General features: G+C 41.6%; 3 protein-coding genes and 1 long non-coding RNA gene across 7 annotated transcripts; 3 read left to right on the top strand and 1 right to left on the bottom strand.

Annotated features, from left to right (window-relative positions):
* The first annotated feature begins 69,454 nt into the window (after nt 1–69,454).
* Nucleotides 69,455–84,954, top strand: VDAC1 (voltage dependent anion channel 1). 3 transcript variants are annotated; one of them, XM_053990807.1, is made up of 9 exons: nt 69,455–69,564; nt 75,963–76,032; nt 76,571–76,620; nt 76,833–76,985; nt 77,076–77,128; nt 79,304–79,531; nt 82,507–82,657; nt 83,134–83,191; nt 84,024–84,954. In XM_053990807.1, exons 2-9 carry the CDS (start codon nt 75,966–75,968, stop codon nt 84,113–84,115), a joined length of 852 nt encoding a protein of 283 aa, XP_053846782.1. In that variant the 5' UTR covers nt 69,455–69,564; nt 75,963–75,965; the 3' UTR covers nt 84,116–84,954. The 3 variants fall into 3 exon arrangements, with proteins under 3 accessions (XP_053846782.1, XP_053846781.1, XP_053846780.1); XM_053990806.1 differs by lacking the exon at nt 69,455–69,564 and adding an exon at nt 69,906–70,080; XM_053990805.1 differs by lacking the exon at nt 69,455–69,564 and adding an exon at nt 70,087–70,182.
* A 1,037-nt stretch (nt 84,955–85,991) lies between these two features.
* Nucleotides 85,992–92,172, top strand: C15H5orf15 (chromosome 15 C5orf15 homolog). Its single transcript, XM_053990809.1, has 3 exons — nt 85,992–86,128; nt 88,952–89,523; nt 90,603–92,172. The coding sequence occupies exons 1-3, from the start codon at nt 86,026–86,028 to the stop codon at nt 90,732–90,734; spliced, it is 807 nt and encodes a 268-aa protein (XP_053846784.1). The 5' UTR covers nt 85,992–86,025; the 3' UTR covers nt 90,735–92,172.
* A 119,103-nt stretch (nt 92,173–211,275) lies between these two features.
* LOC128815016 (uncharacterized) lies at nt 211,276–212,989 on the bottom strand. Its single transcript, XR_008439537.1, has 3 exons — nt 212,881–212,989; nt 212,065–212,169; nt 211,276–211,606 (listed from the first exon to the last, which is right to left on the bottom strand). It is a non-coding gene; the product is annotated as an uncharacterized LOC128815016 (long non-coding RNA).
* A 592-nt stretch (nt 212,990–213,581) lies between these two features.
* FSTL4 (follistatin like 4) lies at nt 213,582–527,973 on the top strand. Of its 2 annotated transcripts, XM_053991315.1 has the most exons (17): nt 213,582–213,728; nt 283,748–283,867; nt 321,995–322,130; nt 332,458–332,491; nt 383,916–384,164; nt 429,894–430,084; nt 433,489–433,609; nt 490,506–490,672; nt 501,590–501,710; nt 507,733–507,894; nt 508,917–509,051; nt 510,564–510,590; nt 515,740–515,858; nt 517,621–517,770; nt 518,365–518,472; nt 521,440–521,549; nt 524,647–527,973. In XM_053991315.1, the coding sequence occupies exons 2-17, from the start codon at nt 283,827–283,829 to the stop codon at nt 525,347–525,349; spliced, it is 2,574 nt and encodes an 857-aa protein (XP_053847290.1). In that variant the 5' UTR covers nt 213,582–213,728; nt 283,748–283,826; the 3' UTR covers nt 525,350–527,973. The 2 variants fall into 2 exon arrangements, with proteins under 2 accessions (XP_053847290.1, XP_053847291.1); XM_053991316.1 differs by lacking the exon at nt 510,564–510,590.
* The last annotated feature ends 47,042 nt before the right edge of the window (nt 527,974–575,015 follow it).

Raw genomic sequence — 575,015 nt, 5'->3', positions numbered from 1 at the left:
AGCACGCACCTGCACACGTCGGTGCTTCCTCACACACAGAGCTGCAGGCGCACATCTCACACACATCCACACCGACGTGTGTGTGCACACATCGGCACGTGTCGGGGTCTGCACAGCCCCACACACGCCTCTGCAGGGGTGTGTGTACAGCTACGCACACACCCATGTACACGCACAGCTGCACATCTGGCACACACGAGCACTCACACAGCAGCACACGGCAGTGGGATCCACACACACAGCCCCACGCCCCAGATACATCAGCACAAAAGAACACATAACTGCACACATCAGCACACACAGCTACACATCTGGCATGCACAGGCATCTGTACACACATCTGCACACACAAACACATCTGCATGCTCACATGCACCTATGAATCTACAAGCACAGGCCAGCAGCACAAGACTAAACGTAGAGGACAGAAGGCCAGACGTGGTACAGCTGGCAGACATCAGTGCACATGTGTGCACACAGACACGTAGCTCACATGGGAACACACCAACACGTGTGTGCACACAGCAGGACATCAGGACATGTGGGTGTGCACAGAGAGACATGCACGAGCAGACACACGTGTGTACACAGCAGGACATCAGGATGTGTGTGTGCACACAGACACACCTCAGCACATATGTGTGCACTGAAACTCATCGGGATGTGTGTACAAACACACACTGCAACGCCAGGACTCGTGTGTGTGCGCAGACAGACAGATGTGCACACGCATCCACACACTGAGACACATCACAGGCACACACAGCACACGTGTGTACCCCCCCACACACGCACACGCGCCCACAACAGCTGCCCGTTCCCAGCTGTGGGTGCAGACACACCCGTGCCACACGTGGGTGCCCCTGGCCACCCGCCGTGCGCACCCGGGCACGGGCGGTGCTCCCGCCACCGCGCCCTCGGCCCCTTCGGAGCACAGACGTGACGTGGGGTGGCAGAAAATTATTAGTATTCCTGCCTGGCCCCGAGGGTCAGGAAACAAGAAATTACCATCTTCGCAGCCCATTTCGAAGGCACTAGACACTTGTGTGTCGGCGTCGGAGGGTTTTTTAAGCAGTTCCCATGGAAAAGGAAACTCCCCATCTCTTCTGATCACACACGACAGGTCCTGTGCATGTCTCCAGTAGCTTAAAACAACACACCGATATTTATTTTCCTTAATTAAGATTGCACAAGATAGCCCTGGGTCCTGGAGACTTTGCTACAGACTGTAATGACGCCATGTAAATTGTTTTTTATGACCCAATATACAACATATTGTCACATTCAGCCCTTGAATAGGAAGCTAAAAATCTTGGTCCCTATTTTTCTTGTTAATTAGGGTATTATTACTAGGGATATAATCTCATTACTTTTTGGGGAGGAGAAGAACTAGTTGGAGCCACTTTGAAAAGTACTTGAATATATTTAAATGGAGCAAAATCTCTTTCTGCTAATTGCTGATTTTGCATGACATAGAATTATTGTTCTGATTTTGGGGCACAGTTGATGCCGGGCTGAAGAAGATGGGAAGGATGCTGTTTGCTTTTTTCCTGCTTAGTTTTCTCTTCCAAATGAATGAGCTGCCCCATAGGAAACTCCGTTGGCAAATTTCCATTCTTTTAAACATCCCAAAAATAAAACAAGATGCAGCCACTTTGAGGAATAATCATTTGAATGAAATATTTGCTACTTTAAGATTTTTTTTCCTTCTTCTTTCAGATGATCCTCTTGTTTTGCATGTGAAAAAAATCGTCTGAGATTTACAGCCCTCCCAAATGGAGATAAAGCCTTGGCAATGAGTTGGAAACCTGTTGTAATCTGTGATCCAGGAAACAAAGAGCCTCATTAATGCAGAGACTTTGGTGAGCCTTTGATGTTAGCTAGCATAGCATTCACTCTCAGTTCCATTTGCATTTAAACATTCATAAAAACATCATCTCTGCTTCCTTTGCCTTAAGCAATTTAGGAGTAAAGTATAGCTTCTATTTAAAGAAACCCACTGTGGTGAGGCTTAGAATACAAATATCACATAATCTTCAAGCAGAGCAAATATTTTATCCTACATTTCTGGTGGGCACATTTAATAATATTATATGTAAGACCCAAAATAAAACATCCATCTTATTTTCATTAACCTTACACCACATACTCGAGTCAAAAGAGAAAACGGGCCCTGTTAATTCTAAATATACTACATACCAATTTGTGGAAGGAAGAGAATCCACAGGATTTTACATTATTGACAAGAGCTGAATTTTTGAAAACTGCACGCCTACAGCAAGGTGCCTAAATCTGTATTTAGGCATACAACACTAAAAACTGTGAACAAGGTCAGGTATATATATATATATATATATATATATATATATATAGTTCAGAACTGCAGAATCGACATCCTCATTTAAAAATGGAATAGAAAAAGGTTTTTTTATTTTTTATTTTTAACAGAATCAGAGAAGTAAAAAAAATATGTATATAAAAGATCCCCACAATGCCCCCCCCCGCCCAAAAAAAAAAAAAAAATCCAAATAAAAAACCCCTAACGTGAAGATTTGCTTCCAAGAGAAGGCACTGTTGCTCCCAGATGGCATCTTGAGGGAATGGCAGTATGTGGGGAATTTGGAGAATCACTTAAAAAGCAAAGGCCTGTCCATCTTATTACCTTCATAAGTATTATTTCCCAACACACCTAGGGGAAGTGGAACAGTACAAAAAATACTGGAGGTGGATTGTCTTGATATTTGGAAATATTCAGCTGGGGTTGTCTGTATTTCCTGTACCCTTAAAAATAACCAAGCAATAGAAACTGATCCCGTGGTACGTTGGGAGTTCTTGATATTGCCCCTCTTACGAGCAAATACAAGAAAATCTTTAGGTTTGGTGCCATGAGTCGGTGCAGCCTGACTGGTGTTTGAAGCATTATAAGCAAGTTTCCTATATGATGCATATCCAAAATTAAAAACTGAAATGGAAAACACTTAAAACCAACTTTACCTTGGATAAAATATTTCTGGAGCTGGATCAAAGGAAAACAAAAAGCCTGGCTTACTTGTCAGATCATATCTGCACTGAACTTCAAGGTTTGATTTGTATTATTTACATGGAAAAGGTCCCAAGAAACCAATTTGGCACTAAATATCTTCATTACGTTTTTTCGCTTGTATGGCTGATTAAATCAATCTAGGGTTCCTGTTTTAATTTTTTTTGAAAGGTGCAGCCATCTGTGAATTGAGGAACTTTTCTGATGACATCTTTGTGCTTCAGACATACTTTCTCTCCCCCCCCTTTAATTTTTTTTTTAAATAAGGAACCTTTTAAAGAGCATGTTTGCTTTACTATTAGAACTTCTAGCTCTTCCAGTAACTGTTTAGAATTAAGGCTATATAGTAACTTTTTAGAACATTTTAACTGCAACACCTGCAAGTAACAGTAAACCAGATTAAAATATAACCAAGTCTGTCTGTTAGTCTGCCTGTTCCTCACTCTGCATTTATCAACATGTTCCCTGAATGCTGTGTGTGAAACTCAGCACATGTATTTTGTACCATGCTATGCACAGCAGCACTGTGTGGTTTTACACATTAGAGTAAGCAAAGCCTCTCCTTTAAAGTCAATGTAAATGTTGCCACTGACTTCTCCTAGACTAGGGTTCCACCTTCTGTGCTTTAAAAGGGCCTTCCTCGGATTTATTTAATTTAGAGGATTTTTTAATCTATTTTTTTTTTTTTTTGTTCATTTGAATTGATCAGTTTGGAGTAGCTCCCATTTTACTCTTTGGACACATTTTGTCCTCACACACAAGTTCATTTAATGTGGGTAAGGGACACATCTACCCCTGGCAGGTTAAACATGCTACATCAGCTTTCCTATTTCATTGTATTTGCAGGGAAACATGTTTCCCTGATATGCATATACAAATCCAAATATTCTTTAATTTAAACCCAGATTTATTTCAGCTTTTTTTTTTTCTTTTTCTTTTTTCGTAGCCTATTAATCAGTTCTCCACTAGCAGAAGAGCCTTCTAATTATTTACCATCCTTTTGGAGAAAAACATTTGCACAACCATCCCATAAGGATGGCTTGACTGATAGATTGGCAGTGCCAACGTTTCAGATGAGACGGATGAAAACTTCTGTGCGGGATTCCAGCTGGGAGCAGGAGCTCCTGGAGGACAGGCTGGTACCAGCTGAACTAATCCTGGCAAGTGACCAGCCTAAATCAGGCCACTGAAAGCTCTGTTTTGCCCAAAGGGGTTTACACTGGTGTAATTACCTCAGCATAGTCATGGCAGGAACATTTCCTTAGTCTAGACAAGCTCTAATACGTAAAATAGATCTATCGTTTGCAACTGGAACATCCCGAGCCAGCTGAGGCCAGGGACAAGGCTCGTGTTCTCCTTTCCTTGGCTGCTGTGTGCCCAGGTGTAGCAGGATTTGGAGGCGGGCTGGAGCATCCTCCGGGTTGGTTGGTCTGTGACAGAAAAAAGGGTCAAGCAGTGGCTCAGCCATTTCCTGACTGGATTAATTCTTAATCTTGAGGGAATTGAAGAGTTTGTTTGACTTCATGCATTGATCTAAATGTACTTAAGGGATTCCCTGGCAGCTGCCAGAAGTTTGCTTTTAAACTACCAACAGAAAATTGGCTTGCTGACACTGCAATATTTAGGTTGCTCCCGAATATCTACATGCTTTTCTGGAAATGCTTCCAGCTGCTAGGACTGAAGACTCCATTTTTTCCCTTTGGGAGTCAAGTAGCAAAGGTAGTGCAGACTGCTGACTGGGGCCAGCATCCTGCTTTCTCCAGGAAAAGAGGATAATCTCTCTCAAAAGACTTCATCAAATGTCAAAAGCCATAGTGTGAAATCCATTTTGGAGCCTGTGATCTTTGGATCACTCCCTGTCTGTATGGCACAGCATGGCACAAGCCATCATCAACTCTACCAGTTTTTGGTTTTTTACTCTCTGTTCTGATTTTGTCAGGTTGTAAGACCATCTCTTCAGGCAAATTTCACTTAACAAGTATTTTCTTTGTTCCTGATACCCATAACACTTCAAATTATTAAAGGACTTTGAAAGACTAATCTATTTTTCACTCTATGTGTTTTGTTCACCTCTTGCTGTTGGAACTGGACCAAGCAACTGGCATTGCATTTAATATTTCTTGTTACTCTCACTGTCAGGTTCTCAGGCGCTTGCCCAATGCTGAAAGATCTGAGTTTCAAACAGGAAGGAACATGTTTATTTGTTTACAAAAACACTTTTCCAGAGCTGCATCCTGTGGTCACACAATCATCCAAGGAGTCCCTGCTCCGATGACTCATGCCTCTAAATTAAAAGGATCCATGAAGGCGGATTTGCAGAATCACACTCATTTCTTCCACAACAATTTTTACGTAAACTATAGGGAAAAGTATGTTGATTTTTTGGGTCTATAAAACTTGATTTTTACCAAACCAAGGTACAGGGCTGCTTTTTTTCTCTTAAAGTGTGCTTTACATTTTAAGCAAATCCTTATAACCCATTGGAAGTAGCCCCTTCCTGTGCATTTGCTACAATTCACATAAAGTACACTTTGTCCTGGGATTCCTGTTTGAACACTGGATGGGACAAAGTACAGGAGAAATCCAAATATTGTCCTTTTAGCTCAGGCTCTGCTCAGACATGCTGTCCAGGCTGCAGCTGAACTTAGTTAAGAGGTGCTGATCCAGACCCATCTTCCAACTGCTTCTTCCCTTGTGTATCTCCCACCAAAGGTGTTCCATCAGACAGGGCAGTGTAATTTCCCACACAGGCACTCCCCAGCTTGCTTTTGTCTGAGCAAGCTCATTTCTGAAGGACAGCTCTGGTATTAAAAAAGTTAGTGAAGTGGTGGAGTTGCCATTCCTGGCACCTGCTGTTCAAAAGCCAGCTTAATGTGACACTTTGGAATATGATTTAGTGTGCATGGCAGTATTTAGTTGAAAGTTGTTCGCAATGATCTTGGAAGTATTTTCCAACCTTAATGATTCTGTGATTCTATGATTAATTTTGAAATTTTAGGAATTATTTGGAAAAATCTAGGTTGGGTAGATCAGAATGACAATCATTGCTGACAGTGGGGCTGGATGGCAGCAGTGAACTGCTGAAGTGAGTGGCAGACAGTGAAACTGGTTTTAGTTGTGGTGACCTGGGACATCTGAATGGGAAATTGCTCTCTCTGGATGCTTGAGAGGGCAGTAAAAGGAACAAGACCCAAACCAGAGGCTGCTTCCCCAGGAGGTACCTGCAGGGACTGGTGCTTCTGAGGAAAAGGGGACAGGGTTGGCTGCAGCTTTCTCTGTGATCCCCACATTAGCACATCAAACTTCTGCAGAACAGAGCTGGAGGCTTTGGCGGCTCCTGCCTTGCACCCATTTGAGTCCCACGGCAGGAAGCCCTCCCTAAGCCTTTGCAGCCTGACCAACTCCTCCCCAGAGCCAGAGCCATGCAGAAAGAAACGGGGAGTGAAATGGAAGCAGCTGCTAGGAAGTGAGAATAAAGGGAAATTGTCAGGATAACAGTGGTGGAATAGAGTGGCCAGACCAGAAACTAAAGAAAAATTATTCAGATGTCTAAAATTGACCCATGTGATGTGGGGTGTATTGGCCTCTTCTGATACACTCAGAATCACTCCAGACCCACACCAAAAGATGAGGTTTTTTCTGCACTGTTGGGTTTTTTTTAATGATTGTTAGTGATTTTTTTGTGACAAAAAATAAAATAATTGAAGAGATGAAGGGGCAAATGATGGGAATAATTGAAGGGGCAAATGAAGCAGGAAAAATAATATGGGATTAGGGGGATGATGAATCTATAAATGTTCACACCAAAGTTATTGAAAGAAAAAGGAGGAAAGAACTGAGCTTATTTTAAAATCTGAAGTCATCAAGGTAGACCTTTCTGTTAATAAATGCAGAACACTTCATTTCAAACTTGGAATATGTTTTTATTTATTTTGAAGACATTATTTCTTTCAGATCTTTACTGGTGACTTTCTCAAGACACACTGATTATAAACCAGGGTGAGCTTGTCATCATTGTGCTCTTCTGTACTTCAGACTGAAAAATGAAAGTGAGGACATGTGAAAGCGGAAGAGAGGATTATATTCCTGTATCACTTATGACACCCCCTCTATCCTTGATATTTCCCTCTTGCCAACAGGTTCGTCACTTCCCCCAGCTCGAATGGATGTGGAGCAGCTTGAGCAAAGCACAACAGGGCTGCTCCTACCAACTTCTGAGCGCTTCCAAAGTGGCTATAAAAAAGCCAGATTAAAGCAGCATTAAAAGCTGTGCTACAAATCCTACCATATTAAGCAATACAATTCTAATAGCTGTTTTGAGCTAACTGAACAGAAGGGGTACCTTGGAGTTGAACTACATGTTTCAACAGTATGTTGTTCTGAAAAGTGTTGTATATGTGCCGACATCCGCTGCTGGCATGTGTACAGACTGAAGCTTGCCAGCTCCTCCTAATCTGGAAAGAGGAGACATGCAGTGTTAAATACATGTGTCATCACTAGTCATTCCCTCCCTCCCCCCTCCAAATTTTATCATTTGGTTGTGCAACACATTTGAACCAAGTCAGCCCATTTAGTTTAGATGAACTTAGGCCAAGTAACTGTACTGGGGCTGACTTCAGAGGCTTGAGAGGAACTGCTGGTGTAGCTCTTCCCTAAGTAAATGCAAACACTGTGTTATGCTCCTTATTCTACTCCATAGACAAAAGCCTTTTGGAAGGGTTGCTGTTGGAAGGAGGGAGAGCCCCTGAGAAAACAAACTGCAGCTCATTGCATCATATGACTTTTGACTCCCATTGTGTTAAACCTTATAGGCAAAACAGGGTCAGGCCTAAGCAGGGTTGACAAAGAGGACTCCAAGGAAACCCATGCTGCAAGGGGTGGTTTTGGTGACTCAGTAGGTGACACGGGTTTTTCTGAGTCAGGATTGAATGAGTGCTCTTGCATGACGTTAGTACACCCGAGCTTGTGTTTTAGATTGACAGCCTGCTTCTTATGCCAGTAAGGGTCCTGGGAGACTTTTGTACTCATATAGAGGGTGATTTTAATCTCCTGGTTGAAGTCCAGCTGTATGAATTATGTTTTCCCCCAGTATCTACTTTGTACGGTGTTAGTCATTGCCCCCTTTAAGGCTGTGACCATGGTGCCTACCACAGCCCATAAGTACATGTAGAGCTGCACTTTTAGCTCATCAGGCGGAAGTGAACACCTGGCACCTACAGCATCAGCTGCACAGGATTTAGGAAGGGGTCTCAGGGCTCCCTCCCTTCCCTCTGATGATGGCTATAGCACCAGTGGTGAGTGAGCTCAGTGGTTTAAACAAGCTTGAGTGCTGTCCCCAAGGGCTGGACACACTCCCTGGGGCTCTTGGGGTGACTGGAGCTGTCTTGCATGGCTCTGGACTGCACCACCAGCACTTCACTGTCAATGGAGTGTGCTCAGGAGATACCCACAGCTCTCCTCTGTTTTTTTAAAATGGCTTTGCTGTTCTTTATATCATCCAGTAAGTGGGCTGAAAACAGAAGCCCTGAATACAGTCAGGAATACAGAGTACATCTTGGTGGACCCGGCCCTGACTTTAGCTCTTGAGACCTTCAGTTTTAGACTGTATGTGAGCTTATTTTGTTAATTCAGTGGTGAATCTGTTCTGATCCAGAATGATGCAGTAGCATCAGATGGCGCCTTTCTGAAGGCTATGGAGATGTGGAAGGTGTGCAGTTGCCATAGGCGGTTTGCTAACAAAGAGAAGCTGTGAAAAGTTTTGATGATTAGAGAAGAAAGCACAGAAGCAGAGACTTTAGAAGGACAAGAAGAAAAAGTATGTAAAAATGTGATCCCCCATTTTAATGGCTAAACATGAATTATGTTATGAGATGCTTTCATCTTCGTATAGGTTAGCATTCCCCAGCTTTTTATATTTGTATATAAATATTTTTCTTGAAGTAAAGTCAGCCTAATTGGAAGTAAGAGCCATTCTATGTCGTTTATTTTAATACTCTAATATATTTCCCCTAGTTAATCATTGCTATTTCTAAATATAAATTTCCTTTCCTTTTCTTTCAAGTCACTTAAAATGAAAGGGCCTGCTTTACTCTTTGACCTTCTCTAACAAGCAGACCCTTGAAATGCAGAATTTCCAGAAAGCAAGCTGTAGGAACAACAGATGGATTTAGTAAATTACAGCCTGCAGATGAATTGTATGAGGAGTCAGTTTGGGATGGAGGCTTAAAATACACAGAAATTTTCTGTGCTGTAGCTTTTTTCTTGCTGTCAAACACTGCCTGGTAAATGCATAACTTGTGTGATGTCGGCTTTCTGCACTGATTGATTTGTAAAAGCTATTCCATCCCAAATTACCAGCTCTTTGGGTCTCAGCCTACAACCCTACTCAGCCAGAAGACTCTGTCCTCTAGGTATGTTTCAGTATTTTGCATTTCTTTTATTTACTAAAGCTATTCTGACAGACTACTTACCCTGATCAGCAGATTCTAAAACCTGTTTGTGGGTTCCCAGGGATTTCATAGACAAATTATTAGTGCATGTGTATTTGCAGGACAGGTGACTCCTAAATGATAAAAAAGTAGTTTATAATCAAAGTGCCTAGCTAGTAACAATAATCTTGAGCTAAGCATTTGCTTATCTCCTAATGTGTTAATCCTTCTCAGGATTAACAACTCATTTTTCAAAAGTGGTCTTGGTTCTGCAGACCTTGTTGACATAACTAAATCTTTGTGAGTTCATGAGGTGTAATTGTGTGCAAGGACTGCAGGAATGGATGGTCACCTCAATAGGTTTCCTCGATGTGATTTAGCTCTTGCTCTGGGGTGTGAAGCTCCATAATGTATGTGAGGCAGAGCAGAAGCAGTAAGTTGTCATTGTGATCAAACACAAAGCTTCTGTGGGGAAGAATAAATTATTTGCATGGGTGTGATGAATGCTTGAAGGGAATTTGATAAGTGGCATGTTGAGCACTGGGAAAATTTCTGAATATGATCCACGTTGTTCTTTGCAGTGTCAGAAACTTAACATGGGCTGTCATCCCTAGCTCTGGTTATTGCACAGTTTTATTAAAGGTCTTACAAAATGAATCTAAGATAGAATGGCCATCAATATGAGATCAGATAGGCTTAGGGGTTTTTGCATAAATAAGGATTTACTTCTATCTACTCCTGTATTTGTAGGATGGTCAATAATTTTCCTTTTGCACCAATTTCCTGTGATACGTTTGGGAGTACACTCCTTGAAGTCATTCGCATTTAAATCAGCGTGTGACAGACATCAGTGAGTCTCTGCATTGGGGTTTTTGCACGTAGCCTATGTTTTTCAGTATGGGACTCCCAGGAATCCTGTCTGCTTGAGCTAAAATAGAATTCCCTTTTGTAAGGAAAAGATGCATATGGTAATAACAATCTCATCAACACTTGGGAAACTCATGCAAAATACCCTCAGTGCTGCTTTCTGCTTGCCTTCTGAAAGCAGATAATGGTATCAGGGGCTGCAGTTCAGTACTGCCCTGGTTCTGCAACAAACCCACTGGGCACCCCTTGGGTTGCAGCCCAGCTCCCATCCCCAGGCATGCCCTGACACCCTTGCAAAGGAAATTAGTGGTGTGGGGGGTGGCTGTCCATGCCCATCCCTCCTGGAACAGCGGCAGCGCGGGGCTGGGTGTGTACCCAGGGACACGGGTGGAAGGGAGGGAGCATCTGCCCAGCCGTGCAGATCTGCCTCTAGGGAATCCTCCCATATACGTGTGACTGGAATTGTAAAAGCTCTGCTTGCAGAGCAGGTCTCAGTGCCACAGCTCTTAATGTGCTGGTAGCATCCAGCAGCCAGGCTGCAAGCGCTGTGTTCACAGTTGGTCACAGTTGGTTGTGGTGTTACGAGACTGCAAAATTTTCCCACAACTCACAGATCCAAGCAGGACTGCTTCCATGAGAAATAGTGACACGATGCAAACTTGAACAATTCCAGTAGAACACCAACCCTCGCCTGTCTCTATGAGCTTTTTCCAAAGCAAGGCACTATGAGTGAAGGTACAATATTTTTTCCTTTTCAGGAGGTCTGTGCATTGTAGGTTCCATGACATTCCTCGGGCTGCTTGGGTGTAAAAGGGCTGCAGTGATGCACAGTAACCCAAACAACTTTTCTGTGGCATGATTTGTTACCACTCTAAGGTTTGCATCTCCATAATAAAAGGTCTTGACACAGAATATTGTTGAGTTGCACAGTCCTTTTCTTGAGCCACTCACAGCAAGGCTGGGTAACGGTTCAAGGGCTGAAATGTCCAGCTGGAGCTCTGCAGAGAACTGCTCAGGGAGGCAGAATGTAATTATCTATGTTGGAGTCTGGCCAGGTTTCCAAGGTTAACACCTTTCATCTTGACATCAAATCTTTAATGACCACATGTGGTAAGGACATTTGTTCAACATCTCATTTGGGAATGTGGCATTGTCACTGTGCCTCTGTTGTCTTGTATTGGTTTAAAGGAAAATTACTCTCAAAGTCGTTCATGGACAACCAAACATTTCCTCTGGAAATTCCTGTTTGAGTATAACCAGGACCTACTGGTCTGATTTCTCCTTCTTCCAAATCATCTAGTCCTCTGTCCTCCTTACAAGCTAATAGAGAACACTGTAATTACCCTTATTTTCAGGCTGCCAAATAAAGTAATTAGAGAAATAGGCATTATGATTTTGGAAAGATACATTAGAGAATGAAGGGGAGTGATGAGAGCATGTTCTCACAGAGCCAATTAAAACATTGCTGAGGAGATTCAGTGCTTCTTCCTGGCAATCCAAGCAGACAAAAGAGATTCACAGGGATTTACTCAGACAGAAGGATGGCAGAAACACTCCTTTCTGTTTCTAAGCATATGATATACAGCTGGGGAAATAACTTATGGAGTGAGCAGTACCCTCCACTTAGAAATGGTGGAATGATATGAAGCATCTTTTTTAAAGGTATTTGTTGTGATATCTGAGATGGCCTAGCTGAAGCGAAGAACCTTAAGTTGCATTTACTTATTAATTAGTCTTGTTTAGACTTTGTAATAGACTTCTCTTTATGATCATTAAAAATATGAAACTTTTCATGCTGTTAATCTCTGTTTAACTGGAACTTTTGCTTAGAAAGAATTAAAAATATCTAGGCTATGAGGGTTTGAGGCACATTGAACAGAAGCACAAACAGAATGTGTGCATGGAGGTCAAGGAGATCTGGAACACCTCATATTATGCTGAATGCAAACTCTAAGCTTGTTGTAATTTTTAATGGCTTTGGAGAAATGCCTCTTCTTCAGCAGCAATTTTAATTGCTGAATGAACAACTGGATCCCAGTTTTTGCTACTCTTACAAATAAACTACAAGATCTTCTCCACGTGCCAAAGTGGTGCATAAGGCTTTAGTCTAAGTCTTGGATTTTTCCCCTTGATTGCACATCCATGAAGCTCTTCATACCCACTGCTCTTTAGGTACTTTGCAGTGAAGTGTTTTCATTTCACATATTACAAAAATGAAGCTTAGATATTGCTTGTACGAAGTTAGAGAGAAACTAAAATTTCTTAGCCTCTCTTTCAATACTGATATTGGATCACACCACTGTAAAGCAAGGAAAAGTTGAACTTGTCCATTTCTAATGCCACAGGATTTCCTGAGCTCAGTGTGAACCTTCCTGGGTTCTGTACCAGGTATTTTTGTTCATATGAAGTACAATAAATTCTAACCTGTGAACTGAAGCAATAATTTAACTTGAGCTAAATTCTCCCCTTCCAGAAGCCATTTTTTTCCAGATTATTGACATATATATGTTTATCAGTAAAATTTGTGATCTTCAAAACAAATCAGTCCACTTTGTACCTGCCATCTGTCACACTGGAAGGTGTATCTGCTATAGTGAGCTCGTATGCTCAGAGGTGTTAATGCTGTGCCATTTTGCCATGCCCCTGTTTGACTGTTCCCCTGGACTCAGTCTGGGGTGGTGACTCTACTTAGGGGCTGTAAACCAGCAGGAGTTTGGTGCTTTCTTGTCTAGAGAGTGACTGTACACTGTGGCAGTTTTCATAGAAAGAAGTGTTGTAAGCCAAGGCAGAGAAGAGGTTTGTAAAAGCTTTGGCTGTTTTCCCTTGAGGCGTGTACATCCCAGTTAGCAAAAAAGAAGCTGCAGCAGCACCTGTAAGCACTGCGTGCCTCACCTCTTGGTGTTCTGCTCCCCTGCTTAAAAGGAGCAAAAAGATTTCTGTGGTCTGAGAAGGTCTTGCCATGGATGTCAGTACTGTTTGTCTTGGTGCATTTTTTAGCAATATGCCATATTCTTTAAGAAAATATGAGCATGATGACTTTCCAGTGTTAAATACAGAGGTGAAAAGAACAGAGACTGTAGCATCCAGACAATATTGATGATAGGTCACATACAAAGACTGCCTGGACCCTCTAGAGACTACATCAAGATCAACTTGTTTATTACAATAGAAATATCTGCTATAAAAGTTTTCTTTTCTTGTGGTTAAACAATGCATATCTGAATCCAGAAAAGGTTTGGGATGGGGCCCCTTCCAGCTTCCACCAGAACCTGGTTATGTGCTTTGTTTCTCATCTTTCTGTCAGTGGCATTTCAGCATTCCAAAATATTGGTACCTTTATGGATTTCTCTAAAAGTAATAGTAAATTGAAGAATGTGCTCTTCAACTGCTCTTCCTGCTGTAGCTCTGTCTGATCTCTTGAATGTGCTTTTGATGCCATGAATAGTTGTGAGGTAAACCTGGGACCACTGCCCAGGAAAGGGGAAAAATCTTACAAATCCTTTTTGTTTTAAGGTACTGGAAAGCATAGAGTTTCCACCCAGCTGTCACTCCTGATGCCACAAGCCTCTCGCAGTGGGGGGGCAGTGGGAATGCCAAGTCCTATCCCATTCCCCTGCATGTCTTGCCCTGCTGACCCACCCCTGCCCCTCTTCCCAGGCGCCGAGTGTTTGGGACATAAAATATCTGTTTGCTCTTTGCAGGCAACCTTTGTCTTAGTGGCTGAGGAGCCTCCTGCCAGGGCCTGAGGAGGTTAAATGCACAGAATCAAATGTTTCTCACTGGTTTTGGTGCTGTGGGGCTGGCAGGACTGTGGGCGCTCACCGAGCAGCCGGCCCTGGCCGAGGAGCCACCTGTCCCTGCAGTGCTGGCAGAGGAGGAGGCTCAGGGGCAGCTGTGTCCCTCCATCCTGCTGCAGGATGAGCTGAGCCAGCCTTTCCCCCTCCTCCTGCCCCTGCTGTGCTCAGGTTGGCCTCCTTCTACAGCCAGCCATTGGATCTCCGTGGGGCCATGCCCCTGCAGGCGCTGAGCCTCGCTCCCAGCAGCCTCTGCCCAGGCCTGCACTGCTCCACCATCCCAAATTTTATCCCCATCCATGTAAGAAGCTATAAAGTCCTTGCTCCTCCAGTCCCAAGACTTGGCTTGCTCTCTATCTCATTAAAAAATCATAGTAAAAATTCTGGCTCTCATTACTCCAAAGAAAAGCTGGGAAAAAAGGTCTCTTTTGTCTGAACCAGAGAGGAAGAGAATGGCTGAACATCTTCATCCATTTTGGGGGTCTTTTATAATCTCATGATTTTTTAAAAATCAAACTTCTCTATTATTTCATTTTATGAGGAGTCTGACTAATGACTTTCATAAACTTGTGTTGGCAGAACTAACAACTGCTTAAATAAAATGAGTAATTGTTTTCATTCATCAGTTGCAAGAGCAATTATAGTTTCAGTGTTCTGCCCCCAAATGGGGGCTGAATCCTCCAGTCATGGATTGTTTATATTACCTGTCTCCCTGTTTACATTCTCCAGGCCACTGATGGCTCTATTCAGTGTCCAGGCTACTTGTAAAATCTGCTTGCTTCAGATTTGAGTAATCCAGGTAACTGCTTCTCCTTTTGATTTCAAGCATGAAATAACTTATAATGAATTCATGTAGCTTGATTTGTTCATTTGGTGCTAAGTGGCTACTAAAATGTTAAGATGTTAAATGTTAAGAGGCCTTCGCATAATTTTCTAATATGTAAGCTTCAAGGGAAAAAACCCCATCGAATCACAGAATGGTCTGGGTGGGAAGGGACCATTAAAGATTGTTTTGTTCCAAACCCCAGCTATGGGCAGGGACAGCACAGCAAACCTCAGGTTTCCCTGATCAAGCACACCCAGAGAAAGAACAAGAAATAGTTCAGTTTGAAAGGGTTAAAGAATAGACTAATCTGTCACGTGCCTGTTGGACATGAGCTGTGGGACAGCTGCTCTGGGAATGGAGCTGGTGATCCCTGTACCCCAGGCAGGGCTGAAGGATGAGTCTCATTGTCTGGGATTTTGTCGTAGTGGTGTGGTTGGAAATCATACCAGGATGGAACAGCTCAGCAGGGATTCAAGTCCTCTCTCCTCCGAAGGTCCACTTGTGGTCACGTACACGGCCTGGAGCACAGGGAGTGTTCAACCCACGGGAGCAGTGGGAGAGATGTGTAGGAATGGAGTCATATTGCTGTAGGCACCTCCCTCCCTGAATCTTTATTGCTTTTTGTACCACTTCACTGCAACATGGAAAAGGCACAGAAATTATCTACTTTGGCTCTATCTTAGAGCTGAAATTGAGCCCAAGAAAAGACAGCTTTACTGGATTCTGCAGTATTCTGGGCATGGATTGAAAGTTTGTAATGTTCCCTTGTCTTTCTAGTGAGAAGAAGTAAAACTGATGCCTTGAAAATCATTGAAGTCTAAATAGCAATTTTCTCATCTAATCCAAATTTCATAGCTTTATCCTGTTTCTGCTATTGCAAACTCCATTTCTGTGGATGACACCCTGAAAGCCACAGTGCTCATTCCTAACCCCCTGCTTCTTCTCCACAAAGCAGCTGGAGTTGATAGCAAGTAATTCATGGAGGGAGGGGAAAAACAAATCAAAGTGAGAGTGGTAATCTTAACAGTCTGCTTTGTACTTGGCAGATCTCAAAACACTTCCCAAAGTGAAGGTGCCTAATTTTAAATCCTTCAGCCACCCAATGTGCTTGTTAAGAGGAGGGAGTGGAAGCATTTGTTTGTGACAGAGCTATTAAATGTAGGATTTGTGTTTTATAAAGTGGCAGTGTTGCTTTTGCAGGCTGATTAGAAATGGTGAATAGATTTGGGACCCATGGCCCTTGGAATCAATGCAAAACTCACTCCATTCCAGTAGGATATGGATAGGGAAAATTGTTCCTATTCCAGTGTCTTCCCCTGTGAGTGTCATAGTAATATTGTCTTGAATTGCACGCACATTGTAGGCAGGTTTTGAATGTTCTGGAAGCAATCTTTAATGCTAATGGGTAGTAAAGCGATACTAGAGGTATGAATCTCCAAGAATTTAATTTTAAACAGTGTATCTGAAAGCAATGCAATTCTATTACAACATCGCTCCTGCTTTGCATATATATATTTCTCTTTTCCAAGGCTCTCAGTGTGATTTATGAGCAGCAATTAACTCAACCTTTTTACAGCGTGTGACAGGTGTTGCTGGGCCCATTTATGAACCAGGCAAGCTGAGGCACAGAGGTGTCAAGCGTAGTTTGGCAGCAACAGTATTGCAAAATGAAGACCAGAACCCAAGAATCCTGAATCACAGCCCCTATTCTATGAGCTCTCCATTTATTGCTAGGAGAGAAGAACATTAAAATCCATTGGGCTTGTCTGGCAGACTTTATAAACTTATGCATGCTTTTAAATGCAGTGGGGGTTATCGTTATTAAATGATGAATGTAGGAGGGTTTTTACATAATGCTGAAGAAACACATTAAACCATGATGGAATGAGAATCAATATAGGTCATTAAAAATAAGCATTCTGCTGAAATGGATTTTGCCTGTCATTCAGCAATGTTTATGTACTGTGCTTGCTTTCTGCTGCTCTACCTATGTAACAGAAAATATTTTTTTCAAATGTAAATGACAGGTGGCTTTTAGAATATTGTACTTTAGTGCTCACAGACCTTGGGCCTCCTTCCCCTGCTTAGCAGGACTGGGACTCTGTATCACAGCCTGCAGCACTGGGGGAGGCGTGGGCTCTCTGTATTTTATGCTTACAGATATTGTGGGGTTTCAAATCCCTCTTGGAGTAGTGACCTCGGTGCTCTCCCTGGCAACCTCCTAGGATAGTATAATGCTCCTGACTGGGGAAAGGTGCTGGGGAAAAGGTGCTCCAGTCAAGATAAAATTTTCCTCTCCTTAGCTGAGACCATAGCAGTACACAGACCTTGCAGTGTCCCTTGGGGACAGTGCTCATCCTCAAATGCATCACCACTGAGGCAGAGCTGGAATTAGAGATGAATATCTGCTTCCAGTCGTGGTCCTCAGAGATCTGCAAAGTTCTAGATCAATAGAAGAGGGGCACTTCAGCTGAAACCTGGTTATAGCACATGTTTTGGAATAGAAAAAGGGGGTCTGAGCCTCTATTTTTCAGTTCTATGTGCAAAAGAAGAAATTTATAATGTATCTTGCACTTTCTCCTGCAAGAACATTCATATTAGTAATACACTAAGAATTCCAGAAGTTCTACCTTGCTAACTTGGGTGGGATAAAAACATGCAAAAACTTGATAAATGCAGCATGGGGATTTGCCATGTGCTTAACTCTTGGAAAGGGAAATGCTTTATTCACATCTGAAATTAAAAGCTAAATAGTAGTGGAAACGGGACCTTTTTTGTGTCTTGTATGGAATTTTCTGCTGTATGGTAGATGATTTAATCAGGGGATTTTTTTTAAATGAAAAAGAAAAGTAGAATACAGATGTGGGTAATTGAATATAGAAGATCCTGTTTCTGGTTTTAGTGTAAATGCATTTATTATTTGTAAACCTGACTCATTTGTAAAGTCACACACCAAAAAGTGGACACACATTCAGAATTATCCAAGCCCCTTATGAGTGTGAGCAGTACTTCATGAGCTGGTGTCAAAATGTTCCCCAATAATGGTCTGGACTATCAATACGTTTATTGCTGTCACTGAATAAATCTTCTACATGTTTATTTTCACATACAACTGTATTAAACTCTGGGCAGTATTTCACCCTTTGCAGATAAGTACTAACAGAGAGTCGGATAAGCAGTCAATATTGCTGAAAATAACCTCAAAAATATAAAACCCATTCCCAAAATCTAAGCCAAAGGCAAAACCAGTGGCCTTCTAGGACCCTGTAACCCAACCAAAACTTCTCAGCCCATGAGGCTGGATGGTCTGATGATCCTTATGTTGCTCTGCACTCTTGATTCAACCCCAAATCCTGTGAAATGGTAAGGCAATCCCTGCCTATTGTTTGTTTGGTATGTTGCTTGTTTTTTTTTTCTCTAGCTGAAGGTGCAAAGCAAAATAGGTCTGTGGTCCCACTCCCATTACAGACTGTGAGAGTTTGCTTACACTGAAGTCACTGACAAAAACCCTCAATAGCTTTAATGGGGGCAAGAACAGGCTCACCGTGATTTAATCTAAAGTGTTCAGCTCAAGGCAGAAAGACGGGGGCTCTTTGAAAATGACAACTTGTGGGTTTTGGAGAGGTCATTAACATATTTGTCATGGGGGAAAGAGGGTAAATAAGGAACTTGAAAAGAAAGACAGATATTAATTACGCTTCAGACAACATTGTTGTGTGCTGATGACATGCTGCAGCTCTCCAGACGACTATAATTTGCAAGGGAACCCAACAAGTAGGAGACTTTACAACAAGCCAGGCAATTAGTTCTTCCTGAGTTGCAAGAGTGACATCATGTGTGCAAAACATGCCTTCGCCTTCAGCTAACAACACATACTCATTTATTCTTCCTGCAGGGTCACTGTTGGCTGTGAAGGCCATTAAATCATTCCTCTGATGGATGCGTTAACTTTCAGAGCCGAGTGAATAAGGGTCCCTGAAGTGCAGATAAAGGAACACGTGTCCAAAGCTCCAACTATCAGCAAAAGCAACCCCAATATCTAATTTTATGTTCTATAGCTGGCTTACAAAGTTCTTGTATTCTTTAAATACTGTAAGTAATTCTCCATGGTCTTGAAAATTTGTCCCTGGTGCAGGGTCTGACCTGATAAGTGAGTGAGTTTTCTTTGCTTGGTTTTGTTTGTTAGTTTTGTTTTTGGTTTTTTGGTGTGGGGTTTTTTTTTGTGTGTGTCTGAGATTTGTCAAGACACTGTTGGACAAGCTGAGGCTTGCTTTTATGAGCTCTTTGTATACAGTTCTGAGAGAAAAAAAAGCAAGGATTTTATTTGACTAGGAAATTTAATAGAAATTAAATACTTAAACAGCAATGTTAATATATATCTGGGTATAGATTTCCAGTAGTGTGTGCTTGGTTTTGTAAGTTGCATCACTTAGTGTTTTACACTGCATGAGTTTATTGAAGAGACAATAAAGATCTATCTGATACTCAATGAGGAGTAAATTATGGCATTGATCTGGAGAGACAATTATATTTATTCTTTAATCAGATACATAGTCCCACTGGAGCCACATTCTACTTACCCGCAGTAAATTAAGCTCCTGCTTAAGTGCTTTGTAAAATCAAAATCAAAAAAAACCTAACTCGTGAAGATATTTCAGATCTTCTGTCTGTTAGAAGTGTGATGCAAATTGTCATGTAGATTTTTTTTCCCACTGGATTAATGAAAAAGAAGAATGAAATGTGAACAAGCTTGACTTTAGAGATCCACTTTAGTGTGTGAAAAGCTGTTTTATCTTTTGAAGAAAGCTGTTACTACAAATGCAAAATGAACATTTTACCACTACATTTTTTTTCTAAACATAGCAGGGGGCACAAAGATTTGGCGGAGCAGGGTCACAACCAGCTTGGCACAGAAAGCTGAGGAGCTTTGCAGCAAACGAGAGCGGGTTTCTCTTACTGGGATGAGGTTCTAGACAGGGCTCTGCACATCCTCATTGCCTCTCCCCAGTCTGAGAGTGTTTGCCCAGTGTTGGTGGCTTTCAGTACATCTTTATCTGTCCCAGATTTGCCTTTTCCCGATGAAGCAGAAGGGAAAGCTGCTCTTTTCAGCAGTAGCCCAGCCAGACCCACGATCCCCTGTGCTGCACTCTTCTGTGGAAGCCCAGGGCAGTGACTTCAGTACAGCAGGGTATTTGGATCTGGCCACCCACCCCAAGCTTTCAGCAAATAATCTATATGGTTCTTTTGTTTGTTTCCAGCTCACATGTTTACATAGTCCCTAGAAGCTTCTAAAATTAGAACCTGAGGAAAACAGAAACCTGTTCTCCAAAGCCAGCAGGATGTTTTAATAGGAACTGTTATTGCTATTATTAAGAGCAGTAATAATCTTATTTAACCAAAGGCAGGGATGAATCTTGCTGGACTGTGCCTGGATGTGTGCCATGTCTTTATATCCTTGCAAAGCTGTGGCCAAAAACTATCCCAGAGAAATGGTAAAGCTGATGATGGCTGTTCTGTAGCAAGTAATACAAAAGGGAACTATGCAGCCTTTTAGTGCCTGAGACACTGAAGTTTCCTGGTATTTCTTCTATTTGTGACAGTTCATCCAAGCAGAGGGAGGCAGAGCGTGTACAGCACTCAACTGAGTTTTCTGCAGTAAAGTTCCTGTTTTGGTCACAGCACTATAGGCAGGCAGACATCTGAGAAGGTGACAGTAAAAGTGCCAAGCAGAGCTGAAAGGGAGGAAGAGAATTCTGACTTCTGTGAAAAAAGTCTGAACCCTACTCCTCAGCTACAACTGCAGGGACTTTCCTCCTAACTGAACCCTGAGGATCCCTTCATATGAGCCTGTTCAGTTAACTCCTTTATCTGTAGCTGCCAGCATGGCCACAGATGTGATAGGGGAAGCCACTGGTTTTAGTGGTGTGGTCAAAAGAAGAGTAAGGCATGTGTGCATGAACTTTTTCGGCTACAAGCTCTGCACAGTCTGAAGAATTGAACCTCCCACAGAGCCAGGGCCTGCCTGCTTTGTGGGCCATTCTGATTGAATTATTCCTCTGGCAATGCACCCCCTGAGCTAAACTTAAATAATATGAAGCTGCTGACAGGCTGGTTTAGGTTTTAAGTGCATGGTTTTGATTAATTTGCTGTATTTCGAGAGGAAAAAAAATGTGTAAACTTGGTCTTTATTAAATACTACACTGCTTTTCACGTGTTGTGGGTCTACAAAAATCATATGCCTTTTTTGCCTACCTAATGTACATTTTCACACATGGGAGAGGCAGAATTGGGACACTCCACATTTAAATAAATACTTAGCAAAAGGGTGTAGGGGAAAATGAGGTTCTCTAAGGATTAGGGCAAAGCTTTCAATGTAATAAGAAAAAGAAGCACAAAATGCAACTATTAAAACCCATACATTCTTGTGCTCTGTTCACTTGGCCATACTGACACATGGTGTATAGAAGAGGTGAAATTCTCTCTTCTCTACCCACACATTCATGTGTGCCTGTGTGCCCATGTTCATACCCACCAAGCTTCCACATAGCATGTAAGAGAGAACCTATTTAGTGGTTTTAATAAAACTACAGTTTCATAGCTCTAATAATCCACAGCTAGGAAAATACATGCTTTATTCCTTCACCTTTAGATCTATTTGAGAGATTTTTGTTTTGTGGTTTTACTGGGTGACTTTTCCAATGAAGTGATTTAAAATAATTTCATTTCTTCGAAGACTATAGTGGTTACCATAGAAATACGTTAGCTGCAAAACAAGGAATAATTAGTTTATGTGTTCCTTTGTGTCCCCTAATTTCTTCCATTCAGGATTTTTAAGCATATAATTATAGGAATTATTCAGCTTCGTGATCTTTTCCCCCCATCTATAAATTCATTTAAAGACAAAACTCTGATGTCTGTAGAGCATAAATAATAATGATTATATGTGGTAATTAGTCCAACCCGTTTGTCCACATAGCAGAAACAATGTGTTTTCTGTCAGAGGCTGCAATGCTGACTAGTGGCGACTCTGTGCTTCCAGTGTGGCATCTCCAGTTATCTCTTTTATCCCTTGTGGCTACTCAATCAGTGACCCTCAAGAGTTAGAAATGGGACTCTTGAGAGCCCTGCAGGACACTTCCTTGTGCTGTTCAAGTTCTGGGTCAGTTCTTGTCAAGTTTGACAGGAAAGGCATCAGCAAGCTCCAGAAGTCTCTAAGGCTGGCTGACAGTTGAGCAAGGACAGAGTATTGCGACACTGGGGCTGTTATTTAACACCTCTGCCCTGGCTGGATTTGCCGCGTAGGCAAAGTTCTGCCTCTGTGGAAGGGCTGAAACTTGTAGGACTTCTCCAACAGCACTTGTGATGGATCAGGCTTTTTGCAAAATGGCAGTTTTCCCTGAACACAGGGAAGGGTGTTGGAGCCCTTCAGAGTAGTTCAGAGGTTAAATCACTTTTCAATTATTGTCCCTTGGGAGAGATGTTCTTTCTTAAAGCTCCACGATGAACAAACAGGAATAAGAAAGAATCTTATCCTACACTTGTTCCCTTTCTCCAGTCCAATCTGTCTGGAACTGTTCCATACGAGGGAAAAGCATCAGGAGCAGGATTTATGCACAGCCTTTTGTTGCCCACAGCCTGCTGCTTGGGAGCTCACAGGATGATGCTTATGGAGGGGGTGGCTGTGGCCCTATGCTCCTGAAATCCTGAACCTGGGGAGAGGGGTAAGGCCCTATGCTCCTGGAATCCCAAACCATGTCCTAACTCTGAATTCTTCTTTGGAGAAGAGAGGAATACTGCCACTATGTGTTCTAGTAAATCTATTCCAATGATTCTCCTGGATCAAGCCTTTAAGGAAAAACAATAATCAGTGTCATGTGGCTTTCAAGGGCACGGCTCCAAGCTAGGTTAAAATCGTGGAATGATTTGTATTGGAAGGGACCTTAAAGCCCATCTCATCCCAGCCCCCTGCCCTGGGCAGGGACACCTTCCCCCAGACCAGGCTGGTCTAAGCCCCGTCCGGGCTGTGCTGGAGCGCCTCCAGGGATGGAGCAGCCACAGTTTCTCTGGACAGGGCGCTGCTCCCAGTGATTCCGCTGCTCCTGGTGTTTCCATTGCTCCCAGTGATTCATCATTCCCGGTGTTTCATCATTCCCGGTGTTTCCATCATTCCCCGTGTTCCCATCTCTCCCAGTGTTCCATCATTCCCTGTGTTCCCATCTCTCCCAGTGTTCCATCTCTCCCAGTGTTCTATCATTCCCGGTGTTTCCATCTCTCCCGGTGTTCCATCTCTCCCGGTGTTCCCATCATTCCCGATGTTCCCATCTCTCCTGGTGTTCCATCCCTCCCGGTGTTCTATCATTCCCGGTGTTCCCATCATTCCCGATGTTCCTATCGTTCCCGGTGCTCCCATCCCTCCTGGTGCTCCCATCCCTCCTGGTGTTCCCATCATTCCCGGTGTTCCCATCCCTCCCGGTGTTCCATCGTTCCCGGTGCTCCCATCCCTCCCGGTGTTCCCATCATTCCCGGTGTTCCATCGTTCCCGGTGTTCCCATCGTTCCCGGTGTTCCATCCCTCCCGGTGCTCCCATCCCTCCCGGTGTTCCATCGTTCCCGGTGTTCCATCCCTCCCGGTGTTCCATCCCTCCCGGTGTTCCCATCCCTCCCGGTGTTCCATCGTTCCCGGTGTTCCATCCCTCCCGGTGTTCCCATCCCTCCCGGTGTTCCATCGTTCCCGGTGTTCCATCGTTCCCGGTGTTCCATCCCTCCCGGTGCTCCCATCCCTCCCGGTGTTCCATCGTTCCCGGTGTTCCATCGTTCCCGGTGTTCCATCCCTCCCGGTGCTCCCATCCCTCCCGGTGTTCCATCATTCCCGGTGTTCCATCGTTCCCGGTGCTCCCATCCCTCCCGGTGTTCCATCGTTCCCGGTGTTCCATCCCTCCCGGTGTTCCCATCCCTCCCGGTGTTCCCATCATTCCCGGTGTTCCATCGTTCCCGGTGTTCCATCGTTCCCGGTGTTCCATCCCTCCCGGTGCTCCCGTCCCTCCCGGCCGGGCCGGACTCGCGCGTTCTCTCCCGCGGGGTTGGGCCGCTCCCGGCAGCGCCCCCTGGCGGCCGCGCGTGCCGCTCCTCGGGGCCGGGCCCCGCGCGCTGCGCCCGCCCAGCACGGGCGGCTCGCTCTGCAGCGGCTGCTCTGGCTGACCGCTAGTCTGGGATAAAGCTCTTATTCCTGTTTATTCATCTTGGACCTTTAAAGAAAGAATATGTCTCCCAAGAGACAATAGTTACAAAGTGATTTAACCTCTGAGCTAGGGAGCCATCCCTGCTCAAGGGCCAAAGCTCAAATCCCTGGTTCGGATGCTGCTTTCAACGAGTTCTGATCTTGTACAAACCTAATTCACATTCTGATATTCAGAACACAATTTCCAGTTTTTTTTTTTTTTTTAAATGATTTTCATAGATGAACTGTCAGCTTTAGTTTATTGAAATATAAAATTAATTTCCTAATACAAGGATGACTTTTGGTAATAGAACATAATATCCGGGAATGGACACTCAGGGTAGAGCATTCCACTTAACGCAATACTTGCACAATTAGGAGTTGCTTACCTTAAGAATTATTCTGAGGAGTAATAAAAAATGAGCAAGAAAATTCTAGTTAATAACCTGGGCAAAACAATTATCCTTCTAAGAGTCTTTATTGAATCATGTATGCAAAGCAGAGGAGTTTTTCATAACAGATGTATTTAATCTTGATGCAATAATGGTTTTAACCCCACTATGCCTCGCAATTCAGTCAGAGTTTAGACTAGTTCTGATGTGCTTGAATAGAGCCTCTGGGATCAAAAACAAGACTCTACTGTTGTGGAAGACCCTCAAAGTCTTGTTATTTTCCAGCACTAGCCATAATAATGAATGCCTGGAAGATCATTTATATAATGGCTCAATGGTTAGTTTTCATAACTGCCTACAACAGGCCTTTGGAAGCTCTCCCAGTGTTTGTTGAAATAAATGCTGGGGTAAGACCATGGTGTTTGTGTCGTAGATGTAAACTCCGGAACAAGGAGAACAACCTCACGGCATGCCCTGCTCTAGAGTTTCACCCTTCCAGGGTGAGGGCAGCACCTGGCAGCTCTCCCTGATCTCTGGTTGCCATTCAGACTGACGCCGTTTGTACTTGGCTCCTGCTGGCCCTGGTGGTCATGTTGTGGAGCACAACAAAGGCTCAGGTCTGTGGAGCTGCATCAAACAGAGATACCAAGAAAAGATCTCCTAAAAACCAGGGCACTGATCTTTACCTCATTGCATCCCATGATGTGGTCAGGTATAAGCAGAGCGCTGGATCTTACAGCTGGCAAAGCATTAGTGGGTCACCAAGACAATTTCCCTCCTGCACAAAGGATGATTCTCCTTGATGAATATTTGCTAGTGCTTTATTGTGCTGGCTTTTGAATTCTCCAGTGAAGAAGTTTCTACAAATTACCCTTTTACCCTCAAAGTACTTAATATTCTAATTTTCTTCTTTGATTTTCTTTTCTCATGTTGAGTCTAAATTTCTCTTTATTAAGTTTCCTGTAATTGCTCCAAGATATCCATCCTATCCCACCCCACCTGCTTCCCTCTCCTCCTGCCAGTATGCTGTACCTGTCAGATGCTTCTGGACCATTTCCTTTGGTCAAAGATATACATATGTAATTCCTCTAATCTTCCCTCTACCACCTGTTCCCTCAGGCTCTTCATTATTTTCCTAGCCCTGCTCTGAACAGCTTCCCATTTATAAATATTATTTTATGAGGGGTTCTGAGTGGTTCATTCTGCCATCACTCTCTCCCCTTCCCAGATCCACACAATGCATGGAGCTTGTTTTGGGTACAGACCTGGCTGATCCCACTCTCTTAGCTGAGGGAAGTTTCACAAGCAGAGAGTTCCTTGTCCCACCATGTAACCAGATGCTCTGCAAGCAGGAGTATGGCACATCAAATGCTTCTTGCAGTTAAATATCTACCCAGAATAAAGTATTGATGGCAAGCATGACTGATGAGGGAAGAAGATAGTTTTTTCTGATGGCTTAAAAATCCTTTTCTGAGGACTTTTTAGTGTCTGGGATCTTTCCTTGCCTGTTTTTTTTTTACAAGCAGGAACAGACATTGAGACACAGTTGTAAGTTATATAACTTGCTTTTTAAATCACAATTTAGTCTCTGTCAATATTATCTGCTGATTGCAGAAGACCAAAATCTGTGCTTGCAGTGTCTGTCTCCTGTGCTCTGGGATTCCTGCTACCATGGTATTTCTTGTGACAGTGATGGAATGTGATGCTGGCGAGGGACTTTTTATAGTGACACGTGGTAACAGGACAAGGGGAAATGGCTTCAAATGAGATACAATAAGTGTAGATTGGATCTTAGGAAGAAATTCTTCTGTGTGAGGGTAGTGAGGCTCTGGCAGTGAGGCTTCCCAGAGAAGCTGTGGCTGCTCCACCCCAGGAAGTGTTCAAGGCCAGGCTGGATGGGGTTTGGAGCAACCTGGGGTAGTGGAAGGTGTCCCTGCCCATGGCAAGGGGCTGGCAAGAGATGGGCTTTAAGGTCTCTTCCAGTGTAAGCCATTCTGTGACTCTGTGATTTCTGACTGGTTGTGGTATACGAGCCTGTGTTGCTCTTCTAAGGACTTTTATATTTATCTAGAAAATAAGCAGTTAAAGTCTGCAAGTGGAGTTAGTTTTGGGTAAGAATATTTTAAGACTTGACTTAACCTCTTTGATGCAACATTCAGATTTCATTCTGTAATGGACAAGTTTGAAGAAATATATGTTTAGGTGTCTTTTTATGATAAATTTTGTGTACACGTAGAACAAACTCCAACTTCTGAAACACTAAGTGCTAGGAGTGAAATATAATGACCACCAAGTATTTAATTTCTTGAAATAGACCCCAAGAGAAATATATTTCAGTTTTTTGTTAATTGAACATCTTTTAAAGAAGTCAATCTTTAAAGAACAAGAGAACAAGAACAAAAGAAAAAGCTTGAACAGTAAGTCTACATGAAATGAATCTGTAAGTAAATATCCTCCCAGTTAAGGGAGGATAACCCAAGTGAGCCTCATGCACACAGCTTGCCTGAACAATAATTCAGACTGTGGCTGAAATGGGTGGCCACACCTTCCTTTGGGATAAATCATCAGCATAACGTGTGGATTTGGCCCGGGGTTTATGATTACAATGTCCTGCTTCTGCTTGAAGTGCAGGATGTTCTGTTGGATGTTTACCTTTGCCTTGGCCAATTCTGAGAAGAATAAGGGAAGGAAGGATAGGGGTGTGCGGCAGGAGCTCCTGGGATAGCAGAATGTCCAATTCTGCTGCTTGGTTGGCAGTTATTGTTACTGATTTTTCTGCTACTCAATTTCTTCCTGTCTCCTAGTGCTTGGAAAGGCTGATCTCAGACATGACCTCTACAAGGGACAAATCCTTAATGTCCCTGTCAATGCTCAGATATTATATTGATTGAGGAGCTCAGAAGGTGGTGGGAGGGGGTAAGGGACAGCCAGAAGGTGGGTGGGAGTGGGAACAGGATGATGTAAAATCTGAGCGCTGTGCCAGTGCCTTTGTAGTTATTGTTGTTAGACAAAGACTGCAAAAGAAAATATGAGCCCAAGTGTGCCATGCAGATCATGCTGTGGAAAAGTGCTCCATCCTCCTCACACAAGCCAAGCCTGTTCCTAGACAACTCTTGAACTGGAAGTGAAAAGCAATCAAGGTGAATTCTTCCCTGTTCCCACCACAGATCTCTCTCAGCAGAGTGAAATTGCATCATCTCTGTGGACTTTCTGGGCAAAGTTGGCCACTAACTGTTGTTGAGGGTTTAAAAAATTTAGAAAATTGTATCATTGCAACATCCATGGATCTGAAGTTGCTTTGTGCTTGGTTTAGTGTTCACTTTGATCTGCCTGGAGAATCTAACCATAGTTAGCTGTTTAATAAGCAGGGAAAGGATGTCTCACGTCTTTTGGCCGATCCCCTGAACCACTACAGGAAAAACTGCCTTCATCATTCAGGTGAAAAACTCTTTAATCTGCTCTAAATAACTTCCCATGTGGGAGCTCCACAGCCTCTCCAGTCAGCTGATTCCAGTGCTTTCCTCTCATTCAAAGGGTTTCTTGATGTCTAACCCGAATCTTTCTTGCCAGAGTCTAAGTCCATCCTCCTCACTGAATTTTTTGAGGACATGCCCAATAAAATGTTTTCTTGCTTGGAAGTCTTTTAGAGACTGTGGTCATGTCATTCCCTTGCTGGAGGCCCATTCATTGAGCTCAGCAACCTCAGTTTTCTTAGTCCTCTCTCATGGGCCATATATTTGAGTTGTCTGATAATTCTTCTCTTTGGCTTTTGTATTCTTGGACTCTCTCCAACTCTTCCAAATCTTTCTTGAAGTTGAATCCCCAGCTTGGTGGTGACACAGCTGAGACCACAATGACACAGAACACAGCTGTTGCATTTTGTTGTGTATACTACAGGAAATACTGCATATTCCTTTTTTTTTTTTTTTTTGGGAAACAAATCACAATTACTGACTCCTGTTTGCTGTTACCCTTTGACAGGATATATCGGCAGGGCTGTATTTGTGCTTATTAATTTCATTTATACTTGTCCATATTGGACTTCATCCATTTTTGCTTCTGTTATAAACATCATGTTGCTCTTCCTCTTGTTCTCTGATGTGTTTGCAAAGGCTTCCACATCCACGTTATGTGGAAATTGAGTTTCCTGAAGATCTTTGATGGACCAAAGTGATAATGAGGTGTTGATTGACTTTCTAGCTATGTCTGAATACCCAGGTCCTGGGGAGCGGGGGTAGCCACTTTGACACCCACACTGAAGAATAACTCAAATTTTATAGGGCAAATAGTGGCCAAGTACTCCCAACAGATTTGTCTAAATATGAGCAAATCTGAGGCTTTTTTAATGGCTGATTTTTTTTTTTTTTTTATAGACAGTCCAGGTCAGGAGTTACACTTCTGAGGGCTAAAAGGTTACCTTCTTTGGGAACTGGGAGCAGCCTGAGAGCCACAGCCTCATAAGATTTCCAGCTTGTACCAAGCAGTTTCTGTGTGGGTAGGAAGAGCTGCGGTAAAGGGATCTGAAGATAAGAAGGGGCAGAAAACTTTCAAACAGAAAGTGTGAACCAAACCTTGGTGAAGTTGATGGAAACTCTCTGACTGGTAGCTTGTGGCCATGTGGAGGGCTGTTAAAGAGGGGCACAGAAAGAAAAGCTATACTGTTGAAAGGTTGTTATGATAGGAGAGGAAAATACATTCTGTAGTAACTTCTAGGACTCTGGAAGTACAGCCTTCCCCAGGTTGCTTGGAAATGTTTAGAGAAAGCCTTTTTTGAGTTGAATAATTATGGTAACACAGGACTTGAAAGAGAGAAAGAGGAGGTGGAACAGAATAAAACTAAAACAGAAATACAACAAATTTAGAAAAACTAAACCAAACTTCTGACTTTCTGAAACTTCAGGTGGTGTGTGCTATCCCGCACCCTTTTAGGGTTTCTGTTTTGAAAGTTTACTTTCTCCTGTCTGTGTACAGAGTACATAATGGTTTCCACAGTGAAAACTGATCATTGTTTTCAGTGCAACAGTTCCGTGGGCAGCAGGGATGACGGAACCGTAGGCTCTGGGTGTCTTTGGGACCCAGTGCCATGCAGATTCCTTCCCATTGTCCTCTTTACTTGTACATTTTGCTGCCATTCAATTAAAGGTGCTGTGTGATGTGGATGGTTGAATGCAGCATTTTCCCTAGACAGATAATTACTCTGCCTTTTGCCTTGTCCTTCTAATCACTACTAAAAGTGGTGCTGTTGGTGCCTTTTGTGAGCCTGCAAGTGTTTGTGTGTTTACATAAAGTCTGAGGGCAGAATTTGTCTGTGCAGTAACGTTTTATCAGCGGCAGGTAGCAATTGCAGGAGAATAAGTCTCTGTCTGGTGCTTGGTTTCCAGAGCCTGTAGACTGCTCGTTACAATAATGAGAAATGCAAGTAAGCAGAGTCGCACCAGCACTTGCAGTCCCACTTTCTATTGCTGTCATCAAAGGGTTCAGGAAAGTTTGCATTCAGAGTAGTTTTTTTGCTAATGCACATATACATGTGCACATTACTGTCTGGGAAATCTTGTGCTGTACATGGCAGCTTATGGGTAAGGCATGATCTGGGTTTGGGTGCTTGGTTCAGTGGTTGTGGCCAGGCGAGAATTGGGATTGAGAGCAGAAAGTCAATGTAAGTCCAGATATCCCAAGAAAGAAATGTGTCTGGGAGAGGGATCATGACCAGAAAGCTAACAAAGTGACGTCGTATGACCCTGGAGCATGAAGGTAGTGTGGATTGTAACCAAAAAGCTGGAATCATCCTGACACTCACAAAGCACTTAGGAGAGAATTGTAGTATCCCACTTTGTAGATTACTCTTATTAATTTATGCCTTTTCTTTTGTTTTGTTTGAGGAAGTGGAAACTTTGTCCTGGCACTACAGGCTTGTATTGAAAGGACAAAATTACTGCTCTTAGCCTGGATTTCCAGCTACTGAAAGTTAGTGTGGAAGTCTGGTAATAAATCCCATGGTGATTTCCCAGTGTTGCATTTCGTGCAGTACTCTCAAGTTTACCAGCGACACGTAGGCTGGATAAAATTGATGCTGGTAAAATTCACAAAATGTATTACTATAGAGAATCCTGAAAAGGCATCAAAAGGAGCCCCAGGAACACACCAAGGTGTTACATACAACCTCTGTTGTGGCCAAAAATAAAACATTTACACAACATAGACCCTGAAAGTGAAAAAAAAAAAAAATCACAGAAACATTTACTAGGAATGAGAAATTAATCAACTGAAAAATGGCATTTGTAACCTGAGAATAACCTTTTTCTTTTAAGAGCAAAGTTTTTTTAATTAATCATGGCTTTATTTTTCTCTTTCTTCCTTTCTATTGTTCCTCTATCTTGGAATAAAATACAGTGAGGGATTGCCACAAAATCTGTGCAGCTTTTAAAGCTCCTGTGAAGTTTGAAGAAAGACATAAAATGGAAGGTACCAAGCTGACCTCATCCGAGTGCCAACTTTCATTCTTAACAAACACTCAGAATTTGGAGTTTGCACAAGATGAAACACAACTATGTGTTATATTGATCTGACCTTTTTACATGTGTACCTGCCTGTGTGTTAGATTTTCTCCTACACTCAGAGGTTATTTTAGATGTCCAAGAAATACTGATGTTCCAGTGTACTGCTTTAAACCCCCAGGAAGGCTGCAGGAAGGGAACTTTTTTTTTTTAACTTATGCTACATTTATGATTGTACAGTATTTCAATTCACATGCCCTTTTTTGGTGTTCTTCAAGAATACCCTTTTTTGTTCTTTCTCAAACCTACTGCTACACAGTTCTTCCTGTTTTTGGGCACTGGGAGGAGGTTTACTGGAGAATGAAATGATAAATTCAGGAAAGTCTTCAGCCTATTACTTAATTTCTGTTTCACATTCTGGTTTTACACACAGATGTTACTATTGAAGTTGTAATTTTAAATTCTTTTTTACCAAGACTGAGAAAGAAACCATCAATTTACAACTGAACTCTATTAACCATGAGGAGAGAAGATGCTTGAAGCCACTGGATTTCTGTAAGAAGGCAAAGTTAGTCAGTCATCATCTGGATTTTACTGGATTTGGTCATTTCACTTAATTAATTTTTAAAGTTTGATTGCAAAGAAATGTATATCTTCTTTGGAATTGCTTAAGTATTGAGATGAATATTTAACACAGATTGCCAGGGATGGAGCTTTGAAACACAATGTCATAGCTATTACAAAATAATGCATGGTCTCTTAAATATTTTTTTTAATATCTTTTGCTTCCTTGCCAGTAAAAGGGAAAAGAAAGCTTAATAAAAAAAAGAGCAAATTGCTTTTCTGTTTGCTAGCAGCAGTTGATTTCTGTGGATGCTTGAATGGCTCTTCCAGCAGTGCTGGGAAACGAGCACATGGATCTCATCAACTTCTGGATCAGTTCCTGTGGCTGAACTGAATCTTGTGTGAGTTTGTGAGTTATCATAGTCCTGCTGAGCCCCCAGGGCTTTGTTCGTTCCCACCAGCTGATGATGGAGTCTCTTTTTCCCCCCAAACATGTGCTCAGTGTTTTCTAAACTAGAAGTAAAGCATTAGCTGGGTCAGAGGAACCTCCCTGCAGATTCAGCCAGGCTCTGGGCGTTGGCACAAACCCCACCTGTCCTTTGGGCAGACCAAGCCATGGGGACAAGCAGTGAGATGTGAAGTGTACCCGTGAATTCTGCTCAGGATCTTCCACGTTGCAACGGCTTCACTCAGGGGTTCAGAAATTGTTTTTCTGCTAGAACACCAAAGAAATATTTGAATTAAAGACAATTATTTCACTTTTATATGTTTGGTTGTACTTTGGTGCAGGTCAAAGCCAGGCTCAGAACCCACAGCTGCTCTCCCAGCAGTGCTGGATGCTTTGGGATTGGCTATAATTCATGGAAAGCACATTAAAAAATTATTACTGAAGAGGTAAGAGAGAAATACAGAGCTGAGCACACTCAAATTATGAATTTTAAAAGTTTCCATTGTTTACTTATCTCATTAAGAATCTCTCTCCATGCAGGCACACAAGCGGCAGGTACAAATATATCTTGATGTCTATCTTTGTTCCACTGTATGTTTGCCTGCAGCTCTCTATAGATAGAAACATAAACTGTGTGTATATCCTGCTGCCTTTTGAAACGTGCAGAACATTACCAACAGTTTCTTTTCTCTAGTTTGCTCAAATGCTTGTGGTTAGATATTCTGAAAGTATAGAATTAAAAAAAAAAAAAAAGAAAAAGACAAAAAGATTTTGGCACTTTGAAAATGAGCTGCTTTGTTAAAAAATATGTTTCAAAATTTTTCTTTTATTTTTAATAAGCCAATAAACTATTTCATTTCTCAGCCTCTGCATGCTGTATTTGATAACGTAAAATCAGATAATATTGGTGATGAATGAATATTAATTCAGAGCTGGAGACACATACAGTGTGGGGCAGTATTGAGAGCTGGAATTCGAGTGATACAGTGGGATTTTCAGAGCAGGGCTGTATTGTGTGTTTGCTACCAGGAAAGTCTGGATTTAAGAAATATAGCTTCTGCTCAGAGTATACAGAGTTCTTTTTGCACCTTACTGGCTGTCTCAAAATCCAAAATAAAGGGAGATGTTGAAAAGAAGAAATTTAAGTAAGATGAAGAGGACTTTAATAATTATTTTATTCAAATAAGAAAACATTTGGTAGCAGCATTTAAACATGAAAAGTTAAAAAGTGAAAATTCTTTGTCAAAATGGTACTAAAAGAACGTAATGAACAGAAATTATGTTTGACAATTGAATTAAGATTACCTCTTGGGTAACTTTGATTATCTTCCTGATTTACAATTAATATTCAAAAAATGCAAAGATTATGAGCACACCTGGCCCTATTATTTGCTAAAACAAGACTGAGTAGATGGGAACAGCGCTTTGAATGTAATAATTCACATCAGTACTTGGAGACTTAAAGGAACAAAGACCTGTAATGTGTTATTTCAAAGCGTTTTACCTCAAAAGTTATTAAAAAATTGGCATGGAATAGTATTTAAGACAAACTCTTCACTCTTGTAAATTTATAATGCTGAAGTGCTGTACCAGGGTTCCCATTTTTAAATATTTTTCACTGCCATCATGTAATACTGAATTAATTCAATGTTACTTCTAGTTAGGATTCTACAGGTTTTTCCTATTCTTGATAGAGTTAGGTTTCATCTTATGTACTTTTAATGATATAAGTCCATTTGGAATGACACTGGTTTGAATTACTACAAAATAATTAATGGCTTAATCCTGATATCATCAAACAATTAGTAAATGGTCAATGATTTGTTGCCAGGAGGATTTACAGCTGTGGTTCATGAAAGCTTTTAACACAGGTATTAAGTTAACTGGGGGAATTTCAGTATGAGACCTTTGGGAGCATACTGCTAAAATTGCATTTGTGTCCTCCGTGCCAGAACCAGCACTTAAAACCAAGCTGGCAAAATCCATCCAGGACCATGGGGAAAAACTACTCCACTAAGTTTACAAAAATTAGTGTAGAAAAGCATCAGTTTATCTGACAGGGTTCTAGCTTGGAAATGAAGACAAACACAGTACTCAGTATTTTAAGTGGATAATTATTTACTTAGTTTCTGATCCTCCAGTAATGTACTCTGAGGGTTTGAGCTGTGCATCAGGTTTGTAAGGAACTTGTAGCTTTTTTTCTGCTTCAAGCTTATTAGAAGTTACTACAACTAGCTCAAGAAAGGCTTTTGCAAGCTAAGTGGATTTGTGGCTAGCCCAGATAAATCCCGTTATTGAGCCACAACTGGCTGGAGTTGTTCTACAGAATTGTTCTGTTCCTCGATTCAGTGCTTTTAATTTTCAATTTACTGCCATGCGTATTACAGCCTGCAAAGTGAAAGCCTGCTTTCTCTGGGCATTGACTGTAGTAGAAGCATCTTACACACGTGAGCTGGAAAAATGAAATAAAAATAAATCATAGAATCGCTGAATGGTTTGGGTTGGAAGGGACGTGGTGGTTTCCTGGTGAGGGATCAAGGTGTTCATATTGTCCAAGGAGGGTGTTCCTCCTGGAGAACCGTGTTCCCTTCCTCAGGGGTGTATGCAGAATTGCCTCTGGTTTTTTTGGAAGTTCCTGTGTGGGCTCAGTTTGGGCTACAAGAGCTCTGATGCCATCAATTTGTGATTCACAGTTTTAAGGAGAGCTTTGCCTCAACGAATGAGCTGAAGCAGCTCTAAAATACTCATTAAGCTGACACGGAGCTGTGAATGAGCTGTGTTCTCTGATAAACCTGGGCTTAGGAGGGCTCTGGGAGGCCTTTTAATAGAGTTTTTGAAAGACGTGTTTTACATTAGAGTGTGGGGGGAAACTGAGGCTTATTTTTTTGTATACAAAGGGACTGTACTGTGGTGTTGGGATGGTCAAAAGGAGAAGGCATTGCAAGTGTTTGAGCACAGATATGAATGCTGACTTGGAGAGCTGCTTGTCACAAGGATGGGACCAAGCAGGGCCCTTTGAGCTCTTCTCACCTGGAGTCCTGGGCTGGAGGGCCAGCTTCAGGTCCAGGGATGGCTGAGCTCCTGGCAAAATGTCTGGTCAGCTGGTTAGACTTTGCCCAAAGGCATGAGGAAAGAGGAATGTTTAGGGGTTGATCTTTGACATGGGAGGAAGCAGTATCCCTTTGGCTGTGCTGTGAGTGAGATGGAGCAGTTTTTTGGCAGAGCACTTTGGGAAGTCTCTTAAAAATGGTACAATTCTCACCAGTCCCTCTCAGAGCTGCGCTGGGTGCCATGGTCCAGTCCTGTCCTGTTGGCTGACCAAGAGCTCTGCCTGCTGCATCTCCATCCAGGTCTATTCACCTTCCTTTCTGCTGGAGAATATTCTGTACCATTCATACAGAATCTCCCTTGTCTGTCCTTGCTGCAGGTTTCCCTCTCAGAAACCATTTGAGTAGTTCTGTTAGTGAAAATCATAACCAAGGAAAGTTTTTAATTAGAACAGTCAGACAGACACACACACACAAAAAACCAAAGAATGATCTGGGAAAAAATCCCCCAAACTCCATTCGCCTGCCACACAGTGACAAATGGAAAGAAGGGTGGCCACTGCCTGTACTCGACAACGCTGCAAAGTGGTATTTTTGGAGGTATCTCGGGAGCATCTACCACATTTACAGCATGTGAGGCATCTCATCTGGAGCCGTTTTGATCTCCTGTAACCTACTCACAAACGCACACATTTCATAACAGGCCCTGTACCCTGATAAGGATCTCTGAGTTTCTTCTGCGCGGTATCTGCAAACAATTCAAAGCTGTTCCACACAAACAAATGTGAGAACCCCCTGACCACAGACTGCCTTTAGAGCAGACCAAGATTTGATGTTACTCATATCTTCCAGTACCTGTCAGAGTTCAAACAGGAAACCTGGTTTTTCCTCTCATGTCAACAACTTTTTTTCTTCTTTTTCTTTTCTTTTTTTTTTTTTTTCTATTTGAACAGGCGTTCGGCAGCAGGCTCACGCTCGAGCGGTGGAAGTCCTCTATTTCTACAGGACAAACAAGTATGTGCTCTGGTACGTCATTGCTGACATTAACAAGAACTGAATATGTGGTTTTCAGTGATCCTGTGGGTGCTTCTGTAGAAACGGACACATTGGCTTTGAGCAACCACACAAAAAAGGGATTCATTCATACAGGATATAGGTGATGCACAGCCGAGGGCTCACTGCGAGCAGTGCTCTGCTTGGGAAACGTCAGAAAAAACTGGCTGCTCTTTCTCCTGGTGCCGCTGCATTTTGTGCTTACACAGTAACACTTTTTATCACTTCAGCCTGTTTGTCATTTATACGATATCCTGCTTGCCAGGGCTGTAACGAAAAGTTTAAATTGAATAATTATTCGTATTTGCTGATTAGGAAGTTTCATCTGAACACCTAAACTAATGATTAATTATCATGTCTCCAGAAAATATGAAAAAAACCTCATGCCCGGGTCAACTATTTAGCCACAGCCGCTCATTAATGTTTTGGGACTGCTGGGAATAGAAATTAGGAATTACTGATGCCATGCATTCCCCCTTAGACAGTACTCATTACTTAATGTTTCATAATGCAGATCAATAAATGTAGCAACTTTCACCAACTTTCAGAACTTTCCAGTCCAGGCTTGGAAATGCTTTAATAACATTTAACTTAACCTCTCCATGAATGTGGGAAGTGGAAGCTCATAGTGGAGAACAACTCTTGACAAAGACTAATATTTGTGGCAGAGAACACTGATTCTGTGAAGGAATGGATGACTTCTGAGGATTGTTTCCCCCATTTGATTTATGCTTGACAGATGCAAAAAACCCCAATTCAAATACAACTGTGTTAAGAAAAGAACACACAGGCATTTCCATGACTTTCATCTTGCTTTGTATTTATGTCATGATAAAACATGTGTTGTGGCTTGCATCATCAAGGGGTGGAACATCTGGAAAAGTCTTGTTACAGAAAAGTGTCCATAAAGCTAAATATGATGTTCTCTCTTTTTTTTTCCTTTTAATAAAACTCTCAAAGCAAACAGCTGGATAACAGTATGACTAGTAGTGATACTCACTGTGAGTGACACATGCTGGACTGATGGTTATAGGATCCCAAAGGAAGGGGCAAAGAGGTGTCAGAATTTCTTGGTGGTGAGCCATGGCAGAGGCATGTGTACAGTGGGTACCCCTGAGCTGCCCTGAGGAATACCAGGTTAAAAGGCAAAACAGCCTTTGGGAACCACCTGGCACCCTTGAAATCATTCAGACCATTTCAGTAATTTGCTGAAAAGTTCTATCTTTATATCTTTATTTCTATATTTCCAATAGGATTTCTGCCCAGATGACTGAGTTTGATTCCATGTATTTTTTCAGTAGTTGTTTCAGGAGCCAAAGCACTTTATATAAAATCTGCAATCAAAACCAGCACTGTCTTGATATTTGTACAGCTCTGCATTGGTTCTCTGTGTGTTCCCACTGAGCAGCTGCAGGCCTGGAAAGGCTGTCACCTCCTGCTCTGTCTTTCCACCTCTGCCTTAAATGCTTGTAAACCAGAGCCAAGAAGAAAGGAATCATTTGTGCTCAGTAAAGGAAAAAATTGCTTTCTATTTTTTCTTTCTAACTCTTAATATTTCATGAAGCTTCAGTGAAAAAAAATATTCCAGGTATGGGCTGCTTGGAAACCTGATTCAGAGAAGAAACATGGACATAGGTTACATGGCTAAGGCCATGCTGTTGCAAACATCCTGCTGAATAAATGAGTACCCACAGTTCAAATTAGCAGCTCTGATCAGAAATGAGTATTAGAGCATTTACAGGCTTTTAATTATTTGCTTTCTGCTTTGAAATATATCTTGGGTCCACTTGGTTGACGCCCCGCATGATCCATGGGATCCGCACTTACTGCCCACGATTCCCTGGGGCTGATCCTGACTCAGAGGATGCTGGTGATGAATGTGGTTCTGCAGATATGCCTGGCTGGACTTCCCTTGCCTGGGGTGGCTAGAGAGGGGCTGATCCTGAGAGTGTCCATCCATCATCCATGGCTGATCCATCCAGTGTCACCAGAGTTACTGATGGAATGGATCAGTTCTTGGTGCTTACATTCCCCAAAGGCAATTCAATGCTCCATATGGATCACCATGTCCAGAGGGTTCTTCATGAAAATGCTGCTGATCCCTGCATAGACAGGGGTATGATGAGCTGAAATTGGGTAAATATATGTAATTACAATCAACTAATCTTCTGGGGCAAATGGGCTTTCCCCAGTAATTGTAGTTATTGCTTTTACCAGTGTGTGTACAGTGGTGCGTATTTTTATTTTGCTAGCAATTGAATGATATATCATTGCTACCAGCCTGTATATTCAGGAGAAAACAGATAAATTTGGTTCTTTTTGAAGGGTTCTGTTACAAATAGGAGATCTGACCACTGTAACCTTTAGAAAACAAATGGTTCACATTGGTACAGCTTAGAACATGCATTAAGAACTTGGCATCCACTGCAGTTCTGGTGAACACGTTCATTGGTATTTGTGCAGGGTTTTAAACTGATTGAATGGGCCTGTGGAGAATATAACATCATGCCCCAAAGAGCAGTGCAGCTCCTGACTCCCTGCAATGTGCCAGTAAATTGGGCTCCTACCAGCACAGCCAACTTCTGGGAATTCAGTCATTGTAAAATCTGTTTGTTACTATATTTCATGTTTTTACCAGGATCATTGCATGCTGGAGTTGCCTGGGCCCAGCCCACCTGCCTGCCTGGGTGGTGCTCTCCCAGGTGAGCCCTGTGGGGTCTGATGTGAGTGTTATCTCTGCTCCCTTCCCCTTTAGTCCATCCAGAATTGCAGCAGGGCCAGCCCTGCCTGACGCTGCCTTTGTCAGAGAAGGAGCTAACCTGGTGCCCCAGACTTGCTTATATCAGCTGTTAGATGGAAATTCTCTTGGACTCTGGGTTGGATTTTATCTGTTTGAAATGGGAAGCTCTGTATCAATATCCTTTCATGTCTCTTCCTATTGTATTGTACAGTACAGAAGACAGAGGGAACAACAGGTTGAATTAAAGTGTTTTACAGATTCTGCTCCAGAACCTTTGCTTGATTTCTTAGATATATAAGGTAACAATATGGATTTACTAGGGACACCTTAGCCTCCAAGAGAGCTCAGAGAGAGGGATCAGGACTTGTCTCTGATGCTCTGGTACCTGCCTGCTTTACACTGGGCAGCAGGGCAGGGAGACATACATGTGAGAAACTGCAGCCTGCCCTGTGGTGGGTCAGCTGCCTTAGGATGCCCTTTTTAAGGGATGACTTGGGACTTTTGGGAAGGTGCTTCATGTCTTTGAGGCCAAAAATAACCTCCAAGATGTCAGGCTGGCATGTAGTAGGGAACAAGAGGGTCCTGCCTTCTTCTTCTTCTACCCCTACACTTTCCTCTGTGCAGCTCCAGCCACCTGGCCAGGCTGTCTGCAACGTGTGAGGATTTCACCAGGGAAAAACAAGCATCCCTGGCTGCTGTGCAGAATCCTATTCTGGTTAATACTCACCACAGGAGTCACAAGCTCGTCACTCAGGCCAGTGGCAATCTGCTGAAAACAAAGGGTTCCTTAACAGCTGAGATAAGCAGATAAGGCACTGCTGTGCTATTTAAAGCACAGTATTTATACCTGAATAAAGTTACTCCAATTTCGGAGCAGAGTGTTTGCCGGGAAAGCTGTATTTACATTCCACCCCAGGGACTGAAGCGCCCTTGCACACTTTCATGTATCTCCTTTCTTCAAAGTCAGATGTTTCACCTACAGCTTAATTCCTGACTACAATTACACTAGGCAGCTCCCTTCAGTCCTTTTGTAGCTTTTTTTTGATAAACAGTGGTGGCAGGCACAGAGGTGGCTATGAGCTATGTCTGCACCTCATTACCTCACTCAAAAGAAATGCTGTGTGCTTTGGGACAGCCCTGTGAGTTAGGAAAATGGTGTTTTACAGATGGGGAAAAGAGACAAAGAGCGGGTGAGTGCCTTGCCCGGAATCCCACGGGATGTTGGCAGCAGGGAGTTGTATTTCTGTCTAGTGCCCTAACCACTGATCCATCCTGTCTCCTGCTTTCGGGTGAGAGAGTCTGAAAATGCCATTGATTTGCACTTTCTAGTTCTGGGGAAGAAAGGTAGGGCTGACTAGACTATACAGGGAGACATGCAAAAATAAACAGAAGACAATAAACAGCATGATGTAAATTAGCTTTGTAAAACTTTAATAATCTAAGATGCTATTTAGAACGCACAGGAAAGGAGATGTCTGTTAAAAAAAAAAAAAGATATGATTTTAACCAGATAAAATCCCTTTAATTAGTCTGAAATTCTTGCCTATGTTTTATAGCAACACACTTCCATATGCATGCCAGAAAGTCGGGGAAACATGGAAATCATTGTCAATTTGCAGCATTCAGAGCTGGGATACAGCAGATTATTTCAATGAAGGCTAGATAAACTGTGTCTGTAGAAAACATTTGTTTGGTGGTCTCTTTGCTTTGTCATCTTCCACTGCACTTGTGGTTTGGGAAGGAATAAAAGAGCCTATACTCAAGAATCAGGTTGCTTATATGATGCAATATTTAAATGATTTTTGTTTTTCATAAGTCTGGAAAAGTAATTGCCATCTTGGTGGTACTGGCTCTAAAACTGAACCCCTCTTCTTGTTGTGGGTGACCTTGGAGCACAATGGAAAGCAGTATTCAAACTAGAGATGTTTGCCCTCACTGATATGGGGACAAGGCTTCTCCTACATCTGCTCAGTGTCAAGGTGGTCCTGGAGGGAGTTTTGAAGTGTACCATGATGTCGGCGATGTGGATTAATGGTTGGAATAAGAGTCACGAAGTCGCCTTGTTCATGGAGATACACACAAATGGACACTGGGACCCAAGGCATGGGGCACAGGAGGAGCTCTGCACCAGCTGTGGAGCTGCACCAGCTGCACCAGGCTCAGGGCAAGTGTGTACTGGGGCAAAGAACGTTCTTGCATATTTTCCATTGCACTAACCACAGGCAGTTTGTTTTCAAGCAGTTCTGTTACTGCACTGTGGCAGGAATGGGCTGTGTGTCGCTCCCATTGCTGTGTCCCCACCTGACACGTGGGGCTCTGGGGCTGAGAGCACAGCGCTGGCTGGGGAACCAGGACAGGAGCTGCACATGCTGAGAGCACCTGCTTGCTCTTGCTGACACCCTGCCTTTAATCTTCAAACACTGAATGTATTTTCCCCGATCTCTGGTTGCCTCCATGAGGTGTTTGTTTGGCCCTGAGCTTGGCTGCCAAAGGGGGGACACCAGCTCTTTCCCACCCCAGCTTCTCCAAGAGGGATGGTGCAGCCTTGACCTCAAGCACCAATTAACCATCAGTGAATTAGTACTAATGATATTTTCCCATCAGGTTTTAAAGGCCCCGAGGTTTGATGTGGCAGTGGACAAGGCTGGGTGTCACCTCCAGCAATCAGGAGATTGGTCAAGGTCATCTTTCTGTTGTCCAGAAGCAGCACAATGAGAAAAGGGGGTGGATTCAGAGAATCCCATGGTCTGGGATGCATGTTGGCTCACAGCCCTCGGCCCACAGCTGGCACAAAGGGGGGGAACACAAAAGCTGTATCAGAGCAGGGAAAAGGAACCCCCTGCATTCCCTGCCAACGTCCCATGATGGGAACATGGGGAAAGCAATTTCCTTTTCTGTCTCAAGTTCTCTGCTGCCTTTGTTTCCAGGTGGCTCCATACATGAGTGGTCTTTTGGTCTCCCCAGTTTTTATGAAAGTGCCTGTACAGCTGAGAAAAAAAATCAGAGCACAGCTTTGAAAATAAATATTTTTTATTTACACCTTCTAGCATAGTATTTTTTCATAGCCATACTCTCCACAGCCGAGTCTGTGGTTCCATCAGAGGAACTGTTGGCAGCTGAGGACACCTCCATCCTGGGGGACTCCCCCGGAGCACCCATATCCCTGTGCAAGGACGCACCCATGGCAGGTGTCCCCTTGGTGGCTGTTCCTCAGGAGAGTTGAGGGCATCCCACCTCATTCCAGAGAAGGAACCCAGTGCTAAGCTGGGGTATTGGCAATGTCTGCTCTCAGGGGTTACATGGCCTTGGAAGAGGCAAACCTTGATTTTCCAGTCACTTACCAGCCTGAGTAAGAAAAGGGCTGTGCAAATAAATGCAGTGTTTAATAAAAGTGAAAACGTACAGAATTGGGTACTTCACACTTACTGTAAAATTGAAACCTGATTTTTTTTTTTTTGGTTAAAAAATTCACTGGCTTTTTTTTTCTTTTTTTCCATTTAGAAATGAGTGATTTTTGAATAAAGAGAGCAGACTTTGTTTAGAAATGAGTAAAATCTGTGCTATCATTAAGCAAAGGGGATTTGCAGTGGGAATATCTCGGTTTGTGCTGACATACATGTGTGTCTGTGTTCCCATGTGAGAACTGGGCTTTACAAAATACACATTTGGGGCTAAGCACTAACTAATGTGTTTGAGCATCACTCATGAAAAGAAGGTGAAAATGCTCTGCAGATGCACTTGACAGGTGTTTGCCAAGTCAGAGAAGATCTCTTTTCTTTTCTACGATCTTGAATAGTGGTTTTGTAAATGCTTTTTTGTTGGGTGGTAGGGCCCCTCACTACAAGAAAGACATTCGTAAAATAAGAATTGTTAAGGTTGGAAAATATCACATTTAAGATCACCAAATTCAACAATGAGGGGCTGGAGCATGTCCAGAGAAGGACAGTAGAGCTGGGGAAGGGTCTGGAGCACAAGCCTGATGAGGAGCAGCTGAGGGAGCTGGAGGAGCTCAGGCTGCAGAAAAGGGAGGCTCCAAGGGGCACCTTCTCACTCTTTACAACACCCTGAAGGGAGGTAGGAGCCAGGCAGGGAATAAGCAGGGAATTCCCAGGGAATAAGCAATAGGACAAGAGAAAATGGCCCCAAATTGTTCAAGGGGAAGTTTTAGACTGGATATTAAAGAAAATTTCTTCATTGAAAGGGTGGCCAAGCCATGACAAAGGCCGTCCAGGGCAGTGGTGGAGTCACCATCTGTGGAGGGATTATAAAAGGTGTTTGTGTAGCACTTGGGGACATGGTTCAGGATGGGCTTGGTAGTGTTGGGTTAATGATTGGATTTGATGATCTTAGAAAGCCTTTCCAACCTAAACAATTCTGTGATTCTGAGAATGCTCCATCACTGCAGGAACACTTGCCATGCTTCCTTTGCATCCCATTCTGCCATGAGTACTGGAGTGTGATTTATGGCAGCGGTCTGAATGATGGGATTTATTCTGATTTGCACTGATCTGAGGCTCAGCACAGCTCACCTGCATTCCCTCTTGTCTCCCTGAGTGCAGAGCCCTGACCTGCAGTGCTACATGGTCTGACTGATGGGGCTGCACTTTGGGACAGAGGAGAACATTTTTGCTGGATTAAGAGGCAAACAAAGTCAGATATTAATTACATATTGGTAACCCTCCTGGTTTTTAGAACTACCCACAGTTTTTTTTGTCTTTCCATCTCTGAAATAACATTACTTTTCCTGTAGTTTTGCAAATATTATCACTGTTTCTCTAAGTTCTCTGTCCTTTCCAGACATCCCCCTCTTCTCATCATGCCATGGATATATTTAACAGAAGGAAGCTCAGTGGATTTGTTGTCTGCTCTGTGGTAATGATGGGATCACCTTAGCTTTGCTAAATGCTGCTCTGAAGCAAGTCAAGAGGGAGCACAGGTCTAATAAAGAACAGGTCACAACATGCACATGGATATTTTAAGAATCTGGGTATTACAGGGTTTTTTCAAGTTGGGTTCCTTCTCATGTTTGAGACGAGAGCGCTACAGTAACAAGACAACCAGATGTAAATGAGTTCTTGATTTCATTTTGAGATGACAAAGATAATTAAATGCCAGGAAAAAGTTTCTCCTCTGCTGCCATTTATTGAAAAATTTACATTTTCTTGAATGCATCCTTTAGGTGATTAATAAAAAAATGAAAGACAAATCCAGTATCTGATGATGTGTCACACTTTTAGATGAAATAGGTAAGTGAATTCTCATACAACTCGGATTTCAGGAAAGTGGCAGAGAAGCCTTTTGCAGGATGAAACATCACTTACACAAGTATTTGCACAGGAAACAAACCAAGGTAACCAGGTACAATCCAGTCCCTGCTTATCAGCACTTTTAGATTTGATGGATCATCTGTAACCACCCATCTTTACTGAATTCAAGATTATTTAGTGGACTGCCATATAGCTGCTGAGGTGTTGCTTTGAATGTGCTGTAAGCCAAGAGCTTGGCTGTGCTGGCACAACGGGCAGAGCAACTGAAGTCACTCCATGGAAGAGTGACTCCATGGAAGTATGATCAGCTCCATTTGGGAATATCTGGGGGATCCCACAGCCCAGATTATACTTGATCCCAGTCTGAGGGCACTGGAAGTGCAAGGAAGAGGCCATGGGGAAATGAAGATAAACAAACTTTATCTACTTCTATTGCTGTTGCAGAAACATGTCATTTCACACTCACACCAAGCACGTGAATTCATTCACTTTTGTATTTATCAGTAGTGGTCGTCTTGCCCACAACACCAAGTAAATTAGTTCCCATTCCTTACAAACAAGAAGCACTAACCATTTATTTCCAACCCACGATCCCAGTGCCCTGGTACTGGAGATAGGGATCTCTCCTGGGTAGTTTGATTTCTGTGGGCACTGTCACCACCTAGCGGCATCTCCCTCTGGCTGTGCGGGGCAGCTGCGGCATCATCCTCCTGCAGGCTTTGCCCCGTGGTCATTCATTTCACCCCTTATCGCCATGGCTTTGCCAATTGGCAAGTTAAAAGCTGGTTGAACCAGACCGAGCTGCTCCCAAGCAGGAGCAGAGGGAAAACCTGCCAGATAAAGCTGCCACCCCACCTGAAAGCTTTTAACTGGAGGGTTGTGTTTAAAGGTGTTTGCATGCAGGAGGAAAAGAGATCCTTTTGTGGGAGACTTTTGTGCTCTTGAGCACTCAGGCTATTGCAAAGTGGAGATGTTGTGAGTTGTGACTAGATAAAATATAATCACTGGCAATAACACATCAGGGGTGTGTGTGTGTGTGTGTGTGTGTGTGTGTGTGTGTGTGTGTGTTAATCATACAGCCATGGTTATGTTAGTTAGTGTTTTGATTCAGTTTACAAAGCAAACGTAGAGTGGAGACATGCCCTGCTCACTGCTCAGGTCTCTGTGCCACCCCCCACGTGTGGAACATTTACATGTCAGGATCAAAGCTGAGCTTTTGCCTTTCTGTCTAATGCTAAGAAATGAAGATGAGCAATATTGTGTGTTTGTCCTGGATTTCCCTCCCTTATTCTGTCCTGGAAGCCCTTAGTGGGTTCCGTGATGTCCCAGCAGGGGCTGATGCATTCAGAGTTGCTCCCGTGCAAGAGCTGGAGGGTGACACCACTTGTTGTGTGATAATGCTTGATTTTAGAGGGGTTGTTTCCATGCAGAAAAACAAGCCATGGGCCCATTAATCAAAGCAGAAATTTCCCATTACTGATGCTGAGAAGGCACAATAAGCAGGAAGAGGGTTGTGGCACTCTGCCTGGCATTGTGGGTTTCTCGGAAATGATTTTCAGCACTATAGGACCCACTCACTATACATAATAATGTAACTTTAAGGCTTTTTTTTCTTCTCATGTGCAGCTTTGGTTTGAGTTTTCCTTGGTTGTGAGTCACTGGTGGGCCACACTGTGTGCATCATCAAGGAATCCATCCATAGGCTCCACTGTGAAAGCAAAGCCTGAGCTGGTGGATCCATCTGCCTCCATGCAAAGCCCTGGGGAGCCGAGCTGCTTGCAAGGCACTCTCTTGCTTAGGAGAGGAAGGAGTCATAAAAATAGTGAGGAAAAAGGCAAAATTGGACTCTTTGGTGTAGTCTGGGTTATCTGGCAGCCAGAACCCCAGCAGCCCCCCTGCTCTGCAGCAGCCCTGGATGTGCATCCTTGGGTGTGCAGCTCAGTGTAGGAGACAGCTTCAGAAAATGGAAAGGCACTTGGGCTTTACTCTGTAACTTTTCCTACCACCAACACCAGTGCAACTGCAGGACTGAAAAGTCTTGGCTTTATGCAACAAAGCTGATGTGAGTGGATCACCCTGGGGAGAGTCTTATCCTCCCATGAAATGCCATCAAGAGCTGCCCTGGTTTAGTTTAGAACAGCCCTGCAACCTCAAATAATGCCACTGCTTGTGTCTCATCCACAGCACTGAGCAACACTTCATGTGATTTTTCAGTTTCCTATCTTTTCATTTAAAAGAGGCTTTTCCCTATCCCTATGGCTCTCCAGTTCACAAGCGCTCTGTGAGCAGGGGAGAGAGCAAATGAGGAGCTGTTCTAAGAAAAATGAAGGCAACCACATCAGAAAACACAGGAGCATAAACCTCACAAAGAACAGAAAATGAAAATGACTACTTTTCAACCAATTAAGCTAACTGTTGGGTTTTTTTGTTCTTTTGCTCTTGGCTGCAGCTTGGAGCTAATGAAGCACAGTGAAACAGCAGATAGCTTCTTTGGAGATACCTACTGCTCCTTCTACAATCATTTGATACAAACTGCTGTAAGAATTATGTGAGTTCTGGTCAAAATTTGAATTAAGGTATAAAAGCTGAACTATTATGAATTTATGGCTATACTACACATATGACTTACAGGGCCAGACCTTTCATGGTGTTACTGATGCCATCCTGGAGCCAGGGCTGGATATGTTGTTGGAAGTTTACTCTAAGAATGGCCCAAACCAGTAAATGCCAGTTCTTCTTTCCAGAATATACATGAATCTCTCATCAGCCACAGTGGAATGTGTGCAAATATAGGAAGAGTTTTGGTGGTAACTATATTGTGCTGTTCATGCTGAGGTTTTGCAGTATGTCAGGTGGAACTACAACCTAGTGGAAGTCCGTGGTAAAGCTGTTGACTGCCCTGGGGCACCTCCTGTCTCCTGTCCTGCCCTGGGAAAGGCACTGTGCATCTGTGTGGGGAAGGGATAAGACCTGTGCTTGGGGAAGGTGTGGGGACCTTGAAAATGGCTTTTTTTTATTATGTTGCCATGGTATTTGGGAGGAATGTGTCTTAACAGCATTGATAGCACATTCATATTTATTCACCTCGAAATCTCAGCTTCAAAGGAACAACTTGCTGTTCATTTTCCCTTTATTGACACACTTTAAAAAAAGAAAGTGATTGTATTCAGGAAACCTACTTCTGGGGCATTGCCAATCAAAATATTTGGTGAGCCCAGTCCTGATGAAAAGGCAGCGAATGGAGGCCAGTTTATCTACAGGAGTGATCCCAAGTGCTGCTGGTGTTGTGCAGAAGGGGAGCTCATGCTCACCCAGCATTTGAGGCATGTTCCCCCTGCATTGCAGCTTTGTTCTGGGAGGGTCAAATCTACCTACAGGTTGCCTTAAATACTTAATTGCTCATAATCATCTAATAAATTCTGATCCCTGCCCCTTGCACCATTCCTCACAGAAAGCCAAGTGCAGTGGGGTTTGGTAGGGCTCTCTGGACCCAACACCAGAGATTCCCTTGGCTGGTTCACACAGTGCTTAAAGCCAAAATGTAATTAGCTATTGGTATTTGACCAGGATCCTGTGGTCAGCTCTTGTGAGAGGTCATGAGGTCTCCGCTGACCACAGGAACATGCTTTTGCATCCCATGACAGGTATGATAAACCTTCAGCTAATGTCTCTGTATAATGTTTGGGCTTTGATCTCTCTCTGCAGCCATCCTTTAAGCTCACTGTAAGAAACCATGTCTGGTGCACAGGGAAAGATCCACTAACTCTGCTGGCTTTGTCCAAAAGAGCAATTGGATGCCTACTCTGGTACTTGCTTCTGAGTTTGTGAGCCTTCCAACTGGTGTGTTTTGAATTCATCTATAGAGAAACAAAGATTTTAATTTTGCCTTCATGCCCCATGAGAAAAGCAAAGCAAAAAGGGTATAATGTTTTACACAGGTGTTCCGTAGAATCTGTTTTTGCATCTTTTGTGAAAGGAAGTTTGGGGCTTTGGCTCAGTTTCAGCTGAGCTGTTATTACCACAGAGCCAGGGTACCTCTCTGGGAGAGCTGGAGCACAAAGGGCTTGGTCAGGACTTGCACAAATGGGTAATGGACCTCAACCATTAAATGCAAGTTCTGACAGCATGGGTCAAACTCATATGTGTCAGTCTTTGGGTTCCTTCTTTCTCATTCTCCTAATTGGACTCATTTTCTGTTTAAAAATAATTGGCAGAACTTTATGATGTGAAAACAAAAATAAGGTGACTCCTGCTGAGATCTGTGAAGGCAAAATGTTTTCATGTGCTTTGGAGTTCCCATAACAAAACTTTCTGTCAAAAGATGTGTTAAGAGATGCATTTTGCTGTGACATGCTTTCAGGGGTGTTATAAGGGGCTGCTTTCTGGGACTGGCAGAAATAGGACTTTCAAATTTGGATCACGGAAAATGGTGTGTGTAGTGGTGCTCTGTAGATAAGTCAGGACTGAGGGAAAAAACCCAAAACAACAAAAAAACCCCAAAACCCAAGGAGGAAAACCACAATTTATTCTCCCCATTGATCTCTGAATACTCAAAAATAAGGAAAAACAGACAAAACTTTTTTCTTGTCATATTATGGAGGTTGAAATCCTGGACATGACCAGGGAATGTGCCTTTTCAGCCTGGAAAGCCAACAGTACCCTGGGTTTCATCAAAAGTTTGACCAGCAGGTTGAGGGAGGTGATTCTACCCCTCCACTCTGCTCCCCTGAGGCCCCACCTGCAGTGCTGTTTCCAGCTTTGGGACCCCCAGCATCAGAAGGATGTGTGGATCTGCTGGAGCGAGGCCAGGTAGGACACAAAGGTACTCCAAGGGCTTGGGCAGCTCTGCTCTGGAGACAGGCTGGAAAAGCTGGGATTGTTCAGTCTGGAGAAGAGAAGGCTCCAGGGAGACCTTAGAGCCCCATTCTGTGCCTAAAGGGGCTCCAGGAGAGTGGGAGAGGGACTTTGGACAAGGGCATGGAGTGACAGAACAAACTGGAATGGCTTCAGACTGGCAGATGGCAGAGTTAGATCGGGAAGAAATTCTTCCTCATGAGGCCCTGGCACAGATTGTCCAGGGAAGATGTACAAGGTGAGGCTGGATGGGCCTTGGAGCAACCTGGAAGGTGTCCCTGCCCATGGCAGGGAGCTGAGCGAAATAATCTTTAAAGGTACCTTCCAAAACAAACCATTCTATGATTTTAGAAAGCTTTCTTGCCACAGTATTTGTGAAATAAAGGAGAAAAAAATCATCTCCCAACACTCGGAGATAGGATTTTGTACTGGCTTACCAATTAAACTGCAGTCCAGCTTTTTTTGCCAATTGTTTGCTTAAAAATAACTTGCATGGAGTTGATGTATTTTAAAGACTTTTTCCCAGCAATTCACTGGGAATTTAAAAAGGAGGAGGAAGGAAAGATAGTGGGCTGATTGGACAGCAGCAGTCCTGGACAGGATCACAACCCAGGTTGCTGCAAGTGGGCACAGCCCTGCGGCGCTCGACCCTGTGCTGAGGCAGGGCTTGGGCATGTCTGTGCTCCCACTGAAACCTGCCTGAAAATGGGCAGCTGCCTCCTCTCCTTGCTCTTGCTCCAAGGAAGGAGCAGGCTGTGCCACAGCTGTGTGTGGTCCAGCATGGTCCAGCATGCCCTGTGGTGAGGTGCCATGGCCAGGAAATGCGTGCCCTGGCTGGCAGATCCACGCTGTGCTCTCCGTCTCTAGGAGAAGGCTCCTGCCTGTGCCTAACTAAGGTCCTTGCAGTTATTTGCAGGATATTCCTTATTCCATACTGTCCCCTGAATCAATTCTGTGAATGATTTATTTCTGAGCCATTTGTGGGTGTCTCTGGACTGTAAATTCCTGTTGTTTCCCACTGGGTGTATGTGTTGCACAATATGCTTCTTCTCCCTCTTCAGGAGCAGGTATTTCTTGGTTTCAGTGTCTGGTATGAAGTTCAACTTTATCAGCTGGGAAATGTGCATTTTGCTTTGATCCTGAAATATGAAATTACAATTTGCTCTCTTGGTGACTATTCCCAGTGGTGGCTGTATACATTTAGGCTTGGCATTTCATAGGGTCTTAATAGAGGAAACTCCCCATCATGAAAATATTCCTCTTACACATCCCTTCTAGAATGAGTCCAAGGGATAAGGCTGAGTAGTTCCTTGAGGGTCCTCTACAAACTCCAACAAAAATATATGGACAAAACCAACATAAGTGGTTGTGTAACTGATGGAAAGCCATTAGATTAGCAATGGAAATACCAATTCACAGTTTGGGAGAAGAATAGGAAATATTTCCCAGTTATTCCAGGGGCTGGTCTAGCTGATACATTGTACATACCTTAGCTGATGGTTTTACTTTTGTCAGAGTGAAATTCGCTGCTTTGCCAAAGTCACAAGAAATACCCTTTTCACAGTTTAAGGGGCATTTAATTGAAATGCAGCCCTTGTGTTGACTGTCCGATTGTGAGTTTCACTCCAAGTTAGCCCTTAGAGCTAAAGAGTTATATCATGTGAAAAGAGGCATCCAGAGATTTTAGCTACCCCTAACATACATTGCAACCCCTGAGAGTCCCTCTGACATCCAAGTACTGGAGGGAATTGTAGAAAATTAATATGACTATAAAGAATCTGCTGGCTTTATAACCATCACATGATTAAGGCTCATACAGAATTCTACAGGATGTATCAGGAGAGAATATAAACAAAACTCCCTGGTTTTGCAGCACTTTCTATATAACCTTGTAATGTTTTTATAGGTCTGCATTGCTTTCACCCCCATAGCATGAGAGTTTCCTACAACCAGTGCTTTGGCATGGGGGAGCTGAATAGCTGATGCATGAGTTTATGGAGGTATTACCCCTCTGCCTCCATCCTGTTGGAGCTGCCCATGAATTTGAACTCTCTTCTCAGATTTTGCTTGCTGCAGGCACTGCTGTAGCTAATGCAATGGAATTTTAGCTGAGAAAGAGGAGAAAAGGTTGTGGAATATTTTGTGAGGTCTAGATCCAGCCTCAAACTGCAAAAGCCTTGATGATGTCTTGGCACTGCTATTGCTCTGCACAGATATTTCAGCTGCCAGATTTGTTTTTATCATATGAGGAAACAAACTCTTTAATGAATGAAAACAGATGCACAAGATTGTGTTGAAAGTCACTTTGTAAAGAATACAAGCCAGAAACCTTGGAAAAGGCACCGAAAATATTCATGGAATTTATTCTTGGCAATGAAAAGTAAATATGCATTATGCAGATATTCCCTTTTAACTGCACTATACTCCTTCCTTGCATTTCCATGTAATCCGTTTGGGGTAGGACTTCATTCAGGACTCCAGCGTGGTTCCTCATCACCCTGTGTAGCTCATCATGGTACACTGGCCATGGGAATGTTGTTCACAGAACGGAAAGGTCCAGAATCATAAGTAGTTGAGAAGATCTGGTCCTCTGACAGGAAGCAGAGCAAATGCAAGTTAAATCTTGAAAAGAGCCAGGTCCGTATAAAAGCTTGCACTAACAGCTGGTTTCAGTTTGGACAATTCCCACTGACCCGAGTGGTTTCTCCAACAGGGCCTACACAAATTAGTCAGTACAGACTACCTGTCATCCACAAGGTACCCAGCACATGTTGCAACCTGTTATTCCATGAAACAAGTTAGTTAAAACTCTCTGAGAGCTACTGAAATGCTCCTAAACAAAAAAATAAAATGCTTGGTTAAAATTGGATTGAACCAGAAGATACCTTGCAACTTTGCTGCCCAAATCACTTTAAACTTCCTTGATGCTCATTTTACTAATACAGAATCAGATGAGAACCCACTGTAACTTGGGCGAGAGACTGGTTTGGGGTTTTAAATCTCTGAAATTAATGATTAACTTTTCCCCAAGAGATTTATTTTCACCTTAATACAGTCAGGAACTGCTATTAGAATATATTGCATTGACAGTCTTGACTGTTGGTCAAGGCGTGGTGCCACCAGCCCACGTTTGCAAATGGACAGAAATGACATCTGGGATGGAACAAGGATGGGTGAACACAGCTGAAGCCATTCCCAGGGGGGACCAGCACAATAATATGGGAGAGCCAGAGTTTTCCAGGTGAATCTGAAATGAAATTAAATCATTTGTGTTTGTTTAATATAGGGATGTCTGATATTATCTGTCTACAGCATTAGTCTGTGCTGCTGTCTTTGAAGCTAATAATTGGCATTAGGGTGGTGTGTTAGTTTCCATGTTAGGCATGAATTTGGAATGAATCTCAGTTATCCAGACAAATGGGCATTTTCATGGTATTACCCACTACCACATGATGTTACTTATTCCTCATCAGTGGCTGTGCTCAGGTTTGGGCATCATTGGGGTTTGGAGCTTTTCCTTAGCTAATTAAGTCTTGTGAAAAGGGCAGAAATATTTGGGGTGTTGGAGAAGAAAGGTTAAACCAGCAAAATATGTCAAACTTAGCCAAGAGATGCTTAAGGTGGTCCTGGCTTGTGGTGCTGGTGGGACTCAGCACTGGAGATGTCGCCATTTATTAGTGCAGTGTGTGGAGCGGCAGTTGAGGGTGGGGAGAAGCAAAATGCAGATGAAACATCAGGATATGCCCTTCAAACAAGATCTTTAAAGCCCAGGTTAGTTTGTTGAAAACGACACTGCTATAAATCCCAGGGAGTTTTGGTAGAGAGCAATCCCAGTGGGAGAAAGGCAGGCTGGAGGAGCCCAGGAGCTATTCACAGGCTTTAGTTCTTTGGTTTTGGGTGTAGCTGTTGACTCCATTGCAATGGGCTTACATTAAGGATGAGTTGGATCTGTTTTGTGCAATGGCCTGAGTTTTTTTGGATTGCAAGTTCTTAGATGATGCCCACAATGGAATTTTAATTAGGAAACTGAGAAAGGTTCTACTGGGAGACAGGTAAACCACAATAATTATTGGCAGTGAGAAAGTCAGCAAAAAGCAAGTAATCAGGAGATTTACAGAGGTCTTATTGAGAACTACCTAAATTCCAGTTTTAAGGATACCCGTGAAATAGTCTTTCATAAGCAAAATTGCTTAAACCTATAGCAATTCCACTCCTCTGCTTTATTCAGTGTTCAACTGTACCTACAAGCTTTAATGAGTACATTGATGAGGATTAAACTGGCTGTGTGGCCACTGAGTCTGTAATCACCACAATGTCAGAATCTCCAGAAGAACTTCCCAAGGGATGCTGATTCTATGCTAATGACCATGGGAACTCCAATGCTCTGGCAAGGTGATCAAGATGCACAAGGAAGTTTATCTGTTTTGCTGGGTAACAGAACCCCAATTCTCTCACAAAACAACATATTGCAAAGTATAGAAAGAATTCTGAAGGGTTTGTATTTCCAAGTGCATCACCTCTCTTAAAAAAAGACTATTGAAATATCAAAATAAAATGACACTTTGCATTTTCTTTAAGAAACAGCTTGCAGATTTGATCTCCTGTCCAGGATTCTGAATACTAAGTAACCTGACAAGGAGTTCATTGCCAAACCAACATTCCTTGCACTGTACTTTGAGTTCAAACTAACATGACCAATTTCACATGAAAATGTTCTTGGCATAGCAAAGTGCTTGCTTGGCTAAATCCAACCTCCTGCTTCTGTCTGCAGAAAGAGCTGCACGAATTCTCCTCTGCCACTTCTGTGTATGAGAGGAGGGTCCAAAGCCCAAAATCATCACTCTATGCTGGGGATAGATCTTCACCTTTTCCTCATGGGTGGTCAGTTGATGGGATAGGCGGAGTTGCCATGCACACAGCTGAAGGCTGGTATGAATATGGGATACCTTTAGTGGACAATGACACCCACTGCTTGACCTAGAAGACATGTCTGGGCTGGGCAATCTCCACACCTACGATCTTCTCATGGGAATCATTCTCCCGTCGTACGTAAAGGCTCTTCATGGCTTTTGTGGTATCGGGTGTTTCAATCTTGTGGAAGTAGCTTGGGAGAAATACCTAAAATGATCATGCCCTTCTTGTTCTAAATCCCTCCTCTGACCCTGGCTGAGCTTTGAGTCACACTGTTTGAGCAGTGGAAATGGGTTGGACTTCTCAGTTGTGCTCAGAAGATCAAAACTCATTTTCTTAGACTCTGTGGCCCTGCTCTGCCACCTGCTAAGGTCACCTCTGTACACCAGCAAATGGGGCTGCTACTGAGGTCACAGGAGGTTTGTGTCTATAAGAACAAACCCCAGATTTGCAGCAAATGTCTTTCGGAAAGGATCCTGGCTCTGACCCTAAACTGCACAGCCCCACACAAACTGCTTGGGGCCAGACTGCCATGGTGTTTAGGTGTTGGTCACCTTTTAAAGGCTGGACTTTAACTTCTTGATCTAGTATTCATAATGAAACAGGAAGGATAGCAGGAACTTGCACCTTCTGATGTGGATTTTACTAATTAGCCCAAATTCTCCTATAACACTTAATGGCTCTTTAAGGCCATGCATGCCATTAGTGCAAAGTGCTTACTTGTAACGGAGTAAACAGCACTGGGAGGCCATGGTGTGAGCACCAGCAGGCTCCTGGCTGGGAGTCTGCCACAAGCTGCTTCTTGTGCAGCGTGTGGGAAGCAGCTTTTGCCATGGTGCAGCTGTGTGTTTTGCTGATGGGCAGTAGCTGACAAAAGCAGCAGTGCTGGGTGATCCTCACAGGCAGCAACCCACGCTGCTGCTGCTGCTGCTGCTGCTGCTGCTGCTGCTGCTGCTGCTGCTGCTGCTGCTACTGCTGCTGCTGCTGGAGGGGTATCCAATGCCCCATCCATTACTAGAAGCTGCAAAGCCTTGCTCCTCCCTGGCTTGTTGGGTGTTTTTGGGATAGAGGGGAGAAGGGACAGCCCAGGAGCTGGTGGTAAGTGGGTATCTGGTACCACCCTTGTCCAGGGGAGACACATGATGAAATGTGTCCAGCTCTGCTTAAATATTTCTTGATCAAGTCAAATGGAGACTGCTCATTAGCTCCTACAGAGACCATGTAAGTGTCAATTAAGATCTCCAGTCTGACTAGTGCAGTATAGAAGGGTCCCAGCAACCCATGAGCTACTCTAAAGGGAAAGGAGGATTTGCTTTATAAATAAGGTGTGTGGCAGATGTCACAGGCTGAACACATGACTGATCTATGAGGCTCTTCTCAGTATCATTAGAGTTTGTATTACTGCTAAGCACAGAAAAACAAATAACTCCCTTAGATTGTTAATTTGAATATACAGAAGCAAAAGGAAGAATAGGAGGAAGATTTAGGTCAAGTGCTTCAGGAAGATGCCAAGCAAATGTTCAAAGAACCACAAGGCTGGTTTTAACCAGTGTCAGAGGTAGCTGCATGTAGTTTGGCTGTTGGTATGGAATTAATTTTGCTCCTATTAGAAGGAAAAAAAAAGTAACAGTATGTGGTGCTGCTCGGCACTGTTGGGGCACTTTGGTGCAGCTTGTTGGTGTCCCTGCTTTGGAAAGCCCTCATGGTGCTCTACTCATAGCCTGGAATGTGCTGCTGTCAGTGCTGTCCTCCAGAGCCCTCTCCTTCCCTGCTCAGCTCAGCCAGTCACTGTTCCTGCTCGTAGGAGCATTAATAGCTGAGGCCAGCAAAGGGCTGGAGGCAGAAATTGCTGTCCCTTCCTTTTTAATACTGTGAAGGAGCATGATTTTATGAGATTTCCCTGATTTTAAAGGTATTAGAGGATGTTTGGGAGTCTGTAGGAGACTGGGCAAAATCTGCCACTAAGTCATTTTTTGATGAGAGGCTGAACTAAAGGGCCTTTAAATCTTGTAGGACCATCAGACTAACCCAGAAAAAAATCCCAAGGGTACTGGCCAGCAGTGTTCCAGCTCTACTGTTTGACCTCCTCTGGCCCTGCTGGCACCAATCTGCCTGCTTTGTCCCAGTCCAGGGGTTTGGATCCAGGTTAGTCACACCATGCCTCTGCCAGCCAGCTCATGTGGTTAAGGCTGGCAGGATTAGCCTGAGGAAAACTTCCCCAATGCAACAACATTATCTGGGGGCTGGAGAGACCTGACATTCATAAGTGATCTCTGCACAGACAGTGCTGCCTTTGATCAGGAAACCCACTAAACAGCCATCATTAAAACAAATTATTTTTTTCTTAGTCTGACTGAAAACAACCAAAAACCAATTCCCCAAACACCCCAACTCCTTTCCAAAAATCTAAAACGTTTTAACCCCTTTGTTTTCACACAACTCCGTTTCTGAAAAAGGTTGTGAGTGTGACTTTGCACAGTAGGCTGCAAGAGCTGCCTCCACTGCGTGTTCCTTGCCACATAAAGAGCACATGATTCTTCTTGAATGAAGGGGAAAACCTTGTGTTATGTCTCCTGTGACCTGCTTGGGGGTGAGAGCCTCTGTGCAGAGCAGTGCTCTGCACCTTGGCTTTTATGCTCTGCTGGTTGCATGGCTTGTAGAGGTTTGGGGGAATTTTTGTGTGGCTCTTGCCAGACCTTCAGCTGCTCATTCTCAGCCTGGGCTGTGATCATGGCATGGTCTCTGCTTAAACACTGCTGTGTGCTGGCTGAGTGTGGGCAGAGGAGTGAAGAGTGGAGATGTGGCAGAGCTCAAAAACTACCCCTGTACCTTGAGTCTTTGAGCTGGACAGAAAGGGTGGTTGGGTGAGAGGAAACCTCTGAGTTGCTGTGCTGCTCCAGATGAGCTTGTTTATGTCAAAGGAACTAAAAGAAAGAGCAAAACAGACCTAAGTAAGGTTGAACTTGGACTCAAAGGAGTGTTAATGATCACACACCACATGTGATCTGTGCTGGGTTCACAACCTGTTTCCATTTTGGGGTTCAAAGAATAATGTGGGTGCACTGCATGTGTTCATGGCCATGCTGCTGAGAGCCTGTGAACAGGGCACCTTCCAGGAAGGCTGGGGCTTGAGGGCTGATGTTGTTATCCACCTCCCAAACCAGCCTCAGAAAGTGAGATAGTAATAACAGAGTAAATTAACTTTAAGTGTTTTCTTTTCTTCTGCCTTCTTCCCCTGCACACTCCAGACTCAAAGAAGGAAGCATTTGCAACCTGGAAAACACCATCCATGGCTTTGGAAGTGATGAATGGGAATTTTACTCTTTGAGGAATTTCTAAGTTGTAATCTCTGAATTACAAGATTAAATTTAGAGCAGCTACAGTGATATCCATCAAATGTGTACTGCTGGTGGTGCAAATCTTACTGGTCCTAAAATGGGATTGATTTAATCTCTTTAACTCATGTCTCTCTCTACTAAGAACTACTAAAAAGGAGAGTTATGCAATCAATCTTCCCAAGGAAGGCAGGAAAGCTAAAGCTGAGTGATGTTTTCTCCCTAGAGCATAAGAAGCTGATAATTGGGAAGATACATAGTGCTGGCCATAACTTTTGAGGGCTTTGCTCATTTTTATGGCTGCTCTTAATCCCATTCCTGACCTTCAAAGTTCAAGTCTTGTTGCTGAAGTCCTGAAATTTATTTAAAAGGGGACAAGACCTAATGAAATCAGCTGGTAATCAAAGTTTTTTTGAAGCCATCTCCAGCAGAGATCTGATTTTGCCTGCTTTAAAGCATTTCCTATAACACAGTAATAAAGGCAGACTGAGATCTTGTCTCTTGTGACATATCCTAGGCTGGGACATGTGAGGTGGTGGAAACCTGGGAGAGGACAGATCTTAAGTCAATGGGGGGAAAAAAGGACCAGGCTCTGCTGAAGCTAAATCTGTACAGAGACGTGCTCTGCAGCTGAAGACGTTCAAGCAATGCCCCTCTTGGTGGGTGTTTGTGGTACAGAGCCAGGCTGTAATGCATTTGGTGCATTTAAAACCTTGCAGTTAACTCAGAGTGGTGCTGAACCTCCTTGCAGCACAGCTGTTGGAGGAACACAAGCCACGGCTGGAGACCAGCAGCACCTTTTCATGGCAGTATGCAAAATGAAAGAGGAACAATCTTTGAGTTTTCAGGTTGCCAAAACCTCCATGATCTTCTCCAGGAGATGAGATTTTTGAAAGTGATGAAGAGAGGCTGAAGTCCAAGTGAAGGAATATCCTTTGCTGCTGCACTGAATGGACAACTGTCACAGGTGGAAAGAGGCAAGGTGTGATCCCAGCTTGGGTGAAGGAACACAGCCTGGGCCAAGAGGATGCAGACAGGGAGAGACACCATCGCAGCAGAGACGGAGGGACTATCAAAATATGAATGCAAATGGGGTATTATTTATGGCTTTTATGTTGGCATTTGATGAGCACCTTAATGTCTTGCCAGAAACAATGCTTTTAATGTTAAAAGAAAAGCTGCAGGCCAAGAAAAGTGAGCACAAAAAACTCAGGGCTTTCAGGGATAAACTTAAAGAAATATGGGAGTAGGTGTATAGGGAAATGAGAGATAAAATCAGCAGTTATTTCAGGGAAAAGGGCAACCACTTGGGGGTTGAAAGTGAGCTGAACCATTCATCTTACTAACGAAGAAGCAGGGGAACAAACAGTTTGGGAAGGATCTTGGGGTGTCTTTAATATTGCAGATCTGCACAATGAAGGACTAGAAGCAGCAGAGGGAAAAGTCAGATCACATCCCTGAGATTCAATATCCCTGAAAGCCAACCCCTTGGAGAGGCTGGTATGAGAGAGCAGATTTCCAGTGGTGGACTGCCTGCAGTGAAGGCAAACACTGATCCCTTCCTCTCCCTGCATCTCATGCTTTGAAAAGGTATTTCTTGGAGTAGGAGGTGGCTACAGCCATCCTGTGTGAGATGTAATTGCCTTGAAAAAGGCTGAAAATATACTGCAGTCAAGGAGGGTAAATGGAAGCATGAAAGATGGAGATGTTATTGGTAAATATGGAAACTTCTCTGGACAAGCTGGACACCAAACACTCATGTCACAGCTTTAATGAGTGTTTGGGATCAGCAGAGCCTGGGCTCTCAGCCCCTGTGCCCTCAGTGTGTTACTGCTCTGACAGCACCAGTCCAGCCATGGAGTCCCTAGAGGCAGCTGGATTTGCAGCCTTTGGTCACTCTCCATCCTGCCCTTCTTGCCTCATTTTCTCTGCTGGAGCTGCTCTGGAGCTGCTCACCCTCCTGAGCTCTCGAGGAAGAGCTTCTTCACCAGCACTGAGCAGTGGGTGCCGAGGTTCTCCAGCCCTCAGCAATGTGACATGAAATGGCCTCAAGCCCACTGGCATGGGAGAGGCTCTAGGCTCTGGGGCATCTCCCAGCCCATCTCCTCCCCACCTCAGATGGGAAACTCCACACAACTTGTTCTTCATCCCAATGACAAATGCAGCAGTAAGCGTATTGGCAAAAGGCATTTCCATTTTTAATGGAATGGTTATTCCCACATCCTCCTTCTGTCAGTGCCCTTCAAACCCACTTCCTTTAATTGCAATGGTAAATGTCTGCCCTTCATTTGCTGCCTCTGGTGCTTTGTCCCTATAAATCCTACGCAATGCCAAGGCTTTGATCTGCCCTTCTGCTCTGATCATGGTCCCAGGACATCTTCAATTAACATGTTTTTAAAAACCTTGGTTTTTCTTCAGATTTAAGCTTTAGTGCCTTCTACTGGTGCTTTCTACTGGTGCTATTTAATTCCAAGTTATTAGTTAATCTAGTTTCAGAGTAGTTATTATTTAGTTCTTGGCTATTTAGTTATACTGCTTTTGCCAAGTGTATTTTTTGTACATGTGCACAAAAGAATATGTGGATTTGAACACAAGCCTTGCTACTGTATTTGGGAAATTTGATTTGGGTTATTTTTGGCTCTGGGTTCATATCAATCCTAAGCCTGTGCATGGAGAGGGGCTGTCAGACAGGGCTGCCCGTACAGCTCTGCTGGTGGCCACCCTCGTGGCTATGGGCCCTCTAGTCTTGCTGAATATTTTTGGTCCTGCCTGGAGAACTCCCAATGTGTGACATAGCAGCATCACTAGATGGCACATGTGAGCTGTTCTTGTCTGACTAGCAGAGGATAAGCCTAGCAGTGAAGTTTCTTCCCTCAATATTACATTTTTTTATATTTCCGTGGCTGCTTCAGGCAGCAGGATGCATCTAATGCACCCAAAACTGCCCTATAGCCCCATTAAATACCACTCTGTTATCCAGTGCAGTTCTGCCACCTCCCTGTTCCTGCCCTTTCCATCCCAGGGATGCACTAGGATAGAGCTTTTAGTTTGGCATCCTTCATAAGAATTAAATATAATATAATAAATTAAAAAAAAACCATTATGAAGAGGTCTTAGCATATTTAATGAACTCTGCCTTTCTATAAAGGATTGCTTTAAATAATATTTTATGATTTCTGTCTTTGTATATATAACTGCTTGCAAAAATATTGGCAATCAAAGCCTAAAATTGCAGAATAATTGTGGTCTAATGGTCTTTGCTGGCAGGGAACAGAGTGGTGGCTGTCCCACTGTGTGGCCCTTCCCCTGAGATGTCTGTCCCCCTGCTGTCACTACAGAGGTGACATGCATCTAAGTTATGGCCTGAAGTTGCTAAAACCAAGTGTCAAACATGCTCCTGAAGTGCCCTGGGCTTCTTGTTAACATCTGCTGCCAAATGGGACCTTTGTCATGAGGAATTATTCTGTTTGTTGGGTGCCTTGTTCAGGGCTTGGCATGCCAATTATTGAGCTCATGGAGGAATTTCCTTCACTAAAGCTTTCAATCAAAGTATAGGACAAAAAAAAAAAAATCAAAAAGAGACTTTTGGACAGACAGAAATAAAACACTTTGATCAAAAGAGAATAGAAAATGTTACCACTAATTACAGTCAATGGAATAGAGGGTGATGTGTGTATGTGCACGTGTGTGTAGGGAGCTGGGGTTTATTGTCAGCTTCTAATTGAGGGTATTTCCACATGGTGACTGATGTATCTCAGGACTAAAATCACCTTTTCCTTCTATAAGGTGGAATAGATCAAAGGACAGAGCTTCTTCCAAAAGAGGAAATCCACATCCTTACAGGATGCTCTGCAAGGTGCTGTTACTGTCCTGCTCTCTGGACTTTATCCAGGCTGGATGCAGCAAGGAAAGTAAATCTCTGCTGAGCTCTCAAGGTTTGCATTCCCAGGAGATGGGCTGCTCCCAGCCTCAGCAGAAGTGCCAGACACTGGGTAATGCTTTGGCTTGTGCTTGGGAAACAATCTTGTCTGCTCCTAACTCTGTTGGGATCCATGGAAAGGCTGTGCTGAGCTCAGCTGAGTGCAGTGAAGCACCTAAACTTGCTCACCTGTGTTTGAGCAAGTAGGTGGAGATTTTGCCCTGATCTTCCTTCTGAGTTGGAAGGGAAGCCCTCCTCACCTCTCCCACATGGACTCTACTTTGCAAAATCTTTTGCACCAATTTTACCCCGCACCTGCCTTTATTTTTATATAAACACCAAACCAGATATTTTAAGGATCCTTGGCTCAAGTCACTCACGTCTTCTTCCTGCAAGGCACAGTGGAATGGCCTCAAGGCAACCAGCAATGCTCATCACCAGTTCTAGAAAATATTTCTTTAGGAATAAATCTCTTTTTAGGCATTTCTATAAGCATAAAGTGGGGTGAAGGAGAGCTCCCAGGCAGCACTGTCCATGAGATCATTGGCTGGAAAGTGTGAATTGTAAGGATCATAAAGAGCCCCTTTCCAAGGAGTCTGGTGACAGATGTTCTCAGCAGCACGGCCCAGCCTGCTCCCCGCAGCAGGACCTGTGCCCTTTGAGGAATACTCCTTCACAGATAAGCCATCTTCTTTTGTCTTCCAGGAAAAACAACCCCTCTTTCCCAGAGCATCCCCCAGCTTCTATCGCAACCAGCAATTTGTCTTGTGCTAATGCAGCCCTCCCATTCCCAGGGGTGGGATTACAAGTGCACTCGATACCCAGCTTTAATCTGATGCCAGGACTTGCTTATGGAGCTGTGAAAGACCTTTTCTATTGCAGGCTCCTGACCGTGTTGCCCTTCCTCTCAAATTTCTGCTATCATATCCCTACTGTTCTTGTCAGTCAGTTGTTGGCCAGTTCTGATATTCTGACTTTTTTTTTTTTTTTTAAGAAGAAAACCTATGCATTTTTGAATGGAGATGAGAACTCTGGCTATTCATGTATAATGCCAAGGATGGGTCTAAATCCTCAGTGAGGTGGGAAGGACCCACTGGCCCCCTCTCCATGGGGGCTTCTCTGCAGTACTGAGGGGAATGCAGCTCATTGGCAAGGGCTGTTCTTCCCTGAACCAGAGATTCCCCTTGCTCCCATGGGAAAAACAAGGTCAAAGGGAAAAGCTGTAGGGCTGTGTCTATCCTATTGAGGATATCCAATGATTTAATGGACCCTATTTATTACACTACATAAATAGAGAAAATGATTCTATTTTCCAAGTCCAGTGCTGATTTCTGCTCCTTCAGTGCTAATCCCAGTTGTATCCACTCAATAACAGCAGAAACAAATTGTCACAATGCTTAGAGAGTTCTCTGTACACTCAGTTTTACCTGGAGGAATTTAAAGAACTGTAGTCTAAACCCGCATGTCCTGTTTCATTGGGTACTGCAGCTACAGCTGCATTTCAGGCTGAGATGCTCACACATAACTCAACCACATTTAGATTTGATCTCATGCCTTCGGTTTAACTGCACAGAATAAATACTGCAGCTGAAAAACAGATGTTCTTAGTTTTGTTTTGATTTTAAAAACCCCCAGTGTTACACATCTGTATTTGCAAGATTATTTGATCAGGCAACCTAAATATGACCCGATTAAATAATCATTTAAATAGAGCTGAACCATTCTCCCCATCCCTTGCGAATATTAATCCAATGCAAATATTTTGCTGCCAAGTTTCTGTTTGTTTCTAGAAGTGTTCCAGTATTAAAACTCCAATTGTGAAGATGGGAGAAACAAGCAAACCCTCAGCTCCAGCAGCTCTTGTTTGCCAAGGTGAATTTTCCTTGACCATTTTACATGGCCATGAATCTTCTGCCATGCTTATGCTGGCAGTCAGCAATGAGCCTTGGTAGCTTCTTCCTTCACTGAGTCCTCTTGCCTATCACTGCAGCTTCCACTGCTTGACCCTTACTCAATTAAGTTTTTTTTCCAGTGACTCTATGACTTTTTTTCCAATTCTATTCAGCAGTCTGGTCCTCAACAAGTAAAAGATGTGTTAGACTATATAGCAGCTAATAATTGTGTCTGCAGCTCTGTAACCACAATGTAGAAACTTATCTGCCAGATTAATACCAATGCTTCCTGAATTTAAATAGACTACAAATGATGTTTTGCTTGGCATGCATTTATCACCTATTTATCTGACATCCCGTATCTTCACTGCTTCACTAGTGTTACTTGCAAGACAAGATAATAATGATATTTAGAAATACTGTGGCCTGTGATGATTTTGGGTTTGATTTTTTTCTGAGAAGTGAAGAGGGCTGATACATTCTTCAATATATGCAGAAAAATGTATGCTAGGGGTTCATGACTTCAGCTTCTTTCTTCTCTTTCTTCTTTTTTTCTCTGAAGAAGAATTCATGGAAGTGCTGGGTTAAGTGCAGTTGGGCTTGATGATCTTAAGGGTCTTTTCCAACCTAAATGGTTCTCTCATTCTAAGATCTCTTCGGTACCTGCAGGCACAGCTCCTTGCAGTGATGGCACAGTTGATGCCTCTGTGTCACTCACCATTTCCCTGTGGTTACAGATGTCATAAAATAGTAGAATGGTTTGGATTGGAATGGCTCTCAAAGGCTTCACACTCCCTGCCATGGGCAGGGACAGTTTCCACTATCCCAGGGTGCTCCAAGCCCTGTCCAGCCTGACCTTGGACAATCCCAGGGATGGGGGTGCCCAGCTTCTCTGGGCAACCTATACCAGGGTCTCCCCACCCTCTCAGGGAAGAATTACTTCCTAACATCTGATCTAATGCTCTCCTCTTTCAGTTTAAAACCATTCTCCCTTGCCCAGTCACTATCTGCCTGTGTAGATATTGTCCATGCCCTGGCCTCAAAGAGGCTTCTACTCCAGCCTTACCTGACATATCGAATTTCCACCTCTTCCCAAACAATTCAAGTTGTAAAAGCCGTGACATCTGTTTTGACAAGCTGCACCCCACGAGGAGGGTGTGTATAATTTTCCGTCTCCTCTGCCTGGGTGGGGCTTTTTTGCCCCTTCAGTGTCAAGGTGAGGTTACTGAGACCATGGGAGCTGCTGCTCCTGCAACAGTTCTGTTTGAAGCAGACCACTGGACCAGGACAGGCGTGAGAAAAAGTGTTGCAGCCTTTGCAACTTTTGTTTGGAGTGAAAAGGAAAATACACAGCGATGGAGGGGCTCTTGGCTTTGATCATTACTGGTTCAGGGAAATAAAAACATAACCCAGAGGGAGAGAGCGAGGGGTGTAATAATGTCAGGTCAATCTCTTTGTTATTTTCCAACATCAAAAGGAGCTGTGGGAGTTTAGCTTTTATTGCCTTCCCCTTTTGTTTTCTACTTTTTGGCTTTCTTCCTCTAAAATCAATACAGCCCTCTCTGGACTTCTCACACCCATGTGCCCCCACTCCTGCCAGTCCCCAGCCCACTGCAGGCTCTGTGGCACAGTACTGGTGTGGCACACTGGCCAGGGGTGCCCATCACTGCTCAGCCTGCTGGGTGCTACTTTAGAAGATACCTGGCAATAATTCTTTCTTCAGTGTCTTGAGCCAGGGTTAACTCTCTTGGCAGAGCTCACCCCACCGTGTTGATGAAGATGTTTGGGTGCAGCCAGGACAGAAGCCTGCACATGGCTCCCTCACCCCAGAAATGTGCTGATCAGCATCCATCCACAGAATTCCATTAATAATCTCTTTTCCCTTCAGCACCATCTCTAGTGTTTTTTTCAGCATCCTGAAGGACTGAGCCTGCTATGGTGGGGAAAACCAGGCTCTGGGCTGCTTTATCTGGCTAGGGCAGAACACAACCTTCTGTGGGGCCACATCTTGATTAAGTAGCTGAACAATACCTGGAAAGTACAGGCAGTTGGTAGAGTGGACAAATGGGAATAGGAACAAACAACGACCTTTCTGAGCTGAGCTCACATGTTGAACCAGCTCGTCCTTCCCCTGAGTGAAGCTGCAGCAGCTTCAGCCTGTCCTGGCTGCAGCTGGGCTGGCTGGCATGGCCACTCTTGGCTGCTGGGCCCAGAGGTTATGGATCCTCAAGGATAACTTGCATGATTAGTTGGCCCATACTGTGTTTTGTGAAAATAATCAGTTAAAACTACACAACTATTTTAAAGAGTTTTTAGATATTTGTGTCACCTTGAGAGAACAGGGAAGGAAGGAGCAGTGACATTGGGTAGGTGTGAGAAGGCTGTGCTGGTGGTGGTAAATAGCTGCTAGTGCTCATTTGTAGAGACCAGCAGCAGCCCACTTACACTGGCCCAGGTAAAGATTGTTTATTCTGACACAGAGATGCTCTGTGGAGCATCAGAGCTGTGTAGGCATTCCCAGTGCAGGGTTTTCTGCAGTGGAAACAACCTGTCTCTGACATGGGCACAGCAGGCAGCAAGGGCTTGGCTGTGAGCAACACAGCCTGGCTTGAGTTTATCAGTGTAAGAGGCATGAAGATATGTTTACATAGTGTGATACCCAGCAGCGAGGCATCCTTGCTTATTTTATGATTCCATCAGCATGTTCTTGACTCATTATGAATGGATTCCTTGCAGGTTAACAAGCTGAAAACATTTTTGTTATGAAAGAGAGCCAAATCAAACTTTATTGAAGAAATACATCTTGGATCTCTGGCTAATGAGTTTTTCTGCTGTTCAAACATGTTATGTGATGTGAATGAAATTGCAGTTGAATTAGACTTAGCTGTTCATGTAGAATTCACAAGGTGCATTTTTTTTGTCTCGCAGCTTTATTTTAGGCAATTAAGTTATTTTTGGAGGAAATGACAGTTTTGCACAATTTGGCTATGTAAAAGTGATTCTTGAAAATAGTATTTACTAGTCCCATTTTATGAAGAAATTGAATCAGAAGCATATTTTGAAATGCAAAAGGGCTGATCCTGCCATGCTTCCCATCACTAACTCCTGAATAAAACACTTGTTTTGTGGTTTGCTTTGTAAAGCTGTGCCCTGTCAGGGGAGCACAGGGCACAGCTGCTGCAAGCCCAGCCCCAGGACTGTCACCAGAGCTGAGTGCAGCCCACATTTTTGTACCTGTAGTGACTCTACTGACTTTGATTTATTCCCACTAATTTGGTATGAATAGTATCAGAACCAGGGTTATGTCTATATCCATTAGTGATGCAGAACAGAGCTTAAAATAATCCTCCACTGACATGTAGATTTATATAATGAAAGATGGGGCAATTCCAGATTTCTCCAGCAAACTGGTATTAAACAAACTGCTCTGAATGCTTGAGACCTAAAGCCTGTGATGGAAAAGGAACATTTAGACAGATCCTGTATGTGAACGATTTGTGGAATTATTGTTAGTCAAATCTATTATGATGCATTATGTTCTATTTTCACCTGTTAAAATAAATTAAGCTGTAGCATTACTAAAAACTAAGAACTGCCAAAATAAAAGAGGGAACTGACATTTAGAGCATTTTGGAGATTTCTTATACTGTAGAAGGAATTTGTAAAATTTACACTGAAGTCGCAAGCACAGATTTTCTCCATTGAGAACATTTAGTGTGATTCTCCTGTTCTTGCACTCCCCAGGATAATCTACAGTTTTTAACCTGTAGAAAAAATAGAGCCCAAGAGTGCAGAGGACACTCATGCCCAGTTCCATAGGAGGAGATTTGCTGCCATCTTTTGGTAGATGCGTGTTCCAGAAATTAATGAAAAATTCTCTCTCACAGATACTAAACACTTTGTCCCTCTGCTCATTCTTAACCCACCTGCAGCATCAGCCCCTGGAGGGATTTAAAATTGTGTAGACATAACATTTAGGGACATGGTTTAGTGGTGGACTTGGCAGTGCTGGGTTAACAGTTGGATTTGATGATCTTCAAGGTGTTTTCCAATCTAAACAATCCCATGATTCTGTGATCCTGTGCACTCAGCCTCTACTGCAGGGGCAGCCTGTGAAAATTAATCTCAGCCAATGATTCTCCAAGGAGCTCCCAAAAACCCTGTGGGTGCCTGTGGGGCTGGAAGGGCTCAATGCAGGGCAGGGGCTGGGATGGTTTCTTCATGATCTGGCTGCTCAGAGAAAAGCTGTAGGGAACAGGCTGCAATCTCTGCATGTTTACAAATAATAAAATGCTTCTTTATGCCCAGAGGTAATAAAATAATATACTTGATAATCTGGGGCAGCAGGAGGATGATGGATGGGGAGGGAGCAAGGCTGGGAGACAGTGCTCCACAAATCACACTCATTGCTATCAGATTTACCTTTGCAGAGGGCAAAGAGCTGAGGCTGCACTTTGGCAGGGGCGGGTTGAGGAGCTGCTGCTCACGGTGAAAGTGCACTCTTGTGACCTGGCCAAAGGGATGCTGGGGAATCTCCTGTGCCCCTGCTCCCCTCTGGGGTCCTGCCTTTGCACCAGCAGCCACCTTGCTTCCCTTGCTCCTCTGACTTCTGGAGAAGGAGATTCAATGCAGCCCAGCAGACAGCTGCCCACTGTTTTTTTGCTGGGCTACGTTTTTTTCATGGGACAGTGAGTGAAATCCAGGGCAGGCTTTGACAAGCCCCAGGATGCAGGAAAAGAGGGAATGTACCAGCTGCTGCCAGAGGGAGAACTGAGAGGGTGTTGAGAGCTGGCACTTCACCCTGACTGCAACTCAGTGCTCTGGTTACAACACCCACACTCGTAGTGGTGCCTGGATCAACAAAATGACTGTGGTTAGAAGAACTTTCCAAATTTGAAAGAGACCTCTTGTTTCCGCAGGTTCATTCCTTGGTGGCAGGCTGCACACTTTATTTTAATGTGGATTTGGTATCCAGCACAATTCCTTCAGCCTTGGCTGCCTCAGCTGCCTTTCTAAGGTCAATATGTGGCTACACACAATCCTTTCCCCTCTACCACCCTGTCATGACAAGAAATTCCTGAGATCCCACTGTGTTCCACAAGCCACTTCATTTATACACTTCAGTTCAACATTAAGTTCCTTGCAGGGTTTATTTAGCTTGAACCCTGACCAAAGTTCCCAAGTGCTGTGTGTGTGCTCAGCTGCATGACTCCAACCATGCTCCCGGGCTGTGCCAGGGCAGGCACCACTCACATGATGGGGTACAGCCCTTGCACGGCTGTGGGAGCAGTGCCCTTCAGAGAAATGCTGTTGGGAAAGCAAAGGTATGAGCCAGGTAAGAGCACAGGCAGGGAAACTTCCTCCTCTCACCATCCATTGCCACTGTGCAAGGGAGAAAGAGCGGGAAAGAGCTAATTAAAAAACAAACCAAAACAACGTTCCCATGAGTGGGATGTAAACTCTCAGCAATTATTCTTTTTTTGACACAGACATCCCTTGCGTGGTGGGGGCAGAAGGGTGACCAGCCAGACCATCAGCAGTTTCCTGGCTGAGATGATTCCCCTGTTTATCTTGTGGGTAATGCTCTGTGTGTCCCAGAGACCTCCAACAGTGCAGGACTGGGTTGATATCTCATCTTGAAAGTAGCTCAGTTCCACCTCTGCTCCCCTCTGATAGCAGAACACTCCCTGCCTGAGTCTTTTGTCACCAGGAGAGTGTTGCTCTGGACCCAGTCCAGCTTCCCTGTAAGCTGTGAGGGCTGATTCGTGTATCTGAGGGTCAGCTCCCTAATTCATGAGAGCCTCTCCACGCCCCGCAGTCAGTCCCCACGGGGGGAGTCTTGCTGCCTCGCTGACCTCAGGCCCCCTGATAGCTCCGTTGGACACTCACCAGATATCACACACAGCCTCACCTGCTCGCAGATCCTCTTTCAAATCCTCCCTTCCTCCTTTCCCACCACTCTTGCCTCAACCAGGATATGGGGAATTGGAATTTCAACAAGACGGGGAGTTAGAATTAAATTCTAAATTGAATTCTAGGCAATTCTAATTTAGCTAATTCAGACTAAATGGGAACTTTCATCGAATCAGTATAGTTTGGCTTAGAAGGGTCCTTTAAAAATCACCTCGTCTCGTTTCCCGCAGAGCCGGGGATTCTGGTACCCAGGCGGCTGCAGATGCCCCGGGTCGTACCGGGGCTGGCCCTGGCGCATCCCGCGGATGCCGCAGCCGGGGGCCGGTGCGGTCCCTGGCGCGGGTGCGGCCGGGGCGCGGGGGCTGCCCGGCGCAGCCCCGTGCCCGGGGAGCGGCTCCGCGGCCCGGGCCGCCCCGCCCGCCGCGGCCGCCCCGCCCCGCCGGTCCCCGCCCGCCGTCACGCACCGCCGCCGTCGCAGAGCCCGGGGAGGCACCGGGCAGGGGCAGCCGCCGCCGGAGGAGGCCGAGGCGGAGCGGAGCGCAGCTGCCGCCGCGGCGGGGGCCGGTAGGGCTGTCCCGGGCGGGGGTCCCGGGCCGCGGCGCGGGGCGATGCGGGCGGCGGGACCCGGGCACGGGGCATGCGTGGGAGCGGGGGCAGCCCGCAGCGCCCCGGGCGGGTTTGCCCACCCGCGGCCCGGCGGAACGGGGATAAAACTGTGTCCTTACGTAATGCCGGGCATTGCGACGCGGGGGCCTGCCGGCGAGGCGCGGGTGGCCGGGACATCGCGGCTGGCGGGACCGCGGGCGCGGCGGGTCCCGGCGCCGCATCCCGGGATGCCGCCGGCCGCAGCGCGGAGGCCGCGCTCAACGAACCGGCCGCTGGCCCCGTGACGGGAGGAGAAAGGTCACTGGGCCACGGCGGGCGTGCGGCTCCTGGCGAGCGCCTCAGCATGCGGCATCGTTCTGCTCCTTCCCGGGAAGCAAAGGTCGAAGGTGGCCGTACCTGCCCGCGTTTAGCACCGTCTTGGCTCTGACATCCCTTTCACCTCGCTCCTCCGGACCCCCGGCATCCTTCTTGCGGGTTGGCAAATTCATTCTGATATGTACCAAACCCCCAAGCCTCAAGCTAATCAGGCAAACTGATTTCTTCTTCCACTTCATTCTGCTTATTCTCAGAATATAGGTTTGTACTTGTGGGGAATAATGTCAGTTTAAAAATCCCCATGTCTCTGCTTTCTGCTCCTGTACTGAGCACTGTGGGGCCACAGCAGCAGCTGCCTCGATTCTGCCTTGTCACAGCCCTTGCTGGGAACAACTCTTGCTGGAGGGGGGAAAAATCTTTGACTCATTCAGTCTTCAGGTATTTGCAAAATAAAGGGTAACAAAATTTTCAGAATATGGAGTGGAGCTGACTCATCATCAGTGACCAATGCAGGGTTGCGTCTCTGGGGAATATTTATAGTGATTCTAGCAGAAACAGATCCCAGCTTGTTTCTCAGACGACTTAGTGAGAATAGAGGTGTGTTGCAGTTTGTTTTGTTGGGTACGGTGGATGGTTGAATAATCACCTTTCTCATGGCATTTCACCTAAGAATTTTTGTCAGAAATGGGCTTTTGCACTATTGTAATGAGGTTCCAGAATAATGCCTACCCCTAGCACTCTCCATCAAAGGTTTGCACTGATCACCTTTTCTTTCTGCCCACATTTTGGGGTGTGTATATGGGGGTGTAAAGGTGTGGGGGACATCACTGTTGGCTGGTGTAGCAGCAGGAGAATGTCCCCAGCCCTGGCACTGTTAGGATGGAGGCAGGATGCACAGCTCAGACCCTCCTGGGCTTGGCATCTTGCTGCAGGTAGGGAAAAACACATCCACCGGTGTAGCAGATGCTCCTTTTCTGTGTGAGCTGTCACATTGTGCTGGAGGACAAAATTCCATTTTAATTACTCATCCCTATTGATATGGTGCTGGCTGTTCCTGCAGTGGGGCTGGGAGCAAGGGACATGTCCCTTCCTGAGTGCGCTGCCGGGCGTGCACTGGCCTGGGCCCTGCCATGCTGGGGGCACGGGGTGGGACAGCAGCACTGCTCTTCTCCTCCTCCACAGGTATTTAACAGAAACAGGTTAATTTAACATGTGGAGATGTGGTTCTGTGTTCTTCCCTTGCAGTTTAGTAACTACAGTAGCTGCAGCAAGCTGTGACATCCCCTAAGTTAATTTAATCAATACTTACATGTGATAGTTTAATAAGGGGTTGCCATACAACACTGCAGATCCTAATGTGTACCCATGCAATTAAGAGTGGGCTGTCTCTTTCTTTAATTCCATAATTAGTATAGCCTAAATAATAATATTTACATTTGCTTTTAAGGGCTTTATTTCCTTTCTTTATTGGGCTACAGAAGCACTGCATAAACCCTTCTTTAAATGTGCTCCATCATGCATGCAGCTCCAGAGCAAAGCTCCAGCAGGAGGGCTGGCATCCTGCGAGTGTCACAGGGACGCTGCATGGCTTTATAATGCCTGCAACAAAAGAAATTGTGGACTCCCAATCTTAAATTTTGAGTCATAATGGTGCATGGATTATATGATGTTGGCATAGTAGCAAGTTGGGACAAAAAGTGTTGTTAAGTATTGTGTTTAATAATGCCAAGTATTTACAAACCACGTGCTTTTACTGGCTTCTCAAAAGCTTCGTGAATGTGCCCAACTTGATGTTTGACCTCTGTGTGACTGTGCATGTATTTAGGGGTAAGTGCTCTTAAATCTCTGCATAGTGAGGCTGCTGAACCTGATCTGAAGCAGACTGTGGGCATGACTTGAAGGGATTTGGGATCTGGACCATAAAACCCAATGTGTGGAGCCAGCACTGAGCTCCCCTGGGAGCCTGGGATGTTGTAGAGGGATGCTGGTGCCAAGTGGAGCTGGTGCCTCCAGGCAGCCATGGGACATAGAGGGAGCTGGTCCCTGCTCTGTCTGAGAGCAAAGCCCCATCCTTTGAGGTGTATTGACACCACAACAGACATTGGCTGGGAAATGACGCTGCCCAGGCTGGGGGTCCAGAAAGGCACCTAAAAGCTGCTTCATTCCAAGGAATAATTTTTCCTTTATTGAAGGACATAAATGAAAAATAAATTAGTATTCTTTTTAACCTTGAGGCAAAAGACCCTCATGTGGGTTTTTCCCCATGCATGTATCCCCATGTATCTGGTAGCATAACCCAATGCTGTCTGTCCCTCCCAGCTGTTCCTAGCAGCTGTAATGTGTCCACCTTTTGCTATTTGCAAAAGTAGCAAGTACTATGCTACTTTCAGGCTTTTGGAGACAGGGAGCTGGAATGTTCAGAACTACTGGTACCATCAAGAAACGGTACATGAGTTCAGATTTATTTGGAATAAAATGTGGCTACATAAGGATAAATCCAACCTTTTTACTTTCTTAGCTTTCAATCTGATAGACTTCCATTGTCTTAATGGGAATTTTATTCTTTTAATGGACTTGATTCTTATCTTAAATTTTTAGATTGTTCCTTTCCCCATGTAAATATCATAAACCTGATAAATATGTGCAGGGAACCTTTAACCTAGGCATGTATGACAGTTATCAAGCAGAGATGAGTTTTCCTTTGGTTGCAGCCAATCCTTGTATTTGCCAGGGCACCCTGTGGGTTTGTTACTTTTGGACTGAAATTGATTTAATTGCCCAGAACTGCATCACAGAGTGAAAACTTTGTCATCTGTGACATTGGAAAATACTCAAATTTGGCCTGCTGTAATGAAATCTTCACTGGGGCTACCTCTTGGTTCATGCAGCTCCAAAGGGAACTCCTGTTTTCTCCCTGTGGCACTTATAAATCAGACATTCCTGGAGGTATGCTCACAGCAGCACTTGGAGCTTACTCCTCAGTTCAGGTTTTCTTCAGTCATCACTTGTGCTATGGTGTTTCTTACTCAAGAAAACCAAAATATTTTCCCACTTAGAACATGTTACAGATATTCTACTTGGCCTGCTCCATGCGGGCACTGAGGTCTGTAGTCACGCTGAGCTATTTGCACAGTTGGACAAGGATAAAAGCAGTGAATTCATTTCAGTCCAAACCTAATCTGAGTTAATGTGCAGGGATCCCACTGGTGAAAAGCAAGGGCACTTGGCCACGGCCATTCCTTGATCCTTTAAGAGTTTGAATCCCTGCTAAGCATGCTTGTCTTACAACCTGTACTCGCACAGGATGTAATCAGTTTTGTTTCCCATCTGTTAAACAAGAGGCTTCTTATTAGCCAGTGCAAACAGAAATAATTATTTTTGTTTTGTTCTTGCTGACAATGGCAAGGTTAACCACCAAGTACACAGCTCCTAGCATTTTCCACACTCAGCAATTTTAAACACCTTACTCTGTGTGTGTTATATGATTTGCCTTACAACCAGCAGGGATTTGGCTTTCAGTATTGTCCCCTAATTATAGTAATTGTCTAAGTGGAGCTCTCATGTCTCCCACTGTTCTGGGCCCAGACTGCAGCAGTGGAGCAACCTGGCACAGCTTATGCACCTGATGAGCCTGGCCAGAGCCAGAGGGGATACACAGGCATCAGGGAACAAAATGTGGCTTCATGGGTCTGGAGAAGGGAGAAACATGACTGAGAAAACACAACCCAAAAGCATATAGCATTCACTTATGAAGAAAATATTTTGATTTTATGAAGTGACTCAAAGGGACTGTTGATAAAATAGATCTGATAGATTCTGAGATGCATCTGGCAGAGCAGTGCATTATCTTTCAAAGCAATGCTTATTTGATTTTTCAAGTGTAGAGATTTGTAATATTTTTAATTTTTGATGATGCTAAATGGCAATATCCATCAGAGGGTTCTCATGGGGCTGGGCTGCTCTGGCAAGGCAGAAGCATTTGCTGTACACAGACAGCTCTTAGTGACTCCTGCCATCCCTCTCTTGAGTGCTGCCTGACTTTGGGGAGTGATTTCCAAGCAGCATATTGTATCTGCTTCTAGTGACTTCAATGAGGAGCAGAGGAATTACTTACACAAATGTGGTAATACTGTCTTAGAGGTTTTTTCTGCTTATGTTTTTGTTTTTTTTTTTCCCTTTTTCTTCCCCCTTTTAAAGGCTGATTTTGAGTATAAAAACTAAATCCCTGCTTTTATGTTTTCACAAAACAAACCCAACCAGAGATATTCAGGCGCAATATATGCAGCTAAAACTGCTTTGGAATATGAATTTAAAAAAATTAACTCTCTAGCTGATGGTGTATTTGGGGATGCATTTTAATATTGGATATAACAGGGAAGAAATGACATGCACCCAAGTAGTCTGCAACTGAAGCTACATCATAATATATACCCTTGTATCCTACTTTATGTTCTGAAAAGACTGTTTGCTTTTATTTAGCCACCAGATCTGTTTTGTTTACTCTAGGATAGGGATTCTGCCTTTATGCAATGGCAATATCCTGCTTTAACAGGCACCAGCTTGTTGTCTAGAGTGCTTGAGGCGCTGAGTGACTGCTGAAAGTCCCTATCTGATCTCCATGGGGTGGTGAGCTTTCCTGAGAGCTGTCTCCCAGTCTGCAGCCAGAGAGATAATAAGGCACCCTCGTGTTCAGAGCTAGTGGGTTTGTGTGGGATTTAAAGGAGTCATTTTCTGCTAACATTGAATACTCTGGAGTAAGCATGTCAGGCAGTTCTTTTAAGCATTTGCATGCATGTGTAGTAAACTGCTTATTACTTCTGAATAGCCAAAAAGTTTGTGAATATGGAATTTTAGTGCAACATCTGGTATCAAGAGGATTAGCTTTAATAATGATTTATCCCCTTTGCTGTGTAGAATTTGGAAATCTTGTCTACAGAGACAGAAGATGTGCACCGTTTCAGATTGCTTGACTTTGTCTCCCCCAGAGAAATTACTTTATTTGAATAAGGGAGTAGAAATTATTGTACTTGGATAAAAAAGGAGATTCACCTGGTTTGTTCCTCTCAGGATCCTATTTTCTCCTCTGTTTATGGTGAGACAATTTTCCCAGTGGCAGAGAAAATGGGATGCATTTATGTCTTTTGCAGGAGGCCACTGAACTAAGAAGGTCAGGGCCTGCTGAGGATGGGAAAGTGATGCCCTCCATGGCAGTGTGGGCATCCCTAAGAAACAAAACACAGTGGAGGAAGCTGCCCCTGCAGTGTCCCCAGCACTGGGCTGTGCCTTTGCAGGGAGCTCCAGTCTGCATTTTGCTGCTGAAGCGGGGTTGTGGTTGCCCTCCTGATGGCCTGGCTTCACAGGGTAGCCCTGCAGGCTGAATTTTTATCAGCAAGGTCATTTTCTCTCAGGTGCACAGAAAAACACTTAAAGGTCAATGTCTAAGGAGACATCTTAACCCATTAATAGCGATAGCGAAGTCAAAGAAAACTGAAGTATAAGAATGACCATTTATTGATTTTGCTGACATAAATGTTATCCATTTGCTGTTCTGAATTAGGGGAAGAGAGATATTCCTGATGGTAGATGCTTGTTCTTGGTTACATTTCCTTAGTGAATGAGTTGGGCTCCTAATGCTTTACATCAGAATGCAGAGATCCATTGCGAGAAACAGGAGAAACATTTCCAAGAAATGGTTTGAAAAAACCATAAGCTCATTCATGCAGTTACACTGATAAGAAAACAACAGTTAACTCTTTGGAAAGGCATAGACAGTTCCTTTTCTTTTAATATATGTTAGCTCTGCAGCCTGTTTCACATGCTCAGTGGCATAGTACATGGTCATTGCTGCTGCTGGCTCCCGAGCAAAATGAAATCACCCTGTTTGCAATAGCTGCTTTCTTCAGGCTGTATTTAAGTGGTGGGTGGGGGATACAAAATGAAAGGGGTTGAAATGGGCTTAAGTTTCTTGTTGCTTAAATGAATTAAGTAAATTTCTGAACACTGTAGTTTCCTTTCTTTATTTCTTAAATTTTCCTTTCCAGAAAATGGCTGTTCCACCTGCTTATGCCGACCTGGGCAAATCTGCCAGAGATATTTTCACCAAGGGATATGGTAAATAAAGCCAAAATAAGTTTGGTCCTTTGCTGTCTACCTGATTTGTGAAACTGTTAGGATTTTATTGCTTTCCTCTGAGAAATACTCCAATTATTTCCATTAGAATCCACAGAATCACATTGCCCTTGCTGTTTGGAAAGGGAGGGTCACTTACTTTTCTTTGATAAAATTCTTCCTGTTCCCCATAGAACTGTTGTTGGTTTTGTGAGAAAATTGTGTGCTGTGCCCTTGTATTGATGAACAGGATCACTGATGGCAGTAGTTTGCTTATGAACAGAATGCTGCTCACTGTGAATAAAAGTATTATTACCTAATTTGGTCCCAGTTGTATTGCTGAGGTCAATAGGATTCATCAGTTAAATGCTATCTGAAGTGAGTACAAACTGCTTCTTAGAAACACATGGTTTGATAACTGTGCCCTTGGTTTAACTGTTTAATAGTTCACAGGTGATTTAGAAGAGAGTTTTAAGAAATAAATCAGAAATACTTTTCAAATCAACATATATATGATTCATATTTTTTACTCACTCTCTAGGTTTTGGGTTGATAAAGCTTGATTTGAAAACAAGATCTGAAAATGGACTGGTGAGTTTGGAAGCACATTGAAATCAAAAACATCACAGTGGTTTTGCGATTACTGTCTATTTCTCTATAAAATAAATATATTTGTATTTATATGAATTAATATATAACAAATTATAATGCCTGATACGTTCTACAAGTATAAACATTTGCCTGATTGCATGTATGTATATATTGACAAATACATATATGTATAAATTATTTTTTTCTTTTAGGAATTTACAAGCTCAGGTTCAGCAAACACAGAAACAAGCAAAGTCAGTGGTAGTTTGGAAACAAAATACAGATGGACGGAATATGGATTGATGTTCACAGAAAAGTGGAACACTGACAACACACTAGGCACTGAGATTACTCTTGAAGATCAGGTAATTTTTGGCTCCAATAAAGCAATTTGCAAATTCATTTGCAATGATGTCTAATTAGAAATCCAATCACTGAATTTCTTTTCTGTTCAGCTTGCACGGGGCCTGAAGCTGACGTTTGACTCCACCTTCTCTCCTAACACTGGGTAAGAAATGAGTAAGCTAAAGTGACAAAAAAGGCATTTTTAGTTTTCTGTCCTGAGATATCAAGACAGGTAATAATCAGCCTGTGTATGATGAAATCATGTCTGTGTCACTTAGACCTTAGTGTTAATAATCCCTTTATAATCCTTAAGCAAACTTAAACACAATAGCTTGAAAATTATAGTTAGAATTAGAGAGGGAAGAAAAAGTTGTGGTTTTGTTCCATTCTGTATTTCTGGCCATGTCAGAGGATGAGCTGCTGCATTAATAAAAGCCCTAAACAAGTCAGCTGAAATGCAAAGCTTAACGAGCTCCAGGGGCCAGTTGGCCACAGCTCTGATAGGCTGACACAGAACTGGGCTCTTGTCCCGAGCTGAATTTATCATCCGAATTCTTGCAGGCCACAGTGTGCCTGGGTGGTGGATGGGTATTTCTGACATGCTGATTGGATGCCATGTTTTATGTGGGCCAGAGGGATTAAGCAGCAGCTGTAGGTCTAGATGTTGGTTTATTTTTTTCCCCCTGATTATCTTTGTGCAAGCAGTGCTGTCAGTGAGTCAAAATACTCTGCACATCAGCTTCCCAGAGCAGCAGACTGCACTGCAGGCTCTCAGGGTAATAGTCCCATGGGAGCTTTCACCCTGTCTTTTAGATTTAGTGTTCTGCATTGTCAACTGCTTTCAGTCCACTCCTAATTCTAGATTAACAAGATATTTTTGTTAATCAGAAAAATCTCAAGTAGATTTTTATAGTTATTTTTTAACTGGTAGGATTCTTAGAGAAATTAAAAAGAAAAACCTTGTTCAAGAATGATGTTACAGGTCTAGAACTATTTCTTGGGTACTTCACAGACACTGTAGTTATGATTGCCTCGAGAGAACTGTTAAATGTGGGTAAATGGAGTAAGATTCAATCCTGGTGTGATCTGGCTTAATTTGACAGTGATGCACCATGTCTGAATATGAGACTTCTTCTCCCCCTCCTTATTACTTACTGACTGTGAGGAGTCTCTCAGCAGGTAAAGTCATTTTTTGGAGCACTCTGTGTTCTTACCTCTGTCCCTGTGACATTGGTGGGAGAGGTATTGCTGACTTTTACAGAAGTTGCAGATCAGTGCTTTTGGCACTCCTACACTTTATTTCTGATTCTGCAAAACAGAAGAAATTCCTGGGTCTGAGCTAATAATAATAAAAAAGAGATCAGTCTCTGTGTGGCTCTGATACTGAACCCTTGGATAGCATCAGTACTATTCTTGAAGGTTGTTTTGTTAGCTGACGTGAAAGGTTGATTTGAAATTTCAAATTAGCCTGACTTTTCCAGAAAGATTTCAGTAAAGATTTGGTCAAAGACAGAAGACATTTGTAAAAAGAGAAGAAAAAAATCTTAAATAAGAGTAGCTGAACATGTTAGATATAACTCTCTTGCCTTGTGAGAGTCTGCACCCTTGATGAAAATCAACCTAAGGACACATGAGAAAATACTGTTCTGGCCAATAGTATAAAAATAAACAGGTGACTCAGGAAAGTTTATTTCTGCCTTAACCTGGCAGCTTTCTGGTGGTTGTAAATGGCTGTAACCATTAAAGTTCATAAAGTACCATAAGGAGAAATGGGGATGTCAGAGCCACTGAAGCAGCCTGCTTGCTTCACAGCAGACATTGTCACAAAGTAGTGATTTTCTAATGTCTGTCACAGTAAATAAAATTACCCAATTCACTAGGATTGTCAAAAATTGTTTGCCTGGGAAAGGCAAAAGTTTTTTGCTTGGGACAGGCAAGCAAGTCCACTACTGTGGACTTCCGGTGGCAAACCTGTAAACTTCTACAGTTTCCATTCCTTCCTTGTATGTACCAAACTTTCAAAACCATTGTATCAGTTGGAGATGAGGGTATGGTTTTGTTACTTCCCATCTATGTGCGGCTGCTTTTCAGAAGACAGTCCAGAAGTGCTTCGTGGGGCACCACACCACCTTTTATAGCTCATTTGCAAAGAATTCACTGCAGCTGACTTAGGATTTTGCAAAGGTGAACACTGAGAAGGTGACATATCATGTGGCTCTCTAGGGATGAACATGTTGTCTTCAGGAACTATTGTACTGAGTTAAAGTAAGTGATATGATGGAATTGCTACCTACAGGTGTGCCTTTGCAAAGATATGATATCTGTCTTTTCTCTTTAGGAAAAAGAGTGCTAAAATTAAGTCGGGGTACAAAAGGGAGCACATCAACATCGGCTGTGACATGGATTTTGATATTGCGGGTCCTTCAATACGTGGAGCTCTCGTGCTTGGCTACGAGGGGTGGCTGGCAGGCTACCAAATGTCTTTTGAGACAGCAAAGTCTAGAGTAACCCAGAGCAACTTCGCTGTTGGCTATAAGACTGATGAATTCCAGCTTCATACTAATGTGTAAGTACTGGCAGACAGGCACTAAAAAGGAATTTGGAAGGATTTTGCTGCTTACTAAACAATGAAAGGGTCAGAGGTTCAGCAATGGTGAACAAGGGAATGGGGAATTGGAAATTAATTCTTCATTAAAGATGTCAAGCTGTATTTTTTCAGCTGCATTACCTTTTCTTTGAGTTGTGTGGGTGAGGGAGTGCATGATGGAAGGAACTGGATCTCACTGAGCACCCAAGGGTCCAGTGTCTGTCTAACAGATAAGGACTGTTAGAATCCATTAATGGTATAATAAAAAAGTAAGTTATAAAAATACACTTTGTGAAAGCTGAAATGAAAGCGATGGTTTCCTTTTACACCTGTCAACATCAAACAAAATGGTGGTCTGATGTGTAGATGAAAGAGTTAATCAGAGGATGAACAAGAACAGGCAAAAGGGAGTGACTGGAAGACACAGGGACTGGGTTTGTTTTAGTACTGGAAGGGATATGGTGTAAAAGTTTATTTGGTATTGCAACTTCTAATTATCTATTTAAACAAGTAGCTGTCCTTTCTGAATGTATCAACAGTGGGAAACCAGGATCAAATTCATGAAAACCTTAACTTCTCTGTCTCCTGTAACTCCTAAAAAGGCAATTTATGCCTTTGGGGAAGACAATTTTTTCAGATCAGGCAATCCCTAATCCATTCTCCTGGCCCCCCCTTTCCGTGCCCTTGGGTAATTGGATATTTTGCATGTAGCAGAGCTATTCCAGGCTGTTTCCATCTGGGGGCTGAACAACCCTTCTGCCTTCCTAGAGCTACTTCTTCAAAAGCCTTCTGTTCCATTTCGTGCTGTTTTGCAGCAATCTGGTTTAGGAAGCTCCCGCTGCCTAACAGAACAATCGAAGCCCCACAGCCCAGACAGTATGTTTGAAGGATTGCCAAAGCACAAAAATGTGGGCAGAAAACTTCCATCAAAACGATATGTGGGGTCCCCTTCCACTCAGGAGTTAGAAGTTACTCCTTCAAGCACAATGACTTTCAACTTAGTTGTGCTGTAGCAGTTCAAAACATTGTATTATTGGCTTTTGCTATAAAATGCTGTGGTTATTATTGCTCTTAATTAAAGCAACAGCAGAAACAGCAGCTCTTAATTAAAAGTAACAGCAGCGAGGGCTCAGATCTGTTTCTTGTATTCCTGAGGGTCTGCTTGTCAGGTTGCTGTTATTGTACAAAACTATAGATGTATTGTACAAATAGAAATCTTATTTATTGTTCATAATAGATTAGTTAGGTGGTTGATGTATTTCAGCTTTGAAAATGTGTCAGAGCTTTTATGTAATCCCAGAAAGAGTTGTGTATGGAACTCCCCTCACTAGGCTGCTTGGTTTTTACATCTACACAGGTCAGTGTTTCACTGGGATGCTGTGGCAGAGCAGATAATGTAACTAGGTGGGGCATGACGCATGTTTTTTTTGTTCCTGGCATTACACAAACCAGCTGGGGACTCTAGCAAGTTACTTGCCTTCAGAGTGCCTTAATATATTAATTTTCATAGGGGGTTAGTGTTATTTTTTTAATATAACTACATTAAAAGTGCTATTATTGGCACAAAAAAGTGCTATTATTAGAGTTAAAAAGAAGTTGACTTTATTATTATTATTATTCTTTAATAATAAAAACAAGGGAGGTAGGACTGGATAATTTCTAGTTTTAAATATGACTTTCCTCATTTTTTAAGCATAGCTCAGACTGCCCCCCCACCTAATGTTGCAGGTCAAGACAGAGCTGTGTGGGAACCTTGCACAAAATCTGCCTGTATAACCAGCTCTCCTCAGTCCTTTTTAATCCCTCCTTTTCTTGAGAGCCAAGCACATGCAGTTAATGTGAGCTTCAGTCTTATCTGAAGTAAGTATTGTAGTGTTTTTCTGGAAGAATTGCTCTAACCATTTAAAAGGCTGTTGCTGTTGCTTGAATTTCTAAATAGGCTGCTTTTTGTGCACTGTTATGAACTAAAGAATATCAGACCAAAGGGGTAAAAGGGAAAAGATCCTAAATGTACCCCTTTTTGTAAGCACTAAAGGTCTGGTGTACTCTAATAATTGGAACCGGATTATTTCACAGTTTAGAAATAACCCCAGATCTTCCTGGGGTTTAAAGCCTGTTTTCTACAATATGTTTGTATCTTCTCTTTAAGAAAATAAGCAAAAATGGAAATTCAGATGCTCACTGGTTTATGAGGAGTGCAAGGCCTTTAGCAGTCTTTTGGTCTTGTTTTTATGATCTGCATGCTCTAACTTTTGCTTTTATTTGCCACACTTTATTCCTGTGTGACATTGGGGCAGTAGTAATTGGAATAATTGGAGTAATTGGTGCTACTCACCATTCGGCTGTGGGCCAGTGCTCTCTGCAAAGCAAAATTAGTTCCATTTCTGTTTCTAGTCCATAGACCATAGCACAGATGTACCATAAAGACTGTTGCAAATGGAACTCAGTTGCAAAAGCCTATAGACTTGCACATTAAATTGGCATCTTCACCTGTGATACAGTACCTCTGTGTCTGGTAAAAGCATGCTGACATGGCAGTTTTGGGATGACTCAGGCTCTGTGACTGGGGTACAGCCCTCTCAGGGCACAAGGAGACATTTGCCAGGGAAAATAATTATTTCAGAGTCATGCAGGGAAAAATAAATCTCTCTACTACACAGATTCCCATCTACAGGAAAGGGAAAATTAGAAGCTGTCATTGTTGGTCTAATTTTTGATAGTTTGTCATGTTTTTTTTTCAGTTTCAGAAGTTGTTGAAATATAATAATCTGCAATGAATTGAAGTGTCTAAAAATAGCTTCAAAACCAATCTGGCCTAATGTCTCTATCTTAGTTGTTACAGGGATATTTAATGAGGTGTAAGTGGATGTTGTGCAAATACAGCTCTTACTGGAAAAATAAAAGATGATTGTTTTGGGGTGCTGTTTAAAACAACACTAATGCATTCCTTCCAGGAATGATGGAACGGAATTTGGCGGCTCCATTTACCAGAAGGTGAATGATAAACTGGAAACTGCTGTGAATCTGGCTTGGACAGCTGGAAATAGCAACACTCGCTTTGGAATAGCAGCCAAGTATCAGATTGACCCAGATGCCTCTTTTTCTGTGAGTCCTGTGCATGTACATTTATATGCATTTGAAAAGAAGTGCTTGTAATGGAAATGGAAAGCAGCCTTTCCATCAGCAGAGTTCTGTGTTGATGCAGTTCTGTGCTGTGTAGTTGGATCTGTGTGTTTTGGTTTTGGCAGCCTGAGAGCACAGCTATTGGATTTTCCTTAAAAGAGACACAGAATGTTTTACTGTATTACTGGGCACTATTTTGGGACTATTTTTGTGTCAGTCTGGAAAAACTTAAAAAATATGTTAATAAACCCATTATTTTCTACAGTGACTGTAGATTCTTTGAGATTTGGGATTTAAGTTGTAGAAAACGTAACTCTAGATTTATCTGGGATTTAGAACTTGAAATCCCTACATGCTTAAAAGCTGTTGCATAATTCTCAGGCACAGAGAACTTTGAAGAAAGATACTAAATTATTTACTATTTATTACTAAATAATGCTTTATTGTTTCCCTTTAAGGCTAAAGTGAACAACTCCAGTCTGATTGGGTTAGGATACACTCAGACTTTAAAGCCAGGTAAGTCTATGCAGAAAAAAGTCAGAATCAATAAAGTGATACTTTAATCTTGAAATACCAGAAGTTTTTTGGTGATAAAGTATGATGGGTTTTGTAAGTTTGCTCTTTTTGCTTGGCAAGCCAGTGATGAACTTTTCTAGGGACTGTACTGTTAATTTTAGATATCTGCTGGCAGCAGAATTATTAGAGACCATTGTCCACTGACCAGTCAAATAGTCTCTCATGTTGACATAAAATATGTGTATAATTTTTTGTGTCACAGATCAGTAACTAAATTTTTAATATTTCAGAGGCTTCTTATTACAGAGTTTATTCTTCTTAAAAATGTGACTTTCTCAAGGTCCCCTGGCCCAGGAGGAGGGCAATCTTTCTGCTGCAAAATTGGTTTTAATGTAGTGTAATAAATCTGCTGCCAGAATACTGAGCAGATTGACATGAGATATTACAGCAGATGGGGATTGGGCTTTTTCATACCCAGATTTTAAAGTGGTTTAGAAAGGTGAGTATGTATCAAGGTCCCAGGTTTTTGTAATTCTGGACTCTAAAATTAGATTAATCAGTAGACCAGCAGCAGTGAATTGGCTCAGAGCTTTAATTACTCAAAGTGATAAAAAGCTGAATCTATCATCATGGTTTATTATAAATTTAATAATTCAGAAAGATTTCTTATCTGCAAATTGTTTTAAAATGCCCAGTCCTTCCAAGGCCAGCTGCCAAATCCCATTAACTTGGCTACCCAATAAATTAAAGCAGTAACAGACATGGCACTTCCTGAACATAAAGCTCATTCCAAGTTTTAAATTGACTTTTCTCTCCCTTTTCTCTTTTGCAGGTATCAAATTGACGTTGTCAGCTTTGTTGGATGGCAAGAATGTCAATGCAGGGGGTCACAAACTTGGTCTAGGATTGGAATTTGAAGCATAAGGAGTGATTTCTAATTGCTAATCTGAAAATACAGCATAGCTACCTTCAGAAAATAGTGTACCTTTCAATGTTTTGTCTGGGGTGCAAGTGTTGCTACGTATCTGTCCTGCTAGTCCTGGTTAAAGACAGCTAAGCTTTAAAAATGATGTTAAAGAAGTGGAGACAAAATCATAAATAAAAAATCCTAGCTTTTTTTCTTTATGTAATTGCTCATCTGTCAGCTGCCATGTGATAAGAAGAAGGAAGGTGTTGATTACCTCTACTAATAATATTGATGGCACAAGGAATGTGAAATGTGTTATAAAACCTGGGAATTGCAGACCACTATATTGTACTGTTTATTATGTAAGCAAAATGTTCTGACCTAAGGTTTCAGTCAATGAGGGAATGTGCAAAACTGTCTGAAAAAGGGATTTTAAAATTTATTTTTTTAGATATGTGTTTCATTAATGGTTTGTCTTACTTGGTTATGCCACACCTACTGCTGTCTCCAGAATGCTTTAGATTGTCTACCTTGTCCAAGTCCTTGTGGAGGAGGTTTGATGTGACTCAGCCAATACTGCCTGTCCTGTGTTGTGGTTCCTTCCCCTTGCACTGATGAAAAAGCTTGTAAAATGGACATAATCAGGGAAGAGTCTTTGCAACTGCAATCGCATAGTTGCATCACTAATTCTAAAACGGAGTTTTCTTTTATTACCACTTTTTTTTAGCAACTAAATGGGTACATTTTTAGAGAGTCTTCCATTTTGTGTGGAACTAGACCCCAAAATGCTGTACTTGACACTACTAAAAATGGATAAAAAACCCAAACCTGACTTGAATAAAATATTGAAATGTCATCTTTTACTCTGTCTTTATATTAATTGTGAAAACAATTTCATCTACATTTGTGGCTCCAGCAGAAGACTGGCAACATCTTGGTAAATGTTTTGTACCACACAAACCAAAAATACTTAGTAGAATTAAATTCCAGATGTGGCACTGTTCTTGCCGCTAAGCTCTGACAACTGCACATTACACGTGTTTATCTCATGGGTAAAACAACATAACGTGACTTTTTTGTCCTTTATTACAGAATTCAGTAACTGAATTACCTCTCTATAAACAAGTGTGGGCAATGAACAGTTATGAGCTTGGGTCTACTTCAGTGGCTGTTCATTAGTATTTGTATTTTTCACGTGTAAGCCACTGCCGTGGGCGGCTGCAGATGGCGAGAGCTGCGGTGCAGGATGTGCCCGATGAGGCAATGCCATTGCGACAGTGAGAGACTGCAGAGCCACCCCAGCGACAGCCCACGGGTTGGGCAATGCTGACTTCCCCTCACCGGGAGCCATTCCCCAGCATTTGCTATCTCTATTTAACCCAGCACTGCTGGGAGAAGTGGAGCCCCTCCAGACATCAGCGGTCCGAAAGAACCGTGTGCGGTCGGCTCCCAGGAGCATGGCAGATGCAGGCAGTGAGAGGACCAGAACCGGTTTAAAGCTGAGATGGGAGGATTCAGATCAGATATTCAGATATATCAGATAAAGGAAAAACCCTTTTCACTGTCGGGGTGGCCAGGCATTCGACCGGCTGCCCAGGGAGGCGGCAGAGTCACCACCCCTGGAGGGGTTTAAGAGGCGCGGGGATCTGGCGCTGGGTGATGTGCTTTAGGGGTTACAGTGGCGGTGCCGGTGGAGGGTTGCTCTGGACGGTGTGAAAGGTCTCCCAGGCCGGCTGGTTCCATGACCGTGTGATTCCAGCGGGCAGTGACCGCACGGCTCCATCACCGCCGTTCCTCGGCTCCCCCTCCTGTGACGGCGCCGCGCTGCCCTCAGCTGCTGCGCGCGCCCCGCGCCCTGCCGCCCGTGCGCTTGCGCGGCCGCCTCACGAGGGGCGGCGCCATCGCCACGTCCGCGGAGGGGGCCAAGATGGCGGCGGCCGGCGGCGAGCGGCGGGGGCCGGCGGGGCGCGCCCTGTGCTTGCTGCTGCTCTGCGGCTGGGCCCTGGCGGCCCGCGGGGAGGATTCCCTCGGTGAGCGCCGCGGGGCCGGGCGGGAGGACTGGCTGCCGGCTGTGGGCGTTGTGCGGTCGCCCCGCCGGTCTCTTTCACCGTTCTCTTCGGTTGGGCCTGGAGCGCTGTGCGGCCGCGGCCGGCGCGAGTCGTGCCTTGAGGTGACCGGGGCTGGTCCCGGGCCTGGACTCGGCCTCTGCTCTGCTCCGCTTGGGGCTGCGCTGAGGGCAGCGAGCGCTGGGCTGTGCGCAGGGGAAGGGCAGCGCCCGGGCGGGGGCGGGAGGCCGCCTGCCAGGTGTGCAGCGCTTTTGTTGCTGGTTACTTCATTCATCAGACTTGGGATTCTTTTTCTAAATACTCTGGCTGCGTGCCTGGTTTTAGTCTCCCCTCCCCTAGAAATTAAGCTTATGTTAGTCTGCAAGTTGACTTCTAGTTAAGTTTTTCTTTCTCCCCTTTAAAACTACAGACGGCTGTAACCAAAGGCTAATAAGAAATGCATGTTTCAGGGGCAGTGAGTTTCTCTTTGTTTTTGATGAAGTACTGGCTGGGCAGTGAAGAGAAAGGAATTAGTGAAGGAAAAAAGGGAACTGTTTGATCCATCAGTTCCTTCCGTGCTTGTCAGTCAGTATCTCCACACCAGCTGTATTTGTGTTGCCTCTCACCTGCTGTAATCGGTAGGCAGTAAGAATTTGGGACAGTAATTTGTAGGAAACGGAGAGTTTTTAATTTCAGGAGTCATTAAACAACTTGCTTTCTAAAAGAAGTTTTCCTGGAAATGAGTTATGTGCGGCGTTTGTGTTGCTAATTCTGTCTCCATGATTGAACATTAGTATCTGCTCCTGAAGCTGAGGCAGCTCTGGATCTAAAATCATCTGACAGTGTTGTGTAATTGTAAACAGTGCAACCACCGTTTATAATGCCAAATAGTTTTGGGTAAATATCATAAATCAGTTGTGGTTTAGCTGCTAAACTTCCAGCTGCTATTAAAACATAAACCCAGGCATATTTTAGGAATAATAAGAAATAGCTCTTTCTCAGTCTGAAGGTGCAGCAACAGCCACTGGGAATCCCTTGCATTTAAGGATATATCCTTCTAAAACTTCAGTGTTAAAATGAATTCACGAATAACTTGAAGTGTAAGGCCAGATGCAATATAGATTTATAGGCAAAATATGCTTGTTTGTATTTCAAAAAGTTTAACTATTACTCTCTAATAGTTTTTATCTGTTTGGGAGGGTAACAGTAAGGTTGACCTCGCAATATGCCAGCTAGCTATAAATATGAAATTATCTTGCAACTGCCTTTCCTCATATTTATCTCTGCATATGCAAGTAGCTGGCTTAAATCTGAGGAGAGATCAGAATTCCCTAAACTTGTCCTGGATAAGAACTGAACAAGTTCTTATGGGTGGGTATGATAATTCAGATGAATAGTTTTTTCAGCAGTAAAAAGTGTATTAGATGTGAAATGGTTGACTTTGAATTTCAGCAGAGAGGCACCGTGCTGTCTGCTTCACGTGAGATGAGTTGAGTCTTCTGTGTTTTACAGTTGGTTAAAGAGCAATTCATACTGCAGAAGTGTGCCATGTAAACAAGAGCTCTGTTGTAACTGAACCTCAGCAAATACACAAGTTCCATGAATAACATGATTCAGTGTCCCCTCTATAATATTTTATTTACAAGTAACCTGACACAAGCAGTTGGTTGAATGCTTCATTTCTAGAGTCTGTGACTTTCCTGTGAGCCTTGAAAATGTTTTATGAAAGTATTGTTGCTTTTGTAAAATGGAAAGTTAGTTTGGCATGCCAAAATACAAGGCAAGTATAGTTTCCTGGTTTAAATGAAAATGCAGGCTGAAAGTCTAAACTTTGTTCTACATTTTTTAAGGTGCCTCTGGATTTGAATCTGGTAGTGATATGCTGCAAACATGAATAATTTGCTAATTTTTAGGCTTAAAAAAATTGGCTATTAAACTCTCTCTGCATCTTTTTTTTTACTGCCCTTTGGATAAAGAAAAGGGACAGTGGGATCTGTATCTTGATTTAATGCTCACCTTGTTTTTCATGTAGTTTTGCAAAGCCCTCCCAGCACTGGAGAGATGCTGAATTTGCCTGAGGGTGCATTCTTACCGTGCTCTTTCTGACTTACTTCATTACAATAACTGCTGCCAACAAAAGCCTTTCCTCCCTGAGCATGGCAGCGTTTCTTTTTAACCCGTGGTTCAGTAGTTCATTTGAGCTAATGTAAGGTTGGAAATCTGTTTCAGTGTCTATAAATTCAATAAAAATTAGTGCCTGGGAAGAAGTGCTGCTGTCTTGTGTCCTGACTGAAGAGGACTTCACAGCATCTTCTCATTTTTTGTTGGTAAAACATGCAGTGGTGAAAGATGAAAAACTTAACTGCAGAAAAAGCTTTCCTGAGAATATCCTCCTTTGTAGACCTCAGCTCATTCTGTGGGAAGAAGAATTTGGTGATGGAGAAAATGCTAATCATGTATGATTCTACAAGATGTCATGAATCCACAGAGGGAAGGATGACATCTCTTTGAAGTCCTTATGTCTGGAAAACAGACGTGCTAAGTTTTTCAGGGACGCTTTGCCACACTAATCTAGAAGGCGTGTGCTTACAAACTTTAGTTCCTGTCCCACTCAGGACTTTTCTTTGGAAGTTGCCAAAATGCAGGAGTATGTATTTCTGAATATGAATGCTAAAAAGTTTGCAGTGTGACATATGCTGTGTTCTTTACATGATTTCTTGTCTATGAAGGAAATTTATGGCAATAGTTTTCTGTCAGAGAAGTCAGTGCCTTGTGCATGGTTCTGATTGTTTCTCATCTTTTTCTCAGGTTCTGTGAAAGCGGATGTGGTTACAAAAAATATTTCTTCTACAAGTGAGAATGAAACACTGAGTAGATCCCAAAATTTGACAGACAGCTTGCAGAGTTTAACCTCAGCAAGAAAGGAGGCCAAAATCAATTCGGTGACTGCAGGAAAGCCACCTACAGCAAACAGTGACTCTTTGTCACCTGTTGTCCCTGCTAGTCCAGTATCACAGATGGATGTTGATGCTTCTGAAGATACTAAAATTGAGGAAGAAGATCTTCTAACAGATTTGAAAGACACACTAAATAGTTCCCCACCCATCATAAAAGAAACTATGGAGTCAGATGGAGATGACTATGCTTATGAAATGACACCGAATTCCAGATACAATCCAGACCTTCTAGAGATGTCAGAAGACGACAACTCTGACACCATCAGTAATTACAATGAGGAGATCAAGACCCTTGATGAGAAGATAAAAGCTGTTTCTGTCTCAGGGTTGGATGAAGAGGAAGACAGCCATTTCTTTTTTCATCTGGTTGTAGTTGCCTTCTTAGTAGCTGTTGTTTATGTCACCTATCACAATAAGAGGAAGGTAGGTGTGCTCCGAAAGGTTGAGAGAAACAGCTGGAGTGTTTAAAATAAAGTTGTGTTCCCTTGTACATATTTTTAAGAAGAGGAACTTAGCTTTCTGAAGAATTAAATCTTTGACCACTTAGTCTTGTGGTGATACTAATATGCAGATCATTAGTGTAATTTTTATCTGCACAATGAAAATGAACTTGAATCAAATATTTACAGTAAAAAAATGAGTTAATTGGTAACATCAGTAATCAATCAGTACAGTAATGAACACTGGCAGCGTACAACATGAATTCTATAAAGGAGACCTGAGCCAAGTCAAGTGGGGGTGAACTATTAGCTAATTTTTTTGTGCACAGGAAAACAAACTAAGGGAAGTTCACTGCAAGTGGTGTGAGAATGTTCTTGTTATGATTGTGCTAATCCTTCTAATAGTCACTTTAATATGGTCTTTATATCACAGACATTCTGAGGGTGTAACTATATACTTTTAGAAAATGTTTAATGCTGCTTCCAGTTTTACACAGAGAAGCTACTAAGTTACTGTTATCAGGTAAACGTTTCTTCAGTACAAACTAATTCTCTGTGTCTCAAAAATAGCCTGATTGTTGTTATTCCAAAATATATTGCTAGCATTAAAGATTAACTTCAGCCCAACCAGACACAACAGAGGTGGATGCACAAATTTGCATTAAACCATAGATTACTTTTTAGATATGAGGAATGTTTTGGGTTTATCTTTGGGGGAGAGCACTGATCTGGGTGAGGATTTGCAGGACTCTGAAAAGAAAGCAGCTAAAACCTCCAACCTCGAAACCTCAAACCTCAAACCAAAACCTCCTTTACTGCGCAGTGGCCTACTTGTAATGTGCGTTGCCAACTCTTTATAGGGGAAGATGTTGAAGACCCTTACATTTTGAAAATTTATCTGAGCAGTTCAAATAAGTGATTAAAAAATGCGTTGTCTTTGCCCCAGTAATGCTCCTGCCAGCATGGGGGGTAAAACCATGGTGTCAGTACCACTGTGAAGCTGTCTGTCAAACCCAGAATGTTTCTGCTCAGCATCTATAACTTGTCCTGTTTTTCTTTCAGATCTTCTTACTGGTGCAGAGCCGAAGATGGAGGGATGGCCTGTGCTCCAGGACGGTGGAATATCATCGTTTAGATCAAAACGTTAACGAAGCGATGCCTTCCCTGAAAATAACCAATGACTACGTGTTCTGAAAGCACTGTGACTTGAGTTTGCTGAACTTATCACTCTTTGCCTGCCCAGTCATGTAATGATATTCAGGTATTCTAAATAAGCTGCTTGTACAGAAATGAGATGTACTCTCTTTGACCTGGATGTTTTGGAGATTAAATCTTGTGGAAGATCAAGGGCATGATCCATCTGTTTGCTACTTTGGTCGGGTTTTTTATCAACTGTAAAGACAGAGAATTTAATAAATTAGTGCTCTTTCCATTCATTAAGCATCATTCCCTTCTGTCTGGAGCAGTCTTAATAGTCATACTACAAAAAAATAAGCATAAAATATTTTAGGTCTAATAAATTAATGACTTTGGCATCACTAAATCAAATTAATGATCTCTTTGCTAATCACTTACATGGCTCATAAATTCCACTATATTGCAAACTTAAAATATAATTACTTTTTTCTGTGCTTAAATTCTGACGCTGCAAGTCTTTAATTTTTTTCTGATTCTGTTTTCTTGTTGCCTAATTTGATCCTATTTTGGCAAAATAGCTAGAATGGCAATTTAATAATTTATGTATGTATTCATGCCGTAAATAATCTTAAAATAATTATGTATAACCCATTTTATTTCAGAAGTTCTGTACCATATATTTCCTAAAATGTTTAAGGTATTTGTGAAGGTACGCAGCTTCTTGACTGTTCTTTTTTCCTCTGATGCTATTTATGACTTTATTGTCGTTGTAATTAATGAGTGGAAAACAAGCCTTGTTGAATGATTTTACTAAAATGTAGATAGCTGACAGGCTTTCAATGCATCAAAGCTTTCTGTTGAATTTTAAGACGGTTGGGAAATGGCTATGTGATTTGTTATATTATAAATGGGAGAAACTGTAAGAATAATTTATTTGGTTCTTTTTCTGACCCAGGTAACAGACAGGTGAAAGTAAGGGTGTGGGGCCTGCCAGTCTGTGGACAGTGCACTCTCATTTTGACAAACATTTATGCATTAGTGTAAATCAAGTTACTGCTACAGTAGTTTTTTTGGTTTTTTTTTTTATTTTGTCTTTTGTACTTCCATTATTTATGTTTTCATGAGTTGTAAAATATAAAATTTTAGTTTTCTGTACATTCTGTTTGTGATTTAGTTTTCAGACTGATACATTTGTAAATAATGGTGAATCAGAACCCTATAATTAATGACTTGGTATTCAAGCAGTTACTTAACATTTGGAAACAAATCAATTTCACGCCTGTTGGCATGAGGAGTTTGAAGGCATGATACTGTTTTAGGAATGAAATACTAAAAGTCCTATATCCTACTGTTAAATGCATTCTTTTCGTAACCACAGGAAGTAAAGCACAAACAAAATATCCCAAAACACTTTTCTTGCAGTAATTTTTATTGTATTTGGACTTGTATCACTTAATATTTTGGATAAGGTTTTTAAAATAAATTACAATAATAAGCCTGTGTTTCTTACCTTAACTATTTCACTGCTTTTATACAGTAACTTATGATAAAGAACATGCTTATGCTTGGAATTGGAAACCATTTCAAAACCATCTTCTCTGTTGCACATACTGGATGTATGAAGGTTTGTTATATGCATCTGTTAAATAGTGTGTAGGGTGGATACCAAGGCTTAAATTAAATATTTTAAGCTATGGGAATTAATACATTCTTATGCAAGATTAGTTTAGCTTGAGTTATTTAGTCTGTAATTCTTCTGGAAAATATTTGAAATTCTTACCTGAACATACCTACTTTGAAGTAATACTGCTGTGGTCAAGATCTAAAGGGAAAGGTTACTTCTCAAAGCTTCTTTAGGATGTTTAAATATTGGAATTTGAGGAGGTGGCTAATGTTTTTGCACCCAAGAAATTCAGTAACTTTGTCCTTAAAAAAAGTTACTGATTATAAAGTGTAGTGGTTTTGACAGTAGAAAATAGTACATTCACCCTTGGCAGAGGCTTGTGTTCCTTTCAGCTTGGTCCCACAGGCCTTACACAGGACCCACAGTGAGCAGCCTGCCTGTGTAGAAGTACAGTGATACTCACATGAGAAAGTTTCATTTTCTCTTCAACCCCCCCAGTGAATTAGGCCAAAGAGACAAATGTTACATTTTCAGCCTCTCTCCTCATTATAATAGCTACAATAATATTAAAATAAATACAAAAAAAATAACATCAGTCTAAATTAGTAGAAATAAGGCATATTCTGTTACTTTCTGGAGTTCATAGATATGAACTTCACCCATGTTGGCTGTCTTCCAAAGCTCTTGAAGCACAGTTCAACTGGTGGAATAAAACCAACGTAAATGTGTTCTTTCAGCTTTCTGAACAACTAACAGTGTCTTCTTTAGGACTATATGTTTGAGGAATAATCTTGCATTTCCTTGCTCTGCTTCCTTCAACTTGTCCTTTGGGATAGGCTGTCTCTAAGAAGAGATATTTTTTAATCTTTACAGCTTTTAAGCTGTTCCTTACAACAAACCCACTAACTACTGGAGGAGGAATACACACAGATAATGGCTTGATTGACAGCTTTCCCTGAAAAGCTCACAGAAGGCAAAGGCCTGGTTTAGCTCAGTTAGCAAACCAGGTTGTTTTGCAGTCAGCACATTTTGAAATGCTTGTAGGTTTAGCTGTGCAGTGACAATACCTGTCCCACAGATGTGGGATGTTCATTAGGCCTAATGACCCCTGGGCTGGACTGCAAGTGTTAAATCAGTCCTTGGCTGAATTGCCCATGTAGCTGTTCTCTGAATATGCTCTTCATGAGGTTACCTTAGAGGAGAAAATCACATTATGAGCCTTGTGTTCATGAAGTCATACCAGGACTGAAACCTGGTGAGTTGGGTAAGTGATGTTTGAGGTCATGAAATGATGGTTTGCATGTGTCTTCTCTAGCAGAGTACAGATTTTCCTCACTCAAGTACTACAAGCACTTAAGATGAGCAATTGTTCTTTGCTTGCTCTACTGTGGTGCACATCCTCTGTCACAGAAGTCAGAAAATCTTTAAAAATATAAATATTTTTTAAAATCATATTCTTCACTAACGGTAATAAGGGCAGCTTATAAGAATGATTTTAAATTCAAAGGGAATTTATATGAATTTGAAATCCTTGGAAGTTCTTCAAACAGTGGTTTTAGTTTGGGGAGTTACCTAAACAGATGCTCTTTTTGGATACTAATTTTAAGGACTGGTGGTGAGGCTGTCAGGTTGGCAGTTACTGCAGAAAGTTGCCCCAGGAGATGGTTTGATCACAGCAAAGTTTGTGGATGCATCACAGCAGATGATACTGTCATGATAATACCGGTGTTCTTGAAATCTCTGCACTGCTGATGCCCAGCGTTCAGCAACAGGGGCTGCAGTGCCAGCGAGCAGCGGTGATTTGTGTCCTGAAAGGGACACGGTGCCATCCAGGCACTGCCGTGTGGCAATGTGAGAGTGCAGCTGCCTTTGGAGCAGGGTGATCCCGGAAGCAGAGTTGGCAGTGGCGGTGTCTCAGCTCCACCCTGGCCCGCGGCAGTGCTGAGTTGTTTCTCGGGCTCACTTGTGTCGTTCTCCCGTGGAGAAGGGACCTCGCCCTTGCGCACGTGGAAGGTTTGACACGCACACAGTGACTGACTTTGTTTTTCCAAGGATATTTTTTCATTCTCAATAGCCCTTGGACTGTTGCCTGAGCAGGGGAAGTGCTTGCTGAATTGGCTTGGGCGGTCAATAGCTGTTGCCTAATAGCACCAATAAAGAGGGAAAGGTTTTTCCTGATCCGGTTTTACAAGGGCTCCAGCAGCACCAGGAGAGCGTGGCATATGTCATCCACTGTGCAATAAAAGAGCCATTTGCTGATGGGTCAATCAGGGTTGAACTACTGTGTTTTAATTTCTTTAATTGAATTTGCTTGTGGAAAATTAAGAGCGGGCAATCAAAAATTCATAAAGTGCTGAGATCAAACAGAGGAAAAAGCAAGTGGATTTATGTCACATCTCACCAACAAGAAATGTCTTGATGAATTTCTTATAGTGAAGAAAGGAAACTTTCTCACATTAAGGTGAATTATGACTTCCATCAATATTCTGATAAAAGGAATAAAATATTCCTGAAGAGCTTTCTGATTAAACTTCCCAAGATGAAAGTTCAACCTCTATTTATGTAGGTTCTTGTTAGTGGCTGGGTGTTATGAAATGAGGAAAGAAATAATGAATAGGATAGTTTAAACAAATGATACATTTCACTTTTACTATCCAGGAAATCAGGTATTTTAAAATATTAATGGTTTAATTTTCATTTAGCACCAGCGCACATTATTCAGCTTGAAGTCAACTGTCCTTAGCTGCTGCTCAGTTGTGTACAAGGTGAAGAGAGAAGGGTTTATCTGAGCAGGGTGCTTTGAGTTACGGGAAATTAATTTGCAAGGTGGAGATGAAAAATGTCATATCTCTTAAATGAATTTCAAGGCTATAAAAACAATAGAAAGGGAAAAGAGAGAGTTCTGTGTCTCTAACACGGACTCCTATTAGTAAAAACATTGGTCAGGGGTTTTCCAAGTTATGGTCACTTTAGGAAACCTGTCATGAGCCACAGTGGGAGAGATTTATTTACTTTTATCGTTGGTGGAAACCTGGCATGCTGAGCAAAGAGAAACCTGGCTGGCAGTAGGTACTTGCTCAGGCTTCAATTTTCTGCCTAAAATTGGAGGCAGTGAAGCTTCCTGGGGCTGGGGAGTTAGGAGGGACTTGTTATCTGGCAGCTGTTCTTGCTCTGGAAGGGAAGGAGCAGGGTCTCCCAGCAGAGCTCCTCACCTGAGCTGTTATCAGGGAGTGAAGGCTGCAGATGTGTGCTGGGAGCTCCTGTGGGCAGCACTGGCCAGGACCTGGGTGCTGAGAGCCTGACAGCCCCAGGGGAGGCTCTTGCTGTCTCTCCATGCTGCCTGCTCTGGAAGGTAAGTGGGTTCCTAACCCAGTGAAAAAGTTCCACTTTCTCTTTGAATCTTATTCCTGGGCTGATTTTCAGTCATTTTTAGTGTGCTGAGCTGGTTCACTGTGCAGCCAGACCAGCACCAGAAGTGGCTCAAGGCAAGTGATGAGGGTGTTGAGAGCAGAGGTGGGGCTGATCCCTGCTCAGCAGCAGCAAACTATTTTCATATCTTGTTACAGTTATATCATCATTGCCATCATCAAGGTTTCTCATAACCTTGTGTTGCCCCATGGCAGGAGAGTTTGGAACTAGATGGTCTTTAAGGCCCCTGTCATCCCAAACCATACTGGGATTCTGTGATTCTAGAGCTGTTTCTAAGTCATCTCAGAAAGCCAAGCCCAAAAAGAAATTTATACTGTAGAGGCCAGGTGAGCCATGGTTGCTACAGTCTCAGCATCATTTTTGTTGCTGAGAGGCCAAGCTAGACCGAGGATTTGGGGTCTCTTCTGGTTTGCATTGTTTCTTGTGGGGACATCCCTGGGCAGATTCTCTGGGGAAGCTGAGGGCTGGTGCTGCCCTGTGGCAGGGCTGGTGTGTGCATGGTCTGCAACACCACAGCACCCCCTGTGCTGTGCAGCTTCTCTGGCCTGTCGCAAATCCAAACTGAAGCTGCATTTTGTGTTCCTACAAGGCTGAGTAGCTTTATGGGAGTGCTAAATCCTCATGTAAGGCTGATAGAGCAGTAATCTTCAAGGCCATATATCCCAGCCTCCACAAAGCAGCAGAACTAACAACATCATTTTTGCACCTTTTTTTCTTTTTTTTTACCATCAAGTGTCCCTTAAAGAGAAGTCCCTGTACTGGTTTTTGTTAAACTTTTCTGATACAGATCATATGAATGTCCTTGCTGTAATAAAAAAATGGTTAATACAAGAGCTTCTCAGCTTTACTGTTTCCAATATATCTAGCTAGAAAGAGAAGAATGGCATCTCTTCTGTAATTGATCTTTAAATCATTATCAAAATCATTTAGCAACCTTCTAAAATTTATTTTTAATTACAAGGTCTGTTGCCCTGTTATTAACACTGAAAATCACTAATCTATGCAATTTCCTATCTTGATTAAAAATAATATATGTAGTTTGTGTTATCCTTATTGAGGTGCGCTCATTGAGGTTTTATGAAAGATTAAGTGAAACCAGATTTAATCCTTTTGTACTATTCTGTAAACAATGTTGCATTGTTGGTATTTAAGGAAGTTGATGGGGTTAAGAACTGGAGTTGAGTTTCACAGGTGTACCCAGGCTACTGAAATATTTAAAATTGAGATTACATGAATTGGGGGATCCTTGTGTTTGTTGATCACAAAGCTGACCCTTGTTATCATCTGGCTCTGCAAGGCAGTAGGATTATGTTGTATATTTTTGTCAGCACCTCCAACACCATATTTCTGTGTCACATGGTGGCTTGTGAGGACTGGTGGAAGTGCTTTTTGTCCTTGGGGAAAATATTTATGCTCTCCACATAACTGTTCCCCCTCTGCAGGTTTGGGACAGTGAATTAAAACTTCAGAACTTCCCACACAGCATAGTTTTTCCATTGCAACAAGCCCTAATGACTCACTTTAAAGATATATCTTTTCAGGTTAACCCATGCTTATTGTTAATAGTTAAATTTCCAAATTGTAACAGGGTGAACATTGTCGAGTTGCAGTCATGGGGGCAAGGAACAGCTGATCATCCTTTATAAAGATGCAAAGGTTTTCCAGCATCTAAAATGGTGTTTTTAGTATTAGCTGACAAATTCTAGCAGTTAATCTGGAATTGGTTTTAATTTCTAATGCATGCTGACTGTAAATCCTAACAGCTGGAGTGCCAGATGTTCAGAAAAGGTGAATTATATTCCACATTGTTTGGGGAGGAAAAGGATGGAGCAAAGGGCATAATGGCATCATGCAGAAATTAAGCCAAAATTTTCCAAGCTGCAATGTCACATTTTCAGTATCATTCCTGGGAAAAATTCTCTGCATTGGAATAGGTGATCCCTAGTGAAGGAAAGCTGTCTTTGATCCTGAGTACAGAGGGTTTGGGCTGGGTTGTACCACAAACTGACAAAAAGGCTCTGTGACATATGATATCTTAGCAGTATCAGGGCAGTTTGAAAGGCAACCTTCTTTTGTGCAATTTGTTATAATTTTAGCTTAATGTAATGTGTGCAGTTTATCCAGGGGCACTGCCAGGGAGCAGTTCAGGGACTGGGGAGGAGGTGTCATTTGAAGTCCTCTGCTGTGGCTGAGTGGTTTGTGAGAAGGATGTCCTGCATCATCCTTGGTCTGCACGGGACTGTTGTGCAGGAAACTTGTTAAAGAGAACCAGGACAGCAAACTGGGCCGTTTCTTTATCCTCCAAGCCCAGAAAAAACCTATGCTCACCCTTTCTCATTTCAGTGTGAATATTTTGGGTGTCACAGCACAAACAAGATGTATTTTGCTGCTGGTGGGCAGTGGCTGTGAGAACAAAAGGATCCTTCTGTCATCTCTGGCACTTGCCTGGAGTGCTGCCTGCTCCTGCCTGGGCCTGGGCAAGCAGGCATTAAAACTATTCAATAAAAATTGTATTGCAAAAAGAACTCAGTGGTGAGGCAGAGGAAGGTATTTTATCTGGCAAGCAAGCCTACCTTGCTGGGGCTGTGAAACCATCATTGGTGAGGACAACTTTTCTCGAAGTAATACCCAGAAGAAAAATCGGAATCACCTTAGATATTAAAATACTTTATTTTTCACAGTTTTCCCTGTTGCTGGCCAGCCCTTGGAGTAGCCAGCAGGGGGGAGTGTGGCTGCGCCATGGAAGGCACCTGGCAGACAGCAAAGGGCTGGAAAAGTGCAGAAATAAGTTCAAAAATGAGTGTTAGGGTAAATTCCTTTATCAAAGGACAAAAATGACACTGTGAGACAGACAGCAGGAGCCCATAGAGCAACTGAGATGTGAAGAGGTGTTAAGGGATCTTTACTTACTTTTAAAAACCTGTTTATTTTCTTTAAAATATATTTATTTTTTTAAAAAAAGTTTTATTTTCTTTAAAAAATATTCAAGAAAGAGGGTTTTTTACCCTGGAGTAATGATGACCTTACACTGTCTTTTCCAATCTAAATTATTCTATCTTCTTCTTGCATTGCATTCCCAGGCCTTTATTTTTTAGTTTTGTCCTGAAAAAATGTGTGTCTCTAACATCAGAAGCTCTTATGTATTAATCCATCTCAGCTGTAATAAGTTTATAAGAATAAAAAGTGTCTTTACTCCTGGGGTCCTCAGAAAAATATCCTCCAGCTTTGAAATCACACAGTTCTCTAACTCAGGGAAAAATAAATGTGTTTCCTCAATCTAACATATATTTCTATTATTGTACAAGAGGAAAACATTGGAAAACAAAGACACCAATCTCCCTAAATGTTACTGCATGGGAGCAGAAATTATTAGAAAGAAAAAAAATGTTGCTATTTATAGGATTGTAATATGATGAATTTTACCTGACAGCACCTAACCTTTTCCAGGGCAATATACAAATGATTGTTACGTGCTTGAGTAAATACGGATTTAGAAATACATCACCAAAACACCAGTTAATCTATTAATTACATGCACACTGCTAATACCTAGTTCCTGTTGAACTCGATGTCTGAAAAGTGGTTATTTCATGTCTGTAAATAGTTTGCCTGCCTAATTACTTGCTTAGCCATTTCTCCTTCCAATTAGGAAGGACATGTGCACACATGTGCAGCCATCATATGGGAATTGCTAATGTTTGTGGAGCTGCAGTGTTGGGCAAAGATGTCTTAGAAACTCAGGAAAGAAACTTCTTCATTTGGGAGAAACATAGAAATTCCCGACTCTACAGCAGCTGCTGTAGCTGGGGGGATCCCCAGTAAAGGCCTCCTTCCTCCCCCAGTGCTAAAGGAAAAGCTCCCAGTGCTGAAAAAGGCTCCAAACCAACAAGCAATGCTGGGAATTGTGCATCACCAGCAGTATCCATTTGTCATCCTCCTTCTTGAAATTTTGACCATTGGAGGGGTCCTCCAATGGCTCTTGAGCCACCAAGGGTCAAGAGAACCCTTCTGAGGCCTGTGAAAGATGCACAGATGAGTTATTCCATACCTAACAGCTGAGAGCAGGACAGGGTCTCCCATCCCTGTCCTCAGAAACCCCAGCCCCAGAGTGACTCAAGTCAATTCTGTGTTGCTGATTCATTTTCATGTTTACAGCAGCAATTAACTTCTGTTAAAATTGATTGTAGATCCTACCAGGGAGCACTCAGAGCAGAGCTCTTCTGATGTTCAGAGGACTCCAATGTGCCTCTGAAGCCTGGCAGTCCTTCATACTATTCCTCTTAAAAGTCAAAACAGTCACTAAAATTGGTACTTCCATTAGCATGCCTCTTTACCCAAGATTAAGGTGGTACATTTCCTAATCAGAATTGCTAAAGGAAAAAGAATACTATCATGGTGGCACCCACCAAACCTTCAGGTTAACTTTCTGCTTTATTTCTTTATAACTTGCCAGTCCTAGAACACAAAACACGATCCAGAGGTGGAAACAGCATCGGCAGAAATAATGATAAAAATTTTCTGTCTTTCTCCAGAAAGACAGTTTCTGTCCAGTTTCTTGTTGCTTTGAGTGCTGTTTAATTCCCTCCCGACAAACAATTGCAAGCAGATGCTTGGGTAAATGAGGGCTGAGGCTTTAGAGATGATGGTCCAGGCTCTGAAGCTGTTACTCAGGCTGGATTACACTTCCTTCAAAAGCAATCCCACCAGCTTTGGTACAATAAACAAAACAATACTGAAGGGAAAAAAAAGCCTAAACTAAACTGAGCACTGTGTGCAGTGCTGTAAAGGAAAACTCTTCCTATTGAAACACCTCTGACAGCTTGTGCTGAAGTTGCAGGAAGGACAAAGTAGTCTCTTAACAGGTTTGCTTCTTTTTGCCAGATGGTCTCAATCTTGTTTGGGTTTACAGAGCTCTTCCCCCCTCTGTCTGAATTGCTTCTGAGATTAATGTCAGCAGTTTCTGCAGGAGGCTTCTCAGAGGGTGAGGAGCAGAGGGGCAACATTCTGAGTGAGGAAGGTAGAGAAAAGCAAATGCAGAAAATCACAGGGAGTTTTGACTGCTTGGCCTTGGGTCGAGAGCAGGGGGAATGTGATTTCTTCCCCTCTCTCTGCTGACACCTTGGCTGGAGGAAGGATGCCCTGCTGGGGGTATGGGTGGGAGCTGCCAACTGTGAAGGGAGGAAAATATGCCACTTTTCTAAAAGTAAAAATTTTTTTTCCTCCATTCATGGCACATGCTGCAAAGCATGTCTCAAAATGCCCTGCTGATAGAGGGAAGGAATTGCCTACATTCCCTGTCAAATTAGGGAAGTCTTATTGGGAAGAAGACTTCTTGCCACATCAGTGCTCAGGGCTGGGGATGGGCAGGTAGATCTTGCATAAACACTCAACAAATCTTCGGTTCTGAGGGTTTCTCTGCTATACCAGCAAACCTCCCCACACTGCTATCAACCCCCTCAGCCTGGTTATGTTCTCCCCAGTCCCAGGAATGCACAGCTCCACAGCCTGGTCTTACTGAGCCCTAGTTTGCTGTGAGGAACCCAGCATTCAAACCAAGCATCCAGTTTTCTATCTCAGAACAGATTATCTTGAAATATTAACTATAGAGGGGCTGATGGAACCAGCATGTTCATGTCAAAATATCTGACTGACATACTGGTTTTCAAATAGCCTTTTGCTCTTGAGATACTTAAAAGCTTTTCCAAACATATTCCTCTATCTCTGGGGACATAATCTGCTTGTTGCATTTCTGGTCTGCTAAAGATTGTCTTTTTGCTTCAGGTGAGAATATTTGAATGTCACAATTCCTTCTACTCCCTAAATGGGGCGTTTATGGATTTTTATACCAGCAATTTGTTGTGGAAATTGCTGGTTGGATAAAGGTCTTTACTACAGAAATTATTTACATAATGCATCTCCTACTACCATCAATCCTCTTAAAAAAAAGGAAAGAAAAAGCCAAACCCTCAAACATTTTCTGCTTCTGAAAACACCAAAAGCCTGTTGCTTCTAGCAGAGCCTACTCATCCTCTTCTACATCACTGAAGCTCAGGCCATAGTTTAGACTTCATATGTAGAGTGTAACTGCCCCAAACTCAGAATTTCAGGAACGCTTGGCATCTGATAGTTGCAGAATTATGTAGCTGAATCCCTTCCTCTCCACTTTTCAGTATTTCAGTATTTCACCACATTTTAGGGCTTACATTTAAAATTTTGCCTTTCTTTTTTTTTAAAGACAGATTACCACTTTATAAATAAAGATATGAGAATTATGAAAACTCTGGAGAAAGATGGGTTTTGTGGTGATAAATTATGCAGCAGCCCTGTCAGTGATGTGTGTTCATTAACAGCGTGATGCTACATGTATTTTATTTGATGCCAAGCTGCAAGATGAGCCTTTCCTTGCCTGTGCAGCTGATCCACACATCCTTATTGAGCAGCAGGATCCCAACCCTGCACGTTCTGCAGCCTGGAGTGAACCCCAGGAGGGTCGGGGGTCTGGACCACAGCTCCATCCTGGCAGTGCTGCTGCTGCTGCTGCCTTCAGGGGCTGTTTCTGATTCCTGTGCCCCAGCTGGGCTCAGGTATGCTGTCACGTACCTACATCTCTTTGCAATAACACAGCAATAAAACTGCAAGATGCCTACAATCTGTTTGTAATCTCCAGAATATCACCACCTGCATCCTGTGACTAAAGGATGTAAATACTTCCTTCTGTGCAGAGCGGCCAAAACTTTCCTGAGGCTTCATTGCCAAGTGAGCAGCTTTAGTTTTGCAGAGGTTGTAAAGCCTTTTTTTCCCCAACAATGTAGCTTTTGTCCCTTTTTTTTTTGTTTTGTTTTATTTGTTTTTGTTTTTCCCTTTTGCTCACTTCTCTTTCCAGGGAGCCTGTTGTTCAAAGCTCAGCCCAAGGATTTGCAGAGCCTTAGGCTACTCCAGGTTACAGCTATCCTGGCGGCTCTAGAGGAGATGCTTTGCAGCAAAATTGTGAACAGCACCTGACTTGTTCTGTATTACAGAGAGAGAGAGGCTGTTAGATCAGGTATGTGTTTTCCAGTCCACCCAGGTGTCTTTTCCAGCTGCAACCCTCTCTTAATCTGAGGTAGGAAGCTAGTATGAACTGTGAATACATTTATTACTGAACAGCAGCAATGGGATATGTAGAATGTGCAGGCAATAAAAACATGGACGCTTTCCAACTGCTCTTGGCAAAATGCTTGATTTGGTTGAGATTTATTATAACAAATCATCTCTGCTGGAGGTGAGCTTTCAAATACTCAGGTATGTGAGGTGTACAAAGCTGTTCATGGTGGAAGAGCAGCAGTTGCAGTAGTGGGGCTGAAGCTATGACAAAATCCAGCAGAGTTCATCCTTTCTGACACCTGCAAAGTGGCCATGTGCCTTGCCTTTGCTGTTCTAGGATTTACTTCAAATAATTTTATTGCAGTGCTGTCCAAAGGCCCAAACTCCACACAGAGCTGTGATGAACTGAACATGCTGCTACGCTGTAAAAAAACCCCGAAGTTAAACTGCTCTTAGCCCATCCATGTGATGCATCTCACAAGTGTTCCAAGCCTACCCATGTTGTGCAAAATATTCAGCACTTTGCTCTCCTGCTCTTGACTGTGATCTTTGCACAGCAATTGGTATCTTGGGGCGGTTGCAGCATCTGATTTATACCCAGGCAGCTTAATCATCAAAGGGAATTAACACTTCAGTGGCAGCATCATTTACAAGGAATAGCACATTGCTTGCCTAGAAGATCATCCTTGCTGTAACTAATTAACCCAGCATGCTTAAGTGCTTTGTGCAATTGAGGGTGGAGTTCCATTTACCTCCAGTTAGGTGGAGGGAGCCTGGCGAGCCCCCCTGTTGGGAGGGAGAGCAGCTCCACTGCTCAGCAGCATCGCCCCAGGGCTGTGCCAGGGTTTTTGGTAATGGCAGAGCTGCCATAGGGAGTGTGACAACTAAAATTATTTCCATTAAAAAAAATCTCCCATGACTGAATATTCAGAATACCTAATTAGCTGAAAGCCATGATATCTGTCAATCATGTGTTGCCTCAGATTTTGCATTTAAAGGGCAGAGTTATTACTGAAGACTTATTGTTAAAGGAAATTACTGGTATGCTTGGCTCAGATCTCACTAAGAAACAAGATTATAGATGAGTAATGTTACCATGGAAAGCCAAATATTTTAATCATACCCCAGCATGTAGTAATAGAGTTTCAAAAGCCACACTACCAGAAAACTTAACAAAGCCCAGGTGCTTGACAGATACTTGAATATTAGTGAGCACTCAAGGGAACTTTTAAAGCATTGAATTCGTCTTGGGGCTTTGCTGCTGCAGTAGTGAGTCCTCCCTTCTGTCTTGCATGTGTTTGACATGCACAGCATTACAGAGCAATGGAGAATTAAATCCTAGGGGAAATAAATCCCCAGACTACCAGATTTCCAAACGTTAGGAATGTCAGGAATATGTGTCCCACAGAGGCTGCTGTGTTGGCTGCTAGTTCAGTTCACAGGTGCAGTATATTTTACTGGTTTGGTCCTCTTCCTGGAAGAATAGGACTCAAGTGTGCACTCATGACGAGATTGGGAAACTGAAGGGAAAGTCTTGGGATGCAAGAGAGCTGATTGGTTGTGGGTACATTGAATAAATAATAATAATAGAAGTAGTAGTAGTAACAACAATAAGAACAACAAAAGATTTTGTCTGTTTCCATATACTTCCTGTGATCTCATAATGTTAATCAGATCATAATGAAATTCTGGGTAATGAAACCAGAAGGGGATGCTCTGGTCTTCTCCAGAATGTCACAGGACAGTGGCTCTCTATGCTGCTGATTAATCATAGTTTCTGCTCATGCAAAGAGAAGTTATGAATATTTGGAGGTATATTCGCTTAGGCAGGATTTAGTGCCTGAACTGTGATCAGTATCAGTAATGAGATAATACCATTCTTTACCTCTCCTGTCTGTGCATAAAGAAGAGGTATTATCAAATACATCAAAGAGGTGAGTTTGCTGCCAGCCAGGAAAACTTTTTGATTGTATTCCTGTGAAGGAAGCCCGATGTTTAGACCTTATGAATGTGCACTAGGGAGTTCCATAATCTTCTATTTGGGAAGACATTTTAGGTCCATTTGATTTGGATTAGTTTGTTTCCTGAGCTCTAATTTCTGAGCCTCGTGAATCTGGGAGACAAAATGACAGCTGTTGCAAATGGATCAGTGCAGAGGCTGATGTAAAGAAAATATGGACAAGTTCCTTTCAAAGAGTCAGTGTGGTCTGTGAAATTGGATTCACAGCTCAACAATGTGAGAGGATGCATGAAGAGGCTATGCCTAATCCCAAATACTCTCAGAGTACAGGAGCAGTCGCTCATGGATTTCAGGCTTTGCGATCTGAGAGTTTCAGACTTGCTGGTGCTTGTTAATGGTCCTACCCAGTCATATTCACTGTGGAGTAATCCCCTTTAGGTTAGGGCATAACTCCTTAGCTTTTCCTTGCTCCTTTTGCTCCCACATTTGGAGGGATGCCTTCATGCCTCACTGAGCTGTCCTGCTCTCTCCCAGGACAGGATTGCTGTCTCCTTCATGGCAGGTGCCTGTCTGGACCACACTCTCACCCTTCCTCCTTCTCCTTCCCACTTCCCACCTCTGAGGTACTGAACTGTGGAATTATTGTTAGACAAACTATGGGTCCCTCCCAGGTAAAAGCTTTCAAGCCCTTTGCTTGAGTTTGTTGGTTAAACCAACAGGTACAGAAATGGCCTCATGTCCCATTTGGTGAGCAGTGAACTGCTGTTGTTAATAGGTAATGAAGTAGGTACATTTTCTTTTTGATCCCTGAAGATGAGACTAAATAATATCTCATTACTGAATTGGACACGTGTCCATTTTTACTGATTTATTATGCCTGAGGTGTGGCAGAGGAAAAGAAAATGTGTGACTGGGGAATACCCAAGAAAAAAAAAAAAGCAAAGAAGAAGGTTGTCCTTCTTGGACATAGCTTTTAAGTTTTAATTAGCTAATGTATATCTATAATGTTATCTCAAGAAACTAGATATTTCTTTTGCTAATTAGTTAATCCTTGTCTGGTGCTAATATAAAACCGTGTTTCAGGGTGGTTTGTTGTTGCACAGCTGAGGAGTAAAGCAATTAGTAGTAACATTCACTAAAGCTGAGTCTCCAAACTTACACAAAATATTTAACGAGACAACTGGGATGCATATGATTGGGAGCCAAATGTGCTGCAAGTTGCTTGCTGTTATTAAACTGAAAACACGTGGTTTGGAGCATCCCCATATAACTGCCCTGTTCCTCCCACTTGGCAGGATCAAGCCTCCCAGGACAGCAGCTGTTGGAATTGGGGTGCTGTGGGCTGAGTTCCCCATCCAGATGTTTTACAGAGCTGTTGAGTGTTTTCTCCTGCTGCCAGATCTCCAGCAAAGTGAACAGCTTTGTGGTAGGCACTGGATTGCAATGTCAATAATTGATTATTTCAAGTCCTACTGAGATCTTGGCAATCAAAATGCTGTCAGCCTGGAAAATCTCAGCAGTGAGGTAGAAGATCTTTTGCCTTGGAACCTTGTATTTTCTGAAGTTGTATGTTTAATTGATGTGGCTATTATTTCACCTGGAAGAAGGTGCATTATCAAATAAACACACTTTAGTCAGGAGCTTTATGAATTCCTGTAACTCGAGTCTTAAAAAATCAAAAACCCATGGACTGTGTGGAACTTGACTTACAGCCATCATTCATTAAGCTGAGCCCCAAACCCACATTTGAGGGCTATTTCTCTGCAGACCTGCCTGTGTGCAGGCTTTGAGTGGAGAAGAGCCAAGTTAGGCAGTGCTGTTGGGCACTGCTGGCTTGGGCTGGGCTTTAGGTGCAGCTTCTTCAAACCTGAGTTTATTCTGATGCTGGAAGGAAGTTATTCCCAAAGTGCTTGTGGGAGAGCTGGGTCTCCATCTCCATGGTGGTGATGCTTAATTCAGGTCCATCAGCCTCACAGGGGATGGGGACCATTTTTCCTGGACCATTATGGGCTATGAGATTTATAGTTCATCCAGTGGTGTCTTGGATGTGAGTCCAGCTCTTTGTCTCCTCAGTGATAGGATGAGGCTCAGGTGACTGGTAGGGTGGAGACCTATAGGTTTTCATTTTATTTTGTGCAAGCTGGACAGGACTCAGAGGCCCAATTTGCTCCATGTCCACCACAGCTCATGAGCAGGTGCTTAGCAAAATGAAAACATCCTTATTTTGGTTGTCTCACTGACTCATATCTATGAGATCAGGATTAAGCCCTAGTTTCTGGCTGCTGGTCTCAAAACTTAAAATTGTTCCATTCTGACTTCATAGGGTCACAGAATGGTTTGGGTTGGAAGGGACCTTAAAGCTCACCTCTGTTCCAAACCCTCTGCCATGGGCAGGGACACCTTCCACTAGACCTGGTTGCTCCAAGCCCTGTCAAACCTGGCCTTGAGCACCTCTAGGGATGAGGCATCCTCAGCTTCTCTGGGCAATAATTTCTGAAATGCAACTTTCATAGTGGAGTAACCTCTTTTTATTTTTGTTATAGAGCTGCTGTTAAGAAACAAAGCTGTCCTTAACAGCCAGTGTGATGTTGCTGCCTGACTTGCATCATTCCCCCCAGCTGCCCTCCAGCAGCATTAGTCTAAAACTCAAACAACTAATTTTCTTCAAATGAATAACAGTCCAGAATGAACTCCTAGGGTGTCTGTCTGGAAAAATGGTCAGCTCCCTAGCAGTAAATGGCAGTGTAGTAAATTAGACAGGCATTTCATAACTTCAAAATTGATAATTTTTTAAATAAATGTTAATATATTCAAAGGAAATTCTGTGATCCAGCTGTGCCAGCCAATGCAAGCATTAAAGCTAAGAGTCAATCAAGATGTAATTTTGAGATCATATAATTCAGAATGGCTATGTATTCTAACTCATTTTTTATTGCTGCAACTCTATTATGGATAGCTGTAAAATTCTGTTTATGCCTATTCGTTCCATTTCTTGACCCTTATTTAAAATGTAGTTTTTTACAATTCTAAGCTGACAACATGTCAAACTCTGCAGGTAATAAGTGTGTTAATAGGAATACACTCTTTAACCACAGGCTTTCTCAATGCATTACACATCAGTTGCTAATTGGATTTGGAGAAATTGCTAAAATATCTTATGAAAGTTGGGTCTGATCCACAGAAGCATTCCTCTGGATCTGTGTCAGTGCAATCAATTTCCTGACATCTGGTCCCTTTCCAGTTCTTTATGCCCAGAATAGCATCCACGTAGTTTGGATCTGCAGAGTGCAGAATTAAAAACTGGCTAAAAGTGACAGAAGTGATCCAGGTCACAGAAAGCACCAATTTAGTTTCTTAGCTTGGTTTTCTAAAGAAATGACACTTGTGGTATCAGGCTTGCAGTGTTCATGCTTGTGTGGAGGTGTATCATTTCTTGCCACTTTTGAACCTACTAATTTATTTTAACCCTATTTTCTGATAGTGGAGGCTTTGAAGTGATGATATTCCTGCAAAATTAGTGAAAACAAACAGGCAGCAGAGAAAATCCTTTTCAGAGATTTAGACTAAGTAAAGGCTAAAGTATTACCTCAAGTCCTTGCTGAGCAGTGGGGAATCAGTAGAGGAGAGGGATCCTCTCACAGGTTGCTGCAGGTGAGCAGAAGTCTTCCCCAAAGCTCAGGCTTTTAAATGCAAGCAGGACCTGCACTGGCTCTTGCAGAACTGCTTTTTTAGATCAATAGGAGAAGAGCTAGATTTTCCAAGTGAGTCACAAGCCCTGTTATTTTTCTTAACTGCTATAAGACATCTTTCATACCCGCTATTTTATCTTTGGATTCTTTGCCTTGGAGTCAATCCAGAAATAAAGCAATCAGAAAGCTTCACTGTGTGTACATCTTAATATTACTGGTCTGATGTGCAAGGCTGTAGCTCTGGCTGCTGTAGTGTGTTGGTACATCTAATTTTTTTCAGCAATCCATTTAAGCAGCTGCTTGAAGGGGCTGTGCCAGGCAATACTTGCCTTTCTGTTCCTCTGTTAGGTTTATTGTTACTTATAATACAAGGCTGCTGCTTGCTTTCATCTTGCTTTTTTACTGCCTTGCTTATTTTTGTCTTGATCCCACTGTTCTCTGTATGAAACAGTGTCTGTCTTATGAAACAGTGTCTGTCTTCTATGCACGTCTCTTTTATTAATAATTCATTAATCAATTTAGACCAGAGGGAAAAGAAAAGGCACCAAAACCAACAGCTAAAAGTGATCACAGCTCAGGAACAATGCTGTGCATATTTTGCACCTCAGGCTGCATCATTTGTGAGTGCTACCTGCAATACTCCTGCCAGAGAGCACTGGAGCTCTGTCTTTGTAGATCAGCTTAAAAAAAAACCCAAAAAATTCTTTCTTGCTACAAGGAAATATGTTCCCTGGGAAATCAAGTGATATTGAGCAAAAATGACATCGTGTTTCTGGAGGTGGTGTTTGATTTTTGTAGGGATGCAGACATTAGTGTGTGCTTACCCATGTCTGCTGGGCAAAGCAATTAGAGGTTCATCAAGAACTAAAATTCACCAGTGCTGAACACTCTGGAAGCTTCTGGTAATGAAGTCAAAATTGTTTCTATGACATGCAGGAATTAATGCCTCATTCTGAGCAGGCAGTTTGCTTTTGAGCCTGTATGATTTACCAGTTACTTTCAATACATGTTGGAGAGAGAGCAGTCTTCCTTGGTCCAACTCACCCTGAAGAATCACAGAATGGAGTGGGTTGGAAGGAACCTTAAGGATCATCCAGTTATGATCCTCTCCCATGGGCAGGGACACCTTTCATAGACCAGGCTGGTCCAACAGCCATCCAACCCAGCCTTGAACACCTCCAGGGACGGGACATTCACAGCTCCTCAAGAAGCTCTACCTGATGGCAAGGCAGGACCAGGGCACTGGTCTGTGGAGCACCCAAAGGAAAGCAACTGGATGGCAGCTGGACAAGGGTGTGAGACCACTGCTGTTGTGCTCATATCTAATTGCTCCCAAATAAGTGCTGTCTAAGCACCAATGCTGTCTGCAGTGCTCCTCTGGCAGCTCATGCAGGGCAGTTTGATCATGCTTCTTCTCCCCAGCTTCAGTTATGCACAACTCCTCCAGCCTGTGCTCACCACTGAATTGTTTTGGCTATTTTACCATAACCAACTTTGCTCAACATGCCTCAAAGCTTCATGTGAAGATTCTTTACTTCTGTCCTCCAGACATAAAACATTTGCTTGTTTTTCCTATAACCTTCAGCATGTTTCTTGATAATCCTGCAGTGTTGAGGCAGTTTCGTGCTCCATTAATTATTTTGGAGGCGTTCTGGGAGCTGCACGTGGTAACGACTGCCCTCCTCATTCAATGGGAAGGAACTTCTTAGCACAATATGCCTGGTCATCAAGGAGAGACTTCCCCCTCTAAGGACACTTAAAGCCTTTTCTTGCTCTGCTTCTGACCTGGAGCTTGCCCCCTCTAATCCTCCTTTCAGTAGGCACAAAGCACCACATTATGAATTAACGAAGCTCGAGCAGCTCTCTGGAGGCAAATGAGTCCCCAAATACATAAGATGTTAAAAAAGTTCTGATACTTCATCCAAGCTTCTGCCACTAAGTCACAGGAAGGGATAACATTGTGAGTTTGTAATTTATTTCCATATTCCTTAATCATATTTCAGTAGCTGTTTGGTTTATGACCTTTAAAACTGCCTTAGATTTAGATTGATAAATGGGTAGCAAATAAATTTAGCAAAATAAGCAATTTCAGCCTATGGAAGGTCAGCAGAGGGCTGTGCAATCACAGCTTCCATTAATATGTTATATTTCAGTCAAAAGCTTTTAAATGCTGAAGGTTTTCAGAGGGAAAACCTATAGCTGTGATGAATGGGTTTCTTCTAATAGCTGAATGGGAAATGAAAACCAAAGTTGGGGAAAACCGCTTTGTTTTTGCAGCACAGATGAAGTTGGAAGTGGTTTTCCTCTGGCACAGGGGTGAGAGAGTTGAGAGAGCTCGGTAACAAGCAAGTTGCATTTCAGCTCAAAGACCATTTGAATAGTCTTGTAAATGAGTTAATTGACAGAGATTATTCATAATAGCTAGATTATTCATAATATCTATTATTATTATTATTATTATTATTATTATTATTATTATTATTATTATTGATATGAGGCTTGAGCTGAGGTGAATGACACAGGACAGGTAAATCAAATAGCAGAGAGAGAGAGAGGGGAGAGAGCTCAATGATGTCAGCTCTCCATTTCCCACTGGCAGCTCTTCCAGCAGCTTCCATCAAAGGAGGCTGACTGGGCAGGGCACTGCACCTCTTTGAAGAGGAAAAGTTTCTGAAATTAATTGCTAACTGCACGTTAACTTAGTTGTGTTCATAACCATGTGTAGGGCTCTCCTTTTTGCCAGGCTACAAGAAGAGATTAAATGAGAAAGCAATGCAAAATCTTCTTTGTGGGTGTGAGATGATCTTTCCTTCATGTTTAAAGCTATGGAACTTTGGGTGGGAGCCTGAGAAATTTGATCTAGTGCATGGCATCCCTGTCCATGGCAGGTGGATTGGAACTGGGTGATCTCTAAGGTCCCTTCCAATCCAAACCATTCTATGATTTTATATGGTCTATATTCTGTATGATTTCTATTCTGTGTGTTCTACCTGATGAAATAGGATCTGTCAAAAGCAGAATTGAGGGAGAATCATTAAAGGAGAGATCCATGAGGTGCAAAAAAGCCGCACATTAAAAGGTTAATTAGAACTTGTTTCTGCTTCTCACAAAAGAGTACTTTCACAACAAATGAAGTTAAAAATCCATTACAAAATCTTTTTGGTTGTTTTTAAAAAATGAAATAAAGTCAGTTTCTAAGAGCTGTGGGTCAGAACAGCCTGGATAAAAATCTCTTGGATGGCTCCCACAAGGCAAAGTTGCCTTACAGTGATGTGACCTGGTCTAATGGAAAGTGTCCCTGCCCATGGCAGGGTGGCTGGAACTACATAAGATTTAAAGTGCCAATCCAAACCATTCTGTGATTCAATGACTTGTGGGACAGGGATTTGCACAGGACAGGGAGTTGGGATGGCTCTGTCCCCCACGTGAGAGGTTGCTGGGGCAGGCTGTGGTTGGGGTGGCCTCAGCCTGCTCTGCCCTGGGACTGACAGGAGAATGTCTTGCAGCCCCCAGCTCCAGGGAAGAGTAGTCAGGGATATGTCATTGCCCCATTTCCCTTTTCCCACAGGAGGCACAGCTCAGCTGCAGCCTTCTCCTGACACCTAAAATTAAAATGTATGACCTCTGAGGGAAAGACTCATCTGTGGGATCAATGTGCACAGCAGCAGTGTGGGGACAGGCTGGCAGGAGCAGAGTAGGGGCTGGCTCTGTGGGAAGCTGTGGGGGTTATGTTGTCAAAGGACCTGTTGTCTTTGGAGCAGGGAACTGGTTATTAATGCTTGAATTGCCAGGGATGTTTGCGTCTGATTTAGTATCACTTAAGTAAGTGATGTATGATTTCAATTAGGAAGCAAAGATGCTTACTGCATCTCCATGATATGTTTGGATGGAGAAAAGTGCTTTGCACAGTCTTTCTGTTTCGGGGGAGGTAAATGGAGCACAGGGTGTCTGTGGGTTGCTTGCTGCAAAGTTATTTCAATGTCAGCCGGGAAAGCAAACTGTGCCAACTTCCAAAGTCACTGCAAAGCCACTGGGGTGGGCTCAGGCTCTGGCTGGTATCAGAGCCAGGCTGGTGAGTGCCATCAGGGGATGCTTTCTTTTGGGTTTAGTGCTCTCTGCCAGTTGGAAGAAGAGTAGCTTTGCTGTGTGCTGTTGGCCCTGCATTGCTGACACCCAGCAGATTTTTAGGGTTGTAAGATCCCCATGTCTTGTAGAAAAATGAAAGGTTTATCCTTGTCACTAATATGAAGTTCATCAATGTCTGTGTTTCATGGACTGCAGCAGTCTGAGGAGCCTCTGTATTTATTAAAGTGCAAAAGCTTTGTCCTGAAATAAGGGGCCAAAACAAAACCCAATGCTGAGCAGGAGCAGGCAGTGAAATGAGGGAAGGCAATATCAAAAGACTTTTAACTAAGACCAGCGCTGTAATGCTTGAGTCATTAACATCTGAAAGGGCTTTGTGTAGCAGGATACACACATATTTCTGCCTGGAATTAGCACATTGCACACAAAGAGAACTATATTGATGGCAATACCTCTTGCTCCTCCAGCTTGTGCCCAGATCCTGCTCTAAGCCTCAAACTGAGATGTCAGTGCCATCCAGTGCCTCAAAAATACCCTCAGACCCTGAGTCTGTGTTGCTGGTGTTTGCCTTCATCTCCTGCTGTGTGTTTTAGCAGAAGCAGCTGGAGATGGGCTGTGGGCTGTGCAGCCCAGCAGCTGCAAGGGAAGGGAATGGCTTCAAACTAACAGATAGACTGTATGTTAGGAAGATCTTCACTGTGTCTGAAGGTGTTCACACAGGCTGCACAGAGAAGCTGAGGATGTCCCATCCCTGGAAGTGTCCAAGGCCAAGCTGGATGGGGCTTGGAGCAACCTGGGATAGTGGAAAGTGTTTCTGCCTATGGCAGGGGGTTGGATGAGATGCTCTTTAAGGTCCCTTTCAACCAAAACCATTCTATGATTCTATGTTCCCATGACTCTGAGATCATTGATGGAGAACAGAGAGGGGTAAGAATCAGATTATATTTAGAAATGAAATAAGTTTTAAAACTACAGGTGAGAAAATATACAGTGCCAAGGACAGCCAAATCCAGGATCTGTAACTCAGTGTTTTTCACACTGCCCAGCACTCCTGCTTGGGTCGGCTGGAACCCAGCATGCTCCAGGTAGTTGGGCTTCAGCTGTAAAACACAGAGTAAAGAATGTGTGTAGGTGTGGGTTTGGGGACCAGAGCTATGCTGGATTTGGTGGGAAAGTGAGAGTTTTTGGCTCTCTCCTCACACTCTCCATGTGAATGTTGCAGTAGCACTGTGGTTTTAAGCAGACTAACTGGTACCAGTACTATTATATGTAGAAAATAAATGCCAGTGGTGATTTAAAATGCTGTTTTCAGAACTTGGTTGCTGCTATCTCTCCTGGTGAGAGATGTTCCCATGTTTCAGCCAAATGAACTTTCAGACTGCTGAGCTAAAGAGAGAGAGATAATTTTCCTTTAAAATAACATGGTGAAGTGGTTATAAATGAATGAGAGTTACCTTGTGCTGATTAGAGGAGTAGTTGGGAAGCCTCTGTAATGGAGTAAGAGATGACTTATTTGCTCAGTGTGATGCACGGCCAATGTGGCAGTGCTGTTTTCCTACCAGATCCCATCTGATCTGGAGGCAGAGCAGATTTCCTAGAAGAGGAAAATCCCAACCATAAATTTTCCCTGTGGTAGCTGGGATATTGTCTTTCTCAATGAGAAGATAAAGAAATCTTTTATGGGAGCTGGGGTGGTTGGAGGTACTGGGTGAGGCTGCTCTGCTGACTGGAATGTCCTCTTATGGTCTTTTCCAACCTTAATGATTCTATGATTCTGTGATCTTCTAAAAACCACCATCCTTCCTCTCCTGCCACCTCCTCTCTTGCCCATGACCATTCCTGCTTCACTGCACAGTCCAGCGCTTTCCTGCATCACTCCAGCATGCTCACTCCAACTTCAGGAAGGGTTTCCCCCTTAATAAAATGTGTTTTATTTACATTGTGCTGAACTTCAAAAGACTTGAGAGCCCAGCCCTCTCCCAACAGCCAGGATCAGCTCCTGAGCATGTTTTCTATCCTCAGCCAAAACATCCTTCAGGTCTGGGTTCCCACAAGCCACATTTTCAAGCTGAAGGTGAGGATGACAGCAAAACTCTTCAGATTCATGCGCTATTCATGCAGTCCTCTGGGCTCCAGTGAAGCCCTTATAAGATAATAAGAAATTAATGAAACGTGGCAGCCTACAACTCCACTCCAGTTTTCATCCAGGGATCTCTGCATTTCACTAATATTTATTAACTGAGTCTTGTGATAGTATGGTGAGGTCTGAGATTAATTTTAGATCTGGGGGGCCCTTGCTGTGTAGTGACTCTGTGCCAGGGTGGAGGTAAAACCTCAGCTCCTGTTTCCACCTGCTAATTGCTGAGCGAGGATAGAGGCACCCTGTTTTGGACTTCTCACCCCCATTTCTCTCCTTAGGGTGCTATGTGTTTTGCTGACAGAGTTCCTAGCACCTCTGGGTGCCTCCAGCACTGTGGGAATGACAGGAAAGCTTTGGATCCAGTACCTAAGAAGGGGGAAGCAATATTAAACACAGCTGTCAGTAGAGATTGGTACAGGTGGAAGGATAAAAGGGGGGCTGAAATGGAGAACAAGGTCAAAAATTGTGCCCTATTTCTCAGCTCTCCTGGGGCAGATGGAACTGAAGTATCTTGGGACAGAAAATTACAGATGGGAAAGGACAGAAGATTAATTTAGGGAAGGACAGACCTGAGTGAGAAGGGAATGGCAAAAGCAGGACCTGGAAGGTGACAAGAAGGAGGCGCAGGAAAAAGACCTTTGAATACTGACAAAAATAATGGTCTGGGAAAATGAGAGTTACCAGAAGGGATTAGAAAGCATCTGTAAGCACCAGTGTGCTGCTCTGTCTGCAGGGTGATTGTGGCTGAGTCAGTGCCTGAACATTTCCTATTTTTAGGGAGGTGTAGATGTTTTTCCAACCCAGATTAAGTGTGGTGGTGGCTCTGACTGAGATCACCCAACAGCAGGACTGTTCTTTCCCACTTTGGCATTTGGAGCTCCAGCCAAGACACCAGGGTGACCCTAACAATGCCTGTGCTGGTCCCTCACTGTCCTCCTGGAAAGATGTGCTAAAGAACATCACTGCTGTGATTGATGTGGCTGCATATCTGCAGCCTATTTTGTGTAATGATGAACAGGAAGGAAGAGGTCCATAATATTTCAGGTTATTGAATCTGTCTGCGTAGCCCACAGATACAAGGAAGCCAATATTCTGTTGGCTTCAGAAATGGGAATAATCCAAACCCACAGGCTAATTCTCTTTCACAGAGATTTCATATGTTTTTATGTTTTGTTGCTTTTTTTTTTTTTTAATAATTTGGACAATTAGGTTGAAAAAGGCTTTTTTTATTCTCTATACTTCCTAAGCAATATTTGGAAGTAAGTTCCTTCTGTACTTGTATGAATTTAATTTAAAACTGTTTGTTTAGATCTGTGATATTAAGAAATGAAACACCTTTCCCACATAGGTGGTAGCATCCTTGCAGAGACAAGGATGTTAAAAATTGCTTGAGTGACTCCACTCCAGGCCGTGTTGACTCTTTTTCATGGTGGTGGATATCAAATGCTGAAAGAGTCTCATTGTAGGCAGATGTTAGATAATCTACCTCTACCTCTCAGTACCCGATCCTAACCCCTAAGAGACAGTGGGTATCTTAGTCCCAGAAACCCCAAGGTCTGATATTCTTTATAATGTTTCCTCCTGTTTTTAATTATAAACCTCAGTCAGTTCTGTTGATTTTCTTTATCTAAAATCCCTGGGAAAAAACCTCATCCCAGCAATTTAAACTGAGATTGGTGTAATTTCATTTCTCCGCCTACTAAAATTAGATTCCCTTTATATTATGTACAGTTGTTTACCATCATCCTGCTGCAATAAATACAACACCTTTGTGGCTTTTCTGCAAAATTCAGTTGCTAACGTGTCATGACAACCCCTCAGAGGACCATGTGGCAGCACAGGGTGCTCCTCACACGGCGTGTTCAAAGTCAGGAATGATTTACATCTGTGAAATGTCACTTGCTGAGGTTATTTTTATGAAAATCAGTGCTTATAACAGCTAGCTACTCACACTGGGTTTTTTGAAGTGTCTCACCCTCTTCTGTTGGTTTCTGGGGGAGGCTAAGCCTCAGAGCAATTTGGGGTCACATGGAGCTGTTCCTCTTCCCTAGAGCAAAGAGAGTCCCCATGATCAAAGCAAGAGGTGACAGTGACAGATATTGCCTGGCTGTACCTCTTCCTTTTGTAGTCCCAGGGCTCTGGCATTGATACACCTTGTTTCTTAAAGATAGGGGAGAAAGAAAGACTTCCAAAGCACTGAATGGGATCCAGCAATGCAAAGCCTGAGGGATGATGTACACCTGAAATCTTGAATTGTTGTAAAATCACTCTTTCAAAGGAGTGGAGCAAGTGAGAGAAGAGGGTGTTTGGCTTCAGTAAATGAAATAAGGTGTCTGAGTGAAAACCAAGAGCTCCTGAGGGGTAGGAGTAAGCAAAGACTCTCCATTTTGAGGTGTGTTCATCAGTCAACTCTGGAAATTTGTGACACTGAGATCTCATGGCTGAGACCTCCCATCTGAAGTGCTCATGGTGACCCAGGGCTAGTGGCCAGGGCTGGCTCCCCTGTTCCCTGCTGCAGAGCAGAAAGCAGCTCTTTGGGGCACACTTCCACACAGATTTCCTTCCAGTACTGTACATGTCACCAAAAATGCAGAGGGGTGTATCTCAGCTGCCAAGGTGCTCTGCCTCTTGCACCTCCATGTGTGAAAAAGGAAAATTTATTTAAATTTATGATGGCTAACAGGCTTATCTAACTACAGTTAAAACAACTTGATAAATTACTTGTGTGATATTTGGAATCATGGCTGTGAGAACAAATTAGCTGACTGAAAACTGGAGACGGATATTGCTCATTAATAATTCATGGAGGGAGGCTGGTGCTGGGTGAGCAGGTGGGCTGGCTCCAAGCATACAAATGGGATGTTTCCATGCTAGAAATTTTCTCCCTGTGCAGAGAGAAAGTTACAGGTCTGAGTGGTCAGCTGTGATTGCAGAATCAGGAGCCTGTGTTTCATTGGTCAGGTGTTCTGTTCCTGGTGCTCAGAGTACTGGAGAGCTCAGCTGGAGGAGCTGAGCACAATGTCCCAGGAAAATGCATCTCCATCCCAAGGACAATTTGAAAAGCTGAGGACCATAAAGAGCAGGGGGACTGAAGAGCTGGAGGATCATGTCCCAGGCAAGTGTATGGCCATCCCACAGAGAATTTTTGCTTTTAAAATGTCTCCAAAAACACGACTATTGCCAGCTTCACTTGTGCAAGTAATCCCAGCCAAGGGCATTTGATTCTAGAGTTTACTTTTAAAGATTAAGTGGTACCCTGGGTCACTTGTATTTAGCAGAATGATGCTTTCCTTCTGTTAGGTCTTGTTTAACAGGTGAAATAAAATGGTGGATGTGTAAAGAAAGCCCTCTCATCACCTGGATGTTATCTAATAGTCATTGCTCTACATAGAAATCAGTTCTTGCAGCATAAAAGAATGGGAAAATCTTTAGGGACTCAGGATCCTCAGCCCTGAGGATTTGCAGATGGCTTGGTGTGCCATCAGATAAGGATGATATAATACAAACAGGGCACGACTTGGATAATTGGGGGCTATAAGTGAAGTGACATGATTGCTTGATTAGGATAATAGTTGAAGCATGTGGAGAAGGAAATTATAATTTATATATTGATGATTGTCAGGTTTATTTTAAGGACATAATTTGAAGATTGTCAAAATCAGAGAGATCACAAGTATAAGAAAGTCACTGAAAGAAAAAAGAAAATTCTACCAAAAATTAAATATCTGAAGCAAACAAGAGGTGGGAAGCAAAGGTTGAAGAAGCCAAAGGCAGGAGCTCCTGTTCTTAGAAATGGACAGAACCAGGAGCCAAACACCTGTTGTGGTGAGGAAGGGCACTGGATGTGTCTCACTCATCCTTCAGGGGTGGATGCTGCTTGAGCCCAAATGGATGCAAAAATCTTCTGTCCTGGCTTTTCCAGCTACCCACACCCCTGTGCTGGGGACACCAGTGCATGGTCTGAGCCAGCCAGCCCCTCTGCATGCCTGAAGCCACCTGCACAGTGCCACCATCTTCAGCTGTGGGCAGGCACTGGAAAAATGGATTGCTGAAGCTGGGGGAAATGATGGTGTTCTCAGGTTGGGCCAATACACCCCCAGTGAGTGTACCTGTGACCAGCCTTTGGCGTGGGGTGAGGGTTTGGTGATGGGGAATATGGGATGGTGGAACACTGCTGGACAATGGGAGACAGGGAATGGGACCAGCGTGGTCACCATGGTGCTGGCACAGCCCACAGACATCTGCAGTGACATTCAGGCCTCCCTGTGTCCCCGGTGTCAGGGGCATTTGAGGACTTTCTTCAAGGCAGCCAGTTTTCTGCCTGCATTGCTGATTTGTTCATCTGCAGTGTCTTTAATATGATTAATGTAGAGGGGTGTGCAAACTGATCAAGACAGACCTGGTCTGCCTGTAATTTCAGTTAAATTACAGAGATGTTCAATTTCAAGCATACCTTTGATATGGTAATAGAAAAAGCTAATTTAGCATATTGTACAGCCTCTGGGTAAAGTGGAAGTGATACTGAATATTGATCAGATCCATACACAGGTAGCAATATTGGGGAATAGTGATAAATATTTCTGTAGAGTGTGAGGAGATTTATCTTGTTATCCTACTGCAAGCTTGTACCTTAACTCCTAATACCTTTGACTGAAGCTGTTGGAGGCAGGCTTTCAGCTTGCTTCCATTGTGCTCCCATTATGAATCAAAAGTTTATTTGCCTCTCCAGCTGATGTGTGGGAAATAATGATATGGCATATGAGCTCCCACCTAGCACAGCCACCATCAAAATGCCACGGTGAGTGAAACTACCCATGTGTTATGACCTTGATGCACAATTTAAATAGATTATTTTTCAAGACAAATAAAACCTATCACATTAGGCAGTAGATGAGCCACCAGTATATGCTACAAATACTGCTCCCCCCTCTCCTAATTAATAATACAAAATAGTGTTGGAATAGATTTATGCTTGTCAGCAGAGCAGTTAACTGTCATGCCGCTGATGAGTCAATGGCTTGTTGTATCATAAGTGCCATAACACCCAGATCTGGGCTGGGCACTAAGCTGTGATATGGCAATTTAGTTTTCACACATCATTTACTTATGCTTTTATTTCAGATTATCTCTGTTTTTTTCCCTTTTTATTTCAGTTCTAATGCAATAGGCTCAAAAGTGACCCAGGTCACAGTGTGAGAACTTGCTGTCACAGGCTGAACTTCAGCTGGAGGTTTTGGAGAGGAGGATACCTGGCAGAGCCAGGGAAACAACCGGCTCATAGGAGCACCAGCACCTGGGCTAACTAAGAACCAAACTTGGAGGTCACAAGAATCCTAAAAGCAGTAGGGGAGTGCTACCATAGCTAACTGAGGTTGCATTTACTTTTCCACAGCAGCATCCAGTTCAAGAATTCAAATGGATTGCAAAAGGAAAAGGTGTCCTGTTCCCAGCCATGTATTCTTTAGAGAAAGGGTAATGTGAGGGCTTTAGGTTGCACCACTGGGGAGCTGTTGCTGCTCCATGTGGGATTTAAAGTGGAATTTAAGATGCATTCAGGGAGTGCAGGAAGGGCCTGGGTCAGAACTTGGAGCACCTGAGCCTGAAAAGCAGAGTAAGATCTCCCATGCACTTGGGAGAGTGGAGGGATCTCTGTCCAGCAGCTCTTCTCTGTATTTTATCTCTCCTGGTGATATAGTAGAGAATTCACAATGAGTGTTTATTTTTGCTGCCCTAAATCTCAAAATTTTTTTAAAAGTCCATCTGAATCTTCTTTGTACTTGTGATCTATACAAAGGAAAAATTACAGTCCATTTGGAGTAGGGGCTGGAAATTTATAGAAAAATGCAACAAAACTTTTAGAACTAATTGCAGAGTGTTCAGATGGAAGGGGATGCTGGAAAAACTAGTATTGAAAGAGGAAATATTGTGTGTGTACAGGTAGCTGCTAACACTGTGATAGATATTCTGCTCCTCTGAAATATGAATGATTTATTCTGTATAGCATGGCAGCAGATGATACCAGAGATGGTTCTGACCATTTCTTTGTCTTGGTGCTGGAGCAAACAACCTGTTTGGGGCAGATATCCTGCATGCCATGCTCAGCTCTCACAGAGGGACCTGCAGTCTCAGCAGCAATAAGGAAATGTTAATTTTTTTTCCACTTCATACTCCTGTCTGGCAGTGTCAGCTCTGGAGTGTGGAGCCTTCAGGAGAGGAGAGAGCTGCACAGCTGAAAGAGGGTAGATTTAAATTGGATCTGAGGAAGAAATGCTTCTCTGTGAGGATGGTAAGGCCCTGGCAAAGGTTGCCCAGAGAAGCTGTGGCTGCCCCATCCCTGAAAGTGTTCAAGGGCAGGTTAGATGGGGCTTGGATTGTCTGCTGGAAGGTGTCGTGCCCTTGGTGGAGGAGGGGTGGGACAAGCTGGTCTCTAAGGTCCCTTCCAACTCAAACCATTCTGTGGTTCTTTGAATGTCCTTGTTCACTGAGGGCAGAACTGAGGTGCAGCAAACAGCATGTAGGTGTCTGAAAGTACCCACAAATTGGTAAAACAAGGCAGATCTGCTTTGTTTTAAGTGTCAGGTTGTCCTTCCCTTGGGCACTGTGCTAACATTGTCATGTACCCAATACACATTATGCTGAGTCTGCTCTACCTGAGTCAGGGAAACTGAGCTTGACTTGCCTGTGGCCAGTTAGGTCTGGTTTATATCCCACTACCCATCACATAGTCTTTGTTCATATACATAAGATAATAAGGCTGAAAGATGAAAATGGGTATGCTGATAGAGAATATATAAAAAGAGCAGATGATGCTAAGTAACGACCATTAAACTATGTAATAAATCCTTGGTGATAGTGCAAAACCTGCATCTGCTCACAAGGTAGAATTATTTCATTGCTTGCAGGCCTCGTACACGGAGATATGTCAGTGCATCAACATCTTCAGGGACACATCCATAATAAAGATAATGCTAATTTTCATAGCAATGTTTTTTCCTGACAGGCAAAGGTAATTAAGTGGTTAAAGAAGAACTCGGTTTGCTACCTAATGTAAAAAATAACTCATGCATTTTATGTCTCCTACTCTTCCAACTTTCACCAGTGTCAGGCCACATTGGTTTTGCATTTACGGTAACAACTTTTCAGAAGATATGAGACAGGGCATGCTAAGTGTGGGGTTTCTAATCACTTTTCTTTTGTGTCTGATGTCTTGGCTACCCACAGACCTTAAATGTGAGGTAGGCTCTGAACTAAACAGATTTAATGGTCAAATAAAAGAATACATCCAAAATGAGGTGGAACTAACAAATGAAAATAATAAGAAAATTAAATGTCAGTAATTGAAAAGGTTTCTAATGTCTTAGATGCAGTACAATAACTCTCCTTTATGATTTAGCCAACCTTGACACCAGTTACTTGCTTCTGGAATTTTTTGTAAAGGTATATAGATTGATATAAGTGCTGTATTTTCTACACTTACTCTACCTAGACTAATTGAAAAGCTGTTGCAGAGAGGAAATTGGGTTGGTGTAGGGAGTTTGTGATTGTGCTCTGATCTTCAGGAAGCTGTGGAAAATCTCTAGAAAATTAATTGTTTAGACTTGAAAGCACTCCATTAAGCTGAGGTAATGGGCAGATTCAGCATTCCTCAACAGTGATCTCGGGTTTCTTCAAAATCTCACTACACTAATCATTATTTCTGCACTATTCAGTCCCGTATTTTCTAAGTTTGCATAGCATAAATTGCCAAATTACTTCTGCAGTTGACAAGGCATCATGGCAGAGGCAGGTGCATTTTAAATGATAGTAAGTTTTGCATTTCCTGGTTTAAAAGAAGTTGCTATCTTAGGGCAGTGGAGTTCCCACTCCCAACACTAGAGGAGGTGTTAAAAATCTTCATAAGAATAAACAAGTGTTGAAAGTTCATTTTTAATGTTGTTCATGTTTGTGTGTATAAAAAGTTAGCTTGTTTTTGGGCTAGACCCCTGTGAAATCCATCCCTTAGAGGACCACACCCCTCCTGTGCTGCAGACTCAGCTCTGAATGACTGGTGACATGTCATTATAGAAGCATCACAGAATGGTTTGGGTTGGAAGGGACCATAAAGATCATCTCATCGAGTTCCACTCTCTGCCAAGGACAGGGACACCTTCCACTAGACCAGGTTGCTCAGAGCTCCATCCAACCTGGCCTTCCAGGGGTGGGACACCCACAGCTTCTCTGGGTAACCTGTGCTAGGGCCTCACAGTGAAGAATTTCTTTCTAATACCCAATCTAACCCTGGCCTCTGTCAGTGTGAAGCCATTGTCCCTTGCCCTGTCACTCCAGACCCTTCTGCAAAATCCTTCTCCATCTTTCTTGGAACTGTTCAGGCACTGGAAGGGGCTCTCAGGTCTCCCTGGAGCCTTCTCTTCTCCAGGCTGAACAACCCCAGCTCTCTCAGCCTGTTCTGTGGTTTCATATCCCTTCTGAGCTGCAGTGCCTTCCAAGTGCAGGAAATTATTTTCTTTCCTTTTTATGCTTTTCTTTTTAACACTGTATTAGTGTCAGAAAAGCCCCAGAAATAAAAGCTTTCCACAGAAAGGCTGCACCAAAATACTTGGTACCTGGGAGGGATAAATGAGACCTTGGAATTACAGCCTGCAATACATGGCTCAGTCCTGCTCATTGGTACCAAAGGTGTTAGTTTCTGAATACTGTCTGCTTTGGTAATTTTTGTGAAATGCCTGGAGAAGCTGTTGCATTTCCCCATATATTATAATGAAGTCTGGCAGGTTTTAGAGAGATGAAGGACTTTGCAAAGGTACAGCAGCCTGACATAAGGATTCATTCTGAGCATGAGCTGGTTCCTATTTTATCTAAGCCTGATTCCGTCATCCTTGGAAAGGAGGTTGCTTGCTTTTTGATGGTGAATCTTGCTATAAGTACTTATTTGGCATGCCAGTGAATAATAAAAGCTATCATGATTTGACATGTGAAATGTGAAGTCTCAATTACTTTTATGTTGTTTTTCCTTATGTAGATAGAGAGTGAAAAATATATTTTAATTAAAAAGTGAAATATGATATCCAGATCTCAGCATGCCTCGTGAAGAACAATTTGAATTTTGAAGTGCTTCCTAAGTCTTGGAGCAGAGCTTATGCTGCACTTCACAGGCACGGGCAGCAGCTGTGGCTGATAATACTGACTGATTTATTTGGCCATTATCTGACAGTTTCTTTACTCACTTTAAGGGAAAAAGAGGCTGTAGAGACATCCTGCATATTCAGATAGCTGTTATTGTAACCTTCCTTTGTGTATTTTACATTTTGATTCCTTTTCCCTTGCAGACCTATTTTTCCTAATGCATATGAGGGTTATGAGAGTCTATTTTGTACCTTCCTGCATCACCTCCTGCCCAAGCCCTTTTGAATCCCGTGACCAGGCTCACCTGAATTTGATCAGCTGAGGGCTCAGAGATATTAAATCTCTGAAAATGCTGCACCAATAAGCAGTGAAGGGAAATTTGGCACAGGTAAAGCCAGGGTGAATTTGGTTAATATGCATTTTTGCTGATGTGTAGGTTATTGGCAGGCATCTAAGAGGGGCTGGCTGCAGCACATGCAGGAAACCAAAACAAAACCAAAAGGCACTGAAAATGCAAGGGCATTTCTGAACCTGTTGTGCTGGGAGAGTGGTTGCCCCCGTATTAAGGAGTTGAGCCTCTATCCCCCATGCCACTAGAACCTGGCATTAGATTATTTTGCTGACCAGAGATACAAGCAACTCTGTTGCTCAAATGAATGCCTAAGTTAAAATAAAAAAGATAAATCTTGGCATCTAGGGCATAAACATCTCCAAATGCATTTTGAAGAACTGTGTCTGAAAATGGTGTGTGTTTTCCTTGCTTGTGTTTCTTTGTGGTCATTAAAGGCATCTCACTCTTAATAAACAGTAATACATTTCTTGAAGCACTCTATTTCAGATAAAGACCTTGGCTCCTACTCCATTAGGATAAATGGACTCGAGCTAAAGCTTTTTATGGAGCTCCCTCTAATTTCCAGATGTAGTGCACAGCTTCAGCAATAGAACAGGGCCTTTTTTAAAAATAGATAATTCTATTTACCCAACACTTTGCTAAGCTAAGGTTGTTGAAAGTAAAACGTCTTTAATATCCAGCCCATAATGATGCTTGTGCTTTCCTTTGAAAGCTCCAGCTGCTTGGGGCTGAGATCACCACATATTGACAGATACTTCAGCTGGTGCTTCCTCAGAGCAGCCTCACTAAGTGAGCCTAAATTTAGTCTATGTCTTGTTGAATAACATTAGAATTGTAAGATCCTATGCCATGAGATTGGTAATCACGATGCTTGGCTGTGTGTGGCTCAAGCAGTGCTCTGTGTATTTAAAATCAACAACTTGAAAAGGAACCAAAATCAGGTATGGCAAAAATACAGATGGTTAATTTGCAGTATTTTAATAGAATAAATAAAAAAAACCTATTATCTGCACATCATGCTCTCTTGAAAAAAGTAAACCAGAAAATTAAATATTACAAAAATGCGACTTCTGTTAAATTAGAAAGTGCTGCAGAATTTTCTGTGCTTTGCTGAACAAAAGGCCCAGAGGAAGTTCATGGCATAACGACACAAAACCTCAGTGACTTTAGCACTGCAGTAGGTGAAGCTCAGGAGCAAGAAGAGGGAATGGGACCCCATTCCCAGCTCTCTGCATCCCTCAGCAGAAGGTTGTGCTGGGATATCAGCACCCTTCCCACAGCAGTGGCAGGGTTTGTCCTCTCCCTGCCACTGCCAGACTGGGGGAAGGTGTGGTGCATGTGGGTGAAGACTTCTGCTCCCATCCCCTGCTGAGGGATCTTATCCCCATCTCCAGGCATGTGTGAATGGTCAAGACTCACAGGGTGTTGGTTTAAGCTTTTCAATAGGGGCTGTTACTCAGATTTGGAGTGTGTTGAACATGCTTTTAATTGGGTTAAGGGGTCCATGAGTGAATGAACAGGGTCTTCCTGTCTACATTAGCCCTTTTGACACTCAAAGTCAGGATAGAGTTCATAATAATTGTTTATTTAATATTTAATTTATGTTACCAATCATATTTACTTGCAAGGAACTGATTATATTTAAGCCCTGGGAAGCCAATGAGTATTTTACTACTAATTCCATTAAGGCCAGCATTTTATTTCTTGCCATCTAAATCTCCATGTTTGAGTAGGACAGTTCATGACTTTAAATATGAGAGCAATGGGTGAACCTTTCCAATCACACCATCTATTATTATATTTAATACTAGGGTAGCTGCAATGCTGGAAGGACTCTTCAAATAAACAGTCACTAGGTATGACAGTAACAATGGAATGTGCACTGTGAAATTATCTAATTACTGACACTTAAGAGTCTCTATCAACAATTTGTTTTGAAATAGAATATAATTAAATTATTTTGCTCCAAGTACATCCCAAAGAGCAATAAGCTTTCAGACTTTTACAACAAAGAGGGAACAAAATCTGCCATATAAGGATGATTTTGAACATTTGGAGGATAATATTCTTGCAGAAAATGTTTGTCATGGCTACCAATCTTGGACCTGTTTGCTGGGCTCTATTAAAACTCTGGGCTCTGTTGATGGTTATGGAAATGAAAAGGAGGTTCCCAAAGGAAAGGGAGAAGATGAGAACAGAAACAGATGCTGCAGCACCCCAGAATGCTTTACTATTGGTTATGGAAAGTATCCAGAGTCTGATTTGAACAGTAATTGCTTTGTTTGGTCACAGCTTTGAAAAGTAATGTAGCAACATGAACAGATGCATCTAATCTGTTATTTGGAATAAGAATGATTATAGATGCTTTTCAGGGTGGAAGGTCATCACTGCAATTTGTTGATACAGATTGTGAAATAGAAATACAAGTTTGACTGTGAAGTAATATTCAGAGCTAACTGGTGTCCTGGTCTTGGCTGGGATTGAAGTAATTTTCCTCCAGCTGAAACCAGGACAACTGGACACTTGGAAAGAGGTTTGATCCCACTCTGTTAGTTTTGCACAAAGCTGAGTGTGTGAGTGCTGCAGGGCCAGGCTGTATTTGGCAAAGGTGGAAGCCCTGGTAGGAGTGTGCCTGTGCTGCTGGTGATGGAAAGCAGAGGGAAAGCAGGACCCAAAGGAGGGATGGGCTGGGAACCCCTCACCTGTGCCATGGGTGCTGTGGGTCTGCTCATGGGACACCCAGATACAAGGTGCTGTGATGCTTTCTGTCTCCTGTGAGCATGGAATGAGCTTTGCTATGAGTCCCCAGTGGGGAGATAGACTCCAGAGGTATTTCAAGGGAGGCCTTTCCAGTCCCTAGTACATGTACGCCTGTCAAGAGTAAGGGTAAAATTCAGAAGTGAAAAGATGTCAAAGGAAAGAAAAAATCTATTCCACATTACACTGCTTGTATCTTGCTACAGCTCCTCCCCTGCTTGTCTTTAACAAGAAATCTAGGTTGCATGGATTAAAAAAAAAAATGTTGCTTTTCATCTACTAGCAAAAAAAACCTTGGGAGTAGCATTCTCCTCTCATCATTTTTTAGAATTAATTAAAAGACAGATAACCCAGCAGCATAAAACAGCCAAGAATGTCATCTCTCAGGTATCACAGCCTTTAATAAAAGTCAGTGGCACCGTTTGTGACCATCTGATGTTTACGGCTGCTGCCTCTGAAGTTCATTGTGTTTCAGCAGCCACCTTGGCTTGTCTCCATTCTTGCTTTAACCTCAATGACTTTGGCATAGTTATTCCAGTGCTGAGCTTCGCCCATTTTGTCTTCCACAGAATATGAGGTCTGCTGCTTGCTTATCAAATATGAAACTGTGTACAACTGGGCAACCTCATGCTAATGGAATCAATACAGCGAAAGAGATCTCACAACCTCGCTGCACTTTTTACAATTTACTTTGTTCGTCACCCATTAATTCTTATATTGATTTTGCTATAAAACACAAACTGCATTCCTATCACAGCCCGAGAAAAAAGCACATTGATTATATTGGAACAAGGTACGTTGTAAAAATGAAATGCCTAAAACATTTAAATGTAGTAAGCTCTGCTAAAGTTCATAAATCACATTGTTTAATGTTGTGAATGAGTGGTGCTGCCTTAAACAAGGGAAAAATATGGCACCATAAACCAATTTTGACACAAAATAACAGTCTGTGTTTCTCTGTACCTGCCATTCTAGAAATGCTATCAATAATGGTTATGGTTGTTTGCAGGTGTGGGGGGGAAACATTCTCAATATCCCCTTTAGAAAGTTCCTTCAAAGTCACTTTGTAAAATTGACAACAGCAGTGTTTTACCTGGCTATAAATAAAGTCTGATTATTACCATGTCCTGTTTACTTTTATCATTCACTCATCAAAAAACTTTTTGATGGATCATTAGTAATGATTGTTTCGGGAACCAAAGTCAAGCCATGTGCTTGACTGTTATTGATGGGGAGGGGCTGCAGCTGCTTCCTACCAACCTCAGTGACCACACCATCTGCTGAGGATCGTGGTCATCATTCCACCAGCTTAGAGAGAAGATGGTTCAAAGGGAATGTAACTTTCTGCACCACTTAGAGTTTAATCCCGAGTAGAGAAAACCACTGCTGAGGTGTAATTCTGTATTATTGAGAGTATCATGGCAGCGAGGACTGAAAAAGGAGAATTTTGTGGTGATTACAAAATAGGTGCTTTTTATGATGGAAGTTATGACTGCAGAAACCTATTCCAGTTGAGAGTCCCTTAGTGTTTCAAGCCTTAGTCATGATCCAGGACTTCACTAAGCCCAGTACAAGGTCAGGAATGTTGTCTTGGAGAGCCTGCAGTCAGCAACAAGGCAAATGACAACAGCCAGTCAGGGATGGGTTTGAGTCCAGCAGGAAACAAAGAAAGGATGGGGGTAAGAAGGATTTGGACTGCTGTCAGCAGCTTAAAAACTCACACTGCTTCCAAGCTTTTCAGGATCTATAGAGATAGATTGACTAGAGAGGAAAAAAGAGAGCAAGGCAGGAGGAAAGAAAAAAGGAGTGTGATCAAGATGGATATTGTGCATTCTTTTAACGTTAAAGCTGGTCAGAGAGGGGGCCTTGGTTTCCTGCTCAGTGTTGTGTCTGTGCATGGCACTAGTGCATCATCCCTTGTGCCAGGTTTTCTTGAATGAGCTTGGGAAGGGGGAGAAGAAGAATTAACACAGATCAGAGATCATAAACCAGGGATGGGACAATTTGCTGCCTAAACCTTGGATGGGTGCTTCTGTTTAGTTCTTGTTTCATCTTGTTTGATACCTTTACCTGTTTGATTCATTTTTCTTGTGTGTTTTTCTCACATGTGAATCAGAGCAGCTGCTGCAGAATCTGAGACAGCTTTGCCAAACTTTCTCTGTCAGCTAAAGCCTCCCTGCTTCCAGCTACATCACTCTAAATCCCAGCAAAACTCAAGAGACTGTAGAGAGGCTGCTCCGCACTTTGTCTAGCAAGAGCAGAGTTTGTTCAGTTCCTCCAGAAAGAAGAAGATAATCTGTTTTAAGGGATGTGAAAATTCATTAAAGCTGCTGAGACTCTTCCCACACATGGGCTGTCCCATGAGAAGGCTGGTAGAAGTGAAGCTGGGTGACAACTCCTGGGACAGGCTGTAGCACTGGAAAAGCATTGAGGGAAGCCAGACCATCTGGAAGATGTGCTGGGTACAGATCCTGTTTTGCAGGGAGGGAGTATTATCTGTAGTAAGCTGGCAGATGTGAGACTGACTTTGCTCGGCAGGAAATTTGCAGATGCAAAATTCCAGTTAATTCCTAGGTACTTACTTATTTTGAACTCATTAGCAGCAGTTCTCACTATGTGGCTGTCAATCTTCATTCCTTTAAAGATATAATGGGCTTTTCTGATGGGACATCGCTCTTCTCCCTGTTGGGCCAACCCTGTTTTTTTCCAGTTCTTTGGGAAATTGCACCACTGGCAGAGCACACTAAAACACTTGTAGAAACAAAGAAAAGCTTTGTAGAAACTGGAGAGGAAAATAATGAAAAAAGAGCCTCATTTATTTTTTTGTGAGTATTAAGTCCATCTAGCTGTCATGCTTTGCCTGCAGGCAGCATGTCTGGGAGGGCAGGTTGCTGTGACAGATGGACAGGAGCTGCTTGGAGAAATGGCTTTAGATGAGCAATTTGCTGCAAGTTGGTGGAGCTTTTACAAAGTCACAAGTGTAAGGAATTAGAGACAATCCTCTTGCAAACACTGGGAAGCTGAAAGCCTGGCCCAAGCTTTTATAAGGCTATCTCAAAATCCCGCTGTCACCACTGCATGTGGCTGTTTCTTTACTGATACCATCCATGTGCTGGGGACGTGGAACAGTAGCCAAGGCAGGAAATACAGTTTATGGGGTTCTCTATGGGTCAACCCCTTCTCAACCAGGGGCTTTGTCTGAGGCCAACAAGCAGGGTTACAAGAGGCAAGTTCAAACGGCAGTCCCTGAGCTTTCATTTTCTCTTTTGTGGAGCTTTTTTAATGAGCTCCTGCTGCCCTCTTCCCTTCTAACTCCTCTGCAGCACCTGTAGGAGGTTATTGATGGAGCCAGGTGGAGCTGGGGCTCAGTTCACACATTAGGAGTCACTAAGTACTTTCTTCTGTTAAAACTCAGGTGTATTTACAATTCTGCCTTTTATTTATCTAACGAAGATAATTATCCACTGTCAGAACAATATGACCCACTGGTGCTAAGGCATCACTTCTGGAGATGGGGAAGATGTTTTCCTGCTGGTGGTTAGCTGTCCCTGCAGAGCAGTATGGTGGGGAACTGGCCTGAGGAAGCAAAAGCAGAGCTCAAAGCCTGCAGAGTGATGGTCCAGATCTGAGTGAGTTGAAAAGATTTCCCCTCTTTTGAGCTGAGTGTGTCTCTCCCAAAGTGAAAATTGAAGTTGCTGTGGTGCAATGCCAGGAGCCAGGTGAAAGAGAAGGTATGTGGAGGGGAAAGCTGGACTTACCTGGTTTATTGGCTTTTGTGGTTCAGGGTTTTTTGCTTGGTTTTTTTGTTTTCCAAATTTTTGTAGGTCAGTGTCGCAGTATTAGTTAAGTAGTTGCTTGCACTTAACAGATGATGGAGAGTATGTAGCCCAGCTTCTGATGTGCTTTAGACACCTGATTACCCAATATGTCTTGTTTTTGCTCTCTTTTCAGCAACTCTCTTTTCAGCAAGTTGTTGTTAATTGTAAGTGCTGTTCTGCGATGGCCCAGTCTCCACTTCTAAGAAGGTGCTGTGCCCTCAACTTGAAGTGCTGTGTATCTGTAGCTGCTTGAATTGCTGCTTTCTTCCTCAAACACAGGTAATTGCTATTGCTGTAAAATGCTTTCTTGGATGACTATCAGTTGACTTGTATTAATATTTACAATCACTTTTTTGTTAGTAATTTTTTTTGCTACAACAGGAAATGAAATGCAAATTAACAACTGTAAAGATTAAAACATAATGAAATAGGACATGAACTCCAGAGAACTAATGAGTAAAGTGGCTTGAAGGCACAAAAAGATGTTCTTCAAAAATAAACATAGAGGTGAATAATAAGATAAATAATTTTGAGGCATTAAACCAAGAAACAGAAAGAAATACCAAGTATGGGATAAATTGCTTCATGTCAAAGTTATAATTGCATTCTTTTTTCTTAATAAAAAGATGAGGTTTCTTCCTAAAATTAACCAGCTGTATAATCACTACATGGTAGATTTTTTCCTACCGTACAAATCAGCACATCATGTGCTGATGATGTCTCTCTGTGTAACTTATCTGGCTATTTAATAAATGCATTGATTTAGTGAACTGAAACTGTTGTGGTTTTTTGTTTTCTTTAAATATTATTTGCCTCCAGTACGTTCTGTTTTCTAAAGCAGAAATCTGTATCTGAAGCTGCTGGATGCTTTGTGAGGTGTTAAAGCTTGTCCAAGCTGACAGGTATTAGTCCCTGCTTCAGCAGATCTTCCAGTCCCCAGTGTTTATTTTCCTTCATGAGACTCAGTTTGGTGGATGGCTTTAAGAGAGTACAGAATTCCTTTTTTTTTTTTTTTTTTAACCAAGGGCCAGAGGCAAAAATCTGTGCAGAGCTCTCGCTGGCTGCTTTTTGGGGAAAACCCTTCCTTGATTAGAGAGCTGTGTTGGTGCATCTGAACCCAGAGCTGACACGGAGTTAATTTCTGTTGCTCCAATGTTGGCTGTGTTTGTTTCTGGTTTAAGTAGTCATGGATCTTGTGAAATCACAAGGTATGTCTGATTCAGTGTATCTTTAACGTTCTTTCACATCCTGCTTAGCATGTTATGGCTTTAGCACAGTGCAAACATCTACATGTACACCTCAAGTCTTTAGGTATGAGCCTATATTATTCCCTATAAAATTAAGGAAGAGGTTCCCAAGGTGTTGATCATAGAAGGGCTAATCCTTTAGTTTTTTGTTGTTGTCTGGGCTTGGATTCTCCCCCCTGCTCATGGTTAAGCCATGTACAGGGGAGATGGAGAGGAGCCTTCAGGGAGTTGCTCTCCCTGATTTGATAAGGTTAGGACAGCCCTTGTTACCAGGAGGATGCAAACCTGTTTGTAATCCCAGGCCAGTGGGTTACACAGCTGTAATCTGAGATGTTTCTTGTCTTGGCCACCTTCCATTGCTACTGGGGTTTTTTGTTTGTTGTGGTGTGTGTTTTTTGTGGTGGATTTTTTTTTTTTGGTGTGGATATTTTTGGGGTTTTTTTGGTGATTCTCTCCCCTGTCCCACTGGGGAGGGGAAGAGTGAGTGAGTGAGTGGCTGTTCAGCTGACTGCTATCTAGCAGGTTTTGGTGGCCTCAAGGAAGGAACTTGACTGGTGAGTTAGTGCTTTCCAACGTGGTAGCGTCTCAGGATGTCTGAGCAATTAGACTAAGCATAAAATTAATATCTTGTATGCTATTTCCTGTAGAACATGCTCTATCCTAGTAGATATATCCGGAGGAAAAAACTCCTATCAACATTGATAAACGCTCTCTTCCACCTTTCCGTAACCTTGGTGGCAAGTTACACGCATATTTTATCTGCTGAACACAGACTTGGCTTCAGGAAATGTGTATTTTAGCTCTCCAAAAATAAAAGTAATGGGTATAATTCTAATTGTTGCTAGGGACCACTTGTATCTAGTTGTGGATAGATCCTCAGCTGGTGCTCATTCTCACAGCATCACTGCAGCCAGTGGAGCTTGGATGCCTAAAACCTACCCATGGTTTATTCTCTGGTGTGTCATGGCCCTATTGAATAAATGCAAATTTACACCCAATCATTGCACAGGGCCTGAGCTGGAATGAGAAACAGGCCTAATTAAGTTTTGTAACTGAAATAATTATTAAGGTCTTGCTAATTTTCTCAATAAAAATATTCTAGCTGAAAGGATTATATTTACAGGTGCTATTTATAATTAAGCATTTCACATGATTCACCCACAAACAGAATGTAAATTGTGTTTTGCTCTGCTAAAAGGTGAGGAAAAGAGAAAGTGTCTCTGAGTAATTTATACCACATTTTGTGGTTAGCAAAAACACAGGTTTATGCAAATAGGGATTTGTTGCGGTCTGGGTATTTTACTTGTGAAGGTACTTCATTTCAGCTGGGCTCCATTGGGCAGAGGAGTAGGAAAAAGGATCAACCTGCTCATCCTCTGCAGAGCAGCTCCTGGGCTCTGTGAGCAGGGCTGGGTGGTGAATGTGTCCCCCCTTCAGTGGCTCCTGGAGCCAGCCGGGGCTCACAGCAGGTGTTGGTAGTGGGAAAGGTCTTTATTGCAGTCTGTCTGGAGATCTGACTTTGAGATGAAGTTCTTTTCCAACCTCAGTGATTCCCTGCAGGCTGCAGTGTTTTGGGTGCCTTGAGCTGCTGGAAGATGCTGCAGCTGACAGATGGGATTTTTCTGACCCACCCTTGGCCGCACTGTTTTCTCTTGGAGAAATCCCATCCAAAAATGTTCCTAAAGAATTGTGCAAATTGAAACAAAAGGAAATGTTTTCAGTTCAATCCATGAGCTTGAGCCTTTCCATGGGCATGTGGTCAGTAAAGCTGACGCAACAAAGGAGCGTGGTTTCATTCAATGACTTAATTTTATACATAAACTGTAAAAGCATAATGTGTTCAGCTTAAATTACCTGCCTTTTAAACTCAATTTTTGCTATACTTCAGGTATTTATCCTTTGGTAATTCCAGGTACTGGAGAACTGAGTCTTCAATTTACATTTGAAAAGGAAATATTTTCATTACTGTGGTGATTAGGAGCTCCAGCTAAGGGTTAGCCTCTGCTTTTGCTAGATACTGTACAATCATAGCTCAGAAAGATGACACCTGCCTTAAATGCCTCATAATCCAATAGGAAGACAAAGAAAATATATGTATCTAATTACAAGGGAAGGGTCTGATGAGCAGAGGCCCAGGAAGGCAATAACCAAGTGGCAGCTTGCATGGGGCTGTCATTAAACCCTTCCCTGTGGAGAGGAGAATGTGAGTTGTGCTGCCAGCTCTGCCTGAACAGATTTCCAAAATTAAGAAAATTTAGAATTAAAGGCCATCTGCTGGTAGATTAGGTAAATAAAAATACACCGTAATTGGATTTGGTGCTCATTTCAGCCGTCTGGGTTATAAATGATAGGGAAAAGGTCACATTCCTCCAGGCTATCTGAAGTGGAGTGAATATATTGTCTCATCTTTTCATGACCCCTAGGTTAAAACGTAGTATCAATTTCACTGTTGTCTTTTTTCAGCCATGGAAAAATCTCACTTGTGATGCTGTGAGCAGCTCAGCATTCTTGGTGCTGCCTGGACCCCTGCCAGAGGGTTGTGTGTTTGTATCTCTGCCCACCCTGTTTGGAAACAAGTAGATTTTTAAATGACAGGACAAATCATCTGGGCTGGAAGCTTCCAGCTAAATAATCACAGTTCTGTAATCTCCAGTTTCAAATTTGGTGTTGCAGACACCAGCCTCCAGGTGTTAGGGGAACAGTGGGAGCAAAGCTAGCACAGCTGGACCCTGACTGGAGAGCTCATGTGGCTGCTCTGCAGTGGGGTGAGCAGGAGGGCAGGGGAAGGACAGGAAAATGGGAGGAAAACAGTGGGAGGACTTCCCAGGCAGGAGGTGCATCAGGCTGAGCAACCAGAGGATGTGATACAAGAAAACCATAGCTGTGACTGGTGTGATTTTGACTGTCCTTCAATTAGTTGTTGCCCAGAGAAGCTGTGTCCCATCCCTGGAAGTGTTTGTTCAAGGCCAGGTTGGACAGGGCTTGGAGCAACCTGGATAGCAGAAGGTGTCCCTGCCTGTGGCAGGGGGTGAAATGAGATGAGCTTTAAGCTCCCCTCCAACCCAAACTATTCCGTGATTCTGTGACAACTGGGAGGCCCTGAGGCATCATATGGTGTGAGGCAGAGATGAGGAATGCAATGAACTATTTTCAAATGTGAAATTCCCCCCAATCTGGAATATTTGTATCTACTTGTCAGTGATACCAGAAGGATGCCTAACTTGAGAAAACACAAGTTGGTGGAACATGAATGATGCTTAAATCATATGCACTCAGTTTAAAGCAAGAATTAAATTTAGAAACTGAAATAACTGTATTTTTAGACTGAGATCAGGAGCTAAGACAGTCCAAAGGAGGTGAAAGATGTTGCATAACTGTATCTACAAAATTCCCTCAAATGAAAATGTGACTATGTGGAGGGCACTGAGGATGGACTTTTAGTTCTTTCAGGAGTAATTTCTTTTGAGATTTTCTCTAGAAGTATTAATTTACAGTTTGGAATAATAACACACTAAAATATTCTGTAAAAATGTAATTACAAAAATCAATGTTTCAGTGTGAAACTACACAGGTGTTAGAACTTTCAAGCTGATGGAGTTTTTGGGTGCCCAAGATACTTAGTTTCAGCCAGCACAACACAGCCTCTGGGCTGGGTAAAGAAAAGCCAAGGATTTCCTGGAACCCTGAAACAAATCCATGTGAATTCAGTCTGTGTTCAAGGAAACAAAGCTCATGAAGATAAATAGGGCTAATCCCACCACAGCCTGCAAACAAACACTGCTGTTCAAACCTGAGACAGATAACACAAACAACCCTGGGAAAGCAGTTTGGAGAGTATCAAATCACATGACAAAGCCAATATATTGCTCTGTGACTTCCAATTAGAGACTTGCTGCTGCATAATTAAGTTTCTGACGACACTGTATTTAAAGTCATGTCAGTCCTTTCATTTATAAATACTTCTCTGCAGGTGCCTGAGCTCCCAGTTGGAATCTGTTTTTCTAGGATCTAATCCTAGAAGTGGGGTTTCTTTTTGTTCATTTCAATTTTGAGTGGGAAAAAAAAAATCCCTCTGAACAGCTAAGATACACAGGAGGGAAAAGATTTGAGTATTCTCAGTATGTTTTAGTTCTGCTGTAGGTCCCAGCTGCTGACATGTATATTTTATTATCAGCAGCATAACATGTGTGTCCCCATGGTTGCACATTTCTGTAAATCAGGAGTAATCAGACCTGGAACCTGTTCTCTCTGATGTATTTTATACTTTACAAAAGTTGCAAGGCATATTAGCTCACCTATTTTTTTTTTTTTTCTTTTCCTCTATTTATACTCCTTTCCTAGAGGATTCATGTATGCAGATAAAGATATTTTGTTTTTCCTGCACTCTTTGAGGGTTCCCAGCATGATCCCCTTGGCGGGGGTGTTTGGTGCCAGGCAGCCCCGTGCCATGGTGCAGGCAGGCTGTGCTGCTGGGGTGGATTTGTTTGCATGGTCACAGTCAGGATGTACTGGGCTGAAGCAGGGCTGGTGTGTGCTTGGTAATCCCACAGTGGGACAAAGACACTGAGGGGTCTAAATCTCCCCACGAGGCAGAGAGTGGAGGGGACTGGGGAGCAGCCCCCTGTGAACACCAGTTTGTACCCTCATCTTCTGGTGTGCACAGAGCTGAGAAGGTCCCAACCTGAGCTGGCTGCCAGTGCCAGCCACAGTGACTATCTGTGGGCTTTCATGTCAGCTTTTGTGCTTAATAAATAAATAAAAGATTTAAAAAAATGCAATAGAAAGAAGAGCATCACTTTTGGACCCTGTTTTGCTCTGAATCCCAAAGCAGACACAGCAAACTGGAATTTTCACCTTCAGCTCATCCCCATCATACAGGAGTGAGGGATGCTGCCTGGAGCAGGGAAGAGTGTGGCCAGGGTTATTCCCCTCCACCAGCCTGGGCTGAAGACAAGCTCTCATCTGGGTTGTCTCCTCCTGGGCAAACAGCTTACAGAGTGGTGAGAGGTGTTAATGCCAGACTGCTCTTCTGCAGGGGTCACATCCCCCAAACCAGCACAACCTCTGCTCCCATCAGGCTCCTTGGCTCAGCTGTGACTTTGCCAGGCTCGAGAGTTCATGGCATGGCATGTGGAAGGGTGAGGGACATCCCTGTTCATCCTCGACCTTGTCCTGACCAGTCACTGCCCATGGCAGGGGAAACAGTTAAATGAGTTTATTTTCTTCATAATAGCTTAAAAAAAGCACTCAAGCTGTTGGTCATTGCAGTATGTTCAGAGCCAGGTGAGAGTGCCTGCAGGTGCTTTAGGTTACTGTTTCTTGTGTTGATTGAGATGGTGTGGAGCCCTGAAGGACAGGGCATCTGCACAGTCCAGGGGTGAGAAGGGCTCTCAGTACCTTTCTGCCAGGGGGGTGGTGGATACAGGTCCTCCTTCATCCCAAATGACATTTTCTCCATCAAATCCAACAGACATAAATAATGACACCCACAGAGCTGCAGAACCGTGTGTGTACTCGTCCTGAGGACTGAACCATTTGATTTGCTGTGGAATTTCTGAATGGATAGCTGGACTCCTAAGTCCATTAAGCAAGGCAATTTGCAGGCTTTGCCCATGGAAACACATTAACACAGTTTCCAGTTTGGCTTGTTGAAAAGCCATTTTTCTATATACAAAAGGGAGGAGAAATGTAATATTGTTTTTGAAAGTTTTTGTTGTGTTGAGTGGTGAAACCTTTGACAATATTGAAGGGAAGTGGAGAGGAATGTCATATTCCTATGTTAGGAGTGCTCTCACCAGCCCACATCTATCCAGGTAGAATTTGCTACTGCCATTGAAATCTTCATTTTAGTGTTTTAGACATGATCTAGCAAATGAAGAATGAAGGTAATCCTTGAAGTGGAGAAGGGGTATGAATCTTGGCATACCTGAGTGCTCCCAAAATCACCAAAATATACATGAGGAGAAATGGCAAATTGTCACTGGTACCATCTCTGATAATTTGCCACCTCCAAAGAGATCTTTAAGATGATTGATCACTTGCAATAAGATCAGTTGTGTTTTGTGGTGTTGGTTTTAATTTTTTTTTCCTTCGTCTTGATATGCTGGCTTCCACCAACCTCCTGCCCCTGAACAAGCATATATCTCCTTTAGGTGTGAGAGGAGGGATGTATTTCAGGGTTACAGATATTATGAAAAGAGGGTTTTGTCTGGGGTTGGGAGTACTTTGTCTCCCTGATTTCCCCTCTGTAAGTTGAGCATTGCTCGTGACATGCCGTTTCTTGCTCGTGGCTTTGGCTCTCAATGGGTTCTGTGGACAGAGCACAGGTGCTGGATAGCTCTAAGGATGTAATTTGTTTCCTGAAAGTATTGGCTAGTGACTTTTTCATTCTAATTTTGAGGAGAAGTGGAATTTATCAGTAGTTAATACACTTTGTCTTGGAGAGGCAGCCCGTGAAATCTTGCTGTTGGATTTAATGCATTAACAGCATTTTACTTTCTGTCAGGATGATGCTGCCAAAGGCAGGGACGGCTGTGGAAGGGGATACCAAAGTAAACAGGACACATTATTTAAGTAGATGAGTAATTTTAGCCTTAACTTGCTCCTTTATGTTTCCAGCAGAAAATACTTTCAGCACATCAATACTGGGAATTAGCAGCAAATCTGCCAAGCTAGCTAAGGAAACACTGGGTATTTTCTCAGGCCCCTGTGAGAAATTCACTTGAAAGTGACAAAATGAACAGGACCTTTTTTCTTTTAGTGGCGACAGTGTCTCCAGGGAGATCTATCTAAGGTCAGTGTTGTATACAAATCTCTAAGTTGGGCAGTAAAATGTTTCTATACTGAGTTAATTGCTGCTAATCTCTCAATTCCTTGTGCTGGCTTCTATTGTGTGTTTTTTTATTATTAGTTACTAATATGCCTTTATACCAGTAAGGGGGATATGTAGGTTTGAGTAACTGTGCTCTGACTTAGGAAGATGCTTCCCCAGCTCCCTTTGACAGGAATTCATATTTTGTAGGTAGAGAGTTCTTATTTCTGTTGACTTCAATGATAATTTTTTTATCAGTTTGCTGCTCTTTCAGTCAGATTGCAATAATCTAACTGGTTTTGCTTTACTTAATAGTATCTAGAAAATTGCTCTACCTGGCAGGTGCAGCTGAAGCCTTATGGGTAGTCAATAAGAGGGTGGTTTTGTAACCTTCTTATAGAAAGGTGTTTTAAATACCAATTTCAGCTAAAGTAGCTTTTTATTGCGTTTTTTTTGCCTATGGCACAGCATCTAGCCATAATGGTTCATTTTGATTGTATGTACTAATTGCTATCTGCTGGCTGAAATTTTGGCAGATTGTTTGAACAAGATAATGTGCAAAAGTGTAGGAAAGAAAGGAAAGCACAGATAGGCCATCCCTGCAAAAAGTGGTGCATTTGCAGGAGAAAATCACTTCAAGCCTATTTAGAGGTCTGACAGTATAAAGATGACATATTTGTACACATACAGGGAGAAATGGCCTTTAAAAGTAATGGACACTTTTTATCATTATTGCTTCTGTCAATAAAAAAAAAAAAAAAAACAAAAACCAAAAAACCAACAAAACTTTAAAGATTGTTCCACAGCACACAGTTAACTGCAGTTCAATTCCAGGAGGCAGACTTGTACCAAAATGCTTGAAAACTCTTAAGGAAAAATTAGGCAGGAAAGGAAATTGGAAAACAGCACTCAAGTTAACTCCAGAAGATTCAGAGATGTTAATGTGAAAGAAGAATCATGGGATGATTTGGGAAGGGACTTTTAAGACCACGCACTTCCAACCTCCCTGCCATGGACAAGGACACAAAAAAGCATGGAAAAAGGCTCATTAATTCAAAGCAGAACAGTGATGAGGAAAATGGCCAGACCAGGTATTTCACTGTGACTGTGAACAGTCAGTGTGTGCCAGCATGTGTGTGCTCACACCTATCCCTACGAGTGCTCCTTGGGCTCTTAGAGATGATTTGAGAAGAGTTACTTGGGTGCATGGTTTTCCTTGTACTTTCCTTCTCTTTTCTATGTTTTCTCAACTGTCAAAAAAAAACGAATGACCTTTAGAAAGGAGGAAATGGAAGGTTCTTCATGTTTTTTACCTTGCCCTATGGTGCTCTCAGAATAGTCAATGTGGTTCTTCAGACTTAATCTGGATCTTAGCAGACCCTCAGACCTGGAGGGATTGTCCATTTTTACCCATCAGTGAAGGGGTAGAAGTGATGCAGGATAGAAAGCTGTTGCACCTAAGTTATCTCACTACACAAAAACTTCATTGGTGTTCCTCTTCAGAGCTGTCTGAATTTCCCCCAGCTTTCTGGTGAGATTTAGGGTTCACGTGCCTTTCCCAAGGCTCACAATTCATCATGAGCTCAATGGTGCTTTCAGGCTTGCAATGCAAGGTGAGGCTTGCAGGATCACTGTCTCTGGAGGTCACAGTCTGAAGGTCGGGCAAGCACCTCTCTGTGACGTGCTTTACAGAGAGCAGGATGTTATTTCCTAGATTATCTTGTATGACTTAACACCAGGCTGCAGAGTTTGTCCATCACTGAACTGCTGCAGCATGTGATAACCAACATGATGTGAAGGCTCTGCAATTCGTGCTGATGATTCACAGCAGATCATTTGATATTTAGGGCTCTGTTCATTAATAAGTTATGCTCCATTTACCTTGTTTTCTGTGGAATTTATGAGTCAAAAGTGCAGAGTGCACCAAAAATGACCCATTAATCAAATTCCTCTTCTCTCTGTATGATTGGCTAACCCATCACTGCAGCCCCCAGGGGCACATTGCACAAAAGGTGTGTCCTGCATGAGAGAGCAAAGTGGCCTTAGGAGGGAAAACAAGAACTCAGCTTTTGTTTGAGTCTGCAAGTTGCCCCAGTTGGTGTCTTTGAGCTGTGTGGGCAGGAAATTTCCCAAGCCAATTTGTTTTCTTGTTTGCTGCATGCACAGCCCGGGTGTTATGACAGCAAAGGAGGTGTCCTGCTTGTCCACAGGTCCCACTGAGTGCCACTATTGCTAGAGCTGAGAGGGAATGGAGGGAGGAAAAGGCTGCTCTGATCATGTAGGTCCATCTGCAGTTTGTCTGTCTGCACACTAGCATAAACCAGGTCCATGACACAGAATAAAGATGAATTTGTAGAGGAGATAGAAACAGAGCATGAGACAGCTATGGGACTGCGTGGGTTTGGTTGGTGAGGTGAGGAGGGTATCTAAAATCAGAAGAAATGCCCTTTGCTTGTAAGAAACAGGAAAATATCTACAGACCACAGCACCTCTAGCTGGCATCAAAACAACAGCATTCTTTCTTTTTTTTAATGTTCTTTTTAGTTAAGCACATACATTCTTACATGTTGGCACAATTACTTACGCATTGACATAAGCTAGAGGAGCAGTTTAAGAGCCATGAAGATGAAAGAATAACCATTGCATATATCCTTTTGATTTCCCACCACCTAATGGGCAAAGCCCTAGGGAGAAGACAAAGAAATAATAATTAGAGCGTACTGCTTTACAGGATGAATTGTGAAAATGTCTCCAGTGCTGCTGGCAGAGTAGTGTGAAGATACAACAGCTTTAAATGACCTGTCTGGCTGGTAAAGCAGGGAGACTAATGTAGATTAATTCACGGTTTTTAGCACTTTGTACCTTGTTTAAAGCTGCTATTGGTATCTACAGCCTCCCACAATATCCTGCAACCCTGCCAGACTTCCTTCTTTCTCTGGGTTGCTTGGTGAATAATCTTTCACCATTGTGGGTGTCTGGCACATGGTCTTGGCTGACTTTGGGAGAATAGAGGGTGAGGAAAGTGGGACTTAGAAATTAAAAATAAGACTTGATTTCATGATATGAAAACTTAATTTCATATGCAAATTGCTAAATTCTGCATGTTGGGGAGCTGGTTTTTACTCTTTTCCAGAGAGTGAAAATGTGTTGGATTTCCAAATGTCTTGAATATAAACTCAGAATATTTTTATAACAGACCAGAGGTTTTGGTTTACGGTAAAAGGAGCAATTGAAGTAAGCAGTTAGGATTCACCTACAAGCAACAACTCGTGAAAAAATCTCTGTTAAAAAAAATATCTCACCCAACACTGCTTGCTGCCTGCTGTGAGTTGGATGGGCTGGAGCTTCACCAGGCAGCACCAGAGAGATGGGACACAGGCCTGGAAGACCTTGGTCTGCCTTTCTCTGTTGGGTAGACCTACCATTCCACACAATTTAAAACATTTAACCATGTCTTTAAGCTTTGAAGCTGAGCCAGGAGAGGCTAGACATGCTCTTGGGGCTCCCAAAACCCGTGTCGGGTTTCCACAGAGCCCAAGAGGTTTCTTATGTTGCAGTTGGGGTCCATTGGTCAGTGGCTTGGACAGAAGCTGGTGAGGATGGCCATTACCTCAGACAAGTCCTGGCTATTGTGTTGAATTTGGCTGAACTTGTGTGCTTTGTATGACAGAAAAACAAACTGATATTGGCTGGAGCTGTGGCTTCCCCACACTCCTGTGAGTGGAGAGCAGGCAAGGCAAGCAGGCAGATTGGGAAGGGGAAATCCAGCCCTCCTGGCATGTAGGCAAAACTGAGGTATGATTTATTATGCACTTCAGCTTTGTGCACAAAGAATGCTTTTTTTGGTATTGAGCCAGCTGAGGAAGTGCTCAGCCTCCTCCAAGAAGGGAGGTTCCAGGCTGAACCTCTCCAGAGCCACGGCAGGACTGCTGAGCTCATGTCTCAGTGCACATTTCTGCAACAGGGCTTGTGTTTGTGGGTGCCAAGCTCAGAAATAACAAAGCCTAGCTTTTAAAATGAAAGAATGGGACTCCTGATGGAAGTCTAAAAGAGGAAAAATAATCTCCATAATTTGTTTAATTGCTGTAGTTCTTAAGGAGAAAAAAAAAATCTGTGTGTGCATGGATGCAAGAAGAAAGTATTTGGATTTGTTTTGGAGGTCATGAGTGTTAGAGTTTTATGAATGTAATTTCTGCTGGGAATCAAGTCTAATGGCAATGCAATTTATATGAAATATATAGCCTGAGACTGTGTCTCAGTTCCACTGAAGTTAATGGTAAAACTCCAGTGTCCTCAGCAGGGACAGGGTTTGATGCCTGGAGAAATGTTTTATTATTAAAAGTTTATTAACACTTCATGTGGAAGGGCTATCTTCCTGTGCCCCATTATGTCTGTGCAGTTGTAAGAGGTGAAGAGCTAAACAGTGGAAATAATGCACCAAGCATTCCTTCTAGCCTGAAATTCTCCACACAGTGTTGTATTAAAGAATTGTATTGAAAACATTTGGCAAACAGATTAAAATATGATTCTTTTAGACAAAGAGTCCTTGGAGCAGAGTATAGAGAAGAGCTTTAATGGATTTTTATCCCCTTGAATTTTGCAGTATACTAACTCCTACTGGATTACAAAAGGCAACCGGCACAAACTATGAGGAATTTTACTTGTTAATTTTCCATCTTTTGTCATTGTTCCTGTGGGATTGGCTCTTCAAACACCTGATGACTCTTCTCCTTCTCTTGTTTCTGTCTGCATGAGATTAATGTCACTCTTATTTTTTGTACACATTTTGAAATATCTCATACTTTTTCATACTTAAAAGAAATTTTTGGGCTCTAAAAACATCTCATACCAAAAGTTCCCTATGTAATTTTCTTTTCATCCATGTGAACTTCAATAGCATTTTTAAATTATCTTACTGTCCTTTATAAGATCCACTGCAGTTATGGGTATTGTCCTGTGACATCACTTCTGGAGATTGTTAATCTTATAATTAATTCCCACCATAATCTCAATCAAATGTGCAGACACCTTAGCTTGGTGCTCCTGTGGATGGTCTGTATTGTGACTGAAAGTGCATCACCTGCATGTGGAGCTGTTGGCTGCTCTTCTAACCTTGAATAAAGGTGCCCTGCATGGAGAGGGAAACTCTTGGCTCAAGCAGAAATATTCTGGTTTTCTGGGTTTCAGACCCATTTTGCTTCCAGACTGTGAGATTCATGGGCGTGCACGCAGATGAGAGTAAATTGGAGTTACTCACTGAAAGGATTTCAGCAGCTCTCCCTGGGAGCTTTTCTGCATCTTTAGGCAGTTAAATACATTTATCATCCTGGCTGTTTGCTTTGAGAAGTGGCTGGCTGCTTAAACACAGAGCTAGGATATCCCTGGATATTGGGATTGAGAATGTCCCTGACTTGTGATGGCTGAGGGCTGTCCTGGTGGTTCTGTTACTTGGGTTGGTGAGATTAGGCTGCTTGTTTGTGGATGATGCTACTAACCAACACCCCAAAGACCCCCAGAAGCTAAAGAGAACTTGCAAATTCCCTGTACAGCTCTTCATCTATGTTAGAGGCTGGAGAGAGACAAATTTATTAGTACTTCAGAACATTTTTCTTGTTAATATTTCATACAAGTAAGTTCCTGAAAGGCTTGAAAGGAGTTCTGAAAAATTACTGACTATTAGTTGTTAACACTATTGATAGTGGTGGAAAATTCAGAGTACTGAGCACTTGGAAGGACCTGCCAAGATAAAAAGGCAGTGATTATGGGGGTGGATATTTTTGATGTATCTCTGGAGCAAGCCAAAGGGCTGTAAGGCCATATGATTTGTGAGAAAGCATTTCTTCTTATAAGCATTTGTAGAAGAAAAGCCTGCTCCTAATCAGTGTTGAAGTCTGCCTAATTCAAAAGCAGATACTATGAAATAAAATCTGAAATGACAGCTGTGTCCACAGCTGCTGTGCAGCAGGTTGTAACCTTTGTTGATGTCTTGAAAAAACAGAACATTAGTTGATTCATAGCTGTCAGTTCTGCTTTCTTCTTTTTGGCTGCATGGTGAGATTTCCATTAACTGCACTATTTTCCTTTAAAATTGTACAGAGTGGAAGATTTATCCTGCTGCTTCCTAAGATTTTTTTATTCTGCTTCTTCTATCCTATTCCACTGGTTCTTCTATTTTGTCATGTAGCTCTGCTGAAATAATTTTAATTGAAAGCCATATTTGTAAACTTGACATCGTGCAGGATTGGGGCTGAGGAAAATTTACTTCCCTGGGCCTTGTGGACCACCCGAAGTGTGAAGGTGAAGAGCAAGCAGGGCTGGTTCTCAGGTGTTGTGCTGCAGCTCCCAGGCCGAGCATCACTTATAACTTCTCTCCAAGAAAAGCAGATTGAAGCTGCTAAATCAGCTGCCACCTAAAAGGCACAAGCATTTAGGAAATGAGATGTGGGGAGAGGAACATTTGAAGTAATAGAAAACACTTAAGATCTGCTTCATGCGCAGCTAAGTGTCTTGCATATTTGCATATGAAAAACCAGGCACCCCAGGTAAGGCCTTTTACCAGAGACTGTTTTAACAGCTTTCAAGTCCAATTCATATTTTCTTTTGCAATTTTTTTCCCTTAAGGATCCATAGTGAAGGCCTGGAAGCTATCAAGTATTATCCAGAATGTTTCATTTTAATTCAAATTAGTCTCAGAGTCTTCATGCTTCTATAGCTACCAACTCAGTGAGTTAATGACATGTTCAATAAATAAAAAAGTAGAGGGAAAATAGTGTCTGAGACTTAAAAAAACCCCCCACAGATCAACAAGAAGAAACAAAAACCAGACACCCAAAACCCTCTAAATCCTCCCAAAAAGTCCCAAACCAAGCAAATCCAAAATCCAACAACAAAACCACCCCCACCCGAAATACCTGCCTTTTACTTGGAGGTTGATTCTAGGTGCTGAATGTAGGCTGGGTTCCTCCAGGATCCCCCAAAAGCATTATGAATTCTCTGTTGTCCTGAGGAAGCCTCTGAAAGGGATGTGTCCAGCTGAGACCTGAACTGTGTCAGTCTGGTCACATAAACTTAGTAAGATTTTTTTGTCCCACAGTTTCACTTTTAAATAAGACCTATAAACATTATACCTTTATCCAGCATTTAATGAGCTTGGCTGGAACAATAGACTGATGCTTAAGAGACACCATGAATTAAACCTATTTTCCTTTTTTGACCCTTTTCTCCCTATGTTGCTGCTTGAGAAGGACCAGTATTCTAATGGCAAATAATTTGCCATATCTAAATTGTGAGGTTTCAAGTAGCAGCAGTAGCTAGCCATTTATTAATCAAGCATTAGTCATGGTAGTTAAACATTTAGGGGTGATAAAATGCAAATGTGCTTTCAGCACAAGTTGTGGTTCTTAAAAAATAAGAAATTACTTTAAAAAATTGTTGCTGTAAGGTTATGGCCAATATTAATTGTTGAATTTATTTCCTGTAGCAGACACTCCTTATGCTAAATGGTAACTTAAGAAATTGCTTTTACTAGCATATACAACATGGCTTAAATTGTCTGATTTGCAAGGTAAAACATGAAGTCTTTTCTGGAAGATTCTCATTTTAGCCTTCTTGCTAGTGCAGCTGTTTTAAAAGGTGGTAGGCAAGTTGACCCTGTTCCTCATCTAGAGAATATATGAGCACAGAATAAAGTTTCCTGGGCTCTAAAGATTGCTCTGCTGTGAAATGGGAAGTGAGACCACAAACGTGGCCTTTCAGGTCAGGATTTGGTGTCTGTCTTCAAGCAGGAAAGATATGCCATCTGTTAATATTAGCAGGTCTTGTGGATGTAGGAGAGGATTTGCTGATGGAGGTGAGTTATTCTTCACCTGTTTGCCCATCTCTCTTTCTTGCATGCATAATACCATGTTGGCAGGGTAAACACATCCATATATTTTGGTAAGTAAACTTAAATAATATCTAATTGGGAAATATTATAAATAGAAACATCAGGTGAGATACATAATCATGAAGCACGTCTTCAAGAAGCAGAAAATGAACATATGTGATCTTGGGTTGCTCAGGTAGGAATAGATATTTAGGAACTTGGTGTCCCTTGGCAGTCTGTTATGGAGAACATGAGAAGCAGCTGCTTTCCCCCTAGATGATAAAGATTTTCGCTAAAGGGGTGCATTATCATGAAAACTTTTCTTCTCTATCCAACTGGCTTGGAAACTGGAGAGAGCTGTGTGTCAGGGGAGGTTCAGATTAAATATTAGATTTTTTTTTTTTTTCTACTGGGAGTGTGATTAGGCATTCAAATAAGTTGCCCAAGTGGTGGAGTCACAGTCTCTGAAAATGTTCAACAGGAGTCTGGCTGTGGCACTTGGGGTATGGTTTAGGTGTGATTATGGTAGGGTTGAGTTGGTTGTTGGACTAGATCTTCTTGGAGGTCTCTTCCAATCCTGATTGTGCCCATACCCGCTGCACCACAGGAGAGATCCCCATGGTGTTGTTACCAGGCTGGGCTGATGGATCCACAAAACAGGGCTGGGGTGCTGAGACTGGGGCTGGCAGAGCAGCTGTGCTGGGTCTGACATTTTTTGGAGATTACAGCAGAAATATGGCCACAATCATCAGCTACACCTCTCCTTATAGAGGATTTAGGATGTAATCAATTGCAGTGATAACACAAGAGTGGAAGGAAATCTCCAAGGTGAGGATGATGAAAGCCCAATGCTGCTGCTGAGCACCTGCATCCACTGCTGACTGGAGCTTCACAGTGTATCAGAATATAGGAGACATTAAACAGATTTTATGGGCTAATCTATACTTTTGATTGGCTTTAATGATCTTTGCAGTCTGTTATTTATACATGGCATTATTACACAGCGAGCATTGTAATGCATGAGGTCATTACTGCATTGGCTTTACAGCTTGTTGGTTTTGCTGCTGAGCTAACCTGTCACGTGTGCTCCTGGAGATGTGCCTTGCTTCAGGATGAGCCTCCTCTGGCGATGGAGGCAAGAAAAAAGTAGTAGTGATAAATCTAAAATTCCTCAGGAAATGAAGGGGTGGCAGCTGTCTGATGAGATCTTATGTATCCCTGTCCTGGTGGAGTTGGACCTTTATTGGCTTGCTCCTGGAGAGGATTGACTCATTTGCAGTAGGCAACAGGGCCAGACAAAATAATTCCTAATAATAACTTCTTAATTCCTAGATAACAAAATGTAAAATCCCTCAGGTGATTTGTATAAAGCTTTATAGCCTCTTAACATTTTTTCTGGGCTTTCACCATAAATCTGGGAGAAAGGCAAGTAACTGTGCAATGCTGCTTTCCATGGCCAGGCTTTGCAAGGTGGACTATTGCCCATCAAATCCTGATGGAAGTGGTGCCTGGGGCAGGGAACCCTATAGCTGTGAGATAACAGGTATGCTTTAGAAGAAGGATGAAGAGTGCAGAAGAAATATTGAACTCTCCTTTATATCCTCTCTGTGTTGGAACAGCTTTTTACATCAGCTCCATTCTCTGCCACAGTTCCCCTGAGTTTCCCTTTGCTACCTTGTACTGCTGGACTGGGATCTGTCCTGTAAATGAAAGTAGCAAAAATTGTCTGAATTATGTTTTATCACTAAGTCTAATTTTTTTTTTTTCTAAGAAAGGTGCATTTCAGAGACTCCTGCTTTGTTTTGTGCTGCAGAAATTGCTCCCCTGCTGAAGAATGTGGGTTTTTAACACCAGCTAAACAAAACCACCTGATGGAAGAAGGTTACTAAAATGACTCATGCAAAAGCTTGAGCAAAAGGCATTTCAGCTACATAATGTTTTAGCAAGGCAGACAAGGCTGAATGACTGAAAGGTGGAGGATTTTATGCCAAAGAAAAATATGTAATTGCAAATGTAGTATTTCTTCAAACTGACTCAAAGAACACATGCATTAATACACTGAGGCAAATTAATGTTTGTAGCATATCCTGAGTTGAAAGGATCCCCAAAGGATCATCAAGTCCAACTTCTGGTCTGCAAAGGACAAAATCGTCCAATTTATCTTGTCCAATTTTGGAGAAGAATGACAATTGATGTCCAGGTGTTGTACAGCAGGTCTTGGGGTGCTGGGCAGCTGTTGAGCATTCAAGAAAGTCCAGCCCTGATCTCTGTCATTGTGAAGCCATTCCTTCTTGTCTCTGTGGGGCTTGGGCAGGGAGCCTGGTCCTGTCTGTTTGTGGGGCTGGGTTTAAAGCAAGGGGGGCATCTCCTTTTCTAACCTGGGATGTTGATGCTGAATCCACTGCCAGTGGGTGCAGGACTGTGCTGGGGCTCACCTTGGTGATGATTTGGGTTCAGAGGGATCTTAAAGCTCATCCAGTTCCAACGCCCTGCCATGGTGGTGGTGGGGGGGGGTCGGTTGGGTCACGTTTTACTGGACCCCATTGCTCCAAGCCCCAGCCAAACTGGCCTTGAGCACTTCCAGGGACGGGGCAGCCACAGCTGCTCTGGGCAGTCTGTGCCAGGGCCTCCCCACCCTTACAGGGAGGAATGTCTTCCTTCTACCTAGTCCAAGCCTGACCTCTGTCATTGTGAAGCCATTCCTTCTTCTGTCACTCTCTGCCCTCGTCAGAAGTCCCTCCTCAGCTCTCCTGTAGCCCCTTTAGGCACTGGGAAGATGTTTGTGCCACAGTCCAATTAATTTCTGAATGGTTCTGTTTTGTTCCTTAGTTCTGATTTCTACACCCTCACAGGTTTTCTGCACCTATTAAGGGCATAACTCGCTGTGGAAGCAGTGGATAATTTACGGCAGATATTTCAGGGACAAGCATTTGGCAAAAGGGGATATTTCTTGTGTCCCTACCTGCTGTGGGGGTCTGACAACATCTTCCTGCTATAGTTGCTGAACAAATTAATGTTTTGAAACTGCACTGAGCACTCAAGAAGCCTCATAGATGTAGATAATTGCTCACCTGGATCAAATTTCTATTATTTTTTCTGTCTTATAAATTAGCCCAAGATGAATTTTCTGTCAAGGACTGGAACCAGTCAGAACCTGAAATTTTCTTTTGGTGGGAAATTTTTTCATTTCAAGACAACTAGAACTGAAATGAAAAGATGCAATTATGTGATGAAAGACAAATACTAAAGAAAAGTATGTGAATTATTCACAACTTCTTTATTATTTCAATAAGATCATGTTATTACCCTTCTATATTTCTGAAATTTTAATATGATGAAATATCTTATTTCAATTACCTGAAAACACATTATAGTGCCTTAAATATATGTAACTGGAACTGAGTTAATATTTCAGCATGATACAAAATTTGAAATTTAATTAATTGAAATAATGGGTAAAAAATTGGGGTTTGTGTTTCAGAACACAATGAGTGTTGTTCACATTTATCTTTGACTTTTTCTGTTTGTCCAGGATGGAGATATTGCATATATTTTCTGTTTTACAGGCATAGATGTTCTCCAGGAGAAGAACTCAAAGTTTGAACTTCTCAATCTGGTTTTCAGACTATGATAAAAAAACCAAAAACTTTGAAGAGAACATCCAATGTTCTCCATGTCAACATGGACCAGTTTGAATTTGAGGCAGGGGCTGCTTGTTGCATAGGTTGGGCAACTACATTTTAAGATCTTCCCTGAATTGTAGGATTTTATAGTCCATAGAAGCACTTGGTGTGTGTGAGGGTGAAATTAGAGAGCTGGAGCTGTTTTTACTGTTTCAAAAATTTATCCTTTCTGATAACATTACCATTGGAATAAATAAGCTTCAAAGAAACCAAAGAAGCTTTTTCCCTCCTCTCTGTCTCCTTGCAGATAACAATGGTAGCAGTGCTCAGCTGGGATATTTCTGACAACTCTCTCCTTTCCTGTGAATATCTGGTAACCCAGACAAAGCATTTTAATGGGCAGCTTTTGGTGGTGGCATCAGCTGCCTCAGAGCACCAGGTTTCATTGGGGTCCTTGGTGAATGGCATATCCATTCCTTCAGGATGCTCCAAGGATGGTGAAAGTAGAAAATAGACAGAATATTCTGTTGAGCAAGAGTCTTCTGTACTGGTTGTATTTTTCCCTCTCCTCCACACTGTGCCAGCTGTGGTGTGTGTCATGTGGCATCTGCAGTGATGGTTTGTGTGTTATCACAAATCTGTCTGTACCTGGTGCACCGTAACTGGTGTGATGGGCCTGGGTCAGCTGAATGTAGGAAAGTCGTATGTTTTGTCCTGGTTTTCTAAACCAAATGCATAACAGCATCCAGGGATTTTAATGACATCTCCCCAGAGATGCTTTGTGCCAAGCTGGCAGCCGGTCTAACAGCTACCTGGCTCAGCAGGCTGGTACTTGCACAGGAGGAGAATTCTGAGTGACTGTCCTACTGGAGTGTGCTGGGGCTCTTCCCAAGTGAACCCCTTCCCAGAGTCTCCTTCTGCCTGGAGATATTGTCTATTTGTAAAGAAATCCAGTGTACTAAGGAAATGCTTTTTGTAGCTGAAAAACTGCCATCTCAGTGTCAGCCATGCACTGTTCTGGTGGCATATCCTTCTCCCTGGAGGGGAGACCCTCCCCACCAGCACCAAAAGGCTGAATACCAGTGATCACTGGAACAGCAGAGGCTGGCAGGGGAGCAGACACAGCTTCTCTGCTTGTGGATGGAATAAAGAAGGGAGAGGGCTGCCATTTGACCCAGATGATTTAAAGATTCTTGTGGTAGACATTTCACTCAGCCAGCTCTGGGTTTGTTGTTCTGCCCATAAGCCTCTTGCCTGGACTCCCTAATTCTTGATAACATGGACAAATACAATATTGTGAGTTTAATGCTAATGAGAATCTCTGCAGCACAAATAATGGGGCAATGGGATCCTTGCCCCTCTGCCTTTATGGCACGGTGAGGGGACAAGGACAGATGTTCCTGGTTGGCAGCAGGAAGGCAGTCTGGGCTGCTGGACACTTTAGACAGTTATTTAGAGGTCAGCTGTGTACTGATAATGAAATATTGATAAACTGCACATCGAGGTCTTTGGTAACAGAGGCTGTGTGTCCTGGCACTTGCTGTGCTGGGGTGAGGCGAGAGGGTCCCAGGCTGGGTCACTGCTGGGGTCTTACACTGCTCTGCAGAGAGATGCTCTGACTCTGTGCTGGCTGTGGCAGGGACCTTGCTGGTCCTGCAGGGATGTGAGGTACGTGGTGTTAGTGCAGCTGGGGCAGGAGCTGTGCACTGATCTGCACCCACACACCCTGGCTGGAGCAGGGTGATGCCACATCCACATGTGCAGTGTTTGGCACCTTACTTCTCCTCTGTGAGGAATGGTAACCATAAACCATCTGTATAAGGAGAGATTTGTAAGGTTTACATTTATTAAAGTTTGTAAAGCACTCTTTTCTGCTGCAAACAGATACTGGTGCTGGTACACAGGATTATTTTACTTCTGCATCACTTGGGAGAGGTGCTGTGATTTGCTGTTTTCCTGGCTCCTGGGGAATCTGCAGACTCTTGGCTGCTTTTCAGTCCCAAATGAGATTTTTCTGCATCCTTAATGCATTGAATTTACTGTAATATAAAAACATCATGACACCCAGGTGGTTTCATATCAGATTTCATATGAATAGCATTATGGCCAAGCTCAACTTCTAATAAGAAACAGTAACCCACTGCTCTTGCCTTTGTCATTGTTTGGGATTTTATTGTTTTTGTAATGAAGAGAAATAGTTTGATACAAATGTATATTGAGCATGATCACCAGCAGGAAAAAAATTGCCCTGTATTTCAAGTTTGGTTCAAGACAGAGTTTTTTGGAAAGAATTTGGAAGAATTCAGGTTTTTGTTCCTGAACAGGATCCAAACAGGAAGGGAGAGAAGCCTGAGGTCTGAATGACTGTAGACCCAGGACAAAACGTTTGCAACTGCAGCAAGTAAAGGATGGGCATCACTGCTGCTCATGGTGGCTGCCAGTGCTTTGTGTACAGAGAACAGACTCAGGTCAGGGTATTAATCATCCCTAAGGATAAGGATTTCCACTAGCAGGTTGTTTCTGGAAAACTTCCCTCATCTTTGTTGTCAATAATGATTACACAGAGTTTGTAAAACACTTGTTTATTCCATTTTAGAGATAGGAAAATAACATTAAATGTTGAAAAGAATTGTGTCACATGTGGAGGGAATGATGTTAAAATACAGTGGTTTAGAAAAAGGAAAAGAAGTAGAGCAGGGAGCCAGTATCTACCAAGACAATCTGAGAGAAGGCAGTGGAGAAGCCCTGCTTAGCATAGAACTAATGGCTTGGCCAAATTACTCTGAATTGCCAGGCCTGTGACAGACAGCAGAATAAAGCCCAGATAAAATCTGCTCAGTTTGGGCCAGAAAGGTTGCACAATATTTTCTCCCAAATGAAGCTTTCATCTCTGGTTGGTTTTTCCTTTTTGTTTTTTTATTTAGCACAGCAGCTTTGATGTTAGATTGTGAGTCGAGCAGGGGTGAGTAGAGGTGCCCATGCAGGGTACTTTGAAGACCCCTCCCCACCAGGCTGGCAGAGAGAAACTTGCTTTTTATATTTATTTATCTCCTGCAGAATCTGCATTTGCTATGGAAATGAGCTGAAATCTGCTGAGGTAATTTTGTGCTTGGCTGTTGATTAAGCCCCCCCCTGCTCAGCAGTTGTTTGTTGTCCAAACACTCCTTTTTGTTTCTCCTTGTTGATGATAATGTCTGTGCACTTATCAGAAAACAGAGGACTCTTCTTTATCTGGCCATTGATTTCAGACACAGCTCTCTTGTCCAGCTGTGGCCTTCCTCTAACAGCTGCTGGTGGGTGCCCAGGATGGGCACTGCAGGAGGACATGGAGCTTATGTAGCAGCTGAGCAATATTTTGGATTTTTTTGTAGCTAATGAGAACATTTTTGAGCTGATTGAAATGGGTGTTAATATTGAAAGAGATGCTGTGATGCTGATCTAAGTGTGCAGACAGGTTGTATAGATCCCTGCTCTGCTATTCCAGAGAGAAGTTAGTCTTGGATGAAATTATGATTTAAAGCCCAAGTGAGGAGTATGGAAATTTTTAATGTATAATTTAGAATAAAAGTTTGATCATAATAATATATATCCCATTTTGACATTTCCAAAACAAAGGGTTTTTCTAGCTCTAAAAATATGATTTGAGAGTAACCTTAATTGGTATATAGATTTTTGTTTTAAATGAGAGGAACTGAAAGAGACATTTTGACTGGAAGCTGCATTTTTTTGTTCTTTGACAGAAGAGAAATCTGGCACATTACCGTGACGAAAATATTTTCTTTTTTTTTTGTACACTTCTGGGCTTTTCTGCCTGAAAACCTGTTTGCCACAGGTGTGCTTGGTCCCTGTTTCTTGAGTGTCCTGGGGAAAGAACTGCTGCAAGAGTGAGGATGGGAAAGGACAGAAAAGGAAAGGCTCATCCTTTTCTGGGACACAACAGCAGAGCTGAGAGGTCCCTGGGACTTAATCGTGTGCTGCTTTGAAACTATGTCAAATTAATTTTCTGCCTGTTGGTACAATGACAACCTCTGGCAATGGCATTGACTTGAAAGGCAATAAACAAGGAAATTGCATATTCTATTGCCAGTGTATTAATTTCATTGTTTGAAACATGAAGTCATTTTCTGCCATTGCCCTGGGTAGTCTGTGTGTGCATGTGCAGGTACAAGGCACTTGGGAAGGTCTGCTCCTTGTCCCTGCACAGGAGGGGAGAGAACAGAGTGATTTTCCTGTTGGTGTTTTGGTTGGTGACCCTTCCTGGCCTCTGGGCAGCACAGGAGATGTGCAGTGCACCTCAGCAGGGTCCCACATCCATGAGAGAAGGAGGTGCTTGCAGTCATGCTGCTCCTGCTTATCCTATAAAACCTTTATCCAAGGTTTCTGTCCTTAAACTCCTGACTGCTCTGTGATTTTTATTGAAAGTTGTTGGTTGAATAAGTCCTTTTCAGAGAGATAATCATGCCCAGGTGCAGGGCTGTTTTTTCAGTGTTATTCCACTGAATTATCATTCATGAAAGGGACTGGAGATAGTTTTCAGGCTGAAATTTAAAACTGCCAGAATTAGAATAGAAGTTAAAAAGTATTTCTTGTAGTAAATGGAGAGAAGCAGAAATTGTTACACGGTTCTTCCCACGGATGTGCAGCATGTGCTGAATACCTGGGCTGATATGTCATAAAGGTTAACTGACTTATTGCAGTAGGATAAATCAATAACTTTCTGAAAGACCCTGGAAAACTGTGGCTCAGGATTGTAGCTGAGTTTTGGACAAGGTGACTATACTTTGGTGCAAATGAATTTATCTTTCTGTTTTTCATAGCTAGTTCACTGATGCACAGGTTCTTCTGTACTTGGGGAGGAATGCTACTTATATCCAGATCAAATGTATGCTTTAAAAATATCTGTAAACCAGATTCTAACAGTGAATCTCTGTTGAAGTTAACAGAGAATGGAGAGCTGCTGCTCTTTAAAGAGCAATGAAGAAATTGTAATTCCACCAGCAACTGGATCAGTCCTACCTATTTAACTCCTAAACTGATTATTTTGTCTGTTCTTAGGGAAAGACTTTTTAAATGACAAAGCAATTGGGATAGAGTGACACTGAAATGGATGTGGAATAAAATGCTCCTTCTTTCATGGTCAAGAAGCCAGGTAACAATTTCAAGTGCTCCTGAACCCAGTACTCTTCCAAGTTACATTTAGAACTGATGATTAAGCTGCCTTTAACTTTTTAATCTTGAACTGATATTGAGAAGTCTTTAAAAAGATGTTAGAGTAAAACAACGGACTTTCTAATCAATCACACAAAATTATAATATATTGGAAACTTATTATTAATAATGGACTATTATTCTTTATGTATCACGTCTTACTATCTAATCTATCTATATTAGTTACTTTTAAAAGGAATCGGGTGATAAATTACTCCATTAAAACAGAACGAAGAGACTTAAGCTCTTCAACAGGGAAAATTACAAAGGGGATTTTTACAGTGGCTTCACAGCTTCACCAAGTGGATCACAAGCAATTGGATTCCTGGGAGCTGAGCAGGACGTGATGCTTCCACCAAGGGATTGGCACTGATGTGGACCCTGAGTTGTGGTGCAGAGCTGGGCCTTATGAAGGCCACCTCTGCAGGTGCAGTATGAGCATTTTGCTTTTCAACCTGGTGTAGATGAATTACATCCAAAAGCCTTTTGGTTTGGGCTCCTGTCAGCTTCCTCTGTGTCTCTGGTGCCTTCAGCAAGACTGCAAGTTGTGGAGACTTCTGTACTTGACCCAGTGTAGCTGCTGATAAAAGGAAAAGAAAGCAACAGCCCTTTCCACAAGCTCTCCTGAGGCTGTGGAGAAAATCTGTAGGAGAACTGGAGTGAAGAACAGTGTCAGGACATTTGCATTCCAGTTTTCACTTTGTAATTTGCCCATCTCCATCTCATTTTCTATCACTTTGGGGCAAGTATTGTAAAACTGACGGAAACAGTCTGCTCCTGCGTGGTTTGTTGCTGTGGGCACCCTTTCCCTGACAGGTGTGGATTTATTACACTGTTTCCTTGATGCACTTATTTCCTCCCCTCCAGCATGCTGTGCGAGTCTCTCCTCATGGTCCCTTGGGTACGTGCCAGGCTCGGGGAGACAAAAGTAGAGAGATGAGCACATATGTGCTTGCATCCATAATGGGTGGAGGAAAAGTCTGAAAAAATAGCACTTTGCTATTTTCCTGCAGGCAAGTCAAGAGCAGATTTTGTGGGGCTCAGGGAGAATTCTATCTCTCAGATTTCTGACCTCTCAGCTTTTTGACCTTTCAGCTTTTGAGGCAGGTTCAGACTCAGGTGGGTGATCTGGACTGGACAATTTGCTGAGGACATGAGCTTCCTGGGGCTGTTTGAGTTCTCTGGGCATCCAGTTTGAGTTCTATGGGCTGGGAGAATCATGGTGTTGGCACTGTTGTGTGCAGGTGCAAGTTCATCCACGTTCTTCATTGCTGCAACTTATTGCAATTAGAATGGCACCTAAAAGATTGGATTGGTGTCACGTGGCACAGGGCATTGGGAGAGGTGCCAGGTGCAGAAAGAGAATTTGGAAACTCAGATGAGTGGAGAGAGAAAATCAAACAAATGAGTAGAATGGGATTCATCTATTTGTGCAGTGCACATAAAAGGGAAAAATCAATTTACTGAAATCCTAAATAAATAACTGATAAAAGAACACATTCTTCTTGAATTGAAAACAAAAAAGGAAACGGTAAATAAATGATTGTCTGAATGAGTAAAAGTGTAAAAAGCAGCAGTAGCAGTAGTCCTCCTTTAGAGGAGGGCTAAAGGCACTACATTTTCATATGAAACAAAATACAAAATTGGCATAAATTTTGGATAAAGGCCTACTAGTAAGAGGCCTTTGTTTACTGATGCTTTAAACAGCTTATTTTTCTCATTTTGATTTAAAATAATCTAAAATGATGGGGAGGGATTTTCTGGGAAAGAGGCACAGTGTGCAGCCTAATCTTCCATCCCACAGACTTTACCAGCATTATCATAAAAATAATGGTGGTTTTCTTGGTTTTGAACTCATTTTTCTGAAATTCTTGACAAATGAGCCCAAGTGCATTAATAATGGAACTGGAGTGATTTTCATGTCTGTGGGGAAACAGGCAGTCTATTTGCATTTTGTGTTTTCATTGTCTTTGACAGCCTTGGTAACACCCCACTGGCAATAACAAAACCTTCACCTGGGGTTTGCTTTGGCTGGGCTGGGATTTCCCAGTGCACTGCATCAGTGCTCTTCCAGCTGGTTCTGTTTTAAACTTCAGCTGTTGACTTGTGGGGAGCAAGCTGGAAATAAAGGGCAGTGCAGGTGCTCTTTGTGTGGCCCTCTGCTTGGAGAGTCCCCATCCACTTCCCAAATACAGTATCCCAGATTAATTCAGCTGTGTTAGTCACAACTGTCAGTAGTAAATCCACTGATTTTGGATGTGTTGGTTGGTTTATCTACTGCCACTGATGAGTAACAGTGTGATTGCTCAGCTGAGCATGCGATTGCCTTGAGTTGAGCTGGGTGCCTCCAAGGATGCTGCAGCTGTGGGAGCCAGGGGCTGATACTGTCAGTCCTCCTGGCACTCCTCAGTGCCCTTGTACTCATTTCATAGAAGAGAATTGTGGAATCATAGAATGGTTTGGGTTGGAAGGGACCTTAGAGATCGCCCAGTTCCCATCCCCCTGCAATCTGTGCCAAGGTTTGTGCAGCCTCAACATCATTGGATTTGATACCTGGGCTTACAGATTAAAGCAAGATTTGTTACACACTGGAACAGCAGTGTGGTGTGTAGAAGGGCTTGGGTTGTAGCTGGAAGTTGTACCAATAAAGCTGCAGTAGGATAGGTAAAACCCTTAATATGGATAAAGTTGACCTGCCACAGAGGTGGTTTATTCCATTTACTGTTATTGCTCACTGCAGTGTCTGAGAGAGAGCCTATTTGGAGATGTGGCAGAAAATAAACTCATTTCTCTTCTTTTGTCACCAATTAAATGTTCTGTTGTATATCTTGTGGCTAAGTTAGCTGTGGTTTCCACTGCAATGCTTTTTTTTTTGGTGGGGAAAAGAAAGAAAATAGGAAAAGAAAGTGAGTTTTCTAGGCCAAAATGCTTGTTGAGTGGTGATTCTGAATGTTACCCTAACCTGTAATATCATAGTAATGCCAATATGAGCTATCCTTGGAGAGTAAATGCTGCAGCTGTTCTGGGTTGAGCCTGAACAGACAACACCTAGCAGCCACCTTTTCTTGCCTCGGAAGTAGAGGTCTCCAAATCTTCCTGGTGTCACTTTGGACAGCAGCTCCAGTTTCAGTACTGCCAGCAGTAACTTGGTGTTTGTAGGTACTCATGGCCTAGTTCACTTTTTATTACTGATAGAAGCATTTAATCTACTTTATTTACTTCATTATTGTCTGATGCTGCTGTATCATGAGATCATATGTGCCCATGCATGGCTCTAAAGCTTCCTGAGCATGTAGGATGTTGGAGTAAGGCTGTTCACAGAGCTTCCTCAGCATGAAGCTGAGGGAAAAAAAAAGCTTTTTGCTGTTGTTTTTTTTTTTCAGCCCCCTTTGTCAGAATCTTTGCTCCATCCAGTGCCTCTCTGTGTATTCTGAGGGTTTGTGGTGCTTTTGTGGTACTTCAGAGCAGGAGAATGAAGATGGCATTCACAGCTCTCCATGCATGCCAGGGCTGCCAGTGCTGGGCTCTGTTCCCTGAGTTGTGCAGTTGGATCCTTTTGAGGTTGGGTGACAGGAAAGCAGGCACCCTGTCACCCATGGGGTGTCACTGAAATCTGTGACAAAACCCCAACACTTTCAGACTCCTCCCTTCTGCTGCCAGGAGCACATACAATTGCTTCAAGGAAAGAAATGGTTCATTGAAGTAAAAGACCAGACACTTGGTTTGGTTTAACTGCTATTCTGGACTTAAAACACAAATACATTTTAATTCTTTTGTGACTAGGTGTTGGCAGCTGTTAAAAGAGCACACAGAAACATGTGAGTACCCCAGGGAAATGGTATAAATTTAGGGGCAACTGTTGCCTTAGTCAATGTATCTCAAGCAAAAGCTTGATATTTTAGGGTTTTATGCAAACTACCTAAAAAAAGTAAAGTAGTGTTAGTGTGGATGGAAGGTAACAGATTCAATGGTTTACAGTAACAAAGACATTTTCTCTGAGACAGGAACTAAAACTTGTAAAATATATTAATAGGTCCAAATAACATAATTAAGAGTTAGTGCACTGTGACCTAGCTTTCCTTTGGATCGCATTTTATGGTCCAATTAATACTTAATTACTTATCCAGTACACAAGTTAGAAGCATAAAACATTTATTTGTATTTTGTTCTGCAAATGAAGGGAGAGGATATGGCCACGGGTCTGAAGATTCTAAGTGGCCAGAAGTACTACTTGTTATTAGGGCAAAAACTGTTTCATGAAGTCCTCCTGATGACATGGTTTCCAGTTAAACAGGATATTGTGCAAGAGTCATAGACCACTCAATCCTCCATCTCTATAACTGGATATTTCAGCATCACTAGGATGTGACAGGCAGAGTCTGTCCCTGGATAATGACACTGGGAATGAAGCTGTTCTGAACAGCTGTCTATAGGGAGTGATGGAGAATATAGTCTTAAAAAAAGTGACTTTGAGGTCAGGTAAGTTCATTTCAACAGAAATCAGAGGTGTAATACTTCCTCTAAACCCACATAAAATGCTATAGAGAAGCCTGCAAATCTGCTTACTTTGCTAGGTAAAGCAGAATCTCTTTTTCCTGTCTTGGCTTTTAAAAATAACTGCTTGATGCAGTAGATTTCGCCCTCTAGAACAACAAATATCTTTCAGGACAGGTGGAATTTTAAGACCTTATTTTGCTGGTGCTGCATGTTTGAAACTTCTATTGAAATTAATGGCGATTGCAGTCCTGTAACCGTGTTAGGAGAGAACCCTGCGACCTTATAAATGCAGGCAATATTGTGAAGCAGCTACTGCCTTCAGGTGGTGAAGAGCAAACAAAACTGCACTTTATATTAGACATCATTCATTTGTCCTTTCTCTTCTTCTATTGCACTCCAGGTCCTGATCCTATTAGCCACTGTGTCCTTTTGTAATTTACCAAAGTAATGCTTGGCGCAGGGATCCGGAGGTGATTTCCTGCAGTGCCTCCATCAGCATCACTCTTGTAACAGAGCCAGAGTCTGTGAGCAGTTGAGCTGGGGCAAGTTCTTGCAGTTCCAGTGCATGCTTGAGTCTGGTTTATTTGCTGGCTCAGATATAAATCTGTTTTCATTGGCTTCTCTCGCTTCCTCCAGCCCTGCTGAGCAAATGGATGATATTTGAGGTAGCAGTATATGCTGGGAGTGGGCAGAGGGCAGGAAACTGGATAAATGGCTGTGTAATTAATCTCTGGTTCTTCCCAATTATTCTCCTCTTATCTGTTACCATGGTTAATTGAGTTTTTGCCCAAATATGACCTCTCCTTCTAATTCCCACATGAATAATTTTCAGAATGACTGTATAACTTCATTCCCTACAGTCTCCAATGTGTGTTTAAACTCCAAGATGTTAGATCAAAATGGTGAAGATCAGTGTTTCCTGAAGGCATCCCATTTGTGGCTGCTCCTTGGGATTGTATGGTTTTCAGAAACTCAGGTGTTTCTCGATTTTGCTATGTAATGAGTTTTTTTTAAAATTCAAGTGAGTACATGCTTATCAAAAGAGACTTACTCAAGAGTCTCAAGTCACTTATCTGTTCTTAAAACATCTCTGTGGTTGTTTTTTTTTTTTTTCCAAATGCAGTTTTGTAGTTTGCTGAAATTTCCATAAGACTTACACTTTTGGTGTTCTTTGTTACTGTTGGCCGTGGAAAGCTTTGTATCATAGTAAATTTAGAGATTGTAGATTTGGAGACTTTCTCTTTTCCTGGGCCTACTTTTCCTTCCATGAACTTCTTTAAAATGCAATTGAATATTAGGTATTTTTCCTCCTAAATGCATTTTAATCCAAATATTAAAGCACAGAATATATTCCCTGAAAAAATTAGAACTTTATGGTTTCTTTAAAAAGATATCAGCAACAAAAGTGCTTGAGTTCTACTTTTTTTTTTTTTTCAGTAGAAAAAGCTGGTTTCTCTCCTTCCTTCCCACCCTACCCATAGAGAAATCAAAGGCAGTATGGGGCAAGTCAGTCTTCCCCAACCAGCACTGAAATTTGGATTAGATTCCCCTTCCCAGAGTCTTCCCAGCTCTGCCTTCATCACAGACAATATTTCTGGAAAACAAGAGTCAACATGTTTATAGTTTGAGTTTAAGACACCTGAAAAAAGACAACTCGGTCAGAAATTCTGATTTGTTTCCCTCCACGTGCCTCTTCAAACACCACATGCCAAAGATGGTATTACTGGAGCAGATCTCCTCTTCCCAGACTCCAAGAAGGGATGTTGAATCTTACTAATTACTGAAAATGTCTTGGTGTCCTTTATCTGAATCTTCAAAGGGTGAAAGTATTATTATAGCAAAATAACATATCCCATGAAATACTGCAATTGAGTGTGCAAGGCCATGGATCAGGAAGATTGCCTGAATTAACTCGACTTGGTGATGAATGAGCAGGGTAATAACTTCTCAGAAGAGCCATAGGAGGTAGGCAGCAGCTTGATTAGCAGTGATATATCATGGGTAAGGTTCTAGGGAAACACAGATCCAGAAAATATTGTCAAATTTTTACTCCTTCATGAGGCTGTGCTCTGGGGAAGGAACTGGCAAGGGAGGTAGGGGAAATGGAGCTCCATGGAAAGCAAGTAAAATGTTTGCTGGATGCCAAGGTCAGAGGCACGTGGCTGTAGGAGCAACCTGCCTCTGGAAAAGGAAGAATTGGACAGTGGGAAAAGTTTCATGTTCTCTGTAGATCATGGTAAAATCTGCATCCTGGGAATAACTTATTATGCAATATAAGAGAGTGACAATCCCTCTAGAAAAGAATTCTTGGCTTTCCTCTATCTTATTAAAATGTAGATCTATGACTCCACAGAAATTTGTGAAGTTTATTTTGATTTACTGAGTTTAAATGGAAGAATTATGCCAAAGGGTCCAGAGTCTTTAAGCTGCTGCACTTTATTGAAACCAATGAGGAAGCATCACATTATACCAGCTAAGGACATGGCCTTGATATACTTTGTTTCTGGGATGCAAATACAAAATCTCTTAATGGGGACAGATATTTCAAGATCTCCTGCTTCAAGTTGTATTTCTCTCCTAATTACTTAGTTCTAAGTAGTCCAGGAAGGAAATTCAACTTTTGATTGCTGGGTTTTGACTTATTTATGCTAATTTCTATTCATTGCATGGTTTCAAACATCTGAGGTTCTGAAGACACCGTAACATGGACTAACTTTCATAATCTGATACCAGTATTTAAAATTATTAATTCATTCTTTCCTTTTTCTGTTATTCTTTAAAATACAGCTTTATCTTGTTTTATTTTATTTTTAAATCTAGTAAAATCTCAAGATTGTTTGAGCTAGTTTTTTGTATTATCTTATACTGCCAGGTTTGCTTGACTAAAATCCACTGAAGTTGGCAGGAAGCTCTTGATAGATGTTGGATGTCTCAGTGGCACATTGGCTGCCCCCTGTGATGCCCAGGGGGTGCTGAGCATTGTTGTCCAGCCAGGTGGGCCACATCAACCCATGCTTGGTGAGGGGCTGGGGATGTCTAACTTGACAGCTGCAGTCAAAACCACAACATTCTCCTGTCCTTCTCCAGTGTGCATTAATGGTCTTTTCATTCTATATTTGGCTGTTTCTTCTGGAAGGTGGGAATAGCCCTGGGGTGGCAAGGGAGAGGGTATGAAACCTGCAGGGCCTCTGATCCCGAGGGGTTTGAGGGGTGGGCACCCCAAGACCCCCCTGAGTTAGGAGGATCCTCCCAGGCTCTCTGGTCTGTGCCTGATTTTCCTGGTCTTTCTGCCTCATCTCAAGCTGAACATGCTCTGAAGCACTCCTGAGTGTTGTGTGCTACAGGTTCACCACCACGGTTTGGGGCTGATTTTTCCCAATTGCATCTGTGGACTAGGAAAAACCATGTGGCACTTTAATCACCAAAACGTAAAAAGCAGGGAAGGGAATAAAGCAAGTTTCTTGATAAAGTGCTTGTAAGTACAGGCAACCTGCAGAGTAAAGTCAACAGGTCTCTTCAGTGCTGAAGCACAAGAATTTCCTGTGGTGGGGTGAGATCTCTGCTGCTTAAATATTGCACTGGTTCAGTGCTTTCCCCTCTTGAGCATCTCCAGCAGATGCATGTTAACATCTTCTGAGCAGGGAGGAGGTTACAAATTGCAATTTGCTGCTTTCTTTGTCTCAATGCATTAACCAGTTCACCAACACTTATTATCAAGATTATCCCTGGAACACAGACAATTTAGCTTTACTCTGTGACAACAAAACTGCCAGATTAATGCAAATCCTGCTTCTTCCTTATGTAAAATCTTGTAATATGGAAAGCCACTGTACTATCACAATTTTTATGAAAGCAGCCTTTCAGATTGCATGTAATGTTGGTTAGGTTTTGTTTGTGAAGCATTCTGAGGACCACCTGGTCAATGCAAACACTTTTCAAGATGACTTCTGGTCCTTGGGAATGAAGCTGCTAGAGAACAGTCTGGTCTAAAGGGATCAGCTTTGAAAAGCTCTGTTGCTGTAAGAGGGGCGGCTGTGTGAAGTCTTCCCGAGGGGTGGATACAGGGACAAGCTGGGTATGATGCACACACCCCCCAGCAAGTTCTGTTATCTCAGTGCAGAAGTGGAAGAGTGACCTGTGTCATCCTCTGAAAAGGGCAGCTGAAGGTCTGTGCTAAAGGGTTTAGTTTTCTGTAACATACATTAGTGGCTTATTCCATGTAAAGGTCCTTTCTAGATGTGGACCTTGAGGAAATACCCAAGGTGAACTGCCCCTATCATTCTGTTGCCTCACTCACCCTCCCCAGTTAGATTCAGCTCTCACAGCCCTTACCTGACCTGTTTTAAATCCTTGAAGATATGTGGGCTGGATGTGCTCAGTATGAGATTTTTCTGTCCTGCCCCTGCCTGCAACACTAGAAGTCTCTGCTGTGGGGACAGCAAGCACTCAGTGCTCCTGGCTGTCCAGGTCCTCGTGCAATGGAGTCACTGAAAAGAGCAGAAATTTCTGTGGTCGTGGTGGGCTGCTGGTGTAGCTGTGGTAGCAGGTATTCCAGAAGGTGCTACTCTGCTTTATCTCACTTGAGATCTGTAAGTAGCCTGTGCAATTAAAAGACAGAAGATGAAACAGCTGTCAGCAGTGCAGAGCACCACCAAGGCACCTGGAGCTCAGAAAGAAAAGAAGCATCTGTCCAAAGTTTAACTTTCAAAACGAGACAGGCATTAGGAAGGTTGTGCAAGAGGGAGCAGATACATAGCTGAATATGTGAGGATACTGGGCAATAGTAAGCAATGTGCTGCATTTAATAGGAGAGCATTTGATTTTCTACCATGTAAAAAGCTTTTTAGATCCAAAAGATTCCCTATGGTAGAAATGTAGCTTTGCCCTCATTAAGTTCTTATTTCTCAAGTTCTCACAAAATGCTGTGAAGTTAAAAATTCTATGTTTTTAGAGATTATAATAATGAGGTTTAAATCCTTTCCCAGTTTATCGATAAAATGCCATATTAAATGTAAGCACTATTATGTTTCGTTATGCAATTCTGGATATCTCTTGCTTAAAGATAAATCAAAGTAGACCAAAGAGGGGTATTTTTGTAATGTAGATTTATGGTAGTGCAGAATAAAGTGCTGCTTCTCAGTTGCAGGTATTTTTGGCATTCTAGTTAAAAGTGTCAAAATAAATGATTAAATTTAAATTACTCAGTAGCAGCTCTGCTACCCCCATCCCAATATAATAAAGTAAATGCTAAAAGTGTAAGAGACAAATGCAGCAGCATCCTCCTGCTGTGTCATTAACTTTCTCCTGGTTGCTGAGATATTTGCAAGTGCTGCTCCGTGTCTACAATACAGAGGATGGAAAACAAGGATGCTTTTAGTCTGAGGGCTTCAGCAGGAAAGGCTGGGAGCTGTCCTTCCAGGGGGAAAGCAGGGACGTCATCAGGTAAGGATTTCACTCCATTGTCCCCAAACCAGCCCTCTGCAGGGTCAAGGCAGAGCTCCCCATCCTGCATGCAGCTTGCTGGCTCCATAACACAGTCCTCAGAGATTCCAAAGGAAAGGGGGTCTGGAATGACTCTGGGTTATGCCTGCTTTGAAGTAGGATCTCTGTTGTGAATTATGCACTCGATTTTTGCTCCTGTATGCGAGTGGAAGCTCTGGGCAGCGGGAGGGGGTGCGGGGTGGCAGTGCCTGTCTCGGGGGGTAGTGAGCAGGGAGCCCATCACAGGGACACGCTCAAAGTGAGCATTGTGCTCAAAGTGCTCCTTTGTGGGCAAAGATGGCCCAGCTGGAAACGGGGTCTTGGTTTGATGTGTAGAGCACAGGTTTTGAGGAGACCAGTCTTTGCTTTTTTTGTATTTTTAGTCTTTTGAGGAGAGCAGAAAGAGCACCAGGCAAACTGTAGAGGAAGCAAAAGAAAAATAATTTGAATTATAAGCCAGTCACATCATTTTAAGGGGAAAACTTGTAAATTTTTTGTCTTTAATTTTGACTTCTCCACCACAATAACCCAAAACCATATTGTTTCGTTAAACCAACAATATGTTAGTTTAAAGCAATATTGTTTACTTAAACCAACACTGTGCTAAAGAGAAACTAATTCTCTGGTGAAAGGTTGTGACACAGCTAAATCTGTGATGAGACTTGCCAGGTCCTTGCACTGGAAAATAAGCAGGGAGAGCAGAGGTGAGGCTCTCCTGCCTGCCATTCTGCTGGGAGCCCCACGGCTGGGGAGGTCACGGGCCTCCTGTGTGCTCCAGGTGTGGCAGGGGTGATCTCTCTGCATCTGGAACTTGACACCTGAGAAAAACACATTGGTCTGGTTTCAATTACACGTGTGGAATGTAGAAGTGGATGATATTCTATGAAAATTCAATAAACCTTGAGAACCGCAGCAAGGCTGGTATCTGTAATTTAAAGTAATGGTTATCAAGAAATTGTTTCTCATTTATCTTTACTGCTGAGTTTCAGAAGCACCAAAGAGACTTCATTAGGCTTTTTTTTTTTAAATAGCTTCATTTATCTCAATCAATGATGGGTTCTAGAGGTGGCTGACTATTATGTTTAATAATATACTGGATAAAAAATATCCCCTTCCTTTCACATTTTTTGACATATGTGGAAAGAATATATGAAATCTCTTCTCAGTGGGAGATAGAATTAGTTTGTTTTTTTTTAAAAAACCCACTTCATTATGCAAGATAAATGTGTTTTTTCATTGTAAAATGTGATCTGTAGGCAGAACGTTTAAATCTTTGTTTTACACAGACTGAAGTTTCATTAAAAGAAATATCTTAAACCTGAGATTCCAAAGTAAATACTGTGACCAAAACATGACTTGATTCAATCCTGTGACTGCCACTCACAGAAAAATTGTGACCAGGAAATGAAGAAACCCAGCATCATGTAGGGGAACAAGGAGAGGTACAGAGTTCATCTAAAGCAAGGAGTAAAGAAGCCTTATGACCAGGAAATGAAGAAACCCAACAGATACTACTGCTGTGGGCTCACAGCCAATGCAACCCCCCAAGTGCTGTTCCATGGGGTTAGAGGAATTAAAGGGGGTGGGATTTAAATAATAAAAAAAGTGGATTCTAAAAATAAGTAATGAACCTGATGTCAAACACATATGGGAAGATTGCAGCTCACACCTGTAACTCTGTGAGGATTCGAAGTGGACAAGTATTGTGAGTGAATCAGGTGCTCTTTTGTTACATACAATGTTAGCCTGCTCGTGCATTGTCTGCTCCAAAGGCCATGTGTTGATTTGGCACAGCCTGGTTTTGGTAGCAGGGAAGGGCCACAGAAGTGGCTTCTGTGAGAAGCTGCTAGAAGTTTCCACCATGTCTGACAGAGCCAAGCTCTGATGGCTCTGAAGATGGACATATCAAATCACAACAGGCCACCACACAAACAGGCTAAAACCCAGGAGTTTATGTGAAAGGGGTTTCAAAAATGTGTTGTCCTTCAGAGTTTTTAAAAAGGAGATTTTACCTGCAGGATTTGAATACTAGAGTCTGTCAGTTGATGAATATAAGGAACCTGGTGAGATGCATTTGTGCTCTAAACTTATTTTGTTAGGATTTGGCAGGGAAGAAAGGCTGGGTTTGATATGCAGAGCCAACAGGGAACGACTTAGTGGTATAAGCTCTGCTTTGAAATAACTCAGATGGTGTGATAGTGACAGGGAAATAGTTCTGTACATAGGCACCAGATGCAAAACACGTCTTTATTTAACTTTGATAAATTGTAGGCGAAATGCAGAGGAGCTGTGTAATTACAAAGAGGGAAAAAATGAATATCTTATGAGAAGTTTTGGAATAACTTCCATAACTGAAGGGCTGGGCTGGCAACTTCCATGCTCCAGAACCAGGTTTTTTTTTTTTCCTTTTGCTGCAATATCTGACATTGGGACCCTATGTTTTAGCCCCAGGAACATTGGTTTGTTAATTCAAACCTTGTGGATAATTTCTATGCAATTTTCTGGTTGAATGGCCATGTTTCCAAAGGATAAAGGACGGGGGAAAAGAATAATTAAAAAGCATAAATGGAAAGAAGACCTTTGACTTATATTGGCATACTGGGAAATAGGGAAATATGGTCTGTTCCTGTATGGATGCTTTGTATCATCAGTGGAGGATGAGGCTGGGAGACATTAATCCATATCCATAGATCAGGGTGATCTGGGTATGCCAAGGAGGTTGTAGAAGTAGGTAAGTAGATGGAGTAGGTGATTGACAGTGAGTTTGTGGCAGGTAATGCTCCTGATTCTGGTTAGGATAAATACAAATGTGGTGATGATTAAACATGCCAGATCAAAAAGAGGTTTTAAAGAGTTGGCCATGTGCTTCTGAGGCTTCTTGCATCACATCCTTAAATATCAACAAACCTAATTCAATGAGGGCAGAGAGGTTTAAGCTAGTGCACAAATAAGATTAAATCAGACAGGAAATGTGTAAAAATGGGGATTTTGGAGCTTTTGCTGTATTATGTGGTGCAATTATTAAGGCTGGCAGTTTATCTTTACATTAAGAGGCTCCTGACTAATTGAGGGGTTCTGGCAAGGATTATTCTGCAACACCAGAATCAGGGAGAGAACAGTTGATGGGTTGGTGGTTAATGAGTTAACTGAAGTGCAGAATGTGCTGCTTTGAGAGGTCCCATCAAACATCAGCTCAGTTAACATGCAACAATTAAGTTCTCTGATAGGGCAATAGATTAGACCCCTCTCACAATTCACACCAGCAGTTTACCTGAAATGGAATAATCAGACACAATCTTGGTGTGGAAGTTACAGCTCATTGATTCGAACACAGTATTTCTCCTAAGTTGTTCTATTCTTAACTTAAATAATAAGTCCCTGGGAATCTGTTTTAAAGAAATCTAAGGTGCAGTGTTTTCTATCAGAGTTTATTTTCTTTCAACTCGCTCCTAAGAAAAATCACATTGCTTTTGGTTCTGTGGGTTTTTTCTTCTTATTGCAGCTCGAACATGGATACACCCTGACAGTGTTTTTAGTAGGCTCTGTGGCATGTCATGCACAACTACAGGTTTTCCCAACATATATTGTGGAATTGTGTTATTTAACTTCCTGGGTTTAAAATCCATCTACCATTCTTACAGTTTCTTAAAAATAAACAACTGGTCTTCAGGTAGGTGGTTCAAGGGACTCTTGAAACACCAGAAGTCAGAGTCAAGCTCTGCTTCCAGAAACAAAGCTTCCATTGATTCATTGAGAAGGCCAGGAAAAAATGATGTCGTTAGTTTTAAAGGTAATGCATTTCTAGAGACACTTAAAAATAGACTCTACTTCCACACTGGATTTCTCAGGCTTCTGGTCCTTTGAGATCCTATTCACTCTCTTTGCTGAGTGCTGTTGAGAAATATAGTTTCCAAAGGTTACAGCTGCTCCTGGGATCAATAATTCTGGCACAAGGAATAAGTAAATCTCAACTTTCTGACACATTGGATATAGGTTTCTGTGCACGAGCAGGATGTGACTGATCTCTGGGTTTGCTGAAGGTTGTGTGCTCATACAAGGTTACTCTGGAGCTGCAGACATCAGGGTTTGCTTCATCACGAGCCCCTAGAAACAAGGTGGGGACTCATTGTGGTGCTTCAGCTCCGGGTTCCCAGCTGTGAGTGGCGTGCCCATAGAGGCTGTCTGTCAGAAGGGCTGCCCTTGGGCTCTGGGTAGGCAGTTCTGTTGGGAAAAAAGATGGAAGCAGGCTGGTAGATCAAATATTTTCTGTGGGCTGTTGGTCCCCAGTGGATCCTGTAAACTTGGAGAGATGCCCTGCAAGTGGAGTGCTCTCAAGGGCAAAGTGATGAAACCAGGCAATGTGCAGTTATTTTTTCTCATGTTTACAGTGGAATTGTTTTGAGCAGTGCATGAGCAAGAGACACTACATTAGCTACTGTCACCTCTAATAAGCTGATCATTAATCATCAATCATTTGTCTATTTTCAGAGCATGTTCACTGTGTACTTCAGAGCATGTTCACTGGACATATATCTAGCTAATGCTTCTTGATACAGTTGTATGGGAGATCTAAGCTTGTCACTTGAACTTGTAAAGTGCTTCTATTAAATTCATCTTTTCATCTTAGTGTTTTCAAGGACTGGTCTGGAATTTTCTATGAAAATATCAAGCAAAACACTTTTTCTAAACTAAACCTGCTGAAATGAATCAAGCATCTGACAAAATACCAGCCTGTCTCACCTGGTTCCTGTGTGGATGTTGTATTTTGAATGCTCTTCTACCCTTCTTGATGAGGGAACCCATCCCACAATGCCTTGTGGCTCTATCAAAACTTGTACAATCACGTCATACCAAGTTTGGCCCACTATCCACAGAATGTTTTCTGTTGTTTTTCTCGTACTATCTACACATACATTCTGAAGACATAATCCAGGCACCATATTATGACATTTTTTGCATTAGCTTTTTTTTTTCTTTTTTTTTAATCCCATTAAAAGATTGGGAAAGGTCCAAAACTCAGCATTTCTTCTATTTGAAGTAGGTGGCCCATTTCTCCCTGTTACAGATCACCTTCTTCCTCCCTACACTTTCTCCTACACTACCATGGGTGGTTTTTAAGCAAGACGTTACACTGAGTTCCCCCTCTGCTTGATCTTGACTAAGTCTTCTTATATTTTTATGGCTCACTCCAGCTAATTTATATTAAAATGTTATTCCTTATGAGTGATATTTATGGTTTTGAGAATGAAATTTGGAGGAGAGCAGTCACGACTCTCCAGCTGCTCACCTCAGTGCTGTGTCTCAGAGAGGTTTGATGTGCAGGAACGGACAGTCTATTCCAAGGAAAGAGGGTGTATTCTAAGACTTGTTGTAACTCATCTGTGGCTCTGGCAGAACATTCATCTTTGCTGAGCTTTTTTTTGCTGTCTGCATTAGCAATGGGAGTTCATCTAAAATTATAGGCTTGAAAGCTCCCTAATATGAATCCTGCTGGTATAAAATTTCTCCTTTTTCCCCATAGGACTTTTGCTTGTTGGTTTTCTTTGAGATTATTGTAATATATTTGAATTATTTTCTTCTCTTAGTTTTATGAAATTCCTCATAAGTGAATAAATTTTAACACTAAGGCTGCAGCCATTCATACCAACTGTAAATCCCAAGGAAGCCCAAGAGAAAAGGGGAGCTGTTCTCTGAAGAAAGATTCCACTTCACTTAATTTTCTTCTTGTTATGTTGTGTCACATCCTGTGGGGCTGATTTCAGCTGTCTATGCATCATTGTGTAGTTAGAATAGATGGGCTTTCTAATTCCTCTGTTACTAAGAGATTTTTGTGGCACTCATAGAAGAAAGCTCACCTGGGGCACAGCTACTGGAGTCTGGACCTTCTTTCCACTCAAGTTGGTGTGAAATTGGTCTTGGCTTCAGTAGGCTTTAGAGGCAAAATTTAAAACTATCTTCTTGCTGCAGAGGATTTCCTTTGGGGGATCTATTCTTGAGCAGTTCTCACACCTGCAGGTCTAAAGGGCTGGTGTGCATGTCCCTATTCTGCTAATTAAACAAGAATCAAAGCATGGTTTTGAGGTATTGTTAAAATAACACCTGCAGGATGCTCTAAGGTTGGAAGGGTTGATGCTGCTCTTGGCAAGAAGGTCTATGCAGAAAGCAGTGTGGACTTATTTTTACCATGAGAGGCCCAGGAATTTCAGGGGAGAAAGTTACAAGAATCTCAGTTGCTGTTTTTCTGCCACTTTCCTGCTTTGAACACTTTCCAGTTGTTCTGAACAAACAATATAATGCATTGATGATGCAAAATTGGCTTAAGCAGGTAAAGCTTCTCAGAGATGGTTAAAAATGGCCTTTCAATCAGAGACACTTTGGACAATGCTGCCACTTTCACTTGCAACTTATTCTGTTTATCAAGTATTCCTATTTTTTGGCATTGAGCTACATAATTTTCAGTGGATTAAAGATATGAGGTTTAGCTACATTATAGATTATTTAGTTTCATACCTACAGATAAAGACAACCACAATTCATCAAAGGGCTCCATGATTGTTCCTAAAATTTTTGTTGTGTTTGAAAGGAGGCATGTACCTGTTTGAGATATTTAGACAGTTCTGAAAAGTTTCTGTTGTCCAGCAATTCAAATAACTCTGATTTGCTAACTCATGATGTTTGCCTCAAGAAACACCTGGGTGATTCTGGCTCCCAAGGATCATGGTCTGCAGCGAGATGGAGCCACATTCAGTGAGGTCCACTGAACTCTTCTAGAACTAAAAGGAATGAAGAAAAGCATGGGAAAGGGTATTAAAACCTAAATATGTTAACTTTATCAGTACAGAACTTGTTAAAAGTACTGCTTCAAAATGGGGTGGGACAAAGAGAAAATAAAGAAACAGAAGAGATTGCAGGCTTGTTGCTATTTTTTGGAATCAAGTGGGATTAGTCACCGTCCTCCTTGTGTTCTCCAGATGTTTGCTTAAGTTTTACTGGACCATAATACAGTTACATTTTCATAGTTCACCTCAGGCTTCCTGGGAATCCACGTTTTCTCTATCCCCTAAAGGTCACAATCTCCACAGCTCAGTAGGGCTGATTTTATTACACAGATTTGTACTCCATTAACACAGTCCATAGGTTATTTCTAATCCACAGAACTGATTTATTTAATCCTTGTAGATGCCATTTGTTACACATTATTCTCAGCATTTATTCACGGCACAAACAGATGGTCAACAAAACCAATTAACCTTTCCCAAGCTTCCTTTCAGGCTTTCCATGGTTTTTTTGAGTCTATGGACAAATGAACAAAAAACTATCAGGAGACTTCATGCCAGAGTGTGATGAATAGGAAGGCAGACTAGCACATGTGCTGTGCTTAAATAAACCTCGTCCTCCCCTAGGCTGGAGTGCTGGAGGGAGGACTGTAGCTGGCAGAGCAGGTAGAAGAAATGAGCTTTCAAAAGGTGAAGTGACCCAAGTCTGTCTGTCTTCTTGCTAGATGTTGTGGAGGATAGGGGGAATTGACAGCTTAACCTCATTGCTCTCTCCTCCATTTGTTTTTGGTTTGTTTGTTTTTTTTTTTTTTTTTTTTTTTGTTTGTTTGTTTGGGTTTTTTTTTTTTGTTTCAATAAGCTTTTTTAGATATGAGGAACATGTATTTTGAAGTCAAATGACAAGTTCTGTTAAAAACTCTGCTCTTAATCATCAAAGCCTTCACTAAGTGCTTTGAGAAAATAATAAAAAAGAATAAATCTGTTTTATTAGCAATAAATGTAATATATGAGTAATTAGAAATTGCATCCTGCCCTTCACTGATAACCTGGAAGACAGACCATGTAAATTTAGAACAGTATTCATTGCTAACTTTTATGACAAAACTATAAATAAGTATTTAGGTGGATCCTATCTCAATCTGTTTATCTGTGTAATAAAACCACAACCTCGTTTGTGTTGTACAAAATATCCCTTGATTGTTTCATGGCTGATTAGTTTATTACTAGAGTACATGGTCTGTTGGATGGATACATCTCTGTTGTCCTTTTCTCAAATCCTGAAGAAAACAGTCTGAAAGGTCTTGGCAGGGTAAGATAGGGCTGTGTCAGGGCTCAGAGGGGGATTTCAGGTGGTTTATTTTGTCTCCACAGGGTTTTCTAATTCTCTCTGGCAGATATGACCTTATCTAGAGAGGGACATTTTTTTATCTTCATAAAAGCTCTGTCTGTTTATGTAATGACCACAGTGTTGTTTCTTACATGCCTAATCATAGAACCATAGAATGATCTGGGTTGGAAAGGATCTTAAAAATCATCTCATTCAAACCTCCCTGCCATGGGTCCACTAGACCAGGTTTCTCCAGGCTGCATCCAACCTGTCCTTGAACACTTCTGGGATGGGGCAGCCACAGCTTCTCTAGGCACCACCCTCACAAGGAAGAATTTCTTCCTAACATCTAGTATAACCCTCCCTTCTGTCAGTGTGAAACCATTCCCTCTTGTCCTGTCACTCCAGGCCCTTGTTCCCTTTGAATAGCTGGAACCTCTTGGAAAAGTTTACTTGGGGTCTGAGGTGATGACTCTGTCAGCAATAGCCCTGTGCTTGTCTATAGATACACACTTGGCACTTTGACATTTTCTTAGGTTGTCAGGACTATTTGAGCTCAGAAATGGAAATCCAAAGGTGTTTCTCTTTATTTACATCAAGTGTGCAAAAATGTGCCAAAGTGTGACTTACCTGACACTGGGTATCTTCTCAAAAAGGTGCAGGCTTTGCTACTCATCCAGTCCTCTGGTCACTCAGATTGTGCCCTGGTAGCAGTCAAGAGACTGTGGACTCTAATTACTCCTTTGGGTTAATCCTCATCTCAGGTAGGTCCTGAGCCCAGATCAGGGGCTCTACATCACAGCAGACACTGAAGTTCAACTTCTGTGGGAAGTTGAGGTGGGAAGTTGCATTTAATAATCCTAAGGGTTCTTTCCCCTTTGTTTCTTCCTGTGTTGAAAATTCTGTATCTGCACATGGACAGCTGAGACAGATATTCCCTTTTCCCTCCAGCCCCTTGCTTTGATGCCTGTGTGTGGTGGTGCTCCATGGCTTGGGTTCTGCCTGCAGCAGGCTGGTGCCAGGAGGCTGGCACCCCCCTGCTGAAATGCAAGGAAGAATAATTCAAATGAAAGCTCTGCATCTCGGATCCCTCTCTAGTTATGGCAGGAAAGAAGTAAAGGTTACAGCAGAAGTGACTGTATTCCACAAATCTGAGTCTGATCTCTTCTGCTTTACAGTTTTCACTCTTAAGGAAAAAAAAAAAAAAAAATTCCTAGATTTTCAAGTGGAATCAGGGCTGTAATGATCAGGTTGGATCAGCTGTCATGATCAGGTTGGATCTTAGGATCACTATGTGGAAAGAATCTCTATAACAGAAGCAAATGTTTGAGGACTTTGTGTCCTGCACTTTTGAACTCTAATGCTGAGCACATCTCCTGGGCAGAGCTGAAGCCAGCCACAGAAGCTTTACTGCAGACCCCCAAGCCCCTGAGAAACCCCTTTCCTTTCCTGGGTGCAAAAATTGGCAGTTTCTGAAGTGAGGGTTATTACAATTTTAATATCCTGCTCTGCTTATATGTTCAGATAGTCCCATAGTTTTTCACAAATATGAAAATTATTGTCTGAGAATGAATTCTTAAAATCCCATTACCATACATAGTAAAAGCAGATGAGGAAATCCTACCTAGGGCAGCAGTGTCTGATAATACCTATAAAAGAAGCTGTAAACTCCTGGAGCTCTTGTGACCACAGGGGCACAGCAGGTTTGGAGTCTCCATCCTCATCTTCCCAAAGGGTGGGAATGCTGTGTGAGTACATCAGGAGAGGTGTTGGTCTCACCTCCATCTGCCCATCACTTTCACTGCAGCCCCAGGGCACAAGGGGTTGTGCCCTGTGCCCTTATGCCAGGTGTGCCTGGGGAGCTGTTGTTCTGTCACAGTAACTGGAGGGTAATTGCCTCATAAGAACAGGAGAGATGGTGGTGGTCTCATGGGGGTCTGAGTAGGGTGTTTCTCTGGTCTTGTTATATTATATCCTATGAGACATTATTTTATGAGATACTATTTGAGAGCTCCTAAGCACTTACAGGAAAGACTTGTCGCAGCAGAAATGCCGGTTTGAGTTATGCTTGATATTGTTAAGGTTTTGCATATAAAAGCCTCAGGTATGGCTGGTTTTACCTATTAATTTTTTTTATTATTTTATTTTGGCAGTCATTGAGTTGGCCTGACACTGTGATGCCCTACTTCAAGTATTTCCCATGAAATTCCCATGTTTTGTGAGGGTGAGGGGAAAAGACTTGTCTATGTACCTGCTTTGTTAAACAGGACTCACACTCCCTCTCCTTCAAATAAAGGGCATTTATGACTGATAATATATTTCATTTCCCCAAATCTTAAAATCAGAGGCTTAAGTGTAATTTTGAACTTGACATTCTCTGATTAAAATTTAAAATTTAATAGAGCTCTGTATGTGTCCAGTTATAGGGAAAGTAGTATCCAGCTTCCAGCTGGTTGCTCCATCTGTTAAAGTCTCTCTGTGTGACTACAGGGCTGCTCAGGAGATATCAGGGAAATTGGTGGGATGGGATCTTTTGGAGAAGGAGGTACCAATCCCCTTCCTGTTGGGAGATTTTTTCACCCCTCTTTTGGGGAGATGCTGCTCTTTGCCTGGAACATCCCACATGCATCATCCTCATTGGGGCCAGCAACACCATGGCAGGCTGTGCTTGCAAATGAGAGCAAGAAAAGCTCTCAGAGTGCTGGGACTTTGGCAGAAACTCTTCAAGACAAAGTTATTTTGAATTTTCTTCTCTTTAATGCCTAGTCCAGAGAAAGCTGAATGGCAGTAATGTTTATTTGCTGTCCCTTTGCTGGTTCTCTCCCTTGCTTTTATTGTTCTTTGCATGGTAAAAGTCAAAGTTCAAGCACCTGCAAAACAACAGTCTTGTTCAAAGTGTGTGTCAGGGGTATTTTTAAGGCTTCTTTAATAAAATCAAATAACTGGTGAATATTTATCTTTTAACTCCCATTTAAATTGTATGTCAGAGCATAATAGAGGCTGACTAGGATGATATCTGGTGGAGAAGAACTTCTTGTGATGACTTAAGTCTTTATTTATGACTTTTCTGAAAAAAGTTTTAACCGAGTCCCTAAGTTGGGTTTTAGAATCTTTGTATTTTGAATTTGACAAAGAGTTAAGTCTGTGGTCCTTCCACAGGTGAAAATATGATATTTGTTGCAACTAGATATTATCTGGCTTGGTGCTTCATCTCCATGGGTGGGAAACAACTCCCAGCTTTCCAAATGGAAGTTGTCCTGCATCATCTACGTGACATAGGCAAAGGCTTTGTCAGTCAGGATTTTTGGGGAGTTTGTGTAAGATAAAATCTGCCTCTTCATGGGCAGCTTCATTACTGAGTTAAATTTATGCTCTTTTCCTTTTAAAGGATCTTTGCAGAATATATACTGTAAAAGTACTTGGAAGCTCCAGAGCACAAAGACAATCTGCCTTCACCTCACTTTGTCTCCCACAGGAAAATCTCACCCAACCCTCCAAAGGACCAAAAAACTCCCCAAAATGTCCTTCTGTCCTCTCTTTCCTGCTGAGGTCTGGTTGTCCCTGTCCTCAGCTGCAGATAACCTGAGCAGCACTTGCAGAGTTAGTTTACTACAGAAAAGCTCTGTAGTAGGGGGAAAAAAAGAATCCATAAGTAACCCCAAGTTTAGCCTCAGACAGTAAATTTCTTAATTCCCTTCATGAATAGTTTCTTATTGGAGTTAATTACATTTCTAAAGCAATGATTGATTATCCTGATGTGGTTGAAACCACTGGAATTAAATGTAAGAGCCTAGAGAACAGTGAGAGCAGTATTAATATGCAAAATACGCAAAGACTATTTTTTCCAGCTCCTTCCTGAAATGTTTCCACACCTACTTGTGCTTAGCTCCTTTTCTTTTACAGTTAGGAAAGCTGGTAATTACAAGTTTACTTGACCACAGCCACTGTTTATATGGTGTTGTGAAATATTTCAGCATTGATATATTTCTGTTTATATTTCATGTTTTACATTAAATCTGAACAGTAAAAATCAAGTATTTAAGTGTCTCTAAAGCAAAATACCCTTTCCTCTATGGTTTTGCCCACTTGGATTTGTGGATTTTTAGCCATTGATTGTTGGGGAAAAAAAAAAATTTCAGGAAGCATTTCAGGAAGTAACTCCTTTTAGCCATTGATTGTTGAGAAAAAAAGCATTTCAGGAAGTAACTCCTTAAACAGAGAGTTAGGTGTCTTGGTTCTCCCTGTCTTAAAACAGGCTTCAGTAGCTTTAAGGAAAACTCTCCTGTACATTCCTCTTGATTCACAGCTGAAGGTGATGTAAAATCTTTTCTAAAGTTTGAAACCAGCTCATCTTTTGGCACAAGGGATCTATTCATAAGCAAACATTGTTTTTAGCATTAAAGTTGAGCTAGTATAAACTGTCCCAGTTCCGCTGAGCTCCATCAGTCTATTCCAGTTGGGAATAGAGCTGACACGTCTGGCAAAATCCTGCATACGGCTCCATTAGCGCACCTGAGTGGGAGGTAAAATGCAGCAGTGTGACCACAAGCTCTTCTATTTTTATCTGTTGAAAGCTTTGCTAATTGTTCTGCCTAACTGGACCTTGTAGTGTCTGGAAAAGTAGTCTAATTTCCTGCTTCATGTGGCTTTTTTCCCTTTGCTGTCAAAAACGCCCCAAACATCCATTAGTTTCATTTGCTATTTAGACAATAAATTAATTTCTTATTGTTTTCCTGTCATTGTGCTTGCTGCAGATTTAATTAACAGCACGTAATCTCTCTATGTTATTGCTGCCTGTTCCTTTTGTCTTTATTTATTTATTTGCTATTTTACGTATCCATTATTATTAATAGCAGTATTTTTTATCATGTAGGATCCAAACCCCAAATCCTTTGCTGGATCCCCAGGTGACCTTTGGTAGTGATAAACTTTCACCTCTGCCTCTGTGTCCCTTGGGAAAGGGCTGTAAATCCAGGATGGAGATGCTGCAGTGGAGTGAAGAGCCACTGCACCCACTGAGCTGGGACTCCAAGGAGTGCTTCTCTTAGGAACAGCTACTCCCACAAGCACTACCTCACAAGGAAACTACACACCTGCCAGCATGATTTATGGATTTCTATTGCTAAGCTCCCAGTCAGATAATCTTTCAGTGTCCACTTTTCTGCAGTACTGCGTAAAATATAATTAAAATTTAGAATTCACTTAGACCTGTCAGTTTGGGAAATGATTTGTTTTGGGAAATGACTTCTTTTTGGGAAGTGGACAGTTAAGGGCATGGAGGAGTGGCAGCCCTTGGTGAGCAGCACGTGGTGCCTTGGTGGGTGTGGACATTGAGGATGTTGATTTATTAATGAATAAATCATGAATGCAAGAGCTGGTTTTGGCACAACTCAGTTTCTCCAGGCTGGCAGCTGGAGGATATTCCAGGTTCCCTCCTGATTTGGTTCAGTGACTCTGAAGGTGTTTGTAGCTGCTTCTCACCCTCTTGGCTGTTACCAGGTGGAATTAAGCCAGGTTTACAAAACAAAAGCATCATTTTCTGCTGTTCTGCAGTGGGTGGTTAAAACAGCTCATTCCCTCAGTGCACTGGTACCTCCAAGTGAACTGCAACACCTCCTGTGCAGCATTCTAGAGTGCCTGATGCCAGCAGGTAAGGAAGCAAGGGAGGATGTATTTACTAGAGAGAGGCAGGTATTCACTGCTGTTCACCTTTATTTGTGATAGAGGCACACAGCATCCACCAGCACCAGGAGCCAGCTGATGGCTGCTCTGAAATGAGCTGCTGAGATTTTCCTGGTGGGAACTTTTTCAGCATGTCACGTGGTGAAACTTCATCTTATCTGTTTTTCCTCACAGTCTGGTTTCTGAGCTTTTATTATAACAGAGCACTGACTCTTCTGAATATTTGATTAATGAAAACTGGCCTTTTGCATGGGTGCACAGTGCAATATTTCATATTTGCTATTAGGCGCTGTGGTGAGCCCAGCAATTCTGCAGAGATAGAGATTATGCAGCACAATGATAAAGTATAAAAGGTGATGTGAAGTTCGCAAGGGAGGAAGGAAGAATAAAAAGAAGGAAGCCATAGACAAAGGTGTCTGGGTTTTACAGCTTCTTGATACAACAGCTGCATTAGAATTCTGATATACAAGGGCAGCAGAAGCACTGAAACACCAGATTGAATGAGGCAAATTTGCCCTTAGGACAAACCTCCAATTTATTGACATTTGTATAAGCATGTGGTGATCTACAGATAAACCCCCCCTGGAGAGCTCTCTGGCATTATTGTAACAGGCAAGCAGAAATTTCCAGATCCAGGCAGCAGTAGCTGGGATGGATGGGTATCCTTTGGTTATCCTTCTCCCTCCTTAGAAAGCAAGAAATGCCTGGCTCAGATAAAATAAGTGTATAAATCATTTCAAATGTGTATAATATTTATGGTGCTAATTTATAATGTTGGATTTATCTCCTGCCTGGTGAGAGAGAGTTTTTTTGGTGCCCTCAGTGGCTGCTGCTTCCCAGTTTTTATCACTTGTTGTCATTTTTTATATGACTTGAAAGGCTATGTAGGAAAGTGGAATTTGTACTGACATGTTACAGTATAGTTAAAAATAATTTTGGTGGTTGTCCAGGTTTCCTCCTGAAGGAACAGAGGGCTTTCTCTCGGAGGACTGGTTAATTGGGACTTTGCTGAAAGGTAGAAGTCTTTTTCAAAATCTAAAATGAGTGAAGGACTCAGCAAGGCAGAAGATGAAACAGTATAAAACGCAATCCTAAATTTTGAAACTGCGCCCAGTTTCAAAAGTGGGTTCCCCTGGGAAGATAAATAATCTTCCCTTAAGAAATGTGTTTTTCCTTTTGAAATTGAGAATTGTGATCAAAACTCCTCCAATTTGTTCACCTTTGTGAGAAGTTGTAGCTCTCGCTGGAGCATAATGAGGAAGAGTTGTGCTGGTGCAAGCCCTGGTGGGCACGAAGCAAGGTCGGAGGTTGGGGTAGGAGGAAAGTCATCCAACCTACAGTGCTTGCACTGCAATTTTTAGACAGTTGTGAGTGAGCTGTGATACTTTTTCTTCTTTTTTAAAATACATCTGGACAAATTAACATCTAAACCCTGAGTTATGTTCAGACCTTGTTCTTTGAGATGGTATTCCTGAGGCCTGCAAGGCAGTGCAACTACCAAGGTATCAAGTTAAACCACTTTACCTTGAACCCCAGGTGTGAATTATTCAAAGCTGCCTTATTAGTATTCATCTATATAACCTCACTTGTCACTCATCAGAGGTTATATTTTCCATCTATGCCCAATTCTTCCTTTCCATGTCTAGACCTCCCAAACCCTTGCATTTTTTAATGAGCATTGAATTACAGGGGCACAACTGATGGGGTCTCTTCCCCTCTATAACTTCTGCTGGCACTGGAGCTTTTAGTTTTTATCCAGGCCTCCTAAATGCCAAGTAAACTGCAGCACAAGCTTTTATGGATAAGAAAATCCATGAAGAACACGGAGAAGCCATTTGCTGGGAAGTGCTTTTTTTTTTTTTTTTCCAAGGTTACACTGCAGCAGACTGAAATCAGACTGTGCAGACTGGAGTGCTTTGGTCCCATTTGGTCTGGAGAGATGAGTAGTTTGGAGGAAGCAGTGAGGGACAGGTTGGTGGTGAGTGATTGAAGCAGGAGGTGATCTGTGAAGGTAGGGACAGATGGAGTGTGCAGGTGTTCAGCTGCCGAGGGCTTGGCAGGGAGCTGGGAAACTTGAGACTCTTTTACTTAGAAGTTGCAAGGATTCAAACACAGCAGATTTTTTAGGTTGGGTTTTTTCCTTCGTTATTCTGAAGCTGTGTTTCTATGTGTGCCTTATCAGATGCATGAGAGCCCCTTCTTGCAAAATCATCAGGTGATAAAAGGGATGCTGCTGGGGTCAGTGGGTGCTTCCCACAGCTCCAGCGTGACTTTTCCTGGTATGGCCAGTAATGGAGGTTGCCTGTCTCCCTTCTTTGTTCTTGTTTTCGGTGTTGCAGTTCCTTAAAAACCAAACACCATTCAGGAACAGGGGCTTCTGCTCAACAGTGCCCCAGGGTCTTACCAGGGTCTAGTGTGGTGGGGAAGGTGGCAGGGAAGGGAGAGAAATTCAGAGAGGAGAAGGGAGGCCCAGAATGATGCCAGGATCTGACTGAGGGGAGCAGGAAGGAATGTCTACAGGGAGGAGCTGTGGGTTTTTGTGCCAGCTCATATCCTTGATCTTAACTTGAATACTCTCCCTGGGAATGGGCACAGGAATGGTGCCTGAGCACCTGAAATGGGCTCTTTTGGAAACCCCCATGGTCTTTGGACTTAAAAAAATTCCCCAGGAAACGGAGAACTAAGAAAACCACATTCAGATTCCTATCTGCCCATCTGCTTCTGCTTCCCCTGTGACTTTTGAACCTGTTTCAAATGCATCCTGACACTGAAATGGATGCGCTTAAAATTCCCAGGAAAATTTGTCAGAAGAAATTGTGGGCTGGAAGAGGGACACCTAACCATCACCAGAAAATCTATCCATACCAGGAACTGTAAATTTTTGTTTTTCTGGTACATATTTTGCCTGCTGGCAGCAGGACAGTCGTACAGATGTTTTGCCCAGTGGTCATGCCTTCAGCACAGCTGGGATTATGTTCTGATGGGGGAGCAGCATTGTTAAGCCAGGTTGGGCCATGCTCTGTCATTGCAGGGGCACTCACAGGTGGTGGGAAGGTTTTGGCAGCTGCAGGCACCAGGGGAAAACCCTTTGTTTTCATACAGCCAAAATGATAGAGTGAGAAAACTGGTGTTTGTCATCCCCAAATTTCCTTCAGTACTGCTCAGTTTCATTCTGAATCTAGATTGAATGCAAGTAGTGCATCCAAGTTAATTACAAAATTAAAACATTTTAGGAAATAATGAATTTACACATGATAAGTACAAATTGTTTAAAGGTCACTGTGGAAGGACTGTTTAAAAATCTATTAAAGATCTTGCATCCACAAGATTATGTGATCAAATTGTTTGCTCATTCGGCAGCAAGCTTCTCTGAGTTACTCAGATTTATTCTTGGGTAAAAGGAAGTGGAAAGAGCCCTTTCAATTACTTATTTTAACATTTCATTTCACTTTTAAGGTAATGTGGAAGCTGGCGATCTAACCTTGATTGCTATTGCAGTGCTGACAGTGATGATTATGAATTTGTAACATCCAGTGGAAAAATTCAATCTGCTCTGTCTCTGGCTCTGCTTTCTGTAATGTGGTTTTTGATTCAACCTGTTTGCATGTCGGTGTCCTTGTCTGAAGCAGGGCAGATCTACGAGGGGCTTCTCATGCTTTTTGCTGCCAGATCTGCCTCTTCTCTAACCTGTGTCATTCCCACAGCCAGGGCAATTCCAGTCTCTGTTGTGTGAGTCCCATATCTGGTTGTATTCTCCATACAGAGTCAGAGCTCATCCTTGTGTTCACTAAAATTGACAGCAAAGCTTTCACTGGTGGAATGAGGAGCTGGTGCTGGACTGGAGCAGAGAGTTTGTCCTGTTTAACTTTAGGACTGGCCCCTCTGTAGCAGGGAGAGAAAAGAATGAATGGTTGAATTTAGGGTGCCTGAACTGCTGATTGCTGGGATTGACAGGTTGCCTATTGAAGTTGTGAAATCATCATCCCCAGAAGTGTTCAAAGAACACATAGATGTGGTCCTCAGGGACATGGCTTAGTGGTGGACCTGGAAATGCTAGGCTAATGGTTGGACTCTGTGATTTTAGAAGTCTTTTCCATCCTTAAGGATTCTATGATTCTCGGTGGAAGCCCTTAATGCCATTAGCACAGGGCAATTTCTGATAGCAGGAACCTGTGCTCAGTTCAATATACCCACTGCAACTGCTCTTTAGCTACAATGCCTTCTCTTGGGCCATTCCACTCTGGTTTTCCCCTCCCTCCACAACAGTACACCAGCACAGCAGATGGGGAGGAGGAAGCAGGGACCAGCTGAAATCTGGGAATTGCTGTTCCCATTACCAGAACTTTGAGCTCACAACATCCAAGTGCCTTCCAATTTTTTCCAGAATCAGCTGCTATTATCTTTTCTTCTCTGGCTGAATGAACCAACACAATTTTATTAAATTAGCCACTTGTTATGTCTCTTGTACACCATGGAAAGCAATTTTGGAGACTAATGATTGCAAGGCCCCTCACAATAGCAGTGTGAACTCTCCCTGCTGTAGGCAGTCTTGCTGAGGACAGCGTCACCAGCACTGGCATCAAGAGGGAAGAGATGACAGAGCAGTGGTGACACACAGCCCTCCTAGATAGAAATCACCTGAACCCAGGTCATGCATCAGCAGGAACACGTCCCTTTATGTAAAATCAGACCCTGAATGAAGTCATGTTATTTTTCCTCTATCTCACAGCCCACTTTGACTGGGCTAGGAAAGGTACTGTGGCTTTCAGCCGACAAACACCTGACCCCTCCAGCCTGCCCAAACCACAGCCATTAGAAAGGTAAACCAGCCAGAATCTGAGAATATTCCTCATCTCCTTCTATTATGATAGAAATACAAAGCCCTTGAAAAAGAAAAGAGAGACTGAAAATAGAAAAATAAGATTTTTTTAAAAGCAATAGGTGGAGGGAAGGATGGCAAGCCATGTGGTGAACTCAGGACATGTCTTTCCTTGAGGAGGAGGGAAGGAAGTGCAGCTCTAGCAGAGTTGGCAGCTGTTAGGCAGCATTTGTGCTACTGGACCCCCTTTGCTCTGCCTTGGAGCACCCCTCTACCATGCTGCAGCAATCCCTGCTTTGTTTTTCCTGCTTTATTATCTTGGGTTGGATGGTGCAAGAGGCAGGTGTCTGCCAGCTCCTGCACTGTTATCCTCCTCCTGGCACACCATGAACTCCCATCCTTTTTCTGCAACACCTGTGAATCAGCCTTTTTATTCCCAGAGTCTCCAGAGATGGTAGCTCTAAAAATGATGCCTTATCTTGGGTCCTGTCTCTGCAAGTAGGTGGAGTTACGAATGGCACCCCTTCCAGAAGGTCACTGGGTTCACCTTCTGCAGAGGCACCAGGATATTTATGGGGCACCTCGCAGCATTTCTGTCAGGATCCCTTCTCCTAATAAAATGTCTTAGAGATTTTGAGCTTGGTGCACAAGAAAGATTGTAAAGCCTGCACAATAAATCTGCTTGTATTAATTCAATGGCTCTCTTGTGCAAAGCCTTTTTACGCTACCAGTGCCCAATAAACACAAAGCAAAGTCAAAGCACAATGATATTTTGGAACAACTTGTGGGTGATGCATTATGCTGAGGAAGCCCTCACAGACAACATCAGCAGAATCACAGCAGATACTCAGCCCTAACAAATGATGAGCTTTTTCCTATGAGCAGAGGCAGAGGATGCCTAGCAGTGCTCCAGGTGGTCTGGTGAGCTGTTTCCAATAGAGGACAGTGTTGCACAGTCACACTGGCTGCTTATGAGTTAGGATTCAGAATTCAAAGCTGCAACATAATCCAGTTTAAAAATCCTGTCCCAATTCCTTAATGGGCTGAGTTGTCCTGTTTTTTTTTTTTAAATTCTTGCTGTGTAGTGTTTGATCCCAAATTTCCTCATGGTGTTCTCTGGCAGGTCTGTCTGCTGCTGTTTCTTTGCCTTTTCTTATGTGTCCCAGCAAATCTCACTGGCTCACAAAGAGTAAGACCAAACTGAAAGGGAAGAGCATCAGTGGATGTAATACTGCCCCAGTGGAGTGAGTGACTGAGCAATCCTACCTACCTGTCTATACTTGACCATTTGAGTACCTTGTCTAATACATTCTTTGCTGTTGAAAAGACTTTGAGCATCCTTCTTGTTTCTCTTTTTCTGGAGTGTTTTGACCGGTCTCTTTAGAAAAATCTTTGGTATGTCATAGGAAAGTGTGTTGCCTTTGTCCAGGGAGGTGTACAGGAGAATTTCAGGGGACTTTTCTAATTAAACACCCATTACAAGGCTATCTGTAATTGCCAATGGCTCTATTTGTAAGGAAAGTGTAATCTCCAGTTCTTTCTTCCATAGAGTGGACTGAGAAGTTCATAAATTAGCATGAGATTGTGATTTTAGAAGCTAAATTGCATGTTTGTGACTCTGTGCCATGACCAGCAGGTTCTGTTCCTGGTGCTGGGACCTTCCACCTATTAAGAGCACGGGTGGTTCCTACTGCTGGAAGGTGCTCTTCTCTCTCAGGAAATGAAGTATTCTGAATTTTAACCACAAAACAGTTGTTTTTCCTTCTGGGAGGAGGTTGTTGCAGCACCCACTCACCCTTAACCTGGAGGGATGGACTGTGGCATCAGTCACTGCCAAATACCCAGGGAGAAGCCAGCAACACCTGGCATGAGATCAGATATTCTTTCTCACCATATTCTATACCAGAGGTTCGTTTGGCAATAGCATCAGAAATATAGGGAAAAATCTCTTGACAAATTGGACAAATAGATGCTGCCAATAAACCCCATAAGCAACAAAACCTTCTTTATTGCACTGTGAAGCTGCATTTTATTGGTGAATTAATAGGAATAACCAAACTATTTTAGTGGCTGACTGGGAACAGTATATTAGTAGCAGTATTAATAAGTGTGGAGTGACAGGAGACTTGTAAGAGTGGGAAAATGAGATACAGTATTTATCCCTAGTGCAAAATCTCTTTTATTATTAAAGACATTGGGTTAACTAGGGATAGATTTAATACTTCAACTCTATTTTTATTGGATAATTAGTAGTGAGCAATCCCAACCCTGGGACAAGGACAGAAATCTGAAAATCAAGGAAGTTGTGAAAGGAAGGGAAAGAAAAGGAAAATAGATATTTGGTTTGGGGTTTTGCTTTCTATTTTTTTTACTGAGTCAGCCACAATATAAAATTTTGCTGGTGCAGGTGGAGGGAGACATGAGTGAATGAAAATCAGCCTAACTTCCTACCTGTCCATGAGATAAACTTTTGCAGAAGGGTTTTCTGGGTTTCCATGGAACATATCACTCGCCAGCAGCTTGTGCACTGCCAGGTCTGATGCAAGGAAGAATAAAAAAAATGCATCAGCTGAGTAATGGTAAAGGTCTGTCTTAAGTTTTGCTTCCCAGATAGAAGCAGTTAGCAAGAACAAAGAATGTATGATGCGATTCAAAAGAATGAGAGAGACATCTAAATGCTGGGAGTGGAAGTTTGGAAAGGCTCTGGAGGCAGTAAGAGTTGAGGGAGGGCAGACAGGATGCCAGCATTTTGGGCAGCTGGAAATGTAAACCACCCTTCCTTAGGCTAATTGTGCAGAAAAAGAGCCTGGTGCTGCAGTTTTCTCTGCAAAATGGGGTAATTGTGCAGCCTCACCAGCATTTACTGACTATGGAGTCTGCTTATTTCCCCCTATTTTTTATTATCAGCAAAACCTTAATTACAGCTTACCTGCCACCTTCTGCCTACATTTACAATGCAATGAATTTTTGCTCTCCCTATGTAATCTGCATCTCAAACAATGCTGGGCTCTGGCAATGGGCATTATTGATTCTTTGAAGGAATTAGAACAGCATTTGTTCCAAGGAAAATGGGGATGGAAAGGTGTACATGTGCGCATGCCAAGTATTAAAATGTTCCCTCTCTCCACCAGCAATCACTTGTCTGTGCTTTATTGAGCAATACATTTCCAGGTTAGAAACCCAGTACAATTATTTTAAAGTGATTGATGGGAGTCACAAGGAGCAGGAAGAGGAATTTGGACTGAATTTGATTCCTTACTATCCAAAACCAGCAGTTTTTGTTTGTTGTTTTTTTTTTTTTTTTTTCTCCTTCACTAGGATTATTTAAAATGGAATGCAGGAAAAGATAGTAGTTTAATGATTTAAAAAGTGAGAAATCACTTTGCAACATTTAACTGATTTTTTCTGTTTGAGTATAGGAGCAGATGTGGCTGTGAACAGTAATTAAAGTTGGAATCAATGGGTTCTTGGCTGTTGGGAAGTTAAAAATAGCTAGAAATAGAGTGAATTAATTATTTGAAAAATATTGCCTGTCAGATTACTTCTACCTCGAAAATATGTACAACACAATTCATTAAAGGAGTCCGGAAATGAAAATTAGCTTCTTGTTTAAAGTTTGTGTTAATTTGTCATTAATATTCCTTGACTTAATGAAGGCCATAACTGCTGCAGCTTCTGGCTGACCTCAGATGAGGCTCTGTGTGCTCTAGTGCACTCTACAGAGGTTTCCCAAATACTTTAATAAATATTACAGCCACGTTCTCATCTGATGTGAACTACAGTGAGATCGGTGCACTCATTGTGATTAGCACCCAGTCAGGATTGTCAGGGATTAGAGAATGCTCACCCCGAGGTGTAACCCAGCAGGGGCAGGGATGCATGTGGGAGCTCTCTATTACTGCCCAGGGATGAAAGAGCTAAAATGCTACAAGCAGGGGGAAGACTGAGCTGCTGGAGTGATGGGTGATGTTATGTGCAAAGCCTGTGACTTCACTGCTCTCACCCAGTGATGCAGAGATCACTCAGGAGGGTGATGAGAGCAGTTCCATCACTGAGTGCTGCAGGCAGAGCCTGTCACAGCTCCTCCAAGGAATAAGCAGGACCCTGCTCACAGGTGGGGGGAGAGGTGTAAACCTGCACTGATGTGCAGCTGTGTGCCAGGGATTGCATTACAGCTCCCAGGGGCTTGTCCTGAGCAAGAATAATGTTCCTGATCTTTTGTAGTGCCAACTATTGATTGTTGATAATGATGATTTATCTCTAGAGTTAAGCAGACAGAATATTAAAAGATTGTATATAGTGGAGAACAAACCTGATTTTAAACATGCTGCATCTTATCCCCCTCCCTAATGAGGAGAGGGAGAGAATATCCTTAATTCTGTATCTGCTGTGTTTGTGTCCTTCTGTAAACTCTCCCAAAGCAACAGCCTACAACATTATCACAGAATGGTTTGAGTTGGAAGGGATTTCACAGAGCATCAGTTCCACCCCCTGCCATGGGCAGGGACACCTTCCACTAGCCCAGGTTGCTCCAACCCCAATCCAGCCTGGCCTTGAACACTTCCAGGGATGGAGCAGCCACAGCTTCTCTAGGCAGCCTGTGCCAGGGCCTCCCCACCCTCACAGTAAGGAGCAAAAGTAAAATGAATAAATAAATGAAAGTGTATATAACTGTATCGTATAAGATACCTTTATATTTATTTTTGTCCCATTCATGCACTATTTTCTGTTTCAGTTTTGAACCTGTGTGATATTGTAAGGGTTAAATTCAAGGATTTTTTGAGGATTAAGTTTAAGAATTTTTCAGAATTCTCAGGTATTGCAGAAATAAGGCTGGGTATTTTGTTTTGTGTTTGATTTTTTTGTTTTGTTTCTCTTGCTGCTAATATGAGGTGTGATTCTTGGGTGTGGTACTAGATGGTGTTTAGCCAAGCAGGAGTGGGGAGTTAAACTGGAATTCCAAACAGAAAGTCAATGGAGTTGAATAAAAAAGAATTGTAGTTTAAGTGTTACCCAGGTGAATGAGCTATGCATTCTTGGCTCAAAAATTTTTTTGAAAAATTCAGGTTTGAAAAATTTCAGTACCCCTTTTGTTTTGAAAATCAATAGCGCTGACATGAAACCTGTGCTTAAAAACAAAAAGAAAAAGAGTGTTTAGATTCTAGCTCAGTCACATCCTCAGCCCTTATACAATCAATGATAATAAAGGAATAAATCTAGCAACAAACCTTATGGATTCTGAGAAAATGAAAAATATCATGCCTGGTTCCCTTGAGGAATTTCAGTTTATACTAACTGTTAAGCAGGAGGAAGATGTTTCTCAAAATGAATTATACTGTCCTTGTCCAAAAGGTTCCCCTCAGTGTGCATGGTATATATGTGAGCATAAACCCTGCCATAAACCAGAGCTGGGTGGAGTGCAATTCCCCCAGCATGGCTCTCTGGGACAGGCTCTCACTTTCCAGGTGAGATAGAAGTGGGATTCTCTGCTATTATAGCAATAATAAGATATGTGAGGCAGCCAGGTGAGTAGATTTGGGGGAAAAAAATAATATCAAAGCCCCCCAAACTAACAGAAAAACCTCACCATCAGCACCACTTAATCCCCCCTCCTTCCTCTCATGTTCTCAAAGTCCTTTCGAACATTTAGGAAAATTGGGTAGAGTTACCATAATACAGCATACTTTATGTACTCACTTGGAGTATAATCTACAAATAACTTCTACAGGGTCTTATCTAGGAAAAACCATTCACAAAATTACCACACAAAGTGTTTAATCTGGCAAGCCAAGGTTTCTTTTCCCCACGTGTTGATGCTGTTTAACACCTTATATGCCAACATAAGTAATAGGAAACTCTGAATCTGGTCAATCTCAAATCCTGAAGCTGTGATAAAAAACAAAAAAACCCCACCCACAATAATATTAAAAGGTTAGAAAGAAAAGAGGGGATCCTCCTGCAGCTGGACCTTAGTTCTAAAATACATTCAGAGTGATAGAATTGGCAGCTCTTATATTTTTATTTGGGTTTAGCATTGCTAAATGTTTTCAAACCCTGGAAAACAAGGGTTTAAGTGCAGCTGAGATTAGTCATCTCAGTACCTAGAAGTAGCACAATTTACCTCAAATGACTGTGATGGAGAAGTGCTTGCAACATGAGATGCATCCCATTTTCATTGTCAAGCTGTGAATCAACAGAAAATAGCTGAAGACAGCAACATTAAAAAAAAAAAAAAGTGTTGAACATCAGCAGCAGCAAAGCTGTGGTGGTAGGGAGGGGCAGGTTGTTGTGCTGGAGCTGTGGTACCACCAACCCTTTTCCTTTTTGAGACTTCTGCTTGGGGTGTGTCACTGGGCCTGTGAGCAACAGCTGCTGCAACCTGATGGATGCTGGAGCTGGAGCTTTGGTGATCTCATCCTGAGCCCAGTCCACACAAACAGCAAATGCTGGTGGTCATGCGTGGGACACCAGCCAGCCAAGGCAACTTGATGCACTCTGAGTGCAGGTCAGGCATCACTTCCATCTCTGGCGTCCATTCTTCCACCTGCCTGCTTGGTTAGCCTCCGTTTTTTTCCTTAATAATGTTCTTAGAACACTTTGCCCCAGCCCTGAACTCAGCCCATTAGCTGGCAGCCCTTGATGTGGGCAATGGTTTGGAAAGCTGCTGCTAAATTCTGGGACCAAAATAAACAGTCAACAGAAGAGCAAGGATCACCGTGTAGGGTCAAGAACCTTTATGTTTTCTGGATTTTTCCTACAGCCCAGCTCTTTCTGTGCTGATGCAAACCAAACCCCAGCTTCAAAAGACCCTTTGTTTAATCAACTGATTTCTTTTTCTTTTTATTTTATTACTGGTTTTTATTTTGTGGATGTTGTTTTGCGTTACTTTTGTCGAGCCAGTGTTTCTTCCCCTACAGCTAGAACAGTCGAGTGATGTTTGAAATTTATAATGCTCTTTGATTAATATTAAATGTGGAGAACAAATACATTTGGAAGGTCTTTATTTTCTGATAGACTTGGTTGTTTGAGTTGCTGAGGCTGAGGCTTGTGACAGCTCCCTGGGGATGTATGGGGTGTCTTCCTTGTTTTCCAAGCCTCATTATGATTGAGCAAATGTTCTCAAGTTTCCTCAGTATTCCTTTTTTGTTACATCTCTAATATTTTAGGTGTTTCTTGGTTCTTTAATATCTTACACTTATGTTTCTTTTTGTAGTTTCTGCTCTTACTTTTAAAATGAAAAGGGTTTATAATTTTTAAGATTCCATCCACTTGATACAACAGGAGAAAGGCTCCCTCATATATTGAAAGTCAAAGTTTGCTTTATGTGCAGTATTGTATTAGGCAAAATTTCTCCTCAAATAGAAAACAGATATCTATAACAGCTCAGCTTTATTGCATTTGGAATTAATTTCATATTCCATTTTAAATTAATTTCATATTTTGGGGAAATGACAAATGTTAGGAGAAAAAGGTATTTTTGTGAGAGAAAGATATATTATGTATATATGAAAAGAAATGTAACACTTGTGCAAGATTCTGAAATCTGTTATTTTCTGACCAGAAATCATTTCCTTCTGCTTACAAATTGAAGGCAATCATTGGTATTACACGTTTCTGCTATCTTTCCTTCTTTCACAGATTTCCTCAGCGTTCTTGTCCAACTGTTTGCTCAGGGAGATAAGAAAAGTGCTATAGCTGTGAGTAAATATTCTAGGCTTTCAGGAAATCCTCAAGAGTTGTTGCAGAATGACACAATGGGGGATTTGGGAACAGAGCACTCTTCTGCCAGCATTGACCAGGGTCAGAGGTTATCAGAGAAGAAGGAGAGGATGCTCAGCAGTGATAAATATGAGTGCTTTTGGCATATTTCAACTTCAGAGTCAGAGACGTTGGCTGTGGTGAATTAGTGGTGATTCTGAGGTGGGACTGACCTTGGACATGTTTGTGTGATATTTGGTTTATACCCTTGTCCAAGGCAGGTGGGCAGGTCCATGTGTTACTGGCTTATCATTTCATTAAACTGTATTAACAATTAAAGCAAATCAAAACTAAAGATTGACATAAAACCTAGGTGTGTTGGAGGGGCTGGGGAAAAGAAAACCTCCCTGTGCCATAGGGAAGAGCAAAGACTGAAAGGTGTTGATGCTCCCACCCATTGTTTCATGTAATACCCAGTGTTGGACACAAATTGGTGGGCTTTCAGTAGGGCTCAGAAAGTGAGCGGTATTATCTGTTACAGCAAATCTTCTCTTGTCATTGCACACCTCTGCAAGTTACTTGTAAAGATAAGAGCCTTCTTTTAGCCTCTCGTATAGTTATATAGACAAATCAGTGTTTAGGTCCTTCCCTTTGCTCTAGCCTCCTGCAATTGTCTCTGTGAAGTCTTCACATTGGATGGCCTCTCCAGAGGCTTAAAATGAATTGCAGAACAAAATGAAACCTGAGCTTATGCTGTATGTATTTTTTATGACTAGAGCTTATCTTACCAGATGCCAGAAAGAAACTCTGTCTGATGCTTCCTAACAAAAATGAAGAGATGTCGTTTCTTCAGGGCTTGAGGGATGCCATCAACCTTGCACGTGCATTTCACCCAAACATGACCTTGCTTAAGAGCAAAGGCATCTCTGAGCTTGGTTTCAAGCATGGCCTAGCAGCAGCCTGATTGCTGGTTGGCAGCTGAGCGTGGAGGGAAGGGCTGTTGTGACGGAGCTGACGGCGCCTCCGCTGCCGCTTGGCTTTGATGGTAATTGGGTCAGGCAGATGTCTCCGACAGCTGGGGCTAATGGCCTGCTATGCTGGGCAGGGACCAGACCTCCAAACTCTTTCTGCTCCACAGAAAATGCTTGGGCTTGCGTGCATGGAAAAATAAAACTTGTTCCTCGTTTAGCTTTATTATTGAATTCTGCCCTCACTACTAAATCAACAAATTGTTGGTGCTTTACATGTGGAAGTTGGCCTTTTCTGTGTAAGGTTGCTTCTTTTCCTTTGTTGTGGGTTTTTTATGTGTGTTTTTTCCTTCTATTTCATTTGTTTCAAATGGCTATTTAAATTATTGATAAGATCTTAAAACTGAGCTAATTCGCTTCAATTTATCCAATAGACAAAACTATTTATAATTAACAGAGAAGCAGAGGTCACTTCAGTGTGTAATAACTGCTAAGCCAAATGAATAACAATTATGCAGTTTTTTATCCTAAGCTAAAAATTATGCAGGGACTACCTTCTGAATAGCCTTGAAATGATTAGCAAGAGGTTCAGGTGGTAGGCTGTTGGGAAAGAGGAAAAAAATTCCTTGGCAGGGGGTCTCAAAAACTGTGCACTTATTTATCTGATTAGAGTGGCTATGTTGGCACTAGAAACAAACGATCTTTTAAAATAAACCTTATCTTTAAATCATAGTGACAGCAGAAGCTATTGTGAGAACATGACCATACATAATTGAAAAGGACAAAGGGTGAGGGTTTTACATAAAAAGAACAGGATTTGAGTGTGGCTTGCTTCATCTGTCAGTGTTTGCTGGGCAGTTCCTAGGGCTGTTGATGTTCTTGGTTCAGGAGGAGACTACTGTGATCAGTCACATAACCTTTAGTTTTTCTGAATATTAAGACAGGGAGAAAATGTCCCTAAAATGTCCCCACCACCTTGCTATGGGTTCCTCTGGGGCTTGCTTGCTATTTGAGGAATCAAGAAATGAAGGAATGGCTTTGCTCATACCCTGGCTGTGTAACATGCTTTTGTTTGCACTGCATATTTTATTAGTGTGAAGGAAGGAGCGGTTAAAAGAAAAAAAATTAATGTAGGCTGCAATACTGAATTATTGCACCAAAGCTGGAATGGGTGTAAAAAGTAGCAAGAATTGCATAATGGAACAATAAAAAAGCTTCTTTCTTTTTCTTGCAGGACATAATGCCAGTTCACAACACAGTATAATTAGATTGCCACATCGCCCCTTGTAAAACCAGGAAAAAAAGAAACGTAGGGCTGCATTAAAACTCCTTTCATTTTCTAATGCCTTTAGAGAGCTATTGGACATAGAGGACTCGCTCTGGCAAAAAGCTCTAGTGAGCTATTAGGTTTTTAACTATTTTATAGGGGTTTTTTATTGTTGCCAGGCCTAGTTTTTCAGTACAATGACTTTGTCCTCTCTCCCCTTTCCAGCCTGTCGCACATTTATCAATCTTACAGATAACATTCACTATAAAGATAAGTCCAGGCTCTTATGAAGCATTGTGTCCTGCTGACAAATCTTTCCCTCCCCCCAGCTTTTTTTTTAGTGAGTCTCACATGGCTTCTTTTATCTGATGATCTTCTGATACAAATTTCTTGTGTCAGCTCCAGATCTCACAGACAACAGGAACAAAACCCTGTCATGCAAGAAGTGGACACCATCACCTCTGGGCCAGGTTTTAGTGGAACACAACAGAGGAGAGCAGAGACTTCTAGGTCAGAAGATGACCTTTCCTAAACACTTAACCATGAGCAAAGCCCACACTTTTTTTTTCCCCCTATTCATTAATACAAATGTTTTGTCTTCATAAAGGCTGCTAAAATGCAAGTGGTCAGAAAGGAAGCACTGAATGTTGAAAAACAGCTTTGTTTTCTCAGTGAAGCTGATGAAATTTACCTATAAAAACCCCAGCTTTTGCTAAGGACAAATTGATGCAAAATCACTATGTTGACACAGGCTGATTAGAATTGTGTCTTTTCAAAGAGAAATAGTATTGCTTATTAGTGGACCTGCCAAATTTTGTCCTGACTCAAATTTCTTAAAATCTACGGAAATGTCAGAGTTCAGAGTTGCTATAAGCATGCACAGCTGACAGTGATAAGTTGTGTGCCTCTCTAACCAGGAATTTTAAAATTATGCATAGGGAGAGCAGTTGAATGAAATCTTGCAAACTGATACTAACAAGAAAAATGTTCCTGCTTAATGCAGTGGAAAAAAAAGAAAGTTGTATCTTCGTTGTGTTTATTGTTTTTATGGCAGTGGAAGATGTAGTCTTAGCTGGGACTTAAGGATTTGGTCATGAATGCCACCATGCACGAGCTCTTCAAGGCTTCCCAGGCAGCTTGGGAGTGCAGTACCACCAGCACACTGAGCAACAGACAGGATGCTGACCCAGTAAGAGAATGTCTCCTAACATGTCCTGGTTCACCTCTTTCGTGTTTAATTGGCTGTGACTGGTCTCCAGAGCAGTGCTCTTGGATCCACGATAAACTAATTCATGTTGCACTGGAGAGAACAGGACAAGCCTGTCTGGTTTCTTCCCTATCCATCCATCCTGAGCACTGGCCCTTGGGAGCAGAGATGAGATTTTCTTCCAAGCCATTGCAGCGACTTCTGGGGCCAAGGCTGGGTTTTCACCTCTGCCAACTTCCAAGAAATGTTTCTGTGACTTTTACTTGGTCTTAAAAGCAAAGTCCACAACATTGCTTTGGCACTAATGAACATCTCAGCTGAGCATTTCAGTTTATATTTGCGTTTTGAATTGAAGAGGAGATTGAGAAGGATTTGCTCTTTGCTTGCTAGGTTGAATTTCCTACATGAGCTACAGGGCTTTTAGCAGGTTAAGTATGTTGAACTGACACAGTAAGTCTGGACCACACAGTTCCAGAGACAAGACATTTCCAGCTGGCCTAGGCTGACATGATCTGTATATTTAATTAACTTTAATACCACAAATATCTGACAAGACAGCATGAGGCACCTCTATTAGACTTAAGCTTGCACAGGTACTACATATGAATGAGTGTACATGCATGTGTGACATTTTTTATATATTAATAAGTGTAATATATCTATGTCTTTCAATCACTTCTATTATTTTAAATATTATTTAACCCTGTGTGTTGACTCTTGCTGCCAGCAGCAGAGCAGTTGAACAGAGTGTTTGTAAGCATCTAGAAGATAACAATTAAAAAAAGTTATTAACAAGTCATGTCAAACCTATTCAATTTTCATTTATAACAGCAACAAACCTTGTGGGTAGCAAGCCAGTTTCACATATCATTACCATAAGCAAATATTTAGAGGATAAGTTCAAATACAAGTGGAAAATTTTATTCTAACATTAGAATTTATCCTGCATGTGTAGCCTACTCTGCACAGAGGGGACTTGATGAGCAAAGAGGCAAGAGGGGACAGGATTTATGCACAAAAAAAATCTTATTGTGAAAAAAACCTGGACAAACACAGTCATAGAGTAGAGTAGAATATTTCACATGGAGGGGACCTTCCAAATGAAAAGTTTTCATGTGGCTAGGACTAGAAAGATTAAGTCTCAATTGAAATAAGGACAAATCAGTCTGGATGAGCAAGGAAAAAGGAAAAACTCAATCAGCAAACCAGAAGAGCCAAAGCTATTGGACATCAGAGGACTTTGCCCAGGCAGTGGGGACTGTTGCTGCAGACAGGAAGAGAAGACTCTTGATCTTCTCCATAGTTAAAAATAATGCCATTTCCTAATGAAGGGCTGGGGTCTTGCTCCTTTTTTCCTCCTTTTACATCTCCCTTTCATTAGACAAGGCCATCAAGGTCCCGGGGTGACCAAACAGTGACCGATGAGTGGCCGTCAGGGCTCGGCAGTGTGGTGGTTGGGAGGTGTGGGAATGGCCCCGGCACGTTCCAGCAGGAGAGGGGATGGAAGGACTGCATAAATGCCTGGGAATGGAGCCAGTGTTTCTATAATGGCACTTGACACAAGAGCAAACACCAGAGAAAATCCAATGAAACTTTAAAGTGAAATGTCTCTTAATTGTTTGGCGGTCACAACCTCTCTCCATCAAACCCCTGCATAACGAGTTTCCCTTCAGCCCTATTTGGCCTTGTCTTTCCAAGCTCAAAATCTGAGCTTTCAAGCATGAGTGACAAAATTGTCAGTATTGTCTAGATTTGTGCAAAAGGACATGCTTTTGCTGCATACAGCCAATAAAGAGGAACTTACCCAAGTTTGGGTCAGTTTTTCTCTATGAAGCCATTTCAGCAGAATAGGAAATGGTTTCAGGAAAGCAGCTTAGAGAACAGGCATCAACATGTTAATTATTATAGTCTTTCTGCATTAAATCACATAAGTTTACCCAGACCATAAAGCCTAGTGCTGCTGGGTGATCAGCTTCCAGAAACAACCAAAGATGACTTTTTTATTTATGTTTGATGTTTCTTGCTAATTTAAATGTCACAGCTCATATCTATGTCTCTGTTACCTCAAGGGTAGGCTACTCAAGTGTGAACTATAATAGTGCTGTATCTTAAACACACTTGAAAAGGTACTTCAATGTGGAATGCCTCTGTTTACATTAAAATGATGTATTATTATTTATTATTTATATTGCAGTAATATCCAGCTGCTTCAGCCATCTATTAGGAAGCCTTTATGGTCAGGGCAAAGCAGACCATAAAGTAATGTCCCTACCCCTTCTAACTTTCATTTATAAGTAAATCCAGCCATGCATATATCAGCATGTTTTCACAGAAACCAGATATATGTGCTGCAGTTAAGGTATCAGTTAGTCATACAGCTGCCAATGGACGGAGATTTTACTACACAACAGGCTCCATCTTCCTTCTTCCATGCCAAAATAACCTCAGGCATTCAGGCTTGGGTCTACTCAGCTCAATGAAACAGAAAGAGAAATTGAAAGAATATTTGGGTTTTAAATTTGCCTTATGTGGTGCAAATAACAACAATTTGATAATAGGTAAGCCACCCTGCCAATATCCTAGGAGACACTGGGGACATCACTGATGGAGAAGGATCATTTGAGTCTTATCTCTCTCTCCCTCTTTGTTGCCTGGAACTGAAAGAAGCCCACACCACATGGAAACCTTTTAGATCTATTTACTGAGAGATTTTTTTTTTCTGCTACAGATGTACAGGCTGATTGGCTTTGACAGTGTCTTGTCTGATGAGAAAGGCCCTCTGCTAATAAGCTAATATTCTCAGTTACACTCATAAATGATGCAGTGATCCTAACAGGCATTTCAGCTGTTACCAAAATGTCCCTGATCCATATGTTTAATTGCACTCAGAAATGCTGCAGGGACAGGGAAGGTTTGCTATTCCTGTCAGGGAAAAGGTATGGCTGTTAACATATTGTTGCTCTTTTCCATTTTTTTACACATCTTTTGCTAGATGAGCTGTGCTCATCTTCTGTCTGTGTCATGGAAGAAAAAAAGCCATAGAACTGCATGTGAAAAGATGTTTTATCTGCTTTGCCTTGAACTAATGTCATATTTCTGGGTACCTGGTGGATGGAAGATAGGTTCTTTAATGTCAATGCTCCCATGTGAGAGGATGTGATACCCCACTTCAGGTGGCAGTGTGTGAGATGTGAGGGGTAAAGTCTTGGGGCTGTTAGGCTGGGCCTCAAAACTGACTCATGTTTCTGAGTTTGTAGCTCTAAAACAAGTTATAGAAGATATGACAGGCCCCTGAAAAGAATTCCACCAGCTTCACCCCCCCACCTCCTCTCCCAGACCTAACTTAAAGGTACAGGACTCATGTCTGGGCATAAGGCAGACTATAGGGGATACAGTATCACAAAGTCACCCCAAGACATTTGGATAGGCTTCTTTATATGGAGGAGTCAAAATTGCCATCCTTCCTTGTTAAACTTGCTAAGTGCCTGGTTATGCTGGTTGCAAGAACAGCCAGGAGTCCTTGTGTTTTGTAAAACAAGACTTCACAGAAATCTTATAGTTTATGAACTTGTCAGCATCTCAAACAAGTTGTGTTGTGTGCTGCCTGAGTTGGGCTCTTGTTCCTCCTTTGTATCATGTATTATTGTTGTTTGGTTTTCTGCTAAGAAAAAAACATGTTATTTAAAACCAGTATCTGAACTGGCTTTATTTGACATCCATCTGTTCAATTTGCAGAGGCATGTCTTTTCCTGAAATTCCATGTATTTTCTTTTCTTGACACAAAACGTTTCTGTGAACACTCTTGGCAAAAGCAAGATTCTGCTCGAGCTGTAATGACCAGCCCAGATGTTCATCCTGCCCCAAGTCAAGGCTTGTGTTTCCAGCTTCCCACAAATCTGTGCAGAAGATGGAGAGCAAGAAACTCTTTGCATCCACAACCTGAATTGGAAATATGGGATGAATGATGTCCCTATGTGTATGTTCAACTTGCATACTCAATAATTCACACCCATGCCCATGCTAATCATAACAGGCATACAAACATAAGCACAAAATCTGCCTTCACTCACTTTTTTTTTTTTCCTGCCAAAATTATTATCTCCCCCTTGAGTATTCCCTTCCTACCTTGAAAAAAATATCTCCACTTGCTACCCTGGAGCCTCTGGTTTTGTGTGTTTTTCTATTGATAAAAGCTGTATTTCTCAGGTCAAATTGTTGGCTTCCTGCACTACTCCAGGAGCAGATCAAGGCGTGGGTTATTCCTGCGTTCCCTTTCCATCGCTTGAGCAAAAGCCTTGTGTTTGAAGGAATTTGCCTGAATAGAACCCAGTAATTTCACTCACAATAATTAAGAAAAGCTGTCAGGAATGTCATGTTCCTTGTATTTAATTCAGTAAGTATCATGTTGGTTCTGGAGTGCCAACTCCAGAACTCAAGGCAGGATGTCATTTTGTGCCCATGGGTGTGCATCTGGAAATTTATATTCTGTTTTTCTGACTACTGTTCAAAGGCTTGGACAATACTATGATCCCGTCAGTGACCAAAATTCTTTTGTCACCCTGTACTCACCGGAGTTGGGTTAAGTACCTTAGTGTTACTGGAAGAAATTTGACCTATAAGATGGTAAATATTCATTTTTTTACTCTGTAGTGATAACTGATTGCTATTGGCATGGTGAAAAAAAATATCTCCACAGGCCTTTCTTAAAAACATCTTTGAAATGGGAATAAGGCTGTTAATAATGATTGTTATAATGATGTCATGATGGGGAGGAACCTTTGAGGATAATGTCAGAGGAACATCTAGATGTCACCAGTGCAGAGTGTAGCCTAATTATTATGTGATGTAATAGCTTGCAGATTTCTTACCCAATAGTCCTTGAACCCACAGGAACAAGCACTTTTCCCTAACTGCATTTGTGGATTTCTTGGTGGAAATAATCTGTGACAGAGAGACATGAATAGCCCAATTGAAAATAAAAGGAATAATAAGAAAGGTGAAATCCCCAGCTGACATTTTCTTCAGAAAGGCAAACCTGAGTGAGTAAGCAATTGGAATAAGTAGCTCATTAGAGGGGCTGTGCCAGAGATGGAAACCTGCCAGTGGCAACCCTGCCCTGTATGAAAAACCATTGTACACGAAATATATATAGATATATATGTGCCTACCTTCTCTGTGGAGATGTAGGAAATTCAAAAGGGAAGGAAAAGTGAGGTTAATTATGAGCTTAGAAGCTTGCAGCTGGGTTGGTGCTATAAGGCAAAAAGTCATCAGCCAGGAATGTCTAATGAAGAGAAAGATTCTGGCGTGGTGTTTGATCACAGGGTGATTATGAACCACTAAAACAGTATGGCTGTATAAAAACCCAATGTAGTGTAAGATTAAACAGCTGAATTATTTTCTCCATTTATACAGAAGCTTTAATGTCTGAATACAGCACCAATCCCTTATAGTCAAAAGAGATGGATTCAAGCTGCAAAATATATAAAGCAAGGTGTAGAGAGTTTGATAATTATGTGTGAGAAAGTATCATAAAGGATGAAACTCAATGAGCCAAATCCATAGCTTATTTGTCCCAGCAAAATCAAAACTTTGAAGGTTTCTCTAAACAGACAGAGAGCAAGAACAAGGGAAGAATTTCATAACCCAAAAGGTGATACTGTGGTGATAGCAAATGAGTATAGATGAGCTGTAAATTAATGGGAGCAGCATGGTTCTGGGAAGCCCTTGCAGGACAAAAGAGAAAAGCCATTTAAGATGATGTTTGTCCCAAGTGATACAGTTATTGGTTTCTCAGGGGACAAAGTGACTGTTTGGAAGGACAGTCCTTCCAGTCTCCTGTTTCTAACTTCTTTCCCTCTTACTCTTGATTAAGTAATAAGTACCTTCACTTACTATTTGGATGACTTTGTCACTGTTTGCAAAGTAATTTAATTCAGATATCTATTAAACAGCCACAAAAATATTCATGAATCCTGATTGTTTTGTAGATTTTAGTGCCACAATCAGTCAAAGAAGTTGTGCTATACCTTGGTGACTAGGCAGTAAAACACTAGCTCTGCGCTCCATATAAAGTGACAGAGATTTTAATTGCATGCTTGAAAGGTCTGAGGTTGTTTCTGAATGAATGAATGAATCTATTAGTGCCATTGTCTTTGACTATAAATGCTCCAGCATAATGACAAGGCAAAGCTATTACTTTGCCTTGCATGGAGCACTCCCACTCCCATGTTGCTCAAATTGTTTTGTCAGTGGTCAACACTGCATTGAAATAGTGATCTCAACAAGCAAAGTGGACAACTAATGTAAAGTCCCACTGAACCCTCCAAAATTTAAATGATTTTCAGTTTATTAGATGAAGAAACCTTCCCCTAATTCACATCTCATACCCTGGCTGCAGAGCATGCAACTTGCCTGGCTTTAATACAAAGCTTTATTTATGCTGGTAAATTTATTATACTAGTGTGGTTGGTCAGCTTAAGGGATTAAAGCCATTTTCTTTCCTCAAAAATAAGGAATATGTTTTGTTTGGCTATATCTAGTACGATATCTTTGCAAAAGGCAGTCTCTAATGCCCAAAATACTAATGGAGAAAACCACTGGGAAGAGTTTTGTATCAAAACCAGAATTGTGTGCTTTATTACTGACAAAATATTATGTTGCCTGCTGGCTGCATGATTCTGAATCTTGCTTTAGCATCCACAGTCTTTTAAGACGTTTTTCTGCTGGTACAAAACCCTGTGATACATGGAAATCCTGGCTGTAGTTGTCTCTTTGTGTGTTGGAGAGCTTTGCCAAAATAGCTGGAATAAGTAAGAGTTTATCTTTACTACTAAAAAAGGTCCATTTATCATCTTACTAATGAATGTTGAATATAAAATATGTATGAATGATGCCACACAAAAATCGCTGTGACGACTGGATGTATTAATTGCAGTGCTTTGACTAACTAAAGTTTATTTGTGGTAAAACTGAAGTGGTTTGCTCTTGTTGGAGTCTATGTTCTGAATATTTTTAGCCTAAAAAGACACATTCTTTTTGTTCAGACATGACAAGCTCCTGCTGTTGTCTTCCTTAATGTCAACCAAAGAGTGCTTTGGGCACAGTTATTATTTATATCAATTCTGCAGATTGTATCTTGCTGGAGTACTGGAGTTCAGTGGAATTATATTGATGCAAAATGCTGTGCTTATATGTTACGCTTCATGGGAATGGTTATAGAGCCAGGAGTTAAGTGCCCCAGTATGAGTGAGGGGTCTGCAGGCTGGGTGAAATTACCCCAGGTCATGGGTTTACAGAGAAGGTGAACCTCGGGCATTGAAGAAATGGGCAGAATTATTTTATCAAAGCTTGCTCCCCACTGTCCTGCACCAGGTCTGGATTCCTGCTGCTGAATCCAAGGTTTTCCTCCTCTTTGTGCCAGGCTCCATAAGACACAATACAATATCTCTATATGTTAACACAAAACTCAGCAAGTGACTATCATAGACCATAGGTAGAGTGGAAAATAATGGTAAAAAGAAGCTGCATAAGGACATATAATTATTTGCATGAAAAATCTCACAGCTGAGAATAATAGATGGGGGAATGAGGGAGGGAGAGATTTCCATTTAATAATGATCTGTCTGGGTCAAAGGGACAGACAAAAATTTGGAATTAATCCTGGGCCTCTCTGGGTAGTTATCTGCATATTTAGGAGCCTTAAATCCATAGATCCCGCTCCCATTACTCAGTTTTGTGGGTTTTCTGCTCTCATTGCTGCCTTGGAACATATATATGCTGAGCAATAGAAAGCCTGAAGTTACATCTTTCATTCCTAACTGCACAAAAGCAGTAAGACTAAATGACTGAAATACAGCATTAGGGAACAAAATCTTCCTCCTCCCTCATTTTCTTCCTCCATGACACCAGCTAATGGCATGTCCACAGAATTATTATATAGAAGGATATCATCTATGAAAGAAAACCTGAGCATCACTTCTCTACTCTGTGACACTGGGAAGGGATATATCTGTGGCATAAAATTGTTGTATCTAGGCTTGGAGTCAGATTCAAAATGTGTGATGATGTCTTATCTAATAGGATAAGTTAACTCTTGCAAAAGAAAGCACCATGCTTGTCGAGGGTGTCAATAAATTTACACCTGTGATTCCTCCTGTGAGCAGAAAGCAGACAACAAGAGAGCTAACAAATGATCCCTCTCCTCCCTTGCCTTAAACATCACTATAATGATGGGAGAACAATGGCAACTTCTATCACCATCATGAAACGAGGAATTTACTGTCACATTTCTCCTGGGACCTAATTTAAAGCAGTGTTCTTAGAGAAACTCAGGTCAAGAGTAAAGAAGAAAAAGTTGATGGAGATCTGGTTTGACAGCTGGAATATCACAGAGCATACCAGGTTAAACATGGAGGGATTTATGGAAAAGGACTTCTTACAGGGAATATGCCTGACTAAGAATAGCAAAGCTTTTCTGTTTCTTGGTATATAACTTCCCTTACAAATGCATGCTGGAAGTGCAGACAGTTTTGCCAGAAGTGTTTTCATTGATCTGCTCCTTTTGCAGCAGTCCTGGGCCATGAGTCTTACCATTTTTTTCGGAAGAAGTCCAGGATTTTGCACTCAGGTCACTGATGTGGCTGCACCTCTTTGAAGAAAATGTAGTCTGAAGGCAGAGCATCCCTCCATCTGCTGGGTATTAATCTCACAAGGGTTTCTTGCCTCTTACTCATTGATGGATGCTGTAACTTACATTAATTAAGTAATAATCTTTCTGGCTAGGGGTGTGTGACTTTGGACACCCAGCAATGGGTATTAAATCCATCTTCTTGACTTGGACTTCAATGTTTAAGAAAATGCCTAAATTAAGCAGAAATTGACATCTTCCCTTTAGGTTTCTGTGCACTGTGTAACATGCCTTCCACATGTGTTCTAGGACTAAATTTAGTGCAAGGATTTGTCAGAAGCACAACAACTAAATTTCTTTTCCTAACTTTTCAGAAAGGAAGGAAAAAGAACATACTCTTTAGCTTTAGTCAATATTCTTAACTTCAGAGAGGCAAACAGGTATCCTTTAGCTGTCAGTTCCTTGTAATTTGTTTTAAACTTTTGCAAAGGTCATGTAAGAGAAGGAGTGGGGGGTACCTGCAGGGAAATGTCTCTTTTTTACAGTAAAAGCAGGAACTCACAGCTAAGGCTATTTTTGTGGATTTTTCTAACAGAATAGGGTTTTTAAACTGCTTTTATATTCTTGATTTTTTTTTATATTGCTAAAGGTAGCAGGCTACTTTAGCAATATTAAAAAAATGCCCCATAGGGTCTTTGAATTAAATGCTCCTTTTGGTTTAAATGGTTTGATACTTTGAAATAAAGAATGTTGAGGCCTCCTATATTTGAAGGCTTTGCTGTTTGAAGCATCACTTTTGTTTTATCACCCAAAATGTCCTCCGGGATCCTGAGAACACTTTTACAAAGGAGGAGTCCAAAAGTCACCTGTTTATGGCAAAGCTGCTCTCCAGAGGAGGGGAATAAGTGAAACTAAAGCCATTCACCTCAAATAAAGTATAAATAGAGACAAATATTATTAAGCTGTAATAAATGATGAAATGTTGCCAGGCTGGAGAGGAGGAGACCAGAGGGTAAGGAAGAGAATGGGGATCACAAGTAATAGAACAAGAGGAATGGTCTCAGGTTGTGCCAGGGAAGGTTTAGGTTGGATGTTAGGAAGAATTTCTTCAGGGAAAGGGTTTTCAAGCAACAGAACAGACTACCTAAGGCAATGGCTGAATCACCATTCCTAGAGGTATTTAAAAGATGTGTAAATGTGGTATGTGGGGACATGGGTTATGTGGCCTTGGCAGTGCTGGGTTAATGTTTGGACTTGGTGATCTCACCGGGCTTTTCCAACCAAAATGATTCTGTGATTCTATGATGATTAAATAGCAGGATCTCATCCTGTGGGATGATCCTCCAGTTATTGATAGTGCCCATTTTACAGGCAAACAGTGTCAGCTGGGCAGGATGAGCCACCTCCTGCTCCCATCCTCAGAGGTGCTGCCCCAAGGTGAAAATAAAGGTCAGGAACATCAGAGGCATTGCCACTCTGTAATCAGGGAATGACTGACTAATTGACCCAAACACAGAACAATACCTCAGATAAAGCTGACAGGGATCACTTGGTCATTACAACACAAACCACTGCCAAGCCTTTTAGCAGCAGTAATGTAAAAAGCAAACAATATTGTGTTAAAAAGAAAGGTCAGACAGCACTATAAAATTATTGGAAATTGAGCATGCTCCTTGTGAAGATTTGCAGTCTTTATTTTTCTAAGAGAAACTGTATAAATGTGGTGCCAAACTTCAGGTTTTCTATGTATTACATGTCACTGAGAAATATTTTTGTATGGCATATTTACTTAAAAATATCAATTTTCATGGGTTCTAATCAACAAACTTGGGAGCTAATGCATGCTGCTGAGTTTTCCCAGACCCTGGCCATATTGTGTTTTCTCTAAACAAAGCCATGCTTAAGAGCAATCACAAGCTGGTAAAGCTAAAAGCAGTGTTTCTACAGCGCAACACAGCTACACTGTCTTTATTTTTGCAATTTAAGTGGAGTAGCAAGAGCTGCTCTGCATGGCCCAAATTTTCTCTTGCTGAAGTGGGACAACAGGAGATGGTTCTGCTCTATGGAGCAATAGCTCAAGGCAGGGTAGAGGGAGATGTTCTCAGCCATTAGTAAAGCCAAGCTTCATCACCACTCTCCAGGTCTTTGCTTGCAGTTCAGGCAGAGGACATTTGCTTTGGCATGCACAGTCTAAAAATAGTTCATTTGATGCACATTGGGAGAGGGGCATCCAAACCCAGGGACATGGAATAACCCTGCACATGTCTTCTCCTAGAGCATCCTTTCTCAGGTCACCAGGAGTCCTTCCCTTTGACCTCCTCTGAGGGCTCTGCTCTTACATCTCATTGTATATAAAGTGCATTTTTCACATAAAGAAACCCATGTTGTAACATGAAAGTATATTTTTCCAAAAAGACATTTTTGGCACCCTGACAAAGGTCATCTACACATGCCAGCTCTTCTTTTAAAATCTCAAATTCTCCAGTGCAGTAATGATGTTGAAATATGTTTTCATGCTCTAGAAACTTGTTTATTGGGTAATTCAGTTTGGCTGCTGCAGAATGAAAAATATTATCTTCAAATTGGTTTAAGGTCTTAGAAAAAGTCTCCTTCAATATACAGGTTTATTAATTTGGTAGGTTTGGGAATTTTCAAGCTTTTAGTCTGTGAATATGAATTTTAAAAATCTGGATTACTGGAGTAATATATAAATGGGTTAAATAAAAAAGTATAAAATGAGATTTTTCTGAAGAAGGATGTAATCCACAGCAATTATTCAAAATTTATCGTTAGAAGACAAAAATAATCCTATTTTGTGTTATAACTGCAATGTAAAAGAAAAGGTTACACCCAAAATGGGTGCTTGGCTTTGCAGCTTGATTCAAGGTTTCTGTTGGGGAAACTCAGTCCCAGCAGCTGACCTCGTGCCTTACTACCATGCAGAACAACAGCTGGATTGAGTGCATGCCAGAGAGTGCACTAATTCCAAAGTGCCAATCACCCTATGAAAAGCCAAATTAAAATGTACCAACTAATAAGATCTAATTTCATCATCCTTTAGCACTAGAGATGAATGAGCAGTGTAATTAGACGAACAGTGTCAATGGGCTTCAGAGAATTGTTTTTAAGAAAAGCTAACAGTACCTAAGAAAACAATTGGATTGATGGGATTTGGGATGTAGATTAGATAGCATTTTTGGTGAAATGACTACTGATAAACAATGGGGTCCCATGAGGGATCAGATGCAGAAGGGCTTGAAAGGAAGGTTAGATTAGGTATCAAGAAGAAATTCTTTACTGTAAGGGTGGTGAGGCCCTGGAACAGAGAAGTTGTGTTTTCTTCATCCCTGGACATGTCCAAGGCCAGGTTGGATGGGGTTTGGAGCAATCTGGGATAGTGGAAGGTGTCCCTGCCCATGGCAGGGGACTGGATGATCTTCAAGGTCCTTCCAATCCAAACCATTCTGTGGTTGCACGAAGCTGTTCAGCACTGTACATCTGCTTCATGGAAGACACAGAGATCTGACCTTACTGCTGTCTCTTCATGAGAAGCACCTGCATCATTAGACTAGAATTTACAGTGATTTTCATACCTTGATCACTTAAGAATAAATTTAACCTTAAAATTAGAAATATGTAGTTCTGTTCAAGGATCTGTTAGCTCAGGTGGATCACGCTGACCTGGTCCTTCAGTACTTTTGCCACTTGCCCAGTACATGTGTGCAACAGCTCTTCCCCTCCAAAAATCTTTGCAAATTAACTTAATTAGCAAATGACCTACAATGAAAGTACAATGCTATTCTGCATCCAAGGAGTTTCACTGACAAGTCTCAAGGTAGTGGAACATTTTTATCTACAAATCAATAGCCAGGCTCCCCAACACTTGTTCTATCAGACGATCCAAGCTGTGATAGCACAGCAATCAGTCATAGCCACAAGAGAACAATACTGGCTTCTAATGACATGAGTGTTATCGGAGATTTGCAGGACCTGATCAATTGAACAAGACAATAGATGGCAATCAATAGTTTTCTATCATTATAGCAACCCCATTCATACTGCTGGAGTAAGAGGTTTGTCAGAACTTAATTTCATGCAATTTCTTCTGTGATTTTATCCACTCAGGTGTTTGAACTCAAACTCAATTTACCAGATTTATGCTTTGAAGCTGGCTTTTCTTACATTGAGAAAGCTGAGTGATTTGTTTTGGTAACAACTTTTTACTGAATATTGTTTTTCTGCATATCGAAAAAAGGGAAGGCTAATGAGGAATTGCATTCATAGAATGGTTTAGATTGGAAGAGACCTTAAAGATCATCCATTTTCAACTCCTCTGCCATGGACACCTTCCACTAGACCAGGTTGTTCCAAGCCCCATCCAACCTGGCCTTGGACAAGACACAGGGAGAGTTGCAGAGGGGGTAACACTGCCTGAGGGCCACAACTGCTGTCGTCACTATCAGAAAACAGGGCAAGGTGGCCCATGCTCCATAAAATTGCAACCACCTCTCTTGCTGCTCCATCTGTCTTGTATCTATTGGTGTCCTTGGCTCAGTGTTGGAGTACAAAGCTTAAAACCTTGAATTCTGGCATTTATTTTTTGAATACTCCTGTGCAAGTAGAGCATGACATGAAAGTCTTCTCAGTCAATATTTTTCAAAAATAGAAGCCAAAATCTGTCTCCTGTAGCCAGGCTTTTAAATGGAATATCTGATTTTCTCAATGCTAAGACCCAGCTTGCTCCTATTAATTTGATACTCCACAGTCTTGAAACCAGCTATTTATGAAAAGAATAATGCATTTAAGAGCTTAACTTCTGGTTTCTTTTTCCATCAGCCCAGCTGTTGTTATGCTTGTGTTTTTAAATCTGGTGTTCTGGTCACGGTGAGTGTCAGGTTGACAGACCCAGCCCATCTGCAGCAAGCACATGAAGTTTCACCCTGGGTTGTCAGCTCTGAGGTCACTCCACCTCTTCTTGCAGATGCTGGGTTGAGCAAGGGGCTGTTGTTTTTCCTCCCTGCTTAAAATAGTGAACACTGCCTTGGAGTGAGTCTTTGAAGCAGCTCTGCCAGGACCAGCTTCTCCATTAAATTTAGGGCAAGGTGATTTAATTTAATTAAGACGAGGTAAAACACTTGTGCCTTGGAATTGCTCTGTGCCTTTGCTTGGTGTAGGCTTGTTAGCTGAGCTCTTTTAACATGACCACTGGCCCAAAGTAACCCAAAACTTTTATCTGGGAAAGCACCGGTGCTTGGGACTTGCTGTCTGAGAGAAATAACATGCCCTAGCAGAGGAGGCCCCAGGGCCAGCAGGCACCTGCTGGGCAGGACAGGACCCATAAGTTACTTCAGCTCCAAAGAGGCTTTTTTGCTCAGCCCACAAACCATCACCTGCGTTTGATGGGAGCTAAAGTTCATGGTTTGCTTATCAGACCAATGGGAAAAGGAGTTCTTATTACAGTGTCATATACCTGTCCTGCTTGTTAAAAAAATAACGGGGGCTTAGGATCAGGCTCCCACCTTTGTCTCGAAGCCAAACTGCTGGCCATGAGGAAAGCTCAGTGCACTGCTTTCAGTCATTATCTTTCTGGGTAAATAATTCAGTTTAATACTTCCTTGTGATCTCTTGACATTTCTGCAGCTTGCTTGTGCACACAGCCATCAATTTAATCACATATTACAGCTGAATTTGGGTATTTGGGTTGCTGACTGGTTATTATTTTTGGACTCACAGACAGGAGCATATCTCTTTATAAATTCTTTATCATATTTCTAGAGAAATATCTCATTTGAATGTAATTAACTTAGCCACTATACAATTAGTTTATAGGATTTATTAATGCAACTATTAAAGCCAGCTAACAAGCTCTGGCAATCCCTATGTGGATTTTAAACCACAATACAGACAAGCATAATAATAAAAGGGAAACATTTTAATATTCTCCTGTGGGTGAAATCCTGGATTCCCTACTTGTTTTACACCATCTTCAAACTAAAGTGCCTGCCAGCAGTTCCAACACTGAGGCCTTCACTCAGTTTTTACTTTGGCTGCTTTAGGCAAAATCTTTGCTCTTTTTTACTTTTTGTAATTTTGTAATTACTTTTTGTAATTTTTGGTTGGTTGATAGGGTTGTTTTTTTTGTTTTTTTTTTTTTTTTTTTTGTGTTTGGGCATTTTTGTGGATATTTTCTGTATGTATAAGGGGGGTATTTGAGAAAAAAACATTTCTGATTGGACTTCTAATGTGTTTAAGTTGTCATGATTAATGAAAGAAAATTATTTGTAGAATTGCTTTTGATCCTGGATGTTGCCTTAGCAGAGGCCTGTACACCTTGAAAGGAAAATTAACACTGTGACAATTTAATGAGTATGGACTCAGAGCATGGAAATTTTTATAATTCCACTGTTCTATTTGAAAGATTTGTTCTTCTTATAGGTTTATGTATTCATAACGGTTTATATATATGTAGGATTGATTAAAAATATTAATAAATAATATAAATTAAAAAAACCTAAATCAAACCCTGAAGCCAAAAGTTCTACATACCATATTTTCTATTCATTAATAAATTAGAAAATGGTGCCTTTTTATCTTCAAGATCCCCACTTGAGATAAAATGACAAAGATGAGGTTTTCATTGCAAGGTTGTTGGATTTGGCTTTATGCAGATTCAGCTTATAAGAATTAAAGGATATTTTAACTGTGCACCTTGACTTGCCACTGTGGCTTTCATGGCAGAGAGAGATGTGAGTTTTTTGCCCAGAATGAACCACCAAGCCCTTGAACAAAATATAAAATTGTGTAGTCACAGGTGGGTCCATAAAGGCTGTGTGGTCCGACCCAGCGAACGGGCACCTGCATGCCCCAGCAAATGGGGACCTGCAATGGGCAAGGGGGAAAGGGGGACAGGGCCCACAGTGTCCACAGCTGCAGTGACCCCAGGCCTGTGGTCATCATCCCCCTGGAAGGCACAGAGCTGCAGCCATCATTGGAGCAGATGAAATTGTTGTAATGAAATCGTGGGGTGTGTGATGCCTCTGGAAAGAGCAGCGCCTTGGGAAGCCATGGCATGTGCTGCTGGCCTTGGCTTGTGTGTGCATGGAAAAGAACGAGTCTGAACACTGAAAGGTCTGAGTGCTGTTCATCTCCTGCTGTGCAATTTTTACATGAGGAATGGCGCAAACACAAATTGTAGAGTGAAGTTGTTTGCTACCAATGTGGAGTGTATTGATGGCCAGCTTGGATGGGGCTTCTGCTCTAATGGAAGCTGTTCCTGCCCATAGCTGTGGGTTTTGTAACAATGAGCTTGGAGATCCTTCCTACCCAAATCATTCTATGATTCTATATATCTGATTGTCCACTCAAAAATGCAGGTTTCCTGTTTGCCATGCTAAGACCATGCGCTTTTAAAGAGCCTGGCCACTCCAAACTCTCTGTTTAATACAAAGTTTCTTCTCTTGCTTGGAGCTTGCTCTACCCTTGGACTTGAGTGAGAAATTAACCTTGGAGCCCATAGGTGTTTCCAGGAGGCCCAGAGAGCAGAGGATACTGGTAGGGATTATTGAGTTTATGGAGGTGTGCACCTTTTTGAGGTCAGGAGCTGTGATTTCCCTGATTTAGATATGTTTGCTCTCCTTCAAAGCCTCTTATGCAGATTTTTCACGTAAGAACGGGTGCTCCCAGCAGTGTTGGAGGTGCTTTGTCACATATCATGATTTGAGATTTCTGACTTTACTCCAGGTGACACATCAGATTGATTTAAATATTCTGTTGAAAAATAGAAATTATTTTCAGAATAAATTTTTTTCTCTTTTCGCTTTACTGGATAGTTATTTTCACAAAAATGATAGAGGAGAGAGCATTATTGGAAAAATGAGTTCTATCTTTGAATAGGAAAATGATATATGTTTACATAAATAAACATAGAGGGTAAATAGGCCATTGTTTAGAAATTTCAGGTTTTGAATGAGCATACATTGAAGAAATTACTAATGTTATAAGCATCAAACCTAAATAACAATAATTCAGTTTTCATAAGCCCAGGTCATTCTGTGTTTTAAAGCTTCAGGTTTAGCTATAAAGGCTGGAAATTTCGTTGTGCTGAACTTAAAAGCAGCCTTGTCATTACTTCCACGTGGCCAGAATTTCATCCTGAGAAAAGCTGCTGCGAAACCACAAGACGATTTTCTCTGCTGAATTCATATTTTCCTCGTTAGAATACTCACTTCAGAGTAGACAAATAAATGAGGATTTCAGCTATTTGAACACCTAGAAAGTGGTGAGAATGGTTTCCTTTCTCCCAGACCTGTGACCTGGAAGCAAAGTCTCAGCTGTACAAGGGGCAGAGAGAAAAATCAGGAGTAAATTCTGACATGGAGCTGTTTATGTAGAGCAACGATCATACAGAAGTGACAAAACATCTGAGATATGCACAGTATAAGAGAGGCTGATTCCCAATGGATAATACAATTTAAATATTTATTATTATAGCATTATGTTTTTCCAAGGTTTGTCAAGCTCAAGTTTGATTCAATGTCAGTGCCATTAAAATTGCTACTATTGCTTCTTTCTTTTCTCCTTATACTGAACAATTATATTACCTCTTTGATGGAAACTTATATTTTATATCACTCATTTCTCCCTTCAAAAATATTTTCCTTGAAAATGAGTTAAGCTTAATAAAATAGACTGACTTAATTCTGAAAGAAACTGTCCCTTTAGGGTTGTAATGCTGTTAATTTATCTATTATGTTATCTTTTAGTTAACTCAGAGGATCTTCCTTGAGGAGCTCATTATGGTTTGAATGGTTTTGAAGAGAGAAGTTACACTAAACCAGGCTCATGGAAGATGCTTTTTTTTTTTTTTTTTTTCATTTATAAAGGGATAAAAATATGGAGAGTGTAACAAGCTTTGCCCTGATGTGGGCTGCCAGGACGGGGCAGGCATGTTCCCTGCTGCCTCTTGAGCTCTGGCCTCCCGCCTTCAGTCCCATTTGATGGCTGTGGCACACATCTGCAATGGCTCAGTGAAGGACACAAACCTGGAGATGAGTCTCACCAGGGCTGGAAACAAGATGTTTTTTGCCAAGTTGCTTAGGTGTAAAATTAATTGCTGGAGTAATGTGGGTGGAGACAAATTCTATTATGACATGCCCATCTGTGAGGTGAGGAGACTCTACCATAAATGAAAAGGCATAAAAGGAAAACAACAACAAAAAAAAAAAAGCTAATACCAAGAGAGTTTCCCGATCTCCAGAGTGAAGGGCAGTGTTATCAAAGGACTCTGCAGGTTTGGCATCACAGACCTGGATTATGGGGATGTGCCTGTGGACTGGGCTGTTCTTACTTTTAACTGAATGGTCATTGAGCAGTAAGCAAAGTGACTTGCCCAAAATGTAAGTAAAGACAAAAATTCACCAGCATTTCTGTTGTGTGTTGTACACAGGGGCAGATATGAAGAGTGGGGTGATACTTCAGCTCACAGGGAACCCAGTGCTTTGCTGCGGCTTATTAATCAGTGATGTATCCTAAAAGTGCTCATGATTATTACATTCTTCTCATTTTCTGTGTGATTTAATAGGATCTGTAATTTTGAAAAGAAGCCATTGCTTGAAAGGCAGAAGCACCTTTATGTGGTAAGCAAGGTTTCCCTGAGAGCACCTGGAAGACTCTCCAGTGCATCACCAGCCAGGACACTTCTGTGACCTCACAGCACCACACAACGGTTTGGGCTTCTGGAACTTTAAAGCTCATTTCATTCCCACCCCTGCCATGGCAGGGACACGTTCCACTATCCCAGGTTGCTTCAAGCCCCATCCAGCCTGGCCTTGAACACTTCCAGGGATGGGGCAATCACAACTTCTCTGGGCAACCTGTGCCTCACAAACCTGTAAGTCAAGAAATTCTTCCTGATATCTAAACTAAATTAGAGATTGTCCTGAACTCCCCACTTGCAGCTGCATCATTCCCCTTTCTGTGGCTGTTTGGATTTACCTGTTCTGTGCATTTCTAAAACTGCCTGTAACAAAGCCAAATCTCTAAAGAAAACAATTGCTTCTCTGGACAGAGAGCTGTTATATCATCCCTTAAACTACATCTGCACCTGGGTTGTGTTCACAAGGCCAATTTATCATTATTCTGTTTACTGGGCAAACATTGAACTGTCTTTCATGTGTATTGCCTTTGGTCTTAAATGATCCTATCAAATTTTAAATGATCTGCCTCTATTATGGTTTTGGCAGCATCTTTTTGCATTATCTATGGTGAGCCTATTAACCCTCTCTAAGTGCACCTATCTTCTCTCTTAATTTCCTGAGTTAAACATCATTATGAAATCACAGACCTCTATGAAGTTAAAAGCCAGAAAAATCAGTATTTTTTTTTTCACATCAAATGATATTAGGAGAGATTTGTACTGTACTTGCACTGACATTTACCTATACACTTCTGCATCAATGAGTTGTGATAGTTTTCTTTTTTTATATTGAAACAGAAATTGCTGCAGGCTAATGCAATGAAAAAATATATTCCTTGACTTCTTTTCTGCTTATCTGATTTATTTTCTAAACTGAAATCTTCTAATGTAAACTCTAAATCCTGTCCTGAAAATAGCCTAATAACAGTCCCAAATCCAGTTTAATGTGCACAAGTGAGCAGTTTTGTAAATGTACACGAAGGAGATGAGTTGAAGCCCCTTTGGAAAACATGGTGCCCTAAGATAGAGAAGATTCAAGGTTAGATCTCTATGTTGTTTTCCTCACCTACATCTTCAGGGACTTGGAATCCATTTACTCAAACATGTAAACCATAACCTGGTCTAGTGGGAGGTGTCCCTGCCCATGGCAGGGGGTAGGAACTAAGTGGTCTTTAAGGTACATCCCAACCCAAATCCTTCTATGATTCTATGGATTTTCAGGCCATGTGTTCCAGTGGAGATTTTCCAGGCACAAATAGACAGGAGTTCCAGCTGGCCTCAGTGGGGACATTGCTGACAGCCAGGTGCTGTCTGTGTAATTCCAATCATAACATTTGACATTGTGTCTCTTTAGCTAATACCTTCTTTCACATGTCTATTGTTCAGAAAATAGACTTCCTAATGTACAGGTGGGTGGTGTGGCACAAGCTTGCACTGACATCCAGGTGAGACAGGCAGTGCTGGCAGAAGAAAATTGAGTCCATTTTAGAGCAGAGGAGCTGAGGCAAAGAGTGAACTGATGCCTTATCTGAGAAGAGAGTAGAAGACTTAAGTAGGGCTGAAAGGGGACCTTGATCATTTTAGAGCTGTACATAAGTACATCTTAAGTCCTTAAGAAGTCCTAAGACAGTCCATCTGTCTTTTCTGCTGCTGCTCTTGGGATGTTGGAGGTGCTTTCTGTAGTTTCACCATCAATATTTGCGAAGTCATCCTGAAGTGCCCAGTTTGGTGCAGTGTAGATTAATTTTTCTCTTTGTTTTTACACTGAGAATCTCACACAGAGGTCCCTTAACATCTGGGCTTACAGCTGTAAGACTTTCACCTTGCTCCCCCTCTCCCACACTGGCTGCTGAACCTGGGGTGCTGTATGACAAGATGATGACAGCCATGCCTGTTAACAGCTAATTCGTTCTGACTACCAAGACTAAAGGTGTAGGGTTCCCACTGTTGTGGTTTGGTGCTGGCCCAGTGCCAGGAACCCATGAAAGTCGATCACTCATCCTCCCCTGCTACAGCTGGGCAGAGGAAACAAAAAAATTTAACAAAGGGCTCATGAGTTGAGATAAGGACCAGGAGAAAACACTCCAAGGGCAAAACAGGCACAACTCAAAGGTACAAAGTGATTTTATTACTATCAGAATCAGAGGAGAATAATGAGAAGTGAAGTAAAATACCTTAAAACATGTTTTTTCCTCCCAGCCCCTCCCTCTTTCCCACCAAAAGTGCAGGGAGGTGGTGTGGGGGTTTTGGTCAGTCAAAAAAAACCCAAGATTTTCTTCTGCTGTTCAGGGAGAGGAATCCTTCCCCTGTTTGGCTGTGGGGTCCATCTCTCACGAGGCAGCTCTCCGTGAACTTCTCCAGAGTGTTTCCAATCTCTCTCTCAGTCCTCCCAAAACAGCTGTGCCGTGGATCACGCTTCCATGGGGTGCAGTCCTCCAAGGCCAGGCTGCTCCAGCCTGGAAGCAAGACCCTCTCTCCACTGAATCTTCCACTGGGTCACAGCCTCTGCCAGGCATCCACCTGCTCCAGCATGGACACCTACCCCATGGATTGTGGGTGGATCTCTGCATCCCCCATGGATCCCCAGGGGCTGTGGGTGGATCTCTGCATCCCCGGTGGATCCCCAGGGGCTGGGAGTGGATCTCTGCATCCTCCGTGGATCCCCAGGGGTTGTGTGTGGATCTCTGCATCCCCCGTGGATCCCCAGGGGCTGCAGGGGCTCAGCTGCCTCACCATGGTCTCACCTTGGCTGCAGAGGAATCTCAGCTCTGGCCCTTGGAGCTCCTCCTGCCCTTCCCTCTCCACTGCCCATGGCGTCTCCATGTTGTTTCCCTCACATGTTCTCACATCCCCCTCTTCTCTGGCTAGGAAAAAGCTGTGCCCCACTTTGCTTTGATTTTCTTCTCAAATATGTTATCACAGAGGCGTTACCAACCTCTCTCATTGGCCCAGCCCTGGCCAGCAGCATGTCCATCTTCAGAGCCATCAGGGACTGGCTCAGCCAGACATGGTGGAAGCTTCCAGCAGCTTCTCACAGAAGCCACCTCTGTGGACCCCTGCTACCAAAAAGCAGGCCATGCAAAACCCACACACCCACACTGGAAACATCCCTTGGTATCTTTTAAAATGTGCACTAGTGCTCAGTTTCCTTCTAGTTCACTTCCTACTTAGAGCACAAGTGTAGGATTTCTTTTCAACATCATATTTAGCAGGTAACTCCCCTGTGTGTGTCCTTGTATTAAAAATCTCCTTGGCTAGTTACTAGATTAAGGAATATGAATTTATTTTCCTCCTAATCTTCCTCCTGTAGTTGAACTTTTGCTTCACCCACATTCTTAATGTTTTCCCAGTCTTTTAAATGTAGAGTTAAGAACAGATTCCTGGATATTCCTTATTTGCCTTTGATTAAAACACGACTAAAGAATAATATTTTATATTCTGAACATAAGGGAAATCTAATACAGCTTGAAAATTAAAACATCAATTTAAAATCAAATTTCAGTATTTAATTAATCTGATAAACAGGAAACAACTGAGTTGATGAATTGGGGCCAGATTGCTGCATGACATCAAGATGCACAACTGCTGAGCTCTTGCAGTTCTGGGCTTCAGTTTGGTTGAAGGACCCCTGTCCCCAGCACGGCTGTCTTTGTGAGGTTAAAACATCCCCCTGCTAATGCAAACGTGAGTGGCTGCTTGTTAGAATTTGCAGTTTAAAATCTGCTAAATTCCCTTTGTCTTTTCTCCTGAACAAGAAGAGCCACGGGTGCTGTGTCACTTGCCAGGTGGTGAGTGCTACACAGGCTCTTCCCCACTGAGGGCAGCTAAAAAAAAAAATGAAGGAGCCTTTCAGGATCAAATGTGGAGATTTATGTAGTTGTCAATACCAGCTAGTGCTGCAGAGCACATCCAAATTCTCAAAGTAGAAGTTTCATTTGGAATTTCACTGGCAGATGAAATCCACGGAATTTTTGGGTAACTTGTTTCCACTGTTGCAGATTGGTTGGTGAGGTGTTGAGCACCTCTGTGTTATTCAGTGCACTTTGTATGGCCTCTGTAAATGTTGTGTGGCTCTTGCATTTCTCCCAGGTCAATCATGGTGGGATTATTTTTGCTCCAAAGAACATGATTTCCATGTGGGATCCCAGCAGGAGCTTGTGTCAGGCTTTCTGCTGCACCCAGTGGCTATTCCAAAGTGGGGAGCTGGGCAATAACACAATTTTAACTCCAACCCCCTGAGAATGTGGCATTGATTTCTGACCTTTAGGGCAGCTTTTGGACAAAAAGGATTTCCAGTGGGAAAGTCAAAACCACTGCTGATGTACAAGTGCATAACCCTCTCCATTTTGACATTTGCACACACAGAAACTGCAGTCAAACAGGAAGCTGCCATCCAAACTGAGATTTGGTAATCTTAGATCTCAGGGAACCACAGAGGTTTCTCCATAAAGAAAAGGTTCTCTACCTAGATGTTTACAGCTGCTTTCAAAGTGATGTTCTTCCTGATGCTGAACGTGCAGGTGCCATTTGTGTGCTGGGTCATTGAGCTGGTCCCTGGTGTCTGGTTTTCCTCTCTGTGCACAGGTACAAATGTCTGCTCCTGCCTTACACACAGTCACTGCTGTCCCATTTCCCATTGCTAACCCTTGGCTGCCCCACACAGGGATAGCTGTTTTGGCCAACTACTCCCACTGAATTCATGTGTTCACTACCTTCCCACCCAGATTCATCCTTAAGGATTCAAATAACTTTATCCATCAGCTCCAGGAAGAAATAAGGCAGGATGAGATGGCTTTTTTTTTATTATTATTATTCATTATCTTGAGTGATTTGTATGCTTTTCAGTAGCATTAGGTGAAAGAAAGTGGAAAGGAATTGGATGGCTACATTTCTGTGGGAAAACACATGGTCCATTTTCTTTACATGATCTGCTCTGAGGTCATGAAAGGATGATGAAATAAGCCCCATGGGATGTGTTTGAAATAATTATGTTCCCAGGTTATTTAGTGAGTGGGGTTTCCTTTTACTTACAGCAGTGCTATTTGTAATTAAATTAATAATTTGCCTTAATATTAGTCTCCAATCATTGTATGAATTATTTTGTTGTGCATAGTGAGAAAATTGCACTGTGCAATTTTGATGTGTATGTTTGTGTATTCATCATTGGGCTGGTTTATGTTTAAAGAAGTAATAGATTATCTAAAAACCTGTTTAAATTATATCTGAATTTTTTTTTTCTGATGGCTTAGCACCTAAAACAAGTCTTCTCTCTCTGATAAGTAGAGAAGACCTGTGGTGGTTTGAGGGTGATGAGGACACACTTGCTTGGCTACTGTTTATGTGCTCAGTTTAACCCCTGTGTTTCAGCTTGTTTCAGCTCATGATTATAAACTGGAAGGATAGGGAACAGCTTATAAAACCATGTTTTAGTAGTAATGCCCCATGTGGAGAGAGCTTAAGGCAGCAGCTGGGCATGTGAGCAGGGAAACAGGAGAGACTGAACTGATTTCACAGGTGCAGTTCTGGACCTGGCATGGTGAGAGATGGTGAGAGAAGGAAGGAAAGTTGAGAATAATGATAACTAAAAAAAAAAATAAAAAGGGGAAGAAATCCATGAATCAGTGGAGGATACTGGGCACAGCTGGTAAAGGATTGAGCTGAGAATACCATCCTAGAATTGGGAATTCATGTCACTTCAAAACAGCTGCATTCATGTCCTCAGGCTGGTCATAATTCACAGAATGGAACATGCTGATGGTGATAGGACAAGTTTCCTTGGGAGCTCTGGCTGTGATGCTGCAGCTCTGTGTTACAGCTGAGGATAGAGCATTTCCCAGCCTCATGGGGCTGCTGGGCTGGCCCATGCTCCACACCTCTGTTCCCCCATCAGCCCAGCTTCCGTGCATGGGATTGGCTCCCAGTAAGTTCCTTTCCATCAATCCCTAGCCAGCACATTGAGGAAAACCTTAAAGAAGGAATATCGTAATTATAATTTATATCTTCCTCAATTCAGAAGGAAAGTGAATCCATTCTTTCCCCTCCAACCCCAGCATTCCTGACATAAGGGAGGCTTAGGTAGGTGAAACTGGTAAAAGCTAAAAGTATTACAGAATTAAGCTTTTCCACTATATGAAATTTTCCCCCAACACTGAACACATGCTGCCAGGCAAGGAGAGATCCATCCCACTAACTCCTGCACTTGTATAGACAGTGGAGCATCTCCTTGGATCATTTCACATAAAAAGGTCTAAAAAATATATCAATTTTTCTCTTTAGTGAACTGATTCTTAGCCTGGACCTCTCTAATGTGGGATAACATGTGCTGCTTTTGCAGGCTTGAGGGTGAGGGGTTTACATCTCCTGTCCTTCTCCTCTTCCTATCACAACTGTATAGACAGGAGTGCTGCACTCTGACTCCCATCCTGGGAAAGTTTTATTTCCAAAAGGGAAGAAAGCTTTAAGGTTTAGTCTCCAGGGGAAAAAAATCAGAAGATGCAAATCTAATAGAGAGCAATCATTTAGCTTTAAAAATCTCCCATCTCTTGAGCATGTGGATAAATGTAGAAATTGCTTTATCAGTCTAATGGAAATGCCTTAGGATGTCTAAAAAGGTTTGAATCAGTGGGCCTGTGGCAATCCAATAGGGCATCACAGGAATTTCTTTTAAGCCCTCACTGAACTCTGTGGAGAAGCTGATCTACTCACTGAGGTGGGGGGTCTGCCTACCCCATCCGATTTTGACACATGAGAATATCATTTTCTGTTCAGCTCTGCATTACAAGCTAAAAGCTGCCATTTTCTATCCACAAACTGCTCTTTAAAAGCTGTCCCAAAGGTTAATAATTGTGCCTCTGGGGATCTAAGGTTAAGGATGTGATTTTTCTGTCAGTATAATAGAGTCTGCTTAAATTCACAGCTACAGCTCTGCATTGGGATCAGCAGAGAATATTCCCAAGCACATAATGAACAAAACCAGTCAACAGAAATCAATATAATTTTCAGCTTTTGAAAGACAACTCTTTTGCCTTCATATGCTTTGTGGGTCTGTCACTCCTTTCTACGCATAGTGAATTTTGATTTTTTACTTTACTTTTTATAAGATAGCAATAGGAGGTAAAGCCTTGGTTACTTAACCATGGACAGTGCAGTGAGAGCCTGTCCCACTCTGAAAGAGTGAACACTGCTAAAACAGTGTGCGTAAGCTTCTGTGATGCTTGCCATGCTTCTATATCTGTAGCAAAATGAATGAAGATAAAGAGGTTGTCATTTTCCAGGATACACTTGCATTCAGTGTTTTCCTCCTATGAAATGAGTGGATGGCTAAATGACCCTGCTAGGGATTTTTCCCCATCTAAGCTGACTTAAGCTCACCTGCTGCAAGCTGAAACCCGGCACCCCACAGTGCTCATCACACCTGACTCTTCCCAGGGTCTACAGAGTGGATGTGTCAAGCAGGGACAGAGGTTTTCCCATCACCCAGGATTCCTGTGTTTGTCAAAGCCTCTGTTTACCTGCCTCTGATTGTGTCTACCTGGAGCATGTTTGGCTGTACAAGAAGACAAAACCAGTATTAATTTAGTTGTCTTCCCCTTAAGATGTTACTGATTTTTTTGTGTTTGTGATATCTCTTAGCATTGGTTACCTGTGGCTGTGCTGACTGTGCAAAGTGAGATGCTGTGGGGTATCTGGTGGGTGCCTGGGGATTCAGAAGGGCTGGGAAAAGAGGTATAAGAGGGACAGAGAGGTCAAAGGCATTCCTGGCAAGCATTGAGTAAACTATTAAAACCATACTTAATTTCTAGGATTAGCAGAGGGCTATTAAAGGATGCTAAGTCACACTCTGCCCGTGAGTGTATATTGTGATTTGCTATGAGAAATGTGCTTCCTGGTATCCATGGACTTAGGGAAACTGAAAGGCAATGGAACAGAACTTCCTTGGGTGCGTTATGAACATGGAAATGTGCCACTGTCCTACCTCACAGGTCTCTGAACTGTTGTAGCCTGGAGCAGGAGGAAAATGTTTCCTGTGTGTGTCACAATAGTGAGGAGCCAAAGCAAAGCTCCTGGCTCATTGAACATTTCTGTTCATATCTCCTGCAAGGGACTGAGGCCACAAATTAAATATGTCCTGTTGGTACAAGGGTTTTCAGCCTATGACTGGAAAAATGACCTTTTTGGGTCCAGGGCTTTGTTGTGAAGGATTGTTGGTCCAGCGTTACTGGTGTTTTCAGTGCTGTGGGATGCAGGATGCTATGAATATAATTCTGCACTGAAAAGAAATAAGAAAAAAAGAGAAGGATGACAGCAAACCTTGCAGTAAAAAACAGCCGTCAGTCTTAACAATAGAATGTGTATGTACAATGTGTTATATCTGAAGTTTAGCATTTCTCTTCTATAGAAGATTGATGTGTCAAAGTTCATTGAAAAATTAGAAATTGCAAATATATTTGAATAAAAACTAGAACTTTTTTGTCAGTGAAGTGAAAATATTTCATTTTAATTTTGATATATTAGTATTGCATATTTTTGTTTTACCTGGAATTCCAAGCTGTTGCTCTGAGAAACACACTTTAAGTGGTCAACTTGGAGTTGGTAACCTCATAACAACTTGTTTCATAATTTTAAATTGAGATTCTAATTAATTGCTTTTCTCATTAGTATTTTCATTGGATCAGCAATTGGTTCTTGGGCTCCATGTGTGGTTGGTATTCAGAGTGTCCTTTACAACTGTTACTGAATCCTCTGATGGAAGACAGAGACACTCCGGTTTGGGGGGTTGTTCCTGTTTAGATACTGAGTTTAACAAGTGAAGAGAGTAGAAATGAAGTTTCTGGATCTCTTCTTAAAATTTATTTTAACTTTCTTTCTTCTCTTGTAGTCTGAATTTGTTCTCACAGAATGCTATTAGAAGTGGGACTATGCTTAAATGACACCTAGAAAGCAGTCACCTCTCTCAAAAACTTGCACAGGTTGCAGTTTATTAACTTTTTTCCTATCCAAATTAAGTCATTACAGCAAAATATGTTTAATCTCTCCCCTTCAATAATACTTAAATAACCCTTGAATTAATTGCTCTTACTTTTTTTTTTTTAATGCACAAAATTATAAAATACCAGGAGGACTTTGTTCTTTGAGTAAGAAGGGCCCTTACTGAAATACTTTATGCTGTGCTTGGTTTCAAGCCTTTGTAATAAAATGGAACAAGGCTATGAACCTGAATTCAAGCAGACATTTCCCTCTCAAGGGGCACAGGCTGTCCTGGTGTGTGTTGTTTTAACCTTTAATATGAGTTTTTGCTTCAGTGGTAGACATTCAGCTTTGAGTGGAACATGAGGGAGATTTGCTCCTCACAGATGATGTCTGGCAGAGGCTGGATGTAATGCACAGTCCAGGCTGGTCTCATTTGGGGAAAAATACTTGTGAGGAGGAGACTTCTGAGATGGTCCATGAGAATGGCAGATGCTGGTGTAGCTGGAGAAGGTGCTGTAACAGTGTGGGGTCAAAAATCTTTACCAAAGGCAACTTGTAGTCATTTTTTTGTTCATTTTGATTAACATACTGAACTTGTAAAATGCCAGTTTAGAAAGCACACATCACATAAATAGCATTTTCTTCCCTCTTTCTGCAACAGCTATTGATGGATTCCAACTGAGTGGATAGAGATGACAGCCAAATTCTTATGTTGAGGTTGCAGGAGGAGATTTTGATCAGGATAATACCTGTGTAACACCATTAGTGCTCTGTGTATGCCAGAGAGGATGGGAGTTCAGCTGCATCTTTCTCATTGGGAATGAGCAGAATGCCAAGAATAATTGAGCTGGATTTTTGAATTCCAGGTTGAGATTGAAGGTTTTTCATAAGGACTTGCCATGGAATTCCAGTGTTATCCTTAGACCAAAGCCTCAGGCTTGCACTACCATTTCAGGGACAAAGTTTAATGTCTTCCTTTTTCTCGCATTAGAGTCAAAGATTTGTAAACTTTCCCAACTGTTAGAAGCCAAATGCATAAAAGTGTGTTCTTTCATGAATTTTTATGGATCTGTGAAAAACCAGGCCCAGATGAAAATGGTATTTACTCTTCTGCAGAGCAGCCCTACGTGATGGAGCCGGGCAGTTCTGTGACCATCAGCAGTCCATGGAGTGAATGTTCAGAGTTGCTAAGCAACACCCAGGAATGCACCCCAATCTTGGCACATGGACATCCATCCCACTGCATTTTTCATGTGTACCCAAGCAGTTCAATCAGATTCCACCACTCTATCCAGGCAGTGCCAGATGCCAGCCCAGGTGCAGGAGCAGGGCCCTGACTTCTGAAAGAACCAGTGCTTTAGGAGAGGGTGGGGGGTTGCAGCCCACAGCCCCTGTGGTGTTGTCCAGGTGTCCCCATGGTGCTCCTAAGATGTAATTTTCCTCATCCTCCCTAAAATCCTTTCAGCAATGAATGTTGTTAAGTGGCTCATTGGTTTTTGGTGTCCTCAGCTTGAGGGTAGAACAAGAGGTGCACAAGTGGAGGGAACCCAATTCCATTTCACTAATAGGTTCAGAGGTTCCCAGCATAATAATTTTGTAGTCTATGACCTTTGGCTGAAAATTACTGACTAAATGCCAGTCTGAATCAGCTTCTGCAGATCTTTGCAAATGCATAAATGTTACTGTTTAATATGTTGGTTATTCTGAAATCTATTGTAAGTTTCTATTTTTAAGGCTATTGAAATCAAACTTGATTAGCAGTAATTTAGACTACTGAGACAACTAAAAGAACATTTTATTATCAGTTATAGCACTGTAGCACTGAGCTTTTAAGATTCAATTATTGTTTTACTTCACTGCTGACAGCTCCTACCTCCTTCACCCATTCTGATTCAGCTTCTCACTGGTCCCTTTCAGTTTTCCTTGCCTGCCATGTACAATTTCATAAACACTGAAGGGTAGAGCTTTCTTTCAGCAGGTAGACAATAAGTGGAAGGAAACCCTTGGGAACTGATCAAGTTAAAACCACAGAAATGTACGGAAATTATTAGCATTTGGATTATGTACTAGGAAGCATACACATTGGCACATCAAAAATTTGTTAATTAATTCAGGCAAAAAATGTAGGTTGGAAAGGACTTATCTGAAAATCCTGAACTTGTTTTGCTACGTGTTCTACCAGCTACAAAGCTGATAGCATGTCTATATGTCTGCAGGACATACCCCTTGCACACCTGCCTGTTATTATCGACTTGTTTGGGCCTTCCTGACCTTCCCTGAAGCTCTGTGCTGTGAAGGATAAACAACTGAGTATATTTAAAAAAACTGAAAGAAAGGAAACTCATAATACAGTTTGTTCCATATTTGTCCTGGTTTGTCTGGGAATAATCAGGGTTAAAAAAACTACAATCACAGCTATTCTAATAACCACACTTTTTATGCAAATAAAGAACAAAAAGATCAAGGTCCAGAGAGTATTGAAATCTGCTTGACGTCATCCCTTAACCGTGTCAGGATTCATGCTGGAATGCAGCAAGTACAAGGAAAGGAACCATGGCTGATGATAACCATCATAGAAAATTCTCCAGGAGGCAATTCATCATAAGGGGTGAGTTTCGCCCCAGTGCTGAGTGTCACTGCAAGCCCAATTCATCATTTATGTCTCAAAACATTGTATTTGGAGAAGGCAAGTGGTGCATAGGCATTTTCCTGGCTTGTTTCTCAGCATGAATTTTGACCTGCATGCTCAGAGTTACTCTAAGGAAGCAGAGCAGGAGGGGAATGTATCCAGCCCTAAGAAAGGAGCTTCCGAGGTGACAGTTCACAGTGATGAGCAATGCAAACCACAAACAACTGAATATTAATTTAAAAGAGAGAGTTAACATTGTGCCCTATTTCATAATGATGACATTCTCCTTGAAATATATACAACATCTGCATGCTGCAGTTCAGCCAGGCAACAAGACGTCAATAAATATCTCCTTTGAAAAATATAGGTTCTTGATAAATATTGCATTAAAGAAGACGATGCTGGGGTCTGCTCAGTATCTGTTGGGTAGGCTGGCAAGACAATATTGAAATTATGTGCTGTGTTCTCTGCATGTGTTGCGTCAATTAGGGCTCAGTCCATCTCCTGCTGAAGTCACTGCTTTTTTATTACTGTGGCTGAAGCACCCTTTGCTTTTACCATCTCCCTCTGTGTGATTTTCATCATGAACAGCCTTCTAGAAAAGAACACCTTCTTGCCAATTCTGCGAGTGTTATTTCTATCAATATCAAATGAATTTAAACCTGAGTGATCAATATTCCAGCCCACGTATTAGTTTCTCTTATCTATTTAAACATGTGTTCTTGCTCTGTCTCTTCCTTTTGCCCAAGAGGTCTTAATTAAAGATTAACAAATCAGCTGGAATCAAAAACAAGAACAACTGAGCTAAAGTGAAAATATGAACTTGTAAAAACCTTAATGCAAACTTGGAAAAATTATTTGGGGTTGGTATTTTTTAGACAATTTTAAAACAGCTCTTCGTCTCATCCCTGTGGTGCCCTGTAGCACAGGGAGTAGAAGCTCATCATTGCTGAGAGGCTGCTCCTGTGTGTTCCTTCTAATGCAAATAATGGCATCGAGAGTGCTGCAGCTACCAGGATTTGTACAGGAAAATACTTCCCTGTTTATTTCAGTGAAGCGGATCTCTGAATGTAAGAAGTGATTCGTTTTGATTTAACAAGGTTGTCACAAATTCAAGCATATCTGTAGCACCTGTCAGTACCACACAGAGATGGGAAAAAGAACCACAAACACCAAGACAAGCGTGGGAAGGGAAGCAGAGATGGGGAGATTGTGAGAAGAGCTGTGCGTATAGAGAGAAGTGTGTCATATCAAGGGACTGCTAAATTATTATTAGCATTAATTAATGAATGGGAAACATGAATATTTGGTTCTGCTGAAGAGTCTTAGCATGACTCAGCAATGAATTTCTGGTATACTATCTCTAACTACTCCCAAAGGATTTTGAAAACTGAAAAAACCCTCTTTGTATCTGTTGGAAAAGTCAAAGGTAAAGGCCAGTGCTTCAAAACTGCCTGCCAAGCTGTCGTGGTTTGACATGGAAGTGAATTTTTTTCCAGGAAGTTGGGTCAAACCAATCAGTGGTCAGGTTTGGATATTGGCACCTGGAGTGACCACTGAAAGTATGGACACGCCTCTGAGAACACAGGGGGTTAAAAGCAAGAACTCCCAGGGGAACTGTCTCTTTTGGTTCCGGTCGTCAGAGAGTGCAGACTCTCCCCTGCCCAGCTACAGGCTGGGAGGGGGAGGGGAAGCCACGCGGCCTTGTCCAGGTAGGCCGAGGGGCTGAGGGTCTGGAACCGAGCCAGCTCCTGGACGGAAGGGTGGAGAGAAGCGGAGATGCCTTTGTCCCCTCCCCCACAGAGGGAAGGTGACAGAGAGCCTGGCGGCACCTGGAAATTGGCTGGCAGAGGAGAAGGAGAAAGGGGGGGGGGGTGATGCCCAGCGTGGGAGACGGAATGCTGGGCCGAGATATCAGCCATCCAGGGAGTCTGAACTTTTAACCCTTTCCAAGAAATGAGGGCTTTGTAAAATATTACTCCTCCTTGATTTGTAGTGGAAGAGAGACAGTCCGGGACCTGACATGTTAGAAGAAGGAATATTTAGGTGGGAGGAGATGATGAAGTAGCTTTTGTCTGGACTTTTCTTGTTAGCCATGGACTGAACCAAAATCTCCTGCAATGGAGACTGCATTTTAGGGGGATGCAGTGGTGACCCAGGGAGACCTGCTTCAGCTTCTAACAGCACAGGAATGGCAAGAACAGAAGAAAGCTGAGGAGGGAATGGTGATGCCCTCTGTCTTCGGGAAAGAAGATGATCTCTGTTCTTGGACCCTTGGCCCCAGGGGAAAATGGGGGGGACTGTAGTCCCAGGATGAGAAGCTGAACTGTTGTACCTTTGAGTCCGTGGCAAAGCATCCTTAAAGGAGCCCTATGAGCAGTCTGTCCATGCACGGTGGTGAGAGCACTGTGACATGGAAAGGAGAGGGTCACACTGGCAGATTTTCTCCGGACGGTTGCCATGTGTGACAGGGAAACACAGGAGGTGGAAACTGTGTTTCCTGGGGGGTCTGTGGTGCAAGAGAGACTTCTCTCTCCCTTGATAGTTTGAGTATTGATTATCTGAAGGGTGGTAATTTGATCAGGAATCCCGGGTGATGTTTCATGGTGGGTGTTTTAGGAATTGGGAGGAGGAGGGGTGTTTTAAAAGGTCTTCATCCTGGATTTAGCTTATGTGTTTTCTGTAGTAGTAGTAGTTTAATAAAGTTTTTTTTTTTCCTTTGTTATTAAGCTTGGGCCTGCTCTGCTCTGTTCCTGATAACATCTCACAGCATTTATTTGAGGAAGGTGCATTTTCATGGGGGCGCTGGCATTGTGCCAGTGTCAAACCATGCCATTTGGGATGTGAGCCCAATTCCCAATTTTTCCCATAGCCTTGGTGGTGTCTCAGGTTGCACAGATACAAGAGGTTTTACCTGTAATGAGCATAAGAGCAGTTTTGATGAGGCTGGGAGCTGTTCTCTCTGAGCCATGCAAGACTTTGGTGGTTTCCCAAACCACAGTGCAGACCTAGAACCTATGGAGATCTCTGTCCTGCAGAACAGCCACTACCTTTATAACTGGGTGTGCAGATGTTTCTAGCTGAAGCCAGCACAGGTGGGAGATGGGCCAAATCTGCATCTGGGTTTTACCCCAGCATGACGAGCTGATCCATGCAAATGCTCCTGTTTCATTTATCCCTTTATTTAAAGAATCAGATCACTTGGCACTTGACAATGTTTCCCTCTCCAGCTACACAGATATAGTGCCTACAGTGAAGCTTCTCCTCCTCCTGCTCTTTTTTTATCTTGTTTTTTTTTTTTACTTATTTGACTGAAAGCAGCAAACAGATAAATATGTTGACAAGCAGTAGCTCAGCAGAGAACAAAAGTGGGAAAGAACACCTTGAAAGAGGTAATCTTCTGTGTGAGAAGCAAATGGGAGTGAGAGATGAGCAGGTAATAAAGGGACTTTTGCCTTTAAAGCATCTAGCTCCTGGTAAGCAAGCAGACATGAAATGAGAGAGAAGCTGTTTCTTACTCAGACAGAACAAACGCCTGACAGCATGGGCTGCATCCATGCAGCACTGCTGGGTCTGCCATGGGCTTTCTCACTATCAAACCCATTCTCGGTTATCAGCAACAGGAGACAGATGGAAGCACTGGGTTTTGGGTTTTTTGTTGTGGGTTTTTTTTTTTTTTTTTTTTTTTTTTTTTTTTTTAGCAGGTATATACAACTATGAAAGGTTTGCAATAAAACTTGCAGCTATAAAGCAGAGAAAAGATACAGATGTTTGATGTAGTGTCTTGATAAGGAAATAATGGGAGTGATCATACCACCAAGTATGATTTTGCACACACAATCTTTTTTATTTTCCTCATAATTGGTGTTTTTGTTCCCTGAGATGAACCTTTGGGATTTAGAGATTGTATTCATCTATAATTTCCCTGCTATCTGCTCCTTCTCTTTCACCCTCCTTCCCTCTCCACTTTCCTTTCACCCTTAGGGAAAGGGAGATAGAAATTGTATCTTACAGGGATTTCCACTTCAGTTTGTGCTGAGTTTGTGTCCTACTTAAATCAGAAGGTGGTTCCAGTATGCTCATGAGAGGAAGCAGTGCGTCAGCACTGATCTCTTCACTCTTGTGACCAGTGACAGGAGTCCAGGAAATGGCTGGAGCTGAGTCAGAGGAGGTTCAGGTTGGGTTTTTCATCCAGAGGGTGGCTGGCCACTGGAACAGGCTCTTGGGGAAGTGGTCACAGCATCAAGCCTGACAGAGTTCAAAAAGTGTTTGGACAATGCCCTCGGGCAGAGGATGGGATTCTTGCAAAGTCCTGCGCAGGGTCAGGAGCTGGACTTGATGATCCTGCTGGGTCTCATCTAACTCAGCATGTTCAGTGATTCTATAATTCTGTGCTTGCAGGCACAAGTAGAAATGAATATAAGTAGTCAAGCAAACCCAAAACCTCTGGGAGAGATACCATCTGGAATATCAACATTTAAAGAGAAACTGATATTAGATGTCTTTGTCCACTGTGGCTGCCACCAATATACAAGCCAAGGGTGTTTGGAAGTGACAGCGTCCAGGTCTAGCCCTGTGTTCCTCTGAGTTGTCTCTAAACCCAAGTGCTTTTCTAACCCACCCCTGCCTTTTTTTTTATCAGATCTGCTTCTCTTGCACTTTGTCACCCACTTTTCCTCCATACCTGTTCAATGTCCTGCAGTTTTCTGAGCTGGTAGGTAAGAAAATCATTCTCAGGCATTACTTTTTTCCTCCTCTATTTCATTTGGTTTCTAAAGAGAGTAAATTTCCTGCTCTGTTATTTCCAGTTTCTATTGGAAATAATTCCTTCAAACTACCCATAAACATAAATAACAATGAACAGAGACTGGAAATATATACGGAAACTCTAAGATGTACATGCAAAAAAATGTAACAAAAGGGATTTTTAAAAAAATCCATAAAGCTTTATGTGATCTCGCTGTTGATTTAGAATTATGCCACCCCCTCTCCAAAGCCCATCAGGCAAAGTTAACATGTACAAAACTAATAGATGTTCATGAAAATAAGTAATTGATTGTAGACTTATCTGTTCTGTGCCTGCTGCTTCCATTCCACAGCACAAATGTGGCAGGTAGGTGTGGTGAGTGCTCTCCTGTTGGTGTTGAGCTGTTGTGAAAAAGATGCACACCAGGACTTTGCAGTTACTATGATTCAGTATATAGTGGCTTAGGACTGTCACTCAGGTATGGATGAGCAGTTTGTTATGGGTAAATATAACATTTCCAAGCAGTTTCAGCTATCTTTCTGAAAAGCTGAGGAGCAGTTTGAAGAGTGGCCAGGAATGAAGAAAGTTTCATCTCAGCTGGTGGCAAGGGGCAGCAGCTCTAGAGAGGTCAGCAGTATCTGCACAAGATCAAGACTGGGATTTTTCTGCTTTCAAAGACACTGAAAACATGATGCAGTTCTGTCAGGGCAGGTCCTGAAACTCTCCTAATCCCAGCAGAAGTGGACACCTGGGTTGTTTTCATCTGCACTTTCTTTTGGTCTTCATTATATCGGAGTCTTCCAGTGCCTCAAGGGCCTACGGAGAGCAGGTGAGGGACTTCAGACAAGGGCCTGGAGCAGCAGGGCAAGGGGGAATAGCTTCAAATAAACAAAGGGCAGAATTGGATTGGCTATGAGGAAGAAATCCTTCCCTGTGAGGGTGGTGAGGCCCTGGCACAGGCTGCCCAGAGAAGCTGTGGCTGCCCCTGGATCCCTGGAAGTGTTCAAGACCAGCTTGGACAGAGCTTGGAGTAACCTGTGATTATGGAAGGTGTCCCTGCCCATGGCAGGAGATTGGAACAAGATAGTCTGTGAGGTCATCTATAGAATTATGGATTTGTAGAATCATCATAGAATCAGTGATTCCATGACCATCCCTTGAAGATTTCTGCTCTACAGGAGAGCCCAGTCTACAACCAGTACATACGTGAGAGTTGTAAAACTCATTATCTCCCTGTGATTTTGAGGGTAGTTCAGACACATGAAAGCTTTCTGAAGGTTTAGGTATCTCTTATCCATGCACCAAATGGAAGTGTGGCCTAGGAGGCCAGAAGGATGAAGCCAGCCATTCAGCTTCCCACACTATGATTTTTTCACTCATCCTATTTTGGAAAAAGCCTGTGTAGTGCCTTGTTCAGAAGACCCTTGCACAGCTTATGTGCCCTTTAGGCCTTTAAAATAGGGCATGAGTAGAACTCATAGAGTTCACGGGCACTGGCCCAAGGGGGAATGTCACACCAGTGGCATTCAAATATCTCTCTTTCTTCTTGGCTGGGTCTTTAGATTTTTATTCTGCTTAAATAGCATTGGTGAAAAGCCAAGGAAATAATAAAAAAACCTACCTGGGTACAGAATCAGCAAAACCAGTAATGAATACAAGGCTTTTTTTCCCCACTCTAGACCTTACGTGTAAAAGGAACATCAGCAGTTTGCTCAGGCTGAGGACCTGAGTCAAGCCATGTGACCCAAGATCAGTTATCCCTTTACACTGCATGTGTTGTCTACTGAGAATTATTTATTTAAACAGATTGAAAGTTTTTTTAAAAGTATATAATAAACAGATTTAATCTTTTTAAATGTTTGATAGGATGATGGACTTAAGCCTTTAGTAATTTTTAGTAATCCTTTTGCTGCTGCCCAGGAAATCAAAGCTCTTGGCTCTGCACAAAATTTGACAGGTGCTTCCGAGCCTGAGCACACAGACAGCAGGTTTGTGTGTTACAGGCAACTTCCTGGTTAAGAACCAATACAAATCTTAAACTGATAGGGAGAGGTAAAACCAGCAAGTTTTGTCAAAAGGATTTAACAAAAATCTTGAAAGAAAACTGGAAATAATAATAAAAAAAGGTATTTGTAAGCTTAAACAGGATCCTGTGAAATGGTGATAAGTATTGTGTGGTTTCTGCTAGATTGAGGGGTGGGTTTGTGCTGGCTTAGAAAGAGATACAATTCATCTTTATTTGTGCTACAGCTTTGATAAAATGGGCTTAAAAGGTAAGATATATATATGAGCTGTGTTCAGTCTCTAGTAGCAATGACAGTTTGATTTTATCACTGTCAAATGCAATATGCAGTCTTGTGCTCAGTAACCCACCAGAAATCGAGATGCATTTTAAGTATAGGTGGAAAGTATTTGTTTTCTTTTTCTTTTTTTTTTTTTTTTTTTTTTTTTCTATAACAAGCAGAAAAGCACCTGGTAAATGCTGTGTCTTTTACAGGTCTTGGTCATTACTTGGTGGAGCAGCTGCAGGTGGGATTTGTGTTTCTCTGTGTTAGATGACTTTGGGAAATGCAGAATTGTTGCCTCTAGTCCGCAGGCTATGGGAGCAAAATCTAACTTAGTGGAGCATGTATCCTTGGATTACTGTTGTATAGCCTTTTGGTTGTATCAATGCAGCTGTTGTGCAGATAATAGTCACTGTTTTAGGTCTGAATGGGTTATTGAATCGGTGCAAGCTACTGCAAATTGGATTGAGCCTGGCTTTTCAGAGAGCCTAAGAGGGAAGGGAATACCAGAGCTGATTCTTCCTGCTGTCAGAGCACATGCACATACCTGTGGGGAGGAAATAAATGTGTTCCCATCCAGCTCCCTTAAAACTAAAACCTTCCTCTTTCTGGCTTTGAAATAGGTAAAGGTGGCAGGTACTCCTGTGAGACATTAGGAATTGCCAGGAGAACTGCTCTGAGATAAAGCATGGGCCTCTTTCAGAACCCAACATTGCAAATGAAGCAATTTGGATTCTATTCTTGACTCTGGCCCAAACATTCAATTATAGAAAAGTTATTGGAAACCCAGTAAAATTTCCTTTATTTCACTTTTGTGATACACAAAATGGGAATAAGTGCATAGGTTCTTTGATACTATGTTAAATATTAAGTGACAACATTATTATAGTCAGTCACTGATATGTGAGGCATGTGAAAATCTTTGAATATATAGCTGTGTTTTTGCCAGGCGCTAGGTAATGTTGATGTAGTAAAGCATAAGTAAATGAAGAAATAAAGAAAGGGAAATAACAACTTTGTAAGTTGCTGTTGCTGATACTTGGTTTCCATTATTATTTTAGGTAATATAGCTCAGAGTTTGAATTTCTGGGAGTAAATATAGCCTAACTCTGCAGTGCCTGATTTGTGCAGGTATTTTCAGGAAACAAACTTTGGACTATACTCTGATAAAAATGAAATCTACAGTATGACAAATATCTCCAGCAAGGCAGCTACCATATGTACATGCAAATATACAGATCCTTGCAGATGGAAATACTGTTCAACCCTCTGTTGATTTAATGACTTGTGGCTGACAAGTGGTGTAATATTTTCCATATTGCAGTAACATCAGAAAATTACATTTCACAACTTTTCCTACAAGGAAAATATATTATATGCTGAAGTGAATGAGAGGTTTTCTTTAGAGAAGACCAGGTATGGGGTAGAAAATAAGAGCTGGAGTGTCTCTTGAACTATTATTATGCCTTTAGAGCAAACTATGATTTGGGCAGAGAAACTTATTTAGTGTCAAGGCCAACAAAATCCTGTTTAAATTGGGTATGGTTAAATATAATTGAAATGGGTAGAAAGAACTCAAGTTGCAGGAGCCCAGAGAGTTCACTTGCTGACAGCTTTAGAGAGAAACACTCAGACATTTTATTTAAACAGAGTCCAAAACATCGAGTTTGTTAGAATGATTACCTTTGATGCATCTTCCTTCATCCTGGAAGGTTAGACTTGATGGTCTTGGAGTTCTTTTCCAAACGCAATGACACTATGGCTCAAAAATTGCAGCTTTTTCCCACAGCCTTTTGGCTGTTTCATTCCCTTATGTCTTGGAGCAATACTGATGGTAAAGCCAGTGAGATTCCCTTTTTCTCTCTCCCTTCTGGCTACTTATGTATGACGAGCATAGGGTCATAATTCCTGTAGCTGATTCCATGCCTCCTTCCTTTGCCCTCTATCACCTCACATCTAGATTTCACTCTTTTTTAGGAAATCTCATTTACAAAAATATGCTTTTCTTATGAAACATTATTTGCAGGCCTGTTATTAAAATCTCACTGCATTTATATTTTTGACAGTCTGAACCAAATTGCTTATAATTCCATTGTGCTCTGTATATCACTGAGTTGGGAGAGTAATTCTGGCATATGCTAATGCCCCTTGGTTTACACACATAAAATGCTGTTCTGGTAACAAAGTAGTGAGTATATTTTATAATGGGATATATATCATTATAAATGGAACACTGGTTTTACAAAATATTTTAAGAGGAAGGTAAATTAGATCATGAAAAGTGCATAAGGGCTATAAATTATGCAGTAGCCTAAAGAATTATTATAAAGAGATTTGGTTGTGGCCTGATCCCATGAAACCTTTAACTGTGGCCATTAAAATAAACCATATCAACTGCTCACAGACACAGAAGATTTATTACATCCCATGGAATGGTCACCTGAAACTTCAAAATTGCATACAGCATGAAAATAATGGTCCCCCTTAATTCTTGATGCAGATGTTTTTAATGAGTGATATTAAAAGGGAAATGGTAGCAGTTTCAACTGGAGTTTTTATAATACTCTCTCTTGACATTCAAAACATTTTTCCCTGGAGAGGTGCCTAGCATTTTTAGAGGGGAAAAGCTGATGTGGCTTGTGAAAGAGGCTTGCGCATGACAGACTGAAACACTCGACATGGAGAAATGTGTTCAGAACCATCCTTGGGTGTCGGTGTTGTGAAAAAGCCTTCACTTTCCCTCCTGTCTAAATCAGGCATCTATTCATCTTTCCCTCTACTTATTCTTTTTCTTCCTAATTTGCTTTCTGTTTCTTTACATCACCATGTTTGTCTTTATGCCTTCTTCAAGCTTATGCAGCCAAATCATTCTCTCAGAAGGATTTGTTTTGGAGTCCAGTCGTGCATCTCCCTGAAAACTTCTTGGTTAGGTGTCACATCACAGCAGTGAGACAGGTATAGTCTTTAAATGGAATTCTTGGAGAATTAGCAGCATTTTTGTGCCCTTTTCACTGCTAAAGTGAGACAGAAGGTCAATGTCCAACCCCAGTTAGACATATGGGTCCCCAGTAACTGAGCTGGGACCATGCAGCAGATACTGGTGGACTCATCACACAGGGGGTCTGTACTATAACAAACTTCCTTAATACGCTGATGAGAGATTGTAGTTCATTATTAGCTCCCATTAGTTATTAATTTGCTGCTTCAAAGGAACATAATGCTCAAGTCCATGTTAGTGCTTTGGCACCTGGGCTGAAATTTGGAGTCACTTCTCTAGATCGCACAGCGCAGAAGCACTGCTTAGGAAAAAAATGGGGGAAGGATAAAATTAAGTATCTCTGAAAGAAATGAAATTAGATAATGATTAGGCATTAACCAAGTCATTAATTTCTGGGCTATTTTAGGGAAGGAGAAGCCCTGCAGAAATATGTGGACAAGTTGCACTTAGCACTCCAGATCTCTCAGAGATTCCTAAATTCTCCTGTCCCTGTTCCCAACCCGGGATCAGCAGTCACTGTCTTTCTGGGTGGTCCAAACTTCCCTTGTGTTTTTGTGTGTCTGACAAGTTGAATCATTAGGACCCTGTAAGTTTCCATTAGTCACTAAAAATTGCCACTTCTGTAACTCTGCTATGTGGCTTTTTGTCAATGTACAGAGATTTTAATGTTGCTTCTTGATCATCATCCCAGCAGTAGATAACATTATTATTTTTAAAGATGTGTGTAATTTTAGTATAGCTGAATTAGTGAAGAAATGGATCACAAATGAGCAGGCTTTGGAAGGCAGAGATCCAGCAGCCTGCTGGGCTCATCAGGAGCATGTTCTCACAGGCATCCAGAGAGGGTCAACAATTTGGACATCCTTTTGAGAAACCAAGTATGTCCAAGGACTCTGAGTGTCCCAAATAACAGCGACTCCAGCATGTGTCTGTAGACCCCGTTCCCAGGCAGGCTAATTCTCACATAGATGAGATGTGTTGGGTACCACTGTGTGAGCTGGAGAGGACTATAAATATTACTTTTGGCAGTAGCTACTCACCACAGTACTGTGCCATTTTAAACTGAATAGCATGAATGCTCTATCATTTCAAGGAGGGAAACACTTCTGTTAATTTCTATTACTATATTTCACTTTTTGTAAAACATTTTTCTCCTAAGTACATGTAGTAAAACCTCATCATTTCAACTATTTTGTTTATAGTGCTACAAAAAGGGATGAGGGAAAATCTGACTTTATGGGGCTGCTGTACTTATTCTCCTTCCTTGGACCCTCAGAAATCTGTGGGGAGAATCATGAAAAATTAACGCTACTGCTCATCTGCTGCTTTCTTGGTGCATTAATATCAACAAGAAATCAGTCCTGTGTTCTTCTAAAAAACATGTTTTCTTCATGTTACATACCCAGTGACAGTCTGCACAAACTTTCATTAGAATGTATTTGGTTGTTTGTGCTATGTGCCAGCATTGTCAGCTCCAGGGATTTTATCATTAGTCTCCTGACAGGGTTTGAGATTTGTTTCTGTTTTGATTTTCTTTAAAACTCTGACAACAGTGCTATGAGGCTTTTGTCAGGTTAGTCTAGTTTGATGCTGGTTGACAATAATTACACTAGTAATTAGGCATACTTTTATAGGATGGCTGTAATTTCTCTGCAATTACAGCTGGAATGGCGGAAATACTTCTCTATTTTTAAAGGAAAGTAAAATTTTAACCTTCATAGTGCCAGCGAAAAGAGCTTGGAAATGTTATTTTCAAAAGATTAAAAGCTGGAGGGCTAAAATTAAGCCTTCGATTATATTAAAGACTAATCTGGTGATACTAAATCCTTTTTTATGTTTCGGGGATCTGACCTGCAAATTTTGTGTGTCTGGGGCTGACAGTATCAATTACATTACAGCAACCCATTAAACCAGTGACCTTTGGGCACTGACGTTTTAATCTCTTAAGGGTAAAGGGATTTATTCAGACTGAGTTTGAGATGAGTGTGATTGTTTACTTTCTCATTTTTCTCTGGTTGGCACTAACATAAATAGTTTCTAGTAACTTCTGTTTTTGTAACTTCTATTTTGCCTCATGCTGATGGCACACTGTGGGTCTTGCAAGCTCTTCTCTAACATCCCTTTGCTGTTTGGTAATGACACCATGCAGCAACTTGAGTCTGTATTTCAAACTTAGTAGGAGTAAGACTTTATAAAATCAGGGTGCTTTGTCCTCATAATTTGCCAGCTCTGGCATACAGTGTCAGGTGGGTGGGGAGAAGGGAGTGGCTTTTGCATGGCTCTGGTCATGATTTAACCTTTCGGGTTTAAGTCTGTAAAGTGCCTAAAGTCTGTAGAGTCTAAAGCCTGTGGAAGCTGCTGGATAACCATAGATGTTGTTGGTGTGAGCAACAAAAGAGGTAAAGGCTTTCAGTGACTTTATTTTTGTGAATTGCATGAAAATGTTGTGGTGTGTGTTTTTGATTGCAATTCAGTCTTAGTAGTCAGTTTTATACCGCCCCCCCCATTTTGTATTGTTGTAGCATATTTTATTACCAGTGGATTGTTCTTTCCTCCTGTTGCTTTTGCCCTAGATGTCCATCTCCCCAACAGCAGGTGGCAGTTGTCCACCTGCCCTTTTGTTCCCTGTTCTTCCTCCCACTGAATGTCAATCCCTTCCCATGCCTGCTCCTTTCTCTAGAAACTTCCCTATCAATTTTGTATCCTTCAACACCCCATTGGTTTGTTTAAGTTGTTCTCCTCCCCCTGTACTCCCCTATTGGTTTAAATGTTGTGTTCCCTGCCTTGTGTTCCACCCCCAGTTTCTCCCAACTGGTTAAAGATGGTATCCTCGCCTGGGACCTCCCCCGTTTATAAGTTGGTGTATGCCTTTGTTTAGTGTCTTTCTGTTTCTGATCCTCTGGGTAGTAAACACCTTTGGAAAACATACAGGAGACCTCTCCGTGTTCCTTATCCCTGCCCTCGGCACAGTCCTGTCCTCAACGCACTCCTTCCATGCTGTAGAGCAGCTGTGCCCTACGGCCACACTCCGATTCCACAGCTCTCTGGGGGTGGCCCACTCTCGCCAACAGTGTCTGGGGCTAGGTGGGCCAAAGAAATCTGGCATCGCAGCAAAATGTCTGAACAAAATAAGGAAAAAATCCTATTTCATTTATAGAAATTAAATTTTTTTTTTAATATGTTTTGTGTGTCTAGCATACATATTATTATATTTTTTGTGCCTTATAATCCAGAGATTCTTTTTTTTTAGTTTTACCTCTAGGTAGACTTCACTTCAGCCTTAACGTCTAAAGCTGTTTGCTTTAGCCAGTGAGTTCTCATGTGCTTTCTGAGTGGTTATTTGGTATTTATCCATTCTAAGTTGGAAAACGTGTTTCTTTTGTGGGTAATTTGTTATAGCCAATCCACATGACTAGAAAATGAGTTCAAATGCCTCAGAGGAACCAATTTTTCCTAATGTATATATTGGATGTCATGTATTTCTCCTTTACTCTTTGGAAATTTACCATCCAGTCTTATACAGGGCAGTGCCGTAAGTAGAAAAATGCTTATAAATGTGCCATTAAGCAGAAGAAAAGCCTCCAGCTAGTCTTAGTGGGAATTTAATTAATTATGAGCTGCACAAATTCTATGTGCATTTAGTCATTCTTCCTCCATAGCAATTATGTGTGTTATGAGCCTTTATTCCTTCTTTCTGCATATGGATAGACAAATATCTGCTTAATTTAACATTAATTATGTATGTATGGACCCGTAGTATATTCTTACGTATAAACCAGCCAATTAGAGCTGTAGACAGAGTACGGACATTCCTTGCTCCCCCTCCCTCAGAACTGCCCTTCGCTCATGTCTCCCTCCCAACAGTGATAGGAAGGTTGAAGGTGGTCCAGCCTCCAGCTTCCCATTCCCATCACCATCAGGTGATGCACCATCATGGAGCACCGTCACCATCAGCTTTTCAGGAGCCTGCCTTTCCCTCATCCCTGTCTCTGCCTTGCTGTGGCCTCTGAACACCTTGATACTCGTGTCTTTGAAGCCCTGGCAGTCTGGGCATGTGTGATCTGGCTGTGTATGACCAGACTCTGCATTCGTGGGGGTTTTTATTATTTTTTTCCTCCTCCATATGGTGAATATACCTTTATTTAGGAGCTCAGGGGACAGACATGTGACTGTAGGGTTAACTGGTAGCCAAGCAAACTCTAGCTCAGTCCATCCAACCAGCAAAGACACATAGCTCCTGAGACCCTACACTAGCCCCAAATCTAAATCCTTACCTAGAAATTCCTGTGGAACAAACCATGAAATCCCGGGTTTCCCTAAAGCAACCAGTGCAGAGACACTGGCTGGCCCCTGACCTAGCTTTAGGAGTTGGAGAAGTAGTCTGGGACCAAGCAGTCTGCAACACATCTTATATACTTGCCTGTCTGTCTGGCAGCAGCTCAGCCATGAGATCAAGATTGCTTTCCAGCCACCTTAAAAAGTCATGTAGGAAAAGGTCCAAAGTAAAATATCAGAGCAGAGAAGTAATCTGGCACATCTGGAGGGGAAGACCTAGTTGTATCCTGGAAGATGTAACTTCACCTGCCTTGATCTCCTCCACAAGGGAAAGGGAGCAGCTTGGATTGCAAAGGCTGGACAGGTGAAGATCACCTACATCTACGAGAGTTTGGCACCTCTTGACTTGCCATTGCCAGGGCCAGAATTTTACAGCCCAGGGAGTAAAAACAAGGGACTGTGATAGAAGCATGAGGGAGCCCTTTGCAGCTATGGTGAGGGGACAGTGTCTGTGCAGGTGTTCTCAGGGTGTCTGCTGATCTCTTACTGATGTGACTGTGGCACCGAGTGAACATGTTGCACACTTTATATGGCAAGCACCCATGAGTGTTTTAGAGACACAGCCAGCCTAGGTCTTTCTGAACCACGTTCTCCAAACAAGAGCCAGCTCCAGACTGTCAGACATCTTTGGGGAGTTTCATAAATGAATTGAAGCTTTTGGTATTTCATTTTCATACACATGAACTGAACATGAGGGAAACTTTCTGTGAATTTGAAATCTTTAACAAACTTTCAGCTTTGGCCCTCATGTTGGTGTCTGCCTCAATCTGAGCAATCAAAATGTTTCTGAAAAAGAAAATCAGGCTTCCATGTGAGATGGGGCTGCTCTTGGGCACCTTCCAGTCCTGAGATTGTAATGTCATGTAGGAGCTCTCAAAACCAACTTGTTAGAAAGGATCTGGGACAGGACTTTGCCCCTGTCCCATATTTTCCAGAAGACTGTCATTTATGCTTTCCCCTATTTGTAACTATTTCTAAAGTCTTAAAGACTACTCTGAAAAGAAAATCATTGAGGAAAGGGGTAATTGAAATTTCCCAAAGGGAATGCTTTAAAGTGGCAAGAACTCAATGGTTGGCCAACACTGCTACGAGGCTTCCATCCCGCTGTCAAAGCTGGTTAACTAAAAGGCTTTCTCCCATTGTGGACTGTCAGGCTGAATTTGTCATGTAGCTTGAGAGTGAATCAATGAACTGATTAGCAGTGGTTGAGAGGCGTAGTTTGGGAATTAGCACTGGTGTGATTTCTGTGACTTGCTTTGTTTTTGAATGTAAAGGATCATGATCAGGCCAACTATAAATAGGAATAATTCCTGTAATTTGAATTCCTCCTGGATTTGTCCCAGGGAAGGTTATGGCAGTAGAGCAGACATCAGAGGAGAAGGCGTTGACCCTTCCTTTCACTTCTTTGTTATAATATTATTGATGAAGTGACCAAAATGGTATCTGGGCATATCTGAGAAATCAATGAAAAAGTAAATATTAAAAAAAACCCCATCAATTTTCCTGCAGTGTAAATCAAAATGTGATCTGGTTTTACTGTACTGTGTATATACTGCACAAGTACCTGGCTATGAGGAGATATATTTTGCTTTATTTCTTTCAGCTGGATTTTTGTAGAAGTTAATTTCTTAAGAGAAGAAGAGGCTGTTAATTTTAGTTTTTCCAGCAAAGGTTCTAAATCCAAGTACCTTTATTAGAACTCTTCTGAACTTTTGAGTCCTCCAAGGACTTCAAAGAGCTTCCTAATTGCTTTCAGTTAGGTAACAGTTTAAGCAGCTTTATTTAGATTTCCTTTCTGTCTGTTCTTCCTAAGCTTTGTTCTCCTTTTCGTTTGCATCTTTTAGACCACTGTATGTTATCTTTTACTTTATGAGATGAACTTTTTTCCACTGAATATATCAGTATGAATGGACATACATATGTATTACTATCTATATGTCTTACTGGCTGTCAATGGGCAGATTGACCCCTGCCACATGCAATCTCCTTTTGATTGCTTCCCAGGCTTTTTTCTTCTCACGTCTGTCTCCTCTGTCCATGCTTGGCTGATAGCATACCCCATCTTTTCCCACCCTGCTCTTCAGCTGCTAATTCCATCCTTTCTGGTTCTTAGCTCTGAGCTCAGGTCATGAGGATTTATGCAAACCACAAAGGGTAAGTTTCATATAAAATACAACGAAATTTGGAAGATCTGCTGTGACTCCCAATGCTGTTGGAATTGCATTGGTAGGTCTCAAAGCCCACATGGAAATGTGTCTTTTCCATATTTATTATTGATGTTCAGATGTGTGCAGCAGCACAATTGTAAATCCCTGCTTAGGCAGCACTGCTCAAAGAGTGTGTTCCTCACATGAGGGACTTTGATGAATATGTACTGCTTTGATCAAACCTTCGTGTTTTAGGAGGCACCAAGGGGTACAAAGCAAGTCCTGGCTGATGGAAGGGAACTGGCCAACAATGGCTCAAAGGCTGGGGTTTTAAGTGTACAGGGACTGTAGTCTCTGCTTGTTCAAAAGAGGCTGTGCATGTGGGCAGGAGCTGTCTCAGTCTGGTGACTGCACTGAAAGGGGATATACTGCATTTTACAAAATAACAAGTACACATCACAAGAGATTCTGATTCTGGCCCCGTGCAAGAGTGGGACACAAACCTGTCATCATTTCTCCTTTGCCTATTCATCCTGACAGACAAAACAAAGCACACAATAAACTTGTCCAAAGTTACCCAGTGACAGGAGCCAAAGTCAGGTCTTCTGAGTGCAAGGGCAGTATTCTGCTCACCAGTCCCACTCTCTATAGGGCTATGACAGCAGAGTTTAGCAGCACTGTAATTTATTATGTCCTGCTACGTGTTCTACATTACAGCAAGGCTGACCAAGTTTGTAATTTTAGTGTATATGATCAACATGCTGCTCATTTTTCCATTATCAGGGAAGTCAATAATTCATCTCCCTCATTTATGTCTCATACTGGAGCATTTCATTTCTATGACTGTGAATTATCAGCATCCAATCCTTGAAGGTATGATTGGAGATAATAGCCTAAAATTTCACAGGTGAATGATTACTTCACTTGTCCATTTTGTGATACCTTTGAGGGCCTTGCTTTCCCCTGCAGAGGAAAGTGTTCAGCATTTTCTGAAGACCATGACCTTCTACAAATCTGCTTTGTTTGAACTCTAATTTGTTTAAAGACTGCTATTATGCATCCTCAGTTTAGTTCTCCCACTCAGCCTCCAAAATATTAACAAATATATGGCAGAAAGATGAATATGCTTTGCACTACCAGCCCTTTTTTCTTTTAACAGGTTGCTGCCTGTAAAATGTATTTTGAAATAAGGTTTTGCAAAACTACTCAAATTACTCTGGAGCATAAGATTGGGATCCAAACTTCTTCACTGAGATTTGTTTAAAAGTCCTGGTTTGTTGCCTGGCAATCACTATTTACAAGAGTCAGGACAAAACTATCAGTCTGGAACTTTGAAAGCATTAAGGCAATTAACTTCTTATTTTGCGCTCAAAAGGAATTAGACGCTGTTAATGAAATCACATATCCATGTTCAAAACTCTCCTCTTGCATGGAGACATGGTATTTGGTGCAAATATCTCTCTCAGTTCTTCTGTATATACAGTGCAATGCCGACCTGAGGCAATCTGTGCATGAATCCAGCCTCTCCAGGACTTTTGGCACAGCACCATCCCCTAAATAAGTGGTTACTCTGGATATCCTTGTTCCAAATGTGAGTTACCCTGAGTGCAGCCCAGATGATTCCTGCAGGACTTGGTGACATGCTGAAATACAGTGAACCTTTTTCTTGCATCTGCCAGTTGTTACCCCAGCTCCTCTTGGTCTGCCTTACACAAAATTGGAATTTGGTCCAGAGAAGTGGAAGCCCAGGCTAACTTCTACCAAGCAGATGTTGTAAAGGGCTTGTTTTATCTTCTCAGCCTGAGTGAGTTTGAAAAGAACAAGTTGTGAGTTTTAGGGTTCTCTAAAAGAACTCTGTGAGGTGCTGATGAAGAGCACGTTGATATGTCGAACACATGGAGAGTGTCTCTTATTCTGATATATGTTGCATGTGGTTACTGTGTTTTCAGAGACTTCATCCCTTACACATGCAAGCCAAGAGCTGCTCAACTGGCCACTCTCATGGACAATTTCTAGGTGGCTGTTGTTTTGTATGTACAACTCCATGCTTACAGTTAAAAATTGGGCAGTTTTAGTACATCAGCAAACATGATGACCCATACTGAGCCATCCACAAGCCCTTCCTCCTGTTAGTACAGATAGCAGTAAGCACAGTATTTCTCTGGGTGGACAATTTGCATGGTCTGTCATCTGTGAAAGTGAGAAGATTTAAAATGCTCCATAGTAAATTATTGGAAAACTCAGGCATTGATGCTGTGGGACTGCTGGGACTTGTGCAGGGTGTAGTTGATCTCCCCACTGCTTCACTTATCTTCCCAGGTACATCTGCTCAAAATTCATCTCTTCTGACTGTACATTTTTGTTCTGTGACTTGTCAGATTCACTAATGTTGATCACTTGCTTCCATTAATGTCAAGACAACATCTATTGACACAACTGGACAGACACGTCACTGAATTGGTCAAACTATCTCAGAAATGTAGGCATTTTTCTAGAAGTGTTCTAATAAAATATTATTCAGGTTTGCTTTAAGAAGGTAGAAACAAGAAAACCATTTACCTTGATCTTGCAGAGATTTTGACTAAGGGATACTCTTAGAGTTGAGGAAAGTGGTTAACTACAAAGATTTATTCACTGTGGCATTTCAGTACTTAAAAAGGGGTTATAAAAAGAGAGTGACTTTTTACACAGGAGGATAGTCATAGAACAGTGGGGAATAGTTTAAAAACTAAAAGAGAAGAGATTTATACTAGATGTTAAGAGGAAATTCTTGACTGTGAGGGTGCTGAGGCCCTGGCACAGGTTGCCCAGAGAAGCTGTGGCTGCCCCATCCCTGGAAGTGTTCAAGGCCAGGTTGGACAGGGCCCTGAGCAACCTGGTCCAGTTGAAGCTTCATGTCCCTGCCCATGACAGGGGGGTGGGACTAGATGGTCTTTAATGTCCTTTCCTACCCAAACAATTCTGTGCTATACTTCATTAGAAGCTGTTACAATTTTATTTTTATAATTTCTTTAATACTTCAGGTTTTATTGGTTTTCCATGAAGTTTATTGGTTTTCCATGAAGTTCTTTATTTGTGAGATACATATAATTCTGAGAGGTTCTAAAATTTGAAAAAATGCACTTGCTAAATGTGCATGGCTAAATGCTTGTCCTACTAATCCAAACAACATGGATGTTTTACTGATTGTAGTTCATGCTTTGGGAAGCAGAGAGCAGCTCTGACCCCAGAGTGTCATGGTTTGGGTGAGAGGTTGATGCTGGGTCTCAAGTACAGCTAAAGGTGCAACGAGAATCCTTTTCTCTTGGGTACATGGGCACTGAAAGCTGGATAGAGCCTAGAAACTCCTCTGACTGCTCTGCAAATAATCATGGCTTGTAATGTTTTTTTATTACAGACCTATGGACTAAAATTTTCAAAAGCTAGTCAGGCTCTTGAACCTGTGCCCTGATGGGTCACTTGGATATAGTCTCCATAATTCTCAAGGGCCATTGCTTTAAAGGTGGGAAGTCAGTGGAAATCTGGCACATAAATGCTTGTAAAGCTCTGGCCAGCACCGGTTTTGAAAACACTTGGGTCCTGGAGTGAATTATGTTGATGCACTGACAGGCAACACAGCTCTGCCTCCCATCCCCACCCACACAATAAAGAGAGCTGTTAATTTTCATATGCCAATTTGTGAACTGTGATCTCCTGGGAGCTGCTACACATTCATTTCATGGGAGCACAAAGCCATGGGGCGGGTAGGTGAAGCAGCAGGGGTTGGATCAGCCCTTGCAGTAAAATCATCCACCATTCCTGAACCCACACCAGAACTCTGCTTAGCCTATGCCCTGGACTGCAAACAAAGCACACTCTTTCCTGGCTAGTTTTAGTTCTTGGTGTTTTAATTATATTTTTGCAGTTTCCGTCTATCCCAAATAGCCACACCATCATTATTGCAATAAATGGAGACAAGCATGCCCAAAGCTGTACGCTTTTCAATCAATATTTGGAGTCACTTCTACTTGCAAAAAAAATTTTTTTTTTTTGTTGTTGTCAAGAGCTAAGCCAGCAACCCATGATTATAATGGAAAGACTAACTATAATAACTGGGCATTGTATCACACTGAATGGCTTTCATTTACAAAAACAAGCAGCAATTCAGTGATATAGATGCTGGAGTTGCTTTGAAACACCTTCAGACCTGAGGGATAAATAAATATCTCAAAAGAATTGTGGATTATTTCAGTTGCAATATCTACAAAAAAGGAAGGAGCAGAAATGGTTGGGGTTTAAAAAAGCCTGGTACTTGGTCAGGGAAGGCATCCTGCACCACCTGGTAGAGTTGTGATGCAGAAGGGACAGACTGTGGCAATCTCCCAGCAGATCTCACATTGTTGCACATGCTATATTCTTCTGTAACAAGCCTTTGAAAAAGCATTTAAAAAAAATTCTGCGGAAAAGTGTTGTGAGCAGCACTATGCTGTTATTTCCCTAGCAAACCCAGGTCCTTGATTTGGTATCCAGTGTGGGCAGTGGTGTCAAAGCCATTTTGTGCAGGCTCTGCATCGTGTGTTGCCCCATGTTCGTGGTTTGGGTTGGAAGGGACCTTGAAGATTGATTTGTTCCAGCCCCCCTGCCACAGACAGGGACACCTTCCACTACAACATGTTGTTTCAAGCTCTATCCAACCTGGCCTTGAACACCTCCTGGAATTAAATGTGACCAATTCCTTCACCCCTGTGAAAGAACAGATGGATGGCATGGAATTTAAGGCAGCTTTGTTACCTCAGAGAGATGAATGTTGAGACCTATGGTGCAGCTGTTATGGCTCAGCACATTGTTTTTTCTACTGGCACATTCTTTCTTCTCAGTGATAAGACCCATAATAATTGGTGAAGGGATGAGGTTAAAATCTGACACATTTTCTAATAGTTGCTACATACATAAAAACAGAATGAGAGGGAAAAGAAAGGGGTTGGTTTTACTGAAGTGTTTAAGGGTATTTATATCAGGGGTGGGGAGTTTCAGCAGATGAAAATGGAAACTGAAGTCTGAGAAGGTCCAGCTTAGCCAGCAGGTTGTCATAAACTTCTCTCACAGATGAGGCTCAGTCCTGGCTGATGTGCAGCCACATCAGTCACTGCCTGTTTCTGCTGCACTGCCTCTCAGCCCCCAGCCCATCTCAGTCATCCCCACACACCCAACAGCAGCAAATTCCCTCCACCAGTGCTTCCTCCATGGGCTGAAATGAGGAGGAAAGGCTGTGAAGCTCCAAGGGATGCATTGTGTGAACAAAGCTCAGTGCAACTAAATTAACCTCCATGTTGGTTAAATTAATGATGCTCTTGGTGGTGACAAGCCAAGATAAACTGGGAAGATTCACCTTTCCTGAACATTGTGCTTTTTAGATCTGTGAACTGGAAAATTCATGTGAGGTTTTACAATCTCCTGTTGTACTTGAAAATGTAGGGCTTTGATATGCTTCTCAGAAATACATATTTTTAAAATAATACTTTGAAAGTATTGATTTCTTCAAAAGAACTCTTTATGTGATAATGATTTTTGCTATACACTTTATGTAAGTGTATAAATAATGTTTACAGAATGATAGGATATTTTATAATGTCATATATAGGCCAGTATTCCCCAAAAGCATCTTCAGAGCAGTGTGAAAATTGTTATTACTATATGAGCTCTTCACTTGTACACATAAATCTACCTTCCAGGTGGGTTTTCCATACCCTGATGGGGCTGCTGCATTTAATTTCTTTCTCAGTCTCAATATACCTTAATTTTAATTGAGCATAATAAATTATCATGGTAATTTGGATTATTCTGAGGCACAGATTTACAGATAGCAGGAGGTACTCAGCGTTGTTTGTTACTCACACTGGAGAGAGGCCTGAGATGATGACTGGGTAAGGAAACTTGAAGAAAAGCAAATTATATGCTGTATGTGAATTAGAGATGTGACAGCCAGGAAAAAAAACAAACTTATAAAAGCATCTGCTTTTTTCTGAGGAAGGTAAATGTGACACAGATGCATGAGCTACAGAGAAAAATGACAAGCAGAAGCTTGTCTGTGTCCTCCACTGCTTGCAGTGCTTTCTCAAATGGCTTCATGTATGATTTTGTTCTTCCAATAGTGACTATTTCAGTGACTATCAGGCCTAAATCTGATTTAAAAAAAGCATTTTTCTGTCTTAAGTGCGGGAGAAAAAAAGTGAATATTTGTCCCAGTTGTTTCTGATCTGTGCTTCCCTCTGGATTTCTAACATTAGTAATAATTTTTACCCTGCAAAAATACGCACAGTTTAAGGACTTGGTATGAAAAAGAAAGGCCCAACAGCCCATTGTTAATGATAGTCTGTTATTCCACTGTCTACCTGAATGGTTTATATCTCCACCTGTTCCCCTCTTCTACCTTTTATTTCTGCTGCTACTGGGCTAGAAGGGGAGGTAAACCTTTCAGCATTCTCCACTGACTTTAGAATAACTGTTACCTTGGGTTTGCTTGCTGTTCTTACAGTTGTGCACATTCTGTACTGTTTTCAAGGAAATCTTTTCCTCCCTCTTTTTACTCCTGTCTTATATCCCCCAACATTCACTTTTCACTTGCTTCTTGCATGCAGAAAATGAGAAGTCTGCCTTGATGTCTGCTAGATTGTGGGTTGCCCGTTTTCTTCTTCCAGTAATTTTCTAATGAACTGAGATGCAGGTGCTGGAAGAGCTTTGCTTGACTCTTAGAGCTTTGCTGTCTCTTAGACCAGTCAGGATCTCCATAAAGGTTTTGCTATTCTCACTATCTCCTGAGATAATCCCCATTTAGCCTTTATCTTCTGGAGGCAATTTTGTTGAGACTATCAATGGCTTTTTCAAAGTCGATAAAGTTAATGATGATGGGTGCACAATTCTCCTCTGAAACCTTCTTGTTTTCCTCTTAGCTGCTTGTGTGTCTCTGATTTCACCTGCGATAAAAATATCCTCTAACCAAGTTTTTCCTGATGCTGACAGTAAGTCTATGCTGCACCAATGGGTACAATCTGTCAGATTACAGTAATTTGGCAGTTTGGCAATTAAAGCCATTTTCTGGTGGTTTGTTGCTTTCTTGCCTCTCTGGGTTTACTTGTGCTAGTTTAACAGCCCCACAGTTGTTTTCCTACATCCTCTTTTTATGTGCTATTTTGCCAGCCCCTAAATAGTTTCTGCTGCAGCCTCTGCCTTTCTGACTGTGAAGAAACTCTTGAAAATACTTTTCCTTCTTTGCCAGTCCCTTATCCCAAATGTTGGCATATACCACAGAAAATCTTCCACTGGCAGTTTTTGCTTCATCTGCAACATTTTTTAGTCTCTCTATCAATTTTTTTAGGGTTTTTTTTGTGGTGGTATTTGGTTTTTTCGTTGGTTTTGTGTGTGTTTTTCCCTTGAGTTTTTTTTTTTTTAACTCAGTTTATTTTACTGGTGGCTCATAGAGGTCTCTCTCATCTCTCTCATCTCAGTGTTGCTGTGAGGAAGAGAAATTAAGCTGCCTTCTCAACCTGGCATGGGAGGACATCAGGCCCAACAGGATGACCACTGCTGTGGCATCTTCCTCGACAAAACAGACTTCATTCTGCTGAACTAAGACAGAACAGGCAATAATCCAGGGGGCAGTGTAAGGAAGGAAATCACAGAATCATAGAATGCTTTGGGTTGAGAGGAACCTTAAAAAATTATCCAGTTCCAATGCCCTGCCATGGGCAGGGACACCCATGACCAGGTTGCTCCAAGCTCCCTCCAACCTGGCCTGGAACACTTCCAGGGATGAGACATCCAGAGCTTCTCTGGGCAACCTGTGCCAGGGCCTCACCACCATAAATTTCCTGCTTTCTGCATCAGCTCTTATTTGATTAACACATAAAAGAAAGAGACAGAAATAGGGGAAAGGTTTCCTGAGTACAGGGAGAAATTCTCTCAGTGCAGTATTTTTGTCCTACATCAAAAAGCACAAGAAAATATTTCTGCCTTCTTGTCACTGGATGTTTTGCTTTCTTAACCTCATTTGCTTCACCCCTGGAATCCACACAAGGATGAATGTTACTGCTATTATGCTGGAAAACCCTGTTCATCCTAAATAATGTTCTTGTTTCTCAGGGGACTGCTGAGGCTTTCTCCTCCTCCCTCTGCTCCCTGACCACGGCTGTGACTGTCTCCTCTGGGTGTCTATGCTGCAGCACTGGTGATTTTCCCATTAATCTGAGATTTAGGCAAGTGATTACAGTCTTTCTGCTCAGGCTCAATAGTATGGCTTTGTTCTGTTGATTTTTTTATTGATGTAAATAAGTAATGTGGGTCCTTGTAAGTAGGACCCACACTTATGTATTCACTGACTATAAAACCAAGACCAGATCTTACCTCATTTATGAATTTAGCACATGCCTGATGCTTCAAAGGATCAAAACCCACTCATAAAAGTCAAGTTGGAATTTCCTTCCTATTTTAGACTTGTGCTAATGTTACTTTAATTGCTGTTCTGGGGACCTGTGAATGCAAATGGGCAGTTAGACATTTTGGTGCTTATTAATACACGCTGCTCTACTAATGTCATGCAAATTGTTAAATCTGCATGGGAAGATTAGAAAAATAGTAGCAGATGTATTTTTATATGCTGTGTTATGTGCTTGATTTTTTTTTTTGAAAAACAAATATCCCTAGTGGGAGAACTGCCATATTTGAAATTCCTTTTTTATTCTTTTCTGAATGCTTGAGAAAGAATGTTTTGGTATATCTCTCACAGTAACTATGTCAAGGATGACTTAGGATCACTGCTAGACAGGCTGGTTTGAACACAGAAACTTCACTGGATCCAATTCTAAAATATGACCAGATTATATTTGTTCTGGGATGAAAAGTGAGAAAGGAAGCAATGCATCTATAAAACACTTGGCATGGAAGAGAGAGCAGTTTTGGAAACAGTAATGATAGGAATGACTTAGAAATCGGTACAGAGAGTTTAAATAATAGAAGGAGTGGTGGCAGGACTGTGCAGAGTATCTTGATCTTATAGAAATCATTGTCACTTATTATTTTGTTAACTTTTAAAACAAGTTCTTTCCCATGTCAAATTTTGATCTTGCATTAGTAAGGTGACTAACCTCCTGAGGAATTTAGAAGTAAATCGTAAACTTTGGTTTCAAAGCTAAGGATATAGACACACAGGCACACACCCATATAAATATTACATTTCCAACAGCTAAGGCACATATACAGAGAGAATTTCAGTAGCTTAACAAAAATCTTGGTAGAAATTGTTCAAAGCAAACAAAAATATAATATTTCTTCTGAAAAACATGTAGCATGCTGATATCTAGGCAGATACCTGTTTTGTTTGAAAACCAGACAAAAAAAATATAGATGGTAAGTCCTTAGAATATTTGAAGCCCTGGCTTGTGGCAGCTGATCTGTGAGCAGGGAAGGGAGCTGCTTGTTTGTCCTCTGACTCAAGGGCTTTCAGCTGCAAGTGATGAGGGCTTAAATGTGACAGAGGATGAGATTTTGTCCAAAGTAGGTCAAGGGAAGAAAATCTTCCGTGTTTGCTTGGAGCCCATCTCATCCCTGGAATGGGAGAGACCAATGAAAACCACCAGCTTGTGGCCCAACAAACACAATTATTGTGCACTGTGTCTTCATTTGGATGCCACGCTCAGTTAATAACCAGATCCCCACCATACTTTTTTATTGCTTAGGCTGAAGGAGAAAGTAATTAAACTTAATAGGTATTGCCCTTGCTTTAAGGCCACTATACATTTTAAGCTGCCAGCAAAAGTAATTAATACTAATAGAAGTCATGATTCCTAAACAAAAACATTTGTATGCCAAGTAATCTACAACATGTACTTTTGGGATTTTTTTTTCATTCTTACGCATGCTTGTAACCATAAACTTGCTGCTTCATGGGGTTCATTCTTTCTCAAGTTTTTAGTGAATTTTATTTTTTTTGTGTGTGTATCTCCAAATGTCACTTTTCCCCTAGGGTTTCTTAAGAGAACCTGTAAGTTCACCATAATTTAAAATAAAAATAAAAACTATATTAACAACTTTTAATTTGAATGCAAGTAGGAATTTAAAATATGTATTTTGTATTGCAAGTCCTAATAATGCTGGGTAAGCATTGGGCATAGCTAATTGACCATATGGCTCGTTGATATCCACATGGCGGAAGATTTGTGTCATCATTAGAAATATGATGGTGTCAACATCTTAATGCAGCTCAGCAGAGAGGTGGGTACAGCCAGCTGAATTCCTCAAGGAAGCTCTCAATACGTGTTCAGATGTGGCTATATGATCTTTGACTCATGATAGACAAAGTTTTACTTAGAATTAGTGTCCTCTTTTTCCATCATACATAATTTTCTACTTACCTGCCAGGCTTTGCTTGGTTGGCTGCTGCATGGGAAAAGATCAATTTTTGCATAGAAGGAAGACAGAAATTGCTTCTAATTGTTTTCTGGGGCAGCCATTAAATCATCCAAGTGAAACCTTGGTATATTTCCATGAACAACCCATTGCAATACTTTAATGACCCAATTATTTCAGTTCTTGAAAAAATGAACAAGTAACTTCAACTTTGCCAGCTTCCCAAGGACAAAACGCCAAGTACGACACGTATTGTCTGTTCTGTCAGAATGATGCCAAAATACCAGTCTGCTGGGTGCAGAACTCCCTGCAGAGCTTTGCTTGCTCGTGCTGAGCAGAAGAGAATCAGCACAGCATCAAGTTGTGCAGAGACGAGGAAAACTCTTCTCTGCAGCTCTGAAGCTTAAAAATTCTTAAGTAGCAAAACGTGAAACACCTGCCTTGGGTTACAAACCTTAATCAGTGCCAGGGAGCTGTAGGGTTTCTTTTGAGGTTGAGTTTGTCCACTTCCAATGCTAAATTGTCATTATACCTTTTCCTCAATGTCAAATGTTCCCAAATACCAAACATCCCTCTGTGTGTTTTCCACTATTCTGTGCTGCCCTTAGGCCAACTCAATGAGCTCAGTTCTAGGAGCTTTACACAGAAATAAAGATAGGCTTTATTTTTCTGCCACTGGGTACATTCTGAGTTCTTCTTGTAGTCTTTGGGTGTTTCTGTAGTTTCTTCTCCAGGCCAGGTTGGACAGGACTTGGAGCAACCTGGTCTGTAGAAGGTGTCCCTGCCCACGAGAGGGGGTTGGGATGAGATGAGATCTAAGGTCCCTTCCAACCCATTTTGTGATTCATTGAGCTGTGAATCCTTTCATGTCCTTCTTGAAGTGTGAACTCAGAAACTGAATACATTTCACAGCAGTTTTGCTAATGTTGCTTTAGGAGGCAATATTACCAGTATGTCATGGTTTCTGCCTGTTGTGATTTTCGGGGAACTGGGTAAGGACAGTCAGTCTCTACTGGAAAAAAACTTAGTGACAAATGTCCCTAATGTTGTTTTAGATAATATGTTTTCTCTGTACGGATATTGACCAAAAGGCCATTAAAAATTACTAGGCATCAAGAAGGTTACTGAAGGAAAACAAAGATCTATTGATTTCTTGCTTTACAAATATGCTACTTATCCTATTTAGCAGTTGCAGTTTTGCAGCAATATTTCTTGAAAGGGCAATTATCAAACTCATAAAATTAGTTATGTGGCCAGGAAAATTCTATGAAGATGTGTCTGAGAAGAGGGAGGGAAGGCAAGAAGCAGGCTGCTGAGGCCTGTATCTTCTGTCTGGCTGTGTGGAAATCATTTATCTCTGGAGGTGGTGCTGGGCTCCACTGGCTTCTTTTGATGTCTGAGTGCTGGATTCAGAGCTATTACTGTGAAAGCCTCTGCTCAAAGGTTTGCAACAGGGTCTCCTCATTTACCATGCACTTGTGAGTGGGTGTGTGTACATGCATACATGTACCCTCAGTCTTTATGAAAACAACAAACATGACTTTGAAGAAGACTCTTCCAAGAAGGACAAGATGTCATCTTTGTTTTGTTCTTTTCATTTAAGAGAGTCACAGTGTGGCCTGTTCTTATTGCTATCTTCCGTCTCTTTTTTGCACAGACTAACAGTGAAGTTCAGTTTAGGATTGTCTTTGCAGTACCTCTCCCACTCCCCTCCCCTTCTCTCCCCTCCCCTTCCACTGCTCTCTTAAAATTTACTTTCTCCTTAGGTGACCAATGTGTCTCAAGTTCCTTCATAATGTAGTGTAAGCATTCAATTTTTAAAGACTGGTCTCTTTATTAAGTTGCTAATTAATTAGAGTTAATAATTCAGACCTTTCTTCTGTCTCTGCTCCTGGTGTCTGACAGGTTGTTTCATTACCTCTTTTCCACATTCATGCTCGTCTGGGGTCTTCATCTCTCTGCCCTCCCTCCTTGACTTTTCCTCATAGCTTGAAAAATTTGACCCTGCTTTTAATATCTCTGCTGGCATTTCACTTAATGATCCTATTACAAATTTCTGAAGCCATTTTCACTCAAGATTCTCAGGGCTCTACCAGTATCAATTAATTTCCAAACACCTTCATTTTATCATGCAGATTTTACACATGGGTAAATTGGGGCATGGAAAAGTCAGACAGTGCTCAGCATCACAGCCAAAAGTAGCACAGCTTGAAAAGGGTGTGATCTTCAGCCCTGCTGAGCATCTCTGACTGCTGCAGGCTTCACTTGTGGCTCTAGGTGGTGAAATTCAAGCCAGGGTAGATTTAATACTCATGCACGTATCTGTTTCCTGTGTGTTGATGGGAAGGAAGGATCTCTGTTGGTCTACAAACTTATAAAATGCATAGCTGAGGTTAGCATGCTATTAAACTGAGCTCAAAGATGAGTTAGAGTGCAGGGTAATATTTAAGCTCCACAGATAAATACCAGTGTCCAAGCATCCAGTGACATAAGCATATAACATCAGGAAAGCCACTCTTATCATATCAATTTTGTCTTTTCTGCTTTATCTTTTTCAAACACATTTATCATGAACATATTTATCATGACAGAGCTGAAATCTGCCACCTTAGTACCAAATCCTTTAATGGCTTTTTCATGTGACCAGCACAGCAAAGTTCTTGTTTTGATGTACAACAAGACGGACATATAAACATAAATGCTTTCATCCTGACTCTTACTTATTCTTTTAGATTGAATTAATGAGTTTTTCATGTCAATACAAATTAGATGAATAGCTGGAAGAACTTGTTAGCCTGTTTCTGGTGGTTTGGATTTTTTAGATTACTAGAATTGATTAGGCAGTTGTTGACAAAGGAAAGGGAAAGAAAAAATCCATCACAATTATGCACATTTTGCTGCAAGGCTTGAAAGGGCAATTTGGAAATCAAATAATAAAACAGTTAAACAGATATATTAAAATATTGCAAAGAAATAAGATTCCTGCATTTAAATTGTCAGGCAAGTGTTTATGCACTTGCTCTATGTATGTCATCAAATTAAACAGCAAAAAATCTTCGTGTCCTAAAATGTCCGGCTGATATCTGGAGATAACATGAGAGATTCTCCTCAAATCTGTGCTGGACCAGGCGTGGCTTGGTGATGGGAAGAGGCTTGAATGGAATTCCGAGTTATTCCCTCCCTCTCTGCTTGAAGTTAGTGACAAAGCTCGTGGTGGTCAACTATGGCAAGTCAGGGGTACTAAGCAGATCCAGACTGGAGTGACATTGCAGAGCAAGAGATGAGCAGGGAACAGGCACACAGTGGTTCTGGATGCTGTGGAGAAGGAAAAAAGAGCAATAGTTTTTCCTTCTCATTTAAAAGTAGAAAAATATGGACAGCCAACTTTATTCTCATGCTTTGAGATAACAACTTATTTGCAAATAGTCAGCAACTGGCTATTAAAAACTAATATGCAGCAAATCTGGTCACAGCGTGGCACCCAGTTAACGAGCTCGTTCACCAGAGGTTTTGTGTTATGGTCAGAGAAAACACTCCTCAATTAGGACTTTTCTGCAAGAGGAGAAGGAAGTTCATGAAAGTTAATTTGTCTCTCTGATTGTTACCTTTTCTGACCATTTTTAGTGCGTGACACTCTCCCACTGATGGCACGTTTTTCTCGTGACCTTTCTCCAGCTCCTTCTGTGGAACTTCTCCCCGTGTTTCAAAGCTTGTTTTCAAGGTCTAGCCAGGAGGGTGGCAGGATCTGAGCCAAACCCTCTGGTTGGAATCACTCAATGGAAAAGACATGCGCCCATTCATGCATATTTGATACATCAGTTCTAAAAATAAGAGGACTTTTTGAAATCAAAGAACAACAGATTTTCCATTTTAAGTCAGAAATAAGTCAGGTGGCGCTGCTATGCTGAGCTGTGGTCATACACCTTTTTCGGCAGGGTTCAAATCCGAAACAATATCTACAGAAAAGGAGGGCAGATGTTGATTTTCAGCTTGTTGTAGGGATTTTTCCTTTTTTTTTTTCAGGATGTTGGGGGTAGCCAGAAGGGAACAATGGGTTTTCCAAGTCCTATAAGATAAAGTTGGAGGACACAGCAGAGCCTTGAAAAATAAACATAAAATTTCTATACGAAATATAAAATTTCACATCTTTCAGGAGCAGAGCTAAGGCCTCCCCTACAAGAGCAGGTTTTTTCCCCAGGCTGCTCTGAGTCTTTGTCTCTGGGAGCTTCAGGCAGTGACAGGGGCTCCTCTGTGCTGTTCCAGGCAGATGCCTTCATGTCTGCAGGTCGTTGTGCTGCCCCACCACAGCTCGCTGCTGAGCTACAGGAGACACAATAATTAAAAGAATTTATCTCCTCTTCCCACGATCCTGCCTACCACAGCAGAAAAACATTCCTAATAAAATAATCTAAATGGAATGGGAAGGAAAGGGAAAACTGAGTGTTACCCCTCAGGGAGTGCTCTTTTTTGGGGTGAAAGTGAGCTTTGCTAGCCTGAACATCAGAAACTCAGGCTAAAACTCTGAGTTAAAATGAATTCATAAAGCAAGCTGAATTAGGGGCTGGCTCTGGCATTCCCACCATGTGGGAAGGACACTGTGTCACTGTTTTTCCTCTCTCTGCATGTATTTGCACCCTTTTATTTTTCCTGTAATTGTAGAGAGAGGCTTTCTTTCTATTTTCCCCTCAATTCACAAAGATCTTGTAATTTATCTCAGCCCCATAAAGGCACTTTTTCATGCTTGCCGACCCTATAATGATGTTTCTGATATGCAGGAGCTACTTTCTCTCTGCTGCCATACTCTGCTGCTGTGGAAGGATTGATACTGTTCATTTTTCTGCCACACACCACCATAAGGAGAAGCGATGGAAGGGGTTTCTTCCTGAGACACAGCTCCTGATTTCTTAATAGGAGAGCAATAAATACAATGTCTTCCAGGCATTAAGAGAAAGGAAAGAGAAAGCTAGAGCAGCATATTTTTCTCCATCTGTTAGTGTGTTTTCTAGTTCTGAATTCCCTTTACCTGCACTAAGGGCTGAGCTGTGCATTTGTGTGCACAAACAATAAATGCAGATACTTCTGTTAACTTTAGCTTGTTTATTTGTTTGTTTGTTTGTTGGGTTTTTTTTTTTGCATTTGGCATACTTTGTCTGAAGTCTTAATTAAGCCTCTGTTCTTGGTTATTCAATTATAGTTTTGTATAGACTCAAAAAAAAAAAAATCCGTTTATAGTGGCTGGCTGCAGCAGCAGCATTGAGTGCAATCCTGGAATGACTGGTGCACAGTTTAGAAGGTTGCTAGAGAGGGCTGTAAATTATGTCATGTGTGGGTCATCAATTATATAGATAAAACTGTGAAGGAGAGTGGTTTGTCAGAAAAGATAAGAAAAGAGGGACTGAACCTAGATATATTTTCTGTGCTGATAATCTGGTCGTTTTTAGAAGTGAGAGGAGTCACTTGTAGGAGCCACTTAATAAATTTAATGACTATTGGAAGGGACAGGATAAAAAAAGAGCAAGGATAAAATGTTAAGTGTGCTTGCAATTGCAAAATCAGTGCCACTTTTCTTTAAGTTTGCTAATGACTGTAGGTGTTGTCTGGAAGGAAAGCAGGGGTTGAAGATGATGTGGTTCCCCTCCTCTGACAGAAGGGGAAGGGGCCCTGTTTCAGGGATTTTGGCAGGGGTTTGGGTGTCACTCAAAACTCCCAGGCTCATCAGGTCTTGTCTCAAGTGATTACACTGAAGACAAGATCTTGTGACAAGATCAAGCACTTTCCCCCCAGGGTTATGTGTGCTTCCAGATGTGAAACAGCACAAGAAAAATGGGGACATTTTTATCAGTTTTCCTCTCTGTTCCAAATGGAAGTAGGAAGGAAGAAGAGGAAGGCAATTTACACATCCAGAAAAAAAAAATACACAGAAACCTTTTGAAGTATTGAAGTGAGCTTGGTCTAGATTTATTGGCATTTCTCCTTCTCCTGCACCCAGATATTCATCTTACCCTGTGCCTCTTCACAATGGGGACGTGTGGGGCAGAGCTTTCAATCCTCAAATGCAGCTTCAAAGAGAGAGAAAAACAAATCTCTCCTTCTACCTTGTTGTCTTACTGGGATTTTTCTAGAGCAGGAGATAGAATGACTTCCCATGTATCAATGACAGAAAGTCCTCAGAGCTGTGTTAGGCAAGGGCCCTGGGCAGGCAATAGGTGACAAATTTATCCAAACCCTACTTTTATTAATACCCTTGAGAGTACTTCTGCAAGTGACATAAACTACTCATTCCCCACATGCGGGGTTTTCCTTCACTAAGATGCTCTACAGCTTTTTGTGAGGTAAAGGTTCTCAAAAAAAAAAAAAAAACAAAAAAAAAAAGGGAATTGGAAGGAGGAAATGGGGAAGGCTGAAATGCCTTTCTAGTTTTAATAGGCTGCCTGTCCAGTCCCATTTAATGGTCCCATTTCTGATGGAAAAAAATTGTAAAACTCAAAGCCCATGGATGGAATTCATGGGGATGTTTCACCAAGGCCCTTTGCCTTAAAATGAAACAATCTCCTTCCAACATCAGCCTAATAATTGTAAAAAATAAAGCACTTTGTGGCTTTATTTCCCAAATGATGGTAATATTCAAAATAGAAAATTTTACAAAGAGTGAAAACTAGAGGTTGCCACTGCACTTTGACCACTGCCACCTCTGCTCTGTCCTGGAGGGAGGATGCTGCCACCATCCAGGGCTGAATTGCATCTTTGTCACCAGGGTGCTCTCTGAAGCCATTCAACATAAAAAGCTTTGCCAGCTCCCATGTCTACGGGAAGACTTCAATGGGCAGTTTTTCATTAACAGCAAATATGTTTGAGAAAATTCACTTCTGCTGCAAATCTGCATGACTCTGTTGAAATTATATCAAGTTACATCCTCAGTCAATGTGGGCTATTATTTGATTTTATAAATTGTATCAAGACAGTTTTTTTTTTTAATATTAAACCCAAGCATTTCCCTTCTCTGTGCCTTATTGCTGACAGAAGACTCTCACACAGCAAAGTTTACCTTTCATTTGTTCCTGTGTAATAACCATTAGGTCTGCTGAGAAATACCACGTTTCTTATGCAATGTCAACACCTACTTCCATTTACTCTTTCTCTTCAGAAAACACAGCATGAATCCCAGATGCTGCAGCATGCTGGTGTCCTTGACCCATTGGAGTGCTAAGAGAAAGTAATTAAAGGGAACACACTGATGACTTTTTAAGGCTGGCAAAACATAGAGCTTTTTGCTTTCTTTGTCCCTGTTGCAGTGGTGAAGTTCATCAGGCAAAGGGAGGTTGAAGGACTGCCAGGTGGGTCACAGACTCGCTGTTGGTACTTCCCAAAGGCCAGAAGTCTGAATAAGTTTAGGAATGCTTAGTTTCATATTTTAAATTTACTTTTTATAGTTTGAATCAGACTGCAGAGATTTTCTCTGTTACTAAATAATTTTCCTCTGTTACTAAATAATGTTTGGAGAGAAGATAGGCAAGGTTAAACAGGAAGATCCCATCTAACATTTTTATCTAGGATGTTTACCAACTGAATCTGACAGTAATTTGTTTTCATTTTTAACTCCTATCTTGAGATAAAAATCCACAGTATTTTTTGTGGAATGTATCAAATTAATGAGATGCATTTCAGATACTCGAATAATTCAGGCACTGATGCATGCTGCAGCTCATATTTCCATGATAAAGTAACACAGACATTATGCTCAGAGTTTTAAATTTTTTATTCCCATGTGTTAATACAACAATGGTTCTGAAAAACTCTTTCAGTGTCTTGTAGTGAAATCTCCAGTACTCTTCAAAGTTTTCACAGTAATCGTCTGCCACGTCTGCAAATAAATCTGATGCAAACATGGTTTGGGGGTTTCTTTAAAAAGATACTCTTGCTTCAAGTTAGATTGATAACAGGTACAAGATAACTTCCAGAAGTTGCAAAACACAGTTTCACCTAGAATTAATGTTTCTGGTTTTGGTATCTTCCTTTATTTTATCTTTTGTTAAATAAAGAAACAGAGCAGGGGCTTAAAACCAACCATTTTGAACTTGGAAATTGCTATATGAGATCTGGGAAATTTTATTGCACCCCCAAAAAAGCATTAAATCCCTTATGTCCTTTCCATCACAAGAGTTTCTCAAAACAACCAGAAAAGCTCTAATAAGCAGTCCTTTTATAATGTGCTGAACTGGATTTATGGCTTTCAGATTTCTTACTATCAGGTCCCTTAGGCTGCTGTTGTTCTGGCTGGATGGTGCTCAGCTGAACGAGCAGCTTGGAGTGGAGGGGCCTGGGTGAGCTGCTGCCAGGAGGACATCAGGGAGATAGGAGTGGGAAGATATGAGCCTCCTTGTAAAAATGGGAGCTGCAAAGGTGGGAGGCTACAAGGGATATCAGGGGCTCATATCAGGACTGAAATAATTTGTAGAAGTTATTGAATGAGGGAAAAGAAGGTTGTTTGGGACTTTGACTTAGGTTGGAGGGGTTTGTTGGAGAACTACAATATGCCATGCTGGGAAGTAGAGCAGAGGGAGAAGTTTCTGGAGGCAGGGGAGCTAAGGGGAGTCCTGGGGATTTTTGTGTAGTGAGAGGCTGCATGAATCAAATAAGCCCTGAGAACTGCCAAATACCAGGTGACAGTGAACAAAACTCAGCAGTGTGGACTCAGAGACTGGGGAAACCAGGGGCTGGGGGTACGTACAACTGGGGAGTTGCCTCCTTTACCTGGGGGTTACATCTGGGAAGTTGCTTGCTTTATGTAGGGGCTGTGGGTGGAGCAGGATGCTGTGGGATCTCATTTCTGCCTTGCCATACTGGTGGCAGGAGCAGTGGGGTCAGTTCTCCTTCATGGCTGTATCTTTTCATGTTCTTGTCCCACAAAGGGCTTCTCCTGGCACGTGCAGCTCTGGGCAAAGTCCTGCTGTTTGTTTGGCCGAGATGTGCTGTTGAGACTTTGCAGGTGGATTGTGGGCAGTTGTCTCTCTGCAGAATGCTCCCTCTTGAATGTTAGAGATCTCCTATTGCAACCCCCTAACTCTGCAGAAACATGTACTTCTGACCCTGACCTCCTGCCAGGTGTGCACAGGGAGGGTCTTGGAGCTCAGTGAGAGCAGGGATAACAAGGAATTTGCCAGAAAAGGTCTTAGAATAAGAATGGAGACTCTCACTTGTGAAGACTTTGCATAGTGAATTAATGTTGAAGATATGTCTATTATAAATCTGCTCAAACTACAGCCATGAAGGAGAGCACTGTTATAGCTGACCAACAGGTATTCAACCTGACCTAACACTGATCAAAGAGGGTTTAAGCTTTGGTGCATAAACTAAAGCAGTTGATGTTAGGCACTTGATAAAGCAACACTTGGGTACATTACTTAGGTTAACTTAACAGGTGTTTGAGGAGGGTGACCTGTGCAACTTGCTCCAAAGTCACTCCCTTAGTCAGCCAGGAAATTCAGAGCAGATCCCAGGGGTCTTCTTCACTTGGCCCAAGCAATGTCATTTACACCCTGCTCGGGACTTGCTCTAAATTAAATGTGAGAAATTTTATATTTGTATTGTACCATTCATGTTTTTGATATGATTTAAAAGCTGGAATGTTATTTCCACTGAAGACTGGGGTTGGAAAGTCCCTTGAGCACTGAAGCAGTTAACTTTCAACAAAATTTATGTCCTGAAGAAGTACCAAATTGCGTCAATTTAATTCCCAGGTCATTGGATTTCTCCTGGTTCAACCAAAGTAGCACAGAGTGTGTTTTTAGAATTTTCTCTAGTTCATTTGTTCATTAGTTTATTTTGGATTTGAGCCCACAAAAATCCCTCTGGAACATGAACATTGCACAGCTTTTTATATTAAAATTCTGCTCTTTTTAGGACAGGTAAAATGAAGCCATTAATCACGTACCTTAGGACACATCAGTAAATGTAATATTTAATATGCACATCTTCCTATGCAATTACATTGAAAATTATGTGTACTTAAAGACCCTCGTAAAACTGGTGGAGGAGAGAGTTGCTTTATGCCAGTAGGACATGGTAGGACATAAATACTTTGAAGTGAAATCCCGAGCAGACTACAGATGTAGTGCAATGGGTTTAGTTCCCTGGAGGATCAGTGGCCATTAACCCAAATTGCAGAGTTTGTTCTGTACTCCCCAGAGCTGCTGTATTAATGCACCTTTTGGGTTACCACCTCAGGTACTCCTGGGGCTGGCTGGGAGGTGCAGAACTTGTCCTTCAGCTGCTTAATGCTGTTTAAACAGTTGCTTCAGGCACAGCACATTAAAGAAGCTCTCATCTAGGACAAGAGGTAATGACTTTACACTGACAGAGGGCAGGTTCAGGTTGGGTACTGGGAAGAAATCTGTACTGTGAGGGGGCACTCTGGTTGCCCAGAGAAGCTGTGCCTGCCCCACCCCTGGAAATGTTCAAGGCCAGGTTGGGCAGCGTCCTGAGAAACCTGGGATAGTGGCTTGTAGCAACCTGGAAGTCCCTGCCCATGGCAGGAGGCTGGAATGAGATGATCTTCGAGGTCCCTTTCAAAACAAACCATCCTGTGATTCAGTCTATAAAGCACTATCATACTTACAGACACCCATTAATTTATCTCCTTTTTCTTTCCTTCTGCCATTTTCCAAGTCATCCTCTGAGTGGACCAAGGATAGAGAAGCATGTGTGTTTCGGAAACGTGTATAAATGAACATTTAAAAGCTAGGTGGGATTTTTATCTCCTCCTTGCACTTTATACTTTCTTTTTTCTCTCTCTTCCACAGTAACAGAAATATTCAAGAAAGAAATAATACCCATCATGACTACATACAACCTGCCTGGGTATATTCCTCACATTGTAGGAAATATAAACATATAAAGAAAAAAAACCTGCCTGGACTGTGTTTATTTCCAATGGCAGTGATGCATTTCAGCCAGCCCTAATAAGGGTCTGGACTCTGGTGGGATCTCTTCTGTTTCATTCCCTAACACTGAATGCTAAGTAATGGAATTACTAAATTCGAGTGTTGGTACCCTGTCTACAAGTTTTGTGGTATTTTTGCAGTAAACCAGTAAATTGACCTGGGGGTTCATAGGTATGGCTTGATGGAACAAGTGACCAAAGAATCTCACAGTCAGATCTTCAGGAGTTTTACAGGATGTTCTGGGTGTCAAGGACAGACCTTATAAAAATAGAAAGGATGATTCTAATTGAGGTCTCAAAGACAAACAGAGACTTACTGCTCTATTAAGTATTAAAATTCCTGCTCTCTATCTAGTCTATACAGGGGTTTGGATGTGTATTTAGGTTAAGGATTTTCACATGTGAATTTCTAATTTTGAATATATTTTGGAGCACTCAGGGAACACTGAAGCCCATAGGACAGCTCAGTGTGGATTAAATCCTACAGGCCCGTATGTAGTGACAAAAGTCTATGAAAGGATGTTTTAATAGACGAGGTCTTGGATTAGGATTTGCAGACTACATTTTTAGCTCAGCCACACACCACACATCCAGCCAGTTTGTTCCCCTTTTGCTAAAATAGGATGGATGTTTTCATTTGTCAGGAGTGGTATTAAGAGAACAAATCCAATAACTGTGAGTGTCTCAGATGCTGGTGATACAAAATGTCCAGCTGTTTGTGCAGAGAGTTGAGGTCTCTGAAACCAAAAAGTTTTCACCTTCTCTCTTTAATTTCATTATATGCAAAGAAAAGGATTATTTGAATGATACTCTAAATCTTGTTTGGCAGGTGTATTTAAAAACTTGGATTTTGTGGAAGGCGTAAAGATTACTTTTCCTGCCTGGGCTGGCTGATGCTCTACACCCACCTGAACCTCACTCAAGTGGCTGTGATGAGGGGGAGACAGCTGTGCTCTGCTTGGCTTTGGAAATAAAACCCACTTCCCTGGATGCCTCCCAGTTGTTTAGTATTTGAGGTTTTCTCCATGGGGCTTTGATTTTTCAGCATTACTCTTAGTCCTTAAGTAACTTTTTTGTGCATTTTCAACTCTGCTACCTTATTTTCTACATGTTAATGAAACATGAGCTGTTTGTTACAGTTCCCTAATCAAACTTCGGAACATCTGTGTGCTTAATGAGTAGTACTGCCAGTCTTAACTATTCAGGATGGCTGGATGATGAAAACATTTAACTTTCTGATTAAGGTATATACAAGTCAAAGCTGTGCTTCAGCATGGTGGAATTAAATCCAAGTGGTCTATAGTTTTCCCCAACAACAATAAACTTCTCTTAGTTTTTAAATGTACATCTCAAACAGAGAAAGTTGAGGCAACCAAAAACTAATCACAGTCAAAGAACTGGTGTTAAAATTCATGATCAGCCTTGTACAGAGAGCTGTACACCATGTACACCAGATGACTGGAAGATGGAGGTTTGATGCAAGTGGAGGATCTGGTATTTGTGACCATCTTACAGTTTCTTAATTTTACCTCTTTTATAACCTTTCGCAAAATTTTTGAATTTGAGGTGCTCCAGGTGGTCCTGACCTGGCATCCCAGCTATGGGATGGTGGCTGTGGTTGGGTGCATGACCTGGACTGCTGTCCTGGCCTGGCCAGGAGAGCCAGAACTATAAAAGATGAGACAGTATCATTCCTGAGAAATTCCAGAAAGAAAAGATGAAAACAGAGGTGAAAGACAGTTCAGGAAAGCTGAAAGGAAAGGAGCAGGACAGGCACTTTTTGATTGGATTTTCTACCAAAACATAGTGAAGGCTTCACAAGTTCATAAAATGGTGGTTTGAAATATAATCTCTTCAGGCAAGAGAAGCAGATGGAGGGGGTTCCTCTGTGATGGTAAATCAGGCTGGTGACAGGAGCCAGCAGGTCCCAGATCAGCTGGGCAGGAGCTCAATTTCCTTTTGGAGCCTAATTTCAAGCACCGAGGGATGTGTTCAAAGATACAGCTATGCTCCTAACTGAGATTTGTGCCTTTGAAAATGTCCTTCCTGCATTTCAGTGCAATCTCTCTGCTTTTGGTAGATCATGAGACAGTTTATAATCTCCTTTGATGCTTACCTCCAGGTAAACATGAGAGAGAAACACCTTTCATTGCTGCAGATTACAGTGAAATGAGGCCATGGATACTCAAGGCTTATAACCAGGAATTCTGTCTGATAGTTCCAAGAAGTTCATTAAAATAACAGGATATCATCATCACCTGATGAGGGATATACATGAACTGAGCTGGTTAATGGGGTCCTCCCCTACTCCTTGCATCCCAGAGTCATCTGCACCTGTGGGGCTGAATGGCTCTGGAAAACTTATCGCTAATGACTCTTAACTGAAAAGGACAGCTGAAAAAGTTAGGATATCTGGCTTTATTGCATATAATCAAAGTTTTTGTTGGTTGTTTTTTTGTTTATTCCATCTTGATAGGAGTTGACTCCCTCTAAAACATTGCATATGCATATAAACATTACTGAGATAAAGTTGCTGTATTTGACAATTCCTGCCATCCCCCATTTTCTTTCCAAGATGAAATGTTAGAGAACCTCTAAAGAATTTATTCAACAGTTTTATGTTATGAAAACATACAAAAGAGTTTTCAGCCCCTAAACAGGCAAAGTTCCAAGCTAAAGAAGATAAAACAGACACAAAGCAATTATTAATATTCAGATTTGCCTGTCAGACAGTGAATAAGGATAGTGATATTGAACATGGATTTTTCTGTATCAAGTAGCTGCATTGCCTGTTGTATGGTAGGACGCAGTGATCTCAAGGGTCTTTCTAACCTCTAGAAGTCTATATAAACACATGAAAATCAAACAATATTAAAGAAAAGACAAGAGAAATGCACTGTATTTTTACTAGCACTTGAAGAAGTCTAGATTAAAAGAAAAAAAAAAACAAAATAAGCATCTTCTAGGGCCTGCTGTTTCCTGAGAGAAATCTATAACCTGTTGACCCCAAAAAAACATCCTCACCATCTTCTGGCTTTGGTTTGATATTTCCCTGTACTAAATCAACACTGTGAAAAGAGCAATTAACTAGAGTGGTGGGTGAAGAAGTTCAAATTTATGGAGGACACTTGAGTAGCACAGCCCCAAACCTGCTCTTCATTTTCAAGGATGATGCCATTCCCTCTGCAGTTACAGCTAAACAGTGCTGCCAATAGGAGTTAATTCCAGATGTGAAGGACTGTCCTAACTATAAGAGATGAAAGATTACCACAGACCCTCATGGGGTTTAAATTGAGGAAGTTTTAGTTGCAGGAAAATCTCTGAATGACTGGCATCAAGTAAGATGTGGTCTTGGAGTTGTCAGTAAGAGGCACCCGAGCTTCCTTTTGGGAATATTCTACAAAGCTCTGTTTTGATAAGGAGCTCCAATTGTTGATGAGGAGAAGTGGTAGGTCTTTTGATTAAAGTGGCTAAAGTAATCTTCTGATACAGAAATTTTTATTTGATATGAGTCCTTCTATGATTATTTTAAGAGCAACTATTTATTGGACTGACGGGGTTTGGTACTTTAGGGATTGCAGTGCTTGAACCCAGACCTCCTGTGTTGCAGGGAGGGAGGTAATCACCATGCCACAGTGTGGATATTGCCCCCTTTTCTGTCTCTATTCCTCCTTTTTGGCTTCTCTCAAAGTGTCTCGTTTCAATTATAATGCAAATTAAAATCCATTTCCATTTATTAAATGAATCTTTGTTTTACAGCCAGTCTTAATCAAAACCCCAAGCCAGGCTCTGTTTCTGTACTTCTCTTTGGGGCTGATTTCAGTTGTCTTTAAGGTGACTTGCTGCCATTGCAAAGAACCCTCAAAGTGCTGGATATTTCAAACACCATTTAAACTTGCTGGAAGACCAGAGGGTTTGAAAGGCTTTAGCAGTTTTATCCAATACTTCCGTGGTTGAATTATGTGCCCTTGAATTACACACATTTACCACAGACCCTCACTAAAAATATGAGATGTTTCTTGGATTTTCTCCAGAGATTTCACTCACTAGGAATACTAAGTTTCCTATATAGCTCTCAGTTCTCTCTCTGTCTTCCTATGTTTACTCCTTGTCTGCAGTTTTGCCACTATTTAAATTTATGTCAGCTGCTGACACCACAACTTTTCCAGGTTTGAGGAGAGGAAGCAGTGTTGGTTTCCCTTCCCAGCCCCACCACTTTGATACACAGTTAAGCAAAGCTAAAACTTTAAATTATTTCAGAGAAGCACGTTGGAAAACATGGCAAGGAGGAGGCAGCTCAGCCCCTCAGTTCCCTCCAGCCGTGGAGTGACAGTTTCAACAGTGAACTTAATCCCTGCTTAATCCAATCTTCCCAAGTTAAATATTTCTTTGATCTTCAAAGAGAAAAATATGTCATTTTCTCAAATTCTTTATGTCAGAGGAAAATATTATCTGGAGATGAAGCCCCTCATGTCAGAAGACTTCCATCACCTGTTGTTGCATTTTCCATCTTCCTTCTGTGGTCAGCTTTTCTCACCCTCTTCCTTTTGTCAGTGTCCACCTGGAAGAAGCAGCTCCAGGAGATCTTTTATATAGAAAGACTGGTAGTTAATCTATGGCAAACAGTGGTGCTGAAGTTATTCTGTGCTGTGCACTAGGCCAAAACCTAGAGGTACTCAGAGTGTTCCCAGGTAAACCAGACCAAGGGAGCTGTGGAAATGATGCTGTGTTGCTCACCAGTTGCTTATTTTGCCAGATTTATTTTCTTTTCCCCACCTTGCTGCCACGATTGTGGAAATTATGCTGAGGGAGCAGGGATACTGCTTTCTGGTCAAGAGAGGTTGGGTTTGCTCCTAAAAGCTGAAGGGAAAAGACCTCCCTAGCATTTACTAATTCTATTTCAGGTCGAGAATTAAAAATAAGCAGGAACCAGAATAATATTCTGCCTTCGTTGAAGTCAAGTATTTTATTTCTTGAGAAAAAAAAAATAAAATGTCCATAATATGATGTTTAGGATTTGGAGGTTTTTTCATGAGTAATCTGCTCTTCCATAGGCAGATGCAGTTTGTATTGAACTTTTCCCCATACAGTCTCACAGGTGAAAATGAACCCTGTATTTACCACATCTGGCTGAATCATCTTCATGTTCATGGCATTGATAAGGTCTTGACGTCAGACTGCAGGCTGAAGTTTGCTATTTAGAGGCATGTCAGTACAGTGACATTTAGATTTGACTTGCTTTGGTCACTCTGTGCCCTTTATTGATCAAACCCACTGTACTGCAGATAGGTTAGTCTCCTAAGCTGTATATTGTATTAATACTAGTGATAAGAGAGCATCCGTTGGTGCTATTACTGATATACATCTTTAGTCCATTAAAATGCAAATTTTAAGGTGTGCAGCAGTAGAAATCTCTGCAACTTAAAGCACTGAAAAGCCTGGCTAATTATCACTCCAACTATTTTTCAGATAAGTGAGCAGTAAGTCATTATAAAATTCGTAATGTGAATCCTTTTATTTCCCTTGTCCCCTGACTATTGAGCTGCAGATAATCTCATAAGGCAGTCTCAGTTTCCAGAATGAGTGCCCAAAGGTTTATTCATTACTCTAAATTTGAAAGCAAATAGAGCTATGAGAACCAACCCATAGTTCCTATTATTTGTCTAAAGCTACATAAATATATGCAGCCCCAAGATGTGTAATTTATATCAACAAGACCAAAGATCAAGGATTTTCTTATCATGTAACTATCAGATGCCTCTTCAGTTTGCAGAGATGATTTTTGGGCAGTCCTGTTTCTGGTATCTTCTATTTCAAGGCTCCACAAGTACTTAGAGATTCATGCCATTAAATATGACTCAAGGACAGATCTGGCCTCTTTGCCAGCACAATGCTGCCCTTAGAGGACAGATATTTCAAAACTTGCCTAAAACCCTTTCATACACAAGTACCCCATGGTCTCCCAGGAAATTCCTCCCCTGAGCACTGAACTCCGGTGAGCCACTGCACCACTGCAAGCATGCCAGCAAAAGAAAGTGTTTTTATCATAATACAGTCAGAAATTTCCAGGATCATTTGTGCAATGGCTTTTAGGTATGCTTGAGCCTGAACGTCAATTTTTATATGTGTGAATACTCAGCAGGCAAAGTGTGCTATAGATTTCACTCCATCTGAATTTACTTTCCCACTGAAGCATCTCTTGATCTGGTTGTCTGGTATTTTTATAGTTATTCCTGTTTGAACACAGATGGCCCCATTGTGTTGCAGTCTACAGAATGAATGCAGTTGCTGTGATTAAATAAAGATACAGGAACAATTCAACCTTCTACTTCACACTTATGATCTTCCCCTTTAATACGACATTTATGATGACCATTTTCTCATTTTCCCAGGTTTCAACTCTTGGCCAGGCGATTATCTGTGTATGTGTTAAGTGAAACATTAGCCCTTGGCAATATGGCAAAGTGACTTTGTAATAAAGCAGGTCTCAGTATTTGCTCCAAACTGAAGAGAAAACTTTTCTTTGAGTTAAAGTTTAGTTAACTTTCCTCATGTCGATTTTTCTTTGACTCTATTTGAAGAGTCCACCTCCAGCTGGCTTTTGAGACGCAACCAAGATCTTTGAAAGATCAGCAGCTACATTAAAGGAAGAACAGAGAGCAGTGCCAATACAGCAGGTTAAACAGGAAAGTCAATGTCAGGGGCTTTAATTACAAAAATGACACTGTATGGCTGCACTGATGTACTTTGTGATAGTTATATGCAGTGCTGGAGAAAGGCAAACCAGATAACCTCTGCATAGGGTGCAAACAGGGAGAGATTTATAAATGGTGCTTATTGTTCCAGCTCCTGCTGATTTTAGGGCACGGAAGGAAGCAGTCCTGAACCCCTTTTCAGTGGGGACTGAGGATCATCTATCATCAGTGTGGGTTTGGGGTCCTCTCCCACAAAAATATTCACTGAGACTCAGTGAGAGCTTGAAGGCAGCAGGCAAGTGCTCCTCGGCCACAGAACATTTGAACTCCTCTCAAAAGGCAAATTCAGTTCGATGGTCTTGGAAAAGGGGCTCTTTAGCTCATTTGAGGGATGGGGGACTGGAGGGAAAAAAGAGTTTCTCTGTTAAAAAAAATATGTTCTGGTTTTGAGGCATTTTCTAAATGTAATTGGACAAGTGCAGCTCCCTCAGCGACTGCTGCCGGAGACTTTACAAGCAGAGAACCAAACACTTTTATGCAAGATCCCCTTCCATGCACATAGCTGCTGGCTCACCTGCAGGGCCCTGTGTCCTGGCCTTCCAGGGTACCTTATGTAATGGGGATTTTTACTTTTAAGCTATAAAGTAACAGAATAGAAGTCTGGGCTGCACATGCTTTTGCATGTGCAAAAAATAAAGGTGTGTGGGGGGAACCCATTCAGACCTCAGTGCTTCTTATGCATGGGTGAGTTGTTCCACAATTTGCACATGGCCATCGCCTGCAGCCTTTGCCTGCAGGAGTGTGTGGGCTGGTACCAGTTCAGGATCTCTCCCTCCACTGGTTTTGTGAGCATTTGACTTTCAGATTTGAAGTGCCTGGCTTGAGTCCTGCTTTCTGAGACAAGCCTTTTGCATGGAGTTGTTCTGGGGTGTGGGTGGCGTTTCTCTTCGTGTTAAGCTATAGTGGAAGAGAGACAAGCTAATGCAGACAAAATTGGCTTTTTCTGCCCCTGGCCACTTCAGATCAATGAGAAGATCTATGGAAACCCTCAGCCTGGAGAAAATAAAGAAAAAACAAAGGGAGAAAAGAAAACCTTTCTCCTGAGTGATCGTTTAAATCCCTCTGACAGCCTTGGCAATGGAGTTTCACTTTCTCCTGCACAATTCCAGCCCAGATTGTTTACTCTTATCTGCAAGCTTGTCTTCACTAGTTTTTTGCATTCAGTTAATTGATTGATTGCCACAAGATTGTTAGTTACCACAATGGCAAATCTGCCTGGGAGCTCCCATAGCATTTGTGGCAGTTCTGTTACCCTGAGCCACGTCCCGTGTTAACTCTGGAGAAGTATTTGAATAGAAAAACCTGCAGCATCTTTCTACCTGTTTGTGTGTGTCTGTCTAATATCCACAGACAATCTCTAGATGTAGCAAATATTGGGCCAGATTTGTGGCAGAGGAAGTAAAGGTGACCTTTCCAATTAAATAAGATCCTTGTAATTTTAGTGGCTGAGGTAAACCTTAGCAGGACTCAAGTAACATGTTAAAATACTGATTCCCACAGTGGAGATTGTTTGAATGTATGCTGAATAAAGCACAGGCAGCAGACTGTGGAGGAGCATCTTTAAATTAAAACGATAAGTTTAACTATGTCTTAGCAGAAAGCAATTACCCAGGCTGAAATTTGACCTAGCCATCAGAATTAATACACCATCATTCTTGAAGAAAAAGCCTTTGTATATTTAGATTTCATAAGCAGATAAAGGACTGGGTTTATATCTCAGGGGAAAAAGACAAATAGTAAATAGGAGTAGCTCTTGCAGTTGGCTTATTACAGAAAACTATTAAGATGTCATCCTTTGTATGGCTAGTGCCACATTTCCCATCACCTCTGTGGCACTTTACAGTGTGATTGCAGATGTGGTTAACACCTTTGCCCATACAGCTATGATGCTTGCATTCATAATATAAAACATCTTGCCCATAAAACTTTTTTTTCTCTTATATAATTTGTTGTGCCTGCATAATGGTATATATTTTTATTCAATCTTTTACATATAAATGAGTTTTATTGAATAAATGTTGCCATTGTCCATCCTCCACACCATATTTTAGCTCTGTAACTTTAGTGAGTTTATGATTTGTCTTCGATTCTATTGCAGTAACAAGTTTGTTTATTGCTTTTTAAATCTCTTGCACTGACACTGTGTAAAATTAAGGACGTGGTTAAATTCTTTATAGTTTCAGAGTGTTTTTAAAATTTCACATTTCCATAAAATTGGATGATCAGTGCCACAAATCAAACCCAAGACACCATGGCTAGGTAGGCCTGAGCTTGTGGCAAGTTGCTGCACAGTTTTAGTGAGGGGATTGAAATACTGTATAAGCATTTTCATCTAGTTTTATTGTTTTTCCTTTTGTTTTACAAGTCCATATAAATCCAAGCAGGGAATCAGTGTGTGGCTGGCCATATTTGAAGATTTTCTGAGTAAACCAACTTAATTTCCTCTTGGAAGACAGAGGATGTTTGTGTGTATATGAAACATTAATGCCAAGGCAGTGTGGATTTGAACAGGCTCGTCAGTTCCTCTTATTGACAGAAACTAATTACACAGCCCAGTCTCAGGGCTAATACATGCACAAATAATGTAACTATAACAAGAGAGGTCTGCAAACATTCAAAATAAAATGAAAACCCACAGGTCCAAATCCTCCTCTTCCTTAAATCAACAGGAGATTTGCCTTTTGGTGTGACAGGTTGTATTGGTATCCGTAAACCAGCACCAGGTGTGAAAAGTGATGGGGGTTACTCTGTTCTCTGGCTGGTAGAGCTCAGGATGGGACTGCAGCAAACTGGGGTGCAATGGGCTGGGCAGAGCCCTCATGTGCTGTTGGGGTCAATCCAATATCATGCTGGGGGCAAGGTCACATCCTCAGAGAATACAAGCATTGTGCTACTTTCAAGTGTCCTATGCTGGACACTACTAGGCTTCACAGACCATTTCCAGGATTTTTAAATCATCAAGGTTTAATATAAAGTTAATTAAAATGTGATTTATCACAGATTTCCTAATGTAGAACGGTTTGGGTTTTTTTAATAATGCAATAGTGACTAAAATTGTACTTGTATGTGCAAGCATGAGAATGTATTTGTGTTCTGTGTGTACCTCAGGTTTTGATGGGGAGACTTTTAATAGTCAAAATGTTGATTATTACAGGAAAATCCAAGACTAAGGCAAGTGAAAGACTTCCAAACAGCCTTTTCAATAGTGCAATGAGCACACATTCCTCCTTTTAAATTTTTGATCTAGTAAATGGGTGATGTGTCTGTCCCTTTGATTGCAGCAATAGGGATACATCTCAGTTTATAAAAAGATCCTTGTGGCTATTTGGCTCCATTTTGTTTGTGCTCTCTTTTGAGCACAGAAGTACTCTCCCTGCTAAAGGTGGTTGTTGAACTCCTTTCGTGCTCTGTAGCCTTTCCTAAAAAGCTTTACATTACAGGGTCAAGAGAGAGGATATCAGATTAAAAAATGAATCACAGCCCCTACATTCTCAGGTAATTCAGTGTATCAAGGAAATAGAGGAATTTCCATGGGAGTGAAATGGCAAGTAAATACCCAGTGAAACTCATGGCAGGGCTCCCACTGCCTCAAATGGTGTGAGAGCCTGACCATAACTCAGGCACCACTAAATTACCATTGCTGTTCCAGGGAAGGTTAGTGAGGTTAGTGATTGCTAGCACAGTAATAGGGAGGAATTCAGGGGCAGGGGAGATGTTCCAGGGTGGGAGGAAACAGCAGAATGAGTGAGTCCTTCTCCCTCGGCTGGGGAGTGAACAAATAACACAGGGGTTGGGAGCTGATTCCTGACTGCCACTGATGGAGATGGGAAAACAAATTAACTCCAGCAACAAGGTGGGGGTGAGTTTCTCCTTCTGCCTCACCAGAGCATGAAAGAACCAGGACCTGAACGGCAGCAAGGGTGGCTTGTGTCTGTTTCCTGTGTGAATGCTAATTTTGTCAAAGCAATATTGGGAGTTTTCTGGGTGCTGAGCTTGCTTTTGTTTTTTATGTGCCTTAGCTTCAAAAACAAGGGCACTACATTAAACACCTATGGGTTGGATTCAGGTCTTTAAAATTAAACAAGGTGCATTTAAAAGCTTTGCTTAAAAATATAGATGCTAATTTCCACCTTTATATCATCCCTCTTGCTGCACTATCTGCATTTCTTCCATGCACTTTAAGTGTCATGGCTAACATCTGACATGTGTTTCATTCTTCCTATCATGCAGTATTTCAAAACCAACAGTAAATTCTTTGCATAATGTATGGGCTGCTTTCCTTGGAGGAAAACTGTGCTGTGCTTCAGGGACCAGGCTCTGCCTGCGCTCAGCGATACAGCCCTGCTTGCAAACCCGAGCCACTGCTCCCTGGTGAAGTGTTTCATGTCTATAAATGTGGGGATGTTTTATGAGGTCCACACTCAGCCTATGATCTAGACTGCTCCCCAGCTGCTTCTTTTGCTGTCTTTCCTGGAGATAAAGGTGTGTCTGAAGCCCTTGCAGGTAGATCACATTGGGCTGAGAGGTTGCTCGACTTGGCTAGCAGTGACTGCAGGGAGCTCAGGGAAATCTTTACTGAGAATTCTTTCTCTGGAAATCTGCTGGGAATATAATTAGGTAGCAAGTCCAGGGTGAGTTGCATGCTGCTACAGTCAGCCTAGTTTAACTAAATAGGTTATCTTACGTGAGTGTTACCCCAGCTTTGGCACTGATGCAGGAATGCAATGGGAGTGCAGCCACGTGTAGGGCACTCAGGGGTGTGGGGCTGCAGCAGCATCCCAAGGATTCCTGCACTTGGCTGTATTGTAAGAGGAGAATGACATTGAAATTACTCATACAGAAACGACAGCTGCTGGGAGGATGCTTATTTGCAGTGTGGAGGTAACCACATTTTGGAACTGGTAAATGATGTTAGGTCAAATACTCCAGGGGTCAGGCCTAATTAAGATGTTGGTATCAGATCCCAAACTAATTATGCAGGGAAAGTGAGCTCTGTATCGTTATGTGTGAGTTGTTTCATTCAAAGGTATCGCACATGGGTTTGTGTAGGGGAGGGAGACATGATCCATGGTGCAAGTGCTGTGCTGGAGTCACAGCAGATCAGTCAGTCCCAGCCTGAGCCAAGCAGCAAAGGGGCCAAGCAGCCTTGGTCACTCAGAGCTACGAAAGCCAATTGACCAGTGACTTATTTTTTGGAAAACAGTGGTGTGTGCCAGAGGATGGTCCACACTCTGTCAGCTGCCTTGTTCATTGTAAATAATTGTAGTAAATACTCTGGGAATTGTATCTGTGCACTGAGGGCACTCTGCAGCCACCCTGCTGGTCATCCCCAGAGCACACTGAACCCATGAGCAGTTCTCAACTGACATTGCTTAAAACAAGGGGCAGACAGTCAAAATAGAAATTATGAGTGTCTCCAAGGATGTAGAAGGTTGCTACAGAAGTGATTGGTATAATTATTTTACCCTTGTGTCAAGAGGAAACAGGTTCATGCTGAAGGAGAGCAAGATTGGACATTAGGCAACAGCTTTTCTAATGCTGATGATAAGAAAAGGTGGGAATAGTGTTAAAACAAGACATCACCCTCTGAAGTACATTTTAAAAGGCTTCAAAACTAGGTTAGACAAACATCTGGGACTATAACCCTGTGACAGCCATGGAAACAGTCTTTTTATTGCAACTCTTCCTCCTGATCTGTGGCTTTCCCTGCTGCAGTCTTACAAGCCCATATTCTTACATAAATTTCTCATAGCTCATCTTTGTAAATAAGTAACAAGGGTTTAAAAGGGCAGTTGTGTAAGGGTCTTGCCTACAGGGTGTGGTATCGAATGAGAACTTCAGAAACTGCCATTGTACAAGGGACTGCTCAAATCCTAATGACATCTCATTTAAGCCAACAAACTTCTCCTCAGGCCAGTCAAATTTTGGAGTTACTGAGTAACTTATTTGAACTCTCTGTGCTTCAGAGTTTCCTGGATGAGAAGACAGCCATGTACAAATGGAGAGCAGGACACCGTGTCCTGGTTTCATAGAGACAGCCCATGTCACTGAGTGCACTGTCCCTGTTGGTTTTCATCAGGGCATTAGAATGACCCAATTTTCCCCTGCTTTGCTATTATCCTCCCTTGCTTATAGGAACTGGTGATATATAAAATCATCCTTCTTTGAAGAATGTCAACTGCTAAGACTTAAGGACAGGTAGTGGAAATTGCTTGTAGAGAAAAGCTTCCAAAAAACCACAGTTTTTGGACTAAGTGGTTTTCTGTGGATAGGCTGCTTGGCTCATGTCCATGACATGTTGCACAGGGCTCACTGCTTTCCCAGAGAAACAGTGAATAAACAGGCAAAGGGTCTGGGGAGGTAGCAGCCAAAATAAAGACATGGGTAACAAGAGAGGTTGCCACAATTACATCTTCAGACCCCATTTAATAAAAGGAAAAAAAAAAAAAAACCCTTATAGACCCTTCCAAACAAAACTAATAAATGCATTATAATCAGATGCTATTACAATCTAGGTCTGCTTGAAATTAATATGTTTTGGACTGAAGTTCACTTTATAGATGCCTCTAAATAAGTTAATATGTTCCCTACTTCCCCCTTACTCCTGTCTCTTAATGAATAACAGGCTTAATCACTCCAGTATCAAGATAGCCTTTTTACAGCCATGCAAATGTTCTTTGGTGTATAATTTGTATATGCTTCACTCATCTATTATCATTGTTCTTTCTAAATGAGAAAATGCAAATGTTGCACCAAGGGCCTCATCTTCACAGCTTACCAAATGTAATTCCTGACAGCAACATGAAGTTGTTTAGCATAATTTTCCTGTTAATAAGCTGCCAATTACAGTAATTTAATTCTCAGTTTCCAAAGACCAAAAGGTATATGACGATTTCCAGTGCCCTCCCAATTAATGTCTCAGGTTATTATTTTGGTATGTCTGAGAAAACAGTAAAGTGGGGAGGACTCAGTTGTTTAAAGATAATACCAATGCAATTTCCTTTCAAATATTCAGAAGTTTTTCTTATCTGAAAATGTGATTTTGTGTTTTTGCAATCCCCCTTGCATGTGCACATTCACAGGTATAAAACTACTAAAAACAGCATCAGATATCTGTATTATATATGAATGTGAGTCAGCTTGAAAAACTACCAAATAAAACTTTGTAAAAGCTCTTAGAAACACCTGCCAGCAATGAAAAACTTTTTTCTTCTCCCAGTAACTTCTGGTTTTTGCTCAAATGCTTCCAAAGCTCAGGTGATTACGCAGCACTTTATTAAAGTCAGTGGGAAATACTGCAAGAGAGAAGGGAAAAGAATACTTAAAGAAGCAATTACATTTGGAGCAGCTCTTCACATACAGTGTTTTCTGTTCAGATCTCAACTTTTCTCATTAAACAGAATTTGCATGAAAACAGAATCCCTGTTTCTTAAAGAATTTGTCTGCTCTTCCTGTTTATTTCCTATCTGCTTCTGACATCATAATTTTCCTGATACAACCAAACAATTTCTGAGGCAAGTCAGGCTGATTTTTAATTGAGGACTAAGCAATAGAGAGTATCTTGGGAATTAAAGGTGCTACTTTCAATTCAAGTATCTCCATGAGTAAATGTGGGAAACAAATGCTTTGATTTAGGGAGGAGTTTAAGGAAATAACTGAGGTGGATGGAGGTTTTCAGTTATCTTGCTTTGGGTGATGACTTTTCCCATCCTGCTTGGAAGCAGTTCAAGAACCTGTCCCATATTTTCTGATGTATTATTTCTTTCAAGAATACATTCACAGCCTCTGTGAACAGATTTTGCAAATCTGCATTTTTGTCTTGCATAGTTGCATCTCAGTTAAAAAAAAACCCCACCAAAAGTCCCCCCAAAAATCTAAATCCTCAAACCCCAACAAACAAAGGAAGGCAAGAGAGATTTCACCCTTCCCCTACTGTGGGATTTGCAATTGTAAGAACCTGGGCTGACCCTGCAGGAGGACAGAAGCAGGCAGCAAGTGATTAGACCCCAAATGTAATATTTATTGGACATGCAGGAGTCAGGTTTGGCAAACAAATTTCCATAAATACTTGCACTAAAGTCTGTTCTGGTGTCTCCAAACACCTGGAGTCGGCTGTTTCAGCATTGTCAGTGCTGGTCCCTGTAATGAAAATGAATTTAATCCTGTGGAAGCATGGTTAGGTCAATGCTAAGCTGTTTCTGAAATTCCACCTTCCTGTGAGCTGTGCTCAGAGCACAAAAGCCCAGGTAGTGCCATCACCAGGGTGGATGCATCACCCAGGACTTTCATCAGCTGAACCCAAGCAGCCCCTGTGCCTAAAGAGCTGCCCCTGCCCACTTATTCTGGTAGCCAGCAGAGCAGTTTGCTGGCCCAGCTGGCTCAGTGCAAGATCAACATAGGTAAGGGGTGTCCTTCACCCAGAGGTGGTGGCTGAATCCAGGATCCTGAGGCATGTGCACAAGCACTGTGAGTTGGGGTTGCTTAGCCTGGGGAAGGGAAAGCTCCAGGAAGACCTCAGAGCCCCTCCCAGTACCTGAAGGGGCTGTGGGAGAGCAGGAGAGGGGCTTTAGGCAAGGGCCTGGAGTGACAGGAAAAGGGGCTTCCCACTGCCAGAGGGCATGGTTAGATTAGATTTTAGGAAGAAATCTTGACTGTGAGGGTGGGGAGGCCCTGGCACAGGTTGCTGAGAGAAGCTATGGCTGCCCCATCCCTGGAAGTGTTCAAGGACAAATTCAATATGACTTGGAGTAAGCTTGTCTAGTGGAAGGTGTCCCTGCCCATGGCAGGAGGTGGAAGGAGATAAGCTTTAAGGATCCTTCCAAACTAAACTAAAATTTGATGATTAACACCAGGACAATCTTAAACAAGCCAGTGTCTACAGCATGGCATGCTCTTTGCAAAGAAATTGTAATTTTTTTCTTTGAGGAAAAAAATCCAAGTGAGCTTCTTTGGGGACTTTATTCAAACATGGAGCACATTACTAAGCTGGTTGCACATCTTTGATGTTGATGCTCGGCCAACTCCTCCCCAGTGCAAAGCCTCAGGCAAGGGCTCCAACAAGAGAGGCTCTTCCAATGCCCTGAAAGCTAAATTGAAACTACGTTATTGAAGTTATTAAAATTTAAGAAGGTGCGAGTGCCTGTGCTAGCTAGGTACTTTTTGATAAGTATGTACTATTAATAGCACTTTAAAAATCCCAACTCAAGATCTGCAGTATAGGTATTTTTCAAGATGCTTTTGACTATTATGAGATTAATGGATATGGAGCAGTTTGAAACTGGTCCATTAATTTTAATCACTTATCTCCGTTTGTATTAATGAGAAAGAAGTGGGCAAATCCTACAGAAAGACATGAGAATATATATATCTTATATACCTTAAAAGCATGGTGCTTATGCACTTTGGATTCAAAAATTCTTGCCAAGCACAGGAAATAACTGACAATGGAATTTTTCGGATAGATGCAGCTGGGCAGGGCAGTGATATCTGTAAATGGGCAGTGCCACTTCTCTGTTAGGTTAAGCAAATTCTGAAATAAACCTGGAGAGTGAAGTAATTGTATTTCTTCCTATTGAAGACCTTCCTGTGTGGACACTGGGAGAGTGCTGGGGTATGTTTGCCGGTGTTTTTACTGTGAGTGCAGTTTTATGAGACTGCTATGGGGTTTTTTTCACTCACTTGAATGTTTGGTTGGTACTTAATGACTCAGATCAATCATATCACTTTCAAGTGCCTTTGATATAAATTTTATTTATTTTTTTTTTTAGTTTATAGACTTGAGATTCTGTGCTGTTTCCTTGCTGGCCTTGAAGCTAGCGGGTGCTCTTCTTTTCTAGGCTGACCTCTCTCCCTTGCTCTCACTGTGAGCTCACTCCCATAGCCCGAGGCTGGAGAAGCACGACAAGGGGCTGCCCTGGGACTGGTGTCAGGATGTTAAATGGAACAAGGAAAGAACTTTGTATGGGAGTGACATCCATGTGAATCTGACCAGGGGCACCACCTCTGCCCACCCATGTTAGGTCTGTACTTTGTCTGCCTGAGGACCAGAACCCCGTGTTAGTTGCTGCTAATGATGCACCTGCAGGCTGAGGGCTGCTGCCATCCTGCTGGCTTTGTGCTTCCTCATCAGGCAGCCCCGAGGTGATTTAACACAATGGGATGGGATGAGTGCTCATCACTAGGAAGCCTGCAAATGTTTGTAGTTATAATTAGGAAATGTTCTAACACTCCTATTAACCTGATTGATGTGAAGTCTTGCTTAGGCAGAAAACTGATTTTTCCCCAAGTGACTCCAATAGAAGATCCATTTAGTTTGAAATGGAACTTAAAAGGAGTGCAAATTACTGATGATCCCTGTAGCCAATGAACAAATGATTGGTGCATCTTCAAGGGTTTGCAGTGATGGGAGAAACCCCAAAATGAGGATGTATGTCATGAGGGGGTGACACTTTTTGATCCAGCAGGTAGGACCACAGCAGTGTCTGCATGGACATGTGCTCCATCCCACACCAGGCTGTGCCACTGATCCAAATCAAAGCTTGCTGATATTGCCCCATCCATACTCACTATCAAATTTAGGACATGTCTGTCCTAAAAGGACAAGATCATTCTATAATTGTGAGCAGGAGAACCAAATAAAAAGCTAGGCTGGCTTTACCAGCTTTACCACCACTGGCTTTACCACCTCAGCACTGACAGAGGTGTGTCATTCAGGACCAGGCTGGTGTTTGTGTGGTGTTGAGCTGCCCTTGCCACCTTGGGTGAATGCTATTTCTGACACCGCTGTACTGCCTTCCATGGTACCATGAAGATGTGCCCTTGCTGACCTAGCAGAGGGATAAAGAAATCTGCTCTCTTTTAAATATCATTCTAGGAGAAAATGGCCACTTTTCAGAAATAAAATGGTTTCTGTTCAAGGTTTACCCAGTACAAATGCAATAGTGATGCAGCTGAAGCTGTGCTCTGGGGCTCTGCACAATGCAGAGTTTCTGACCTAAAGAAGAGCTTGTGTGCCCAAAAGCATTTTTGTTCTTTACATGTATTCATTGATTTAATAAAAGCTCATAGCTTTCCATGCAAACTTTGCTGTCTAAGCCATGAATTAAACTCCTGTGTTCAAAAGGACTTGGTATTGACCTTAAAACCACTGAAAACCTGTTAATTTTTAGGCAGACTGAAGAAGATATATAGAACCAGGGTGCATCATGCTTCACTTGTAAACAGACAAAGTTCTGTAGCATAATCAAAGGACAAAAATGAGCTCTAAGTAAAGGCAATAGAGAGCCACAATGTCAGTTATTCCACTCCACTTTGTCCCATGATTATTTATGTATTAGTTGAAGCCATAATAATGTTAAAGTCACCCTCACTAAACACACAACACTTTGTATTTTGACAGCACTTCATAAACATTAATGAATTAAGCTGAAGTAAACACTTCTCTAAGATCAACCTTTCCTGAACAGAGCTGCAAAGGCAGATTAAAGGCAATGAGGAGCACATTGCAGTTCAAGCACATAAAACCACTCATCACCTGTTCAGAACTTGAGGGGAATAAAATTTGGACCTTCTGTATGCTGCAGACTCATTAATGAAGTATCAGAAGTGACTTTTATGTGCCTTGTAATTTGAACATTACACTAACTTAGGGTAGGAAGGGTCAGGATAAAAATGTAGTTCAAAAGGACCTTGCAAATCTCAGTAATTCTGGACTTACAGAAATAGAGAAAATCTGTGCCTATGTGCTTGGAAAAGAAATGGAAGTTTTACCCCAAGTGCATCTTGTATCTTGCTGGTTAGTTATCAAAATCCAGGTGATGCCACCTTCAGGGTGTATGTTCATGTAAAAAATCCCCCAGGTGTGAACCAGTGCAGCAGAGCAGGGAGCGATGCGGGGATGGTCAGCAGCGTGTGGCACAACAGGGGATTTTGATTTCTGTAAGGAAGGTATGCAGAACTGTTTGCTGGCCATGTGTCTTTTGGCAGCAGCTGCTTTTTGGGTGACCCCTGTGCTCAGCAGAAGCAATGTTTTCTTTGCCTGAAGCTGTGGTCCCCATTCTGTGCCCTGGGGCTGCTCCCACCTATGGACAGCACCAGGCTGGCTGTAGGAGGTGCAAAGTGCTCACAGGCCAACTTTTTAAAGATCTTTTACATAAAAATGCTACTTGTCTGAGTTTGAACAAGCAAAACTCAAATATCTGAAAGTTTTTCTGCTGAACACGCAGGAACTCCTGAAAGCAGACTAAATTCCCAAAAAATACAGACCAAAAACTTCCTTAGCATCTTAATGATCCCTTTGGGAAAGCTGGCCAAGTCAGACAGTAACATTCAGTAAATCCTTGTTATCTGTGCTTGCTTTACTAATGAGCCTGAGTATCATATTTAAATCCCTGTAGCTGTGTCTCATACATTGGCTGCTGTGAAAATAAAATATTTCCATTCAGCAATTGGTGTATATCACGGGCAGCTTGGCTGTGCTCCCGAAATGTCTTTCCTGTTATTAGTGTACTGTGGGCCTTCCAATGGTCACTGTGATGGATAGCATGGTGGAGGCCATCAGAGGCAACATTTCAAACCAAGAATGCTACAGCTATTGGAGGGTAATTGAGATATTGTGTATTTACACAGGTCTGCCTCAGAAATATTCCTTTTGCAAAGGTTACATTTGATTAAGGGCTTTCCTCCTCAGATCATGGCAAAGTCAAATTCAAAGAGCAAGAGGAAAGAAATAGAAAAGGAAGCTGGAAAAATAAGATGGAACTTTTCTAGTACAGCCCAGCTAATGACTGGTGATATTGTTTGGAAGCAGATGGATGAGACTTCCTTTAGGAGGCAGGATTTTTCAGTGATATGACCTATTTTCTTTTGATCAAATTGATCTTTTTGATCAAGCAATATTTTGGGTAAGGCTCTCCTTCCTTGGTGTGTTTTTCTGCATTTTTGAGCTGAAGTAAGAGGAACAAATTATTATTTGTAGATTTATGTAGGTCTGTGTCCCCTAAGGCCGTAAGTAAAATCAACAGGCTCAAAGCTCTGCTGAGGTTGTGTTTGGGAAGCTGTGCTCGGTCCCTCTATCCTAAACAAGGACTGGGACTGCACTGCTGTGAGGAAGGCAAAAGGATTTTAGAGTGAAAACACCCAGCCAGCCTAGCAGATAATTGTACTTTTCACTTTCAACCTCTGGGAATACTCCTGAATGAGATAGAGGAAACAGCATGGGTGGTTATGAAGAGGCTCGCAGGGAAGGTGTGCTTCTAAGTGAATTGTTGGTTCTGAGAGCACAGGCTGTCTTTGTGTGCAGTTTTTATGTCCTGCTGCTTCATTATCTCAGTAACTTATTATAGTTTTATGTCTCTGTTGTGCTGCAAATGGACTGCCCATAATCCCCTTTTTATAGACTTAATCTGGTGGGTGATAAATGCCTATGGATTCAGCACAGCATCTTCCTCTTGGTGGTGGAGGCACAGTGTGAGCAATTCCTAGGCAAGCTGGAAACACCCCTCATGCCTGTATTTTAAAATCCCCCCTATTCCAATCTGACTTTAAATAGGTGTTGGTGCTGACATTTCTGTGTGAAATACAGCGCTGTGTTTACTTCTGGAAAGATCACTGCCAGCTGTCCTAGCTGCAGTATTCAGTATGCACACTGTGCTAATCTAATTAACATCCCCTCTGGAACCTGGAAGTTAACATTGGACAAGACCCTAAAGCTGTTTTTGAAGATTTTGGTAGCTTGGGTACTTGCTGAGACAGGCTGGATGAATTCTAGAAACTGCCTTCTCAAACATTCAGTGAAATAACTATTACAATTTCATATTACCTGTACACACAAGCCAGTTAATTTGTTTTCAGTGAACATTTGTACAAGTGAATTATTCACCCATCTGCAATATTTATCTTTAAAATGACTAGACAATTCAGCTCTGTGTGGAGATGTGCCTCCGTATGAATTCATAAATCCACGATCACTGGCAGGACATTTTCTGCAGCAGCTGATGATCTATTTATTCTCCCTTTTCTTCTCTCCAAGGGTTAGCCCAGACCCTCCTGCTTTGACATGAACAGCAAGCAAACAGCTTGTAAAATATTTAATACTTCCTAGTTTGAATATGAAGCTCCAACAATGCTCCCCACCACTGCAGCTTGTCAGGTGAGCAGCTCTCAGATTATTATAAAGTAGCTATTTTGTGCTAATTTTTTTCCTCTCACACTGCAGACATAATGAGCATAAGGGATTATGTGATGAGCTGAAATTACTGAGCTGAGTGAGGAATTGAAAATGCAAATGTAGAGCCTTTGCTACTATTAATGGTCAGCTCTGAGCCTGCTAGCAGAGGGAATGCTTTTGGGACACAGTGTTTATTTCTGTTCAGAGATTCTCAGAGCTCCCACACTCTAGGGCAGCACAAAGAGGACACAGAGGGACAGAAAATCACTGTTTTAGATAATCCTACCAATATTGTGTTTACTGGGATTGCCCCAAGGCTGGCACTGGCCCTGGCAGGGAAGCACCTGGGATTGCTCTGTGCTTAGATGGCCAATGCTTTTCCTGGAGGTAAAATGGGAAGAGTCGTACTGGCAATTACTGGCCTAACATAATGATTCAGAAAGTTGTTTCAATAGCTTTACCTTCAGAGAGTCTCAACTTTAAAGAGCAGTAAGGATCTTTTTAAAATGCCTTTGCTGTGTGGTCATTAATAAAGCCATTCTTTGCCAGGGATGATGAGCTTCAGGGACTCCATCACATGAGCCTGGAGATTTGGGGCTTGATCTCAACTTGTACAAACTAGAGCAGTTCCAGCCAACTAAGCAGTAATTTCCACAACCTTAGGAAGCAGTCCTGAATATCCATGGTTTTGAAGAGCAAATTTGCTGAAGCATTTACTTAAGACATGCATTCTGTGGCTATCTCAACACTTACTGAAGTGCTGAGGACTGAGTAGTGCACTGAACCGTGCTGAGTGAGGGACAGCTTTACCAGCAGTTAGTAATTCCTGCACTGACACTTGGGTCTAATTGCTGACATGCAGCCTACAAAGAACTCTACCTGAATTTCTCTCCAAAGAGTCTCTTTTTTCAAATATTTTCTTCATCCCTCTCCTGAAAAAATGAGAAAAGCAGGCTTCTCTGAGACAAAAGTATTTTTTTTCATCAGGAAGGAAAGGTTAGATTTGGCCTAGCTTTAAATTATTCTGAAATGACTCACAGATTTTCCCTTGAAACTGAAGTGGTTTGCTGCATTAAAGAGACTTGTGAAGAAAGCAGCTAACACACAGTAACCTATTTCCACCAATTTTAGGATTTAAGTTCTGCTAATGGCTATGTACCCTTTGTTAACATCTACATGGAGAACAGCATGTTTTACACTTGAACTTTGGTATCTGAAAGTGAGAACAGTGTAGCTGCAGTTGTAGTTACGGAGCAGAAATGATCATACCCACTCTGGCTCTGACTGTTAAGTACCCAAAAAAGAAGCTACTAGAGAGTAGATGAGTCATCTCCTGTGACAGGAAAGATTTGCCTAGTAAAGGGAGAGTCTAAATCAAAATTCTCCTGGATTAACTAGACACCAGCTTTCTAACCTGTGTAATTTTGTTATCTGAGCTGCTTTCTCTCCTGTGCCTCTGTCCATGCTCTAATTAGAAGGATAACTAACATAGCAGTGTGACATTGCTAACAGGGACATTGAAGTTTTAGTTGAACACGCAAATTAGCTTTGAGGTTTCCTGCAGTCCTAAAGATTTTATGGTAATTTTCCATTTCTGCATAGGCATATTTGCATTTAGCAAGACAGTTTAGCTCTAATCATCTGTCAGGTGTTGCCAGTCTGCTGTCAGTTGGGTAGATCCATCAGCTTAGAGAGTTTTTAATATTACTGTGCCCATTGTCTTTAGTGGGCATCTGGAAGCTGGCTCCTGGGGACTGTTCAAGGATATTGCAGAGCTAAAAGGGCATCAAGGCATCAGTCTGACCTAGTGAACCTCCCAGACCAAGTCTGCAAAATGCTGTAGGCAAACCAAGCAGCAGAATCTGACTGCTAATGCCTTGCGGAGCATTCCTTACCTCCCACTCTTGTTTTTTCATTTTCCTTTGATCTGATCTGATCAAGCACAAGGCATGGTGCAACCCCTGATTTTGCCCACAATTAGAGACATCTATAGGCACTTTCCACAGGCATTGTTTGTATGAACACCTCTTCATTTGGCTACTGCTACTAGAAAAAAAAAGGAGCAAATCAAGAATAACTTTGGAGCATAAATTCTCTGGATGTATCCTCCTCTCAGATTGTGTTTTCATTGCAGAGGCTGGGACAAGGCTCTTGCTCCTTTGTTCCCCTGCTGTGCTGAAATGCAGGTTCTATTATAATGGGGCTTTGAGCAACCTGGTCTAGTGGAAGGTGTCCCTGCCCATGGTAGGGGGTTTGGAACTAGATGAGATTTAAGGTCCCTTGCAATCCAAACCATTTGTGATTCTATGAATATCAAGCAATTAAAAACATAATATCCCTCTAACCTGTCTTTCATTTATTTTTCAAATTGGAGTGGTTTTTAGTGCTGTGCAGCGTCTCTCCTCCTTTCAACTATCACCTTCAAATTTCACAGTGTCACAAACGTCACTAATTTCCTTTGCTTTTCCAAACTATCTCCATTATTATCTTTGGGCACAACCTGCACCTCTTTAGACCACAGACAGCCAATCTGTTTCCTTGTCCCTCCTCCACTGGCCTCCCCTGTGCTGCTGCAGCAGGATGGTGTTTCCTGGCCTCTTCTTGTGGCTGTAGTCCTCTGAGTCAAAGGCACAAAATCCTGCCTCACTGCCCAGTGTGTTTTAAGATCATGCAAAGATTCATGCCAACTCACAGTTCCCCCTGCTGCAGCCCTGAGTGAGCTGTGACCAGGTGCTGTCACAGCCCAGACCTTTGCTAGCCAGCTCCTTGTCCAAGTGATTGTTTCACCAGCCTCGCTGGTTTAACAGCTCCATTGAAGTTCATGTAATTCCGGTTTCCAGTCTCAGTCTTGCTCCCTCTTGCTGTCCCTTTCTCAGAAATATAAATCAAACATTAATATTGATCAGCATTTAATGCCATGCACAAATAAAAATCTGCTTTCATGTGACATGAGCTATTAATAAAACATTAATGAGGGCAAAGGAGAAGGTTTTAAACATGATGGCCAGCCCATCTTTTCTCCTCCTCAAACACAGGAGGCAGGTGTCTGGACTTTCAGCTGCATTGAAATTTGGATTTGACTTTTAAATCCAGATTTGGAAAAGTCAAGGGACTTATTTCTCAAAAGGATTGACTGAGGGACCTCAGATGCTTTTATCCTCTGTACACACAGGATGTTTTCTCAAATACCAGTGCTCTGAATTTTAACATCAATCATTCTATCAAAGTTGGACAGGTTAACCACTTCCAAATGCCTTGCCTCATTTAGCCAGACATTTACTCATGTTCTGCTATGTGTCCCCCATGAAAGTACAGTCAGATTTCTAATGGTATGGGCTGGTGCTTAGAAAGCAGCAACTGAGCTCTGCTAGTCAAAGGGACTTTGAAAGATGAGTGCAGGCTGTGGTTCAGGGAGACATGGGCAGCTGGACACTGCTTGTCAGGAACCTCTCATGTATAACTTAAATGCTGAAAATGCCTTCTTGTTATTCCCCTATTAGCTTGAGGGGAGGGACAAAATAAGGAATTCAGGTGTAGAGAAAAGAACCAGAAAGTTAAATGCAGTTAAATCTGTTTGGAGGATTTTGAAATAAATCAGATTACTTTGGCCTCCTTATTACCAAAGCAGAGATCGCATCTCAGCTCAGAAAGACAAGCAACCTCACTCTTTGCTGTGTAAAGGGAATCCAGAGACAAACCTAAGAGAAAATTGAAAGGCAGGAAAAAATGAAAAATGGAAGAGGAATACAGGATGAGAAGAGCAGAGGACCCAAAGATAGGACAAAGAACACAAACATAATGAGAATTGCATCTATAAAATAAAAAGACCTAAGACTACTCTGTTGTAAAATTAGTTTTTTCTGGGCAGACTGTGAAGCAACTTCACCAGATATATCCAGCTACTCTGGATACACAAAGGCATTGCTGAATGCACTCCTGGTGCATTAGGTTTGATGCTCTCCTGGCTTACACCTGGCTTTGATGTGGTTTGTGCTGGTGTGTGTGAGAGAAGATGTACTCTGAGAACAATTGTCAACTAATAACAGTATATTAGAAAAATAGGGCTCAAAAGGTTATGAGAGCTGCCTAATCTGAAGATCTATCATTATACTTCAATCATCAGATCCTGCTAGGAAAAAAGCTACTCCTGGCTCTTTTTTTTATCATGAACTTTGAAGAAGCTTCAATGTTTACCAGTATCTGCTGATTGTTTGATCTTCAAGTTAAGTGTATCCCCTGATAGATTTATGAGCTGCTGAAAGAAAGCAAAGAAGAGTTGTGTTTCTACCACACTGTGGAGTAGCTAGAGACACTGAAGTCTTCTAAATCATTATTGTCTATTAGGAAAACTTTTGTTTTCACTGCTGCTGGATGACAGTTCATTTTAATTTTGCTTTCTGAGGATCCTCTCCATCAATGACCTGCAGTCTGCATAAGTGGGAATGTAAAGCAATTGACATAAAATCAATATTAATTCAGGAGTGTGTTGGATTTTTTTCTTCTGTTTCTAACAGGAATTTATCAGGTTGTTACGACCTGGCAGCCTGAGGCAGATGAGCTTCCAAATGCAGGACCCTGGGACTTGACGGGAGGCTTTGAACCACTGTTGTGTTGTGTGCTCAGCTAGGTATTGAGATTAAGTGTCAGTTCCTGACTTTCATCAAAACTGGTCACTCCAGTTATTTCCAACACTTAGAGACACTGGTCTAAGTTTCACAGCTGTTTCACTCAGAAATTTCTTGAGCAACTGCTTGGTTTTAGTAAGTGTTTGAGTAGTGTGACTTTGGCCCGGTTTAATTTTTTATCATTTTAGGTGAAAGTGAAGGTGGAGGAAAATATAGTTTTGGTTGGTTGGGTTTTTTGGTCATGTTTTTTAAGTAGGTCTAAAGCAGAGTTTGTCATTTGTGAACTTAGAATCAGGACTAGATTTTCCAACCACCATAGCAGAGATATTAGAGGAAAAATTAAAGGAAGATCAAGCAAATGTTCTGGGATTTTATTGAAGTTTCTCCCCACATGTAAGAGGTGAAGTGGAAGAAATCCCAGGGGTTTGGGAAAGAAAAGCTTCTTCCCAAGGATCAGTTTGGCACTGAAATCACTGCAGGATACATATGGTCTTTATGCTGAAGGCTGAGTTACAAACAATTTTCTTATTTAAAAACAGCACAGTATTTAATGTAGATTTGAAGCAGGTGACACTGGGAGAGCTCCAAGAGGAGCTTCTGCAAAGATCAGTGAACCAAGGTGGTTTTAGGCACAACATTTCAGGAGACTGAAGGGGAAAAATCTTAACTGCAGACAAGAGGTGAAAGCCTTCCAGTCTTTGATCAACACTAATCTAAACAGCCTTGTCAACAGAGGTCTGAGCTCAGGAGCTTTAGGGTTTATTTTTGGCTTTTCAACTCTTTTTTAAATCTTGAACAAATTGCTTTATTGCTTCCAGCCTCAGTTTCGCAGTCTTGAAATGGGGATTTGTGGTATTATCTCCCTTTACAGCATACTTTGCTACCTGTTTCATAAAAGTGTGTACTAAAAGTTTAGCCCTCTTTGTTGCACCCAAATCATGGTTTTCCATTAGCTATAACCAATGGGGAAAAAAGGCCCATCATCCAAGGAGGCTGATCATGGAGCCTCTCTCTCATAAGTGAGAGGAGAGGGACAAGGTCAAGGCTGCTGTGCATATCTGCCTCTGCGTGCCATGCCTCTGAGAGGGATGGAGGAGTTCAGTTTCTAGGGTTGTTAATCTGGCACCTTTAACAAGGTATCTATAAAAAGTGGGAAAAATGATGAATCATCAGTCTCAGGTCCTTTGCAAGTGCTCTTGTTAGAGACTGTTTGCAGTGGTCCATAGCTTTAGTCTGCAAAGAGCAATTCTGTTCATCGTCCTGTCTGCCCAGCAGATGAGCAAAATTACTGACAGCAGAAATATTCTGAAACAGAGGATATTAAGCAAGCACAGAGATGACTGATGTCTGCTGTTCTCCCAGTGGAGTTATCACTCATGTGATTTAAGTTCACTTCAGTGACATTTCTGCCCTTGAGGATTTCTCTCCTCCTTTGCAGAACTGTGTGCACTTTACTTGAAGTTTTGTAAAGAGCTGTGGGGAAGGATCTTCCCAGTGCAGGGCTGCATTTCCATCAGTGTCACAGGCATCAGTTGAGCAGGGCTTTTCCAGTAAGAGCAAATGTCACAAGTGTTCCAATGCTTGAGTCAGTTCTCTGCTATTAATTTTACCAAAGCTCAGGTCCTCATGTTAGGCTGTAGAGTCCTCAGCTGTCTGAGAGTCCACAACTTCATGTTACCCTGCAACAGCACTTTTTGTCAAAGGGGAGTCAGGCTGACTTCACAGATAAAGGCAATGGTAAATACTGGGGAGGATCTTTAGCTCTGAAATGGGTTTCCCTCAAAAATCTTCTGGCTTTAAGAACACACTGGTGGAGTGGCATTTGTGGAGGTTACCCATAACATGGCTTATGAGAACAAAGAAGAGGCAGAGGAGCTATTCCTGCTGTATCAGCTAAGGCAAGGAATAAATCCATCTTCTTACATCAACGTATGCATCAAAGCCTATAAATAGACAAATAAAGTAAGCTCATACAGTATCAAACTAGAAAAATGTGATGTAACGGCTTCATTATCATATTTATGTCTTCCTAATTGCACTCTGCTGAGATCACTTGCAAGCCTAGCATGTATTTCTGTATAATAGGATCAAGTGTATTTGATCTTAAACTGTTTTCAAGAGAAAGCTGAAATGAAAGGTGAGAATCAGAAAAGAGCATGAAAATCATTGCCTAACATTAATACTGAAAGTATTTTCTCTTAAGTAAACTTTCTTCCTGTGACCCATTTTCTAGAATCCATCTGTATATTTGTAACATGCTGTGGGAGCTGGGACTGAAGACCAAGGATTTCACAGGCTGGGTTGTCCATATGCTAAGAAAGCAGCAACTATACATGGGGAAGCAACCTGTGGCAAAGGGAAAACTATGCCTCCTGCAAAAATTATAATATTGACCAAAGTAATATTAGTATCTGGACTCAGAAGTCATCTCCAGCCTTGAAATACTTTTGGCTTCTGTGCTCAGTATTGGTTTTAGTCACTGGTGATTTTGAGTGACAGTTGTCAAAAAAAAAAATAGAATTCCTCATTTGGGAATGATCAGCTCTTACAGTAAACAGACAAGGAAAAGGATCTGATCTTTATCATAAGATGATAAATGACCCACAGAGTTTAGGAAAGGATTGTTTCAAATGTGTTCTTGTCACACTGTGCTTGTCACAAGCAAGTCTTGATGGCTCCAAGTGTTGCTAAGATTGAGGTGTATTAGGAAAGCTGCTTTCTCCTGGGCATGAAATTACTCCAACAGTTGCTAAGGAAATGTATTCCAGTAATCTATGGCCACTTCACATGTGCTGCAGATCACTGGCGATTGCTTCAGCAAAACTAACAGCTGTATTAATAGTGTGTAAATTCTTCAGAAAACAGCTACTTGCTTTATGCAGCAGTTGGAAAAGTGAATTGATTTAATTAGTGGATGTACATTTTGTTTAATGTGTGCATATTATTATTCTACAGATTTCACAGATGCAAACCCTGAGCTCACAGAAAAAGGGCATCTTAAGAAATCATGGTATCAGTTGTGTGCTCATGCTTTGGTTTGCACTGTGGGCTCTCACACCAGCAGGATCAAATCCAGCTGAGTCTCAAGCCCCTGGACACCTGCCCTGGGTGAGTGATCGTCCTTGTGAAGAAGCTGGTTCTGACAAATTGGCTGCTGTGGAGGACAGTGGCCCTACAGTGTGATATAACTTCACATTAGAAGCACTGCATTGAGATATGCTGGATAGCCTTTCCAAGAGGTCCTTGCCAGAGAAGCTTGTTTCTGGGACAGTGAGTGATGACTGAAGAAAATGAACAGTAAAAGTTAGAGGAAACATGCTGAAGAGTCTTACTGAAGCATTTTTATTCAGTATTAGTCTTACTCAAAGCTGCAGTAAGTATGAGCATTGCTGGAAGGATATACAGAGTTCTGGCTTTGGGAACCACCACTCAAAGTTAGTAAATAGTCCATTGGCTGGATCAAAACAAAGGGTAATGGATTCAAGCTGAGGGAGGGTAGATAAAGATTACATACTAGGAAGAAATTCTTCCCTGTGAGGTTTGTGAGGCACTGGCACAGGTTTCCCCCCCCCCCCCCCCCCCCCCCCCCAAGCTGTGGCTGCCCCATCCCTGGAAGTGTTCAAGGCCAGGCTGGATGGGGCTGGAGCAACCTGGGACAGTAGAAGGTGTCTCTGTCCATGGTAGAGGGTGGAAGAAGACAAGGATTAAGGTCCCTTCCAACCCAAACCATTCCAGGACCCTATGATTCCCTGACTGTTATTGCTGCCCACTCCAGCTCGCTGGAGGCAGCCCAGGGCTGTGTTTCAAGGGATGCTGAGGGATGCCATCCAGCTGAACTGTGCAGTCTGTGCTCCTTGTGTAGCACCCCAAATTGCTTCCAGGGTGGCTGGCAAACTTAAAAACACCTTGGCATAAGACTACTAGGCTTTAATCTCCCCATAAATTTGTCCAAGGACTAGGAGTGTTTTAAGGCACATCAACCTAAAGAAGGTTTAGAGTGCGCTGGAAAAGAGCTATAGTGCTGCAATTTACAGCCAGGAACACTCACCTGGACAATAAGAATCCTGGTGCATTGAGCTGAAAAATATGCTGCAGTGTATGGTATTGGCTTGTTTGTAATAAACCACTAGCCTGGTACATTTTATTGGTTTTACAGCCATTTATTGTTTTGTTTCTAGAAATACAGTATGTAAGCAAAACCGATAAAATAGTTTATTATATAGCAATTGTTCAAGAAGGGGAAGACCTATCAGAAAAGGTATCTCTTAAAAAGTATTCAGTGGGTGCCATGTATTAGGGGACAAAATAAAAGAGATGGTTGAAGACCATCAAAAGTTCTCCACTGTCTTTAGTCGGGCTGGAGAGAGAGTTCTTCACCAGGCCTTGGACAATTGTCTGTGAACTTTATCAGTTGAATCTCAAACAAGAACAAAAAGCAAAAGAACAGTATTTACTGGTGGTTATTTATCATGCTTTTATTAAAAGGTTTCAGCTACCCAGTGAGAAAGCAGAGGGAATCACCTCTGAGATCAGACAGATCCCTCAGAGGAGAGCAGTAATTTGACCCAACACCTATTGCATTCAGGCAGCCAGCTGTGGTTCTCCTACCCCTTCCTTTGGATTCTTCTCTTATAATGTTTGATATGTTTGTTTACATTAAAGAAAAATCTTTATAACCTTATCTACTTTCTTACCTCTTCTTACCTGGGCAGCATATCAATACAGTGCATATGATGAGCTAACAAATCCATGTGTATGTTTGCAAGATGGGGACTCTGAATTTCAGTATTGGTACAGTGAGGCTTGTTAATGACAAAGGATCAATTAATGTCAACCTCACAGAACCAAATCCAAGGAGATGCTGTTGTAAGAAAACCACCAGAGTTCTGATGATTTAAGACAGAGTAGAGTTTACCATGGTTTGTGCTGGGGATTTTACCAGAAATCTCAAGGAATGTACAAAATAAATGGCAAAATGTTGTATCAAAGCAGTTAGAGACCAGATAGCCTTAGAACATTTTTTCTCTTCTTTGTCTAGGGTTAAATAATTTATGTCAGTTTTCAAGTGCTCCAGAGCAGCTCAGCATTAGTGCCCAGTGTATTTCCAAGAGCAATGTTATCACTCTGCCTCTTCAGTGTCCATTCACCCTGTAAGGAGCAGCTCTTGCAGGAAACAGTGGAGTTCTGTGGTGTGGTGTTTGTCTTTCCAGCCCCATTGAACAAGACCCTCCTCCTTTATTTTTCCATGTAGGTAAGAGATCAGCCCCATTGGTTGGAGTATGGTGCTAATAACACCAAAGTTGTGGGTTCAATTTGGGTCACTCACCCCTGACTTGGACTTGATGATCCTTGTGGGTCCCTTCCAACTCAGAAAATTCAGTGATTCTCTGTGAAACAAAGTAAAAGAGCATCCAAACAAAAATTGCCTTCATTTCATGAGCTCCCAAAGGTCTAGGTGGTTTTGGTTTCAGAGGTACAGAATGGTTGTGGACCATGATCCCTAGCTTTGGACATGCAAGTTTGGACTATCAGCCATAGAAGGAATTGCTTTCCCCAAAGGATGCCTTTGAGAAACCAGATTCTTTCAACACATGTCAAGTATTTGACATGAATTAGGGAGGAATGTTTGGTGGACACTCAGTTCCACCTGCAGCCTTTCAGCAGCTTGAAATGTTCACTGTATCCCAGGTCCTATTTAGCCTTTCTGTTCAGCTGTCTGTAATTGAGCAGCTCTTCCCAGCACACCCACTACAGCTTCATCCTTAAACTGCAGGAACGAATTCTAACCTATTATTGCACTGCTTAATGATCCCATTCAGGTTGTTTTGGAAGAGTAGTCCTCATCGTCTTACCCCAGGGATTTAAATAGGCTCATATATCAAGGCCAAGCCTTGATAATTCCTTTATTTCTGGTGGCATTTTAAATCACACAGAAACCAGCAGCTTCTGAGCAAGGAAATAACTTCCTGCCATTAGGCAGCACCTATCACCAACCAAGAACACTCTTGAAATTTATATTCTTAGCTATGGCACTTGCTCAGAACTAATGAATTGGGCCGGGACAAACAAATCACTTTTTCAAATATTAAGTATCTCATCAAAGAATTTGCTTTCAACAATGTGTTTTAGCAGTAAGAGGTTAGGTTTTTTCCTTCTTTTCTGCGTTTTTACTTAGTTTCCAAGCCTATATGCAATTTTGTATTGATTTTTCCAACTGTATCTTTTAGAGCTCTCACACCAAGCCATTGTTTCAGTATACTCTTCTCTGTGTGCCCACATTCTCTGGTTTCTTCCTTCTCCCTTTAATTTCTTTAGTCTGTGAGTCAAAGATCCATTATATTGAGAAGGGAGCAAAACACTAAATCTTTCAAATCAAAATGAGAGCTTTTCTTTTGAAGAAATAATCTGCAATATGGTAATAATGAGCAATTATAGGAAATTGGTGGCATTTCAATGATTGTACTCCTATTGTTTTGCTCAATAGATATTAGTTCACATTCTAGAGAACTCCTTTATGTACTACTAAGATCATCCTTGTAAAATGACAGATTTCCTGACCTTTTTCCTCTTCAAAGGATTTTCACCAAGCACACTTGTTCCACAGAATAATTGTTGATAGCATTCCCAAACCCCAGGAATTTTCAGTTGAACCTCTAGCAGAGTGAAGTTTTTGAGCTTCAGAATGTGAAATTCTCTTGATCCCTGTTGAGAAAATCCCTATAGATTGATTTCTTTATAAATATTATTGTAGAAATAGAAATTTATTAGAAAGGCAGAAGAGGATGATACAGCTCTGTCCTTGGAGTGGTTTTTATGGGGTTTGGAGCTTCCCTTGCATAAGGGTGGGAGGATTGTGGCTGGAAGATAAAATTGTCTTCCAAAAAAAGACAGAGGTTGAAAGCAGTAGAAAGAATAATTATTGTCCAAAAATTCTTATTTAAGCAAGAACATCAGGTGTAGACTTGATTTAGGATTCAACTAAAGGCTGACAACAGTCTGAATATGGATGGAATCTTAGCAGGAGATTTGTTGCACAATACAAATACTCTAACATATGAATTGCTCAGTATTAATGATGCAATTGGAAATTAACTCACTGATGTAACTCTGCTGCTGCTGAATCCCATGGTGACATCCAAGCTCTCCCTATGAATCTTTCTCCACCATTTTCTCCATGAAGTTCTCAAAATGCATACTGGTGTCATATGATATCCCTCTGCAGCCTTGTTCTCTGACCATGCTAGCTTGCTCCTCCTGGCCAGATTTGCCAGGTATCCCTGAAGGGGTTTACCCCACAGACATGTGGTGATGAGAAGTGCACTGAATTAATTTACTTGTGCTTCTATTCCTGATGCCAGCTCTTGAACTCAAGTACTTCTTTGGTCTTTCTTTGTATTCAAGTTGATTGAGAGGGTAGAGCCATATACAATATTCAAATTGCTTTTATGCATGAAGAGATTTTTGAGAAATCAGTGCACTCTTTGAGTGACATAATTAATACATGAACTGGCTGCCCTTTAAAGACAGCAGTAATGTTCCTTACAAAGACCAATGCACTAATAGTACATTCAGTAATGTACTTTTTAAAAGCTAAATTCTTCATTGTTGGTATTTGAGTAGGACACAGAATTAGGCATGCTGAGCTGTATTTATTAGCAGAAAACTGATTATTATTACTGACCAATCTGCTTTTTAATGATTCAGTGAGCATGTTGTTTTTTATAGTAATGAATATGGGGCTCTTAATCAGGTGATCTGACAAGTGTGCAGTTTGCCTGGAAAATTATGCTGGATTGAAAGTGGTTTTATGAAGAATAAAAAGGGGAAAGAACCTATAAAATGTTGGCATTTAAAGGAGAAAGGGTCAGGAAAAGCTGAAGGAACAGAGCAATTCTTTGTGTTTATCATCTGTATGCAGGTATTTGGCCAAAATTCACAGTTAGTGTCAGAGATACATTATGCTCAACTGAAGACAAATTTCAGGTCTGATTTTAACATTTTCTACTGAAGGCTAAAGAAGAAGGACTGAAATGTTCTTTACAAGCAGGAGGGTAATATGGTACTATGAAAGGCCTCTGTAAAAATCAGATGGCTGCAACTCCCCTGGGCTCTGGGGCCATGTTTACCTTCCTCTAGTTAAAAAAAGAAATATTTATTTTTACTTTGAGTACATATTTGTCTCATTTCTTACTCACTTATGTGCCCCTAAGGCATCTTAGTCTTTCTACCAACATGATCTATTTTCTGATACTGATCTTCTCTTACTTCATACTCCTGAAAATACCTTCCCCTCTACCCAAGGGCCTGGCCTGGAGGATGCTGATGGGTCTTGGGGGCTGCTCTTCACACTCACCCCAGTCAAAGCAGATTTCACACTGACAAAGTCTATGAAAGGAAATAACTGGCTTGCACCTGACAGCAGTGATCGAATGAGGCTCCGTGGAGACTTCTGCTGACTTTGATGGCCTTTGATCAGTCAATAATGAGTCACTGTCACCAGTGACCTTTATCAATGTATAACCTGGAAAATGAACATACTGCTAAAAAATACATCAAACTTCTCTTTTTTGATTTCCCTTTATTTAGCAATCTCTCTCCCTATTCTGGCCTCTATGATTGACTAGAGTGTACTATTGCATTTCATTCTGTTGATCCAGTTGTAAGTGGGTGTCCAGTTCTGAGGTTCAACTTAAGAGCAATTGATCACTTTCCATTACAATTTACTTTATAAAGAAAGTACAAAAAAAGCAATTTTTAAAAGAATGATCCAAAAAATTAGTTCATGGAGGACTTAATGTTCTAAGAAGCTAGATAGGAAACTCCCTAGGGAGCAACTTCTAGGATTAGCACTACTGCTTTTCATATTCTGGAGGAACAGCAGAATTAACATGCCAGTTTTTGTCATGTGCTCTACATTCCATTTGGATAATCAGTGTCAGTCTGTGGCTATTGTTTCCCAGACCACTCACATGCTAAAGACTGACCAAAGGCTCATGAAGTCAGTGTAAAGAGCCCCGGTGATGCCAGTATGCTTGTATCAGCTCTAACTCACTGAGTTAGAGTTAGCACTGAGGCCCTGCTCATTGGGCACAACTTAATCTAAACAGTGTGTGTTGCCTGCAGGAACCACCTTTGAGTTTATAAACTTTCTTCTAAGCTTTAGGTCTGAATTTTTGCCTCAAAAGAATTTCCACTGAAGCCATTAAAACTTGTGTATAAATAAAACTCTTGGAAACAATAGTTGTCTGTTACATAGGAGGATCAGGTATATCTATTTCTTTTTCTTTTCCTTTCAATTTTCTCCTCTTCCACAACCAATACGCAGAATACTTGATTAGAACTTCATTGTAACAGGTATGTGTTCTTTATTTGCTCTGGGAAAAAAGTCATCAAATATGACAGACAATGGAAACAAGGCATGAAGGAATTTTCTGTTTTATGTTCTTAAAGAACTAAATGGAGCAAGGAGGCAATTTCAACTCTAGTCTCACAAATAACCTTACTTTTTTCCTCCTAGGTTCAGTATTATCTTTATATTGTGCACTGACCTCTTAAAAAGGGGGTGTGTGAAACAGATAGAGAATAAGGACCATCAGTGAATCAATATAGGTGAACTAACTCCAGAAGTAAAAGTGCATTGGAGAGAAGCAATATTACATTATTTTTGTATTGTCTGCAACACCTGAGCCTTGAGTATCATTTGGAAATACAAAAATGTCCTTTTATCTATATTGTGAGCCTGAAAGGATTCCCTGTCTGTTTGCTCTTTGTCATCAAAAGCTCTTGTCTATCATTGCACAGTATTTTGTATTGTCGTCTGTAAAACTCTGAAATTACTGTTTAGATTGAATGCCTCAAGTGAGCACTAGGTAAGCCAAAGAACATTGTATTTCCTTTCAAGACCTGGAGACAGATGCATCACTCAGTACCATCTTTCTCTGTATTACAATCACAAGGTGCTTTAGTGCTTTTGTTTCACAATGAGGGAAATTGCTCTTCTTTTAACCTATCTTGAAAGCCACTTTGTGGCACTTGTGAAATTTAGTGCAGAGATACTGTAAAGTTTAAACTTACAGTTGTGTGAGCATTAGACACTGATGTTGTCTGCAGTGGTCCTTCCCAACAAGCAAATAGATGAGAAACATTCACTGCAACCTCCACCCTCAAAGACTGAACTCCCACTGCTGCTGTTGTTATTATGGTAAAACTCAGGTAACTGTCAAAAACTGGGCTGCATTCTTCCAGGAACCATATAAGTTCAGAACAGTAGATGCTCTATGCTCTGATGAGCTCAAAATTTGAAAAGACAAGGCAACCTTGGCTTGAGTTTAGGAGTATAATCATGTTTTTCAATAATCTCACATCAACAAGTAGATTTGTAATATTTTTTAAAGGAAGGATTGAAAGCAGTTTTCAAATATTCTGATTCCCTGAACAGCTTAATATGTTTTTACTGTTCAAAATCATCTGGGTTGGAACTAGATGATCTATAAGGACCCTTCCATTCTATGATTCTGTGATCTCAGAGCACTATTTTCTTGAAAAACATTGGTGATCCAGTGAGCATTTCTACACAAACAACCCACTAAAACCAAACTTAGCTTCTTCTCTAAGCTTCCAGGGCTGAACACCAGAGCCATTGTCCTCAGGCAGCTGCTGTCCCTACCATTAGAATCTGTAGCTTTCTAGCTCGGGTTTAAATCACACCACAAAGCACTACCATAACTGACTGGTCCTTTCATGAAGCCTTCCAGATACTAACAGCTGCAGGAGTCGTGTGCTTTGGTTGCAATATTTGTTTTGAAGTACCTTTAATACTATAAAACATTTTTTAAAAAGCATGTTACCTAAAGTTAGAACACTTTCATTCTGGGAATGAAAGATTCAAAATTAATCTTTATCTAGGCTAGGCCAAGTGAGCTCATGTTTTACATTATTTATTATGAAGGTCAGCTATTATTCTTTTCAGTGTCACAGTTGCAGACATCCACTGTTTCCCCACATCCTTGGTGGAATAGCTTTCTAGTACTAACAAACTGGGAACCAGCAGAGAGTCCACAAGCAGAGGTGGCTTATTTTTACATAACATGGTGTTGATTGTCTGAAAGTTTTGTAGTAAAAATCAATAGGAACCACAAGATGAGGACTGGAGATCTAATACTTTTATTTACGATGAGTTGGTAATAAGAAATATTACAGTAATTAAGAGATTTTAACGAGATTTTTGTGTTTTCCCTATGGAAGACAGGGATGACTGTGTACTATTCCTGGAAATGCTAAGCAGCTGCCTGTATTTTGCTCTATATTTCAGTTCTACTTTGAGAACTTTTCTCTGTAGTTAATGGTTTTCTCATAAAGTACCTATTCATTCTTCTGTGCAAACCTAACTACTTCCTGAATAAGAGCCTATTATGGCAATTAAGAGCTGCTGGTAGCCAAGGAAATAATCACATTTCTTGACCTGACAAAGGTGTTCTTCTGCTCTCCTGCATCTCAAATTTTGGGATAATTTACACATTCCTGATTTAGACAATGCAATGCTATTATTGCTTTTTTGAAAATGTGGGGCATAAACCAGCGAGAGTGGTTGCTTCATACAGAACAAAAGCCAGTTCTTGGGTGCACACACGCATTACTTCTGACTGAAATCAATCCTGCTTTGCTCACCAAAGGACAGGACTTGTCCCGTGCAACAACAAAAAAAACTGAGCTGACCAAGAAACAGTGAGACCTGCACAGGGAGTAAAATATTGACCATACTCTGGTGTAAAAAATCAAATATGAAAAGTCCATAATTTAAAGCTTCCCCAAGTCAAAATAAATAATTCCATCATCAATTATATACAATTTCTCCTTAACATAGAACTATCTTAACAGTTTGTTGTAAAAATCAGTCCATACATCCTTATTATATATGAATGTGTATAGATAGATAAATACACGCATATTAAATCTCATGCCACGGTAATAATTTACTTTGATTTATCAAGATTAGCTCTTTTTTTTGTGTGTGTCCATGAATAGTTATTCTGTTGGACTCTTTGTAATATGTGATCTGCAATAACCCCAGCAGTAAAGTAAGGGTTTTCAAGTGTGACTTCATTGGATTTACTCCCATATTCTGTATGTATAGTACAACAGCATGAAGCAGTGCCACCATGAGAATTAGCTAGAACAATAAAGCTGAAGGCATCCTTTGCCAGTAGCCTTAATTCACAATAGCTTTCTCTTCCCAGGCAATGACTACTTCTTAAATATTATTTAATAGCTGATTATTACTACTAAATGATATTAATACTTTTAGCTGTGATTGGACAGAGAAGCTGCTTTGCATTTCAGGTTCCTGAATAGATATGCAAACATTTTGCCTGGCACATTTATTTAGGAAGAGCTGAAATCCACATTTTATGAACATGCTTTCTGAATCCTTTAAATTCCTTTTTTACAAACACATCAATTACTCCAGGAAAGGCAGTGAACTTTTCTCAGATATGAGCAAAAAAAATTTAAAATTTGGATAAATACAGGCTTATGTCTTTGCTTTGTAGCTTCTTCAGTTTTATTTGAATAGAAGAATCTATATTGAATTAGGCAATAGAAGCTATGTTGGAAAGTCTTTGTCATTCAGCAGTTGCAGAAGAGCAATCTCAGGCAGTGTGGCTTGGCTCATCCCACCTAATTTTGGGACTTAACTGAGCCATGCAACTGAACCTTGGTCTTGGCATTTGCTAGCATTGTCCTCCTAAGACAGAAAAAGCCATGTTATTATCTGAAGAAAATCACCTCCTTCCCAAATGGCCATGACATAAAATGCTCATTTTCCTTTTTTTTTTTTTTTTGTTTGCACACTAGATAAGTCAGCTCTGGGGAACAAAAATTGTAGGTTAGCCAGCCAGCAGCTTTGTCTGTGGAAATAGGTAAATTTTACTCCTATGGAGAGGCTCAAGCAATTAAAGTTGTGAGCTCTTCCACAGAAGAAATAGACTTCCTTCTGATTTTTTTCCCTGCCCCACCTTGACTTCACTCAGCCCCGGACAGGCAGGATTGATTTCCTTCTATCCATGGTGCTCCTGGAACTGCCAATGGATTTGTTAAATTGTGATACTAATTTTTAGGCTGTTGGCCACATATTTGTTGTGAAATTAAGTGACTCTCTTCACATGAACTGTCAGACAGAAATTACTTTTAGTCACAATCAGTCTAAATTTCAACTGGAGGCTTCAAGGTGATGGCCATGAACTTCGTCACCTATTAAGGGCCCGTGAAGCATCCAAGATTTTCTATTTTTAGCTAGAACAGGACTTCTAAACTCCTGTGCTGGAGAAAGTATTGTTTATATGTCAAAATTCTATAGCATTAAATACAATAAATTTATATTTCTGCTGATTGCCTCCATCAAAGTTGACTTAATTTCTTCAGGCCAAATTCTGTGCTCTCTTCCTTCTTCTGTTGAAAACAATAAATGCTTTAAATAAACTCTTGGGGAGCTTTCTGACCCCATGGCAGTAAAACTCAGAAAAGTGATCAAAAACTTATATGTTTATAGATTCCATTAGGCCTAAAAGTACCTCTGTTCTTCTCTGTGAATATTTAGGATTTATTATGTACATGGCAGTCTTGTTACACTCGTTATAACATTTCACCCTTAAACCATTGGAGTACTGAGCCCATGAACTGAGGCTTTGAGATCTTTAAAGACTATGGAAGGAGCTTGAACAGGAGAGTGAGCATCCATAAACTCTATATTGTTACACACACAAGGACCAACACTATACTTTGCATTTGAATATTTCTCTTCAATGCCTTTTGCTTACACTTCATTTTTAATCAGGCACGTTGAAGCAACCCAAAACAAGACCTTTACCTAATGTTGAGTTTAATGACCCTTTTAATACCAGCAGAGCTGTCCTCCTTCACTCTTGCTGCTGTTCCCTCGTACCTTTGGAGCGTTAAACGTGTTATAAAAATGTCTTTTTGGTACGGTTCACAAATTAACTGAAAGGCACAGAGAAGCAGTATACTCATCCAGCATGAAATCAAAATCTAATCAATGCAGATTATGTTAGATTAGCTAAGCAAGTAAACAATTAGCCAAGTTAATGTTACCTACCATGTCCTTCAGCACTGAACAGTTAAGGAATTTGTCTTCCCAGACATGTTTAGCTCCAGCTCCTGTTGTGACATTGCAGGTTCTTGGATGAATTTTTCAAACCATGGGAGGAAGAGGAACAGGGTGGGTGGGCATTCTTGGGGCTCAGCACCAGCTGCCTGCTGTGTTTTACCCCTCCTGTCTTTGTGCCATCTGGGCTGAAAGAGGGGCTGAACCCCTCTGGGCTCTATTTCAGTGAAAAGATCAAGAACGAGTTTGTGGGCAGGGACAGAAGCAGCAGTGAGGGGTCTTCATGAGCTCTGAGATCTTCTCATCCCAACCCAGGAGAACGGCCATGGATTCATCAAGGATTGCATGAGGATTCTGGCTTTTTCCTTCACATTGCAACTCATATATAGTGTGCCTTTAAAAAAAAAAACTATGGAAACTTTCCCATCTATGGCCTTTTCTCCATATTTTATAATTTGCTGCCAGACTTTTTTTAAAGGATATTTGGTTAAAACTAGTAACATTTCCAAAGCAGTCTGCCCCTCTCTCCCTTAAGGTGCAGCAGAAGAAGAGACATCCCTGGAGTACCTTGACCCTGTCCCACATGCAGCTCCTGGGATTCTCCTCATGCCCTCTCCTGCCCATTTAGTCCTTACGCTGCTTCCCTTACTCTGTGAAATCTTATCCAACAAACAGCCTGTTTGAAAGATGAGTCCAATTCCAGTGTAATGTATCATTTCCCTTATATTTAACTTTAGCTGATCCCTACAGTATGAATATTTTAGCAGGAAAGTGTAATCTGTCTGGGAGATCTTGACAACAGAGTTCATAAGAGCAGGGAAAACTTCTCAATCTGAAGAATGAAATGCAAACCCGTGAGGATGTGTTGTGATCAGAGGTGGTTTGCAGAGAAGTCCAAATCCTGCCAAGCACCACTGACTCTTTCTCCTGAGAAAGGAAAATGTTTGGCATCATCTGGACCTTCACCACAACCATCCAGCTCCTTGGGGGCCTTCTGCAGGTGCTCTGTCCAGCTCCTGGCCCTGCTGCTCTGTCATAGAAGCATGGAATGGTTTGGGTTGGAAGGAGCCTTAACGATCATCTGGCCCCAGTCCCCTGCCATGAGCAGGGACACCTTCCGTAGACCAAGCTGCTCCAAGCCCCATCCAACCTGGCCTTGAACACTTCCAGGGATGCAGCAGCCACAGCTTCTCTGGGCAACCTGTGCCAGGGCCTCACAAACCTCACAGGGAAGAATTTCTTTCTAAGATTGAATCTAAACCTTCTCTCTCTGTTTAAAGCCATTCCCTTGTTCTTTCACTGCATACCTCGTAAGTCATAGCTGCAATATGGACACCAGGAGCAAGAAACAGAAAAGGGTCTTTAGCACTCAAGTCAAAATGAGACTTCTTGTTGTTGTTGTGTTGCCAAATCTACAGCTGAACCCTTTCCAAGCAGGATGTGGGGAGACATGGATTTCCATTTATTCAACTGCTTGACAAATTTGGGGATCGTTGCAATTGATTGTCATATTAACAGTAGCAAGAATGTTTATCCTGTGATGTGGGTCTCTGGAGGCTACAATGATACAAACAATCCAAGGAAAAATACAGGAAAACGTTACATGCCATACCCCAATGCCAAGAGAATTCTAATGCAAAAGAACCTAAATACAAAAGAAAATTTTGATTAATAGAGTTTTGTTTGATTCATAAATAAGACTGATTAATATAAAAGGATTCAGCTTTATCAAGTAATAGTCATACGCTGATTTCAGAGACCTAAAAGTTTGAAAGGACTCAAACTTTAAATCGTGTTGCCTTTTAATTTTCAATTTAAAAATAAACCCTCTTTGAACAACTGAACTTGTAAGGAAATTTTGTTGTGGTTCATTAGAGAAATTTTGCATTCTCAGCACTTTTTTGTAATGAAAAAAGACTCTCAAAAATTTTGCAGTCTGTTTTAATTTTAAAGCTTTAGATTACTTAAGTACTTTGATAATGTAAAGAAGTCTCCATTAGAAAAAGGGAGCAAATTAATTTCTTGGTCATTTTCCAAAGTTTCTTCTAAGACACATTTTCTTGTTTTATGCTGGTCAAGGAATCCAGATTATGAGATCAGCTCAAATTTAAGTGTTGAAGTCCTAAAAGTGTAACTGAAGGCGTATAAATGAAGAGAAAAGTTACTGGGCTCAGGGAATTGGGATTAGGGTGATGTACATGTGATTTTGGCAAGGATTTACACCATTTTTGACACTGACTGTTCAATTAAATTCTGTTTATTCTAATTTTTTTCCTAGTTTATCTGCTTCTAGGGCTTGATCCTCATTGTACTCCCTCGTTCCTGTTAATTTATTTTGATGGAGTACATCTTGATTCACAGAGTTATGGAGGTGGAATGTTAAACTATTCCAAATGAGCTGGATTTGTGTGTACCTGGGAATTAATGGGCAAAAGGGTAACCACAAGTTGATATTTACAGGTTCTTCCTGTCTCTATAACATTTTTAGGATTGTTTTTGAGAGATAATATGGAACAGAAAGGATCAGAGTAGCTTCTGGTCAAGAGCAGATGCCTCCTGCATCCTGAAAGTCAGAGGACTCCTGCTGGCTAGTTGCTATGTCCTGTCCAAACTCCAGCAGGTACATGTGGAAGTTTGTGTGCTCTGATTCACTTCAAACTATGTGTTGTGCAATGACTGTAAAGAACAAAAGCCTATCAATAATCAAGGGATTGTGGTTAAAAAAAATTAATGGCTCTCAATATAAAATTGGATCTCCAGGTCTTCACTCATCCACTTCAGAACTAGTTCAAAGCTATCCGAGGTAATAAAAGACATTGCTAAAATAAAAGACCTATCCAAGCTAATAAAAAACTTGACAGAGTTACTGTGTGTCATTTTCCAGGGAGCTGTAACTACTGCGTTATAACCAGTTCATTGGGAACTAAGTACAGAGCACAAACACTGACGAAGCTTTGGAAGAGGGATGAATTATGGGTGGATCAGACACAGACACAAAAGTGCTGTGCTGGAGGTTAAAGCCATTCCAGAAGCTGAATGCCTTTTCTTCATAGAAAAGGATGTGACAATGAGTTTCATTTAAAGACTGAATTCATTTGCCACGGGAGCAATGAGGTTTTGCTTTTTTAATCAAAATGCAGACAAGTAATTTCTTAGGCAAGCAAAGCTCTGAATTATGCTAGGGAAGATACAACGTGAGTAAACAGTCATTTCTGTAATACAGCTATAAAATATTATATTATACATATACATGAAATAAAGAAGTGATTGAACTTGTCATTTAATTGTATTATCAGATTTGTAGCTTGTGAAAATGTCAGGGAAAATAACACAGTACATAGGATGGGTCGATTTATTAATTGTGGATAATTTTTGAGCCAACTCCAGTCACTGCTATTGTATTTCTTATTTATAGGTATTCATCAAGTTGCTTGGATAAATAATATCAACCAGCACATCAGTTTTTTTATAGTCTTCCTATTTTGATTGAATCCTGGTTGTCTACCAGAATCAGTGACTGGTTTGTGAGGCCACATAGCATCATTTCTACCTGGATGCCTGTTACAGTTCCAGTGGGAGGGAAACCTTTAATACCTGCTGAGTTTGAGCTTTTTGATGATGTGACATTTGTGGCACTCTAAATATTTGTAATCTTTGAAAGAACCAGAGAAAAGGAATAATTTATTCATGTGTGTTTTCCTAATTCTTGCCCACTTCTAAATCTATTATATCTAGCTTAATTTGCTTCTTAAAGTTGAATCACAGAAAAACTCCAGTTAGACAGTTGAACTGAGGACCAAATCTTGGTCTAGATATCCATTTCACTCCCACAACAACTGGGAAGTTTTTATGAAGAAGAACTTAGGACTCAAACCTATCACTTAACAAAGCAAAAATGTCAGTTGGAGCTTGAACCAGGATGTCCATATGTGCTTGAACCATATTACTATTTTCATCAGAAAAAGCACAATGACTTGGAGGTTTCTACTCATGTAAGGAGAAGCATTCACATCCCTGCTCTTGGCAAGAGTGCCTGAAACAAAGCCTCACCCACACAGATTTCCTGGACAGGCTGTTTCTGTGCTTTCTTGGCAATGCAGAAACATTATGAATGTCTAGAAATAATTTGGAGGAAATTTGGTCACCTGAGATGGAGCAATCAAGTGCTGCTGGAGAAGGGCTACATGCACTCTCCAGCAGGATTTCCAAAACTACATCCAACATAGGTCTTGGAGCACAGAAGTTCATGGATTTTCAAAATATTTCAAGGCCAGTTATACTTCTGGAAATCTTGCCACATCTGTATGTGAATGAGAGCAAAATGGAAGAGCCAATCAGGAGCTCTTCCTTCCTTCCCAGGGGAGAAGCTCTCCACATGGAGCTAAAAGCTCCCCACAAAGCTCACATTTTCCAGAGGGGCAAATTATCTCTTGTGTGCGATGGAAAGACATTTGGGAGCACAGAGAGTGGGGCAGGAGGAAAGTGGAAAGTGGAAAGTGGAAAGTTTTATCTACTTCACATGGGAACAATGCTGTAAAAATAGGTTTTGTCCTGGTTTTAAAAGTCTTTTATATCAAGTTTCATCAGGTTCATGCCTTGACTCCAGCATCCCTATAAAGGTAAAGACCTCTAAGCTTGGCTGTATTTCCTCTTTATGCTGTGGCTTTTTTAGTTTAAAGCTCTAGTTATTTGCAGAAACTTGTTTGTAGGTTGCTTGGTAAGCCTGGAGTGAACAATTTTCCTGGTTTTCAGATTTCAGTTTGGGGCTTGAGGCAGGGAGAAAATATTTAAATGAAGATATTAGGTGATACCCATTGCCCTGGGAGACAGGGTTGGAAAATCTTCGTTAAGGCCACATGAGAGGCAGAAAAAAAAAAATATTAATTTCTTCATGTTATTCATAGACAAGAATATATTGTCTTGAATATAAGCTGTGAGTCTTGTCCCTTGAGACCTGAGCACAGTGACAATGAGGAGTCTTGAACAGGTTCTCAGCCATTAGGGAGTTATACAATGCATGAAGAAGGTGAGATGAGAACAGGGACTAGATCTGTCCCTATTCTCTTATTTCTTCCTGTTTAAAATGCATCAATATTAAAAAAAAAAAAAAAAAAAAAGACAAAAAAAACCCAAACCAACCCCCCCCCCAAAAAAAAACCAACCAAAAAACAAATAACAAAAAAACCCCACCAAACAGAATAGTGGCAGATTTTGTAAGTCATCAAAGAAAAAGTAGAAATACGATATATAGAGCCTGCAGCTGACACTTTTTCCTTTCCTTTTCCACCAGCATCTGAGCTAATAGGAATAATAACTATTTTTTCTGCCCACTGACCCAAAAGATGTGTTCTTGTGCTAATCCACTTCTACTGGTATTGACTGCTGGTCCCCATGGGTTTGCCTTGCGGAGTCAGAAATAAATTACCCATCCAAATCAATGAAACTCATGCCTGTGGTTTACACAGATGTAGCTCTATCACCCATACACAAGTGATAAGTGCTTGCAAAGTACTTCCACACTTCATCCTTCAACCATGTTTAAGCCACTCTTGGGAGAAAGCCACTCATCAGCATCTGGTCCCTTTCAGACCATTGCTCTGCTTTGTAGTACTGTTCGGTTAGAGAACTTGAAATATCTTCAAAAACAGCATTGCTTTTGCTTCTTGCTACGGAAACAATAAGTTAATTGAGGGTTGTGCTGCTGAACTCTTGGCGACACTGAGGTTACTGCACTCTCGCAAAGCTGAAATCAAACTAAGGAAGCACAGCTACTTCACAGCCTGTGTTGTGTCTGGTACACCCTGATTTTTAGTTAGGTTAGTACATTATTTATCAGCTGCCAGACATAGAGAGTTCACTGTAGGATTTGTATTGTGACTGAAAGAATAACTAAGTCACCTCTTGGGCTGCTGCCTCATGATTTGAGAGATCCTCCAGTAACATTAAAATACACAGAAGAGGGATGTATGTACCAAGTTTGTGCCAATAAGTTGTGGAAGTGATTCAAAAATTCAACAGCAGCACTAGCATTATTTAAAGCCAAGTCAAGAAACCTCAGGCTGAAGGGAGCTCTGTGAGAAAATTCTTGAAGATGCTGAGTTTGTATGTTGGAAATCTCTGCTGAAGCATGGGCAGCCACATGGGGCAGCATCACCCAGAACATCCACAACCACAAGACAGCAGACACAGTGTAGGTGAAATATCTCAGTTCAGACTGCATCAGGAGCTGTTGTGAGGGTAAGAATGAAATAAGAGACTTTTTACGTGTATTAATCTTATTTAATACCACAGCAGCAACTATTCATCATAATATCCTATATGTTTTTCATCAGAACTTCTGCTTCCAGGCATAAAAAAAAAAAGACTTTGTAGATCAGTTTTCACTATTGATTTAGAATCCAAGCCTCTGCTTGGCTCTTTTAGTTAGAAGTCAGCTGGAGACTTGTTACTTTCAATAGCATCAAAATATGCATATCCCGATCTGATTGCCTGAAAGTGGTCATGGATTTAGCTGGTTATACTCACTAAATGATGATTCTTTTTCTAGAGGCCAAAATGACAAATTACTTGGAAAATAACAAAACTGTAGACAAAATAATGTGGATGGCACCTGTGGAGGTCATTCAGCCCAACTTCCTGCAAAAGGCAGGGTCTGTTAGAGCATGTTGTTCAAAGACTCATCAGTTAAAATTTTAAATATCTTGAAGGAAAGATCCTACAATCTCTTTGAGTCCTTATTCCTAGCTTTAACTGCCCTTGGGTTTATTTTCCCTCCCTTTATCCACCAGATCATGCATCTTACACCCTTGGCCAAGCACATTCACTGTGTGCCCATGGGACACACCCAGTTCACCTTCCTGCCCTCCCTCTCTAGCTGCAAGTGCAGTGATGTTCCTCCTGAGTCTTTTCCTCTAAAGGCTGAACTTATTTAGATATGTCTTTTTTCTTTTTTATGATATTCCAGTGTAACAAGCATAACTATAAAGAATTTTAGTTTATTTTAATTCACTGTAATATTTTTTCAATCTGTATTTGTAAATAACCAAGGTAGGAAGCTGTACTTGTGCCATTTCCTTTCACACAAAACTTCTGTTGGCTCTGTGCAAACCTAATTTTGCCTTTGCTCCCATTTTGGTTCCTTCCACTCCTGAGTAACCCCCAGCATTGTGACCCTGCCATTCCTAAAGGCAGAAGAACATGAAACTGAAATTTATCCTGAGGAGCTGAATAAGAGGCAGGTGGTGAAAGCTGTGTTCAGCTGAAAGGATGCTGTAGGAAGAGGTGTCATTCTCATGGCACAGTGGCTGTGACAGCACACAGCTATGCACAGTTCATGGTGCAAACAAATCCTTGGGGCTGGGCTGGGGTTTCCAGGCCTTCTCTCTGTTCTGCAGTGCTGCAGCCCTTGATGCCTCCTTTTAAACCAGCTTAAGTACCTTCCTGTGACTTGTAGTGCCATATTTGCATTGCAGCACAGATGTACCCAGTGTAACATCACACATACCTCTGCAAAGACAACACCTGGTCCATTAAGTGCAGTAGAAATACTGTTATTGGTTCCAGTAGGCCTGCTAGCTAGTTTATTTATTTTGCATTGTTTTCTAAAGAAAATAAAAGTCACTCATATGACTGAGTGACCTGTCTGAACTAGTGAGAGCTCTGACCCATAGGTTTAGTTGCTGAGCAGTGACATGGCTGCTTGAGTGACTGTCCTAGATTTTATGCTTTCTTCCAGGTCTCTATTATTCTCAGAACAGAAAACCCAAAGATCTGAAATCACCTAATAGGTTGAGGGAGACAATGCCTTATAAAAATGTCATTGCTATTGACTTTGTGGAAGATTTGATTACAATGAATTGTCAAGAAAATGATATAATACTAAACACTGACAATGTAATATCCAAGTGTAATTCTGAACAATAGGAGACAAGAGAAAAAATACATTTTCTTTTATTGCAGCAGAGGCTGTTGCTAAATGGATAACAGAGACTCAGTGTAGTAACTACTAAAAGTTATATGTTAGTATTGGAAGAGTTACAGTAGAATTTTGGCCAAATATTAACAATATATAAGGAAAAAATAATTCCATAAGCAGCTGAAACAGGTCTAAAACTAATTTTTTACCCCTTAAAACATTTTATCAAAAACTGACACAAATGAGTTGCCATATACAAGGCAAAACAACCAAAAATCAATTACCTATACAAGGTCCCAAGACAGATTTGTTGAAGCCATTTAACACTTTACTTTCTCACTGGTGTGTGCTTGAGCCTTAAGCATGAGGAATTTTGACTACTGGCTCAAACTATGGTCCGAAATATTCTCTGTCATGCTTGATTATTTCCCCACTTTCTCTCTTCTCCCTTGCATTCCGTCCCAGCCAGAGATTTATAACCCATTGTCTCACTTCAGCTCGAGATTGTGCTTCAGAGCAGCCAAATAGCTGTCCACAAGAAAGTAAAAATCTTAGTACAATTCCAACCAGAGACATTTTATCTTTAAAATATAGCATTCTGAAGCCTAATGTCCTCTGGTTTTATTAGCTCTTCTAGAGGGGTGCTTAGCTGGCAAGTGCAGCATCTGCCACCAGCTCCTCACAGCTTTATCAGCCTCAGTGCCAACTTCCCAGCCTGGGCACAAATTTTACAGGGCACAGTGGGTGCTGGTGGAGGTGTTTTGCGGTTTCCAGCATTCCAGTTCCTCCAGGATCCAGGCACTGCAGCAGTGCACCCTTCCTTGGGCCAAGGGGAACTTGGTACCTTGGTCACTGCAGAGAACAGTGGACCCTGCCTGTCTCTGGGAAGCCATCCTTTTTTGAGGTAAACAATCCTTTTTCAGGGTAAACCATCTTTTTCACCCCACTTCATGGGAAGCAGAGGGGCTACTGTTGTGCTTCAGAGTCAATTCTTCACCTGAGCACAGCAGGTAAAATCCCTACACAGGAGCCTGTCATGTAGAGGGGACTCTGCATGGCCAGCGACACTAACTTAACATGAGGGGAATATTTCAGCCTAAGTGGTCTCTACTGTGTATAAAACACTCAGTACCAGTTACATTTGCTTCTTCTCTCAGTGGTAAAATATATTTATTTGTGAAGTGGATCCTAATCTATCTCAGAACAGTGTTTTTAGTCTTTCACAGTAGCATTTATAATGATTGAAAGTGTAGGCTAGAGAGGACATCTTTCTGTAGCAATGAACAAAAATAAGAATAACTTTTCAGTATTACCATATATCAATAGCCAATTATTTTTGTAAGGATGGGTTCTGGGTGGCTGCTAATGGACTGACAATGAGATAAGTCTTCCAGGAGAGAAACCATCGTTTTCCAAAGATAGAGTGGCTGGCCTTTTAATTTTAAGGCATTACCAAAATCACACCTTTCACCTTTAAAAATTGTAAATGATCATAGACTTGTTCTAAATCATTTAATTGCTGTTTTAACTGAGCATGGCTTATACTTTGCAGGGGTTTGTCTTTCTTAGCACTGATGGTGCAGCTTAATTTCTTAATTTTTCTTGAAGAACGACAACCTCCTTGCTTGTACTCTCACTCCCAGCTGCTTGCTGGCCATCTGTCTGCAAAGGCAGTTTTAGGAATCTGCAGACAATTCACCCTTGCTCATATGCATTTCTAGAACCTGACACACAGCACAGATATGCACAGGTGCAAAGTAAAACCTATTAAATGAGATAAAATGTAAAGATGCTTTAGAAAGCTTTTTCCAATGTTTCAGATAAAGCAGGCTCACATTTCTTGCTGTTTTTTACTTCTGCTTATTCTTTTATCTTCACTTGTTTCATCTGTCTGCCTCTTTCTCTCTGACAAAGGGAGTTATGATGACATGGATTAGGAGTCTCGTGTCTCTCTCTATCTCTGCTAGAGCTCCTTGCTTTAAACTTCTTGAAAACAAGTTTGAAAGAAAGATCACCAGATGCTCTAAAATATGCACCAAGACTTGCCTATGACTTGACTGTATTTACAAATAGCCAACAAGCTTGGGAAAAATCTAAACACCTTGTTATTATCCATGTTCATGGATCAAAGTCCCTTCTTGTTTTCAGATGAATGCTGCCTGCTGCTTTTGATGGTGTCTGGGAGAAGAGACCAACAAAATATTCTGAGATGAGGAAAAAAATGAGGAAAATTGGTGCCATTCCCAAAGCCACAAGTTGGATTGATGGCCACAGGACCTGTTCCCACTGGTCCCTCCGTTAGCCCTATATTTGGCCATGTGCCTGTGGCTCCCAGGACAACGAAGAAGGAGGGAGCTGCTCAAAATTGCCACATCAATTTGAATTCAGGTCTCTGGGGCTATTTATTTGAACACTACACATGTTCCCTACACAGCAACAAGCCAGCTGCTCTGACAACTCCCAAGAAATAAGAAATATGCCCTGAATTCCTGTGACATTTTATATTCCAAACTTTGCCCAGTGGCTGATGGTTCCTTCCTCAAAGAGACATATTGATTGTGGGTACACGTAAGGGTAAGTGTGCTAGTGTTCAGTATTTTGAGCTCATCATCCGTTATCCCATTCCCATTGTCATCCGATGCCCAGGCACTATCAAATTGGAAGCAGCAGCGTAGAAAATTACAAACAAATCAAAAAAGACTACAGCTGTGAAATAAATCAAACCACTGTTTCTACCCTTCCTATTTCCTTCAGTATAAAACTTCTTTTACAACCAAAAAATACAATTTTTTTGTATTTTGGACTTACAGCTATGAAGGCGGGGATGAAGCACTGCAACCCAGCACCCACCAAACAGAGAATCATTTACTAAAACACGACGAAGACAGAGGATGGGTCACCAAAGCCAGCATCTTGCCTAGATCTGTGCCTCAACCCATTTTGACCACCCAAAGAACATTCCACTGCTGCAGACATTCGTCCATAGGTATTCCAGCTTGCAATGATGTGGGAGAGCAGCACCCAGAGAATCCTCTTGCGTGCTTGAAGCTCTTGACCTTGGTCCTCTCCATTTGCTGCATTTTAAACAGGGTGATGTGATTAGAAAAGTTCAAGTCAAGCTCCATGTCAGCTTTTCAGAGCAGCCCCTCATTGTGTGCTTGCTGTATCCCAAGAGCAGGCTCTGAATATATGTGTGTTTGTATGAAGATGACCACATTAAATTTAAGCAGAAATAAATGGTGATTTAACTGGCACAGATACACAAGGCTGACATAATCTCTAAAGGTTTGAGGCTGCTATTAAATTTGTTCTCCCTGTTAATTTGTGAGGAAGAGGATAATGAAAAACTGGTAACTCTAAAGTTGACATAAAAAATAAGAGAAATACAGTTGGCAGGGATAATTTTATGCGCTGTCAAAGTGAAAAGGCTTTGCTAAATGTACGTAGGCAAAGATACACACTGTCATCTTAATGAGTAATTAAAAGATGGACTTCTAATAATTGAATCATGACTCTTGTCACATTTGTATTTGTTTAATATCTCTAGTTTTGATTGAATCTTATTTTGAGTTCCGATCTTAATCAGGTCTGATTTAGGCTCTTGGTTCAAATAACTCAAAGTGATGAGCATGAATCTTGCTGTCCTATTACCTCCTCAGCTTCTTGTTCCCAGTGAATACAATGTTCTTCTGAAATCTCTTTATTAGTTGCTGCATCTCACTAGCAAGGCTGGACAAGTGAGGTAGGTGGGTGATATGCTGATGTTAAAGGTTTGAATTTTCAAAGAGGAAGCCTTCTTCTCTTCTTCTGAACATCACTTGCTAGATTTTGGAAGTACTTCAAATGGCTGACATGGTTACCACTTAATTCCTTTGCTAGTAGAGCTCGGGGAGTCTTGGCTATTTGCATTGCTCTGTTGTGCTGTTTTTTTGTAAATCAGGAAAGAAAAGCTGTGTAAGAGACGATCATCTGTTCTTTAAAACTATTTTCCTTAAACCAACTGTCATGGTCACCCTGAAATGAGATCATGTCTTCAGTGACACAGAGCTGTGCCTCGCCAATCTGTTTAAAATTTCTCATCAAATCCCTGAAGTCCCATCAGGCAAAGCTAACAAGAGGTTGCACATTTCCAGCTCCTCTCCCTGAAGTACACAAGGCTGGGATTGGCACAAGTTCCTCCTTCTTCACAGTCCTCAAATTTGCCCACATCATATTAATCTATTGTCTCTTGCAGCTTCAATTCCTCTAAACTTTCAGAGTTTTCTAGTTCTAATATCTATTTTTTTAAACAGAAGTAATGGGATGATGCTTTAAATCTCATTACAGTGAACAGGTTATCCTGTGTTTCAATGAAAAAAAAAAGCTTATTTCTCCCCTTTCTCTGCCTAAGAATTTTTAGGTGCTCAAGTCTGTCTTTAAAGCCATTCATTTTTTTCTTCTTCTCTTCTACAATCATTGTTTTTTTGGGTCTCTTCAATTCCCAGCTCAAAAGAAAGCAACAATTATTTTGCTTCAAACTCATCCAGCCCCGAAGATGAGGAATTTATCACCTTTTCATTGCCAGCCTGCTCAGTTTATTTCTCCAGTTCTCTAAGAAAGCTTTTTGCTTTACTCAGCTTCACAAAGGTGGGTGAACCAGAGTGGGGAGATGACTGACTCCCTCCCTGAAAAGCTCCCACAGCATCCATCCAAAAACACCTCTTGGGATGCAGACACACTTCCACAGGGCTTTTAAAGGTCTCAAGACAGACTGAAAGTGTTTGCAGAAGTGGGGTGTGGAGCTAGAGTTGAGGGTGTGATGAGGGGTGCCTCCATCTGCTTTTTATAAACAAGACTTGCAAAAGGTTGGAAACATCAAAAGATTTTGAACCAGAATACTGGAGAAATGCACAGGACCCAAATGTGTGAGAGAAGTCACTAAAAGTGCTTGTAGGTACCTGCTTCTGTCAGTGGTGGGAAAGGGCCCTCTGCCTTGGGAACATGGACACCCTCAGAGCTGAAGAAAGACCAGGCTTTACTTTGTTGGGCCAAGTTGTCCAACACTTACACTGTGCAGGGCAAATTTATTCCTTACTTAGCTGTTGAGATGCTCAGGGTGCTTATTTAGAGGTTCACAACCAAGTGGGAAAGCAGGACCAGCGCTGGTGGTGCAGGAGGGGGTGAGCCCCAAGAGCTCCAGGGAGGGACCCCATGTCCCCTCACTGGGGGTACAGGGCTGATGGCACAGGGAGGTCCTGGCAGGCTTGTGGCACTGCCCACACCCCACTCTCCCACCTGCCTTGGCTGCCAGCCTCTTGAAGAAACACAGCAGCCCCAGCCTGTGCATTGAAGACTGCATCAGATGATGTAAAATGAGCAAAATGTTCCTCCTGCTACAAAAGTGAGGTGGCAAATATCACCCAGGCAAGCTGTTGGTAGGGAAGGAACTCTGTATCCTCCAGCATGTGTGGATATAAATAAACACAGGCTGTGCAGATACTTCAGATGTCTACTAATGCATCTTGTATTTATGTCCGACTTGAAGAGATACAGAGATTAGTAAATACTTCGAATTGACAGCACAGACATATTTTCATAGAATAAATGATGCTGGTAAGTGGAGAGACTTTTCTTTCTTCCCTTCAGGAAATGGGGAAGAATTGTCTCCACTGATATTATTTCCAATTTTTTTTCTCTCAGGAAAGAAAAAAAGATCTCACTGGAGATATCATATTTGTTGCTGATTAGATTTCAGTGTTATTTTTTTAAATCCTCAGGTCTCTTAAACCCATAGGGCACCTATGAAATACATACTCATTTCTTCCAGGACACTCTGCAAAGACTTCTCTTATGTTGCCTGTGCACAATTCACAGTGGATACTCCATTTTTTAAATTGCATTTGTGATTTCTTTTTAAAATCCAAACCTTAAATCTGCAATTTCATATCGTCCTAAAGAAGGAAACCACAAAATAACAAATCCCTATGAGCCTTCGTGCGTGGTTTGGGAGAAAAAGCTCCATTTATTTGCAAACACTGAAAATATTTTAGTGGTATTGGATTTAACAGGCCAGAAACAAAGGTTCTGGAAAACTAACCAGTCTGATCACTTATTTCCTGCAGAGAAAATAAAAAATAAAATCCCCTAAATTTAGTCATGAAAGAGCCACTTCTGCAACTTCATGTTGAATTTTGTGGAATGATTTTTTACTAAGCACATTTACTCCTGGACTTAGACCCGGTTTTCAGAGTAGCCCATGTCTCTTTAGCCATCAGGGGGGTCATGTCCTTTTCGCGCTGAAGCCAATAGCAAATCTAAACTAATTCTGCAGGCTGTAAGATTATTTACAGGAAGAAACACAAAATTTGTCATGTTTTATCAGGTCTTTTAGACTGCTTCTCTCCTGTTGCTAATTCTGAATGCTCCATCACCTTTGCCTAGACCTCCTCACAGCCTTTGGTACAAATACCCCACATATTCTGGTTCTGTGGTCCTGCCATGCCTCCTGCTCGTGCAAACATCCTTGTTAAAAACTAAATAAGAAATTATTATATTGATTTTTTTTTGAAACGAGATGAAGAGGAGAGTGAATGAATTTTAATGTTTGCCTCTCTTTATAAACATGATTATGTGGGAATAGAAGGCACACCTCCAGAACGGCCCAATGCCGTGCAGCGCCTGCTGCGGCAAGTCACGGCGTCCCACCGCAGACAATCCGGTGTCCCACGATGTCTCTGCTCCGTTTGACGGCCACTTGGCGTGGCGCCGGCGGTCCCGCCAGCTCCGGGCAGCCAGAGAAATCATCGCCCCGCAGCAGCTCTCCCAGCACGGAGCTGCCGGGGGTGGGGGTCAGAACGAGGGGCGGCTCAGCAGCCGCACCCGAGGTACCACCGGCCCCACGAGCATCCCGCGGTGTTCCTGACCCCCCCCGACGGCCCCGCGCCCGCGGCAGCGCGCCGGGATGCTCCCACCCGGTGCCCGTGCCCCCGCCCCGCAGCGCCCGAGGGGGCGTCCCCGCTGCCCCCCCACCCCGGGGCGGGCCCGCCGCCCGCACAGGTGCCGGGATTGGGCGGAACATGCAAATGCGGCGCTGACGTCAGGCGGCTCCGGCCCGGAGAGCAGAAATAGGGCCGGCCCGGCCCGCGCCGCGCACTGCCCGCACCGGCCCCGCCGCGCTCCGCCCCGCCCCGGCTCCTCCCCAGGTGAGCGCCCCGCGGCGTTCCGCCGCGCCCCGCGCTGCCCCATCCCCATCGCCGCCCGCTCGCGGCACCCGCGCCGCTCCCCTGCGCTGTCCGCTCCGCGGGCGCGCCGGGCGCCGGGCGGTCTCTCGGTGCCGCCGCGCCCCGCCGAGCGCTCACTCCGCGCCCGGGGCCGGGCGAGGTAACAGGTGTGTGCCCGCGGCGGGGCGGGACGGGCTGCGAGCGGGGTCCTCCTCCCCCGTACTTCGCGTCTCGCACCGTGGACGTGCCGCCCGTGGGGTGGGATGGGGCGGACGCGGCTGCCGGCGCGGGGGCCGCGGTGCCGCAGTGCTCGCCCGGCGGGGCCGCCGTCGGTGGCCGCGGGTCCCGCTGCGGGTCCCGGCGCGGTCGCGCGTGGGGCGGGCGGTTCGCGGGTTGGCCGCTGGGTGGCGCCGGGGGCCGGCGGTGGCCGCGCGGGATGCTCCGGGGAGCGGGACCGGCCGCGCTGCCCAGCGCAGCGCCACGAACGGATGCCCTGGGACTCCTCTGCCCGGCACCTCCGAGCAAAGCTGTTCTGGAACGTTTCGTAGGGGCAGCTTTGAAAACCGAGGCGAAATCTCTGCGAGGTTCAGGAGTTTCTTGGTAGTCCTGCGTCCTTGTTGGATTGGTGCTCCCCAGATTTATTCTGGAGCATTGAAGTGTCTTGGAGAATTTAAATGAAATGAAATCTAATCAGATTTACTAAATGAAATTTAATCGAATTAAATATTTTTAAGTCGCTTTTGCTCACATGAAAAGTCCGGTTTGTACTTAAACATCACAGCTGATTCCAATGAGTTCTTAATGTACCCAAACTTTAAGTATTTAACTGCAGACAGCTGACCGAATAATTATTTGGTTTCATTATGTCTTGCCAAAACTATTGGCTTTTCTACTTAATTTTGTAGCTTAGTTCTGTAGCACTTAACAAGAAGTTATGGATGTCAAAATTATTTTGCCAGCAATGGGAACGCTGTTTAGATAAGGCTGGAGCAATTGGAAGGGTTGATGGCAGGAACTAAGGACCAGATTCTTATCTGGTTTTAATAGCGTCAGTTTGAATAGAGGTAATAGTTATGTCCAAATGCTTTCTTTTTGCTATAGCAACAGTAAGAACTTCAAGTAATTAAGTTCAGCCTCTTTCTGATGTGAAGCTTATTAGAAATTATTGAAAGCTATTGCAAACCAGTAATTTCTCAAATAAGCTGCAATTTAAGTAGCCCTGAAACAAAACCAATAACTGCTTTTGGTAAATTTTTTAATCTCATTGTGGTCACAGTAATTGAATTTGTAACACTTTTGTGTTGCAGAGGAAAAAGTTGTGGGATCGCTGCAGGATCTGGTTGTTGTATTTCACAGAAATGCTTTAAACAGTTTGTGCTGTTCTCCACTCAAAAGGCCAAGGTGCTTGGTCCCTGTTGTTTTTCAAGGTGACCCTTTTTGCTTGAGTAGCTCCCAAGCCAGTTCCTGAAGACCTGTGCTTGTCTTTGGCTGGCATCTGCTTGCTGTTTTTCCACTGGAGACATTGCAGCCATTAACTTTAACTTCGAGGCTCTCCCTGCGTGTTAGTGCCTGCCCAGACCCATCTGGCCTTGGGCTGGGTGTTTTGCTGTTGCCGTCGTGTTTGAGCTGCTTCAGATGACAGTGCACAGCCTGGTGCTGCTGTACTTGTGGCGTGATTCTTGCTAGAGCACTGCCAGCTGCAAGGAAAGCTGGAAGGGTGCTCTAGCTCAGAGGAGAAAACCACAACCTTCAGGTAAACTTTCTGGCTTTGCATAGTATATTCTTTATCACAAGGGCCAATATTTATTCTTTGAGCACAACTGCTTGTTTTATGCAGACATTTCCATAGGCAAGCTTTGATTTCTCTGGACAGTGATCTCCATACAAGCTCAAATCCAGCAAATCTGCCCCTCCCTCGAGCAAGGATGGGAAATGGATAGTAAAACTTGCCTGAGCTTACAGTGGTGATCTGGATCTATTCAATCAATTTGAGTTTTTCTGTTGACTTCAGGGAACTTTGAACCTGCAATCTGAGAGCTGTATTGTATGGTGTAGCTGCAGACCGGGTTCTGCAAGGAGCCTTCCCTTTAGCTCAGGGTAAGGCAGTGCTGAGCTCTGGTTTAGGATGCCAAGTGACATGAAAATGCTGTGTGACTCCAGAGTAAGCTCTTGGTTGATATTTATGGTACATATTTGTTGCTTGATTGAGGCTATTAAGATATATAATGTGTATTAATGCGTCCTCCTCTTACTGTGACTGAGAGCAATTAGTGTGCTGTCAGCATGCAATAAAAATAAGCAATTTCTAAACTGACTAAAGATGTTCTAGAAATTCTATTTATAAAGCAACCAGCTTTTCTATCAGGTAGTCTGCCCTTTCTGTTTCATCGGTGTTACAGATCCTTCATGCTTTCTGTCAGTTGTTTACTAAATATACATTAAACTAGTGATTTCCCTGTTTTGCTCTAGGATTGTAATTTCAAGCAAGATATGATTCAGAGGTCTCTAGAACTGCTATGTTATTTGTTGTGATGGCATCAACTGAGCACACAAAATACTTCTATTATAGGAAAAAAAAACCCAAACCCCTGTGAGAAACAATGTTGCTGTGCAAGAGCAATTCATAAAGTAACAATGTACTTGTCTCTTATTGATGTAGTGACTTTGGTTTATTAAATATTTATTTGTAGCCTCAGTAACGTTACATCGGAGGTTCATAATTGGAATTTAGAAAGACTAATAAATTTTGATTTCATCCTGAATGCTCTCCATTCAGTGTGTTTACATTAGTGCCAAGAAAAGGCATTGCCTGAGCTCTGTGGGTGCTGTACGCTGTGCTTAATCTAGTGATGGGGTATCTTTGAGCAAACAAAGTACCTGAGACTGTCATTGCTGGTGTAAATAGTCACGGCTCCAAAATTAGGAGTGATGCACCAAGGCTTGGATATACCCTATGGCAAATACATGGCATGAAAACACTGTAAAATGAGTCTTGTCAAGACAAGGTATGTCGTGGTGAGTTAATTCAGCTTGGCTCAATTTTGCCATTAGCAGGTAACCCTCCTTGTTGATGTGTATGGCTCAAGCCAGGCAGCAGCCTGTCCCTCATCCTGTAGAAATTCCATCACTTCATTAAGGGTCCTTATGCTTCATTAATGGGTCCATTTTAGCCTTCCTCAGCCATCTCAGAAATGGCTTCAGGCCTGAATATTCCTTTGGTATTTTAATTGTAGAAAGTAATGACACAATCTTGTGTTGTGTTATTGTTGTAGAGGAAGCACAGCTCCTGGATGAGCTTCCAGGGCACCAGTGCAGGGTTGTGGTGTGTGAAACACAGGAGTTCCGTCTGACACCAGTTTGAGTAACTGCACTGGTGTTCTTTCCAAATGCATTAAAAAAACTACACAAGACAAGACCACCGCTCAAAATGCATGCAGATTTAGTGGGGATTCTTCCAGTTGCCCACAGATGATGTGGGGCTGTGGTAGGCTTTTGCCAGGGAAATGGTGCTGCTCTTGAGTGGAGTGAGTGTGGGAGGGATTGGAAATGTCTCTGCTTGGGACACAGGAATATGAGTGCAGAAATCAGACCCAGGTGGGACTCACCTCTGTCATGGTTGGAGAAACACAGGCAGGTATCCTCATCGGGAGGATAAATGAATGTCCCTGTGTGCTGGTGTCAGCTGTCAGCCCTGGCTCGCCTGATCGTAGCCAAGGGGGTTGCCAGTGGCTGTATCTGCTCAAGGCAATGTCCCCCTCTAAGTCAGAGGGGAATAATGATATTATTTTCTGTCTCATTGCTGGGAGCCTCCAGCGGTCAGAGAAGCAAAGGTATGTGTCTGGCATTTTCCTGAAAATCTGCTGAGGGTGCAGGTGTGAGTCTCTGACTGTGAGTGACCCTGTACTGCTGGAGAAGGGATAAAAATCACCCTTTGGCTTCTGCAGTACCACAAAACCATGTTTAGATGTGGTTTGCTTCTGGCCACAGTAGTTACAGAAATCACAGGACTCTGGTTCTGCAGGTGCTGTGTGGCAGCAGGCTGGGAACAGCATGTCCTGAGGAAGATAGTTTTGGGATAAAACTACTGCAATATGGGAATTCATTGCCGATACACTGGAGCCTGCAGAGCTCTGTAGGCACCGAGTGTGGATGGACACTGTCAGCTGAAGCCTCTGTTACCAAACCTGAGCTGGGTTTTTTTTCATAAGATGAATGTTCTATAACTGTTATCATTTTTTTTTTTTTTAACAGATTTGAAATGATGACATCAAGGAGCTTTTGGTGCTCTCTTGTACTGCTGGGGGTTTTCCCACTGGTCACAAGGGGATGGATGGATGTGGACCAGAGCAGAAGCCTGCATTCGGATGCGGGGAGGTTGCATCAAGAGGTACTGTACACCTGCTGCTGCTGCAGCCACAGCTCTTGGGTTTCTGTTCTGGGGCTGTGGTCAGGCTCTCCATATTGTACACAGAAAACAAGTGTGGGCTTATCTGTGTATATTTGTATTAAACACCTCCCAAGGAGGTCAGTGAAAAGCAGTGAAACAGAAACTCTTACCCTTATTGGGTATATTGACATCATCTCAAAGTGAAATTATGCACCTGGCTGTTGTGGAGATGCTATCTTTGCCCCAGAGACTTTACAGTGTGTCGTGTCCTGGGGCTGCTGACAACAGTGAAACTAAATTTAACAAGCAAACCGTCCTGGCTCTTCACTTGGGTCAGTGGACATTTAGGTGAAAACTAATAAAAGCTCTTTTGAAGGAAAACTGAGCCATAGGTGGTTCTGAGAGAATCAGCAAAATTACTGCCAAAGTGTTTCCCTCCAGACTTACTGCTGTGACACCTTTCTGAAGCACAGAGGAATAGAAAAGGGAGCCGGGAGCAGTGACTGTAGCGAGCAGTGATCTCCTTCCACCCCAGGGCCCATCTTGCTGCAGCACTGGGACTGGGGCAGGGCAGCACTGCCTCCTCAGTGCTCAGTCCTGGGCTCAGGGTGTGCAGAAGCAGCTGAGCCTGTTTCCAGTGCTGAAGGTGACAGTGCTGGCTGCTGTACAGGGGTGTGGATGGAGCAGTCCCTGTCCCAGCAGTGTTGGAGCAGCTGTCCCAGTGGGATGCTGGATTTCTGAGCCAGTGCTCAGCACTGCTTGTGGCACAGATGTACACTCAGATTTTCACAAGTCTGAGGCTGAGACGTGTGAATAAAGCCACAAAAATCTAGCACTGTGACTTTGTTGAGCTGTACATGATGAATGAATGCTGGAACAATTTTAGCTATTTAATTAGTTCCTGTATGTTCCCTAAATGGTTGCTCAAATGTCTGAAAGTGGGAGATGGTGCAGAAGGACAGGAAAAGGACACTTGGCTATTTTTTAGCTGCCATTGCCTTGAACACTTGTGTGCTGGCAGACACATCAGTCAGTGCCAGGCTAATGATAAGCCCTTGATGGATTCATGTTGCAATTGGATCTGTTTAAGCCTCGGGATTTGGTTGTAGTTGGAGGATCCCATTTCTCCCAGTCACATTCTGTCTACAAATACCCAGTTATCTGCATTATAGTTTAAGCCAATTAAAAAAGTGCTGCTTAGCAGGGCTCAAAAGTAATTTCAATGGTGTTGGATGTTCTACAGCTGTGAGGTGTGTTTCAGGTGTATTTTGTCCTTGAGGTATCCAACCTCTGTTCTGTAAAAGTGAAGAACAACAGCTTGCTTCCACACCTCCACTGTTATTTTGCTGCTGTGTAGGCTCAGGTAGTACACTGGCACTTCGTTAAACCTGTTCTTACAGAATCTCTGATCAATTTTGCTTTTTTATTTAAAAATATTAAATATTTTGCATGCTTGTGCAGTTAAAAGTCTCGTTCTTTACTGATTCACATTAGTTTTGATTTTTTTTAAGAGTTGCTCTGAGGAATTAAATTCGTTACTCAATTTACTTTAACATAAATCATAGAATTATTATATTACTTGAAAGACACTAATTCATTTGATCTTTCTCTAAAGACCATAATGTTATTGTACCAATTACTTGATTTTGCTTGAGGTGGAAGGATCTCCGCTAAAAATGTATTTGCTCAGGTTTGCACAGAATTTAACAAGTGTGAATATTAAAATTATGAATGTGCAAAGAATGCAGTTAAAATAGATTCAAGAAATGTAAGTTATAAATCAGATTTTTGAAAAAAGTATCTGTTCAGAAAACTTGTTTCCACAAGAAATAGTGTTTTTACAGTGTGGCACCAAACACCAAAATTAATCTGCAAACTCTGAGCATAGCTTTCAGGTAGGTCAGTGAAACTGAGATAATCACCTTTTGAGATAAACAGCAGTTACTTTCTCTTGCAGAAAATAGTTTATTCATAATACCTTTCTAATAATAAGTCACCTGAAATCCTTTTCTAGCATTATAGGGCTTTGTTCAATTTTGAGCTCCTTATCCAAGAGAAGCTTGTTAGGTTCCAAATTTTATGATTTGATTAATACATAGATCCATTAACATGCATTTAAAAAATATTGAATCACAACTAGAAATGCTCCTAGCAAGTCCCTAAAACTGCTTTAAAAATGAGTAAAATGTTAATTTACAGGTCAAATAATTTTGAAGTCTGCTCTGATGGAAAATTCCTGTGAACCTCATCAAAGCAAATATGTGGGTATGGGTCACTGACCTTCACTAATACTTGTTCTGATCTACATAGGAACAAGTTTACTGAATCAAAAATATTGCTTAATTTATGTTCAGATTGCTAAATCAATTTCTTCATGGTATGTGGTAGAATTATTGCAGCTGTGCTTTGAATTTATTAAAGAAAATAAGACTACAAGGCTTTCTGATCAGAAACCAACCCTCTAATATAACAATGGTGTGTGTTTTTCTTGATGCACAGCCTTTCACCCCTCAAGTTTATAGGGTGTTCCTGAGAAGAGGTTTCTTTTACTGGAATATTTTTAGTCCTGATTAGAATAGTTAATAAATATGTATATGCAGTATGAAATTCCAGTTTCACTGAAAGAGCTAAAATAGAAAACCTAATTAAACAAAAGGACAACATTAATGTTTCACTGGAAAGCTGCAACATCCCTGGTTTGTATTAATTTTGGAGACTACTACTGTGTTGTGTGAAATGTCTCATAGGCTGATTCCAGCGGTTGCTGGAAAGTTCTTGAAGCTTCTGGGCACTGCATATGGACTTGGGTGAAGCTTCTCAGGGTTGAACTCTGATGGAACTAAATCCTATTGAGTGGAATATATGCCAAAATATCAGATATATAGTGCTCACTTCTCTGGGGTGTTGTTTTTGGACAAGTTTTTGCCTCTGCCTTCAGCAAGTCTGATTGCATGTTCAAGTTGGATGTTCTAGAGGTGACTACAATTCATGGGCAGCTCTGTGCTGGCTCAGAAGGGCTTTGGGTGGTCCATGATACACCAGGTGATGTGATCTGGGGTCACCTCTTCCTTCTAGAAAGGAATTCTCAAAAAATGTAGCTTTCTGAGTCATTGCCACTGGTAGTGAAGAGAGTTTCCAGTAGGAGCAGAAAAGAGACAAACAATCTGGATCTGAAATAACCCTGGAGTTTGGGTTTGGATAAGAACTTGGCCAGGAGGTTCTGATGGAAAGCCAACAATGCTATTCTGCTCAATCTCTACTAGGTAATCCACACTAGTAGCTCAGGCTGATTTTTTCTGCTTCCTGGGGTATTTTGCAAAGTATCTTATTAAATACTGAAATTTGACAGCCAGCTTCTTCCATTCCCTGCTTTCTCTGTGAGAGGCTAATTTCCTGTGCATGCTGAAGCCAAGCTGGTTTTGCCATGGTTCTTGGGGCAGACCTTGCATCTCCTTTTGTGAACCTAAAATGAGCAGAGCAGTGCTGCAGGTCTTCATCAGCCCTTCCAGGAGCAGAGCTCCTCTAACACAAGTTATCACAGAGCTGCATTTTGGAAATTTAAATTCTGTGTTATGTTTTCTGGGGCACTGCTGGTGGGTAGCTTGAATAATATTGTCCTAGCTTGGTAGTGTGAAAGTGGAGAACAATCCTGTGTTGTGGTACATGGAGAGTTTTGTGCTGCATTTTTAAGTATTTGGATGTCACCAAGCTCCTGAGCAGTGACAGTGAAAGCTGGCAGGCGTTCTGTGTTCTGTGAAGGGCTACAGAACCATAACTGCTCTGTGGTTTCTAGAAATACTTAATTGCTTTAATTTGCCTTTCATGCCATGCTATTTTTGCCACCCATCCTCCTACTTAAGAAGTCTCAGGAACCCATGCACAGCCCCCCACGCTCCTGTGGGGAGAAGAGCTGTGTCCCTGGGGAAGCTGCCCTGCACAGAGCTCACAGGTGATGCTCCATGTGCTCATTTTTCAAGGCACCATAACTTTCTTCTTGCTGGCATTTGGCAGGTATTGGCTCTGTTGGCTATCCATTGTTTTTGTTCGTTAATTATTACTTGAAGGAGAACATAGATTCCTATACCTGGAAGTGTTCAAGGTTGGATGGGGCTCTGTGCAGCCTGGTCTAGTGGAAGATGTTCCTGCCCCTGGCAGGGGGTTGGAATTGAATGATCTTTAAGGTCCCTTTGAATTCAAACCATTCTGTGATTCTATGGGCACCTGAACTGCTCAAAATCTCCAAGTATAAATGTACAGCAAACAGATGGATCAAACCAGCCCTTCAGTGCCCTCATGCCCAGAATAAAGCCTTTTTCTCTGGAGTCCACTCACAAGCCTCAACTGTGCTTGTCTAAGGGTATCAATTATTGCTGATATTTCTAGTTATATTCAGATTCTTAAATGTTGCATCACCTACTGCTGCATCTGAAGATGACAGTAGGTTATTCTGGGCAGCATAGGGGTGATTTTGGGCTCATTCCTCCAGAAGAGTCATGTTTCCTAATCTGACAGACTAGGAAGGGATTTTTTTCTGAGGCACGGTAAAAAATTGCAAAGGCTCTCCTTTGATAATAGTTTTTTGCTTCTAGTTCAAATACAGACACAATTTCAGAGGATGAGCTTGGAATAAACCAGGCACAGTGTATAAATTTTCAATTGAAGATCTAATATCCTGGTATTTATTTTAACTGTTAATAATAGTAATGTATTATCTACCATTTGAGTGTTCTTCCTGCTTTTCAGTTTGGAGAAAGGAAGAAAGAATCAGATTTGAATTTAAATCTACACTGTGCTACAGCCTGCTGCTGCTTCAAGCATTAATGAAAGTACAGGGAGACAAGACTTAAGTTTATTTTTCTATCACTTTGGTATGTAGTGATAATTCACTCCTTGTTACCTACATTTATGTAGTATCTCTAACAAGCAGTAATTGCTTTTTTGTAGAGCATCCTAAATCTTAACAGGTATCTTATCCCTGTGGAGATGAGAAGCTTTTGCTCTGAGTGCTGGTTACCTGAGCATCTGCAGCTCAAGATCCTGTGGAATGTTTTGATAATATTTTTATTAGGCATGTTGAGGTCCTTCCTCTGCATCCTCAACCTCCCTCTCCACTTTCTTCTGTGTACTCAGAGGGCTTAATAAATGCTGTATCTTACGGGATGCTCTTGTACTTGAAGTATTAGAAAATGTGAAAAATTTGGAACAAGGCAGGTGCTGTACACTTGAGTAACAGCAGAAAATGGGAAGAATTTTGGTTTACATGAGTGGCTCAATAGTGAGTGTCAAGATGCATCTAAAGCACGATCTGAAGACGAAACCCACTTGTTTGCAGTCTCTTACAGAACAGAAATCCTGTTTCCTTTATGTTTTTTTAAACTTCTGGTAGGTTCCAGTGTGTGATAGCTCCTGGTGGTCTTGCACTTGCCCAGTTTCCTGGGGGCTGTCACCTTCCAGCCAAGAGAACTGGCCCCCTGCTGCTGCATGGAGCAGTTTGTGGTGCATTGGATGTTAATGGCCTTGAATTTTGGGCACTTGGATGCTGTCTCTGGGAGCAGAGGGATGTGGGCTTGTGGTGCCTGGCTCTGTGCTAAGCTGTGGCACTCACTGACTGCAGGAATCAAATTTCAGGAAGTTTTTCTCATGTCACAGTTGAGCAACTGTGAAAAATCATACTGAGATGGGAAAATGCTGGTATGATTCTGAAGAAGAGAATGAGACCAGAGTAAATCATGTTGCAAAAATAAAAGGAATGAAGGCAATCTTAACTCTGTTATGATGTGACAGAGGGTTAAACTTTCTGATAATCTGTTCAGAAGCCACTCAGCCTTAAAAGACTAAATGTTGAGCAATTTTTTTTTTCTAATTGTAGCATATTCTCCCTTTGAAACAAAGGTTGTAGCATTAGTTTTTAAAGGAAGACAGTTTTAATTGAAGTACTTTTGACCACCAAGCAGGGGAATTCTTAGTTTTTAGATTAGAAAGAGTATAACCACAAATCTGGGGTTTCTAAAAACTGCTATCCCATGAGCTTCCCCATTGCAAGGTGGAAATTTATGGAGCTATACCAGGGTTTCTCATCTGGAGTCCAGAACTAATAGTGAGTAAAATCAGAGATGCAGTAATTATCTCAATTAGCTACCGTATGGATGAGCAGATGATACTGTGTGATGTGAGACATCAGAGTTCCTCTGTATTCATACCAGACAGTACAAATCTAAATTGCCAGTGTCTGTACTGATAGCAAGTTTTCTCCAAACAGTAGCATGTGATCTATTTTTTCTTCATGTCTGATCACAAAAAAAAAAAAAGGGAGAAAATTCTGATTGTCAAACTAAGCTGTGTATGAGTCATATACTGTGCTGATACTCCAGTCCCTGTGCAGAGTGTCCCACCAGCCCTGCACTGAGTGTCATTTCACAGAATGGTTTGGGTTTGGGTCAGAACTCGTCTAATTCTATCCCCCTACACCTTTCACTATTCCAGGTTGCTCCAAGCCCCTTCCAACCTGGCCTTGAACACTTCCAGGGATGGGGCAGCCACAGCTTCTCTGGGCACCCTTTGCCAGGGCCTCACCACCCTCACAGGGAGGAATTTATTCCTAAATATCTGATCTAAATCTATCTTCTTTACATGACTCCTCACTGGAGAGAAGGAGGAGAAGGCTCTGAAGGGAGGAAAAAAATCCATGGCATGGTAATCTATTAATAGGATCAGCCACTTCTTTATTAATTTGCTAAATGAGTTAGGACTGTATATTTAGAAATTGTACAGCAGTTAGGCTGATCCTGAGAGCAGGTCCCTGGAGACCAGGAGTGTGCAGAGGTAACATCTGATTTATTGCGAGACCCAGCATGAGCCCAGCTGCAGGGACTGGGTTTGATTTATCTGCTTGCACTGCCTTGTCTCCCACAAAGGGTCTGGTAAGGCCAGCAATGCAGGGAACTTGTGGATCTGGGGTGTTACCTGTTCTTCTGCATCTCTTCTTCTGCTGCATTAATTGTTTTAGTGTTTTTTGCTGCTGGCTGTGGGTTTTGGAGGTTTTTTTTTAAGTTTTGGTGTTTTTTTTGCCAAGTCCCCTATATTAAATTTTGGTTATAAAAAGGGATGCCATTTTACAAAATCTAAATCAGTATTAAAGGGCAAGAGACTGAAATCATTGCAAGGTTATCCGATGGATTATTGTGCTTGAGGGCAGTTGCTATCCCCTTGGTGTCTGCTTTGGTGATCCATGCTCAGCATCATTTCCTACTGGGATCAGAGGCCAGTAACAAACAGGGATGGGAAATGCACAGCCACGTGAAAGTCCCTCAGTACTGAATTCATCCCAGGAAGTGTTCAAGGCCAGGTTGAACAGACCTAGTGGAAGGTGTCTCTGCCTGTGGCAGGGGGTTTGGAACAAGATGATCTTTATTGTTCCTCCCAACCCAAACCATTCTGTGATTCTATACAAAACAACCCCAAAGTGGTTTTGCTGCTTGCATCCATTGCTAATGACCACTGGAAAACCTGTTTGTAGCACACTGGCTACCAAGCACTGTTTTGTGTTGTGTATTCCCTCTGTGTTGTATTTTAACTCTGCACAATGAAGTTCCCAATGCTCTGTGTTTGTTATGAATGAAATCTGACAGAAAAGGGCTTTGTGCAAACCAGTTGTTAAATGGCATCAGGTTCACACAGGTGCTGGTACAACACGCTGCAGCTACAGGGGAGTGAAGCAGTGTGACAGCAGGTACTGAGCTCTGTTTGATTTTGATTTTCACCCTTCCTAATCCAGGTAGAAATATTTATCATACTCTGGGGTGCTCAGTCTTTTAGAGATGCAGATTTTCTTTAGCTACATGTCTGGTGAAAGGCAATCCTGAAGCAAACATACTACATAGATTTCCACATAGTGATTAGGCACTTCAGATACACAACAGAAGGACCTTTCATTCTGTACGCAATTGACTAACATTAAAAGGTAGGAAATAGGTGCTAAAAGTGAGCCTTGACAAATAAAACTGTTGTATTGCACTAATGAAATGCTATTTAAAGCGGTACATGAAGAAGCTTTTTAGAAGGAATGGAAAATCCAAAACAGTTTTTTTCCTTCAAAGCAGATGATTTATGCTCTGATAAAATTAGATTTTTAGTTAAAGGAATTTGCAGTCATTAAATGGTGCCCATGAAATAAGTCTCATTTATAACCATCTGCTTTATGGCTTCTGCAGCAAAGTATTCCTCAGGCAATGCATTCAAGAACTTTGGTGTCATTTTTATCAAAATAGTTTGGTTCTCTACTGGTAACACTATTAAAATCTTTGAAACCTCTATGTGTTTTTTTTTAAGTTGAGATCAGTATCATCTTCAAGAGAAGTCTACCTGGAGCTGCTACCCTTTTGTACTGTACTTCAAGCCCTGCTGTGGCTGCCAGGCATTTTTCCATTTCCTGAAATCTTGAGCATTCTCAGTGTCATTGGAGGTTTTTCCAGGGAAGAGATGTTTTGGGAGACAAACCAAGTGCTGCTGTTTTCCCAGGAACAAGAAGTGGCGGCTTGCAGCCTGACCTGGTGTTCTCCCACTGCAGTTCCAACAAGCTTTTCTTCTGAACCCAGCATCTGGTTTTTTGGATAGTTTATATTCATCAGAGTTTACAATTATAAAGGGAACAGAATAAAAGAAGGGAAACTTTGAAGACCATCCTTTGTCTTTCATGATGTCTGTGCAGACATGGAAATAACAAAAGGGCATTTTATAAAAGTGAGATCAAACTTGGATGTTTGTTTAATAGAGCCTTGATAGTCTATTTCCTTTTGATCAATATAATAGTTGTAATTAGTTTTAGTATTTCTAAGCTTTTGAACTGCAGAGAATTCAAACAGCTTGTTAGTGTGAGGGACTCTGGGGAACTTTAAAAGTATTCTTTGCTTTTGCATATATTGCATGTACACAGGCCTAATGATAGCAGCTGTAGCTGAGGTTTTTTTTTTTATTCCCATGCCCCACCTCTCAAACTAATATTTTGAAAAGCTCAGAGAGGTCCCTGGAGTATAACTGCCTGCACAACTCAGAGCTCTGCTACATAAAGAGGATAAATGCTTTGAAGTCTGTATTAATCCTGAATGCCATTTTATGTATTGCTCAAGATCACTGAGGTGGTATCCTACAGGGAATAATGACAGTATTTTTATAAGCAAATACCCTTTTTTTTTTATTATCCCCTTCAGCTGACTTGAAGGCTGCCAAGGAGACCGTTTCTGGTATTCTGATTCTTCTCTGATGTGCTGGAAGCTTTGTTTTGAGGAAGGCAGCTTTGGTTGTGTGAAGGAAGGAGAAGCAGCATCTGCTCCCTGCACGAGTGATGACAAAGGACAGTATAAACTGTCACCGTGTTTGGGCAGGACATGGGTGATGTGAGGTGGCTCCTGGGCTGGAGGAGACCTCAGCTGTGGCTCTATCCTGCCCTGGGACTTTCCAGGAGGTTCTGGGAGGGGGCAGGAGGCAGAAAGAAGCATTTCTGTGGGCAGTCAGTGGGGACCTACAGCATGTGGTGCCCAGAGCCTTCTCTTCTCCAGGCTGAACAACCTCACCTCTCTCTCTGCCTGTCTCCACAACAGGGGTACTCCAGATGATCTTCCATTCCACTAGTTCTAATACTGGCTGCAAGAAGTAACTCAAATGATGGAAATTTGGACGTATTTGTAATTAACCCATAAATAGTGTTACTGCGTGGAATTAAATATTTATTCCTCTGAAGTCTCAGCATTAGTATAAGCAGATGGTGTTGCCTGGGAATGCAATACCTTTTGAAACAGTGTTGTTTTAAAGCCAGTTTCTATATTAGAGATGGTTGTGATGATTTGCAAAAAAATGATATGCAAAAGTAACATGTAGGTGTGCATGGATTGAAGTGAGCACCTAGCTTTCAGCATGAGTAGTCCAGTAGCTTTGAAATTATTCAGATATTTGAAGAAGTCTCTGCTAAAAATATCTGTAATGGCTCCTCCTTCCTCAACCCCAAATCTTTGGTGTAGTAATAATAAACCTCCTAACTGCTCCCTTTTAACATAAATAGAGGGGAAAATCCATTTTCAAGACAAATGTTGTGCTTTACAATGTAATTTATCACACAGTGATGAGTCATTTTAGGTGTTATATTTATCCATTAAATATCTGTGGACAAACTGAAATGTGTGCTTGTATTTGCTCCTCAGTTATTGTATTGAGCTTCCTAGATGCTTGCCTGGGTCAGTGACTAATCTTTTTAGGGGAGGTTGTTCATCTTGCCTTTGAAAAATTCTTGCATTTAATAAAAAACACCACAAAAAAATTCTCTTTTTCCTTATAGGACTCCAGAAGGTTTGAAGTTACAAGAAGAAAAGGTAGGAAAGCTGGTTTTTTTTCAGTGTGTGTGTTGGTGTTGAGTATTCTTGCAGTAACTTTTTAAAACAAGCATGAGTTCACACACTTGAAAGGTTGTGCTGCTGTGTGTTTTCCAACAGTCTGTGCCTGGTGCTTGTCTGACAGTTCTTAGTGTTGCAAATTTTAGAATTCTTTTTTCCAATTAAAAGCTGCTCTGTTAGCACAGAATTGCATGATGGTATTGGGTGTGCATGTCAAAGTTTGGGTGCTGGCACAACTTCTATGTGTAAAATTTAAAGCATTTAAATGGCTTTAAGCTGAAGGAAGATAATTTAGATCAGATATTAGGAGCCAGTTCCTCCCTGTGAGGGTGGTGGGACCCTGGCACAAGTTGCTCAGAGCAGCTGTGGCTGCCCCATCCCTGGAAAGGCCAGATTGGAGGGGGCTTGGAGCACCCTGGGATAGTGGAAGGCATGGCAGGGCATTGGAAATGGATGGATTTAAAGATCTTTACCAACCCAAAACATTCTGTGATAAACTCAAAACCTGGAGAACTTTAGGGAGAAAGAAGTGCAGACAAGGCTTTCCGTGCCTTGGCACACCACAGCTCCACCCAAAGGGGCATTGGTGCTCTGAGCTCAGCTCCTGGGGACTCTGCTGCCTCAGAAACTAATTGGCTTCTGCCAGGAGTGCCTCTTTGATGGCTCCTGGCAGCTGGGGGAGAATTGGCTATCAAAGAACTTATTCTGGTTATCATTAATTTTGATTTTGTTCAGCAGATGTTTTCTGGATCAGGCAGTTGCTTTCCTCATCTGTCTTGGTAGAATGTGGAGCAGGTGGCACTCTCCTGTTCAATGGATTAATGCATTCCCTGTTCCCTTCCAGCAGCTTCTTGAATTGTTTCAGGCATCCCGTATGTTGGGAAAAGGTTGTAACTACCAAGGTTTTACTGCATAAGCAAAGAAGGTCAGGTGCAAGGGTAACTTGTCATTTGGGCAAATCATCTCTTTTTTTTTTTTCTTTTTGTGTTTGTGTTTTTGTATTTATTTTCTTCTGTGAGGCTGAGGCAGCAGAGAGGCTTGAATTAATTAAAAATACAGCTATTACTAAAGGTGAAATCTATTTAGATGCCCACTGCACATGTATGTTTGATCAAACTTGTGCCACTCTTCACGAAGAAATCCAGTTCTGTTGAACTTCCCTCAGTCTCAAACTGAGGAGGGCTCTTGGGTGGGTCAAGGCTGCTTTGGGATGCAGGAAAGCCTCTTGGTGTTGTGGGTGTGGATGCATTTTAGCCGTGCTCTGGCTATAGTTTGTGGTGCAGTTCATTATAGGCACAGAGACTGAATCCAGTCTTGTGGATGTACCTCTAGTCCTTTTCCAGATATGAGTTCTATTTCCAAAACGTTCTTCACAGTGAAAGTAGCCAACACATGTGAGAGCTTAAAGATAGCAATTCTTGAAATTTGATTGAGTTTACAGATCGTGTGCTTGGAGAATGTTACTTCAGAGCAATAACTGAATTTGGAGGTCAGTGCCTGAAGACATCAAATATCCAAGCTAAGTGAGGCTGATTTCTCATTGCTTTCAGAGGATGGGTAAGACTTAAGTTTTATTTTGCAGAGTAAAACCATACTATTTTTTCAGAAGTGAATTCAATGTAATGGACTTTTGTTAGAAGCTTCTTAGATCCATGGCAAGAGTGAAGGGGATGGCAACTGAGGGAATTAAGATGTATAGATAAATTCAGCTTATGCCCAGCAAGGCAATATGTGGATTATCAAGTCTGTCTGAAGAACTGCAGACTCCTCAGGAGTCAAGAAAATGCTAACATGGTAAATGCCTCTTGATAACAAAAGCCTGTGGATTTGCAGAGCTACCTGGGGATTTTCAGCAATGTTTAAGTATCTTCCTCTCTGGAGTTATTCCTCAATAGTGCCTATAAAATAATTCAACTAAAGTCTCCTTCAGAAACCTGTTCAGTATTAAAATGTGCACAGAGCAGATATCATTTGGTGTCAGGAAAAAAATAACAGGAGGGTCGAATGTTTATTATGCACACAAAAGGATTTCTTCTACATCTTGTGATGTGGTATGAGGTGATTTTGATGAGGCCTTTTTCCCCCTAAAAATGGTAATTTTTGCAGATAATGTTTTTTAACTGAGGAAATGAGATGATTGGAAGAGATTGGGAGTTGGGTGTTTATCCTTGTTCTGTTCCCTTGGTAGAAATTTTGGCTTTCTCTTAAAAAACTGAAAAACTAAAAAATATCTCATAGAAACACCTACAAATGTGAGAGCTCAGCAGACTTACTCTTTATCTGCTTTTATTATCCCAAGCTTATGGATGATCCAAGATGATTAAAAAAAAGAGCTTTTGGTGAAAGGAGGGGCAATCCTAGTTTAGACTTTTCAGAATTTTTCTTTATTTTGGGATGAAAGGTTTGAATCCTTTAGATTTAAAGCAGACACTTTCCTTTCAAAGGGAACAAATCCTTGATTGTTGTTGAGCATGAAAACACTTTTTTCTTTTTTACTTGTGGGTGAGTGTAGTTAAACTGTGAGGTTTTGGTTTCCAAAGTGTCAGGATTACATATACTGGAAAAATTTTGAACCTGCTCCAAAGCCCATTACAGTCAATGAATGGTTTTCCTTTGACTTCCATGACATGAGATCAGCAGTAATTACATGATTTTTTAATTGCTGTGGTGTGGAGGAGAGATGCTTCCCTGACTGCAGCTGGCAGCCATCTCTCAGTGATATTTGGAGACTGGCTTTCTTCTCAACTGAAATGGAAATGGCTGCAGAACTGCTTTGTTCCTGGGATGCCTAACTGGTGTGCAAATATTACCCTTTTTGACTAAAAATATTTTTTTAATCAAAAAAACTCTCAATTTGGGATTTGATAAGAAGATGCAGGAATATTTTTCTAAATTCACTTGAAATTTGGCTCTGAGTTGGTCACACTTTTGACCCACTGTGGTATCTATCCATATTATGCCCATGCAATGGTAACCAGAATATGGGGTAGGGTGCCAGGTTTTGTGTTGTGCTTTGAAAACAAACGAACAAACTCCCAATCAGCCAAAAAACCTCTAAACACAAGCTCAAGAAAAACCAGCATGTGATAAACAAGGGCAGGATTTGACTACCATCCCTCTATATTGCTCTGTTGAACTAAAATCACAAGGCAAGTTTGGGCACGTTGATATTTTTTCACTATCTGAATATTTTATCTTTTCTCATTTTTGTGTTAGTTTTTCATAATTTTTCCTGCCCTTAGTGCAGAGAAAAGAGGAATGGAGCCAAAAGGGGAATAACCTGCACACTCCTTGTTGCTGTCCAGGGCAGTGTAATACTGCAGGAGAGCAGATGGGGAAGAGCAAAGCAGGAGTTGGGAGCTGGGAAAAGCAGCAGCTTGTGCAGATCATGTGGACACAGCAGGCATTTAGTGAAAAGGACAAAGAGAACAGTGAAAAGGATGAAGTGTCAGAATGGTTGGGGTTGGAAGGGACCTCAAAGCCCATCCCATTCCACCTCCTGCCATGGGCAGGGACACCTTCTGCTCTCCCAGGCTGCTCTAAACCCCATCCAGCCTGGCCTTGAACACTTCCAAGGATGGGGCAGACACAGCTTCTCTGGGCAACAAGTGCCAGTGTCTCACCACCCTCACAGGGGAGAATTTCTTCCTAAAATCTACATAGTCTGAGGAGAAGTGCCTGTGCAGGAAACTCTGAGACTGAAGGGTGTGTCTTAGATTGCAAGAAACAGGACCAAGCTTGTAGAGAGCACCTGCAGACATTAGGCTGGACAGTGGCAGGGTTTAATTTTAAAGATTGGTGACTTTTCCCTGTGCAATGAGTGTACATGAATTCCTAATACACCTGTTGCTGTGAATTACACCATACTACTTATATATGTAAAAGCCACATATATTTTTGTCTATCAAAATCCCCATGTCTGGCAGAACAGAGCCTCCAGTGGTTTCCCCAATTATTTTAATGGCAAGGACACAGGAACTAATTCTGCAACGTCTGGAGATAGCAAATGTTCCCATTTCAGTTGGCACTGTGGGGCTGAAGGATGCTGAGTACTAGAACAAATTGTCTGCTGAGTACAACTATGCCCAAGCATATGTATAGTCACATTAAGCATAAAGAGCCAGGTCTTCAGTAGATAGAAATAAGCAAAGCTGTGCTGAATTAATGGACCACCTTTGCTTTTTACCAGCTGAGACTCTAACCCAAGCACTTAAAACTTTTAATTTGTTTTTATGTTGTTCACAATCATCCGTTCAACAAATTAGTGTCAAAAGATGCTTTTGAAACCATTCAGCCAAGAAATGTTCAAGCAAATTGCTTCTGCTCTGATCATATAATCTTATTAAATGAGATGCAACTCTAGATTTATTCAGACAGATGACATCACACTGCCATAAAGATACAAACTTTAAATATCTGGTTTGAATTAAAACTTTGAATTGACACTTCTTTGAAGTTTTCACAAGCTCTGTTGTGGGTGTCCTATTTGTATATATTTATTACAGATGCACAGTCCTCATTGTCACACTGTGATTACTAATCACAATGTGGAGCAATAAATGTAGTACACCCTGAGCCTTTTCAAGTCACCAGAGTTTTATTGAAAAATCTCTGCATCAATTAGCAGTGGTAGAGGATCCAGCCAACAGCTTAAGAAATATTTCATTATTCTCCACTTGACATCAATTTTTATGTCCTACATGAAAACTGACTCATGGTTATAAAACAATAATGCCCTTCAGAAATTCTATTTACTTCATCCTTTCTTTTTGCCCACTTCAAATGTTTGCCTCTCCATGGAAGATGACAGGCACTCCAAAATTGGCAGGAGTGATAAGTTGCTCTCCTGAAATCCTTCAGGAGCACAAAGTGGTCAGCTGTAATTACTTCTGTAGTAAATCACCTATTAATTTCCCATTATGTTGGTTTTTTCCTATTACTGGAATAAAAAAAAAAAATCTACATTTTTTCCTTATGACTTGGTCAAAACCCACCAAAAATCAGTAGTTATGCCTATGTTGCTCTTTAGAAGAAGAAACTGTACCCCCAGGGTCTTGTATGTCTGGATATCCCAGTTACATCCAGATGATGCGATATGAAAGTAAATATTTGTGTGTATATGCTCTGCACACAGCTGGGTGTTCAGAAACACACTCGCTGTATTTCAGGACATTCCTCCAAAGTCTAAAGGACAGCTTTTACATTAAAAATACCTGTTTTGCTGAATTACAAGATGAAATATTTTCCACGTTTTTTATACTAGTTTTAACAATTACTCGGTCTTTACTTCAAACAAAGTTTTTTGTCTCTGCCCATCTCAGCTGCTTTATTTTCATATAAAGTTTTATTATCTCTGGCTTTGACATTCACTGACAACATATGCTTTGAAATCTGTTACTCAGGGAAGGATATTTGGGTCAAGATATTAATCTGATGTTTAGTGCCTGTGTTTCCAAGGTTATGAAACCACAGTTTCTCAGATTTTTTTGTACTTCATCCCACTTGAACAGCCTGGCCCTAGTCGGGAAGGGGCAAAGTTGTTTGCTCCCACACACCTATCAGCAGTGGTGTTTAATTATAACTTGCAATATTTTGTGCTCTAAAGTGGCAGGAATTAAATAGGGAGTAAAACCATGTGGAGGGGGAAGAACCTCAAATAATCAACACATTAGCCAGTGCTGGGCACAGCAGTAAATTAAACAGGAATGTGAATGCTCCTGGGCAGTCTTGCTATTGCTGTTCGTATTGCACGTGTGTCTGGGACGAGGAGCAGAGAATTGCAGCTTAGCCAGGGAGTTTCTGAGCAGCTCCTGAAGCAAATAGGGCTGGTCCTGGTGGTCACATTAGGCTGACAAATGACTGTTCACAGAGGTGGAATACTTCTGAAAATGTGAATGCAGCTGTGGCTTAGCCCGGCTTTGCCATAAGAATAGCAAACCCCTTGCATGCCCAGCTTCCCAACTGGTGGAAACAGAGTGGTTTTGCAGAGTTAAGGTTCCTGTAAATGGATCTATCGGTTTTTGTAGTTGAGTACTTTGGGGCAGAAGGAAGAATGCATTCTCTTCATGGCAGAATGGGCATGACTGTTTAGTAAGTAAACATAATAGAGTGTGGCTTTGCTAGAGCAGCAGATTGATGGAGCTGAAGTGAAAACTTCTTGAGTGGCAGGAGATCAGGAAACTGTTTCCCAGCAGCAGGTCGGATCAAGGAGATTGTGGACAAGCTTAGGAAGTGGACAACTTCAGTTCCCAGTGTGGGAAGAGGGAGAAGATGGAGATGAACCAGAGATCTATGAGACCTAGTGAGGATTTTCAGGGAGATACGGTATTCCATACCGCTCTACATCATAAATAAGTATCCCCAGTGCAGAGTGCTGAAGTTGGATGTGCCTGAAGGCACCTCTCTTTTTCCATCTGAAATCAGAACAAATTGTGCTGATTTGGCAGCTGAAAAAGCTGCTTGTGCTGTTGGCTTCTGTCAGCCCTCGACTCCACAAACTTCTCTACTTTTTCCATCTAAACTGGGAAGTCTTTTAGAAGATGCTGCTTTGTCCTACAAACATTGTTTTGGCTGCATCTTCAGCCTCTCCAAAGCACTTTTCTCCAGCTGACCCAGAGCTGTAAAGCGGGACTAGTTTGCAGTTGTCTTCTAAGATAACCTGTCTTTAAGAATAAGAGGACATATTTTCAGACAAATGGGCTTTTCTTAAGTATCATAAGCAGCAGCAGCCAGATTGAAATACACAGCGAGGTTTGAAGTCATGTTAGATTTCATTTTTTTGGTTGTTTTCAGTGGTGCATTGCTCTTTCTATGAAATTCTACTTTTTGTGTCCAGCCACATAACTCTGGTGAAATGCTGTTGTTACAGAGAGCATTGCATCATGTGGAAACCCCTCTCATATGGAGCAGAAGTATGATGTACGTAATTGTACGTGATATTGAAAGTTGCAAATGCACTGTAAATCCAGAATTTTCAGCAGCTATAACATAAACTCATGTAAGGGTTGAATAAAAAACTGGCAGTAGATGTTTCTGGTAATGGCAATATAATGTAATAAGCAAGCACTGTCCCAACAAATCAGTTTATCCAGCACGTCTTAGCTATTAGAAAAATGAGTGAACTCGGACTTTCAGACAAAACACCCAAAGTCCAGGATTGCTTCTGGGTCCAGTCAGATTTTTGAGTCACGGTTTTTGAACTTGCTGCTAGTCTACTTAATATGTGTAAGAGCATGGTGCATTTTCAATTTCAGACTTAATAGGTTTCAACATGCCATTTCTTCCTGAACTGAGCTTTAACTGTAAGGCAGAGCAATTAGGTTAATATTACTGGAGCTTCAACTCACTGCTCAAATATGAGCTAAAAATAAGAGAGGAATAACCCTCTTTGTGCTCTCTTAGTTCAGGTACTTACTCCCAGCTGGTCATGGCCTCAGCCTGTGGAAGATGGAGGTGCTGAGCCTGTCACTGGGTTAGCCCAGCTGGGGGGGTGGTTTATGGTGGGGGAGGCTCTAGGGGAGCTCTGGTGGCCTCTCCTGGAGGTGACATGGGCAGTGGCTGAGGCCAGCAGCAATCCTTGCAGTGCTTAATTGTGGGGCTGTTATATTCTTGCACCATATCCTGCTCTAGCCAAACCCAGCAGAATCATAGAATCCCAGAATGGTTTGGGTTGGAAGGGAGTTGAAAGGTTGTCTCATTACAGCCCCCTGCCATGGGCAGGGACACCTTCCACTATGCCAGGTTGCTTCAAGCCATGTTCAAGCTGGTTTTGAACACTTCCAGGGATGGGATGGCCACAGCTTCTTTAGGCACCCTGTGCCAGGGCCTCAGCACCCTCACAGGGAAGAATTTTTTCCTAATAGGATGTGAAGAATGAACTGTTCAGGTGTTTGGGGCCATAGCCATATTCCTGGCTGCTGTTGTAACAAGTACTCTGCTTAAGTTAGTGGTTTTCAGGGGGCCCTGTTTTGTGTGTGAATGGTTCTTTTGGACTTTACATTTCTAAGCAAGATTTCATTTCAGTAATTAGCATGTGTCAGTATATTTTTAATAAGAATGTAGGAGCCTGTGAAATGATCCAGTTGTTCATGATGCTTGGGAAAGAAAAATCTGCTCTGTGTAAGGTAATGTAATTACTTTTCTAAAGGAGTTTTTATTACACATCTAACTGCACATTTACTGTACTTGATAGACCCAAATAAAACCAGAACAGAATGAATAAGCCATTTTGGTCCATTGGGTAAATAAAAGAGGTAAAGCATTTATAGAAATGTATTTAGTCAGCAGAGGTGATTGGCCACTCCACAACTGCTCTAAGGTCTCAGTAATCTAAGTTTAATAGACTTCCATAAATATTTCCTTGTTTGTCATGAGACAGGAGTTATTTATCCATGCCATGCTGCTTGCTTGTGTTTGATGAGAACTTTTAAAGAATATTAGGCAGGTTTGTTGTTCTGCACATAGCATAATGGGCACTGTGTGTTTATGGAGTAGCATGAGAGCGATCCTCGTATTTTTGTCCCTGTCTCCTCCTCATTATTATCCTTGCCTCTCCCTCATGGGTGGTATGTCTTTTTGTCATTCTTTTTACTCTCTCAGGTTTAGTGAGGTTAAGATATGCCTTCTTTCTGCTGAATTTCTAAGTTCTGTCTGATAAGGTGTCTCCAATGATGTGACAGTCATTAGGGCTGAATATCAGCCCAGATGCTTCTTCTAATTGAGTGTAAAACTATTTGACTCATTTCAGGTAAAATGAAACTCATCCAGTAACATGTTTTACCAGGATGAAACTAGTATATGTGGAAAGTGATTCTGGACCTGGAGACTTCAAAGCTGGTTCCTTCCAAAGACATAAGTTGGATTTTGGCTTTTAAATTTGTTCAGCACAGGGGACCATATCTGTTATTAATATATCTGTTCCTGGGGTTTGTGTGCACAATAATTGTTGCAAAGGCTGAAATCTATCTTGCACAGCCAGCAGATAATAGCATCAAGTTATGCTCTAGCTTGGAAAATAAAAAATACAAGAAAAAAAGTGTTGTGCTTTCCATCTGCAGATTTGGAAATCTTTCAAAATGTCACTTCTTACAAGATTTCAATTTAGTTTCTCATTGCAACTGCAAAGAAGGTGACAGTGGCATGCAGTGCCCCTGCTTCTAGTTGTTTTACTTTTCCCATTGAAATTCTATGATGTAAATTGCCTATAACAGGATCTTTTTTCCTTACTTTTCATATCGGAATACTTTAAAGAATAATTTTTCTCTCAGTTACTGAAGTTATGTTTTTTTATTATCCTGGTTTTTACTTCTTCTTTACCCATAATTGTTTTTCAAAAATTACTAGTTTTCCCTAAATTATATAATAGCCATATTTAGGTTTGAACTCCTATTGCCTGTTAAATACAGAAGTTCATCAGCTGCTTTTAACAGAATCAACATTATGGCAACCCTAATTCCCTGGGAAATAGAATCAGTGAAGCCAGAAATTGGAACCAGCCCTGTGCAGCTTCTCTGCTGTTATCAACGCGTCCAACTCTGTTGGCACCAGTGTCAGTGAGGGCTGATCCACTGCCAGAGACATTTTTATGGGAAAACACCAGTTTGTGAAAAGAGAGGGTGGCTGTGGTTTGAGCAGATGTCCCAGCCTGTGAGGTGCCTGTGTGTGCACTCCAAGATGCTGATGGGATTTCCATTGCAGGAGTTGGGATCCAGGCTACATCTGAACACTGTGCAATGATGAAATAACTGTGACCCACAGAAAATTCTGATAAATGAGGAAGTACATTCTCCTAACTCTGTCATAATACTTTAAGCAGTGACCCTCAGCAGCAGACAGGATGAGACCCTGAGAGGGTCTGTCAGAGTGGGGCTCATGGTCTCACTGCTCAGGGTAGCTGGATTAATGCGCCTGTTCCTGATGCTGATTTTGTAATGAGCAGCTGGAGTCATAGGAAAGTTGGAGAGAAGTACAGGTTTTTGCAGGCTTGTAACACCAAACTGGGTTTTGCCATCATGATGATGAACTGGCCAGCCAGAGCTGCAGTGTGTGTGCTGGATAGAGGACTGTAACAGCTTCTAGTGGGCTGGGGGGTCTCAAAACCAGTAAGGAGCAAGTCTTTACTGTAAGGCAGAGCACATGGATTAAGTCAAAGCCCTTACCAGTACATTAAATTATCCAGAAAGCCCCGACTGCTCCTCAGTACTACAAGGTGTCCTGATTAGAACTAAATCTTCACATAAAGGTAGCAGTAAAGGAGCAGAGACAGCTCTTTTCCTTTTGGATCTATAATAAATGCTTCCTGCATGGGGAGATTTGCAGTTGGATGACACCTGTAAGTATATTCCAAATGGGTCAGCTGGATTAGAGAGAGTGCTAAGTGATCATTTTTGGTGAGTCACAGAGTTTGTATTATCACTGGATCATCTTAACATGTCCTGGGAAGCGTGGAGATGCTGGTGAAGTAATTGGGTTCTGAGTGAACTTCAAAATTATTTCTTGATTGACTGTGAGACAATGCTGAGAATGACTCTTTCACCCTTTTAATGTTCACCCAATATAAATAACATCACCAGAACAAGTCCTGCCTGATCTGTGTGTCAGGCATTGCAATTCCTTCCTCAAAGGAAGTGTGTTCATCAGGCCTTTTTATCACATCTGGGCTGTGTTCCCCCTGACTAGATGATCCCATCATCATTTACACATTTTTAACTGAGCACCTCCTAGTATTCTAAAACAGAAATAATAATTACAGCCCTCTGTCTTTCCTTTCACCCCTCTGCCTTTCCAGCAGACAGAAGCTCTAATGTGATTATTTCTCAGGATGCTGTTTGTTCACTGGAGGGTGAGAAGCTGTTCTTGTCCTGAGAACGGCACTGCTGGCCTCACTGAACACCTCTGCACAACACATGGATCTCTCTCTGTTTGGGAAACCTGTGGGATTATTTTCAGTTTCAAATGTCACAGCAATTAGTATTTAGAATTACATAACTGAAACATGTTTTATTGTACTCATTTAACAACAGGAATGATGTTGAAAATCATTAAAAGTATCCAACTTATTTTCCTTTATATCCATGAGCTAATTTTGACTCAGTCCTCTACCAGTGGAGTTTCCATTTCACTTTCCTGATTTTGCAGCAATAATTTTCAGACTTTCGTTGAACCAAACCTGTTGTTCATTCTTTCAGTGTGTTCCCAGGGGACAAGAGGATTTCTGTCAAAACAGCAGAGCAATTCCTTTCAGGAAGCTAACTGGAAGCAGGGAGGAGCGGGGAGGGGGCGCGCGGCTCGGTGCGCGCGTGCCCCTGTTGCTGATGTGCTGATCAGCACACGGCTGGTGTGAGCAGGGCTCTCCAGGGAGAGCCAGCTCCAGCAGGAGAGCCATTAATATCCAGCCGTTCTGGCAGTGGGAGCTAAGCATAGTGCACTTATTTAATTTAGACATTAAATCTCTTTCTTAGCACAAACAAACACTCCTTTGCTGGCTTAAAATTCTCCTCGGCTGCCGTGCGGATGGAGCTTTTGTCTGCAAGTGTGCACTTTTACGAAGGGCTTGGAGGGGAATGTGGTCACAGACATATGGGATTGTTAAGGTTGGAAAAAGCCTCTAGGATCATCAAATCCAGGCATTAATCTGGCACTGCCATGTTCCTGGGAGCTCTCCCAAGCTCTGAGCTGACCCATGCTGGCTGGTAACTTGTGGGGCGAGGGGTCTGCATGTCTTTGGTGGCTCCAAGGGCTTTAGGTCATTAAGTAGTTAGAGGTGGTTGGTCAGAACTGCTCTGTTGGGTTTGCAGTTGAAATAAACAGGCAGAAAGTCAACCCCAAACTAGATGCATTTAGGTCACCTGCAAAATCCCATCTCCAATGTGTGAACAGGCACCCTCTAGCATTACTTATAGGTGAAGTGTATTTGAGCAAGAATAAAATGAGCTAATAATTATTAAAACTGGGATGTGTGCTGGCATAAATACAACAAAGTTTTTAGGGTTTTTGTTGTTGTTGTTGTTTCTTGGGGTTTTTTTTTTACTTCTGGTAAGACAGGATGAGTTCAGATTGTGCCTGTGCATGAACAGAACAGAAGCTAAGTATTGTCTAGATCTTCAATGAAACAAATTCCTCACTACTTGATGCAACACATGCTGCAGTAAAAGTAACATTTATTTCCCACAGATGCCACCTATGTTAGTATTTCTCTTTAATTACTGGAAGAATTGCTGGTACTACCCCTGTTTCCTACAGGCAATGCCATATGACATAAAGAAGGTCAGAGGTTTCTAGGAACATATGCATGAGCTACAGGCAAAATTTTCTAGAGCCAAAAGGGTTGGGTTTTGTTTAACAAGATTCATTTAGTTCTTGAGAGAACACACAAACTTTCCTTTTTAAGGTCAGATAAAAATCTGTTTTCTGTGCTGCTAATTTATCAGGCACTAGAATATGAAGGTCATGGTTTGTAGGGAGAAGTATCTTTTTCTAGGCCAGCTGAGAGAGAAGGAAATGTGGGAAGCTGTTGAGCACAGGAACTGTTCATCAGGTCTAGAATGTTAATAGCAACTGTCAGATAGTGGATTTACTCCCTTTATATTTTAACAGAATTTTCTGGTTTTAAGCTTAGTGCAAACACAGTCTTTTTAGTTGCTATTGGAATCTAACAATGTGTGTTTGTCAGCTATTAAGGTGAAAATGGCTTTCAGGTCTCCCGTTCTTACTTTCTTTGGGGTTTGTGGTTTTCTTGTTTTATTTTTTTTGGTTTTTTGTCTTTCCTTTTTGAAGGAAAAAATAAAGATAACTTTGAAGATTGTGTCCTGTGATGCCAACTGACTGTAGGACTTAGATAAGAGTATGATTTGGCAGCAAAACCTTTGGAGGTACACTGTAATGGGGGGGTCACAGTGTAGTCTGAGATGGGCATATTACCTTTTTTCTTTATTTACTTCCTAGCTTACAATTTATATTTGATATTTTGGAATTTTCTTGGTGGTGGTGGCATGGATGGGGTGACCCTGCTGTGAATGTCCCCTACAGTCCTGCTCTGAGTTCATTCTGCCCTCTTGAGAGTGGGGCCAAGGTTTCCATCTATGTAGGGGTAATGTGTGCCATAAGGAGTGCTGCTGTCTTCATGCTGTCATATGAAATGGTTTAGATTGTATATTAGGAAAAAATTATTCACTGAAAGGGTTGTCAAGCCCTGGCACAGGCTGCCCAGGGCAGTGGTGGAGCCCACATTCTCATGGAGAGATTTAAAAGGCATGTGGATGTGGCACTTGGGGACATGGTTAGTGGTGGGTTTGGCAGTGCTGGGTCAATGGCTGGACTCGGTGAACTTAGAGATGTTTTCCAACTTAAACATTTCTCTGTTTCTATGCTTCATGTGTGGGTGACAGCATGGGGATTGCAGCTGAATGCCCAGTGTATGGCACAGTGTCTGCATTAGCTGTCTGGGATGTTATTTTGCCCAGAGCTAGACCTCATTTGGGAGCTAGGTTGTTAGAAATTAAAATTCATGGAGCAGATACTTAGACCAGATGACGTTTGTCAGGGTGTGATGCTTCATTCCCAATCCCAGCTCTCTGCCTGTGGGTGCAGCCGGGCTGGCCAGGCTGCCAGCTGGCACCGAGAGCTGAGGGGTTTAGCTGCAATTCTCTACTTCTTGCACTGACACCTCAGTCAGGACTTAACAGGAATCAAGTCTGATAGAAGAAGTTAAAAAATAATGATCGCTTCTACAGTGATGCATTTTTCCCCTTAAGATTTCCTTCTTCTGCATCCTCTGATAGGAAAAAACACATGAAAACAGGGTTCACTGGAGTGCAAACATCACCAAAGCTGGTGTGGTTTCAGAGATAAAATCAGCTGAAAACTAATTATCATAATATTTAACTTTCTAATACTATCACTAGTGTCAATATCCACTAAACTGATAGTCATGATGTGCCTTTTTCCTTACAGAGTGTTAGTGAATCCTTTAGGTCTCGCTGCCTGACAGTGGCAGTCTGTCATTGTTGCTGATCCAACTCTATTGACTCTGAACTCTAAATAATTAAAATTGTGTGCTTATATTGGGGAAAAAAGGCAAGAAACTTCCAGTAGCAGAATTTCCTGCAACACTGGAGTGTAGCTTTTAGCATTTCCTTCGGTAATTGCTCTCTCTTAATTTGCAAGAAAGATCTCTGAGTGAGATGGGCTGGTATTAGTGAGATATGCAGTCCCACAGTTATTTGTGTAATTACATAATTATTTGTCTGAAAAAGTGAAGGTTTTTGACATGGTGAGAAGAAAGCTGTCCTGTCTAGGTGGGACTAATGTGGAGCATATTTTTAGTGTATCACCTGGAGGAGGAAAATGCACAGGAAGGAGCTTCTGCTGCTGTTTCTTGTTGTTGTTTGTATTCTGTTTTTAAGATGAGGAGTGCAGCAAAGTGGCTGTGGCTGATCATTGAAGGCCATAAGCCAAGACCCCATCTCTGACATGTCATGTCTTGCTAAAGCTTTTAAGGAAGACTCTAGATTCTCTTGGTGCCCAAGAGGCTCCATTCTCTATTCTGGTACTTCCAGTAGCGGAAGCAAAGAAGAAATTTTATAAGAGTGACTAAAAATAGTCCTATTGATTCCTGGAGCTTAGTTAGTCTCAGTGATTTCTCTACACAAACCTCGTTCAGTTGCTATTTTCTGCCTTTGTCGTGATTTCAGTGAGGGAGGCGTAAAGGAAAGGTAATATCAATTGACCTAAATACAAGCTGTAAGTGGAAAAGCAGGCATAGCATTGGGAAGAGCAACAGGGAGATGCTGGCTCCTCTGGGGTGCTGCTGCTCCAATGCTTTATCCTGTACCAGCCCTGCTTGTGCCGAGTGCATGGATTTACTGGGTTTGTGTGCATTATTTCAGCAATAAGCTGCTTTACTTTGTCAAGTCAGGGTGTAACTGATAAGCCTGTTGTTTGGTCTTAATGGGTTTGGACACCCTAAGATGTATCTTGACTGTCTTGAGTCTAATACCTGAGTGACTGGGATGCAGTAATAATTTAACTCCTAGTCACACAATTTTGAAAATAACAGGAATTCTTTGTATATTTATATTGACTATATGTATGTTCTCAGATGGATTTCAGCATTTTATATTGAATTTTATTTGCTGTTGGGTTTTTACCCTAAAAGTCACTGTGTTATCTTAATCATAGCAAGTAACCTTTCTCATGTGTGAAATGGGGATAACACTGGGTAAACTTAGAAATGTTGCGTGGGGTGGTTGAAGTATTTTGGTCTCTTTAAAATAAAGCTGTGTGCCTGTGTGCTAGCAATGTACTTTGCTTTCTGCCCAGGTTCAGTTGATGACACTTTGTGAATCAGTGACAGAGCCAGGTACGGAAAGCTGCTAAAATTACTGATGGGCTGGGGGCCACTGTGGTAGTTGGGTCAGAACTTGCCTGGTATTGATGTGTGGGGTATATTCAAACCCTATCAATCAGCAGTGTCCCTTGCAAAGTCTGCAGGACATCTCTCTCATACTGGAGTTACTGAGACAGGAGGGGTGGAAAGGCTGTCACTCAGACTGTTGTCCCCCACTGATGGATGTGTAGAAGGAAAGGCATGTGGCAGGACCACGATTTGCCCATCAGAAGCCGAGAGTGGGGGCCTTTGTGCTTGGTGAGGGCATCATCTGCTGTGCTTGTCTGGCCCCTTATCCAGTAGGGCTCCTTTCTGCAACACAGTTCACCTGTGTTGCAGGTGATAGTGTGCCTGATGCTGTCAGATGTTAAATATCAAATTATATGGGGACATGACATCTTTGGGGACCTCATTGAAATGTCTCTGGTTCCCACTGCACTTGTTCTGCAATACTGCATCGTGTGCAGGTGGGCAGGGAATGAATTTTTCAAGTCTCTTAAGAGCGAGCTTCAAAGCTTTTCTCTGGAAGGAAACTTAATGGCTAAAGGAAAGTTGATGGGATCCCTAGTGAAAACAGCAGCAAAATGAAAAGTTTGCCAGGGACTCTGCTTTCTGCAGGGGGGACAACTAGGAGGGAGGTGCAGGAAGGTGAGGGAGATCTCAATTTCTATCCTGTAACAATTAGAAAGAGTGAGGGGGAAAAGTGAGTGGAACAAAAGGGAAGCAAGTACTTGGGAAGGCAAAAGCCCCAGGTCTAGTCTGCTTTACCAGCCTAAAACCTGACTGAGTTAGTTATTCATGGAGGTGAGGTAGTGGCTTACAGGATGCTAGGAGATGGATTTGCTTTCTGCAAAAATGATTTGCCAGGCAGCTGCTGGTGCTTCTGGTGCTTTCCAGTGCTTTTCCTGTGTGCCTATTTGGAGCCAGTGGTTTTCCTGTTGAAGAACTCAAAAGAATAAAGCTTGACATCCTTAGATTTGCTCTAAAGGGAAAAACAAGGCGTTTTAGCATGGCATGCCATGACAGATACTGGCATCCTTTCAATGCTGAAAGCTTGCTATGTGCTCTGGTCCACAGGGTGTTGCTGGCCTCACTTCTGCATGGAAAACTGTCCTTCTGCCCCAGATTTCCCTGGAAGTCATGGCCTCCTTCCCATGACCCTGCAGCATTGCTGTGGGCCAGGTCTGCTTGCTGAGATGCCTTCACTGCCCTTGGCCCATGCTGCTCACTGTGTGTCTCTGGTGGCAGCAGTGGGAGTTGTGTGCTTGGCTGTGTTTGCAAATTTGGCCTTTAGCTGCTTGCTCTCCCGTTTTGTTGATGGCTGGAGAGATCATACAGAACATACAGAGGGACGTGGCTGTGTGCAGTGAATAACAATCAAATGCCTGGCTTATGTTGCTGCTTGAGCACGGTTTGAAAGAGAACCTTTGTGGTGTTTGTGTTCAGAGCTTCTCTTTAAGCAAGGGCAAGCTTAAAAGGAAAGAAAAAGTGTCCAAATTTCACATCCCAGCCACCACGTCCCAGAGCAGCACCCCTCTGGCTGTGAGGCATCACTGTGCCCCTTCCAGAAATCCTCCCTACCTTTAACAAGTAGCACTAAGGGTGCTGGAGGTGAATTATCTTTAGAGGAGAACTCTGCTGTCAGAGTGGGTATGACTGCTCTGTTTAGCTGTGTTGAATTATTTTGGATAGTTATTTCTGTGGTATGACCAGCCTCCAATGACTCTGTAATACACAGCTCTGCAAAACAGCTCCTTAGAGCTGTCTCTGGGGAAGGCAGTGCTTTCCACTGAGAGATGAGATTGCAAGGGCTGCACTTACCTCCCTTAAAAACAAATAAACATTTCAACAGCATGAGATAACTTAGTGTCATCCTGGTATTTTATAACTACTTTCTTTGAGTAGAGCAAGGCTTTGTTAATACTGTAGTACTAGAGCAATACTCTGCAGCTGACATTTGCAAAATCTCTTCAGTTTTGTATTTCATTATTTGAACAGATCTTACTCAACCCTAAAGGTTTTGCTTTAGTAAAGGAAAAGCAGATGTGTGTACACGTGATTCAGAGTCATGAAAGAATATGGGTATGCACCTTTGCTTTTTTCTTTCAAATAGGAGGTTCAGACAGAAAAAAAGGGTCTTATTTCATGGCCATTTGTGGTCCTCCATTCAGTTAAACCAAGGGACCCCAAATCCTGGGAGTGCAGGAGCCAGGGAGCCTATGCATGCATTTAGTGTAAAGGCAGTAGTGCTTGAACCAGGACAGCGTGGCAGCAGCACACCAGCTCATCCCATTTTCAGTACTCACTGTCCTGGATTTTGCTCCTGGTTGCTTACCTGTAGGAGGTGAGAGAAGACTGAAGCCTTTACAGATTTGTCTGTGGTCATGGGGAGCACAGAAAAGGGCACATGGTGGCATCAGCAGGAATAGATCATGGGCACAGTGCTTTATCTAGAGCTAGTGAAGATTTTACCACAAATAACTCATCCTGCTCTGTCCTTCTTATCTCTCCCTCAGCCTTGCAAAATGTATTTCACATACACAGTGTCTCCCTGCTTGAGCCAGTTATCTGCCTCTCAACAGCTACTTATTCTTCCAAAGTACTCTATTACTGCTTGGATTTGATTTTTATGTATATACAATCATTTTGCTATTGTGCTGCCTGTATGTGGATGCAAAACTGCCGTAGCTCCCTGCACTCCATCTTGCTGCAGTATTGATGTTGCTATACATGGTGGTAAAATTAATGAAATTATGTTCTCTATTTATGAACTAGTTTATTACTTTAATTATTTATTGCTACTGCAACTAATTTGATTTAGGCAATATTTAGTTCTGTTTCAGTAACTTCATTTTAAAAACAAGCTGCTGGTTTGAATTCATTGGCATTAAGAACCTGTTATTGATTAGTTTGGCCTCAAACTGTGTGATGAGGAGAGTGGCTGTGTGCCATGCTAAGCCTTCAGCCCAGAATGTTAATAGCAAGCTGCACTTATTTTTCTGGGAGTATTTCTTTGGAAAGTATATGAAGACTTGCAGGTGTGTAAGGAAAGTCAAAGCCTTTCAACAATTTCTGTGGCTTGAGCTTATCTTTATAAAAGAGAATAAAGAATGCAGAACTGAATAACTGCAATACATCTCCCGCTTCTGTACCTCCATCAGAGTGTTCAAACATGCCCTTTACTACAGCTTTTTGTTGGGAATTGGTAATATCACCTGTAGTGGTGACATTCAGTCTGCTCATCTGTGTATCTCTTCAGTTCTGCTCTCCAATTTCAAGAGCTTAATTCAAAACCTATTAAAGTCTATCATAAGGGCTTCCTCTTTCACTTTATTTCATGCTGTAGCTCCAATGACTTCCTGGCTTTTCTCTGTGTCGCCACTTTCTGCTGACTCTTCATGATTTAAAGATGAAGAGGTTAAATGACTTCTCTTCTACCATCTCCAGTTACCTGTGATAAAGCTCAAGGGCTACACTTGAGAGCGGAAAACAAAAGTCTTGTTTGTAAATTAGAGTTCAAGGTCAGTTTGGAGAGTGTTCTTGAGGGGTAATCCTGCTTTCCCATTCATCCCATAGTGACTGTCTTTATTTGGTGACCTGTCCTGCTGTGACCCTGCAAGGCTATGTCCAGAGGTGAGGAAATTATCTTGAAGACTTTAATGCCAGTTCTTTTGCTCTACAGTAGTTTGTCTGATCACAGTCGTTCTCTTTGGAAATGAAGGAAGCCAACATGGTCCAGAGGTCTGGGGATCTTTTCAGGTGGTCAGCCACAGCATTGGGTTTGCTTGAACAACTTGAACATGTGCCAGTTCAGCTCTCTCCTGTGACGAGCCAAGGAGGGGGTGCTGCTGCCCAGCCAGTGGAGGCTGAGGCTCTGCTCCACTTCATGGTTCTTACACTGAGTCTGGAAAGCTGCAGTTTCAGGCCTTTGCCTCTAATGCCACATGTGCTTCCCTACAGATATAAAATGCTGTGGGTCCTTGTGGTTTTCTTCTCTTCTAGAGATGCATGTCATCCTTTTTCCTGTTCTTGAGCTCTTCTGTGGAAAAGGAATGGGCTGAGGGAGGCTTTTCTGTAACCTCCTTACTCTGATTTGTATCTGTCATGGTTTGACACTGATAACATATTTAGGAATTATCAGCAAAACCACATTAAACACACAATCTTCACTTAGAACAACAAAACTAAACAGAAGAAGAAAGTTCCCCACACCAGATCCAACAATAATCCCAGCACAGAACAAAAAAGACAAATTACACAGAAATAAACCCTTGGACCCTTTGCTGCAATTATGGTACAAATTTCCTACTATAATTCTACTTAATATGGTTCAATGCTTGCTTTGCCCATTGTTTCTCCCAATTAATATCCTTATCTCAAAGTCCTCATGATGGCCTACAATTCTCCACCAAAAAGAGAATTATTGTGGTTTGACACTGGCCAAACTCCAGGCACCCATGAAAGCTGCTCACTTACCCTCCCCTGCCACAGCTGGGCAGAGGAGAGAAAAAAAATTAACAAAGGGTTCATGAGTTGAGATAAGGACTGGGAGAAAACACTCTAAGGGCAAAATAGGCTCAACTCAAAGGTACAAAGTGAATTTATTGCTATCAGAATCAGAGGAGGATAATGAGAGGTAAAATAAGCCCTTAAAACCACTGTGTGTGGATCTCTGCATCCCCCATGGATCCCCAGGGGCTGCAAGGGCACATCTGCTTCACCATGGTCTCACCTTGGCTGCAGAGGAATCTCAGCTCTGGCCCCTGGAGCTCCTCCTGCCCTTCCCTCTTCACTGACCTCCGTGTTGCCATATTGCTCCCTCACATGTTCTCACCTCCTCCTCTTGTCTGACTAGAAGAAAAATTGTGTATGTCTCAGATTTGATTTTCTTCTCAAATATGTTATCACAGAGGCGTTACCAACCTCTGTCATTGGCCCAGCCTTGGCCAGCAGCATGTCCATCTTCAGAACCATCAGGGATTGGCTCTGCTGGACATGCTGGAAGCTTCCAGCAGCTTCTCACAGAAGCCGCCTCTGTAAACCCCGCCACCAAAAACCACTCTGTGCAAAACCAGCACAGTATCCTTGACTTATTCTGTACAACAGTGTGTTGTTTACAGCATATGCAGTGATATTAAACAGCTGCTACAGCTCAAGGCAGAGGTGACTACAGCAGTCCTGGAGAGCCAATATAAGCTCACATCAAATCCCCATGGATGAAGGGCTCTATTAAAAATGTAAGATCATTATCACTAATCTTGAAAGTGGACCGATGCATTTAACATATATGATTATAAACTTTGAAACAAGATGATTTCATCTGGTGGAGCATCTGGGAATTGTTTTTTCATTATCAGGTTTTAGAGAGTGAAAAATCTTCCTGCTCTCTCAGAGGATTTTGTGGGATTAGCTGCTGCTGTTTGCTGTGCGTATTCCTGCAAATGTTTGTATAATCATGTGCATCTCTGGTTCACTCTGCATCCTTCTTGGGGGGTTTTGCACAGCCTTCCCCAGTGATGTGCTGGGATGGTTCCCTTCAGATGGCAGGGAAAATAAGAAGAAGCTTTTCCCGTGATCAGTTTGAAAAATGATCTGACAATATGTGCAGGAGTTTACTGATGTGGCAAAGTACTTTCTTGTGCAATCAGTTTGGGAATAACCATACTGACTCAGAAAAATCACCTGATACAGTGATTTATATGAATGATATTTTCAGTATGAAATGCAATAGCAGCTATGCACTGACACGTTCACTGAAGGGTTGTGAATTCCCTTCTAAACCACTGACAGCAGGTCCCACTCTCCAGCCAGCAGCTCTGACCGCACATTTGCAGAGGTCTCTGGTCATGGTGATTGAAAATTTTGCATATGAAGAAAGTGCTTTCTCAGTTGGATTTTAAGATAAGTAGTACAGACAGGCAAAAGTCACTATGAGAATGTGCATTTATCTGATAAGGACAGCTTATCCCAGTATGGATTTTCAACCTATAAGGCTATTTGTTATTGTGACCAAAACTGATCTTAGGCTTTTCTGTTAGAATGAAGCCCAGTAAAGGCAAAACCACGGCATTTAAATTTAAAATGAGTAAAGACTTCATTCATTTAATCAGTTTAGCTGCCTGGTTGTTGTTCCTCATTTTCAGAAACTTTACTAGAAAGGAGATGCAGAAGAGGAGACAAGGAGGTAAATAGTGTGAGAATGGGAAGGGAAAGGGGGTACTTGGAGATGGTGCAATTTCTACATTTGGCTGGGATATCAAGTTGGTGTGTTGAAGAGGTAGCAACTTTTTGGGAGTGTGGGACCAGACAAGTGTAAAAGTGGTGGAAATGTCTTGTAATGGAAAATGCTCAAATTCCTACCAGGGAAAGGACCATGGTAGGCTTATAATTTTTTTCCAAAAATAATCTACTTCTGGCCAGCCAAGCATGTTTAAATTTGATCAGTGCATAAGGCTCTTAAATCACATCCTTTCACAGGATGTTTTAAGAGTATTACAAGTCTTTCTTGAGATGTTGCTTTCCTGTTTCCAGAGGTAAGAGGGGAGATACTGTGGGGGAGCAGGCAAAGCAAGGTTGCTTGGGAATAAGGATACTCCAGAGAGTCTCAAATAATAAAAGTTCAATGGGAAGTTTCTCCCTGTTCTTCTTGCATAGAAACAGTACAGTACAAGCAGAAAGAGTGACAGAGAAAAGAGAAACTTGTAAATAATTTGAGCAATACTAGCATATAAAAGAATTTGATCATATGACCTCTCATAATTCCTTGCCCACATTTGAAAGACACCTTAAGGCTTTACTGCAAGGTCTCAGCCAGTCTCAGGTCTTTGTGTTTTAAATCTTAATGATCTTTTCACAAAGAAGATGTGAGTAAAATGCAGACTTTTAAAACTTAATTATTTTACAAAGGTAAGCTTAATTAATGGAATCAATTGACACCTGCAGCTGAACCAGCTAATACATTCTCTTTCCTCAAATGTTTAACCTCTACTAATTGATACTATTGTGCAGTCTGCTATAGCATCCCTACCTTTGTTCAGCCATGTGGAAGCCAGGGGTTTCTTTTGTAAGAACTCAAAGTTTGGACTTAATGATCTTGGAGGTCTTTTCCAACATAAATGATTCTGTGATTTAACTGTAACATCAATTCCAAGTCCCAAATCTACACTTTTCCTTGGAGATAGGAGTGTTCAAGATACATTTCTTACTTTTCAATGGGGCAGTGTAATTACCAAACCTGATTCCACCGAGCACACCTCTGTGGCTCCACATGGAGTCATTCAATCCTCTAGAAAAACCATTTCAAATCTTGTCAAAGTCAGAAACTTAGGAGCATGTACAATATGTGAAGCAATTCAATGATTTAAAACAGAGGAGCTCCTGTTATGCCTCTTGCTTTACTTTTAAAGCAATTCCATCAAGAGAATTTGAAATCAATGAATTTAAACTCCTCTGTGCATCCACATGTCTCAAGGAAAGACTGGGGATGTTGCTGAAAATTTAAATAATGACTTTGGAAACCAATAGCAACATGAAATGAGTACATCTGTCAGTCACTGCAGTCCCTGTGTGTGGCAGAAAAGTAGGATTTAAAATACACCAGGTGAGACAGTGCCCCTTGTGACATTGCACACCAAATTGTACTCCTCTTGATAAAGGTAATTTCTAAAGATATTTTTTCTGTTAGCACAAAACAGGTGATTAAAGTCAGGTGAAGTTTTGTGATTGTACAGTGGCTTGGATATAACTTTAAAACATGATGGTTAATAAAAAAGATCAGAAGTAAAAGGGGATGTTAATTTTACTTGGTCTGTAATATTGCAGCAGTTATGTTCAATCATTTGTGAGACAGAAGGCTGTAAAATACATCCTATAATGAGGTTACAGTAAAACCAAACATCATCATCAATAAAAAAAATCTCACTATTTATTTACTGATTTCTAAATAAAGTGTGATTGGAGTAAATATGATGGGAGACATTTAATTAAACTGAATGAAGGAGTGTTGTAAACATCACATTGCAATGAAAACAGAAAATTAATATGTTGGCAGACCACATAGTTAAGACTCTAAAATGCATGTATAACTCTGTCCTTTTAATAAATGTTTCAATACCTCTGTGAATGCCTTCAAACTGATTCAAGGATGTCCAAGTGCCATAGTACCTTGCCCAGCCTCTGTCAGAACTGTTGTCCTTCTTATTTTCAGTTAAAACATTGCAAGAATGTTTTCTATAAGGAAACCTAGCTAATACCCACACTCCATAAAATGAAAATACAGCTTGCATTGGAAGGATTAATGAGTCTGTTGTCACAGATGTCAAATGGTTATGGTTGTGATGGCAGTAAGTCTTTTTCTGAGGATTGCTTCTTTTCTCTTTGTTATTTTCTGTAAAAAAATCAAAATACATTTTAATTGATCCAGTATTTGCTAATATGGTTCTGCTCTGTTCTTCTGTTTTGTTTTGAAATTGCTGGATTCAGAAATGAGGATCCTATTCCAAGAGAGGAAACCTTGTCTTATGGTGCAGTTCCTGCTAGAGGTGTTAACTTGGAATAGCTGATGAAAACCCCAAGTCTTCTGCCTTACTGCAGTAGAGTTTGCTACTTTTATCCACCATGCAAAACTACTCTATTGCCTCTATGTAAATCCTGCCTCCTTTTTTGTGTCTTTTTTTTTTATTTTTTTGGGGTTGATCTAGTCAGTCATGCTCAGACTCCAGTTTCCCACTGGACAAGCTGTTGTTGTCCCGTGGCTTTGCAGAATCACCACAGAGAGGCTACATAGGGCACACTGATGAGTGTGACTCTTAAACACCTCTGCCTTTCACAGTGGGAACGAAGCTTAAGTTTCTTTGCTGCTTTTCCAACCAGACCAATTCCCAATTAATAGGAAGCCCATATGCCGTCTACAGACCTGTGTTCATCAAACATGTCAAAATTCCTTATTGCGTACAAAATAGATGCTGTGAGTTTGGTTTCATGGGAGAGGTGTCAGAACCATCGGCATACCAAGCTGGCAAGTACTGACTTTGTGCTTTTGGAGGACTTTCTCCATAAAACAAGGTGGAAAGGAGTTGAGGTTGGAACACCAAGTACACTGCACAGACAGGTGAAACCAGAGACCACTAAAAGCCCTGTCTCTTGAAGTGTACTTTGTGATAGAAGTGCATGAAAATCCCTTGCTGCACATCCTCACCTATAATGGTGTAAATGGAGCTTTGAATAACGCAGTGCGGCACTGCTGCAGTCCCAGGGTTTTATCATCCTTTTCCCATTATTTCTACTTCTTCTGTGGGAACCAGACTCATCCTTTCTATTCTTTCTCTTGCTTCAGACATAAAGTGTGCAGGATGCTGCTGGGACAGCATCGATGTGTGTCAGGCTCACTGCACCGTCCCACGCAGCCTCTCACGCTCTGCAGCACAGAGAGATCTTGTGCCCAGCTTTAATTCCTGTTTCTGCACTCCCTTCCTGCCATTTTCCTGGACCTGGGCTGAGGGATATGTGCCACAGCCCCGGAGAAGCTGAGAACCATTACTACTTGTTTCTCTCTCCTTATGTATTTAAATGAGTTGGGAGCAGAGCTCTTGCTCCCAACGTTGCTCTTGACATTTTATCAATACTGCCTTCATTAGAAGTTCACTTCTGTTCATTAAAGTTCCCTTTTTAGATGAAATGTGTCACTTCTGCCCAAGGGAGAAGGAAGGTGTCTGTAGGAGTGGGGTTGCTACATTATTTTGATGTTCTCGGTTCACAAAGAAATGGGTGATATCAGCACATTGTCTGATGCTCCCCCCCATTGCTGGAGCTGATTCATGTTCAGATTAAAACTCCACAGGTTAAGAACCCTCAGCAATTTTGACTGGTACCTACCATCTGAGCTTGAAACTGTGGTTTTTGTGGAGCCAAAGCATCCTTCTCTTCCCTATCCACATCTTCCATTTGACTTGCCAGAAAGCAGCCATGAATATCACCTTACCAAGGCCAGATTTCAAATTCAGTACATGTTTGTAGTGGAAGGTTTGCTTAGAGTCATGTTCTAAATGAATGTTGCTTAAATCCAGTCTGTGAAAGTTTGCCTGATGCTTCCTATAGTGTCTTTTCTAATCTGGACATTAATGTGGTGTCCCATAGGGTACTGAACTACTAAGGAAAATTCTAGGAAGATATTCAGGCTTCATTAAAGGCTTCAAGATATGCTACATGTTTATAGCTGTAAAGGAAGATGTAGTTTCTTTTCCCTAAAACATAAAGCTGAACCTGGAAAATTGGATAACAGCCTCTTACCAATAAAAACTTCCATATTTGCAGTGCTCTAAGGTTTCCCATTCTGTGCAAAAATGAGCTATTGGAGGTAGGTGGTTGATCATCCCAAAATGTAAAACAGAAATAGCAGGTTCAAACTGCTGGTAATATGTATAAATGCTTGAAGGAAGGACCCAGCTTTCCTTGCTCTCTGAATTGACTATGCCTTGATTCATATTTATTAAGTTATGATAAAAATTCTTGGTGGCTTCTTGAGAAACAAATATAATATTAATGTTGGCAATTAACCCAGTTGTTCTACCATGCAAAAGGTGCAATTTTCCTCTTAATGAAAAATTTAGATCTGCTTTGATCATTTGGAAAGCATGAAGTAAACTAATGAAACAACTTCAGGACATGAATTTCAACATTCTCACTAGGTAACTACATAGCATCATTCCTCGTAGGCCCAGAGGATCTAACTATAAACTCAAAATAGAAAATCACAGAAGACATTGCAATTAATTTTGCAATGCATTCAAAGAGCTGGAAGGAATTGTGTCAGGCTTGAAAGTGTATCATTTATTCTCTTTGCTGATGCATACAGTCTCTTCCTTCTCCCTGAGAGATGGCAACAGCTCTCCAAGTAAGTAGAGAAGCTGGCACATAGACATTTTCTAGGGCATTAATAGAGTCAAGCACAGAATCAAGGTATTGGTAAAGCAAACTGCAACATGTGCAGAGGATGTTTGGGTGTGCATTGTAGGAAATGCTGTGGTGATGATGAGTAACATGCCCAGGGTGTGGATTCCTCTGGTGAGAAGAAAATCCTGTTTGGGCTGTTCTAGGGGTACCTGATATTGGTGATGAGTTGGGGGCTTAACCTACATGTTGGTTTAGCATAAAAGTTAATGTCCTTGAAAGGGAAAGGTGGATGGAAGGGCAAGAAGTCTGGCTGAGGTGCTGCTCATGGTGCTGGCACAGAGCTGCAGCTCAGGCAGCCTGTGAGCAGCTTCAGTTTACTAGTCTGGGACTTCAGTTGCCAAAATCCCTGCAACAAAGCCAGGCTCTGCCCTGTGTACCTTAAACAACTCCTTCAGGAATGTATCTGCTGCATCTGTTCAGGGGAATAAAGGGATGGTAAATCACAATGGTGCTAATTAATTGTTGTGGAAAAAGTTTGTATCACTTTCATAGAAAGGTTGGAAAAGACCTTTAAGATCAAGTCCCACCATCAACCCAGCACCACCACCATGGTCACCACTCAATTATGTCCCCAGGTGCCATATCCACATGTTTCTGAACACTTCTGGAGATGGTGACTCTGCCACTTCCCTGTGCAATCTGTTTCAATGCTTGACAATCTTTTCCATGAAGAAATTTTTCTTAATGCCTAGTCTAAACTTCTCCTGGTGCAACTTGATGCCATTTTTCTGTCATCTTGTCACCTGTTGCTTATTTTGGTAAGTCTTTAGTTCAACTGCTGAAGTAATACCAAGGTCTTCCAGGATTGAGGAACATTCATACCCATCAGCATTTGAGGGCTATGTTTATTTAGAAAGCTTTCAGGAGATACACAAATTATTGCTGCTGTGAACCTTGCAACAGGGCTGTGGATGACTTTTTGAGATCCAACTGCATCAAAATTGTGAGAATTAATAAAGGAGACATGCAAGCACAGTAAAAAGCTTTACAGACAGCTTCCAACACTCCTGCCTCATGAAGAACAGCAGCATCAGATGAGCTGAGATGAGCAGATGAAGCTGTGATGGGAGGACCTGCAGTACCCAGCTGGAAATGTGACCCAAGGGAATTGTGGAATTTGTGCTGGAAATTGGACCCAAGGCATGGTGTGACCAGGAGCCACCAGGACCAGTCTGGGATGGAAGAGGTGCTCATGCTGCATGCAATTCATTCCTCCTGTCACTGAGCCTAGAGGGAAAAGTCCCACCCACAGAAACACAAGACTGAGGTGACAAGGTAGGACAGAGGAACAGATCAAAGAGAGTTCTGTAAAGTTCATCAAGTTCTGAAAAGGACAACCCATCCAAAGCCTTTTTTTTTAATACTTCAATATGTGCATCCATGTGTATAATTGAAAGAGAAAGGTATTAATTACATTCAGAGAAAAGTGCCAAGATGTGTTTTGAAAAGTATTCAAATATTTTGATAAGTTCTGGAGCACTTCAAGGGGTAGCTTGTTTTTTTTCATAGCTTGGTTTGATGTGAAGAGTATCTCTGCAACGTGAAGGAAATTGTATCTTGAAAAGGCATTTAAGCTTATATTGGCTCAACTGTCATTTTCATGCTAATAGGTTATTAGAGGCTGAGTTGAATTGAAGACAGGAAACCTTTAGGGTCTGTTTAAGGCATCATAAATATGAATACTTATGTCTCTTCATGTCACTATTTTTATTAAGGAAAAAAAACAGAGCAATCATTTATCTTGTAAAGATCTTACTAAAAAGAATGATTAGGATGTTAAGTTTATTTTGTGATACTTTCTGCATTCTGGAAGTTAATGCACTCAGTGCTGTGGTCTCACTCTCTGTGCTTTTCTTGCACCAAGGTTGCTGACACCAACCTGACCAATGGAACCTGTGCTGCAGGAGGTCTGGCTGTGCACTGAGCCACGGGAGTGGGGAGGCTCAGCGCTGGGAATCTCTCCCAGAAAAACAGCAGGGAAACTGTGCACACCTTCTGCAGAAGGTTTAATATGTCCCCTTGCTTTGCAGTGTCAGGATCCAGCAGTGTCAGTTATGTGACATCTGCCATCCACTGTCACTGGGCATAGTGGAATTGGAAAGCAAAAAACACATCTTTAGAGACAGCTGAGTCTTACAGCATTAGTAGAAAATGTGGTATGGAGACCTGTTCTCTCAGCTGGCAAGGACAATATTTCTGTTTGCTTCTGGTCATTAATGTTTTTCTCTTGCTTCAACATGGAAAAAAATCCCAAAGTCTGGGCACCAGAATAGTTCAGGATGAGAGAAGCAATCCACATGTAATGCTTTAGATCATGATTTCCAATCTCGTCTCTGTGCTAAGAACCCAGTTACTATTAAGCACTGACTTTTGATGAGATGTTTATGCACAAGGCTGGGAGGTTAAGTCTTTTGTCTCAAAAAATCAAATCAGCCCTCCTTGCTATTGTGTGAGTCTTGCTCCTCCATCTTCTTCTGCAACAGCCCAAATTAACAGTTTTGATGATGACATGAAAATGTGAAGGATTTAGAAGGATTTGTTCACTTTGGCTGCATATAGAAACTTCTTTGCATCAAGGAAAACGTTCATTAACACCAGCCACACAGCAATTAAGGGTAGTTAATATTTACATGACATTTTGAACGGGCATGGTGATAAATTCCTGTATGATTTTCCAGAGGTAAACTTAATATGAAATCCATGAATAAACAACAAGCCACAAACAAAACAAAGTGAATGGATATTGGCATTTTGCATCCCTGTCCCTTCTGTCATTTACCCTTCTTGCTCCTGCTGTATTGCAAAGCAAAGGCAGTGGAAGTTGGGATTCTACATCAAAAAAAGTTTCTTGCTCTTTACTCTGATTTCTTTTCTCCATATTGACCATGCTCTGTCTCCTAGACTTAAACTCTATATTAATGGATATTTGTCCATTCTTCCATAAATAGATCATGTAGGTGATAAGTAGCTCTTTGAGAGTGTAGGTCTACACACTCAGCAAAACTACACGCAGGGAGACTTGCCAGAAGCAAAATCAATCTGTTAAACTTTGAATATTTCAAAGAAGTTCAGTACTGCGTAGGAACAAAGATGCTGTAATGCACTCAAGCACTTTTTTGGCTACAAAAGCATATCTGGTGAAAAAATAGCACTGCTCAAATATTCAGAAGTAAAGAATGCCACACAAAAATTAATTGTTAAAACGGCTGGTCTCATCCCTCTAATAATCCATCTCAGATGCAGGGCTTTGATAGTCTGCAAACTGTTGTATTTTGACTAGGCTGCAGAGCTTCACGGAGAGGATTAAAGCTTCACCTGTCCAGAATGCATGCCCAGTTGTCTGAGTTCGTTGGGCTTTAGGAGGTCCTGGCAGTGCTAACGCCAGCGCTGCTGCCAGCGTAGCTGTGCTCCTGCAGGGACCTCAGCCTGGCAGCGTGTTTCCAGGCCAGAGAATCTGCATGTCCTGCTGTGGCACGAGTGAACCTGCTGCTGCAGTGTTCAGCTCCTGCAGGGGCTGTGCTGTCAGGGAGTCCAGCAGGAGCAGGACCGGAGCGTTGCTCGGGTGCTGGGCCCCAGGGATGAGGTTCTGGCTTGTGGCCAGAGGGATTGCCCTTAGTGCACAGCCAAGCTGATGTGCTGTACATCTCTGAAAATCTCATGGAATTTTATTTATGGTTTCTTAAAGGCCCTGTAGGTGTTTTTTAAATAATCATTTTTGTTCTTTATTGGTCCTTAAGGTTTGTTAAATATCAGCATCCTTTAGGTCCATGATGCACAGGAAACAGCCATAAGCTCTCCTGTCCAACAGCAAAGCTGTTTCTGTTGTATTTGAAGAGACATTCCTTTCTCTGTCCACAGACTACTGCAGTGTACTCTGGCTGGGGCTTTAGGAGAGCTAACAGGGAGAATACATTGCCATGGGTTTATGTTTCAATTTAGGTGTGATAGAGGACATTGGTCTGCAAATCTCCTCTGTATTTTTACTGCATATGCAATGTTCACTGCTTTTGTGAATACTCTTTTCAATCTTTGCTACAAGTTCTTAGTTGCACAAAATTTTAGTAATAGAAGGTATTTAAATCATCTTTTGTGCAAAGGGATTAATTTTATTCCTTATATTCTACTGAATGTTTATTGGAGAAGACAAAATAATTTTGCAGACTTTTCTGAATTTCATTGGAATAACATTAGCCTACCAAATGCACTGGTTTTGGAGCCTTTCCATACTCATCTCCCTTTGCATACAGCTGTATGCATCTTCTCCTTTCCTATATCCAATTAGTTTTCAGCAGCAAAGGATTAAATCATTCCACTCATATGGCTTCTGCTGTTGCTGTCTAGAAATTCTTGGCTGTGACACTTCGACTTGTCCCTCCAGCTTGCAGGATTCCCAGGGAGCCCAGCAGTGACCAGCTCATATAACTGTATAGATCTGCAATTGAAGCAGTTTCAAATACAACTAAACACATCAGGAAAGGATGTGCATAAACCCTCTGTGTTTTTACTGTCTTTTTTTTTTTTTTTTTTTTTTTTTTTTTTTTTTTTGATGTTTCCTTGTAAGTGCAGTTGTATTCTTCTGAAATGAGTTAGCTTGACTCTGAAAATGCTGCAAACAAGTCTCACTCAGTAACCAGAGCTGATTAAACAATGGCAAATAGATGCCACAGGCTATCAGGTTTTTGAAGACCATGAGGAAGTGGCTGCTGCACTTAGGAGAATTTTCTTTGTCAGCACAATGATGAGTTTTCGCTCAATATTTGCTTGGAAACATCCTGATCTGGTGCAGAAAACAGTGTCTCCCACTGGGATCATCTTCACTGATGAGGAAACTAATTCTCCATCCACCAGTTGTGCTGTAAGGAAATCCCTGTTCTTTGTGTGGGTACACAGGGTGGTTTGGGTTGGAAGGAACCTTAAAGATGTTCTTGTCCCAACCCCCTGCCACAGGCAGGGACACCTTCCTCTAGACCAGGTTGCTCTGAGCCACATCTAACCTGACCTTGAACACTTCCAGGGCCAGAGCAGCCACAGTTTTTCTCTCCTAGTTCATGTTTCCAGGAGCAGGAGCCCTGCCCGAATTACAGAAGAGGTGCAACACAAAAAAAGATCCTGTGAAATTAATAATTTTCTCATCCCTCTTACCTATTTCCCTTTTCCATTGAGAAAATGCAACAGTTCTGGCAAAGACTGCTGCAGCCTCTTCTGATGCTGATGGTGTCTGACACAGCATTAATGTGGAGTCAGACATGAAAAACAAGGCAAGTAGCATTGATTTGTTGTTTTCCAGGTTGGTTAAGTTCCTTCCAATTGAGGAAAGGGATTTAAATATAGCTTGGCAGTCTGGGGGGAATACGTACAACAAGGAGTTGTGTTTCCACGATCTTAATGGTGACACCCCCACACTACTTCCATGGGATTCTGAAATTATTATTAAGGGTGGGACCCCAGTAATGCTTCCAGAAAAAAAAAAAAAAAAAAGGTGGGGGGTAGTTTCCTTGGGTCTCAGTGATCCTTATGGGTCCCTTCCAACTCAGGATATTCTATAATTCATCATGGTCGGTGTTAAATGCAGCATCTGCTATCCACATTCGTGCTTTAACTCCACTGTCATTAAATTCCACAGTTTACAAATTGCAAATTTTGATTTGTATGTGGGGCAAAATGCAGGTGAAGGTGAGCAGAGGTATTAATGCAGTCTTATATAAATAACTAGAATTCTGCACTCTCTTTGAAGGCACTGCTGGTGCTGCTGTGCTGCTTTCTGCCAGTACCTGAGCACTGAGCTCTGCTGGGCAGGGGCTTGTGCTGGGGCCTCCTGGAAGGGCTGTGATCTCCAGGTGTTCTAAATGGGAAAGGCACTGTAAGGATCAGGAAGGCAAAGCCTTCATAAGGTGGTTCTCAGACAACCTATGTTAGCAAGAGTTTCCTGAGTAGAATTGCTAAAAATGTTGTGGATTTAAAAACTCTATTTTTTAAAATACATTTTTTGATGTCTAAAAAAAAGTGAAAAATGTTCCAAAGTTTCCTTTTGTTGTGCTTCATTTGAAGGAAAAAACCCTTTTTGCCATGTAACCTGCCTACACCGTGACTCCTGGAGACCTGGATCAGACAGATGAGTGTGATGGGGCGCAGGTGTGGGTGGGAACAGGCGAAGGAAGGATGAGTCCTGCTGATGCATCACACCTGGTGGTGCTCGTGGGAGGTGGGGAACCTTCAGTGCTGGTAATTCTCTGTTCCCTTGAGTTGCTGCCTTGGTGTGCCTCTCCATGGTCATATTGAGACAGTATGGAAGAGGATTGGGAATCATGAGCAGGAGGCAATGTACCAGACAGGGGTGGATGTGCCAGGTGAGCAAGCTCTGGAGGTAGCACTGGTGAGACAATTCGTGTGGTCTGATGTCTGGCTTGACCTAGCAGGGCTTTGTCAGGTGTGCAGTGTGAATGTGGGTCCTGGATCCCCTGCAAGGGCTGGTGCTCACCCAAAATGTGTGGCATCGGAAGGTCAAATGTGCATTTGTTCCCTGCTCCAGGGGACAGACAATGCCAGGCTCCTTATCGTGACAAAAAAAACAGAAATAGGTTGTGTGTGCTGGAAAGCATTAATTCTTGCTCCCCCTTAAATACAAACCCAAAATAAACCTGGGGCTGGAGGCTCCCAGTTTTTGGAGGAGCAGCTGTGTAGCCTGGGCTGTGCTCCCTTGTACTCCTCAACCAGGTGAAGCAGAGCCTGGCTCGTGCCTGGTGGAGGCACATCCAAGTGGCATCAAAATACTTTGTGGAGTAATTTTGATTTGTAATTGTAATGAATGACTTTTTCCCCAGGTCAGTGAGAAGTGCTTCTGTAGCAGGGATGCCTTGTTCTCTCTTGAGCATGATTTTGAATGACTGTACCATCCACAGCCCTTGAAAAGCCCGCAGGGACCACTGCAGCACCGTCAGCTGTTGTTGGTAATGAGCATCCTTTGCTCTGCTGTTCCACGTGGCTGTGAGAGGACTTGGGAAAAGCTGATGGGATCCTTTAATAGAGAACAAGTTAAGGAAGGTTTTAAACCTTTCATACAGAGATAACCTTCAGCGCCTAAAGGAGGCTGCAGAAGTCCTCTATTTGGATGTTCAAGTTGGAGTATGGGATTGTGGTGGGTTTTTCCCCCTGTGTTTTCAGGACTCAGCCTTAGGCTGCCTAGTTCAGAGAGAAGGATTTTATCAAGTCACTCATCTTACTAATTTCCTTGAATTTTTTTTTGCTAGTTCCATATGTGCCATGCATTTTAACACTCTGTCAGTGTAAGGGGGCAGCAGGGTTGCATACACTGCTTTTGTTAGTCAGGGGTAGCACAGTCCAGGGCTCTTACTGAGCTTCATGGGTGTGTGGTGGTTCAGGTGTTCAAAGAAGCACCAGAAATGCCTATTTAAAGTCTTCTCCAGCTAGTGGAATAAATAATAAATAAACTTAAATTATGATCTGCCTTCTTTGCAGATTTCTCTCCCCACCTCATGTAGCAGAAAAATCCATGTTGTAAATCCCCTGTGAAGCGCTTTTTACTGGCAGTTCCCGTGGCTGCATTACAGGGATGCTCACTGCCATATTTCAAATCTTGGGCACCTTTTATTTTCCTCATGCAAGTGTGCTCCTGGGTGCAACTGGGGGAGAAAGACGGCAGTTTGTCTGGATGATGCGCTCTGCAAGCTCAGATAGGAATATCATGACCTAGAAAAGAAAAAAAAAAAGGCAAAAGAGCCCCCATAACTCAGGGTTTCCTGTTCCTTCAGATAATATGGAGCATGCTCAGCGCACCTGGGGATGGAGAATCATCTCCTGGGAAGCAGTGAAATTAAGAAGTGCTGGTGCTGCTGAAGGTAAAAGGAGAGATTGAGTCTTTTGAGGTTTTTCTTACATGAGGCTTCAGCTCTCTGCCAAACATCCATATTGTGCTCTGAGAGACAGAAGGGAGCAGCTGTTACCTCTTGCCAGCATACCTGCTCCACTTTGTTGCTGATGTTGTCAGCTGAATCAGAGGGGGAGGAGGGGGAGCAACTTTTCTTACTGCTTTCTGTTTACCACGTTGTGTTTCAAGATTAAATTGGGACGTGTCTCTTCCTCTTTGTGCCATGGACATAGATGTGCTGACTCTGCACATGGGGTGTAAAAAAGGACTTTTGGACCAAAGATTCAGGCTCTATGCTGATGCCTTTTTTTTTTTTTTTTTTTGACACAGCTTAGCCAGATTTGTCAGCTGAGCACAACAGGAAGGAAGCAAAACACCCCCCTTGAAAATCTGGTATTACTGCACTAACTGCAGAAGTGGTGATGGTATCCTGATAATTTCAGGGTGCTGTGAAACCAGGTGATTTTTCATTAACTCCTTTTACTTTAGGGATTCCTGTCTTCAAATTCTTATTAGGTTTCTGCAAAATTTCTCTATTGAAAAGAGATTTTCTGAATAACGGAACTGTGGCCAGCCTGTAGGCTTGGCTTGGGCTTTCTAGGTCATGCATTTCCTCAATTCAGTTGTACATTTGTGGAAAGCATAAGTTATATTATGCCACTTCAGAGTCATCCTATGACTAAATTGCAGAGAGACTGATGAGACAGAGAATGGATTGGTTGAAAAAGCTAATTTTCAGGTGGGACTTTTGGCAGTCTCATTCGCAATGCCTGACCCTCATGGGATCCCTAATTTCCGTGACTTCAGTATGCTATGGGTGAGCCTGAGAATGGTGGGACAAAGCAGTCACTGTTCCAGCTTTCTTTTGTTTCCATAAGAAATATCGACTGCTTTAGATTGAATGATCAATTAATACCCGTCAGCATGCACACACGCTGAATTAATTTGATAATCCCTTGGGTAAGGAATATTTTTTGTTAGTATACAATAAGAAGAAATTATATCCTGAAATGGTAAATGTCATGATATTGATCAAAATTTGCAACAGCATCTCTATAACTTGTTGCCACTGCTGAATACTTTTGTCCTTTCTTTCCTGCTTTCATTTTAAAGGTACCTTTCAATACCAACTGCATCACTAAACCTTTCAAGGTGTGTTGGTGTTGTCGTTGTTTTGGTTTTTTTTTTTTCCTTTTTCCTGCTGTTAGTACTGAGTGGTTTGTGCTTGACTGATCATTCCTGGTGAAATCCTGTGTGAAGCAAGCTGTTGGTGGGACAAGGTGGGGGTACCCAGCACAGGAAGCAGTTGCTCCATGGTGTAATGGAGCTAATGGCAATACAGCTGTGGGTACATCTGATGTTAAACTACCATTATTTAAACTTTATGATGCAAGAGACTGCCAACTCTCCCACTTGCAGCATATAAATTATGTCAATTGCTCATGCACTTTTTTTAACCCTGATTTCTCTTGAATTATGGATGATAGACAGGGCCAGAATTTGCTTTTAGTGCTCCCTTGTGACTGTGTGTGTGCTGAGTGCGCTGAGCAGTCATAATCTCAGTGTGTGCAGTCAGAGGATGTGTAACACAATTTGGGCTATGACCACATAGCTTGTACCCTTACCATTTAGGGAGTTACAACATCTGAAACTTGGAGCTATTTTGGGGCAGGGTGGGTGCTTTGATGCCAGGTTTGACCTGCCGAGGATGGAAGGTTTCAGAGCTGTGAACTCCACATCCCTGGTGGGTTTTTGAAAGCCAGTGTGATGTTCCCTTTCAAGAGAGCCCTCTGTTGTGGGGATTAGAGCCTGTCTTCCAGGCTTCATTGTGGGGAGGAATAATAGCTCCTGTCTGTAATGAAAATATTATGATTGCCATGCTTTGAAGTTTTCCAGCCCAAATGTGTAGCAGTGGAGTGCATTCATCAAGCTATTCACTTCGTTGACTGAATGCTCTTGTGTGGGTAGGGAATGGGGTTGCCTGGAGCAAATTAAAGCAGCACACTCCAAAGGTGATGGGGACCTGCCAAGCTGCTGGCCTTGCTGCAATTTTGACTATTGGTACTGCTCCTCAGCAAGAAAAACCTTTTAAAAGGTGTCAGTGCTGCGCGTGGATATTGTAGAACATTTGGAGAAGCAAGTCAAGGCACTGCTGCTTTTAAGATAATTTCTGCAGCATTTATTGAATATTGTGTGTTTTAAGGTGTACTAACAGCAGGTGTTTGTAAATTATATGAGGCAGCTATAAACAGTGTGTCTGCACTCCTGTTGCTGCATCTGGATTCAACATAAAATTTAAGACTTTTTTTTTTTTTTTTTCTTGCTTAAATATGAAGAAAGCTTCACTCCCTGGCATATTGATTTTACAAGCATTAGCACTTTAATCAAACAGCTCTGAAGTGTTGCACTTCATTAACTGATCTTTAGGAGGAAGGTGCAAACTGTTTGCCTTGGGTGAAGCCTGTCCTTGCTGATAGCACTTGAAATGCCCAGTGCTGGAAGATGTTAGACTTGAGTCTTGCTTGGAGCAGAGGCAGCAGAGCTCAGAGCTGTGGCAATGGAAGAAATTAGTGTAGTCAGCTGTTGGGGCAAGTTTTGCTACAGGAAAACCCACAGCACTGTCAGGGAACAGGCTGCCCAGGGCAGTGGTGGAGTCCCCATCCCTGGAGGGATTTAAAGCACATGTGGATGTGGCACTTGAAGATGTGGTGTAGTGGTGGACTTGGCGGTGCTGGGGGAACATTTGGACTTGATGGCCTTGCAGGCTTTTCCAACCTAAATGTTTCTATGATTCTGTGATTTCATAGGAAAAGTCTTTAGGCTTGTGAATCCATATGGAGGCAAATCTTAGCTTAGCTCAGAGGAGATGGGGATTGGATGTAAAATTATTTAATGTGGCCAAATGAATCCTCCTGCAGAACAAGGTGCTGCTGTAGAAGCTCATGCAGCAGGATCAGCCAGTGGGAAACTGGGCTGGACACTGCTCCCAGCTCTGCTGCCCATTGCTGCACATCAGGCTTCTGAGGGCACTGGACGGCCAATGTTACATTTATAATCCTGTAATACTGTTTACAAACATAATTATGAGGTCTTATTAATAGTAAGTATTGTATAATGAACACATTTACAAATAATGACTTCATAATGTTGCCTAAATAATTTCTTTAAAAGTGGCTAGAACATTACCTTATTACAGTAATGTTTAAAATCTAAAGTATACCATCAAAGTTTTATTTCCTTCCATATTTTCCTTATTCTTCTCTTGTTTTTTTTTTCTTTCCACACTTTTATTTTTGACATTTTGGTATATTCAGTCACCAGTAAGATATATTTACCAAAAGTACTGTAGAAGAACTTCCAAATTATTAAACCATGTCTGTTCACAGCTGCAGTCTCTGACTGGCACACATGTGTGTAAAATACTGTTATGAGACCATTTAATGGGTGCAGTTCACTAAGACAGGAGAGAGAGGTGCCTGTTCTTCCTTGCCAAGAGCCGTGTGGTCCCCAGGACGCTTTGCTAGCACAGACCTCTCCAAGGAAAATCCCTTAATCCTTGGGTGAGCAAATATGATGAGAATGTTCCATGCTCTGTTGTGTGCTATGATCTAATTGAGATTTAATGCATTCTACCATGTCCTTGCTGTGGACTCCCTTTGGACCCTCTGGTACAAAGCAAGGTGTTGGCAGCTTTTTTTTTTCCCTGCATCCCAATTTATACCTTCCAAGACTTTCAGGCTTTTTTTTTTTTTCTTTTAGTTTGCACATGTGGAATAGTTGTGCTGGGAGAGATGCCGAAGGGAAGAAAGGAGATCCTTGGTTTTCCTTTCAAAATGCAATATTTGCTTTAGGAGTATTGAATGATTCTTTCATATTCCCATCCCTCTGTTTAATAACTGTGTATTTGCTACTGGTCACATTAAATACATCTGCACCTCACACAATGGTATCTAATCCCACAGCAATATTTCAGTATAAAATCAGTTGGAATTGCCAGTACAAATGTCTGTAACAAATCCAGCGGGAGGAAGTTTTGGACAGCTTTTGGAGCCCTGCAGCTCTGCTCTTATAAGGGAATTCAAGTCCACAAAGTTGCCTGGGCCAGCCTGGGGACACTGAACCCCTGTCCCAGGTTGTGCCTTTCCTTGCTGATCAGGGACGTGCACTGGGTATTCACATTAAAAAATCCAAAAAAATGGTCGTTCTCCTCACCCCTAAACTCCGTTCCTGAGAATCTGAGCCCTCCTTCTAACGGAGGGACATTTACATGGGAAGGGATGCTGTAATTTTTAATTGTTTTATGTTTTAGCCATTAAAGTGGGCATTGTTGAAGCAAATAGGACTTTAAAAGTGAACTTTGGGAAACTTGATTGCAGTTCAGGATCAGTCCTGCCATCACACAGAGAGCAATTTGCCTGTTTCTCATTTTCTTTTTTCTTCCCCTTTCCCCTCCTTGCCAGCTGGTCATTCACTCCATTTCACTGGGAGACCCGAGGGTTTTTTTATTTATTGACAGTCTCAGACCTTTTTTCCTCCAAAATGGGCACTCTGCATGTTCTTCCACCTGAGTAACCTGGAAGCAGCCACTTAGTGTCTGCAGGTCGTGTTGGAGGCAGTAAATCACCCTCCAGGATCCCTGTAGGGGACCTGCTCTGCAAATACAGCTCCCATTGGTGTCACTGAGGATTATGAACATGAATAGTTGGCAGCTCTAGTTTGTCCATTAGCTAGAGACAAATATTTCCATTGAAAAAATGCAGGTTTTAAAGTCAAAGCTGTGATATGTTACTTAGTACAGAAAATTTTTAAATAATACCTTTTTTGCCTTTTTTTTCTTTTTTTTTTTTAACATGAGCTCTATCTCATGGACAAGGCCAGCTGTAGCAGCTCTGAAGTTGTTTGAATCTCCCATGCTGGGTGTTAATGGGAACAGGAGCAGTTGAACACATGCACATCAATAGGAGACTCGGAAGCATAAAAATTGAGTTCTCTCCTGCCTTTTCCTTTCCTATAGAGAAAATAGGCCCCATTAGTACAGAAAGCTTTGGCAAGGTGGTATTTGCAATCTAAGACTGGAAAGCAGCTGCCATCCCCAGTGTGTTGTTCAGCAGAGGACTTCACTTTTCATTGCTGCCAGTAATCCTATTTACTGTGAGCACAAAATGCCAGCTGGGTTTTGGCTGCTGGATGTGAGGTTCTGTTGTGAATGGGCTGATGCAGTTTTGTGCTGCAGTGGATCCGATGGAGCCACACACAGGGATACGCTGCCCAGCCACTGGCAGGGACTGTCAGCCCTTTCCAAGTCATGGTGTGATGGGAAGAGCCAGACTGGAGGGGATCAAACAATTTCTGTCTCTAAAGCAAATGTTTTTTGAAGTGAACTTTTTCCCCCAGGCATTTCCAGTCATCCCTGTTGTGCTGCTCATGCATTTCCTTTGCAAGCTTTAGGCTCCTGTATCGCTGTGCTGAGCTACAGAATATTCCAGCACGCCAGGCTGGTGGGGAGGCATGGGTGGGTCCTGGATGGGGTCTGCAGAGTGGGGGGACCTGGGTACCTTGTCAAAGGGCAGTGCCAGCTGCCTCTCTGCTGATAATTTATCACTTGAGCTCTGTGTGCTTATGGAAAAGAGTCCTTGCTACAGGATGTTCCTATTTGCTATTTGTATTTATTTATTTATTGCCTTTACTCCTGTAGACTAAAATATAGTGACTCTCACAAAGTTTTTTCCTTTCTAGTCAGTCATCCAAAGAGATTGGTGGAAATGCTGCCTCTTCCCTTTCTTTTGATCTGTTTCATCATTCCCTTGTTCCCTCCAAGCTGCCCAAGAACTCTGTGTGCTGATCCAAAGGACAAGTGGCAATGACAGAGACTGGGGTGACAGACCAGGGAGTTTCTTGAATTGTCCCCCCTTTTTGCAAGGAGATTTACTTCATTCTTCTAAGGCAACAGGGAATAAGTTTGAAATATAAGGTAGTAGAAAAGCCCAATTCCAGTCTCCTATCCAAAATATGGTGCCTACCTGTTCTTGGCTCATGCTGGGCATCTCATGTCTCTGCTTTAAACTGTTGCCACTGGTTTTCTGGGGCTTTCATGGCATTCATCTCAGCTGTGTTCAGATGTAACCACTGCTTTGAGCTCCCTGTGTCCATGCTCACCTTGTGCTCCTCTCGCTGTAGTCGTGCCGTATCCGTGTGGATCAGCCCCACAACATGCCCTGCACCAAAATGCCTTTTGTCCTGCTCCCTTTCTTAAAGGAATAAAAAGCCCCATAATGCTGCCTTTGCCCAGTATACTCTGATGTTGATGACTGATGATTGCTGCTTATTCCAGCTTTTTATCTCAAGCTTTTCCTCATCTGCTATTAAATGTGACCCTCTTGTTTTCATTTGGTGCCTTTGTATTCAGAGGGAAGCAGTGTTCAGTTGATTTTATCAGTTGTTGCTTGTTTTTATTCCATGTACAGAGCACTTTCAAAGGGAAAGGAGTGAATACATGTACTCTTATTTTATAACTACCCTTTCAGATCTAGGTCTTCCCACACTTTCCTGGTGTGGGTAACTGAGGAGGGCTCCCACACCCTGAATGCAGGCTGCTGTCCTTGTTTGGCAGCAGGATAAATCCTGGATGGGCTCTTTGTATGGCTGTGGACCAGCACTGATGCCAGGGAGGGGAAAAAGCTCATTGTGGGGGTGAAGGGAAGGGGCTCTGCTCTCCTGGGCAATTTCCCAAACCAGATGCCTGGCCTTATAAATTAAGAAAATTCAGATTAAATTAAAATCAGCTGAAACAAAAATACCACCATTGCAGAAACCCTTAATTAGTTATGGATTTTTGTCTATTTTTTCTCTCTTCTGAATTTTTCTTTTTAGATTGTGAGTCTCAACCTGAGAAACCAGTGATATATTCTACTCCTCACAACAAAAACGAAAAGCAGCTAATCTTAGCATTTTGGTGCTAATGCTCCATTTCTGCACTGTACCTTCAGAGCCAGTTTTAGCATCATATGAAGTTTAAAGGCTTTTCACTTTCAAAATAGCTTTTTAGTAGGTTTTTTTTCATCTTACTATGTTATCCTTTCAGTAGTTTCAGTAGCCGATAACTCTTCCATCGGGTAAATGCACTTTAAAATGCTTCCTTCAGCACAGAACAAATACAGAGAGAGTAAAAGGTTTGTAATCCAGGAGAAATGGCATTAATTCTGCTGTCCTCCTTTGTAGAAGAGCACAGGGAAAAGTACTGGGGTTATTTACCTCAAGAGTAGGAAGAGATCTTGAAATGTCATTATTCAGCGGAGATAAATCTTTAATCAGAGTCAGAGTAATTTCCATAATTGATGCAAAAGTGAAATCCTCAGGGAGGGGCTGAGAAACAGGTTTGCTTTGGGGACAGAGCCTCAAAAGTCTGGGTATTAACAATGGCTGTTAGGTCTGACAGGCTGATAGACTCGAGGGCTTTATCCTGTATGAGATGAAGGTTTCCATGTGTTGACATTGGCTTCAGATGGAGATAAACAAAATGGTGTGTCCACAAATTACAGGTGTCCTGGCTTAGGCAATAAATAGAAAATTAAACAAGTGGAGAATTACAAAATTAGCACTACAAGCAGAAGACCTGCGTGCAGTTGCTTTTAAAAATAGTGTTTCTTCGTATTTCTTGGTCGTAGAACAGGAGTTCATTAAGGATAACAGAGAATGGGAAAGGGGATTGCAAATTGCTATTGATGGGTGTTGGGCTGTGGAGGTGTTTCAGTCTGGTTTCAAGCTCCTGGAGCATTTCCTGCTCTCTCTCACTGACCAGCACTAAATTAAAGCTTGGGGTGCTGCAGTTTCTTGTGCTAGAGCAAAGGCAGCTGCTAGGGCACATCTGGAATCAGGAATCTGGGGGGGATGCTTGCATTTTTTTATAGATATTGGGAACATTGCAATTAAAAGCAACTTGCTCTGCCTGGCCATGCACACACCTGAGTGCAGCTTGTGCTCCATGGCTTGGCTTGAGCGATGACCTGAGCCCAGCCTTTGAGCTGCTGAGCAGATGCCACCATTGAGCAGAACTGGGTTAATCTCAGGGTTATCTGCAGTCTCAGTGCAATCTGTACATTTGTCTTCATGACTATCCCATTGGAAGATGTTTGGTTTGTTTGGATTTGCTATCATTTAAATGTGGTTTGTTCCTGAGTTTTTCTGAAGCTTAACAGATGAGCACTACATAATGTATGTAGAGAACATTTTAAAGGCACATCCTGCTCTTACTAATTTTTAAAGGCAATCCCAAGGTGGGATGCAGTCCTGCACATGCTGCCAGCAATGTGCTTTATATGTCTGCTTTGCACATCCCTGGAAGTGTTCAAAGCCAGGTAGGAAGGGGCTTGGAGCAACCTGGTCTGGTGGAAGGTGTCACTGCCCACAGCAGGGGGGTTGAAACAAGATGGTCCCTTTCAACCCAAACCATTCTATGATTCTAGGAAAACTATTTTATAGGATATCCTTTCTTCTGTATCCCAGTGCAGATATAACACACCTTTCTTCAGTATTTGTGTGATTGTAATTCTCCCCATAATGGACCTGTTTGGCTCCTGCTTCACACTTGTGCTGTGTGGTAACACTCCTGCACTCATAATCTATGAGGCTCTAAGGCATCCAGTTGGGAAAACATAAATGAAATGTCTTGGGGAAAAAAATGTGACAAAACACTGTGCAGCATCAACAGTTTCAAGCTGGAGGTTTATGCTGATTTAGGTGTGATGCAGGAAGGGCACTAATCCTGTTGCTAGGGCCGCTCCTCAATCAAGAAAAATGTCTATGAGTCAAATACAAGTTTGGCTTTACCCAGGAGAAAAAAACACCCATACACAAAACACCTGCACTAACACAAATCCCATTGCAACTTAATAGCTTTAATATTTTTTCCCCTTTTATTTCCAGAGAATGTTAACGTATATAGAAAAGCATCAGTTCTCAGACTCACAAAATGAATCCAGTCCCTGATTTTCACACAGAGCTGTCTGCCTTCCTTTATGTGTAGTAGTAAATGACAGAAGCGTTGCAAGTTGTACATAAATGCAACTATTGATAGATTCCATCTGGAAGCTTTTACCCTTGTAAATTAATCTGCTTGGGACTAAGGGGCAGGAGAAGGAAGGGACAGGAAAAGACTCTATAGATTCATTTTCTCAATAGATTGAGCTGAGTTGTTCTTTGATAATATCATCCTAACGATTTTTTCCCCCTTCATGGCATGCATGGTCTTCCTTATCTCCACTGAGGGGATCAAGCAGGGAAGGCAGATTTAAATTAGATATTAGGAAAAAAATCTTCCTTGTGAGTGTGCTGAGTGACACAGGTTGCCCACAGAAGCTGTGTCTGCCCCATCCTTGGAAGTGTTCAGTGCCAGGTTGGATGGGGCTTGGAGCAATCCTGCCTAGTGGAAGGTGTCCCTGGCCATGGCAGGAGGTTAGAATGAGATGAGCTTTAAGGTCTGTTCCAACCCAAACCATTCTGTGATCCTGTGCTTTAATTACTCTGTATTTAGCTTGTACCCTCTGCTGACCTCCATCGTTTTCTATCTGTTGTTTCTACCTCTTATACATCTTTGGGTTGTGTTTGAACAAAGCTTTAAAGATGTTCATCAAGAACATGACTTCATTTGTAAGGTTGAAGATGTGTGACATGCACCTCTTAAAGAAAAGGAAGTGCTGGCAGTGTGGTGACACTGATGGAGGATTCTAACTTGTCATGATGAAACCTCCTGCAGTAGCACTTGAACAGTTTGGTGAAAGTCAGATGATTTTTAAATTGTCATAGAGCTGAATTCACAAGTAATGTAATAAGGAAACTGAACGGGTATTAATTATAAAAGCTTATCTATTCCTCTTCAAATTAAAAATAAATGATCAGAATAATGTTCTTTTTTTTTTTTTTTTTGTGGTACCACATTGATGACATGTCTTTCTGCTTCTGTTCTCTGGCCTCAATGAGCTTTATAAACTGATGTCTGAATGAGAAAATAAATAGGAAACTGGAAAAGTCTTTCTATCCAATCTGAAATAACATTGCATTTGTGCGTATATAAGGGAAAAATAGGCATGCAGTAAACAAATTGATTTATTTTCTGATAAATGGTCTTATTGCAAAGTAATGAGTCAAAAAGCAGAAAAAGAAGAGATTTCTGTGAGACTGAGCACTCCTCAGATGGGAACAGGGTGTCTTTTGGTTTTGAACAATTGGTAATATTGCAAGATGTTTTTACATAGGTGTTGCAAGTGGTGGCCAAGCGTGTTCTCTGCCACTGCAGCATGTCCCAGTACACTTGGTTTATCGATTTCACCCTCCTCTAAGTAGAAATGTTCCAAATGAGGGTAAAAATATGAAAAATTTAGGATTAGATGTTGAATAATAGGTGGAAGTCAAAGATTTCTGCCTGGTTCCAAGGAGCTTTGGGAGCAGCTGTGCAAAGGTTTTTGGTTTCATGGTGGTGGTGGAGGAGCCAGGGGAGGTGTGAGCATCTTGTGGGAGAAGAGCCTTGGGTTGTGTGTCCAAGGGGAGAGGAGAGCAGGGAGCAAGCCAAAGGCAACACCCATGGACAGATTTAAGGGTTAACAGCTGGGAAAGATCCAGGGTGTTCAGATCCCCTCCAGGAGCTCCACTGGTAATGTAATTGGAGCAGTCGACATGAAAACAGGCAAGTCATCTGTAGTTATTTTGTTCTTGGATTGTAACCTCCCCCTAGTCTCTGCCACAAGGATTTCATTGAAGGAATAGCAGAAAGATACATGACACAAAGGATAAAAGCCCACTGAAAACAAGGAAGGGGAGCCAGACTTGTACTGAGAGTGAAGAAACAGGATGGACATAAGATTCATGAGCAAGATTAAAGGCAGCAAGACTGATTTTGAGCAGTGACCCATAGGAATTTCATTGCCTTTCTTCAGAAGAATCTGTTCTTCTGATACGGAGTTTTGCCAGAGGAACCAAAGTATTAATGTAATCTATTCCCTCCAGATCTGAGACTGAAATTTTCAGCTTGTTTTTTTGGCTGTGGAATACTGAGAAAATTAAAAGCACAATCAAAGAAAATACATGTGTATGCACACATGCATGTGCATATGCATGTTGCTACTCTGCTTCACTGGGTTTCTCACAGCACTGGAAATATGGGTGCCCAAGGAAACACTGAATTAAATCACAGAATCATGAAATGGACTGGGTTAGAAGGGACTTAAAAGCTTATCTTTTTCCAACTCCTCTGCCGCGGCCAGGTATACCTTCCACTAGACCAGGTTGCTCCAAATGGTGTCTAGCCTGGCCCCAAACATTTAATCCTTCTGATAAATGTGGGAAATATATTAATCTTCTGCTAACATTGTGCTGTCTCTTGTCCAGCTGGTTGTAGGGACCTGCTAAGCAGCTCACAAATGCAAGGAGATGGTGATGCCAATGGGAACTGCACAAAATTACCTTTGTGTCTTTACTTGCTGTACAGGAGTATTGTAATAAAATAGCCTTCAGTGTGCAGTACCTATCAAAGATAAATTTAGATAAACATTTAATAAAGAGCAATTTTATTAATTGCCTTTTCATCAGCTCTTTTGAGAAGAGAACAATCAGGAAAATTATGGACAGTGAAGTTTCATGGCAGGGGTCTAAATATATATGGTCATACCTGCGTTGGTGTTTCTTCCTCAGTAATCTCTGGATATGCTTTACATAGTTTGGGTCTTTTCATCTCTATGTGTCTTTTGTCTCTTTTTTCCTGTTAGTACCCTCACAGACAACAATACCATCCAAAAATAATATTTGATTAAGCTTTTGATCTCACAGTGGTTAGATGGATTTGAAATGGGACAAAATTAGGCTAATCACACTAAGAATAGCATAGTTCTGATTTTCAAATGCCTTTTTGTGGTATGACCTCCAATGATTTTCAGAGTTCTGACAGGTACAGAAAGTAACATTAATTCCCATTTTCAGATGTAAAAATTGATACGGAACATTTTTCTGTAGTATTGAGTGCTTCCTTGGTGTTGTTTGCAGGGTAACTGCTTGCTGTTATTGAGCTTCTGTTGAGCAATTACAATTTGTTTTTATTTGGTATTAAACTGCAGATGCAGATTCAGCAGTTCCCTTCATTCTGGTGTCCTTGGTGCAGCTATCTGTCACAACCCTCTTTTCCAGAGTCCATTTTCCTTTCCTTTTGGGTCAGTTTTGTTTTTTAAACTCTGTGAATACTCCTGAAATAACAGGACTATCTGGGAAGTCTGCTATCTTTAGTTCTGAGGTGGCTGTCCATATAATTCTGCCTTTTGTTTCATGTAGAGCATCTAAACTGGTGAAAATTATTGATTTTTCTGTCCTTCTCTTACAAGACTGATGTGTCCCTCTCCATCCTGCTCCAAGATGTGCACAAACACACAGAGTTGTCTCATGGATCTTGAAAGAAAATAGTTTATAACTATAGCAGATGATATGCTTGAAACACCTCTTACTCTCTGTGATATTCTCCAGGACAAGTCACCATTTTTGCTTTATAAAAATAAATTAATTCTAGCAACATCAGGCTTGTAACAGGGACAGTGAAGTTGCTGTTGCCTTGCCCAGGTGATTTGCCATAGCTTCTCTGCCTCTCCACTCTCATGTCAGGCAACAATAAAAAACCCAGGAACTCTCAGAGCAGACTATTACAACATGCCTGCTTTGTTTCCTTTCTTATTGTATTGTGGCAGTAAGGACACGTGCAGCACACAATTTGCTTGCTGATCATAACCCAGGCTCTGTACGTAGCTCAACTTTGGTTGCTTCCAACCATGAGTTACTCAAGAATCTACTTAAGATATGCTGGGTGAGGAAGGTTTAGGGAGCTGTGCTGCAGCACCTGACTGTGTGTCATCAGCAAAAATGAGTTGTGGCAAGGGAAGTGTCGGAGTCCAGGACATCCCTCTGCATGGGGAGCGTGTTGTTGTGTATAATGTGTGTGAATGTATGTATGCAAATACACACTTGAGCTATACATCTGTGTGTATCACTGTCACAGAGGGTTGGATTTTAGCTTTATTTCAATACATTTGCAAGGTGCATCATTGCCTTGGAAGGACTTGGTATAGAAGCTTCCACTTTCAGTAATATATAATTAAAATTCCTAGTTTTAGCCCTAGCTCTGATGTAATGTTTAAACTTCTTCCTTCAGCAATAAACCTGGATACCCAGCTGCCTGCTGGAGCTCACTGTTACTTGAGGGCAAACTTCCTTTTAACATATAAATGCAATAATTTACATTTCTGCTGTGTATAAACCACTTTTTAATGAGCAGTGATATGATAGAGCTGTTAGGTTTTTGGGTTTGCTTTCTGTAATGGGTTTGTCTAGTTGGTCCTAAGTGAAACCAGTGCTTGTCCTGAACCCAACCTTCCTTTGGGAGTTTTGAGGAAGTAAGGAATAGGATTGTATTTGGGAGAGAAGGGAAAAAAGCATGTGTGCCTTAGTCTGATCTCTAACATATTAAGTGGTGTGCAAAAGCTAGATGAGGTCCTTGTCTTTAAGAATTAATGCACAGTTAGAGGATGTGCATTCTCCAATGTGGCAGGAACATCTTAATTTCCTCATTAAAGTCTTGCTTTGAGATGCAAGCAGCCTGTTAACCAGCCTTACGAAATTCCTGAGCTCAGTTATTTTCTGCCTGCACCAAGCTCTTGTCAGTTTTCAACTGGAATTCCAAATTTCTCAGGGGCAACCAGGATCTAATTTGTGAAGTCAAATGTGTTCATGGGTGTATGAGACTGGGCTTCCTCTGCCCATCCTTCTGGCCTTAATGCAATGGAACACCTCAGACTGTAGCCACGGTGAGCATAGTTAATTAGTGTTGAAGAGTGTCTTGTTTTATGAGATGGTAGACTTTTTACCTATGTAAATTACTTTATTTGCAACTAATAAATTGAATAAATTATGCCTTTTCCATGCAGTACAGTGGGGCTCATAAATACTTGGTGCAGTTAGTTGGTAGTTTCACTTGATTACCTTTCCCATTTCTGTTTTGAATAATCCTTGTAAGAGTGAGGAATTCAGTCACTTTTAATTGTTCCCAAAAAAGCAGTGGAAGGCATGTTTCATGCCTGTGAGCTGCACACCAGTGTCCTGGAATCCACCTTGATGCAATCAAGGAAAGTCCCTTTCCGTGGTTCATGGTGCTGCTCCAGATGAATCAGTTCCTTGGATAAAGACAACAGTGCTTGTGCAGTCAGACACTTCCTTTCCCCTCCATTTGCACGGCTCTGTTCTGTTTCACGCCCTGTTGCTGTCCTTGCTGGGCAGGGGGTCCATTGGTACAGCTGAGTGAGCTTGTGGGGAGCTTTAGTTCTTCAAAGGATTATGCAAATAGTAATTGAATTAAAGAGCTGCTGTCAACATTGTGAGGTTTTGGCAAAGGTAACTGATGTTAGTACTGCCTGCAGGCACACGGATTTTGGCGTGGACTTGGACAAGGAGAAGCACATCAGGATTCCAGAATACTTGAATATTTCCTTTCTGGCTGTTTGCAGGGTATATTTCTTCTCCCCTTACCAAACTGACCTGTTTAACCCGGAGTTGTCTGTCTGGGAACATGGAGTAAATTGAACTCTGAACAAAATGAATAAGGCATAAATATAGCCAGGGTTTCTGGGGTTTTTCCATAGTAACTGAGATAGATGGAGGAAAAATTAAGTATTTTATAATTTTTATAAGCTGGTTATTTAACAAATCTTTAATGTATCATTAAAAAACTTTAAAATCCAATTCTAATAAAAATGTCTTCACTTATGCAAATTTTATATTAAAAATCAAAATACCAAAAATACTTGAGGCTCTAGAGGTTTTTTCCTGCTCTCAGGGCAGGGTGCAGTTGTCACCTGCTCAGATGTGACCTGATGCATTAAATCAGAGCAGTACCTTGAATGAGGAGGCAGCAATAACCTTCAGTGAGATGCATAACACAGCCCTTGGCTGGTGCAAGCTCTGAGAGATCAATTTTTAGTGATCAAGGCAGCCCCCGAAGGTCTTTGCTCTAGTTGTACCTGAATTACATTTATATAGACAATAATAACTGCTGAATCTTGATTTTTAAATAACTTTAATATCAACAACCATCTCCAAACCATGTCTTTTGAGGCACATTGTGATGGAGAAGAGAAGTGCCTGTACTCTGATGCAGGTCCTGCCACTGAGAGGAGGAAGAGGATGCTGGACCAGAGCTTCCTCTAGTCCTTGTCCTTTGGGCTGCTCTGATTTACAGCAGGCACTGATAAATAATATGACCTTTACAGTGAGGTCTCCCTGAGGTCACAAAATTTGCATTTCTGAGGATAATTTGCAAAAATTCTGGAACAATTGCTAAAGTAAGTAAAGAATAGTCAGATACTCCTTCCGTGAGCTGTACTTTTTTGCACTGCTCAGAGATGCTTTGACCTTCTAGTTTATTACAAGTCAGGAAAAGTCAATATTTCTTAGCTTGCCAAGTTGGAGGAATTTTAATGAGTTATTGAGTCAAATAGTTAATCCTCCAATAACAGACTTTTTTCCCTTTCAGATTTACTGTGATAAAAACAAAGGGAAAATGGGGTTTTGTTAGAAACTCTTGATTGTCTCTCTCTGTGCACATGCTTTTAACCCCTTGACCACAAGTAGATGAACTGGAGCTTCAACTGGGACATTTTGCATTGGCATGAAATGCTGGGCAGGCGGGGGCTGTGTTGGTGCTAGCAGGGAATTTAAGATGATGAAATGAGATTGAAGTAGCTGGTACTGGTGCTTCTCACATCTCTTTTACTTGTGATAAGGAGCTGGATGAGATCTGGTCTGTGCTCCTACGTTGAACTGTTTGGCTGCTGGAAAAATCTTTGAAGGGAAAAGCCCAGGGTGTACCTTAGAAGATGTTGTGGCACCCCGGTTGCTGTAGGATGTGTTCCACTGGGTGCTGCAGCACATCTGGAGTACTGCTTGCACTTGAACATCCTCTGAGAGCTGGCATACAACAGAACCTTTCCAAGAGCCAAAACTGCATGTGGTAAATGTAGAGAAAAGGGATTTGTTTCCAAACCTTCTTGTTGGTCTAGACTGAGTCCCTGGCTCAGGGACAGCCAGAGTCTCTGGCTGTTGGAAGGCTGTGCAAGGCTGGCAGTGGGTTTTTGCACAAGGAAAGGCTTGATCCTGGTATAATTGTGCCTTTTGCAATTCCCCTTTGTAATGCTCAGCTTTGTGAACTCCAATTAGCATAGAATGATCTCATTTCCTGAAAGTCTCTTAATTGAGTGTAAGGCTAATTATTGCTCTGAGTAGTGGCAGTGTTTGGAAGTGCCCTGTCCTGTGTGAATTTTAGTAATGTTCTCTGTAAGCCTTTAAGTGAGGAAACTTCATAAGCAGAAAATGTTATAGCACAAGGGCAGCTTCCTTACCCTTTTAATAGTATCAAAGAGCACAGTAATATTCAGAATATCATATCCAGTGAATTCTTAAAAGTAGTAGAAAGTTATTTTTCACTATATATCATTACTCAGAGTGTAGGAATAGATACTAATGGTCCCTTTTACAATGACTAGTGTTTTCCCATTTCATTCCCTTCAGTGATATTCAGTAACATTCCTTTCAGTAATTGTCTTTCTTGGGGGTTATTTTTTCAAAAGCTCTCAACAGTTGCTTGTGTGCACTTTCCTTGAAGCCTGTGTGAATTTTAGCCTGGAGGATATTCTGCCTCTGGGTGGGAGCTTCTGGCTCCCAGGGTGAGAGCTGGACTCTAAATGTGCACAGGAGCTGAGTGCTGACACTTAGGGCACTTTGCTGAGTTTCGTGGCTGGAGTAGCATAGGGTTTCAGAATTGCTTTCTGAATGTAACTCATGGTCACTGAAATGCTCTCACTGGGTTTTATTCTAGGCTCTAGTTTTGTGAAGAGCTGAAAGATCAAAGGGTTATGCATCCATCACTTTCCAATAAAGCACTTTAAGCACACACTGTGTGCTGTGATAAGGGAGAGCTGGAGGTCTGGGGGTGCAGATCTCAGCACTCTCTTCAAGCTGCTGCTGTTCAAAGGGGAGAATTTTTTACCTCCAAAACCTTTGTTGCTCCTGCTCCTGTAAGGGCTGTGCTGCTGCAGCAGCTGTGTGGTCTGTTGAGGCGAATGTGGCTTACAGTGGCATTTTCTGCTGTCATTTGCTGTCCCCAGTGCTCCCCGGGCAGGACGGGCTGCACGCACCCTGCGAGAGGAAGTACTGCGGCCGGGGCAGCAGGTGTGTGCTCAACAGGGACACCAACCAGCCCGAGTGCAGGTGTGTCGAGGACTGCAAGGCCAGCTACATGCCCATCTGTGGATCTGATGGCAGGTTCTATGAAAATCACTGTCAGCTGCATCGAGCCTCCTGTCTGCAGAGGAAGAAAATCTACATTATCCACAGCAAGGACTGTTTCTTCAAAGGTAGGGTGTTGTTGAAAATAAATACTTCTGTAGAGCTTTCATCACTCGTTGTAATCCTGGTAAATGGCTGAATGGTATGTTTTATTTCTAAGAGCTAAATTTTTCAGGGATGATTTATTCCAGGACAGCAGAGAACATACACAATGTTTTATGCAGCTATTAAGCCCCTGAGTGCCATCGCCATGCAAAATGTAATCATACTGGGAACTGGTAAATAATTAACATCACTGTATGCATTGTGTGCACTGTAGTTGTGCTGCTCAGTACTTTCAGCTGCTAGTGTAATAACTTTTTACAATCCAATTCATTTGAAAATGCTTTGAACAAGACAAAGATGTTAAGAAAAAGTAGATGGTATAAACAAAAGTTTGCTGCAACATTGAGAAATGAAAACCTAGTTAGACAAATGACACAGGCAAAGGAAAGGAGCTGTTTAAATGAAATAAGGAATGGGGACAGGCTTTAAATAACTTTAAAGACAGTTCTGGTTACCAGTGGGATCCGTACATTTGGAGCTCTTTTACTGGTTCACTAGCAAATTTCCTTATCATCTTTGCACCAAAGCCAGTCCCATATCTTTCCCATTAGTATTTTGTATGCCATGTACCATCCTGTCATCAAGGGAGACTGCAGGAGTAGGAGCATGTGATAAAATGCCAGGGAATGGAAGAAGCTGTAAATTATTTCACTTCTAATGAGAGGTCTCATAAAGGGCCTCACTATACTATAGTATATCTTGAAAGCTCATTGTCAAATATGACTGTGTATACCTACAGGAAGATTTGAGTAGGTTGTTGCAAATATATCCAGTGACATTTACGTGATCAAATATGAAAATCATTCATTTATCTTCAGCTCACTTAAGCCCCCAAGGAGATTGGCTGTATACAGAGCTATCCATCGTGAGTTCTTCTTTGCTAACATGATGCTTGAAGAGCCTATTTAAGAAACAGGAGCCCATTTGAAGAGGATTATTAATATGTCCTTGTGATACCCTTTGGAGATAGAAAAGCAGTGCCAGTCTTGTATCTTGGTGAAGACATTGTGTCTTTTTGTAACCAAAATTTTTCCAATTGGTTTGTAGGCACTGCTTTGCAGTGCATTGCAAAGTCTCATTTGTTTAGAAGATCTGGCTGTGGAGAGGACAACACAGCTGGTCAGAGCATTGATTTGGTGAACACCCTGGGTTAGTTTGTCATAGGCAGCCTCTAAATTTACCAAAGCAAGTAATTAGGATCAATAGACCTTGTAGGAAGTAAATCGTGGAAGGGGTCACCGAAAGGCATATTTCAAGCTCATGAGTATATCAAGGCAAAGAGGGATTTCTTGCTTGTCACATTAAAAAGGAACATCTAAAAAGGATACTTGTGCCTTGCTCCAACTGCTGTGCTTCTGCCTCTGGGTATCAAGTCAGATCAGGGTATGGATCAGGCTGGAAACAGTGTCCATCCCTGAGGAAGATGCAGGTGGGCCTCTGCAGCATGAGAAACCTTGAAAAGAAAGGGAAAGTCTTAATTTCAGAGATGCTCAGCAATCCCCCCACTCAATTCAAGAAATTTTCTTCCCCTGACTACAAAAAACAGTCCTTGGATTTTCCATTCTTGACATCACCCACTTTTTTATGACATTGCATGTGGCCTGGTTTTTTATTTGTTCCTTATCATATATAGTGTTAAAGAAAATGAGTTCTTATTGCAGTAATCAGCCCCTGCAGTGGCTGTATTATGCCTAATGATAGAATGTCACGCTTGAATACTTCCCTGAACACACCATGAAATGATGTCAGAAAGTAGGAGTTTTGTGTCCCAGTTTAAAGTAACCCTCGAACTCTTGCCAGGGAGCACAGCTTAAATCTGCTTTTCAGCAGAATAACAGCTTTATGGAAGGGAAGAAAGAAACAAGCTCACTTCTCTTCCCACGTGAATAAATAAAAATGTACTTCACACCTCTGTCTGCAGAGATAACATACAGAAAAAAGTTTACCTTCAGTGGGGAATAATCCCACAGAATGAGACTCCATAGAAATACTTGGCTTCAATCCTTTTTTCTACCATGCAGTTCCTGAGTAATCTTCTGTATATTGCTCTGTTTATTGGTACTTTAGTCTCCTATTTCTAAATCAAGAATGATAGTGGTTTCTCTTAAACCAAAATTTTCAGTCAGCAATTAAGGTACAGGTTTTTAAGCACCTTTATAAGTGTAACATGAAATGTAAGACTTTGACTGGAGGAAGACCTTTAAGGTGCAAAATCATAGAATCCCAAAATGGTTTGGGGTGGAAGTGAGCCTCCTATTCCAACCCCATTGGTGTGGTCAGGGATACCTTCTGCTAGACCAGGTTGCTCAGGTGTACATCTAGCACTACGCACATGTTTTCTGTTTGAGTTTGATCAAGTAAGATAATTTAATTATTTGGGTACAGTCTGAATGGTGAGTGGGCTGCTTCATGTTTTTTTGTCCTCGTTGACTTGTTCAATTAAGATTTAAATTCCTGTGTAGAGCTGAGGGATGCTGCAGACTGGATATTTGTGTGTGCTCTGCCAGTTTGCCTAGTTATCAGTGACAAACTGGATGGACTTAAGGTAAGACAGAGACCAAATACCCTGATTCTGATAGGCTGAGCTAGGCCTATCCACAGTAAACTGATAATAAAGCAAACAACAGAGATTTATTTTCTTTTGTGCATTTTGGGAAAGGATTTTTTGATTTTTTAGCATGTTTGTCAGATGTGAAGTGCTTTGTAAATACTACTGGGTAGCAGATACTCCTGTGTGAGTAGAAGCATTTGCGTTCTGTACCAGCAATAGTATTTGGAAGAGCAGAAGAGAATTTGTCCCTGGGAAAATGACTGATTTCTCCTTGGCCCAGCATGGAATAAAATGGCTCCTTGAAATCTTGAGAGTCCAAAATATTGAAAACACTTGTGGAAACGTGAATGAACCAATGAGAGATCTCAGCAGGAGTGATCTCCCCAGGCTTTATCCTTCAGCCTCTGATGCAGCACACTTCCCTTACACAACACTATAAATGCAGTCCTTTTTCCTCAGTTGATAAAGCAAATAGGTGGGAAACTTCACTTGGGAGTTTGAAGTCACAAGGGAAATACTGTGAAGCAGAAGCCCTAAACCCAGAGATCTCAGGAGAAATGTCAATCCCACTCATAGCCGTTCACATTCTCCTTGATCTGGTTGTCTTTCCTGGTGTGAAATACAGTTTGGTTTTTCCATAGGAAAATGTTCTATTTAGGACTTTTCTACCATGTGGCAGGTTTTTTTCATTTTCTATGTTTTCATTATTTTGTGAATTTCTGTAGTCATTTGATTGGGGTGTTGGTGATTTTTACTGGCTAAGAAAGTACATAAATATAAAAGTGCTTTTTCTGTGTGCTGAACTGGTGAGGAAATAAATTTTTCTTCCCCAAAAGCTCTCCCAATACTTACAAAGACTGGAAAGATAGCTGTACTCATAATGACAGTTGTCCCACGAATATCCAGAATGAGTACTTGGCCTGAAAATGTTCCTATTTGAATAAATGCCTTGGATAATGAGGTTACATCATTTTAACACAGTATTTTGGACTATGCTTTGCTTTTTCATAGCAGTAGTCCCCTTTTTTTCCACTTCTTTTCATTTTTCTTTCCTTTTGACTGTCTACACCCACTCTGTCTCTTCCCTCACTTTTCTCTTACTATTTTTGGCCAGAGATAGCGGTGCAGACACCGTTCAATAATTTTTCTTCCCTTACCTTCTTCCTTCCACCAGAAACATCAGAGCAATGCACTTCCCTAGCAGTTTGCATACATTAGATAAATTCTTTTTAGAGCTGTGCTTTTCCATTTTCAGGATTTAGGAGTAATTTTTCCCTTTCTTTCTCTTCCTGCTTTTTTCTGCTTGATCAGCAATCTCAAAGCTCCTGTGCATCAGCCAAGCCCTTGCTAGAGGAAGGCAGCCACGTTTGCTTGCTCAAGCTCATTCATTATTTTCTGTGGTTCTGACATCCTCTCTTTATCCAGGTGGATTGGGTTTTTTATAAAAAGCTCAGCTTTTCTTGTCAGCCTGTAGAGCAGCTTAGTGCTGCAGCTGGTCAGATTGAGCTTGTGCTCTGGCATGAATTCAGTCCAACTTAGCTGACCAAATTCTTGAACTTTCCTTTATGTAAATGCACTATACCTGTATAGACTACTTAATATATATATATATATTTTTTTTTTGTCCATTTGGTCCAACTTGTAGCAAAGCTCTAATTTTATGAAATCTGACAGAATTTTATACAGAGAGATGGTGTGCTGTAAAGACACGTTCGTGTCAGGTATTCCAGTCTCATTCTCTTCTTTCCTTCCTTCTCTGCTGAAATGTCAGTATTAATTTTTCAGTAATTTTGTCCCATTGCTTAAAATATATGTCTTTTTTTTTTTTTCTTTTAAGCAAGTATCTGGCAGTAATTTTCCTCCTTATACAAGGTCATTTCTTGTCCCATAGTAAATCATAATTTTGTACATATTTTGTACAGAATTTCATAAGAAATCTCTGTGGAAAACCACCTGCCTTTCTCCTTTCTGTTACACACACACAGTCCCACTGTTTGCTTTGAGCCTTACACTGTTGCTCAGAACAGTATTTCATGCCATAAATTTATATATGAAGTCTTCTGAAGTGTGCATGCCTGTGTGCTGGGTTGCTGTGCATGTGCACACGTGTGAGTGTGTTTGCACATTGTTAGAGCCAGAATAATGTGTTCTCTCAGGACATTTTTGCACAGGTAGTGTAGCAGAGGATGGAGCCTGGATCTGCATGGAGAGAGAATGAGCAGCAAAGGGCACAGCTGAAACGAGATGTTCAGCCTGATGTGAGGAGATGGCTTTCCCCTGGAGATTGGTTGAGTGCTGGGACAGGCTGCCCAGCTGCCATCTCCATCTCTGGGAGCTTTCAGAACCTGGCTGGGAACAGTCCTGAGCAGCCTAGTCTGACCCTGCACTAAATATTTTGATGAAAGCCTCTTCCAGCCCATATCATCCCATAATCTTATGATTCCATGACCTTAGGTAATGGCATCTTTCATTTTCAACTACTCTTATCTTTCTTCCAGTTCTCAAAAAGTTTTTTTCTAATTAAGGAAAATGATAAACTTCTGCATGTTGACAGAAAATTTTCTATGCTTGAATGTGAATAAATTACAAACCTGGAAAAAACCCCAAACAAGCAGGCTGATAACTTGTATCACTGCAGTAATCTCAAATACATATGAATTCAGCCTCGGGTGGTGGTGGTTTATTTCCTCTGTACTTTATTTGTTGTCCATGTGTTAGTTCTGTGCTTTGTTATTTCCAGAAGTAATTTGTTCTACGGAATAGCATTTCAAAACATCTCTGGGAAGGTGTTGAATGTTTTGCTCATTATGTGCTTGCAGAACAGGCAGACCCGCTCCATTGCTGGTTTGCAGACTGGAAGGAAATCTGCTCCATTTAACACTCTCTGTCTTTCCAGCTGGAAAAAATCTGAGTGTGAACTAATGGCACTTCTCCCAGCTGGCAATTAATATTTGCCGATTTAACTTTGCAGCAGTGCTGCCAGACTGCTCTGGTGGCAGCGAGCTGGGAAGGGGCGGCTGGGAGGAAGGCAATTAATCCCTGTTGGAGGAGGCTGGGGGCTTGGACATGGAGGTCAAGCCTCTAATGATCATTTCAGTGTCCAGTGTAAATATATTAGGAGTTTAAAGTGTTAGAAAGAGAGATAAGTGCTATATAAAATAATGTGTTTGCTGTCAGTAGAGCTGATGCAGTTCTTAATAAACTGAATTCCAGAGGGATTCCTTTCTATTCCCACACTGCCTTTTCAGCTCCCTCCACTTAGTCTTTTGGGGAGGGATCAATTTTACCTGGCTTTTCAGGCTGACTGCTCTTAAATGTGATTTATAGCTTTACATCTAATAAACAGACTGCATCAATCTTTGGGGTAAATTATGGAAATTCCATTGATTTATGTGAGGATACAAACAAGGGACTGTTAGTCTGCTCCTAGCTTTGGTAATAGGAATTTTCTAGGAATAGGTTTAAGATCTTGAAAAGTATTTTCCATTTTAAGAGAAAATTGAATGCTTACATTCCTGAAATTCATGGAAGGGAAATCTTGGCTAACAGTCAGTTGTGAAACTCACTGGTATAGGTGGGCTTTCACTGGAAATTAAATGCCAATAACAAGAGTGGGGAAAGTCTAGGCACAAGAAAAAGAATCAAAAATAGCAGAGATCCTAAAGTCTAACAAAGAGATCTTTAATTACATATTAGTAATAGAAAACCTTTACTGGGGACCTCATGGCCATAATAGGAATCCCACAGGTGGGAGGGAAAATGGGACTGAATACTGCAATGGACACTGAATTTGACATGGTCAGTCAGAAGATTAATTATTCCCACTGGAACTCCTCGCAGCAGGGCCATTACCTCCTTCTGCTTGGCCAAAAATGAATCTCTGTTTCTCTGGTGCTGGGACTCTGCATAGACCAGTGACAGATTTTAGTTCCAGTCAGTAAAGCCGAAATGGAGGAACACATACACCATGGATGAAGCTAGTGGAAAAAGTGGTGTTATCTGATGTGATCCCTGTCCAGCATTCTTGGTGGTTTTATAGCTCCAATTTGAGGCAATAGCCATTTGGGGAGTACAGGAGCAACTGTGATGTGGCTTTTTATTTTTTAAATATGAAATTGTGTAACATTTGCTTACAGTGGTCATGACCCCCATGAACAGTTTTATTTGACTGTTATCTGTCTCATCTTATTTAGGGCCCAGTTTATTAATCTTCTCCAGTTGCCAGTCTTGATGTGTATGGCCATAATATCTCCCATAAAACCAAAAGGCTTCATATTATGTATCAGCTACTGAACAAAAGAATTAAAGGGTATTTCAGCAGCAGTATTAACATCTTAAAAAAGAAAAATGAGAATTAATCTTTCTCATTTGTTTCCCCCTCATAGCTAAGGATGTACTGGTTGAACTGGAGCCACTGAAGCCCGTGGTTAATGGAATGGGCAGCTGGAGGACCACGCCAGCACCCAGCACTGTGCAGCAATCCCTGCCCTCCATGAATGTAAAGAATGAGAGGAACTGCTTATGTGTTGAAAATAGAAAAGCTCAGGCTGAAACTCCATGGTGTGGTGGAGGAAGACAGTACTGGCATGAAGTGGTCTCAGGCTGAGGCACCCCAAGTTTCAGCTTCATGTTCTTGAGGGCAGGGAAATGAGATGCAGGTGGCTTTAGGGAGCCATCTGCTCCGAGGCTGGGTCTGCTAAACCTTCACTGCAGTGCTTTCAGGAAAGCTGAGAGGTGATAATGAAGCTTTTTTTGAAGCACAGCCTTAGCAGTCGTGATGGGGGACAGAGCAGAGGAGGAGGATGAAGAATCAAATTAAAGTGTGTGGGAAGAGAAGCAGGGAGGTGGTTTGTATTTACCAGTGGAAGTTCCTGTGCCAACTTTGGTGCTGCTATCTGCAGCACTTGTTATGTCAGGGAGTGTTTTGTCTTTCTTTTTTTATCTATTTTTGTGTGCTCTTTGCATCTGACACGTGCTTGTTGTGATTTGGTGGCAGTCTGAATTCACTGTGTCCACATCACTTTTCTTTGCAAGTCACATTCAAGTTTATTGTACATTAATTTTGGAGCTCAAAACATACTTAAATATTGAACATCCTTATGTAGGAAAAGTTTTTGCTTTTTTTAGTGTGTTAAATTTAATATTAGCTCTCACCATTCCGTCAGTGATTTTCCAAAATGTTCTAAGTGGTAAAACTGGAGAAATGCCAGCAAAGTGGGACATTATGTTACAAAGTCATGGTTAAAAAGTGACACATTTACTGAGCTTCTGCATTGCTGAACCTCTCAGTCTTGAAAAGACCTTGGATGCTCAAAAGTTTATCTGCTTTTTTCCCCAACTCAATTATCTTAAAGGTCTTTTCCAAACTAAAATATTCCATAAAGTTTCTACATCCATAGTTTTCCCAGTGGAAGGAAAGGCTAGCACATGCCAAGTAATTTCAAATGAATGACAACAAATACTGCAATACTTTTGAAGTCACCTTCATTTCCCTAAAATTACATAAATTTTATCAATAGAAAAATTGCTGATTTACTTAAGGCCCCCACAAGCCACCTTTTGAGAAGCAACATGCAGCTTGATGCCAGGGGACTCTCCATAGGACATTTCCAGCTCTGTGCTGAGACAGGGGCCAGGGAAAACCTTAATTTCAGAATAAATAAAAAAGTTCCAAACCTGAGAGAGATAGAGAGATTGCTTTAAATGAAAACTGAAAAGGTTAAAAGGTAGAGATGAGCATTAAAGATTAAGATGATTAGATCATGGTAAAAGGCACTGGAAGCTGAATGGAGGAAAACAAACGGCTGGAATAAATTTTAGGGCTGGGGAGACTGAGGCAGGGAGATTTAGAAGTGCTTTAAAGATAAAAAAAAAACTGATTAAAATAGTTGATAAAAAGCTATTCAGCACAAATGCTAAATTTTCTGGCTGCTCAGTATAAAAATCCATGGAGCAAATTGAAATTCTGAGTGCCTGGGAATACCAGCAGGCTGGATGCTGCAGATTCAATTAGGTAGCTGCAAGGAAAAAGCTGGTCCAGCATCCCCCAGCCTTTGCTCCCTTCCTGCCTCTGTCCACCAGGATTTAACAGGCAGTTCTTGCTAATATGCTTGAGAGGGCCGAATCCTACCAGAGATGTCCTGAAGTCAGGGGAATACTAGTTAAAATGAGCACTTCACAGCATGGGGTACTGATAAAGCCCATTGTAATTTCCCAGTTGTTTTTTTTGCATGTAGAATTGAAGCTGTTCTCTCGTCAGGGGCTCACGGAGTGCCAGGGGTGAGGTTATCTGCCTTTGCTCATGAAGTGGAACTGCTCCCACAAATAATAAAACTTGACATGGGGAGTTAATGAGCGATCTGCAGATTTATTCTGTCTGCTCATGGCTTGAAAGCTCTTTGGGTAGAAACTTTTTTTTTTCCTGCTAAAAATCCTATTAATAGAGATTAATGCCAAATGTAAAGTTCATAGTTAATTATCAGTGCAGTTGTAGGAATGGGATGAGGGGGAGCAATGTGTAGGGAGCATCATAGAATCATCATTGCCTCCTTTGGGTTGGAAGGGACCTTCCAGTTCATCCAGTTCCAACCCCCTGCCATGGGCGAGGACACCTTGCACTACCCCAAGTTGTTCCAAGCCCCATCCAACCTGGCCTTGAACACTTCCAGGGATGGGGCAGCCACAGCTGCTCTGGGCAACCTGTGCCAGGGCCTCCCCACCCTCACAGGGAGGAATTTCTTCCTAATATCCAATCTAGCCCTTCCCTCTGACAGTGTGATGCCATTCCCCTTGTCCTGTCATTGCTGGGTGTGGGTGTAGGGATGGGGGTTTGTGTATGGAGGGGTGCTGTGGTGGTGGGGGGGTCTGTGCCTCATTCCTTTGCCCAGAGCTGGTTCAGGTGGTCCTGGTGCAGTCCAGGGATGCAGCATTCAGGCATGGATCACACCGTGCAGGCACCAATTGTCTGCCTCCTTCCTGTGGATTAGCACCTCTGCTCTTGCTGGCTCCTTCCTGTGGGGTCTGCTCTGCTGCTGGAGTCTACGTGTAAATCCCATTCCCTGTAATTGAGTGGGGATCAGTCACAAATTCAGGAGTAAGAGGAAGGTTTCCAGATGAGATTTAGATAGAAGGCCTTTATGCATAATATTTTGAATTTTCCATCAAAGTGTCCTAGAATGCTTTACAAAGATTAATGAATTAGACCTCACAACACCTTTGAATGCCAGGAAAATAGTAATCCAGCCTATACAGAGGAGGAATTGCAGTCTAGAGGAGAGCCAGTGACTTTCTCAAGGTCATAGAAAAAGACATCAGAACTCATGTTAAATGATCCCAACCCTAAGTACCCTGTCCCTGTAAAATCCCCTGGCTGGTTTTTCTATAGTTTTGACAGGGGTCAAGGAGGGGTATGGCTGGGCCAGGGCTACAGAACACAGAATCCTTGTGCCCAAGCAGGGATGAAACTGGTGATGAGTGGTCCAAAGAGGAGCCTCATGCCTGGAAGTGTAGGATTGTGCTGTCCTTGGCACAGAAGGCTTTGAAAGTATCCAGCTGCTGTCATGGCATGAAGAGATGACCCATGTTTGCATTTGCAGCTCTGGAAGGGAAAGGAAATACAGGAATTACACAAGTGCAATTGCAGCCTCCTCATCTCATAATGGTCTTGGTGAAAAAAAAAAATATCCCCATGGTAATGAACCCATGTGATGGAGTAAAACAGAGCTCAGTCTCTTCTGCTCTTTGAGTTAAAAATTGGGAAGGAATGAGCCATGCAATGGAGGGGGAGCTCACAATTGAAATGTATCTAAGTATTTAAATATTTCAATGTAACCTTTGTAGAAGAAAGTTGATTGGTGTGATGTGTCCAAAGGAAGACATTTTTATTTACCTTTGGAATGAGGGTTGTTTGCACTGCAGACAGCCTGATGGGCTCAACAAAGGCTCACCTGGAAGAGGTTTGCCATGGGGTGCATGGGGTTTGTCTCTTCCTGCAAGTGACTGCAGTCTCCTGTCAGGATCTGTCAGGGCTTTCCTCTTCCTGCTTTGCTTTTAGTCTGCCACACTGGCAATTTAGTTGAGAGTTTTGCTGTTTTTCATGAATAATGAGGGGATTTTATTTTTCAAATTATTTCAAATTTCAATATGACATTTTAGCAGGGTTTTATTTATTAATCCTTATTTACCTGTTCTAGCACAGCAGCTGACTAGGAGGTTTTGTGGCAAGTTTGGAGATGTTGGTGTCTTATGGCCCCTCTGCAGTGTTTGGAGATGTACAAGAACCCTGAGGGTACAGGACAATCCTGGGCATCCTTGTCCAACACCAGCCAATCACCTCACCAGAGGTTTTCTAGTGAAATCCATGGTGCTGAATGCTAGTCATTGTTATAGGTTGGGTTTTTTTTCATTTACTCTAGAGCAAGCCAAATACTGTGAAAACATTTGTGATGAATATTTAGTTGTATTGTCATATGCAAGCATTTTGCTGTATCCATGGCCCTGTAGTTTGCTATTCATGAATATTTTAGCAAATTGGTTTACTAACAGGAGTGTTGCCAGGAAGCAAATGTTCCTGAATATTTGTAGAAAAGTAGATTTAACTTTGGGTTTGGAATTACTTCCTATGGGAGCATTATTTAAGCCCCATCTTAATGCTCCTCTGGGAGGACCAGCATAGCCAATTAAAGCAAATCTTGATTGGAAAAGTGATTCTCATAACCTACCCATGAGTAAACTGATATAAGGAGTTCTATCTCTGTATAAAGACAGACAGACAGCTGGATCAACCATGTGCAGCTCAACCTTGGCACAGCACCTGGGTGCCTTGCAGATGGACTGGAAGCAATAGCAGCATTTCTTGAGGGCTTGCAGGAATCTCTGATATTTGGTCTGGTTTTGGATCAGAGCCATGCTGAGGAAAATATTTAGAAATATGTATTTTTGGTTGGCCTGTCCCCTGTAATGTGTAAGTTTTTGGAGGGTAACTGTACTCTGGGTTCTGCTGCATTCTTCTGGCTTGAGTTGTAAAACAGTCTTGAAAGAAAATTGCTGCGGTGCTGTTTTCATATGGCCAGTGTTCAAGTATCTATACTTGAATTCTGGAATAACTAGAAAAAAAATGAAGTGGCATGAATACCTGCTCAGCTCAAGGACTGCAAGTGCTGTGGCCTCACTGTGAGCTGCACAGAGGCTGTGGCAGTGCAGGACTGTGGGTGGGTGTTACGTGTTCAGGGGCTGGAAGGGAGGGGAGAGACCTCGGTCCCCTCAGAGTGGAGCACCATCTCTGTCTCCAGCACTCCGTTGTTTGAGCTGCACAGACACATCACAGCACTGTGTGGTGAGGGAGCTGCTCTTTCCTGTCGACTCAGTGCCATCAGTGAGGACAGAGATTGGATTTTAGGAAGAAATTCCTCCCTGTGAGGGTGGCAAGACCCTGGCACAGGTTGCCCTGAGAAGCTGTGGCTGCACCATCCCTAGAAGAGTTCAAGGCCAAATAGGATGGAGCTTGGAGCAACCTGGTCTGGTGGAAGGTGTTCTTGCTCATGGCAGGGTGTTGAAACTGGATGAAATGAGCTTTAAGGTTTCTTTTGATCCAAACCATTTTGTGATGATTCTGTGAAGTCGTGCTCACAGCGCTGCACCTCTCCATCCACGGCTTCCCATTCCTTTCCCATTTGTTCCCTCCAATGGTTGCCATCAGACTTCATCCTTCACCCTCCTATAGGCATGTGCAAGATGTGCCCATTTTCTTGAGACTTTTTTCCCTTAGGAATAGTTTCCCATAAGCAGAAACTCAGGAGTCAGCCTATCTAAATGCAGCTGGTACAACCCTTACAATATTTTGGAAGAGCTCTGCATCCAACATTTAAGTGAGGTGCTCAGCACATCTGGAAAACATCTGTCTGAGATTCATAATTCGGCATTGTCATTCTTGGAGGGAGCATAAAACAGGGCCTTGTGGAAATGCTTAATGGACATGTTGTGTTTTGTGTTAATGGAGAAATGGTTTGTTAGGTCCAAACTAACTGGCAGAAAATCTTGCTGAAGCTGTACAGTGTTGAGGAAGTAAAAGGCTGTTAAGGCTAAAATTTCAGCCTCTCTGAACCCAGTAGATTTTGGCTGCATTTTTACTGGAACAAAATTGAAAGCTAATGAAGGCATTTGGTGGCCCCACACTGGTTTTCAGCTAGCTTTTATTTTACATAATGAGTTGGGGAAAATTGGAGTGCAGTTACTCTAGGCTCACTTTAGAAATGTGAACAGGTTGCAGGCTGGTGTTCCAGGCTTGTCAGTTATAGCTAATTCCTTTGGCTCTTTTAAAACAGAAATGCTTTGTTTTCCTTTGCAAAAGGTGGCACAGGCCACAGGGCTGCTCCAGCTACAGCCAGCCCAGAAAAATCATTGGAGCCCTGTCCTCCTGAGCAGTTCCCTCCCAAATCCATCCTCTTGCTGGCCTGATGGGATTTTTTTCAGGTTTTTATTTTAAGTCACATTTCACCACTTTCTTAAATTGATGGCAATTTCCCTAATAGATCAAATTTCTTCAAATTGCTTCTTTTTGTGTTTTCTGTGTCGCTTTTTTTTTTTTTTTTTTTTTTTTTCTGCACTGGGCTGAGGGGTTTTTCATAAAGTTATGTGAACAGACATCTCTTTTTTTGTTCTCTTCCATCTTTTCAATCTTGGTGCATTTATCTACTTAATAATTCCTTGCAGTCAAGATGAAGAATTGGAGAAGTGTTAAAGGAATGCTTCATTATCCTGTTTGATACTGTTACACCCATGAATGTGGATCTAGTTTGTACTGACATCTCATCTGTACTGCCTTGTTCACACAAGTGGAAGTCTTTGGTGACTTGAGCTCAGGGAATGCTGTCCTTCAGAAGTTAGGTTCCCACTGGTGAGTGTTCTTTTGCAATAACTTAGTATCATGAAGATAACTTATTTTTACTGACACTAACATATGTAAAATACTAACAATATTTAGAAAAGAAGCAGTATTGAATCCCCAAATCTTGTCTTCCTCCTCCTTGGAAAGGTTCCAGAGAAAGCCATTGTCCCCAACAAGGAGCTGGAGAACTCTGACATTTCAAAGTAATCAGGTAGAATTACTGCATCTCCAGATATCTTTAACCTGTTTACTGACATTTCATTCACATCATCTCATAATGTTCATTGGATCAGAAAACAGTCTGGAGCCACATTTGCAAAAGGCTTCATGAAATGTTTTGATCTGGGAATGTGAAAGCATTGTATAGGATAAAGTATAGGCTATTTATAGGATAATCAAATGAGACATCATAGTTCTTGATTTTTTTTTTTAAAAGCTTCCATGGTTTTCCCCATTTCTTTGTTATTCTAATTTTCTCCACCTTTTGGTCACTGAGCAGACATTTCCATGCTCCCAGTGTCAGGCTGGCTGCCATGCTCTTTGATGGGATTTCCTAACCAAGCATAAACTGGAATCAGCTCGTGAGAAGTGCAGTGATCCTGACAGATATTTTTAGCCATATTTCAGGTGCCTCTGTAAAGGGGCTGGTCAGTCAGGACACAGAGCTCAGCATTGCTGCTGGAGTGCCAGTCAGGAAAGATGAACTGCAAATGGAAGCTGGAATTTAAAAAATCAGTGCAGGATGGAGGAGAGCATCAGTAGTGGAAGGATCAGGTCACTCAGGGTCTTCCTTAGCTGTATCCTGAAGCCACAGAAAACCTACAGTGGCTTTACCCAAATTCAGAAATGTGCCTGATGGCAACAGGCATCTGCAATCAATAAGTTCAAAGGAAGCTGGGAATAGGATTATGAATGTTTGTTGTTTTCAAAAAAGAAATACCGATTTTTAATTAAAATGCAGGAAGAGCATTTTTAGGGGCATTGGAAATTATATTCCAGCACTGCATGTGGCTGTTGCTCATTGTATCCTTGGGCAGGACTGTCGTGGCTTTTGAATTACGGCGTTGGAAAACCTTCTAAAAACTTATTCAAAGAAAGGTAAAAAAATAATTAATTTAGTGTGTTGAAGAAAATACTTAACAGTCTTGTAGAAATAATGTTCTAATTATCAGTCTTGGTCTGTATGCACTTTTGAGTGAGCAGCTGCTGTCTAAAGCCAAGCCAGGTGAAGTTTATCCCTCTTGAGACAGTTCAAATACTGAGTAAACAGGAGCTTTATTTATGAAGTAGATCTCTGATAAGTCCTGCCTTTCTATGCTGCATGAATTTGTGCACATTTCTAAGATACATGTTAGCACTTAAGTTCATATTTTTTTTAAAGTTTAAAACAAAAAAAAAAGAATATTATTTATATATATGTCTTCAACTCTGACGTTAATGGTATAAATACTGTGAAGTGATCTTGGAGGTCTTTTCCGACCTTAATGAGTCTGTGGTTCTATGTAAGGAAACTCCCAAGCACTTTAGAAGATGTTGGTGTTAATTTTCCTTCACTATTGCATTTGGCTTGATGCTTATTAGAGTAGGAAAAAACAACCCCCCAAATGTTTCATGACAAAAAGCCCAGAGCAAGTAAAACAGCAGCCACTGATTTATTGCTGTTGTATTTCCACCATCAGTTTACAGTTATCTTTGATGAGGAAAGCGTGAGCCCAATGATGGAAAGAGCTTTTTGTCAATAACGTGTGTTGGTAGGAATTTAGTACCTGTAACAGAAACTGGAGGGAGAATTTTTCCCTCTGTGCCTTTTAGTTCTGTGAATTCTCCCCAAATTCCAAAAGCAGTGAGGAGCTGGAAGGATGACGGATGACGCAAACAGGTTTTTGCACTGCGGCTCCCTGCTCCCACTGGCTTCTATAAAAATTCATTCTGCTCCAGCCCTGCACTGCTGATCCTTACAGCAAAAGGTGCAGACAAATGGAAACATGGATTTTGTTAGTGTGAAACAGGGAGGAGAATTGCCATGCCACTGTTTTAGGTTGATTTACACTTTTCTGTGTATTATTTGAGTGACGAGGGCTCAGCAGTTTCAACGCAAGGCCAGGCTGAAGTTTTGGTCTGAGGGATCAGGATCTTGTTCAGGGATCATGGATACTCTGTCAGGCCAGTGGCATTAGGTGTGCAGTGCAAGGCACCAAATAGAGACAAAATAGGCTGTTTCTTTTCTTCTTGGGTGTCATAGACCCATTTACAGCACACTGTTTTGAAGAAATTATGATTAATTGGATATTTTAATTAGCTGCTAAATAGTTCCCTACTTGATCGCTCTAATTACTTTTTCTTAATGTATGCTGTCTTCATCCAAGGGAGAGCCTGTGTCAGTGCTGACTGCAGCTGCCAGGTCTGCCTGTGCCACTGGAGAAAAGCCCATGGGAATGGCTCTCTCTTCTGCTCCCTTATTTTTATTTTCAATTCCTTGTGTGGATTTATGCACTATAATTTTTTCCTTTAGCAGTTGACGTATAAGCATCAAGCTGAGTGTGGAGACTTTGCACACTGAAAAAAGGCTCTCCTTTGCAGCTGTTTTTCCACCTGGCTCTTGGGTGAAAGTAACTGAGGGGCTTTTTTACTTGTTTTCTGTGGATGCTGTTCCCAGGTGTGGTGGTCAGATGTTCTGAACAGCAGCACCAGGAGACAGGACAGTCTTCTTGCTTCTGGAGAACCAAGGGAACACTGAAAAGGTGCTGTGCTTGGGAGGAAAGCCTTTTCATTTTAGTTTCATTAAGTAATTTCCCCTAAAAACAGCACTGTAAATGAATACTTGGTAATAAATACATTGTTTTAAACCAAAATGAAATTAAAATAGCTAAAGACCACAAAATCAGGTTGAAAATTGAGGGAAACAGCAGATCATAAAAAGAAAATCTTGTCTTGAAGGATTTGAGTCAATGCAAGAAGGAATTCTCTGCATGAATAAACTGTAATAATTTTTAAATAATTGCTGTTAACACTTTTGGTGACTACCTAAGTACACGCTGACATATGGTGTGTCAGCATGAAGCACTGATTTAGAGTTTGATGTTCTATACCAGTTTTCAAGCTGTTAGATGTAAGCTGGAGGAAGCATTATGTAAGCAGACAGGTGGCAAGGATTCAGCAGCTTGGTCAGCAGGTGGGATTCTGGCCTGCTGCTCACCATGGAAAACCCGTGCTTTCCTCCTACCTCACTGACCTCTTTTCCCCATCTCCACTTTTTTTTTCTTTTGCCACTTTTTTACCATCCTGTGCTTTGCTGAGGGAGCATCCCCAGCCCAGCTGGGGTCTTTGAGGCACTACAGCTCTTCTTAAGGCAAAAATCAAAATTTCCTTACAAGAAAAGGGAGGAGGAGGAAGAGTAGGAGGCACATTCTCCTTTTATGCCAATGAAAAAGCTTCTAAAAGCTGCAGGTGAGCATTTCAAACCAGCTCTGTGAATTTTACAACTTAAAAACATCCTATTTATTGTTCTTAAAAGCATGTACATTTTCCTCTGTGAGTTCCAAAGCGTGCATGCTTCAATAACCCCCTTTATATGCATTTTGTGTAATTTCTTGCTGTGACAGTTGCAAGTGAAGATGCTCAAAGCTGTATTTGGAAGCTTCAGCAGCCAGCTTTTGAAAAGGAAACTCTGGCACTTTTCCCAATTTTCTGCCATCTGTTGGAAACAACCTCCAAAACCCCAAACTTGCACCTACTCTGTAAAAGTTTCCAGGTAGGAAACCAGAGTAATACAAAGACTGGATGTAAGGTAATACCAATGTTAGTGCAATGTGTGCACAACTGCTTATTCCAGTTAGTTCCAAACCACACGTAGTTTGGGCACAGTCCCCACAGACCACATGCAAGTGTCTATGGTCACTTTGGGTCCTTTGGGATGGCTTGTACATCCTGATTTAGAGAAATTATCTACAAGAAGATGTGTCCAAGATGGGTGACGTAGAGGAGGAGGAGTGGCTTGGTTGGTTCCTTCTTTTCCCCCTTGTCTTCCCTCCTCACTTCTTCTCTTCCCCATCTTTTCGCCCTGCTTTTTAAATTTTTTTTCTGTAACTCACGAAGCTGCAGTTTTTCCTGGGGAAGCTTAACAACAGGCACGTGCTGATTGTGGAGCAACAGGAAATCTGTGATGTGAGGAGCAATTGAAGACATCTCAGCTGGAAGCAAAACTCCTAGCTAGCTCAGCACAGACGAATTTGTCAGTGCTCAGCAAGCAGCAGCAGATGTGTGGCTGGTGTCAAAGGCAGCAGGGCTGTGGGGAGCCTGAGGAGCAGAGTGTGCAGGGAAACCCGACGTTCATCTGTAGGGTGCTGGGAAATCACCTCTGCTGTCTCTGACATCAAAGTCTGCCTATCTTTTGCAAAAGGAGTTCTCACACATGCAGGAGACACTCAGGGTGAGAATGGGGTTATAGGAGATGATGCTTTCATTCTTCCTCTGAGGAGTGTGTCCTTTCTGTGCCCATCATCTATTGGACACACAAACTGCACCCAAAATTTTATATAAATAGAAATCTCAGCTGCTGAGTTAGAGCACCTCTTTTAAAGACATCACAGAGTGAGAAGGAGGCGATATGAATAAGTAAATTTTACACACTGTAACCATGTAGGTTTTCTGTTGCGCTTGGACTTCTGGGGCCTTACACAACTTTAGCAAAAGTTGGGATTTCATTTTTTGCTTTTGAGTGTTATTGTGATTGGATGAAGCCTTAATTTTTGAAGCCCTCAACATTGCACTGCAGTAAATATGTGAAAAAGTGAATGTAACTAGAACTTAGCAAATGAAATGCAAATATGTTTGTGTAAAATGTGTCCTCATATCTTGCAAGCAAATTTACATTTTTAAGGAACCGCTTTGAAATGCCATCTGCAGAAATCCCTTAATATTAAATAAATAAATCTTCAGACTGGATTCACATGTAGAAGTAGCCAAATATATTCTTAATACAAAATAATTCTACAGCATCTGATGCACTCTGTCTAATGCCTCATCGTTTTAATGGATTCTGGTTTAATTGCTCGTACCCCCCAGCTGAAAGCCACAGCTGAAGGTGGATTTTCCTGGTTCTTCAGAGGACTTTTTAATATCCTGAGAAAGTGCTGGGGTCATAGCCTAAGCTAAAACACTTGCTAAGCGTTTTCCCTACATTTGGAGTAGGAGTACAGATCCAGCAAAGCAAGCTGCAGGCTGGGGCTGTGGGCTGATGCTCATGGAGGAGCCCTTGGGTTTTGCACCCCAAGTCCCTGCAGCCTGAAAAAAAGTAACTGAGGTGTCATATTTTGCTCTGGAAATGAATGCCATATTCCCAGTGAGCTCAGACAGAGTATTGATAATTCCTAATATCTCTGTAAGCCTCAGTATAACAGCAGAGCTTTGCCATTTGATTCTGCAGGCTTATCCCAAATCATCCTCTATTAAAATGGAATTGCTTGGCAGGAATAAGTCTGGGAATAGCTCTTGATTTTTCCTGATGGGTCTAGTAGCTGTTCCCAAATTCTTGTGGACACTTTAGTACTTCCTCAGGTTGATGTATCTGTTACTCTTCCAATGGCCAAAGGTTACCACATGGAGACAGGACATGGGTTTGGGTTTGATGTCCTCTGTGCAGTGAAAAGTCCTTCTGGGACCGCTGACTGACCATCACAAGTTTGGGGTTCTCCTGGTGTGTTTTGGTTTCTATCAGTGCTGGGATAATGGCTCTGCAGACAGCTGGGGGGATTTGGAAGCTGTGGCTGTGCTCACTGCTGGAGCAGGGAGTGTGAGTTGGTGGGGGTGAGGATGAAAGCGAGTAGTTATAGATGGTGTCTGCTTAAGTCTTTGATAGCTTGTAGTAAAATCTTACCAGCAACTCAGTTCACGTCATGTCTTAAACTGCTTGTGAAATAAATATAACTGACAGCTTTGCACGCAGCAATGCACCGTTTGTGCACAGAATATTTTTCATTTGAAGCAACCCAGAGGCAGAAATAGATTAAATGCTTGGAGCGGCAGCCTGCATACCCACAGCATGTGTCACTGCGCCAGGGATGAGTGACACATGTCCTGATGGATTTGGGATGGCAGTCGCTCAGACACTTCTCTGTGCTGATAATGAAAACAGTGCCCAAATCTGATTTGAGATCTGAAAATGGGAAAAGCGATATAGGCAGCTGAAGTGTATCATTCACCTCAGGAAGCCTTGTCGCTTGGATTGCCAAGTTAGCAAGAGAAAACACCTTCCAGTCTTCGGTTTAACCCCCCTAGAAGGTGAGATGCCAGGATGTGACCAGGGCTGCAGGGTGAATGTTTATAGGGCAGTTTGCCTTTAATTTGCACCACTGTGACATAAATTCATCTTGGGGAATTCCTATGGTAAAGCACACAGGTCTGCGTGACAAGCTTCTTTTCCTTTTTTTTTTTTTTTTTTTTCCCTCTTGCATGTTTTAAAGAGAGATGAAGATGCATCCTAAAACCTGTCCTTTTGCTCTCTTGGGTTGCAATGTTGTGTTACTTCATAAAGTCCCTGAGGTTGGAAAAGCCCTCCAAGATCATCAAGTCCAGCCATTAACCCAGCACTGGCAAGCCCACCACTAAACCATGACCCAAGTGCCACACGTCCGTTAAATGCCTCCAGGGATGGTGACTGCACCACTGCCCTGGGCAGCCTGTTCAAGGCTGAACAACCCTTCCTATGAAGAAATTTTCCCCAGTATCCAATTTAAACCTCCCCTTGTGCAACTTAAGGCCATTTCCTCTGGTGCTTTCTATTTCCATGGATGGGGCTCATTCTCAGTGCTGGGGCTGGAGCTGTGTGTGCCACTGTAGATGTGTTAATCATCATGTTGAAGATGGGGGTGAAGTCAGTATGTTCATGAGAGCTTGTCATTAGCATTGACATTATTAGAATGCCTCATTCCTTTTTCAGTAGGTGTTGTTTTAGGTATATAACAGAAAAAGGGAATCTATACTACGGCTAAAGATACTCCTGAACAGTGTATTCATGGCTCTTGTTACACTTTGATGGTTGTGAGTTGTTTTTTGCTGGGAAAAAAATGTTCTTTCTGTTGTATTTTATGAAGACTTGGTGACATCTGGTGATCACTTATAATGAACCCTCTCAAGACTGCCGAACAGAAATAAACCTTTTAGTCACAAAGATTTGTCTTGCAACATGTCTGAGAGAGTGACTGCAATTAGCACGGAATCCCTGCCCCCTGCTCAGCTCGGGAACATTCAGAACCTGTGTCAGGGCAAATACTGGTTTGAGCATATTGCAAAATGAAAAAGGTTGTTCCCTGGCTCTTAGGTCTAATTGAATAGAGGCCTATCCAAATGAAAAGGGCAGCACTGATGCTCTGGTCCCTGTGAGATGGGCGCAGGGAGCTCTGGTAATGTCAGGGAGGATGTCTGCAGGATCAGAACGACTCTGTCTTCAATTAAATGCATTTATATTTGTGGCAGAGGGTAGAGGCTGTTTTACTTCAGAGTTTTGTCATTTGTTTTTGAAGTCTAATAAGGCAAAAGTGAAATAATGGAAAGCTGTTCTGGAGTGCTGCAGTGTATTGATGATGAATTGATCAGGTGGGAATGAGTCTGCACAGTGCTGGCCTTCCCAGCTAGCATTGAAGCCCTTCAGGTGTACCTGGATGTGCTGCCAGCAGCCAGGCTGCTTTTTGCCTCTCCTATGAGGAAAGGCTGAGAAAATTGTGGTGGTTCAGCCTGGAGAAGAAAAGGCTCTGGAGAGATCTTAGAGCACCCTCCAGTGCCTAAACTGGCCACAGGAGAGCTGGAGAGGGACTTTGCACAAGGGTTTCAGTGACAGGACAAGGGGGAATGGCTTCACACTGACAGAGGGAAGGTTAGATTGGGTATCAGAAACTCTCTGTGAGGGTGGTGAGGCCCTGGCACAGGTTGCCCAGAGAAGCTGTGGCTGCCCCATCCCTGGAAGTGTTCCAGTCGAGATTGGATGGGGCTTGGAGCAACCTGGTCTAGTGGAAAGTGTCCCTGGCCCTGGCAGGGGTGTTGGATCCAGATGGTCTTTAAAAGCCCCTTCCAACCCAAACTATTCTATAATTTTATAAATAGGATGGTTTGCCTTGTCGCATCTGTTGATTTTCTTTATCAACACCCAGACTGTTTAATACCTTTCTTGGTACTCTGATGTGAGAAGGTTGGGTTGCCATGGGTTGCTCTGTGAATCTGAACAGTAAGGTAGCCCTGGGGTGTTTATTAATATCTTTTAAAGCAAAGAAGTTTGTTGGCTTGATTGTAGAATTTAGCCTGGTTTTACTGATAGTGAAACCATCTCTATTCATACTATGTTACATTTGTTTGCAAAACAAAGTAAAGATTTAAAATTATTTTCATTTTAGAATGCTTGACCTTGTTTTGTGTTTTGTGATAGCTTTTTAAAACATTTTAGATGTTTTCATTCAGTGAAATTCCTGCATATGTCTGAAGTCTGATGGTATTTTATTTTCTAAATAGTAGCCTTGCTCATAAAAAGCTATCAGTTTTTAAAAAACTCTGAAGAGAATTATGGATTAATTAAAATATTACATTGAAAATTCAGAGTCTGCTCTGAATGACTCCTTGTTCCTCAATGTGCTCTGCCTTGGAGCTGTCCTGTGATTTTAAACAAACAAAAATAAGCATTCAGGAAATGGCAGAATAGCCCTCAAGGAAATCCCACCCATTTTGTGCAGAGCTAGTTTTATTGAAGAGATTTGGACACTTTAATTCTTTGAATGTAAGTGCTAAAGCTGGGTAAAAATAGATACATTATAAAAATAATGTATCTTATGCATATGACGCATCTTTCAAGGAACACAGTTTTTAACTCAACTTTGCTCTCAGTATTGTGAATTTTGCTCTGTGTTTCAGGAGGGGGCCAGCTGTTCATGTGCTTTGTGTGGTGCCAACCTGCAGCTGCTCTCACTGAATGGAAAACTCAAAAAATCCTGGGTTGGATTAATTTTTAAGAAAGATCCCTCCAAATTATCTGAATTGAGCATGTGTAAGGCCTGCATGCATAATCTCTGGAGAAAGTGTGGGTTGTTGTGAATAAAGTGAGTTCTGAAACACAGAAGGAAGGACCACAGTAGCATTTCTTTTATTTCTTTGATCAAGTACAATCTTCTCTTGCTGTTCAGTTTTATAGTAATTTTGGAAATAGCATCTTTGTAATCACATTCAGAGAAGTGCTCTCCCTTCCCCCTTCCCGTCTGTGTGACTTTCTCTTTATGATCCCATGAATAGATAATCAATGGAAGAGGCTCAGTGCTAGCCCTGGCTGACCCTCCCTTGTTTTCCAGTGCCACAAATAGATGAAGTTATTGATAATATCTCTGGATTAAGTAGAAAACAAAGCAATAGCTGGCTCCTTGCAGGCACAGGGTAATGCACACACTGATATGGAAACCATATCCTTATCAGCTTTTTATCTCACTGGTTTGTCAGGGGAGATACCAGTGCAAGGAACAGCTTGGAAACAATAGTCCCTTAATAACTTGTGCTCTGCTCTGAGCAGGGAGGTGGGACTTAGAGTGGTGTGACCTTGGTTTGTGGTTCTCAGTGGCCAGATGCAGAGAATTCTAGGATGGTTTGCGTTGGAAGGGACCTCAAAGAGCATCCAGTTCCACCCCCTTTTCCGTGGGCAGGAAGACCTGCCACTAGACCAGGTGGCTCCAAGCCACACCCGGCCTGGCCTGGTTCAGTTCAAGGGATGGGGCATCCCCAGCTTCTCTGTGTAAGGTGCCAGTGCCTCACTACTGTTCAAGAAAATGTCTTCCTAATATTGTGGATCATTCACAGCTGGTTTTCAATAGCTGGGCGCCCATTGTGCTCTCTAATGTCTTATGAACTTTCTGACTAATTTCAACCAAATTGCACAACAGTGGTACACAGCTGGATGGTGGTTTTCATGAAATTTGAACCCCTGTTGTGGTTGTCTGTGGAAGGTCAAGACTGGAGCTGAATTTTGTGAGACACTGGAGAACTGATAAAAGAGAGAACCATTATATGTGAAAAGATTTGGTGATTAGCTCATTATGTCCCAGTGCTCTGGGAACAACAACTGCCATTGCACAGAAGGAGCCGGCCAAATGAGGTGCCAGGACTTGGAAGAGGGATGGAAGGTGTCTGCTTCTCTTGGATGTCCCCAGGGAAGGACAGCATTAACTGTGTACTGGACCTGGATCCAGTTTCTGCTGTAGCTGTTGCTGCACAGCTGTTTGGTTGGGTTGCATTTGGTTTTCCAGCCTTGCGAGGAGCAGTGATGGGTGTTAGGGCACAAGGAGTTTGAAGGACAGATGGAAAACACATCCCAGCCCTCCTGACCTATGGATGTTTTACTCCTCATTCCCTCTCACCTCTCTGTAATTTTGATCTAGATCTGGTGGGCACACCTTGTAGAGGAGACTTGTCTTGTCAGCAGCAGTAGGTGAGGAAATATGGGTGCTCTTTTTTTAAGGACAGAAAAAGATTGGATATTTTTTCATTATTTTACTTCATCTCTTTCCCAAAAGATCAATGCCTGAGCCAGGCACCTCTGTCCCTGGTGACAGCCTCAGCGTGGGTCCCCAATTCCCATTTGATTGTTAAATTGAATTATTTCCCGCTTTATCTTTGAAAGCAAAGCCATGTTATCATCTTCTGAATGTGTTTGCTGCACACTATAACCATTTCCATTCTTCTGCAGGATACAATGCAGCAAACCTTAATCAGATGACTATAAATCTTGGATTTATGGTGTTTCTGTCTTTAAGATTTTCATAATAATTAAGATTTTTGAGAATTTCTTTCAGGTTTCCCTTCTACATTTTATTTTTCATTTTAGCATCTTTTTTTGTACTCTCTTTTTGGCTTTTTGTAATCTTTTTTTGTACTCTTACTCATCGAACCACAAAATTATTTGGATGGGAAGGGACCTGTAAAGAGCATCCAGTTTCAACCCCCTACCATGGGCAGGGACACCTTTCACTAGACCAGGTTTCTCCAAGCCCTTTTCAACCTGGCCTGAAACAGTTCCAGGGATGGGGCAGCCACAGCTTCTCTGGGCAACCTGTGCCAGTGTTAACACCTCAATCATCCCTGGCAGCACAGAGCTTTGTCAGCCTGTGACATGGGCAGTTCATCCTTGACAGATGTTGGGAGTGTTGCTCTGTCTTCTCTCAAAAGGCAGACATTATCCTTGGGTTTTAATGAGGAGATAATCTGCCTGTACTAGGGGTATCAGCTGCTTGATTCCTGTGAACCCCAGAGAAACAGCATTTTGGTTACCTATTTAGAAAATGGATACATCTTAAAAACATGTTTTTATATTTTGTATTTTTAACATTTCTCCTGTCCAGGAAGGAGAGAGATGCCAAGTCCTCTGGGTACTGTACTGGAGTGTGCTTTTCTGAGGATGCCATGGAGGCACTAGGAAGTCGTATGTGACATTGGCCTTAGCTCTTCTTTGGGCTCACTGCCTGTGCCAGCAGCCTCCTTGCAGTGAGTCAGGGTCATTTCAAAGCTTGCCAAGTTCTGGGTCCTTCATACTTACCCTCTAACAAGGTCTTGCTTGCTGCCCTGGAAGTCAGCAACTGATTTCTTCTAATGGCAGATTTGTTTCAGAGGTCAGGAAGGGCAGCTGTGAATTACTATACAGGCTCCTTATTCATTGTCCCTATAGAAGAGATGCTCCTGAATTGGAAATAAAGGTGGAAGAACAGCAGATTTTTCTGAAGACTTTTTAGTGTGTGGACTACATCCTCCTGATCTTGCTTTGTTTCATTTCTGGCATCTGTAAAATCTCCTGCTCTAGCACAAATGTGCCAGCAACAGAGGGGGGTGGATGCTGGGCCAGGTCAGGGGGATGCTCTCTCTTTTCATGGTGGCTGGTTGCATCAGGCAAAGCCTAATGTCCCTGGGAATAACTGGGAGGAAAACATCTCTATAGGAGCACTGCTGGAAGTTTGTTACCCTGCAAGACTGGAGCATTTTTTTGATAAATTTTATTGCAGCTACTGGGCTGGGAAATGTCTGTCTTGGTCTACACAAATCATCTGAATCCCTATGTGTCTTAACTCCCTGGATCAATGTGAACAGACACTTAATTGAACTGTGTCTTTTTCTTCTTCTGTTAATTTAATGTTTTATTTGTAAGCAGTGGGAAAAAGCACTGCAGGAAGCATCCAGCCACTGGAGAGTGTTGCTGGCAATATTTACTTCAGTTACTTCTGTCGTGTTTCATTCTATACTCCCAACCATGTTTTCCAAAACTTTGTTGCCTTACCTGCAGTTTTGCCCTTCTTGATGGTCCTGTTGTTTAATCTATGCTGTTTTCTGCAGACCAAATTATGAACTTGTGTCATCTCTCTTTATTTCTCAGCCAGCCCAGTGTGATCTGGGGACTGTGAAAGAGAAGATTTCACTCTAACGTGCTTGGCACCCTGACTGGCTCTGAACCTCATTAGCAGCCATCATCACAGGAAAAGGTTTTTTACTAGGGGATATTTTGATTTGTTTTATGCTTTCCACATCTCCAACACCTTGAAAGGGCACTTGACAGCATCACATCTTTCTCCTGAAGCACCAGGACTGACTCAACCCATGAGTTGTGCTTTTTCCACTCCAAAAAATAATGACCATCTAAAACCAAAGGCAACTCTCTGAGAAGGTCCTGATGATTTGAAGATACCCCAAGGCTCAAGCTGGGGGAGGCAGGGGCTGGGTATGTGGACATGGATGTGGTGATGGGTCCCAGTGCCATGTTGTGGCCCCAGTCACATCCTCTTCATCCTCAGCACATGAGCCTGTTGAGCAGTGTTGAGGAGGGTGGTGGAGAGGGGTGGAATTGATCTGGGGCAATATGCACTCCTGCTTACTCAGAGGTGGGAATGGTGACACTGCCAGGCATCACATGCTGAGCTGATGCCTTTGTGCTGTGCTCAGTATCAAATAAAAACCTGCTTTATGCTTTAGGGACTATGCAGAGAATATAGCTTGTGATTGCAAACACAGCTCTACAGATTGCATTTTACAGGCTAGCATGTTTGCTGTGACTGAATAATTGCACTAAAGAGGAATCAATAACCTATAGATTTTATAGAAGTAAAGGATGTTTCCTGTCTGCTCCAAGTAGCCGTGACTTGGGTGGACGTTGAAGTATTGCCCGTCTTGCAGGTAGGCTGGATAGAGTCACTGAAGGACTTGCCTTTTTATTTAGTTTTAATTTCAGTCTGATTTTGTGATCTGTTTGCTCTATTAAGTTACTTAGGAGTTACAATCACCAGTATTTTGGTAAGAATATACAGATAGTAATCATGGTATGAATAAGACCATTTCTCATTATTTCTATTGACTTTGATGTGCTTATATTATCATTTCAAGATACTGATTTGAATTTAATACTGTTTAGAAAACAAATACATGTCCAAATTGGCTCCAGATGTGTTTCATTTAATTTTGTGCCTTTGAAGATGTTTTTAACAGCTGATCTATGATTGTGGTGGGAGATTGCCAAAACAGATGCTTTTTGTTTCAAGTCAAAGAAGCAGAAACTCTTCATCTAAAACAAGACAGGATTTTTTTCCAATGTTTAAAAAGAATCTCTAATTATATATTTTAATGAAAGGAAATCTCTTTTGGCTCTGCATTTAAAGCAATTGTCAAACATAAATAATTCTCCTGCCAAGACATCCATTTCCAGGTATTGCCAGCATTCAGGTTAGGAGAGTTTAAGGCTAGAAGGGTGACAATGTGACCATCTCTCCATGGCATGAGTAGAGCTACGTGCTTGAATGAGCTGAAAGGGATGGATCCTTGCTAAAGAACACCATTTAAACGTTGCAAAGGGAAAGAAAATAATGAAGCAAACAAGTCCAAACCAGGTGCAGGGGATGTTTTGAAAGCTGTTGGTTCTAACTCATTAGATGCCTTTTTTTCCTGCAGAAAATACTAGTATTTCCATTGTAATACAGCATTAAAGGAAAAGCAGCACAGTTCCATTCCTAGAATTTTTATTTTCTAATCTGGAATGGGTTTTTCTGAGAGCATAAGCTTTCCCGTGCCACAGATACTCACTTGCAAAAGCAGATGTATGTCCCAAGCTTCACTCCTATAGGGACCTGACTGACACAGTTTAGAGCACGATTTTTGACCATAAGGCTGCCAGTGCTGAATCTGCCAGCAAGCAGCTCCCCTGTGTCCTGCTGTCTCAGACCCATGGAGGTTGGGCCCTACTATTGCTGCACTGTGTGTGCATTATGTACACATAAAGGTATTATCATAAGATGCATGCCCTGCTGAGATGGTTGAATTTGGGGCCATGTGCTGCCACTAAGGTCAGGATAGTTTAAAGACTTCCCAAGTTTCTAGGTCATTATGTTCTCCAACCTCACTTCTGGCCTTAGTGGATAGGAGGAATAATGGAATTTAATGTCTTCATGGTCATAATCAATTTGTGTGTTTGAGTGATGTTTAGTTACGTTTTATATTTAAACTTGGAAGGAATAAAAATATTCCCAGCCATATAGATCAATGTATGTTCCAGGTTCTATCAAAGAGATGCAGCTCATTATTTCATTTTTGTAAGTTTTATAGTCAAAACCTTCATCTGCAGTCTCATAGTGCAAGGCAGTTTCCTAATGGCTGTGGAAATGCGCTGTTAAAAGGTGCTCCTTTAAGAGGACAAGGAAAACTTCTCCCCCTACCTCTTGATGCAGATTTGGGATATTTTCAAGCTTGTAGGCAGTGTATTAGAAAAGCTGACGTGCAGATAAGCTATAGCTGATGACTGGAGCCAAGGGATTAGTTTCATGCTCAATGCTGAGCACTGCTCCCATTTTTTATTTACTAATGCAACCTCCACAAGGCTTGACACTGTCTCACAGCAGTGCCATCATGGTGGAATGATGGAGGATGTTGCTGGTGACATCCTTCCTTAGAGAGTGTCCTGATTTGTCAACCTTCTTACTGCCAAGGCTCCTGCAGTTGTACTTTGTCAGTATTCCACTCCTTGAAGGAAATACTATAGCTGCAGTCTTTTATGACTCAGTACCATCTGCAGGTACTTCTGCCAGGTGTTGTTTTAAATGTGCCATTATCACCATCTTGAACGGTGCTATTTGGTTTTTACCTGAGGTATTCATTGCATCCCTCCCTAGCGGAGGAGCAGCCAAGGGAGCATGTGGGGAGGGAGGTACCATGGAATGAGGCATTAGCCAAATGCATGTTAACTACACCTCCCTCAATTACAAATATGTGCTCATGGAAAATGTGCTCGTGGAGCATGTCCCCTTCTCAGGTAAAGCCTTCCTAAATGGGTTTTGAAGAGTTAATAAATTAAAACTGGGGAAACAAATTTATTTCTGTGTCTCTCTGGTTTCTAATTTTTTTTTTTAAGTTCAGGCTTAGCTTCCTTAAAATGTATTTTAACCTAGAATCAAAGAATCGCAGAATGGTTTGGATTGGAAAGGACCTTAAAGATCATCTCATTCCAACCCCCTGCCATGGACAGGAACCTGAAACACCATGGAGATCTTCTACCTGACATGAAAATTGAATTCTTTTGTAATATGTAATGAATTAAAGTTTTTACGTTTGAATATCAGCAAGAAAGCAATTATGCCATAATATGCCACAAAGCTCCTGACACAAAAGTTCCTGATAAAGCCTTGCAGGGAAAGGCTGTTCATTAGCAGGAGGAGGCCATGCATGGCTTCCCAAGGCAGGGTTTGGAAGGCTCTGGGACTGGCTCCTTCTAAAGCTTCAAATGCCCAAGGTTTCCTATAACAGTTTCCTCAGGTCTGGATGTATGGAGGGAACAGCAGATTCTTTCAGAAGGGAGTGAATGAACTGGAAGTGAAAAGGATTAAATAAGATTCTCAAAGAAATGGGAAAAAGGTGACCCGTGGAGTGGCACAGCGAGAGAACAGTCTGGGTTTTTTGTGTGTCATAGGAAACAATGATCAGATTTTAATGAGTATTATTAAAGATGCTGCTCCTCTGACGTTTGCTGGTTTGCTCAGGGCCTTGGTGTGTGTTTGTTTTCCATGGATGTGAGAGGTGAGAAGTGGTGGGCACCGTGATTTGCAGGGGAACTGCTGTGTGGGAATGCATTTCTGTAGTTTCTCGCTGTGTCTGGGGTACAAACATCTCCGACTGCAGAGGTGGCGTTGCTGGTGACCTTCTGCACCCCTTAGCAGAGATCCAGATGTGTAATCTTTCTATTTCTTTTTTGTAAAAGTCAATGGGTTTACACTGCTGCTACAAATCTACTCACAAATACCACCATCACATTTCATGTATGGGTCACTTGCAGTATCTTTGAAATACGAATTAGACCAAGGGGCTATTGGCTGGTGTATTGGAATGCCAGGATACGGCTTTATGTGAGATAGCAATATATTTTTTTCACAGCTGAAAACAAATTTATCTGACAGCCATAGATGCATTTTCTACTTCAGTGATTGCAGCTCAAAACATTTTGTGGTTTTACAAATTCTAGCATATGAAGCATAAAAATTCGGAATATTAGTTTTTAAAGTTTTCAGATATTTGGCTGTCATTGTATAAGAAAGAACAAAACTCAAAAGGTTACTTTAGTTGATTGAAGAAGTTTGAGCTGGGAGCTTTGTCCCATTAATGTGACTGGCCACTGCTTATCAGAGGGCATCAGCCAACAGAGGGAATGGTTAATCTGTTTTCATTCTGTTGATGTGGATGCAAACAAAGCTATCAAATAATGGTTGGTCTGAATGTTGTGTTGTTTTTCTTACAGAGGTCATTCCAGCCCAGGGAGAAGAAATTACTAAACTTCTATCTTACATGGGTTGGAAATGAAACACAGAAAATGGAGGGAGGGAGTTTTTATTGGCTGCAGGAAAGAAATCTTGAAATAAATAAACACAGATCTTGATTCCATTCATCTTTTCTGTGCTGCAAATGAAGACTAAGTTCAGCAAACTCAGTGATATTCCCTTGTGGTAAAATTGAGGTGAGGACAGTGGGAGCAATCCTCTGTGAAAAGGGAAGAAAAGGGGAGAAAAATATGATCACCCTGTAATTGCAGCATGAATATGTTAACTTTCATTTCCTTTAATGGAAAAGTGATAAAAGACATGGGAAAGTTTTGGTGCTGTTTTGATTGCCTGCTGTGGATTTGAGATGCATAAAAGCTGGGCGGGGCTGCAAGTTGATGGGGGGCAATGGTGTGCAAGTTAATTTCATCACATCCACGTGGTTTGGCTAAAGTTTAATTAAGCCTTGAACATTGATTTTTATTTTTTCTTTTGTCACATTTCAAGCAGCTTAGCAGAAGAAATCTAGAATGATACATCTTAATTTGTACATCACAAAATCACATGGTGTATGAGAAAGACCTGACATGACTGAGGGACTGGCCCAGCATTAAATTCCTTGGCTCACCTTCCAGAGCAGGAATTTTCACTCATTTTCTATGTGGTTTCACTCATTTCTTTGTGCTAAAGACAAGGAGAAAAGCATTTGTGCAAGACCATGTATGAACTGATATGATTCTCATTATCATTGAGGCTTTGCAGGGTGTGTTAGCAAGAGACCCAGATGATATGGGAAGGTTTTCACTGAGAAAACCAGTGTGTTATCAACAAGCCTTGTTATCTTACAGAACCTGCCATGAGGGAAGGGCTTCCTTACACAAAACTCGACTACATCACTTCCTCAGAGCACTTGTTACCCAGACCTTTGCTCTCATTTTAATGCCAGCAATGCAGTGACCGATTCGTGCCTCCTGCTGCAGGCTGAGCTGCATTAGTCTCCTGAAAAAGAAAGGAAATCACTTTGGGTACCCAGTTTCTGGAAGTGCAAGGTGTAAGCATCAGTTCTTCCTTCAGAGCCCTCAACAAATAGAATTTATGTCAATAAAACTCTATCACCCAACTTACTGTTATTTAACTGTGTCTTTGAGCACAGAGCGGCTAAAGCTGTGCAGCATTTTAACAGCTTGTTCTGCTGCAATATTGAATTTTAATCTCCACTGTAATAAACCTCAGATAAATAAACCTTATCCTCTCTGGGGATTTGAGTTTCCTTTGGGTCTGGGGCTGTTTGAATACAGCTGGGTGGGATTGGTGGCAATGAAGATTGGCTATAAGTTGGTAATAAGCCCAGACCCTTGTGACACTTTAGGGTTACTGTGAGCGTAAGGGCACAAAGCCATGTCAGTTCAGCAGAGCCCTGGGAGCCAAAGGATGCAACGTTTGGATCTGTCACTTGTGTTATAGTTAATGCATTTGAAAGAAATATTGAGTGGTATGAATGTGGAGCAGAGAATGAAGTGAAAATATTTCCTGGGATGTGAAACAAATTCATAGTTGGGGGTCTGCTGCAGTGCTGTTTGGGCAGGAAGGGGTTAAGATGGAAGAGGGTTTGAAGGCTGTCCTGTAAATGGCTTAAACTCCTTCTTTTGGATAATGTGGAGATGTGCATTCATCTTCCCTTTTCTTTTCTAACCCCCAAACTGTCTCTGATGCTGGAGATATGTTGCCATGGGGGAGGCATTTCTTGTCCATATGAGAGATGGAAATTTGGGGAGCCCCTTTAGGGCGCTCCAGAGGGAGCCTGTTGAGGCAGAGCATGAGCTGCAACCCTGCAAGACAGGGACAGAAGTGCCAGCCCAGCTGTGCTCTGCCTGGACAGGCAGCTCCCTTGGGGCCATTGCTCCCTTTGTCCCAGGTCTTAAACTGTGCTAATTCTCTCAGTGCAGTGCTGTCATGGATCAAAACACAGTGATTTGTCATTCATGCTTTACCCTGGAATATGGCATTCTCGGTGCTGAAAATCTTCAGGAAAAACATGTTTTTATCCCCTTATTTCTGTGGTAAGAAGCTTCCCTCTGTAATTTAGTGACATATATAATGAAAAATCCCACTGGCAGCAGTTGGTGTGGGATATTGTTATCTTGACAGGCCTCCAGCAGATCTACTCCAGAGCTGGTACCCTGAACTGCAGAAAGGTTATTTGACTTGTCAGTAGCAAAGCACTTCCAGTGCTCAGATAACTGTCCCATTCATCATCCATCATTATAGTGCTTAAGAGGAAATATTAAAAAGAAATCCCACAAAGAAAGAGGAGAGGAATTCATCCCCAAAATTCAGCCTGTAGCATCGGTGAGGTTTTATTTATTCATTCTGTTGCTTGATCTGCTGTATTTGCTGTTCATAACATGGATTTAGAGCAGAAATGCAAATTTTGTTGTTTCTGTTGCCTGGGCTCTGAAGGGAGAGGACAGGAAGCAGTGATGTGGGTTTGTGCTGTAAATGGGAAGTTAGAGTAGATTAATGTGGGTTTTTCTCTCTGTTGGAGTCCTCAGAGTTGTAAATGTTGCAGCTGCCTTTTAGAGACAGGTCAAGGTGTATTCAGAGGTTGAGTTGAATGCTCTGGTTGATTGGGCAGGTTGGTGCAATAGGCATTGGAATCCTCATCTGCACTGTTTGTCACATGGAAAGAATTATCACTTTATGTAGCTGGGCCATTTTGTCATTAAGTGGCACGATTTCATCCATAATGGAAGACTTTATTGGTTTCTGGAGTGCCATATGTGTTTGACACTATGTTTGTGAATATAATAACAAAAATCCAACTATTATTTTGCAACCTTTCTGTCTACTAAATGGAGTACTCTTGACCTCATTAAATTCTGGAGGAGTAGGTAGGCTCTCATGTCTACATGTGCATGTTGTAAATGTTTCCCTTTAATCTGTTGTTTCTGGACTAATTTAAGAGTTTTCTGTGTGAAGTTTCTTACTCCTTTTTTAATGCTTTATTTCCCCATTAGAAGTACTTTCTGTCCCTTGTGCATGTTTTCCTCTTCAGAAGTTAACATTTTATAATTGCAGTAACACCCTTTAGGGTGTATGTTACGGTCTACTAATGAGATGCCTGAGAGGTCTCCTAATGACATCTGAACAACAGGCACAGCACATCGTTATCAGGCCATTACACACGTCCTTAACAATAATAAATACTCCCGCTTACTGTAATTACATGTGCTGCCCTTTAGTGTTCAGCAAGAGGATATGGGAGACTCCACAGTTCAAGTGCAAGGTGGGGAAGTGCTGTAAATCAGAAGGGTTTTGCAGAGGATTTCTCTGAATGCCTTTGAGGATGTGGAAGGACACACAGTTTCAGGACAATTATGGTGTTTTCCTCTTGCTTTTGGATTGAAGATGTCATGAGAACTGCTTCCCTGTGTGCACATACTCTCTGCTCTCCCTGTTGTAAACATCACACACCTTCTGAGTAGGGATTTTTTGAGAGAACAGGTAACCATAGGCAATAGGCTCAGAATTGCTTTAAAAACTCTGTGATAGAGGACTAAGCTGTCTTGTGGCAGATCCTGTGGTCTCGTGATAGAAGTAAAAGTGTCTCCAAGAAGGTATCAGACAAAACCTGTGCACACAAATAGCAAAGAAAAAGAAAAAAAAGGTTCTTGACTGCATCCATCACCAAGGATGGTGCACAGTAGCCTTTGTAGTACACATTGCTGGCCACTTTTCCTGTGTATACTTCATACAGATAAGATACCATAAGACAGTAAAAATGAAAAATACCTTTACCAGGGAGTCAGGTTCATGAAATTTCAAGCACTGAGTGATAGTGAAGCATTCCTTCTGGCAGCAGAGCCAGTGAATTGTTTGGAAAGGTGTTTCAGAGCAGAACAGAATCAGCAAAATTTACATTAGTGCCAGAGGACTTTAGCGTTTATTAAAGCTTCCAAATAACACATTTGCTATCTAGAAGTATTTGATAGATGTACCAGTCAGCCATAAAAAAGTGAGCATTGGTTGCTTCCCAGAGGAATCCAGACAATTTTGCTTTCTCTAATAGGAATAAGGTAGAGGTTTGTAAAATGTCAAACTGAAGCTTGCGTAGCATCACCAACTGAAGCAGGCACAATGAGCAAACGTCCTGTTTATCTAACAAAAACCTCTTTGGTTTAGTTACTTTAAATTAAAGGGTGTCTGCATTAAAGTACCGAAGACATTTTCCACACAGAAATGCAGAATAAGTGTTGGTTACAGTGACAGGCACGTCTGGCTTCCTGCCCACTCAGATGGACTGAGACTCTTCCTCATATAGCTGCTGAAGTGAAGAGTGAGTGAAGCTAATCTGTACATTAACTAACTCTTCCAGTTCATAATGACAGGTGTTTTATCATATGGTTTCAGGTGCTTCAAATGGCCATAAAGACCTTATTTATTTATTTCTGTCCTGCAGATTGCTCAGGAAGATTTGGCTTCAGTGTTAACAAAGCAACACTCCCCAAATATTAATAGTCTGACAGGTTAATTCCCTTCATTTAAAAATAGCAATCTCAGGTGTGAAGAATTAAGCTAAAGCACAGCATCAGGTGTAAACCAATGCTCACTGCAGCTACATTGCAAAAGATATTACTGTCTTTCAAACAACTCCTCTTCTTGATGTATTTGGTTTGGGTTTTCCCCTGTCTGTGGCAATGTGCATCATGCCAAGGGTGATAGCTCTTAACTTCTTGTCCATCTCCTGCTTTTGCTGCCTCTGTATGGAGGCTGTAATCCATCACTGACATAGCATCTGATGCTGCTGTGTGTACAGATAGAAGGGTCCCAACAGATCCATTGTGCTGTGTTTATTTTGCTGTTTGTGTTTTGGCAGCACTCGAGGCTTTAAACCGTGCCAGGGGCTCTCTGAAAGCACTTTGAGAACCTTATCTCAGAGCCTTTAAATGGATTGGACAGACATGGACAGGGAGAAGTCTAGATCCATACAGACTGCTCCCAACACCCTAAAATTCCCTGCTGACCTACAGCTGTCTTCCAAATACTCCTTCATAGCCCATCACAATGAAACCATGCTGATCAGAGCCTTCCTGCCATTGCTGGCGGCCCAAAGGTTCAGCCCATGGAAAGAAACCTGTAATCTAACCATCCTTACAGCAAAAGAACAAGGAAATATGTAAAATTAATACCATCTAGTTAATTCTTGCCAAAAGCAGAGTGTTTAGTTTTACCACTCTACAGACTGAGTGTGGAGGTTCCTGGAGTGTACCATTGTGCTGCCATGGAGCAGCACATGCAGCATCAGTGCTCTGGGAGGGATGATTTAACCCCAGGAAGTACAAATCACAGAAACGGAGATGTCATACACAGTAGGTTTGCCTTTAATTACCTTTGATTTGCTGAAGTGATGAAACAGAAATTCAAGACTGGATTTATAGAGTACACCCCTGTTTTCAGGAGTGCTGTTCAGCTCTTAATATCTGGGAGTGTGTCTTTTCACAAATAGGTTTTTTTACCTTTTTGTTGGTTTTTTGTTTTCTTTTCCATATTGGAAAGCAGTATTATGCAGTATCCCTTATGGGTCAGATTGAGAATCCCCAGCACCCACCTTGCACCTGCCCAGTCACCTCTCTTGTCTTACTTTCTTCTCTTTCTTACCCTTTATAAAAAACCTCACTGTCTTCCCAGACTCTTTCAATACAGTGTTTCTCAATCACTGAAGCAATTCATTATGCTGTTTGTTTTGGGATCTTAAGTAATTAGATATTCTTAAGCTATTTTTGTTGGTTTTGTTAAAAGACCTGCCTAAGGGACATTTTTCTCTCCTGCTCCCCTCCTCCCCTGTCTGCACCTCAGGATGCAGCATCACTTATTTAGCTTAATAGCATTTAAAACCAGAACAATACAATCTGGAGACAAAATAAAATTTAGAGAGAATACACAACAATCACAGAGAGTTGAGCGTGTGAGAGTGTGTGTGTAAGATCACGTCTCTGTGTGGAGCAATAGATTTACAGCAGAGTGGGCTGTGTTTTGAGTAAATTAATCATTAGGAACAGACAGTTTTCAGCATAGGACTCATGCATAATTCACTCAGGATTTCTGTTATATTTACACTCACCTAATAGTTGAGACAAGCAATATAGGAGTTATGAGTTGTTTGCCTTGACTGCATGGTGTTACTTCATCTGCATTGATGTTCATGGCATTGTTTCTTCCCTCTGGTTTGACAATAATTTTTAATTTTTTAACACAAAAATAACAGCTAATACTCAGCAGGTAGCAAATATAATCAGAATAGCCTTGTTTGCTTTTGGGCTTTTCCAGCCCAGGCATTGCTGTTAGTTACATCTTCTTTATGCTAAAGAGTTTTTGGGTGTGCTGTCTGAGTGGATCTTTGGGAGAGATGTCCTGGTGGAATGATAGCAATCATCCACCAAATCATCTAGAAATCCCTGGCTTGGGAATGTGTTTGGGCCCTTTGTGGGCAGTGCAGTATCACCTTGTAGTACCAGGAAGGGTCTGAGCCAGCTCAGGGGGTGGGCACTGAATTTTGGAAAAGCCACCCACTGCTGACTAGAAGCCAAAGGTTCTTGGAAACATGGCCACAGCCATTTTGTTGCCAACCACAGAAGGATAAAATTCCCAGAAAAGAGAAAAAACCCAGTCATTCAGAATGTGAGCTGCCTTAGTGAGAGCCATTGTATCCCACAGCTCCTTGGAAGGGACAGGTATAACATGAGATGAGCACAACAGCAGAGCAGACCTGGGAAGGTGACGTGGAATATGAGACTTAGAGTTTGATGTACCAGATATGTGTATAACAAAATTCAGTGGATGAAAATTGAAGCTAAACAAATTAAAAATAAAATATGTTTGCCCACTGAGACTAAGTAATCATTTGAAAAATTGCTCTTTGATGCTTAAATTAGGGCTGGAAGCCTTTCTGGGTGGTGTGCTATAGAGCAAACAAATTATGGAGCTGCTGCAGGGAAAATCTTGTTGAACTCGGTGCAGGAGGTCAGAGTGTGCACATAATCCCTCTTGGCTTTAAAAATCTATAAATCTGTGGCACACTGCCTAGGTGGTGATAGGCACTTGATAAATTACGTTTATCGTGTGTTTTCCCACCTGCAGGCTTCCTCCTGCCTCCCTCCCTGGGGCTGCTCCTGCTCCCTTCCAGACAGGACACAAATCTAGAACTTGCCTTTGGACTTGGCAAGCCAAGTTGTAATTCTTGGGCTTCCCAGGAAAGGCTGCAAATTCATCCACCTCTTTCTGTGCTTTTGGGGCTGAGACATACGATTCATTTAGCTTTATGCAGTTTGGAAAGTAATTGTTTAAGGTAGGAATAGTTTTTGTTTATAGAACTGGGAATTAATATTCTCATGCTGTAAGTTTTTAATATATTTTTAAAACTCACAGAGTAATAGATGGGTGCTTTTTCTTGTAATAAAATGAAATATTGAAACAAATATACAGTGAGGCAAGCTTTAACTCTTCCAGGTTGTAAATGTCTATTGTTTAATAGTATCTACTTCATGGCATATATTCCATTCCATTTCTGTGATAAATTTGGTGAGCTCCCAGTTGCTGCTAAATTATATATGGATACCTGATAAATGCACATCTTATTAGCTGAAACACATCCCTAAGATAAGCAAGTTAGTTTGGATTTTTATTGTTAATTGAATTTTTTCAGCAGAGGCAACTGAAGGATGTTCATGAATTTGCACAATGTTAAACATCTGCTCCTCTTAGCAGGAACTGAACCAGAGTTTCACTTAACCTGTAAATTCAACTCAGGAATAAAACAGGTACTCAGCCTTTGAGGAGCTTGGTTGTGTGTAAAGGAGGCAGGCAGGTAATGCTGTGAGGGAACAGGATGTAATTAGCATCATTGCCTAAATGTCACATCTGTGGTGTGTGGCTTCCTCTGTGCACAGAGATGATCTTCAGTGATGTTTGGAGGCAGCAGAACGCTCCCTGTGTTATTATCAGGTGTTACAGGAACACTGCAGTGGGGTTACATGCAGTGTAATTGCTGCTGAACACAGCCTGGTGTTTTACAGGAAGCTTTCTCTGAATGATCAGAAGTTAAATGGCTGTTATCACAGATGTTTATATATTAAGATTTGGGTTAATTTCTCTTCATTCTAAATTGGTTTGCTCAGACCTTGCATAGAATCATGGAATCATTAAGGCTGGAAAAGACCTCCAAGACCATAAAGTCCAACCTTCAGCCAGGTATCCCCATTACCACTATCACATTGCAAAGTGCTACATCTCCTCATTTTTTGAACTCTTTCAGGGATGATGACTCTGCCTCTTCCCTGAGCAGCCTCTTCCAAGGTTTAACTACTCTTTCAATGGAGATTTTTTCCCTAATATCCAACCTGTAGTATTAACAGCCTATAAAAATCAGAGTTGGGAAGATTCAAAACTCACAGATATCTCTAAATTGGAAGAAATTGTCAATTCCAAAAAGGTTTCTTGATGTTATCCTCGTGCAGCTGCACCTGCTCAGAGGAGTCTCTCTATGTAAATTGTTGAGAAAAGTAGTTATTTTCTGTTTTCCAACCACACAGGAAAATTGAGAGGAAAGTCCAGCCAAACTCTCCATGCATGTGCAGAAACAAGCAATTAAAGGAAGAGGAAGATAGATTGAAAGAGACAGGTAAAAAATTTGCATGGCAGAATGAGGATTTTCAAGGAGACCCCTGAAGAACTGAAGTCATCTTTAATTTTCCTGTCCCCATGTAAACTTGTTCTGTCAAGTCAAAGAGGCCATAATGCAACAGATCATTGGGGTAAAGAGTTCACATGATGTCTCACTCAGGTTCAGCAGTCTGTTCTTTTGGGACCACATTTCCACTGTTCAGCCAACGCTTTCATTTTGTATGTAGGAAAACAGGCTGGTGCTGATGAGGAATTTTGCCATCAATGGCACACTTAGAAGTAAATTTGTAACATCTTAGTTTAGTCATTTTCTGATCTTTCTAACAATGCCAGATAAAACCTGAGTAAAACACAGGGAAAGGGCTGTTCTGAAAACAGAACTTTTCTCCAACCCCTTTAATTTTGTCTAGAAGTGTTCTTTTCAGTAACTATATCTTTTTTGCCCTATAGATACGGATGAGAAAACAAATCTTAGTGCTCTCATCTCCTGCACTGAATTTCTTCCTGGAGCTTGAAAACTGCCATAGGAATAGCTGAAAATAGTCAGCATGGCCTGAGAGGATCTGTCAAATAAAATGACACCCCCAATGCCTCCTGCCTTAGAAATGACACTCTTCAGCCTGCTCCAAACTGCTCTTTATTGCCACATATGGTGGCACTGAAAGGTTGCCTAGAAAATTGGTGCCACTGGAGTTCCCCCTTCAGTGGTGGGTTATTTGTACTGGGCTGTTACCATCCTCCCCAAGGGGACAGTGAGCAGGAGCACTGTCCTGCCATGGTGGGTGGATTTCAGGCAGGTGATGGTGGGGTGCAGGAGCTCTGTGTGGGCTGCTGGGTTGTTATGTCCTAGCTCACCTGCAGTGATAACACACTGAGTCTAATCTTGTGTTGGGAGTGGCAGCACAGTTGCAGATTTTCAAGGGCTGGAGCCCAGATCAGAGTGCATATGGACTAGGTACTCATGCTCCAGCTGTATGGAGATGCCACTCAGGGGCGACTTCTGGAGAGTTTTTGAAGGGTCACAAGAAGTTTGAATCTCTTTGTATGCTGTGTTGTGTATTTCTTGATAATCACATGCTCTTATACTTAGCCTGGATGCTAATGGCTGCACAGCTTCTCTCACGGATTTTAGGGAAGAGCTGCAGGTGCCACCTGCCATTCTTACAGCCTGTGTAGTTTTGCTGAAAAATAGCTCAGGAGCCAGTGGGACTCAAATCCCCTAAAGACTTCTGTGTGTGTTAAGGCTCACATCTGCTGTCAGGTGATCTGCACACCAAGGTCTCAGAGATTGGTGCTCTGTAGGTGTTATCAGATCATTTTTGATATTTAAAGAAGTAGTGACATTTCGAGTAATCATTGTATTGTAAGGCACCTTGCACGGTAATATTTCACTAGGAGATTAGTTTCCCCATCAAAGGAAGCTCTTCACTTCCTCAGTTTATTTTTATTTTGTACCCTGCATTCCTTTGAAGGACACTTTCATCTCCAGCCTTGCTGTTCCTCTGTTATCTGCTTTTACTCAGAACTGGGTTGAAGATTGCTGTGGGATCCAAGTGTAAAAACCTGCAGCAATTCACAGAAACCAGGAGTAAAATTTTTAAAGAGGATGATTATTGAGGTAGCTGGATTAATGATCTGTCATCACAATTTAGCTACATTCACCACTGACCTTTCACAGGGAGGATGCTCTTGATAAATGTAGATCATTACTGAGTTCTGACATAAAAACATAATGGCATTCTGTGTTCCTTGGCAGGCTGATCAATATTTTATCTGCCAAAGCATGCAGAAGTGCTAAACAGGATGAATTACATAGCCTCTGCAAAACAGAGCAAGAAGCAGCATTGCTTGGAGTGAGCAGAAATTTGACAGTTATTTGCCACATTTTAGCAATCAGACCTTCATATGCTGGATTTTTCTTTAACTGTTCTTCCATCTTATTGTTTTTCTTTCTGTCTCTTTTCTTTTTCTTTTTTTTTTTTTTTTTTAATTCAAGCAGTTCCAGGCTTCACTGGGTTTGAAAATGCTCTAAACTGATAAGAAGGGCTTGTTTCTTTGGAAATCTTCCCCAGCATGAAGAGGGAAATAATGGACTAGAATTGAAGAATCAGTTTAGGGCATGGCAGAACAGCAATTTTAGCTCATCCAGAATTTGTGTGAGTGTCTCTCTGTGTGTTGGCTCCCCAGCTGTGTGGTAGGGATGGTGCCTGAGTACACACAGGGGGTCAGCTGGCAGTACCACAGAGGCACCTGGCACACATGTGGTGGCATTTCTGATGTTTAGAAGCCGGGCAGGGAAGGAACACTTCAAAACCCATCTCTGAAGAGCTGTGGTGGCCAGCTAAAATCATAGAATCACAAAATCCTGAGTTAGAAGGAAAGAACCCACAAGGATCATCAAGTCCAGCTCCTGGCCCTGCACAGGATAACCCCAGAAGTCCCACCATGTGCCTGAGAGCATTGTCCAGATGCTCCTTGAGCTCTGTCAGGCTGTGACCATTCCCTGAGGAGCCTGTTCCTGCGTGCAACCACCCTCTGGGGAAGAACCTTTTCCTAACATCCAACCTAAACCTCCCAATACAGGTTGCAATTGTGAGCAGAATCCAAGTCCCTGGGAAGCTCTAACAAGGAAACCAAGCTGAGAGACATCCATTAGCAAGACCTACCGAGGAGAGCAGCCTGAGATGGGATAAACTGCTAATGATGAGCTTGTGTTGCAAAGGAAACTGCTGGGGGCAGTCAGCAGAGAGAGAGGAGAGTAGGGATAAGTGAGAAGGCACACAGACAGCTTTTCTGACATTCTTTTTGCTTAACAGTCAGATTTGTAATACCTGGAAGAACAGAACAAGAGGTGGCAGAAGCCTAAAGAGACAGTATTTAGCAGATAAAGTTGGTAGATGCTTGGCACAGTGTAAGAAGATTACAGATGTCAGGACAGCAGGAGAGAGCAAGAGGGAAGGAGAGGAAATACAGAGCTTTGCTCTCCAAGACTTATAAACCAGCTCAGTGCCAGCAGTCTCTAAGGAACTTCAGTTAAAAGATGAAATAATAATGCTTAGTAAATGAGGGGAAGGATCTTTGCTGCAGGAGAATCTTGCTGTCTTTGCTATTGACTTTCCAGATGTTTTGAGTAGCCTGAATATGTCTCCTCCATAACTTGGCTGAGCAGGCAGTGTCTTTTCTGGGATGCTTCCAGCATCCATGTCTGGTCACTAAAGTGCCTTATTTTGTCTGAAATAAACAGCATTAGGTCTGGGTTGTACAGCAGCACATCAGCTCAGACATCCCAAGCACAGATAGTTTCTGAGCTTTGGCCAGACTTACTATAAAGTTATAGTTTCAGATCAGAGTACTTCAACTAACCTGGAGAAGTTTTCCCTCTGTTCTTCCACTACAGTAAGAATAAGTATATAAATTATACATTTATACTTATATGCATATATATATTACAGTTGTAGTGCATTTTTCTATCGATCTTTTAGTTCAGTTGAAGGAGCAGATTATCAATCTGACACCCTGGGACAGAACTTTATTGCTTTTATTTGTTGTGTGCTGCTAAACAGCTCAGCACTGCTGGGCTCTAACCAACTGCTTCTGCGTCACTGCAGCCCTCACATGTCTGGGATGTCAGGGAAAACGTGCAAAGGTGTGAGACCCATGCAGCCTGTCACATCCACACTGTGGAGAGAGGCTTGGGATTCACTTCCAACAGAGCTGGAGAGTGTGATTTTCTCCAGAAGGAACTGAAGGTAATGAAATTTTGGGCCAGATTTGACAGGGGCTAGAAGGACCTTCTGACTTTCTGCCTGCAGTATATGTTAGCAACATGTGAAACTAGACTTATTTTTTAAATAAGAGACATAATTGTCTTACTGCTGGTTTTCTTTCATGGTGAACATGATGTGTTCACCATGGCCTCACCCTGCTGTGCATGATTGGGGTCTGCTGGATCCATGACCATGAACACAGCAACAGTGTGATGGGGTAAAATATATTAGGAGTTTATAGCAGGATTTGGGAATTGCTGCCAGCAGCTGTCACCAGCTCTGTCCTTCTGTGCTTTCCTTTATTTCATTCTTAGTGCCCATCACACTTGCCTGGAAGCTGCAGCATGGCTGTGACCCCCAAGGTAATGTGACCCCCCACCCCCAAGGGAAATGGGCACATTTACCTTGGGCTGGCTTGCAGCCCAGATCAGTGTGTAGTTTTTCAAGAAAAGCAGTTTTGTGATGGCTTTGTTTCCTGAGCATGGAAGAACCCAGGAGGGTTGTAATTCAGTGAAAGGAGATCACTGTCTCCTGGCTCACACCATGCTTGAGGGAACTGGGGGGTTCAGCCTGAGGAAGGGAGGCCCGGGGGGACTTTCTCCCTCTCTATGAAAGAAACTTGAAAGAAAGTTGTAGCCAAGAGAGAGTCAATCTCTACTCCCAATGACAGGATGTAAATGACAGGATGAGATGAAATGGCTTCAAGTTGTACCAGGGGACTCTTAGGTTGAGGATTAGGAAAAAAATTCTTTTGGATTGACTCCATGCAGCCCAGGATCGTGGTGGAGTCCCCATCCCTGGAAGTGTGAAAAAGCCCCATGTAGATGTGACACTTGGGTTAGTGCTGAGGGAGGAAGGCTGGGAAAACCTTGCCCAGGTAACAGCAAATGTCTACAAAAAAGAAGTCCCAGCTGCGGAAAACAAACCTGGAGGGTGTAAAGTAAGAACTGCTTTGGCCTGTCCTTGTGGGGAGCACAAGGTAAGTGGGTCAGCCCACCCAGGTGTCGCCATGTACATTGCCTGTAGCACTGCTGGTGCTCACTACTGGAAACCACAAAGCAGAAACAGAAGTGGAAGAAAATTAAATCACTTTCCCTATCCTCATCAGCCCTAGATACATTTCTGGGATTAACTTTTGATTGAAAATAAAATTCCAGCTAAGAGAAAAAAATATTATTGCAGTAGGTAATACAGTATATACAACAGAATATCTTGATTAAATGGATGCAGTAATCAGGTTTTCTCTTAAATAAGCTGGTGATTGAATAAAAAAGTATATACTGCCTTCACAAACCATCAAATGACATGGTTGGAAATAAAGAAGTCAAGAATAATAAACAAAACTAATAGTAGCTGAATAGCCTTGTTTTTTTCTGTAAAACAAGACTGATCCCAAGTGGGACACAGTGCTTTTTGGAGGTTGTTTAGAGGGAAGGAAAAATTTATCAGCTGCTTAATATCCCTGAGCAGCCAGAAACTCTCCAAACTAGATGGGACTGAGTTCAGGGTAGGAAATAAGCCTGCAGTTCTTGTTCATGTAGCAGGAGGACACTGACCTGACTGGTGAGCACATGTTCAGCCCTCTGTGTCCTCTCTCACCTTTCTCAGGTCATAATCTTTTGAAGTTGTGAGCACAAAATATGAAGGGTGAAAAAAACCCTTGACAGTAGATGGGTTTGCTATCAGAGAAGTGCTTCCCACCTGGAATTTTAATTTGGTTTCAGTTGGAGTGGGGCCAAGAGGTCCAAAATGTTGCAGCTCAGCAAGAAAGGGACAGGAACATTAGTTGTCACTGTGCCAGAGTCTTCTGTTATTTTTCAGAGGAATAATGTTTAGAGCCTTTGGGGAGCTGATCTACAAGGGTATCGTCCCTTAAACTGAGGTGGGACCATGTTCTCCTAGATTTAAGATTAAATCTTAGATTTAATCCAACAGGATCAGTGATGGGATTTAAGAGAAAAGGTTTGTTTTAAACCCAGCATTGCAGAGGGTAAGGCTATTTACATTATAGAGAAGTTACATTATAGACATAAGGACATCAGAGGGGAGCAGCTGAAGGTGTTGATGCTGTTGGTGGGGTATGGTTGATACCCACAGAGTGTGGGACAGCTGCAGCCTGAGGGTGCTCCAGGGTCTGCTCCAAGGCTCCTGCAAGGCACCAGCCACTGTGCTCTGCACTAAAGAAAACAGATTTGCACAAAAGGACAGCTGCCATTTCTCATTCTGCTGAGCTCTGCCAGCCAACAGATGAGCAGAAAAGAGTCATAATATCTTGTACCACTTTGGGCATGTGGATGCATTTCCTTGAGGAGGGGAAGAGCTGTGGGAGAGCTGGATGCTGCAGGCACAGCGTGAGCTTTCAGGGTCAGGAGGGTTCAATCTGATCTCTTTAGCCAAGCCAGAGTCACTTCAGGGAGAATAGCTTGAAGGCTTTTCCCTGATGATAACCTTTTTCCCTGGTCAGGCACAGGACAGTGTTTATTTCAGCCTGCAGCGGGTGCTGAGAGCAGGCACTAGTGACACCACAGCTGCAGGGGCTCCCCACAGCCCTGCACTCCTCACTGTCCTTCCTCTGGCCTTCTACCACCCCAGGCTGCCTCTGAGGGTTCCTTGAGATCAGTTTGACATAGGGTGACAGTCTGAGGTACCAGTTACATTAGTGGAACTTTCTAAACATCAGCTTCCCCGGGTTTATTTTTTACTTTATGGGATAAATTTATTAATATAGAAAAGCATAGAGCCAATTTAATATTTGTGGGAGTTACAAAACTGACTGTGGCAGTCTGTAACTGAAGCCCTATAAAATCTGGAAGGTAACATGCTGGAGAGTATCCCTGACAGCAGGATTTAGAAAATCTGCCAGCTGATACAAAACAACTACCGGAGCTCCTCAAGTGCAGAGCTGAGTGGAGCTGAATATGCAGACATATGTGCCTAATTTTTCCTTTTAGGACCTCAGTCCTTTGAAAAGATCAAGGTAAATGCACATCCAGTAATGCTGTCTTGTCTCTCAGGGGACAGCTGCACAATGGCAGACTACAGCCGGCTCAAGAGCATCCTGCTGGACCTGCAGGCTCGCCGGCAGAGCCCGCCCAGCAGCCTGGCCAAGGACAGGGTAGCCCAGAAGCGCTTCCTAATTGAAGAGCTGTTTAAGCACCTGGATCTGAACAGTGATGGGCATCTCAGCAGCTCTGAACTGGCTCAGGTAGGTTTATTGTTCAGTGAGAATGGAATTATGAAGTGGATTTTCATTCAAAGTGTGAATTGAATGTAACACAGCAGCACTCAGCTGGGAATGGTCATTTGTACCTGTCCAGCCAGCAGCAAGTAAAGGAGGAAAATCTAACACAGTCAGTGAGTCTCTCTCTGCATCTCCCAGGAGGCAGTGTTGTCTCAAACATTTGAAGCTCATTTCCAAACAAAAAACATGGCAGTTTTCCAGCTCCGTCCGTACTCCTCAAAATAGATAATGATCCTTGCTCTGCTAACTGACATCTTCTGAAGTATTTCCAGTTAGCTGGCTTGGGGAGAACCAATATAGATTTTTTAGGTGCATGTAAGTTAGGCAGCAATCTCTCAGTTCTTCCCCCTGCCTTCTGGACTGTGCATTAGCATAGAGTAATATGACAGGAAAGTTGGGATGTTTTTCAACAGGTATATTGTCCTAAAATCCCTGGACAGATGGTGAAATGTGGATTAGCAGAAATTGATAGAAAAGGTAAGAGCTTGAAAAAACTATTATTTCCAATTTCAGGCGTGCTGTGCTGTTGGAATTCATCTCTTTGGTAAAGTGAACCAAACAGCCATCCTGGGCACTTGATCTGGGTACTCTGTGTCCTCAGCTTGCTCTTTGCACATGCAGACCTGGGAAAACAGTCCTGCAAAATGTCTTTTCCATTCCATTATGTCATCCATGAGAAGAATTAGAAGCAAATGCCTTGTAAGAGCCCTTTGGAAGCCAGTCCTATCTGGGACCTATTACAGTTTCCAAAGCTGTTCCTTCATAGAATTATGGAATGGTTTGGGTGGGAAGGGACCTTAAAGCTGATCTCATTCCACCCTCTGCCATGGGCAGGGACACCTGCCACTAGACCAGGTTATTCAGAGTAAGTTCACCCTTGAGTGTCTCATCTGTACTTTTACTTCCCAGGGTACACAGAGTGTGTTGCAGGCACGAGCCAGCTCCTCCCTGAGCTCACTCCTCTCCAGGACAGTTTGTGCTGCATTTTAGTCCTCAGGCTGTTGACAGGATGCTTGATCCTTTCTACACAATGCAAAGTGTCAGCATAAATTCCCTTAGATCTCAGGGCTATGAATATATGCAATATTTCCTCTGAAGGCAATGATTTTTTCATAAAGACATGGTAGCTATAAGAAAACACTTCTTTCTGAATTCAAAGCCAGCTTTTACATGGTGGCATCTATGTGTCTGTTCTACGCTCCAATTTTTTTTTTTTGCCTTTTACATGAAACTTATTTATTGGAATTTTAAAACTCTCATGGAAATAAAGGTTTGGCAGCCTGCAAGCAATTGTTATTGCAAAGGAGCTCAGGCAGTGCTGTAAGGTCTGCCTCGAAGTTCCTCTGGGCTTTGTTTGCAGATGTGCCTGGAGCCCAGGTCTCTCTTCCAGGTGCAAGCACAGACATTGGCTACTCTTATTTCAATTATTCCCACTGTTATCAAAATCAGTAAACGTGCCTGAACATCTGGAGCCCACTACAGTTTGATGGACCAGAATAAGTTCAGCCTCAGCCAGGAGCCCTCTCACCCAACCATTCTCCATGCAATCTGGCCACCAGCATGGCTGAGGTGACAACGAGATCGCCTCTCAAAAGACAAAATAATGCCTATTAATGCACAGTTTAGGTAAGCCATGGGTGCTTTTCATCCTGAGCTGAGTGGCTCTGGTCTTGAGCCCCTTGGTGCCAGCATGGCTGAGTCCCAGCCAGGCTGGGGACACATCTGTGGGCAGCTCTGGGCTCTCACAGCAGTAGGATTCACAGTTTATTTGTAGCATGCCCGGTCTTTATTTTTCTGTTTAACAAGATGATTTTTATGTGCTCTTACAAGACCAGTTTATCCCAGGTTTCAAGGGACATTTTTTTTAAGTAATGAGCAGTTTTTAATTATCCAGGTTATAGCTTTAACAGAACTATCCTTAGGTCTTTCTTAGGTAGATTTGTAATTGATTTGCATTAGCTCTCTATTTTGAAGCTCTCTGCAACTTTAAATTTCCCCCAGAGATGGGAATTTCATTGCCCATGGGCAGAGGAAGCTGAGCTGAACGTGATGCAGTGAGATCTTGTTCCCTCTGACTGCTGGATGAGCTGGTGTTGTGCCTTTGCTTTGTTTTATTTAAAAGAAAAATAGTCTCTCAGGCACTATAACTTTGTCTGCAAGCAAAAACTCAAGGCAGGTAACTTGCACTGCTGCAGTAAAAAGTGATTTTTAAGACCTGGAAGTGGATCTTTAGGAGGCTCATTGCAGAGGGATTCACCCCAAAGGAGAGTCTCTCCAGGGGGGATGATCCTTCATTGACTCAGCACCCATTTGTGTGTTCTCCACAAGAGAATTGCTTTGAGCAAAACAATGGCAACAGATGGCCCATCCCCTTCTATTTAGAGCTGGTTTGCCTCCTGTCTGCGGGTAGACCCTGTCCAATATTTTCCCTCTGGACCCAACAGTGAAATTGCCATGTAGTTTTGCAACCGTGGATATATAAGGCTATTAACAATGGTGGTAATTGGAATGTTATTTCCGTTTAAATCTTTAATGTGTTTTAAAGTCAGATTCATAAATCTACTAAGTGTGTCACAGCTGAAGTGTTTGCCACTGTTTTTTTCCCTGACGTTAAATCAAAAGGACTAGTAAAAACTTGTCAGTCTTATGAAAAGTTAATCAATTTTCTATGCAAAGGGTAGACAGAGGGAAATTTCCATCTTTAGAGGATTGATCTTGGAAGTTATGGTTGATCTCACTTTTATTGAATATTTTTTACTTGCTAGGTGAAGGGTCATTTTTTTTAGCATTATTACTTTAAATTGCTTCAACATAATGGGTCAAGACTAGAATAGTAAATAAAAGAGTCCCTGGCCTACAGGAAAAAGCTTTCCTGTATGGAAGATGCAACAGTTCAGCAATTTTCTTCATATTCTACAATAAATTCAGAGAACCCAAATGAAATGTTGAAAAAACAAAAGAAGCAAACTGTCAGGGGTTGGAAAAGCACATCAGTGTTGAGTACACCATCCACTGTTGCCTGTTCTATTCCTAAAATCAGGGCATACAATTTTGTCCTTACTTACAGAGGAGAAAGAAGCAGACTTTCCTTTTTCCCTGTTGAATATTTATTTTTCAGTCCGTTTTCAATATGAAAATGCATTTCTGTGCTGTTGGTAAAGGAAGGGGCTCTTCAGTCCATGGTCCATGAAGTGCTGCAGGAATACAAATATCCTGATAGAAAGCAAATATGTAATGACAGATATGATAAGCTATCTATTATCTATCTATGTCCCCAAAGGTCATTTCATGGAAGATCTGCCAGGTGAGCCAGGCCAGCAGTGCACTGCATTACGTGTAAGGTTATCTGTTTGTTCTCTTTGCTACAGCTAATGAAGAAGGAGGGCCTGGAGGATGATTTACTGGGTTGTACACTTGAAGACCTTCTCCAGTTTGATGATTACAATAACGACGGCCGCCTGACCCTGCAGGAGCTCTACACAGCCTTCCGTGAGTCCCTGCTCTGGTCTGTCCTGGCTGTTTGAAGCGTGGCAATATCTGTGAGGGCACTGTTGTCTTCCTTTTTGATCCCTTTTTTGTCTTTAATGCCATGAAAACACTTTGGAAGGCTTGTTTCCAAGGTGTCTGTGCTCCACTGCGTGGAGCAGGAGGTTGTTACAGGTGTGTCAAGTTTATTGTTTTCTTCTGTGTCTTGTTGTGCTTCTTGTTGATGGCAAGGGAGAGATGGTGGCCTGGCCAAGGTCTAGAGACCTGAGTGCATGGTTTGATTAACCCTGAAGAAACAAGATGGAAACCTGCCCAAAGGTCCTGAGTTAGTTTGCTGTGGGGAAGGTGTTTACTGAATATTTTGCCTGGGAATTATGTTTTCTACATTTTGTTTTCCATGTTAATGAGTGTGTTAGAGTGTGCAATCATGATACAAATCTCAGCACCCTGTGCAAGGATCGGGGGATCACAGAGCTACTTAAACAGTGGGATATAATAAATACTTCTGTTATCCCGTTTATCTTCATAAATTTATGTTCTTGCTTTGAGTTAAGCATTTGTTGAAGTCCTTCACTGGAAGAGGCCCACACTGTCTCCTTCATCTGGGTGATAGAAAGTTGTAATGTTGCCTGTTTCTTAGGGATACTAAAGAAAAAGGAAAATGGGCAGGGTTATTAAAAAATCCGGAGAGTGAGCCACAGAGAACTTGGGTATGGTTAAGACATTGTGCATAAAACTGAAGCAGGATTCAGCTGCTGACTCTGTTGAGTGCAGGGAAAGGGCCAATAACAAGCTAGTTACCTCTTAAGCAGGATTCTTTTCTGAAGAGGGTAATGTCTATTTTCTTGATTTACAGCTTTTCATTTTAAAAAACCCAATTTAGATAATAATCACAGAATGGTTTGGGTTGGAAGGGACCTTAAAGATTATCAAGTTCCATCCCCCTGCCATGGGCAAGGACACCTGGCACTAGACCAGGTCACTCCAAGCCCTGTCCAGCCTGGCCTTGAACTCTTCCAGGGATGGGGCAGCCACAGCTTCTCTGGGCAGCCTGTGCCAGGGCTCCACCATCCTCACAGGGAGGGATTTCTTTATAAAATATCCAGTCTAGCCCTGCCTTCTGTCAGTTTGAAGCCATTCCCCCTTGTCCTATCATACCATGCCCTTGTCAAAAGTCCCTCTTCATCTCTCCTGTAGGCAACCTTTAAATATTGGAAGGTGTTTTAAGTGTTTTATTTAATGCATTTAATTCAACATAGCAGATGTACAGTAAAACATAAAATCTCATACATTAAGAAGGCATAAAGTGTATTAACCCACCTATAAAGGCTTGACGTGCAGTTATTTGGGGGCATATTTAGATCAATGGGTTCTCAAAGTCGCATCAACTTAAGCCTAAATTCCAAGAATTATTTCTAGGGGTTTGGGTTCAGGGAATTTTAAGCAGGCAATGAAAATAAGACAAGTACAAAATATTAACCAATTAATAGCAATAATATTGAAAAACTGTGCAATTATCATAACAAAACACAAGGTGTAAAAATTACTGTTTGTCAGAGGAGTTTTATATCTGAACAGAATTGCTCACCATCTGAAGCTGAAAACCAGACTGACTTCTCCATTTTCAGTCTTCCCAGAATCCTGACTTTTATCAAGAGCAGATAAAGGCTCACCAGTTTTTAATTTAAAACCAAAGTTAATTGCTTGCAACTTTTGAAATTTTCGGGAACCTGGAAGCAAATTTAGTGCCTGGTTGAAGTATATTTTTTCCCTTTACTTTATTAAATGATGTAGGAAAAAAATCTCAAAAATACTTTAAACACTTAAGGGCACACTTTAGTTTATGAAAATTTTGTTTATAAGATTTCTGCTTTGTTATGAGTCAGAATTTGGCTTGCAGCAGTAGTTTAAAGGTACATCATCCTGCACATTTCCCGTTTTTTGCCTATTAGAGAGATCTTTTTGTTGCTTGAAGTTCACCCAAGCCATGAATTGTGGCTGCCACAGGCTGGCAGCAAGGTATGGGCACAGCTGCCTCAGCAAGCTGAGTAACATAATTACCAGAATTCAGTGACGTCAGAAAGTCTCAGTCTAATTTATCCTCTCAAAAACTCTGTCACATCTGTTTTGTTGTCTGTGCTCTGGTGGAGTGTCGCAGTGTTGGAAAGGTTTGGAAATGACCTTGATAATGTGAAGAGCTTCCCAATCTGACATTCTTGTGCTGCATTAGAAGTTGCATTTCATTTTAGAGAGTCTTGTGGCCTTGTTGTAACTCACAGAGCCACAAAACAGCCTCTTTCTCTCACTCCATTTGCGTCTCTTGTTTTCCCTTGACCCATTCTCTCTCTCTAAGACTTTCAGGGACCCAAAGGTTATTTTTCTTCCCAATCATGTTGATCATCTGTAAATAAAAAAGAGTGTATGGATGAGAGAAATCCACAGTCTTACATTTTCTGAAATGTGGTTTTGCCAGTACAAGCACTACATCTAATAGGTGCTATTTTTGATCATAACTTCGACCAATTTTGATATGCATTTTAATGCACAGTTTTGGATTATGGGAAGAAATAATGGCCTTTTTTCTAAACCTACCATCTTTCTTCTGGTTTTCTGAGAGTTCTTTTGTTCCTAATCCCAAGAATAGAACTGTTAAGAGTTTTTTTGCATCTATGAGGATGACTAGAAATATCTGTTAACACAGGATTAAAGTGTCAACTTTCAAATTGCCTTAATCATACACAAGTAGTGTATGAGACAGATGAAACACTCCCCTGACAGCTGTGGTAAGAACCACTTGTAGGTGTCTTCTAATTCCTCATTAATAAATTTTTATTAGATAAAGAGTCTCAGGACCATAATTAAAAAAAATAATTTTTGATATGATGATCTTGAGATTTTTCACACGTCAGAAATAGAGTACTGGAAAGATTATTTGTCTGTTGTCTTTTCTTTAAGTTGTCACAAAGATTCAATACATGACTAATAAATGAAAAGCTTAGTTGTCATAAGAGCTAAAGCAGTGCATGCATCTAATTAATCAGCACGGAGATAGTCTGGTGAGTTGGCAAGCACATCACCCAGCTGAGTCATACTTTTAAGAGTGCTCAGATGGGTGGTTTTTGGATATAACTTCTGGCACTGTATCTGACTGGAAGTCATTAAAATTAGGCATGACACTTCTGGCATTCCTGTTGTCTTCCCTAATGGGCGAGTGGCAGATTGGCAGATGTGAAAGCCCAACTTAAGAAAAAAAGTCTGTGTAATCTTCTAGATCTGTATCCTCATCATCATCGTCATCATCAATATGGACAGGTCAATTTGTGCTATAGATAATTGAGGGAGAGGGAAAATATGCATTCCATCAAAATGCCTTTATCCTGTCAACACTGTTTAGCTAATAAGGAGTTATTAAACCAACAATAAAATCCCCTAAAATTCTAGATCGTGGCCCATTAAAGTACTTTCCTGATGTCATAGCTGGACCAAAACAACCTACAAAGGAAGTTTGGAAGAAAAATACTGAATTGTGATTTTTCAGTCCAGTCATTATTTGTCATGGTCTATTGTATATAAGTTACATGTAGACAGGAAATTGCTATTTCTGTAAGATGAGAGGCATATCATCTATGGATATATTGCTATCTAAAGAACACAAGAAGGGACATTTTTCATGCAGGAATGAATGCAGCAGCAGCTGCAGGATTAATGTGGTCTTCTCTTAACTCCAATTAAGGAGTGTAAGACAATGCTTTTCTTTCCTTCTTGATTCTGTTTTAGGCCAAATCTTCATTTTTTTAATATGTCCTTAATATTAACCAAAAAAGCACAAGGAAGAAATATGAAAATGATACGTACACACCTTCAGCAGGAGGTCAGGGAAATGCTGGGTAACAGCCAGGGAGGGTGGATGGTGCCAGCCCCAGCCCCAGATTGAATTTCAATGAACTGGGTGAAAAAAAAGAATTTTGGAGCCTGGGCTGGACATAGGTGTCAGGTAAATCACTGCCAATGCAGACAAGCAGTGTTGGACTGGTTCCAGATTTACTGCAGTGATTCTAAAATCTCCAGTTGTACTCCCCACAACCGTGTGGTGTGGAGAAGGGAGCAACCCATTCCTGATTCCTCCACCACCCTCCAGACGCTCATTAGAAGTGTGGAGTAGAAGACAGGTTTATTTTTGACTTGTGCATGTTTCTGATTCACTAGAAACTACTTTAGGGCAGAGCTTTTAATTGTCCCAAAATTGTGGGGATTGATGCTGACTGGGAAAAAGCAAAGCTCTACACTGAGAAACGGGGAATGAATGAAACATAAAAAGGGGCTTGCAGGGTCAAGTGGGAGAGGAAGATGTTGAGTGAAGAGGAAGCTTTCAGCAGGGTATCTGTTCTCGGTAGATAGATCAGCATATCCAACTCTATGGTCTCATAATAAACAAGGTGATAATGGTGAATAAATACTGTTTGAGGAAAACAAATACCCCTATTTGCTCTGTGTGTGTGTGTATATGCGCTCCACACGTGTGGCAAACCAGCTGTTCCAGCAGCAATTGCACCTGTGAAGTCCACGTTCAGATGAAATGTTTATTCACAAATTCACGAAACTGTTCTTGATGTCACAGCACCTACAGTCAGGTATTTGTTGCTGTTTCCTTCCAGCTGGATTGGTCAAGCCCAGATAATTATATTGGACAAGTATATTGTGAGATAAAATGTTTTGCTTGCAGTGTTTTCTTAAGCAATGTTGTAGCAACAGTTATCTACAGAATCAAATCACAGTCCTGAAATATTGACAGTTTGTGCCCCAGGCTTTGCCTCTCCTGCTGTCATCTCCCTGGTATGTGATTTTTCTTTCATGTTGCTGCAAGTATTGGTACAAACTTGGAAATAATTCATTAGCTTACCAGCATTGATTGCTTCTGTGAGCAATGAGATATCCCAACTTCAAACATGGCTGGGCAAGCAGGGGAGCAACAGCCTCTGCTTTTGGTTTGATGTGGGGTTAGAGGAGCTGTTCAGGAAAGAAATGAGGTTTCCTTTAGTTGGCCAAAGCAGCCCATTCTTGATTGCCTCAAGGAATGGTGTGCAGATGTATTACTGAGGATGAAGGCAACTTACTGGGCATTTAGTAGTAGCAGTAGTAGTAATATTGTTGTTATTATTGTACCTGTTATTATTATTGTTATTAGTATATTAATACTATTTTAATAATGCAATCTTATAGCAGAAACAAAACTAAAAAAAGTCAAGGGAAAAAGCAGAAATTGAAAACAATTCAGCTTGATTCCTGCAGGAAGTGCCAAGTGGCTAAACAGGGATGACAGAAAAACTCAACAAGCACCCAAGTCACTGCAACAGCACTTTGTCACCAGCATTCTCATGAGCCATGACACCATGCTGGGGTTTTAGGCATTTTGAGGATGGAGCTGGTGTGTGTTAGAGGCAGACACAGCAGCTCAGCACAAGGGAGAGTGCCCAAAGACTCGTGAGTGGGCAGGGTTGAGCTCTGGGCACATGCTTGAGGATGGAGATGCTTTTGATCAGCTTCTGAGATCTCCCTGCTCAATATGTTTTGACTTTAGATCATTTTCAGAAGCACCTAACTCCTTTCCTCACTCATAAATACAGTGTAAGATGCTTGGCTTGAGCACTAGGAATGATCCTGCTGCGCCTGGAAATGTAATTTTTGTCTAGTAGGATGCCTCAGCTGGGAATATCACAGTGAGTTCATCTGTACTGTGTTTTAGTGGGCAGCTACTTCTTGAATGTTGAAAATTTTCCTACTTGGATTTTCTTTTTTTTCTTCTTTTTTTCCTTCTTTTTTTTTTTTTCTTGCTATCAAAGAAACGCATTCTGCAAAGGAAAAAAGTTGATTTCTTTCTCTGTCTCTCTTTTAAAGTTCTTCTCATTGTGAAAACCTTTTGCACTTCAAGTCTAAAATATATCTCAGGGCTCCAGCAAAGTGTCCTGCATTGTTTGCAGTTCCACAAAACAGCGGTCAGAATCAGGTTTGTTGTGTAGTCTCAATTGTTTTGCTGCATTTTGAACAAAGCAAAAGGTTCTTCTCAGAAGAAGAAAAAAAAATCAGAATTAATTTGTAGCAAGAAGGACAAGTTTAATCTAAGCAAAAAGGTTTCAAAAGCTAAAATATGGTTCCCAGAGAAAAAGTTAAAAGTGCTCAGATCAAGAATAATTCTGTTGTATGTGGATGCATGCTTGCCAGTGGGGAGAGGGACGTGGTTTTGCCTTGGGGTAAAAAGAGAAATGTTTCCATGTTGAGATCAGACATTAATTCATTTAATCAGGGCTGCTGCTCAGCTTTGTACTCTACCCACTTTATACATTTTGGCATTATGACTTCAATTAAGAGAGCCTCCTCAAATAAAAGTTTAGCAGAATTAATGGTAAACATAAGTGTGGTTAGAATGATTGTGGTTTCATGTCAAGAATAGAGGCCAGATTTTTTCATGGAAAGCCAGGGAGGGTGCCTGACACTGGTTTGGCTGTTCCCATGTCAGAACCCACACATTCAAGTGTCAATTGCCAAACTCCAGTATTTTTCCCAGTAGGGAAGCACTGAATGGTTTGGACTGGGAGGGACCTTAAGCTCATCTTGTCCTAACCCCCTGCTAGGAGGACCTCTTCACTAGAGCAGGCTGCTCCAAGCCCCATCCAGCCTTGAGCATTTCCAGGGATGGGGCTTGGAGGCACAGCTTCTCTGGGCAACCTGTGCCAGGGCCTCAGCACCCTCACAGGAAAGAATTTCTTCCTAATATCTAATCTAAACCCAGGATCTTTCATTTAAAGCCATTCCCCCTTCTTCATATCTCTCATTTCCAAAGATACCATCTGTAAAATGTCAACAGTTTTAATAAGCAATGACTGAATAAGAGAAAGTAATTTAATTACAAGTTGTTATTGGAAATCTATTGTCTACAAATTGCAAAGAAAACTCACTAGAAGACAATGTACTGTTGATCTGAAAATGTTTTTCAGGGTGCATTGATTTGTTAATCTTGGTTTTAAATGCAAGAAATTGCCATGTGGAGTAGTGCTTCAGAGGTGATGTACTACAAACCATATTAAATGTCTACACACACTCTAGCAGGACTAGAATATTTAAATATTTATAAGTATTTATGAGTGACTCACTGGCGCGTAAACCGGGCAAATACCATTACTCAAAAATTATTTGATCTGTGCTGGCAGTGTTCACTGAAGCAATTTCACATGCACAAATAATAGTATTTTGGGTTTCTTGCAAACACAGAACTATGTCAGTGAAGAGCAAATACAAATATTGGTGAAATCGTAGAATGGCTGACAGTCCTAGACACATGTTGAGTCACCACCAAGCATTAACCAAGTGTGTAGCTGTGGCACTTGGTTCAGTGGTGGCCTTGGCACTGCTGGGGTAACAGTTGGACTTAATGATTTTGGGGGCTTTTCCAACCTAAATGATTCTATGCTTCTCTGTGCACCTTAAAGTCATGTAGTTAGGGGTCTGAATAGTATAATTTTCATTTTCTGTGTGCTGGGAATGAAGAATTGCAGGAGTCCTATGGCTTCCTTATGGTCTTCCAAAACCAGAGGCCATTTCTGAATGAAGATTGGACCCAAACTTTGTGTTGTTTTGGGTTGTTTTTTTTTTTTTTTTTTTTTTTTTTACCTTTTAGTCATATTCTGTCTTTCTGAGGAATTTTTGAAGCAAATGCAATATTTTCATGAAGCAAAAATGACATTTTGTTAAAAATGGGCAAAATTACAGTTACAATGCCTAAGACTTTACAGGAAGTCAGAGGCATGATACAGTAGGATCCTGAGCCAGATCTGGTTTTATTACATACAGTCCAGAACATTTTAGCTGCTGTTTTCCTCTTCTTTCTTGTTTTCTCTCCGTGTATTTCCAAGTGGGTAATTGCTAGAGTTTTATTTTTCTTTCAAAATCAGCCTTCATCTGAGGAGAGCTGCTGTGAATGGTCTCTCTGCCTTTACAGGCACCTCATGGATGCTTTGAATTGCTTCTCCATTTTCATGTTCTTCATCTTTTCTTACATTGGTTGAGCAGATTCATAGCTTGTAAGGCCAAAAACGTTCCATGAGATATCAAAAAAAAAAAAAAAAAATTACCTAACACAGCCTCAGTCCCACCAGAGTAGGTGCAGAGGGTAGAACTTCCTTTATTACCCTTCCCCTCCCATATTACTTTCTTCACCATCCAGGCAGGGATCATGTTGCTGTTGTGTGTTTTGTCACTTACTGACCCTTTTCACAGGATTAGTGACCTCATCTGGTTCCCTTTTTGAATGGATCCCTCTGAGAAATGCTTTTAGAGATGTGTCCATCAGCCAGTTCTTAGTTCATTTAGGACAGATTTTATTGACACTGTACAGCACTACAGAGCTGCAGTGCTAATTTTGTAATCAAAATGCCAGAGCAGCCATCAGAAAATTATTGAGTACAGTACATATTCCCAGTGCAGTGATACAATTTATGGAGAGCCACAGCTGAGATGTTTTTATTTTATGTTCTTCACAGGAGAAAATCTCCTTGACAAATCCAGGATGCCCAGATAGAAACTTTAAAAAAGAATAGCAGTAGAAAATTGAATAAGTTGAACTCAAAGGTTGATTCTGCTTTAATACTTCCAAAAAGAATTAAAAGGGGTTCTAGCCTTTAGAAAAAAAAGTAAAAAGCTGCAGAGATGCCTCAGTGACATCAGAATTTGAGGTGAAACTCAGTTGTTGCTAATATCTGTCTTTAGCACCACCATAAAAAACTCATTTTCAAGATTCTTGATGATCAAAACTTCAGAAGGAATATCAGGAGCCATCGATAGACATAAATAAGGGCAAGCTCAGCCCTGCTGTGCCTCTCAAGCTCTGTTCCTGCTGTCAGCTTTTTCATCTGCAATACATAAAATTCAGCTGCAGATTTTTTGTTTCTCTTTTTGCAAACAAGTACAGGCACTACTGAACTCATGCTTTATGCCACACTTAGATTCCTGTAGCTTTCATCACAGTTCAGACACTGATAGTCCAGCAGTGTTATTTGAAACTTGCTGCTTAGAGAAGTAATTTGTGGCCCTGATTTAACAGAAGAAAAAAAAAAGGAAACATGCTAAGTATATGTCTGTTTATAATTTGTCATTCTGTTTGTCATACAAATCTGAATAATGTATTAGTAAAGATCACAGGTCCTGTCCTGGACACTTGGAATGGTGTCCTGCTCTGTGGCCAGCTGAAACCCACCATTGAGTTGTAGCACCATATATCACAGCCCCAAAAATTGCTAGGGGGTGGGAATGCAGAGAGTGATGGAACAGGGAGTGGGAATGACAAAGATTACACAGCGAAAGACCAAAAAGGATTGGAGTAAAAAGAGAATGAAAGTATCCTCATCATGGGATTTCATAGGGTATATATACACCCTTTAAATATGAAATTAATTGAGAGAAATGAGAGTTTGAAAGACCAGGGTAACATTTCAAATACCCTTTCAGACTGTATTTTGACATGAACTGTGTTTCACAGGGTTCTCCCATATCCTGATTTCCTGTAGTGTCAGGGCAGGGCTCTGGTCTGATGGATTGGCTGCTGGAACTGCTTTCAGGTACAGACTGATTTTGAAGATTTTCCTGAAAGATGCTGCCCAGACAGACTCTTCCTGTGGTTTTGTTCTCCTGTCTGGCTCTGTGACCTGGTTCTCCATGTCGTTCGTGTTTCGTTGTAATAATGGAGAAAATTCAGCTTTCTCCAGTGTTTTGGGCTACCACAAGTGGCATCATCAATCACAGCCCTTTGCTGAAGCTCCACATGCAGCCAGGGGTGCTGTCCTGCTGTCTACATGTAGCAGCCAAAAAAACCCAGGTTAGTTTGACCCTGATCTGTGAAAAGCCAAGAGCTGTCACCAGTCACAGACACTGTATGGTCAAGGTCAGGCACTGTCACTGCATTGTTTGTTTTTCATAGAATCATTAAGGTTGGAAAAGACCTTCAAGATCATCAGGTCCAACCTTTACAGCAATACATGCATATATTTTATATACATATATGCATATTTTAATGTAACATATCATAGCTATTGTTTGATAGCTCTTACAGTTAAACTCATAAAACTTTTGCTGCACAAATGTCTCCCTTTTCCATTCTGTTCACTCTGGAAAGGCTGTTGATTAAGGAACCCATTGCTGGGATGGGGAAAAGACATCATTTCTGCCAGGAAAATTCAGGAGCTGTGCATAGAGTCCTTAGCAAGCTGATGAGAGGAAATGCATCTTGCTACTGCTGGTCCATGCTGAACGTTGTTGGTGGTGTTTAACCTGTCCATTAGCACATCCTGTAACAAAATTGGGAGCTGGAGGAAAAACATTTTTAATGTTTGTGTGGTGAAACAGAATGATATGCTGTGTCACCTGCTACTCAGCATCTGCCCAAGAGCCTGGTGGTTTACATGTCTGGGAAAAGGTTCCTCTGGAGGATGACTATTGTGGGTATAAGCCCATATGTAAAGTTACAATTTCCTGGAGTTTACAAAGTGGACTTAAAAATAGCCATTGCTGAGGATCTAATTTTCAGGGAGGAGTCTCATTTCTTTCTTGTTCTTAGAATGCTGATGTGTTTTTCTGTAATCTGCTAGTTCTGCAGCAAGACGCTTTGGTTTCCCGTTGAGGACACCTTGGCTGGGGTGGGAGGCATGCATCTCCCATCCTCCTGCAGCAGGAAAACCCAGATTCATCAACAGACTAAACCAGCTGGAACCAACACTCCTTTTTCTGCCCTAAATACCCAAACAGCAACTTGTCAGTTCTGGCATCTGTAGCTGATATGCAGGCATCACTAGATAGGGTTTACATTCCTGTAGGACCTGGAGGCAAAGTTCTTTCAGAACAAGTGATATGATCTGGTTGCATTGGTCATTATGGATAGTGGAGGAATTTGCCTTCAGTCTCTTCTCTTCAGGGGACTGCAGTTTATTGTAGCAACAAAAAAAGCTGTGCCAGATTCTCCCATAGTAAACAGCAGAAAAGTAAACAGGGCAGAAAAGTCTGTCCTGTCTATCCTTAGCTCCTGTAATACTGGTAGCCACCAAATTAATCTCCAGCCTTTGGAGCAGTCCATATGGTAATTTACATTTACATAAGTGATTAAATGGTTTAAAATAGAGATATCTTTTGGCTGTTTTAACGCATCTCCACTTATTCAAATAGTAATTATTACTGTATTATTACATTATTATATTAGTATTATTACATTAATGTCTATTAAGTGCAGTATTGAGCACAAAGAATGCAAATGTGTCTCCTAGGTAGACTGGCTTGGAGTCAGCCCAGAGGTGTAGTGTGTCTTCTGGCAGGTCTAGAGAGTTGTGTGACTTTTAATGCAATTTGCTAAGCAATCATCTGCTAAAATATGAGATGTATATGAGGCTAAATTTGTTACAGAATTGCTATTATCCTCCTTATTTTGTTTTAAGATGTATTTTTATGAACCCATTCACTCCAAGATGCACTCATGGAAAGACTCCAATATGTTAATCAGTATTTATTGAATAGCTCAGTGTAATGGGATGGACAGGCACTGTGGATTGTAATTAATACATTGACATGCAGTGACTGTAGCTGAATGGAAGATGAAAACAGCTTAGTTTTGGGACAGAGTGCACATTCATCTTGCAGTGCTACATGGACACCCACCGAATCAAAGACCGCTCAAAAAGAATGGAAATACATTTTCTTTGCCAAGCAAGAGTTTTTTGGCTGTAGCAAAACATACTGACATGGCAGAAATAGTGTGTGGCTGTCGGAGGGGCTGCTATTGCATGAACTCTTCTGGAGAGCAGCACATCCCTCCAGCATTATCCATGAATGAGAGGGATGCTTGGGACATAAAAGAACAAACTTGGCTGCTGCCATCCAGGTGAGCACAGCTAGTGTCTTCCTTGTTCCCCCTTCCACCTATCCCTTATCCTGCTGAGTTGTATTCAGTGAAAACAATTGCATTGAGGGAGGGATTTGGCTCAGAAAATATGGTTTTTTCTTTTCTCAAACATAGTGAGAGTAACCCACTTACTGCTGTGATGCTTTAGCACAGGTAGCCTCTGAATGCAATGCATTAAACAAATTATATGAGCTGCAAATAGTGTGGTTTGTATTCCAGTACATAAACAGGGCTTTGGCAAACACATAAACCAACGGCAAAAAGCTGCTTTTCAGATTTCACTTTTCAAGCCCTGCAGTGAGGCACTAATACAATTATGTCAGAAGTCTGTTGAGCAGATAGAAGTAATGAACTGTTGGATTCCTGCTCTGTGAGAGCTCTTTAACAGCGGACATTGAGAAATGAAAGATTTCCCCTGCACCAGGCATCGTGTCTCCAAGAGCTTTACCAGTAACAAAAGAAGAGAGTGGCAGGTGAGCTTCATTCTTCTGGCTCTTGGGAGGGGATCAGCAGCTCTGAGCCATCATTGATCAGCACTCCTTTTGTTAAACATTAGGCAAGAGAAGACTTGGCAGGTGTAATTTCCTTTAAGGAGAAAGCAGGAGGGAAGGGAGAAGGAAGGCTGGGGGTCTTGGTACCATCCTGTACTGAGCCATCACCTTCATCCTCCTGTGCAGTCACTCTCTGAGGGGCAGATCTTCCATCAGGCTCTGCAAGCGCCCCATGAAACAAAAAGTGCTTTAGTAAGTGTTAGTGATCCACTAATTTCCTATAATAAAAGAAATCAACAGGGCCAGTGGCAAAGCAATTTCATTACATGTCTCATGTCAGCCCACTGGATAATTTACTCTGAAGAATAGATACAAGTTGCTCGCAGAAGAGGTTGAAATATCTTATGAAGCAGTTATACCACTTGTAGGGATGTTTGACTTCCTATGGTTATTATTGCTTTTGTTATTAGTTTTTGTGGGCGATGCCCCATAGGAACTGGATTGTGAGGCCCAGCTAATTTAAAATTCCAGCATCAAAAGCTGTCAGATAAAGTCCATTTTAAGTTGCTTGAAATAACAGATGTGTTTCAGTGAAGTGGATGTAACTGGTGCTGGGCCCTGCAGGCAGTCCAGTAAATGCTGCAGTTGTACCACCTGTACAGACAGTGGAAGTGCTGTGTGAGACTCATTGTTTCTCTTTTCATTTTCTTGTGAAGAATTACTTAATAATAGTCAGAGTAATCAAGATGATTTTGCTGTGCTGAAGTTTTATCTAATTAGTCTTCTGGGTGGTTGTGCTGTCAGAGCCTGAGTGAGCCCCAGGTTATGCAAGGGCTGCACACTTGCCCCCAGCTGACATGCCCAGTCTCCAGCAAGCCCTGACTGACTTTGAAGTGTGTTACTTCTTGTAAATCTATTATGTATCAGGTTTGTGCTTGAAATACATATTCTGCACACTCTGAGAGTCCTTGCCTATTCCAGTTGTAAGCTGGAATAACAGGTTGCCCAGAGTAGTTGTGGATGTCCAGTCCCTGGAAGTGTTCAAGGCCAGGTTGGATGGGGCTTGGATGGAGCAACCTGGTCTGGTGGAAGTTGTCCCTGCCTGTTACTTTAATCATTTTTAAAAAGCTCATTTACTTGTAAGTGGATTTGTTCCTGGGTCACCATTCACCTGTCTATACCTATCTGCAGTCTCTTTTGACCCATTTCTTCTTCTCACTCTGTAAAATCAACAAGACATTGATCACCAGGGCAGCCTGCCTTAAAAATAAATAAATAAACCAGTAACAGTGGTGCAGGAAAAACAGCCCAGGAAGAAAGAGAAGCTACTAATTTATGTTTATTCACTGCCACCCAGGGCCACAGAAGTTGACTGCCATCAGCATCTCCACCCCCCATCTTCACATGCCTAGCTTTCTCTTCTGATTTAGCCTATTTTTTCCTACCTGCCTCTTTCTACTCTGATGGAAATAAAGGGAAAGGTTTTTAAATTAAGGCACAAGAGGAACAGGAACAATTCCTATTTTGGCAAAATATTGTATTTCTAATCCTTGTCCTTGTATAACTCATGAAAAAGTTGACTATGCATGTCCAAGAGATGTTTCCTTTGTTGCTCAGAAATTATTCTGGGTCAACAGCAGATGGGTCTCAGCTGTTAGGGGCTATAGCATCTCTCTTCAATTCACAGGGGCTGAAAAGTTGGAAAATTCAAGGCTAACTTTTGTCTCTTACCTCACAAATCTCTTTCTAAGCAGAGTAAGAAAGAAACTATTTTTTTCACCATTTTAAATCCTTCTAAACATATATATTGCAGGACTTGCTGTATCCTCCTCCTCTGGTCATGGGCTGTCTCTGATGTCCCTGTGCACTCCAGGGCAGAAAGAAATACATTGGCACTACACATGAAAAGGTTACACATTTGCTCATTCCTGTGCTACAAACTTCTTAGATGCATCCACATCAGCCTTAGATGTGGAAATAATGGTGAGATTTTGTCTAACTGAGTTAAATGTTGCAAGCTCTGCTGGTTTCTAAGGAGGGATTCCTATGGGAGATATCCCTGCTCCAGTGGATGGACAGCATCTCTCTGCTGCAGCAATGCTTCAGGAGTTTATTTTCTCTGAATTAGTTGGGCAGCACATCAAGAACCACATCCAGATTTCACATTATGTAGTTTTCTTATAACTGCTCATCCCAGTGGTAGCCTGTCCCATGATGGTGGAGGTTGGTGTCAGCCACGTGGAAATGCCCCTGCCAGAAAAGGGGGTCTTTCTGGTCAGTGTTGATTTGTGTAGTCTGTAGCTGTGGACTGTTATTTCCTGGCAGGAATATGTGTCCTCTACAAGGTGAAGGAGGGAATAATCCATATATTAGATAAAGTCTTCTGGATTTTGTATGCTTGAGCACTGGTACAATGTCGACATCACAATCTCATCAGATTGGAGTGTTTTAGTTAAACCAAAATGACAAGACATTCCCTTGGACTTTACCCATCACCCGAAGAAATTGGTTAGAGTCTGAGTTTGTAGAGCAAACACATTGAAATGAATTTGAAGGACTTCTGGAAATAGCAAGACCTACATGGGTAACTTCCTTTCAATTTCTATTATGAAGATTTAATTTCTAAAATTACAAACTATGACTGGGAATTATTACATTACCTGAGAAATTTCTTGGTCTTCCTATCTTTGTGAATTACTTTTTCAATTTTTTTTTTTTTAATCAGTGCAGCAAAGGGCTTAACCACTTCTCTGCCATAGCTACTTACTCATTTCCACTGAGCCTAATGGTTTCCTAGAATTGAGAGTAATCAGTCTCTGTTAAATGGGATTCAGGCTTCCCTTTGTGCCACAGGACAGCAGGACCCGACAAGGGGAAGGATTTGGGTGCCCAGTCAGTCTGACTTAGCCTCTCAGTTTTCAGAAGAGTTTTTGTTGTGTGGGTTTTTAATAGTATCGGACTTTTTGCCTTTCTGCCCTCCAGTGATGAACTTAGAAGCCATAAAGATGCCCTCCCTGCAGCCAGCACCAAACAGGCAGCTGTTGGGATCTGTCCATGGAGTTGGAGCAGGACCAGTGCCTGAAGATGGCCCTGGCCCAGGGAGCTCCCACTGTGACCAGGGCTGCTGAGTGCTAACTATGGCCCTGGCAGACCCAGATCCCTCACAAGGACATTGTCACTCACTGCTGCAGAGGTTTGTCATGCTGAGCATTGCAGTTTTTTCCCCTCTTGGCTAAAGCCCAAGCTGCCTTCTAGCTCAAATGAAACTTTTGAAGAATACTTCATTTTCACAGTGCCTCAGAGTGACCTCTCCCCAGAATCTGACCTTGCTGTCTCCAGGTGCAGCTGCTGTGAGAGCTGGGGGTGCAGGGGAATTGCTGCCACCAGCCACTGTTCATCTCTCTCTAAAGTGAGACAGCCACTCTTGTGTACCACACACAGGGACTGGAGTGACTTTAAAGCCGAGGTAGCAGTAGTGCTGAGGAGTGACTTACAAACTTGGTAAAGGTTCATGCTCTGGATTTTTAAAAGCAGTGTGTTTGCTATAGATTGTTCCTCTCAAAGCCCTCCCTTTCGCCAGGTACAGAAAGAAACCCTAGGACAGAAGTGCCAGATTTTCCAATTATTTAAATGCCATCATTTCATTGCAATAAGTAACCTAATTGTGATCATCAAAGTTAGAGGACCCTGGACCATGAAAGAATTTTTTTTTACAAGATAAGATATTGTTTCATTTTTATAGAAAAGAATGAACCGTTCATCATTCGTTGGGAACAAAGCAGCTCTGCTGATGGAGGAGGATACAGATTAAGTTTATAACTATCTTCCAGAGCACGCAGAAAAAGGGGTGTTGGGTCCTGGATGGACACCAAGAGTTAGGGCATGTCTCTGATTGGGAGGGACATGGGGACTGCCTCCTCCAGGCAGCAGTCCTTCAGGAAAGGACAGGAACAGCCTCACAGGACAGGGTTGGAGCAAGGAGAAGATGGTTGGTTGTGTGGAAGAAGGCAAAGAGGCAGTTCCTGGTTTTCATAACTAAGCAAGACTGTTGGACCAGAGCTGTAGCACTAGGTGGGCTGGTGGCACACCTGCACTGGGTACTCGTGGCAGCTGGCTGCAGCCACTCAGGTGTTGCCTGGTTCCCTGACTGTTGCAGGGTAATATTTGTGGTGTCTGGGAACAGCTGTATTACTCTCTTCTGCAGCTAAATCTGCTGTAACAGTGGCAGGAGCAGATGAAGAATGGATCTGTGGAAAAAACCTCCAAGGCAGAACTGAGTAACTCTGCCCTGCAGAATATGGAACTGTCCAGCCTATCTCCCAGAAAAGTAGCATCTCTTGCAGAACATGGTAAGAAAGAGAACACAGTAGCATTTAAGCTCCAAGGCTCTGTGTCCTTAAATCAGTGAACCTGAATTTATAGAAGTGAACCACCTGTCATTTCCTTGTAGGGGATTCTTTTTAAAAGCAACAACGTTCCTTTGCATCACCTGCATGTCAAGGCAGTACAACGGGTCTTTTTCTATTGTGCTACCTGGCTGGAAGCAGCAAATAAGGACATATGGAAAGACTTTACTTTTTTCTGAGCAAGCTCTCCTACAGGAGGCAGGAAGGAGCCTTCATCTCCAACGTGATGGGCTGTCTGGAAAGGTTCAGTCCAGGATCTGACAGCAGTATTTCAGTATTGATCACTTTCCTGCATTTGCCAGGTAGCTATTTGCTTCATCTCTCCTTCCCACTTCCCCTAGAATTGTTGGGTCTATATACTAGTTTCAGTCACATTTCTTGAGAGGCAAAAGTTTTAAATGTGCCAAATTTCACTAAAAGCAACTGAAAAGGAAACAAAAACTGCATTTTTTTTGTCCCAGGTGAGGGGAATACTAAAGAATAAGCTCACTGCCTGGGTACCCATGTGGGAACACACCGATGAGAAGATCCTGCCAAACCTCCCACAGGCAGAGAGCATCCTTGGGAGCTCACATCATCTTAGATGCCAAAGTCAACCTACCTTGGGCTGCTGCTGGAGAAATCCAAACTGCTTCAGTTCCAGTGCTGAGACATGCTCTTTCATAAGCATAATCAGATGCTCAGATGTTTGTTGTTAAGTTCCCTTCTTACTGTATTAGTTTGTAATAACAGTAAGAGTAGAATGACTTCGCTATAACCCATGTTTTACTTTCTCTGGTAGGACATGATGTTTTTTTGTAGGGTATTTATTAATTATCTGTTCCTATTTCTTGAAAGATCTTTGAAAATAGGGGTTTGAGCAGTACACCCAGTCCAGGTTAAACATGTCTCACCACAGCTCTGTTTCAAACCATTCAGCTCTGCTTTGCTCATTGCTGAGCATTCAGATTCCAAGAGGTTACATGTGGCCAGGGAGGAAGATTCATCTTCCTTTAAGCTGTCTCTTCACTTACAGAAGCCAGTAGGCTGAACAGCACCCTTGCTGGCTGAAAACATAAAGTCCCATTTAATTCTTTTGCTCTCCCTACTTCCAGACATTGTAATATAAAATAATTAATCCTGATGCAGCTTATGTGGCAGCTTGCAGCCTTGTTGATATTTCTCTGTTGCTCCAAGCAGAGGGAACTTGCATTGTTGCTTAACAAATTGACTGCTTAGAATTGTTTAGAGAAATAATTTCTCTTTTTAGTCTGTTCTTTTCTTGGAGGCATGAAAAGCTTTCAGTAGTCAGCTCATTATTACACCTGTGGGCAAGCAGAAATATGTTGAGAGGACATAGAGTTTATCTTTACTCCATTTGCATAAAAATACAATTCAAACTATTTCCTTTTTTTTCGTATTTTTCTCTCCTCAAAGAGAAAAATAAAACAGACACAGTTATGTTAAATATGTGTGTGTTGTAACATGGCAAAGTCTTTCACATCACAGAATCCTCAGGGCAAGAATTGTGCCCTGGTTGTTCACATGGTGTAGAGAAAACTGGGAGTTGGGAAAACCAATTAACTTTGGGTATTGTTGTATTAAGCTAAACTATACACTGCAATCAGATCCTATGTTCTTAGAAGTTGATTGAAATATTTGAGTCATCTAAATTTTTTCAGTGCTAAGTATTGTGTGACAATACATTCAGAAATTCTGCATAATCTCATGCAGAAAATAAAGAATGAAAGTTGGAAATCTGGTTCCATGAACCTTTTGGATAGACTCAGCCTGGCTGGACTAATTGAAATAAGTATGAAACTGTTGTTGTTTCATTACTTCATTTTGGTTAATATGATGCTTAAATACAGGCATGGGATGTTCTGGTAGCTTGAAGTTAAGCGAAAACCAGTCATTTTGAGTGATTTCAGGTAGAACAACTTTCTGTGGTTTTCTCAGGATCCATTTTATGCATGCTTGCATAAAGTTTGGGTCTGTGCCCCTGTTTTGGTAAAGAATGCACACAGTGAGGGTATGGGCTGTCCGAAGCACTAACAAGAAAATTCAAGAATGTTTTCCCTATTCTTTCTTAAATACCTTACTTCTACAATTCCAACAACAGCACATGGTTTCCTCTCTCTTTTGTTCCCTTTGTCCATTACCTCATGAAATAACATTGCAGGTTTCCTATCAAGGTTTTGTGGCTTTAATTAATCACATAAGGTATATGTTTCACAAGAAGAAGTAAGTACTTACCAGCTGTGCTTGGACATTCAAGCTAAGGGGACGGTGAGAACCTGCAGGGTGTGACGTGTCCTGAAGCCAAGGTGGGATATCTGTTGTCACAGAATATCCTTCATCACATGTTTCAGATGCACCAATCTGCTCTGGTGGCAGGTAACAGGTAACCTATGGGCCTGTGCAGCTTTTTTGGTAGATTTCTATATTTCTAATAAAATGTTGCTGATCTTCAGTCAGAGGATCATTTAAGGATTGCTTGTGTCTGCCTAGAATCCAGAGAAAATAAGCACATACAACTGATTTAAATAGATCTATGTTGACAATGTAATTAGGCATTCTGGCCATTGTTGCCATTTTTTATTTACTTATTTAGTGTCTATCATCTCTTCAGAAAGCCTTGGTTCTTTACTGCTTCATTAAATGTTGCAGTCTCCTCCCAGCTCCCTCCCATCTCTATTTAGATAGATTGGACAGATCCTGTTAGCTTTCTCCTGGTGATGATGGGGACGAAAAAGTCATTTAAACATATTTGGCAGGCCATATATCTTAATGCTAAGAGTAACAATTCAACAGGAAAAAAAATCTTGTGTCTGCAGGCTAAATGAAATGAAATTTGGGCTTTGGGCTCCCTGGGGGGCAGAATCCTCTTGTCTTACTTGATGTAAATGGGATGGGCATTTGAGCTGTGTAGTCAAGACAGAGAAATGATGTGCAGGGTTCTTCACTGGAGAGACGTGATCTGAATTCCCTTTCAGGTGGGCAAATATGCAGAGAGCCTTGCACAAAGAGGTACCTCAGTGACCCAGAGTGCTGATGTCTATGTGCAAACCCTCTGGGAGATGCCAGCCACACCCAGCAAACTGTAAAATCTGATTTTCCAGCAATGAAAATAAAGGAAAGAAGCCAAGAGCAAATAGGGATGACAGGCAAGGTTTTCCATACTAGGAAAAAATCAAACATGTTGTTTATCACTGCTGTTGCAGGGGGAGCACCTGAGGTATAAACAGGGCACAGACATTTTTATTACTGTGCCATCAAACCCTGCCCAAAGGGATTTAAGGCATTATTGCTGGAGGTAGCAGTCAGTGTAGTCCAAGAAGCATCTAACCTCAGTGAAGAAATTATCTAAGCTTCTTTCTATAATAAAGTTTATTTTCCCAGCATTAAGTAAAAGGGGAATATGTGCATCTGGGGTGGGAGCCGTGCCACTCCCAGCACACTCTGTGCTGCTACCTGCTGTCACCAAGCTTTTGTTTCAGCTGTGAACTTCCAATAGCAGCAACTTCTTCTGGGTTGCATTTATTTACCTGGGCCATACAAATCCTGGGGTTTTATTACCCAGCTTGTGGTTTATGGCTGGATGGGTGTGCCCAGCCAGGCACAGAAAAGAACCAACTGCTCAAAGCACTGGGGACCTCTTGGCTAGATATTTTAAAGGGTTGATAATCTTATATGCATCAGAATTTCAGCTTGGAGCCCCAGTTTTGTGTGTCAGGTGTATTATAGGCAGCCCAGCAGCAGAGTGAACATCAAGGGCTTGGGTTCCTCGGGCAGGTGCTGCCCTGAATCAGCCCATCCCCATAGGATCAAGCCCAGAGAGCATAATTTGATGCACTGATGCTGTTTTGAGGTGTTTAATTGCAAAGAGACATGTAACATAACTGTTGGAATCTGGAGTTTTTCTAGTGTGCAGCCAGTGTCCCAGGGTTCACAGGGCTGCCATCTCACCATGACCAATAGATAAGAAGCACTCGTGGTCACCATGCAGCTGTCATGGGCAGTGATGTCAGGTAATCTCTTCCATGCTTCTTTTTGCTGCTGTGAATTTCCAGTTTTGTGTTGTCAACACGTGTTCTTCTCCTTCCATTAAACTCTCACCCCATCACCCTGTTCTCTTGGCTTCAGCAGTGATTTCATTGCTTTTTAAGGATTTGATCCACTTGTTAAAAGCACCATGACAGAGAATCCCAGTGCTTTCCAGGCATCAGATCTGGTGTCAGATTCTTTTCTTTTTCTGCAAGACTTCTTTTACAAGTGTTTGTGTGGTTGTAAAAAAAACCAACAAAAACAACATGAAGAAAACCACACAAGCAAAACCCTGAAATTAAAATGACAGCAGAAGAGAATAAGGGTGCTAGAGAAGAGATCTCAGCTCTGTTGTCATTTTAGAAACTTCATTATCCAGTTATGGGGTTTGATATTGCTATTGATTTCACATAGAAGGTACTCAAGTGCTGCAGGAATGCGGATTGTATAAAACCCAAAGACGGATCACTGCAAAAATATAATGAGATGGTGGTTACAGCTTACATTTTTGGTGAAAACTGCCACTAATAGAATTCTATAATGAAATTTCTCCTTAAATGAATTATTATTCCAGAATTTTCTGATTAATATAAATTCCCTATTATGTCATACTCCAATTAAATTAGACAGGATATTATTTTATGTGGGATTGTAATTAACTAAACTGGAATTTGGCCAAGTAGTCATAATTTATACCTGGACTGTGAGAAGATGTATGAGGATTTTAATATTTATAGTTGGTTGAGAACCACCCAAGTTTCACATTAATCCAGATGATGATATTTTGCCTTTTGTTCACTCTTAATACTGTAGGACTGATTTAGGACTTTGTAACTCCTACCTTCAAACTTTACTTTCTTTCAAATATTTTTGTGTCTGTGAAATGTCACCTACATATTTGTTTAAGGGGGTAACATTTCAGCCAAGTTAATTTTTTGGGGTGGTAAAAGTAAAAAGGTAATGGCCCTGGCACAGGTTGCCCAGGGAAGCTGTGGCTGCCCCATCCCTTGTTCAACAATAGGTTGGACAGGACTTGGAGAAACCTGGGACAGTAAAAGGTGTTCCTGCCCATGGCAGGGGTGTTGGAATGAGATAATCTTTAGGGACTCTTCCAATCCAAGGATTCTGTCCCTCTGTGTCTTGCACCTCAGTATGCAATGGAGCCATGCAGGGAACAGGCCCAGCAGAGAGAGTGCTTTGAGTCAGGGAGAGAAAAAAGAAGATGCCTGGAATTGATACTTTTTGATTTAGGCTTCTATTTTATAGGATTAAAAATGTTTCATGAGTGACCCAGAGGAAAAATGTAGACTGGAGGCAAAGTAGAAATTATTACTGTATCTAATAACTTCCAGATGTCCAGCAATATTTTGAGTAAAAGGGTGAAGTGCCAGTTTCCAAGCATTATATATTATCAGTTTCAAAGTGAGGTTTTGATTTTGGCTTGTTGCTGGATTGTGGGGTTTTTTTTTAATTGCTACAAACACAGTTTTTGCTGGAGAACTTTAAAAATATCTGCCTTTTTTCTTAGAGATTAATACCTTATAAATAATATTTTTAGTAGCTGGGAAATGGGAAGAATACAGTGTATTTTGCAGTGTAGTTTTAAATCATACTAGTCACAGGTTTAACACAAAAAACCAGATCTTTTATATAGGAGTATAAGTTGCTTAACAAGATATTTGGACCATTCTGTTCTTACAGCCTGGCAAGCTATTTATGGGCCTTTACAGGACTTAATGGATTTGTCATGGACTTAACATTAATAACAGCCTAATGTAAAGTTGCCCATCTTCATGGTATTTTATTTCTTCGCTGGCTCTGCAAGGATTTGCTTGGCAGATTGAGTGCTCAGGATGAGGAGGGAGGACCTCTCAATTGTGACAGTAGAGGGAAAAAATTCTTGAAAACTCTAATGTTTTGTGTGAGTTTCCTGGTTGTATAAAAGTAGCCCTTTGTGTAGGGCTGGAATAGGACTACCTGTGTGGAAATGCCTATAGTTTCATTGTAAGACAGGAGTAAACATGACAGGTCAAAGCCATGAGATCTGTTGTGCACAGCAACTCATTACTGTCAACAGCAAAGTCATGGGATAACAGAACTGCTTGGGTTGGAGAGGACCTTTGAAGTTCATCTCGTTCCACCCCCCTGCCATGGGCAGGGGCACCTTCCACTATCCCAGGTTGCTCCAAGCCCCATCCAACCTGGCCTTGTTCTTTTATAACCTCACAGAAAAAAAAGGAAAAATTAACAACAAAAAAACCCTCCAAAATGTTAAACTCATCAGCATATATTTGTTTAGATCCAGTGAATAAAAACCTATTGGTTCTTTCTCTGTCTTTAATAAAAGTAAATCCCTCTTCTCACCTGGCAGCTGTCAGCAATGGGAACTTCACCCTTCAGATTATCTTTTATTGAATCTTGAAGAAATTGAATTGTTCATTGTGTGTGTCAGCTGTAGTTTACTAGGACACTTCTGTCCCTCCAGGAATAGACTGATTGCTGTAAACACAGAATTTATTTAGTCTTAAATTTTAGAAATTCAGATGCAGCCCTGGAGCATGTGTCTTCATCCTATCCTTTTAACATTATTATGGAATATTTATTACTGTGTGTATATAGCATTAACTGCCCATCACCCATAAACCAGATCTACTTTAAAAGATTCAAATATATTTTTTGATTTGAAAAAAGAGGGGTTTTTTACAAATACGGATTGCATTAACCTTTACCCTTTTCTCTCCTAATACCCATACCTCTTTATGCAAATGTACAGTTCATGTCTTCTTGCTTCTGTGTGCAACTCAAACATCCAAACTTCTTCTCAGTCTAAAAGGTCAGATATCTTTTCAGAAGAGATGGATTTAATTTTCCACCTCTTACTTCTGTCAGACTCATCTGGTGGTTCCTTGAGCTCCACGTTTGGGTGTTATTGTGTGGTGGGGTTTATTTCTGATACACAATGGCTGAATTCACATGTACTTGACATTGCACTCTGACTCCTCCTGTCACAGCCTTTCTGGAGACTGTCCCCTCCATCCTGTGAGCTGCTGTGTATTTACTCATGGGCACATCACTTAATCACTGCACAGGTGCTCACTCTCTTCCCAGGTGGTCTCACCTGCAGAAAACACCACAGTACGGAACTACAAATAACTTAAAATTCATTACCTGATGTAATTAGTGGGATTGTTAGTCCCTTCTGTGGATGGCACAAATGTGAACTATTTCCAACAGGGTGGTCACATCCACTGCACTGCACACAGCACTGGGCTGTTTGTAATGCCTTGATTCAGTGGAAGATAGTATTTAGTAAGTGGCATGTGGGGTTCTTTTGCAAATGTTTTACATGAAACAAAATTACTGTGAACCTGCAGGAAAGGAAGCTTAGAAGCATTCTTATATTAGAACTGAAAACTACATAAAGATTGAAATCCTATCTCATTCAACATGACACCATTATTTTATTTTTTTTTTAACAATCTTGGGAAATAAATGTTGTGACAGTAGCTTGCATAGTGTGAGAAGTCTTGTAAGATTAAGAGAGGGTGGTTAGTAGAAGTCCCAGCAGGAGCATATTCTTCCCAAGTTGCAAAGGGACTCATGAGGAGGAGGGGAAGGAGCAGAGCTGGATGCTCTGTGCATCAATTAAAGGGCTCAGCATGTGTTGCTGGGAGCTGCAAAAGGACCAGGTGGTGCCTCACATGACATTGGCAGAGATTTCTTTATTGGAAAATGAGGATAGTTATACATTTCTTTTGGAGAAGTTCAGCCTGGAGTTTTCAGTAGGAGATTGAACAGGGAATTGACAGTTTATGAAAGGTCTTTCCTGACATCTAAGAGCAGGTAGTGTGCAGGGACCCTCTGTTTTGGAGAGAAGCATCATGTGATTTTGTACATGGTGCTGTAACAGCCCATACCTGGTAAGCAATCAGACAGCAGTGGAGTCAGTGTCTGTCACATGCCTTTGCTGAACTATCGCTGTTGAGTTTTTGTCTGTGCTAGACAGGAGGAGCTAATACAGGGCTGAGCAGGGGAGAGAGAAAACATAATCCAGAAGAGATGAGGTTAAGTGATAGTGGCTGGCATTGGACAGGGTATTCTGAGACTAATGCCCCCCTTGGGGTTTTTTTGATAGTGTTTGTTTTTTTGGTGTTTACTGAATTGTAGTGCACTGTATTCCCCACTGGTACAAGACTGGAGACCAAAAACTCCTACTCTGAGATGACTGGTAAGATCTCAGCTCTTCTGAGACTTCTTTTTCTATCTCCCAGCCTTATTTTTCCTTCTGGCCTCTCTTGGACACCAAAAATGGTTACTTGGTGGGGGGGGGAAAGTGGTTTAAGCCTCTTTTGTTGAATCAGGAAGCAGATTGATTGTGTTATGTGAGGATCAGCAATGGATGTGATAAGTTCTGGGTTTCTGGATGTCTGAGTTGACTCTTAGGATGGTCTATAGCCAGCTGCAGCACAGTAATGTGTCTATATATGTGTGTATATATATCTATATCTATGTCTATATTTGTGTGTGTACATTTTTATGGTACTTGAAGAATTCATAATATTAATACAGCAGTCCTCCATATTATTCCAAGTCAGCGTGTTTAAACCTTCTACACAAATGAGGATCTATTTGCAAGTGTCTGTATCACGTTCTGTTAGAAACATTTGCTGATGTAGAGGCAAGAGCTCTGAAGACAGACCCAAAGTACTCTCTGGCAGTCTGGTGGCATTGTCATTTCATAAATGAAGTGCTGTAGAACTTGCAGAAATAAATTGCTTTTTTCTTTGGTGAGGAATTCTTTGCCAAGTATAGATTGGAAACTGTTTTCTCCTCCTGATCCCAGCCCTGATGGTGAGAGCCTGCAATGTAACCCACAGCTGCTTCCTCCCTACTCATTCCTTCCAGGACAGTACCACTGCTGTAGGACCCTGTGTTTTTTTTCTTATCTCATGAGAAACACTGTAATTTAGGGTAAATATTATGCTGTTGCTAATGGGTTTAAAATTCATTTCAAGTTTTCCAATTACATATTTCATTTATTTCATGAATGTGAAATGACACTGCAGAGAGCAGAGCTGTTCACAGGCATGCACTGAGCTGGAGAAGGTTTTACTTCTCCATTTTCCATTTCAACCCACAAATATTATTATTAAAATGAAAGTTGTTCTTGTCTACTCTGAGGCTGAGACCATAACGTGTACCTACCCCTACTGCTTTATGTAGAAGGTTAAAAAAAAGATGGTCCCTAATGGCCTATCCAAGTTCTGACCTTAGGTGATGACAGTTTGGGAGTTGTTTTGGAGACAGGAATACTCTGCATGAATAACCTTTGTGTTCTTCTCAAGACCATGGTTTATATATATTTTTTCTTGCAACCTGCCTGGCTCTGCCTGCCAAGCAGTTTCTTACCCATAGCATAAATATTGAATTAATTTTATATATAGTTTGAAAACCAGAATATCTTGCTGGTCCTCACTCTTTGCTCCAGGGAGAGTTAGAGGACAGCACCACATAAAACAGATCATGTTGTCACATGCATTAAAAAAGAATGTAAATACCTAATGGGAGTTCAGAAGTGAGAGCAGATTTTAAGTGTCTTCTCAGTGGGAGATGGAGATCTGCTTGTGCATCCCTGAAGTTTCATAAAAATCCAAGTGATGCTAAAAAATAAATGTTAATAGCCAAATGAGAATAAATAGCCAGATCTAGAAAAAAAGAAGGACCATCCCAATTCGCAAGTCTGCATGGAGTGAAGCCACAAAATCCTGCTTATCTTTTTAGTTGTTGTTGATTTGTGGCAAGTTCGTCAAATCCTGTTTAGGGCCTTAATATATGGATCATCTGCTGTGGTACACTTGGAGACAGAGCCAAAGTTGTAGGTGTATGGTTACTGTACACTGATTAAATTTGCAAATCAAGTGTAGGTTCCAGGGTTACAAACCCAGGGACAAGCAAGGAAAATGCTCAGGATGTCTTTATTCCAGCCCAAGATGAAGAGATGTGCTATCTTCAAATATGAAAGCCTGGTGTTCAGGGGTTTATTCTTCAGATTAAAGAGAAGAATCAGATTTCTTTGTTCAGTGATCAGAAATAAAAAAATGCATGTGTCAGAAAAATGCATTCATATCTTTATTTTTCATTTGTGCATGAAAAAGAGCAATGAGAACAAATGCTTGGTGCAAACATTACAGATGATAAATTATTTTGGATATCTTTTCTCAAAGCATAGGGAGCACTCAAGTACAGCAAACTATCCCAGTGTCTCAGGCACTAATAAAATCTCAGCATAATTCTTAAACCCACAATTCTTCACCAATCTAAGATACATAGAAAGATAATTTGAGTTATTTCATCTCAAGCTGAGAGTTTTACCTTTTTAAAATGGCAAACTGATTTACAAGGCTTCTCCTCTAAGGTCCCTTAAAGTAAATTACCTGTCACAAAGGTTGTGGATCCCTGTCTACATGTTTGAATAAAATGTGTGACAGATTTATAGTGTTAATAATGGGGCTGCCATGGAAAGCTCTCAATTTGCAACAGGAGGAGTGGAGAGATGGCAGTTTGGTTATTTAGCACCCTGCTTGTCTTTCCTCTGAAGTTCTGAGAACTCAGTTGCCAATTATTTAAGATGTGCGTCCTTTTTCTGATGGGACCTCCCCAACAGTCCTCCTATAGGTCTCTCCAGTGCTCCCTCCCCAAATCCATGAGTGTCCCTAGCTGCCCAAAGCTTTGTCCCTACATCTGCATGTGGAGCACAATGCTCAGCAGATGAGGTGGGGGTGCACACTTTCACTTTCATCAGTGAAAGACAGCTACCTTCTTCATCAACAAAAATCTCCAGATCAACCAACTGATTCGTGTTGACAACATTTGATATCATTCCTGCAGGAATAGAAATAGTAAAATTGCTATTTTAGAACTTCTTTAATAAATTTCAGTATCATTGGGCTAACATCATGTCATGCAGAAATTCATATACTTATGTATACATCTGTGAAATTAGACTGGTGCACTTGAAATAAAAGCCTGAACTTTATGAACAATTGTAGCTGGGCCCTGTTGTAATAATATTTCTGTATCAGACAGGGATGAGTGTCTCCACGAAATAGAACTAGCTGCTCTTCCATCCATTCATAGGCTGTTTTGTATAAATTCTTGCTACAGATGCCCAGTGAGACAGCCTGTATATTTTACTCACCTGAGAGGAGTTTACATTTCTTTCTCATTTATCTGTAAAGAATGCACACAGCTCTATGATGAGAGAGATGAAAGGAGCTGCTGATGGGAAATTTACTGCATATCTGAAATGCATGCAGTGACCTTTGGATACATCTCTTCTTTTCTAACCAGATCAGTTTGCTCCAAGCTTGGACAGAAGTTCTCTCTTGATGAAGCAGTGAGTCTTAATGTGGGCAGAGCTTCTTGTGGACAGGGTAACACAAGGTCTCAGAGCTTGTCAGAAGCTGTCACGAGTCCATACCTAAGCTGTGTCTTGAAGCTGTCCAAAGAGAGCACAGTCTTTGGGTTGAGGGAGTCAGGTCTTTCCGTCCTGTGAGAATGAACATCGTTTTTCCATCTTTGGCAATTTTCCTTGCTCAACTTCATGTAGTTCCTGGGGGGAACTATTTCTCCAGTGGGTTGAGGTCCCTCTGTAAATCTCATACAATCTCTTCTAATTCCTCCAGTTCAATAAAATCTGGCTTATAGTAATTTAAAATTCAAAAACCTTCAAAAGCTGGGAGGGGCATGCACATCTGAAGGACATGGCAGAGTTATTACTCCTGGTAATAACTGTTGGCCAAGAGCCAAGATGACCTTTCCAACATTTCATTGCTACGCTGAGGTGTGAAAGAGCCACTCCTGCAAGACTGTTCTTGCAAAGAGTGGGAAAAACTGCCTGGGGCATAAAACCTATCATGGGGAGTGAAGGCAAGTGCTCTCCTCCAGTATCAGTGATTTTTATACCAGTGTAGGTGATATAAACTTGAGAGAGCTTTTGCCAACAGGGCTGATGGGGTGAAAAATTACACTGTGAACAGAATAGTATAGACCAGTCACAGGTTGCTGCTGTGCCCTCCTGCTTCTTTTGCTGTCTAAGGAAAATGGAATTCTAATGAACTAAATTCACTAATTCTAAGTGAACATCTTTCTGTGCCAGTCAGGGACTTCATTGAAGAGTCACACATTTATTATGTATCTTGTACAAAGTAGTAGTTAAACAAGAAAGGAGCAAGATAAAATCACAGACAACCTGGAAATCATTAAAGCATTCCAGAAAAAAATTAATTGAATACCAACACTAATATTTTTGTTTCAACACTATTAATAGTCCCAAAGTACTATTTCTGTATCATGCTATTTATTGAAATACCAGTGCTGTGTGTTTTGGTTTATTTGCAAACCTTGTGTGATCTGGATTTGAATCAAGTAAAAACCATTTCCAGTGGAGTAAGAAGTAAGATGTGCTTAGAATATTAAATTTCCACAACCATTTATATTGCATTATTTTTAATTACATTAGCTTTCTTGCCACGTCATTATTTTGCAAATATGTTTCTAAGTAAAATATGTGTAGATGTGTTTTCCCTGTTATCTTCCATCCCAAAGTGTAAGAGTGCCTTTTGGTATTTTTTGTATGCACATAACTTAACTGGGAAATTCGTTAAAACTTTGAATAATTTGAATATTGGAACCATGTGCATTCCTTGGCTACCTGAGGTTGCTTCACTCTTGCTGTTGGCATTGCTGGGTTCATGCTGTGCTGCAGATTTCACTTGGAGGGCTGTACTGACCAGGAAACTTTTATTTTCTTAAGAAAATAAGCAAATAGGACTTTAAATGAATGCAATAGGCAGGTCACCTTCACTGCTGTTGTAAAAAGCAGGTATAGTAAAAAGGCAGAAAGGCAAGTTCAGTGGGGGGAGGGGGTGATGATGTACCACAGTTAAAAATGCAGAACTTTAGAGAAAGAGATCTGATATGGACCTGGCCTCGTGATTAATCAATCTGCTGATTTCTTTTCTCAGTTGCACCAACTTTCATTGCACAGGTTTGCTACAATGGGTTTTTATTCAAATGTCATGTTTTAGGTAACATGTAGATAACATCTTTGTATGTTACCTTGTAGTAATTTAAAATGAAGAGAGAACTATAAAAGGTGAAGCTTGCTTGAGTAATGTCTACATTAAATGATTATAATTGAAAATTAAACTATTCTAGTCTATAAGAGCCACACACAGAGCTGTCAATTTAATTGCATTACTTTATTGTCCATTCAACTAGTATGTACAGTCCCTTCCAAGGAGTGACATTAATAGTGTAACTACAGTGAAAAAGGAAATAATTGCTAAGATTTGATGTGGTTTTCCTATTGATCCTTCATTAGACATTTTCAGGGGGCTGCTGCTAACCCAGGTGGAAGTTCTGGTCAGAGGAAATAAGGTGCTTAGGGTCTGGGAAATCAAAATTTTATGTAACATCCACCAAGCATAAGGAGGTTCTGAGTAACCTTTTCTCTCTGTTCCAAACAATCTAATACATGGCATTATAATGTAGAGAAAGATATAAATTGGTCCCTTAATCAGTGCTCAGCTATGATTCAAGGATTTTGATAGAAAAGTGGATATTTAGGACTCTTAAGTTGAGAACATCAAGCAGTGAGAGGCATTGTATTCCTGCAAGTGTGACATTGCCCATATTTAAAGGCAAACCTTAACTTTAATAATTGTAGAATTCTAGTGCTGCTAGTTAATTAAATATAATTGATTCCTGATGTGGGTTTTAATATAGTGATGTAAAAGTAACACCATGTTTTTTCCTGTTTTCATATGGGAGAGGATTTTGAGATGTTTTCCTTACTGAACCATTATCTGCACTTCCCTTTCCCATCCTGCACTACCCCTGGGTGCTATTTTCCTGCTGGTTATTTGGAGTTTTACTCCATTTTTGCTCAGAGTGCACTTTTCCCAGTCTTCCTTAGGCTGTGCAAGCCGGTGTTTGGCTTTTTTGTGTGCAAAGAACTGGAGAGAGTTTATCCTTCTCTGATATGGGTTGAGTATGTCTATAGGAAACATCCACAACCCTCCTGTGGGATGCACAACATCAGTGCATCACACTGGCACCATCCACATTACTCAAATGCTGTGGGATCTTGCATCCCTTTTTGTTATAAAATTGTTTTATTCATGGCTGTGTAATTAGGAAAAAAAGCCACCAAATATCTGTAATTTACCTATCAAGTAATGTGCAGTATTTGTTCCTGGATTTGGGGTTTCTCTGTATTTGTGCAAAGTAAATGAAAGTAAGTCTGTAATATCCAGCAGGGTGTTAATGCTAAATTGCTGCTTTACATGTACTGCTGGAATTTAAACACAATACAAGAACTATAACCAGAAATATGGAGGTGTGCTTGGCTTAAGCAGCAGTCTGCTAATTAGATCCATGAGCTTTTGTGTAAGCTTTTCCAGTGTTTGTTGCCTTTTACAAGGAAAATCTTTAAAACCTTCCTTCATAATCTAAGTGCTGAATGTGCCACAGAGGGTTCTGACCCAGCAGTAAAAACCACACCATAATATTTGTAATATTAAATTTACTGTGTTCAGTAACGTTTATCACTGTCACAGTGATTATCTGCCTCTAATTAGGAAAGAGCAGAGAAATATCTCAGCCCTGGTCACCACAGCAGGCGAGGGTGGGGATGGGAAGAGGTCTGGTTAACCTTGTGTCTAAACCCCAGCAGCAGAAATAACACTGCTCTGCTCAATCCATGTGGTTCTCTCCTGACACCTGCAAGAAACTCATTAACATGCATTTTTTAAATATCTGATGCAAATTACCATGAAGTGCCCTTCATCAGTTAAGAACAGCAAGTGTGTGCATCTTGTTGCTCAAGCTGTGCAACATCCTCACCCTCCAAACCTGATGTGGGATGCAGCTGGGCTTCCCAGTTGTGTGCTGGGAGATTGTCAGGTGCTCTGCACCCCCTGGTCTGGGGAGGAGCATCTTGTTTAACTCCCTGATGGGAAGAAGGATTCACAAAAATTGTGGAAAGGAAAGGGAAGAATGAAAAGATGTGTTATGACGAAGCATTGTCACATGAGGCAGTTGTCACACAAGGCAGTCACTGCATAGGACAGTCACACCCAGGGAGAAGAGGCCATGTGCACTGCCAATGACTAAGTGGAAATTTTGCATGATTTCAACCTGGTGTTCTCAAAATCAGGGACCAAAGATGTCGCTCACCCCTCTGTCCAACCTGCACATATCTGTGGATGTCCAGCCAGTATTGAGGGACACAGTGTGATGCCATTGACTTGCTAAGTAGAATTAAAAACAGCACTTTTCTTCTTTCTTTAATTTACATAAAGTTATTCCAGCACAGAAACTGTCTCTGGTTATTTTTCATTGCAGTGAGTGAGACCACTGATCAGGACACAGTCCGCCCTTCCAGGGTAGAAGGTTTTTGTAATATTTTTATACCTGAAATAACCCCAGCATCGATGCATTGGACTCAGCACATTTGTGTTTTGCCAGGATAGGTGTTTCATTGAGGGCTGGTATAAGCTGTAGCAGCAAAGCTCATTTTATGCCCCTATAAATGGCATGCACACAAGGCAGATTTGCTGCTGTGGCTTTTCATGGCTGCACTACTGTCAGCAGCCTTTTCCTAGCAGGCACCTATCTTCAATTTCCACTTTGTCCCTCAGCCCCCTGAATAACCAGAAGACTTTGGAAAATCTTGGAATAACTTGCTGAAGGCCTTTTATCCATTACTGCTGTTAAGCATTTAGTATTTAAATACCATTTTATCATCCTAATATTCTTATTGTTGCCTACACATCCTGGTGTTCCCTGGGGTCATTATGAATGTAAGCTGCTTAGGAGGGCCCTGTGTCCTTCCACTCTGCTTCCACCCTGATGCTGGTCCTGGGTGCACCACCCAACACAATGATGCTGATACATTAACAAACTCCCAGTTTAAATGTTCCCTCAGCACTGGGTAGAAAAAATGAAAAGCAAGATATATCCACCTTTTCCAATGACAGTAAAGGGATGAAATATAATTAATATTTTCCTGGAGTAGTACTGCAAGTTGCATTGCTGTATGAAAATGCTAACAAGGTTACAGTATTCCATTAGTAATGAGAATGGAATAAATTATCTCCAGATGAAATTTTTAATTGAATTGCAATCTAATCTCACTAATATATTACAATAATAAGAATATTAGGATAATAAAATATATTTAAAACCTGAGTCATCTAAATACTAAGATCTGGTGCTGGGTAAAAGGCCCATAATGTATATATGTCCCGTTGATTCTCAAAAATGGGCAAGTAATTTGCTGCTCTTTGGCTCTTTGGTGTCATAAAGCTCCTCTCTGATGTGTGCTTGAAGTGTTTGTTGACAGTTTTTAATGTTTCTTCCAACAACAGCAGTACTGGGGACCACCTTAAGTGCAGTCATTAGCTGTAATATATTTTGTATAAGTCTACCAGAATGCTCAGGTAATGGTCACATGGAAAAACCTTAGTTCCATCCCAGTTTCCTCTGGGAGAGGACTGGGTACTCAGCATCAGAGCTAAAATCCTCTGGAGTGAGGGGGTTTTGTTGGTGTTGGTGAATTAGTTAAACTTGTTTATGTGCACTGGTGACTCTCCCTGGGTGACTTACCTGAGCAGCCGGGGATGCAGTTAGCAAGCAGGTTGACTCCAGTATGATGGAGATTACTTTTGTTCACCCTGGAGATTTGATGGCTCACTTAAACAGCCCTGTCCTATGCTTTTGTAGAGCTCATACAATTCAATCACCCATCGTGCTGATTACTGGCAGGTAAAGCATTTGCTGGGAAAGCTTCAGGTAGGAAAAATATCACACTGGCCCTTGAACCTGCTTTGTGTTAGGTGCCTTGTCAGCTTCTTCTTAGCAGAAATGCAGCTGCCTTTGAAGTCAGTCATTTTATATGTGAGATATATAATATTTTATATTTATGTAAGTCCTGAAATGGACTTTCCTGCTTGACTTCAGTAGGAGTAAAGGACACACTTTAACTGCATTCCTCAGGGAATTCGAGGACAATATACTGTGCTAATAGCACAGCATGGAGAATATTGGTCTCTTCCCACCCTCCGCCTTCCTTCTTCACATTTTGCCTTCTTATTGTAACCAAATAAACCATCTTCCATTGAGTAATCCAGGAAAACAAGAAAAACTGTTAATCATTTGACTTTTCCAGTGCTATGAGGTTCAGTCCTTAGGCCAAGAAGCACAAAAACCTTCTGTTGCCACAATCTGTTATAAAATTTATTGTGCCTTAATTGATCTTTAATCGTCCCAGCTTGTTAGTGCTTATTTACTGCTGAGTAACTCATACTCCAGAACCCATAGAAATAAAACCTATTCCAGGAGAGAAATTGCTGACTGAAGACTCCTGCTCCCAGTCATAGGAGAAGCAGCACACTCAGAATCCCGTTAGATGAAAGCCTGTGAAGGAAGAGCCAGCCTTCTGTGAATAGAAAGATAAAGTGCAGTCATAATTTAAGCCGTTTGATATAGTAAACAGTTAGAATGTGTTTTGCAAATTCCTTACTGTAGGAGTGAATCGCTCCCAATTCAGTCATTGCACAAATAGGCAAAGCAAAAGTGTTTATTGTGCATTTCCATCTGGGAATTGAACAGGTTTAGGGGGAAGTGTCTAAAGTGTGTGTGCTTTAGGAGTGTGCAACCATGTGTGCATCTATAGATACAGGAATTCACATGTTCATATAGTGGGAACATCAGAGGCTACCAGTTCAAGAACTTGAAAATCATCGTATGCCAGATTTACAGTTAGAAATAAGTAAAATAAATTTAATTGTGAGCAGTGGAAATAGCTCCAACCCCCTGGTCACTGACAGATTTTGAATACCTGTTGAGATCACTGAAGCTGCCTCTGTTGGAAGTGCAGGAGGCTGTAGGATCCAAGAGGAGAGCAGTGGGTCCTGTGGTCCAGCTGCCTCCTCAATGGTCACAGAATTGCAGAATGGTTTGGGGTGGAGGGGAACTTAAAGCTCATCTTGTTCCAAACCCCTGCCATGGACATGGACCTGGCTGCACCAAGCCCTGGCCAACTTGGCCTTGAACACTTCCAGGGATGGGGCAGCCACAGCTTCTCTGGGCAGCCTGTGCCAGGGCAGCCTGTGCCAGGGCCTCCCCACCCTCACAAGGAAGAATTTCTTCTAAATTTCTCAATAATACCTAAACCCACCCTCCTCCAGTTTAAAGCCATTCCCCCTTACCCTGTCACTCCATGCCTTTGTCCAAAGTCCCTCTCCAGCTCTCTTGTATCTCCCTCTAGGCACTGGAAGGGGCTCTAAGATCTTCCTGGAGCCTTCTCCTCTCCAGGTTAAAGAACCCCAACTCTCTCAGCCTGTGGTGAGTTTAGTGGAATGAACAGAGTGTTGGTCACGGGGAGAAGAGATGCAAATGTTGAGATGGGAGGAGCGGACTTCTTAGGAGGTGAATAGGGACAAGGCTTTGTAATTGTAACATGGCAAACATGCCCATGAAAGGGCAAATGAGGCAAGAAAAGAGGAGAGTTTGGGGAAAAGATGAAGCTTTCCACTCCTGCCAAACCCCTGTGGGGCTCTGGGTACCCATGTGCCTTGTGCATGAGGCTGGGAGCAGAATCCACTCAGTGCTTCACATGGAGACTTTCTTTCCAGTCCCACTTTTGCCAATCCAAATCCATTGGCACTGAAATGCTCCATGCGAGGAACCTGCTGAAAATTTTTTATTTCCTTTTTGGAAATTGCATTAAGAATTGCTCAGCAGCTTTTGGTAACAAGATTAGAAAAATGCCCAGTGTTTAGTCCCTGCTACAGAAAAAAAGAAATTATTACTACTACAGTGTAAAAGTTTAATACTGGATGTTTTTCAGTACTGGATTTAAACCTGGCACTTTGGCTGCATTTGGAGTCAGGTATCTCACTTCAGCTTAAAGCTGGATTTAGAAATGAGCTGAAGGGATGCACTTTTGTGCTGTCCTGATGTCCTCAGTCTGCACTGCATAAACAGTGCCAGCCCTGCCAGCTGGAGAGCCTGACCTTTAGGATTACAATTAACTCCTTGACCTTCTGTCTTTTATTTCAGCTTTTCTGGTGAGCAAAAAGTTTAAAGGTTTTAATTTGTAAAAAGCCTGGAAGCTAAGGAACACAACAGGGAAGAAAAGAAGGAATTGTGGCTTTGTCCTCTGAGGGGGAGGCTGACCCTTGTATGCTATCAAATTTAGTCCTAAATATATTTTACCTTTATTTAAAAATGCCCTTCAGCTGGCACAGGAGCTTCTCATGCCCTGAGCTAATGCATTCAACAACACGGGTTGTTCAAGGTGAGAATTGAATCTTGTTGCCCCTTGACAGAGATGGAATAATAGTGTAATGCAACAGAACATATTTGAAATGCTAATACTTGCCACCTGCAACTTAATTTTATTTTTTTTCTTATTGCTTTTTTCATGACATTTCACAGTCCCATAGTCTCAGTAGATGGATCTGCATCATAAAAATGACACAGCGATGATTTAAGGAGGATAGTCAGTCTGAGTGAAACGGATGGCGTGCTTTAAGAGTGTCAGTTTAGCACCTATTACATAGGGTCAATGTTCATTTTCAATACATCATTAAAGCATCCTGCTAAATCACTCAGAAAATGTTCACGTTCTCCTTTTTGAGCCACCATGTTAGATTACAGGGATAATGAAGTGTAACTGCACATAAATGGCAGTATTGCACAAGCATATTTTATTGTTTTCAGGGCCACTGTTTTAGGTTGTTCTGAGTATGAAACATTAAAAAATCCACAATGAAATAATGAGTACCTTCTTAGGTAGTTAAAATAGTTCCCATACTTACGTTTGCAGTCAGCTACCAGCTCCATCAAATTTGATAATCTAGTGAAGTCATTTTCCCACTCTATCAGTTTTACAATATACAGTGTTCACTAAACTAATATCAATAAAAACTACCCACAGCCTAGTAGCTAGTTCTTAAATTACATTACAGAAGATGTATTTCTGTTATTTTGAGAAGAACCTGGGAAGCCCAGTTATTTCAATAGAAGTCACTTTGCCAAGGTCATTTCAAAGTCAGGGTGATCTTTGCTGTCTCCAGGTGGTATTATCAGAGCAGAGGCTCAGTGATACCTCTGTCAAAATTTGATTATCAGGGTAAATGTAAAAGTCAAGCTGTGGAAAACAGGAATCATGACTTACAGGTATAAAATGTTAAATCTTTCAATAAGTCATTGTAATTTTTCCCTAATGCTGACCCTTTCCATCATACATGCTGACAAACACTTGGTATGAACCTGAATTCCATGGATAGCATATACAAATGCTGAAAATATTTACTTCTGTTGTACTGAAACAGGAGTACAAACCTGGCATCACCCTAGCAGGGAGGAAAAAAGTCAGCTCCCCTCAGGGCTATAAAATATTTATTTACTTTTATTGCATTTTGTAATGGAAAACATGGGGTTTATTTACAGAAAGGTGATGTAAGTATGTCCTGAGGCACCTGTTTTTCATCCCACCTAATCCAGGACATCTGACTGAAGGCTTGAATTAACACCTTGCTTACCTTGGGCTTTCACTGCCTCCACAAGTCAGAGATGGGTACCTCCAACTTTTTCTGTGCTCATTATGGAGGACACCTCCAGTTTCAAAATCCTGACTTGTAGATCACGTCTGTTAGGAGCCACCTACTCAGTTGTTTTGGATAGTGTCATTTTGGTGTATAAATGATGACAAATGAAGGCAGAGTGAGCCAGGATATGGAAAAGGGAGTTTTGAGGATATTGTTGTGGGGAGCTGCAGGAGCAGGCTGAGGAAGAGGTGGGAGCTGCAGACTTGGACAACATCTGGCTGATGGTTGGGCTGTATTTTCAGGAGAGCATGGTTTCGCCCAGTTTTTTCTGGTTGTTTCTTTTCTTACATAGGAAGTTCAGTTGTGAGGGTCATATAGTTTTTCTAATGTTGTTCTCCTGCAGTCTAGGTGAATGCAGAGATCCTCTTTGTCTGCAGACAGAAAGGGCCCACACAGGCAGAGCCATGAGAGGCTTTGTGGGGAGTAGGAATCATGATGGGAAAGGCTCCAGGGTGGATGTGGAGCAGATGAATGGAGTTGAAGGTGGCACTGATCATTGTGACATGGAGCTGGAGAGGGTGGAGGAGCCTTCCTAGTCAGCTAATGATGCAGGCATTACAGGATTTTTAATGCTTCAGTTGGGAAATTCCTACCATTACCAAGACATTCGTCTTAATGACAAGCTTACTTTAGAAAACGTTCAAAGCTAATAACTATACTCAATAATGATAGTGAATGTTATTGAGTTTTCCCCATTCACCTGTAAAGGATTGTAAAAGACTTCTGCCCTACTGCCAATAAAGTCTTCAGCAAGCCATGTCCTCCGCTGCTCAGCTGCTCCAGACCCTTTCTCCCTGGACTTGCAGGGAAATGTTACTTGGGAAGCTGCTGCTTTGCAAAGCAAGGAATAGTTTTGCAAAGAAAGGGTACTTGAGGAAATGCTTTTTCCCAGTACAAGTGAAACAAGTGTGATCTGCAATGGGAACTTCTTATGTGAAGAGGGTCGTATTCCTGATCTTTGCTCCCAAGAGCTGTGGGTATTTAAGCATATGGTATTCTTTCATTTTCCATCCTTTCAGGAAGGGTATTATGGTTCTTCCATTCTTTTACTAGGATCAGGTTACAGGAATGGTTCAAGGTTGGCACAAGTCCCCTGTCCCCTCTTTCCTCCACCTTCTGATCTGTGTGGAATAAGTCCTGAAGCATGAAGTGGGGTTGGGGAGCTCCCTGCAGTCCTTCATTTAGGTCTAAGGAAGGACATTACATTTGCATTTGTAGAGTAAATTATTTTCCACAAAGTCAGTAGAAGGGAGTTCCCTGAGCTGTGGAATTTGATCCTGATTCAGAGACAATTTCTTGTCTTTTCAGTTTATTTTCTAGCTTTCCCTTAGAAAAGAAGGCAGTCAGTGCTCCTTCCATATTCTTGACTTCAGTTAATTGCCTGAAAAATATTTTTGAAGGTCTGTTTGTTTTATTTTGTGAAGCTGCTCTGGGTTCTGAAGTCTGACCATATTTTCTTATTATAGCACTCTCACTCCTTGGAAGTGTGGCAGTATATCAGTATTATCAGGTCTCCAATTCTTTCACTTTTTGAAAGCCTCAGTGGGCAGTTTCAGTATTTTCCTCATAAGTTAAGAGGAAATGTCTTTTATTTATGTCCTACCCTCAACCTTTCTGGTCTTGGGCTGGTTCTGAGGCTGTAGGATCTGTTTGACAGAGCAGTGACACTGCTCCTTGCCGTGACTATGTAGAGAGCAATCAAAAAGAGAAGTCACAAGGTTTTGTTTGGGTTTTTATGGCATAAGAGCTTTGCTATGACTTTCTTGCTGTGCACTAACTGGTGGTCTTACAGGTTTCTGTTCAAAATAGATGAATAAATTAACCCTCACGTCCTTCTGAGAATTGTACAAGTGCCTCAGTCAGCAGCTGCTCCTGCCATGGAGTCAGTGCTTGTTGGGGGCTGGGGCTGGTTATTTCACCTTTGCCTGCGCTGAGCAGCACCTGATTTCTGCACCTGCAGCTTCTTTGTCACACAAGACTTCTAGAAGACAGCTCTAGTCTTCCTCATGGTTTAATCTATGGCCACTTTTCAGGAAACCACTTGACCTCAGTGACCTCGAGTTGTTCATGGAAAGGGTTGTCAAGCCCTGGAATAGGCTGCCCAGGAAAGTGGTGGGGTCACCATTCCTGAAAGGGTTCAAAAAACATGTGAATAGGGTGGACATGGTTTAGTGGTAAATATTGTAGTGGTGCTGGGTTGACATTTGGACTTGATGATCTCTGAGGTCTTTTCCAATCTTAACAATTCTATGATTCTAGACCTTAGTGGTTTTCTGTTGCATGGAGAAGGGACATCACTTGGCCCAAGTCGAGCAAGTCCAGCTCCACATTTCTCCCCACAACCTCATGGATGGCTGTCCCCAGGACAGCACTGGCCATGGCTCAATTAATGATTTATGATCATGGTCCCAAGGGAGCTGCAGCACCTCTGTGGAAATTGGCACAGCCATGAGGGTGTACACAGAGGCAGCCCTGTCCCAGAAAACTGGTCGTTGAAGCACCTAGGGCACAGGACCTCCTGTGATAAATACAGACAAAGAATTTTAAGTATTACCGTGAGACTTACTATACCACCTGATTTAAGTATTCTGGCATTTTACTGACAGGTCAAAGACAAAAGGTATTCTGTAAAGCAGCACTGCACTTGCTCAGAAATGCTGCAGCTGAAGTTTTTTGAAGGATTGTTATTCAGCATGCTGTAGGCAACACTGTATACACATCATATGCTCTAGCAGTAGCTCTCAAACATTTCCAAACCTTTGAACCAATAGTTTATATGATGCATCTTGTTATTTCTGTGGATAAGCTTGTTCCACAAATGATCTTGAGGTGAATTAGTCATATAAAACCACTGTACCTTATTTAGTAGGAACAAAGGAGCCTGAGCATTGGCATAATTTCATTGTAGAGGCTCAGACATGATCTGATGGTGTGGAAAAAGTAGCCCTTGTACCTGTGGATGACCACAGCTCTTCTCCAGTGAAGCCCAACCCAACCAAAATGCTCTGGCCTGATTCATATACATCCCTGCATCTGAATGTTACACCACTGTAAAACAAGATACTAGGGGATAAAACTTTAAAGGTTGGTCATAAAAAAGGTTATAAATGGGGATATACAAAAGGCTGATGGGAAACTTCATTTATTTCCTTGAGTTACGGATGACCCCATAACTCATGAGTGTTAGAGTGAGGCGGAGTTGTGAAAGTCATGAAAGGTCATCAATAACAAGTGGAAATAAATGAGTTAGTCTATTGTATTTTCTATTTGTGTGCATCACTCAGTGATAAATGTGACACCAATATTGGGATGATGAGGCTGGGAGGGAGCCCAGGAGGAGCAGAGCACCCCACAGTACTGCTGCTGGGACCCCACACTCCCTAGGACACCAGACCATCTTCTCAATGAGAACTAGGGAGAAAGAAAAGCTTCTAGCTGAAGTAGAAAATAGGCAGGAAAGGTGCCAGCACAGCAAAGAAGGTGATTTGTTGTTCTTGTCCCATAGACAATATTGCCATGGGGTGTCACATCCTGTTTTTCTCTTGGAAGGAGGAGCTTGTTTTCAGAGCACATAGAAAAGCCAAGCAAGGATCAAAAGACTCCAGCAATACCAGCTCAGATGACTTGTAGTGTAATGGAACAGCATGAAGGTGCAGAATGTCTTCAGCTGATATTTCATGTGGTGTTAGGCTGTTAGTTCAGTGGGTGTGTATTTTAGCCCAGCCCCCAGTCTCCTCTGAGGCTGTTTTTTTAGGTTCAGTGGTAACTGTCCCCACTCTGCCCTTCTGCAAACCCCCACAGGAGCCGTGGCCAAAACAGGGCATGACGATCACTGAGAACTCACACCTTGCTCACATTTCAAGAGGAGCAATCCAAGGAGGCAGCTGTGTGTACATTGCTCTTCCACCCATAATGGGATTATAAAGTAATCTCAGAGAGGCTGGAAAAGTAACCTTGGGAAATAAGGCATGCGTCTGCTTCTGGTTCAGATACGCTGTGTAACTGCAGCTAAATAACGTCTGTCTCTGCTTCACCTCACCATCTGTAAAGCAAGGATTTTTACATTCTTTCCATAAAGGAATATTACTGGGGAGAGGGAAAAAAAAACCAGCTATGAATTGTGCAGATATTCTTGTCCTGGTGAGCCAGCCACAGAGCAGTACTCAAATGGAAAGTCACTAGAGGTAACTAAAGAAGCAGTATTTTGATGAGTCAGTTAAAGAGCCAACACTCTTCCTTGCTGACAGAGTATTGAACTTCAAAATTTGGTTAGAAGGCACTGTTTTGCTGACAGTGCTGTCTTTCAAAGGACATGCAAAATCAACGCCTGACCATCTGTAGTCATTTAAGATTCACCCATAAAATTTTTTGTAATAGAAAGGTTGTTAACCTTGACATCCTGGACAAATGCCAGCTTCTTCCACTTGGTGTCAATCATCAAGCATAAACAACTCACGTCCTTTTCTCTCATGAAATACTCTTTTGAGTTCTTGGACACTGGAGGCTGTTCATGCCTTGAGCAAGTGCAGGTTTGTGTCTCCCACTGCAAGTTGCAGCAAACCATAAGATTCAGTGATATAATCCACATAGGCCTGAAGTGTCCCCAAAACTGTGTCTCCAAGAGACTGTCCCATGCAGGTTTCTCCTGTCCTGCACAAATAGTGCTCTGGTAGGTGTGGCAGCCAGACTTCTCCTTGGTGTGGTCTTCAAGCATGTACCGGGCTGATGTGCCTTACATTAATGGGAGATTAGGAACAAGGGATCTCTGCTTTTTACCAACCTCTGTAACCCTGCAGCAGATAAGGATGCTTTACCCTCAAACACGCAACAAATTCCAGTGAGTAGTTTACTCCCTCAGGTATTGCTAAGAGAAGAAGGTAGGAAAAAGTAGATTAACCAAGTGTCCACACCACAGTAGGCAGCATCACAAAAGATCAGCGTTTCTGTGCGTCTCTGCATGAAAATATTGGGGAGCATTGTTGGCTCTGTGTTAGTGTCCTTGGCTTTTCTCCTTCCTTCAAACACTTCTTCCCATAAGTTGAGAATAGAGGCCCCATTCAGCCTGAAAGGAGCAGTTCTGCTGCAGTTTATGAATGTTTTGTTTGCTTAAACATCTGAAATATATTACTCTGAATCATTAAGAGCCTTTTTTCACAGTATGTCCCTGACTTCATCCTTGATGTTTCCTATATCCACATTGGTTTTGATTTACACTGAGTTTTGCTGATTTGCAGTGCATCAAGTGAGACAGTCCTATCTTCAGCAAGGGGATTTAAAATTACAGGAACAGCTTTAGTTGGAGCAAAGAAAACGGATGCTTGTGGAAGTCAGCCCTTGGTGCACACCTTGAGGTACCACTGATGCTTTTCATTTTCAGGAATAGGTACAGGCTTCATCCTACACTTTTGTTCCAACCTATCTGGTGAGGTTTATCAAGCATTACCACAACCCTGCTGTGCTGTGAGCCTGTGTAATCCAAGCACTGCTTTGCAGAATATCTGAGGGATTTTTCCTGAAAATTTCATCTTGCCCATGGTTGGAGGTGAAGTTTGCCTGACTCATGGCAGGAGCACTGGCATCTCCTTCTTATAATGAAATTGGGGTGGAAAATGACACCCTTCTTGATCTGACCTGGACTAAAAAGTGTCTCTCAGCTTTTAGCAGTAGTTGGAGACACTTTCCCAAAAAGGATGCCCTTTTTGTAGGATTGGAGGCATTCTTTTCAATTCCATGTGTTGGCATTTTGCTGCCTTGCTCAATGAAGTGTTAGTAAGAGGGAGAAAATAGCAGGAAAGATAGAGAAATTAGGGTTTTAGCAAAAGATGAAGCATAAGACAAATGAGAGAATATTCATGTCACCTGTTTAAATAGCATAATCTAGCTAATGCTTATTAAATCCCTTCCGTCCAGAATTATTGACAGGAACACTCCATGTGTTCCACTGACAGGAGCATTCACTCATTCACCTGGGGTCTTGCCAGAGACAGAGAAATCCCAAATACTGGTAGCTGAGTTGGTCACCAGAGTAAAAAGACACAAAATCAAAATTCAGAAAGAAGAAACAATTTTTCCCAAACTAGTTTGTGACTTTTTGGCGTTTGTCAGTACAGCTCAGGAGTAGGGAGACAAGGTTTGCTCTGCTCAACACAAGCCGTTCTCCCTAACTATGCCTTGATTTCCCATTCTGTCTTCTGGCTTTGTTTCATATTTTCATTGCAGCTCTCTAGGGCATGAACTGCATTTCTAAAATATTTTTAATATATTTTTGAACACAGCTTTGCCCTGTGAAGCCCTGGCCATGGTTGGGCCCTTTAGATGTCTGTGGCTCACATGTAGAATCCAAACCAAACCTTGTGCGGCACTGTGACAGCATTGGGAGTAATGAAATAATAGCTCCATAAATTACCATTAATTGTTTACCCAAATTAATAATAATACAGTTGAGCCAATTAAAAATGTAGAATTTGATTACTTTGAAGGGGTATAAGCCACAAAGGACTATACATCAATTAAAATACAGCAGAAGGCTTTTCACTGCATGCCCTGCAGGTATGTGTTATATCTTAGTGAATGAACGTCGTGTTGTGTTTGTGAAAATCATTTCATTAGCAAAGCCATGATATACAGAATGGATGATAAATACTGGCATCTACAAGTCAACCACTGATCTTATTAATACTTGTATTGGCTGAGGGGTTTGCATTGGAAATTTTTAACTTTGGCAATACCATTGTGAGCAGTAACTACAATTTAGTGTTTATTTCAGTAGTTTGCTTGTCACCAAGGTTTAACTTCAATAAGATATTTCAAAAGCTATTGAGCCATCAGGGCTGATGTTTTGGCTCCTTATGATGTACTAATTTGTATCTGACCTTTGGTGAGTAAATAAATATATTGTGGATGTTGTTTCTGTGTCTCTTCATAAAGGAGACCCAGAGGAAAACCTGGTTGGAGCAGGTGAGGAAGGCTTGTGTTCAGGCAGAAATCATCTCTGAGGATGGACACCATTTAACTGTTTCTGTGGTATGGTTGTTGTGATGTGCACATGGTCATGCACTCTGAAAGGATTTCTGGGCTCTTCTTCACATTAAGCATATATTATTTCTTGGGAAAGCAGAGCATCTGGCCGACAATATTTGTGATGAGTGCTGTGCTAAAGATCTTAAAAAGAAACTGTCTCCAGACTCTTGATGTGATGAATACTGTTATTTGTGGTGTTTGGCATATGGTGGCTATGCTGGCAAATAATTTAGCATTAAACAGTCTTTCATTTGGCCCATTGGGTTTCTGGTGTGTTTTAAATTAAATGTATATTTAAAGATTGTGTTTTTATTTAATTTATAGACTTAATCAACAGTAATTCATTATATATAGTGCACTGTGCTTTCCTCAAATGTTCAGTTCGTTGAGCTGGTTTTAATTTGTGATCATTACATGTAAACAAGGCCTGTATCTACTGCAATTGGCCTAAAAAGTCAATATTATCAGCCCTCACCAAAACAGTGAAATCTAGGATCCTATTCTTTCAGTACAAGAGAAATCTCTGTGCTGTGGTCTTTAATCACTTGTATCAGGAGAAGGTGGTGGGTAGTACAGAGCCATTTAATGTCACACACAAAGAGATAACGAGATATAATTGATGACAACTGAGAAGGAAACAATTAAAATATAGGAAAAAATTAAAAGACCATTTTAATAGGAAGAAGGAATGGAAATGTGGCCATTAGAGAGAAGCTGTAGCTGCCCAGTCACTGGAAATGTTCAGGACCAAGTTGGATGGAGCTTAGAGCGAGCTGGTCTGGTGAAAGGTGCAGGGAGGATGGAACTGGATGCTCTTTGAGATCTCTTCCAACCCAAACCATTCTATGGTTCTGTGGTTCTATGATTTTAAATACTGGATGGTTGGAAGAGTTGATGTTCAACACATGTTGATGTTCAACACATGTTGAAGCAGGCTGGTGGTCTGGAGAGCAAAGGTGGTCTGAGCACTGGGGGGGTTTGGCACAGCACAAGTGCGGCCAAGTTCTGAGATGCAAACTCAGGTGCAGATTGCACAGACTCAGGGAAAAGCTTCTCTGGTTTTGGCAGAGAAATTCCTTTGTTGAGAAGTGGTGGGGGCTGTCCCTGCAGAGGCAGGAGCAGGACCAGGCCATGCTTTGTTCCATCAGCCTCTGCTGGACCTGGGAGGCATCAAATCCAGAGGTGATGCAAGAGCTCTGCTGTGGCTCTGGGGAAGGGAGATGGGCACCAGCTGTCCGTGGGATGACTGGTGAGGGCTGTCAGTCACACTTGCAGTCAGTGAGGTGGGGTGACTGAAGCTCAGCAGGAATGGGAGATTTTGGACAGGTCAGAGCTGGGAGCATGCTGAGCAGAAATGAGGCAGAAGGGCTAAAAAGTTCTTTATGGCAAATAATCCCTCTCTGAGGCCACATAACTCAGCTAAAGCAAACATGTCAAAGGTGCTTGCGAGCATTTCTGAAGGCTATTTAATGGTGAAGGGTGTTACAGAAAAATCCAGGGAGCAATGAATCATTTCTGCCTTCAGAGCTGCATTTGAATAGTTGAAAATAAGGTTGAGGCTATAAGATAAGAAAAATAAAATTGTTGAATAGCTGCTCTCTAACTAAGTCCTGTCTGTTCTGTGCAAACCTGGTGTACGCCAGCAGAATGAGAAGGGTGCTGGGCAAGTCAGGTGATGGAGGCTGTCACTGCTCCCCGCTCCTGCAGCCGCTTCCCATCACAATCAGAATGCTCTTCAGTGCCAAGGGGTTTTATGTGACATAAGACTTATAAGCCTGAATGATAAAGAACAGCTTCCATAAATCATTTTGCTCTGCAGATGTAAAAGTTTCAAGATGCTGGTGTCAGGTTGGTACACAAAGTACAGCTGGCCACATTTGGCAGCATACCTTGCTTTTCAATATGCTTTTTAATAAGGTAGTCCAGGTGATTTGTTTTTCCTGTTACTTTCAAGGATGCAGCATTTATAGGGTTTTTTTACTGGAATTCAAGTTTCTTGCAGCAGAGGCTTCAAATCTCAGCTTCAAAGTATTTTTGTGTAATTAAATTTCAGTTTTATATGTGGATTTTATCTGTGAACCTCAGAGGGGCTTTAATAAGAAATCCAACATGCTTGTGGGTATTTATGTGACCCCTATTATCATGGTTCCAAGAAATCTTTTCAGACAACTTATTCCCAGAATGTCCTGGAGAGGTTTCATATGGGGGAAATTGAGGCAGAGTAGGGTTTAACCATCTAGACAAAGATTAAATCTGCTTCTCCTGCTGTGACTACAGCTTGACACTCTCTCTGGAGCTCTCTGCAGAGATTTCTGCTTCACTGAAGAAGCCACTTTGGTGGCTGTACTTACCCATTCCTTAATGGTCCCTTCCAAACCTTTTGTTGTCCATTTTGATTCCAAATCTTGTCCCAAGGTCCCAACTGCCTGCCCAGCTTTGCACTGAGTTCTGATGAATTACCCAGTTAAAGGGTCTTCTCTGCAGGGGTTTCTGCAGAGGAGGGTTTAAGAAGGACAAAACCTGCCCACAAAAAACAATGTTGTGTTTCCTGCTGATAGCAGGAAAACAGGGATTTTCTTTAGGAACTGTACTTTGCTTTCTGCTTTCCCTGCATCATCATCCTCTCCAGAAAGGAATGTTTTACCTGTTTTTTTGCTGTTCCTCCTCATATTCCTGACTTTCTCCTAAACTTCAGTCATGTAGTTCTGAATAAGGGAAGGACATGGTGAGAGTGCTGATGCCAAAGTTTTTACCAACTAAAGTGTTTTGAAAATGCAAGATGTTAGCTGGATAAATGTTGCTGCAGAGCAACTTTTCTGTAACCTTGAGGGGTCCCCACTAGCCAAATTTGTGCTGTTTGTGCCATCTCCAGATTGATACATCATTGCAGCACACATCAGACTGGTCACCTTCTGGGGCAGGACCAGCGGCACCTCAGGATGAGAAGAAATACACAGATGGTGTATTTCACACAGAAGAAATCACAGATGGTTTGGGTTGGAAGGGTTCTCAAAGATCACCCAGTTCCAACCCCATTGCTGTGGGCAGGGGCACCTTCCACTAGACCAGGTTACTCCAAGCCCCATCCAACCTGAAGTATGTCGGGTGGTGTCTTGGAACTGGCATGAGCACAGGAGAGCAGAGTCCTTGCATTTCTTAAGCATCCTGAACGTAGCTATAGTCAGGAAAGATGCAAAATCCAGATAATCACTGTAGCTAAATTTGCAGTCATCCATAGAAAGCAATGAAAGCTCCATGAAAAGCATTACTAATGCTTATTTACAACTCCAAAGGTGTGCTCTCCCTGATTTGGTTGTTTATGAGCGCAGTAAAGGTGGGGATGTGAAATAAATATGCATAATTGATTTTGAACGCTTGGGACTTTTTTTTTACAAACACTTAATCAGAGGTTTAGAAGAAGTGCAAGGTTAGTTTCTAGAATCCTTGTTTCCTGGTTCATCTATTTTTTCTGTACATCACATTCATTTCATAATGCTGGCCAGGAACTCAAAGGAAAATGGTCAGAGAGTGAAAGATTAGAGCAGTTTGATAAGGCTATTTTTGATTACTCAGGGGTTTTAAATTATATGTGAATGTTTCTTGAACCCCAAATATCCCCTGGCCTGACTTGTCTCTATATTTGAAGTAATTTTTGTACACATCTTAGTGGTTCCCACGAGTCATGTTGAACTTAATGTTCTGACAGTATTTCCATGATAAACCCTAGGGGTTTGTAGAGCATCCATAAAAATTCAGTCCAGGGAGAAACTTGGCATGCCACATCCTCCTCCAGAAGCTATCTTCTTCTGCCTTAAATCAGGTATAAATCAGTTCAGCTGTTGTAACTTTGAAAAGTTACAAAAGTAAGTTTAGTGGTTTCGTATGGGTTTTCTGCTGAAACTCTGAAATACTGTAGTTTAAATATAGATAGTGGCTGTTCAAAGTCTTGCTGTTTTGACAGAACCTGCCTGTGCTAAAGAGTTCCCAGTCTCAAAGCTAAGGAATTTCTGGATTTGGAGAAACTTTTTAACTCATAAAAATGCTGAATTAAACCTTTTAAAAGAGACAAATGTTGCTTTTGTGGCAATGAAACAACTGATGCTAATTGTGTCTGAGTTCCAGTAGGATAGAAAATGTGAAACTCTGCAGCTGCAACACTTCACATCTGTCCCCAAAAACTCATAATGTTCTTTATTTTTTGGTGGGGTTAGTGAGAGGTTTTAATTCTGCTCTCCTACAGTTATTTGGAAAGAGGCAGAGGAGGGCCTTGTAGTGTGATTTGGACTGTTTTTAAGAAAAAGAAACAAGTCTTTTGAGTCTCATGTTAAACTTGTGTGATCAGGTCACCCAGAGAAGCTGTGGCTGCCCCATCCCTGGAAATGTTCAAGGCCAGGTTGGACAGGGCTTGAAACAACCGGGTCTGGAGGAAGCTGTCCCTGCCCAGGGCAGGGAGGGTGGAATGAGATGAACTTTAAAGTCCCTTCCAACCAAAACCATTCTGTGATTCTGTGACTCCCTGAAGGAATTCTGAGAGCCAGTTAGACCATTAGCAATTTTACTTTTCAGATTAATAAAGTGGCTGGGGAAATGCATGGCTGCTGCAATCTCAGCAGGACACTCTTGGTACAACATGGGAATATTTTATCAGAAATTAATCATATCAACATTGCTCTCAATCTGTGGGAAATAGGAATTTAAAATAAAAACAAATGTTTTTATGTAAACTTTTTTCTAAAATAGACTACTTATGCCTATTTACATAATGAATCCATCACTACTCTCAGGAGATTAGATAATTAAGCACTGAACAACTTATATTTATTCATGTACTTCCAAGAATGAATTAATTATCCCTTCCTGCACAAACTCAATGTTCTCCCTCTGATTAGTAGCAGGAGGACAGTGATAAGATTTTGTGATGGAAAGTGTGTTGCTTGTTTCCTTTAAAAAAAAAAAAAAGGAAAATAAATTGATCTTTAGGATAAAGTACATAAAAAAGCTGTGTTTGGTTCAAAGTCAATATAAACCATTTTTAGTAAATTTATTAGCAATGTGAATATGCTTGATACAAATTCATATGGGAGAGCTGGACTTCTTTTCTTAAATATGTATCATTTTGGGAGGACTTTGTGTATAATTTAGATAATTGTTTAAGCAGTTGTTTGAACAGAGTTTGGCTTTCCAGATGTGACATTTCCAGTGCAGATGGCTCGGAATTACTCACCTGAAGATTCTCCCTAGTCAGTTCTTGGGAGCAGATCAGCAAGCCAGGCAGGGTCCCAAGTGGGCTCAGAAGGGGATTGTGGCACCCTCTCAGACATGGCACCAGCCTCCAGATCTGAGGTTCAGGAGATCTGAATTGATCTTCAGATGCTCTCAAACCCAACTGCTGGAAATGATGCTCAACTTCCCTTGGGGCATTCCTTCATTCTTCTGGAGGGGAACATGCAGGTATTTCACAGAAGCAGGACAATGTGGTTTCTCTGAAGTTCTAATCCCCTTAGAAGCTGGCCCAAACTCTGACATTTAATATTTTTTTCAAGTTATGCTTTATTTTCTGTGGCATATTGTCATTATATAAATAATGAACTGCTCTGTGTGAAGGGGTTGACAAGATGAGTTTTGAAGATCTATTCCAATGCAAACCATTCTATGAAATGTCATCCATAGCATTTTATGGACACAGTTGCTGAAGAAAAGCAAAAGGTATCATAATACTTATTTATTTCAATAGCTGTTTTTCTCTTACATTTGTTCAAAGTCACGGTGACATCGGCTAGATAGGGATGAGAGGCAGTGTCTTTACCACCACACCAGAGCTGAGTGTCATGGGGACTTGCACACATTTATTTTGAATTCCACAACAAGACGGGGTTCAGCTTCAAATGTAAGGCTGGGATCTACCTCGGGGAGTCAGAGCCTGTGGCCATCAAGAGTAATGACAGAAGAGTGCTTCAGGTAGTAAATTCTGCTAGATATATAATTATGCCTTTTTATGACTTAAAAAACAGCATTAGTAATTTAGTAGAGAATTTACAATAAAATGTTTTCTGAAGTAGTCCACAAAAAGTCCTGTTCTTACATTAAGAACATCAATTATTGCAGTTAAAAATAAAGCTGAGATATGAACATTTCTAGTCAGCTTTAGAAATCATTTTCTTGTTCACATTAATTAAGCTTGCAGTCCTTAGAGGTATGTCTTTTTGAGGGACACCAAGCTCCTGAGATTTCCCTCAGTGGCAGCTGGGCAGTGATGGGTCACACCAAGGGTAGCCAGAGGCAGAGCCAGCTCCTGGTGGTGTTTTTCACAGGTTATGAAGCCAGAAACCTCATCCCAGTCACCTGCAATGAACTGATGTGGGAGCTGTAGGAATTCTCTGGGTTCATTAATTGTGAACTACTTTAATCATGTTCATTAACAACTCTAAGGTCGTTAATTAATAACATAAACAATTCAAGTAGCATGACTGGCTTTCCTCTAATCCTAAATTGGCATTCAGAAAATTGAGTTTTTTTCGCTGGGTGATGGATAATCCTTTCACCTGACTCTGGGCAGGTGAGGTGTTAAATGTGTCTGGGTAAGACCAGCTTGCTGAACCTTAATAACCAGAAAAATGTGATGGCATGGCAGTGTTTCTTCTGGAGATAGTCCTAAAAGCAGCCAGTGGGAGAGGTTTACAACGGCATGCAAACCCAGGGTAATTTGTGTACTGAGACTGTTACTAATTCATTTATTTGGTCTGTAGAGTAGGGTAGAAACTAAATCAAATCCTAATATGAGTAATTTATAAGCATATTATACAATGTTCTACAGATTCAGACCCAATGTGAATTGCCCTTCATTGCTTTTAGCCTCTCCCTGCTGTGACTAACCAGATGACATCCCATGCCAGTGTGTCCCCAGCAGTATCACAGTCCCTCCGTGGCTGGCCAGCATCACCTTCAGTTGCATGTTTAGAAATGCATCTCACAAATAACACGGTCATTTTAAAATCAATTAGCTCAGCTTTAAAATTTCTCCAAACTCTATGCAGAGCCAAGTGCATCTCATCAAAATTATTGGAGAAAAGAGTAATTATAAAAGCTATATTCTATTTTTAACTATGTTCTATTAATTGTTTTTGTTTTCTGGATTCAGTTAGGTCCTCACCTGAGAATGTGCTCAGCTAGCGAATTCTTTTATATGTTGAAACAAATGCTAAAATCACCACTGACCTTCATGGCCACAAGGCAATAAACAGATTTTACTAATGCAGTGCATAAACACAGCTGCAGGACTTGGGGAATTAAGTAGACACTAAAGTTTCCATCCCATTAAATCACCCCTGACTTGAACCATTGCTGGAGAAACACCGTGTATTTAGGACTGTGTTACCCATGCTTCAGTTCACAAACAACAGGTCTCTCTGCATTAATTTGGGGGCAAGAATCAGTGCTGGAGACTTTCTTTGAAAGTCATTCTCCTGTTGAACATCAAACAAAGCTATGTTTTGGTTCATTGTCTCCCCTCTGAGGATGGGTTACAGGATTTAAAAAGTATTGCCTTGTCTTGTAAGCAGGATCTAAGTGATAGAACAAGAGTAGATTAAATATTATGGGGAAATTCTTCCCTGTGAAGGTAGTGAGGCCCTGGCACAGGATTCCCAGAGAAGGTGTGGATGCCCCATCCCTGGAAATGTTCCAGACCAGGCTGGAGGGCACTGAGCAACCAGGTCTAGTGGAACATGTCCCTGACCACAGCAAGGGATTGGAGTGAGATGATCTTCCAACCCAAGCCATACTGCAATTCTATGATACTCTGTTTCAGCAAGGCAAGATATCCATGAACAACTGTAGAATGATTAAAGGTGGCAACAATGCATTAAAATGTGTATTTTCTTTAGATTTAAGGGAAGATATCTAATTAATGATATTAAGCACTATTTAAAGTGTGAAATCTGTTTCTGTAGGTAGTGCAGCATGAGCAAAGGCAGGTGCCCAACATCGCTATCTAAATTATCTCCACGCCATGGTACATCAATGAGGTTTTCTCCATAGATGTTCGTTCCAGGCTGCTCCCTGTAATGACCTCAATTACACATGTCTTCATTGTGAAATTATGATTGCCTTTGGTGGGCTGCAAATGACAGCAGAGAAAAAGATTTCCATGATAAACCAGCACAACAGGCAATACCTGCTGCATTAGTATGCAGAGCTTGTGGAGGTGCAGTGTAACTCCAGCTTAGCATCTTAAATAACACTGGAGAGGAGGAGGGAAATGTTCAGCAATATCTTGACACTTTTTTACAAGGAAAGGAATTACTAAGACTTCACATTCTCACATGTCACTGTGGGACCTGGTATTGCATGAAATTTAATGTAAGAACATCAAGATGGTGACAGCTGGGTCACCAAAGGTGCTCAGTGCTTCAAGCTGAATATCATACCAGGCAGGAAAGGTGGGAGAGGATGGACAAGAGTGGTCCCTCCCCTGAATAACCCCTTGGCACTAACCCCCAGCACGCAGAGAGGGATCCCTTACTCTCCTGAATAAGGTACTTGGGGCTGAAGATGGCACGGCCCTAATTCCTGAACCACAAGGTGTTCAGGAACTGAGGTGCTGCCATCACCAATGGAGAGTTTGTGGTGTCCTCGCTGCCTTTCAGTGTTGACCTTGATTTTGTTCCACATTTGGTGTCTTTGATTTACATGATCAGGGATTAGTACTGGTCCTCTGATACACAGGCACATGCTTACACCAATTCCTTTTTAAAAGGGATCATTACAAAGGCTTTACCCCTGTCTGGAACCATTAAAAATTGAGTGAAGAATGATAGCATCCCATTCTCTGATGACAGAATCTCTCTCTGATGGCAGAATAGTTGGCAGGAACTTACTTCCAGCTGGAGTAAGCTGAGGAGCTACTTCAGCTGAAATCCCAGAGAAGAGTATCAGGTTTGACACAGCTTGATAACTATGGTCAGCAAGGACTGATATTTGAACCTTTGGAATGTAGAAAAATGGTTTGCATGCATCATCCTGCAGGATTTCCAAATGAACATAATATTGCTTGATTTTAGGACCAAATTCCATTCCAGCTTGTGTTCTTCTGCAAATGAACACCCTTTGAATATTGCCTATTTGTTCTGTTCAGTTTTATACCCATGGTAAAAATCCTTTTCTCTCCTAAAGGTTTTTTAAAATAAAATGAACAGTGGTCAATACTTAATCTAGAAGCTCTACACAAAATCATTATGGTGACTTGAATAATTTTTACACATAAACCAATAGCAGCAGTGTCTAAGCTCTATAACTTAATACAATATTGAGTATTTTAAAAGAGTTTTAAAAAGCTCAGCCCTTGCATCATCATAGGGAGCCCTGTTTCCTCTCCAATACACCTGCTTGTATAAGGAAATCTTTTTCTATTGAAAACAAAAAAGCAATAACTGAAACCATACAAAATAATTCTGTATTAGTAGAAAGGCTTTTAGATGTTAATTAGAATCCCTCAAATGTACTGGTAATAAGATGCTGTCAAATATATTCCATAGAAATACTCTAAAAAGGAGTGTGTTTGTATTGTTAAAGTGGTCTGTGCTAATTACATGCTTTAACATAAAAAACTCATCTCTTGGCCTTATATGGTTCATCCAAGAATGTCAGCTGTGCAAGGTGTCTTCTTAATTAAACCTTAATGTATTTTTCATTACTGTGCTTCTAAAAAGCAAAAGCCAAAGCCTCTTTAGCAATTGTTTGTAAGATGGGCAGGAAGCCTTAAATTCCACTGCAAGAGAGCACTGAAAAAAACATTGCTGAAGAAGGAGCTTATGGAAGCCCAGCATGAGCCAGGGAACTCTAGGCACCATGAAAAACAGCAGAGGGAATTAAGAAAAATGGCAGTAAGATGAAAAAACAATTCTCTTGTAAATGAATGGCCCTCTCTTTCATTTCTCCTCAAGAGGAGATGTCCTCGTTAGCCCTACTGCATGCTACAAAATTATTGTAATTATCAGTTCTTTATCCTGTTAAGTGCACTCCAAATATTTTATTCATTAAAAGCAGCTCTTCATTATGTAGAAAATAAGTACATTATTACCCCTATGTGCTGTTTACATGCCTCAAGCAGCTGGATGAGGGTGGTGGGATGGACTCTCCATCCCTGGAAGCATTCAAGGCCAGGTTGGATGGGGCTTGGAGCAACCTGGTCGAGTGAAAGCTGTCCCTGCCCATGGCAGGGGTTGCAGAGATGGTCATTAATGTCCCTTCCAACCCAAACCATTCAGTGTCTCCCTGGGACCTCTCTATTCCTATGGCCCACTGCCCCTGAGTTGCCACATGCCTGATTTCTTCCAGCAGGTACCTGAGGGCAGTGTGATTCAGTTACGTGTCGTGTTCCCAGCTCGGTTGCTAACCTGCTCAGTGGTCTTGAATGGGTAATGTTCCCTTCCCAATATTTCTTCATCTTCCCCTTTTGATTTTTAAGGTTTGATCATCAGACTGTGTCAGTCTTCTCACATAATGCCTCTGGGAGCCACCATAACACAAATAGTAGCACCACATTGGTCAAACATTCCTAATTTTGGTCAACCATCTATCAAAACTGTAGTTACTTTTTATTTAGAACAGCTTGTACTCATCCTGAAATAGCACTGGGAATTTTAAGTGGAAGAAATGCTCACTGCTGGCAGACACACCAATGCTGTATGGATCCTGCAGCCCAAAATCGGCCTCAGATCCACAGTGGTGAACACTTTGTGACACGTTAGCTTCTCACTTAGATGGAAGAAGCAGAAGAGAAGGGATGCTGAGCTATTGGAATATTTTCACAAGCAGGTTTTGCACTAATTCTTCACGATCAGTTGCTGTACCAGAGCACTGAGTCTGCCCAAGGCTGCTAAAATAGACTGAGTATTTTAGTGACAGATTTAAGAGGTTTGCTACTCAAGAGATGTTAAAGCAATTTTTCAATTAGATAATATGTGAAAAGGTGGAAAATTGGGTTTGCAAATGTCAATACTGGGTTTTTTCCATTTTTATTCCATGCAAGTGACATTCAGATTTTGTGTGGGATCTAATGACAGAGTTGTGAGGTAAGTGGACAGGATGAAGAGTAACTTTACCAGTTGATGGGAGGGACTAACCTGACCCCTGTATGTCATTTTACAGGGTCAGCACTGCTTGAAGGGCTTTTTCACAAAGCACAAGCACATGGCCTTGGGTGAGGCAGTGTCAGTCTCTTTCATCTGTGTTTTACTGCTGTTGTTGCCATGGACATGAGGAAGGAGGAGCCTTGGTGCTGGGAGAGGTTGTTTCATTCCCTAGCCCAGGTTTTGGAGTTGGCTGAAGCAAAGTAACACCAGCTGTGAACATTCCCTGTTCCTCTCAATGGGCCATTACCTTGAAAGACCAGTTTTCATCATTTACATGCAATATAGTTTTCTTGTTGCAGAACTTGGGAATGAGAGGAAGCAAAAGCCATCATGTGAATTACAAAGCTGTGGCTACAGGAGCTTGGACAATGTGGCCTGACTGCCCAGTCACTGTCTCACTGCTGCCAAAATGCTACGTAATGGCAATCTGCACCCAGGGTAGTTCTGGTATCAGGTCTGACCTTTCTGTGTGACCACACATGACAAAAGATGCAGCCACATCTCATGTCAGTGGCCAGAAGGAAAAAATGTGACATAGTGTGGTTTCAGAGAGCTGGTGGTGCAGTTTTCAGTAAGGTCCTCTGCCTCAGGAGTTTCTTTTGTGTGGCACACGTAAGTCAAAATAACTGGGGTTTAAGCTTTTTTTTTGTTAGGACATCTGTATCTCAGGTGCCATATGTGGCTGTGTTTGGTAAACAAGTTTTCAAGCTTGGTGACTTCCAGTGTTCGGGCAATTTGAAGCTAGGTTTAGTTTATCTATATTTCAGTGGCAGCAGTCCGACCTTAATTCTTCCTCAAGGAACAAACATTACTCATTCTTGTACCTTTTCAGAGGACTTTGAGAGGAGTGTTCTAGAGAAACCAGCCCAGATGATCTCAAGCCAGAGAGCCTTTGCTTGTCCTCCTGTTGCTGACTGCTTTGTATAAGTGCAGTCAGGCTGGCCAGCTGTCCCTCTTAGTGCCCTCTTGCCACAGCTGAGATGCATCAGGAAAGGGGTGCAGGGAGTTTGATTGAGATAGATTCAATTTGTCTCTTATTTGGCTTTATTGTTGATGGGTTTTTTTATGTGCAGCATATGTACCCCATCTCCTTGGCAAAATCCTCCAAAGTTATTCCCAGAATGAGAAGGGGAGTCAGAGAGGGGAGAAGAGGAGCTGCTTCCCTGTGTGGTATTTGATGTTGTCCGTGTTCTTTTGCCTTCTGCAGAGGTGACTCAGCTGAGCCTGCCGGAGGAGCAGAGGGTCACTGTGACCACCATCACCGTTGGCCTCAGCACCGTGCTGACCTGCAGCATCCGTGGGGCGCTGCGGCCTCCCATCATCTGGAAACGCAACGGCGTCGTCCTCAACTTCCTCGACCTGGAGGACATCAACGTACGTCCTGAGCCTCTCCTGTCATTGTCTGATCAGGACCTTGAGTATGACCTCATTTAGCAGGTGGCAGTTATAAGGGTGCAACTTTTATCTTATTTTTATGGAAAGCATAATCTGGTGCAATATTTAGATTTTAGGTGAATATGTTTCAGGAATAAACGCAAAGCAGCATATGTGCAGGGGATAGCAGGAGTACTTGGAATAAGTTATATAAAATTATGCTTCTTTTATTGGTGCTTCTTTCATTGTTCTGGACCTGTGCTCCAGAGACCTCAAAACTCAGGGGAAAACAGCTCTACAGACCACTCACTCCTCAGAAGTGTCTTTCCCAGTACAGTGAAACAGATTCATCAAGAAGATGAAACAAAACATTTGTGGTGGCTATGAATCTCTCCTCTCTTTAAACCAAATAATCAGTTTTTATCTCTGATACTCCTGTTTCATTTGCCTTTAAATCAGTTCTCCTCTCTCCTTCCTTGGCTGATATTTCTGATGAGCAGTTTAAAAATGGGATTATTCAGCAGGGTGTGGCGATGCCCTCACAGGAAGGAAGATTAATCTCTTTTAATTCACAGTGCTGGTTTGATCTCTGAGTCATAGTTGGTAGTAAAGACAATACCTGAATGATGGTATAAACTTACTCATTTATTTAATAACATTTAATTATGGAGAGAGTGGAAAGTAGTGTACAAAAATATGGTCTGTATTTCATTTCTCTTTTCATTAAAGTATATGGTAAATCAGGTTTTATTTTAATTACACTGCAGCAAGAGTTGATTTATATTTTTGTTCAGTTCTTGTTAATTTGATAACCACTCAGTTAAGAGTTGTTACAGTCAATACTATAGCTCCCTAAATTGTTGTGTATCCAGGATTGCTGTAATGGGAAAAATCTTTGGTTTATTCTTCTGCAGTAAAAAGTGAAAATTACAGCACATGGGACAGAAATGCACACAGCAGCCCAGTACTTTATTTTTTGACTCTTCCTTAGCAGGAAAATCATGTGCACCATGTATACGTAATTACTGCGTGCACAAACTTAATAATTAAAACCATCTAAACATATTTTTCTTTTCATCACAGCAAGTATTATCCATTTAATTTTTTTTGTATTTTTTGTCACTGCTTCGAGCTTGACATGGAAATACAGCAGAGCCTCTGAAGGCTCAAGAGCAGTCTTGGGATTTGTTGGCCAAAAATAATGAAAATTCCATGTATTTAGCTTTATGAAAATTTAAGAAATTTTATGAAATTTTGGTTATGATGACATTAATCTTAAAGAATTAAAGTTCCTGTGTGAACTGGACACAAAATCACAGTCCAAGAACCTGAGTAGAAACACATTATTGAGGGACTGATGGCACTTGGCTCTGAGGGTTCATTAGCAACTCCTGCTATTTTAAACAGAATGCTGAATACGTCCTCACATAATTTAGCACTGGCCCAAGTGGATTTCTGGTTTGCTTATAAGTAATTCTGTTTCTCATTGGTGATTCTATGTTAAGAGGCAGAGTTATGTCCTTGCACATGAGCTGATTGGTTCCTGAATGATTCAACACTCCCATGGAGTGTAATACAGCAAGAAAAAACATCACTTTTTGATCTGTTTCAACGAGTATATCACCAAAAACCTATGTCAGAAGAGCACTCTGAGATTGTTACAAGGAGAAAAAACAAGATTTATGCCTCAATTTTAATGTGTTACATATCAGTTTATGACCTCTATCATCTTGTCATATACTAATGAACATCAACTTTTCTAGTTTAATGAATACCTCCACAACTTTTTCATCTTTAATTACACTGTGTAAATATTTTATGTTCTATATATACACTGCTGTCTGTATTCTGGTCTGATTGCTTGAGGAGGCATAATTTGGGGATTGCCATTTTTTATTTTCCCTCTTCCACAGTGGGTGTTATGTAGGATGCTTGAGCTCAGGCATGTCTACTCTCTGGCTACTGAGGATGGGTACCTGCATGTCTGAAGCACTTGGTGGCAGCAGGCATGGTCCTTCAGCTGCTAAATGCAGCCTTTTATTTATCCTAGAACCACAGAATGATTTGGGTTAGAAGGGACTTTAAAGCTCATCTCGTTCCAACTCCCCTGCCATGGGCAGGGACACCGTCCTCTAGACCAGGTTGCAAAATCTTCATCCAGCCTATCCTTGGATACTTCCAGGAATGAGGCATCTACAGCTCTTATGGGAAACATATGTCAGTGCCTCACCACCCTCACAGGGAGGATTTTTTTCCTAATATCTAATCTAATCCTACTCTTTTTTAACCCATTCCCCGTTCTCCTGTCACTACATGCCCTTGTTTAAAAGTCCCTCTCTACCTTTCTTGTAGGTTCCCTTCAGGTACTGGAAGGACACAGTTAGGTCACCCTTAATCCTTCTATTCTCCAGGCTGAAGAATCCCAATTCTCTCAGCCTTTCCTTGTAGCAGAGGTGCTCCATCCCTCTATTCATCTTGGTCTTTTCTTAAACACCTAACAGCTCAGGTCAGGGGGTGGCAGCAGACAGTTCAAAGCTTCAGCCTTACGTGGGTACACAAACTCACATTAAACAATAATCTATTTAAAGGCACTGACAGCAGAAAGGCTGTGTGCTTCTTAATGTACTTGAAGATAGTTAATTAAATTACTTCAGTTTTCCTTTAGTACGCCTCAAGCAGAAACTCAATTGCATTTCTGCTTTTCACAATAAGGTTGGCAATTTGGCTAATTGGAAGTGCAACAGGAGATTAATTGTACCTTTTTAACTTCAAGAAAATCCTCCCTGCTCTTGGCACATTGCTAATCACATACAGACCTACAGGATAGTCACACACTTGGAAAAGTCCTGGCATTGTATTTCAATTAAACTCTTTCTCTTCTAAATGCTAATTCAAGAAATCAGATGAAATTAGAAGCTCAAGTCTGAAAAAAAACAGAATCCTGACAACTAGGTGTGAGAGCAGCAGAGGAAAGGCATTGCTGAAGTGTCCTTTGTTGCTTTATTCTCTCCAGATTCATGACAAATGTGATCTAAGAAGGCTGAGAAGGTGACCTATGTTCCAGGGTAATACTGGGAGGGACAAAGTCAACAAAACCCTAGATAAGCCTAAATTTGCACAGAACTGAAAGATTGAAAATTACTATAAAGCCTAGATGTTTAACTGCATTAGTTAAATCACTTTTATGTGATATCTTGATTGGCAACAAAATATTTATAATTTTTCATTGCTCTCTTAATCAGAAGCTTTCATAAGCAACTAGTAATAATTTGTCATATCCCGTCTATGGGAGCTCTGTTAATGAGTTGTCATATAGCTATTGCAAAAGAGCCATGCTAATAGTACATGTAATTAAACAGTTTCTCTTGCAAACATTTAAGATTGCTTTTAGCATAAAAATATTATTTCTCCATAAATTACCCATCCATATTATTTATCCATTAGAAGTCCCTTTGCAGTTCCACTTTAATAAAGTCACATCAATTTTTCTCATGCAGAAAATAACGATAATGTAGCTGAAACTGATAAATTTGTTATAGCTATAAATTGATTTCTGACTACAAAAGTGAAGTGGTTAAAATGTGTCATCATTCAAAATAATATACTTTTGCCTCCTAGGAACAAGCTATATGTTTTCTCAAGTATGTGATTTTGAAAGTATTCCTCAATTTGAAAATAAAATAAACTCCTCATGGAGTCAAATGCCTATCGTATTTATAGGGTATTGTTTCACATGACTTGACATTATCTCCAGAGAAACATGTGTAAATTGATAAAATTTATAAATGTAAGTTGCTCCTTCAGAAGCATGGTGAAAGAGATTACCATAAGAAAACAAATATGGTGTAGGGGTAGATAAGAATTTGGTGAATTATCAAGTGTAATGCAGGTAGCCTAAACTCATTAGTGTCTTTCATTACTCATTTCATTTTAATCAGTACACTTTAACTCACATTGGTGTTGGATCATTAGTTCAAAAATAGGCTTTATATAACCAATTGTGTAAATACAGATTTCTTCATTTCTGCTGATGTCAAGTAAGGTGGCACAGCCTTGCTCTCTCGAAGCATCCCACCCAGGGACAACACAGAGCTCCAGACCACAGCCTTGACTGCTGGTATTCCCCATCCCCCTGGGAAATCACCTCCATGTACATCTCATGGCCCTTACAAGAGCTGTGCCCGCCTGTCCTGGGACACGTTTCATGTATGTTCTTGAAGATGTCCCTTTTCCATGTATACTATTTGAAACCCAAAGTAAACAGCCAACCTTTAAAGTCCAAGTCACTGGGATTAGTTTTCTCATTAAAATAGTCTGTATGAAGACAATGTATTCATGTTGATGTTTTTAATGTAGATTCACTGTTAAGTAATAAAAAGCTCATGTGTGAATAACCCCATTAATTCCCTTCTAGTAGAATTTGGGCCATTAAAATTATCAAATCCTGGGCCATCCTAGATACTGCAGTGATGGGAGCAGGTTACAAAAAGTTGGATGTTAAGAACCAAGTTTTTTCTCTTTCCAATCAAAGTTTACGAAATTTCTTATAGCTTCTTAATGTATTTACAGGCTCCAAAATAGAGGTTAAGTGCAAAATTACTACTGACAGTATATTCTAAATATATACCCTCACAATTTTGTCATAATGAAGATTACAGAAATTGTATCCACTTGCATTTTTAGAGGAATGTACCTACTATTCGTTTTCCTTGTCATGTTATCTCTGAGTTTCTCAGGTTGTAAAACTCACCTTTTTTTTTGTTATATTATAATTACACAACTATCTAAAAAGTTCATGTCCATATTTTCAAGGCAAAAATTTTTTTGATTCAGCAGCGTGTTGTGTTAAATTCTTTGAGCAGGAAAACAAGAAAAGATAAATTAATGCCCCACCAGGCTGTGTTTGCAATAGTATTCTGGCATTTGCTTAAGGCTGAATTTCTTTCCATGTAAATGACTAAAGTGATGTCTAAAACCAAGAACAAATAATATTAATGAAGCATAAGTTTTCAGCTTGTCTCTAGAAATGAATTATTAAAAGCATCAAAGAAAGTGATTTAAGGGCCCATGATTAATTTAGTTTTTATTATTTTTATATGAATCACTCATAAATCTATTGTAAAAAAGATCAGAGACATTTCATTAGTGAGGAGAAATAATTTCCTAAGTGATAGCCATTGTTGTAGATTTTGCATAATAATAATCTCATTAAATGCTTGGGTACATTTTGTTTTAAAATCCTGTAAACATTATCAGAGAGAGATTTCTAGGACACTGAGGATCAGGCAAGCTTTTTTTAGTGTGAACTAGTTGCTTTGCTGGTGATTGTGAGATCAGGATGGTGTTTTTCTTCATCTGGCAGTGTTCAAGGCCAGGTTGGACGGGGCTTGGAGCAACCTGGTCTAGTGGAAGGTGTCCCTGCCCATGGCAGGGAGCTGGGGCAAGATGAGCTTTGAGGTCCTTCCAACCCAAACCATTCTGGGGTTCTAGTGGAAAACTGGTGACACTGGCAAGCCCCTTTGCCAGGACTGGTTTTGTCAGTAGGCACTGAAACCACGTGGAGAAGGTCTCCAGCTTCCCTGGGCTTGGGAAAGGGCTGAAATGGAGGGGGGTCAAAAATGAAGTGAATTATTATTAGTATAGGAGTAATACTAGTATTTGGAAAGCAAATCTCCCAAGAGAAGAACCACTCAGGGAACTTCATTCCCTCTGCCATTATTTCTGCTATGAACACTTTTAAACCATCATGGTGAGAGGGTATTTACTATCTTTAGGGCTTCCCTCCTGCCCAGTATTTATTAGGAGCATTTAATATCTAACTTGGATGGTTAAAATCACTGTGTGGGTGTAAATGGCTTGAGCAAGGGAGTGTATAACCCACAGTGCCATACTGTGGGGTGACTGGTGCCAGCGTGCCCTTCCTGAGAGCTGGGGATGTGGGCAATCTCTGCCTTCATGTCAGTAGGATTGACTTTCCTGTTTCTTCTTCCTCTTTATGGTTTGAAGTCAGGTTTGGGGCTTTTTCTCAAGCAGCTGGAAGTTAACCTAAAAAATAAGAAGCGTCTATGCTTATTCCTCTTCAAACTTCCTGAAAACCAAGAAATTACAAATTTGACAAAAATTTAAAGGGTTTAAAATGTTGGAACAACCCTAAGGCATGTTAGAAAGCTTCATGAAAATGCATCTGAAACAGGCAAAATGTGGGTGGCAGTGCCCTGCACCCTGTGGCATCACAGCTAGCTCAGCATGCAGGGTTAATGTGGCTCCTCTCTGCCAGCTCCTTCTTGGGTGTCAGAGCAGGAGATTTGTGGTGTTACAATCACAGGCTGGAATTCACTTGAGACAGAATGTGAACAAGATTTACAAGTAATATGCAATGTTTTACACATCTCTGAGCACGGTGTCTCTGAACCGCGGCAGAGTGCATGACCAGGGAATGCATTAGAATGGGAATGGGATAAATAAATATGAAAAATCTTGTGTTTGGAAAGACCAATGCCTTGGGTAATCAGTAGTGATGGAAAGGAAATAATGTACCAAAAAAAAAAAGGTATATATCAATTTTCTAGGATCTGCTTTGTTATTTTTTTAGGGCAACTACTTTTTTTTAAGCTGTTATCAATGTATAATGCAGGGTGATGCATCCTTTTAAATCTTGAAAAGTTAAAATATATTCTGAGGTCATTTAATTAATCCTTTAGTTGAAGGGTAAATGCAAGACATGAAAGGAGCTCATGAAGAACAGAGAACTTTTTATTTGAAAAAGGGAGAAAAAAGGTGATATGAACTGCAGGAGAAGTCAATTTATCAGCTGCCACTAGTTGACTTTATCAATTATGAGAAATTATAAGCATATCTTTCTGAATTTCTTTTATTCAAAGAATTACTTTATAATGAAATTCGTAAGGTAGAGGTGGTGAACACCCTGCCCTTATCTGGCTGCTTTGATGCAGGGTGTATGATTCTGTGGAGTTAGATGGGTGCTCCCTCTAGTTCCATCACTTCTCTTTCTTCCTCTTCACAAGAAAATGGTGAGATACCCCATCCCTGAGCACCCACATCCATTCCAGAGACATCCCATCCCAGGAAGTGTTCAAGGCCACGTTGGATGGGGCTTGGAGCAACCTGGTCTGGTGAAAGGTGGCAGGGGGGTTGGACCATATGAGCTTACAGGTCCCTTCCAACCAAAACCTTTCCATGATTCCATGACAATTCACCTTCCGTGGTAAATTAGGAAAACCAAAGTAAATCTCAGAACTTGCTGGTTTTGCCTTTCTACCAATTGCCTGTTCTTCGTCAGGGGATGATACATTTAGATGTCTTTTCAATTCACTGTGGGGCATTACTGGGGTCAAGTAGGGCAGTAACAGCTCCCTGGGGTGTGCAGCACTTACTGAGCCTCCCAGACAGCCCTGAAATACTCAGTTTTAAAGCTGGGATAGATTTGGAGAGAGAAGAATTATGTTGCATCAGTTTTATAGGTGTTTTTGTTCTGCTTTGTCTGCTTTCAGGCTTGTGGTGACTTGGAGAGCTGGCTTAACAAGCAAAAGCCATCTGAACTGAGTCAAAATATGTGAAATTATCTCCTCTGCTTTTTCCCATGGTGAATCATTCCCATTCCCTCTGCCCACCCCTTCCACATGCCGGCAAACCAGAGCAGCAGCTGAGCAGCTGTCAGTGCTCACTCACACCCTGTTAGCACAGGGCAGTGGCCTGGGAGCAGCTGAGCAGCTCCTCAGAGCTCCCAGAGGCAGTGCAGCAAGGAGGGGGATATGGGACACATCCCAAAGACATCTCACAGCTTCCAAGTGCAACACAGCACTCCTGACTGCAAGATGTGAAGTTAGAGGCTATTAAGGAATCAAAGACTCATCATTTCTTAATGCTCCAGGGCTTGGGTTTTTACAGCACTTTCAAATACACCCTTATGAAATACACAAAGAAAGTGCTTGTGCATAAGAATGCATCCATAGATAGAAAATGTAACAGTGCAATCCTAATGTACTAACTATATCCACAGGGAAACACTAGGAGAAAACCGTGAGCTGCAATAAACACACAGAAAGTCATTAATTTGTTAGAGAATTCAGTCTACTTTTTGTAGCAACAAAAGCTTCAGTATTAAACATTTAATGCCACAATCTCTTTTTCCTTCCCAATCGTAAACACTTTCAAATCTTAATATTGTTATAGTTATATATGGACTGACAGTGTCTGCAGGTTCTAATACAGGGTTGATAATTCCCTTCTGTGGCTGACATGGTGATATGGTGCTAACTGAAATCATCTTTGATAACTTTCTTTAAACACCAAAAGTCAGAAAATAGATTTTGAAAGTCACAAACTTTGCTTTTACAAATATAAGCCCCTCTTTTCAAGAAAAAAAACATTTGGAAAGGAAGTTAATACAATTGTGTTGCACCTGTTTGGTTCTGCAAGGGTTTTTGCTTATATTAATACATTTGTCTGCATTGGAAAAAACCCAATCATCCTTAAAAAGACAATTACAGAGCACAAACCAAGCATTCAGAATATTTTTCTGTGATATTTTAAAGGAAGTAACATACTTAAATAGAGAAGATTATATTGTCCTGTTTTTCCACAACTCCTTGGACTAAATTATTCTATTAAAATAGCCATCCTGCTTTTATTAATCTAAACTCAGTTTTAGTTTCTTTTAACTTACAAAAACTGTTATTAAGTCCCCTCCAGTGCAAGCATTTTCTGTGTCTCATGCAAATACGATTTGAACAGGGTTGATATCTTTTCCATTAGCAATTACTCGTGCATCTTTTTGAGTAGATATCTGTAATAGTGTATTGGATATCTTAGCCAGCTTATCCCATAGCGTAGATGCCTGACACCAAGGTGACAATGATATCTGAGATGCTTTTAATTACAGATAATGGATTTCAGATCATCTATGGATTTACTCTGATTCTTTATGATTGTTCATACATTTGCCCATTGGAGCAGCACAGCCAGCAGTACCAGGTTATGATTGTGGATGTGTCTGCACCCTCTCAGGTGAGGGTCTGTGCTTTGGGAAGGGTTGTGTCCTGCCAGTAAACTCCTTATTTCTTAGTGCTCTCTTTCAACCTGCCTTAAAACATGTCTAAAAACTAGGCAAGTTCTCAAAATTCTCTCCCCTCTGCCAGTGCTGACCTGCCACAGAGAGGTGAGGCATGAAGATGCTTTTCAGTGCCAGACAGAAGATTTTGGAGAAGATTCACGAGCTGACAGAAGTAGAGCCAGATCAATCCATACTGTATGAGACTGCAATCCAAAACTGCTGTTTTGTACTTCTCTTGAAGGGTGCCAGCTGGCATTGCACGTCTGCTGCAGAATCACAGCTTCCTTCAAAAAATGTTCAAAGGGTGGTGTCTGGAAAGGAAGGTTCAAACTGCAAAGCACATGCACCCTGAAGAGGCAGGAAATGTGAGATGTAAGGAGCCCCAAAAGGTTTGGGTTTAGAAATGCGCCCATCCACTGATCAAACAACTCCTGCCTGTGATCTCTGAGTCCTTGGCAGGGGTTGGCAGCAGCAGGTGGATGTGGATGGTTCCTTATAGTGCTGGAGCTGCCATGGGTGCAGCAGGGAAGGAGCAGCGTCAGAACTTCTGTGTGTGGATTCCCTTCCTCCAGCACAAAGCAATCAGGACCCAAGTTCTTGACTCCGAGCCAGCAGATCAAAGTGATGCTCCTGTCTAACCTCTCCCCCCTGGTGGGTTCTGCCAGGGCAGAGGAGGCAATGAGCTGTCACCTCCTCACTGCAAGTCCCAGACATGAGGGTGGCAGCAGGCAGGACCTCCTGGAAGGGCTTCCCCTGCACACCCTGGGCTGCAGGCTGGCTTCCAGCTGCACATTGGCACTTTGAAAACAAGTCCTTGTGTCTTCATAAACACAACCGCTCTCCAACATTCACCTTGTTGTACTGGGTTTGTGCCACCCCGAGTCAAAGTTGAATTTTCCCATAATATTGCAGTGAAATTACTCAAAGAGTTCAATTTAGCATACTTCATACATGGGGATGATTACAGAAAAATCATTCTTTCAGCTCGTGAACTGTTTTTAAATGTATCCTCCTCAGTTTGCATAGAAACACAAACACTCTGAAGCTGCAGAATCTGAAGGTTGGTGGAGTAACAAGAGAAGCTGCTTCATTTAGCCATCAGTGCTGTGGTTCTCTTAGCTGTAATTCAGTAAATAAACATTGACATTAACAAATAAATAATGAATTGAAATAAATTCCTAAGCAGGGTACTTGTACAACGTATTCAAATGGCAAAAATGTGTCTAATAACTCAATCCTTCCCATCTGTAATCAAAAATTGAAACAGTGCAAGAGCAGGTCTAGGAAGATGAAGGGGATGAAGAAATACACTTGTTAAGCAGTTACAGAACTAAACAGGTATGTTTGAGAAAAGGCTTTTTGTGTTCTTCCATGTCTCCTGCCTAGGATATTGTCTGAGATAAGTGACAAAGAGCTTCAGTTCTTTTTCATCAAGTCTCAAGGCTGCAGTGCATTTTCTGAGAACCAGCACAGATAAAGGAAACCTTAACCCACCCAAATGTTAGCATTTTATGCACCTGAGGTTAACAGGTAGTTATTAAATTCCCCCATAAATTAAACAGCTGGAAATGGCCATCTTTTTTTATGTGCAAAGAGCACCTTGTTAGCAACAAGCACAAAAGTTCATATTCTCAGATGAGTCACTTTACCTTACTCTTAAATTGCTGCTCATTTTCTCCCTGTGTGTTGATTTATGAACTTTATAGCCTACTGTTCAAAATTCAAGCTGTGTCCCCAGGCTGCATTGCTATCAAAACCTCTGAACAGGTAGTATCCATTCATGTAGTGCTTAAAATATTGTTACTAAATAATAAGGCACCTTTCCTGTCTTTTGTTCCATTCAGGATTTTGGAGAAGATGATTCCCTCTACATCACCAAGGTAACAACTATTCACATGGGCAATTACACCTGTCATGCCTACGGCTATGAAGAGCTGTATCAGACCCACATCCTTCAGGTGAATGGTTAGTAAATGGCATATATGACATTCCATGAAAACATTCCCTAAGAAAAGTTGTGTGTTAACCTCATTCACACTGAGATGTGTAAAGCCACAGCTCAAATCTGTGCATGAGAGCAAATGCAGCCTGGGGTTGGCTCACTCGCACTGTCACACAAGCAGTCAAAAATAAAAGTGTCAAGGGGGGATGTGTATAATTACCTGGGCTTCAGGAGGTATCTTCACTGTTAAACAAGCTGTCAGTGACATTTCCATAGAGTTAAGAGCAGCATTTCCAAGCATCTCTTAAAGTAATTACTACTTTTGTCAACAGAAGTGTTGCCTCAATAATTTCTTCTTCCAGAAAATAATTTCTGTTGCATGAAATAGCCCAGGATATTTAAATAAATACAGCAGTGTTTCCAAAACCAGTTAACTCCCAGATATATATCCAGGTTATTACCTGGCTGTACTGAGCTTGGTTTGCTGAGGGCTGTTTACAGTGGCTCACTGGATTGCAAAATGAGGGCAAATCATTTTACAGGTGAGAGAATCACACAGTCCACATTCCAGCATTCTTATGCACCTCCATCCCCTGGTGGAACTTATATACAGGTGCTCACTATCTGTCTCCTGACCTCAAACTCATTCAGCCGGATTTAATTTAAAATTACATTAGATTAAGCCAGCATTTCATCGAGGTACCAGCCCACAGAGTATCCACCTCCACAGCAGCAACCAGCATTTTCCAACTTCTGACCCCTTTTCACATGTGCTGATGATGCCCAGCAGTGTCTCCAGAACAGGGGACACGGTCACCCATTACTAACTGTGGGTTCATTCTGGTATGAAATGGGATGTACACAATGGGATGTACTCTGTGAGGAAAGTATTTTTTTTAAGGAAAATTCAGTAACTTTACTACAGAGTATATATATTATAAGGAAAACTAATATTTAGTCCTTTCTCTAGGCGTGTGTTGACCTGCAAAAAGGAGAGCTTTCAGCTAGTGAGAGCAGTAGTTACACAGAGGTCAGTAGTGAGAGGAGAAACAGTGAAGAGGGATACTTATGCATTTTAAGAAGAGCTGTGGTGGACATGAGGTTTTGTTTTGACTGCAGCTCAGGTCTGCTGGACATGTGTAAGTGCTCCCCCCACCCCATGAGTACCTGGAGGAGAGCACAAAGTATCTGGTTGATCTGAATGAAAGCTGACTTAATGTCTCTACATAATAATTTGTCATCTTTTGAGACAATAATTTGTAAATCTCAGCAATGTGGATAACCAAGTCGTGTATGCTGCAGCTGAGAAAATAGGTTTCCTTCCTCAAAGTGCTGTTTGTGTGATGAATGGCAGTTGAAAGAAAAGCCAGCTAACAACTTAATCCCATGTCTATTATGTGATGTATTATGAGGCCTGAATGGAGTTTAGTTGGCAGACAACAATGTAGACTTTATCAGCACTGAGAATAGAAGACCCAAAGGCTTTGAAACTTAAACCAGAATGAGAGGAAAGCTGGATGGAGTGTGGGGAGGGGGTGATGTGTTCCATACTCACGCTTGCCACTTAGATTTAGCTTGTTATTGAAAGATCACATTTTCTTTTTAAGTGGAAGTTTCATACCATAGCTGCATGGGGGCTTTCTTACCAAAAGAAAAATGCTGTTATACAAAAACCACTATCTATGTGGGCTTCTTAATATGCTATGTAGTCACTAAATACAGAATAAAAAGCCTTGCATTCTGGTATCAACTAGAAAACACTGCAGGGTCTAGAAATCTTTGTCTCACAGCATCTGATATTCCTATGTGAGCCATTAGGCTTTGCAAAGCTGGGTTTTTGCAATTCTTGATGTGGCTGCCCACATCACTACATTCCCTCCTTTTGTGCCTGTGTCACAGTTTCCTCAGCAGCCGATGCGAGGGTGACAGCCCTGATGGCTGGACAGCGTTGTTTGCTTCAAATGCATTGGAGGATTCCCAAGGCAGAGCCTTTCACAGGGAAACCTCGGTCTTTAGTAACTTAAAGGACAATTTTTCCTCAATGGAGGAATTTTTCTTGACAGGAGTAGTGGGAAGAAACTGAGCCAAACTGAATTGAGTGAAGATGCTGAGAATCTAAGTGTAGTTGATGGGCTCTGTTCAGTGCTGGGGCTTGTCTCTGTCTGTCTGTATCAAACTAAAAACTCCATCTTCAGCATGGAAGGGTTTTTGTTGCTTTCTTGTATTGGACTAAAATGGTAAGAGAATGTGACAGAACCAAATCAGCCAGAACTCATCTGTATCTGCTTGCCTGTCTCATCTAGGGAGGCACTGTTCTACTTTCAATATCAAAAACATGGGTGCTTTTTATTTTGTAAAAATTATCAGAATTTTTCTTTTCACACCTCCCAAATTTGTCTGTTGGGAGATAATAGAGAAAGAAGATCCAGCTGGAAGTAAAAGGGTTATCCCCCACCCTTCCCAAGACCGCTGCGTCTCTACAGGCAGGTTCTAATTTTTAGACTGTTTTTCAGTTAATTCAGTGTTTTCAAAGCTGCAGTAATTCTTCCAGCATCTTTGGGTCCTTTTCCATAGCACCTGGGCCCTGCCTTACTGTTCCCACTAAGACACATCAGTAAGCTCACAAAAGAGTCTGATCTTAGTTACATGTGCTCTCTTCCTCTGCTTTTATCCAACATATTAGATGCTCTTTAACTTATTTTTTCTTTGCCTCTTTTTAGAACATTAAACTGGATTCTTAAATTGATGAGGTAATATAGAAAATAAGGAAATACAAGCTTAAATAGAAAGTTTGCAGCCCAATTTTGACAACATTAAATGTTTCTGAGATTTGATGCTCTACTACTGCTCAACTGCTAAATGCTATGCAGTGTTTCCCTTTGTGTCAGATGGTTCAGGATATCCCAAATAACAGGGGTAGATCCAGATGCTTATTTTGACAAGCAGAGATGAGAATTCTCTTCAGCAGAAAATGTGAAGGTCACCAGGTGAATGCCCCAAAGTGCTGGCTCAGGACATGAAGCATGAAGCACATGTGAAATGCAGCCAGTTTGATGTGAGAGCTTTGGTTGAGCTCATCAATCTTAGAATTCACAGTTACTAGTAAAATTTAAGTCAGTGTATTTATACAGCTTGCCCTTAAGATCTTTGGAGGAAAAGAAATTGCTGAAAGGCAATGTTTAAATGGTTTAAGAATGAAAAGTTTATCTTGCATTCTGTATCTTTGATCAGGAGGAGCCAAGAACAGTAGGATAATTATGTTCTCTCCTATGTATGGATATTGCTTGGGAAATGTGTACAGTATACACTAACTGTAGGGAGGAAGCAATTTAGCACTTTCAAGAGGAAAAAAGAGGTCCTGAGGATAAAGAATCTCATAAAATAGTAATCAACTATGAAAATTGATAGTTGGCAAATCAAGAGACTGCTGGGTGTAGGGCATCATTTTCCTTGGTCCTTGCACTCGGGAAAACATCAGCATAAATCAGAATACTTTATTCCTTGAAAATAGTTTTTAAAAAACCATTTGATCCTCAGCCTGATTATAAGGGTCCAATAGGACAAATTTTCCCATAAGCAAGATGTTACAAACACGGATGTTTCATTAATGTGGCTTTTCAAGAGAAAACATAAAATGCTGCAAACTCCTTTCAAATCATAAATGGAAAGAGTAAAACATCTCGAGTAAATGATTAATCTGTTAATTATTGTTACACCCTGGAGTACAGAGTTCCTGCAGCAGCAATGGATGTCTTTGGGCCTTGGTGCCACCATCTGTGCTCATCGTGTGCTTTATCACTTGAGCTGTTTTATAGTAATGAATTGGTCTGCTCACCACTGAGGTGCTGCTCAGTATGCAGTAGTAGGCAATCTACACAATCTCGTGCTTGTTTCAATGCCTCTTTCTTCCTACTTTGCTTAAGATAATGGCATTTTTATATTGCCCTTGGCTGCAGACACAGTAATGGTTAGCAATGATATATATTCACCAAGGGAAAAAGCAAAGGGTAATCCATATATCCCAAAGTCTGGAACTGAAATCTTTGCAAGTTTAATGTGCTTACCTGGAATGTATTAATTTGTAGCAAGGACAATAAAAATATATTCTGCAGTTTGCTGTTATCACAAGGCATTTGCATGCAATAATTTACCTTTGCAGTGAATTATGTAAGACAAGGGAGAAGAAATAAAAGGTTTAAAAATAGAAGGAGAAGGAAAATGATAAGAGAGCAGAAATGGAGGTGAAGCACATATTCTTTGTAGGTGAAAACAAACAATTTCCTTATTAATCACTCTTGAAAAGATACCTTGCTGTAATTTTAAGTTAATTTTCATGCAGAGCATTGATTCAGTGTCTAGGACCTGTGAGCTACCTTTGGCAGGATAAATCTATTGTGTTTGTAGCCCTTCGGGTAAAATAAGTGGATTATTCATGTGCAGACTATCAAGGTGTGAGGCAAAAACATGAGAGATCAAAGTACAGTCAGTTTGGTGAAGGGGTGCCCTGATTCTGGGGAGCTGATGGCTGTGACCAGCCTGGGAAGCGCTGGCACAGCTGCCCAGATGAGCAGGAAAGCCTAAAGCAAACAGTATTAAGGACATAACAACCCATAATGGCTTTGAGAGCATTAAATAGGTGATGACTGGGGTGGGCTCTGTCTCTGAGAGCTGGCAGGTGAGAAGACACTTGGCTTGGAGTAAAAATTCTCTGGTGCCTGTGGCCATGTGAGATCTCAGTGAAGTCAGTTGATTTCACCAGGATGTGAGAATCAGACTTTCTTGAATATTGTAAATCTTTTCCCTCTGCATTTGTAGGAAGCACGCTGTCTTTCAGCTGTGAGTCTAAATAAATCATGTTGGCCTTCAATGGACCTCACTTACTAAATAATTTCATTCAAAAAATGTTACTAGTAGCATCCCATCCAGGCTGGACACATCCACATTGGACTCTGGCCATGATTTTACAAAACTGTACAGCTTTCAGCAGCTACATCATTAATCCCAAAATCTCCTAATCTCATAGAAAAGTTGACTGTTTAATTGTGAAACACAAATACCATCGGCCATGGTATGAGTCATCCTCACATTTCCTTTTATTTTTCCCTCAAGATGAAAGAGTCTCATTGGTATCTTTCACTGATGTTGCAATATTGCAATTTTTTTTTAAGTGTGTAAGTAAATTGTTAAGAAATAGTTAATGGGTAGTATTAAGCCTTGTTGGTTTGAGCAGTGAAGGAAAGATGATTGAAAATCAATGAACGTCTCTGAAATTGTAATATAATTAGTTGTTCTGCCAATGGAGTATATTAAATAGTTCAGGAGTGCCTTCATGAACAAGGTGAGTCATGTTTTGAAAACCTCTCAGTGAAAAGAAGCAATTGATAAACACTTTATTTGTTCAGAATAAGAGGTAATGAATACACAGTCTACTTCCTGATGGATATTTAATTAAATACTGAAGATTAAGTTATTTTTCTTAGGCAAGAACTCAAATTCCCTCCTAGATTCAATGAAGACCTGGAGTTTATACTTTAATTTTTAAATATGGGAGTACCCATGTTAGGTTTTAATCCAACTATTAAGTTCAGTTAGTCACTCAATGAAAGCAAGAACAGTCTAAATACAGAATTGGATCGCAAGGTTGCTCCCTGGCATTGGTATATAGTTTACTCTTTTCTGTTAAAGAAAAGACTGGTTTGGGATGGAAGGGATCTTAAACACTATCTCAATTCAACCCCCTGCTATGGCCAGGGACACCTTCCACTAGACCAGGTTGCTCCAAGCCCCGTCCAGCCTGGCCTTGAACACTTCCAGGGATGGGGCATCCTCAGCTTCTCTCATATGCCAGTGCTTGCAAAAGTATTTTTTTCTATTTTCTGCCCCCGAAGTCAAGCTGTAGAGAAATCATTCTTGTAGCTTGCACTGACAGCCAGACCAAGCTTATCTCCGTGGTTCTCAGCTCAGAGCCCCTCGTGGCACTGCAGGACAGCAGTGGCTCTCGAGCCCGGCGCGGGTCTCAAGTCCCCCATTCCTTGCTTCCCGCAGTGCCTCCGGTGATTCGCGTCTACCCCGAAACGCAGGCGCAGGAGCCGGGCGTGTCTGCAAGCCTGAAATGTCACGCTGAAGGCATCCCTAATCCCCGAATTACCTGGCTAAAGAACGGCATTGATATCATGCCAAAACTATCCAAACAACTATCGCTCCTCGGTAAGAACAGAATTTTGATTAATTAAAGTATTGTAGACAGGGATTAAGGAGGATTATTTTGCACTTTAAACTAGAAGTTCTTGTACTTTGCTAAGCCACAGTTGTTGGAAATTGTGTTATAAAACCCCTGTTCTTTCTTTTTATCTCTTTCTCCTGTGAATTTCCTGGGAAATACACTATTGATTGATGTAAGTGGTAATTGCATTCTATTCAAAGACAGCCTGCCTGTTTCTTCACTGCCTTGCTTCTTGTGTACAGCACAGCAGAAAAGAAATGTATTAAATTATTTGAAGAGAAATTCATTAAATTATTTGTTCATGTCTAAGCCCACACTGGATGCAAGTCAGCTTAGAATCAGTCTCCCACTCAGCCCTGCTGAAGGAATCGGGCTTTTAACCCCCCTAGGGCCCCATTTGAATGAGGGTGCAAAGGCATAGCAAAAGGCAAAAACATTTATTTGCAATTTTCTGTGTAAAAATATTAACCCCATCCTCAACATATGCCCCAGTCTGGCTTTGGTAGATTGTGCCCTTCAGCTTGTGTTGGTAGCACTGATATTGCTGCATGACACATACAATATCTCAACATGTTCCAAAGGTTTTAGGCATTGGTCCCACTGTAGGAAGGAAAATGGTAGGAGGAACTGTAGAGACCCATTTAAACCCAAGTTTTTTGGTGATCTGATGAAAAACAGTTTGCAGAATTGAATTTAATTTTTCTTCACTAAAACCAAAGCACTTTTCTAACAAAAAGAAGAAATAAATGAAATGTAATTTATCGTTTGATTTGAGATTGTTCTTTGTTCTTTTCTGGTGTGGAGCGTGTATGTGCTGATGGAAAGGAGCAAGACATCAGCTCCCATGAGAATCCCTAAAAACCTCTAGTCAAATAGGGGGAAACACAGTGGGGTGGAACCACCCTGTCGAGCCGTCACCGGGAGGCTGTGGCAGTGGAAGGCAATTAAGACAGGGACAGCAATTAGCAGCAGTGAGGAGCACTGTTTATGAGTGTCTCTTTTACAGCAAATGGAAGTGAACTTCATATCAGTAGTGTTCGCTATGAAGACACTGGTGCCTACACCTGCATTGCTAAAAATGAGGTGGGAGTGGATGAGGACATCTCTTCCCTTTTCATCGAGGATTCAGCGAGAAAGACCCGTAAGCTCAATTTTCCGTGTATTCCTTTCTTTAAATAGTGTTGGAATGTGATGGTATACATGTAAATTAATAGTTCAGGCTATTGCATGCAGTAAGTTGGATCTTACATAAGGTAATGACAGTTCTGAATGCACTTTGATCAGAAGATTGGACACATTTTGGGGGTAGGAATCATGCAGAGAAGGTAAAATCTGGTCCAGGAAGATGGTGTCTTTCATGTGCCAGAAGTATACTGGGTGTGATGGGTAACAGCTTTATTGGAGTAACAAATTGGTAATAGTTCCAGATATCAGGGAATCCAAAATGTAATATTTTGTTGAATTCTATAAATCTCATTGATTTCTGTACAAGACTTCTTTTGAAGCCAGTTAACAGTCAAAATTCTTGAATATTTAGATGTCTGAAAAATATTTTGATTAATATATTTATTTTATTTGTTTTTACATCACTGACTGGCAAAATAGGTTTCCCTCAGCATAAAATTATCTTCCACCTCAAAGACAAATACTCTCCCAGCTACTCTTTCCACATCTCCCATAGGTGTGCAGCAGTGCTATCTTGACCACACTGACCCAAAAACAGAATTGCTGAAGGAGGTGATCAGTTTTCCCAGTAGAAAAGCTCCCAGAGGCCTGATCTCTCCAAGTTCTGCCTTCTTAACTGCCTGGGAGATTACCTGGGTTTCTGTTGATACTAAAAGTCTAGGTGCAAATGGGATTTTTGCTGCTTTTCTGGCTGCTAATATAAAGCAAGAATTGAAACAAAGTTACCCATAAATATGGGCTTTCAAGAAAAATCTTAGGAAAAGATATCCTGTTCCTCATTAACTAGATTTATGTACTCTTGTTAATAGTGGTCATTTTCCCTTGAATACTTGAGCAAGGGAAATTACAGTATGTTGAGAAATAATTGGATCTATCTGGAACAGAAATTCAAACGCAGGTGTACTTTCAAAGCTTATGTGAGTCCTGAAAGAATGCAGTTGCATGAAGTTCCAAGAGACAGTGCAGCCAAGGGTGCAGCTGCTGTAGCTGCCAGTCTCAGGCTTCTTCCGAAAGATGCTGGTGGGCCTGGCAGTGCTGGGTTAATGGTTGGACTCGATGATCTTAGAGGTTTTATCCAACCTTAATGAGTCTATAATTCCATGTTGTGTTCCCTCATTGAACCTGCACAGAAAACCACAGGCTGTACCACACCTGCAGCTGCATTTGAAGGTAACAGCTTCTCTTTAGTAGGTCATTGATCTTTGCACAGCTGCCTTCATTTCAGGAAGGATTTTTCCCATGTCAAAGTTTCTTAATTGTCTCTAGAAGGAGCAAATGTATTTAGAACTCTCTGTCTTTCCTGGTATTTTATTTGAATGAATGTTACAAAATTTTCACCAATTAAACAGTTCATGTAAACATGCATATTTGTTCAGTTACTTGATACAATGAAAGTTTTGACACTGTTTTGTTGTTTTTTTTCTTTTCCTGATTATTTTCTGGCTTTCCCAATATTCTGATGCTGCAGTTGCAAACATACTGTGGCGAGAGGAAGGTACTGCAGTAAAGTTCTTTTGTCGTAGTGATAATGTGCTTGTCTGCTTTAATAATTCCATGATGGGCCATTCTCCACTGACTTGCCACTAACCCTATCAACTTTCACAGTCACCAGATTAAGTACAGACCAGACTTTTAAAAGCTAAATTATTCAAATAAGAGATGTCACTCTTGTACCTATAACTTCTTGCATTTTCCCACTATGAAATAATAGATGGCCATAAAATATATAAAAATATGAATTTTATATATACTGCCAGAAATGTGAGTAGCCTGAGATTTTCAAGCTGCATTAGCAATCACAAAAGTGTCAGAAGTGCTCCCAAATTACCATAATTGAACAAGTAAGGCATAAATTCAATATACTGCATTTTTAAGCAAGCAGTTCAAGCTCTTCCTTTTCAGTAGCATGTATTGATGTTTTCTAGGTGCACAGCAGAAATTGTGTTCTTGACTGTTAGGCAAAACAAAAATCCAAACCACAACAGGTTTTCTTCCCTCTATCCTTTGAATCAATGCAGGGTAAAGGTTGCCCCATTTCTCCTTGTTTTAATTGGCAGTTAAGAGCTCTAGTTTGATCAAACTTGCAGTGTGCCCTTCACAAGGTCAACAACTGTGTATCTTGGAAGCCAAAGTAAAAAAAAAAAAGCCATCCTGAGCAGCTAATTGACTCAAAGAGATCATGGAGGCCCTTTAAACCACCTCATTTTGTACAAGCTTGTGCTGTCATAATTTCCAAAACACCCATAAGAAGCATCATGCAACAGCCCAAGGGGCTCTCATGCAGGTTGTCCATCTGACTCTAGGTGTGGAGCCCAGGTGTGCAGAGGGAACCCTGTGACCTTGGGCTCCTGGAGGGCTGTGAGCAGGACATCCACTCCCTAGAGGAAGGTTCTGAGGTTGAAGTGCAGATGTAAACCAGTTTTTTACAACTGCCAGATGTTTATGAGGCAGCTGAGATCTTGGTGTCCTTCAGGCTCTGTGGGAAAGGTTGCTGTGCAGTGACAAACTGCTCCTGGCCATGTCCCCCTGCCCCTGCAAACACCCAAACTCCCTCACGCTGCTCCTCCAAGAAGGGCTTCAGGCTCACTCCGCTTTTGGAGGGTGCAAAGCCCCTTTGTAAGTAGTGCCTCCAGGTACTCCAAAACAATAGGTGAGCTTTCAGCAGGAAGCTTTCTGGGTAGCTTGGGTTTGGCACAAGGTGCCAGGGCGTGGTGACCACAGCAGCCTGGGCCAGGTGTGCAAACACCTGGTGCACACTGTCAGTGCCACTGTTGGCCACAGACACATACAGCAAATACACTAGTTTATTTCTAAAGTCCCTTCTAATCCAACCCAAGTCAAATGCAACTCACTGGGGGTCAGCGAGGTGGCTCAGTCACCTAGAAGAGCTCCCCAGCACTTCTTTCTAAATACCCCACCTGCAGGTTCCTGTTGCAGGGCTGTGAGGAGTCTTTACTGCTGATGTTCCTGTAAATGGCATTATGGGCACTAAGAATTGTTATTTCCCTTCTGCTTGGAAATGAAATCTCTCATGCATCTCATCAGTCCAGAATCACCTGCACGATGCTCCATGGCTGTTTATTTACAGTGTCCCTTATGCTCCTTTTTAAAGAAAGCAGCTGGATAATCCTACTAGAGGTAGAAGTAGAGTAATATTTAAAGAACAGCTGAGAAGTTGGTTGCAGAAAGTCTTATTATAATTTTGCTAAATAGATGGACTTACTGCTTATCAACCTTGCACTTTTTAAATGAAAGTATGAGCCATGTTGAGGCAAAACATGGCCAGGAAAGCAGATCTGCTATTGATGTTCCTAAACAATTCAGTATCTGTAAAGCGGGTTTATTACCTTGCTTGTGTTGTTCTGTAGTATTTAACAGGCACATTCATTCTAGAATATACTTCAGCATGTGAAATCTTGGCACAGAGAAAGCTGGAAGACAGGAATGGTATTTTTGGTTTTACATTTTAATATATTCTTTCAATTCCTTACTATGTGAAAGTACCAATATTAACAAATGCATTGGTAGATTTTGAGCTCCTACCTCATCCCCACAAGGTCTGGAGTAATTAAAACCTTGGGAAAATGCCTAAACAAAATATGGTATAGAACAAACTTTTGCTGCAAGTCAAACTTTTAATATAAGTATTTGGTCATTTTAAAAGTCAGTCTGTCAGTTTGTTCCCAAAACCTTTCAGACCATGCACAAGCAACACCTCAAGGAATGAAAGCATGTAGGGCAACCAGCCAGTTAAACCTGGGGCTGGAAGCACATGCAGTATTTACTCAATGTACAAATAGTTTTTAATTTTGTCCAGAGAAAGCCATGAGTAGCCCAAATATGAAGCAGAGATTTTTTTTCATGACAGTGTCCATTTCTGTAGTGAGTATTGCTTACCTAATACCTGGAGAAAAGGAGCATTTTGTGCCAGCAGGCAATCAGCAGTTATGTGAGTGTATGCACTTAAAAAGCTAAAAGCCTTTTCATTACCAAATTTAAGTTCTAAAATATTTCCAAGTATTTAGATTAAGCTGAGGAAAACTATTTAAGTATCAGATCAGAGGAGAGTATTCCATGGTGAAAAATTTGCCCTTTGATCTCAAAGGAGGGATGTATAAACGTACACTGAGGGAGACACTGTATTTCTCAAATAAACTCTTGTTGATACCGGGTGTCCTCCCAATGTTTGTTTTTGTTAGAGCCAACTTGATCTGGAGTGGATCAAATAAGAACTGTTATGTTTAGGAAACCTTCCCCATTCTTAATGGATTTTTTTTATATTAGGGATATTTTGCTATACAAGTGAAGTATTTTGCCTTTTATAATGCCTTTGGGTTTTGAACTAGTTGTGTCATCTAACCTGAAACGTCCTCAATTCAAAAGGAAAAAATTTTTTTAAACTCCTCATTAGTCCCCCAGTTCCCAATTTAGTACCTGCCTCACTACTATAAAAAAACACAAATACTTCATTGCCCACCTCTGTACTGAAATAATTCCCAATTCTCTGCACCAAAGAGTTGCATCAGTATAATCAAAATTGAGTCTGTTCTACTGATGTCCATGAGATTGTTTAGGATGTACCCCAACCAGGATTTGGCAAATGTTTCAATAAAACAAGTCACAATAAAACACCTAGTTTGTCTAGTAAAATCCTGCTTGGTCTAAATATCAATATGAAGTTCAATCTCTGGGGAAAAAAAAGTAGTTTAATTTAAACTGACAAACTTTTTTAAAAAGAGAGTAACTGAATGCTCTCAGGAATTTGTAGTATATTTTAATCAGTCTGCAAAAAAACTTGGACTAATTTTATTGTAAAATAAGTCGTAGAACTTGCCAAGTCTCTGTTTCTAAACCTGTTGGGGTAAAATTTTTTATCAAAGTATTTTTGTGGGTAATTAAGGTCTTCTTAAATACACCTTCATTGTAATAGGATCATCAGACAAAAATCACGCTACTCTTGTGCATGAAAATAATAATAAGCATCTTCACAGTAGTCATAATTGATTGCCTGCCTGTTTTCACTTCTTAGGATTGAAATCCTTTGCCTATGAAATGTCGGCACTCATTCCAGGCAGGGTCAAATTCTGCCCTCTGATGTGTTCATCAAATCCCACTAAAGCAGGTGGGAGTTGTGTGGATGCTGGGAGCGCAGGTTTTGGTCCAAAGTGCCTGAATGAAATGTGTTACCAATATACCTGGGGAAAAAAGTAACCCTTAGTCCATGAAATAACTCTCAGTGGAGCTTTTTTCCTAAATGCATGATCCTGCCCTGTGCAATCACATTTGAGGATCACAGCTCTTGCACCCACCTGATGCCCCAACTGGGAGATTTCTGTGCTATGGTTCAGAGACTCACTTGAACCATGTCAGTGCAGCAAACACCACATGTTGAGACATTGTTCTCTGGAGCTATGTATTTGGCATCAAAAGAAGGGGGCTTAGCAACAAAAACACCCTTCTAGCCTTACTAAATACAATGTGTTTTACAAAATTTTCCAAAATTGCATTTATCCAAATTATCCATATTTTTACTGTCAAATTTCCTCTGATGATTTAGATCTTAATCCTGCAGACAGTTAAGAAATGTGAGAAACTCTGTCTCTCTGAGCAGTACTTAGAGCTGCCACCACAGGACCAGCAAAGGGAATTTTTAACATGGAACACTGTTTAGAGCCATAGAATGGGGACTTCATTTCTCCATGGGAAAAATGGAATTAATTAGAAGATAGAAATTATAGCATCACCATATTGTTGGCAGATAAAGTACACTATCAACACTGCTAGGGGTGACAGTGGTCATTGCAAAAACTTACTGGTGGTGGTGTGAAAAAATGGAATGATTGGATCTTTGAAACTAGAGTGTTTGAAAGGATCCTGAACATTTCTTAAAGATCTTGTCACTGCAGTTCCGTGTAGCATGACAGAAGTGATAAAACACAATCTCCTAATGGCAAAGCAATGACAATCAGCCAGTTTTCCAAATCTCCTGGAATGCCCCGGTTGGATAATGAGTGCTAATGCAATGCTGAACTACTCCACATTTGTGAATTACAGTTTGCAAGATTTCAAAAATGTATTTATTTTGGTGGCTGTAGTTAGTTCTTTCAGATAGTTTAAGAAAATAGAGAAATCTATATATTTCCATTCATGGTACAGATGCAAAACACTTCCATTTAACATCACAGTTACCAGTGGTCAAGTTGTCTGTAACAGGATCACCTTCACTTTAATTTTAACTAAAGCTTGTATTTCAGTTTTCAAATTATTGTCAAGCTGTTTTTAATAAAATAATAGGAAAAAAACAAATTCATAATCTGAGGGGGTAGCAGTGCAACAGAGAGGCTTCTTGGGATCAAATCCTGTTTTGGTACCTATTTACAAGACTCAGCCATAATTATTTGGGTACAACCACAGCCACCAAGGCAATGCATTTTTGAACGTGTTTGTACCTCTTCACTCCTTGAAGCCCTTGTTGTGACATGAAATTTGATTTTGTGAATGCTCCAACTGCATCCAAATGACCAACTTTTATGTAAGGCAGATTTTGTTTGTCGGGAGAGGAGGACAAGTTCTTTTAAAATCCTAACAGCTATGGATACATACCAAAAAAGAATCCAACTTCTTCTTCTTTATCCCCCTTTAAGGCCTGAGTGTTGGGAATATGTTCTATGTCTTTTCTGATGATGGGATCACTGTCCTTCAGCCAAGCGAATGTGAAATCCAGAGACATATCAGGCCTGAAGAGAGGATTTTCACAAGTTATGTAAGTCCTGAACCCGGCAGCTACAGCTGACAGCTGGGAAGCTTTCTTTTAATCTCTTCAAAGGTTGTTATTGCTAAAGGACCTGTTTGCCACAGGGATGTTGGAGCTTGGTGGGCTTCATGCATCCCTGAGGTATAGCATCTTCTCTTGAAAATCAGGGGATCCACGTAAGTTCTAAGGCTGACATGGAGGATTTACTGAAATGCTGCAGAGAATTTGGTTAGTTATCACATAAGCAAAGATTTTCATTTGTCCTTTTGATCTCTTTACTTATCCATGCCCCAAATTTGTAACTGGGCTTTAGGGAAGGTACAAAAGTCAATAGCAGAGAGATGTGCACATCATTCACCGGTGCTCCTTTTACTGATGGCTCCGTAGGCAAAGAAGGGAGCTACTTTGGAAGCTCTTTGGAAGTGCTTTGCCATGTTAAACTGCAGCAGGGAGGCAAATAAGAATGCCCAGAAAATGGTTGTGCCATGAAGATCCTCTTCATCTTCTGCACTGAGAGAGAGACTGCACTGTCTGTGTTTGCTGTTGGCACTTTTCTGTCTGCACTGAATTTACCTAACCCTTGCTTTAGGAATTACAAGGAAAATTTTTTCAGGTGTCAGAAATGTCAAGCACTGGCTTGTAGGCGGTGGAGCTCAACATGGCCAGTGGGATAACATGTGCCTGGAGGCTCTGTGAGGTCAGTGTTCTGTGACCTGTGTTATGTACTCCTGCATAGGAATGTACAGCAGGCATATCCTCATGAAACTGTCAGTTCTTAAAAAAACACAGGTGCTGAAATACATCCAGTAATGCTATTTTAGCCACTCCTTTACTTACTTTCTAATTTTTAAAAGGGGAAGTTATTGAGTTTTGTATCTTCAATTCTTACTCATGTCTCCACCAAGACACTCAGCCAGCAGAGCTGTGCTGCTTACAGGTGACAGCTCTCTATCCATAATTGTTTCACATGGTGTAGGTCCCTTCCAACTCAGGATATTCTAGTTTCTATTCTATTCTATTCTATTCTATTCTATTCTATTCCTCCAGTACAGACACAGTGCTGGCATTGGTTTTTGTTGTATCTCCTCTTTCCCTGAACAAGCTCTGATGCAGCTCCAATCACATTTCCCTTAGGTATGTTGGGCCGTTAATTAATATTACCCAACATAAGGTCTAAAATCAACAGTTTTGCTCACTGAAATTTATATGTGTTCATTCTCATTTTACCCCATTTCCTCCCCACAGCCTGGTCCCACACAAATGCTCTTTCAAATAAAGCATCTTGGCAGAAGGAAGAGCAATGAGGAGTAGCAAACATGCAGAGAGTTGTTGGTGAGACCAAAAGTGACTTCAAACTCCTGTGCAGAAAATGAAGACTTTATGAAAAATATAAAGCAGTGACTCAATTAATGTAAATCACTGTTTTTTCAAAGCACAGAGTGATAGTTCTGTTGCTAATAAATGCTGACAGTCCTGCATGTCTTGATGAACCACAGTGTGCTTCAAAAGATCAATCCATAGGCTCTGTGGTTATTTAAATTAAATATAAGTTTGCAGGAGGTCCAGCTGTTTAATATCATTGCATAGAGCCAGGCTGAAGTGTGATACCTGATAAATTAATTATTTCATGTTTTCCAGGAAAGAAAGGGGAGAAATATCATCCTAATGGAATCCCCAGGGATTTTTTCCTGCAGTTTACAAAGCTATGCTTCTTGCTGCTCCAGGCCCTGAACTTGTAAAAATTAAACTTTCTCTTTTTTTAACCCCTCAGGAGGAGATCTGTCCTAGAGTGGAAGGTGAAGACACTCAGTCCTGCCTCTGGGCTTCAGCGGTCAATGTCAGAGACAAGTACATTTATGTGACACAGCCAAAGCAGAACAGAGTAATGATAATTGATATCCAGACTCAAAAAGTCATACAGGTACTTTCAAGTGAACACATTATTCACTGATGACAAAAGACCTGATCTAGGACAAAAAGAATCAGATCTTTGCCCAGTGGATCTGCTGGGCAAAGATCTGCTGATCAATAAAGAGCTGGCCTATGTTGCTTTCACCAGTGGCATCATATGGAGTTCACTGTTCTGTAACCTCAGTGGCAGGAATAAACTCCTCTGTGGGCTGGAGTCTCAGGGCTGCCTCTGCAGCCAAGCTTACAGTGAGTCTGGTAAAATAACACTAGGACGAATTCCTGGCTTAGCTGCCTGACCTGGGTTATAAGCAGTTTGGAAAGGGTGCTTAGAAATGGAAAGAGCGGGTGTGGATACAATTCAGACAGAAATTGGCCCTTGATCTACTGGCTATAAGTAACAGCATAAGATGGAGTGATGTCTACCCAGAAAATGACACCAAACAGCCAAATGTTTCAACTGCTGCTGATCCCCCAGTTGATTTGAAGGCAAAGCTGCACAGGGAACATAACAGTGGTGCATGAGAATGCCTGCAGTGAACTGATGTAGTATTTGTCATGTTCATTAGAGTCACTGTGTAAATAACTCTCTCTGGGTTTTTTTAAGTCCTTGGATGTGGACCCATTACCAACCAAATTACATTATGACAAGTCCCATGATCAAGTGTGGGTGCTCAGCTGGGGGGACATGAGGAAATCATCATCCACACTGCAGGTGAGTCCTTACACTTTGGAGCCTTTGCTCTTCCTGGGCTCAGCATCACTGGTAACACACTGGTGGCTGGTGGGTTGCAGGTAATTAACAGCATTTAATGGTCTGGATATAAAGCTGCTGTTTCATTTGCATATCCAGTGTGTTTTATTCATCCCTCCTCTGTCCATCCTCACATATTTTTCCTGCTGTTTAATTTGTTTTTGAGCAATGACTGTGCCACAGGCTGACAGCAGGACTGCTTTGTGCCAAGGTCTGTTTTGTTTTAAGACTGGTGACAGAGCCAAGTGCCAAAAAGTTATACAGCAAGAGCTGGCAGCTGGCTGTGAGCAGGACAATACTGCTGTGCTCTGCAACACTGGCGAGGCACCTCAAATCCTGGGTTTAATTTTGGGCTCTCACTACAAGACAGACATTGAGGTTCTGGGATGTGTCCAGAAAAGGGCAACAAGAGCTGGGGAAGAGTCTGGAGCACAAGTCTGGTGAGGAGCAGCTGAAGGAGCTCAGAGGGGACATTATCAGTCTCTCAATTCCATGAAGGGAGGTTGGAGCCAGATAAAAGTACGTCTCTTCTCCCATGTAACAAGTGATAGGACAAGAGGAAATGGCTTAAAGTTATGCCAGGGGAGGTTGAGGTTGGTATTAGGAAAAATTTCTTCACTGATAACTTTCTCAAGCCCTGGAACAGGATGGCAAGGGCAATGGTGGAGTCACTGTCCCTGGAAGGATTGAAAGGACCTGTAGATGTGGCACTTGGGGACATAGTTCAGTAGTGGACTTGGCAATGCTGGGGAAATAGCTGGACCTGATGATCTTAGAAGGCTTTTCCAACCTTAACAATTCTGTGATTCTGTGAGTCTCTCACAGTAAAATGCAAAAAGGGGCTCTCTAGGGCATGAAGAAAAAAAAGCCAAACCAGGAGAAGTAAAACCTCAGGGACAAATTGTGTTATTGGGTGTTAGTGATTCCAGTGCAGGGGTGCCAGTGATATCCATGGAACTCCTCCATGCTCAGCACCACCAGACCCACAGTGACACTGGGACACAGCGCTGCACATGAGTTTGGAGTTATTAGCTTCCACTTCTGGATCACCTTGGCAGATTTACTCTTCTGTTGGCAGTACAGAGAATATGCAGAATAGCCATTTAGTGGGACATTTTTCTGCTGCTATATGTTGTATGACAGAGTTGACACCAGTTGATGGATCTGATTTAATCCATCCAGACATCCCATTCTCTGGTAGTTGTTTTCTGGCACTTGCTGCCCAGCCTTTCTGGAAATAGGTGTCATGTGAATACTCCTTCTGCCAGAAGTGTTTGCTGCTAAGTCTACATTAAAGCGTTCCCCAGCAGGCAGAGAAGAAGGGGGGCTGTGCTTTCTGACCTAAAAACCAACAAATTGGAGTCTACGTTAATTGTGGGGCTACCCAAAGCTTCTGTTGGAGATACTGGCCCATGAAGATGGGATGAGCCATCCCCACCATCCGTGTGCTCCATCCAGTGCTGACTGTCAATAATAAAGACTGGACCAGCTACTCATCACAGGCAATTTCAGGAAAAGTTGCCAAAGCCAGAATGGAGGCATGTAAATGAAGGTTTCCAGGGCAGCGGCACCAGGTTGTCTCACCTGGGGATGTGACTTTCCTGTGCAGGGTATAAGGAGACAAAATGGGCTCTTTTTACCCTTTCTGACTTAATTTCCTCCATCCAGCTGTGAGGAGTTTCTGTAATTAAAGGAGAGATGGCACAAGCATGTCATTATTAGGGAGAACACACCAAATGCACAGTTGGAAACTTGTTAGAAGGTTCCAGGCCTCAGATAGTCCTTTCTGTTATCTGTATGATGTGCAGTTACACACATAAAGATGAAATTAGCATCATCAGCAGCAGATCTTTTTTTTTCTGACCTTCTTTCCCAAAAGGTGGGCAGTGACTAATTGGGCAAAGTTCCTTCTTAAAATCTGTAGTGTTTGGTTGCAGACATGCAATAAAATACCTTCTTTTAATGAAGATGCTGCTTACAGAGGTTGATCTAAATTTCCACTCCTCTGGAAGTCAGGGATTTATCAAACTGCCTGTGCAACCAACTAACGGGATGCTGTTGTTTGGCCATTACTGGCTTGTTGGAAGCAAATATCTGGCCTCTTGAAAGCACTGTGCTAGGGGGGCATCCTTCTTGAGCAATCTAATTGGAAGAAATCTAAATGGCATGACCAGAACCGCTGTCTGAAATAAACCTGTTAGGGATTTAGCATGTCTTTCATGAGTTATGTAGCTATAAATTCAAAGCAACAACTGCTGCAGATTAGAGCAGCAGAAGGTCCTAATGAATGGACTAAAGTCATCTTAAACCCAGCAAACAATTTGAGTATTTAACATTTTAATTTTTGGAAACTTTTCCTCTCTGGAGCAGTGGAGGACCTGAGTTCCCCTGTCCATAGAGATCTGTGCTGTGCTGGAGGACAGGACCAGGGGACAGCCAAAGGGCACTTCTCCACTCCTCCCTGGACTTTATATCAATGGATGAACAGTTTTTCTCCTTCAAAGTGATAATTAACTGCTGTGAGTTAGTGTTTGATCCTTCAGGGTGGTAAATTATCACTGTGCATTAAAGTGAGATTAATAAATATGACCATGAAGTAAATGTTTACTTTATACAGTGAGGGATAAATTATTATGTTCCTACTGTTGTCATACTGCTTCAGCTCCTGCTTGACTGCTCTTTCTCAAGATGTAAACTTATAAAAATGAAGTTGTGTACTTAACTTACAAATGTCATGCCTCAAATACTATTTGCTAGCACACCTTTTCAAGACAGCTACACCAAACAGTGTTTTGAACTCATTAATCAGTTGAGTCTACTGCAGCCTGGAAAGAGCCACTCGGTACCGTGCATGTCTCTAATCTGTATTTACCTTTCTGCCTTACTCAGTGCTTATCCTGTGCTCAACCTTGTGTGTATTTATTGTAGGTAATTCCAGAGGCAAGCACTGGAGAGGATCCACATGTTATTCACACACCCTTTGAAGGAGTGGATGATTTTTTTATACCACCTACAAATCTTATTATTAATCATGTTAGGTGAGAAATTATTTTAATGAATAATAATGGTGACCATGCTGCTCCTTCTCATAACCTTAAAGCACTTTACAGATATGGATGAATAAATGAATGAGTGAGTGAATGAATGAGTGGGTGAATGAATAAATGAATTTGTGATGAATCTTAACTACATTTATTCCCATTTTCACACATGAAGTGGAAAAATGGTTGAGGAAATTGCCAGTGGTTATTCAGCTAATCAATAAACAGCAAGAAACAATCCTAGACTTCCCTTAGACCATGCACAGGCATTCAAACCTCCCCTTAGTGAGCCATCCCTGCTTGCAGCTTATGACACACTGCCCTGGCTTACTTGTGCCAGGAATTTGGTGGCCCAAAAATCACCTTCCTTGCCACAAAACTGTTACAGATCTGAGCATAAATCTGTGTCAAGGATATATTGCTTGAAGTGGTAAAAGTGTACTCTGACTGAAGTCTAATATGTGGTTCTCTCACACGCTTCCAATTTGTTCAAGTATTGGATCTCTGTGTGAGCTTTATGGCTGGAGCAGAAAAACTGTATGCACTGCAGATAAAAAAAGCAAAACCTCCATGAACTATCAGTTTTGAATGTTAATGTGATGTCATGGTTAATGAGGTTGTGTAACTAACATACTAATAACCTGGAGTAATACTGGCTGCTTCCCAGCAGGCACAGGAAGCTTCCCATTAACATTAACAAAATTGATGATAACTGCACAGCAATTTATACTATTATTTCCATGTTATACCAACTGTTTAACCATCTTCTGTCCTCTATATACTTTAACTAAGTTAAACACTCAAAAAACATAATGTAACTCTTTACAGTCATCTTAGGTTTCCTGCAGGAAACACCAAGAGAGAAGGGGTTACACTTAAATGATTATGGGTTGAATCTGTTCCAAAAGAAATCATTTTGCCTGGTGAAACAGAAAATAATGATGCATGCCTCATGGCTGTCATTTGTAATTTCTCTCTACTTCATATTTCCAGTTTTCTTTCACAATTTCATTATGGCTAATAGTAGTGCTAGGAGGTAGATCACTCTGCTGAATGTTAAAGCCTGAGCTGAGAAGGTGAGAATTGGATTCAAAGACAGGAAGGTAGAACAGTTACACATTTTTGTTTGTTTAATTGTCCTTTTGCTTCAGTGTGATTAGTTGGCTGAAATAATAAATATAGATTACTGTCCATAGTTTTCCATATGCAAAGCTGCAGATGCTGTCCCTGATTTCCTGTTGCATTTGTTCAGGGCCAGATCTTTGTCTATTCTCTCTCACCCTCAGCACAGAGAAAAATAATTGCTTGCAGGCTAATGAGACTCATTGAGATGATGTTCTAAATTCTCCACTCAGAAACAATAAATGGCAGTACCAGCATTTCCCAGGAAGGTGAACATTTAAGCAATTTCTTCCACTAGCCAAATAATATTTGTATGCAAATATTCCTGCATATGTATTTCAGCTGCCTCTTATTTTAGATGGATATCTAGAAATGTATCCATTTTTATTAGTTCCAAGGGTAGACTGTTGTCTATTAAAAACTCTTTAAGTGCAAGGTTTGATTTGAGATTTCAGATCACAGATTTCATGCAAGGGCTGAGCCTCTTCTGCAACTGTGGGCACATAAAATATCTCCTGACCCACTTCTTTAAACAGAAGTTTATGATAAAAATAATTTCTTAAGTTCTTCAGGCATTTGGCCAAGTATTAAGGAAGTCTTGGGGAAAAAAAAAAGCTGTAAGGGAAAGCACTTTTTAAAGTGTACATAAAATTCATTCATCCAGGAGAAATACAAGTGTCATATCCAATTTCCACACACACAGTGCGCTACGACTCTCCACTGCTGATACTTTGTGAAGTCTCTAATGGATGTGAGTATAATGGGGAAATGAAAGGCTTAGCCTAGTGATTTTCATGGGATCTCACACTACACTGGCTCATTCTTTAGAAGTGAAATCATTGCTGAGTGTCTCATTGACAGATGGTTTAAGAATAAAGAAATAAACCTAGTGTTTCAAGCAAAATATGTATTTTCTGCACAGAAGCATGTTGTTCTCCACATTTCACAAGGCAATTTTACATCTTCTGAGGAAGAGATACAACACTAAGCACTCACTTCATTTCCCTCTGTCTGCATTGAATGGATGAAAAGATAGTCAATGTAAAATTAGTTTTTGTAAGTCAGTGTCAGTGAATCCAGTGGAACACAAGCAGGCTGTTTCTAAAGCCTCCCTCTCAAATTAAGCAGAAACCTTTCTTGGCTATTCTTGACCTTTTCTTGTCTTCAGCAAAGGTCAGATGTGCTGCAGTATATATCTTTTACAGAACATTTATCCTCTGCTCACTGGTTTTTGCCATGTCTTGCGACAGAAAATAAAGACCCCTTATCTTCAGGGCACCCTGGTTATGTTCCTCAAGAAATGTTTTACATCTTCCCTGGGCTGACATGGTTTTTAAGAGTCTGCTCTACACCACAGCCTTGCCATCTCCTGGAGTGGTTCCTAGGCACCACAGGTACCAAACACACACCACAGCTTCCCTCTGGTGCTTTCAGTTAAGATATGAGATTAGATATGGTCTTAATTCAGTGGTTATACATTATATTGTACACAGCTATATCTATTATATATAGTTACTCTCTGACCCCAACCTGGCAGCAATTTGCTTTATTTTGAATGCTTTTCTATTTTGAGATTGAATGCTTGCGTATATATTGAATTTCATGACTGTAATCTCAGACAGATTAAATACAAACCTGGTCAGTGTTAGCCTACTGAACACCCAAATCTTGATATCACTTCTATAGAAATTGGTCTTCCCAATAAAAGATTTCAGCTCTCAAAGATTTAAACAGCTAAGCACATATTCAAATTTCCAGGATCATGTTGCTAATTTGAACTGAAATATATCCCTCCCTCTAGGATGTTTTAGAATCACTAAAACAAGACATTTCTTACAAAAAGGGACAGCATTATTGCACACGCTTCCTAAAACAATAAATAAAAGGTCCCCAATTCTGCTGACTTTTGTCTTTGCTCAAGCAAGTCACCATGTCTCCAGAGGTGACTTCAGTGTCCTGTTTTCTCTTTCAGGTTTGGCTTCATTTTTAACCAGTCAAAACACGCGGTTCACAAGATTGACCTGGAGACCGTGACCCACATCAAGACCATCCACCTCAAAGCCTACAGCTGCGTGCCTCAGGCCATGGCGTACACTCACCTGGGTGGCTACTACTTCGTGCAGTGCAGGAGGAGCCGCTCGGCGGCCGCCTCGCCGCAGCTCGTCATCGACAGCGTCACCGACGCCGTCATCGGCCCCAACGGCCGCGTGTCGGGCACGCCGCACGTGTCACCGGACGGGCGGTACCTGGTCAGCGCGGACCGAGGCAGCGGCAGGATCCGAGTCCAGGCTCTCACTGTCCGAGGGGAAATCAAGTTGATCTATGACTTAAAAACAAACGTACACGTATCTGATCTGACATTTCAACCCTCTTTCACTGAAGGCAATCAGTACTATATATATGCTACTTCACATTTGCAAACAGATGTGCTTTTTGTAGAGCTGTCGACGGGGAGAATGAATGTACTGAAGAATTTAAAGGACCCTATCACATCCAAAGACTGGCCCTGGAGCAGCTACAACAGAATTATGAAAGACAGTGGATTATTTGGACAGTATCTCATTACACCAGCTAAAGATTCCTTGTTTGTTATAAATGGGAGGCAAAATACATTACGCTGTGAGGTTTCAGGTATAAGGAGGGGTAATACAGTGGTCTGGGTTGGGGAGGTATGAAAGGGCAGTAGCAGTAGAGCCTTCAGCAGGCAAGGACCAGTTGGACCTTTACACTGCAGGAAATGAGCAGTAGCATTGTATATTTTTACACTGGGAAAACAAAAAGACAAAAAAACGCTGTATAGGCTTCATGGTACAACACTGGTCTACTTGCAAGTTTTATAATATAAGGTATGCTCTGCTAATAGGAAGTGGTTTTGAAGGGATATTTTTTTATTTGTGGGTATGATTTGTGGTTATGAGAAAAATGCTGGGAAGTGAATAATATCTCCACTGAGATATCATACAAGCCACGAAACCTAGTAATTCTGTAGAACAAAACAGATTTTGACTTCCCATACTGAGGAGCATTTATGTTATGTCCAAGCATCAGTTTTCTTCCCTGTATCCCTTGCCTGTTGGCTGCACTGACCACCCCACCCCAGCACAGGGAGACAGCAGCAACGAGGACTTTTCACCTTTGAATATTCACCTTTGGATGATGAGGGAAAGTAAACATCAGAGCAGTTTTCAACTCAAAGAAACCTAGGAGAGTGATTTAATGAAAACTGATCAGTTTTCTCTGCAGGATGGCTTTGAGAGGATTTGCTGATGTGATTTCAGAGGGAGGCATCACAGAAATAGTAACTGTCAGCTCGCTTGCTTCTGCACTTCATTTTGCTCTTGGTCCTACTGAAGGCAATGGGATGAGTCCCTCCTCTTCCAGTGCATATTTGTGTGATTGTATTTGAGAAATTTGCCATGAAATATCCAGGCCATTACCCATCCAGACATGGGTAAAAGCTGGAAAATACTGACAGGGGGGTCAGAGTTTATGTAAACAATTTTGTTGAGAAGGTGGCATTAGTCTTTCAACGGCTCATGAGTGTGGTCAATTTGGGAACAATATGCAAAATCTGCTTTGGGGGCAGAGAATTAGTTATGGTTATTCCCATCGGAGACAGCAACAGTTCTAGAAATCATTCGTTTCCCTCATTAAATATTTAGGAGTACTGGAATCACTTGGTTCTTCATAAAATAACAGTTAAAATAACAGAGGTTATTTTTAATAGAAAACTCACTCATTTTCTACTCATAGCCTTAATTTGCCTATTTCTTTTCAGAACAACCAGGAAACAATTTTTCTTTGTGTTTTTCTTTTTTTCCTTTCTGTTTATAGTACACTTGTTTATAGTCAATTATCTTTTAGTTATGAGCAAAGACATTCATGGAAAAGCAGCTGAATTATCCAAGAATGCAACAGCTGGCATTGAGAAATTTCAGTCAAGTTCCCATAAAAACATACAGCCATTTATTTGCACACTTGGAAGATATAAAAAACTTTTCTATTTGCATTTTTCTAACTTTCTATATCCATCACCATGAAGTAACGAGGGCAAAAGCAGCTGTGGCAGCAGAGCCAGGCAAGAAGTGGTGCCATCCAAGCAGTTGTAACCATCGCTTGGAAAATGGGGTCTTGTGGGTGAAACCTCTCTGTAGGTAAAATATCAGTAGCATTGGAGCCACCCATTGGCCTCTGGACAGACCCAGCTTGGTTTGCCAAGGACCTTGTTGCCCAGAATCTGTACAAAGCTGCCCTTGAACATGTGCAGTGATAGGTAGTGGTGTAATTATTTCCCTCCACAGATGCTTTAAGTCGCCCATTCCACAACATATACAGAGGGATTTTAAGCAAGAAGGATACAGAATAACACTGGAAATCTTTGCTTTAAATGTTTAACTTTATCAGAAGAGCAGCATTTTAGCATGGCTGTAGACCTGAGGTATTTTACACCATTTCAGTTCTATAGAGAATATAAAAATCTGTTCCGACAGACGAAGAAGGGGAGCTGAATCCTATGAATTCATTAACCATGGAGTCCTTGAAATTGTCCTTCAACATCCATGTTCTGAATCCTACATTTCTTTCACTTATGAGCCATAGGAGTTAGAAGAAACTCTTCCATCATTGCAACACAGACATGTGAAACAGATGGGCATAGCCTTCCTTCAGCAATGCATGGTGTCCATGATTTTGTATTCATCCCATTAGGAAACATATCCCATGTCAAAGAAAGGAGAAGACCAGCTTTGTAAGTACCTTTAAATATGCACAGCTCCTTTCTTGAACAAAGCTGTATCCATACATTGCAGCCATCCTAAATGTGTTTTACCAAGGCCAAACACTGCTCTCGTGTTACCTTTTATGACTTCTTGAGTATTTTATTATGCCTATGGTAAGTTTTCCTTGTAGAGATGTTCATTGTGTCATAGATCAAGCAAATATTACTTTTTTAAGAATATTAAAAAAAAAAAACAAACCTGTATATATATGTTCAGGTAAATATTCTTGGGGCTGGTTTATATATAGGCTGTGAAAGATGTGTAACAGACCTCACTTTTTCCTGTTTGTTGCAAAGTATTGGAATAACATTCACTTGAAAAAATCCCACTCGAACCTTCCAAAGATGTTCCCTTTGTTCCCTCTCCAGCCCAAGTTCCGGTGATGTGTTTTTCTAAAGTATCCTAATGGTTATATATCATACTTAGAAAATGAAGTATAATTTAGATTGTCCACACTACTTGTGAACAGTTCCAATGACAGTCAAATCTGACATTAAAGTGCTGCACATTTGTTACTCTGATATTTTTTTTTTACAACGCAGAAATTTTATATATACTCAAAAAATGTTTAAATTCATATTTGCCTTTCGACTCTGTCAAAAGAGACTACATTTCTTTGCAGACAATTTCTTTCACTATCCTTTGGTTCTCCACCAATTCACATTTAATTCCTAGTTACTAAATTATTAATTAATCATGGTGATTCATCAAAATTGATCTAAATTGAATTAATGATCTTTTCATTATCTTATACACTCATATGTCAGTAGGATGTTCTGACGCTAGAATCATGGGAAAAATAATCCTTGGTTGCCCACTAAGACTCCAATGTCAAGATCAGATGCATTTGCCATTCATCACTGAGGTTAAACAGCAGTAGGATAGAAATGCTGTTTTGTCTTAGTATTTCCCTCAATATTTTCACTCTCTGAATAGATGTACCTGTTCAGAAACCATCCACTTTTAAACTGGAAGCAAAACTCTCAAGTCCTTCATTTGGAATCTGTGATGGTTAACGTATTCTTATCATTAAATACTTTATTTTTCTGTACCACTAAAAAAAAATCAACAGAAGTATGAAAATATTTTGGTAGGCTTGTCTGCAGAATGGGTGGGAGATGGGAACTGGCAGGGTGGGTTGGTCCCCCCTGCAAAAGAGATTTCATGACGGGCTATTGAAAAACACTCTGCCTTGAAGGCCTTGGGCCATTTTGCTGCACTGACCTCCTTGAGCACAGATTGCCCAAGAGGAACACTAGTCCTGATGACCTGTTGACAGGTACTTATTTACTTGATTTATACCATGATTAGGTCTTAATTGCTGGAGTGCCTGTTAGTGTGCTGGGTGCTGTGTAGAACAGATAAAACAGGTCAAGATCTCAATTCTGTAAGGAGATAATGGTTAATTCCCTGTATGACCCTGCAGCAGGTCAACAAGATGAACAGGAACAGAGGCTGGGGAGACATATGTGCAATAACCTAGTTATTCATAAAAGATGTGGGCATGCCATAATGCCTTTGTATTTTTTTCCCTAAGACCACCTTTGTCCCTCCCTGTACAAGGCTTTGTGACCATCTCTCAGGTTACAGGTATAGCTGTCACCCTTCACTGACCCCCCCAGGACCCAGGGATTTCCCTTTCTGCCATGTACCCTTATGACTCACTGCCTCACTCTCCAGTAATTGCTTTCTTAGAAAACCTGGGGGTAAATCCTGCTCTTCTTAACGAAGTGCATTATGCAAGGCAAGGAGCAGCACTGGCCTTCTGTATGGGATTCCCATCTAAAACCAGCACCCATCACCTGACTCACTGCTTTGTGCATTTTCTCATGGGTCAACAAAAAAAAAAAAAAAAAAAATCACAAACCAAAACAAAAAGAAGCCTGAAGTCTGTATAGTATGGTAGTATGGTTAAGTTATAGGAAACAGAGATCAATCTTCCAATTGGCTCTTCCAGTGCTGCTATTTACTCACTAGAGCTCATTTCCCCCAGCCTGGCAAGCTCCCCTTCAACCTACAGATGTGCATCCCCTCAGCCAGTTGTGGGCTTCCACAACAGGTACCAGCAGCTGCTGTTTCTAGAGTTAATCATCAGAAATTGGCTTGGGTTGGAGGAGACTTTAAGCTCATCTCATTCCAAGCCCTGCCATGGGCAGGGACACCTTCCACTAGACCAGGTTGCTCCAAGCCACATCCAACCTGGCCTTGAACACTGCCAAGGATGGAGCATCCACAATCCACGTTTCACACCTCCTTTCCCCTTTGTGCACCTGTAGCACAAGGCACTTCAGCCATGATGTGGGCACAGCTCCTAAACATCACTGTGGTGTCCCACTCACTTGGCTGCTGCCAACTTCCCCCAACCACTTCTACAGAAAGGGATTTTTATTTATATTCTTGTTAACTTTTTGAAGTAGACTGAAATAAAACACAGGGACATCTCTCCATCTGGAGGCCAGGAAGACTCATGTGTTTCTTTTATACACAAGATGGTGTGATGGTGTGTGGTGTTGAAGACCAGACAAATGCCCAGCCAAGCACTGCAAGCCCAGCAATGGACTGCTCCTCTCTGCTAGTGGAGGAAAAACACACCTGAAATGTCACTCTTTTTTAACCTGCCTCCAACAAGAGGGTTGAAGGTTTGTTTGGTTAGTTTATTAACATTTGTTTCTAAAAGAATAAAATAACAAGGCTATAAAGATTTTTTTTTAAATAAGCCTGAAAACAGAGAAAAATGACAGGCAGGCAGGCAGGAATCTTACATCTGCTCACATGTGCTAGAAATCAGAATGCCCCAAAAATGCAAAGGTGCTGACCTGGGAGTCATGGCTCGAGTTATGGGGGTTGAGCTGAGCTTGGGCTAGGGCCATCTGATGAAGGGGCTGCAAATACAGACCTGACATTCATTTATTTTTTTATCCCATGCAATGTGAGCTGGCTGTGCAGCCCAGCTTAATGCATTGGCCAAAATTCCCTCAGTTCTGGCTGCCCAGTACATTGAGTGAGATTTACAGCCTGTACAAGAAGAGCAGGATGGTTTGGGCAGGACCAGTGCAACTTTTTAAGTTCTTGGCCCAATCCACTCTCTGCACTAGCTGAATTAATGCCCGTTACTCAGTTCTGTGGCAGTAAAAGGTCATCACCATGCAGCCCAGAGGGAAGATGTAGTGGTGCCTTCACACTGCTGTTAATGACCCTCGGAGCCTTGGCACAGCATGCTCAGGTGACTTACAGTCCTCGCAGACGTGACTGGCTACTAAAGAAGCTTTCCACCTTTGGGGGTTTTTCCTTTGTGGTTTTATTTGTCCCTTATTCCAGAAAAACATGAAATAAGGTGCAAACTCATCTGAGTGGCACAAAACGCTCTTGCAATGTCTCGTCTTTTGAGTTTAGGAAATATGGGGATTGTGGGTCATATTTTCCAAATGCTTGTAGCTGAAAACAAAATGCATGAAAAATATTTTTTTCCAGTTCACAATACTAACTTTAGAAGAAAACAAAAATAAAGAAAAATAAAAAGTCCTGGTGTGGAGCTTCTACCAAGCAAATTGCCACATCCCAGAGGCTTGTTTAATTAAGCACTTCAGCACTTCACTAACCCTTGGCAGTCTGTGGTGTCTTTGACAGTTTTCCAAAGCCATCAGATGAAGGCAGTGAGCACAGCAAGAGCAGAGAGCCAGCTGTGCCTCGTAAACAAGACAAGCACTAAATCAAACGAGCAGCATCCCATTTTCCAAGGGTCAGAGCACTGGCATTTCCAGAAGCGCAGCTCCAGTTCCCAGGTCAGCACAGGTTTCTGCCACTGTTGCACACGGGTGATGCCAGGCACGGCCTGATGGCCACATCACTCCTGTGCCATCAGATACCCAGCCCAGGAGCTGTGTGCTCTTCAGTTACTCTTCAATTAAAAGAGAGTCTAACCACAGCTGGCACTGCAACCACCTGTAGTCACAACAGGGTGTAGAGGTACCTGGAGAGGAGTTCACTGCAAGAAGTATTGCAGAGAGAGAGTTTTTAATGTTTTATTTAAGGCTACAGTAAACTCAGTGTTAATGGGCTTTCAGAAACTGGAGTTTCTGTGGAGGAAAGTTCATTATTTCTTCAGAGGATTTGTTTTGAGGGCTGGCAAAGCCTGAGCTGAGCTGAGTCAGGCAGGAGAACCAGGTTGGCATCTCCCTTTTTTTTTTTTCTTTAAGGCATTGGCTAGGAATTTGGGGTGGTAGGGGTTTTTGAACAACTGTATTATTTCCTGCTTTTAATCCTCATTCTATTTGGCACAGCTGCTCCTGCAGGCCAGTACCTCCTGTACCTGTCAAAGCTGTTCTGAGCATTAACGATGAATTTTCCTCAGCTGGACATCAGCCCTGTTTGCAGACAGTTCCATATGAGCTGCTGGGTTATGTTCCTCTGTATTTGGAGTGTTGCACTGGGTTTCACTCTTAGCTTCACACTGAATCCAATATAATTACTTTAAAATATAGTGTCAAAAATGTTGACGTCTGAAGAGTTGATGGACCACAAAGAGAGGCTAACTACTGGCTAATTATCATAGAATTATAGTATGATTTGGGTGGGAAGAGACCTTAAAGCTCATGTTGTTCCAACCCTCTGCCATGGGCAGGGACACCTTCCACTAGACCAGGTTGCTCCAAACCCTGTCCAGCCTGACCATGATGGGGCACCCAAATCTTCTCTGGGCAACCCTCTCCCCACCCCTTTCTTTCTGGTAACTGATGTGCAACGGTCCATCTCCTGCCAGACAGCTCAGCTTCAGCTTGATCTCTTTCTCCAGACCATCAGCACATCAAGCCCCAGTGCAGACAGCATCGCGTGCTGTGTCGAGCACAGCTGAATTCCTCCAGGAGGATGCCCCACGCTGACTCAGACAGCAAGTGCCAGCCAGTCCTGCTCCCTCGGCACTTTTCCAGTTCCCAAGCTTGCTCAGCACAGTCAGCTCTGTGTAAAACACAACTTCAGCTTTAAAGCTGGCTGGTTCTGGTGTCCCACCATTGGCACATAGGATGCCAGCTTTGTTCTACAGCCAAAATTTCTAAGTATTTTCTCTCTGTAAAATTATTTCAGTCGACTAGACACATTGGCTTCTTAATGATTTGTTAATATTTTATTCTCTCAAGGCAAGGCATTTTCTCAAGCCTAAAAGCTCTTTATGTGATTTTTTTTTCATATCTTCATTTTTCCATAATTTCTATTTTTAATGGAGGAATGGGATGCATTTACATGACATTGCCTTTTCTTCCCTCACATGTGGACCACACTGGCAGATAGAACATCAAGCCCAACCTTTCCCCACCCTGCCACCACTACACAGTGTCTCTAAGTGCCACATTTACATGTCTGTTAAATCCCTCCAGGGATGACGCTCCACCACTGCCCTGGGCAGCCTGTTCCAGGGCTTGACAACCCTATCCATGGAGAAATTTTCCCTAACATCCCATTTAAACTTCCTCTGGTGCAACCAGCTATCACCACACCTGGCACTGGTCCCTCCACAGCTCATTCTGGTGTCAGAACTTCTTCTAAAATCAATAGAGTTGAACTAGGTGAGCTCCCAGGGTTCTCAAGCACATTGTACTACTGCTTTATGGGTTTATATTTAAGATTAGCTGGACATGTCTGTGTAATTTATAATTATAATTTTGACTTGGGAAAAATTAGTCTGTCTTTACATGGAGCTATTTTAATGCTGAGACACAGATTGCTAATTATCAATATGATAATATGATCTTTGTAATAGTCCTAAGGCAAAAATATCCTGCTTTTGAGAAGCACTATTTGCTGAAACAAATTCCATTTAATTAAGACATGAAATCTGGACTGAAAGACAGCATAGCTTGTCAACACTACTAACTGAAGCAGATAATGCTAGAGGTTAAGTTTTGCATTTAGGCTAAATGGTAAAGGCCAGGAGCTTTTGGAAAAATTTCTTAAACTTGCCTGTGTAACAAGGTTAAGGTGGCTTATTTTCTTGAACAGTATTTTACTTTAAAAGCTTAAATCAATGTTGACGAAAACATTCAGTTTGACAGCTTTGGGGGCTAAAATCTTCTCTGTACCCTAAAAATTCCTTTCACCAACACAGGCAGCCCTGTGTGCCTTGCCCCAAGGTCTGGAGACACCTGAAACCCCACAGAGGTGCACGTGGGAGCACAGGGGTTGTGTCAGCAGGACCATCACCACTCTTGAGTGCTTCTCATAACAGGTTGGAGGTTAAAAAATCATCCCTGCTTGAACCACATCAGCAGAAGTCATGGGCTTCATCCCAGGGATGCGGGGGTTGCTGTTCACAGCCCGTCAAGTGAGGCTCGTTAATGCACGGAGGGGTTATGTGCAAAGCCAGCAGCTCAAGGTCTGCAGCATCCCATATGGCAGTAAAATTATTCAAGGAGAAATTATGCAGATAGTCAACAAGTTCAAGCTGCAATGAATTATGCTGAAAACATCAGCAGAAGTAGCAGTCAATTTGTGTTAACGGTCAACGAGTGCAGTTCACTTCTTTTCTCCTGTTTGAGGCCCTGGGGGCTCAGGGATGCTCTAACAAACACCCCACAGCTATAGCTCTTACATCAGTCTGTGACAGCACTGGTAAATTAGCAGGAAAAAAATCTCTGAGAGTAACAGCCATCATGCAAAGGACACAACACTTCATCCACTGGCAGCTCATCCACTAGTTTTCCAAACATAATAAAGGGCAAGTGTGGGAGGAAAAAGGGCATCAGGGAAGGTGCTGGCTTTACAGCGGTTACAGCTACAGGCTGACTCCCAACATGCTACAGGGGGGAATTGCTTCCAACAAGCAGGGGGCAGGGTTAAATTAGTTATTAGAAAGAAATAACCACCTGTGAGTGTGGCAAGGAACTGGCATAGGTTGCCCAGAGAATGCACCATCCCTGGAGGGACTGAAAAAGCATGAAGTGGCACCTGGAGACATGGTTTAGTGGTGGTCTTGGCAGTGCTGGGGTAATAGTTGGACTGGATGATCTTAGAGGTCTTTTTCAACATGCAAATGATTCTGTGATTCTATGACTCTGAATAAAGCACAGGTTTTAGAAACTACAACCAGGTTTGTGTCAAACATCCTTAAAAACGTCACCAAAGCAGGAGGGAGGCTGATACAGTCATCACACAACATCAAGCAATGATACAGAACCAATTTGTGTTTATTTAAATCCTTGCAGCAATAAAATCAAACCCACCAACTGTGGTTTCCAAGTATTTCTTTGAGTCAGCCAAGCAAATCCCTGAATTATCATCTGCAGCAAACAGAAAACAGACACACTATTAAGCCAGGCTGTAGATATCACTGAAAAGCACACCTTGACCAACAAATCAGGGGCTGTGGTGGCAATGGTGTTAATGCAAACTGGCCCATGGGAAAATGCACATTATTGCTCACGAGGGGCAAATAATGTATTTGTGGTGTTGCAGGAGAGAGGCAGCTAACGAATGCTGGTTGTGTAGCACCACTTGCTCATGAAACCCTTCAGACCATTGCCAAGAACCTCTCAAATGATGGGTGGAATTGACATATGGAAAGATTTGCACTTCTTTTCACACCTCCTTGGGAAGACTGGGACGGTCTAGAGCCTGCTGTGAGTTTGCTGAAAACACAACGTCAGAAAAAGCTGTGGATCACCCAGCCCTGGTTCTGGGCTGCCAGTTCCCAGATCATCAGTACAGTGAACACGGCATCTTCAGGAGTTTGCAGTCCTTTCACCTCAGAACAAAAATATTTGCTCAATGAACCTTATGACTGTCTGGAGATGTGTCTGGAGCTGGAAGCTGAAGGAGCACATGAGCTCCAGCACCAAGGGGGAAACCTGGGGTCCTGCACTGCATGAGGCATGTGGGGGTCCCAAAGACACATCAGTCACCAGGAAGGGGGTGTGTAGGTGTGAGACTGAAACACAAAGGTGGTCCATAGGTACCCCAGGACAGGAAAACTGGTTCCACTTCAGTAGAGTGAGTCTCACCACAGTGATGTGATGCTTAAATACATGAAAAGGAATAGGAAAAATTAAGGAAAGTTTAAGGAAAGTATAGAATTTACTGAATTTAATAGAATATACATTTGCTGTCAACTCTAGTAATATTGGCATTTCAATTCATTAGAAGCCCAGACAAATTAGATGTTTGTATTCATTTAAAATAATTTCTCCTCTTTGACCTAGCCTAATTTATCATATTATGAATTTCTGCAGTGCTTAGGCGAGCTGCTGTTTAAATGAACCCAAAAGAATATAAGAGTAAAATATTAAGTAGTTGTCATTAACAACAAGGTTCATTAAAATCCAGGACCACAGTTTACATGCAGCTATTTTTGCCAAGCCAAACACAAAATATTCTCCTACAAATGTAGGATTTGTGTTCCTTGCTGGATTAAAGCCAACATACCTTATGACAATGTTTTCACAAATAAAACATTAATTTGAACCATAGTCAATGCAAAGAAAAAGATGCATCAAAGGGGAAGGGTTGTGTCTCAATATATAATCCTTATTCAAATAATATTTACTCTTTTTTCCCTAATAAAAACCTCACATGTTTCTGCCATTTTATATATACATTTTCAGATTTTCATGTGGTTTTTATGAGCAGCTACATTTCGGTTGTGAAAAGAAGCTGGATAAACAGCAAGCACCTACCCAAACATTCAAACATTCAATTTTGGAAATTTTTGTTTATGTCAGCCCTGGGTCCAACACAGAATAGCATTTATGCACTCACTCAGAGTTACAGGTAACCCATGAGTAAGCTCCTCTCATAACTGCATTATTCATTTCTCCATCATCTGAAATAGATAGTGTCACTGAAGGCTACATAAATTATATTTATCCAGCAGATTTAATCAAAGACGTAAGAATCTTGCTAAGGATGTATTAATGTGGTTGTCAGATGGGGAGAGGAATCAGGAGAAGATACAGGACTTCCCCAACATCTGGAGCAAATCAGGTACAGAATGGAATAAACTGGTAAAGACAATGCAAATATTAACTACAGCTAACATAACCTCAAAAGATTAATTCCAGGATGCTCCTCTGGTAGACTCCAGCAAAAGCCATTACTGTAGTTTAATAATAGGATAGATAGGTGGATGGATGGATGGATGGATGGATGGATAGATAGATAGATAGATAGATAGATAGATAGATAGATAGAGCTAGATAATCAAGTGTGTTGTAGATGTCGGCAAACCCAATGGGAAGAATGATGATGTCTGACTTAGTTCAGAAGGCTGAATGATTGCTTTATTATAATTATGCTATAATACATTAATACACTATATAAAAGAGAATAGTAAAAACTACATGCTACTTTCTCTAACTATCATGTCTAACTACTCACAACTCGTGACCCTGTTTGCCAGAGTCCAGACACAGGTGGATCCAATTGGCCACCAGACCCAAACAATCCACCATGATCCAACCAAGCGCTCACTCTAGGTAAACAATTCTCCAAACACATTCCACAAGAGAAAAACAAGGAGCAGAAATAGAAATTGTTTTCTCTTTCATTTCTCTTTGTGTACCTTTATGAAAAATCCTGAGAGAGAGAAATGTGCTTGCCACACAAGTGGGTCTCCTAAAATGATATGGATTATCATTACATTTAGCAGGCAGGACACGGCATGAAGCAGAAAATGTTCTTTATTTCTCCTACAGTACCAAAGTCTGTGGCAAGGCATTTCTGCTGTTTCAGCTCTTCCTTATTAAAAGATTTTATAGAAGACTTAATTTCAATGTACACTTCTGCAGCTCCTGGCCATGGTTTCCCAGGTGTGCAGGTTGACTCGTAATGTCACAGCTACCATCTGTTGACTGTCGGGGGTGTTCAGGGAGATCTTTCCGTGTGGTCTGATTTGATTTCTGCCTGAAATCCACACTCCTTCCTTTGGATGACATCCAGAAAATACCTGCAATTTTTCATTTTGAAATACTGTTTGCAGCTTGCTACATGCTGGCTGGAGAGCTGAGAGATCCTTGGGGAAATGAGTGACATCAGCATGAGCCATTTGTCATAATAACTCAGAAAATTGCAGGATAAGATGTACATATTAGTATGACAATAGGAAGAGGGCTCACTTGTTCTCCCCATCAAGCAAGTGAGACTTTCTGCCCCAAACCAAGCCCCCTCTCAATCCATGGTTTGTGGAGCTGCTCCAATGAGCAGCCTCCTTCAGCCCAATTCAAGAGCCAGGAGCTGAGAGCAGGAGAGAGGCAGCACTTTTTCAGCTTGAAAGCAGAAAGGTCTGTTATGTATGGAGAGGAGAATTAGCTAAATATTAGTAAATAAATACAATTTTAGCCATCAGCTAAGCCTACAAAGGCTGGACTCATCTTGGAGCATTCCTTTTGCTCTGTGCTGCAAAGTCTCTGCAGGGACCCAGCAGGAGATGGACCTTGTGATAAGGGGCACATCAGAGATGTCACAGCAAAGGGCTCTCCAGGGCCAGCTGGGCTGCTGGGAGCAGCAGGACTCTGCCTGGTGACCAGACAGAGGGACAGGGATGCACAGCAAAATAAAATATATATAAATAAAGTAAATAAATAAATAAATAAATAAAAGCCACAGCCCAGTGAGTTCTCCCTGGTAAGGCCGTTGCAGCCCATGTCTAGATATGTCTGTGTGTGAGTACAAGTTTTTCTTCTTACTCACTAGCAGCTCAGAGCTCAGAAAGGGACCTCTGCCATACTGCCTTGTAATATAATAATATATGTGTAATATCTGAAGATCAAGACCATTTCTCTATTAAATTAGATAACAAATAATTAGATAATTTTAATTTACTCTATGAATCTTCTAGAGAGTAAACTGCTTACAGGCAACTAATGCAATAAACTTACTTTATAAGCAGAGAGCAACATCTGTTACCATCAAGAGTCTGCAGCAGGCATTAGGATTCTGTGCACACCCAGCCATACTTAGAGTAAATGTATCATTAAGTTGGTATCCTTTCCTATTCAAAGCACATTTTTTCAAGATTTATGTACTGCAGACAATGAGATAGCAGGAGAATCAACTTGTGCTTAACTCGTCTTGCATTCAGCCCCTGTCCCATGGCAAGATAACTATAATCAAAAAGGTAAGACAGAGCATGGAAGTTAGGTCACTTCTACATGTGGCAAAAGAAATACAACTCCAGCTCCACACCCATCCAAAGGAATGGCACAACAGAAGGTGTTCTGAAAGGGTATCCCTGAGGTCACTAAATCAAGCACTAAAAAGTCAAGTCTCTTCATCAGTCTTCCTCTCATACTCACTGCTGTGAGGGATGCAATTACAGGGAGCATCCCAGGCCTGTAGGCAAAAACATGAGTTAATATGGCTTCTAAAAATTCTTCACTATCTTAATTGAGTATGTGAGAACTGCAGTTTTTTCAGAGATTTGTAAACTTAATGAAATAGGCAAATAGGAATGACAGAAAGGGATGTTCTTTGTAAAAGAATCTACTCTGCTGTGAGCGTGACGTTACAATTCCAGATCCAAAGCATGCTATGAAAGATCAATTAATACATTATCACTTGGGCAAAAGAATGTATTAAAGGGCATGTGTCAATCCATGCACTTCACCTTTTCCAAAGTTACCATGACAACGCATTGTGTCCAGAAGTGACCAGTGATTTCTTGGGTGTCTTCATGGTTTGAATGGGGAAGAAACCTGGTTTTTGGCAGATGGGTGCCTTATTGCCATTGACAGAGCTTGCCTAGATTTCTAACTGAACTGGCAGCACAATATAAAAATAAAACCAAATCAGCCAAGCAACACTATTGTGCATTTTAGCAGTAATAGAAAACCACATTGTCCCTTCAGGCAGATGAGCACAGCACTAAAGATATTGCTTGATGTCATTTATGTGAAAGTTGCATTTTTATTATAAATTAATCTACCATGTCAGTCACACATGCAAACCCTGTCAATGACCATCACACACACCAAGAAAATGAGCCTTAATTACTTCCCCATTGTACAGTTGCTGACTTCTGTTTAAGAGGAACTCAGCAAGATAGGATTAATGGGCAGGAATTTGATAATAATAGTGAGAAAGAGGGACAGAACCCAGCAGGAGCACAGGGCTGCATCATCCATGTATTTGCTGTGTGTGAAACTGCTGGAAGGTCCTTGGCAGGTTAATTGGGAAGAAAGAATCTTGTACCTGAGCTTTCGCTGCCATCATGGGCTCTTAAAATCTCCATCTCCTTCTTTGTAGCCTCTGGGGAAAATCCCAGCGAGGGTCACTGAATGTATGGATGGCTTATGTCAACATCTTCAACTTTGTGCCAATGTCTCCTGTCCAAGAAGATTAAAGGCTTTGGAAAGAATGAACTTGAACATCATGAAGCAAAGATAAATAAGTCAACACAGGAGCCACATCACAGCCAGCTGTACAACACAGCTCCCTCCTAAAATGTATGTGGCAGAAAAATCCAGCAGACACTTGATTTACCCTTCATTACAGAACTTCTAGAGAGTTACCCTTCATGTCAAACTCTAGATAATGCAATCCAAGTTCTTCAGCTGCTGGAAGGTGTCACTGGCTCTGTGTAAGGACACAGAGATCCTGACATGATGGATGGCCGAGAAATGACCATGACAATGCTAGTACAAGGTCATTATGATTGCTATACACCAACATGGGAGCCAACTGCATTTTTAAACATGAAGCACAAGGGCCTGTGATGGCCAAGAAACCTGGGAATAATGCACTGAAACCTTGAAAGTTGTAGCCCTGTAGGACCAGAGCCCTTGGTAATATTTCAATATTATACCCAGAAATTAGTTATAAAAAGACTCTTTTGACTTCTGGAAGATTATTCCATGCTAGACCAGAATTAGTAAAAATTCCTAGGGTTTTCAGCACCAAGGAGCCAATGCCTGAGTATTTTCTCCCCTTTTCCTGGTGGATGGGAAGAGCCTGTGGTGTCCTGTATTCTGCTCCAGGCAGGTGCCCACAGAAGCAGATGGGGGAAATGTGTAAGATTCACTTTGACTCTGACAACTCACTTTGACTCTGACAATGAGTTTTCAAAGTAAAATTCAGTTCATGTCTTAATGTGGAGCTCAAGGTCAGCATTTGTCTATGTGCTTTTTTTAATCTCATTGTTCTCATCAGGCTATTTTTAATCTCATTGTTCTTAGAATCATGGAATGGTTTGGGTTGGAGGGGACTTTGAAGATCATTTCATTCCAACATCCCCACTGGGGACAAGGACACCTTCCACTGGACCAGGTTGGTCCAAGCCCCATCTAATCTGTCTTGAATACTTCAAGGCATGAGGCACCCACAGCTTCTCTGAGTAAAACACACCTCTTCCCCAGAAAACTGAGCCAAGAAAAATTCACAGTAAGCTTACAACTGCAAGCACTCTGAGGGGTGGCAGCCACCTCTGTTACTGAGTATGAGCCTTATGTACAGATAGTGAGCTGTACTTTGCTTGTGTGATCCAGGAAGAGCCCCAAGGAGAGGGAACCTCAATCATTTTAGGAGAAAATGTGCATCCACAGCCCTAAGCATGGACCATCTGTACTGACATTGCACTTGAACTTGTCCAGCTTTAGATAGACCACATACTAACCCTGTGATCACAATGATCTGACTGTGAAAACTGGTTTGAATATGGGGCTTCACACTCCAGATTCGGTCCCATTATCTGTGGTTGAGTCAGAAGTGGTGTAGAAATACATGTAAAAGAATTGTCTCAAAACAGCTTTCAGCCTCATGGGCCATTCAGAACAGTCCAAACGATTCCTGCATAAAATCCTGTCTGAGCAGAAAAAAAAAACCCTGATTGTGTAGAAAACCCTGTTTGAGCTGAGACACAAACTACTCTGTCAGGGGAAGGAGGGAGCAGCATAAGATGTACTGAAAATTTGATAACTGGATTAGGCACAAGAAAGAATTTCCTGAGGGGGAAAGAATCCACATCTTCTCTACTGAGAAAGATTTCTAGACCAATCTCATTTATCATGCATTCATTTGTTGAGTAAATATTCATAATATATAAGTGCTAGTGTCACTTTAATATTCTGATTAGCATGGTACATCGTTTCATCTGTCTAGATAATGGTGAAAGTCATACTAATCGAAGTAATGTTGTGTGTCAAATGATACAGAGCTGATTTACTTAAGACTCGAATGTCTGCTCCAATTAATTTCCAAAGTACATTGCACTGAAGTTCCTTTTTCTGTTGTTTTTTTTTATGAAATAGAATACATAAAAAGTATGAGTTGCAAAGCAAATCCACGGAAGTTCTCTTCTATTACCTCTCAACATATCCACTGACCTTCAGCCAGCCATTTCCACAAAAGCCTGCAAAATTCCTAAGAGTTATCCCCTGCTCCTGTAACAAATTCATATCTATTTGCAAAAACAAGCTCAGAGAGCTGCCTAGTTCAGATCTCAGGCTTTTCTGTACACTGCTCAATTGTTACAGCAAGCCCTTCAAGAGAGAAGGAAACTATACATGGAATAAAAAATGTGAGAGATATAAAGTTCATATGGTTGACTGAAATCAGATCATTGTATCTAAATTGCTTTTTTAATGCTGCTGTGTGTGTTTATAATCATCTTTACAAGGCACACAAAAAAGCAGCACTCAGGTGGGTTACCATTGAAAGTCTGACCCACTCTATCTTGTCATTTGCACTAACACTACTAGAAAATATTGTACCAGCCACCCCAATATTATTGCAGTTCAGAAGTGTATTTGAAAAGTAGTTTACATGACAATCAAACTCCATTTCAGGCCAAGTGAATGCAATGAATAAGGAAATACAAATAAATGTTAGCTGGCACTAACAGTAAAAACAGAATTACTTTGGCCACATCAGTTTAGAATGAATTGAAATAGAACAAAATATTCAATGGCTACATAGATATTACTTGAGAATAAAATGGGGGGAAACATGAAAGTCTGTAATCCCAGTTAATCTTATTTTTAAATAGCAAAATTACTAGATCAGGTGCTCACACATTGCTTGTATCTCAAGCCTATAAAAATTACTGTAGGAACTGTAGGAAACCAGTCTCTGATTCAAAGCACTTCAGCCCAAGATATAACCCCAAGGTATAATGCTCAAACCTAAACCTATTCACATTCATTCCACATGAGCTGAGCACTTGTTCATATTGCAGTGATTTTTAAGGGGAATTTAGATACAGGCTTCAGCACTTTGCTGAATCAGCTCTTAGCAGATCTTCTGGACTTCCAGTCTATAGTGTCAAATCCCAAGAAAGGGTTTATGCAGTATCTACAATGTCTAAGTGCAAACAAGGGACTGGGGGATTTCGTATCTGAATCCTGTAGGGCTCGTCTGGGAGCCATCACCACCCCATGCCCACAGCCCCAGCCCTGGGTGCTCTGCTGCTGCTGCCCAGCTGCTCCTCAGCATTTAGTACCTCTTTAAATTCTTCTGTTGAGCCAGAAGATCCTGAGAAAGAACAAGTAAATATTTAATCTACTGTCTGAGTTTTAACAGGTAGTTCTGGGGAGAGCTATTGAATTTTTATTACGAAAGATGATTTGTGCTCTGACTACCAAAATGTGGTTCTCACACAGGGATGTTCAGAGAAGCAGACTCTCCCCAGAAATACTCAAATTACCAAAATTTCAACTAGGTTTTTAATTACTCTTTTCTGAACTGAGGGGACTTTGTCAGTATTCATGCAGTGGACCTGTCGAGGAAGCTGCAATAGTATCACTGCCTTTTCAAAGCCAGGAATGAAGCTGATTTGCACCCTTCAGTCACCAATAGCAATATCAAATACAGTTTAATCAATAGTAGCTGACAGCACTGGAATAGCTTTGGTAATGCAGACGTGCACCCCAGCACAGGCTCTGTCAGAGCATCGGTTATCGGCACAGCCTGTGCTGTGCTCCCGCCGGCTCAGCCTCAGCCACATTAACCTTCCAAAGGACAGAGGAGAAGAGACGCCAGACTGAACTTCCTTATTTTTAATTAACTTAATTCTTCAGGTTACTTTAATTGAGAAATTTGTATTTAATTTCCTGTTCAAGGGGGAGAAAGGATCAGGAGAAACAGATGTTGCCCCCTGCAGTCTGTAGAACAAAGAGAGCCGTGAAAACTCATCTGTCCATCTGACTGCTTTTTTATTAACACAGATGCTGGGAAGGTGGAGAGAACTGAGGCAAAACATTAACTTCTGCTTTGGGTTTTTTCCCCACTCTGCTTTGTAATAACTAAAATAAGATGGAAAGTAAGGTAGTAAACCTGCTTTCTCTTTCAGCCTTTGAATACACAGCAAACATCTGGTTTGTCTTTTTTTCTGACATGAGAGAGAAGTGCAGCTAGGGGCTTTCTGTAATAACACACTGATTTTTCTGAAGAATGTTTAAGCAAAGTTTTATTTATGTGTGTCATCTGTACAGGATGCGTGTTTCTGTTTCTTGTAGAAGTTCAAAGTCATAGCAGCTAAAAAAGGTGCAGAAAAGATTTAATACAGATTGACATAAATGTAAGTTTTGGTCACGCTATTTGAAAACTTGTCAAATGGTGTAGTATTGTTATATACCCTCTGTGTAGCTCTGTAGGGGTTGCAAATGCAAAAATTGCCTTGGGTTGCTAAGCAGAAGGAACAGGAATGCTTCTGCATGAGAAAGGGAGGAAAGAGAGGGGAAATTCTTCAGATCAGTTTGGTTTTAGCCATTTTGTCAGATTTGTCAAACACAATAATATTCAAAGGATGTAGAATTCTGTAGAAACATACATGGAGGTTACATGGGGAATGGCCTCTTCTGAACATGAAAATCTATTAATCTATTTCTACAGCCCTCTGGCCGTGATCAAATGAGTTTAAGATGGTACAAATGGGATTGCAGGAGCTGTCCTTTGATTTCAAGTCCAGTCACTGTGTAATGATGGCAGCTGAGAGCCTGAAGGCTCAGCCTAGAGGAACCATTGGGGCTGATCCTGCAGCAGAGAAGCCTTGGTCATCATTTTGGGTCAGCTCTGTGTCACTCTCCCAGCTTTGCTCAGAGCTTCCCCACTCCAATTTCTTCACCAACTCAGCCATGTCTGGTTTAGAGACCGCTGTCAGCAAATTTGGCTTAGACCCTCAAGATCTTTTCCTTAGACCTTTTCCACCTGGTTGGAAAAGAACTTTAGGATCATCAAGTCCAACCACTAATATCTCTTTACTGAACCATTTTCACTGAGAAATATTCTGACTGCACTTTTCTGGAGGGCATGTCAATCCTACACCTTTTCTATGTAAAGATCTTTTTATATACTTGGATTTCACCAGTCTGAGAGCAGAGTGAGCTGTACTTACCCCCAGCTCCAGGGGATCGGGGATGCTCAGACCCAGAGGTTTGCAGTGGATTTTCTGGTGAGAAAGAGGAGAATACACCTGGAGGAGCAGTCTGCAGGCATTAAAGAGAAGGAGAAAAGTCATAACCTTTCCCTGGGAAAGTGTGCAAGCATCATATTTTTAGGGAAGAGATTGTTCTGCTGGAAGAAAATTATGCTCTTTTCTTCAATAAAAAATGTATTTCAAATTACTAAAATATGTGAACCATTCTCTTATATTCCACTAGTTTCAAACCATAAAAATTTATAGCTGAAGCCAACTCCACATCAAGCTGATGCTGGTAAAGGAGACTAGACCATGACTTGTTATGTAAATAAGCCCATAAAAGTCTTGAGATTTTACATGAAAATCGGATCTGCAACAACCATTCTGCCTTAGCTCTCTGGATTGTTTAATTTGTATGTACATGATTATGCAGTGTTTTTATACAGAGAAGGCAGTTTACAAACCTTTAAGTGATCAATCAGTTAAATAAATAAAGCATCTCTGGTGATGCTGTACTAACTCTTTAGGCAGTGCCTCATGCTTCTGTCATTAACATAATCAGCTTGAATAATGTTTTCACAGCAATTACCACCAGTGGGTCAATGTCTGCTATTAGCAACCTTTCCTCCATGGATCATGAACATAATAAAGCATGACAGCCCCAGAAGACACTGGGTGTCAGAAGACTTTCTCTAGTACCAGTGCCAGGCTGCTTTAATGTGGCACATATAGGGACAATAGATTGTCAAGGATCACTCAGTGCACCAACGATTTGCAGTCTCAGTGGGAGTTTTGTTTTGAGAAGTTCAGCAAGTGTTATAAATCTGTAAATTATATCAGACATAAGAGGAAACCACATATGCAAAAGTTATTTGGCACAAATAAAAGTTGTCCCTGCTCAGAAATGGCTTTCTCAATCTGGATTTTCTTGTTACCTCTTGGCATTAGGTCACATGGGGTATAGCTGGCACCAGCATTCAGGCTTTAAAGCAATTTGTTGCAGAAGAAATGCCAGTAAAATGTTTTCAAAAAAGCAGTACTTGGTCACTAAACTTAATTAAAAGCAATGTGCTTTAAGCCTTACACCCCAAGGTTACCTGAGGATTCTGGAGCACTCCAGAGTTCTCACTGGTCCAGCAGAAAGGTGTCAGAGCAATAGGGTGACTGGAAAATGTAATGCTTACATCCAGCCTAATGGTTCAGACTGGAGATTGGATGCTTTGCAGTAATTTCCTCCTTTCTTTCCAGCATCAGCCCTTGCAGAGTGAAGCCATCAGCTCCTCCAGGTTGGGAAAGGGATCTGGGGCTTTCTGCAGGTGAAAGGATTGCAAGAGCCAGCTTAGCCTGCATGGTGGACAATACTTCCTTGGTAGTAACGTCAGATTTCCTGAAATGTGATTCTACTGAATAAGCTGAGGAAACAAACAAACAAACAAACAAAATAATAAAAAAAAAAGACAAGCTCCTACAAGCACATGAGTAATATTTGAAGTCTTGATTTGAAAATAGATTTTGTCTTATTTTTAAAATTCTTTTCTACTGCCATTTTGAAGTAAAAAACATGCAAGTCTCATGTTTGATATTACGATATACAGTAAATTATTGTATTTGGTCTGCAGAATTTAACATGATTGGTGTGATCAGGAATTTGAAAAGCAAACCCCAGCTCTGTCTCCTCTTCTTGGAAACATTTCAGCTATTTCCAGTTTCAATTATTTTCAATTCCACCAGTGTGATCAGTATGTTCAAAATTCAATCAGCCTTCTCATTTAAAATATTTCATGTGTGTGTCACACTAACAATCAACAACAGTCCCGAATTTAGCATCTGTTCTTAATAGCAAAGAGGTTTAATTTGAGAAATGAAAAAAAATACATAACGTAATTACTAGGCATTCAATCACAATGAATAATGTGTTTGCTACCAGCATTCTGTTCTGTCAGCAAAAACTCCGGAGAGGCAAAGCAGCAGAAAAGTGGAATTGCTGGAAACTGGGGGGGGAAAACATCAAAATACTGAAATGGGAGAAAGATGCTGCTGTGCCTTCCCTGTGGATCACCCCAGGGAGCACAGGGGTGGCTGCTGGGAGATGCACACTAGCCAGCTTGTGAGTACCAGTGATGCTCTGCTGTCTTCATCTCTTCACACCATCCCTCTGCCCTGCTTGACTTCTGAAAACAGGATGGATTAGTCACCACAGGTGGGTACAGTGGGTGATGCCATGCCCAGCCTGGTTTGTGTCTTTGTCCCCCACAACCATGTTTGAAAAACTACTAACAGATATCCATTTTACAAATTTACAATAATATTTATTTCATCTGGTTTGTTTCCTGTTACTCAGGTTGAATACTAGGAAAAATTTAATCAGAGAAAGCATTGGAACAGACTCCACAGGGAAGTGTCACCATCCCTGGAAATGTTCAAAAAATGAGTAGATGTGGCACATGCTCTCTCCTGCAAATATGACTGATACCATTTTCCCTGAAAACAAAAAATGTCAGTACTTCCAGCTCATTGGATTGTGCCCAGAAAAAAAAAAAAAAAAAAAAAACATATTTTATAAAAGCATCTTCAGAGGATTCACTATATATTGAAGAGGAAGAGCAAATTAGAGAAAAAAAATTCATAGAATTATAGAATATTCTGAGTTGGAATGGATCCACAAAGAACATCAAGTCCAACTATTAAGTGAATGGTCTATATGGAGATTAAACCCACAACCTTGGTGATTTCATCACAAGGCTCTATTTGGGACACCTTCCAAATTATTGCCATTCTAGTGGTGTCAGATTAAAGCAGTGAGCTGTCAGAATGATTTGAAGTATCTAGAAGTAACTTTTTTTCCCAAAATGTTGTTTTGTTGAGTTTAACACAGGCATCTTTTGTTCATCCCTTAGAAATACAGAAATGAGATCACATATTGCTTTAATCCTAAGAATTAGGGCTTAGGAGGTGACACAAGAGTGACTGAATTCTCTCTGGGACTGAACACATTTGGTAATTCTCACTCAATAAGAATCCATCCTTGATATTAATATAAATTTTTATATATTGGCATTAATAGCCTAAATCCCCTGCAATGCTGTCATCAGGCAAGGCTGTCCCTGGCCCAGCTATTGTCTCCAAGTATACCTGGAAATGGAGGTAGCCACCAATGTAGAGATACTGACATTTTTCCAATACTGCTTGGGTCTATATTTTATCACATTTTCAGACACAGGAAAAGAAATGGAAATAAAACAGCAACTATTTTGAAAAATTGTGATGTAGAAAATATATGTTTACTTCTTTTTGCCTCAGTAGTAGAAATGCACTTCACTACTCATCTTTTTGGGCAATGCTCCATTCAGTTCATAATTTAGATGCATGATTTTGTACTTTGGATCTGCTCAGTTAGATGCACAACACAATTTTAATTATTTCAAAATGATTTAAATGGAATAATAAATCTAGTGTTTGATGTAACATGGCTGCCTGACCCAAAGAAATATGTGGGCAATTATCATGTTTCCCAAGTGGATTTTTTGTTCCTCAAATCAGTCACTAATTAGCAGCCCCATTCCCAATGATCACTCAGAGTAACTATGATGTTTTGCTGCATTGTTTTGGACAAGAATAAAATAATCCTCTTAATGAAAATAAATGTACAGATTTTTTCTCTTAGGCCAAAATGCAAATGTAGTTGGTCTGATGGTTATGAGCATAATAAACTGAGTGACTTAAAAAATACAAAGGTTAAGAACTTGCAGTACTTATTTTCTAAACAGGAAAACTTGGTATCAACCCTGGGTACAGGCAGTGTGGGCAGACTCAGGAGAAACCACCACATTCTCTTCCCAGTGGAAAACCAGGGTACCCAGCCTGAGCTGCTCCACACTGCAGAGAGCTATGCTGGGCTTATTTGTCAATAATTAAACAGTTATCTTTGTATTAATGTTACCTTTGAAAGTATCTGCAATTCCATTATCATTGCAGAGCACTTAACAAGGTCACAACAAAGGGAGGTAAATGTAGATCAGTCTAGCAATGAAAGGGTCTAGCCATGAATGAGGACTTTTGGTTAGAAGAGGAAAGATCAGTGTGCCTTAGGGATGCTTTTAAAACTTTTCTGTATAATAATTCCTGTGTGCTACACCACCATTCCAAATCCCATTTTCGCATTGTAGCTCAACCTTCTAACATCCATTGTTAGGCAGCGACGTCGTCTTTAAAGGCCAACGACCTAAATTAATAATAACCAGCAGTAATAATGTTGATTTATCATCTCTGGAGCTATATTTTTCACATGTGTCTAGTAAAACTTTGAGCAATCTCCTCAATCTGGACACTTTGCTCTCGATGCTGTTACCTAAGTGCAGGCTTCAGCTGCTTTCAGGGCCCTAATCCATGTTTTGTCTTCGACTGCTCTGGGAAAATTAAATAAAAAATAGGTTGCTGAGGCATGAAAAAGGATAAAGAGAGCCAAGAAAAAGACATGAAACAAAAACTCTGCCCCAAATCCTGCTTCATTTCATAAATCCTTGATTATATTTGGAGAGGGTGACATAACCTCAAAAAAATTTCCTCAGACTTTTATCACATTTCAGATAAAAACAAACATTCCTTCTCACTTTCCTTTTAGTCTGAATATTGCTTTTTTATTTACTGCATGTGCTTTTTAAAAAAAATACTGCTTTACCTGCATACTATGGCATTTTTTCATTCTTTAATTGCATTATGTAAATTTGTGTGTAAACACAAAAAAGAACGGAAGAACTGCTCTACACACAGTCCTGCCTTTTTATCCTGGGGTTCCTGTATGGTTAAATTGAAAATGTTAAAAAGTGCATAATGAAAATAAATATACATTAGGCATTACCTTCAAATAATTGCCATTTATGCATGAGTGTGTGTATATGTATGTGTATGTGTGTGTATAAACACACACATATACAGACACACATATGTGTGTGTGTGTCTAAATGACAAGCTTACCTGTCTATATACAAAGAATAATGTATCCTAACTACACTCTCTTTAGTGGAAATCTTTTCCAAATCATAACACTCAAATCACTTACATAAAACCTGGAGATATTATCTTCTATGGCAACCTGGAGCTGTTTGCAATGACACATAGGTAATTCCTTCTGGGGAGCTGCGCCACCAAAACCAGCACAGATATTCCCAGTTTGGCTGCTTAACCCAGGGAAGAACTAACCAAGGGATATGAAAAAAATCATTATGGCTAAGGTTGTTTTGCTGGAATTTCACAGGATGCCTCATCCCCGGAAGGATCCCTCATCCAGCTTGGATGGGTCTTGGAGCAACCTGATCTAGCAGAAGGTGTCCCTAACCACGGCAAGGGGACTGGAACAAGGCAAGCTTGAAGTGCCTTCCCACCCAAACCATTGTGTGATTCTATTAAATGCATGATTATAAATGTCTCCCAAAACAAATTCCCCTTACTTCTTTTAGGTTTACTGCTTGTCTTCAAGGGTAATAGAGCATGACCTAATTACAGCAGCGATTACCAGCTGTTTTAATGACAGTTTTAAAGACTAAGTGGAGGGAAATAAAAAGGTTAATTTTGTAACTATTGACCATAAGCTGGTTTTCTGCAGATTCCTCTATGAAGCTGTCCCTGGCTGGCAGTGAAGTCTGTGAGCTCCTGCACCTGTCCCCACTGAGCCTGGACCTTAAAATCAAACCACTGCCCCTGGCCCAACACTGCCACTGCTGCAGAGGACGACATTGCCCCAGCATATGTTCCACATCTCTTTGCTATTCCACATCTTTTTTGAGTGCTTTCAGGTAGCAGGGAGTTGTGCTGATCTTCCTCTTATCAGCAGTCACCAGGACTTTGGATGGTAACTTTGAATTAGCACAATGAGTAATTCCACCGGTCCTTTGGAATAGTTTTCAGCAAAAGCTGCTGTATGAAATTATTCATTTCCCATTGCTGTCAGCAGTTCTTCTATTTACCATGATTTTTCTATGCTTTATTCCCAGCCTTCATACTGAACTTTAACTCACTGGTTCCATTCTATCCTTTCCACGGTCCCCAGAAATCCCCATTACTCTGCAGTGTGGGTCCTGTGTGACAGCAGGAACCTCTGCTCTCACTTCCCAGCTCCTGGCCTTTAGGTCAAGTCTGATTTTTGCATGTCTGCATACATCAGAAGTACTGATCCATGGGAGCAGCTGATCATGCCTGCAGGACTGCAGGAAGATGCCCCCAGGGTGTAAAGGAGAGATTGTAAATCCGGACATGCACAAGATCATAGAATCCTGGAATCTCCTGAGTTGGAAGGATTCCACAAGGATGGTTGAGTCAAGCTCCTGGCCCAGCACAGAACCCCAAGAAGCCCACTCTATGCCTGAGAGCATTGTCCAAATGCTCCTTGAGCTCTGTCAGGCTTGGTGCTGTGACCACTGCCCTGGGGAGCCTGTTCCCATTTCCCAGTTTCCCTCTGGGGGAAGAAGGTTTTCCTTATAGCCAGTCTGAACCTTCCCTGACACAGCTTCATGAAATTGTCTCAGGAACACGAATGCCATATAGACAACATTCAAATGTTTACAATGGCAAATGCAAGCTGGGGAACTCAGCTTGGTCCAGTCCTGCCCTCAGGGCATCCTGTCTCAGCTGGTGCAAGAGACCCTGGTCAGACAGACAATTCCAGCAGCACTGATTGCTGCAAGCACACCACATGTCCATACCATCATTTAAATGAGTTTATCAAACACATTCACGTTCAGTTCCCACCTTGCCCGTACTCCATGATTGTGCCAGTGCTTCATGGTTAGAAGATTTATAAAAAGGTATTAAATTGTTTCTATTTATAAAATAATTTTCAATGAGATTATAGATTCCTGGCTTGGATTGACTGCAAATTCACCATTCTGTGACTTGATTAAAATGTGTTATGAAGGGAAGATGGCAGGAAGGCAGCCTGCATTTCCAGGCAGAAAAAAAGCATCCAGCTTGCCCTGCTGAATGTCCTTTGAGCAGAGTCGTTGCTTTAGCAGACAACTGCATCTTTGCTGCATGCTCAGATAAGCCCAGCTCCAGAATGCCACATTTTCCATTCCACATTTCCATTTAAAATTCCTGTTTCACATGTTTTTCTGAGACCAGTTACTTGCAATCTGGATCTTAATGAAATTTTTTAAAGCTTAAGACAGAACCAGGAACAGCTAGTCTGAGAATTGACAAAGCATTAGAAAGCCTTTTTTCTTTCCAAGTTACCATTTCACATTTGATTCAGCACAGTAAGTATTGGTGCACAGGCCCCTGTCTGTCTGCTCATTGATGAAAATAAGGACAAGAAGAGCAAACAGCTGAAATAAATTTCACACAAAAATGCAATTTTTTAGTGAATGAGAGCACTCCCCAGTGCTCAGCCACAGAGGACTGTGAGCACCAGGGAGGGCTGAGCTGAAGGTTGCAGTGACCCCCAGCTTGCCCAGGGACCAGTGGGACATGGGGAAGTGGAACAGGGCAAAAAAGCACAGGAATAGCATCACCACCAAATATATTCAAATTTTTGTGTGTGTATATACTTTATATACACAAAATAATTTGTTGCCATATGGATAACTAATCTTCCTGCAATCTGTAAATATAACATTTCAGATATATAAGAATTTCAAGGGGATATTCTTGTGCTGTATTTTTTATTTCACCCTCCCTTGCAGAGTTAATGGCAAAATGCCCTTAATGTCCCTTTATGGGGATAACCAGAGATATGTACCATAGCAAATCTACCTCTAATAAAATGAAATGTTTGAATTGAATTAAATGAGATTCTATTGATATCTTTTGCTGGAAAATCAACCTCTTTATTCTTAAATTGACCTATCCTTTAGTCTCTGAACACCTAATTGTTAATTTCCAGGTGCCAGCTAATAGATTTGAAACATGAATGGTAATTTGAATGCTTTAAATTCCTTCACATTGATTTTTTTTAAGTCCTTACTAGCTTCTTGACCCTAGCTGTGCCAATGTGTGTGTGTGTGTGTGTATGTGCTCTGCAGATAAGTGCACACCCACATGTGCCGTGGAATTTGTACCCATAAATACACGGGATCCAGCTTGGAAATGGCAAAATCACAAAGATCTTCATTCAGCCTTTGCCATTCCATTTCTGTTTGCTATTCTACATTTCTGTTTGGTGATTATATTCTCCAGGTCTGTCAAAAAATGTCTAAATATTACATTTTCTTGGCATTCAACACTTAAAAATCTGGCAGACTCTAATTTTTATTGGCCTGTATGTGATTGTAGCGTGACAGGGGCTGTTTTATAGGAGTTAGAAAGCTGAGCCACTAGAGCTTATTCTGAGGGTGTGATTTGGGGTTGGTAGCATCTATAACAAGTATCCAATGCTGTACTTTATCTTCTTATATTTTAACCCCTAGTGCCAAAATGTCACTTGCTTCTGAGCTGTCTCTAGATCCAACAAAGAGCAGTATCTTTGCCATGTCACTATCCCTCCCCTTCAACCCAAACAGATCTTGCTAAATAAATCATTAGAAAAATTACTTTAACATTCCAGTCATACCCATCTCCTCATCTGGTTTCAGTAATGCCATCTAGGTGAAATTTATGCTCTACACATGATTTCTTTCCATGATTAATTCTCTGCCTGATATTTTGATTTGGTGTTAATTCTGCTTCCTCTTTTCATCCTGCTGGTTTGTCATTGGGGTTGACCACAGGGCCAGTAGTAAACAAGCCCGTGCATTGGAGCTGCCCACGGGGGTGGCTGCCCACTCCTGTGCTCTGCTCACTGTGTCAGCCCTGGCATCACTGCCCTTCCCCAAACAACACCAGGTCAGGGATCCACCACTACAGATGCAATTTCTTCTCCCTTTCCAATACTTGAAGTCTGGCCTCCAAGAAGGAGCTTCCAGTCTATTCTCCCCTCTGTTCATTCCCTGCATGGCATATTTTAATTCATATTTTAAATAGCTACCTCTTCACAGAAAGACAGAAATCGTGTATTACAAAGGCTCCTAGCAACACTGGTACCTCTCAGACCTACACACACACAGAAACAGTGGGTTTATCTCTGTGCAGTGGTGCATGAGAAATATTTCTCTGCTCAAATGAAGAGATACAGCTGAAAACCAAAAGATATAAAAAAGGTAGCTCTTCTAACACCCAGTGAGATAACAACAGTGTCATTCATGCTAACAGATATATTGGAAGGATTTGAAAAAAATCCCACAATTTGTCTCTTCTTCTGACAAACAGAATGCTCATCATCAGTTGCAGCTGTGGGTAGTGCCATGACTGTGGATCCAGACCTCAGCACCATGTGCAGAGAGCCAGTTACCCCAGTGTGCTATTGCACCTTCAGAGTGAAAACAGCTTCCCTCTATTTCTCGCTGTACAGCACAATCAGGTGCAAAAACCTTAATTGTTCCATATTGGCCATGTTGATGATAATTTCCAGGAAGCCTTTAAGAAAAAGCACTCCTGTACTTTCTGAGCATTACCCTCCACGTACATGAAGACACAATACAGATCTTTCCAGCCATGGTTCCATCCAATATTAACTGAAGGTTCAAGCAAACCCTGTTTTAAATCCCCCTTTTTAAACACTGATTTTAGCAGTCACTAGGCCAGTGTGCAGTCTGACACCTCACACTATCCATCACCATAGCAAAACAGGATGGGACAAGTCAGTTCCCTCCATCTGGGATTCGTGAGGCAGATGGATGGACCATTGCTGTTTAGTCATTTCTGGGCAAAACTTTATTATGAATCTTCCACAGCAACGAGGGGAGAGCAGCTTTCAGACAGTGATCTCCACATCTCTTCAGCCACACTTAGCAGCATGTGAGGTGAGAAAATAGACATTTTAAATAGATCATTTTAAATAGATCATTTTAAACTGATCCCAGACCATGTGCTTCAGGAAATATCTTTTTCCCTGGAAATCTTAGAATCATTGAATGGTTTGGATTGGAAGGATCCTTAAAGCTCATCCAGGCCAACCCCACTGCCATGGACAGGGACACCTTCCACTACCCCAGGTTGCTCCAAACCCTGCCCATCTTGGCCTTGGACACTTCCAGAGATGGGCAGCCTCAGCTTCTCTGGGCACCCTGTGCCAGGCCTCCCCACCCTCACAGGGAAGAATTTCTTCTCCATATCTAGCATAAATCTCTCCTCTGACACTTTGAAGCCATCCCCCCTTGTTCTGTCACTACATGTCCTTGTAAAAAAAGAAAAAATACAGTCATGGTTCTCTGCTGGTGCTGAGATCCTGGTGGGGTCTCATTTCCCCCTCCTGGGGCCAGCACACAGACCTGAGCTGGCCCAGTGTGTTCATATATCATCCAGATAATTTTGGCACCAAACCCAAGGTGAGTTCAGTCCCACACCAAAGCCACACATAACATATGGTGCATCACATTTTGAAGGATAAAATCTTCATCCCCACCGGTTTTAATGAAAAATACTGTGAGTGGGTCTCCTGCATCATACTGAATTAGTTTTTGCAGGTCTGCTGCCAAAGCCTTTCTGTAATCAAACAAGGTTTAAAGTAACCAAATTAGTGTCTCCATCACTGGAAATAGGAACATTTCTAAGCACTCAATTTTGTCTCACTCAAGGCATGCTAAATGATTTTTATCAGATGATCAGCAGGCAGTAATATTTTGATGCTCTGATGCTACTAAAATAAAGACATCACAAAAAGCACACTGTACAATTTTTATCTTGAGAAAATCTAATGCAGTATGCCACTTCAAATTTTAGTTAAGTGGTCTTACATCATAAAGAACAGTTGGTATTTTGCTCCGCATGGCAGAAGCAATCTTCCAGGTACAACCTTCCCCAGTTGCACTTCACTCTTACCTTTTTAAATATAGTGTTATAAGACAAATATTATTAGTACAAAGAGCTTTAAAATCTTGAATGTTTAGACTCTTGAGGAATACAGCAGCCCCTAAAGACACTAAGCATCACCAGGACGAAGAGCAGAACAGACCTTCTTGCTGTGTCAACAAGTATTTTAAATCCTTGTTGAAAAGCTGCACGATTACATTATGAGGGAAAGTATCTGAAGAAGTAAATACTCTCTGATTTCCCCTGGTACAAGGGCACACTGCCTTTGAATTGCTGAGACATTTCAAAATTACTTTGCAATTCAGGCAGGAGCTGATGAACAGCCCATGACATGTAATGAGGAAAAAAAAATCACCAATTTGAGAGCTGGAAAACCTTCCAGTGGGAAAATGGTCTTTTCCTGTTATCTTACAAATGATCCCTCACAATGAGGAAGTTAAAGAAGATGGCCCAGGACACACATGCAGCTTGTAGCAGTGCCCTTCTGTTGCTGAGAGATTATCTATATCAAGCAAAAAAATATTAAAGTAACAATTCCCTGGACTCTAGGGAAGAACACTTCATCTCACTTTACTTGGAAAGAGAAATCTTCTCTTATGTCATAGCTCAATTATAGAGAGAGGTCAGAGACACAATGGTAAGAAGGACAGAGGGAAAGGAAGGGGAAGGGAAAGGTCACAGTGTTCATGGGATGAATCCATGTCTTGGTACTAAAGAGTTTTTCCAGATGGGTATTTTGTCACAGACTTTCCTTCCTGCTCGTAATGAGAGAAAATAAAGTTGTGGCTGACCAGTTAATACTGCTGGGCAAGGATACCATTACAGAAATAAAATCTGGTCCATCAAAAAATAAAAAAAAAATCCAAACACAAAAAAACCAACCTGATGGCCAACTAAAACCTAATACCTACTAGTATTGCTGTCAAAAACAGCCTTAGAGTTAAAAAGGAATGGAGATTTATGTTGTTAATCACTTTGCTAACTGCCCTTCACTCCTCTACAGTGGGGCAGCAATACTGCTCCTTGCAAAAGTCACATGGAAGCAGCTAACCTTACCTGAATCATCATTTTTTGTGTGTTAGCTGCCCTTAATATCAGAAAATTAAATTAAGTTAAATACAAACATCTAACACAGCAGCATAAGAATCAATTTTGCTTTGAAACGATTACACAAATCTAGTACTGAGCTCATATAAGCAAAACTATTACCAAATTCTGCACTTTCCCTTCTCAGCCCTACCCCTGTGAAGATTTGTGCCTCCCTACCCACTCACAGTTCCATAGCTGGGCCAGGGTGATGGATCCAGGTCCCAGAGTACCAGGCCCAGAGTACCAGGGACAGGCACAGACCTACCCAGGAAACTTGGAAACATTCATGCAAAGACATTTCTGAAGCCAAGCATATGCAGCAAATTTTTCTTCCAAGGGTTATGGTCAATCAAGGAATAAGGGGTTACCAGGAGCCTGGCACATCCCTTCTGCACTCGAAGAAATGTCTTGACATTAAACAGCCACAAGAAAATCTATACAGATTTGAGAAATTATTTAAAGCTAACCAATGCTTTTAAAACAACTTTTCTTGGTAGACTATTCACACACAATAAGTAAGATGGGATTTGTCAAACAAATTGTGTACTCAACAGAAGCTGCTGAAGCTCCACAGGTTACCAAGCTGTTTTTAGGTTCCTAAGGATGCTGTATGAATATTTCTCTAAGCTGCCAGCTTTCCAAGCAGCTGTACTAGAGCATTGTAGCATCCCACTAGATGAGAGATTAAATTACAGAGTGTGTTTAGATAATAAGGATCGGATCATTTATATGAAACAAACAAGACAAATATTTAAACAAATAAACGGTCTGTGGCTTTATGAAAAGATGATGACTGCATAATGAATTCTTAGCAGGCACTGCAAATTCCTGCATGGTTTGAGCCCATGTTTTCAGAGTGTGACATTTAAAAAAAGAGGAGCTTTGCTGGGGCAAAGCTGAGAAGATTGCCTTTCATGATGTTGGTGCCTTGGCACTGCAAGCAGCCAAGATGACTTGATGGGTACTTGGGAAAGCTCCTACCCTGTTCCTCAGCATTGTCCAGGCACCTGCAGCCCTCATTGCTCACCAGAAGGGAAAGGCTTTCCACATCCTGAGAAACTCAGAGGCTGAATGCTGAAACACACCCGGCATTACAGCTAGAATATCTCCTCTCCTATCTTTCACTTTCTCACCCTCCTGAAATACTGAGATTAATGACTTTGCAAAGTCTGCCCAAGCACTCTCCTCTAAAAATTCCACTTGAAGACTCCCCTTTTCCTCAGCCACTTCCACATGACCCAGTTGCTGGGACTGTAAGCCCCATTTTGATCTGAAATGCTTCATATTAATAATGCCATATGTTACATTTGACAGTCTCTAACTGATCCTCTGACTTCCACGGGGCAAAAACTTCTGGCAGTGTTATCGGCTTTTTTGATTAACTGCTCTGACTGGCAGTGAAATCCCCAGCAGAAGTGGATGCTCCTGGGGGAATTTTTCAAAGGTTAGATCCTCTCATGCTGATGCAACGTTTTTGTCATTATTCCAGAAGACAGATTAATCACTTAGGCCTATATCCTCATCACAGTAGGGGAAAAAAAAAGTCAGGTGCTTGAAAAGGTTCAAGCATTTAAATACACTTCACGAATTTAGTCCCTGGTAATCAAGCACTGGAAAAGGGAGAACAGCAAGGGGGGGAAATGAGACAAAGGAACAGACAGACGTTCATTGCAAGACCAAAGAGAATGAAGCAATATGGCATCAGGAATGGAAAACCTCACTGGTGAGAGGTAAGAAACCATTTTTTTTTCTTAAGAAGGAAATAGAGACGAGGACAGAGTACTGACCCTTGAAGTGCAGTAAAAAGTCATAATTCACAGCTTTTGAGGACACTGAAGCTAAGGCCTAAGTCACTCACAGATGACTTCTATATGCTATACTTCCAAACAGGTCCAAAACTTCTCCAAAACACATAATACTGTATTGTATTCCTACTGCCAACGAAAAACACATGGGCCAAGAAAAAAATTCACACTGTCCAGTAACCTTGAATTTTCTCCATGTCTTCACTCTACACTTGAGACTGAAATCTGTCTCATGTAGTGAAACCTCATTGATTCAAACCTTAAGTAACATCCCTGAGATGGACAGGGAGGGAATAGGTATCTTGGAACAGATTCTCTTTGCCAAACATACCTCTCCACCCTGGGTTATAGTGTCCAAAAGGTGTTTATCCTTCTTACCTCCTGCTTTCAAAGGGCAACCCATCCTTTCCTTCACTCCCTGCTCCACAAGGCCAGGTGGGGGAGTCCATCTCCTCCCTCCAGTTCCCTTCCAACCCAACTCTGGGTCATGCTCCAGGTCTGCTGTGCAGAGCAGCTCCAGCCTCCTTGTCTCTTTGAGGGCAGCCTGCTCCCCTAACAAGTTTATCTTTCATCATACTGAATGATGCCAGCTCAGAAACTCTGTGAATGTGTATTTTGGCAGGTGAAGTATATTTCCTTGTTGCTGAATCATGGTGGAGCTCATCTGCTCAAATCAGCTCCCAGATTGTTTACATCCCTGTGACAGAGTCCTGTTCATCATGAAGTCAGTATCAGGTCTGATTATTATGGTCAAATGACTCAGTTCTTTAGTCTTGAGTCGGTCGTTGGAAAGCACTGATGTTACTCCAGGCCTCCATGTGAATTCCAGATGAATAAGCAGAGCTGCTCTCATGGGGCTTGCAGGCTGCACTGGTTCAAGGCCATGTACAATTCCTTAAATACCATTGCTTTATCCACCCCTATTCTCAGTTTTGTTGCATGACTCTTCATTCAAATTACATTTGGCTGAAAAAGCATATTCCAGTTCATGCACGAAAATATCCACGTTAATATTGGATGCCCAAGGGGGCATCCTGTAATAAGCTAAACTGCAGAATTTTTAAGGTTGGAAAAGACCTCCATGATCATGTAGTCCAACCTTTGACCTAACGATCCCATGTCCACTAAACCATACTGCAAAATATCCCATCTACTTGTTCTTTGAACACAGAAAGAAAGAAAAGAAAGAAAGAAAGAAAGAAAGAAAGAAAGAAAGAAAGAAAGAAAGAAAGAAAGAAAGAAAGAAAGAAAGAAAGAAAGAAAGAAAGAAAGAAAGAAAGAAAGAAAGAAAGAAAGAAAGAAAGAAAGAAAGAAAGAAAGAAAGAAAGAAAGAAAGAAAGAAAGAAAGAAAGAAAGAAAGAAAGAAAGAAAGAAAGAAAGAAAGAAAGAAAGAAAGAAAGAAAGAAAGAAAGAAAGAAAGAAAGAAAGAAAGAAAGAAAGAAAGAAAGAAAGAAAGAAAGAAAGAAAGAAAGAAAGATTCTCTTCAATGACACAGCTCAGAATGGCATTGCTGAGGAAGGAAGGCTTTTGCACTGCTCTCACATATATATGAAGACACAGAAGGGTAATTGCTTCTGTAAAGTAACTAAAATCACAAGAAAAATGTTGGGACTTTGCTTAAATTCCAGTCTTTTAATTCTATCACATAACAAAGCTGACATGATTTGTGTTCTTTCCAGACATTAAAGCAGTAGCCAGGAATTCAAACCAAATCATTCAGTACTTGTCAGATTAGTGTAAATTCTTTCCTAACATGCAGGACAGAACAAGCTTAAAATTAATAAAAACAAATGGGAGGTTGTACAAAGCTGCACTTAGAAAATATATTTAGTGTTTAAAGGCCCGATTCAGTCTCTATTGAAATGTTCTTAATAACTTCATTAGATGTTGCATCAAACTCTTGGACTGCAGCAAGACTGTGGAAAAATGGACACAAAAAGAGCAGCTCAGCTGTCTCTGATGACTGCTCAGGACAGACTGCCTGGCATATTATGGGAAAATGTACATTTTAGGGGAATTGATAAATCTTTTCAATTTATAGCTTAGTTCCTAAAAGAAGAATTTATCACATTCAATTGAAAATTAAAATCTTAGTACCTTTTCATCCAGAGAAATGAGAAAATGCATTTGCTCTTTATTCTGCAAATCTCCTTATTTCAGGAGGCAGTACTTTTTAAGTGCTGCTGTACATTTGTCATGGTGAGGGCATTTCTTTTTCAGCTTCCCAAGTATATGCTCTTCTTTCTCCTATTGTCCTGGGGATATTTTGTACTGGGTACAAAGGGAAATGCATTTCCACTCTTCCCTGAGGAACTGAAGGTGTTTTACTTCAATAGCTAATCCTTTCCCTTCCTAAAGCACACTTTGTCCCTGTACAGACTCTCACTCTAATATGCAGAATTTAGAGAGCAGAATCTGTCCATCACCATGGTGAGAAAATTTCAAGCCAAGAGTCACCCCATGTACAACAACACTTAAAACTTAATTGTAAAACACAGCCAAGTATTCAGGCTAACTAATGATTTATTTGCTTAAAAATGCTCAAGAGATGTTGAATTTATTCTTGATATTCCCCCATAGATAATACGTAAACATGGCATGAATAGTCAATGTTCAAGCCTTAATATTTGGACTGTCAGTTAGTTACATAAATCATGCAAGATTACTGCTTTTCCTTCATGATATATGTAACTAAGCAACAAATCATGAATTCAAACATTAAAATTATTGCATTCTGCCCTTTTTACAGGAATAGGGGATGCAGAGATCTCAGTTCAGCAGGAAGTCGTGGGTCATGGTGTCCTGAAGGCAGAGAATCAGAGAAAATTGTCAACTCAAAATCCAAATGATGCTGCGTGTTCTGGATTAGAATTTACATAATGAGCATTATTGTCCTGGCAATGTTCAATTTCTCACTTATTCAAAAAAAAAAAAAATTATTCAAAATACTAAGAACAGGGTCCAGCCTGAATTTTGATGAAGATGCAGAAAGACCTACTTGATCATGGCCAACACACATTGCTGGTTGCAAATTTCCAGAACATCTAAAGAATTTATAATAATTACTGTAGTTAGTTGTGATCAAAATGGAATGTGGTAACACAAAGAAATGGAAAAGCAGGGCGAAATGACAAGATTTCTTCAAAAGGGCTAGAAGAGATATTTGTCATTCAAAACAAAAATTGAAGACTTCTAAGAGAAAAAATGACAGAATAACCTTAGAGTAAGAGGTATTAAGATACTAAAGGGAGTAACCTTTAAAGCCTGCTGACAAAACAGATCCCTGAAGTCCTGGATCATAATATTAGAGGAAAGGAAGCATTGAAATACATGAACATTATCCCAGAAATTTCCCAGAGATGAGGGGGAGAGCAGAAGTTTCTTGCTAAAATATTCATTTCTGAACTTCTAAGTAGCATGGAGTGCAAGAGGAAAGGAGAAGAGAAGGATAATAGGAGGGGAAATAAATCTCCTCCTTTAAATACATTTAGTGGTGTAGCGATAGGGGTAGGATTACACTCAATTTTATCTGAATGAATAACACAGACCAGGATATTATCTGCAGTTTTCTTAAAATCTCCTCTGAAATATGGTTTTAATACTTCTTTCTGCAACAGCAGTTTGCTCCCTAACTGTGCCATTTCCCACAGCACTCCACTGCTCAGGTTAACCCTCAGGAAAATGGGCTTCATGGTACAGCACAGGAAAAAAAAAAAAATTAATTCCAGGGAGAAATTGAACTAGTGAATAGGGTGGCAGGAGCCCTGAGCTGGTTAATTTGGGAAAAATTATATGAACCACTTGTGTAAAACTGCAGGGATCCATCAGCAACACACATAAGCTGCAGCTGTTGTTAACCAGACAGAAGAGACAGAGGGCATTGCAGGAAGACCTACCTAAAAAATCAGCTATTTGCTTTCACCTGCTTTGTGCAGTCCTTGTGAAGCTGATAAACTATTCAGTGATTTGCAACAGCAGGTTGTAAGTGTAATCTTGCAAATCAGCACACCTCAAGTTTTCTGGCCCAGACAGGTTACAACTCCCTCCTGCTCCAGATTGCTGTCATGGTCTAAAATCCACAAGACCCACCACCACAGGGATGAAGAAATGGGTGACCCAGTGAAATTTTGGAGCTGTTTGATTTGAATTTGCCACGCATTCACTTCAGTGAATGCTCCATGGCAGGGTTACACCTCCTGAATCTCTCATCTTAATTCATGTTCACTTCTCCTTCTGCAGTTGCTGCCCAGATACTGGACTGATACTGTTTCATGTGATATAATAACATTTTGCCAAATATAGGATACAGAAATAGATGGAGATTAGTTATATTTTTCTGGCAAACTTCCTACTGGTGCTTAATTAACAATATTATAACAGTTAATCACTTGGTGGCTCCTACCTCCACATACTTTCTCAGTGACACGAGGGCACACAACAGGGGTGAGTGGCTGTGCCATGTGTGCTTGCAATAATCCCTCACTTCATGCAGGGCTCTAGTGCCATTAACTGGGTTAATTGGGTTCAGAGTTGTTGCCAATCCAGACAGCTGTGCTCAGCTGCTGACACTTAAGAAGAAAAAAGAAGCTGAAGAAAAAAGAAGAAAAAAGAAGCTGAACACAAGTTCCTTGAAATCTTGATGATGAGAAACTTGCCCCCAGAGAGCTTTTACATCCCATAGGATTCCTGGAGAGACAGAAGGTGTACAGGGGAGGGCCGTCCTTTCTGGGAAGGTGTTCCTAGTTTCCAAAGTTATCTCCAGAAAAACAGTTTCCAGCATATGAACCCCTAATTTTTTGCAACAGATGTGGGAAAAAAATCTAGTTAAATAGGAGTAGAAATGTAAATGTGGTTTGGCAAAGGGAAAATGCCAAGGGAATTATTTTAGCCAGCAAAACATTTATTTTCAAGTAATCTTCAATACTGGAGATGTCTCAATTCCTCTGTAGTGCCTTTCTCAGAAAAAAAAAATGCTGAATGCAGAAAAAAAAAGAAGTTATTGCATTCTAGCTTGGAAAGAAAGAAATGCTATCACCTTCTTCCCAGAGGAGGCAGGCATAGGCTGAGGAAAATTTAATGTCTGTGGGTAACAGAAGAGTTACAGGTAAATGGTAATTTAACATCATACATGCATTGAATTAGACAGCATTTTCTAAAAACTCACAACTAGAAATATTTTTATGAGTGAAATTGAGAGGTTTGGGCTTTTTCTTTCCCCATAGCTAAAATTTAATGTATAACTGTTCTCTGTGATTGACATTACATTGAGATGAGGTTTTGTTTAGGGTTTTTTATGTACTCTAGAGACTGACACTGAGTTATTTCATGGGATTAGTGATTTAAATGATGTGAGCAGGTTGGTTGTCAAGATCAGCAAAAGCTAAAGCAGAGAAGCATTTGCTAACTGCAGAAATTTCGGATTATGTAGTCAGCCAGAGCAGCTTATTAAATGTATAATAAGCTCAGGAAACTTACAAAAGGAATCAAAATTCCATTACACAGGCAAGCAAAGTTCCCAAGTACCAACATATTCCTTTAAGACTCTGAGGTGACATGAGATTATTATAAAATATTTAGTGAACAAATTTCTGATTGAATACATGAGTAGAGAAAAAATAATTTAGTGCAGTGTGGTTTTCTGAGAAGAATTTTAAAGTCTGGCTTAACCACACCAATCATTGTGGTGCTGCCAACCTGTGGGTATTGGAATCAGATTCTTGTCTTTCACTGCAGGCCATATTTTCCAGTCACTAAAGTATCATCCTTTGAATCTGTACATTGCTTCTGGAGAGCTTTTTTGGCTTTTTGCTCTCTCCTATACTTAAATCCTCCCAGCATCAAAATATTCCCATTTTAATCAGACCCTGCTTCGATTTCAGACATGATCCTCCTGAGTTTGCCCTGCAGACCTTTCTCTCTGCATCTGCTCTCACAGAGAAATCTGAGCACTGCTGCCTGCAGCCTTCGCCTTTCATTTGATGGGTTGCTACCAACCTGCAGTGTAAAATAATAATGGTTCTGGCAGTTCTTAAGCTGTGGACTTCTACAAAACACATATGTTCACCTGCACCATCTTCCTACAAATGCACCACTTCCAGCAGAGTCAGACTTTGGCTGGATGGTATTTACATGGTGTGTCCCCAGAGCAACACAAATCTTGATCTCCAGAAAGCTCTGTGTTCTGGTTAAGTACAGGATCTGTGGGTGGGTGATGGAAACTCAGCAGAGAGTGGAAAACAAAAACAGCTGCAGCCAAGTGAGTGCTGTACCAAGGGCAGCTTCATCAAGGTTACCAGCTGGAGAGGTTCTTGCTGTCAGGCAAGGGACTCCTCATTTCCACCAGGTTACCAACCTCCCCTTGCTTCTCCAACCCAACTTTACTTCTGTGATTGAGTCCTGCTGCATTCTGATCACGCTTTACCATTATAAAGTGAGTGTTGCTCCTGCCTCCCAAGCTCCTCACACCTATTTGAGAGCACAAGGCAAGATTCTACAGAGGATGGCAATGACATTTGGGTTATGCCATCCTCTGAGTAGGTGAATCATAGAATCATTAAGTTCAACCTTTGACGAAATACCACTTTTCCCACTAAACCATATCACGAATTGTCATCTCTACTCCTTTTTTGGACACTTGTAGGAATGGTGACTCCTCTTTTTTTCCTGGTAAGCCTGTTCCAATGCTTAATCAGTCTTTCAGTATAGAAATTTTTCCTAATATCCAGCCTGAACCACCACTCCCAAATGATTGTGCTGTGACTTCTGCCAGCACAGGGGTCAGAGGGCACACAATCAACACAATCAACACCAAAGCTGTGGGAGCAAGGCAAACAGGGCAGCACAGCACATGAGCAGCAGGGGGAAATGCGAAGCATGAAACTTGCACGGTGCATTAGCAAAACTCGGGTCTCTGCCTCCACTCCATTCCTTAAATACCTTCCAAAATTCCATCCCTAATGAAATTCCAGTGCTGAAATTGATGAGGGTCTGCAAGCAAAATGAAAACAGTACTTTAAGCCCAGACTTCATAGCATTGTGCTTATTAGGCAGTTTTCTGATTTGGGGACATAGCAGCTGTCTCAGAGGGTGTTTGACCATTTTTCTCCAATAGCAAGGAAAAAGTTTTTTCATTTCCTTTTGTGGAGAAACATATACAAGCTAGGCAAGAGGAAGGTGTCTGCTCATGTAAAATGTAGGAAGATATAATGGAAGTTTCACAATACCCTTTCAAAGTACCTTAATACGCATCAGGCAGACTATTTCAGCTGCCGAATTCATTCCACATTTCCCTGCTTTCTGTTCAAAACTTGTGAAATATGGTGGTTTTATTATTAAGGTGCTGTCATTTATAGGTATGGCTTCAGTCATTCGTTTAGCAAAAAAACTCTTTGTCCAGCCAAAGAGAATAATTTAATCTCTGTCCAGCTGGGTAATATCTATTAATGCTGTTTGGCTGCAGCTGAAACTCGGGGCAGAGCATGCCACTCATCTTTTACATTCATCTTACTCCTTCCAACCCATAAACTGAAACAAATTATTTTAAATTAAACACCCTAAAGAGTTCATTCATTGGCAGAAACTGGAAGAAAATCTTGCTTTTGCACAGGAGACATTGTCCCAGAAGGAAAGTAGTAAAAAGAGACCTCTACTATTCAATTATAGACCCGCTCACATGCCAACAAAGGTACTGCAAAATTCTGTCCTGGATTTCAATGGGAAAGGGGTGACTAAGTGCCTCAGGGTGCAGCAAATATTATATAGACTGCCTTGTTGGAGCCTTGAATTCAAGCCAGATCAGGTCTTACTGCAATGAAATAGTAGAGATTTTATCATAAAATATACACTACACCCTCTCCCTGGATTTATAGGGCATTTCAATGAAATCTTACACATGCTGGATTGTAATGATGGTGAATTTTCACCACCTTGCTCCAAATCCTCAGGTTTGGATTGGAATGCCAGCAGGAGCATCACAGGAACAAGAGACAGGCTTTGGCTTGCTTCTCCAGAGGGTTTGTCTTCCCACAAGCATTAGTGGACTACACACGTGATTAAAAAGAAAAAAAATCCTACATTTGGTTTAAGCTGAAAAGAGAAAAAAATATTTGGGTTAACAATTTTTTGCTTCTTCTGGCTGCAAACTCTCTACTGAGGAAAAAGTACATTCAAAGGGTAGTGAATTAGTTGGAAAGGGCAGATTCTGACCTGATAAAATTGGCGTGGCTATTTAGAGAGCAAGATTTCATTAGAGTTGCTATAGCAATTGGAACAGTTTGACAAAACCTAATGAATGATTATGACAGAAATAGAGAAAGCTATAAGCTGTCAAAAGCTACAGGAACAGAAGCTTCACAGGTTTCTGAGCAAAACCCCTCTGGAAGTACCCTGATCTCCCTGGAAGATACCACACTCATTTCAAACAGCTCTCCAGGGTATTCATTGAGCACTGACAGCAATAGAAAACCAAGTGCCCTCTCCACTGCAGAGTTCCTCGTGGATTTTCTTCTCTGAGAGGCAACACTTAGTTATTAAGTGCTTTATTATATAAAAGTACTTGGCACTTGTGTGGCATCACTCATCCCAGGGCACTGGGAAGCTCCTCCTGATGCTGCATAAACCTTATCCAAGAGGTACTAGACAGTCCTGTGGCTGAGTAAACTGAGCCAGAGACATGAAAGGACTTTCCAGGAACCAAGCAGGGAAGCACATGATGGCCAGAACTCCCAGAGCCCAAACAAACCTCAGGCACACAAGCAGGGGGGCCCTGCAGAGCACCTTCACATGAGGTGCCCCTATGGCAAGCAGTTGCTGCAAAATATCTTCTGGATTCAGCTGAGCTCCTGCTGCACTGTGGTGCCTCTCCAAGGCATAAATCAAAGCTACTGTCTGGGGGGGCTGTTCTCTACTCAACCTCTGCATGATGCCAGAAGGGTTTTCAGGAGCTGCATATACATACATACATATATATATATAAACACACCTTTATTCCAACAAATAATTCCCAGCACAACTTCTCTCACTCGGTTTTCCCTCAGGTCTGAGATTGAGAAAAAAATTGCCTTCAGGTCAACAGAGCAAGTCTTAAAAAATTCTCACCCAAAATAGAATGCACCCAGCTGGTCCATGCATCACAAGAGCGAGGAGGAAGCAGGGTTCTTGTCTCACCTCCAGCTCCCAGCCTCTTCTTTTGTTTGCTCTGCCCTTATGGTCAGAGCCCTCATTTCCAAAGGTACCTGCAGACCTACAGACCTTTAGCCAGCTCTTTGAGGGAGAGCAGCACTGATTTTAGGTTATTGGACATGTTGAGTGGTGACTCTTGGACTGACCTGCTCCATCACTGGGCAGAGCTTCATCACGGGATGGATCTTCAAATGACAGATATTCACCTGCAGCAGGAGCTGAAACAATTTTTTTTCTTTGTTAGACATGTCTGAATAGTGTTTTTACAGCATAAAAATCTAAACCAACAACAAAACCTGTCCTTTAAATAGTTTGACTGATATTAATGGAGTTAAATGGAATAGAATTTGATTCTGGGCTTTTTAGAGCTGCTAACCCCAAAATAGTCCCCAAAGCCTCATAGGATTTCCCAAGGATATTTTAAATTATGACTTGAATTAAAAATAAATTTCTTCCCAATTTTGTCAGAACTGGGCAGTCAGATCCAGATCCTGGGCCAGCCAAGTCCCAGGGAGCCATGAGTGATGGCCAGAACAAAGCAGCACAGCAGAGAACATGTAGAGCTTCACTCTGCTATAGGAAGTAGCAGATAAATCATGTTTTATGTTTTCCAAACATTTCTGCTAACAGCTGTATAAATTAATTTTCTCTGTTTGTTCAGATGTATCAGTCTGATGGCGAGTGTTTGAAACATGCCTAAGCATAAAAAAAATTATTTTGGCATTAACTTTGTTACTGGCAGATAAACTACAAAATATTTAACACATTGGAGGCCTTGATGTGTTGGGGCAGTGTGCTAATTGTGCTGTGATGACTCTAACTCACTCCTGAAAAATTACCTTCAGACTGCTTTAGTCAGACAGGCACAAAAGCAGTGTTGGCTCTCTGGTGTCAGTGCAGAGGGCACAGAGAGCACAGTACACTTGCCTATTAACTGATTGCTGTTAGACCTCGTTTAGTCAGCGTTGCAGTTGATGTCCCACTTGAACCACAGCCATTAGTCAGGTGCTGTGTCTGTGCTGTTTTGAAGTTTGTCAAGGGCCTGGGAAGACAGGGCAAGGGGGAATGGCTTCAAAGTGACAGAGGGCAGGGTTAGATTAGAGATTAGGAAGCAACTCTTCCCTGTGAAGGTGGGGAGGCCCTGGCACAGGCTGCCCAGAGAAACTGTGGTTGCCCCATCCCTGGAAGTGTCCTTGGAAGACCCAAGGACAGGTTGGATGGGGCTTGGAGCAACCTGGGATAGTGGAAGGTGTCTCTGCCCACAGCAGGGCATTGGAATTAGATACGTTTTAAGGTCCGTTCCAACCCAAACCATTTTCTGATTCTATGTTTGTTTACCCCAGACAAGGACAAATACAGATTTATATTCAGAAGCATAAGCTTTTAAATCTCCCTCCAGAAAGCTTTTCTAAAAGTTAACCCTAGTAACACTGGTTATTTCTCTTTGTCATATCAGATAGGTAATCCCCTATCAGGTTCAAGACCTCAGTCTTAATTCTGCACACGGCATTTCCACTTAGCATTTAGACTAAAGACTCAGCACTGATAGAGGGATTAGACATTTTATATTGTCATGGTTCATATTCTAATATATTTGAGCTCAGAAAGTGATTTCCTTTGCACACTTTTGTGTTGCTGCCTTTCAGTTTCAGTGCAAGCTGCTCAGTACTTGCACAGAAATGGGGAAAATGGCATTTCCCACCCAACGTGAGCATATACGGTGCTCTTGAGCAGGAAATGGAGAAGAAAAGACACACTTTTTTGCATTATTCATTGAGCTTCAGTAGCCACTGCAAGCACGTGCAGGTGTGGGAGGGAGCTCCTACCACCTCTTTATCTGTTTGTCTTGCAATTGGTCCATCATGGCTCACCAGTGGGTGCCACTTTGGAAGTGACAACTGACAATTTCTGGCTTTAAACTCAAATCTGCTTTGTTCAAAAGGAAGGTGATAACCTTAAAAGAGGTCCATAATCTAATCAGTTATACAGAAAGAGACTTAATTCATGCAAGACCATGAACAAGCCCTAAAGATGAGAATATAAAATTATAGCAGTGTGCATATGGAGAGAGTTGTACGCTGATGATCTGCAACATTTTATACAGAGAGATTACAGTTTGGTTATAAATTATAATAACCTCCCTTTCTGAATTAAATTTTTGCACAATTATTACCAAGAAAAGAGAAAGATAATAATCACAGCACACTCCAAACACTTGTCTTCATTTTCCTCCCTGCAGTCACTTGCCAGCCTTTTCTCTCTGCTGCCCTAACATCCACTCCTACACTTTCCATCTCTTTGGGGTCACTGTGGAGTAGCTGACTACAATATGTTTGGCACAGTTTGAAGTAACAGGGGTCACAACATTAGACTGTCATTTTCTTAAATTTTAAAAACAGCCTAAAAATAAGAAGTAGCAGCATTTGGGGAAGTTTTCAACATATGGCTACATGAACAAATTTTAAACATATGGGCCATCAAATGCATTCAAGATGTGTTGAAGCCCATCTAGTGATCTCCAGTCAGATATTACATAAGATTTCATAAGATGAAGGACATAGATGCCTTTTTCAGTCTCATGACTAGTCTATGGGCACTTCATCTGCAAAAGAAAGATTATAATTCATCCTCACTTAAAGGATATTCATTCATTTATTGCCTGGGAATTTGTACAATAAGAAATTCACCTTTGGGATTTCTCATCTTTGGTTCTTGCACTAAATAATATCCTTTTTCAGCTAAAGAATAAAAAAGGAACTATCAAAACATGTATTTAAAATATGTATTTAACTTCATTCAGGACACGTAGGTAAGCTGGTTCATCAATCCTCTCTTAAAAATGAAAGCAATAGTAATTATTGTTGATTATATTATCCCAGTGGGAGGCAGAAATAAACCTGAATGGAGAAAGTTAAATCATAACTTGCAATTTACTAAAACAAAACAGAACCAGAAAGAAATATCTTCTATTTCTCTAGAAATATCCAATGTAAAAATTGCAGCTGTGACAATTCATAACTATAAAGAAATAAGTGATGATTGTAGATCTTTTGTGATGCTAAAAATATTTTATATAAAGCTGGAATATTTTTTTCCTCTAAGAACTAAAGGGCTTCCTTTTGTCTTAACTATTAGAGTGAATCAAGAAATTTTTTTGTTTGAACAGTTGAATGAGTGAGTAGCTTGTAAGAGCATCCCCTGCCTCTTTCCTGTAACTTAACTCAAATAAAGATGTTCATCTTAACTGACACAACAGATACTCACCAAGAGAGAGATACTCACCAAGAGAGCTGCAAGCAGCCAGGCTAGCAGTGTCAATTCATTGTCATTTGTAGGTTATTAATAACTAACTCAGAGAGGCTGCTTAGCCTTAACATTTCTGTTACTGACTTCAAAATAGAGAGATTTTCCCTTTTAGTGTCACTCCATTCCTCTATCTTTCATTTTGTCTTTGTCCTAGGACTTACCATCTGCACCTGACAGCATCCTCTGCTGCAGTGGATATTATCTTATCCTTGCCCTTCAGCTCAGCTCAGCTCCAAGTGCTCTCTATGATCACTTCAGAAATATCAGCTGTGGTGTTTATGTCAGCTCTAGTCAGTCAAGGGAGGGACAAAATTTTGAGTTTCTCCAGAAGCACACTGAGATGCATTTCTGGAAACCTGATTCTGCCCAGAAAAGACTCACAAACTGGTTCCAAAATCTGACTGTGGGAAGAGCAGTTATGGACCCTCCCTCACTGGAGATCTTGCAGAACCATCTGGCTGCAATGCTGTGCAGTGTGCCCCAGGGAGGCCCTGCCTGAGCAGGGAGGCTGAACCAGCTGGCCCACTGTGCTCCCTCCCAACTCCACCCAGCCTGTGTTTCTGTGAGTATGCCTCTGTGGGATGGATAAAACTGGGCTCCCCTCCTGGGCATCAGAAAGAATACTGGAGGGGGATTGAGGGCAGTGACCAGGAGTTTAAAAGAAAAATATGAGAAAGAGAGAAAAGACATTTTTAAAAGGAAACATCATCATGTCGGAAGGAACCTAGTGCTCCAAGGGTAGCAATCCCTTTGCAAGCATCTCCCTCTGCAAGCACCTCCTATATATCCACACCAGCCTTAGAAATGGAAGAATCTTTCAGCAAATAGCTATTTCTGCCAGGTTATCTTCCCCTGGGAGAACAGCTGGGGCTTGATAGACTTCACTGAGCTTTTGCTTTACAAGGTTCATTAACACTTACAGAGAGTGCATAAAAGTTTGTGTTTCACCTCTGACAACCTGCTCATGGGCATTGCTGGTCCCTGCCAGGCTGGGAGGAGGAAGGAGCTGGGCTGGCAGCTGAAGGCTCCTCAGTGCTCCCACGAAACAGAACAAACAGCACAGACAGTCTGGGATGCACATGTGGGCTCTCCAGCACCACTCGAAGGACAAAGTGAATCCAGAGATTGTCTTAAGAGCAAGAGAAAAAGTGAAAGGTCAGTTGGATAGTGAGATAAACACTAGGCAACATTCAAAATAAATAAGGAGGGAGAAAGCACAAGAAGCAGTAGCACCTTTAAACAGATTGCCATGGTAGAAGCAATGTTTAGGGAGAAACAGCGTAAGGAATTGTTGGTCAGACCTCTGTGTTGTTCCCTTTATCAACAATATTATTCAGCCCATTCCTGAGGTCCAAGACCTTTGCTTTATCTTCAATTTTAAGCCATCTTTTGGGAATCACTCTGGCTGGGCAGCATGCCTCTGGCACAGCCAGGCATTCCTGTTTGCTTTCTGCCTGCAGACACAGCTGAAGCTCCTCATTCATGGGACCATCAGCATCACCTCAGGACAGCAGGTTTCCTGTGTGCCAGGTCCCTGTAGCCACAGTCCAGTTCTGGATCTTGTTCTGGGTCTTGCTCTGTGTCACTAAAGGGCCCTGCTGGCCCAGCCCTTTCCTCACACACACAGAGGGGCTGCTGACTGATTTCCAGTGTGCTACACTTGTGAAAGAGATGAGACCTGTTTTATCCCTTGCCCCTTAATGCAATGAAATGCATCATGCTCTCAGATTGAAACCTGAGCCCTGGCTGAATTTAAACTTGTTATTTTTGTCTGCTTATTTAGCCTGTCATTCTCTTATCCACTGACTTTCTTTTATCCTACCCACCGTGTGTGTGAGAGGCAGGCTTGGCTGAAGGGCATTTACACAGGATCTGCCAGGCATATTTGAGCCCAGCCCCTCAGTATGTCCTTGGCCAGCAGCTTTCAGGGGTCTCTGCAGTGTCCCCATCACAGCCCTGTGCAGAGCCAGGCACAGGGGAGCTCCCCCTCCATCCCAGGCACTGAGTCCCTGGCTTGTGTCAACATGCAAGGGGAAGATTAATATGCAGAGGAGACACTTATAAGGGTAACATGGAAACTATCAAAGTCAGTGGTACAGTTCTTTCCCAGCAGAAGTCTCCACTGTGGAGAGGCTGGGAAAGAGAAGCAAAGGATTTGTTCCTTAGTAGAGGAAATTCTTTAGAAAGTCAGATTTAATTGAAGTCCTTGGAAGCCCTTAATTTTTGAGAAGTGTGCCACATATTCCTAACACTGAAAACAAAGAGCTGTGTAGTGGAAGCACGAAATACAAAAGTCAAAAAAAGGACTGTAATATATAGTGAGTGCAAGTAGCTGTAGAGTTCATTGGAAAAGCAGAACCAGAAGGATGTTTTTCTCTGGGAGCACCTTTTCCAGATTGCCTGATTGATTTGATAATTATAATTTAAATAGCTACAGTTTCTGGACATTACTACAAGTCACACCAAGTGATTTGAACACCACATGGTTCACAAATAAATCTAAAATACTCATCTGGACTACGACAATTTTGTTTGTGAATAAAACACAACAAAGAAAACACCTAAGGCAGGAAAGCCACAGAGTGCTGGAGAATAAGAAAGACCTATCTGGCCTCAGGGATCCATTACAAAGTAATTGCTGGCCAAATTATAGCCAAATTGGAACTACTTTGGTTAAAGCATTTGAAAGAGCTTTTGCTTCTGCAGGCAGCAGTCCTGGGGAGACATGTTGGCTTGCACAGCATTAGTTTCACACCATCCCTGGTACAATCAAAATTGGATCCTCATATCCTTAGTTAGATTATTTAGATTAATGAGTACACCTGAGTGATGAAGAAAAGCAAGGATGGCTACCCCAGCCATTCCCAAAACATTTGCCTGTCCATGATGGAACCAGATCCTGGGTGTGGCACAGCTGGATTTCACCCAGTGCACGCTTCCTACAGCTGATCTTTTTCTATTGTCACCTATATTCTGAGCAATTTATCCCTCATCACCCTATTACTACCACTTATTGGACTTTTGGCACCTTGATGCAAGGAATTTTTCCATGTGCCAACCAAGACAGTGCCCAGCTTGGCTGTCCTCCAGCCTTTAACATAACACAGAGGAGTTTAATAAAAACCAACAGCTTTCAGCAAAACACCACCTCCCACAAACCCCCAGTGATTCTCTCTGCAGAGAACAGGCACTGAGAGCACAAACACAAACAAAAACCTTTATGGCAGGACAAACCACGTTCCTTATTCTTTGAATGTGCTTCATATTATAAATCACCCATGAAGGTGATAAATGTGCACTTGAAACAAACTACATACACTGTTCAACAGGGGTGTTCAGCATAACAAAGCTGCCAGAGGGCAGCTGAGCTAAAATAAGTGTATTGCTCTTATTGACATTTTTGGGGTCTAGATGAGTGTGCAGCAGGCAGATTTCCCAACCCACCACGTTTTATCTGCTTTACCCTGAAAAGTCTTCCTGCCACATTGACCAGAAGAAGTGCAGAGGGCAAAGGGCTGGGCAGGTGCCAGGCAGGCACATCCCAACAGCCAGGTGGTGGGATGGGGTTGTGTTTGGCACACAGACTGGCTCCAGGCAGTTAGTGACACTTGTCATTCTGTCACACCAACTCCCTTCCTAACACCTTCATCTCATTATCTGGAAGGTTATGTTTTACAGACAAGATCATTATCTGATTTTGTCAGCTGCTGTTTGATTTCTATGTTGTGTTCCAGCGAGATTTTTCTTATAACAATGACTTTGCTAATGGACATCCCCCTGTGCTGCCCATTTATAACACCTTTCCCATTATACCTCCTAGATGAGATCTGACACTCACAACAAACATTGTTGAAATAAACCTCAGCTGTAAAGTAAGCAAGCCTTATTATACCAAATTTTACAGTTGGGTAAACTTACATACTGGAGACATTTAAATTACTTTCCACAGCATTATAGAAAGAGCCAGTGAAAGCAGAGAGCCTACAAAAGCCCAGCTCTCAGTCACTCG

The sequence above is a fragment of the Vidua macroura genome, chromosome 15 (assembly GCF_024509145.1).
Source record: "Vidua macroura isolate BioBank_ID:100142 chromosome 15, ASM2450914v1, whole genome shotgun sequence".
In the NCBI taxonomy this organism is placed as follows: domain Eukaryota; kingdom Metazoa; phylum Chordata; class Aves; order Passeriformes; family Viduidae; genus Vidua; species Vidua macroura.
The sequence above is the reverse complement of the archived record's forward strand: the minus strand, read 5'-3'. Positions and strand labels throughout refer to the sequence as shown.

Bases quoted from the DNA above. Each gene is read 5' to 3' on its own strand.
- C15H5orf15 (XM_053990809.1), top strand. From the start codon at position 86,026: ATGGCGGCGGCCGGCGGCGAGCGGCGGGGGCCGGCGGGGCGCGCCCTG. The intron at 86,129-88,951 runs GTGAGCGCCGCG...TCTTTTTCTCAG, and splicing joins CCGCGGGGAGGATTCCCTCG to GTTCTGTGAAAGCGGATGTG. The intron at 89,524-90,602 runs GTAGGTGTGCTC...TTTTTCTTTCAG, and splicing joins CCTATCACAATAAGAGGAAG to ATCTTCTTACTGGTGCAGAG.
- FSTL4 (XM_053991315.1), top strand. From the start codon at position 283,827: ATGAAGCTCCAACAATGCTCCCCACCACTGCAGCTTGTCAG. The intron at 283,868-321,994 runs GTGAGCAGCTCT...TTTTTTTAACAG, and splicing joins CCACCACTGCAGCTTGTCAG to ATTTGAAATGATGACATCAA. The intron at 332,492-383,915 runs GTAGGAAAGCTG...TGCTGTCCCCAG, and splicing joins TGAAGTTACAAGAAGAAAAG to TGCTCCCCGGGCAGGACGGG.
- VDAC1 (XM_053990807.1), top strand. From the start codon at position 75,966: ATGGCTGTTCCACCTGCTTATGCCGACCTGGGCAAATCTGCCAGAGAT. The intron at 77,129-79,303 runs GTAAGAAATGAG...TTTTCTCTTTAG, and splicing joins ACCTTCTCTCCTAACACTGG to GAAAAAGAGTGCTAAAATTA. The intron at 83,192-84,023 runs GTAAGTCTATGC...TCTCTTTTGCAG, and splicing joins CACTCAGACTTTAAAGCCAG to GTATCAAATTGACGTTGTCA.